The 496,234-nt window shown below is 41.1% G+C and overlaps 3 protein-coding genes across 10 annotated transcripts; 2 read left to right on the forward strand and 1 right to left on the reverse strand.

Annotated features, from left to right (window-relative positions):
* Positions 1-22,364: 22,364 nt before the first annotated feature.
* JRKL (JRK like) lies at positions 22,365-26,323 on the reverse strand. The gene has a single exon (XM_043482657.1). It carries the CDS (start codon positions 25,711-25,713, stop codon positions 24,139-24,141), a length of 1,575 nt encoding a protein of 524 aa, XP_043338592.1. The 5' UTR covers positions 25,714-26,323; the 3' UTR covers positions 22,365-24,138.
* A 57-nt stretch (positions 26,324-26,380) lies between these two features.
* Positions 26,381-57,967, forward strand: CCDC82 (coiled-coil domain containing 82). 8 transcript variants are annotated; one of them, XM_043482650.1, is made up of 10 exons: positions 26,381-26,481; positions 26,782-26,966; positions 28,723-28,806; positions 31,526-32,259; positions 32,745-32,958; positions 42,798-42,890; positions 44,177-44,301; positions 47,248-47,418; positions 52,946-53,131; positions 56,890-57,967. In XM_043482650.1, exons 4-10 carry the CDS (start codon positions 31,540-31,542, stop codon positions 56,953-56,955), a joined length of 1,575 nt encoding a protein of 524 aa, XP_043338585.1. In that variant the 5' UTR covers positions 26,381-26,481; positions 26,782-26,966; positions 28,723-28,806; positions 31,526-31,539; the 3' UTR covers positions 56,956-57,967. The 8 variants fall into 8 exon arrangements, with proteins under 8 accessions (XP_043338585.1, XP_043338590.1, XP_043338587.1 ...); XM_043482652.1 differs by lacking the exon at positions 26,381-26,481 and adding an exon at positions 26,529-26,547; XM_043482651.1 differs by lacking the exon at positions 26,381-26,481 and adding an exon at positions 30,354-30,415 and having other exon boundaries at positions 26,554-26,966.
* Positions 57,968-61,527: 3,560 nt separating this feature from the next.
* MAML2 (mastermind like transcriptional coactivator 2) lies at positions 61,528-458,864 on the forward strand. Its single transcript, XM_043482648.1, has 5 exons — positions 61,528-63,374; positions 325,872-327,395; positions 437,347-437,550; positions 450,048-450,159; positions 454,535-458,864. The coding sequence occupies exons 1-5, from the start codon at positions 62,868-62,870 to the stop codon at positions 455,551-455,553; spliced, it is 3,366 nt and encodes a 1,121-aa protein (XP_043338583.1). The 5' UTR covers positions 61,528-62,867; the 3' UTR covers positions 455,554-458,864.
* Positions 458,865-496,234: the final 37,370 nt, after the last annotated feature.

Raw genomic sequence — 496,234 nt, forward strand, 5'->3', positions numbered from 1 at the left:
GAATCAGTGAGCTGGAAGATAAAATGGTAGAAATAATTTCTGAAGAGCAGAATAAAGTAAAAAGAATGAAAAGAACTGAGGATAGTCTCAGAGACCTCTGAGACATTATCAAATACATGAACTTTTGAACTGTAGGGGTCCTGGAAAAAGAAGAGAAAAATAAAGGGTATGAGAAAATTTTTGAATAGATTATAGTTGAAAATTTCCCCAACATGAAAAAGGAAATAGTCAGTCAAGTACAAGAGGCACAAAGAGTCCCATACTGGATAAACCTAAGGAGAAACAGGCCAAGACACATATTAATCAGACTAACAAATACTAAACACAAAGAAAGAATATTAAAAGCACCAACAGAGAAGCAACAAGGAAAATACAATGGAAACCCCATACACTTAACAGCTGATCTTTCAATAGAAACTCTGCAGGCTAGAGGGAATGGCAGGATATATTTAAAGTACCAAAAGGGAAAATTTTACAACCAAGATTACTGTACCCGGCAAGGATCTCATTCAAAATTGATGGAGAAATAAAAAGCCTTTCAGACAAGCAAAAGTTAAGAGAATTCAGTACCACCAAACCAGCTTTACAACAAATGTTAAAGGGACTTATATTGTCAAGAAATAGAATAAAAAACATCTACAAAATCAACCCCAAACAGTTAAGAAAATGGCAATAAGAACATGTATACCAATAATTACTTTAAATGTAAATGGTTTAAATGTTCCAAACAAAAGACACATACTGGCTGAATGGATACAAAAACAAGATCCATATATATGCTCTCTACAAGAAACCCACTTCAGACCTAAAGACACATATAGACTAAAAGTGGGAGGATGGAAAAATATGTTCCATGCAAATGGGAAGCAAAAGAAAGCTGGAGTAGCAATCTTCATATCAGACAAAATAGACCTTAAGATAAAGAAGATTACAAGAGGTAAGAAAGGACACTACGTAATGATCAAGGGATCAATCCAAATGAAGACATAACAATTGTAAATATCTATGTACCCAACATAGGAGCACCTCAATATATAAGACAAACACTAACAGACATAAAAGAAGTTGACAGTAACACAATAATAGTAGGAGACATTAGCACCCCCACTGAAACCAAAGGACAGATCATCAAACAGAAAATGAATAAGGAAACACAAGTCTTAAATGATACATTACATGAGATGGATCTCACTGATATTTTCAGGACATTCCATCCAAATGCAGAAGAATATAGTTTATTCTCAAGTGCATATGGAACATTCTCCAGGATAGACCATGTCTTGGGTCACAAATCAAACCTCAGTAAATTTAAGATTGAAATCAATCAACCGTCTTCTCTGACCACAATGCAATGAAACTAGATATCAGTTACAAGGAAAAAACCTCTAAGAAACACAAACACATGAAGATTAAACAACACATTGCTAAATAACCAACAGGTTACTGAAGAAATCAAAAGGGAAATAAAAAAAAAATTCTAGAAACAAATGACAATGAAAACACAACAACTCAAAACCTATGGGATGCAACAAAAGCAGTTCCTAGGAGGAAAGTTTATAGTAATACAATCCTACCTCAAGACATCTAAAACAACTGGAAAAAGGACAAACAAAAAAACAAAAACAAAATTAGTAGAAGGAAAGAAGTCATAAAGATACGAGGAGAAATAAAGGAAAAAGAAATGAAAGAAACAATAGTAAACATTAATAAAATGAAAAGCTGGTTCCTTGAGAAGATTAACGAAGACGACAAACCGTTAGCCAGACTCATCATGAAAAACAGAGAAGAATCAAATCAACAAAATTACAAATGAAAATGGAGAGGTTACAACAGACAATGCAGAAATACAAAGGATTATAAGAGACTATTATGAACAGTTCCGTTCAGTTCAGTCGCTCAGTCATGTCAGACTCTTTGCAACCCCATGAACCGCAGCACGCTGGGCCTCCCTGTCCATTCCCAACTCCCGGAGTCCACCCGAACCCATGCCCACTGAGTCGATGATGCCATCCAACCATCTCATCCTCTGTCGTCCCCTTCTCCTCCTGCCCTCAATCTTTCCCAGCATCATGGTCCTTTCAAATGTGTCACCTCTTCGCATCAGGTGGCCAATTTATTGGAGTTTCAGCTTCAGCATCAGTCCTTCCAATGAACACTCAGGACTGATCTCCTTTAGGATGGACTGGTTGGATCCGCTTGCAGGCCAAGGGACTCTCAAGGGTCTTCTCCAGCACCACAGTTCAAAAGCTAATATTCTTCGGTGCTCAGCTTCCTTTATAGTCCAACTCTCACATCCATACATGACCACTGGAAAAACCATAGCCTTGACTAGAGGGACCTTTGTTGGCAAAGTAGTGTCTCTGCTTTTTAATATGCTATCTAGGTTGGTCATAACTTTCCTTCCAAGGAGTAAGTGTCTTTTAATTTCATGTCTGCAATCACCATCTGCAGTGATTTTGGGGCCCAGAAAAATAAAGTCAGCCAGTGTTTCCACTCTTTCCCCATCTGCCATGAAGTGATGGGACCAGATGCGATGATCTTAGTTTTCTGAATGTTGAGCTTTAAGCCAACTTTTTCACTCTCCTCTTTCACTTTCATCAAGAGGCTTTTTAGTTCCTCTTCACTTTCTGCCATAAGGGTGGTGTCATCTGCATATCTGAGGTTATTGATATTTCTCCCAGCAATTTTGATTTCAGCTTGCGCTTCTTCCAACCCAATGTCTGTCATGATGTACTCTGCATGTAAGTTAAACAAGCAGGGTGACAATATACAGCCTTGACGTACTCCTTTTCATATTTGGAATGAGTCTGTTGTTCCATGTCCAGTTCTAATTGTTGCTTCCTGACCTGCATACAGGTTTCTCAAGAGGCAAGTCAGGTGGTCTGGTTTGCCCATCTCTTTCAGAATTTTCCACAGTTTATTGTGATCCACACAGTCGAAGGCTTTGGCGTAGTCAATAAAGCAGAAATAGATGTTTTTCTGGAACTCTCTTGCTTTTTTGATGATCCATCGGGTGTTGGCAATTTGATCTCTGGTTCCTCTGCTTTTTCTAAATCCAGCTTGAACATCTGGAAGTTCATGGTTCATGTATTGCTGAAGCCTGGCTTGGAGAATTTTGAGCATTACTTTACTAGCATGTGAGATGAGTGCAATTGTGCAGTAGTTTGAGCATTCTTTGGGATTGTCTTTCTTTGGGATTGGAATGAAAACTGACCTTTTCCAGTCCTGTGGCCACTGCTGAGTTTTCCATATTTGCTGGCATATTGAGTGCAGCACTTTCACAGCATCATCTTTCAGGATTTGAAATAGCTCAACTGGAACTCCATCACCTCCACTCGCTTTGTTCATAGTGATGCTTCCTAAGGCCCCCCCTGCCTTCACATTCCAGGATGTCTGGCTCTAGGTGAGCGATCATACCATCATGATTATCTGGGTCATGAAGATCTTTTTTGTGCAGTTCTTCTGTGTATTCTTGCCACCTGTTCTTAATATCTTCTGCTTCTGTTAGGTCCATACCATTTTTGCCCTTTATTGAGCCCACCTTGCATGAAATGTTCCCTTAGTATCTCTGATTTTCTTGACGAGATCTCTAGTCTTTCCCATTCTATTGTTTTCCTCTTATTTCTTTGCATTGATCGCTGAGGGAGGCTTTCTTATCTCTTCTTGCTATCCTTGGAACTCTGCATTCTAATGGGTATATCTTTCCTTTTCTCCTTTGCTTTTCACTTCACATCTTTTCACAGCTATTTGTAAGGCCTCCTCAGACAGCCATTTTGCTTTGTTGCACTTCTTTTTCTTGGGGATGGTCTTGATTCCTGTCTCCTGTACAATGTCATGAACCTCCATCCATGGTTCATCAGGCACGCTATCAGATCTAGTCCCTTAAATCTATTTCTCACTTCCACTGTATAGTCATAAGGGATTGATTTAGGTCATACCTCAATGGTCTAGTGGTTTTCTCCACTTTCTTCAATTTCAGTCTGAATTTGGCAATAAGAAGTTCCTGATCTGAGCCACAGTCAGTTCCCAGTCTTGTTTTTGCTGACTGTATAGAGCTCTCCATCTTTGGCTGCAAAGAATACAATCAATCTGATTTTGGTGTCAATCATCTGGTGATGTCCATGTGTAGAGTCTTCTCTTGTGTTGTTGGAACAGGGTGTTTGCTATGACCAGTGCGTTTTCTTGGCAGAACTCTATGACCCTTTGCCCTCCTTCATTCTGTAGTCCAAGGGCAAATTTACCTGTTACTCCAGGTGTTTCTTGACTTCCTACTTTTGCATTTCAGTTCCCTATAATGAAAAGGACATCTTTTTTGGGTGTTAGTTCTAAAAGGTCTTGTAGGTCTCCATAGACTGTTCAACTTCAGCTTCTTCGGCATTACTGGTCAGGGCATAGACTTGAATTGCCATGATACTGAATGGTTTGCCTTGGGAACAAACAGAGATCATTCTGTCGTCTTTGAGATTGCATCCAAGTACTGCATTTCAGGCTCTTTTGTTGACCTTGATGGCTACTCCATTTCTTCTAAGGGACTCCTGCCCACAGTAGTAGATTTAATGGTCATCTGAGTTAGATTCACCCATTCTAGTCCATCTTAGTTCACTGGTTCCTAGAATGTTGATGTTCACTCTTGTTATCTCCTGTTTGACCACTTCCAATTTGCCTTGATTCATGGACCTAACATTCCAGGTTCCTATGCAATATTGCTCTTTATAGCATGAAATCTCGCTTCTATCACCAGTCCCATTCAGAACTGAGTGTTGTTTTGCTTTGGCTCCATCCCTTCGTTCTTTCTGGAGTTATTTCTCCACTGATATCCAGCAGCATATTGGGCACCTACTGACCTGGGGAGTTCATATTTCAGTGTCCTATCTTTTTGCATTTTCATACTGTTCATGGGGTTCTCAAGGCAAGAATACGGAAGTGGTTTGCCATTCCCTTCTCCAGTGGACCACATTCTTCATACCTATTCACCATGACCCATCCACCTTGGGTGGCCCCACACGGCATGGCTTAGTTTCATTGAGTTAGACAAGGCTGTGGTCCATGTGATCAGACTGGCCAGTTGTCTGTGACTGTAGTTTCAGTCTGTCTGCCCCCAGATCCCCTCTCTCAGTGCCTACTGTCTTACCTGGGTTTCTCTTACCTTGGACATAGGGTCTCTCCTCACGGCTGCTCCAGCAAAGCAGAGCCACCGCTTCTTACCTCAGACAGGGGGTAACTCCTCTCGGCCGCCGCCCCTGACCTTGGACGTGAGGTAGCTCCTCTAGGCCATGCTCATGTGCGGTCACAGCCACCAAGTTATGAACAACTATTTATGTTGTCGGGCATAATAGTTATGAGCAACTATTTCACAATAAAATGGATAACCTCAAAGAAATGGACAGACTTTGAACAACCCAATTACAAGCACTGAAATTGAAGCTGTGATCAAAAATCTCCCCCAAAACAAAAGCCCAGGACCAGATGGCTTCACAGGAGAATTCTATCAAACACTTAGAGAAGAGCTAATGCCTATCCTTCTAAAACTCTTTCAAAAAATTGCAGATGAAGGAACACTTCCAAACTCATTCTATGAGGCCACCATCACCCTGAAACCAGAACCAGACAAAGACAACACAGAAAAAGAAAACTATAAGCCAATATCACTGATGAACATAAATGCAAAAATCCTCAACAAAATTTTAGCAAGCAGAATTCAGAAACTCATCAAAAAGCTCATACATCATTATCAAATTGGGTTTATTCCTGGAATGCAAGGACTCTTCAATATATGCAAATCAATCAATGTGATATACCATATTAACACATTGAAAGATTAAAAACCATATGATAATCTCAATAGAAGCAGAAAAAGCCTTTGACAAAATTCAGCACCCACTTATGATTAAAACTCTTCAAAAAATATTCAGAGAAGGAAACTACCTCAACATAGTAAAGGCCATGTATGACAATCCTACAGCAAACATTATTCTCAATGGTGAAATACTGAAAGCATTCCCCCTAACATCAGGAACAAGACAAAGGTGTCCACTTTCACCACTATTCTTCTGCATAGTTCTGGAAGTCCTAGCTATAGCAATCAGGGAAGAAAAAGAAATAAAAGGAATCCAGAACGAAAAAAAAGTAAAGCTCTCATTGTTTGCAAATGACATGATACTGTACATTAAAAACCCTAAAGATAATATTAGAAAATTACTAGAGCTAATCAGTCAATTTAGCAAAATTGCAGGATACAAAATCAATACATAGAAATCACTTGCATTTCTATATACTAACAAAGAAAATCAGAAAAAGAAATTAAGGAATCAATCCCATTCACCATTACAACAAAAAGAAATATTTAGTAATAAACTTGCCTAAGGAGACAAAAGAACTATACACAGAAAATTATAAGAAACTGATGAAAGAAAACAAAGATGACATAAACAGATGGAGAGATGTTCCATGCTCTTGGGTAGGAAGAATCAATACTGTGAAAACGACTATACAGACAAATGCAATCTACAGATTCAATGTTATCCATATCAAATTACCAATGGGATTTTTCAAGGAACTAGACCAAAAAAAATTCACAATTCATACGGAAACACAAAAGACCCCAATATCCAAAGAAGTCTTGAGAAAGAAGAAGGGAGCTGGAGAAATCAATCTTCCTGACTTCAGATTATACTACAAGGCTACAGTTATGAAGACAGTACGGTACTGGCACAAAAACAGAAATATAGACCAATGGAACAAGATAGAAAGCCCAGACATAAACCCATGCACCTATGGGTTCCTTATTTTTTACAATGAAGGCAAGAATATACAACGAGGCAAAGACAGCCTCTTCAAAGAATGGTGCTGGGAAAAGTGGACAGCTACATGTAAAAGAATGAAATTAGAACACTTCCTAACACCATACACAAAGATAAACTCAAAATGGATTAAAGATCTAAATGTAAGACCAAACACTGTAAAACTCTTAGAGGAAAACATAGGCAGAACACTTGATGACATAAACCAAAGCAAGGTCCTCTATGACCCAGCTCCTAGAGTAATGGAAAGAAAAACAAAAGTAAACAAGAGGGACCTGATTAAACTTAAAAGCTTTTGCATAGCAAAGGAAACTATAAGCAAGGTGAAAAGACAACCCTTAGAATGGGAGAAAATAATAGCAAATGAAACAACTGGCAAAGGATTAATCTCCAAAATATATAAGCAGCTCACATAACTCAATACCAGTAAAACAAGCAACCCAGTCAAAAATTGGGAAGACAAGCTAAACAGACATTCCTCCAAAGAAGACATACAGATGACTAACAAACACATGAAAATCTGCTCAACATTGGTCATTATTAGAAAAATGCAAATGAAAACCACAATGAGATATCACCTCACACCAGTTGGAATGGCCCTCATCAAAAAGTCTACAAACATTAAATGCTGGAGAGGGTGTGGAGAAAAGGGAACACTCTTACACCGTTGGTGGGAATGTAAATTGATACAGCCACTATGGAAGATGGTATGGAGATTCCTTTAAAAACTTGGAATAAAACCACCATATGACCCAGCAATCCCAGTCCTAGGCATATACCCTGAGGAAACCAAAATTGAAAAAGACACATGTATCCCATTGTTCATTGCAGCACTATTTTCAATAGCTAGAACATGGAAGCAACTTAGATGTCCATCAACAGATGAATGGATAAAGAAGTTGTGGTATATATACACAATGGAATATTACTCAGCCATAAAAAGGAATGCCTTTGAGTCAGTTCTAATGAGGTGGATGAACCTAGAACCTATTATACAGAGTGAAGTGTGTCAGAAAGAGAAAGATAAATATCATATTCTAACGCACATATACGGAATCTAGAAAAATGGTACTGAAGAATGTATTTACAGGGCAACAAAGGAGAAACAGGCATAGAGAACAGACTTATGAACATGGGGAAAGGGGAGGAGAGGGTGGGAGGTATGGAAAGAGTAACATGAAAACTTACACTACCATATATAAAATATATAGCCCACAGGAATTTGCTGTATGGCTCAGGAAACTCAAACAGGGGCTGTGTATCAACCTAGAGGGGTGGGATGGGGAGGGAGATGGGAGAGAGGTTCAAAAGGGAGGGGATATATGTATACCTATGGCTGATTCATGTTGAGGTTTGACAGAAAACAATAAAATTATGTAAAGCAATTACCTTCAATAAAAAAATAAATTAAAAAAAAGTAACCATGTCCCCTCTTACTACTCCTATTCAACATCATATTGAAAGTTCTGGCTAATGCAACAAAATGAGAAACAGAAATAAAAGCATATGGGTTAGGGAAGAAATAAAATTGCCTTTGTTCACAGATAACATGATTGTTTATGTACAAAATCTGAACAAATTGCACTGTGTAAGGCTAACATACAAAAATGAATTGCTTTCCAGCTACTAGCAATGAATTGTTGGAATTTGAAATTAGAAAAAACTCCACCATTTACAATGGCACCAATAAAAAATGAAATACTTGGGCATAAACCCAGTAAGACATGTACAAGATCTACATGAGGAAAACTACAAAACTCTGATAGAAAATCAAAAAAGATTTAATAAATGGAGAGATAGTCAATGTTTAAGGATAGGAGGACCTCAATATTGACAAGATGTCAGTTCTTCCCACTCTGATCTATAGTTTCAATGAAATGTCAATCAGTATCCCAGCAAGTTATTTTGTGGATACTGACAACTTGATTCTATAATTTATATGGAGAGGTAAAAGACACAGAATAGAAAGAACAATATTGAAGCTGAAGAATAGGAAGAGAACCAATACCACATGACTTACTATGAAACTATATAATCAAAATAGTGTGGTGTTGGCAAAAAAAAATAGACAAATAGTTTACTGGAAACAAATAAGAAGCCCTAATAGATGCACACAGGTGTAGTGAACTGACCATGGACAAAGGACCAAAGACAATTCTAGAGAAACGGGACACTCTTCAATAAATGGTGTGGACCTACTAGACACCCATTTGCAAAGAAATGTATCTGGACAGACTTTACAAGCTTTATACAAAATTAACTCAAATTGCTTTATAGGCTTAAATGTGAAATGCAAAATTATAAGACTTCCAGAAGATAGTATTGTAGAAAATCTAGGTGATCTTGGGTTTGGTGAAGACTTTTTTATTTTATTTTTTTTAATTAATTAATTTATTTTGAGAATAATTACTTTACAATATTGTGATGATTTTTGCCATGAATCAGCCACAAGTATACATATGTCTCCCTATCCTGAATCCCCCTCCCACCTCCTCCCCACCTATCCCTCTGGGTTATCCCAGAGTGCCAGCTTTGGGTGCCCTGCTTCATGCACCAAACTTGCACTGGTAACCTATTTTACAAATGGTAATGTACATGTTTCAGTGGTATTCTCTCAAATCCCGCCCCCCACCTTCTCCTGCTGAGTCCAAAAATCTGTTCTTTACATTTGTGTCTCCTTGGCTGTCTTGCATGTAGGATCATTGGTATCGGGTGAACACTTTTTTAGATACAACACCAAGAATATTTAAGAAAATATTTAAGAAAATATTGGTAAATTGGACTTCATTAAAATTTCTGCTCTTCCAAAAATACTGGTAATGAAAAACCACAGACTATGAGAAAGTATTTACAAATCAAAAATCATATATTTCATAAAAGAACATTTATTGTGCATCCAAAATATATTAAGAACACTTAAAACCCAAGACTAAGAAAACAAATAATCCAATTTAAAACTAGGCCATCTAAATGTGCAGCTCATCAAAGAAAACATATAAATGACAAATAAGCTTATGAAAACATACTCATCATTAAATATTATGGAATTATAAATTAAAACAGTGAAATCACTACATTAGAATGGCTACTATGCATAATACTGACAGAGCCAAATACCAGTGAGAGTTTGAATAACAGGAACTCTCACTCATGGCTAGTAAGAATGCAAAATGATACAACTACTTTGGAAAACAGTACGGTAGTTTCTCACGAAGCTAAACATAATCTTACTGTAGGGTTCAGCAATTGCAATCCTAGTTATTTACCCAAGTGAGCTGAAAATTTACGTCCACACAAAACCCTGCATACAAATGTTTATAGCAGTTTCATTCATAACTGCCAAAAATTGGAAGAAATCAAAATGTCCTTCAATAGTGTAAAGAAAACTAAGATCATGGCATCTGGTCCCATAACTTCATGGCAAATAGATGGAGAAACAGTGGAAACAGTGGCAGACTTTATTTTTGTGGGCTCCAAAATCACTGCAGATGGTGACTGCAGCCATGAAATTAAAAGATGCTTACTCCTTGGAAGAAAAGCTATGACCAACCTAGACAGCATATTAAAAAACAGAGACATTACTTTCCGACAAAGGTCCATCTAGTCAAGGCTATGGTTTTTCCAGTAGTCATGTATGAATGTGAGAGTTGGACTATAAAGAAAGCTGAGCACCAAAGAATTGATGCTTTTGAACTGTGGTGTTGAAGAAGACTCTTGAGAGTCCCTTGGACTGCAAGGAGATCAAACCAGTCCATCCTAAAGGAAATCAGTCCTGAATATTCATTGGAAAGACTGATGTTGAAGCTGAAACTCCAATACTTTGGTGTTACTTAATAATAGTGTTTAATTATCAGTTCACTGATTATAACAAATGTGCAACACTAATGCAAGATATTAGTAACTGGGTAAACTGTTGTGGGAACTTGCCTGGTGGCTCAGTGGTAAAGACTCTGCCTGCAATGAAGGAGACACAGGTTTGATCTCTGGATCAGGAGGATCCCCTGGAGAAGGAAATGGCAATGCACTCCAGTAATTTTGCTTGGGAAATTCCATGGACAGAGGGGCCTGGCAGGCTACAGTCCATGAGGTGGCAAGGATCCGACATGACTTAGCAACGAACCCACCACCATCAATCTGTGGGGGTGTGGGAGCAGTAGGGAAGAGGAGGCATATGAGAATTCTCTATACCTTCTGTATAATTTTTCTGTATACTCAGAACTCTTCTAAAAATAAGTCTATTAATAAAAAACAGGTAATCTTATCACATTTTATGATACTTTGTAATGGATATTATTAAAAGTGGCTTTGTGAAATTAACTGGAGCTCTAGTATAACATTGTCAGTTTCAAATAAAACTCTGCATAAGGTGCATACATCTAGGTAGTCTAGTCATCTAAGGTACTTTTGACATTTTAAGGGATTTTATTAGAAAATCTTTTCATTACCTACACAGTCCAAGCTTCTATTGTGGATGTGGGAAACTCTAATGATCTTAATATTGAAGATGGAATTATGACCCTAAACTCCAAATCAGGGGTTGTCTTATTTATCTTAACATATCCTACCTTAACTAACCTTTGTATAAACTTTAAAAATTTTTGTCAAATAAATGATTGAATAAAGAAATTACTGAATGAAGTAAATCAATGCATATGTGGGTTGCATAACAACTTCTAATTGAGTCCTCCTTGTAATTTCTGGTTTTGAATTACAGCCAATAAATAAAGTATTTGATATTCATCATTCCTCCTCTTTGATTTTTCTGAGCAAAAAGATAATTATAAACCCAATCTACAAAATTTTTAATTCACTTTGGCTAAAAATTTTAAAAAGACTCCAAAGATGTAAATCACAGTTAGCATTTTAAAGATAAACTCAAACAAATGGAGACCTGTTGTCATGAATGTTTTAAGTAAATAAATCTCATGAGATCTGAATCAAAATGGTAGAGTAGAAGATACTGAGCTCCTGTCCTTCATTGACACACCAAAATACAACTTGATGTAGCACAACTATCTCGAGAACGACTTGAAGACCAAAAGGGATATTCTACAACTAAGAATATTTTTTAAAGGCCACATCAAGAAGGGGAAGAGGGGAAGAGATGCTGTCTAGTCAGAACCCACACTCCCAATTGGCAACCCACAAGCAGGAGGGGTATCACAATTGTGGAGGTCCCTCTTGAGGAATGAGGGGTCTGAACCCCACAGTTGCCCCCCAGCATGGGAGACCTTCATCAGGAAGACTAGCCTACATAATATCTGGTTTATGTCCAGGAGAGTTGAATGGTTATGCGAAACCAAAATTCCACTCTTGAAGAGCTTATGCACACACCTGCTCCAAGTTCCAGTACTGAATCAGCAGGTTGAAAAGCACTTGGTCATATAAGAAAGAGATTCATTGACTGATTTTATAGTATGCACCAGAGGGGCAGGGATCTGACAGAATTTTCTCCTGGACTGGAAATGAAGGCAGGCAGCATTATTTTGCTCTCCTTCCACCTAGCTGCCCCAGCACTGGCAGGCACCATTTCTGTCACCCTTCATCAACCTAGCTAACACTGTGCCTTGCCCAAGCATACCCCTGAGTACCACCACTTCTCAATTCACTATACCAGCTGCTCCTCCAAAGTGGCCTGTACTTCATCCCACTTGGGAGGCAGCACTGGCCAGCCACAGCACTCCTCCAAGTAGTTCCTGCTCCAGGGAATCAGTCCTATCCCACCTGGTGAGTGGTCTTGAACAGCATCAGTGCCCCATCAAAAGCTCTTGCTGCAGGGGACAAGTCCAACACACTAGCATGCCTGCAGCAATCTCAGCCCAACCACAAGAACAGGGGGCACACAGCCCACAGAGGGGATAGACCTGGAGTACCTAGATAAAGTGACCATAGGGAATTGTGCCACTGGGCCCCAAAGGACATATTCTACATGAGGCTACTCTTTCAAGACTGGGAAATGTAGTTGATATATCTAATAAATAGAAATAAACACAGAGAGAATTAGGTAAAATGAAGAGACAAAATACCTTACAAACAAAAGAACAAGACAAGGAAACTTCAAGGAAAAAAATAAGTAAAACAGAGATAAACAGAAATAAAGAATTCAAAGAAACAGTCATAAAGATCCTCACAAAACATGGAAGAAGAATGGATGAACTCACTGAGAATGTCAGCAAAGAGAAAATATTAAAAATAATCAGAACTGAAGGCAATAACTGAAATGAAAAACATGCTACAGGAAATCAACAGCAGATGAGAGGATGCAGAAGAATAAAGGCAGGATAGAAACACAATCAGAAAAGCAAAAGGAAAAAGAATTGCCCAAAACAAGATTAGTTTAAGCAACCTCTGGGACAACATCAAGCATACTAACATTTGCATTGTAATGATCCCAGAAGGAAAAGAGACAGAGGACAGAAAACCTACTCAAAGAATTAATGGTTGAAAATTATCCTAACCTGGCAAAGGAAAACAGGTATCCAATTCCAGGAAGCAAAGATTACCAAAAAGAATAACCTAAAGTGACCCACACCAAGAAACACTATAGTTAAAATGTCAAAAGTTAAAGATAAATACAAACTTAAAAGCAGCAAGATAAAAATCAGTTATGTACAAGGGAGCCCCCATAAGACTATCATCTGTTTTCAGCAGAAAGGTTATAGACCAAAAGAGACTGGCATAATATATTCAAAGTGAAAGTGCTCAGTTATGTCTGGCTCTTTGAGACTCCATAGACTGTAGCCTGCCAGGCTCCTCTGTCCATGGAATTCTCTAGGCAAGAAAACTGGAGTGCATTGCCATTCCCTTCTCCAGGGGATCTTCATGGTCCAGGGATTAAACTCGAGTCTCCTGCATTGCAGGCAGATTCTTCACCATCTGAGCCAACAGGGAAGTACTCAAAGGTAAAAACTTACAACCCAAAACATCCTAACCAGCAAAGTTATCATTCAGAATTGAAATACAGATAAGGAATTTCCTTGACAAGCAAAGCTAAAGAAATTCATCACCACTGAAGTGTCCTTACCAAAAAAAAAAAAAAAAGTGTTTATTTTAAAGAAAGAAAAAGTTCTAACTACAAACAAAATTATGAAAGAAAAAAAAAAAACTCACTGGTAAAGGCAAATATATATGAAAGATAGTGGATCAACTACCCATAAAACTGGAAAGAAGGTTAAAAGATAAAAGTAGTAAAAACCAAAAGCATCCAAAATAAAGTACTACACAAAATTTTAAAATATAAATTATCAAAACCATAAAACATTAGCAAGGGTGTAAAAATGCAGTTATTTTTAAATGAGTTCAAACTTAAGTGACCATCTACTAAAAATCAACTTCTATATACATAGATTGTTATATAGTAACCTCAAGGTAACCAAAAACAAAAAACCAATAACAGATACTCAAAAAATAAGAAGAAAGGAATAAAAATTAATACCAAAGAAAGTCATCAAATAACATGAGAATAGAATGAGAAGAAAGGGACAAGAATTTTAAAGACAACCAAAAAGCAGTAAAATGGCAAGAAATACATATTTATTAATAATTATCTTGAATGTAAATGGACTAAATGTTTAAGTAAAGACATAGTATGAATAAATAGATATAAAACAAGACCTACATACAAGATGACTACAAGAGACTCACTTTAGATCTAGAAACACACACAAAATTAAAGTGAACTGAAGGAAAAAGATATTCCATGCAAATGGAAATGAAAAGAAAGCAGGAATGGCATATTTACATTAGACAAAATACATTTTAAAACAAAGAATGTTAAAAGAGAAGAGTATTACATAATGTTAAGGGGATCAATCCAACAAGAGGATATAATACTTGTAAATAACTATGCATTCAACATAGAAGCCCCTACAAATCCCTGTGAATTTCAGCATAAAATGTCATTGAAATTCAGGCATATTACCTGTCTCATGTTTATTGTCTAATTCTTTCTGGATTTGCATTGTTCTTTTTAAGATTCTAAATTGGTGTATTTTGATGGCAAAATGTGGTTCTTTGAAATCAGAGAAATCAAATAAAAGGCTTCATTCCAAAAATCATCATACTTATTGTTAAAGATAGTTCCTTAAGGGTTAGAACAGTGCCCACAAGCACTGAGTAAATATTTATTGAATGCATAAATGAAAATTTCTAAAAGTATTTTTATTGCTATTTGGTAGTATGATCAGCACTCACCCTACAACAATTCAGTGTGAAAAGAATCATGGAGCCTTATGGTTGAAAAGGTAATCTCATTCAACAAATATGGTGACTGAACCCCTTCTTTAAAAAGGCCTAGTGAATAGGCTGTCTAATGAATCTTCTAGCTCTAAAAGTGATGGAAAACTCCATACTTTTGAAGGAAGTCAATTAAATCTGAAGATAACTCTAGTACTAGATTAATCCTTTTATTGAGCCACAAACTAATTCTCTGTTCTTAGCAGATCCACAGGGAAATAAAATAATTTGTTGAGTGTTACCATGGGCTAAGAGCAATACATAACCGTCTCTGCTGAATTCCAAGTACCTAGAGCAATGTCTGGCATAGGTAAGCCCTCTGTAAATATTCATTAAGCATTATACTGTTAATGTACACTGCATTAATTACTGGTTGATATTAAACTATCCATAGCCTTTTCTTTTTTTTTTTTTTTTACACTAGCTCCCGCAAACCGCATTCTTCTCTTACACATACACTGTTGAGCAGATTTGGACAAAAGAACACTAGTTGTCTTTGATAAATTTTAATTCATTAGATGATATAATTTATCATAGTCAATCATGTATGGAATTTTTTTAGTGCTACTCAGTTTTAATAGAAAAGGGTATCCTAATCTAGCAAACAGAAATGTTCCACGTGTCTGCTTTTATTTTGAAGCTTTCTGTGTATTACCCTTTTATAAAATGTTATGTAACTTTGTATATCGTCATAAACTGACAAGAAATATATTGAATCCCTGAAAACTAATTTTCTCTTTAGAATATCTGCAGGCCTCTTTGTTAATCCAAATCAGTTTTAAGCTATTATTAGACTAAATTCATATATTCCAACTATTTAAGCCAGAAAGGTGACAGCAGTCTGATTAGAAGGCAGCTCTGTTAGCTCTAGGATATATAATTGATATTAAAACAACTATCATAATAACTGTAAAAACAAAAGACACATTAGAAACCAGGCATCTGTGCAATTCAATAAAATATTCATTACTTTGAGAGAGATTTCATGAAAATTCATTTAAGACAAAGCTACTATCTAGCTATTTTAATACTTTTTGAATATAATCATTATAGAACACTTTAAACTTTCTGCTTTTATTTATATTTGGATTTTTCCTTTTTTTAAGCCAGCATTTAATCTCTAGGTAACATAGAATGGGTATTTTGTATAAATATCTGGGATATATGTCCAAAAGTAGATTATTTGTATCAAGTGTTTACAGAAACCAAATATTTAGTTAGTCACTCAGTTGTGTCCAACTCATTGCAACCTCAAGGACTGTAACCTGCCAGGCTCCTCTGTCCATGGGATTCCCCAGGCAAGAATACTGGAGTGGGATGCTATTCCCTTCTCCAGGGGATCTTCCCTACCCAGGGATCAAACCTGAGTCTCCTGCATTGCAGGTGGACTCTTTACTGTCTGAGTCAATAGTGAAGCCCTACATATTATAAGCACTTCTAAATGACAACCTCAAAATAATTCTGGTTTTAAGAACCAATTTGTATGCTAAAAATTATCAAAAACCTTCATCATCTCATTGATCACTAAAGTACAAGTGTCATTTTTCTAACATGCAAAATGTATGATTAAATCTAAAGCTCCTGATCACAAAAACCTGCATGAAGAAACTGGGGAATGATTATTTAAATTTTTGGTTATGGAGTAGCTAAATATTTGGGATGAACAAATGAATGAATAAATGACAAAATTTCATAGAAACATTAAAGGAACTTACAGAGTACTTGAATTAAAAGAGGGTAAATGTTTATCTAAGGGACATATTTTTTCTTGTATGAAACATTTTTTCCCTTTAAGATTAGAAAAAAAGGAGATTCTACTTATCAGGGTAAAAATATAGCTAAAAAATTAACTCATGGATAGTTTATTTTTCTATATCACATTCAATTGTTTCATTTGTTAAAGTATCTATAATATACAGAATAAAAATGGGCTAGCTGTAAATATTCAAGTGAAAATAGAAAATTATGTTTAATTAAATGGTCAAATACAGCTCTTTGTTTTCAGTTGCCAAGGAGCTCTCATACTTTTCTACAACAACAAAAAATGTGTCTTTATGTGCCTCATACAAAAAAAGGCCTTATCAAGTAAGTTTTTTAATAAAGAATGAACTATGTACATTTCCCCCCATGTAATATGTACTGACAATTCCCTATCACTTGTGTCAATAATAGTACCAGACAAATCCATTTAGGGTCTTTGTCATTATTCTGTGAGGATGTAGAGAACAGTAGAAGCAAGAGAACTGAAGCTCAGGCTATAAGCAACAATCAGCTGCTATGAAGGCATACGCTTTGTTAGACTGAGAGACAAAATGCATTATGTATAAAAAGGGGGAATGGAAGAGATACTTGGCTGCTTGATACCATTTATTCCCTTAATATCAGAGTGGCATCGAATACCAACCATCTCTCTCACCTTTTGTCAAAATGTGATTAGTGAAAAAGTAGACTCCCTCTGCTATTTGGGTTCTTTGCAATGGAAATGAAAAAAACAAACTGTTCTCAGTCAATCTGAAATTATCCCAGTATGATCATATTTCTAAAATGTATTAAAAATAAATCTGCCATCATTGTGATGATTCATTTAATAAACATATTTTTATTTTCCTCATTCAAAAAGATAAATTATATAAAGGCTTGTCACTAATCTGATATTATTTACTTATACATCACTCCTTTTCAGATTGATCTGTTCTTTTAAACTTGATGAACTTTTTTTGAATAAAATATTAGATTTATATACTTGTAAGCTATACTGGCCAATCTGATCACAGGACCACAGTCTTGTCTAACTCAATGAAACTAAGCCAAGCATGTGGGGCCACCCAGGACAGTCGGGTCATGGTGGAGAGGTCTGACAGAATGTGGTTCACTGGAGAAGGGAATGGCAAACCACTTCAGTATTCTTGCCTTGAGAACCCCATGAACAGTATGAGAAGGCAAAATGATAGGATGCTGAAAGAGGAACTCCCCAGGTTGGTAGGTGCCCAATATGCTACTGGAGATCAGTGGAGAAATACCTCCAGAAAGAATGAAGGGATGGAGCCAAAGCAAAAACAATACCCAGTTGTGGATGTGACTGGTGATAGAAGCAAGGTCCGCTGCTGTAAAGAGCAATATTGCATAGGAACCTGGAATGTTAGGTCCATGAATCAAGGCAAATTGGAAGTGGTCAAACAGGAGATGGCAAGAGTGAATGTTGACATTCTAGGAATCAGCAAACTAAAATGGACTGGAATGGGTGAATTTAACTCAGATGACCATTATATCTACTACTGTGGGCAGGAATCCCTTAGAAATGGAGTAGCCATCATAGTCAACAAAAGAGTCCGAAAAGCAGTACTTGGATGCAATCTCAAAAATGACAGAATGATCTCTGTTCGTTTCCAAGGCAAACCATTCAACATCACGGTAATCCAAATCTATGCCCCAAGCAGTAATGCTGAAGAAGCTGAAGTTGAACGGTTCTATGAAGACCTACAAGATCTTTTAGAACACCCAAAAAAGATGTCCTTTTCATCATAGGGGACTGGAATGCAAAAGCAGGAAGTCAAGAAACACCTGGAATAACAGGCAAGTTTGACCTTGGAGTACAGAATGAAGCAGGCCAAAGGCTAACAGAGTTTTGCCTAGAGAAAGCACTGGTCATAGCAAACACCCTCTTCCAACAACACAAGAGAAGACTCTACACATGGACAGCACCAGATGGTCAACATGAAAATCAGATAGATTATATTCTTTGCAGCCAAAGATGGAGAAGCTCTATACAGTCAGCAAAAACAAGACCAGGAGCTGACTGTGGCTCAGATCATGAACTCCTTATTGCCAAATTCAGACTTAAACTGAAGAGAGTAAGGATAACCACTAGACCATTCAGGTATGACCTAAATCAAATCCCTTATGACTATACAGTGGAAGTGAGAAATAGATTTAAGGGACTAGATCTGATAGAGTGCCTGACGAACTATGGATGGAGGTTCGTGACATTGTACAGGAGACAGGAATCAAGACCATCCCCAAGAAAAAGAAATGCAACAAATCAAAATGGTTCTCTGAGGAGGCCCTATAAATAGCTGTGAAAAGACGTGAAGCGAAAAGGAGAAAAGGAAAGATATACCCATTTGAATGCAGAATTCCAAAGAATAGCAAGGAGAGATATGAAATCCTCACTCAGCAATCAATGCAAAGAAATAGAGGAAAACAGTAGAATGGGAAAGACTAGAGATCTCATCAAGAAAAGTAGAGATACCAAGGGAACATCTCATGCAAAGATGGGCTCAATAAAGGACAGAAATGGTAGGGACCTAACAGAAGCAGAAGATATTAAGAAGAGGTGGCACGAATACACAGAAGAACTGTATAAAAAAGATCTTCACAACCCAGGTAATCACAATGGTGTGATCACTCACCTATAGCCAGACATCCTGGAATGTAAAGTCAAGTGGGCCTTAGAAAGCATCACTACGAACAAAGCTAGTGGATGTGATGGAATTCCAGTTGAGCTATTTCAAATCCTAAAAGATGATCCTGTGAAAGTGCTGCACTCAACATGCCAGCAAATATGGAAAACTCAACAGTGGCTACAGGACTGGAAAAGGTCAGTTTTCATTCCAATCCCAAAGAAAGGCAATGCCAAAGGATATTCAAACTACCACACAATTGCACTCATCTCACACACTAGCAAAGTAATACCCAAAATTCTCCAAGCTAGGCTTCAACAGTACATAAACTAAGAATTTCCAGATGTTCAAGCTGGATTTAGAATAGACAAAGGAACAAGAGATAATTGCCAACATCTGTTGGATCATACAAAAAGCAAGAGATTTCCAGAAAAAACATCTACTTCTATTTAATTGACTATGCTAAAGCCTTTGTGTGAATCACAACAAATTGTGGAAAATTCTTGAAGAAATGAGAATACCAGATGACCCTACATGCCTCCTGAGAAACTTGTATGCAGGTCAACAAGTAACAGTTAGAACCAGACATGGAATAATGGACTGGTTCCAAATTGGGAAAGGAGTACGTCAAGGTTGCATATTGTCACTGCTTATTTACCTTATATGCAGCAAACACCATGTGAAATGCCAGGCTGGATGAAGCACAAGCTGGAATGAAGATTGCTAGGAGAAATATCAATAACCCCAGATATGCAGATGGCACCAATATTATGGCAGAAAGCAAAGCAGAACTAAAGACCTACTTGATGAAAGTGAAAGAGAAGAGTGAAAAAGCTGGCTTAAAACTCAACATTTAAAAAACTAAGATCATGGCATCCAGTCCCATCACTTCATGGCAAATAGATGGGGAAACAGTGGAAACAGTGGCTGACTATTTTTCTGGGCTCCAAAATCACTGCAGATGGAGACTGCAGCCATGAAATTAAAAGATGCTTGCTCCTTGGAAGGTAAGCTATGACCAACCTAGACAGCATATTAAAAAGCAGAGATATTACTTTGCTGACAAAGATCCATACAGTCAAAGCTATGGTTTTCCCAGTAGTCATGTATGGATGTGAGTGTCAGACCATAAAGAAAGCTGAGCACTGAAGAACTGATGCTTTTGAACTATGGTGTTGGAGAAGACTCTTGAGAGTCCCTTGGACTGCAAGGAGATCAAACCAGTCAATTCTAAAGGAAATGAGTCCTGAACATTCATTGGAAGGACTGATGCTAAAGCAGAAGCTCCAATACTTTGGCCACCAAAGAAGAACTGACTCATTGGAAAAGACCCTATGCTAGGAAATATTGAAGGCAGGAGAAGGGGATAACAGAGGATGAGATGGTCGGATGGCATCACCAACTCAATGGACATGAGTTTGAGCAAGCTCCGGGAGTTGGTGATGGACAGGGAAGCCTGGTGCCCTGCAGTCCATGGGGTCGCAAAGAGCTGGAGATGACTGAGCGACTGAACTGTACTTAGCGTGAAAGGAGAGTGAAAAAGCTCATTTAAAACTCAACATTCTAAAAACAAAAATCATGGTGTCCAGTCCCATCACTTCATGGCAAATATATTGGGAAAAAGTGGAAACAGTGACAAATTTTATTTTCTTGGTCTCCAAAATCACTGTGGATAGTGACTGCAGACCTAAAATTAAAAGACACTTGCTTCTTGGAAGAAAAGCTATGACAAACCTAGACAGCATATTAAAAAGCAGAGACATCACTTTGCCAACAAAGGTCTGTATAGTCAAACTATGGTTCCTCCAGTAGTTGTATGGATGTGAGCTGGACCATAAAGGCAGCCAAGGACCAAGGCAAACTTTTGGAGGACCATAAACTATGTGTGAGAAAATTGTATTCTATATAATGAGGCTATGAGAGCTGGGACCAGGAATATGGATATAACAAAAAGTAGACCTGATGCAAGAATCCAGGCATATATTAGGAAGCACCTGCCTCTTAGGGAGTTACTCTAGAGCGCCCCCTGCATCAAGGTAGGGCCAGATGATGAGTGCTTATCATTAGAACGTGAACAGAAATAATGTGTATCATTTCTGATAGAAGGAAGTTAATAAGCAGAGTATATTCTTTACTCTCTCTAAAGAATCTCAGAGCAACAATTTAAATTTCCCATCCAGGCTGGAATACTGCTTCTCAACTGAAGACACAAATCTGTACTTCTGACAACTGGGTGACTGGAAGCAAATTTGGGATCTTAAGCAAGGAGGTAATGGAAATGGAAGTCACTCAGGAGTAGTAAAGACCAAAACCTTAAAACATAGAGGGTGTAAAGAGCAGAAGCCACTGAAGGCATTAATAAGCAAACTAAATCATAATGGTTTCCTTACATAATTCATATCACACTATGTTGGCTGTTTTAAATGCTTATAAATAGACCAGATGGCTTTGTTCTTTTCAAATACATTATTTTTCTACCTTGATTTCAAGATCTCTAGGACATGAACCACTCTTCCCCTTTAGATACAGCAAGGAATTGCATTCCCTTCTCCCATCTACCCCCACAAAAGCCCAAATCTCTCATAAAGGAAGTTTCTTAATTCCTGCATCATCCCCTGCAGGTAATCCTACTCTCAGAGCTTTCTTGGCTAATCGGAGTGTGGGATTAGAGAAACTCTGTAATGCAGTTGATCAAGGCTCGCCAAGGGGAAAACCTCGTAAGACTAGTGAGATTGAGACCCTATGGATAATTTATAATTTAAATTCTTACCTGTAGCCAAGTGGTCTTCAGTAATTAAAAGTATAAACTGAGCATCAGTATTTCCATCTAATTGATAATTTGGGGGTTAGTGATAGAAATACACTGCTTAGAACATAACATGGTATTCAGTAATTGGCAGCTTTTATAATTATGTTTTAAGAAGAGTCCAAAACAGAACTTTCTTTTTACCATTGTTGACAGTTTTCAGAAATGAGTAAATAGCTATAAGCCTAAGAATGAAGAGTAGTTTCTCACAGGATAGAGAAAGAGTCACAAGATTCACACTCAAGGCCACAACACAGTCAATCTTTTACTAGATATTAAAGTTTAAAACCACACAGTTTAACAGTCATGTTAACTTTACCACTAGGTGGCAATGATACAGCTGAATTTCACTCACACGGTTAATTTTAAAACTGAGCAAATCCAGTAATTCCAAGATTTTTAGTACCTATTTTCATTTTAGAAAAATGAAAAATACTTTTATATACAATTTAATTTACACCAGAATGTGTAATTATCTGATTCATATGTATGCTAATTTCTGATGCTTTCTCTTCTGTTTACTGAGGCAATGCATGCAACAAACACAATTTTAAACAGTTGTCGACACAGATAAGTCTTTTTTAAAAATCTAAACATACATCGTAAAGAACAGAAATTATGGAAAGCTAAAATATTTCTGAAACTCTAGAATTCACTTTAGAAAGCTTTAGAAAATCACTACAAAATGCAAGTGTTCCAATGAAAAAGTTAAAACATTTCAAAAATGACTTTTTTAAAATTTAGGGCCAAAGTTTTTAAATTACAAATGAAATTAATATTTATATAGGCAGTCTTTTCAATGCCTTGAGTAAACCTACATTGTTAAACAAGTATCAAAATTCTGACAAACCATTTTATCTGAAATAGCATTTTACAAATGTCAAAATAATAATGATGAAATTCCTTAGAATCTGCCACTTTCCATAATTATTTCTGCTTTCCTCATAACAGATCATAATTTATGGCTTATTAAAAATAAAAACTCTTTTCACTCTTCTTTTCACATCATATAAAAGGAGAAAGTATCACCAAACTTTTCAAATTATAACTTTCAAGTATATAGTAAAAAAGAAAAAAAACTTACAAATACCCAAAATATTCCCTCACATATAGGTGGGTGCTCACATAACCATATGTAACATTACAAAACCTGTACTATAATTAGATGAATAAATACTAGACCTATACTGTTATCCAATTAATAATAAGATCCAATTAAGACAAGTCTATTTATTCCCTTTGTATAAATAACCTAAAGTTCCCCAAATTTTCACTTCCCTGTTTCTACAAATGAATAAGTCAGAATATCAGCTTTCCAATAGTTTTCTAAATTTTCTAGCTTTCGAAGTTAGCACCACTTCCTATATTTACTTCATTTCCAGAGAAATCTCCCCTCTAAAACAAAGAAAAGCATGATTCCTAAGTTATTTTATTAATTCACAGATCAGTTTTTTCATTTTGAATTATTATAGATCACTCATTCCAAATATACAAATAATCACTTAAGATGGTTAGCACAATAAAAGATAACTGGCTGCCCTCACACAACAAACAAAAGATTTCAGGAAAGTGCTCTATCTGTTCACTGTTACCTGTATCTTCTGCTAGAAATTTTATGGAATACCACTGTAATGGAAGGGGTAATTGTAGATCTATGAAAGTGAATACATATGCATATGTAACTTACACCTATACAAAATCAGCTTCTGATTATCTACACAAATAATGGGACAGATGCTACAAAACACATAAGCCTTAAACCGCTTCAGATACTTTTTTTTTTTGTATCTATATTTCACAGGGCTGTGTCTGAGAATTCAGAACACCAAGTAAAGCCATATTGCAAAGAGGTCAAGAGTTACACAATTACCAAAACAATGCTAACGCAGATATGCCATTACTGACTTGAGTTTGCCATCTTTTGTTTATTTCTGATGGTGGCTCGAAGTTTACGTATCACCAGTCTATCAGGCAGAATCATATCACCTTGTTGTTCTAGATAATCCAATAAATTTTCAGTCCATTGGAGAGCAGCTGCATGATTAATATGTTTCTCTGGAATCAGTTCTATTTCCTCCTCCTCCTCTTCACTGGATTCATCTGTCTGACCTTGTGCTCTTTTGATGATTTCGCTGTCAGTTAAGACTTCATAGCCTGGTTCAGTACTGTCCACTTCAAGCCATTTTTCAATGTTCTCAGTAGGCACATTTTCCAATCCTTTGGTGTGTTGTAAAATGGTAGCAATGGCAGCCACTGAGATATCTTCCTCATCAAAGTCCAGGCCTTCTTTCTCCTCTATGGTAGGGAGAATCTTCTTCCATGCTCTGCTGATGGTAACTGGCTTTACTAAATTCCATGCCATTGCTATTTCATAAAGTGCATCTAGTAGAGTTAGCCTCTTCCAGAATGACCTCAGGTCATTGCCTTCTTCCAAGTTGTTCTGGAGAAGACGTGCTCGGTAGTTTCTCTTCATTGTAGCTATGACTCCCTGATTCAAGGGCTGAATCAATGAAGCCACATTAGGTGGTAAATATTTAGCAAATATTTGGCCATCATCTGACCTCAGGACATTTTCATTTGGATGTGTTGGTGAATTATCCAATAAGAGTACAGCCTTTTCTTGCAACCCTTTGGATCTTAAGTGCTCTCGAACTTGGGGCACAAAAATCTTATCAAACCACTGTCGGAAAATGGAAAGATCCATCCATGCGCCTTTTTGGCTGAAATAAGAGACTGGCAGGTTTGAAGTGTCAGTTGACTTGAAGGAGCGAGGCTTCTTTGCTTTCCCCACAACACAAAGCTTAAGTTTGTGTAAACCTGTTGCATTGGCACAACACATGATAGTGACTCTTTCTTCCATTGACTTGTGCCCAGGGGCTGTGCATTTACCTTTGATTACCAAAGTCCTGGAAGGCAGGCATTTCCAAAACAGTCCAGTTTCATCTGCATTGTAGATTTGCTCGGGCTGCAAATTCTCTCGTTCAATATAGTCTCGAAAGTTGCTGCAAAAATCCTCCACAGCAGTCTCATCTCCACTTAATCTTTCGTTTCTAATATTAATCTCTCTAATGCTGTGCCGCTGCTTAAAACGAGTTAACCAACCAGCAGAGGGGTTAAAATCACCATCCATTCCCAAAGCATAAAAGAAGAATTCTGCCCTTTTTGCACAAATTGGTCCAGACACGGGATTCCCTTTTGCTCTTTGCTGGTTGAACCATTCTAGCATCGCTTTGTCCAGTTCCTCATACATGGATGGTTTCATAGATTTCCTCTTAGCCAGAAGACTTGTAGAGTCTGAACTGCTTGCATAAGTTATGATCTTTTCCTTATTTTTCCTTATATCTCGAACTGTCGTTTCGCCAATTCCATAAATCACTGCCAGTTGTTTGGAGGAACCTCCATCTTCAAGTTTCTTTATTATATCAAGCTTATCTTTAATGGTCAACACCACACGCTTCCGTTTCCCTGACATGGTGAGGCTGTGGGACCCAGTTCGCACACTCACGGAAGCAACCCACAAAATTCTGCCTACTCTCACTGACTCACTTTAACACAACCTTACACACTCACTCTTTCAACCTCACCAGGAACCCGGTGGCCCTGACCCCGTCCCTAGCTGGGCTTGGCTGGGGGAAGTTTCAGGGCTCAGGCCTTTAACTTTACTTGGGCAGCTGAGGAGGCCCAAGTCACCGCGGATAATCCGGATTACAAACATCTGTTTTATTCCCCCAGAGGCCGCGAGAAAGACTAGCTCCCCATCGCGACCACAAACCTCCTTCAGGCCCAGATCGCGGGTCACCAGCCGTCACTAACCTCTGCCACACCCCAAAGTTACCGCCGAGAGCGGAAGAGTCAGGGAGTCGGGGACTGGCCCCCTTCCCCAGAGGGACGTGACGCTGGATTCCTTCCCCAGCAGCCAGACCTTTCCACAGCAAGCCCCACTTCCCCGCGTCGTGCTTACTTAGTCTGCACAGTCCTCCCGGCCCCTCACAAGCCCGCCGAGACCCTCTCCCAAGCTCAGTCGGAATAAGACCCCTCGGCGGCGCCCTGCCTAACGCTCGGCAGCCGCTCCTCCCACTAGCGCCCGCTCCCGGAAGATGCCCCCTCCGCCGCGCGGCCCCGCCCCTCGCCCCGCCCAGAGGCGGGACTTCCCTTGGCGCCCGGAAGGAGGAGGAGCGTCGCCCGTCCGGACTTGGGTACCTGGGCGGAGGCAGAGGCGGAGGCTGAGGAGGTTTGAAAGGTGAGAGCGCGGGGGCGGTGCGCGCTCCCTCGGGGCGGGGACTCGCTTTCGCTCCGGCTGCTGAGGGTTTGTTGGAGGGGCGGGGGAAGCCGCTCCTCTCAGCCTGCAGGCGGGAAACGTTCCTGCGGGCGCGCTCGGGGTGGGCGGGACTGCTTCCCGCACTGCGCTTCGTTCCCCTCGCGCGCCGCGGGGTCCGTGCTGCGACGGGTGTGTCGCCCGCTCCTTCCGCGAAGGGGAAGTGGCCCGGCCGGATGCACGGGACGCGGAGGGTGACTTCGCGCGCTTCTCTGGTCTTTCCAGATCTCGGTTGCTTTCTGGGGGTCGAGCGCCTGTAAGCCCTGGGGGTCTGTGACGTCCCGCGCGCGTCCTCGCCGAGCCGTGTCGGAGGGTCCCGCGTTCCAGCTGCGGCGCCCTTCCCATCAGGTGGCGAGTGGCGGCCGGGCGGGCTTGCTGCGCCAGGCGTCTGTGTCCCGCGGAGGAGCCAGGTTTGTATCACGAGATACAACCAGAGTATCTGGTGTTGCACTCTGCTGTTAGCTCCCCAGAGGCTCTGTTCCTTCCTCAACCCCTCAGCCCTGCTGAATTTAGCGAACCATCTTCAGGGTTATAGATTTCGATGAATGCTATAGTAGTCTGGGATGCCAGCTGGCAGGATTCACTCTCTGCGAAATTGTGGAATACTGAACGGTGAGCCTAAGTGGGGGACATTGGCTTTTTCTATATATTTCTTGCTATTTTCCTACTTGTGTCTTGTAGTGCTGCCCTGTTTTCGTGGAAGAACTATGATGCATTTGTTCCCAGCAATATGATAAGAGCAAAAAAAAAAAAAAAAAAGGAATCATATTCTGTAGCCCTTAAATCATGTATTACTCTGGCTTGTTTAGATGTTCCCTTTCATGAGATTGTGAGCTCCATGGGAGCTGAGACCGTGTGGTTGAATTCTTCGAGAAACGCCCCAGCTCCGAATTGGTGCCAGCGAATAGTGTATACATTCAGTGCTTTGGTTTGTCACGGTTTCCTCTTCGAACTGTCATACAAAAGGAAACCTTAAGGAGGGGTAGGTAATGTTTTTCAGATAGGGCGCATCCCTTCAGGTGGAATTTCAGGTAATGGTGGAAGTTCCACTGCCCTTCAAATTTTTGATTTTTAAACTACCACCTACATTTTCATAGGGCAAGTGGATGATTCCTAGAATGAATCTTTTTTTGATGAATTAACCTCAAAGTCTAGAATAAAGGATATTTCTTCTGATGAGAAATTCAGGTAGCATCAAAGTACCCCGTTTAGTTACCCCAGTGTTAGCCAAAGAGCACACGCCTTATGGGTTATTGCCCTGACATTGTTTGGCAGACAAGATAGTAAGTGCATCTTAAGTGATTTCCACCATGAAGCACAAAGATGTGATAGTACTGATCATCTTCATTCACTTATTTAATGCTTTCTGTTTGGAGCTTCTATTTTTCTCTTTGCCTAAAAGGTTAGGTATCATTAAAATTTTGCTTAAACTTTGATTTCAAGAAATTGAGTGTATACTCAGCCTATATAGAAATTACATCCATTTGCCTGGACTGTTTTCCGAGTGAATTCTCATGCTCAAGAGATGTTTTATCCATCAACCTTTCATTTCTCTCCTCAGGTTCAGTTCACTCACCTTTTCCCTCTGTCATCCTTCTTCTCTCCCTAGCTCACAAAGTAAAAGTATCCACAATTTAAAAAAAGAGCCAGCCATAATCAAATTATCTTTTTCAATGACAGAATTTTTGACATTATTGACATAAACAGCAGTTTTGACATATGAAAGAGGCCCTGGAAATTTGGCACTTGGCCAAATGAAATTTTGTTTGTTTAGGTAAAGTTTGCCTCCTCAATATTCAACACTGAAGTTTTCCAAAATCAATTTTTTCTCACCAGAGACTGCCTTTCTTTGAATCTTTACATTTGGATTCAATGGGGAATCCCTTAAATTTTGTAATCAGTGTTGTCAGTAAGGTGGTAGAGGGAAGCCTTCAAATTTTCATCTCTGTTGCACATACTTGTTTTGCGTTTTGGATAAATAATTTTTAGAAGTTTTTGGCCTAGCTCACGTGCTCAGTTACATAATTGAAAAAGCATGTTTGTAAACTTACTCAGACTATTTTAATGATTATTTTTTGAAACTAAAATTTAGAATGAATGAGAGATACAATAATGACTTTTTGAAAGCATAACTTTTCCTACTTTGTACAAATATAATATTGGCAGCAGTCATTGTGTAACGCTGGACTGGGAATCAGAAGACCTGGTTTCTAATCCCTGTTCTGTCACTAACGAGCTGTGTGATCTTTGGTAAGTCATTTAAAATCTATGTACTTGGCTTTGACCTTTATAATTGAAGATAGATAATATCTTTCTTCTAGGATCATTGTCAGGACGTTAAAATATATCTGAAAATGCCCTGAAATTACATAAAGGGTGTTTTAATAGCTTAACTCTGTGGCAGTCACAGGTATTTGTATAGTGTGACATTCTTAGTTGTTTCTACCATCATAAGAGTCACCTCTTGATACGATAAATAGCTGTTTTTCACATGGTACAGTTTTGTGAGATAAACATCTAGTGTGTATGAAACTGCTTTTGAGTACTAATAAAAGGCATCTTTTACTTTAATGTTCCTACAGGCCACTCTTTAGTGTATCTGCTGAGGCCATATTTGTCTTTGGTTTTCATAAACTTTTTTTCCATTACTTCTCCCAATTCAGAGAGATTTTTATAAAACAGCCTTACCTTCTTATTACAGTGAAAAGTACATATACAGTTAGCTTGTACAAATTTATAACTATATGTGCTTAAAAAATCCTTCTTTGTACTACATGGCTTCAAAATACAACCTGTATAATTTTACCTAGTGCTTAATAAAAAGAAACAGTAATCAGTTTAAAACTTGAAAGAGAAACTGGGTGGACATATTTTGAAGCATTATGGAGTACAAAAATCCATACTTTGTAAAGCAATATAGAGATCTTTGAAAAAGTACAGTTTTATTCTTTGCTTATTTTAATATATATCTTCTGTAAGATGCAATCTGAGTGTAATTTCAAATAGCAGAATATTTGGTCTATGGACTAGGATTTGTTCAATTCCTAGTAGAATGCTGAATGTATCTTGTAGCAGTTACTGTCATAAGATTGCCTACATTATAATTTCTTTTGTATAGTTTTAGCAACTGTTCTTATTTTGTATGAGTTGTTACCATTTTAGAAGCAGTTACATTGTCTTATAAACATAACAGAATCTGTACAATCAAATAGGTGATACCTCTTTCCCCCACCAAAAAAAAGTAATCATCTTGGGGAGCCATAAACTTGGTTCAGTAACACTTCCATTGCTCAAAAAAGATGTGACATTCTAGTTTTGGAATGTCAGTTTGTAGCACATTTAAAAAATATCTTTAATAGTAGTTAGTCTTCATCTTTTCAAATTAGATTTAATTTCTGGAAGCTAGTAACAGTCCCTTCTGAGTAGGACAAATGAATAAAGTGGATATTTAAACCTCTCTTTGGGATAAAAAGCAAAGTGTGAGTATTTTCATATTTTTTGAAAGTATGGTTTTCAGAAAATCTCCAGAATATTCTGTGCCATGGTAGAAATATTAGAACAATCAACCTCATAAAGTGATTTCTTTAAAGGAGATAGCACATGGTTAAATACGTAAGTTCTTACATGAGTGTTTTGAGGTCATCTCATTGCATTGTGATCATATTTCTCTTTTCCTTAGCAACCATAGAAGTATATATATATATATATATGAACTGTTTTTCTAGTTATCTTGTCTCTAATTGTTCCTTTATACTTGTGATGATTTTGATGGTGCTCCTGGTGGCTCTGTGTCAAAGACTGCCTGCAGTGCAGGAGAGCCAAGTTTGATTCCTGGATCGGGAAGATTCCCCTGGAGAAGGTAATGGCATCCCACTCCAGTATTCTTGCCTGGAGAATCCCATAGACAGAGGAGCCTTTCGGGCGGTAGTCCATAGGATCACAAAGAGTCAGACACAGCTGAGTTACTAACATTTACACTTTGTTTCACCCTTTTCTGAATCAGAAACTTAGAGCATTTGTTTTCCTTCCAAATAATGTACTCTGTTTCGCCATTCAACTGTTTTTTCACCCATGTTACTGGATTGTTAGTAAGTTTTCTATTGGATTATGTTGTACTTTTAGTTTTTAATGGTTTAAGCCATTACCATTTTACTGAAGTATATAAAGACTGAAATCTTAGTAGATAAGTTATTGCTCAGTTTTGCACCATTGACTTTTTTTATGTCTATTACTATTCTATAACTTTCTTCATACGTATGATTAATCTTTTGTGTTAAAATTCATTTCTCTGTTCAGAATCCTTCTTTGCTTATGGGAGGAATTGTTCTGTAATGCCACCCTACTTTTCTATCTCAATCCCTTTTTTCCAGCATAAAGCCTTTTTTCGTGTCTTTTTGGTCATACTTGTTTACTAAACGGGTTTGTTGTCAGTGCCAAAATTTTTACTTTATCATTTTTTTCCTGCCTGAAATCCCTTTTTCTTTCCTTCTTTCTGTTCAGATTTATCACTTCTTCAGAGGTGTGTCAGGTCATAGCTGTTCAACAAAATCTTCAGTGAAATACTTGCTGTTCTGATCTACCTGCATCTTTACACTTTTATTGCAGTTACTTTTTATCACTCATTTTGTACTAAATGAATTCTACCTTGTATTTTTCTTAATTATTATGTTTCAGTGTTTTAGTTCTACACATGGATAATAATGAAGAAGAAGACCATGATTTTTGTATAAACCTCTTTCCTTAAAACATACATAGCATAATGCAGAACAGATGTTCGTGTGATGCTTTCATAGATGTTCAATGAATTATTTGTTGAATAAGTATTCTGCCATCTTCACACAGTTATTTCATGTGATTTTACCTTTGTGAACCATTTAATAACATCAAATAAATATAGTCTGTACTATAAATGTGTTTGTTGTTGTAATCTGATTGTCATTATTATATTCCTAATAACTTTATTTTGTAGAAGCTTAAGTGAAAATGGTACATGTTAGAAGACGTGAAACAAGGAGTAATTCTAAAACTCAAGAGCATGAACAGAAATCTCGAGTGGATTGGAGGCGGACTAAAAGAAGTAGTCTCTTGCAGTTATGTGAGAGTGATGACGAGCTTGAGAGTGGTGACGAGCTTGAGAGTGATGAAAGTGCTGACAGTAATGAAAGTGTTGACAGTGACGAAGATCCAGACAGTAAGAAGGGGCCTGATTGCATTAAGAAGCCAGAAAATGAAAGAGAGCTTAAATTAATTAATGTTGAAGGTGAAGGAAACAACAGTAAGCATCTCACTAACACTGACAACAGTTCAGTATATGAAGAAGAAAAGAACAAAACTAAGCATGGAAGTATTGACTTAGCAGATCATGAAAAGGGTTCAGGTCAAGAGGAGGGTGATCTCAACAAACACACTGGACAAATAACAGAGGAGGATTTAGAAGAAGAACACATCAAGCGAGGGAAGAGGAGAAGGATCTCTTCTGTGATGTGTGACAGTGACGAAAGTGATGACAGTGATATCCTAGTTAGCAAAGTGGGTGTTAAACGTCCACGTAGAGTGGTTGAAGACGAATGTTCTTCAGTGGAGATGGAGCAAAAAAATCCTGAAAAAACTTCAGCCACAAGAAAGCGAGAACAGCTGCAGAAGCTGAAAGAACTCTCAAAACAGAGATCTCGTCAGAGACGTAATAGTAGTAGAGAGTTTGAGGTGTGTTATATTTTATTGGTTTTGTTACTGTTTTTAAATTTTAATTTAAATTATTTAACTTTTATAAAAATCAAAGTCCTGAGTCTGTTCTCTTTTGCAGTAACTCTAGAATTTATTTTTTAGTCAAGTATCCTTGGGCATGTTTGGTTGCAGTATTGCATCTAATAATATTTTATTATGAGCCTCATTCCTTCACTCTTTTTTTAGAAATTTAAAGATTTTGTTTTGTCTGACTTTTCCCATTTTTTATTTCTACTTATTACCTTAATGTCCATTTTAAACATTTTATCACTTACTGGGGTATGTTATCTTTTTCCTAATTTCAAAAGTTCAACATCTAACATGACAAGATTTTTGTCAACCTTAACGTATGAAATTATTTTCTACAGATCATTTTTTGTTTCAGATTTGATCTTTTAATTTCACATCCATAGTGACAATTTTAAAGGTACACTTTATTAAAAGATATGTTTTAATTTAATTAGGACTCTGAAAAGAAATCCTCCCCCAGCAGTGATGAAAATGATGTTGAGGAGGAAGAGGAAGAAGACAATGATTATGAATCTGGTGAAGATGGAGATAATTATATTATTGATGACTTTGTAGTACAAGATGAGGAGGGTGATGAAGAAAATAAAAGCCAACGAGGAGAACAATTGACTACCTCACAACTGAAATTAGTAAAACAGAATTCTCTTTGTAAGTTAAATATCAAGAGATGTTTTATGACTTACTCTAATTATTATATTATGTTGAGTATTGAATCAGCCTTTTATTATCATATTCTAAATCTTTGATTAGGAACTATGGTTTCATTTTCAGGTAACTATCTGTCTAATAGTTTATGCTAATGGTTTGTGAGAACCCTTTACTCTTAAAAATAATAGAGAACCCTAAAGAGCTTTTGTTTCTGTGGGTTATATCTATCAACATCTACCATTGTAGAAATACAAAAGAGAAATTTAAAATATATTTATTAATTAAATGACTTAAAATTCTCATGTGATAAGCTCATTACATGTTAATATAGATAACAGTCATGAAAAAATAACTTTTCCAAAAAAATGAGAAGAATGGCATTGTTTTATATTTAATATCTAGCCTAGTACAGGCAGCTGGATTCTTGTATCGGCTTTTGCATTCAGTCTATATTGACATTAAATTAGAGGAAAGCAATTTTGTTTCGTAGAAGTAGATAGCTGGAAAAAGGAGGGTTGTTTTTAAAGCATTTTCAAAATAATTGTGAATATTCTCACTGACACTGCACCAAAATTCAACAAATTTCTTAAAGAACTTGTTCTTAAGTTTCTTAAAGATTAGTTGCAATTTGGAGTCTGAAAGCATATAAATTAACTTTTAGTACTTACATTTCATTCCATTGATATGTCTTTCAATTTGAATGGATCTTTTACCTATTCATGATTTGGTAACATCATGCATTGGTTCTTTGGAAAATATTGGTTCACTGGTTATATGAAAGTGAAAGTGAAGTTGCTCAGTCCTGTCCAACTCTTTGTGACTCCATAGACTGTAGCTCGCTAGGCTCCTCTGTCCATGGGATTTTCCAGGCAAGAGTACTGGAGTGGGTTGCCATTTCCTTCTCCAGAGGATCTTCCCCACACAGGGATCGAACCCTGGTCTCCTGCATTATAGGCAGATGCTTTACCGTCTGAGCCACCAGGGAAGTCTATATACTGGTTATATCTCTCTCTCTCTTTAGTCACTCAGTCGTTTCTGACTCTTGGCGACCCCATGGACTGTAGCCCACCAGGCTCCTCTGTCCATGGGATTCTCCACAGGCAAGAATACTGGAGTGGGTTGCCATTTCCTTCTCCAGGGGATCTTCCCAACCCAGGAATTGAACCTGGGTCTCCTGCATGGCAGACAGATTGTTTACCAACCGAGCTATGAGGGAATCTTCCATATTTTGACACATTCCACTATATAATATTTTAAAAATCACATTCACTGATATCACCACCAGTATCATCAAAAAATTCTTTAGGTATTGGGAAATTGTCAAGCTCATAGTAGCAAATACAAGTTTTTCAAAATTCTGATTTCTGCTCAAATACCAGTTTTTATCTTTGGTAACAAACACTGTGAGTTCTTGAAATGACAGATTCTCTTTGTTCATTTTTGATAAAATATTTGGCAGATGCCTGAATAACCATAGTTGGTCAACAGTTCTTTCAGGTAAACTTGATGTTTCAAATAAATCTGAAAAATGAGGCTCCCAACTTAGTTTTAAAAGATGTATACTCAGATTCATGACTTAATAAAAATGGTAATTTTTACTGCTTCCTTATGGACATTTTTAAATGAAAGTAGCTTTTTTACTGAATGCATAGCAGTGGTGACTATAGTGATTACTAGTAGTTTGATTCCACAGCTCCTTAACATTTGATTCATGTTAAGGAGCCAGCTGCCTTATCCATAGTTACTTTTGCACCATCAGTGACAATGTCAAAATGGCAAAAACAACAGATAATTATCTTAATATTACAGCTTTGACTTCACCGATCCCCTTAAATGGACTTAGAGACTTACAGGGGTCTGTAGACCACACTTTGAGAACCACTGGTGTTATCTGGACTTTTGAAGTGTTACGCAGTGAAACCTGTCAGGAGATTAGAATAATTTATATTTACATATAATAAACAATAGGACCCTAAAATATTAGGGTGTCTTTAAATGTGTACATTATTGTTCTGATTCCTATAATTGTACATAAATTTAAAGACTGTTATTATGATGTTTTACAACTGTGGTAGAAACAGGATGGTGGATGAAAATTTTTTTTTCCCTTCAAGAATGCATATTTCCAAAAGGAATTTAAAAGGCATGTTTACTAAAGTTAAGTTTAGTATGATTGAATTTAGATACTGTGATTTAAATAAAATAGTAGATTAAGATATGAATTAAATTTCAAGAAAATCAAGAAATCAGTTACAGAGATGCCAGTGATAGGCATAGCATCTGTATGTTGAAAATTAATGAGTGTTTTCTTTATATCAGTAAGCACTGGTTCACATGCCATCAGGACATTTGATCTCAGAGAAAGTCAGTTAGGAGGTGTCCCATCATTCTGGATATTAGCATCTAGGATGTGATAGAACATTTACTGAGAGATACCTACTCATAGGGGCTTCCCTGGTGGCTCATTGGTAAAGAACCCACCTGCAATGCAGGAGATACAGGTTCGATCCCTGGGTTTGGAAGATCTCTGGAGAAGGGAATGGCAACCCACTCCAGTATTCTTGCCTAGGTAATCCCATGGACAGAGGAGCCTGGTGGGCTACAGTCCATGGGGGTTGCAAAAGATTCAGACATGACTTAGCGGCTCAACAACAACCACACACTCATAGCCACTCCAAATAAAAGTCCAGCACATGGAAAGTATCTTAACTCTCTTCTCTATCCTACACTTTAATGCTTACCTTTGGTTTTTTAACTTTGATTTTCTAAGTTTTAGATTTACTGAAAAGTTGAGTGGAAAGTACAGAGTTTCTATATAACCCATCACACACAGTTGCCCTGTTATTAACATCTTGTATTATCTTGATGTATCTGGTGCAAGTGATGAGCCAGTATTGATCATTGATACATTACTAACTGTAGTTCATAGTTTGCATCTAGGCTCACTCTTTGTGTTGTACATTCTGTGGGTTTGAGATGTGTATAATGATGCAACAGGTATCCACCATTACAATAACAGAACAGTTTCACTCCTAAAATTATCCTGTTCTCCACCTGCTCATCCATCCCTCCCACCCCTGAACCCCTAGCAACCACTGACCTTTTCAATGTCTCCATAGTTTTGCCTTTGCCAAAATGTTTTTATCATGGGAATCATACAGCATGTAGCCTTTTCAGATTGGCATATTTCACTTAATAATGCATTTAAATTTCCTCCATGTCTTAATGTGCATGATAGCTCATTTCCTTTTATCACTGAATAATATTCCATTGTATGGATGTACCATGGTTTGTTTATCCGTTCACTTGTTGAGGGATGTTTTGATTGCTTCCAAGTTTTGGCAATTATGAATAAAGCTGCTATAAATATTTGTGTGAAAATTTATCTATGGACATAAGTTTTCAATTCATTTGGGTAAATATCAAGGAGCCCTGTGCTTGTTTTTAACACTGATCATCTCCACCTAGAAGGAGATGTACCTAATTTTTATGCAATACATTTTGTCTTTTGTGTTCTTAGTTACAGCTTTTCCTTCTGACTCTATCCTCACAGTCTCCCTTTTCTCAACTCGTAACCGTATTAATGCCTTTCCTCCCTTGAGTTGTCATGTTTTGTAACCCACTATTCTAAACTTACCTTTTTGTTCAGAGTTTCCCAATAACTACAAAGCACTGTACTTAGACTGTTAGAGCCATCAGTCCAGTGAAATTGCTCTTACTAAAATTAGTGACAACTTTTAAGTTGTCAAAATGCTCTTTGGTCCTTATGTTAACCTGATATTGCTGTGTGTTTTGCCACTAGCCATTGACAGTTCTCATTTTCAAGTGTGTTATTTTTTTTTTTTTTTAGCTTCTTGTCTTCCTCTTTATAATACTGCATTCCTCTTTTTCCATTTGCCATGTAAATATTGATGTTTTTAACGGTTTCATCCTCACACTGCCTTCATTTTACTTGGGCTTCAGGCAGTCTCTGCCCCATAACTTCAGCCTAATCTCTGGGGAAGTTCCCAAGCTTTTATTTCCAGCACAGACTTCTCCATAGTGTAAGGTCCGATTTTTTAATCTTCTTACTGAACATTTTCATCACAGTGTCTCTTAGACACCTCAGACTCAATATGTACAAATCTAAATGATTAAGAGGGAGCATAAGGAAGTTTGGGCGGGTGATAGAAGTTGTGTTTTTCATTGGCTTGGTGGTTACACAACTTTGTGTTTTGGTCATAGAACTGTGCACCAAAAAGAGTGAATTTTATGGTATGTGAAAAAGTAAAACTCAGTAAAGAAATCCAAATGGCCATCCCCACTTTGATAAAATAACCTAGGTAGTTAATCAACTTCTCTTCTCTTTGTAATGCTAATACACATTAGACCTGCTGACACATTATAGGAACTTATTAGTTGGATGGATGGATGATTAAAATAAACATACCAACTGAAGGTTCCTAAAGACAGAAAAATGTGAAGTATTACTAGATTTATTAAAACATCAGAGGAAAAACAACATACATATTTTAAGATGATAATTAATGACTTGGTTAATGTTTTTAATACTTATTAGTGACTGCCATTTATGAATATAGTAAGTATATGTAGTTTTTATATGCCAAGGGATTATGTTCTAAAAGTTGCTGTAAGTTAATACTTACATTAGAAAATCAAAATATATTTTCTCATTAAAGCAATATGTAGGATGAATATGAACACAGTTCTCTGACCTGAGTTAGGTTGGTAGTCCCAGATTCATTCTACCGTCTGCCTCAACCTCTATAGGAACACTGACAACTACTCATATTCAACATGTGATCAGAATTTGGGAGAGACATTTCGTAACTCCAAATTCAGTTCTCAATTGAGACAATCAGTGGCATATCCAATTTTACCTTTTTGAAGAGAATAGTTCTACTATAGGAAGACATTTTCTCACTTCCTTGCTGTCTGCCATTTGGCTCTGAGAGGTATGTTCACCTGTAGCACTTTAGAATAGTTTCCTTCCAAATATATGGTTCAAGGACTTAATCAGAGTATTTTCCTCTTCTCATCAATCCCTATTACTATTTATTCATATTTATTCTGAGACTGCAACTCCCAGAAAAGATACCAAAGGAAGTAAAGGGATGGACTAGCAGTGGCTCATTTAATTCCAGATCTATATGGTTCACATGGTAATCTTATACACAGGTAAAGAGGAACACCTTCTGATTTGTAGATATTATATTATTTTTCTGGTACTTTATCATATGTTCACAGTGACAGAGAACCAAGTAGTAAATTATCAGAGTACATCTCAGTCTACTAGTGCCTTGGTAGAAAAATACTTGCCAGATTACTGAAAGTTAGATTGAGTGAACATTAACTTGGTCTCCACCTAGCAATTAAGCAGAATCATTCTGTCAGTACACTGCATAGGACTAAGACCAATCTCACAACCATTTATGTTAAATATTAAATCCTCTCCTCTGGAGAACTTCTCCTCTTGTTCTAAGATAAATAAAAAATACCTGTAAAATCATATGGCACAAAGGAGAGGTGACGTTACCCTGAAGACCCAAGCGAAAAAAATGCTCATGAAAAAATGTTTCATTAAAGGAAACATAAGAAAATTGTACAAAGCATTTGCCTTGCAATCTTAAGAAAAAGAAATAAGAAATCATAAGGAGAGGACAATTTGAGGTGAAAGGGAAGTAGTTAAGGATAAACTGCCAGAAAATGAAAAGTATAAAATCAGAAATGAAGTATATATTGGAAGCAGTAGAGAGCCGAGTTAGCAGTTTAGAAATCTCATCAATAATATGTAGGTTAAACCCAAGAAGTTTCTAGTGTAGAGAGAAAAAACATTTCTGCAGAGAAGATAACATAAAGGAATAGAAATGAAGACATTATTTCACACATTCTTAGCTTGGAAAATAACAAATGAAAATCTAAAGAAAATTATATAACCTTAGTGAGATATGAAAAAGGAAATTTGAATGTACTAAAAAGGCTTACCTTGTTTTTGGATATAAAGACGTGCAGATGTGAATTCAAAGGTATGATAGAAGAAAACATAACCTGAGTTGCCAAATGCAGTTGTTTGTGACAGATTAAAGAGGCTCACATTCCTAAGTTGATGAAAAAGATTTTCAAATAGGCATATGAAGGAAATATGTTTGTGGTTACAAGAGTAAAGAAAAAGTTCTCTAACCATTAGAGTTATAAAAATGGCCTAATATTAGGTGCCATATTAATGTGTTACATATATCAAAAGAATAATTTCAATAGATTCTTAAAAAGTACTTGATAAAATTCAATGCCCACACCTAATTTAAGTCTTAAAAATAGTTTGAACATATGTCCTTTACATAACAAAGAATATTTTAACTGAAATCCAACATTGTAATGAAGCGCTAAAGGTATTCTCTTTAAAGAACAAGACAATAATATTGCATGCTTTGTTCTAGATGTTTTCAACAATGCAACAGACACAAAAGTAAAACAAGAAATACAACTACGGAAAAGGAAAATACATTTGTTACTGAACATAATATGACTACATATGCAAGCTATCGGTTTCTGACTTACTTAACCACAGATACGAAAGTTGAGAGAAAGGATGTGCATATATTGAGAGCAGGAGTAGAGACAGCGTCTATTCCCATATTTTTCCTAAGTTCTTTTTTCTCTAAATAGAGGGACACCTGTTAGAATAGAAAAAGGGTTCCTTTTATTGCTCTGCCCCTGCCCTTTTACTCTGGGCTCATATCTCCATTTGACATGAAAGTACACCAACAATCCATGTGCCTCTACCAAACAGAATACTTATAAACCTCTCTTGGTTCTAGAAATAAACTTAGCACTAGCAAGACCACATCCTCCTCAGGGTTAAGGGAGAAAGCAGTCAGTGCCCAGGAATTTGCAAACAGTATCTCTCTCTCCAGCTCTGCGATTTTCCAGGAAGCTCATGTTCCTTAGAAAAAGGTCTCAAGAATGACTAATGCACAATAAATGCATAACATTCAATAGTTTTCTTATATACTGTCAATAATTATTTAGAAGATACAATGTGGGAAAATTCCATTTACTCTAGTGAACAAAATAGCTACTAGGCCTAATCTTAAGGAAGAAAAGCATAGCTTTATAGGTACAGGGATAAAGTTTACTGTGAAATAGAAAAGGAAATGTGAGTAAAAGAGATAAGAATGCTTATGGGAGGTATTAATAATAAATTATACAAGAAGTTCTATCTTCTGAAATTCTTTCATTCAGCCTTGTGGACACAGTCTTAAAGTTTGCTTGGAAGAACAAATGTATGAGAATAAATAGCATTTTCAAACTTGCCCCCACCAGATATAAAAATAATTATAAAATTTCAGTAAGTAAAGGAATGTAGTACTGAAGTGAGAAAACAAAATCAGTAGTGGGAAGGTCAGATGCTAAACAAAATCTTAGCATATGTGAAATGCATGATAAAGGATGCACAGAAAATCAACAGAATGACTAAACTGATGATTGAATACAGGGGAGTTGATTACCTTGTAAAAATAAAGATGCCTAAACATGTATATTGTTGGTTTTCTCCTATATCCGTTTGAATTTTTTTGTAATCAAGGAGGAAAGTTTTAAACAGTATTCCTGGGGTATCCTTTAGAAACCCATCCAATATAGGGATTAAAATGATGAGAAAAGCTCTGGAGGAGGTCAGGATTTGACTCTGCTTCTATCTAGTTGTGTAAGCTTGGATAAATTATTTCATCATGAGTGTCATTAATCCTAAAATAAAGGATTAATCCTAAGATAAAGGATTTGGATTTTATTTTCTTCAATTTCCCACCCAGCTCTAAAATTACACGTTCTGAAGTATGAAAGGATCACATCTAACTACCATGCAAAACGACATCTTTGTAGGGGATTGTAACATGAAATCTAGAGTCAGGTTGTCTGTTCCAGCTTTGGTTCCAACATTTACTGGTTCTCTCATCTTTCGGAAGTTTTTCATCCTCTCTGTATCTGTTTCCTCAATGAGAAATAAACTGAGAGTATTGATAGTACCTTGTAGGTTTGTTGTCAGAAATAAAGCAGTGTATGCAAGTGCATAAAATGATGCCTGGCCTTTACCTGCTCAGTAATATTTTTATTCAGCTTGAGAAAAAATTATGCCAGGAGCATAATTCCACCACCACCTACCCATCTATTCAAGCACAATGAAATCAAGGCCCTCCTCCTGACTCTGGTGAAGGAGATTCTGACACACATTAGTAGGAAAGGCTTGCTGTGTTTAGAAGAACTCCTCAGATGATTCTGATCCCTGCCCTGTTCTTTCACTCCCAGTCTTAAACACTGTTAGCACTATCTTTGAAATAGAGCATCAGTTATTCAAACTCTGTAACAGATGAGTAACACTGGGCATTAGCATATTTAAGACTGATGATAGATTCAGTGGAATAAAAATTTTAAATTCTATTTCAGTTTTTTGATAGTTAAACACATGTGAAGGAGGGTCCATTTGATTTTTTTTCTCAACACAACAGTTACTATTTCCAGAACAGTTTTCACCTAATTCAGTTTGGTACGTGCTAGACAGAATTTAAATTCATTTTAACACTCGTAAATCAAATATGTACCAACACTATACTTTTATACCCAAAGGTTGATGAAAGTCTAGTCGCAATTGAATACTATTAAACTATCACTTCATTTTCCAATTGTATTCATAAATGGCTATTGTTAGTTTTTTTGAAATTTTCAATTAAACAGGCTTTTAAAGTCTATGGTCCCCAGTGCAAATTATATGCTATTGTCCAGTAGTTTTATTACTGCTTTGTTTTGACAACTCTAGTATCTCAATAAGGTGTTTTCTTAAAGATGGTTGCATACTAAAAGTTTCCCTGAAGTCTAAGATTTATACAACCCTTTTAGTAATTAAAATGTAAATTAAAAGATTTCTTCATGTTAAATTTCATCTTTATTTCAACTGAAATCAAAGAATCACTCATGGATGCTAATACTATTGATCAGTTTTATTTTGATTTAATCCCTTGTTGAGCATCTTCTACTTTTCTGGAAACACTCAAGCAGTTGTTAATATCTTCACAATGCCTAGAGCAGGGACAGGTGTTCTTTGATGACAGCTTGGATCAAAGAAGGGGTCGTGTTTGACAGAGAACACTTCCACAGCCATAGTAAACCTTGACCCAAGAGAAATGGGAAACAGTAGGAACCTTCTCTCTCATCATTTCGCCTGACCCACCACAAGAGATGATTCCATGGGCCAAGCTGAGTTAGTGGGAAAGTAGGCTTTTATATTTGGCATGAAAAAGAGGAAACATAACTTTTCTTAATTGATGTGGAAAATCCTAAAGCTGTGGCATCAGAAAGGATATTGAGTTTTTGTAGCCATTGTGGTTCTGGCTAGGGTAGCAATTTCCTGAACAATTTCATATGTAACATATTTTAGAGATAAGGAATAAGAGAGGAGTTCATTCACATACTGAGCAATCTGCCTTTAGAGGTTTTCTTCCTTGCTGTAATTGTCAAGTTGATAATTAAATTTGAGTGCATAGGGGATGATTTTTATTTTTTCCACAAAATATCTTAATATTTCCTGAACAGTTTTCCCTTAATAAGTTTGAAAATTGAAGATGATTTGAAATAAGAACTTGAAACTTTGGATTATAAGTCAGTAAATCTGGAAAATGGAGATTTTCTCAGTGACTGGACAAATCACTGAGCCAGCTAGAAAATTAGAATAATTAAGCAATTTCAATGTATAGCATTAATTTCTTAGCCTTGGAGAAGGGAACCCATTGTATTCAGATAACTGTTTTGTCTGCCAGATTCTAATATTTATTTTAAATTAATTTCAGATTCTTTTAGTGACCACTATACTCACTTTGAAAGAGTTGTGAAGGCTCTTCTGATCAATGCTCTAGATGAATGTTTTCTGGGAACATTATATGGTAAGTTAATATAAATGGAGCAATCAGGGTTTTTTTTCCAATTTTTAAACAATCTTATTGTTCTATATTTGTATGTGTATATTAAATAAAACCAAGGAGACCCAATCTTAAGGCCCTCCTATTGTTCCGTCTAAGATCAACTACACCAAAAGTCCATTCACATCACAAACTTGTTAGTGTTTATTATTTGTGATATGTGAAAGTACAAAAGAAATATTTTCCCTCTCCTTTGAGAGTTCCACAGTAAACTTGAGGATATAGGGAATATATTAATAAAGCAATAGGGTAACTCAACACACTTGCATTGTCCCAGCCTAAGCGCTAAGCTCCTTTAATTTCACCGAAAGTTATATGCTTTTTCATGCTTTTGTGCCTTGCTGTTTCTCATTAGAGTATAATCCCTTTCTACTCTAGATTTTCTAAGAAGTGTAATTTCCACTAAACGTTATCTGTGACCCACTTAAGTAATATTTCTCACTCCCTCATCTATGCTGTTATCCTGAGTATGGTGGCACTGATATATATGCACTTCTCAAATGTATTGAAACTGTATTTTTGCCTTCCTCCCTTCTTCAAGAGTGTGGGAAGAACCATACTTTCTATATACATACCCCTTGCATCTAGCTCAGAATCTGGCTCTTAATAAAGACCATAAATAATGCTGAATATCTACCTATGTGCCTAAGCAAGATTTCATTCAAACTTTATTAAACAAATATCCATTGAGTGTCTACTAAGGGCCAGGCATTATTTGAGAAAAACTGCAGGAATACGGCAGTAACTATATGACATAGACAAATCTTGCCCTTGTGTTGCTTGAAGTCTAATGGGAGAGACAGACAATGAGTAAACAAATATATAATATGATATGATGTCAGCTAGGGATTAGTTCTTGAAAAATTATAAAACATGATAAGGAAATCAAGAATATATAGGACAGGAAAGTCTGTGTTAGATTGCTCAAAAAGGTCTCCTGAATGAAGGGAAGGAGGAAGCAATGCATGAATCTAGCAGAGAGCACAGCAAGTGTAAAGAGCCTTAGAAAAGAATAAGTTTGAGGTGTTCAGGGAACAATTAGAGGGCCTGTGTGGTTTCTTCTATTCCCTGATACTCTGATGGAATGATTTCCTTTAACTTTACTTTTTTTTAATTTAAAATGTTTCTAATCAACCAGCCAAGTATCGCTTAAATCTATGGGACGAAATCTTTAACTATTCCGTTATTTAAATATTTTATAAGGGCAAAGTGATTGTTTTTGTTGGTGTTGTTATTGTCCCCCTGAACAGATGGCACCAGGCAGAAATCGTATGCACAAGATATGTTGACTTCTCTTCATTATTTGGATAACCGCTTTGTTCAGCCTCGTTTAGAGAGTTTAGTCTCTAGAAGTCGTTGGAAAGAGCAATACAAGGTATACAGTTTTACTTGTTTTTGAATCTCTGCTTGAGGGTGAGGTGGGATAGGAGTGGCAGTCTTCTCGGAATTTCAATAACCAGTCACACTTCTTTAATTCATCTTCTAAATTTAATCTTCTAAATTATTAGCATTTTTCTTTGTTAGATAATCAGCTTGTTTCTTGACTCTTCTAAGGTTATAATTGTTTTAATTATTCCCACTTGTTATATCTATCCAATAATTAAGTAGTTATAAATGATAACTTTAAAACATCTCTAGGGCTTAACCCATCTGGTAAAATGAGGAAATTGTCTCATAGGATGTTAACTATTTCAGTAAAAAGAGTTCCACTGTTAAAGAAGGTCAAGAAACAGTAGGTTTAACTTAACTGCGGGAGGGCTTTTCAAGAAGCATTAATGTGTGAATTTATACTGTAAATCTTCTAGAGGGCAATATAGAATATAATACTTTCCAAATTTGTGTTTTACTATGAGGCTCCTTTTCATAAAATACCTATTATTACCTTCTAGGATATTGGTTCCCATAAGATAATTAGGGAAGCCCTGGCCTACGTGGTCTTTGACATCTTTCTCCACCTTAAGATTTTGTAATTCTACCAATTTGGGAGAATATTCTTTTTAATTTATAAGATCTAATTGATTCCATGTTATCCCCCTAGATTTCTATTTTATCATCTCTAATAGTACAGGCTGTCTTATATGATTTACAAGACTTTTTTTCCTCCCTACTTCTAACTTTTTATCTTTTAATAATTAGCAAGAAGAAAAAGGCAAGATAGTAGAAGTTCAAGTTCCACATAGTCTTTCTAGCACCTAAATCATTAGCTACTCTACCTCATTTGTGTCAGGAGATTTGGCTTCATCCAGTGCCTGTTCAGCCTTGTATTACTTGAAGATAAATTAGCTACAGATGGTTTAGGTTTAAGGGACAGTTACGGGATTACAAAAAAAAAAGAGAGAAGACTTCAATTTGGAGGATAGATTGAGTTTAGGGGGCTTCCCTGGTGGCTCAGCTGGTAAAGAATCTGCTTGCAATGTGGGAGACCTAGGTTCAATCCCTGGGTTGGGAAGATCCCCTGGAGCAGGGAAATGCTACCCACTCCAGTATTCTGGCCTGGAGAATTCCATGGACTGGATAGTCCATGGGGTCACAAAGAGTCCGACACGACTGAGTGACTTTCACTCATTTGAGTTTAGAGTCACCATGTATTTCTTTTTGACTTTGAGTGATTTTAACTTCCATGAATTCCAGTTTCTTCCTCAGATAGAGAAAATACTTACCCACTTTAAAGGGAAATATTTACTAATTTTTAAGGTAAAGTACATGGCACAACTTTTAAGATATGGTATAATATATATCATTGTCTTTAATAGAAATAAAAGCATATTGATCATTCAATTTTGCCAAGTAATTTATATGCAAAGTAAAATATCTTATCTGATCTTCAGAGTAACCCCCCCAAGAAAGGTACTACTATTTCCTCTATTTTAGAAATGAGAAAATTGTGACCCAGAAAAACTGAATAATGTAAGGTTACACAGCTAATATTAGTCAGGCCATTGTTTGAACCAAGCACAAACCTTAGGTCTAGGGTTCCTCAGACTTCAAAGCCCATCAATTCTGCTGTAATATGTTTTGCATACTATGATAGGTTATGTGGAATTTGGATAACCCACTGTTGAAATAATAACTATAAGTTACAAGATAATATTAGCTTAAAAATTTAGACACATAGATAATCAATTCAGTACGATCTTGTTCAAAATAAGTTAAGTTATGCTGCAAGAAATAAATAATGTGACAAAGTAAACCAACAACGAAAACCTCAACAGCTTAACTAAACAAAGTTTATTTTTCACTTGTGTGTTCACTGTGAGTCAGTAGGGGTGCTCTATTAATTGTAGTCATTCAGGGAGCCAAGCTGATAGAACTTTCACCTCCGTATGTGCTGTGAGTTCCAGAGAAGCAGGAAGGGAAGATGGTTAGTCACCTTTTACTCTGAATGTCAGCCTGTAGTGACACATGTCATGAAGTACCATGAAATAAGAGAAACACTAAAAAGCACAAGACAATGTTGTTGTGAATTCTAAATGTAAAAAGGAAACTCTACTGGATACTTAATTACTGTCAGGCTGATAGAGAATGCAGATTAGTGACCTTGTTAATATGCTCATTGTGTGCAGCTCAAATATTGTGGTAAGCTCATCCACACTACTAATTAGAATAGGAGTGTCTAGCACAGGTCTAGAGCCTAAGCAAAACTGCTCAAGCACAAGTAATTTCACAGCTTAATAAAGCTTATTTATGAATGCCAAATATTTTCTCTGTTTGTCCATTGCTAACTCAGCTATTAGACTGGCCATAGTAATACTGGCAACCTAGCAATCCTAGTTCAAACTTGTCTGTTTTCATAGTACTTTAGTAAGCAACTATAAGAGAATTGAATTATTTCTGGGATATTTTGTGGAAAATACAATTCATGCAATGGAGACTAAATGTGATCTTGTTTTTTTCTCGATTTTTATTAACCTAAATGAACTGATCTTTTAATTATATTATCCTGAATTTTTTTTCTGCTCATTCTTTCCTATTTTAACTAATCACAACATCTGGAGATAAGAAGAGAGATAAGACGTAAATTAAAACCTTAGTAGTAACTTAGAAGTTTGAGAGAAATGAAGCTAGTTTCTTTCTTCATCTGATTTCTTTTCTTTTAACAGCCTACATTATAAATTTATTTTTAAAATTTAAATGTATCTTGTCAAACACCTACTGTGTGCTCAATACTAAAGTGAGACATACCAGTGTGTTTTGCTCTTACATCTTATTCTATTATTATGATTCCTATTCTTAATTTTAGTTTGGTTGGGCTCTTATGTTTTATTTTGTTGTTGTCTTTCTTATGCTTTAAACTTTCATTACATTTTGAAATTATTTTCAGGAGCGAGTAGAAAATTATTCTAGTGTAAGTATCCAACCGAGGAATCCTGAGAACTGTTGCTGCCAGGCTTGTGGGCTGCATCGCCACTGTACATACTCAGTGCGTTTATCAGGAAAGCTGTATAACACCAGGACCATGGAGACAGATGATTTCATGTCACACGATAAACAGGTATTTTTTCCCCCTCTCATTTTAATTCTCGAAAATTAGAATTTTCACTAAATAAGCCTGCATAGTTAACCCTAAGTTCTTTTCACAAATGGAGAAAGCACCAGGAGAAGAAAAAAGAGCACGGGGAAAGAGTGTGCCATTTTTTAATGTGAAAAGGTGTATTATACAGCAGATTACTCCAGATTCAGTCAGGTACTGAAATCAGTGCCTGTTGTCTCAGTGTGCTTCACCCAAACTGGGTGAGGGTGAGGGGCGTGAGGGAGAGGGGACAAGGATGAAAGGGAGGTAACTGAGCCAGAGGAAGCAGAAAGCCTTTTTGAGTCCCAAGGAGAATTTGACCCCAGTGGAAATTTTAGGGCAGATCATCTACCAAATTGACAATCTATAAACAAATAATTAAAGATGCCTATAGATGGTGAAGGGTCTGCCTGCAGTGTGGGAGACCAGGTTTGATCCCTGGGTTGGGCAGATCCTCTGGAGGAGGGCATGGCAATTCACTCCAGTATTCTTGCCTAGAGAATCCCATGGACAGAGGAGCCTGGCGGGGTACAGTCCACGGGGTCGCACAGAGTTGGATACAAATGAGTGACTAACACTTTGAAATTCACCCCAATAATGAGGTTTGAAGAAAAACTGTGCTTCAGCTTACACTACATCAGAAGTGTTTCAGAGCCTAGAACCATCACTGTATGTTTAAGGTACTATTAATTTTGAACGAATAGACAAAACAGAAGAAAATATTTGAAATATTTGAAGAAAAGTATTTGATAAACAAGAGCAGAACAGTGCAGTGTGAAGACAGAAAAAAAAAAGATGCAGGTGCATACTACTTCTATTTATTTTTTTACTCTTTGTAAAATGATTACACTTACAAGTACAAAAAATAATAAAATTGAGAGCTTTCTCTGGACTTCCCTCTGTGGAGTCCTCATCCACTGATATAAAGATACAGTTGGTCCTCTGTTTTAAAAAATCCATATCTACATGGGTCCATGCAGTTCAAGCGTATGTTGTTCACGGTTTAACTATACTATTTTTACACCTGTGGTTGGTTTAATCTGCAGATAGACAAGCCCAAATGTAAGACTTGGGCAGCTGTGGATTTTGGCATCAAGGAGGGTCCTGAGGAGAGTGAGGGGTGGCCGTAGTTTTAGCTACAACAGTCTTGGATGGGTTACTGAGATCAGAACCCTGGACCACCAGCTTGTGGTGATACCTGAGGGCATTAGAGAAGAGGGAAATCACCTGGAGGAAAGAGACATGCGGTCTGAAAGGCAGTCAGGAGTACTAACAAGTTTTTCAGTTTTGCCCAGAGTCTGTCCAGACTCCTCAAGACACTTAAGATCCAGTGAGAAGAGGCATTAAGTTTCAGGCATATGGCCATGTGTAATAAAAAAGGTGAAAAGTGAAAGTGTCAGTCGCTCAAGTGAGTCCGACTCTTTGCGACCCCATGGACTGTATGGCTCCTCTGTCCGTGGAATTCTCCAGGCAAGAATACTGGAGTGGGTAGCCATTCCCTGCTCCAGAGGATCTTCCTGAGCCATGGAGTGAACCCAGTTCTCCTGCACTGCAGGCAGATTCCTTTGGCATCCGAGCCACCAAGGAAGCCTAGCCATGTGTCATGCGTCCATGCAAAGAACAGGCTGAGAGGGAACAGAATCCCTTAACTCAGCTTGTTGCACTTACGTTTTTAGCTGTGCTTTGTCACTCAGTCGTGTCCGACTCTTTGCGACCCCGTGGACTGTAGCCCGCCAGGCACCTCTGTCCATGGGATTCTCCAGGCAAGCATGCTGGACTGGGTTGCCATGCCCTCCTCCAGGGGATCTTCCCAACTCAGAGATCAAACCCAGGTCTCCTACATTGCAAACAGATTCTTTACGTCTGTGCCATCAGGGAAGCCCAATGTTCTTAGAGATCTGGGAATAGACAGTAGATTTCTTCCCATCCTTCCTCTATCCTTGAAGATATTTTCTCTTTCTTCTCCATATTTTAATTTCTTTAAGGAACTGGTTGCTTCTCTGTATATGAGGGCCTAAAGAAATACCTCAAAAAGCTACCGACAGTGTTAAAAACGTGTTAAAAACGTACATAATGCATGTTTCATTGTATTTCCTTGCTTTAGTTTGTTAAACAGTGTTAATTTACATTTCCAGGTGTTGTATCTAATAAATTATAGAGCAGATTATTTCTATTGCTTTGCAGTCACCATCTTCTGCTTTAGGAAAATTTGATGACAATTTTTAGCTTTGCTTCTGATTAATCTTTGGCTATGTCAGGCCCCTAGTTCACACTGATAACTGAGATGATTCAGTTATCTTCAGATTTATCAGTTCATAGAACTATACTAACCCTACACAGTGGATTAGTTATCATTTATATATCATTTATCTGCTTTGAGATAATCATCACAGAACTTGCCATTTCTCTTTCTCTCTGGTGTTTTTAAATATTGTCTATCTTGTGAGACTAGCGTCTCTATTTTTTTTTCTTTTTCTTTTGGCTGCACCGTGTGGCTTGTGGGATCTTAGTTCCCCAACCAGAGATTGAACTTGGGCCCTTGGCAGTAAAAACACTTGTGTCCTAACCACAGAACCACCAGATAATTTCCCCCCAGTAGTGTCCTTACTGTTTAGAAATGCAATCAGTTAATTAAAAGTACTCTCTAAACACATTTCTGGACATTTAAGGACACTGTTCTAGCAATATAGATTTAATTTACTTGTTTTTAGAACTTCATGTAAATAGAATGCTACAGTATAAGCTGTGATGTACTATATACATTAATTCATAAGGTATAGTTGGCTGTAACAATACCCTAAAACAGGGAAGGGGTGAAAGGAGAGGTCTGCTTGCAGTGTATGCAGCAACTGTGTACACATACTATGTATATTTACTGCTTTTATGAAGCCTTACTTACAGTGATTTAGGCTCTTCCGTATAAAATGTGCTCACGTTTGGGGAAAAAAATAGTATGAGAATACTCTAAAGGTAATTTTGGGTTTATTGCTCTCCAGTGTCAATAAACTAAATGTAAAGTAGACACCAAGAGGGTAGGAATTAGAAATGAAAAGGATTTTCAATAGATAGTTTTGTTTCATACTAGAAAAAGAAATTAAAATAGAAAATCTTAAACACTTCTCCTTTCCTTTTGTTCCAACTCAAAATCTCTATACAGATAAGTTCTTGTTTTGTGGAAATACAGAATACAATGTAATAAAAACAAAAAATTGTATTATTCTTCTACCATATTTTATCCAGACCAGCCATCGGAGATTTCTCCTGCATCATCTACTTAAATGGTAGAAGTGGACTTCCCCATAGAGTTCACTGCAACTGTTGTGGTATCTTTTTACTCAGAGTGGGAGGTATTGGCAAATGAACTGTAATTTATATGACTGGTTTGATGAAAATGTTTCAATGGGAACAATACTTAGAGTAAGCAAGCCATGAACAGTAATACCTGATTGTTTCTGATGATGTGAAAAACAGATTTTCCCAAATCATAAACAGAAATATGTATGTGCTTTTCCTCAGCATTTTGAAATTTTTAAGAAACGTTAGAAGATATCCCAAATGTCATCTTCACAAGACGATGCATCAAAGCTGACTGTTACTGACCATCATATTGAACTTTTATTCATTTTTGCCAACTTTTGTATTGTTTATTTACCTCATTGCCTGTGTGATCCCTATCGTGTGACTTCAGAAAAAGAGGACAGTTTGCCAGATAGAATACACGTTGCATAGGACAGTAATGTAACTACATCATTCTTACTGAATTCACCAGAGTATAACCCATCATGTATGTAGACACAAAGACAAATATGTAAGTTAGGAAGAAGTTTGTCTGTTTCCTGAGGTTACTCCATGAGAACAAGATTGATCATGTTATAAAGTTTGAAGTCCTTTCTGATGCATTTTCTACAATGGGTGAAATAATGTAAGTACAATTACATTTAATTTGGTCAGTGCAGTGACACTGTTTTCCAATTTTAGCTATAGGTGTGTATAAAAAAGTATACATTCAAAACATTCTAAAAGAGAATGGATGGTTGACTTCACAAGAAGAGTATTCTTAATCATGAGATCCTAGAAGTCTACATAAACATAGAAATCAAAATTTTTACAGTTTGCTAATAATAAAATAGTAATGTTTATAATTACATCAGACTCATTAATTAAGGGACTTCCTGGGTGGCTCAGATGCTAAAGAATCCACCTGCAATGCAGGAGACCCCAGTTTGACCCCTCGGTTGGGAAGGTCCCCTGGAGAAGGGGTAGGCTGCCCACTCCAGGATTCTTGGGCTTCCCTGGTGGCTCAGACGGTGAAGAATCTGCCTGTAATGTGGGAGACCTGGGTGTGATCCCTGGGTTGGGAGGATCCCCTCGAGAAGGACATGGCAACCCACTCCAGTATTAGGGCTTCCCAGCTGGCACTAGTGGTAAAGAACCCGCCTGCCAATGCAGGAGAGGTAAGAGATGCAGGTTCAGTCCCTGGGTGGGGAAGATCTCTGGAGAAGGCAATGGCAGGCCCCTCGAGTATTCTTGCCTGGAGAATCCCATGGACAGGAACCTGGAGGGTTACAGTCCATGGGGTCAGAAAGAGTCAGAAAGAACTGAAGTGACTTAGCACACATTAATTAAGATAAAAAATATAACTAAACACGAAGTTATTTTTTACTTGCAGAATATTTTAGAAAAAAATATTTGGTTAAAAGCTGTCTATTTTTGATATTGGTATGAGAGCCTGTTTCAGTTTACATGTTGTTTTAACAGGAGTCCCCAACCTCCAGAATCTAACACCTGATATCTGAGGTGGAGCTGATGTAATAATGATAGAAATAAAGTTCACAATAAATGTAATGCACTTGAATTATCCCAAAATCATTCCCCTGTCCAGGTCTTTGGGGGAAAAAAATGTTTTCCGTGAACCTGGTTCCCAGTGCCAAAAATATTGGGGATTGCTGGTTTATAAGCTAGAAAATTATCATAATTCAAGCATTTTTACCTCAGTAACTGTATGTATAGTAGCTTGCGTGCTTTTCTTGCTTTGAGGTATGGTTGTCCTTTTGCCTTACAAGCCATCTTTCTCCTCTTTCCCAAACTTGGCTAACTATTTTCTAAAGACTTAGTTCACACATCACCTAATTTAGAACCCTTCTACTTTCTGGATTGTGTTAATTGTCCCTTCTCTGTACCTTGATTGCCTCTCGTGCATTGCGTTTGGCACCTTGATTTGTAATCATTTGGTTTTTTCTCCCAGCAATGTAAATTCCCCTGATATAGGTGGCACATATTTTATTTCTGTATCTCCAGTGCTTAACTCAGTACTTGAAACAGCAGTTGCTCGTTTTTTTGTTATTCTGGTTGTATAAATAAAAGAAAGTGAAGGAATTATTGTATAAAAAATTTTGAAAAATAGTGCATGGATTCTACTTTTAAAGAAAATCTGAAAACCAGAAAGGCTGTACATTCACTACTATATATTCATTTCATATAGCAGGTGATGTTTTATTTCTTGATTTAGGTGTTTACTGTTGGCAGAATTTGTGCTGAGCGAACCAGAATTTACCATAAACTGAAACATTTTAAATTCGAGCTGTACCAAGAGTGTTGCTCCATTGCAAAGACAGAAGAGGTTGAGGATGAACAGGTTAAAGAAACAGTGAAAAGAATTTTCAATCAGTCAAGAAACAGTGGCTGGATTAGAGAGGTAAGGTGAATATAGAAGAACCATTTCATTCAGTAGATTCTGGAGCCTACTACTGATCAGCGAAAGGATGTGAATTATGAGAATAGAAGACAGTGACTTTTAAAAGAGAACCTCTCCTGCTCTCCCTGTCTTTGTATTTTCTCTTCTTCCACCCATTCCTTCCACGCTTATCATTGTCGTACCCTGAATAGTGCCCTGATGTTCTGAGCATTCACTTAGCTCATCAGATAAATTTTAATCAGGAGTAATACAGTCCTTTAATGAAGGACCTCTGTCCTTTCACTTTTATGTATGTGTGGTTTTCCTTACATATATATTAAGTCCCCTTATTTTCTTTGACAAAGTATAGGACTCACCTCTGCTTGTCTGCTTCCTATCTTTAGAACAGTTCTTGTGACCTGAGAGTGAAGAAGCCTCTGATGCCAGTCTGAGGAAAGGATCTCGGCTGCCAGTTCTAATACCACCCACATCCTCTTCTTGAGGACATGGGACTGAGCAGTGAGCACTCTAACTGAAGATCAAGGGGAATGCAGAGGTCTCAGGCCACGGCACTGATTTTGATTCCCCCATATCCTGTTGATCACTAAATTTGATACCAAGGATAAAGTGGGGATTTTGAAGAGTGCACTGGATTCCCGAAGATCTGCTGGCAGCTCATAAGCTCTGGTCTACTCACAGAGCTTTTAGAATTGTTATGGTACATGGAAAGAATGCAAGAATGCTAACATGATTGCAGTCTTCTAAAGCAAGTCTAGTTACATGACTGTATAAGAGAGAACAGATAGGAGATTTTCAGGTATCAACTCAGATAGGAGTTGATACTCAGATCAACAGTATATTTAATCTTTAAAAAAAAGCCTGGGTTATTTATATCATAGGGAAATTTGTAAAAGAGGAAAATAAAAAGAGCTTAGAGAGTAAACTTATGAGCCAAGGGAAAGAAAATGAGGACAAACAAAACAGGAACTTCTTAGGACGTGACATGTCCCACAGGGGTGTCCTGGGCCGGAGAATGCCATCAAGACTGGTTTCCCTTTTGACAGTTAGCCACCCACCACAAACCACCAGCCGGGGATCTCCTTGCCTGCTCCCCGCATCTTGACTCTTCAGTCGTCTTGTTTTCATTTTACTCTCTTCAGCTTTGTATCTTTTACTTTGCTTCCAGTTCTCTCACTCACAATTCTTTCCTCCCTGTCCTTCTCTGTGCTTTTTCATTTGCTGTGGGGAAGAGCCATCATTTATCCAGTAAGTCCCAACTTCGTTTTCCTCAGTGACATGAAATTCTTCAGTGCATTTATTGATGCACTGAACTGTTACCAACCCTCTAGTGGCGTTAAAAGACCTTTTGGGACACCAATTAAAAGAATTATGTACTAGGTGTAGCAAAATCACTCTGCATTGTATATACTATACAATAATTTTATATATGGCAAAGAACATTAAACTTCTTACAGAAAAAAGTAAAAGCATTTCCAAATCATGTACCTTAGAGAAAGCTTAATAAAGTTTGTGACAACAGAAGGGACCTGCAAGAAGAAAGAGATTCTTAAGAAAGCCAAGAGTCACATTATGCTTAAAAAAATAACACAGCATTGGGCATTGAAAGTATTTCAGGATGGTGCATATTTAGGACAACATGCATATTTTTTCACATAAAATACCAAAGAACTTCATTTTCTTTTTGAGAGCCCTCCTACTTTAAAAATATTTGTCAGTAGATATTCTCAAAAGATTTCCTGGAAACCAAACAAGTTTATTAGCCAATGTCAGCCCATAGGTAGCTTTTTGTGCAATGATTAAATTGCAGAATTTATCAGATGCCCTGGTATTTCTCCACATCACTCCGCCTCCCCGTCAGAGTGTGTTTGCCTTTGAGTAGTAGCACTGCCTGTGCTCTTGTGATGCATGCCTTCCTCTTGGCCACCAGCTATCCTAAACCTTGAGAATACCTGGGCTCTGTGCTCCTTGAGTGGCGCATCCATGGCTCTTTCTGCCCTTAGCGCTCAGTTATCATGTGAGGCTCCTCTCTCACACTGTATAAACTCTGTTCCTGTCTGTCCCCCCCAGCTTGCGTTTCATACCTTGCTTTTTCCCTTACCTGCCTCTTCTTCCTCCAAGCATTTTTCTTCCATTATCTTGGGATCTCTCAGAATTTCTTCCCAAAGACCTGCCAACTAGAATGACTTCATTCTTCTTATACTTCCTCCTAACAGTTGAACTAGGAGATCTGATTTTAACCTAATGATATTAAAAGGATAGGAGCAATTCAAGTGTAAGAAAAGAACGAATGATAAGAAAATTATGATAAAATCAAAATATATAACATATAATAGTAATACATGCCTCATTCTAAATTGGAAGTGAAGAACATAATGTCATATGCCACTGGCAGATGCTGACAAACGATTTTTCTTTGAGAGTACCTTTGATGGTGGGACTTCCAGGGCAGTTGAAGACAGGATTGTTGGGATAGGGTAGTGAACACATAACACCAGGAAGTGAAAAAAGTATGTCCACAGGAACATCAGGTCTCAGTCCCTATCACCATAATCGTCAGAGTTATCAACATCGTCTCTCCTTTTATTGGAAGCAGAAGCAGAGCTCATAAGGAGAGTTAAGAAACCATTAGGTCAGTTCATCTCCTCAGTGGAAGGAAGCACTTGAACTCTGTCAACCTTGAAATCTCCAAACCGTCCCAGCTCCTCTCTCCTCTTGTCCGGCCCTGGTCTTTACTCTCCATCGTCATTGCTGTCACTCAGATTTAGGCCTTCATTACCTAAACTATTATAGTAGACTCATGACTAGCTTCCAAACCATTCTAGACTGGATGTTTTACCCTTTAAAAAAAAAAATATATATATATATATACACACATATATATACCTCAGATTGTGTCAATTTCCTGCCCTAACACCTTTGGCAGCTTTCCATTGCCTGTCACATTATTGCTAAACTCTATGACCTAACATTTCATACTTTTTATTCTCTGACCACCTCTTTGGTTCAGTCTTCTCTCTCAGTTCCCCTGGAAAACCTCAGACTGCAGTCAAACTCTGTACTTTTCTGTCTTGTCACTGTTTTATGGACTTCTGTCTCCTAGAGAAAACTTTCCACCAGATGATCACCTACCAAGTCTTTTTCCCTAGGATAGCTCAAATGCCAGTCTTCCTGGTCACCTCAGCTAACCATAACCCCTCTTCCGAACCCTCATAGCAGTGTCTATACTTCTTTATGCCCCTTGTTATTGGTTGTCATTGGTGAACTCTGTTCTCCTTAGAGGCAGGGAAAGCAATGGAAAGGGCACAGCAATCCACTCCAGTATTCTTCCCTGGAAAATCCCATGGATGGAGGAGCCTGGCAGGCTACAGTCCATAGGGCTGCAAAGAGTCAGACATGACTGAAGCAACTTAGCATGCATGCATGCATTAGCGAAGTATTTGATATATGTTATGTGTTAAACAAATTTTTATTGAATAAGTTATTGAAGTTATTACACTTCTACTACAAATATGATAATAGAAAACCTATAATTTATCAGACAGTTATGAAGTTAATAATAATGTTCGTTTTGATCTCTTACCAATGCTTTCTATGAATTAGAAATGCTTATTTGAAATTGAGTCCCTGTTTATAATAAAAAGATATTTGTTCATGATTGCCATGAGATAAACTTGTTACTATTTGTCTGTAGATTCAAAAGGCCTAGTTTATCTTCACTGCTTTGAGTAAAATAACTAGCTTTTTTATTGTATACACAGAAATATGATCAACTTGAAGAATATCTCAATTTTGCGGATTACTTTCAAGATGAGAAGTTTGACTGAATTTTAACACATTTCCTTCAGAGAAGATTTTGTAAATTCCTGTAAATGTGAAGATCACAAGTCTCGTTTCTCTGTATCATGTGACATATTTATATATTATATGTATAGCTTCATGGCAAAATTGGAGAAGGAAATGGCAACCCACTCCAGTACTCTTGCCTGGAAAATCCCATGGACCAAGGAGCCTAGTAGGCTACAGTCCATGGGGTCGCAAAGAGTCGGACACGACTGAGCAACTTCACTTCACTTCATGGCAAAATGTCTTGTGTGAAACATGTTTTTCTTAATTTCCATGAAACAACATTCTGCAGTCTAATAAAACTTTTATCTACTGTACATAGAAAACATAAGCCTAACTTTTAAGTATATTTTAAAGTTATATAACAATGCCTTTATATCAGATGACTATCAAGTGAATGAGCTGTTCATGTCCTGTCAGTTTATTAGAAAACCATGTTTTTTAAAAATGTATTTAGATTAACATCTATGTGTATTCCTGCCCAGATCTGCTTATTATCCTTCTGCAGTATTAAATGATCTTCACTAACATATTTTTTACTGCCATCATTATCTAAATCAGTGGGCCATGGAAGAAGCCTCAGTGTTATGTTCAACTAAATTCTCTGGCATCACAATCAGACTATAGCTTACCCATTCCAAGTAGAGGAATGCTTTTTTCCCTTTTACAAAGTTTCCCTTACAAATATACTTCAGGCCTGCAAAGTCTTCCAATCCTCACATTCGGGAATAATTTCATGATATGTATTTGCATAGGTCATAGCGTGCGTTCTTTTTCCTGTCCAATTTTGTCTACAGGTACACGAATAAGATGTATTTTATTTATTTTTATCCATTACTCTTCCCCTATAAGTATTTATTAGGATCAGAAGATCTTAGACAAATTCTGCCAAAAATAGTTTAAAGTCACATTTTGGCATCTGCATTGCTTCTAAATTGCACTTCTAAATTTTCCCTTAATATAATAAAGTAAAATGGTTTCAGAGTGAACAAATGGACCCTGGCTATTTTGTATCTTTAATTCTTAAAAGTGCTGTTCTGTTAGGGTCTAGTTCCTTGTGAATTTTAGATCCTTGTTTCTTCAAGTGTCAGTTGAGCTTTGCTTCATCTATTATGTGGTTCATGGAATGGTCTTCATTATATACATTAAAAATTGCATTGTATTAAGTCCTTACATAGAGATTTAATATTTTCTACAATTAATTTTCCAATATTATCCCTATTACAATTGTAAACAAAACAGGTAGAAAGAACTTACAAAGTTGTAAGAATACTGCTGCTGACTTTTCATGTGAAGAGTGCATACCTTTTTAAAAACTATGAAATAGAAATTTTTAATCACGCATCTATTCCTATTCTTACTTGTCTGTTATATGGAAATAATCCTTAGCTATATGAAGGTACAGTTGAAAGTTGAAGATATAGTGATAGTGTCCAAAAAGATATATGGCAGAGTTTAGAGAAAAAGTGATGGCCAGTTGGGAAGGGTGAAGATCGTGAATGATTTGTCAAAAAAGAAGTCCAGGGGAAACAAAGGAATGATCTCTAAAGTATCTCTGAAGACCTCGGGAGCATCATTTCTCACATGTGACACTACAGACAAGTTTGAACCAACTGAGGAGTGAACTTACGGACTGAACGTTAAAAATATTTATCTATTCTTATAAATAGCATTCCTTAATTTATAAAAATGAAAGCACTAACGACTTTAAGGACTTTTTATGGCAGCTGACTCAGTTCCTAGGTCATGCCTCTTGTTGACTTAAAACGTTTTTCTTGTTAGAACAGTATTCTGACTGTTGATCAGGAAATGCTGATAAGTAGTTTTGCTGATGTCTGAGGTCACTGCAACCGAGCAAGCTTCTTCAGAAGGTGTTTGGAGAGTACAAGAGACTTTTTTGTACATGATTACACCAAAAGAACTGCAAAGAGACAGGCTATCAGGAAATGAGAATTAGCATGGATCAGGGGGCCAAAAGCAAGTGGTCTAGAAGAAAACAATGTTGCAAAATTGGAATTAACTTTAGCAGGTATTATGACGTACTGTATTATTTTATCATCATAATTGATATCACTGATTCTATATAACAAAAAATGGTTTGTAAGCTTACAAGTCTCATATCTATGAACTTTTGAAATCTTGACATTTATCACTATAGCATTAAATGCTTTATGTTAGGTAGCTATGAACAGCAAAGATGATGAGGAAGACAGATGGACAAATGAACTAATGCTTTAAAAAAATTGGTAGGGCTCTTATAGAAGCTTTAGGGATATAAGAGGGAACAGTTCCATAAAAGGGGAAGACAAGGAAAAAAATGTTTATTTTATTGGCAGCTGGACGTAATTGAGCATATTTTCTCACTTGTCTGCTCTCATACTCAGATGAGTAGTTCTATTCACTACTCATTTCTTGGAGGTATTATAGGACTTGCTTAGACTCCAGCATGTTGATTGAGGTGTAATTGCAGCCCTTGAGCTATTCTGGGCATAGTCTGGTTTCCCTGTAACTCTTTTCACCCTTGATACTGAGGCAGCAAGTCCAGTGGTTAAGAAAGGATAGGTTTGAAATTAGGCTTGAGTTCGAGTCCTGATCTGTTACTTCCTAGTTAAACAGTTTATTTTCAATAAGCCTCAGTTTCCTCATTTATAAATGGGGTTAATAATTCCTCTCCCTCAGGACTGTTGGTGGATTGAGGGAGATACATGCAAAGTACTGTGCCTGAAACAGTGACTAAATAAATAGTAATGACGTGAGTGGAAACGAGGATGTGGATGATAATGATGTCAGCTTGAAATTAAATGGCTGTAAAGGGCAAATGTGCACAAAAGACTCTGTAAAGGCGTGTCCTACATCACTAGAATATAGTAGGAAAATTTACTAAATTGTTGCTGGACAAGTTTTTAAGGTGTGTCCTTGTCTAGCTTAGAAATAAAAGTTTACATCATTTAGAAATAGCAGCTTTGACCAAAAACTGTTAATCACAATCATGCTACTGCAGGACTGTAGAGTGAACAGTAGGTTTAAATTTATTGAAGTGTTTCTCTTTCATCAGGTATGATTGCTGAATATAAAGTGCTGATGATAACAGAAGATAATGTCTAATGAATACACCTTTTTAAAAACCAAGTCTAAAATGATCAGAACTCCTTCACATTTTACTGACACCTCATGAGAGAGTTCTCCTTTCAGATTTGCATACCTTAAAAAGGTATTTCTGCCTTTCTCCATGAGTGGTGAGGAACAGCCTTGGAACAGACAGACAGCAGTATGTTCCAATGAAAAGTAAAAAGTTACATTCCATCAGAATGCAGTTGTCCCAAATTCCAAAATAACATTCTAGAATTCGTGAAAATAAAATGAACTAATGTAGGCCAGCCTATCAAGAACTAAACTGTAGATAAATCCAGTCTTAAAATGTTTGCAGTGATCTTATTCATTTCTATCCACAGCTCAGTTTGAAGCAGAATCTTGTAACTGAGATGCCAGAGGTGGTTTAAATTAACAAAGCCCCATTGCTTGACACCTCAAATCCAAATGACTTCCAAATGAGCATAACAGATGATATGGTCCTGACTAGAGCAATACTGTGCTCACTTTATTTTATCCTCCATAACTGGTAATCAGCAGAATCCAACATACATTTTGAGAGCTTAAAGGTAGAATTATCTGAAGATGAGGAGACAACAGTTGTGTGTCAGAGATCTATTTGTTTTGTGTTAGTGAACTTCTTGAAACTGGACTGCTGCATAATGATTTTCCTTGTTATATATGTAAACAGACTACCGTGAAGGCCCCAGATCTTGCATTAGGTTTGTCATAGGGAATCCTGTATTTTCAGAGAAGTCTTTTTTTGTTGTTGTTGTTGTTGTTTTTCCTTTCTGAGAAGTGATATTTGTAATTTCATCGTGGTAGCATATTTTAGTTATTTTTACTGATTTGCTTGTGATCACCCAGATTGACTTAACCAGAGACAGACAAAACAGGCGAGCAGGTAGACACTCGCCTGCCCTTTAGGAGCTAACGATGTAATTTCTTCTCTGCACCCACTCCTCTGTTTCCCCAATACGCACACATCCTACGCCTCCCTTTCTGACACCCAGGAACATTTCCTCCGTGTTCACCCAGCTCTCGCTAGAGTGCCCAGGGGTGTCATAGACAACATACTGAAAAATGAAAGTGATATTCTCGGGGGGTGGAGGGGGGGAGCGTAACGGAGGTCTGGCAGGGAAAATACATCCCCTGGCCGGGAATTTCTGCACCATTTCGGGCTGGTGAAGTTGTCGGGTAGAGGCTGGGGAATTTCCCCAACGTCCCCCCCTCCTGCCCGAGCCGAGCCGGAGTGCGAGCTGCGCGCGCCGACGCCGAGATGCGCAGGCTTCGGGATCCTCCACTTCTTGCCGCTGGGAGGCCCTCTGCGTTCCCCTTTCCCCGCGCCGGCCGCCTCGCTCGCCCGTGCAGTGGCACCCGCCTTCCACCAGGGAGCCTCGGGCGAGCGCTCCCCCGCCCTCCGCCCCCCACCCCCCTGCAGCTCGCTGGCTCTCTCTTTCTCCCTCTGTCTCACTCTCTCTCTTTCTCTCCCTCTCCTATCGGAGCACAATGAAAGCCTGTGTATCGCCGTGACTCCGGGCGGCGGAGCCAGTGTCAGCCCAGCGGCGAACAACAGACGGGAAAAAGAGAAAGGAAAAGACCGGCTACTTTCTTTTCCATCTCTAAAAGCGGAGCAATCCAAGAGATAGAACCACATTGCTTATTGCGAGTCCAGACCCTCAGATCCACTGGCCGGGGATGGAATGTACAAAAGTGGACAGAAAAGTGGCTGGACATGACTCGGTGCAATTTGCTGGAAGTTTGTAAGTTTGACCATCGTTTGTAAATTACTCTCGGAAGAGTTTGTCTCTCTTGGTACTGTATTAGAATCGAGCCGGGGGTGAGGACTAGAAACGTAAGCGGGAAAGAAGAAAAAAAAAAAAAAAATGTGTTGAAGGATCTCTCTCTCAGTGGCTAGTGACTTCAGACTGCTTTCATTTAAGGCTGGGAAACCTTAGAGGGAATGAGGATTTTACCGGTGATTGGATTAGCTGAAGAAAAAAGCATGGTCCAGAAGTCCAATTACTGACATTAACAATTGAAAAGCTGTCTCCCTCTTTGGGGAGAAGACCACATCCTACAGCACCCCCAAAGAGGAGAAAACACCGGAGCAAAAGGAAGGGGGGGGGGATTAAAAGCCAAAAGACAGTCTCTGTTTGATTTTTGTACGTTTTGAACATTGACTTCAAAAAGCTTCTGAAACAGCACTTTAAAAAAAAAAAAATTGAGGAAAGTAAAGGCCGTGGGTTACAGAGACCATGGTAGATATGGGTTTCTCTGCAGAAACATCCCCATAAAAGAATCTTCGGAAACAACGAGGAGAGGGGGGAGTCCAGCTCTCTGTAATACCTCTCACAATTCCCTTTGCTGTCTGTTCCTGTCTCTTGCTTGGCAATCCCTGAATTCTTGCTCTAACCCCCAGATCGTGTGTTTACAAAGTACCCAGTGGCTCTTGTCAGCCTGGTGAGTTGGGGGGGGCGGGGGGAATCCCCACTAACTCTCTCCAACTTCTCCAGAGCTGTCAGATACAATTAGAGCAAGTTGATCAGGGCTTGTTTCCAACTTATCCTCTGCCATTGGTTTCTATTCTTCTTCCTCACCCTCTTTTTACTCACTCCCCTCCCCCATACCTTCTCCACTACGCGCCCCCCCCCCCACCAACGCCCCCAGCCTCTGAAGACCTCTATTCATGTGGTCCTGAGCACTGAGCGCACATTGTCAAAGGCAGACTTGCCTGTGCTAACCAGCCGTAGCCTCCCACCACCTCACCATCCCACAGGCAGCCGTCATTGTGTCCAGGAAGATGGGGGACACAGCGCCCCCGCAGGCCCCCACGGGAGGGCTGGGGGGGGCCCCCGGGGCGGGGCTCCTGGGAGGGGGCTCGGTCACCCCGAGAGTGCACAGTGCCATCGTGGAGCGCCTTCGAGCGCGCATCGCCGTCTGCCGCCAGCACCACCTGAGCTGTGAAGGCCGCTACGAGCGGGGCAGGGCCGAGAGCTCGGACCGGGAGAGAGAGAGTACCCTGCAGCTCCTGAGCCTCGTGCAGCACGGCCAGGGGGCCAGGAAGGCCGGCAAGCACGCCAAGGCCACGGCCTCCACCGCGCCCGCCACAGCGGCCCCGCCGGCGCCCGCCGCCCCTCCGCCGGCGGCCCCGACGGCAGCGCCCGCGGCCCCGGCGCCGCCGCCGGACTACCGTCACCACCAGCAGCACCTGCGGAGCAGCGGTGGCAGCGGTGGGATCGACGGCGAGCAGCAGCCACCGCCGCCGGCCTCCGCCCCGGGGGACCAGAGGAACTCGGCCCTCATTGCGGTAAGACCCCTGGTTTTCTCCTCGTTCCGGCGGCGGTCCCGTGGCCTTCGGTCAGGGCGGCCCTGGCCTCGGCCTGACGCCAAGTGGACGGCAGTGCGGAGGGCTCCGGGCCCGCCTGCCCACCCCAAAGGCCGTTGGGCGGCCGCTTGGTGCCGTGTTGTTAAACCTTCTTCGTCACGTTCTGCGGTTGCGTATGCATTGGTGTCCTTCCACCTGTAGAGTAGTTCTTAAGGGGTGAGAAACTTGAGTTTTCCAGAGTTTTCTCTGGGGTCCGCAGACTGCAGAAGAGTTGGCCCCAAGCGGCAAGCTCTGAGCCACTGAAGAAGGCCTTGCCTCAAGGAGCCTCTCACTTTGGCAGGCCAGGGCCGATTAGGCCCGACAAGCCACACTTAGCCTGAAAGCGTTTGTTTAGCAGCCAGTCCAGCTGACCTTTAGCCAAGCCTTTTCCTTCTTGTCCCATTTCCCTTTCCCTCTTTGAAGTGGCCCCTTCTCCTTGGTCAAGAGAACACAAGTGGTCATCCCTAACAGAGCAAGTTCCTTGAGCGCCCCCTCACTCAAAAACTTGGGGAGTTCTCCCCAAGACGTGTGAGGGAATGTTTCTGAGAGGCCTGCTCCCTGGTTTCTTCCAGACTCCCCCACTGTCCCCACCTAGCTTCTTTCCGCAGGCACTGCAATCAGAGAGTGCTGACTTGCAGCCTTCACTGAAGTGTGCAGGCGCCAAGGGGCTGTTTCCAGTTTGTCCTCCTAGAAAGTGCCTTGTCCTCTGCCACTCCTGGCGACAGAGTACCGTACCTGAGAGTTGTGATTCGGTTTCTGGCTGGAAGTTCTTCCTCAGAGGCGCAGACACACCCCAGCCCAGAGGGAGTAGCCCTTGACTCATTGGTTCCTGTGCCAGTCCTGGTCGGGTGATCGCCGGCTTGTGCGGGCTTCCCCCGCAAAGCTGCTGGGGCCCTGGCCTCTGGGTAGAAGGTGGAGCCCCGCGGCCCTGTGACCCTGCAAGCTTCCTCCGTTTCTGCGTTCCTTGGGGCTTCGGAAGTCCTGTGTCCACTCGCAGAACAGCTCCCACGTGCCCAAGCCAGCCCTAATGAAAGTCAGCAACAGGAAATGGCCATCCAAGCCGAAATGTCCTCAAAAAGCCCAAAGGAAAGGAAGGCACTAGGTCGAGCTCTTTCTTGGAGGCGGCTTGAGAAGGAGCTCTGGGGAGAGCCCCTAGCCAGGCCGCTGGATGCTTCTCTGTGGCTTCTCCTTATCCCTGGCCTGGGTCGTGAAGTTTCTAGAAAGCCTGGGGGCTGAATTGTTCTGTTCTGTTCCACCACACACACATTTTGCCTGGGATGCCTAGAACTGCAACTTCCTGGTGCCAATTCCAGACCAGAGATAACAGCTAACAGTTAAACTGCTCAATGTTTGTTGTTTTATCCTTGGATACAGTTAGCCCGTGGGGTTATTTCATGCTTTCAGGCCTAATTTCCGTTCCTTTCCACCTGCTGTATCCTCACCTCTCTCTGGAATTCCCTACGACAGCAATGGGAGTTTGTTTCGTGAAAGAAAGATGCTGGGGGTGGGGGGAGCGGGTAAAGAATCACTCGAATGGAAAGAAGGATGAGGTTTGTATGTGTCTGTGTCACTGGCATTTGTGGCCAAAAGCATCTAAATGCCTTGATTGTCCTCAGTAAATTTATAATCTGTCTGCAAGTCTCCCAATAATACAGCCTTGTATGCTTCACAGTCTCCTGGTAAGTGTTTCTGGGGTGATACAGGGAACTAGGCGCCCAGCCCCAGAGAAGACAGACCTCTGTCCTGGGTGCCAAGCCTGGATGTGGCCTTCACATCCCAGCGGCTGCAAGGAAGGTGTCTGCTTATGGCCTTGCTCTTTCGGTTTTTTTGCTCTCCTCCCACTTGGAAGGAAGCTGAGGCTGCCTCTTTTTCCTGGGGTTTTGGGGATGCGAAATGAAACCAACTTCACTGGTGACTGTAACTTTATGACAGGAGTGTCCGTGCCGGCAGCGTCTGGCCTCTCTCGGCTGGAGGCTTGGTGCTATAGAAGCCAGAGATAGCTGCTTTGTCACCCCTTTTCTAAAGGGGAATCTGCTTTCTCTCTCCTCACTACCAGTCATCTCCTGAAACACCCGCTTAGAGGGGCTCCCTCCCCAAGCGCCGTGAGGATTGATGAGATGTGCTGTGCATGGAAGGAGTGAAAAGACCAGTGTATTTCTGATGGTGGTTCTTCACTGCAGACCTGTGCCATGGCAAGGGGTGATCCACCGCCCCCTTTTTGGTTATTGGAAATTCCCTTCTCCATTTTAGCTTCTAAATTTGGCGCTTTGTTACTCAGCATAGTACTCAGAGATGGTGATGCAAGTACTGTATTAACCTGATAACATTGTGTCCAAAGGGGAGGCCTGGGCGTTCGGGAGTGATTCACTAAGCCGGTTAAATCTGCTGGTCTCATTTCACTCAGGCTCCTCTTCTTTTCAGCAACACCATCCATTTAAAGGGGCCTTTGCACAGAATGGGTGTCAGAATTCTTTCTTACTGTTCTGTCCATAACCAGATTTATTTCTGTCTGGGTGTGTGGAAGGTATCCGTTTAATAGTTTATTCGTATGCCCTAAGTGGCCATAAATGTCCTTTGAAGAAAGGGAGAACATATTGATCATCTAAAATCGAACATGCACAGTGCCCTCAGACGAGAGGTCTGTATCCTGCATATCTGCTAATACAATGCCTTGGATATAGGCAGTAATATTTCAGTGAGAGTGGAAAGAGAGCCTCCATTCTTCGGGTGATTGTTGACTTTGAGGGGGGGTGATACTGCAAGACATGTACAATGTCTGAGATTTTCAATAGCCTAAGTTTCCAGAACAATGTCAGAATAACCTCCAAGCCAGTTCTAATTCTGTCCACATAGCCTAATTCTGCAGCCCTTACTCAGCCAATTTCTTCATTTAGCTCAAGTACAAGTTCAGAGGAAGCCCCTTTACTGCAGAGATGGCAGGAACAGGGCCTTTCGGAGGGCCTGGATTGTAAGGGTTTAAGCAGGTCTGCTCCACTTGGAGCAGGCTTTCGGCACTAAATCATTTCCTGGTGAAGTATGTTTGAATCTTTGAATGAACTGTGAAGCTGAATAATTGCTGGTCCATGGAACAGAAAGGTTTAGAGCTTCCGTGGTGCATTATTAACCTTTCCCTTTTGCCTGAGACAGGCTCTTTTTTGTTGTTGTTGTTGCTTAGACTGTGTTGCTAGGATAGATAGATAAGTGGTTCCAAGTCATCTTTGGCTTCAGAGATTATCTTCTCCCTAACATAGTGTGGAGGAAAGAAAACAGATCGGACAAGGAATCTGTATCCTCGGTTCTGGGCCTGCTTGATCGCTAACCAGCTGGGTGACCCAGGACAAGTTACTTAGCAGTCATCTGCAAGACAGAACAATAATGCTGCCCTGGCTTGTTGAGAAAACAAATGAATGTGTGTTTCTGGATAGTCTTTGGAAAAAATTAAGCGCTGCAGAAATGCAAGGCATTATTACTAGTATTACTAATAATAAATGCTAAACAAGGAATCATAATACCAGTTTTTCCAGGGATTAAAAGTGTACTTAAGCTTTCAATTGTCTGTTTTAAATAGTGAAATAGCTTTTATTGTAAATAGAGGGATTGTATTTCAAATTCAGTGCTGTCAAGAGAAAACTGAGATATCAGTGTACTTAAGCGTTCTCAGAGGTCCCAGGAAATCCTAGTTAAAATGTGCAACAGTGTGAAGGTGTTTAGGGTCTTTTACGGCCCCTGCACAGACCTAAGCAGCTTCAGAAAGGTGTGTCTGTCAGAGTGTGTCAGGAATATTAGGAAAGTCGTTTGCACAAATGGCACAGGAAAGTTAAATATTTTGTCAACAATAGTCTAAAATGTTAATTGTTAGCTTAAGAAAGTCAAACAAGTTAAATCATTGCCAGAGTTCCCCAGTTATTTTTAACTGATAATAATCAAGTTTCCAATTGACAATTCAGAATTGGAGGGCTGTGCGTGGGAGGGGGGCTGAGAATAGAAACACTTCATTGGCCAGATCTGGGAGTCTGTAGCTGTCCATGTGATGAATATCCTCCCTGGGACAGTGATAGGAGTGTTTACATTATTTATATATGCAGCCATCATTTCCTTAAGAACTGACCTATTTTTGTTCTGTTTTCCAGAACAAAGTAATAAAGAGAGAGTTCTTATTTATCCAGGACCTTCCTATGACTTCTTTCCAGTAAATATAAGATCTCACAAAGGCAAAAGAGTTCAAGTGGAGAGAGAAGTTGGTACAATCCTTTATCAAAAATGGATAGAAAGCTTGTTTTGCCAGCAGAGTAGTGTAATTATGTCACCAAGACATCTTGCTTGTTTAGGTCAGTGTTTGTTTATAGAAGGCCTCTGTTTTCTTTGAAATAATGTCATTGCTGGGTGATGTTTATCAAGTTTTCCTAAACCTTAAAGTTTGATGCTGTATGACTCCCCTATGCTGGTAAACCTTTTGTTAAGTTACGAGACAAACATGGGTTTTCAAATGAAGTAGCTTGAGTGGCTGTTTTTGTTTTCATTGTTGGTGGTGGTGTGTGTGTGTGTGTGTGTTTAGCCCTGCTATTTAATCTCCAAAAGCTTATTAAGGAAATTTGAAAAAAAAAACAAAAACCATCCAGTTCTGCTATGCATGGCAGCTAAACCATTCCAAGTAGACTCGACTACTTCCTTGTGTTTTAATCCTGTCTCTTTTATACATTCATAGGTAGGATCATGTTTAAGGAAAACATTTCCAAGTTCTTTCTTCTGCATTTTCATGATGATTTCCCTCACACGTTAACAGGTTCTGTGGGAGAATGGGGAAATAGAGCTAAAGACCTAGTCCGTTCTTACTTACAGGCTAGTTAGCAAATCAAGACCGTATTTACACAGTAACAGTGAAATGCTTAACTAGGTAGAATGGACCAAAACTGATAAAAGAAATTCAGAGAGAGAGGAGTAAATATTTATTGAGCCCTAGAATATCCAGACACTGTTATTATATATTTATGTAATGCTCAAAAAAAGAGAGAGGTGAGTAAGCAACATTTGACTAGTTTACAAATAAGGAAACTGAGGCTTAAAGGTTTGATAAGAGAAGAATTTCATGCGTAGATTTTCTAGTTGGATCTTGTGTGACCCCCTACTTCACATCTACTACCTGTGTGAGCTTGGGGAAATAATTTTCTTCTTTTAGGGCATGAGCATCTTCATCTGTTACTGAGCAGCAACCCAAATTGGGTCATTGTTATAATCTGTCTCAAGTATAAAATCTTGTTTGGTGGGAACTATGGGCATCAATACAAGCAGATATGATCTTAACAGAGCACCCTTGGCTTTGGAGGTGCTCTGTTCAAGGATGGACAAGGATGTTTCTTTCCTTAAAAGTGGCCCTCTGTGATATTGCTGTTTGGGATTTTTGTTGTTGTTGTTTAGTCACTGAGTCACGTCCGACTCTTTGGAACCCCATGGACTCCTGCCAGGCTCCTCTGTCCATGGGGTTCTCCAGGAAAGAATGCTGGAGTGGGTCGCCATGCCCTCCTCCAGGGGATCTTCCTGACACAGGGATCGAACCCACATCTCTAGTCTACTTCTGCACTGGCAGGTGGATTCTTTACCACTGCACCACCTGGGAAATCTTCATCTGTAAAAGAAAGCTAATATTCTTCAGCAAAACAGTTAATGCAGTGCCTGACACATAGTGGGTGCTCAGAACAAGAGTGCTGTTGGTAGTCCGGCAGCAGAGAGAGTCAAACCCAGGTCAGGTGGTGCTGCATGTAGAATGTGGGTTCCCAGCAGGCCTGGGAAGAGCAAGAGAGAAGGTGGAAGTGAGCACCGGGGCCAGTGAGTGCAGATCTGGGTAAACCTTGGGTGTTTGGGGACAGAGAGTGGAGCCAGGCTGACCCTGTGGTTGGGTGTGAGCAGTGAGGGGCCCATGCGAGGTCGATCCCCCCCACCCCGGAGGGTCTCAAGCTCCAGCAAGAGGGTATCAGTGAAGTGAAGGGCACTCTGTTGCCTCCGACTGTTTGTGACCCCATGGACTGTAGCTCACCGGGCTCCTCTGTCCTTGGAATTCTCCAGGCAAGGATACTGAAGTGGGTAACCATTCCCTTCTCCAGGGGATCTTCCCAACCCAGGGATCAAACCCGAGTCTCCTGCATTGCAGGCAGATTCTTTACCATCTGAGCCACCAGGGAAGAGTGTATCAGAGGCCCTGGGAAATGGTCTGGCAAGGAAGGCTCAGAGGAGTCAGTGTCTCTGAAGCAATAACAATCCTTCATATACTTGAAGACAAGTATTACATTTCCCCTCCAGCAGCCTCTTCTCATCGCGCACTGCCTAAGTGTTCTCTATTACCTATCTTCAAGTCCCTTGAGCTGCTTAATGCCTTGCTATTTACACACTTCTCCCATTCACTGTGAGTTATATACAGCGTGACATGGCCTTTGGCATCGAAAGGAGATGGTTTTAAAAGCACAGTTGCTAGACGCAGAAGAGAAGCTAAAAGAAGCAGAACCAGCTACACGTCTTTCCTCAGGCTGGCTAGGCCTTCCAGCGCAAATCAGGATTGCCCCCGTGGGTTCTCTGGATGTGTAAACTGACCTTTCCAACAAATGAGTTTACTAACTTGGAAAAGGTCTTTTCGTTAAAACAAACAAACAAAAAATCATGCGCAGAAATTTATAAGAAGCTGTGAGTCCAGATGGTGTTTGAGATGCGCTGGCTTTCTTCCTTGCTTTTTAATTGCCGGTGTGTTACAGATATTTTCCTTGCCCGGAGGTTGGTCAATAGCAGTTTCCCCCATTTGGTCCATGTTCGCAGAGCACGGGGAAGGCTCGCCATGGAGTGGATGGCCGAGGGGAAGAACTAGCAACTCCTTCCCTCCTTGATTCCAGGCAGGATGCTAAGATACTAGGCACAGCTCTGGTGGGCTCTGTCTCCACCACTCAGCTCTGGCCCTTTCCTATGCATATCCAAGGGTCGGGTGGAAAGAATGAAAGCTGTTCTGTTTCCTTGGAGAGAGGATGTAGAGAGAGGTTTACATACTTCTCAGTGAAGCTTGAATAAAGCTAGAGAGTAGGGTCAAAGGCATGGCTATAACAGTATTTTACATGCACTGTGGTCCCCGTGGGTCTTAATGGTTTTAGCAAAAGTCCTGAAATTTCTTATCACGATTGTGAACATGGGTGCTTTTTAGAGTTGGGGGAACCTATCCATTAATTCAATAAACAATTTATTCTATACCAGGACAATGAATGTATCCACGATGAGCAATTTGATATAGCCTTTGTCTTTTTAGAATTTACAGTCTGAAATGGGTGGGGATGTTTTAACATCAGCTGATGGAGACAAGATAAACATAGCACTTAAGAATCTGGGGTGGGGGTGAGACGACCCGGTTTCAATCACAGCTCTTCTCTCAGTGGCTCACCACTTCTTGGCTAATTAAACTCTCCAGTCCCAGTTTTCTCACCTGTAAAATGGAATGATAGTCCTAGAACTGACTACAGAGGGTTGGTGAGTGAGTGAGGTAACTTCCTAGCACCTAGAGGAGGCTCAGTAACTTTTAACTTGCTCTTATTAACGTGAGAAGTGACATACGCAAGTCAGAGTCACGGTTTCCCCGCTCAGGATTCTACCTCCAAAGTGATGTCAGGGATAGTTTGTGGAAGGATGTGGCTTTTCTCTTTTTATTTCTTTTAAATGGATGGTGAAGTATGCCACATTATCCAGTTTTCTTAAGGAGTTTACTATGCAGATGCTGTCTGGGACGGGTTTACATTTCTCTGAAATGGGTTGAATAGTACCCGTCTTCAGAACAGGATCAATTCCTATCTCTTCCACTCCTGGGACTGCACGACTCCTCATCTAGAACTTGACTAGAGTCAGAGGTTGACTCCTTGCCTCTTCAAGAAGAAAGGCTCGGTTTCCATTCAGTTGCCCAGGGAGTGTGGTGGGTGGGTTGTGTGAGTCAATGAGAAATTGAGACTATCTGTTGAGAATTTGGAATGATTAGAATGGAAGAGTCGAAATTTACCAATTTAACTGAATTATTCATTCAGACTGATGAATAATTCTTAAGGGAATCTGGCCACAGAGTCACAAAGAGGTAGCAGTTCCCTGCTGTGGAGATTTAAATGTGCGCTTTTGAAAGCCAGGTCCCTCTCTCAAGTTGCTAGGGAATCGGTCCTCTCACCGCGCGGCAAGGATCTGCCCTCTCCCCAACCCCGACCTGGAGCATGCTGAAAATGTCCCCCTTGATGTGGTTCCTCGCTTGGAATCTCTTCTTCGCTCAGTACCTCCTCAAGTGTGACTTTCCATAAGAAACGCGAGGAAAACATTGCCAAGGCTTCAAAGCAAGTTTCTGTGAGGACGCTTCTTAATCAAAAGCTCAGTGTTTCTGTGAAGAAGTGACAGGATTAGAATGAGAATAGTCTTGTTCTCGGTGGATGAGGTTTGAAGAAGGACAGATTTGCTGGTTCTAACTCCAAGCACAGACTGGAGTTAAAACTTTTCTTTCAGTCTCTTTATTCCCCATCATTTAAACTCAGACCCTGCTCCTCCTCTTGAAGGATAATATTCTGTGGAAAGGTGGAATCAAACTCGTCTTGGGTTCGTTGTGTTTGATATTTGTTTTTAACCGTGTTCTTGCTTCCTCAGTCACAGCCGGTTCCTATGTTAATGTGGAATCATTAACATTGTCGTTTTTAAAAGTTCTCTTTTGTCAGAAATATATGGTTGAGTTTTCCAGCACTCTAATAACTCACCCACATGAAGCCCAGCATCTTGAATTCCTCACTGCACAACAGGCTTCTTTTCAGGTAGTTCTGAAGGATTTGAACAGAAAGTTAATTACATGTCTTTTCTTTTTTTTTCCCCAGAAAATTTACTTAAGGCCAAAGTTTGCTTCAGCTGCTAATAACTTACCAGGGGTTTGTTGGATACACAGTATAATCTCTTAGAGTCATGGCAACCAGGGTGCAAAGAAGTGGCTTAATTGAATACAGTGTGTGCTGTACTGTGTCTTTGCAATGGCGATTGCCATACTTCAATGTACACTGCTCATTTCTGGAGGTCTCTGGAGTCTAAATTATGTAAAAATAAAAACATTGTCTGGCTGAGCAGCTGAGAAGCTGATTTCTCGTTGTTGTTCCCCTAAGTAGGCCCATACTTGCTAAACCGGCTAAGGCTTGCGCATCTGATTGCCACGCTGCACCGTGTAATTTCAGACAGCACAACCCGTGTGCCGGTGGTGTTATCCTCTTTGGCTGTTTCACAGACGTGTTGAAAAAGAGCAAAGTACAGACCCAAGGGTAAACGAGAAAGATCAGCGGTCCTCCTGACAGAAACCCAGGCAGAAGCGCTTGTTTAGGAGAGTTGTGCCCAAGTCCTGTAGTCATTGCACCCACAAGAGCTTCCTTTTCTCACTTAGATTCTTTGCATGTGGGTCTTTTTGCAGGCTCAGTCCCCCAGAGAGAGATTCTGAGCTGTCTTTGTGCTAAATTAAACATTAGTGTTCTCCTTGGGAACCTGATCTTCCAAAGACTAGGCAACAATATCTTTCAGAGAACACTCCCAACTCCCTCAGGAAGAGACCAGCTCAAGAGCCTTCTTGCCTCTGCTGTCAGCTTCGCTGCTGTGAGTGTGTGTTGTATGGGAAATGTTTTGTCTAACCTGGTCTAGATGCGCTTAGAGTGAGGACTTGTACTCTTAATCTTGGTATAATGTGGGAGGACCCACGTCGTCCTGGAATATAATAAATGGAAATGATCAGAACAGCACCCAGATTGTGGAAGATTTCAACCACCCATGGGAAGGACGTTTCTGCCCCCAATTCCAAGCCTACAGCAATGAAAGAGGGAGCATGTGGCAAAATAGAAGCCATCTCATTTCTAACCTTCTCTCATCTCCATCTTGCCCCTCCCCCAAGAGGGCTAGTTCATATTGATCTAAAAATAGACACTATTCTATCAACATATAGTCTCATAAGCCCTTTGAAAGATAACGGATCAAATCCTTTTCTCACAAGTGAGAAAAGTAAGACCCATTTAAAAACAAACACTCCAGGTTCCAGTAGCAGTAAAGATAGAGCTAGAAGTTTTCTGACATCTATTCCAGGTTATAAAAAGTAGTCCCATTAATAAATCTATAAAAAGAACACTGAAGGGTAGTGTGGGATTTATATTCAAGGTCTGCAATGCAGGAGACCCCGGTTTGATTCCTGGGTCAGGAAGATTTGCTGGAGAAGGGATCAGATACCCACCCCAGTATTCTTGGGCTTCCCTTGTGTCTCAGCTGGTAAAGAATCCGCCTGCAATGCAAGAGACCTGAGTTTGATCCCTGGGTTGGGAAGATCCCCTGGAGAAGGGAAAGGCTACCCACTCCAATATTCTGGCCTGGAGAATTCCATAGGCTCTATAGTCCGTGGGGTCACAAAGAGTCAGACGCGACTAAATGACTTTCACTTCACTTTGGTAGTAGAAGGAACACAGAGTCCAGACCTTATGGTGAATTGTTTTTTAAGTGATCACATGATTCCTTCCATGCCATACGCCCCTTTGTAATGTGACTTTAACTCTCCTTCCATTGGGAAGTGGATGCTCTTTCTTCCCTTGAACCTGGAATAGCCTTGTGACTTGTTTTAACCAAGAGTATGTGACAGAAAATGGCATCATGCTACTTCTAAGGATGGGCTTTAAAAAGCCCTTCTGGAGTTAAAATTTGTTAAGGGTAGGTCTTCAGTGTTCTTACCACAAACAAACAAATAAGTAAATAAAAATGGAGGACAGGTGAAAACATTGGGAAGTGATGGATATGTTTTTGACCTTGAAGGTGATGATTGTTTCCTGGGTGTTTACTTATCCCCAACTCATGGAGTTGTATATGTTAAATAGATACAGCTCTTTATTGTCAATCATACTTTAGTAAAATGGCAAGCAAACCAATGCAAAAATAAAACAACCTGCTTGGGACACTGAGACCACCGTACCATGAAGCTGGTCTCGCCTGCTGGAGGATGAGTGTCCACATGCTGAGAACCGAGGTGCCCCAGCCTCTCACCAGCACCCACTACCAGCACAGGAGTGAGGCCATGTTCGGTCAGCCAATCCTCCGGCTCAGTGCAGCCAGGTGAGCGAATGGGCCCAGGTGGAGTCAGCAGAGCACCTGCCCAGACAGCTTAGACGATCATGGGAAATACTGCATAATTGCTTCAAGCCACTAAGTTTTGAGGGTGGTTTGCAACTTAGCAGCAGTTGGCTGAATCAGAACCAGAACACCTTAGTGTGGAGAACAGTCTGGTCTCTTTAGGTGTATTACCCCAGGACTGGTTACTTAACATCTTTGAAGACTCACTTTCTGCTTTTTGTGATAATAGAAATTATCTCCAAAGGTTGTGAGGATTGTGTGATGATAATAATACATAAGAGAACTCAGCATGTTGTCTGGCACATGGCAGAGCTTAACAGACATCAGTTTCCTTGCTTCATCCTTAGCCTCTTCACACTGTGTTATAACTCAGCTCCGCACCCTTCTATTGTACTATCTCACTTTCACTTCATGGACATCAGTGTTCTCAGAGGCTCCACCAGCTCACTGCTCCTCTGCACAATTTATTTTTTCCTTCTGGATGACTGCTTGGTGCTCTTAGCTACCAAATTTCCAGCGATTCTTGTTACGCTCCACAGAACACCACTGCCTTCCATTGTCTCCTCTTGAAACAGAAAAGGGTTAACCTCAGAAAGACGTCACTCCCCTTGCACTCTTATGCTGCGCTTGGGAGAGTTGAGCAGTGTAGCAGATCTGTATGGGCGATGGAATTGCCTTCCCTCTTCCAGGTCACAGAAGACTTTGCCCATGAGTGTGATGTCTAGGGGAAAGTAAGCATATTCTGTCTTGAAGAGCAGAGTGTCTATTGTCTACCCTTGTTATTGTTTTTGTATTTTTTTTTTTTTTGTATCAAATTATTCTGAGTGCCTCATTGTTTCCCTCTTATGCATCACAATAAATGAACAAATAAATAAAGAGGGAGTGATATAGCAGTACTATATTTTCCTTCTTATACTTATTAGTGATAATTGAGAGGACTGGCCTGGGAATTGAATGTTGAAGGTCCCCCTGATATCAGTGCTCCCACTGATACCAACTAGTAGCAACTTAGTCAAGTCCTTTTACATCCCTGGATGCTAACTTTCCTTCTTGGAAAAACAATGAGGGGCACTTGGCGAGTGTCTTGGTCTGCCTCTAAGGCCCCTTTTCAGGTGATATGCTTTGAATAACTTCCCTGATATTTGGCTTCTGTTTTTCAACCTTCAGTTTCTCCTTAAAGGTATCTGCTAGGAAGAATGGAGGGGCTCCCAGGTGGCTCAGTGGTAAAGAATCTGCCTGCCAAGCATTGAGCGCCAAAGAAATGATGCTTTTGAACTGTGGAGTTGGTGATGAACAGGGAAGCCTGGTGTGCTGCAGTCCATGGGGTCGCAAAGAGTCGGACACAGTTGAGAAACTGAACTGCCAAGCAGGAGATGCTGCTTTGATCCCTGGGTGGGGAAGAACCCCTGGGGCAGAAATGGCAATTCACTCCAATATTTTTGCCTGGGAAATCCCACGGACAGAGGAAACTGGCGGGCTATAGTCCACAGGGCTGCAGAGAGTCGGACACAATGAGTGACTGAGCATGAAGAGGAAGAATGGAAAGAAGAGGTGACAAGGGTGAAAATGTTTTGTTTTGGTTTTTAGAGGAAGTGTTCATGAGGAGGGTCTGAAGTAATCTTGGAAGCAGGGTCCAGCCAGCTGTGGCAGAGGGCGAGGGCACAGCCATCTTAATTGCTCAGCACCGTTCCTAGAAGTCATGAACATGTAACTCTACATTCTTGTTCAGTAGCTAAGTCCGGTCCAACTCTTTTCAATGTCATGGACTCCAGCACACCAGGCTCCTCCGTCCTCCACTTTCTCCAGGTGTTTGCTCAAATTCATGTCCATTGAATCAGTGATACTATCTAACCATCTCATCCTCTGCTTTTCCCTCCAGTCTTTCCCAGCATCAGGGTCTTTTCCAGTGAGTCAGCTCTTCACATCAGGTGGCCAAAGTATTGGAGCTTCAACTGCAGCATCAGTCGTCCCAATGAATATTCAGGTTGATTTCCTTTAGGATTGAGTGATTTGATCTTGCAGTCCAAAGGACTGTATCACATTATGAAAGTGAAAGTGAAAGTCTGTCAGTCGCGTCTGACTCTGCGACCCCTTCGACTATACAGTCCCTGGAATTCTCCAGGCCAGAATGCCGAAGTGGGTAGCCTTTCTCTTCTCCAGGGGATCTTCCCAACCCAGAGATCAAACCCAGGTCTCCCACATTGCAGGCGAACTCTTTACCAACTGAGCCACAAGGGAAGCTCAAGAATACTGGAGTGGGTAGCCTATCCCATCTCCAGTGGATCTTCCAACCCAGGAATCAAACTGGGGTCTCCTGCATTGCAGGGGGATTCTTTACTAACTGAGCATTTGTTGCCTAAAGGAATTCTACTGTATATCACTCTATATCTGACCCTATTTAATGGGATTTAGGATTCCAGTATGAGAAACACAGTTGTAGGACTAGAGTTTGATTTATTAAATTGACTTTGGGGGAAAAACACTAATTTTCTTCACCCAGATCCTCCCAGCTACACTTGGAACATTTCTGTGGGTAAAGAAGTTTTCCAATCTAGTACCCCTGTGAAGTAATTACAAGAAATATAAAATGTAAACTGAAAAGACTTGTAGAGCCTTCCTTCCTCAGAAATTGAGTAATCTTTTTTCTGTATGCATCAGTCTCTCCATCTCTTTGTCTCTCTTTTATACATATAACAATTGAAAAATGAAGATTAATGGATGGGATTTTATATGTCACCACTTCATTTTTAAAACATGTTTCTGCTTTAAATGGGAACTACAAAAGAGAGTCACTGAGAAATTGATCTGGAGGAGGGGAATTCAATCCGTTGCCTACTTTTTTTTTCCCCATATCACTAAAACCCTAAACAGAGAGTGTGATCATCTATTTTCCAAGGGCAGTCCTAAGCCCTTAAAACTCAGATCTGTTTAAGGATTTAATAGAACTGGAAAAAAGAAATGCACAGAATCTGCTCCAAACCAAGAAAGGAAAATTTACCCAACCAAATATTCAATCTTGAGAATTTGTTTACTAATACCCTTTTCCTCCTTATCCCTTGACTTAGAACACAGCTCTACAGATTGAATCTTTACAGCTCCTAGAATTTTGGGGGCCTGTGGATCACATCTTTGGCTGCTGGTTGAGTCCAGCGCATTTTCTTTCACAAAGCGAGATAGATGGGGCGTTAGTTGTGGTGGTTGTTTATTTTGTTTCAAATGGTAGACACACTTGGCTTCTCTGTTAGAGCAGAGCCAGAGACATGGTGATATTTTTCCTGTTCATGCCTGCTCAGTCGCTTCAGTCATGTCTGACTCTTGGCGACCCCATGGACTGTAGCCCACACGCTCCTCTGTCCATGGGATTCTCCAGGCAAGAATACCGGAGTGGGTTGCCATGCCCTCCTCCAGGGTTTCTCTGACCTGGGATTGAACCCAAATCTCTTAAATCTCCTGGATTTACAGGCGGGTTCTTTACCATTAGCTCCACCTGGGATGCTGATATTTTTCCTAGGAACTTCTAAACTCCTTAGTTTTACTTCTAAGATTTTTTTTTAAGTCAAAAATGCTTCATATTACGTTTTGCAATGTGGCTTTTCTTTTTAAAAATTCTAAGATAAAGGAAGTTGTGTTGCTTTTTTTACCCAGTAGATTGGGTATTACTTTTGCTTAGAAAATGTGCCCCAAATTCTCATTACACACACACACCCTTTGTTTACCGTGGTTATTTTTCATCCATATAGTATAGTATTATTAGTATGTAGAGACACAAGTTGATTATATGGGTGAATTTACAGAGAAAATAGAAGTGAGGAAATGTATGAAAGAGTATAGGGAAAATTCTTTTGAAAGGAAATTGCTCCAGAAGGCAAGAGTATGCCAAATCGCAGAAAGTAGGAAAGAGAACATTATATCCCAGTGGTAAGTGTGGAGTGACAGATCTCCATTTGGTCCAGATTTCACTGCTGACTAACAGCATGACCTTGGGACCAGTCCTCTTTTGTTTCTTAGCATCCCTGTCTGTAACAGCAAAGATTTGCATTCATCAACGCTTTGCTTGGCTGGATTATTCCTGAAACACACTTTTTGGCCTGTGTACCACCTCCGTGGAGAGACCTCCCCGGCTGCTCTAACTCATGGAGACATGCATGATTGATCTCTTCTCTCACGTCTTCCCCATCCCCTTCATAGAGGTTTTGTTGTCTTCATGACTTTTATCACTGTCTGAGTTCATGCTGATTCCTTACTCATTGTGCACTTCCTGGCTTTCTCCACGGGATGTGAGCTGTGTGAGACCAGGGAACTTATCAGTCTTGTTCACCCCATGTATTCCCAGCGCTGAGCAGTTCCTGGGATGTTTTGGATTCACAGTAAATATTCATTTCGTGAATGACTAGGATTAGTGACTTTTAAAACTAGAAATGTCTCATGAATCCTTCAGGGATGGAAGTAGGAAAGAGATGATGGAGCAAGTGATGGGCCTCCAGAGTCTCCACTTCCTGTTTAATTTTGGGTATATTATGTATATGTGTATGTATTATGCATGTAATATGTATAGTATATATGTATGTATACATAATTATATGGGGGCTTCCCAGGTGGCTCTATGGTAAAGAATCCGCCTGCCAACCAGGAGGTGTGGGTTCGATCTCTGGGTCGGGAAGATCCCCTGGAGAAGGAACTGGCAGCCCACTCTATTATTCTTGCCTGGGAAATCCCATGGACAGAGGAGCCTGGTGGGCTACTGTCCATGGGCTCACAAAAGAGTCAGACATGACTTAGCTACTAAACAACAACATATGTAAATATATATATTGTATATATAATATATACACATATGTAAATAATATAGACATATGAGTAAAAACTTATATATATATAAAGCATATATAACATATATATAAACTCTATGGCACATGTGTATATCTATATTAATATATATAATATATATAAGCATCTTAATGTCTTTATATATGTGTATGTATATATGAAGTATATAATATGTAAAGTGTATATATATATATATAAATATGAGGCATATATTTATATGTCTAAGTGTGATTAAAACATGGCTTCAGTGCCACAATTATTTGAAGGATAAAGGGACATGATGATCTAAGATTGTTCCCAGATTGTAATTTTGTAGCCCACTATCACGTGAGGAGAAAGTGTTGGTGCAAAGGAAAGGATTCTGGAATAGAAGTGACACGTATTGAGAACCTGCTCTCTGCTGGGTCCCATGTCAGGCCCTTGGACCACACAGGAGAGACAGAGTTCCTGTTGGATGGAGTTTATATTTTAGCGGGAAAGGGTGTAGGGACAGGGAGGAAGCGAAGGAATGATCCGTTTAACTAGTCATACGATAAAGCACAGCTCTTTGGTCCTTAAGTGGCTGACTGGAGATGGATCTGTGTTGATTAAAAGGAAGCAAGCGCTCTGGGAGGTGCAAAGTGATGACCCTGAACAGTTACCCTCAGAGCTGGGAGATGGACTCTCTGGCCGGTGCCTGCTCTGGGCCGGGACAGCTGCTTGCACAGGGGTCCTGCCGGTCCAGGCCGGGTGCTGCTTTGGCCAGGCTTGCAAGATGCTGGTTCTGATGCTCCTAGGCAGGAGGGCCGTGTCAGCCACCTTCTGTCCCCGGAACGGTTGTGGTTGTTTTGTTGGATGTCACTGAAGTTTGAGAATTAAGGAGAAATGGCTGGAAGGCTCCTTTGGAGGAAAAGAGGAATATTATCTGTCTTTTTAGCTATAGAAACAGAAAAGCGATGGTCAGGAAGTTAGCACCAGGACCGAAAGGAGAGGGAAGCACAGCAGGATGTCAGACAGCAGGCAGAAGCGAGGGCTGGCATTTGCAACAGTCACCGTCCTGTCTCCCTACACGTACACAAGCCATACAGTTCTCACAGAGGCCCTGAGCTGTGAATGCCGTGAGTGTAGCTTTTTTATTCTAATTATGGGAAACAAAGTCAGAGCAGCTGAGGAATGCTAATAATATCTTGCTTTTGAATAGCAAATCTGCAGTTTGTCACATGTGTATACACAAACTATCTCTGTTTATCCCCTGGGGTGTTATTATACCCATTTTAGAGACAGCTAAGTGGCTCCCTGGCCTGTGCTAACTCCGCTAGTGACCAGAGCCATCCTGACCCCTGGGGTCTGCGGGGTGCCCAGCTGGCAGAGTGCAGTAGCTGGGCCCCAAATGCACCACTGAATTTGCATCTATGATGAGGACATTGAGTGTCTTGAGCTCCCAGAAGCACACCCACACATATTTTTGAAGCAATGACTCGCCTAGAAAGAACGGCAAGCATGAATGGCATGAGGATGTCAGACACCCTGGGCACATCCAATCTAGAATAAGAGAAACTGGAAAAAGAGTCTTGCTTTGTTTTGTTTTTAATTCATTAATTTGTCAGAATACAAGTTGAAGTGAGAAAACTGTTTTAATTCATGAAAACCTACCATTTTTTTTCTTGTGAGTCTGGTGAGTCAACCCGCAGGTCTGGGGAAAAAGGGCTCCAAGGTTGCTATGAAGAGAAACTTGATCTTGAATCAAAGAAGCAGATTCATCTCTAAAACAAAGATTGGTCTAAGTTTTTCTCCTTGCTGTTGCTTATTTTGGATGCAGATCTTAGAAGCAGCTTAAAAGAGAGACCAGCAGCTCTCTGCTGAAAAGTGATTTTGAATGTACTCAGATCCAGGTTGAATGTGCTTTCCAGGCTGATGGGTGTCTTCTCAGTACCTGGAGAAAATATAGGCATTCATAATTGTTAGAATTTTTGTTTCAAGATGGCGAAGTGCCTAGTTTTCTATGTAGTTCCACTATTACAGTAGTATCAAACCTCTTGTAAACAAGCATTTGGTAAATGTGGTGAGCACGCATTATTGAAGGGACCCAATCCTTTATATTTCTGTGATTAAATGTACAGTGCACCAACTGTGAAACATTGATCTTTAAGATATTCTTTTGATTCAGCATTTTAAAGTTACACTTACTAAGTGTTTAACATGTCAGGCACTCTTCTAAGTGTTTTTTGAGTATTAACTCATATTTCCTCATAATCCATGATGAAGTAGGTAGGTATGACCTTATCTCCATTGGACAGATGAGGAAGTTGAGGCATGAGATGGAGATATCGGCCAGGTCGTTCAGTCATGCATGTGGAGGCTGGGTATGAACAGAGTGAACGATGCCACCGCCCATGTATCTAGTCATGGTATCTGACTACATCTAAGAGAATGTCAGACTCCAGCTCACCCATGACCCAGGCTTGAGTTTGGAAGCCACGTTCAATGAGACATTTGAAAGTCAATAATGATTAGGATCATCGTCTGAAGTACAGATAGAATTCAGAATGAATGCCTATGGGCCACAGGTTATTCTTTGAGACAGTTGCCATTTTCCTGTTTTTGAAAAGATAGAAAATGCTTGAACATATAGGATCTGTGAGTAACAAATATGTTTCAACTTGCAAGTCAGGGGAGATTGGTAGGAGTTACCCAGAGGACTGCCTAAAGGATTCTAAGGCAATATCCAAACTGGGTGGGAAAGAGTGCCATGGTGGTTCATTACTGATACCCTCAAGATTCAGGAATCCAAACCTGGAGGATCTTGAATATAGATTCCTGGTGAAATGTTGACTTTTCCCATGGAGGAATGTATCAAGAGCTAATTACACTGTGAGTGGGGCCTTTATAGAAGAAATTTAGGTTTATGTAAGTTCATTGGTGGTGTCTTGAAGACAAGTGAGTCCCATGAAGACATGATAACATCTGCTTTCTCTCAAGAGCTCAGATAAGGTCACTGAGGCTTTCTTCAGTATTTTGTAAGGTGCAGTGTACTCAGCTGCACTTCCTCCCTAACTTGCAATAAGATTACCACCCCCTCAACCCCCTTTGACATGGAAATTCTGGAGATGCCATTATTTATGGTCAATATTCTGAAGGAAATCCAGTTTTGGTAGAAGCAGAGACAGAAACAATGTAGAAATGAGCAAATCATGCCCTAAACATAAGTGAGATCACTGGAACTTTCTTTGGGGAATCAAATCCTGCTATAGTTGCTTTTAAAACATTTTTAGCAAATTTGTATTAAGCTATTGTGTTCAGCCCAGAGTAGGCACCAGAAATGGGGTGGTTCTGTGGTCTCTTGGAAAGCATTTGCATATTATCAAAAGCCTACTTTGACCCTGGAACAGCAGTCCCCAACCTTTTCCCCAACTAGGCACTAGGGACAAGTTTTGTGGAAGACAGTTTTTCCATGCACCCGAGAAGTGGGGAGAGAAGTTTCAGGAGGTAATGTGAGTGATGGGAAGTGATGGGAAACTGCAGATGAAGCTTTGCTTGCATGCCCCCTACTCACCTCCTGCTGTGCAGCCCAGTCCCTAATAGGTTGCAGCCTTGTGGCCAGGGGAGGTGAGCTGGAGTTGGACACCCTCGTCCTAGAAGATAAGGGATGTAGCATCTTGAGTTTTGGCACTCCCTGAATTGAATGCAGAATTTTGTGTGACGGCGTACACACATTTTCCCTGCGAACCTGGTCCATAGCTTTGTCAGATTCTCCAAAACTTCCAAGGGCCAAAGAACCTGGAGCTGAGGCTTGTGGTTTTGGGAAGAAGGGTCCAGAGAAACTAGGGTAGTATGATTCTTCAGTCTGCACAGGGCAGCCAGTTCTCGGAGATCTGGATGTTTCCTTGTTCATTCTGGCTTCAGGAATCTGAACAACAAGCAAGGTTTCTTCATGCCTAACGTAGTTCCTTTAACTTGGACTTTTGTGACCTATTTTGTTATCTATCTAAACGTTTTCTTCTTTCCAAAAGGCAAGCAGTCCTCAGGTGGTGGCTGGACTCTCCACTCTGTTTTGCTGTGTTGTTAGGAGCCCCGTCCGGCAACGTTTTCCTGTGTTTTTAAGTGGCCGCCCACCATTTTGAGCCTCCCTTCCCTCCCACCTTGACCTCTTAAGTCCACATTTATGTCTCAGGGTCATCGTGGGGAGCTTTGCAATGGAAAGGGCAAAGCTGAGTTGGAGCTCCGTCTCGGGGATTTTTCGTAGCAACACTGACTCTTTATTATTAGCTGTGCACTCCAGGCTACTGCAGTTCTCATTTTGGCAGTGGACCATCAAACACCCTATTTTTAAGAGCCTTTAACTTAGTTGTAAACATGTGCTGTGACTGGGAACTCGCTTTCTTTACTCATATTTACCAAAAGTGGTTTAACTGTTGAAAAGTTGTTATATAAAAAAAAAAAAAAAAAAAGTTCAGACTTTGGAACTGTTTTTCCACTCGTCTAACTCAAAACTCTGTGCAATCTAAAAAAAGAAAATTTGGCATTTAGTTGCTTAATTTGATGGTCCAGTCATATTGGTAATTTGAGGGGAGGAAGGAATGGAACGGCTAGTTCATTTTACTTTGACATATGCCCGTCAGACTTGCATGGAGGGAATAATGGTTGCTACACTTGTTTACATGGTTGACCAGAAAGTCCCAAAGAAAAGCAGTCCAGTACACAGAGTAAATTGCTTATGTCCTTATAATCTTCTATATTTAGAATAAAAGCTTTCTATGGACATATTTCCTGCACACTCTTAATTCTGGTCTGTACTGTACTGTACAGGTCCCATTAAGAGAATATAAATAATATCCCAGACTCGTCAATGTGCACCTATATACATGGATCATTGATGCCTGGGGACCTTAAAGTCTTACTGAGAAATTTGATGAAGGAATCACAAATATGTTTATTTCTTTTATCTCTGGGAGGAATTTCAGCAAGTATAACAAAACACATTTTAATCTTTTGAGGAGAATGTGACTTATAGCCCTAAAACTTAAGGAATTTAAATGTTCAAAAGGAGGGGTTCAACTTTGACGTCTTCCACTTGTGATTTAAGATTCTAAAAGTAACGTTAGGCAAATTCTTGTGCCCCATCATAAGAGAAATACCAGCTTCCCTTGAGGGCTGAGCCTTTCTTGAAATCTTTTGCAACAGAGAAAAGCAACTGTGCTTCCAAGATTGGCCGCATTTACGAGGTGGAGAGAATAAACACACACGGGAGTGTGTGTGTTTCAGGGGTCATGAGCCCAGTGGGCAGCCACATGCCATGGAAGATGTCTGGCTTGGAAATCTGGCCAGTTGATGAGGGCATCTTTTCCGTACAGATCCTGCCGGGAGGCATCTTTCCTCAGTGTTATTCTTACCCCTCAGGCTGCCTCTAGCTGTTGCATCCTCCCCACGTCCCAGACAGATGAGCGCCTACGCCGGCGGCAGGTGGACTCCACGGCGGCTGAGGACACTGGCCTCCTTGGCCCTTGTCACGTGGTGTGATGTCTCACTGCCACTCTTCCTGCTCTGACTTTTAGGTCACTCACCTTTTCTCATGTTTTCAAAGACAATAACCTTCTGGTCCTGGTGGACATTCCTTCTGTTAAACATGCACATGACCCTCACAAGCTCTTCTTGTCTCCATCTTCTTAAAGTGATAACGAATGGAGGACTCTCACGTATATAAATCCAGAAATTCGCAAGAGCACGTCTCCATGCCAGAAGAACGCGAGCAGGGGAGAGAAACACAGACGGCCTCACAGTGGCCTTGTGCCCACTGCTCCTGCCCCGTCTGCTCAGGGACAGGACAGGCCGTTCTGCTAGGGTCATCTCCAGAGTCAATGAAAGGGACTTCCTTCTCTTTTTTTTAATGTGGACTGTCTTAGACTCGCTCAGACCGTAAAGCATCTACCTGCAGTGCAGGAGAGCCGAGTTCCATCCCTGGGTGGGGAAGATCCCTGGAGAAGGAAATGGCAACCCACTCCAGCATCCTTGCCTGGAGGACCCCATGGATGGAGAAGCCTGACGGGCTACAGTCCACGGGGTGGCGAAGAATCAGACATGACCGAGTGACTTGGACTTCACTTTGATGTGGACCACTTTTAGTCTTTGTTGAATTTGTTACAATATTGTTTCTGTTTTGTGTTTGTTTGTCTTATTTGGTTTTCTGGCCACAAGGCAAGTGGGGCCCTAGTTCCCTGACCAGGGATCGAACCCACACCCCTGCATTAGAAGGTGAAGTCTTAACCACTGTGCCAACAGGGAAGCCCTGAGCTTCCATCTTGAGTTGCTATGAACTGGAGTATACCAGAGGGTTAGGGAATGAGCTCAAAACTGTGTTCTCTAGGCCACTGACCAGGGTTGCTTTAGGGCTGTTGTGATGCTGAAAGTGGTACGTTTCATAGTGACTCTTCTTCCCTAGACTCCTAGTGGGTCATCAGACCTTTGATTGTACTTCATTATTAGGTCTCCAGTGGGGCATTAGGTGACAGGTAACATAGACCAATCAGTGTAACAAGGAGTTAATTCCACTTCATTTTATTTTCCCCTTGTTGAACTGCAAGTACTTCATAGATATATCCTAACTCATAACACCCTTTTGGTGGAAAACGCATCATTGCCTAGTTTGAGTGTCTCTTATCTCCTTGAACTATCCTGGAGGGTTGTCTGTGGCTTCTGCAGCATGATCTGATGGTTTTCACTGAGTCATTTTGCATAATCTTTTGAGCAAAGTACCACTTTAGGTAATTAGCTGAATTCAGAAAAATCACAACCAATTCTCTCTCAGGGTAAGTCTTCTCTGTATGAGCTGTGATATGTTCATTGAGTTTGTGATACTTATTACAACCTGAAAGGAATCTAATCATTTTGTTTAACGGGTTGTACTTCCTCCACTATTGAATGTGAGTTTATAAAAACTTAGAATTAAAATTAATTTAATATCAGTAGGAAAATTTTTCCTAAAGATCAGTAAGAATATCTCTTCCCTTCCATGGGAGAGGAGGGTACTTGCCCCTGATCTCAACCTCTTTCAGAATAACAGAACCATAAGACCACATCTATGCCCCCCTGTAACTAAAATGAATGCACTTGACTGTTCAGTGATTAGCGAAGAAAAAGTGGCCATCATAAATAAGAAGAACACGTATTTATGTTTTTAAAACTTTCGGGTGGGAGAAGAATTTGCAGAATTAAATTCTTAGAATTCTTTATAAAAAAGTTTTTAGCATGGATTTTTGTTGAAAAGTTGGATTTCTTGTTAATGAATAAAAAGATGAGTTACTTGTATCGGTTATCTATTGATGCATAACAAATTACCCCAACACTTAGCTGCTGAAAACAGTAAACACTTCCTACCTCATGTAGTTTTAAGGGTCAGGAATTGGGGCTTGCTAGTTCCAGGTGTCTCTTGAGGTTGTAGTCACCTCAAGGACTGACTGAAGATGGGGAATCTACTTCTAAATTCACTCATGTATTGGGGTTGACAGGTAGCAGAGTTATGTTTAAAAGGGATAACCGACAGTGTCCTCCTATAGGGCACAGAGAGCCCTGCCCAGGGTTACGTGGCAGCCTGGATGGGAGGGGGGTTTGGGGGAGAATGGATACGTGTACATGCGTGGTTGAGTCCCTTTGCTGTCCTCCTGAAACTATTACAAGGATTGTTAATCGGCTGTCCTCCGGTATAAAATAAAAAGTTTAAACAAATAAATAAATTCGCCCGCATGGTGGTTGGCAGGGCTCGGTTCCCTGCTGGCCCTTGGTCCCTGGCCTCCCTGACCTCTCCACAGGCTGTCTGTGTGTTCTCGGTCACAGCAGCTTGCTTCCCGTAGACAGCGTGGGCCAAGAGGGAGAAAGCCAGCTCGGGGATCACTGTTTTTCACCACCTCGTCTCAGAAGGGACGCACCTTTGCTTGCACCGTATTCTGTTGGCCACGTGGACCCACCCTGATACAGGGTGGGAGGAGAGAGCGCGAGACGGGAGCACCAGGAGTAGGTATTGTTGGGAGCCATCCAGGAGGCTAGTTAATATATTAGTGAGTAAACACTGACCCATGAGCCAGGCTGCCGTGTCTCCTACTATGATGTTAAGGAAGATTATACTGACTATTCTAAGACTAGGCCTTTCATTCATTTCACTTGTGTTTATTGAGAGCCAGCTATGGGCACTCGGGATACATGAGGGAGTAAAACAAAGGTCCTCACCCTCATGAATCTTACACTCTGTTTTATATTCTGCTTTGCATGTAGCAGATTCCATGGATCTGTGGGTCCAAGTGATTACAGTAAGTACCTGGATCTCACACCATTGTTGCAGGCTGACTTGCATTTGACCAGCTTCAACTGGAACGGCAGTAACTATTTTATCAGCCAGAATAAAGGTAGACTTCTTGAAATATGTCCTAACAATATAATCTCTCTAGTGATTACATTCTTTTATTAACTCGCTGTCTTAAATGATGACTTCTTTGTCTTTGGTCACTAAGTGAGGAAGTAGAGTACATTACTTAAGAATTAAGGGAAGTAGCGTGCGTTACATAAGAATAAAGGTTTGAGAGCCGTACCCTCCCAGATTTGAGTCACACTCTTCTGCTTTCTTACTGTGCTCTCTTGGGTGTGTTGTTTAACTCATCTGACTCTCAGTTTTGTCATCTGTAAAATGGTGCGAACAATGTCATCCTTCTTGGAGCTGTAAGCCATAAATGACTTAAGGTACTCATCTTAAGATTTGGTTACATAGATATCACTCCGTTTTATCTGCCTTTTCTTCATTCTGACTGCATCTGTGTGCCGCACACAGACTCATTACCAAAGGTGCTGTCAGAAGTGACCCCTAGTTCAACCCGCACTAAACCATTCAAGACATTAAGAAGAAATGTGATGTTAGTTCCAGAAGTATGGCTGCTGCTAGTGTGTGTTAAGTGGGAAGAATAGCTCAATCTGGGCTTCATAATTTGTGCTGAAGCCTTTGGTTTATCATCAGGAGTTTACCATTTAGAAGTGTAAAAATATTTTCAATATCCACCTGCTGGTTTCCTACCGATGCTGTTTCTTTTGAATATACTTTACTGATAAGTCATCTGTCAACAAAGCAACCGGGAGAAGACAGGCTCATGTGCTCAGGGGTTTCTCTCTCATGTTAGTCTTGGGTCCCTGCGCTAGGAAACCCCTGAATTTTCACTGAGCGGGCAGCTGCTTCCTGTCACAGAGATGCCTGCCTTCCCAAGGCTGGGAAGCCTGTGGCCTCACTCTGGGTTCCTCTCTCACTTTCCTTCCTGGAGTAATACCATTAGAGAAACTGGCAGTGAGGAGGAAGGGACCCTTGTGACTGCCAGCCCCGGAAAGAATATACAGATTGAGCAGCTCGGTATATTTTAGTGGAGGGAAAAGTGTTAGTCACTCAGTTGTGTACGACTCATTGCGACCCCATGAACTGCAACCCACCAGGCTCCTCTGTCCATGGAATTCTCCAGGCAAGAATACTGGAGTGGATAGCCATTTCCTTCTCCAGGGAGTCTTCCCAACCCTGGGATTGAACCCATGTCTCTTGCATTGCAGGCAGATTCTTTACCATCTGAGCCACGAGGGAATCTTGGGAGGTGCAGTATAATTCTTGGAGATATCTGGTAATTTGGAACTCTGTGCATTTTACACACCCCACCCCTTTTCACTGGGCAAGAAATCTATACATGGGTGATACATAATCTCTTCAACTATTGAAAGACACGAACAAATGTTACCAATTTCCAGGCAGTTGTGGGCTCTGGACTCTGGATTAGCTTAGGAGGAAAGGAATTCTGAAGACACCAGGAGGGTGGAGAGGACTGGGGAGCAAGGAACAGATGCTTGAAGTCAAACAGTCTTGAGTTTGAATCCTGACTCTGATACTATGACCTTGAGGAATGGTATTTTTTAACCTATCCAAGCCTATTCATATAGAAAATGAGAATAATACCAACCTGTGAGAGTATGTAAATCGCCTAGCAACTTGAACAATAAAAAAAATAAACAAGCCGAAAAACAAGATCCCAGGAAGCACTTTTTCCTCCCTACACTCTATCAGTTTTCTAAGTTAATCAATGTAGATCATCACATTGTTTTTCTCAGGAAAAGATATTTGCAGCTTCCAGGACTTCACTCCTCAGCACTACTGTATATAGCAGTCACTGGGGAGTGTGTTAAATTGCTGAGCTTCACCAGCAGAAATTCAGGAGCTCTGACGTGGGATCTTTCTAGAAGGGTCTCAAGCCACATTTGGAGGCACAGGCTTCAGAATAACTCCAAGTCTTGTAAAGTTTTGAAATCACCTCGGCTTAAACATTTGACATTTGTGGAGCTCAGATGGGAAACACATTCTTTTGGCTTTTGAACCGTAGGTATTTTAGAGCAGTGGGTGATTCCCTGCTCCTTCTGGGTGCTTTGGAAGGCACCAAGGTAGAGATTTGTGAAGGTGCACCTTCCATTCTGTGGAAAATCTGTCAGCTTTCTGTGTGACCCATTGGAACCATTTACTACTTTCCATGGGCACCATTTAAAAATGCAAGCAGGAACAGGACACCCAGGAATATCTGTGGAATGTAGGCCTGAAGCTGAATGACAAGTAAAACCAGAGGGCTTGGAAAGATAAGGAAGGCCGAGAGGCTGAGTGCTTAACCTTGAAATGTGACTGCCCACCAGGGTAGGAAGGACACTTGGAGCCCCAACAGCAGAGGAATCATCTGGTTCTCTGATTTTCTCTGTCTGCTGGATCGCTTTCTCGATTCCTCCAAGACATGGCTTGAATCCTCTGTCTGGTCGCCGTCTTGGCCCAGGTCAGTTCCTTTTCTACCCTCAGCTGCTGCAACAGCCAATGAACCCATGCCCCTGTTGGTACACATGCAGCCACACAAGTGACCTTGCTACATGAGAGTGTTCACGTCATGTGTGTGCGTGCGTGCTAAGTCGCTTCAGTCATGTCCAACTCTTTGTGACTCCATGGATCATAACCCATCAGGCTCCTCTATCCATGGGATTCTCCAGGCAAGGATACTGGAGTGGGTTGCCATGCCCTCCTCCAGGGGATCTTCCCCACCCAGGGATCAAACCTGCATTTCTTAGGTCTCCTGTATTGGCAGGCAGATTCTTTACCATCTGAGCCACCAGGGAAGCCCATACCCTCTGCTTCACATCCTGCCCCTGCTTAAAAGTCTTCAGTGGCTGCCTGTTGCATTTAAAATAAAGTCCAAACCCTTTGCCCAAGCTTATGAGTCCTGCACAGTCTGCTCCCTGCTGTATTTCTCAAGCCACCCTTGCCCTGGCTTACCATGCTCCAGCCACGTGTGGAGCGCTGATCTATCCAAGTGAGTCAAGGTCTTTCCTTCCTCGAGCCCTCTCTTGGGTGATTTCTCTCACTTGTCACCTAACTGGCTCCCACTTAATTTTTAGATTCCTACTTAAATCATGATCTTGCTAAATATCCCTTCTAAAGAGGCTTCTCTCCTGATAGTCTGTATTTTTGCCCTGTCTTTGTTTTCTATACAATAGTCATTACAATTTGCATTGTCTTTTTAAAATTTGGAGAAGGAAATGGCAACCGACTCCAGTGTTCTTGCCTGGAGAATCCCACGGACAGAGGAACCTGGTGGGCTATAGTCCATGGGGTTGCAAAGAGTTGGACACGACTGAGCGATAAACACACACACTTTAAAATTTACTTATTTTTTTCCCCATTTTGGTCCATCATCCTCTTTAGAGGGCATTCTCTTCTTCACCAGTGTATCTGTGGTGAGTGTTTGGTCGCTTGTTGAATGAGCAGAGGTACTCTGACTTCCTAGAGTATGAAGAAGGATTATTAGTGGGAATAACTGCTTCTGTTTCCCAAGCAGTCATCCTTCTAGAATATTCAGTGGAAGGCAATGTAGGACTGTGCCACAAGTGACTCACTGACCCAGACTGAAATTCGAGGAACCATAGATGCTCTGATTCTGTTCTTCAGAGAAGTCGCGGGCTGACATATTGCCCAAGTGAGAGCAAGGCTGGGTCCATGTGATAGAACATGTGGTTATCACAGTTCACTGGTGCTTTTGGCAGCTTTCTTGACTCGGTCTGACTGTTGATCAGATCGTTGGAAAGAAATGCATTCTGAAGTTAAGTTACAGAAAACTGAAGCATGTGTCGACAGGAGCGGGGTCTCCACAGCTTCCTCGCAGCCAGCCCCTTTGTGCCTGCGGACACTTGAGCTGAGCTGCATAGCCCAGCACAGGGTGATAAGGAGGTTTTGGGCCAGGTGTCCTCAGGGCCGTGCCAGACTGCTCCCTTCTCTGTTGGGTCTCCTGGGTACCATGAAGGAAGAGAGTAGGTCATTCTGATCTGTCAGTATAGGTGAGTTAATGCGGAGGACAAACCACTAGCACGGACCAATAGAACATGAAAACACTCTGATTTCAAAGAGACAAAATTCTTTAAAGGGGCATATGAAAGAAATGTGGAAGCCATTCTCAACATCCTGGGACTCAAGGGCTAGTTCAAGTGTTACAGTTCAAAAGAGCTAGCCTTTGAATAAACAAATGGTAGTTCTGTTTTATATAGTACATACTAAATTTATGGGAAATCTAATCCCAAGAGGTAGCAGGCTGAATGAACAGAAAAGTGTGAAATAAATTAGATCAACATAAATATATTTTATATGGCTCCTCTGGTGGCTGAGTGGTAAAGAACCTACCTGCCAATGCAGCAGACTTGGGTTCGATCCCTGAGTCAGAAAGATCCCCTGGAGAAGGAGATGGCAACCCACTCCAGTATTCTTGCCTGGGAAATCCCATGGACAGAGGAGCTTGGCAGGCTACAGTCCATGAGGTCGCAAAGAATCAGACATGACCTAGCTACTGAACAACAACAAAATATACTTTATAGATGACCAGAACGTGTTATTTAGGGATTTTTGGGGAGTATCATTTCTAATCTTTGAGGTTTACAATAAGGATAACCATATTCTCCCACAAAATATTCCTTGGTACCATTTAGTCCCTTATCCTTTCAGTAAATATTAATTCAGCACTTTCTATACACATGGAACTATATACCATGACCACAGTCAGAAGTTGCCAATTGTCCCTTGGGGACAAAACCTGTCTGGCTGAGAAGCTCTTTTTTAGCCTGTTCTTTAGAACTGAGGTAAATGGCCCAGGTTGCTGGAATTAGATTAGGAACCCGATACTGTGTATCTCAGAAGCTTCCCAGTGCCTCCTGGGCACCTGGATAGAAGCTCTAGAGTTGATAGGTAGAAGCTGCCTGTTGTCTCGAGTAGCACCAGTGTTTGGTCTTGTACGTTGTAAGAACACATTTCCTCCTGGCTTCTGTGTCGCCCAGTTCCAGCTCAGACTGCTGACTTCATTTGTCCCCTGGCCTAGAGTCTGGACGGCTGCGGGCGGGTATGGAGCCCTGCCTGCCCCTGCCACGCCCATGGCAGCTTCCCCTGTGAACCGTTCGGGGCCTCATGTTTATTCTGGGTACAAAGTAAGTCTCCATTATCTTCTGAACAGAATAATGGAACAGGATTTTACACCAGGCAGGAATTTGGGAGGCCTCTTGGAAAAGGGAGGAAAAAGTTGAAATATTTTCCCTGTGTTTTAGGTTATCGCAGCAGAAGGAATTGAAACAAAGAGAAGGCCGTGGCAGTGGCACGGGGCAGAGGGCTCATTATCCCTCTCAGATACGGCGTGGGTCGCCAACACGGGGAGGATGCAGTGATTGTCTGGGAGAGGGTGAGGCCTCGTCAATAAAATCTCTGGTATGAGGAAACAGGAAACAAACTGGTCTTATTCGTATTAGGAAACAGGGGGCTTCCAAGATGACTTGAAAATGATTCCAAACTACCATGCAGAGTTAAAGGCGTGGACTGTGGAAAAATCCAGAAATGTTGCCCATGCCAGGGTCTACAGGCTGCACATGTCTTCCCAGAAGCTGTGTGGGCTGGCTGGTGTGGCTACCAGAGCCCCTTTGCCTCTTTGTGTTGTTATCTGTAAAAATCTCAGCAGCCAGGGTTCAAGCTGAGCAAGATCCCCTCTGCAGAACTAGTCCCAGGAGGCCTTGGAGAGTTTCCCTTCTTGAAAGCATTCTGCTTCGGTGTACCTCAAGTTTTTTCTTTTCATTTCCCACCTGAAGACCCCACTGAGGGAAAAAAAACAAGCAAAAGAAACCTAGAAAAAAACACGCAAATTACTGGGTGCTCCTAACCAAACTACTCCAGGGCGTGTTTTCAGGATATACAGAGCACCTGATTCAGGCATCAGAATCACCTGGAATGCTTGACAAAATGCGGATTCTGGGGTTCTGTCTTACAGCTAGAGAATCTGAATGTGTGGCAGGGCCCAAATAGCTGCATTTTCTTTTTTTTTTTTAATTTTTTAGAAAAATTTAATTTGAAGGACAATTGCTTTACAGTATTGTGTTGGTTTCTACCAAACATCAACATGAATCAGACATAAGTTTACCTATATCCCCTCCCACTTGAACATCCCTCCCACCTCCCTCCGCATCCCACCCTCCTAGGTCGTTACCAACATTTTCAATAACATATGAGAACCTACGTGAGGACAGGGATCTTTGTCTTTTATTCATAAATGTCTCCCGGATACCTAGATCACTTCCTAAAATACCAAAAATATTATAGGGCACTGTAAATACTTGTTGAATGAATAAATGAAACAAAGCCTCATAGGATTTGTTCATTAAGTTTGCTCTTCTACTAAATAATAGCAGGAACCAGTGGCAGGACAGAGGAATCCTTAACGGGAGGAAGACAGACTAGAAGAGAGGAAGGGGGAAGTCAGTTTGAAGAATGGGGCAATTTCTGGGAGGCTAGGCTTAGGTGGAGCACAAAAATGGAGACGGTGTGACTGGAACTCGTAGTGGATCTTGGCAAATGAAGAAAGAAGCTTGAGAAAAGGGAAATGCAATGAGAGAGTGGTTATGGCAATGGTTCTTTTTTTTTTTAATTGGAGGCTAATTACTTTACAGTATTGTAATGGTTATTGCCATACATTGACATGAATCAGCCATGAGTGTACATGCAATGGTTCTTAAACCTCAGTGAGCCTCCTGGCCCCGCAGAGGGCTTGTTAGACCTCTGTTGCTCCTCCCCCCACCTTGAGTTTCTGATTCAGCAGCTCAGGGGCAGGGTCTGAGGATTTGCATTTCTGACAGCTTCCCAGGTGATGCAGCTGCTGCTGCAGTGAACTCTGTGAACCGTTTAGTTGGACTGTTAGTCTTCGGAGTCAGATGGTTTTCGGGTATGCACCCCAGCTCTACACCTTGCTACTTGTGGGACCCTGACAGTTTCCCTAACCTCTGTATCTCATTCTCCTTCACATGTAATATGAATAATAAAGATAGTTAAACATGGCGAGGCTTACTGAGTTGATGTATGTGAAGTTTTTAGCAAAGCCTAACACTTCCAAGCACCCACTATCTTAAAAATCATTATTTTATCTGGTGCCACTACATTTTTGGAGAAATAGCGAATATAGTTGTTATTCTAATGAAAGAGGCGATATGACTCATAGAGCTTTAATAACAGGATGGACTTGATCAGATTCCAACTTAGCTATTTGTTTCTCTGTCACAATATAGTATGTAACTAGCTGGAATTAATTCCTGATAAGAAAGCCATCAAAGGCTAATTTTCACAACAGGTAAGCATAAATGGACTGACTAGCGATGGATGGCACTAATGGTATTTCAGCAGTATGAATGTAGTTATTGCCACAGAGCTGTACACTTAAAAATGATTAAAACATTTTTAGAGTTAAATGGTAAGTTAAAAGAATCTATAAAGAATATATATACAGAAATATGTATATGTGTGTGCTCAGTCATGTCCCACTCTTTGCAACCCCATGGACTGTAGCCCACCAGGCTCCTCTGTCCATGGAATTTTCCAGGCAAGAATACTGGAGCGGGTTGCCATTTCCTTCTCCAGGGGATCTTCCTGACCCAGGGATCGAACCATTGTCTTCTGCAGCTCCTGCATTGGCAGGCAGATTCTTTACCATTATGCTGTATGTATGTATATAACTGTATCACTTTATTGTATACTTGAAACTAACAGAACATTGTAAATCAACTATACTTCAGTAAAAAAATATATATTTTAAAAAAAATTTTAAAAATTAGTGTATCAGAAAAAGTAAATAAATAAAATGGTAGATTTTATGTTGCATGTATTTTACCACAATTAAAGAAAATAAGATAGATGGCCTCAGTATTACTTTCCTCTCCCTCCCTTATGATCTCCTATAGGGAAATTCATTTTACAATATATGTTGGCAACCATTGTCCAGATCAGCCTACTTAGTTTGAACAGCGGCTAGATTTTGAAACACATATTGTACATCCTCTGGGAGAGCTCTCTAGGCCTACCATTGTCAATGCAGTCTCTGATAAATCAGTTTTAAAGATGAATCCAGTGATGTTTTAAGGTCCTTAATATTGAATTGCAATCGCTTCTCATACACAAAAAGCCCACCTTTCTGGATTCTCACTGGATGATTGAAAGAGAAAATGCCCTTAAGGACTTGGCCTGAGACAGCCTATCTTTTGCTTTGAACGTTCCCTTTGTAAGATGATGAACTTGGAGAAATATGGGCCATTCATGCATTCTGGTTACATAGGCCTTTATCTGGTGTCTATAACCTCTTTTTTTATGCTTACATACTACCCTGGCAAGAAAAGATATCTTTGTTCTTAAAATCAAATACTACAGTGATAGGAAAAAAGAAAAAAGACCTCCTGATAAAAAGCATAAGAAGGATCTGGGGAAAATCATTTAGAAAATCAAATACAGGCAACTTTTAATTGCCCAACTCAGAGTGAAACTCAGCATCACAGAGGTGGTCCCCCTATTATAAGCAAGTTAGATCCCCAAAGCTTGTAAGCACACTGTGTATAACTTGGCATGCATTTTCCTGTAACACCTTCTACATGTGAGACTGTAGTTTAAACTTAAGGATGGATCTTGGAAAATCAGGAAGAGAGGTCTTTGCTGGCCTCAGCTATGAGAACCCAGTCTAGGTTGCACGGTCTCTAGCCATCTGTAGCACCAGCCACTGCTGCCATCCCCATGGGGGGCAGGTTGCAAGTTGTACGTTCACATCTCAGCAATGACTAACATTCAAAGTGGGAGCTATTTCAGAAATCACAGTGTGATTTTATAAGATGCTTTGCAAGAATATCTTAGGTAATAAAGATTTCTAATGATTTCATAAAGTGGAATTAAACTATTTCGTGACTATCCAACTTCTCTTTCTTCCCACTCTTCAGCCTCTTGTGTTTCGTATATGATTCTACTGCATGCCAGGAATGTGCTTACATAATTTCTCAAACTCTGAGTCAGTATATTGTAAATAAACATAGTGAAATGTAGTAGAGTGATGAAGAGCTATTCAGACCTGGATTTTACTGTGGACAAATTACCTAACCTCTTTGAGCTACAGCGTTCTTATGTATAAAATGGAATAAGAACTCATAAAAAGGTATTGTGAGGATTAAATGAGATAAAACACGTAAAGTGCTAAGCCTAGTGCCTAGACATAGTTGGAACTCCATTAAGTGTTGGCCATTAGTATTATTACATGCTTTCTTGAGCTATCTATTGCCACTTTTTTGGCATATGGTTAATGCACTCATCAGCATTTGCATAAGTGGTGTTGTGAAAATATGTGTGCTAAGCATCCTGTGCATTTGCATAGCAGGTTATAGCTTATAAAGGAATTTCTTCTTTGATCCTTAGAACGACCCTGTGGAATCAGAGGAGGTGATGATCTCTCCTGTCTTTGCATAGGAGGAAACAGCCCCAAGAGGAGACTTGGTTTGGATTGATTTAGGCAGAGTGAAGAGTCAGTCAGAGTCCAGACTGTTTAATCTAGTGCTTTCTGTGACTATGAGGAAGTGTCTTCTAATCACTGATACCATAGTATTGCCAACTTAAAACTAGGAGGAAAACGCTTACGTGTTTCTTGCTTTAATAATTCTTTTTTTAGAAAATATATCCAAGAAGTCACGCTTTCTGAATAGGGCTTTAATATTTATTTTTCTTCCATGTACTGAAAATTTTTGATTCGTGTGTAACAATGTGGTAACTTGAAAAATGACTCCAGGGATTTCATGTTCCTGGCAGTTTCAGCTCACACTGGGGTGAAATCTGACATACTCTAGCTACCCCGAAGGTAATAACGTTGTTGAGATGGTGGAAACCCTGATGAATTCTTAAGCAGAACGAATCTCCAAAAGGTTGTTTCAGGATTTTTAGCCCTTTTAAGTGACTTTGACTTTCCACATACTGATTTTTAGATTACTTTGTTTAAAAAAGAAAACAAACTTTAGAGTCTTTCTTTGGTAGCTGGGTGGTAAAGAATCCGCCTGCCGATGCAGGAGACACGGGTTAGATCCCTGATTCAGGAAGACCCCACATGCTCTGCCCGTGTGCCACACCTACTGAACGCACACCCGAGCCCTGGAACCGCAACCACAGGCCCCGGCTACTGAAGGCCACGGGCCCTGGAGTCTGCGCTCCGCAAGAGGAGCCGCCACAGCAAGAAGCCTACACAACAACTAGAGGGGAGCCGTCACCTGACAATCGGAGAAAAGCCTGTGCAGCGGGGAAGACCCAGCACCGCCAAAAATAAATTCGTAAAATTAAAAAAAAAAAAAAAACTTTACACTTCTGACACAACAATAGCAGTGTTGGTTGTTTCCTCTGGAGTAGTCTCCTTTGCATACCAGTTCTCTATGTATCTATAGTAAAATTTCCTTTTTGACGTAATCACAGCATAAACTTGTAACTTCTTGGCTCCAAATGTGACATTAGTTTTTAAAAGAGCAAGTAGCAAGTATTCTTCCTATCTGTCATCATGCAAATGTTGGAAATTAATAAGAGTCTCAAAAATCATCCATTTGGGAGATGTAATATGATAATAGTTAAGGCCTTGGGCAGTAGAAAGAATCCAAGCTCTACTGTTTATTAACTGAGCAAACTGAGAGAAATGATTTCATTCTAAGGCATTAGTTCCCCTTCTATCAAATGATGATGTAATTGAACCTGCCTAACAGGATTACTGTGAGGACTAAGTGAGAAGGTGTGCTCAGTAGTAGGTTCGATACCATCATCCCCATCACCCCATCATCACCATCATCACCATCCATGATGGTCTCAGTAATCTTGGTACTGAGTTGTATGCCTCTCTCTGTACAGATTCCGTGGTTGTAGGTAAGAATGAATCATTCATAATTATGAGCAGAATAATGTGTGATAAACTTAAAATTATACAGTTACTACAGTTTTCCTACAAAACCACATTTACCGGGTTAAACTGAAGGGCAGTTTTGAGGCTTGGGCCTCTGAGTGTGAATGCATTGTCAAGCCCTTCACAGTAAAATACAATAGCATTCCAGATCTCAGTATGATGTCAGATACAATGGATTACTCATTTTTGTGGGAGTTTATTCTCTCCAAAAACCCAGAAACATTCATCCAGAAATTTCAAGACATACTGATTAAAATATTGCCAGCTAACTCCACCAAGGACACTTGATTCTCTTTTCTTCTCTCTCTCTCTTTAGCTCTTTACTTTGCTGAACTTAGGCAGTGAATTGTCTTTGTTTTGTTTTATTTCTTTTTGTTGCAGACTTTTAAATTTGGGCAGGAATATGCAGAGCAGAAAGTATAGCACATGTGTTGTTTACTGTGTATAAATGAAGGATTCATTCATTCAACCAATATTTGTTCAATATCCACTGTATTCATTCATTCAACCAGTATTTGTTCAATATCCATTGTATTCAAGACACCAGTTTAGGGACATGATTCCTGACTTCAAGGACTTTAGATTCTAACAGAGAAATGGATTAAAAGCAAGCAAACACACAAAAAAATACTGTAATAGCAAGTAATTTTTGACCACAGAGTCCAGCTTTCTTTAAATTTAACATAGAGGAGTAGGAATTAGCTATGGAAATAATCTTGGAAAGTGCATTCAGGGCTGCTAGAGCAACTCTGTTCCATACCTTTTTTTTCTTTTAGCTCAGTGGTTTATATCTGTGATCGGTTTCTTATTGATAAATATTACATCATTAGATTGAGGGGTTTGGGAAATGATTGGATAATAGAAAATAAAACATAGTGGAGTCTGTAGTAAGTGAAAAAGTGATGCCAGAGTTTAGAGTAATATCATAATTATTTAAATCATCACTTGAATAGACTTGGTGGGTTCGTATTCGAATACATGTAGAGTCTTAAATGACACATCAGTCACCCATATGTATCTTCAAAAGGCTTCAGTTACATTTCAGAATTCTGCTATTGTTTAGCAAATCACAGGATTTTTTTCCCTCCTGGTTTAGGATATCATTGAAATACCTAGGTATAATTACTTCCATACTTCGTCATTAGTGTTTTATAGTCTTTATTACATGGACTAACCCCCCCCCAAATTGTAGCTGTGCTGAAATGAAATTTGCTCTGAAATTTTTATTCTAATTCTGAGGCTGCGGGGATCCCAAGTGTAATCTATAGCACTGTTTAAGGTTTGAGTCTAGAATTATAAAACCTTCCATGAGTATGTGCAGGCCCTCGCTAGAATTCAGAATGGAACAATCAGCATTCAAAACCACACGAAGCTGAGACTCTCTGCCTTGCCTTCCCCACCCCCCAGTAAAGTGATCTCCACCCATGAGTCACAGATCATTCATTCACTTGGGTTTGGTTTTAGTTCTGCTCCTGAACTCTCATGGGCCATCCGTCGCCTGAAAATCAAATTAATACACAAGGAGAGATGATCATTGTAGGGGATTTGTGGGAGCCCAGACACTTCTCATGAGAAGAGATTGTCACCCCCAAGGATGTTATTTGAATCTGAAAAGAGGCGGTCGTAAAGGAAGTGGCAGCGCTTTAATCTGCTATAGGAAGCTGCCACCCTGCTCTAGGCGGCCTTCCCATCTGAGCAGAATGAGCATTCTGCTGGAGAAAGCAGCTGAGGTTTGAAAATGGTTCCAATGTTGCAGTTTGAGGAATGTGTCGGAGCTGCAGCTTTAAGATGGCATTTCCCCCTCTCCGCTGTGGAGAGAGCCCGGGCTAACGTGAATGGGGGTTTTGTATGAAGGTTGCGGGCCAGCCAGAGCCACTTGATAATCAAGGCAGCAAAGCACATTAATCCTTCAGGAATATACTTTACATACGGCTTCTCACTTTTCTTTTAAAGTGAAAGTATATGTAAAACTTCCGTGTGCTCCTGGAGCTATCCTGCCTTTGATCTCATTTTAAGTTCGGCACTGAAGGCAACTTGATCTCTGTCGCTATCTCCTTTCAGAGATGATAATGAGCACAGTTCTAGGAGGCTGGCTGCAATGATACCCTTTGCTGTTAGAAAAGGGGAGCGGGGGTAGGGATGGGAGCGATTGTTTGCTGTGTTGGTGACTGTGGTGTTGCCATGGGAAAGCTCAAGACTTCAGGAGAGTTTGTGTTTTGTTGGGCGAGGTGCCAAGCTGTTGTGACTTATTACAGCCCTGTGAGTGAGCCGCACGGAACAGTATCCTGAGTAGCAATTCAAAGGGCAGGATCGCTTTAATCAGGGAAAGATAGAGCACTGAGTATTCACATTATGCTTTATTTCAACTTGGAAATGATAAACAAAGCCAACGTTTTGGTAGTCTCTGGGTTGGCTCTTTTACCTTTGGAGGAAAAACAAGTCAATTCTTTGCGCTCACCCCAACTCAAAGGCAAAACAAAACTGCTTCTGCTTTACATAGAAAGACCCCTTGTGGAGAATGGTGTGCTCTCAAATAACCACTCCGCCCGCAAATGCTAGTTCATCTTGACTCAGCTTCAAGAAAAGCAAAACTTCACAGGCAGAGTTGATTTGGTGTGAAAAGAAAAAAAAAAAAAAGTAGACGTTTGGGAAGGTTGCTTCTCAATTCATACTTCAGACAGGCCTTTGCCTCACTTATCTGGGAGATTCGTCCATGTGTGCCAAAGGGTCCAGCTTAGAACGTGGTCCTGCCGAGATGTTTAGTCATTGTCCAGTCACGCCAAAGGCAAGGAGTTTTTGTTGGGATTCTATGGCAAGTTGATATATAGATTCAAGTAAAGAAAAACTATGGAGCTTTGTAAATTATTTCGGCTTTTCCGGTCCCCAAATGCTGGCTGTGGCCCCCTTTCTGCAGTAGTCAACACAGCCCTCATTCTTTAGGAAGATGCCAAGTCTCCATTTCATTTTGTGCTGTGTAGACATTGCCTAGAAGTTCCCTTGGTGCCAAGTCTTCTGAAGCCTTTTGATCCATTCCAGGGAACTCTTGGAAGGGGAGAGAACTTCACGATTTCCATTTTTAGCCTAAAACAGATGTCAACATGTTAACTCTTCTTCGTTTGGTGTTGGAGGCCTGGGCCTGAACAGTGATCACAAAGATACCACTGAAGTACTCCATGTTTTCTCAATTTATTCTCATCCAGAGACTTGTAAGAAATATATATGTTTCAGATAAATGAAGTACCTGTCTTGTGGCATAACAGGAATAAAGGTATTTTTCATGTCTTAAAATACTGGAGTAAAAATTTCACATGATAGATTTTCACTGTTCATTTTATTTTATTTTTTTTAAGATTTGAAAGGCTTTCATAGGTGGGTGAATAAAGAAAGTGTATGATTTCTAGCAGAAGATGATTTACATATATATATTTTTTAATATGTCCATTTTCTAGGAGTATTTCAGTTTATCTTTTGGAAACACTTTTCAGAGTGTTATTCTTGTATTTGTTGCCAGATTAGCTATTTATTTCCACCGAATTTGACCTTAGAAGGACATATTTTATGGAGAAATAGATATTTTAATCTGCTTTAATTTTCAATTACTATATTTCCAATTAACTGTTCAGAATAGTTTTTTATAATACAGGGAAAAAATTCCTTTGTGTACTAGATGACTCAAATAGTAAGTTACAGATATCTAGGTTTTGGGGGTTAGGAAATTGATGAGATTTTTTTTTTTCTCCCAAGTGTTTTCTGTTTAGTACAGTTTCACATGTATTTTAATATAAGACAAATTGTCTCATTATCATCATCGTTGTCATCATTGTCTTTTAAATAGACCTTATTTTTAAGAAAAATTTTAGGTTCACAGCAGCGTTGAAGGTACAGAGATTTTTCCATATATATACTCTCTGACCCACACATTCATAGCTACCGCCTCTTCAACAGCCTTCCCCCAGAGTGGTACATATGTTACAACTGATGAACCTTCATTGACACATCATTAATACTCAAGGTCCATAGTTTACATTAGGCTTCACTTTGGGTGTTGTATCTTCTATGAGTTTTGACAAATGTACAATAACATGCGTCCACCATTATAGTATCATACAGAAGAGTTTCACTGCCCTAAAAATCTGTGTACCACCTGTTCATCCTTCCCTCCCCCTGACCCCTTGCAACTATTGATCTTTTTACTGTCTCCACAGTTTTACTTTTTCTTTATTGTTTTAACATGCACTATCTTTAATTTTTACTCAAAAATTTGAAAGCCACTTAAAATGAATAAAAGTGATTTTTTTTTTAATCTCAGAACTTTATTTTTGCATTAAGAACTCATTACAAATGGAATAATTCCTCCACCATACTTGGGAATTCCTTGACCTATATATATTTCAGAATGCCATTCTCAGTCAAGGGAATTGCAGCCTTCTGGGGCTCTGGAAATTTCAAAAAGTGATTAAGTCAGAATAGAAGCATAAATAGCATAACACATAAGAGCATAATGTGGCACAGACACATTTAGATTTTTCTTTTTCAATGAGCCTTCTTCCTGGATGAACCTGGTGTAGTCTCAATGTGATCTGGGACTGCAGTTATCTACTCAGGTCTCCATGGCTCCTCTGCCTGGTCCAAGAAGAGTTATTTGAATCTATTAATTACTTGTAGATCTATAAAAGGTTGTTAAGGAAATTAGGGCTAATGGGAAGCATGAACAACTTTTGGAAATAGATGCCACAAAACGTAAAAGGATGTTCTTCTAGTTGTAAGACAAACGTTAGTTTTACTCTCAGGAAACAGTGCTGGATAGACAGGGTCGGAGCATCTCTCTCTTTTCTAAATTCACTTCAGCCCACTTCCCATTTTGTATTTTATCTCTTGCAATACTTCCAAACTGCCCACTTATCCTTTCAACATATCTCCCATCCTTTTGCAAGTTAACTGTCTTAAATACATCACTTGTTTTATCAAGTCCCTGCTTTAAGTCTTTTAAACGGCACCCTTGGCCTACAGAAAAAAATCTGAATTTCCTTACAGACTCTGAATTTTGTGAATCCCAGTGTCGGGTGAATTCTAAGTTTGTTACTTTACTGGAAACAACAGTAGTAGAAGTCATCCTGACTCCTCATTCTGAGCAGTGAGAATGTGAACTCGGCCTCAACAGGAGAACTGGTGTCAGAATTTAACTCTGGGGTCAAGGGGGGGTCGAAGCTGACTTGTAAGAAGTAGGACCCACCCAGCCTTCAGAGATTCAAAGGACTGGAACGGGTGGATCCTGTGAGCATCAAAAGGTGCTGGATTGAGGAAGAAGAATTTCTTGTAAAGAATTTCTTGTAAATATTTCTACTCTTTACTTTCTTGTAAATAGTAATTGTGCACTAAGTATTTACTCATATAGGACTCACTGACCTACAGCTGTCATGCTAATGAATGTTTGTTTTCACCTTGTCAGATGCTGAGATCAGAGGTCAGGTAGGATGGGGAAGGTGTCATCTCTAGAATCTAGAGTGAACCCAGGAGTCAAAGAACTACCCTGGCCTTGTATGGATACCAAGGGCAGCTGCTGCCCATCTGTGTCCCTCTAGGGCTCATTTGGTGTGTGTGTGTGGTGGGGGGGGTCTGTTGTTATAAGACACTTAAGATATTGTCCAAAGGCCTGTGACATAGTCACTACCACTCTTGGAAATAGCTCAAAAGAGGAAAGGAAAACAGGTCCCTTTGTTTTCCTTTATTTAAAAATTCTTAGATGCACCATAAAGAATTATTAGGATGGCTGTCTCCACAGTTTTTTGTGTTGGTATAGCACACAAAACTCATGTGTGCTATAGCAGAACTCATGAAAACTGGTTCCTACTGGCTCCTTACTCTATGACTCATTTGTTAAGGAAAACTTGCTATTTTACTATAGAGATAACTATAATTCTAGCAAGATGAGTGAAGGAAACAGCTTCAATGTCAAAATTTACATGGATGGTCAGTGCTGACCAGAAGTCTAGTAAAAATGAGTTGTTGAATTCATTATAAATTGGCAGAGCCCTTTTAGAAAACATTTTGGGAATATCTTTCAAGAGCCACAATAATATTTGTGCCCTCTGACTCAGTAAAGTCATTTCTGGGAATCTCTCAGAGGAAAGAATCCAAAATATGGAAAAAGTGATATGCATGAAAATAATCATTGTAAGATTATTTATTATAATAATAGAAAAGCTTGGAAACATCCATATGTACAACAGGAACATAATTAAGTGAATTTTACCTATATGAAAATATGATTATGAAAAGCCCTGGAAAATAATAGAGATAAATTATAACAGAAGTCTTAAGATGGTGTGTCTTTGTGTAAAGTCTTTGGTTGCGAGCAACAGACATGACTCTGGCTCATTTAATCGATGATGTAATTTGTTAGAGGGACAGGGGGTTGGTTGCTCACAGAATCCGAGAAAAGTCTGAATAACCAAACCTTGGGAAGGACAGGAATGAGGACAGCTTTGAGGCTCCAGGCAGCAGGAACCGGAAAGTCCTGTCTCGAGGGTCCCTCCTCAGGGGAGAGTCAGTTCTACCTGATTTCTGTCCAGGTGTCATTCTCCTCAATCTCCAGAGAATCAGAGTCTCTTGGATATGGCTTGGATCACATGTCCACTTTGTGAACAGAGGAACAAGGCCCATGATCAACAATCCCACCCAGATCAAATGCAGAAGGAGCGGGTGGCAATGCTAGGGAAGTAGGGAGGATACTACTCACAGGGAAGAGAGAAGAGTGGATTCGGAGCAGGCCAAAGCAACACATGTATAGGATATGGTGAGATTTTTTTCTCTTCTCTTTGTAATCCAAACTTTCCTATATTTTTAAAATCAAGTAATTTTAATCAACAACACGTCTCTCTTAGAAAGTCAGTGTCAGTAGAGACAACTCGCATCATATTGTTGCAGTAGTTAACACACATTGAAAATATTGACTGCATGAAGCAACTGAAGCATGAAAGCAAATCTGTGTCTTTAACACTAAGTAGAAATATCTTAATAAATGGAAATACTTGATGGGGCTTTGATGGGGATTAATGATGTAACACATGAGAAAGTTCTTTGCACAATGACTAGCACACACACAGAAAGTGTATATGAAACCCAAATAAAGACTTTTAGGTGTGAAGAATGAGGTTGCAAGAGCTCTTCAATGTTTATGTAGTAGGCAGAAAGCAACTGCCAAGTTATATATGGCAGGTGATAATGACTGTAAAATGTGTGAATTATGGTTAGATTTTCTCTGCCAGTGCTATTAATTTTTTTTTTTTTTTAAGTAAAATTGTCAGCACAGAGGAACCTGGCAGTCTACAGTCCATGGGGTCGAAAAAGAGTCAGACATGACTTAGCGACTAAACAACAACAGCGCCAGCACCTGAGTGTATTACCTGAGTGTGAATCCAAGAAGCACAATTCATAAAGTGACTGAATAATTTCCCCAGCTTTGTGTTTCGTAGAACATCTTTGATGATGACGTGCACGTATGCTTAGTCGCTCAGTCGTGTCCGACTCTTTGGGACCCCATGGACTGTGGCCCCCCAGGCTCCTCTGTCCATGGGATTTTCCAGGCAAGAATACTGGAGTGGGTTGCCATTTCCTCCTCCAGGGGAATCTTCCTGACCTAGGGATCCAACCCGAGTCTCTTGTGTCTCCTGCATTGGCAGGCAGATTCTTTACCACTAGCACCACCTGGGAAGCCCTTGATGATGGTATAACAAACAGATCTATTAACAGATAACAAAGTGTTAGTCATTCAGTCATGTCTGACTCTTTGCGACCCCATGGACTGTAGCCCGCCAGGCTCCTCTGTCCATGAACTTTTTCAGGCAAGAATACTGGAGTGGATTGCCATTTCTTTCTCCAGGGGGATCTTCCTGACCCAGGGATCGAACCCAGGTCTCCTGTGTTGCAGGCAGTTTCTCTACCATCTGAGTCACTGGGGCATATACTTTAATTTACAACAGTGAAAAGATGCATCATGTAAGTTAGGAATTTGTTAGCATATATAAACTCTAGGGAAAAGTTCTGAGAAATATATTTGTTCATATCAGTTAGTCTTGGGTCATACACAGAGTGGCAAGATAGTCATTCTGCTTTTAATATGTGTCCATAGACTGAAATCGATTGGTTTGGCCCCATGGTCTGTAAGTTGAATGGTTCTGCCCTAGAGTCTGATTACTACCAACCTAGTCTAAAGGGAGTTATTCACAGACAGGGCCAAGACTAGAATGAGGAAATCAAGACACATAGGGCATAAAATTTAAGAGTGAATGCATTCTCAAGTTCTGCACTCACTCGGTGTGAGTGTCTTCATAAATTCTACACTTTACTGTAGTCCCAGTCCTACTGACAGGAAAGCTGACATTTACACAGATTCAGAATTGCTGATTTCTAGGAAAAAGGAATCTATTTTTACCAATCAATCTCTCTGTTTAATTTTTGCATGATAGAGTCCGAACAATACCTGAGACCATTGGTCAGTTGGTATTAAAATCCTTTGTACCAAAGGATTCACTCAAAATCATGTGGCTAGCTATAATAAAAAATATTTAACATTTATTGAGTGCTTACTGGGAGCTAGAAGTGGAGCTAAGCATTTTACATTTTATCCTCCACATATTCCTATTCCCATGGTGCAGATCACCCACACTGAGGCATAGCCATTTAGGTAATGTGACCAGGATCCCAAAGTCACTAAAGTCCCAGAGTTAGTAACAGATTCAGCACCTAACTTCAGAGTCTGACTCCAAAGTTCCCATTCTTGACCCTGCTGTTATGGCACCACCATCCTGGCCTTTTACCAGGTTATTTCTAGTCCCCCACTCCATCCTACTCACCTCCATAAGCTCTGTGGTCATGAATCCTCCCTAATGATGTCATCTGGTCCAGGGAGCCTCCCTTTCTCCCAACAGCTTATTGTCCTTTCACTGACTTCCCTTCCAGTTCTTTCCACCGTGCATGCTGAAAACTCTTTTCCTTTGTGCAGAAAACCTCTCCCCATCCTGTTTCCACGTGGCATGCCACTGCCTTTACCTCCAGCCCTTCAGTGAAACCTGGTTCTCTCCTACGAACATTTCTTTCCTTCTTTTCCTCTCAGATAAAAGATGGAGGAGCTTGAGGTACCTCAAAGCGCTGATGTACCATGATGTACCACTGTGTGTACATGACGTATCAGCGTTACCTTAGTTCCACGCTGCCCCTTTCAGCTTCTCCCTCCTCCTCTGAAATCCACACCATTCAGCTTTGTTGCCTTTAATACGTTTTGTCATAGCTGTCTGCCTCTATTCCGGTCACTTCCACGCTTTGACAGCCGCCGAGGTTTCTCTTCCTCCCACCTACTCTCATCACCCCAGCAGATTTCACATTCCTGAAGGAAATGCTTCAAACACTCCAGCTCTTAGTTTCTTGACTCCTGATTTCATTAGCGTTCACCTCAGCCCCACTGAGAACTGGATTCCCATGGCCTCACCCTTGACTTTATCGACACCTCAGTCTGTCCTGTCAATGAAATCTCAAACTCTAATTATCACACGATCTCCCCTGCTTCCGCGTCCCCAGTGTCTCACCTCCTGTCTTCCTTGTGGAGGCCTCAGCCATCTTGACCGTTCCACAGTGTCTACCTCTCTCCACTTCCTCTTGATTCTTTTTCTTGTTTTTACCCACACTGAATCTCAAGGGTGGCAGGAGAATTAACTCTCTCACAGTACTTTCAATTCTGTGACTTCTTTAGCACCTTTTCTCATTATTTTGGTTTTGACTCCCCAGAAGCTGGATCATGAGGAACTGAGTGGAGATAGTGGCCTCAGGAGGTGATTCTGGGAAGTCCGTGTAAGGACGTGGGGAAGTGAGATGGAGAGAAGGAAGCCGTGACAGGTGTGTTAAGCAGGTTGCTGCTGCGGGTAATCAGGGCTCAGCTTGACTGTGGAGCTCGGGCGAATGTGGGCCGCAGGTCTCAGGGTTGCCTTCCCACCAGAGGCATAGTTCTCCACCAACATCCATGGGTCATGGACTGAGGGATGCTTCCAGGGGAACTTCTTCCCTAGAACTTCTTGTCCCTTCCTTGTCTAAAGGCCAAGCCTGCTTCCACAGCTGGAGAAGGCCCCAAGGCAGAGGGTCCCAGCTGCTTGTATGTTAAGAAGTTGTCCGTGTGCAGAGGAAAGGTGGGTGCCAAGACTATATGGGTGGGTACACAGGCGGCATCTTTCGTATATATCTACTCTGCAAAACTCTCAATGTGGGATTGACCCTACAAGGGATTGGCCTTCTGAATACCAACCGTACTTTGTGCTATTCTGAATATCTAGTTTCTGATCTTGGCAGGACCCATAAATAACATTCTATGATCTTTTAACTTGCTGCCTCTCTTTCATTTCCCTTGGGATTTATGATTACAGTCAGATAGATTGAGTTCACATTCTGGCTCTACCACATTGTGAATTTGGACAGATAACAAACTTCTCCAAGCCATGCTTTCCTCTTTTGTAAAATCGGAATATTAGTGCTGACTTGATTTTTTTTGTTATATAAATTGTTTGATGCAATAATAAATATGTGTGGGTATATAATAAAACATACATATATTAACATCTGTAACATGTATTTTATGTAATATAGATATAAATATATGGATATATGACCTAGCATAGTGACTAACACATAATGGGAACTCATTAGCCCTTCATCTGCGTAGTTATCTCCTCTCGTATAATCCCAATGTTTGAAGCAAATGGCCTTGCCTTGTGGATCTCACAGAGAAAACAGGCCATCAGCTCTTGACTCCACAACTTTTCAGTGCCTTCTCAGCACAGAATACCTACCCTGTGTTTATACATTCCTTGAGTCTCAAAGGGAGGGACCCTCTTCCTGTTCAAGGCTAGCCTTTAACTCAGCCCATTTCTATTCCTCCAGAACTTCATACTGTCCGTTACTAGCATTCTTCTCCCGATCCCTTAGCCTTTCCATCCTCACACTTTTTCTGCAGAAAACTTTCTTTAAATAGTTATAATCATTTGACTCTTCTACACATTTCATTTTTAATTTACCCCAGTTGGAGCATGTAGCATGCCGTTTACTAATTTGAAGCACTTAGAAGACGCCTTTATATCACATACCTGCCAAGATAGTATCAGTGCTGCAGAAAGGCTGGTAGCTTTCAATATGATCATACAGACGTCGGGGGGGAAATACTAAAATGGTCCTGTTTCCTGGGCATAGTAGTTTTCTGGGAAATTGGGGGAAGCAATGAGAAGGTGAAGATGGGGTATGAGTGATAGGTGAAAGGCAGGAGTTAGGGCACGGAGTAGGATTTATAGTCTCTAAAAATCAAGGAAATGGAAATCTTTATAACTGCATTTAAAAAGAAAATTTAACATATGGGTATTTATATATTTCTCTCCTTATATAAAGCATCATCAGCATACCAGAAATACTTCTATGAAGTTTTTAGACTTTAGAATTGTGAAGACAAAAACAGGTTAACAGACTGCAAATAAAGCCCCTGGGTGTTGCTTTCTATAGTAAGTAAACATATCCAAAAAAAAAAAAAAATCTGTTTCTGTCATAGGTGCCAGTTTACCGTTAGGATTGTTCTGTTATTTTGCAAACATTTACTGAGTGCCTACTGCTGTGCTCTGTGAAAAGACAAGAGCAGAGAGAGGAAGTTAGTCTATGCTATGTACTGAGTGAGTCACTGGCCAGTTTGTACCTGTTCTTTTGATATCCTAGATGCTATAGCCAAGGTCATCACTGTTTCTTATTTAATGGGAATTAAAGGAAAGTTATGACCAACTTAGACAGCATATTAAAAAGCAGAGACATTACTTTGCCAACAAAGGTCCTTCTGGTCAAGGCTATGGCTTTTCCAGTGGTCATGTATGGATGTGAGAGTTGGACAATAAAGAAAGCTGAGCACCGAAAAATTGATGCTTTTGAACTGTGATGTTGGAGAAGACTCTTGGGAGTCCCTTGAACTACAAGGAGATCCAACCAGTCCATCCTAAAGGAGATCAGTCCTGGGTGTTCATTGGAAGGACTGATGCTGAAGCTGAAACTCCAATACTTTGGCCACCTCATGCAAAGAGATGACTCATTGGAAAAGACCCTGATGCTTGGAGGGATTAGGGGCAGGAGGAGAAGGGGACGACAGAGGATGAGATGGCTGGATGGCATCACCGACTCGATGGACATGAATTTGGGTGGACTCTGGGAGCTGGTAATAGGGAGGCCTGGCGTGCTGTGATTCATGGAGTCATAAAGAGTTGGACACGACTGAGCGACTGAACTGAACTGAACTGAATGAAACATTCTCTGATAATTTGGGCTCCTGCTTTGACCAGACCTATAATTGCCATAATTTTATTATTGATATAGACTTTGCAGTTTTATGGAAGGGAAGGTGTTCTTTCTGTTAAGAGTTGACTGCGTACCACAATAAGGATTCAATTCATGTGAGGATTCTACTGTGGACTGAGTAAACAAATGAAGCATTTGTCCTCTTTTCTTTCAGTTTTCCTGTTTGTTCAGTGGATATTATACTATTTTTTCTTTGTCATTCAAGGGTCATTTCAAATATCTTGAATCATTTCTTGGCCACCAACCCAAAATGTTCCTTTCCCTTTTGTCCATTAAGATGCAGTACAATTAACAAGGCTCATAATTCTATGTTCTTTAAACGTTTTAGAGTTTAACAATGAATACTCCAACATTCTAATCCCTTCTTTCTCTTATTCACATCTGTACTTCATCCTTAAACTTTTGACCGGACAGTTAGGCACTTGAGGGTAGTGATTTTCAACTTGCGGGCCATGATCCATTGGTTGGTCACGAAACCAAATTAGTGAGTTGTAACCACAAGAAAAAGTGAAATGGGGCAGAAATTAATGAGTTGCATTGGTAAGAATGAGTACTACTTTCTGAAATTTTGTTCCAGTTGTGTGTGTGTGTATGTCCTGGGTATGATCTAAGATCCATTTCTTGCTGTGGGTTACAGTCAAAATAGCTTGAAAACCACTAAGAAGTAGTGCAAAGCTTGCAAAGAAGAATTTGCATTAGAGGAGTGATGAGCAGTTTACTTGAGTATTAGTATTGAAGCTACTGCTTTATTGTTTATTTTTAACACTCTCATCAGACACCCCTGGGTACATGCATGTTCATGTATGTGTGTGTACGTGAGCAGCGGAACAGTGGTAATTTGATTGAAACCACAATGTAGTTTAATACACAGTTGGGATTTTATCAAATAACATGACTGAACATTTAATCACTATTGTGCTGCCAGGTTAAATAATAATGTAGGCTTCTGAGGGTCTTGGGATGAAACTGACTGCAGATGATGGACATTTAGTTGTTACTCTTGGGCCTTCCGCAGTGTATCTGTGTGGATTGTATTCTGTTTACGGCTCAACTCACTTGGGCATGCAGGAAGCAGTTTTGAATGCATTGGTGTGAATCTGGCCTTACGAATTAGTTTGAAAAATGCCAGTTCATTTTTATGTTTCTATATATAGTAAAACATTTTATCCTGACCGTCTCTGTTTTTGTTGAAAGTTTATTCACCTGTGGTTTTTCTGTGACTCTTTAAAACTCTCTTAAAATATCAGTGTTTTCAGAAAAATTCTGACTATTGCAAAAGTGAATTTGTAATAGAAAGTACATTTGCATACTTCAAAGTTAAATCCAAACTAAATAAGGCTTTCATTCACCCGGTGTTACCTCAGTTTTGGTGGAGCATCTGACTGAACTTTAGCTGGACAAGATTATTTGAAATTGTATTTCTACAACTGGCAGAAATTCCTAAATATGCCCTTATATTGAGGCTGCTGTCATTACACTGAATTCAGTCTTCTTGGCCAAAGGGAACAAAATTAACTTGTATTCAAATACCTCATTTCCTAGTAAATTCTCTTAGGTGTTAGAGACACAGACGCTTGAAATCCAACAGCTTGGGTTCCCAAATGCCATTTATTAGTTTTGTGGCAGAGAGCGATTTTCATAGCCTCCCTGAGCATTATTTTTCTCATTTGTTAAATGGAGGTAATAATACTGTTTACATTATAGTGTCGATGAATCAAGGCAGTGCATATAAAGGACCAAGCATGGTCCCTAGCATATTGTAAGTTTTCAGTAAATGCTATCTCCTTGTTTATTCTAGAAGAGATTCTCTTCTTATCACAGTTATATGAGAATTATATAAAGTTAAGATTTTTTACTTGTGGGACATTTGATTACTGAACCTCTGAATAAACAGTGAGCTTCTTAGAAATAGTCATTTCTGCCATCTCTTTCCTTTAGAATCCTTAAAGTTTTTCCCTGTAAAAAATATAAACAGAAGATGCTCATAATAAGATGCTGATCATTTAGCTACAACTGATGAAAATTTCACAAAATGGTTGTTTCTTTTTCTTCCACCCCAAGTTTACCATGTGGTTTTGGTATTAGGGCAACCACATCTTTAGAATTAATTGATGTGTGTCAAAAAAAAAACACACACATTAAATGTTTTCTCTAATGGGTTACCTTTGATAGAACATCCTTGTTCCAGAGGACAGAAAATTCACATCTCAGCTCTTTGTACAACGTTTCTGGAGCTGGCATTGTTGTCAAAAGGAAAATATTTGAGCTTGGCATTTGTATGGGTTTCCTTTATGAAGTACTTATTTCTAGGGGACAGAACTGCGGGGCAAGAATAATTAAGAAAGAAGATATTAGTCTTTTGAAGAACTGTTTAAAAAATGAAAGCTAAGCCAATGCTGAAAATAACACTTAGAATTCACTAGTATCCCTCCAGAGTGCTTCCTAAACTTTGGGCATTCAGCATTTATTTTCTAGCTACAACTGGATAGTCAGTGCTTGCCTGAATAGCCAAGGTTAAATAAGGGCTGAGAAAGTATTTATCCAATCCACTTTTGTAGACCCTGGATGTATGAACCATTTACCATTTTATAGTTTTCTTCTCTACTCCTCTGCTAAATGTATAAAACCTTCAGTGTTTTCATCTTTATTTGAAACTTTGACCAGTCTGTTCAGATGTGACTGTTTCACTTTCACTTCCTTTGATTGGGCTGACACATGAGAATGGCATGCTCTCAAAATGATTATTGTTCTGTATACTTTCCATGGGCTGTTAAAGCTGTGTCTAATTTTTTCAGCCTGACATTTCTGAGGGTCCCTACTGCTTGAGTTTTCAAGGTTGAAGTCCTGCTCTTGTTACTACTGCTATTTCCTTTTAGTTGGCAATGCTTCAAACTTTCTCTTTTTAGTAAAGCATTTGACTTATTTAGAGTTATTATCTTAATGTGCATCAGAAAAGTTGTATGATTTAACATGCTTCAGATGACCAAAAATGCAAACCCTATGGCGTTACTCCCTTTCAGCATATGGGAGACTGAGGAAAATTATTCATTGTTCTAATGAATTCAAAGATGTAACAAAATTTTGCATCTGATTACAGTGGGTTTTATTTGCTTGTTTTGGTTTTGAATATATATTCTAATCTGCCACAGGCTCACACTTAGTACTTGATAAGTGGATTAAAATGAGCAAGCTCCAGATTTTTAGTATGTATGACACGCCTACTGAATTGGGCAGAAACTTTGCTTGTGGATGCTTTCACAGTAAAAATGTAGATAGTTTAGACATGACAAAGGTAATGTCATGCCCATTTTCACTAGTGATTCTTTTTAAAAAACACATAGTTGCACATGACTTCATAGCTGTTGTTTAAAAAACTGTGCATATTGTAAGGTATGGATACTGTTTTCAAGCATAATCCAAGCGATATATATTTAATTTTCATTTGAAAGGCAGTATAATATTTGAAAAAAATCAGCATAAGGTAGAAAATTTACAAGTAATGATTAACTCGTATATCAGATCCACTTTTAGTACTTGAATTTACTCAGGTATTTTGGGGGCTCTCTTATGTGAGACTTTGCTAGACTTTGATCCCTATTTCTTCACTTGTTTTTATATTCCAGTCCTGTAAACTCACACTGTGCTGTTAGAGCAGACTTATTCACAGATTTCCCTGTCATCTCGATAGCCATATATCAATGCACTGGAGGAAATAGAGGAACAGAAAAAGATTAAATTATTGCAAAAAAAAAAATGGAATAGTCTTTTTAAATTGAAGTTCAGTTAATTTACAATGTTGTGTTAGCTTCAGGTATATAGCAAAATAACTCAGTTATATGTATGTATGTATGTGTGTATGTATGTATGTGTGTATATATATGTATATTCTTTCTCAGATTCTTTTCTGTTATAGGTTATTTGTTATTGTTCAGTCACTAAATCATGTCTGCCTCTTTGCAACCCCATGGACTGTAGCACACCAGGGTCCTCTGTCCTCCACTAACTCCTGGAGTTTGCTCAAATTCATGTTCATTGTGTCGGTGATGCCGTCCAACAATCTCATCCTCTGTCGTCCCCTTCTCCTCTCTTTCCCAGCATCAAGGTCTTTTCCAGTGAGTCAGCTCTTCACATAGGATGGCCAAAGTATTGGAGCTTCAGCTTCAGCATCTGTCCTTCCAATGAATATTCAGGACTGATTTCCTTTAGGATTGACTTGTTTGATCTCCTTGCAGGCCAAGTGACTCTCAAGAGTCTTCTCCAACACCATGATTCAAAAGTATCAAGTCTTTGTCACTCAGCCTTCTTTATGATCCAGCTCTCACTTCCGTACATGAGTACTGGAAAAACCATAGCTTTGACTACACGGGCCTTTGTTGGCAAACTGATGTCTCTGTTTTTTATTATGCTGTCTAGGTCATAGCTTTCCTTCCAAGGAGCAAGTGTCTTTTAATGCCATGGCTGTAGTCATCATCCGCAGTGATTTTGAAGTGCAAGAAAATAAAAATCTGTCCTGCTTCCATCATTTCCTCTTCCATTTGTCATGAAGTGATGGGACCAGATGCCATGATCTTCATTTTATTTAAATGTTGAGTTTGTAGTCAACTTTTTCACTCTTCTCTTTCACCTTCATCAAGAGGCTCTTTAGTTCCTCTTTACTTTCTGCCATTAGAGTGGTATTATATGCATATCTAAGGTAGTTGATATTCCTCCAGGCATTTTTGATTCCAGCTTGTGATTCACCCAGCCTGACATTTTACATGATATAAGTTAGATAAGCAGGGTGATGATATACAGCTTTGTCATCCTTCTTTCCCAATTTTGAATCAGTCAGTTGTTCCATGTCCAGTTCTAACTGCTGCTTCTTGACTTGCACACAGGTTTCTCAGAAAACAAGTAAGTGATCTGGTACTCCCATCTCTTTAAGAATTTTCCACAATTTGTTGTGATCCAAACAGTCAAAGCAGAAATAGATGTTTTTCTGAAACTCCTTTCCTTTTTCTATGATCCAGTGAATGTTGGCAATTTGATCTCTGGTTCCACTGCCTTTTCTAAACCCAGCTTGTACATCTGAAAGTTCTCGGTTCACATACTGCTGAAGTCTAGTCTGAAGTATTTTGAGCCGCACCCTGCTAGCATGTGAAATGAGAGCAATTGTATGGAAAATTCTCATTGTCCTTTTTCGGGATTAGAATGAAAACTGAACTTTTCTGGTCCTGTGACCGCTGCTGATTTTTCAAATTTGCTGATATATCGAGTGCAGCACCTTAACAGCATCATCTTTTAGGATCTGAAATCCCAGCTGAAATTCCATCACCTCCATTAGCTTTGTTCGTAATCATGGCCCACTTGACTTCACACTCTAGAATGTCCAGCTCTAGGTGACTGATCACACCATTGTGGTTATATGGGTCATTAAGACCTTTATTGTATAATTCTTCTGTGTATCCTTGCCATCTCTTCTTATCTCTTCTGTTTCTGTTAGGTCTTTACCATATGTCATTATATCGTGCCCATCCTTGCATGAAATGTACCTTGATATCTCCAGTATTCTAAAAGAGATCTCTGGTGTTTTCCATTCTGTTGTTTTCCTCTATTTCTTTGCATTGCTCATTTGGGGAGACCTTCTTATGTCTCCTTACTATTCTCTGAAACTCTGTATTCAGTTGGATATATCCTTCCCTTTATCCCTTGCCTTTCACTTCTCTTCTTTCCTCAGCTATTTGTAAAGCCTCCTCAGACACCCACTTTGCCTTCTTGCATTTCTTTTACTTTGGAATGGTTTTGGTCACTGTCTCTGGTACAGTGTTACAAACGTCTGTCCATAGTTCTTCAGGCACTCTGTCTACCAGATTTAATCCCATGAATCTATTCATGACCTCCACTGTATAATCATAAGGGATTTGATTTAGGTCATATCTGAATGGCCTAGGGGTTTTCCCTACTTTCTTCAATTTAATGCTGAATTTTGCAATAAGGAGCTCTTGATCTGAGTTGCAGTTATCTCCAAGTCTTGTTTTTGCTGACTGTATAAAGCTTCTCCATCGCTGGCTGCAAAAAACATATCAATCTAATTTCAGTACTGACCATCTGGTGATGTCCATATGTAGAGACATCTCTTGAGTTGTTGGAAAAGGGTGTTTCCTATGACTAGGGAGTTCTCTTGGCAAAACTCTGTTAGCCTTTGCCCTGCTTCATTTTTGTACTCCAAGGCCAAACTTACTTGTTATTCTGGGTGTCTCTTAACTTTTTACTTTTGCATTCCAGTCCTCCATGATGAAAAGAACATCTTTCTTTGATGTTAGTTCTAGAAGGTATTGTAGGTCTTCACATAACTGGTCAACTTCAGCTTCTTCAGTATCAGTGGTTGGGGCATAGACTTGGATTACTGTGATGTTGAATGGTTTGCCTTGGAAACGACGTGAGATCACCTATCATTTTTGAGGTTGCACCCAAGGACTGCTTTTCAGACTTTTTTGTTGACAATGAGGGCTGCTCCATTTCTTCTAAGGGATTCTTGCCCACAGTAGTACATATAATGGTCATCTGAATTCAATTTGCCCATGCACCCACTGATTCCTAAGATGCTGATTTTCAATCTGGCTGTCTCCTGCTTGAATACATCCAGTTTGCCTTGATTCATGTGTCTAACATTCTGGTTTCCCATGCAATATTGTCCTTTACAGCATCAGATTTTCACCACCAGACACATCCACAGCTAAGCCTCATTTCCACTTGGTCCAACTGCTTTGTTTTTTCTAGAGCTAACAGTAGTTGCACCATGCTCTTCCCCAGTAGTATATTGGACACCATCCGACCTGGGAGGCTCATCTTCCAATATCATCTCTTTTTGCCTTTTCATGCTATTCATGGGCAAAGGTTATACAAGATGTTGAATATAGTTCCCTATGCTAGCAGTAGATTTTTATTATTTATCTATTTTATTCATAATGGTGTGTATATGTTAATCCCAAACTCTTAATTTCTCTCCCTGCATTCTCACTATCCCCTCTGCTGAGCATAAGTTTTTTTTGTATCTATGAATCTATTTCTGTTTCATAAATAAATTCATTTAAATTTTTTTGTATTCCACATATAAGTGATAGCATATGATATTTGTCATTCTCTGACTTACTTCACTTCATATGATAATCTCCTCTAGGTTCATCCATGTTTCTGCAAATGGCATTATTTCATTCTTTTTATGGCTGATTATATTTGATTGTGCATATATACCACATCTTCTTTATCCATTCATCTGTTGATGGACTGTTAGGTAGCTTCCATGTTTTAGCTATTGTAAACAGTGCTGCTGAGAACTGGGGTACAAGTACCTTTTCAAATTACAGTTTTCTAGTTTTATAAGGAGTTTGCATTCTGTTCTTGATAGTAGCTACACCAATTTACATTCCCACCAACAATATAGGAGGATTTCTCTTTCTCCACACTCTGTCTAGCTTTTATTATTTGTATACTTTTTTTTTTTTTTTTTTTTTTAGAAGTCCTTTAATCAAAAACTGCTGTGAGACTGGGGCAGAGAGGGGGCAAAACAAGGGGCAGAGGATGCCCTGGTGGAGGCAGAACAAGAGGCAACAAGCCTGGCCGCAGCTCGCCAGCCCCTTGTATACTTTTTAATGATGGTCATTCTGACTGGTGTGAGGTGATACTTCATTGTAGTTTTGATTAGCATTTCTCTAATAATTAGCTATACTGAGCATCTTTTCAAGTATATGTTGGCCATCTGTATGTCTTCTTTGGAGAAATCTGTATTTAGATCTTCTGTCCATTTTTTGATTAGGGTTTTTTTTTGTTTGTTTGAGCTGTTTGTATGTTCTGGAAATTAATCCCTGTTGGTAGCATCATTTGCAAATGTTTTCTCCCAGTCTTTTCATTTTGTGTATGGTTTCTTTTGCTGTGCAAAAGTTTTTAAGTTTAATTAAGTCCAACTTATTTATTTTTGTTTTTATTTCCAAAACTCTAGGAGACAGATCCAAAAAAAATATTGCTGTGATTCATGTCAAAGAGTGTTCTGCATATGTTTTCCTTTAGGAGTTTCACCCTAACTGGTCTTATATTTAGGTCTTTAATCCATTTTAAATTTATTTTTGTATATAGTGTCAAAGAATGTCCTAATTTCATTATTTTTCACACGTAGCTGTCCAGTTTTCCCAGCACCATGTACTGAAGAGACTATCTTTTCCCCATTGTATCTTTTGCCTCCTTTGTTATTCATTAATTGATTAATTCCCAGATGGTGCTAGAGGTTAAGAATCAGCCTGCTGATGCAAGAGATGGGTTCGATCCATGGGTTAGGAAGATCCCTGGAGGAGGAAATGGCAACCCACTCCAGTATCCTTGCCTAGGAAATCCCAAGGATAGAGGAGACTGGTGGGCTACAGTCCATGGGGTTGCACAGACTTGGACACAGCTGAGCATGCATGCAAACAAAAAGCAAAAGCGCAGGTTTATTTGTGGACTTTCTATTCTGTTTGGTCTGTAAGTCCATCTTCGTGCAGGTATCATACTGTTTTGATTACTGTAGCTCTGTAGGATAGTGAAGTCAGGGAGTCAGATTCCTCCAGCTGCATTCTTCTTTCTCAAGATTGTTTGGGCTATTTGGGGTCTTTTGTATTAACATGCAAATTTTAAAAAATTTTGTTCTAGTTCTGTGAAAAATACCATTGGTGATTTGATACAGATTGCATTGAATCTATAGATTACCGTGGGTAGTATGGTCACTTTAACAATATGATTCTTCCCATCCAAGAACATGGTATATCTTTCCATCTGTTTGTGTCATCTTCAGTTTCATTCAGCATCTTACAGACACTTCAATTTCTCAGCATCTTACAGTTTTCGAAGCAGAGGTCTTTTCCTCCTTAGGTAGGTTTTTTCCTAAGTATTTTATTCTTCTTGATGTGATAGTAAATGAGATTGTTTCCTTAATTTTTCTTTCTGATATGTCATTGTTCATGTACAGAAATGTGACAGATTTGTGTACATCAATTAATTAATCCAGCAACTTTATAGAATTCATTAATGAGCTCTAGCAGTTTTCTGGTAGTCTCTTGACTTTGTATAGCATTATGTCATCTGCAAACACTGACAGTTTTACTCCTTCTTTTCCAATTTGGATTCCTCTAATTTTTTTCCTTTCTGATCACTGTGGCCAAAACTTCCAAAACTATGCTGACTAAAAGTGGCAAGAATGGGCATCCTTGTCTTGCACTTGATCTTAGAGGAAACGCTTTCAGCTTTTCACCATTGATTACGATGTTAGCTGTGGGTTTGTCACATGTGGCATTTATTATGTTGAGATAGTTTCCCTCTATACCCACTTTCTGAAGCGTTTTTCCCATAAATGCATGTTGAGTTTTATCAAAATGTTTATCAGTATCTATTGAGATGATCATATGGCTTTTATTCTTCAATTTGCTAATGGGGTATATCACACTGATTGATTTGCAAACTGAAAAATCCTTGCATTCCTGAGATAAATGTTCATCAGTGATACTGACCTGTCATTTTCTTTTTTTATGATATCTTTGTCTGGTTTTGGTGTCAAGGTGATGATGGCCTTACAGAATACATTTGGAAGTGTTCTCTCCTCTGCAATTTTTTGAAATAGTTTCAGAAGAATAGGTGTTAGAACAGGCTAGTCTTTTAAGTGTTTCTGGGAATGACTAATGCATCTAAATGAATTTTGGCAACAGATATACAGGGAAATTTCTACAGAAGAGAGGCATCATGGAGTACAGCAGTGGAAAGAACCCAGTCTTCAGAGTCAGATAGACCTAGGTTTACATAATGACTGTTCGATTTAATAAACATAAGCTTGAGAAAAATGAATGCACTATTTCTGGTTTCAGTTTTCTCCTCTACAAAACGGGGTAATAATAGCCACCCTATAGAATTGTCCTTTGGATTAAGTGAGGAAAAGTGTCTCTAGCATTTAGTGCAGTGCACAGTGGGCATCCAATGGATGAAAATTAATTTCCTTCCCTTCACAGACTTCTCTTTTGTTTCTTGAAGTCTGCCTATTCCTGCTACTCAAAGTGTTATTTTTAAAGCCACTTAATATATAGTACTAGACTTTAATGATTCTGTGATAAATTCAGGTTTTTTTACACTGAACCAATTATATGCTGCCTTACTCAATAGTAAATATGATTAGCTAAGAGAAACTGACTGAGCTGAGTTCCATCCAAGGAAGACAGCAATGATTCTGTGCTGCAAAGTAGAATGGTGCATGGCAATAACACATAGGAGGTAATATGTTATATGCGTTCACCGAATTGTGGCACTTTAGTATTCAAGTATTCCTAAAGATTCCTAATAATAGTGCTTTTCCTAATATATGACTTTCCTAATATATGCTGCAACAAGATGTTCTAGTGGCACAGAACTGTGGCAGGAGAGAGCTAGACATCTCAGAATCTGTCTTCTGGTGTTGCAGGAGGTCCTGGCCAAAGGTGATATACATCCAGGAGATGAAAATCGTAATTGCAAGTGGTTATCTTTTACATTGGCAGATGTTCTTATACCTTTCAAAGTGATTGTGATGAGCAGCAATGTTTTCTGAATAAAGAGGTGACATGGGCATACACACAAACCCCTTTATGTGCATGTACAAATATTATACATGTGCATACACTCATGGAAGTTTCCGAAAAGGCCCAAGGAGGCCTCAGTAAAGTAATACCAATAAAAGGGAAAACGAGACTACAAAATGAAGGGGAAAATAATATTCTAAGAACAGTGTTTTGAGTCATATCAACTAAGATTTCACTTATCCGGAAGTTATTTTCCTGAAATCTCAGCAATATAGAATATATCCACGGACCAGGCAGTAAACAACACAATGCTTATGAGGAACTAATATGTATATCACAAAGCACCAGGTTTGAGTGAATCAAATTCCCACTGATTATCTGTTTTCCTTATGGTAATGTATCCGTTTCAATGTTAGTCTTTGGTCGCTCGCTCTCATTCCCGCACTGTGTCCACAAGTCTGTTCACTGCGTCTGCGTCTCCATTGCTGCCCTGCACGTGGGTTCATCATACCATCTTTCTAGATTTCATATACATGCCTTAATATATGACACTTGTTTTTCTCTTTCTGACTTACTTCACTCTGTATAATCAGCTCTAGATTCATCCATCTCATTAGAACTGACTCAACGTGTTCCTTTCTATGGCTGAGTAATATTCCAATTATATATATGTATGATGGGCTTCCCTGGTTGCTCAGAGGTTAAAGCATCTGCCTCCAATGCGGGAGACCCGGGTTTGATCCCTGGGTCAGGAAGATCCCCTGGAGAAGGAAATGGTAACCCACTCCAGTATTCTCGCCTGGAGAATCCCATGGACGGAGAAGCCTGGTAGGCTACAGTCCATGGGGTCGCAAAGAGTCGGACATGACTGAGCAACTTCACTTTCACTTTCATATGTACGATAGAGCAAATGAAACAACTGGCAAAGGATTAATCTCCAAAATATACAAGCAGCTCATGTAGCTCAATACCAGAAAAACAACCCAATCAAACAGTGGGCAGAAGAGCTAAATGGATATCTCTCCAAAGGAGACATACAGATGGCTAGTAAACACATGAAAAGATGCTCAACATCACTCATTATTAGAGAAATGCAGTCAAAACTACAATGAGGTGTCACCTCACACTGGTCGAACTGACCATCATCAAAAAATCTACAAACAATAAATGCTGGGGAAGGTGTGGAGAAAAGGGAGCCCTCTTGCATTGTTGGTGGGAATGTAAATCAATACAGTCACTGTGGAGAACAGTATGTAGATTCCTTAAAAAACCAGGAATAAAACAACCATATGACCCAGCCATCCCACTACCGGGCATATACCCTGAGGAAGCCATAATTGAAAAAGACACATGTACCCCAGTGTTCACTGAAGCACTCAAGGGTTGGGATGGGGCGGGAGGTGGAATGGAGGGGACATATGTATACCTATGGCAGATTCATGTTGATATATGGCAGAAACTAACACAATATTGTAAAGTAAATATCCTCCATTAAAATGTTAAAAAAATTTTTTTAAGTAAATATCATGTAGTTCTTTAAAAATAAATTCTATTTTCCAAGCCTTTAATTACCAAACACCATTTTTTTCAAATTTTTTGTGCCTCCAGAAATTGTATGAATTCATCTACAAAAAAAAAATTTCTCTGATATCATGATCGCAGCAAAAAATGACAAGCCTAGTAAGATGGAAGGAGTCAGAAAAATTATAAAAAGCAAAATGAAACAAAACAGAAAAGCCCAGTAGCCAGAGACTATGGCACGTTGCATTACATGTGGAATGGTTTGGGGGCTTTGCCACTTTTCAGTACAGTGTAATAATTATTGTTCATAATGGTGGTTCTCAGTTATTTAAACAGATTGGATTATGGTCAAAATATTCTTTAAACAAGTAGACAGTGTGTAAGACAATTTCTGACAAATTCCCAGGCTCATTTGTGAAAGTAGGAAAATTTGGCTCTTCAAGGGTAAATATCAAATACCTGAAATTTTACTTACATGAAACAATATCTCATCAGGATTTGTGAGGATTTGTAATGCATTTGTGGATTGTGGAGGTAGAGTGTGATTCAGGCAACATGGAGCACATTAGAGTCTTGAAATCTTGATTGCCTCATCAGTCAGCTTGGCCTCTGTGAGTCCACGAGGCTTGCCTGGCAATTGATTGTCCATGGGGATGAACGGTGCTTATTCTCAGGCTCATGGAAGAAGCAGAATGGAAGCACCACAGTTATTTTGGCAGTAGCACTAACATTGGTAGTAGCATCAATTACTATTTAATGAGCCACATTCTCCCCACTGTCTTTTTCAAGCCACCAGGGTACCATTTTGTGCAGCAGAGTGGTAAATCAAACGGTACTCTACTGGGTTGAAAGAGTAACTGCATCGCTCTTAGAGTTCAACATATTACCTGAATGTGAGAAAAGCTTTGGGGAGAATAAAGGCCATTAAGTGCCCCCAGGGTGTAAGATATTGCCCAAAGTACCAACATTTCCCCATTATTCTATGGGGCCAAATGGTTATCAGCCATCAAGAGGAGGTGGTCCAATGGTACTTGCTGTTCATTCTCTCTGAAAAGCTAATGAAGGAATAAAATACACTACTATTAAGTTTCAGAAAAGTGAGGGAGGTTAGAGGACCTTTCCCCCGATTCCAAGTATTAATTTGGTTGATATTTATACTCAATCTCCCTCCGAACATTTCAAGTAGTTTTATGTAATAAAAAGGACATTAAGTAATCAAAAACAAACCATTCAAAATGATCAAAGAAAGGAAATTCTGTTCCTCTGAATATGTGATGTGTGTGCCCAGTTCACTGAGAAAGTTAGACACATCAAATAAATACAAGATGCCAAATAAAAAAAATGCTCTTAAAAACAAATCTAGCCACATTACCCTGTCCTATCTACACTTTATATTCCATGAATTCTCTCCAAAGGTCTCTGGTGAGCTAGGTTTATGAATACCCAATGAATACCCAATGGGTATTAAATAAATACCCAATGTAAGATGCTTAGTGACTATAAGCATAGTCTTCTCTTAACTAAAATTTGATTGTTTTAGGCATCAGAAGAAACCAAGAAGGTTAACATTTATGGATATATTAAAACTCTGGACTCCATATTTAAATCTGTCAGCAACTAAAAAATCATTTTTTATTCACATGAGTTATATAGAATTGCACAAAATTTATGAACTGCCTACTAAGGTTCTAGGCAGTGTAGCTATCAGGCTCTGTTTCTTGACATTAACAGTCCGTATATTCCAGTTAATTTTATAATCTGTCTAATCATATAAAAGTTCAGTTATTCCTGAAGCTTAATTGACTCATGCATAAATCAAAGTAACGTTACTTAGGTGAGGTTAGATTCTGCATAGAGTTAAAAGGATGAACCAAAAAAAATAAAAATACAGGCTGAACACAGTCATGGTTTTTGAAAGCCAAATGTCAGGTAGAACTAAAAGCTTCGATATCAGTCCAAATCATTTTCTATCCTTGTGCCATTTCATGACTAAAATAGTAAAACTGAACATAGACTTCAAAGAAGGTTAGAAAACGAAGCAGGCTTTACCCATATCATGCTGCCTTTCCTCATAACTCTAACCCTACTTAAGTGCATGCCACAGCCATATAGTCGGAAAAACACAAAGTATGAAGAACATTAAGAATTCAACACCTGCTGGCTTCACTTATTAGTAGGAAAGTTACATTTTTTTCATCTTCTAAAAACTTTTTCATTGAAATATAGGTGACTTACAATGTTGTGTTAGTTTTAGGTGTACAGCAAAATGAATCAGATATATATATATATATATCCATTCTTGTTAGATGCTTTTTCCATATATGTTATTACAGAATAATAATTCTGTGCTATACATATACAGGAGATCCTTATTAGTTTTCTATTGTATATATTGCCGTGTATATATGATAATCCCAATCTCCTAATTTATCACTCCCCCCCCCCCCCCCCCCCCCCCCCCCGCCATGTTTCCCCTTTGGTAACCATAAATTTGAGATCTGTGAGTTTGTTTCTGTTTTATATTAAGTTCATTTGTATAATTTTTTATTAGATCCCACAAGTAACTGACATTATATGATATTTGTCTTTGTCTGACTTCCTTCACTTAGGATGAAAGGAAAGTTACATTTTTAACTTAAATGTGACCTTATCATTCCAGGGTGACCTTCACTGTATAATATAAAAACGTTTAGAGTTTTGCTGAACTTTCTGGAAATCATGAAAATGCATTTAAATTCATAATGCCTGAGTATTTGTATGCCACATATTTATTACCCTCAATAGCTTAATTTAAATTCACATTGGAGGCTAGTGAGCAGTCAGACTTGGTATTACATGAAGAATCATGCTATTACCATTTACAGCTTAGCAGTTAGATTATCATTGTACAGGCCAGGTGGAAAATGTACTTGTCTCTTTTATTCCTTGTTCTAGATGGTAGCCAATTCACATAATCTGCAGAACAGTAGATATCCAGCCACCAGTAACAGGACCCCGCTCGTGTTAAAAGATACTGCACGTCTGCTCTGAACTCTGAGTTCTTTTTCTGCCATTAAGTATTTCCATATATTAAGCAAGAATAGAATATTTCCTGTGGTTTTCAGGTGCTTTCCAAGATTTGTCATTCAGATTTATAGCACCTGATGTAAATATTTCAGTGACAGTGATAAATGTGTCAGGATACCATTCCACTTTGTCTCAGAGTTCACATGGGGCCCTTTTGGGATTCAGTGTCTCAGTTCCACAAATTTGCAAGCAAAGTGTATTTAATGATCCAGTTGATAAGCCCCTCCTTTCATGCAGTCTTTGTGAGTTAATATGAAAATAAAGGACTAGTTTTTCCTTAGCCTTTTAGCTATTTAATCTCCTAACATGGAATTAAACAATAAAATGTATCAAAAGGAGAGTATTATGATGGTGAGAACATGAAAAGATAACATCAGGGCTTGATTCTTTCCTTACTAAGATGACTGAGTATTTAATGACTCCACTTTGTAAGTTCACTTACTGTAATCTACTTGCACTAGATTGTTTATTAGGACTGTTCCAGCTCCCTGTGTTTTGATTCTAAAATCAATATTATATTTAAAATGTCTGCCCTATCATAGAAGTCTTTCAAACTAGAAAAAAGGACAAAAATCAAAGTTTATGTTTCTATAATTGTGTGAAATTAAGTTTTCTTAGTATATTTTGCTTAGGTTGCCAGTCCTAAAACCACTGGTAAGGCCCTGCCCACCGAACATTGAATTTTGTTTTGCTTTTAAAAATGTATCCCATCCAAGGATAGAAGTAGACATATGTATTCACATAATCCCCCTGCATCCTCCTAAGGGTTTTCATCAGATGAATTTCCCCCAAAGGGCCTTTTAGCTACCAACAGCTTCTCTTTAGGACATATATACTTCTGGCTGTGGTCATTTGTTAAAGAGAATTTTAGCAGATGTTATTAATCAAATAAATTTAAGAGAGCTATTGCTTTTCACTTTCTCCCATGGTGTAACACACATAATAACAGGTTGTCTGTGGTCTCCTTTATGAAACTCTCTGGTGACAATCATCTTTACTCTTGGAAGCTCGGTTTACATCTTTTCTTCTTCAGATCTGTTAAGTGCTCACTGCTAATTTCTTTGCACAATATCTCCATCCATTCAGTTTCATCCCTGAAACATTCCTTCAGACTGCCCTCTCTTGTGAATACATTCTTACCTTTTCTTTAGCTCTAAAATATACAACTCTCCATGACTGCATAATTTGGGGGCCATGTTAAGATCACTGGTCGATACCATGACAGTGTAAGGATTTGTTTAAATTGCGTGGTTCCCCATTGGAATGGTTGAATAGGTTTCTGTCTCAGATGTTAATCAGAAAGCTTATACGAAGCAAAAGTTATTCACCATCCTCACCACATACTTATTTTTCTCATATATTTATTTTGACACACTAGAGAGTTAGCATAGTCATTTATTCAACAAACATTAATTGATAACTGATTTTGTGACAGATCAATAATAAGAATGATAAAAATGAATGATATTAGCCACAATTTACTGAGTGTCTGCTATATGCCAGATTCTAGGCTCTTTTTATAAATACTAAGAATAACAATTTAAGAAATTAAATTTCTTCCTTTAGTGGGATTCACATTCTAAGTGAGGAGACAAGTGTAAAAGCAAGTGTTTTCAATATGTGCTTCACGAGAAAAGGTGGTTTGGTATAATGATTAAGCAGAGAATTAGATGTCAGAATAGCCGTTTACATGGTTTGAATCCTTGCTTAATACTGGCCTAGTAGCTGCATGATTTTGGACAAGTTCCTTAACCTCTCTCTGTGGTTGAATATCTTCATTTGTAAAATGAAAAATCAGGCCAAGAGACACGGTTGCACAGATTGTGCACTGCACAACTCCATGAAGTCTTACGTGACATCATTCAGTAGGTAATGATGGGTGCCTCAGAGGCTAGTGATGAGGATTAGCAGAGAAAATATTTTTAAAGCGCTTAAACAACGCCTAGCACCTTACAGGTTCTGTTGTTTTTGTTTGGGGTTACCCGCCAGGCTCCTCTGGCCATAGGGTTTCTCAGGCAAGAATACTGGAGTCAGTTGCCATTTCCTTCTCCATATTATCACTGTAAAATGCTGAATTAGAAAAAATGAAGACATTCTCTCTTTCTTTTTTCTTTTCTGACTGTGCCACGAGATCTTAGTTCCCGGACCAAGGATTGAACCTGGGTCCTCGGCAGTGAAAGTATGAGTCCTAACCACTCTGTAATGATAGGGAACTCCCAAGAGATTGACTCTTCATTAGGAACAAATATTCATGGAGACTGTTCAAGAAAGTTAAGACATTGATTCAAGCTCATACCATTTTTTCGTTAATTCCTGGGGAAGGAAGTCTGCATTGCTAGCAGAGTTCCAGTCCTGCATACTGCTGCTGCTGCTGCTAAGTCGCTTCCGTCGTGTCCGACTCTGTGTGACCCCATAGACGGCAGCCCACCAGGCTTCCCCGTCCCTGGGGTTCTCCAGGCATAAGTCACGCTCAAAAACTGTTTTCAAGCCGAACTAAATGCTATCACAGGCCCTTTGGTACCATCAGACTGGTGTTGACTCTCAAAGCCCCAAACGACTAGTTCTATCCTCAGGAAGCATTCAGTGTCATTGCTTGATTCACCACTATATTTCCACATCTCTCCTTTGGAGAATGGCTTATCAATTCAGTATTGAGGACTAAAAGAGAAGAAACTGAAAGAGAAGAAACCATTATTCACTTAGAAAGATGGAACCATTGAAAAAAAAAGTAGGAGCAAGAACAGGAGGAAAAATGGGCTAGAGATGGTGACATTTGATATGGAATGTGTGGAGTTAGGAGTATTAGCAGGTGAAATAGCAGATGGAAATGTTTATTGGACAGTCCAGGCCTCTGGAGAGGACTTAAGTCTAAGGACAGTGATTGAAAACTACATGCATGTCTTTGAAGATGAAACTTGTAGAGGTGGAAGATCTTACCAAGTAGATAAATTGCAAGTTTATTACTAAATTAGGAATTGCCTACATTCCAAGGCTCTTTATGGAGAAGTGATTTTCCTCTTGACTAGTAGGCAAGGGAGAAAGGAGTCTTAAGAACAAAAGTGATATTCTATAGAATCAGATGCTGCAGAAGTATGTAAGAGGATGAGGATGGAAAGAAAAGTGTAATAATCAAAAGGATATACATGAACATCTAGAGAACAGAGGGACACGTACTTTCAGTGAAGTTTGGAGAATGGACGTTATAGATGGGGCAGTAGAGATTGTGGACATAGCATTTGTGAAAAATTCTTTCAAAAATGTTAATAGTGTAAAAAAGAAATAGTTCCTAGGAAAGGAATTAGAGATCGGAATAGCATTATTTTTAGGTGAGCACAGTGAATACATTTAGCTGCTGTTGCTGTTGTTCACTCGCTCAGTTATATCCAACTCTTTGTGACCCCATGGACTACAGCCTGCCAGACTTCCCTGTCCTTCACCACCTCCCAGAGCTTTCTCAAACTCATGTCCATTGAGTCGGTGATGCCATCCAGCCATCTCATCCTCTGTCGTCCCCTTCTCCTCCTGCCTTCTATCTTTCCCAGCATCAGGGTCTTTTCTAATGAGTCAGGTCTTTGCATCAGGTGGCCAAAGTACGTAAATAAGTGAAGAAGAGATTGAAATGTAAAAGAAAGCAGGGGAAATCGCTAGTGCATAATAGCTCCATTGAGAATGATTGGTGACTTGTGAAAACAGCAGGGCTTTGGAATGTAGAGGAAAGCTGTTGGTTGGTCCAGTAGGTTCATGAGTCATCATGTACCTCTTCTAGCTTCTTAAATGTTGGCTTCAATCACATTTCTCACCTTTTTAATGACTTCTCCAGCTGGAGACTCAAACTTAGTTCTTTGAGGGCTATGGGATTGTTTCAGTAGGGTCAATTTCCATTTGCAGAGAAGATTATAGCACATTTCATTTTTATTGGTATAAGGGTATCTTGATATTCTCTATTAACCCTGTAAGTAGACATCATAGAAAGTAGTACTAACCTCACACATCTTCCCAAAAAAAAAGCACTTTAAAATGGAGTTGCCCTTGCTTAATTTCTGGTTTAAAAAAAAAAAAAATGGATGTGACATTAAAATAGACAAAGAAGCTGCAATTGTAATTTTGGTGTTAGATCTTAAGGCCACAGAGAGTATAAAGTTTAATAATTCTGCAGGTAATGAAGAAGAAACTCTACACCTTGACAGTTACCATCTCTTTAGTTTATGGCTTATTTAGGTTTCAGTTTTATAAGTGATCAAAAGTTAAATTTGTGGATTACACAATCTTTTGTTTGCCCTTGTTGATGGATTGGTTCCTGCTTTCCTGAATTTTTAGTGGAAACAATTATATCATATAAGAAACTATCTCACTTGTTTCTGTTCCCTGGCATCATATATGGAAAAATACAGCAGTTGGTTGAATTGTCTGCTAGAAACTGGCCTTTAAAGGAGAATATAAGAGGGAGAAATTTTGCAAGTGTATACTTTAAGGTTGAATTGAAAAGGGGAGAGGGGATTTAGGGGGGGTGACTGAGTTCACATTCCAGTTTTTGAAGGTAATTTACTAATTCATGAAGAAAATTACCTCTGAAATGTAGTGTATAAATTTTTTTAAATTTATTTAGATTTGAATTATAAAAATTCAACATGATTACTGTTGTAGGAAGATGATATCTGATCTTAGTTATGTTGTCTAAGCAAGATTTTCTGCCTTATTTGAACCAAGAAATCTTACTATTCCCTCTCCAAATTTCCAGCAGAAAGTATATCTTCTGACATTAAGAAGGAAAGTCTACTTTAAACAGAATGAGCTTAAAAAAAATTTTTTTTTAAATCAGGAAAGTTGCTACAAACTTCTGTTCCAGTTTTGACCACCTGACCTGGCCTGGCCTGCTGTATGAGGGTGGACATCAGCATACCTTGTCTTAGGCAATAGATGTGTCCTTGAAAAGTTGCGTTGGAAACAAATTTTCGGATTAAAAAATAAACCACTCAAGTGGCTTGAAGTAAAAAAAAAATCTGTTGTGAATTTTGTGAGTCTCTTGTGCAGTGGAGAATGCCGCCATGAGGGGCATTCACACCCCAAATACAGACACACAAGCATTTCTTTCTTTTCAACTCTTGTTTCTTTGGTTGTTATGGTAGTTTGTTCAGTATATCAGAGGGTCTTAAAGTGGGGAATCCATCCAACTTTCACTGCAAAATATAATAATTCCCCCTTGAAAATCAGAGGCAGATTTTCTATTTTTGATGACCCCTAATTCAGCTGATAAATGTGGGTAGAAGCCACTGTTCCTTTCCCCACAACCAGTGCCTCCTGCCATCCCGTGAGCCCAGGCGGGAGGGACCCCTGGGGGGAATCCACGGGGGCACGGAGGGGCTGCCCTATTGAGGCTCTGGGGTTCCTGTGTGAGAGCCCCATGCCTGCTTGCTCCTCCTCTCCGGCCATAACCATTCGACCCCCAGGGAGAATGCACTCTTGGCAGTAACACTAGCAGCCTCTTGGGCAAGTGTTCCATGTCCCATCCCCCGTCCTCCCCAGCTGTGGCTGTCCTCCCTGGGAATTACCCTCATGTGGCTGCTTGTGGGAACTGTGTGCTGGGCCTGTGCTAAGTCACTTCAGCTGTGTCCAACTCTGTGCAACCCTACGGATGGTAGCCCACCAGGCTCCTCTGTCCATGGATTCTCCAGGCAAGAATACTAGAATGGGTTGCCATACCCTCCTCCAGGGGGTTTTCCCAACCCAGGGATCAAACCTGCGTCTCTTACGTCTCTTGAATCAGTGAGTGGGTTCTTTAATGGTTCCCCCCTTATTCAGTTATATTGTTCAATATTTTTAAGATTACACCCAGTGACAACCATGTTGAATGTTCAGTTTTGTGGTCCACTTAAAAGCAAAACTTGTAAGTGTGTGATTTGAAAAGCTGCAAAGAGTAAGTACACTAATTTCCCTTTTAATATCACTGCTACTTAAATAATGTTCCCATGTGCTACATTTGAAACTACCATTGCAAACTGCAGTTCCTTCATCTGAGAGTTAAACTGATGTCCTGTGTTCCTCTAGTGTATCCTGTTAGGTGTTGGGGATACAGAAGTGAAGATATGGTACCTACCCTGGGAGCTCACAGTTGACAGTAAGAGATGTGTGTGCTGTATGAAAAGGGTATAGGCTGCAAAATGGGATTATGAAGGTAAATTAAACTGAGTTCAAAATTAAATTATACCGGGGGAAAGGACTTCTAGCCACCACTCATCATTATGACTCAATATAAATTTCCAGTTCATGTTGCAAATAGGGCATGGTGTGGTTGTCTTTAAGTAATGGAAATAGCTTGGTGGGAGGCAAGTGAAGCCTTCGTTATAAGGCGGGTTCAGGCCCCAACCCACTTGACTATCTGTGAGGCAGATTGCTGATGTACTAAGATCCCTTTCAATTAACCAGTTTCCGTGATTCCTTGAAATCATCTCTGACCTCCTAGGAAGGAAATTTTAAGAAATAGAGGATATAAAATGGAACAAACCAACCAGAATAGTAAAAATCTGAAGAAAAGAAATGAGTCTGGGCATTGTGCAGGAGAAAGAAGGGGTTCAATAAGAGTTTCAAAATCTGTAGCTTTTCACTTGCCAGAAAACACATTTCTAGAAGGTGACACGGAGAAATTACTGCATCATTGCATTCCTTTAAAGTTTTTTTTTAATTAAATAATTTTAGACTATTTCCCCTTTCTGTGAGAAATATAAGGCCAGAGGGGCATGAATACTAATTTTTCTGTTTTCTTTTTACTCCACCTACCAACTCCACAGTGTCTGCTTTCCAAAATTAGTCTGAAAGCCCACAACCTGTGTCTGAACTGGGCAAAACAGCACAACAGTTGACACCTGGAATGAAAGAATGATTGTGTGTGAATCTGTTAATGGCTGTGTAGAGCTCTATCTCTATATGAACCTATTTATAGTTGCATTTTATACATGACAGATACATTTAGAGTAGAACTGATCCCAGCGTAAAACAGCATGAATAAAGTATTATTTCTGATAATGCCCTCACTCAAATAAGAGAAATGAGCTCTTGTAGTTACCATTTCCTCTATAACTTTTTTTGAGATGCAGAAAAATCCCTTTACAAAGTGCTCAGTTCCCCTAAGGACACAGACATGCCGTGGGTTACGATACATCCTCATCTGTGTAGGGGCATACAGCTGCTCCTATATCAGCCCCCAATAGTTCCTGCTGCCAGTTCCAGGTTGTTCAAACCTGTGGGTCAGCAAAGACACAGGTTAGCCATAGGTATGGCACATTCATAAAAGGAAAAAGTGCTTTCATGAAAAACATGTTAGGGTACTGGAGGAAGTCCAGGTGACTAAGGATCAGTGAGAACTAGATTCGCTATGTTAGTTCTCGGCTAAGCCCTGAGAAGTTGGTCTGTGGTCTTCCTCTTTCTCCTCTCCTTGTGTGTCTTCTCTTAAATTTTGTACAGAACTTTGTAGTTTGCAGAGGACTGCGATATACAGCATCTCCTTTGCGTCTTCTGTGTACTGAGTGTAGGAATGAACAAAAGGTCATCATTAAGGACAGACTGTGAGTTTATGCCCTGAATGGGGAGACTTTCTTGATATTGCCTCTCTCCCTATAATGAAAATATCATCTACAATCAACTTGATAGTAGAGTCACTCACTCTCCACTCTCTCCTGGGTGCTGGTAGATAAGTCGAGGGTTTTAAATCCTTGATCCTGTGCCCAAGCCCACATGGTCAGCTGTGTGATTCTCACATCTCCTTGGATGACACCTGGTGGTCATGTCCACTTCAATGTCCTAAACTCACAAATTTGTTCTTTCTCCCATATTCTTTATGATAGTCAATGATGGTCTTTTCATCCCAGCCAGATCCCTGGTGGCTGGGACAGTGAAGGATTCTCCTGCAGAAATGTGAGTGTTCTTGTAAGTTCCACCCTCACTCAGCTTTCAGTTTTCTATAAATGACCCAGTTCCTCTATTTTCTGCTGCTTTACTTTCTCACCTCTCCTATCTTCTCGATTATCCCCACTGCCACAATGTTAGCTGGTCCTGATCTCACATTTACTCACTTTTACAGCAACAAAAATATCCCAAGCAGTTACCCTGCTTTCAGGCTAATCCCTCCCAATATGAAGCTGCCAGGGTGGGTTTCTTAAAATGTTTATCATTAATTCAAAATCATCAGCAAAGTACACAAAAACCTCTGTAATGTGATGTTGCTGAACAAAGTTGTTAGCAGCCCTAGAAACACAAGAACTATATTGGAAGGACTGATGCTGAAGCTCCAGTACTTTGGCACCTAATGTGAAGAGCCAACTTATTGGAAAAGACCCTGATGCTGGGAAAGATTGAGGGCAGGAGGAGAAGGGGGCAACAGAGGATGAGATGGTTGGATGACATCATCGACTCAGTGGACATGAGTTTGAGCAAACTCCAGGACACGGTGAAGGTCAGGGAAGCCTGGCATGCTATGGTCCACAGGGTCACAAAGAGTCAGACATAACTGAGTGACTGAACAAAAAAAGAAACACAAAACTCCCTTAATGTCACTGTGCTGTTCCCCCCACCTGGAATGCTCTTGCAGTCTTTGTTTAGAAAACTCCTGTTCATGCTTCAGTGCTCAGGGAATCATGGGTCATCTTACTAGGAAAGATCCACCACCTCCCCAGCTCGCCAGCCTGAGTTTGCTCCTCTTTCACCCTCTCCTAATACTCAGCCATCGTATGGTTTTACGTATCCCATCGCTGCACTTCACACATTGAACTCTGTTTTGCTGGGCTGTCCACCTCACTTCACTGTGAACTCCTCAAGGCAGAGACTGGTTCTGATGGGCTTATTAGCACAGTGACCAGCAACAGATGAAGCATTTGGTAAATGGTGAACAGAATCTGTTTACCTTTTCCAGAGCACAAAGCATGCATGAAAGATTAATTTACTCCACATGGGAAGTCGTTGCCCAGACTTACCAAAAGATCAGGTCTATATAAAATGGCGTTACTTTTTTCCCCCCTTTTCTTTAGTAAAACATTAAAAAGAAAAACACAGTTTCAAAGCTGGGACCTATGGAACCTATTTCTGATGTGAAAAATTACAGACACGTATTCCCACAGCACCTAAAAATATTCCCTAGGGCAGTGCTTCTCAAAGTGTGGTCCCCGGAAGAACAGCAGCAACATCACCTGGGAACTTGTTACATGTGCAGATTACTGGACTCCATCCCAGACTGTCTGAACTGGAGACCCTGGGGATGGAGTCTGTGTGTGCTAAGTTGCTTCAGTTGTGTTCAACTCTTTGCTACCCTATGGACCGTAGCCCACCAGGCTTCTGTGTCCATGGGATTCTCCAGGCAAGACTACTGGAGTGGGTTGCCATGCCTTCCTCCAAGGGATCTTCCCGACTTAGGGATTGAACCCACATCTCTTATGTCTCCTGCATTGGCAGGTCAGCTCTTTACCACTAGTGTTTAGTCCTCTATTTTATCAAATCCTCCTGGTGACCGTAGTGGTTACCCTAGTTTGACAACTACTTCCTGGGGTTAAGAGAAAAATCTACTGAAGGATATTAGCATTTATGTGCCTGTTAGGTGCCAGACCATGTTAACTTTGTTATTAACTTTTTCATGATGCCAGATTAGCACTTAAAGATTTAAATCTGCTAAGATACCTTTCATTCTGTTTATTCTCTATCTAAAAGTATTTTAGATACAGCTGTCTTGAGTTGCAGTAGTTCCTGGCCAGGTAAAAATGGTGCATCCTCCACAAAGCAGTTTTTCATTGCTCTTCAGGAGTGATTCTTCACTTTTTTACACTGGCTTGTGGCACTGAAGTGACACTCCGAATATATTGCCTTGAATCATAGATATCTACACAGCTGGCTTATCTCTCAAACTGTGAGCTTTTACAAAGTATAGACCCTGTTTTATGTCTCTACTCTGCACTCTGCATTAGATAGTACTTTCCAAGTATGGGGCTTCCCTGATGGCTCAGCTGGTAAAGAATCCACCTGCAATGCAGGAGACCCTGGTTCGATTCCTGAGTCGGGAGGATCCGCTGGAGAGGGGATAGGCTACCCACTCCAGTATTCTGGCCTGCAGAATTCCATGGACTGTATAGTGGGGTCGCAAAGAATTGGACATGACTGAGCGACTTTCACTTCACTTCCACATATGAGCTAAACACTAGATAAATATCAGTTGGATGAGTGAATGACTCATGAATTTATCACAGTACTGTCCAGATTTAGGTTTGTACTGTTTAGTTTGTTGCACTACACAGAACAGGGATTAAAAGCTTTCTTTTTTTTTTCATCTAAGAAGTTATATCATCTGTTTATATGGAAGAGAAGGGGAGAAATAATTATGGAAATGGAGAAATAACCATATTTTCCCCTCTTTTTTTTTGGGGGGGGGGTAGCTGTTTCTCAAGTGGCTTCTGCCTGATTGGTGTTTTAAAGGCATAGATATTTTAAAGTGTGGATTAATTTAACTCCATCAATCTCAGAAGCTACCAGGCTTGGATAATCTGTCCCAAGTATATAATCTTGTTTGGTTGGTACGGTGGGTATCAACACTGGTTGGCATGACTTTAACACATCACTCTTGGCTTTGGGGGTGCTCTGTTCAAGGACAGACAAGCATGTTTCCTTCCTTAAAAGTGGCCCTCTGCTTTGGATTTTTGTTGTTGTTTAGTCAGTAAGTAGTGTTCAATTCTTTGTGACCCTGTGGACTGTAGCCTACCAGGTTTCTCTGTCTGTGGGATTCTCCAAGGAAGAATACTGGAGTGGGTTGCCATTTTCTCCTCCAGAGGATCTTCCCCACTCAGGGATTGGACCCGTGTCTCCTGTGGCTCCTGCATTGCCAGATGGATTCTTTACTACTGAGCCCCCAGGGAAGCCCGTTTTGGATTTTATTTTATTTTATTTTTTTCCATTTTGGATTTTAAAAAGTGAAGTCACTCAGTCATGTCTGACGCTTTGCGACCCCATGGACTGTATGTAGCCTATGAGGCTCCTCCGTCCATGGGATTTTCCAGGCATGAGTACTGGAGTGGGTTGCTATTTCCTTCTCCTTTGGATTTTAAAACTAAGCTTAAAAAAGGGGGGGGGGGCATTGACAAGTGAAAGAAACTGTTCTTGCTATCCTCTCCCCCTCATCTCAGGATGAGGAACGGCCAGAGTACAACACGGCAGTGCAGAGTTATCAGGGATCCAGAGTGAATATGCATAGTCTTCCGCAAAGTAGAATTAATCATGCTAAAGGAAGAAAACGAAACAAAAGTCTCTTATACTATATTCAGCGCCACCCCCCATTATTGCTTTCTCTAGAAATTGAGAATGAGCCAGAAGACTTGTTATTTATATTTCATATTTTTTCCTTGCGATCCTGTGCTAATTTGCATGGACAGGAGATTTGAAAATTGTGATTTCCCTGCCCTCTTTCTTGCCTTGAACTTTATGAATTCTTAACACATCCACCAGGTTAGACTTTTCCTAGTCATTGTAAAATCCTCTTTCTGAAGAAATGTACATTTCTGGAGGCTGTGAATAGGGTCTTCTACGGACTAAAAATGTTCAGTTAAAGTAGACATAGAAATGAGTAAAAACGGAAATGAAATATTTTTATTGATTTGTAGCATAAGGAAGCATTTTGGTCTAAGCGCTACTATTTATATTGCAAAAATGTTTAAATTACTAAAAAGTCATAGATCAGGCAACACAGTTTTTCTACCCTTTTCCACTGTCCCATACGGAGAGTTGTATTTACAGGAGCACTGATAGTGAACTTCACTTTAAGGTGTTGCAAGGTTTGAATTCTACAACAAGGAAAAAAATTCCTTGGTTTGTGGACAAAGAAAAATGTGTAAGTTAGGATGTGTTTAAAAACTAGTTCATCAAATATGTTCTGAGCCATTATTCTGAAGGGATCTGGCATAAATGTTATTGTCTGCAGTATTGTTTTTAATAGTTGGAAGGGGGAAGTAACCTTAATGTCCACCCATAAGGAATTGACTAGATTATGATACGTTTATATAATGGAATATTATGCAACCATTAAAATTCAGGACATTTATATATATTAGGGCTTCCCTGATAGCTCAGATGGTAAAGAATCTGCCTGCAATGCAGGAGACCCCAGTTCAATTCCTGGGTTGGGAAGATCCCCTGGAGAAGGGAAAGGCTACCCACTCCAGTATTCTGGCCTGGAGAATTCCATGGACTGTATAGTCCATGGGGTTGCAAAGAGTCAGGCTTCCCTGATAGCTCTATATGATGGAATGTTACCCAACCATTAAAATTTAGGATATATATATATATATATTGCACTAACATGGAATTAACCTGGCAAGATATTAAATGAAAAAGGAGGCACCAAAATATCATTTGTACATGAACCCATTTATGTGAAATTATACATATCTAGGGCTTCCCAGATGGTGCTAGTCGTAAAGAACCCACCTGCCGATGCAGTATAATAAGAGTTGCAGGTTCGATCCCTTAGTCAGGAAGATCCCCTGGAGGAGGGCATGGACAACCACTCCAGTATTCTTGCCTGGACAATCCCACGGACAGAGGAGCCTGGCAGGCTACAGTTCATGGGGTTGCAAAGAGTTGGACATGACTGAGTATGCACACACATACAAGTCTAATGTGTATTTACATATATGCAATGGGATTAATGACAACGGTTCAACAAAACCTTCATCGTAATGACCTCTAGGTGGCTGGATGCAGGTGATACTTGTTTCTCTTTAGAGTTTTTTTGTATTGTTTGAATATTTACAAAAGATTATCTTTTTAAAAGAAATTAAAAATGTAAAAAAAGAATAGTTGTATGAGCATATAGCTATATGAACTACATCACTCTATGCAGATTCTGTTTCAAATAATGTTTTAGTTTTCCAGTGCAATTCACCATTGCTGCCCTTTTCATTTAGAAATATATGTAATTGATAGGTGACCTAATTTAATATTTCTGTTTTTTTTAAAAAACTCACAATAGATATAACTATGAGATTCATAAAATATAAAGAAAAAAATTGCATAAATGCACTAAATTTTTTAAATTAAGATCAGAGAAATACAAATATAATAAGAAGAAAATTGTAGTAGAGATAGAGAGGTATGAGTAAAGATGTCCATAAAGAGAAAGATGAGAAATACTTTGAAAGAGAACTAAGAATAAATGAAACTACCAAGCAAATTTGCAAAACTCCAAAGAGACAGGACAATTGAATGATATTATCTTATAATGGTGACTGCAGCCATGAAATTAAAAGATGCTTGCTCCTTGCAAGGAAAGTTATGACCAACCTAGACAGCATATTAAAAAGCAAAGACATTACTTTGCCATCAAAGGTCCATCTAGTCAAAGCTATGGTTTTTCCAGTACTCACGTATGGATGTGAGAGTTGGACTATAAAGAAAGCTGAGTGCTGAAGAATTGATGCTTTTGAACTGTGGTGTTGGAGAAGACTCTTGAGAGTCCCTTGCACTGCAAGGAGATCCAACCAGTCCATCCTAAAGGAGATCAGTCCTGGGTGTTCATTGGAAAGACTGATGCTGAAGCTGAAACTCCAATACTTTGGCCACCTCATGCAAAGAGCTGACTCACTGGAAAAGACCCTGGTGCTGGGAAAGATTGAGGGCCAGAGGAGAAGGGGAATACAGAGGATGAGACAGTTGGATGGCATCACCGACTCAATGGACATGAGTTTGAGTAAACTTGAGGAGTTGGTGATGGACAGGGAGGCCTGCCGCCCTGCAGGCCATGGGTCACAAAGAGTCGGACACAACTGAGCGACTGAACTGAACTGAACCTTATAATGAGCGTGAATTATGTGTTATAATAATTAAACTAAGGATTTGAATCCCACAACAGTCCTAAAAATTTTGTAGTTTTTAATCCTCATTTTTTATATGAGAAATGAAGCCCTGGGAGAGGCAAGCATCTTGCCTTAAGTCACAAATATGATATCTCTTTGCTTTTTACCAGGCATCTTAAAGGTTATTTTATTTAAACCTCAGAATAATTCTGGTAAGTTTCTCTCCATTTTACAGATGAGAAAACTGAGTCTCGTGGTCACAGAGTTGTTTGTCTTAACCCACATAACTATGCCATAGAATAATCCAGACTCAAACTTAGATATTTTAACCTAAATTCAGTGTTTGCTTGTTTGTTTTTCTTTTCTCTTTTAGCACTGCAGAGAATAACTTGTAATAGAAAGGGAAAATGTAAATAAAGTAAACAAAGGGATAGAAATGAAAGCTACCAAAAAGCTTTCCAAAATTAACAATCATTTGTATAAATATGTGAAAGTAAATTACTTTCATTTGCATGAAATTACTATTTTGGGCTAGCGTAATTTTTCCCAAGCCAAATATTGATGAAACCTAGTAAATTCTGTCCCTTTTAATCTAAGTTGAGCTTTTTTTTTTAACTTCTCAAGAGGTAAATAAATGATTCTTCCAAAACCTTTGCAATTTTATGGGAAAATAAGACAGACCATGCAAGAGAGACAAGATTATTGCCTTAATTTATAAACAGTGCAGAATTCAGATTGTTTCTCATTGCTGTCAAAAACAGTACCATCCTTTCAATGCAACTTGACGCCAGTTCTGATTGTGACTTCCTCCTTGTTTCTATGGTAACAAACTTTACTGAGATCAGCACTATATAAAAACTTTTTGCGTTGAAACAGACTAGGAAAACCTGACTCTGTGTGCCTGATATACATAGTAGGGCTGAATAAACATTTACTGGATGAAAGAGTTAAAAAAAAAAAAAAAAGTCTCAGCCGTACAATTGCATGCTAATCAGATGTGGTGCTAAAATTTGCATATGCAAACATATTCATCGGACAGAACAAACTTTAGCAAAACAGTAAGGTGTAGGGTTGTTTTTGCTTCACTTTAGACCCAGATTGTAGCACAAAGAGAGCTAAGTTGAAGGTTTAAATGGCTTAATTGTGCAGCAAGTTAGAAGTTAAAGGGTCAGAGTAATGTTAAGTAAATGAAGCTGTTTTGGAGAAAACCTGTAATGCTACATTCCAGGTCTGCAAAGGCACAGTGCCATTTTTGTGTGTGTTAAATCAGTTTAAGGCCAAATACTGGTGTTTGCTGACTTCCAGAGCTTCCTTATGTTTCCACTCTTTGCAAAGCAACATAGCCAAGCGCACGATATGTGGTGGGCTGCTTCTGAAATTTTGCTTGGAAGGTATTTAAATACATGTTGTTTTTTGGGTTTTGTTTTTGCTTTTAGCTCATAATCTGGTCTGTTTTCTTAAAACCTTAAGTTTCTGGCATGCATGCATGCTGAGTCGCTTCAGTTGTGTCCGACTGTTTGCGACCCCATGGACTGAAGCCCACCAGGCTCCTTTGTCTGTGGGATTCTCCAGGCAAGAATACTGGAGTAGGTTGCTATTTCCTCCTCCTGGAGATCTTCCTGAGTCAGGGATTGAACCTGTGTCTCCTGTGTCACAGGCGGATTCTTTACCCACCAAACCACTATGGAAGCACTAAGTTTCTGGCAGTTGACCATTTACATTTTAAAAGATGTCTGAAAATTCTCATCCAGGTAAGGTGGGTATCTTTTGTGAGATCATGGAAGCCTTTTAACATGGAAGAGAAAGGTAGTATGTGAGTATGTGGACCAAGGTGTGTTTTTTTTGTTTTTTCTTAACACACTATCAATTAGCTCAACAAATATTTGCTGAGCTCCTGCCATGTGCCAGGTACTGTAGTAGGCACACAGTAAACAGAAGTTCAGCTGTCTTGGAGCTTACATTCTAGTGGGGAAACCAAAATAAAAGTACAATAAACAAATGTTAGATGATTGCAAGTGCTGTGGAATAATATGAGGCAAAGAAAGGGGCCAGCTTTAAATAGAAAGATTGTGCAAGCTTCACTATGAGGGTGGCCTTTGGGCAGGGACCTGAGTGAGGTACGGGAGAGTGCCATGCAGAGTGGATGGAAGAGCGTCAGCAGCCTGATCTAGAAGAGCAAAGGGTCTGAGCCAGGGGCATCCCTGGCACGTTCTAGGAACAGCAAGGTGGCCAGCCTGGCTGGAGCAGTAAGCCAGGGAGGGAGAGATGGAGTTGATGTCAAAGAGGTGTTGGAGTCTGGGAGAGGATGTGGGAGATGGATTGTGAAGGACCTTGTAGACCATCATTGAGAACTTTAGCTTTCGTTCTAAATGAGGTGGGAACTCCTTGGAGAGATTTAAGCAGAGAGGTGGCATAATCTGACATGGGTTTTAAATGGATCATTTTGGCTGTTGTGTTTAAAAAAAAAAAAAAAAAAGACTGGAGGGAGAAAGACTGATAAATTTAAAGATTGCATAGGAGCCTGTTGTATTAATCCAAATAAGAGATGATGGTGTCTTGGAACAGACCAATATTGGCAGAAGTGGTACAGTTCGCTGGCTTCTGGATATCTTGTCTCAATGACTGCACTCTTAATGGCTTAGCTCTGAGGGAAGAAGGAGGAATCAACAAAGACACTTAAGTTTTCTCCTGGAGCAAGTAGAAGGATGGGGTTGCTCCGGGCTAAGAAGGAGGAGACTGTCTTCACAGATAAGCTTTGGGGGAAAACATTAGGAGCTTATTTTAGACATGTTAAATCTCAGATATCTAAGAGGAGATATCATTTGGACATAACAGTCTGGATTTCAGAAAAGATACCTAGGTTAGAGATATAAATTTGACAGTTATCAATGACTCGAATCGTAGGCATTATTTAAAGGCATGAGGCTCGAGAAGAAGCCTGTGGGCTGAGCTCTGGGTCTCCCAACATTTAGACATAAAGGAGATAGGGAGGGACACCCAAGGGAGATGCGACGGAGGGGCAAATGAAGGGGAGGACAGATCGGGAGCCAAATGAACCCACTTCAGAGAAACATAGAGCAAAAGGCCCTTTTCTGATGGGCTGCACATATTTACCAGGATATGCCAAAGTGAGAAGAGCCAGAAAGAAGGAGCTATTTAACCTTGGTCCCTTTAGTATCACACCCATCTAAGTATTGTCTCAGGAGTATGTCACCCAACAGCCGTTTAGGCTGACCAGAGAGCTGAAGCAAATGTGTGCAATCATGATTCCTGTGACCAGTTGTCCCAGAAATTTCACCATAGCCACAGAATCATAGATGCTTACTTTGGACAAGTCCTGAAGGGAAACCCATTTTAATTTACCTGATATAAAATTCCCATCGTGAATTTATCCCACCATTATTCTTAATCATTTTCAATAACAGGTGACTTCACATTTTCGAGAACAGTGGTGCTTCTTTGAATTCCTCTAACTGGCAGCCGCTGCAGTTAAAAATGGCCAAGTCCTTAACATGGTATATGAATGAAGTGAACTTATTATGCTGACATTACATTGATGTATAACTTTTGAGGATATTTCTGAGTTTTCAGAGATTTAGCCTAATTCACGTATGCCTTCACTCAAGCAGTTCAGCGTTTGCTTCATTTATTTTCCTCCAAAGTCATATTTTTGACTTTTCAAATGTTTGTTTCTGGGCAAACAAGAAAGAAAATATATTTACCTGTAAGATGTGTGTGTGTATGTTCAATCGCTCAGTCGTGTCTGACTCTTTGAGACCCTATGGATTCTAGCCCGCCAGACTCCTCTGTCCATGGGATTCTTCAGGCAAGAATACTGGAGGGGGTTGTCATTTCCTCTTCCAGGGGATCTTCCCAATCTAGGGATTGGACCTGGATCTCCTGTATTGCGGACAGATTCTTTCCAGCTGAGCCACCAGGGAAACCCTTTTTAAGGTGTATGCTTGATTATGTTCTGGTCGAAGGGGAAGTTTCAGATGATTAAATAAAGCTAGCCAAATACCATCAGAGCAGAACCTTCATAATAAACTAAAATCCTAGAGAGCAGAGGTGACATCCTCCTGGTTATAGAGGTATGTGCCTGTCAGGAAGAGAAAGCCAACTGCATGTTTGCAGAGTCAAGATGAAATCAAATGTCATATGGCTTCACAGGGGCCATATGTTGATGCTTCTTCCTATAGGAGGAATTGCTGAGTCGTTCAAAACAGAGTGTAAAAATAACAAACGGGCTGAATGAGCAGGCACAGTCAGGGCCTAGGAAGTGTAAGAAGCCCCCTTTTTGTTTTTGCCGCTCCACTGGTGGGGGAGTAAGTCTGTACACCATATACTCCAGACCTTTGTGTAAACAAACACAACTCACAGTGTCAGCCTGGAGTGCGGCCAGCTGAAACCAGCTCCTGGAGGAATCGAACCCCTGAAGGGGGAGCAGAGTCAGCAGTGCTTTCCTTATTCCCCGGCCTGCCAAGGCTATCCCGATCCAACGCTTCTCTTCCACCTCCAGGCAGCACAGGGCAGTTAATAAGGCTCGGAGAATGGGAAGCACACGTCAGCACCGCGTGTGGTAAGCGGTAGGTAATTACATTTCGGTTGTTTAATTAAGTTTCACTTTCTGGTTGCCTTGGGGAAACTGTAGGGAAGGATTTTTGTTGTTGTTGTTTTCTCCTGATGCCTCCTTTTCTTTTGTCCCCTGGCTAGAAACGGAGCAGTTCCACATTGTTGTTGAAATAGATACGCATGCTGCATTTGTGTTGGCCGAGCCCAGCACCTATAATCATATATTTCCTCTCTTCGGTCTATGTGTGTGCCACTGCCTTAATATGTGGGGTAGGAATTTCATTCAATGAAGACATGATTTTTCTCTTGTCTTAGGGCTTATTGAAACCAGCTCATTCTCTATTAGAATGTTTTTCTGTACCTCAGCCATTGGCTCAGTACTGACTCTATTACTATTTTTCACCCTTTCCTTTAAAGACTGTATTTTCTATCGAAGTCCAAGAAGCTGATAAATTTTCTATACTTGCAAGGAAATCTTTTTCCTTGTTTTTCCTAGATTGTGCACATATACAAGTTAGGCACTAGGAATGCTATACCCTTCCTTGGAAGGCTGCGTGGCCATTCTTTCATTCTCTTAAAAATGACCTGTGGACCTACTTTGTGAAAGAATATGTGATGTGCTCAATGGAAGATTTACTTTTCCATAAGGTTATGGTTTAGTAAGTCTCCAGTATTTCTAAATTTATATGCCTTGAATATTCCATCACAGGGGGGCCCCACTATGACACATCTCCCCGAGTATGATGATTATCGAGGTGTGTCCTTGGAGCACACCCAGCCCCAGAAGGGGGCAAGGGTGTCATGGCACAGGAAACTTAGACGCGCATCCTGCCACTCAGCACCTAGGAAATAACATATCAGTTTCCAGCTTCTCTCCTGGAAGTGAAGCCTGCATTTGAAACTGGTTGACTGCTTTGAGAGACAATTCATTTTTCTCAAGAGATGTGGTCAATTTCACTTTACCAGTGACGCTCAGAATGGCACCCAAGTATGGGTTTTGAAAGGCTGTCATTCTCTTAGAAGTCCAGCCCAGGACTGACTTAGGAGGGCCGCCGAGTAACTGCTGAGTTACCTGTTCCTTTTTCTCCTGAGCTCAGCTCCCACGCTGCAGGCTTCAGTGAAGTGCAGCTATCTCAGAGGCCGTATTTCAGTTGCTCCCTCAAAGGACTGCCCCACTTCCAGCAGTAATTCATGAGCAAGGTGTCTCTGTCATTCTCCTGTCGCATTTTCTGCCCCTGCCGACTCTCCTCTCCTCTTCCGAGCACTGGGGTCAGGAAAGGGGCCTCACTTTTCCGTCCGTTTGCATGGACTAAGATGCTTTGCGCTGAGCGTGTTGGTCTGCCAGCTTTCTGACCTCTTCTGGAGTCTGCCGTCCTCCGTGGCAGTTTCTACCAAGATCCTCAGAAAAGTCAGTTGACGCTGTTTCGTGCCTTCTGCTTTGCCCCGTCACTTCAGTTGTGTCGGACTCTTGGTGTCTCCACGGACTGTAGCCCACCAGGCTCCTCTGTCCATGGGATTCTCCAGGCCGAATACTGCAGTGGGTTATCATGCCCTTCTCCAGAGGATCTTCCCAACCCAGGGATCGAACCCACATCTCCTGTGTCTCCTGCACTGGCAGGAGGATTCTTTACCACTGGGCCACCGGGAAAGCTCTTGTTTCGTGCCCTAAGGAGTAAATAATATGTTTTGTTTCCATAGCAATTTGAATTCCTTATGTTAATGTTATAGCCCTGGTATGGTTAAGTCTCTGCCATCTGCTAACTTTTTGCTAAAGTCAGAGGGTCTTGCTGTTCAGAACTCCTCTTCTGATGAAAGGGTTTATGTTTATGGCTGAAGAAATGCATATTTAGTGCAGCAAATATGTCAGGGACTTGCACTTCTTTCAGCCTTTTCGTTTCAGGAGCATCTTGAGAAGTGATCCAGTATCACATCTCTTTATTACAACATCGGGTACGATTTCTAATGCTTCATTTGCAGACCCTCCTTTATTAGCTTCAAAGATATAACTTGAAACTTCAATAAGGTAGAGTCCATGAGGAGAGATTCCAAAATGGATAAAATAAAGCTGAGGGAAATTAAAACAGCTTGCCCAGTCTGACTAAGAGGGTCAGGAATAGAACCTGACTGCTAATAGAACACATTTTTGTGTGGGTGGCACAAAAGAACGGGACATGTTAACAATCAGAAAAAGCTCAAGTTCAGCCATAAAGCATATTTGTACACACTGTTGCATATTGTGTTCGAATGACTTATTTTTGCCTCAGTCTGTTCCAGTGCACATTCCTGCCAGAGGTAGGTATTGGTTTGGAGATCATTTTTTCTCTTGCAGCACGCAAGAGTCAGAGTTTCCAGATGCGTAGCTGAGTAGGGGGTCTGGGTCATACAAGACATGAACTGGTGGGTCCGCACGTTGTAGCCAATTCTGCGACAGCTGGCAACACCTTGGTGTACCAGGCGGCTTTGCAAACCCAGCCAGTTTCCATGGGGATGCAGAGCTGCTGAGGCAAATGCGGGCAAATGTGGGAAAGACAGCCCAGGCAGGAGACACTCGGGTACACGTGGCCACAACTCAGGTTACAGGATCCAGGGAAGTGATCCGGCTCTTATGTGAATTACAGTCAGAACCAACATTTATTTCACAGGGATTTTCATACATTATCTCAATTTTCCCTCACAAAGGCCCCGAGAAGGAAGTATGTTGGCACACCGTTACAGATCTTTTATGAGGGCAAACACAGTCTCTATCCGGGAGATTTCAATAGGCTCAAGGTTACACAACTAAGAAATGAGGATACACAGAGTCAGGTCTCTTGATTCCGAATTGGGTGCCCTTTCATTTTTATTTTTGTATTTGCATTTATTTTTTATTGAAGTATAGTTGATCTGCAATGTTGTTTCAGGTGTCCAACAAAATGATTCAATTATATGTGTGTGTGTGTGTGTGTGTATCTAGATTCTTTTCCCTTAGAGGTTATTACAAAATACGGAGTATGTTTCCCTGAGCTATGTAGTAGGTCCTTGTTGGTTATCCGTTTTATATACAGCACTGTGCTTCCGTTAATCCGAAACTCCTAATTCGTCTCCTGCCTTCCGGGTCCCCTTTTAATGAGACCAACCACTCTGACTGCTCCGAGTGTTCTGTGCCCCCCCAGCCTCCCTCCACACCTGCAGAGACTAAGTACAGACTGAGGGCATTTATAGTGTGCTCACGGGTGTGTGAACTCTCAGAACCCCACCCCACTTTCCCCTTCTTTCAGGACCGTCTTTGCTCTCCCGTGGGGGGAGTGCAGGGCACAGTGTGGGGTCATCTGCCTCTGTGGTCTTCATCCTTCACAGCGGACATCAGACTTCCTTTTATGGCATTCTGGATGATTCATTAATAGTTTGATTTTTTACAAGATACACGGACATTTTTGATTGAGAAACACTTTAGAAATGCCGAACATATTACTGTGATGAAATAACAATGACTAAGATCGCTCTTAAATTGTTGGAATTATTAGGGCTTCAGCCTTTTTTTTTACTCAATGTGTTTGTTTTGATTTGTTTTATCTTGCCTTTCAAATGGTCTTATTGGCTTTGAAACATTAGCGAGCAGTGTTGTTCTCTTACAGATCTAGCTCCAACTTTTAGCAGCCATAGGAAGTAGATTCAAAACATCCCTGAATTAGACATGGGATTTTACAGAACATTTTATTTTTACTGATTTGTGATAAAACTGAATAAACCACAATTGGTTAAAGAAGTAATAGTACAACTAATCTTAGGGTGAATAAAGTACTCTTGAGAAGTAAATTGTTTATGTAGATATGAGAATACCATAGTATACTCAATCCAATAAAATACATAAACCAGAATAGGAATTTTCAAACATTTAACTCCTGGAGGAGCAGTATAATGATTACTGTCATACTTACCCATGTAAAGATCTATAAACACATAGATGCAAAGTAAATGCAAATTCTTTGGTTTATTAATGGATGATAGGATTGAAAACAAGCCAGAAAGTGCAGGCAGATGAGATTATAGTAAATCATAAAATTATGGCACTTGCAACCAAAAACTTGCCATTTCTGGGGTGGCAAATGAAATAGAGCATTAAAACAAGGGTTTTTAAAACATGGATTAAATTTTAAAAATGAAAACAAATGGTAACAGGAAGAGAAAAACAAGAGGAAACAAAATGAGCAGGAATCAGAATCCTGGGGGAAGTTTTTTTACTTTGATTTCTGTGAATTCTAAGTATGCAATCGAGACTGCATTGAGGGTCAAGTTTAATCTTCTCTATGAGAACACTATAAATTACTTTAAGTCAGCACATTTAGAAAAATAAAGAGCTGAATTTGTGACTGAGCTTTCTGTCTGATCATCTTGTGTAAAGTCGTGTCTGACTTTGCAGCCCCGTGGACTGGAGCCTGCCAGGCTCCTCTGTCCATGGGATTCTCCAGGCAGTACTGGAGTGGGTTGCCATTTCCTTCTCCAGAGGAATCTTCCTGACCCAGGGATCGAACCTGCATCTCCTGCATTGGCAGGCAGATTCTTTACCAGTGAACCACTTGGGAAGCCCTTGACAATCACACCCTCTATATAATTTTAGGCTCCTTATGTCTCAATTTCACTTTTAGTGACACTTATGTCTAATTAGTGGTACTCAGACTTTGGTGTAGGTCAGCGTGTCACATGCTGGTGAACAGGGCAGATTTCTGGGTGATGTCCCAGAAATTCTAGCCAGTATCTCTTGAGTGGGACCCAGCCAGATGCAAGGACCACAGACCACCTTTTGAAAACACTAACAGAGAATCATGAATCAGGAGGGAAGTGGCTCTTTGAGCCAGAGAATGTCGTTGATTTTCATGAACTCTGACTCTATCAAATATAAGTTTTAAAATTTAAATTTTTGTTCATGGTGATGGATTAGAAATATGACATCTTCCCTGTTAGTCAAAAAAAGGATTATACAGATGTCTGTGATTATACAACTTGGTTGCTTATAATCAAACTTTTTAGAACATAAAACTGAAAGAATGACCTAATTCAACTCTTCATTTTATAAATGAGCCATATGAGGTTCAGAGAGTTGAAGTAGCTTGCAGTGTCATGTAGGTTGCTAGTGACCACATAAGACTGTTTTGCTCTTTCCATTCCTCATGTTGCTGCTGCTGCTGCTGCTAAGTCGCTTCAGTCGTGTCCGACTCTGTGCGACCCCATAGACGGCAGCCCACCAGGCTTCCCCGTCCCTGGGATTCTCCAGGCAAGAACACCGGAGTGGGTTGCTATTTCCTTCTCCAATGCATGAAAGTTAAAAGTGAAAGTGAAGTCGCTCAGTCATGTCTGACTTGTAGCGACCCCATGGGCTCCTCCAGGCTCCTACCAGAGCCCTGGAGTGGGGTGTCATCGCCCTCTCCGATTCCTTATGTTACATTTCTCTTAAAATTCTCTGGTACTGGTTCAGTATTATAAAAAGGACTGAGGATAAGCCAAGCATCCCATTAGCTGATATCTTTGCCTTATACAGAAAAATAAGATTAGAAACTTGGGTAAAAATATATGCAGTCAACAAAAGCAGTTGCATAGTGACAACTATATGATATGTCTTGTCCATCGTCTAAATAAATGTCGTGAACTAGGGGATGGCGTAATGATGCTAAGTTGTTGCAGACATAAAAGTTTGAAACAAATTATGAGGCTCCAGGAAACTGTCCGCCTGCAGCTTAGGAGACCGGGGTTCGATCTCTGGGTTGGCAAGATCCCCTGGAGAAGGAAATGGAAATCTATTCCAGTATCCTTGCCTGGAGAATCCCATGGACAGAGGAGCCTGGCAGGCTACAACCCCTGGGGTCGCAAAGAATCAGATATGACTGAGGGACTAAGCTCGCACACGCAGGGTATGATAAATTGGTTTTTACCTTCTAAAGAATATTAGGCTTCACTTGAATTTTTCAAACCTGTCCTTTCCCCACAAAGTTTTCTAGGAATAGATAACTTTTTTTAAGACTTTATTTTCTTCATGTGGACCATTTAAAAAGTCTTGATTAAATATGCTGCAGTATTGCTTCTGTTTTATGCTTTGCTGCTTAGGTTGCAAGGCATGTGGGATCTTAGGCCCGTGACCGGGGATTGAGCCCTCACCCCTGCATTGGAAGGTGAAGTCTTAACCACTAGACCACCAGGGAAGTCCTTCAAAAGCTTCTTATTTGGTCTGCTGCCCTTACCAAATCAATTTTTTTTTGAGGAGGGGGGGCATTCGTTGTTGTTTAGTTGTTCAGTCATGTCTGACTCTTTGTGACCCCATGGACTGGCGGCACGCTGGGCTTCCCTGTCCTTCCCCATCTCCCGGAGTGTGCTCAAACGAGGCTGCAAATAACCGAACACTGATTGATGGTGCTTAAAACAAATAGAGACGTGTCTTCTCACATTTACCGTGTTTCTGGAGATAGGTCATCATTGGTATTTGGTTGAGTAGCTGAGTAATAACAAGGCTCAGGATCAGTAACTGTGATCTTTCTCTCCTTTCTCTCATAGGCTCAAGCTCCAGGTGCCATATTGTCATTCAAAGTCAGATGAAGGGCTAGGCAATGGAGATGGGGTGTGGGGTGACAGAGTGTCTGCCGCTCTCTTTGTTCGTGAAGAAAGTTTTGTTTTTCCAGCATCATCTGGGTCTTATGGGGCACCCCAGTTTGAGATGTCCCCTCTTCTTGCTCCTTCTTCGTCCTGCCTCCATCCTTCTAGACTCTTCTACGTGGCCCCAACACAAACACACCGCACAGAGTGACCACATACCCAAGCCAGTCGGAACCTGCATTTCAAAAGAGTCCTTTGATTGACAAGCCTTTAGGAATCTGTACGGGTGTCCCTAGGGTGATAGGAAGTTTTTTTTTAATTTTTGTTTATTTTTAATTGAAGGATAATTGCTTTATAGTATTGCATTGGTTTCTACCAAACATCAACACATAGGAAGTTTTGCTGAATACACTCTCTCTGTGGATGTCCAGCAGTCCTTCTTCCCTGATTCTTTAAAAGAATGATCAAATCCAACCATAATACACTGATGTTTTATAAAAAAAAAATCAGAAGTCAGTATCTTGAAAGCGTATCCTAAGGCTTTTTTTCAGGTAACCTTTATATTGAACCATAAAAAGATTTAAGACATCTTCTGTTGGACTCAGGCCCTGTCATTCATGCTGAGATTGTTCGGGAAAAGAGGTGCTGACACCTTTGCTAAGAGGAGTCAAGGTCTTCCAAGCAGGAAACTGGCTTGATGACAATACGCTGACTTGTCAGTTAAGCCGGTGGCTGCTCTGGGCAATCAGAGATTGGCTCTCCTTCTGACTTCTGACTTTTGTGTGTGTGTCGGGGGAATCTTATGAGTCATGGCTAGCCTTTCCAGCCTGATTAAGCTTGAAGGAGCCTCTGGATTTTTGCGAAAAAAAAAGAAAGGATTTTGCCAACAGTTGTCTTCGGCACCCCCACTGGAGAAAGTCGGTTCAGAAATGGAAATTCTAGACAAACAACTGAAGCTAAGGACACCTCCGTGTGTAAACGCTTCCAGATGCAAACAAATTTTTCATTTCACTCTCTACAGTTTTCATTTTAAAGGGTTATTGAGATGGAAGCTTGGAGGAAAGTGCATTAGAATCATTTGCCCTGGTTTCCCATCCGAGTGAGGCCGGCTCACAGTTGCAAGGGGGATAGCACTGTCTAAAAAATAAATCTTAATCAAGTCCCTGTAGTCTATCAACACATGCTATTCAGAAGAAGCAAACGAAGAAACATCTGAGGAAAACAGGGCTGAGTTGGTGGAACATCTTAAAGGGGGCCAGTCCCCTCTTAGAAAATTAAAAAGACATGCGGTAGCCTAGGAAGCGTCAGTGCTTGTTAAATAGAATAACATAAAGGATGAAATTCAAGATACAGCCATTTTAAAGTTTAAAACAACAATCTGCAATTCTTTGGATTGTAAGGTTGTTAGGATTGTTTTTACACTTTTGAAACGGTGCTGAGCAGAGTTACAAATAGTGTTTTTGTTTTTGTTTTTAAAGTGTTGGGCCAACAACAATAAAAAATGTCATTTGGCCTATAAAATATTCTCTGCTCCCACCCAACAAGCCTTCCTCTTGCTTCCTACCAGTCATCCCCCCCTCCTTCTACAGCTTCCTGTACAAAAGGCTAGGATACCAACATCTGCCTGAAGCAACAACAGATGCATTTCAACCAAATAAATAAATAAAAAGGAACAAAAGTCTGGGTACACTAATGTTGCTCTTATTCTCAGCGGCTGACTGCCATTAGCCCTCTCTGGTTATAATTATAAGGTCTTTCAAGCCTTAGGCCGATGGGCCTGAGCTCATGGGTGATTTGGAATCTGCTGATAGCGGCTGGAATGAAGCATGGAGAATCTTTTAAACTTAAGGCCTAAGCTCACCGAGTTAGACCACTGTATTCTTGGACTTAGATGTTTACTCAGTAAATGATGCTCCTCAGCGGTAGTGCCTGGACCATTGCCCAGCCATGTGGAGGGGGCGTGAGCGTGGATGTGACTTTCTGGGGGGAGCCTTCTGCAAATAAGAGCTAAGAGGACCCTGTTGAGAACGTTCAGCTCCCAGCTCCTCTGTGCCAGCACGGTGGATAACAACAGGATGTGGGTTTCAAACACGTGTAAACTTCTTCAAGCTGCCTCTTTCAGTTTCACTCTTTTTTAAACTAGAAAAGAATAATTCAGCTATTTAAAGCAAACTTCTTTTTCTTGCTACCAGTATTTTTTTTGTCATTGTCATATCCCATATCAGGACTTGATTCCATTCACATTTCTACAAGCCACTCAGGTAACTGAATTCATATCAATATGTATTTAATTAGTACATTATGCAAATGAAACACAGCATATTTATGACACAGGTAGATTATGATGTACACTAAAAACAGTTTCACTTTCTGTAAATGAGGAAATAGATTGCATTCATCATCAACTAAGGGTATTCTTCTGTACCTCTAGAACTTGGTTGATGGTTTTAATGAACAGGACTAAAAGATTCAAAAGTCACACGCATGTTGGTTGTAAAAATTGAAGGCATTTAACTCTAAATTAATTTCTTTTAAAATAAGTTATGAAGTTTGAGTAGGCCATAAAATTAGGATTGCATGCATTTTTGTCAGACCAGAGAAAATAAGGGAGAATTGACTATCCATTCTTTGTATTTTCTGTTGTTTCTCCAATCCTCACCCTCCCTTTCATGGTCCTTGCTCTTCATCTCAATCTACTCTTTCTTACATTCTTCTTTTCCCATCACTCTAGGACTCAGAATTAAGAGAGAATAGAGGATGGTTAGAATTGGTGAGCAGAGAAATTTCATAGGTTTGTTTTTTTTAACTGCAGGTTTTGAGTTGTTTTTGCACTTGAGGTATGCACATTATAAAAGGTTGCCATTTCAATTCATATTGTCTCGAAAACTCAAAGGCTCCTTTCTAGTTTTTCTGTATACAAAGAAGACTTGGTGGATTGTAGGCTCTTTTAACTATGCTCGCTGAACAAAATACCTTGGAAGGGAAACAATTCCAAGTCATGTATCAAAGATTCAATTTGATGTGTATTTACTAAATGCCTGACATCCCTATGCATTTTGTTGATTCATTATAATACAATAGAGTGAATTCATATTCTGTGCTGGCACTTGCTCTGTGTTGAAAATCCAAAGTTAAACAAGTCGCAAGACTCCTACCTTCAAATTTATAGTCTAATGGAAGAGTTGTTGTTGTTTTAGACGCTAAGGTGTGTCTGAAATTTTTGTGACGCCATGGACTGTAGCCCACCAGGCTCCTCTGTCTATGCGATTTCCCAGGCAAGAATACTAGAGTGGGTTGCCATTTCCTTCACCAGGGAATCTTCCCCACCTGGGTATCAAGCCTGTTCTTCTACTTGGCAGGCAGATTCTTTACCACTGAGCCACCAGGGAAGCCCCTAATGGAGGAGAAAGGAGTATGAAAAGATCAATTTCAGGGTGATGAGAGAGCGTTACAATGACACAAAGAGCTATGATTTTAAAAGGATGATGCAAACCAGTTACTTCTTGCTTATGGAATAGATGGGCTACAGGAAATTTGGTAATAAGACAGATTTATATAAACTGAAACATTTTCCTACAACTCCACTATAAAGTTGGATATGTTTTCCCAGGAAAACCTCCAAAATGCCTAACGCAAAACTTGAGATTGCAGAAAATACTCCATTGTGCCTATATTTGGCCTCCTGAAAATTGTGTCTTTACAAGGCCCTCCCTGCTTTCATTCACAGCTCCCATCCTGCTCTTACTGTTTTCTTCTTGGTGTATTTTTCTATTTCTGGGACTACCACTATCTTGGGACCGGAAGCATTCTTTTCTTTCTCACTGGGATTGCCTCTGTCTTCACACTCAGCCTCTGCAGCTCAGTTTCCCCCCTTCCTTTCTGTTGAGAGATTTATGGCAGCTAATAGAGTCTAATAAGACATATTCCAGCCTGGTATGCCGTGTGGTTTCAGCTGTGTAAGATGAATAACCTCTTATGTCTAGCTCAAGAATAAATATCTAGCTGATATTTATTGATTAATTCAATAAATGCATATTGACGTCCTACTCTGTCCAATCAGAACACAATTCTTCACCTCCTGAGCTTACCAAGTAGCATGGGAAAATGAGCATTAAATACTCATTTGTTTGTAATTGTGATTATGGCTACAGAGGGCAAGTATAGGTTTTTCTGAATAAATTGAAGGGGAATAGAGTTTGTCTGGAAGATGTAAGAAGATGAAGAAAGGCTTCCCTGAGGAGATGATATTTAAACTGAGATCTGGAGGATAAGTAGGCGATCCCTCCAGGCAGAGGAAAGAGTAAAGGTTTGGGGGCAGAAAGAACATGGTAGTTTTGAGGAACTCAGAGGTTGGTGAGGCTGTGCGTGCGTGCATGCCAAGTCGCTTCAGGCATTTCTGACTCTTTGGGATGCTATGGACTGTAGCCCACCAGGCTCCTCTGTCCGTGGGATTCTCCAGGCAAGTACACCGTGTGTGTGTGTTAGTCACTCAGTCGTGTCCGATTCTTTGCAACCCCACAAACTGTAGCCCGCCCGGCTCCTCGTCCATGGGATTCTCCAGGCAAGAAGACTGGAGTGGGTTGCCATGCCCGCCTCCAGGGGATCTTCCCAACCCAGGGATCGAACCCGGGTCTCCTGCATTGCAGGCAGATTCTTTACCATTTGAGCCAGGAAAACAGGGAGGATGTAAAGTACAATCTAAATGTATTGTCCCCACAAAACAAAAAGGCTAAAAATAAGCAGTTCGGGATTGGTGCAAGACTCAGGAGTTCATCATAGGCTTTGTTAAGTATTGCTCCGTCATGTCTGAGCCATGAGTAGTCCTAGGCATGACGGTGCCATTGGAAGGGAGAGGGCGAGGAAGAGTGTACAATGCCAAGTTCTTTATCAGAAAAGTTAGAAGCTTCTCTGAAATCTGCTGGTGAACTTCTGCCTATGTGTCACTGGCCAGAACACAACCCAAATAGTAAGGAAAACTGGGAAAGTGAGAATGTAGATTTACCAGCTGTGACCCTGGATGCAGCCCAGTGAGAAGGGATCGGGAATGGGTATTGGTTTCCTCAGTAAACAGTGTCTGATGTCAGCATTCTCCAGCTTCATGATCTTCGGCAAGTAACTCAACTTCTCTAATCCCTCTTCTGAAAAATGGGAACAATGAGACTCTCCACCTCAATTGTTGTGGGGTTAACTGAAAGAATTTTTGTGCTGAGTACATAATAAGCGTTCAACCCATATGAGCTCAGGTCTTGTGCTTGACAGGTATGCCGCAATCAGGCCCTGAAGAGCTCTGTAAGTCATATTGATCATGTTGTGTTGATCCTTAGCACAATGAGAAGGTATCAAAGGATTTTAAGCAAGGAGGGGCATAATCACATTTGTGTTAGAGCCTTAGGTTTCTCCCCTAACAGATACAGCCGGTTGTGTGACATAGCAAATTGTCCGCACAAGGCTTTGCTTACCTGTGTTTGCGCCCGGCTGACTTTTAATACTTTTTTGGCAATCTAAGTTGTTTTGAGATGTGTGAAATGAGAATCAAATGCAGGTGTTTGACTTTCTTTGATTTTTTAGAAAAACATTTTAACCCTGGGGCAATTTAATGCCAGAGAATCAAATTACTTTGATCAGGATTTTCAAATCTATTTGGCTGATAGTGCACCTACAGAATAGGAGAAAAAAATCACAAAGATTTTACTTTGCTCACTTGAACTACTGCCCTACTATTAAGGACCACGGCAAGCTTACATGTTTAAAAAAAAAGGAAGAGCTCCAGCATTCCTTTCACACTCCCACTCGCCCCCGAGGTTCTTCCACTTCCTTCCTATGGCTTTTTTTAGAAGCGAGTGTGTTTTTCTCACGTCCGGCAACAAAGGATGTTTTTGAGCCACCACTGAGGTTTGTGTGTGTGACTGACTTTATAACTCTTTCTAGAAAGTGCTATCTCTATTTGCATAGATTAAGTCGAACTTTATCTTGAGTGAAAGTCTCAAAAGACTATTTTTGTTTTTGTAAATGGATTTTTGCCGTTATTTAACTTCAAATAAATTTACCTATATGTTTTAAAATAATCTTAAGAGGACCTGTCAAAATTCCTTCACAATTCCCACATAAGTTTTAATCTCAAAAAAACCTGTTTGGGTGATTCTTTCAGCATATTGTGTTTATTCCTGTTACCTTGTTAAAAAGTTTATCATCTCTTCCTTAAATATGTCTGAAAGTGTCAAAATGTGTGTATGGTGGAGGGCATGGTAGTTATGTATAAACTTTGGTGATTTTCACAGAGAAAAATGCTTGTAACTGTCACCATGTCCCATGCTGGGGCTATTGGATGTCTTGACATTAGGCGTTTTTATCTAATTGTAATTCTCTGAGCAATGAGACAAGGTGAAATCAACAAAACTCAGATGGCTGAGAATCATGCCGTAAATCCTGTGAGAGAATTTACCTTTCCATTGTCAGACGATATAAATCATTTAAAACATGTGCTGGAAGAGCTGCCCATTTTCTCGAGGGGAAATAGGGTTTACGTCCCAAGTTTTACTTCTCAACCAAGAGAAAGATATTAAAAGAGCCTCCAAACCTTTTAGACACATTTTGGTGGCCAACCTCGTCCATGTGCTGCCAGCAACAATCCCGCCAATGACATTATAAAGAGGCAGCATTCCATTGAGTACAGAACAACCTTAGCTGCTTGGTTGGTAAACAAGATTGCACTGGAGATAAGTATCTGCCTTTAGTAAACGACAAGCCCCACCTCTAATCCAGATAGGAAGATTTCTACTTGTGAATTTTGTGATTCCTCTTCTGTTGGAGTTCAAGAAGGGGAGCTTAGCTTCCAAGATCAATTTAATGTCTAAATTCCTTGGCATTTGTCATGTTAAATCAGCATGTCTCCGGTGGGTGGCTATAGTTATTTTAGCATTGATTTACCTCTAGTGGTGCAAAGCAAAGGAAGACCCAGAAAATCAAAGTCAGTTTTCGTCGGCCTTTTCTCAGAAACAAAGGGAAGCTGTGGTGTTGATGGGGTGTTTTGGTTTTTTTGGTTTTTTTTTTTTTTTTTTTTGCTCATCTTTGCCTTCCATGCGAAATCACTCTTTATATGAGTTTCTTTCCCATACTGCATATCTGTTATAGGTAGAGCCTTGGGTATTTCTGTGGTTGGGGGATTATGCAAAATAATTTGAAGGCACACCAGTCGACTTTGAGGAACTAAGTACTCATTTAAAGAGATAAGATATTACAGTGGGAGTTGTGAGAGTGGGTATGTAGTGTTGTGAGAAGCCAGGCTTTCACATCATGCCTCATCTTGGATCCGGCCTCTGCCTACTATCTGAGCAACCTGGTGCAGAGGGTTTCATGTGGGTCCTCATCTGGAAGAGGGAGGTAATAAAGACTCTTGCCTCGAGGTCACTATGAAAGGGCAGCAAGGGCCACTTGACTAAGAACATGACCCAAACCAGACTGCTTGTGTTTAAATCCCAGCTGCACTGTTTGTAGCTGATGCGGCCTTGGGCAAATCTCATCCTCGCTGCGTGCCTCAGCTGCCTCATCTGAAGATGGAGACGATGCCGGTACCCACTTCACAGCGGTGCTGAGCATCTAAGGGGAGAGAGGAAAGGGAAACTGAGAACAGTGCCCTGCAAGCAGCGTTACCTGAGGGTTTGCTTTTGTTTTTGTGGGGATTAAATGCTTGGTACTCATGTAGGAGGTAACTAGTAACTATTACATTATGTGGAGAGCTCAACACAGCGTATGGTATGTTTTCAGGACTCAGTAAATATTTGTTAACTTCATTGTCTACTGTATACGTCTTTGTGTGTGTGTGTGTGTGTGTGCGCGCGTGTGCGTGTGTGTGTGTGCGTGTGTGTTTGTGTGTGTGTGTGTGTGTAATAAGGGAGAAAAGCACATATTCCCTAACAACACAAAAAACCATAAGTTTATGGGTCGAAGTCTATAAGACAGAATGGATATCAGCCAAGCCACACATCTAGGAGAGTTCTTCCTATACTTCCTGGTGCCTGTTTTGTCCTTATTTAGAGGCCTATTTTTTCCACTGATGCTTCTCAAACATTTTCAACTGTGGATGGAACCCCTAATATTTCATAAATCAAAGGAATAATCACAGCTGATTGTTCCTACCACCACAGAAAGCTAAAATCCACTTGGCTTTTGGGCTTGACTAGAAACCTAATTAATAGTAATCACAATGCAGGCACGTTCCCATTTATAAATACACTCCCAAAATTCAGTTATAAAACAAGAAATTAGATCGCATAATACCTCATAAAAATAATGTTACAATGATCATTAAAATTCAAGCCTACCTATATAATTATCCCAGTATATTGAAGAAAAAAATGGTACTGCACATTTCTGCTAACCGTGTATGAGTCGAGGTATGTAGTCTGACTTCTGGGTCGGGACAAACCAGAGACCTCCCCCCTGTGGAAATCCCACAGGTGATGAGGATGAGGGAGTCACCTCTTGTCTGTCCCCATCACCTTTAGTTTACTTAAGAGACAGGAGTTCGGGAGATATGGTTTCCAATATGCAACTTCAGCCTTGGTTTTCTGTGCAAATCAATGGAGAAAATAAAGACGGGTTATGGGGTAAAAATCACCAGTGCTGGGCCTTCCTTGGCAGTCCAGGGGTTAACACTCCAAGCTCCCAATGTTACGTGGCAGCCTGGATGGGAGGGGAGTTGGGGGGAGAATGGATACACATATATGTATGGCTGAGTCCCTCCGGTGTTCACCCAAAACTATCACAGCATAAAATAAAAAGTTCAAAAAAAAAAGACTCTAAGCTTCTCCTGCAGGGGGAGAGGTTCAATCCCTGCTCAGGGAACTAAGATTCTGCATGCTGCATGGCACAGCCAAAAAAAAAAAAACCACAAAACATTATTAAAAATCACCATTAGTAAGTATATGTCATCTGTAAAGATTATTTTCTTATTAAGACCTTTGGCATGTTTTATTGTCCCCTATGTTCCTTTCACCCCTCACTCCACCTCTCCACAAATTACCCAAGGCCATGGTTGTAGGGATAACTCCACTTGTCATCAGTTTTTCCTCCATGTACTCCCGATATGATATTGAAAGGCTTTCAGACGAAGACATCCCTCAAATCCCTCATTTAAAAAGGCAATATTAGAAGAAAACAGTTTGTAATGTCATTATCACTGTTAATTCCGAATTGAGTCAGATTTCACTGTTTCACCCTCACTACTGAGTTTGTATGCAAAGAGAGCCTGGCAGAAAAACCAAATGCTATGCCATTCAAGATGTGTCCATCAGGTAATGCTTCACACAGAACAGAAAGTGACAGTAGCTTTCTTGAGGATCCCAAGCTAATAATATGACATCAATTTTTCATTCATTCAACAAACATTGACTAAACTTTTAATAGATGCCAAGCATTCTGATGGATGCGGGGTGTACAGCAATGCAAAGCAAATAATATGCCTGCTAAGGCTAGGATGATGAGAAAATACACCAACAGGTGAAGATCGTGTGTCATAAGATGGTAATTGCCATGGAGGGGATTAATTTCAGTTGGTTCTGCAGAAGGAAGTCAGGGAGCAGGCCATGTGACCATTTGGGAGAGGCGCTTTCAGGCAGAACAGCAAGGACAAAGCCTCTGAGGCAGCAGCATCACAGATGTTCCAGCTGGTTCAGAGGAAGCTCAAGGAGATGGGTGGGAGACGAGGTCAGAGAGGTAGCAGGGGTACTTTATAGGGCTCTGTGGACCACTGGGAGGATTTGCTCTTATTCTAAGTAAGAGAAGATATGTTTTGAAGACAGAGCATTAGGAGTGCAATGTGCTGGATGTCAGGTGTCAAAGGAAGTGCAGAAGCAAGGATAACTCAACCTCTGTGGCTGCGTACCTGGAACTGTCATTAATTGAGCTGAGGAATATTATTGAAACATCATGTTTGGCAACAGAGGAGGAAGGAGGAGGAAAATTAGAATTTTTATTTTGGATATGTTTAGTTTGATATGCCAACTAGACAACTTAGAAGATGTCAAGTAGGCAGGGGATATGTTGGATGCAATTCATGGGTGAGATCTGTTAAAGGTGTACATTTGGGTATTTAGGACCACAAGACTAAAAGCACCAGAGAAAAAGTGTAGATAGTTTTTGGCTTAAACAAAAACAAACAGACCTATAACAGTGACTGGAGGCCATTCACCATCCTTATATCTTTAGGGAGTTTTTTAAGAAAAAAAAATCAGACAAAATATTAAAGCAAGCTTCAGTTCAGTTCAGTGCAGTTCAGTCACTCAGTCGTGTCCGACTCTTTGCGACCCCATGAATCACAGTACGCCCGGCCTCCCTGTCCATCACCAACTCCCAGAGTTTGCTCAAACTCATGTCCATCAAGTCGGTGATGCCATCCAGCCATTTCACCCTCTGTCGTCCCCTTCTCTTCCTGCCCCCAATCCCTCCAAGCATCAGGGTCTTTTCCAATGAGTCAGCTCTTCACATGAGGTGGCCAAAGTACTGGACTTTCAGCTTCAGCATCAGTCTTTCCAATGAACACCCAGGACTGATGTCCTTTAGGATGGACTGGTTGGATCTCCTTGCAGTCCAAGGGACTCTCAAGAGTCTCTCCAACACCACAGTTCAAAAGCATCAATTCTTCGGCGCTCAGCTTTCTTCACAGTCCAACTCTCACATCCATACATGACCACTGGAAAAACCATAGCCTTGACTAGACAGACCTTCGTTGGCAAAGTAATGCCTCTGCTTTTTAATATGCTATCTAGGTTGGTCATAACTTTCCTTCCAAGGAGTAAGCATCTTTTAATTTCATGGCTGTAATCACCATCTGCAGTGATTTTGGAGCCCAAAAAAATAAAGTCTGACACTGCTTCCACTGTTTCCCCATCTATTTGCCATGAAGTGATGGGACCAGATGCCATGATCTTAGATTTCTGAATGTTGAGCTTTAAGCCAACTTTTTCACTCTCCTCTTTCACTTTCATCAAGAGGCTTTTTAGTTCCTCTTCACTTTCTGCCATAAGGGTGGTGTCATCTGCATATCTGAGTTTATTGATATTTCTCCCGGCAATCTTGATTCCAGCTTGTGCTTCTTCCAGCCCAGCGTTTCTCATGATGTGCTCTGCATACAAGTTAAATAAGTAGGGTGACAATATACAGCCTTGACGTACTCTTTTTCCTATTTGGAACCAGTCTGTTGTTCCATGTCCAGTTCTAACTGTTGCTTCCTGACCTGCAAATAGGTTTCTCAAGAGGCAGGTCAGGTGGTCTGGTATTCCCATCTCTCAAGCTTACAAAAGTAAAAAACCTTTGGCTAGCTTATTCTGTTTATGAGGAAAAGCCCGTTGTAAGATGTTTGTTTGGGTACTGTTTGCTAAGCCAACCTGATACCTAGAACTGTTTTGAGCTCGAATACACAACCATAGCATGCTTGATTAGAAGCTTTATATTATACTATAGTGATAAAAGCAATAGGAGAAATAAATGGCATATATTCAGTGATACTAAGGGGGAAAGAAGAGAGATGTTCAGACTGAGTGCTTAGACTCTCCAGTACTTAGAGAGATTAACTGGAACTAGCAAAGGAGACAGAAGAACAGTCAGTGAAGAAGACATGAGAGAAGACGGTGCCCCATAAGACCAATAGAGAAAGAAGTTAAGGAGAGAGTGTGTGTCCCTGCCAAATGCTGCCAATAAATTAGGTGATCTGAGGACTGATAATTGATTATAAAACTTGGGGAAGGTCATGATTTTCATTCAGAGCTGCTCTTCGGGTTGGTAGTGTGTGCCAATTCCCATGCTGTAAATACTTCCATCGTAGTCTGTCTCAAGCTACCTATAGTTTCAGAGGAAGCTTGTAAAATTGTTGAATTTGACCGCTGGCTCCAGCTAGCTCCTGTGTACTCTGCTTGCCAGGAGCCGTTCTGATGGATGCATGGGGAGGCAAGTGGATTCATAGGGAATGAAACTAGAAGAACTGGAGACAGTGAGTATAGACAACATTTTTTGAGGAGTTCTGCTATATAGAGATAAGGTGGTAACCAGATCAAGATGTGTGGTCAAGAGTTTTTGTTTGTTTGTTTTGGGGTTTTTTTTGGGGGGGCGTTCTTTATAATAACAGGAGGTATAGCAGCATATTTATATGTGATGGCAACGATTCAATTATAAACTGGTGAAGAAGAAAGCAGTGAGAACTGGTGGAGAGAAGGCCCTGAGTGGGAGAAAGAGAAGGGTTGAATGCACAGGGAGGGGGCCTCAGTTTCAGCGGAGAGCCTGACAGTCCCCTTGGAGTCCCAGCAGGGAATACAGCAGCCCTGCCCGACAGGACAGTGTGAGCTATAATCTCAACATTCTAGTCGCTATGTTGAAAACACAAACAGGGAAACATTAATTTGAGTTCTTTGATTTAACCCAATATATACAAATTATTCAGACTTGTACTGAATAGAAAGCAATTATTTATGAGACATTTTACATTCATGGTTGATAAAATTACAAAATCCTGTGTATATGGCATAAAAAAGGACATCTCAATGTGGTTCACGTGATCAGTAGCTACAGGTGGCCAGACTGGAGAAGGCAGGTATAAAAATGAGTGAAGGGCTTATTATGCCTTGTGGGGGGTGGGGATCGTAGAAGTTCTATTTACTTCTATTTTCTCAGTGAAATAGAATTCAAGGTAATCCAGCAACTGGGACTGAGAATTGGGCAGAAGGTGCTAGAGGTTTGAGGAGAGAGGAAAAGATGTGGAATAGTCGTGGAGGAGAACGACAGAGTGAGTGGAACAGGAAAAATGTACTAGGAATAGGGCGGCACTGATGGTGCCCTTGAGGCTGTTGTTAACTCACTCAGTTGTGTCCGAGTCTTTGCAAACTCTTGGACTGTAGCCCGCCAGGCTCCTCTGTCCATGGGGCTTCCCAGGCAAGAATACTGGAGTGGGTTGCCATTTCCTTCTCCAGGGGATCTTCCCGACCCGGAGAGAGAACCCATGTCTCCTGCATCAGCAGGCGGATTCTTTTACCACTGAGCCACCTGAGATCAATGGTCCAGAATTTAACGTGAGACATGCAATCCTGAGTGTGTGGTTTTCTTCAGCCACTTTCTCTTCTGCAGAGGTGGGGCAGGAGCATCTGCAGCATGTACAAGAGTTGGAGTGAACCGGGTTGAAACGGACTGGAAAGCAGACACCAGGCAGTCCATCTAGTAGAAAATGCTAAACTTTGCCCATAGGAAATCTGCCCTTTATTCTGCCTGATCTAGGCTTTGTATGCCTGGGTTGGCGGGTGAGGAGGAGGATGAGACATTAGGCGAGAGCGTGTGGGAGGGTTTAAAAGCATAGTGACATTTTTCTTTTCGGCCACTGAACTCCTGTCTTAGAATTCTTCTCTTAGCAAGCTCTCCAAGTTCTTTCTCCAGGGTCGCTTCACTGAGCTGTGGGTGACCCATCTCTCTCTTTCCTTGGAAGTCATCAGACTGTTTACTGAGGTTTATTCTTTTTGCAGGGTCTGAATCTGATACATACTTGTCAGGACACAGTGGTGTGCTGAGCTGACTCTGTGTTTGTTGGAGCCCAGGAAGATGTTAATGAGGGCTCTCTGTTCTCCGCTGGTAACCTGAAGCTGCCAGTCAACAGAACAAATCAGAGGTTTCCAGCGGCACACTGAGGTCCTTATGTAAGGCAAATCACACGCAATTTTTGTCTTTGCAGAATTTCTTTCTGTATAATTATTCTTTTGATCATGCTACACATGAAAAGAAAAGCAACTGGGGATATGAATCATGCCCTTGTTTTACTTGGAATTCAGAACTGAGACAGGGTGAGGAGTCTGAGAATTGCTGGTCTGAGGGAGGTGGTTCTCCGTTCTTAATCGACACACTGGCTGCATGTCCTTCCTCCATGGTGTCCTCGGAGCAGACTTGCCCCCTTGAACCCCCTATCTCAGTCATCTTGCGTAGCTCCCTTCCTGGGTGTGATGCTGAAGGGAGCATGGCCCCAACTTTCTCTACTGTGCACGCAGGAGTGCTTCATTGTTCCTCAGCAAATAAGTTAGGTCCACTGGACTGCATTCGGGCTTTTACTGAGATGTCTCAGGAATTTTCTCACTGGCTTGATGTTAAAGGGATTGAGCGCTTAATCTGTACTGTGCCTTTGACCGCTTTTGGCATTAGCGGTTTACAAGAGGAGTTTGTGGATACAGGAGTGGGGTTCACAAAGTCCTCTGGTGTCTTGATGCCTTCCTCCACCCCCGGAAAGGATGGCTCGCTTGAGCACTGGTGCTCTCGTGGTGTTTTGTACGTATTTTCCCCGTGTCCCTGAACTCCAAGTCCCTTTCGGAACTTCATGATTTCGCATATGATGCTTCTTTGACCTTCCCCACCTGTAAGTATCCGCTTTATCCCTCAAAATCCAATAAATATTTGTTGAATGGATAAATCAGATGCTTTGTAGAGGAGAGGGCCTTCCCTGAATTAGTCACTTTTTCTGATGAGTCCCACACACTTGGGTTATGCTTCATTTGGGGCACTTATCCAGTTCTGAAGATGAATTTACTTCTGGGTCTCTCAGGAACTTTCTCCAGTATAGGACTGTGTTTTATGTACTATCGTGTCTTTAGAGCTTAGCATAGTTAGTACCTGGTGCTGTGATGAGCCCTCACATTTTTGTTGAATGTGACATGCAAAGAATTAAGCATGATAGTGTGCTTGACATGAATATAAAATAGTTGAATTGGACCACATTTTTATAGCCCATGCAAGGTCGTATTGAAGTAAGTCAACCAACTTGATGCATTTCAGATGAAATATCAAAACAAAGATGTATTGGCTTTAGCCCAAAGCAAAAGTTTATATAAAGGATGTAGCCTTTTGCCCACCACACTCAGGAATTAAACTAAAAAGAAATCTAAAAATCCATTTATAGGTAATTTCCACTTGAAGCTTATAGGTATGAAAACAGGTTTATTTAAAGTTTAATAACCAAATTTCATGTGGATTCTTGTTTGGGAAAACTTTCACATGACATTAATATGCCGTAAATTGTGATTTACAAAAACATTCTCACATCCTGTCTGGGGTGAGATTGTAATTTGTCCAATGAACTTTCCACTGAAAAAGAAAATGGCAAAACTGACAAACTAATCTAGCTATGCATGTTTTGTTTTGGAAACTTGCTATTCCCAAATGTTCCCTGAATTTATTTTTGAAAATTCTTTGGAAAATTCAAGGAAAAAAATTGGTCTTTTGAGAAATACCTTGAATGTTAGATTTTGTATGTCAAAGGAATATTGGATTTCTTGTTAGCAGGTGTTTTTTTTGTTTGTTTTTTTGTTTTTTTACTTTTTGCTTTTTTTTTCTTGTACTATTTATTGTTTCTATGATTTAGTAGGTATGTATTTTATTCTGATGTGTGAACTTTTATTTTTTTTTTAATTTTTAAAAATATACTGTGTTTCTTGTGTTTCAATTTGATAAAATAGATGTATAAGTTTAAAAAATGTTTTGTGTATCTCTTATCTATTTGATTGAATGCATCTTCCAAATAATAGACATTTCATATTGGATAGATGGATGGGTGGTTGCTTTGAGTGCAGGTGGATAGGTACAAGTCACAGCTTTGCTACATACTAACTCTCTGGACTAGAGCAAATTAAAGATATAAACCTCTGTTTCTTCAAATGTGCTTAATCATAGTTCTAGCCAGGGTTGTGGAGATTAAAATAAATTATGCATGTAAAGAACTTTGTATCACAGTTGGCACATGGTGAGGGCTCAGAAATATTAGCTGTTGTTATTACTCATATTAACATAAGAATACATGGCTTTAACCACATAACCCATTTTTTTTAATTTAAAAGTAAACCGTTACAACATGTAAGAATTATGAATGTATTGACTGTAGCAGATTTGATACCAGTAATTTTCTAATCACTATAGCTCAAATTCTTCCATCCATAGGAACAGGGAAGGGTAAAAGAACCGGAAGCTTCTTTATCTAATTTTAGAATTACAAGCATAGCTTAGATATGAAAACATTCAGAAGCTTTACTATGATACAACAGCTGGTTGTATTATGTACCATGCCTTATTAAAGCAGCATCATTTCGTGCAGTTTAAAATGTTTATAAATTCTAGGTAAGCATTCTTAAAATAGGTCTTTCCCTCTAGGGTGACACCGAGATTCCCAAAAAGGGTGATAACATTTTATTAATAAAAGATCTTTAATGGGGTTGCGATCATTAGGCAGCGTAGCCCCCAGATTGTACAAACTTTCACCCAGCCTTCTCTAGAGGAAGAACCAGCCTGATTTTTTTAGGCAAAAGAGTAAGTCACTGAGGTCTGCCCTAACTCTGCGCAGATGGAGGGCGCGCAGGCGACCGGAGGGGTTAGGTCGCGCTCAGCGCAGGCTGGCTGTTCAAAGGGCACTGTCCGCTTCCCCCCTGACTTGCACGGCCGGGCCCCCCTTCTCGGCGGCCTGGGCGCCCCCCGGCCCCAGGCTGATGCCAACGGGCGGTGGGCTCCTCGGCCGAAGCTCCGGCGAGGCCCGCGCGCCGCGGCTGGGCTGCCTCTCGGCGCGCGCGTGGACACGCGCAGCTTGTTTGGAACTTGAGCAACGCCTCCTGTTTTCTTTCCACCCTATTTCTGTTTGTGCAGAGCTGGCCTTTTCTGGCAGGAAGTGCCAGCCATTTAAGGAGTGCAGGCGATTCCCGACAGTCGGCCCCCTCCCCCGCCGGGCCGCCTTGCTCCCAGCTAATTGGCCTGGAGACCGACCGGGCTTAGCCCTGCGAAGGTTCGCATTTTAAAAATGTCTTCTTTTGTCAGCTTGAGATTTTCCAGCATTTAAAAGCGGAAAGGAAGCGAGGAATACAAGGAAGCTATTAAAGATATATTAAATAAACTCTACTGGGAGCAAGCGTGTGTTTAAGAGAAAATCTGTAACTTTTGCAAGGGAACTTTTGGTGATTGCTTATTATTTTAACAAAGAGGGAGGGAAGGAGGGACAGAGAGAGTTGGTTTTGTCCCTGAACTGGAGAAGCAGATGTTTAAAGGAGAGGGGCAGGAAGCAGCTCTGACAAATGAAAGGATTTTTGATTGAGTTCATGAGCTAAAGTTTCCTGCCAGTAATTCATTCAACCCTAGGCTACATAAAAGAAAAACCCTCATAATTGAATTTTAATCGCCTAACTTTTTAACATACAACCAATACAGTCAAGTGGAGCTACCACAGGTAAAACAGAAATAATGCTATAAGCTGATCTTAGGTGATTATTTATTGGTAGTTTTTTTTTTTTTAATTATGATCTTTGCTTCATACTGCTCCTTCTTTTATGGGGGCCTGTGGGCCAGAGGCTATTCCTTACTGTCTGTGTAAGTTAAAATCCTTTGTGCAGACTTTTTTTTTTTTCCTTTAAGCTGTTTTGTGAGCAGGTGCAGATGGCTTTCCTGATCTGAGCCAATTGAAATGTTCTGTTTCAGCCTGCAGAAACTGAGGTTTTAAAAAAAATGAAGCAACCACGTTTTGTGCTGTATCTATAATTCAGCTGGAAAATGTGTTCTCCATTTTATGATGAAATCTGCCACTTCTGTTTCTTTCTCTTAATGAATTTGGTTTGTTTACAGCCTTAAGGAAATCTTGTCACTAAAAGCCACCCTCAACACGCCTGCAGTGTTTTTTCAGCCTGATGATTTCACAACCTGGGCCATTGCAAAATAAGAGTAAATGGGGTGTTTTTTTGTTTTTGTTTTTTTTAAATCCCTGGAGATTTTTAAGAACTTTTTTTCCTTTCTTTTTTTTTTTCCACAGTGTACTCAAGTAAACAGTTTCAGGAAAACTTGGAAACATTTGAGACTTTTGTACCTTTTTGTAAATATAATATGAAATAAGCCAGTTTTCTTAGTGAAGTCTTAGAATCTTACACCAAGTGAAAGTAGGGAGTCCATGCATCCTAAAAACTCTAGGTTTGGTGCTTGCATTAATGAGTCCTCCTGCAAAACAAAGTCAAGAGCAAATTAACTCCTCTGGAGCACAGAAGGTTCTGTGGCCATCACTGGTGGTGAGCCACAGCTCTCTGCTCACTCACACTATGTGGGCAGGCCATAAACCAAATGGCCATAGCCAAAATCCAGAATCGCAGAATGGGCTGCACCTTGAACTGAACAGACCCAAATGTCAAGACTGTAACTGAACCAAAACATGTCCATAAGTAGGCCTGATGAACTAGTTTAAACTGGCACGATACTTACGTACTTTCTAACATGACTGAACAAAGCCAAACTAGAACTTCAAAAAAATTCCACAGACTTAGCCTGAAACAAACCAAGAGCTCATCGATCTGGATCAGTGTTCCTGTGTTGTTTACGGGATCCCAGCTGGAAGTGAAGGGTTTGGATCCTGCTCTGATATCGACCCTCACGATAATGACTGATCCGAGGCTACTGACTCGGGAAAGAAGTGTTAAGGGGCAATACCTGGTATGTTGTCAGTGAAAGTGAAATTCGCTCAGTCGTGTCTGACTCTTTGCTACCCCATGGACTATACAGTCCATATAATTCTCCAGGCCAGAATACTGGAGTGGGTAGCCTTTCCTTTCTCCAGGGGATCTTCCCAACCCAGGGATCGAACCCAGGTCTCCCAGATTGCAGGCAGATTCTTTACCAGCTGAGCCACAAGGGAAGCCCTGAGATACAAACCCCAAAGGACGATGTTTCTCACCCTTGGTGCAACTTGAGTTTAGACTGGATAATTTCCTTGGCGGCCGGGGTTGGGGGTGGGGGGTAGTCATCAACATTGTTTCCAAAATGCTGTTATATCAGTTGTATTGATTGTATTAATGTCCAGGAGATATTGGAAAGAAAAGCTGTATACATTTATCTGCCCAGAAGGATCACCTAATAGATAGTAAGTCCTGCTAGTCTTCATTTCAGAGCTGGTTCTTCTACTAAAGCAAGAAGCCCTTTATGTTAGAAAGTCCATGTATGGTGTTATTGTGAGGCAGAGCTAAGGAAAATACTGTAAGTTATAGAAGTTATAAGTTATTTATAAGCACACACTTTTATAGAAACTTGCCCTCACACCAATTTATGGTGTCAGTGATAAAATGATTCTAGAATCTTCTGACCACACAGTGTTTATCTTCATACTCTGTAAAAATGTGGCAGAAATATTTCGACACATTTGAGTCTAGTATTTCTAGTTCACAGTGTGGGGAGATGCTGTTTGATCCAGGCTGCCTACATACCGTACAATGAATTATTATATATTAGAGTGTTATTTCGGGAGAGTTAGACATCTTAATTATAACATTTTTTTTTTTTTTTTAGTTTGTGTGTATATAGTGTGTGCCTTTGAAGTAAAACTTATAGTTATTCTGTGCTTCGATGAGACTTTTCATTTTTACATATTGTAACGGTACCTTTCCCTTGGCAGTTTTCATTTGTGAGGAAGATTCATTTGTACATCAGAGCATTATTTGGAACAGTGGGTTTTGCCAAGATTATAATGTGGTAATTGCATCTAAAATTGAGCTGTGCCAAAGCACTGCAAAAGTAATAATAAATCCACTAAATATATAACACTGACACAGACAGTTCATCAACTTTTCTTAATACTGTGAAAAACAAACCAAATTTTCTTTTTTTTTTTGTCTGTGAGGAAAACATGGGGAAAGAATCATTACTGTATAAAATTGAACAGCTAATCGTGTTTTCCAAATGGTTTACTTTAATGGTGATTTAGCATTTTAAGGCACAGACCCTTAGCTTTTGTTTAGCTTTGGTCTTTAATGTAGATTATAAATCTAACCGCTCTATAGCAACAAAGAAAAAAGTTACTGGTTAATATGTCCTCATACAATGTAACTGATGACGGTGCCTGTGAAGCTTTTAATAACAAGAATATACTCCCTTAATCTCAATTGATCCCTACAACCACTCTGTTCAGAATCAATGATTTTCTTATTTTACCAATGAGAAAACTGCAGCTTGGAAGTGTGATGAAGACATGAGCAGGTCAGCATAGCTGTGAGAGGGATCAGGGAGGGAGGGATACAAATATTCCAGAACTTCCTGATGTATCTGCCTCTTTGACCATCATTCTGCTCTGTTATGCGGCTACCACTGTGCTCTAAGATGCAGGTGCCATTATTCCATTTTCTTAAGATAAAAAACAGACTCTAAGTGGAAACTCTATGTGGACAGCTTGTAAATGATAGCCCTGGAATTTTGAAACCAGGATCTGTGACTTTTTTTTTTTTTTTTTAATTGATTCCCTGGTACCTTGAAGTGAAAAACATAAAAGAAACTCAAAGTGCATTAATTCACACTGAATGTGTAAACTCTTAAACATGAAAAAGTACAATCACATTAGGTATGGCCTCAGTTTTTAGGAAAACCAAAACTTTGAAAGTTCTTGATTCTGTCCCAGTGATTTGCCTTCACTCTGAAATTGGCCAAAATATCCAGAGTGTTTGCCGCATTCTGTGCGTGGCTTTCTGAAGAGCTCTGCCTTAGAGCAATGGCAACACTGGTGACGACTCCAAAAAGAGTCAAAAGCTGTTCACTTGCGTCTGCTGCGCTGCCGTCACCCAGGAGAAGGAAGAAAATTTACCCCAGTGATCTGCTGTCTAGAGACCCTCCTTCTAACGTGTTGAATCATCCAAACCTGACATTACCTGCCAGCCCCTGAAAGAATAGCACAGCATTTATGTCATAGAAAATCAGAAGGATTGAGCCAGACCGTATCAGTGCATTCAAGTGTGGGAGCTTGAGTCTTTAATAAAACAGTTCTGACATTCTTAAGAGGGCTTCCCAGGTGGTCAGTGGTAAAGAATCTGCCTGCCAGTGCAGGAGACGCAGGAGTCGAGGGTTCCATCCCTGGGCTGGAAAGAGCCCCTGAAGGAGGAAATGGCAACCTGCTCCAGTGTTCTTGCCTGGAGAATCCCACGGACAGAGGAGCCTAGTGGGCTACAGTCCATGGGATCACAGACAGTCAGACATGAGTGAGCGACTCAGCAGCACACACTACATTCTTAAAGGTGTGAGTATGATTTACGTCTTTTATTGCAGTTGTACTTATGCCAACCTGCCTCCGCCCTGGCTGGCCAGTCTGTGCCTCTTAGGTCTCATCCTGGTGTTACATGCTGTTTCCAGCTTGGACTTGGACCACAGCGCCTCTTCATTTGGGCTGCCCAGGTGGTGTGAGTGGTAAAGAACCTGCCTGCCATGGCAGTAGATGTAAGAGACATGGGTTCCATCCCTTTGTGTCGGGAAAATCCACTGGAGGAGGGCAAGGCAACCCACTCCAGTTTTCTTGCTGGGAAATCACATGCTCAGAGGAGCCTGGCAGGCTATGGTCCGTAGGGTCACAGAGTTGGACACAACTGAAGCAACTTAGCATGCAGGCATGCATGCACCTCTTCATTCTGTTTTTTCCACAGTCTCCAAAAGCCCAAAGTTGCTACTTATTCCTTTGGACAATGACCCTTCAACACACCCCTCGTTAAATTCCTTTCCACTTAGTTTGGTTTCTCCAAGAAGCTCCCATCAGCTGTACTCCATCAGTGACTCAATAATACTCTCCCCCATTTTGTGAGCAAGTTCTTCATCTGACTGACTCTGTACATTCCAGACACTTGAATAAGTCGCATTTCTTGTCTTACCTCTTCTAGTAGATCCTGGCTCATCAACAGACAAATACTGGATGACCTCGCTTATACGTGGCATCTAAACTACCAAACTTACAGAAACAGAGACTAGATTGGGGGTTACCGGGGCCTAGGAAGGTGAGAGAAATGAGTGATGGTGGTCAAAAGGTCCACACTTCCACTTATAAGCTGAATGAATGGGGATCGACTGTACAGCATGGTACCTGTAGCTAACAATAGTGCAATGTATATTGAAAGTTGCACTTTACACGAAATTGTAAATCAATTATACTTCAGTAAAATAAACATAAAAAATGGAAGTCGTTAAGAGTAAATCCTAAATGTTCCCACCACAGACACATACACACACACCAAAAAATGGTAACTGTGAGGTTAGGATGTATTAGCTAACTTTATTGTGGTAATCATTTTGCATCTGATAAATGTTTATCAAATCATCCTGTTGTCTACCTTAAACACTCACAATGGTGTGTCAGTTACATCTCAATAAAGCTAGGACAAAAAAAAGCATTAGTAAGCACGCCTTGACGTATCATATCTAAAATGGAAGTTTCATCTACAGCCATAGTAGCTACAATGACACCTACTGTTGGAAAAAGAGTTGTTGATCCAGGAGCTGAACTTGAACTTGAACTTCTCTGGGGGGGTCGTTGGGAACAGTGACAACCACAGCCGTCATGAAAACGCCATTGCAGAGACAACCAGGCTTGGAGTCACTGTGGAGATTTCGTTCAAATTTGGGTTCTCTTTCCCTGGTCTCTCAAATGGTTTCCAGAGGCTGGCCACTTAGAGAAAAAAGTAGATCTTCTCTCACTAGGAAGTAAAGAATGTGCTATTGGACTTGAAACATAACACAAATGTTCCTTGGCTCACTTTGTTTTGTGTTTGATGAGCCTAATGCTTCTCTTCCCCTTTATACAAACCTGTCACTGGTTTCTTAGGTGAGGTGTCCGAGCATGAAGTGCGTAGATCAGACTCTATGATAGTGTAAGTAACAGTTTTCCTGTCTCCTCCATATTAATGAAACAAGTAAAACCTATACTCATGGCTTGTCCTCCAAGCGGGGTATTTCAGGCCTAATTCTCTCTAGAGCGCAGCTGGCATGGAGTATGCAAAAGCTCCTCTGGTTCCTTTAACCACTTAAGTACTAATTCGGTGGCATGGAAAACATTAGGCTGTGTTCATACGAGCAGAACAAAGCAGAATATTGAGCAATTTCCCAATTTTATCAATGTAGTAAGCCGGCTCGGTTGGTGTTTCTACTTAAAACAGATGTTTGAGTTGTCAGGATGCACCCAAAGTGTTGGTTGAAATAAACATTAGCTTAGCAGTTTCCTCTCATTGCACAAGCGTTCTGAACAATGGGCAGGTGTGAACTGTGCAAATCTGTGAGCCTTGAAGAAACTGGACAGACTGTAGAAGATTGTGTCATTTTCCAAATGGGTTATACCCGTAGCCAGACTCATGTAATGATTATTACATTAAAGAAAGAAGGAATGAACTGTTAAGTTTTGTAACCGTTTTGGCCTGTACTTGATCAGTTAGTTAAATTTCATATCTTACTATGTGTTCTCTCTACATCTCCTTCTTCATTTACTTAGCTCTTTTCTTATGAATTTAGATATTCCAGCCTGCAAGTAATGACTGAAACGGTCCCTTTCATTTGGCCCTGCCATTCCATATATATTTATTAAAATTACCCCATTTGGGGGTTTCCACTGTATGACCTTACTGCTGTTTCTGATCTAAAAGTTTGACTTGTAGTCACCCACAATACAACTGGCAAGCTACGTAAGCTTTCAAGCTATATAAGCTTTCAAGCTATATGAAAACTGCTGTTATGGGTTGGGGAAAAAAAGTATTTATGGGATGTTTTCTGCCTAACAGTTCACTAGATATTACGGAAAACAGCTTCATCCATCGGGAGCTGACAATCTCATTGGAGAAAGAAAGCCAGCTCACACGAACCAGTTATAAAGAAGAAGTGTAATGTGTTATGTGGGCCAGACTCTTAGTGCTTAGAATAATAAGGTGTTAATTGTGTGGGAGAGACAGTCAACCTCAGAGGCATTAAGGAAGGTGGAGATCAACATGGGCTGAGGCCATCTAGGAAGACTCTCAAAACAAACCAACAGTATTTATAGGCCCCTTCTATGTTCAAAGCATCGTGAGGGCTGGCGAGAAGTGTGATCACAGAGATGGGACTTAAGCAGGATCCCAGCAGATGAGAAAATTACTGACTGGCCAAGAAGTGAAGGTAAAGTAAAATATAGGGCTGGGGGAGGGGCGGGGGCAGGGAGAGCCGCAGCTCCGCTAATCAGCTTAACGCTGCAGTTCTTCCTTTGAAAACTCCTCAGACTGATGCAGCTATGCCAGCTTAGATTTTTTAATCCATTTTGGCTCATGCTTGGTCTGCAAAATATTAGCATCCAGTTCAGAGGTTTCTCTGTAAGAGAGAGAGAGAAAAGCAGATAGTGCTGTTCTCGGGGATTTGGGAAGATGATCTAGCAGAAATGATGGATGGTGCACTAGTGTCTTTTTCTTGCAAAGAAAGGCACTACAGAGGACAAAGGTGCCAGCTAAAAGTCTATCCTGTGTGGTAAATGCAGAGAACTCGGTATCACTTGTGTGTGTGCATGTGCGCTCAGTCATGTCTGATTCTTTGCAACCCCCATGGACTGTAGTTCTCCAGGCTCCTCTGTCCATGGGATTTCCCAGGCAAGAATGCTGGAGTGGGGTGCCACTTCCTGCTCCAGGGGATCATCCCAATCCAGGGATTGAACCTCTATCTCTTGTGTCCCCTGCATCGACAGGCAGATTCTTTACCACTAGTGCCAGCTGGTAGATATGCATAGAAGATATGCATGAGATGTTGGTAACCAAGCTCTATTATTCAGGGTTATTTGGGTTTGGGAAAGCTCTCTCATTTGTGAAGTACTTCTTCATGTTTCAAAATACAGTGTTTCAGTGTGAGCATTCATTTTGCTTTCTAAATTCCATATATGCTCGTTCTTATTCAAAATCCCCTGCTATGGAGACCAAGAACCAATCATTTCTGGTTCAGAGATGCAATGATACCTGCCAACACCTTTATTTTCCAGGCAGAAAAGAAATGGGAGAAAAATGTTTATTTTGAAGATAATAGGCTTGCTGGTTTTAAAATCATAGTCATTAGCATTGAGATCTAGTGCCTTTTCTGCTCTCTGCTTCAAGCACTTTAGGTGTTCGGGTTTTAGGATTATATCGCAAGTATTTTATTCTGTAAAGACAGCAGACACAAAAGTTCATTTAGTTGTTGGGGCAGTTTTGGAAGGAAGGAGACTATTCCTGCTCTAGCATGATTTCGTTAATTTTGTAGCCTTCTGTCATGTGTCGAGAGAGAAATTGTGTGATGTAGAATATGCCCGTAGCATTCAAGTTCGCAGAGTGCACAGCCTCCTTCCTCCTGAAGCGAAGACATTTTGCTTTGGTAATCAGTGCAAAGTGCTTTTTTGGTGTGAGGCCTCCTGCCATTTCCCTCAGGATTCCAAAGCGGCAGCAGAGACAGGACGCTCACTTACCAAAAACACGACAAAAAAGAGCATTCATCTCTGGCACAAGCAGTACGGTGCATCTGTTCTAGGAAAGTGTGGGCCAGATGTGCTGCCTTGTCTGAAACAGATTTTATTGCTGTTTACATTCTCTTTCCAGCTCTAATCTGCAGCTTTCTGGCATGTCCATGATACGGTAGCAAGGGGGTATCATCACTTGGTTGTTAAATGCTTGAAATGATGTGAAACATTTCACTGTAAACTTGGGTTTTGAAGAAAGGCTTTTTTAAAACTGATTTGGATTTCTTTAAAATATCATACAATGAGGAAAGGTCTTAACCCTAGTCACATAGAAATTTAGAGGGAATTAATAAGGAATACATGATCACGTGGGCTAATTCTCCATCTTTTATAGATAAAAAGTCAACCTTGAGGGAAGTGACTACTTACCCAAGGTCAGATAGAGGTTTACTGGCAGAATGCAGTTTAAAATCCAGGTATTTTGACTTTCGGTCTAAAGAAGGGATGCAGATTCCTCCAGGTCAGGAGACAGGAAACTTTGCTCTGTAAAGGACCAGAGAGCAAATAGTTTAGGCATTGTGAGCCACATGATTACTGTCAGAACCACTCAACTCTGTCCCTGTACCTGAAAGTAGCCCCAGAGACAGTATGTAAACATGAGTGCGTCTGTGTTCCAATAAAACTTTATTTACAAAGTCAGTTAGTGGGCCACATTTGGTCCTCAGGCCATGGTTTGCCAACCTTTGCTCTAGATCTTAAGGAGGAAAATAAGCATGAAAGTCTCCTTGGGAGCTTCTTTATGAGCCACATCCAAATTTGATCTGTCATGGAGAATGTCAGTTTTTCAAAGGTCCAGAGGGTGCAATTAGTTAGATAAAATTGCTCTGACTCTGGCAAAACTGACTCTTTTTATAGCTTTCCTGAGAAAAGGTTGTGAGAATTTCAGTGTTGAAGAGTCATTCTTCAGGATTGTCCTTATGTCACTATTATTTCACTTAAATGTGGAAAATTTATGTTTTCATATGCCTTTCAGAATTTAAACCCACTCACCACAGAGATCTTCTATTGTCACTGTTGGATTTCGTTAACTTGAGTAATCTCTTAAAAAATCTTGTTTTCAATTAAAAGTAAATAAATTTTTTAAAATATGTTTTTCAGAAACAGGATTCCAAAGAGTTTTCCAGTTTAATAGCACTTAAGAAATGAAAATGAAGTTTTTCTAAAATACCCTTACATTTTTATGTAGTATTTCTCTTCGAACAGAGAAATATTGAAGTTTCTTAAGTTTGCATGTGTGTGTAAATGAGTGTGTACATGTGTATGTGTGTGAGAGAGAGAGAGAGAAAGGGAGAGAAGGAGAGACAGAAATAGAAATCTTTAAGAGGCAAATCAGAGGGATTACCTACATCTCTAACAATAGCTGGCCTGAAGATGCTAAGTGAAATAAGTATGACAGAAGAAGAGAAGTACTATATCACTTATATGTGGAATCTACACAAAATACAACCAGCTAGTGAATATAACAAAAAAGAAGCAGACTCACAGATACAGAATAAACTAGTGGTTACCAGTGGAAAGAGGGGAGGGGCAGTATAGGGAAGGAGTTGAAGAGGTACAAACTACTAGGTATAAAAGAAGATACAAGGATATAGAGTAGAACATGGGGAATATAGCCAATATTTTATAATAAGCATAAATGGAGTATAACCTTTAAAAGCTGTGAATCAAGGTTGATCTGGGAGAAGTGGTAATTTTAGTTCTTTTTCATTTTCTTCTTTACTTTGGTATTATTTTATAAAGAATGGAGGAAAGCATTTACATATCTAACTTTCCTCCACTATAAATGTTTCATTTTCAAAGATAATAGTTCTATCTATGTGTAACAATTATTTGGAGGGTAATTAAAAGGAAAGTTATCTATTTTAATGTTCCTTTTATTAAGAATTAATTACCATAATGCCTCACTCATTTCCTGTGGTCGTGTTGGTCTCTAAAATAAATTTGGGATGATAAATAACCCGACTATTCAAACTTGCTTTTCTTTTGGTAGTGGATATTACTTTTTTTTCTCTTCAGTTTGCATTAGAAGTTCATGTAAATGTTCTCATTGCATAATTGATGGTATTTAAACAATTGGTCTATGCGAGCAAATTATTAAGAGGTTAATATCCTTCTGAGGGGGCTTCCCTGGTGACACAGGCAATAAGCATCTGCCTGAAATGCAGGAGACCCAGGTTTGATCCCTGGTTGGGAACAGCCCTAAAGAAGGGAATGGCTTACCCACTCCAGTATTCTTGCCTGGAGACTTCCATGGATAGAGGAGCCTGGTGGGCTCTAGTCCATGGGGTTGCGAAGAGTTGGACACAACTGAACCACTAACACTTTCACTTCTTTTTCATCCTTCTTCAGAAACTAAGCACATACTAAGATGTTGGGTTTCATTTTATTTTGTTTTATTAATGTCTACAGTTCAAAGCTTGAATAAGACATTTATTTCTTTTATTGGTCTCCAGGACTTATTAAAAGGGGGTAGAGAGAGGACACGTTGTCCAATCTCTAGCTCTAATACTTCAATAGTGTGACCCAAGGCTTCTGGCCCCTACATCCGTGGACCTATGTCCTCCTGGTAGAAATTCCCTTCTCCTCCTTTCCACCCACTCACATCCTACCCAGACCTCAAGTCCCTCTCTTGGGACCACAGGTCTTTAGAGATCTTTCCTTGGATAATTGCCCACCACAAAGATCTTTACTGTTTTGGAATTTGTATGACATTTTCAGTTTGTGCCAAACAATTTCTCACTTAATTATATGTTAATTTGGATCACTCTCTGGTGGTTTAAAGCATAGTAAGAAGCACATCACCTGTGCAGCCATTTCAAGAAAAGGCAAATGGCTCATGAGGACTCACGAGAGTCACATCACTGAGATGTGATGCTTAGGGAGGGCCACACGTACCCACAGGGAGGAATTACCTTGGAGGGTTGGTTAAAATTAAACTCTGGCCCTCAGACCCACAGGCACAATGACTTGAATGTCAGTATACCATGTGTTGCAGCATCAACTAAGGCAAACTCACCTTCACCTGATTGTCGGAAGCTGATTAGAATGCTGGTTTATTCGTTTTCAACATGAAAACTAGGATAACTCAGGCCCTCAGTTGAACACATCGGCTACCTCTGAGCAAGCTGTGTGAGTTCCAGTATAACCATCAGAACTCCTGGTGAACATGGAATCAAGGTGACCGTGGTTAGTCAAATTATTTGAGTGTCAAGGGATTAGAACAGAGGACTAATGACTGGTTCTAAGACTGGTGACGTGTTTTTACCATAAGGATAAGCCTGCACACAGAATTGGAAAGGTAGTGACCTTTGGTGGGATAAGCTTGAACTCTAGACAGCGCTTGTATGAATGGTTACTCTGTGACTTTCTCAATGACCCTATGTATGAGCAACCAACCTTCTTTCCTACTAGCAAATTTTTTCTAAAGACTTTAAATAGACTTGGTTAGTTTCCAGTCAAGTCTTAGTCTCTTGAATTTGATTTTTTTTTTTCATCTCTGCTCTGAGCAGAGCAGAGATTTCCCATTATATGTAGGGAAATCTCATTTCTGTCATTTCTGACTCCTCAGGTGTACATCTCATTGTTGCCCTCTTCTACCTCCTATAGTAAGTACCACTAAATATTGAGTGATTGATCATCTCCCAGCTCCAGTACAGAATCCTTCATAGCACTGACTGCACAAACATTTATTTTTTCAGTGTTTAGGAAGCAACATATTTAGTATCCACTATGTTCCAGCACTTTAGAAGTTAATAGGGATTCAGAGATGAGTAAAATATAATGCCTTTCCTTAGTAAGTTCATATTTAAAAGACAAGTGTGTAAAACAAGTACAATCACATGTTTTGGGTGCCATGATGAGAATAATGGTGGGACATAGAAGAGCAAATAATTGATTTTACTTGTGAGAATCAGGAGAGTTTTCATTGAGAGGAAAACTATATTGATTAAAATTCCTTACACTTACAGTTTTTATTATAAATTGTCTTAGATATCAATTCAGATTTTAAAATCTTGACGTCTTTCTTGTTCATTCCATTCACTTGCCATTAAATACTCATGCCTAATCTAAGTTTGGAATGAAAATCACAAAACACATCTTTCACTATTTCCTGATTTACTAAACATGGAAATGTAGCTAAGGACCTGAGCATTTGGTGATCTCATGTGACCATGAGAACATTAAATAAGGAAGGAAGTGCAGGAGTGAATATGATGATCTCTTACAAAGCCTCCATCTGGGTAGAGAGGTAGGCATTAATTAGCCAGGCAAGTGTCACATCTACTCTATAGACATCACAACATATTAAGCTTAGTATCAACTCATTTCCTGTCAGCCATCCTCAAAAATATACATGAATGAAGTCAGAGAACCCGGTAACTCTGTAAATCTCAGATTGGCCAAGACAGAATCATCGTATTCTGATGCTAGCAGTCTTGAAAATCAGAAAATCCAAGAATCAGTTGCTCCTTTATGCTCTTTAGTAAATAATTAAATTTTGGTGTACTCACTCATTTGAAGAAAGACAGCTAGTATAATCTGGTCTTAATCTCAGCAGATAGGATGCCATAAAATAAATGAGATGCAGTGCTGTTCTTCCAACATGTTAGCTACTTCAGTTTCCTAAATTTAAAAGAAATATGCATAAATCATCAAAAGAACATATGTATAAATCATTAAAAGAGCATTAAGTGAAATAATGCTTTTAAACTGAGAATCAATATGTACTAATATATATAAATATATATATTTATAAGGTAAAATATATAAATGTTTGAAAGAATATTTTAATGCATTTTGATGTATTTTTGTAAACTGGAAATTTTTGCACAAATGTTATCATATCCATATTCTAAAGAGCACAAGATTTTCTTTCTAAAAATGGACCAAAGGACAGTCATATGGTAGAAAATCTTTCATTAATCAGACCAGATTTCATTAAAAGTGTTTTTTAAAGCTGTTTCAATTTTCACGTTATCCTATTGAGGATAACAATTTTGAAAACTTGCCAACTGCTGATAAGAATAACGTTCGTATCCTAAGATAACATTTTCCTTTTTAAGAGAAGATTAGAATCAGAGGATTCTAGGATACCAAAATACAGCAAATAAATTTGTGTTTTCCATATCCACATCCACTTTTCTGTCTTTTATATCTAGCTTTGATTTTGCAAGGTAGAATGTTATATGAAAGTAGACACCAAGTGGCTATTTTCTTTCTAGCCCAAAGATTCCACAGTTTCTCCAAAAGTTGAATAAATACCCCAAATAATTTAAAATGTCTGGAATAGCAGATTCTACTTTTTTTTTCCTAGTATAATGGAATGAAACACTCTTTTCTATTTGTATTCTTTATGGGTTTAAAGAAAATATTTGTGAATTCTGAAGTGAGTTAATCAGTTCATATTTATTGATCTCTTGTGTTCAAGGCATCTTGGTAGGTGCTGAAGGGGTAATGAAAATAGAAGTCTATGTTTTACACCCAGGCTGCTGACAGACTAGAAGAAAGACTATAGATACCTGGTGGGAAATGCTTTGGTCTTCCCAGGTGGCTGAGAATTTAAAAATCCACCTGCAGTGCAGGAGAGTCAGGTTCGCTCCCTGAGTCTGGAAGATCCTCTGGAGAAGGGAATGGCTACACCCTCCAGTATTCTTGCCCGAGAAATCCTATGGACAGAGGATCCTGGTGGGCTACAGTCTGTGGGGTCGCAAAAAAGGGACTAAACAATGGGAAGTGCTTTACAACGTGATGCACAAGCATCATTATGGGGTAAAGGAGCCTCTAAGAAGAGAGCGGTGATCGAGAGGAAGGCCTGTAGCTCTTGGGGTCGCAGAAAACTTCCTGGAGGAAGAGGTAGACCCCTGTAGGGTTTTCCCAGCTGCTTCCAAAAGAGCATTTAGAGACTCTCTGAGGTATAACTGCTCTTTCTAGGAAATAGAATTCGATTCTTTAAGTATTTAACAGCTTTTTCGACTGCATGTTGCTTTCTTTTTGCCATTAATAGATTTCTCGGTGCTTTGGGGTTGGATTTGTGTTTTTCTCCTCTCTTACTTATCTGAGAAATTCTGGCACTGACCAGGTTTTGGGATGTTTTTCTTCAGACATTCTTAAGTTATTTGGTAAGAAGTAAAGTCTTTGTTGCATTTTTCTGCTTAGAAACTGCTTTTTCTTTGTCTTTGTTTAAATCCTGAACTCAGTAAAAAGCTCTTTATTTTTATAGGGTGTACTGCAAAGCAATATCTTTGGAGGTGAAAGAAGAGAAAACACTTTTTTTCTCTTTTTCCAACTGGAAGTAGCCATATTTTCAGAAAATATTTAATACATTTAAAAGATATCCCAAACAACCTTAACAAGAGAATGCATGCACACGGTTACATAAAAGAACGCCAGTGGTTTCCATGCCCATATCAGCAGGCCTCAAAATTGCTTGTGAATGACGGGAAACCATGGCCTTGTGCCAGCCAGAAGCAGCATCACCCGAATGGAATTCACAGTTACACTGTTAAGACTTATGAATACAGTGAGGGTCCGAGAGCCAGGACCTTGAGGCAAATCAGGCTTGTCTGGTCTGGTCTGGTCCGGCTGACTGAGCAAGCAAGCTCTCTTTGCACGAGGCCTTCCTCAGCATCGGTGACTAAACTTGTTTGTCCCCAAAGCTAAAATGTCCCAAGGGACAGGGGGACAGTAGCCATCCATTTTCTTGCCAGACACTCTCCTAAGTGGGGCAGGAAGTCATCCTGAAAGTCAGGGGGTAGGCGGTTGGTCTGGGGACAGTGTTTGGAAGTCAGGAAAGTGCAGCCATTTTCGAGTGTGAATTCATTTCCCTTCAGAGACACTATGCCAGGTCCTAGGAACTGGGTGCTGTCACAGAAGATAAAAGTAAGTAAATTAAAGAAGTGGGTCTAGAAAGACTTGTAGGAAAATAAAAATGCAGCCCAGCGATTACAGGGAGGGGTGGGTGAAGTTAGCCAAGGCCGCTGGGAGGGAGCCAGGCGGCTGAGGTGACAGGAAGCCACAAGTGACCGAGACTAGGCTGACCAGAAGCTCAGCAAGGAGTCCTTTCTTCCCTACCCTACTGACCAAGAGGGGAAAACTGGAGAATTAAGTTCATCATGATTTCATTCCACGGCTGGAGGTAGAACCAGAAGCAGTTACGACAATAACAGCAGCAAAAACAGTAATCTACTAAGCGCTTACTCTATGCCAGGTTTCAAGCTAAATACATTCACTGTATGCATTTTCTCAAGCTCATGACAGCCGTGTGAGGAAGCTATTATTGTCTCCATTTTACCCATGAGGAAACTGAATCTTAGAGAGGAAAAACGCATGCCAAAGGTCACATAACTGAATAGTAAGAACTTGGGTTGTACCCAAGTATGTTTAACTTGAGAGCTCAGGCTCTGAACACACACTGCACTGCTCGTTTATTCATTTATTCACGTAGTCACATCTGTTTTACGTACCTACAATGTGCCAGGCACTAGAAAAGAGACACCCCTCCTCCCCGTATTGCCTGAAACTTATTTCATGTGTTCATGAAATAATGATATAAATATATAGCTGTAATCTGTGACAAGTAATAGTAAGGAAAGTTGATGGGGACAGAGAATGCCTAGGTACGAAGATGAGTGTATCTTTGTTATTAAGGGAGCCATGAACTATGATAAATAAGATTAAGGAAAGGGATGCATACTGAGAATATGTGGTATTATTTAGGGGAAGTTAAGGAGCACTTCCCAGAGAAAGAGACACATGCTCTTTTTGTTATTATTATTATCATTTTTACATTTTTATTGAAGCATAGTTGCTTTATAATTTTGTGTTAGTTTCTACTGTACAGCAAAGTGAATCAGCTATACATACACATATACCCCTTCTTGGATTTCCTTCCCATTGAGGTCACCGCAGAGCGCTGAGGGGAGTTCCCTGGGCTATCCAGTAGGTTCTCATCGGTGGTGGTGGTGTTCAGTTGCTAAGTCGTGTCCGACTCTTTTACGACCCATGGACTGTAGCACACCAGGCTTCCCTGTCCTTCACTATCTTCCTGAGTTTACCCAAACTCATGTCGGTCGAGTCGGCGATGCCATCCGGCCATCTCACCCTCTGCCGTCCCCTTCTCCTCCTGCCCCCAGTCCCTCCCAGTACCAGGGGCTCCTCCAGCGAGTCAGCCCTTGGCACCAGGTGGCCAGAGTACTGGAGCTTCAGGGTTGACGAGTTGTCTGTTTTCCAAGCAGTGTCAGCAGCAGTCTAAGTGTGTCGGTCTGAGTCTCCTCCCAGCTTTGGCCCTTGGCATCCGTGTTTGTTAACATGTTCTTAGGTCTGAAAGGTGAAAGGCTGAAAACCAGGCAGAGAGAACATGCAAAGCAGGAAGCACTAGACCCTGAGGCTGAAGAGAGCTTGACTCAGTCTCTGAATGCTTGTCCACAGGTAATGTGAATTGCAGTGAGAATGTCACCTTCAAGGTGCTTCATATTCTTCAACTGAACCTAACATTTCTTACTGTTTCCCCAAATGAACTGATATGAAAATACTCTCACTGTTCTTTATGCATTTTTTATTTGCTTTCTGCTAATTTTACCTGATGGGCTGCTCAAGGTTTTAGGGAAGCAAGAGCTACATCTGTCGTTGTTGTATTACAGTTCCTAAGATTACATGCAGTTGGGTACTTAATACGTGCATTTTTATGGTAAAGAGGAAGAAGGGATAGTAAATGTCAATTCAGAGAATAATAGAACGTAGTTACTTTTAACTGATATGCTCAATTAGGAGTTGACACTGCCTGTAAAAAAAAAACAAAAAAACTCATCTTTGTATATTATGTGAGCTAAGAAATAGATTCATTTTTAATTTTTGCTAAGTGAAGCTTTTTAATATTTCTTGAAAGTAAATGGGAAATTTTCCAAATTAATGCTCAGCAGTTTGGCATAGGGTGGGGCAGGGGTGGGGGGTGGGGAATCTTTCCACTAAAGCAGCTTTTCCAAGGAACAGATTAGTATTAATTAGGGACTGTTTTACTAATGGAATATTTTCCCTGCCATTGATGTCACTGTCCTTCATCCCTGAGGATGGCATTATTGACAGTGATTGTTCTTCTGTGTGATAGACAGACCATTTATCAAACTTCCATTTGTCACACACCCTGAGACAACTGTCCTTGATTTAAAAGCCTGAAGCTGTTTGTCAGGCCTGGCATTGTGTGGGGCCCTACCTGCTAAAATCATAATTGGCCCAGAGCCTTTTCTTGAATTCCACCTGTATTCTTTCTCTGTTACACAAAATAATTCTTAAATAATTTTCCATTCAAGTAGGTGGGGCTCCTTTTATTATTTGTGGTGGGTAAGTTGGTGGAGAACACTGGAATTTAGAGCCTTTAAAAACATGCATCTTACCTGATTTGTCTTTGTGTTCCCAAGACTTAGAATAGTGACTGCCCGATAGCAGACACTTCCATACGTATTTATAATGTAATTCGTTGACCGAATGCACTGTACATTGACAATGTACACTGTACGTTGACCGAATGTAGTACAAAGTGGGTTCCAGATCATGACTTTAGGTAACTGCTGCAAATTTTTTCACCACTTCCAGAAATTAATGACCATAGATGTTTAACTGTGAATATCTACAGTGAGCAGGCGCATAATATTTCTATACTATCTGTATTGGTTATCTATCATGAATATGAGTTTCCATGAAATTTAGCACCTTGAAGCAACTGACGTTTATTATCTCTCAGTTTCTGCAGGCAACTTAGCTGTGTGGTTCTGCCTGGGGGTCTCTCATAAGCTTGCCGCCAGGCCAGCTGCTGGGTCTGCAGCCATCTGAAAGCTCGAATAGGGCCGGAGGATCTAAGCCCACTTGTGTGGCTGTTGGCAGGAGACCCTACCATGTGGGCCTTTCCATAGAACAGCTAGATTGTCCTCATGACATGGCAGCTGGCGTCCCCCGGAGGGAGTGATCCTTGAGAGATCATCTTTATGATCTACTTTCCCAAGTCACATACTATCACTGCCACTTTATTCTATTTCTTAGAAAAGAAAAGTCAGTCACTAAGTCAAACCTACATTTAGGTCCTGCCTTGGAAGGGAGGAATATCAAAGAATTTGTGGACATTGGAAACCACTGAGATATCCAAATATTGAAATCTTTCCAATATATTAACATAAATTACACGTTTTTTAAGTGGTACAGTACATCACAATGTTCCCTTTGTCAATAAGAAGTGCTTTTAGACAAAGTGCTTTTCCTGGAAATCAGCAAACTGTTTTGAAGTATAAGTAATGCCATTTAAAAAACAAACAACAAGAAAACTCATAACCATGAGACCAAGAATAACCAGTACTTGAAGAATCTGAATAGTAATCTTTATTTTTATTTTTTCATTCTATTGTATTCTATTTCTCTGAAGTCGATGTCAATAAATTCAGATTTTGAAAAATTAAGAGCACCTACTTTGTACCAAGTACTGTGTTACTTACATGCACTGGGAAGAGAACAGGCATGGATACAGAGGTAAAAAGACATAATCTAACCTGAAGAAGTGGATAGCGGGGCAGAGATGATGGGTGCATACCCAAAACTTGATATAATACCAAGCTCACTGAATTGAGTTTTCTAATAGAGCTACAGAGATAGTGCTATAGGAACACAAAGAGAAGAAATTTAATTGAAATTGGAAAATGGGAAGACTTCTTGCAAGCAGTGCCACTTGAACTGACCCTTGGAAGATGAAGGGCCATCCAAATAGATGGAATTGTGGTAGTAAAAACATAGAGGCAGGAAGGAATAGATCTCCTGGGGGAGTTGTAATGGGGTGAGAGGAAGGCTGGAATTTAAGGATGGAAGGACAAATTAGAGCACTCGAATGCCATGAGAAGGAATACTCTGGGCAGTGGAAACTATGAAAAGGTTGTTTGATTGGGCTTGGCGTTTTTTAACATCATGTAAGTTTCAGGTGGGCATGTGTGCATGCTAAGTCATTTCAGTTGTGTCCAGTTCTTTGCGATCCTGTGGACTGTATCTTGCCAGGCTCCTGTGTCCATGGGATTCTCCAGGCAAGAATACTGGAATGGGTTGCCATGCCCTCCTCCAAGGGAATCTTCCTGATCTAAGGAAGAAACCCGCATCTCTTAGATCTTCTGCATAGGCAGGCAGGTTCTTTACCACGAGCACTGTGTACAACAGTATGTTTGGCATCTTTATACACTACAAAGTGATCACAATTACAAGTCTAGTTACCAACCATCACCATAAAGTTGACCTACTTTATCCATTTTGCCCACATCCCAACCCCATTCACCCTGGTACCTGCCCAAAGGATTTTGAACAGGAGGATTACTAAATGAATGAACATACTAATACTTTAAGAATTAAAACATGTGGGAATTATAATAACTATTTATTTTATGTTTACTATCTGCTAAGCACTTTGTGTGTACTATCTCTAGTCTTCAGTGCAACCTTATGAGTGTATTTCCATCACTGTTTTACTGATCGAGACAATAAGGCTTAAATAGTTGAAATAAATTTCTCTGCAAGTGATTGGCAGGGTTACAGTGCAAATCCAGGATTGTCTGACTTCACAGAACCATATTTCTAACATGCATACATAACTCTTTCCTACATTATACATAAAATATGGAAGTATATTGAAGAGTGCACATAGACTGTCAAAAAATACTTTAGTAAACTGATTATAAGACCAAAGAACTTAGTATTCTTGTCTTTTTCTCTTTTATCTCTATCTGTAAGACAATTACCTATTGAGAACATACATTAATTAAGTTCCTGGGGAGAAAAATCCAATCCTATTGCACCTACACCAGTGACCATAAAGAGATGGTTCAAAAGACCAGTACTATTGAGAATAGCTTCAGAAAGAAAATATTGAGAAGACCTGGCTTCTTACATTTGCAGAGCTCAAGGCAAGACAAATGGTGGCCTACATACCATATGTCTAAATATTAAAAAATTATAAATCGGGCTAACAAACAGTTAGATATTCTGTCTTCCTACTTTGACATATACGTTTATAGTGACAACGTGAAAAAATATATGGAAGGCTAGGGTTCTTGTATGACTGAAAGTCAACAAAATATCTAATGACTGGATTTAGTTATTGTTGTGCACATCTGGATATTCTGTTCTTAGATTGGCGATGTTTCCATGATAAGAAAACTAAGTTATTCACAATTAACAAAGTATTTATTAATCTATAACATTCATTTATTGCCTTCATAATGCCAAAATCCTAATCTTGTTGTCATAGAAAAGATTTTTATGCAACTTTTTTCTACTGACTGTCATGATCTAAGCTTTAAATTCTAAAGTATTAAAAGTAAAATGTAATTTTATTCAAGGTGGACACAAGTTTCATCACAAGTGTAGCTTAAACAGAAACCTGACAAAGTAAAATTTTTGCGTGTTCTCAAAAGTTATTTTTCCCCTAAAATCTTCACTTTTCTGTAAAACAAAAGATAAAATTTGGAGTATAATGAATGAATGTGGATTTTAAATTAAAATGATTAAAATGAAAATTTTGGGGGGGGAATTTAAATCTTATTAAATAATTTTATAAAGATAAAACTGTGAACAATTCTAATGATTGGTGTTAAGCTAATTGCCAAAGACTATCAAACAGGTCACTTCTAGCCCTTCGTTTAACTTCAAGAATAATAAGACTTGTTTAATATTATAAGATATTCTTCTGCCACGTGTGCATCTGTGGGGAATATCCTGCTAATAGGAGGAACCAAGAATCAGAACAAACAGAAGCAGCAAAGTGGAAGGTCAGCATTACTGGGAAATGGTCCCTCATTATCCTTTTGCATTCATGCCAAGAGGAAAAACTTGACAAGTTAATTAATTTGTCTTTTTCATACCTAAGTGCTTTCACTGCCCAAATCTCCCCACCCTCCAAAGTGTCCCCTGACCTCGGCAGCATCAGAAGCTAGAAGGACCCTTCCCACCCTCAGAAGGAAGCCACCTTGGGCTTCCAAGATGCAAAGCAGGAGATCCAGAGAAGCACGCCCCTGGAGCCGGAACACTGCTCCTCAGTAAGAGTGGATGTTTATGGTGACTAGTGGCGTTGGGCAGCCCCGAGTGTCAAATTCCAAGTGACCACCTGTCTGCTAGTACATTTCTTTTGTGTGTGTTTTTGATCCCCTGTGGCTCTCCGAAGCACAAGGCTCAGGCTGCAAGGCTGGGACTGATCCCTAGCATCACCTGTAAGCGATTCAGCGTCCTTTGGTTTGCAACAGCTGGATGGCTTGTGGCGGGGGGGGGGGGGGGGGGGGAGTGGGTGGGGGTGGGGGCCGTGGGGGATAGAGGTTGCCGGCATGAAGACTTTACCTGTGAACTTTTTCCCCTTGTGAAATAGTCTGGTTTTAATAAAGCCGCCAGATCCTACCCGGAGAAAATGAAAGATTACAAGGGTCTCAGTGAATAGGTGACAAAGTAGAGACGGAAACGGGGAGGAAATGAGGTGAAACACGAGGGAGTGATGTATCAGAAAGGGGGAATGAAAACCAGTGGAGAATGGAGACACGTGAAGAGCTGCTCTGGAAACTCCACTCACTCCTTGTGTACGAGGGACCTGCTCGCAAGTGTATTCACCTTGCTCTCTATTTGCATCTGCCAACAGGGCACATTGAGCTGTTTTCTATTAACACTGAAGTACACTGAGGCTTTGGAAATCTTTAATAGCCAAATCAGGACCGGAGAGCAGTCAAAATAAATAAAGAAATGGCTAGCTTGACTGAGCTACCGCTCCATCTTCCCTATACTGTGCAGAAGCAAGCTGCTAAATAGTGATTTTGGTTTTGTGGTTAAAGTCAACTACCATGCAACTTCTTAAGTGGTTCATGGCTGTCCGTGTGCTCGCCTTATAATTGAAACAATATTTCCCGCTTTTCCCAGAGTAATCGTTTTAGAGGTGGGGTCTCTAACCTCAGGGTCAGCCTGGCCCCTGCAGTGTTGAATTGCTCCCAAAATGACAGGGGACACGGAACAGACAGGTCCCACTGAAGGTTGTAGGAGGGGCACTTTGCTCACAAAACCAACTCGACCACTAGAGAAGGAAAGGCTTCAGACTGCCTCTGAGTCTTGATGGGCTTGGAATGACTTTATTAATCAATAGAAACAAGATCGGTGGGGTCTTGGGAACATGTTGTTCTCTGTGGGTAACAATCGCAATGACGAGGTCAACTGTCATTAAGTCTAAACAATCAGAAGCTAAGAACTATATCACCCAGACTCCCAGAGTTGATGATACTGGCTTGCTGGTTGGCGGCATTATAAACAATGTTGCGGTGAAATAATTATTTATTAATGACCTTAGTGATAATAACTCTATACTGCAAACGGATTTGAGGGCAATATATCTCCTAAGTGCTCAATAAATATTTCTTGAAAAAATACTTGTTCTTTGGTTGGCTCAACAAATGTTCCTTGAATACCTGTTATGAGAAAGGCATTGGGTCCCAATGCAAAAAAAAATGAATTTGGCACAGCAGAAGCCTCCCAAGATATTGCAGTTTTGCAAATGTTATGCTCATGAATGGATGCCCCCAGACAGTTTTGTTTTCACGTAAAGGATTTTGAATGTGATTTTTGGAAAAAGCCACTAGAGAAATCAGAGGACATACTTGCAACTTGCATTTTGCTTTTTAACATATATATCCCCAGTTGTTCTAGTGATTCTAGTAAAACTGGAAATCAAATATCAAAACTCCAATCTCATGCATACTCCAGGATGCAAAAAAACAAAATCATTTTGAATTTAGGAGAACATTTTCCACAGCATTTACAAAGGAGTTACAGTCGGGGGGGGGGAAAAATAGCATGCATGACTTTGGATTGCAAGAAAGTGAGTCCCACTTAGCTTTTAAATTATGCAACTTCCTCACTGATGACTGAGAGAAAAATAAAGAGGCAGCAAATAGTCAATAAAGAGTCAGGCAGGAAGTGTGCAGTGACCAGAGTCCCAGAGGGTTCCCTATGCTGGTGCCACTAAGGAAACAAGTCTCTAAGGCAGTTAGTTTTCCTGCTTGTCACATGCACAATGCAGTGGTTTAAATGTGTAGGTTTAGAGGAGTGAAGAGGAATAGAGAAATAAGAAAATGAAATCTTTACCTTGTAGAGTGAATGAGGCTCATTTATCTGTCCCCAAGCAATGCTTTTCTCTCTCTGGGTGACTGGGAATTTGGAGTCTCTGCCTGGAGTCTCAGGCGCCGATTCTTCAGTCAATTCTTATAAGTTCTGATGAGCAGTGGACACTTTGGGGAGTGTAGATTCAAAGAAGATAATGATAATAATATGACGATGATGCTGACTATGATTACCTACCGTGGGTCAGTGCTCTCTAAGAGTTGACACTACTCATATGTCATCTTATTGAACTCAACACTATAATTTACTGAGAGATGAAGATAATCAGTTGAGACCTTAGAGATGTGTTTGTCCAGGGTGATAGAGCTAAGAAGGGAAGAGCACCATTTGAAACCAAAATTGGTCTGACTCTAGGGCTCTCATGCTAAATCACAGCGCTATGCTACCACTGCCTACAGATTCCCCCCCAGGGAATTTATAAATGGAAGGTCAGTTCGAATAGTAAGCAGATTATGTCGCATGTCAAATGAATGGGGTAAATGGTAAATGCTGGCAAGATGGGGCAGGAGATGCGGTGAGGCGATAGGGGGGAGGCTTCTTAAACAAGGTGGCATTTATATCTGGTTCCTGAAGAATCCGATGTGCTTAGATTTCGAGGTGAGGGTTATGTAGAAACTGTTTTTAAGATGTCATATTTTATCATCTTATTCCTCTTGATTGGCACTAATGAACATGAAAGATTTCAACAAAAATACATGGAGCACCCACTCTATGAAGGGCATTATTTTTGTTGCCTTGTAGCTTTTTAGGGACTGGTTAATCTCCAGTGTCTTCTAGATCCATTAGACCCCGAGCCAGATGGCTCCATGGGACCCTGGGGAATGGCCAGTGCAACAGTCTCTGCTTTTGCACATAGTCATGAAAAGAATGGCCCCTTGGGAATTCAGTAGACCTGCAATCTAGAGATAATGTAATTCTGATCATAATTCAACTGCCCTCAGATATAGGGTTGCCAGATTTAGCCAATAAAAATACAAGAGGCTCAGTTAAATTTGAATTTCAGATAAACCAATGATCTTTTTAGTACAAGTAGTCCCAAATATTGACTGGAAGATGCTTATACTAAAAAAAGCTATTTGTTGTTTATCTGAAATTCACATTTAATTGGGCCCCTGCATTTTGTCTGTCAACCATAGCAAGATAAGAATTAGAGGGGAAATTCTGAGATTTGAATTTCTTTGACCTGTGTAAAAACTCCCTTGTTCGAAAACATCAAATCAACTAAAAAAGAAAGGAAAAATGATCACTAGGGCTTCACTGTACTATGAAATGTATTCCATTTTCACATGAAATCAGTGGAGCAGGAAAGGAGTTACATCACAAGATAGTTTTGTGGAACCGGTGTAAAATGTTTGTGTTTTGATACCTTATATTTTCATTCAAGAAATTCTGATCTTGAGGTAATAGTTGGGGTTGACCCAAGTAAGTCAGTTGTTCTGTATCAAGATAAAAATACATTTCATGCCTTGTACCCTGAGGATAAGAAAGGGCAGACTGAAAACTGGATTTCCAAGGAAAGCCCCCATTAAAGATGATGATTAAGAGGGGTTCATTGAGGAGGCATGTGCCTTCAGATTGAATTGTAAGAATGATGAGTGTTTTTAGAGTTGGAGTCAAATATCAGCCTTTAAACCAAGTTCAAGTCAATGCTGCAGCTGCCTTCTGTCACTGACACCATTGTGGAAAAATTTAAAGGCACACTCAAAATTTTTTTCTAGTGCATTTTTCAAAATGACTCAAAATTAATACAAACACCACCAAAGCAGAAAGCAAATATATTTACCAATTTAATATCTACCTTGCCAGTAATTATTAAACAAAAAACAGGATTCTGCAGAGAAATAATGTACTTTGAGAGAATGTAAAGCATTTGAGAGAATGTGAAATGGAGTCTTGAAAAGGGAGACACTTGAAATCACATTTGGACAGAAATCCTTTCAGGTCACAATCCCGTAGATTACCAGCATCTGCTAAGCCTAGATAGTTTATAGTGACTAAAATTGTTCTAATCTTCCTATGGAAGGCTTACCAAGGAAGTGCTGAAATACACTGGGTTAATACTGCTAAAAATGAACAGTCAAGAAAACGATGCATAAATTAACAGAGTGGCTACATAGTAAAATCTAATGTTTGTAACGTATCTGAAGCAGGCTGTGGTTATCAAAGATAACCTCCTTTAGGGTGACATGTTCTCAGCTATGTAATCACCTGGAAAGTTGCCAACCATTATTTGCCTTCACCCACTCCTGCCATCATCTGTGACTTGTCATCTTACCTTCAAAAAGAGAGGAGGGCCTGAAGGTTGAGTCTATAAAATAGAAGGGAAGCCATAAAAACAAAAGCACAGATATGGCAATGAGGGAGGATGCTCGAATACACTGTCAGTGACTCGTGTTCTTTGTATGAAGCGTCAGCTTTAAACTGACGAATCTGAAAGCTGTCTACCTCCCATGGCCTGAATGGGAACAGTATATTTACTGCTATGTGAATTGTGTACCATCAGCACCGTCAAGTGACAGTTACCTAGTCTTATCATGTGTATGTGTGTGTGCGTGTGTGTGCGTGTGTGTGTGTGTTTTAAGATGGACAATGCATTTACACTTGTATAAGATTTTTTTTAGTAAATGCATAGGTGTAAGCATTCTCACCGTCCTCCAATAAATTTCCCAGAATCAAGAGAAACATTTTAATGACACAGAGGTATACACTAAGAAGTTATAAAACAGCTGAGCAAATTCTTGTTATACTTTAATACGAGCAGCAGTAAAATGTGCTAAGAACCAAGTAAAGTGATTATGTTGAATGCATCCATACATCCTTTTAAGTAGAATGTCTGGACCTTATTTCCACACCTCCTGCAGCCTTGCTGTCATATTCCCTGGTCTCCAGTCATTCTCGAAAATTCTCTGAACACCCCACGCCATGGCCACTTTCTGCCTGTTTGCTTTTGCGTGTCCTTCTGCCCGTGGTGGGTTTCCCCTCTGCCCTTTGTCTCCCTGGTAAAGCTCCGCTTAGCCTTCAAAACTTAATTCAAAAAGCACCCTCTGACCTCTGCTCCCAGTCTCCCCTCCACTGTCTCCCAGTCTCTTCTCCACTCTCCTCCAGTCTGCATTCACACCCTCTATGAGAAAGCACTTAACATGGATTCCCGATAGTGGCTTCTTTGCTTTCCTATCTCAGCGGGCTCCACACTTCTGGAGGCCAGGGACTGTGTCTTTTTCTTCCTTTTATTCTCAGAACAGAGCATGATAGATGACTCATGTGCGCATGCCCAGTTACTCAGTCGGGTCCGACTGTTTGCGACCCCGTGGACTGTAGCCTGCCAGGCTCCTCCGTCCATGGGATTCTCCAGGCAAGAACAGTGGAGTGGGTTGCCATTGCCTTCTGCAGGGGATCTTCTCAACCCAGAGATATAACCTGCGTTTCCTGCTTGGTAGATGGATTCTTTACCACCTGAGAAGCCCATGTGACACATATGGGTGATCAATAGGCTTTTGTTCAATGTCACCTGGAATATGCCACTGGCCTGGGCACTTTGGAGGAGGGATGGTGGTATAAGACAAATACAATACCAGAGACTGACATATCTAAAATAGCTAGATAACAAAGCTCTAAACTTTTTAAAAATTTTTTTATTTTTTTATTGCAGTATCTTGATTTACGATGTTGTATTAGTTTAAGGTGTACAGCAAAGTCATTCAATTATATATATATATACATATAGTCTGGTTTTTTTTTTTCAGATTCTTTTCCCTAATAGGTTTTTACAAGTTACCGAGTACAGTGCCCTGTGCTATTCAGTAGGTCTTTGTTGTTTATCTATTTTATGTAGAGTGGTGTGTGTATGTTAAATCCCAAACTCCTGATTTATCCCTCCCCTCCCCTTTCTCCTTTGGTAACCATCAGCTTGTTTTCTATGTCTTGGGTCTATTTCCATTTTGCATATAAGTTCATTTGTATCTTTTCTTAAGATTCCGCATGCACGCAATATCATATGATATTTGCCCTTCTCTGTCTGTCACGCTCTAAACTTAATGATACCGGCAGTGAAATTGTGGCAGTTGAGAGAAGGGAGAGTAAAATTCTGGGGGAAGGATTGGGGAAGTCTGCACGGAGAAGGTATAACTTGGATGGGCTGGGACAGAGGCATTAAAACGGGAGAAGGCAGTGGCCTCCTCTTCCTGGGAGCTCATAGACTGCAGGACAGAAAAGCCAGGACATGGACTGAAAAGAGAGCCAAGTATGAGTGCAGGGTCTATGTTGAAGAGGAGGTTAGAATCTCCCCATTCTTCACTCCAGGTAGCGGGGGGACTCTTCTTCCAGCATCCAGTGATCCATCATCTTCCTTTGGTCTAGAAGACAGGCCTAAAAGGGACTCAGCTCTCACTGAAAAACTTGTGTAGACGCTGTGTGTGGAGTTCCTGTTGGCTGGGGACACATAGATCTGCCAAGATGTTAAATAATTTTTTAGAAAATTGAGTCCATAACTCTGCCTCAAAGTGTGCAGTACCTATCTCCCCCTTCAAATTTCCTATTGTTATAATTTTCTGAACTATATTTGGGATCCCTTGTGACCTCAAGCTCAAAACCAGAAAGTCATTCTCATTTCTTCTGTGGTCCTCAATCATAACTCTTTCAATTTCTGGACTCGGAAATGTCATTTGATGATGAGGATTAAAAAGTCCCAGGGTGGGAGGAAGTGAGTTACGGAGAGGGGCTGGCAGGCAGGAGCCGAGGCGGTGGTGGGGGACAGGGCAGGGTGCATCTGTGTTCAGCTGCAGGTGTGGAGGCGGAAGGGCAAGAGGGGCGGGCGTCCAGGTGGCAGCATGGTTCAGTGGGCAGCTGCTCACGGGCATGGTCGGCCTCCTCCCCTCTGCACCACCCTGAGCAAGCCACTGGCCATTTTCTCCTTTGGATGTCCTCATCCCAAAAGAAGAGCTAACAATGTGTATTCATCAGGGGAATCATGGCCCAGTGTCTCATTCAGAGCAGCTAATGGAGGTGGTCGTCAGACCTTAGAACACATGAAACAAAGCAATAAGGAAGTAAGAATAACAGGAAGTGGAAGGGAGAGGACTCCGTGACCAGTAATGTTATGTGTCATCTGCTGGTGTCATTGAGGTCATCAGGCCTCCATAAAGCTTTGTGACTTAGGAGGATGGCCATACTGGGGACCTCGTCACTGTGAACCCAGCAGTCCCCAGCATCTCAAGTAGCATAGATTCTTCCGAGAGCATTTATTTCTATGTTGAAATTGCCCCATTCTCAGCCCATCCCCGTTTCAACTTTGTACAAATACGAGTGGCCAATTCACTTTACTACACAAATGACTCATGATTTCATGAGCCACGTAGCTTCCTTCCCTCTTTGTACAGGAAAGGAGCACAGAGAGGCATGTCTCTTGCAGGCTGGGTCTTTTCTAGGTGTGAGGCAAATTCAGGGAGGGAACAGCTTGATGTGAGCTCAACAATCCAAGATCAGCTAGAGAATGAAACTGATAATTAACTTCAAAAGGCACAGGATTCTTCCTGAATCCTCAGCCCCTACTTCATAGTGGACCTGAGTTTAAAGTCTTGTTTCTCGTGAAAGGCAAAACTCATACATTTGGGGCATTTTTGTGCAAATAGATATGATTTGAGAATTTAAGGAGGAAAAGGCAACTTTTTGCAGTTTTCGGTACATGTTAGTTTTTTGACAACTGCTGAAATATAGCTGCATTTAGAGGGTAGTGTGGGTAGCCAACCACTGCTATTCAAGATGGGAATTTTGGCCAGGGACCTTCAAGCAAGTGTACAGTGTGTTCCACATGACTATGAGCATTTCTCATCTGGAAGATAACTGCATCAACAATTCCTGGAGTTTTCTTGGTTATTTAAACCTTCTGCCTTGGAATTGAGTTCATGGCTTACTTACCAACATCGGCAACTGTTTCCTATTTTGTTGTAGGCTTTCAGGGAGGAAGAAGGAATCTGTAGAGGAAAATGGGAACAAATGATTCTGGAGACTTTATTTCCCTTATTACATTTAATCCTCGTAAGAACCCTAAAAGTTAGTACTTTTTTCATCTGTTTTATAGACCTTGAAAGAAAACTGAAGCTCAGAAAAGTTAACTTGTCTGAGATCTAGATGGCTAGAAATGGAAGTGCTGGAATTAGAATCCAGAATTTCTTAACTCAGAAGACTTTGTTCTTATCTACATCAGTTTACCAGAATAACCTGGGCATGGCCTCAAAAAAATCTATGCTGGAAATGTGCATTTTTCTGGTTGTAAGGATGGATTAACTTTTTATTATTCAACTATTTAGGCTGCTTATGTATTATATTATGCAGAAATTTTGAACATCAACAACAAATGAGGGGGAAATGCCTTCACTGCACACACGTAAACATGCAATCTATGTTGTTGTTTTTTTTGCAACTGTCTCTGTTCCAAGACTGGGAGTGAAAATAATTAGAATTTGCTGTTGGGCGTCTGTGTCCACTTTAACCTGATCTATTTTGTCTAACATTTCTTTACAAAGCTCTCAAATGCATTGTTAGCCTATCTGATCCTGTCGTCTAGAGACTGCAGAGTATTTCACATCTTACCCGGGGAACAGATCACTTTTAAGGAAGGGAGGGCATTCTTTGCTGACTTTTCCTCATTTAAACCCATTGAATTTTGTTTCAGCTGCCATTTTAAGAGCAAAGAAAAAGCAATGCCTCTGTAAAGAGCTCTGTCACTTTACTCTATGTGATGACTAATGGTGAGGAACTTAAAACCTTATCCTTGGTATCTTTTGGAGTCCAGACAATTCAACACTCTCTTGGGATGAGTAAATATCAGCCTGTTCCCAGGAAGATTAACTAGTAAGATGATGGAAGAAAAGCTGCTACTTTTTAGAGGGCTACACTTAAACTGCCATCTCGACTTCTTAAGACAGAATCTCAGATGATTCATTTGCTATAATTCACAGTGCTATAATTTCTAGAAAGGAAAGCTATTCAATACAGTTTTAAGAGTAGCAATAGTTCCTTTCCAAGATGTTAATTTTGGTCGCAAAGTTAATTTTTGTTAATGTAATACATTTACTGATCTTTAAAACGCCATAAAATAGAGTATGAAGACCTGGGTTCCGTATACTGACAGGCAGATCCTCAGTTTGTCTACCTGTTGCGGAGGTAACAATACTTAACCAGCTTCCCTCATAGCCTTACATTTATGGAGGCGGGGGTGGGTGGGGAGGGGGAGGGAATGAAGCAGATTTAAGTACTTTGAAAGTTCTAAGAGTCCCCATGGGAAGCAAAGCATGAGCTTTGTGGGCAGAGAGCCCCAAATCTGAAACTTAACTTTGCTGCATGTCACCTGTCTGAGCCAATTTCCTAACTCTCTATATCTTGGCTAACTCATCTATAAAGTGGGCCAAAAATAGTCCCTGCCACGTAGGATACTTGTGAGACCCAAATGGACTACTCCCCTGAGTGATCACAGGAGGAAACTGAAGCCCTCTGGACGGTGTCTTTCTCTGGTTCATCCGCCAGCAAATACTCACTGAGTTATCCCAAGCAGTGTGCACGCGGGGATTCAAAAGCCATTGTCTAAATTACTACGCTGCCTCAATTCTAAGGGAGACTTTTTTCTTTTTAATTGAGAGCTCTTTTTGCTCCTTTATTTCAGGAGGGCCGATCATGTTGCTGGCTGTCTCCTGTTTATGGGCTGATGACTCATTCATGAGTTATCTAAGCGTCTTGTTCCGTCTTTCTTCCTCTCCACTGCCATCTCTATCATGGGACCCTTCTCTCTCTTCTAGCACTTCTCCTGGAGATTGTGAAAGAGTGGGGAACTGTGGTGAATTCACTCCTTGTTGGCAGCCCTGCCTCTTGAGAGAGAAGCCTCACCCGCGGCTACTGACTGAGAAAACAACAGCCATCTACACTTCCTAAAATGTCTCCTCCGCAACGTTGTCTTCCAGATTTCCTCTTGTCTCGTTCTGCTCTAATTGTTGCTTCTTTGCGGGATCCTCTTCCGCGGCTCACGGCTTGAATGTTGGTGTTCCTTGGGGATCTGCCCTTGGACTTCTCTTTTGATTCTGTTGCTCTCCTGGGAGATCCGGTACACACGCTTGTCCTCAGTTACCATCTATCCGACACTGACTCCCAAGTCCTTTATCTTTCACGCGGAATCTCTTTCTTAACCTCCAGGTCCAGATGTCCCTTTAACACCGCTGCCTGTGAGCCACATATCAAACAAGTTCTGGTCAAAAGTGCACTTATTTGCCCCCCTACACACACACACACACAACAAAAGTGAACTTATTTGCCCCCCTACACACACACACACAACAAAAGTGAACTTATTTGCCCCCCTACACACACACACACACACACACACACACACACACTAACCTCTTCCCATTCCGTCCACTAGGTACCCTGTGAGTTGAATTGACCAGTTTTCCCCAAGTGCTTGTCATGCAGGAGACGTGTGATTTCTTCCTTAAAGGCCCCACGCATATTTCTCATCTTCCCTTCTCTTACAGTTCCCCCTTAGGTCCCAGCAAGTGAGCCTTTAAGAAAGAATCTTTTAAAATCCCTCTCATGAATAATTGGGACTTCCCTGGTGGCTCAGAGGGTAAAGCGTCTGCCTTCAACGCAGGAGACCTGGGTTCGATCCCTGGGTGGGGAAGATCCCCTGGAGAAGGAAATGGCAACCCACTCCGGTATTCTTGCCTGGAAAACCTCATGGATGGAAAAGCCTGGTGAGCTACAGTCCATGGATTCACAAAGAGTAGGACAGGACTGAGTGACTTCACTTTACATGAATAATTATTTGTTCCATCTTCTGTGCGTTCACCTCCCTTTATTCATAACTTTCTGTTATGGTCTCTTTTTATTTATCTCTCTCCAGTAAAGCTTTGAGCTCATCAGATTAGATAATAATATTCTTTTTTTTTTAATTTCAAAGAAATTCCCTGTTTTATTTCCCTGTCATATTGGACAATGCCTTACAGAAGGAATTCAATAAAAATTTATTGAATGAATGCACTTATGACTATTATTAAGACCCAAGGAAAATTATTTATCATTCTATTTCCATGAGGAAATATTTGATTGTTGATAGTCATTTACTAAATAATTCACTTACCACTCCACAAACTAATTAACAAGAAGAGCCTTCACAAATGGCTTTGTTGTCACATCAAGATGTAAGAGTCGAGAGTTAGGATTTCAAAAATATTTCTGTACCCTATGGCTTTCAACAACTTTCAGGTCTCCCTATAGTTTAATTTTAATATACTTAAATTGTTTAATTGTTTAAAAAAATAATCTTTATACTTATACTCATTGACTCCAAATTTCTGACTATTATATTAAATCCAAAGATAGATGAGGACTTTCAATCTTAAAGTTTCCCAATAGATGGATAGAATGAAGTCAATATAACATGTAGTTTGAGGAAGTAATGCATATATGAAGCTATAGAAAAGGAAGAGAGGAAGAATTTCAAAACTTAAATAAACCTATTATATTAACATATGCTGTAATATTAAATAAGTGTTAGGAGTTGAATGATATATTAGTTTTATAAAACTATCATGAATTGTTAATTGTCTAACACAGTGCCTAGAGATAAGAAAACAAGGATAATAATTATAATAACTGACATTTATCAGGCACTTACTATATGCTAGAGTCTGTGATAAGGACTTTACATTCATCACTTAATCCTCCCAATACCTCTTTGAGACAGTTCCTGTTACTATTCCCGTTTACAGATGAGTAAAATGAATCTTGGAAAGGTTGAATGACATGGAAGGAAACGACAAACAACACTTTTTATAGCTGTTTCATTGTAAGTCTAACTGGTTGTTCTGTGTTACATGAGTTAATGCCTTTTAATCATCTTGATAGGAGAAGGAAATGGCAACCCACTCCAGTATGCTTGCCTAGAGGATCCCAGGGACAGAGGAGCCTGGTGGGCTGCCTTCTATGGGTTCGCACAGCCGGACACGACTGAAGGGACTTAGCAGCAGCAGCAGCAATCATCTTGGTGTCATATTAATTAGTAAATCATTGATAAATCATTTGATGAATTTGTATAAGCTGTTTTGCTACATCTAAAATGATAAGACATCTGGCACATGCTATAGTCGTTATTGAGAATCATCAAAGTTAAGTATTGGTTTTCTAAAAGTATTTGTTGTTTAAATCTACACATTAGCTTGCTTTAAAGTCTGCTTTTCTATCAAAGTATTGAACATTTATATCATTTCTTTTTAGATGCCACATATAAAGGATGTTATACAAGTGAACATATTTACAAAACAGACTCACAGGCTTAGAAAATGAACTTATGGTTACCACTAGTAATGGTAAGGGAGAGGGTTAGTTAGGGAGTTTGGGATCAACATGTGCACTCTGCTGTATTTGAAATGGATAACCAAGAAGGGCCTACTGTACAGCACAGGGAACTCTGTGGCTGCGAGGATGGGAGGAGAGTTTGGGGGAGAATGGATACCTGTATGTGTATGGCTGAGTCCATTAGTTGTGCACTTGAAACTATCACAACATTGTTAACTGGCTTTATGCCAAAAACAGAAAGTTTTTTAAAAAATTTTGTTCATTTGCTATAATGTATGCTTGTTTGTGTTTCCTGGAACTAGAACTCTTTCTTGAGTAGAAATATAAAAAAAAATTCTTTCTTTAAACAGGACAGTTGTCAGGAATGACCACTAATATATTTTTAAAAACACAGTGGGAGATTTTCAGGTCTGTTAGATGATATAGGAAATATAGTTTCCTGCTGAAGGATAATTAAAAAGAAAATAACTGATAGTAAGTTTTGTGGGCACTGTACAAGTGTAAATGTTCTCAAAATAGTCACGATTAAAAGAGCCTACAGATATTATAAAGCTTTTCCCCAGGTTAATTGTTTCAGAATATCTACTCATCACAGTATGCTATATAGGCTGCCAATAAAGAGTCAGAATTATTTTTTCTTCATGTTTGATCTCCAGAGTTTGATTTATAAATAGCAAATGAAAATGGAACTTCTTTTATTACAGGTTTTGAGGGGCATGGAAAATATTTTCTTGTCCCAAAATATTTTGTCCATAAAAAAGAAGAAAGAAAAGTTGTATGTTTTAAAGATTATCAAGTCTTCAGTTGCTATTAACAAGTAACTCTTCCTGGGAGAGATAAACCTGTATGTCTTTATCATATCATTAAGTAATCACACTGGGCAGCTGTCAAATGCAGATTCCCAGGCCTAGTCTCAAAGATTCTGATTTGATAGGTTTGGGATGAGATCTAGGAATCTGCATTTTAACAAGCACTTTTCTGTTCTGATTTAGATGGTCTTCTGGAAAACACTGAAAAACCTTGATTTCATGGATAACTGACATAAACTTGGAAGTAGAAGCACACATTAAAAAAAAAAGTGAAAATTTACCAAACTCAAAATTCATCTCATTGAAAATATCATCTAGGTCTAGCCTTGCCTTTAGTCTGAATTTTATCTGAATTTTATTACTTCAAGTATCACCAAGTGAAATAAATGAAACAAAAGCTCCTTAACTGACTTTAAAAACTCAAAAGGGGAAAAAAATGACTTTTGTTTGTTTCTGAAAGTTCTTTTTAATAGCCCCAGAAATGCTAAAAGTTGAGAGCAGAATGTACAAAACATTCTTGAAATATATTTTATTCTTGGGTGCCAGGCACATTGGGTTTGTATCACAAAACACTGAAATAATAAAAAGCAGGTGCCCTGTCAAGTTTCTTTAGTAATTGTGAAACTCAGGGTTGATATATTTTGCAAAAAAAAATTTTGACAGAACAGCCCCAACGGATTAATCTAGTGCCCTTGCTTTACATTGAATACAATGGAGATTGGGGCGGGATAGTGTATTTAGGAATATAGTAGATGACAAATTAGGCTCATAACACTTCTTATGTTTCGTAGGAAACAAATCTTTTTTTTTTTTTTTTTAATTCACTGCTATAAAATGTGGCCAGTTGTTAAGAAGAGTATTCCATACGATGGAGACTCTGAGTTTGGAAGTTTAGACCAAAACCTTGCAAGAGTGCTCGCATGGAGAAAACAGGAAGACAACTTCCTCTCTGAACATAGACCATTTCCTGGGGAGGAAGTAGGGGCTTTTAAAAAAATTGTTCTTTGTTGACTCTGTAACTGAGAGGCATCTAGTTAGTGATGACTCTATATGTTTATACAATCAGTACATCGACTGTAAAAAAAAAAAAAAAAAAATCCTGTAAGTGCCTTCTCTATTTGATGATGGCAAGTTCAAAGCCCTTGGATTAGTTGGTTGGGAATTTGTTGTATTTTTTTTTTTTTTTGGGGGGGGAATTTGTTGTATTTTATGATCATTGATTTACTCACAGCCAAGCATACACTGCCTGGATTTTGAGCACAGTGGCATGGCCTGAAGCAGCCTCACCTTGCAGATACAGTAGCGGAGGTGATATGGATATTACCCAGGATGCCAGCACCAGTCCTCACACAAGACCCGCTGTATGTGTAGGTAAAAAGAGGCAGCCCCAGGCAGTGATGTCAGTGCGTGTAATCTGTGATCAGTTTGGTATATGTGATACCGGCTGGCTGAAACTTGTTTCTGGCCACTCTCGTTTAAGGATGAAGCAATATCATTAAGGTAACCACATCTTACCATTCAACTGAGGGAGTCACGAGCATAAACCAAAAACCATGAGAACCTAGAGTCGCTGAGTCTAAGACGGTTCTGCCCATTGACTTTTAAATAGCAACTTTAGCAATATATTGAATGTTTGGGCAGGATTTGCCCTGTAACCTTTAAAGGACTTAAAAGATGGACCAGCGGGTAATTGAAATGACATCCTTTACACAGCAGAAAGAGCACACAACAATGCTCAGAGCGCCCCAAAGCCATAGATTTCCAGATTACAATAGAGAAATCTAACTGGAGCAGTGACAAGAAAACAAATCCTTTTATTGAGGACAGAGTAAATCTCTTTTAGGAAAACAAAAAGGGAAGTGGATTTAACATCTTCCCTTAAGATACTTTGAAAGAATGATATGGCTCAGATTTACTGTGTTTTTTCTGGAGGTTGGATGATATTTTTCCTTCACCTTTTTTATCCTCATAACTTTATGATTTCTATAATTTTTACCTTTCTATTATTCACCAAACTTAATATTTTAAGAGACCTTGCTAAAACCATATATCCTCCTAATATTCCTTTTTATACCTCTATTATTTCCAGAAATGTCCAAAGTGTTTGATAAACAGTATTATGGAGTTGCAGACTTGCCCCAGATTCCATACTCAGGACAGTCTCTATTTTCTCACATAGTTAATTATATTTATATGTGGTATGTTCAGGCAAAAATAAAAGAAAAAAGAATCTGCATTCTTTTTCTTTTTGTCTAAAGAGGGCAAAATGAGATAGATTGCCTGATGACTCTTGGCCTTCTGGCAATTTCATTATCCCTACAATAATAAAAACTTTTCAACAGAACTATTTACTTTTCTCTTGTATTAATACTACTCATCAATCACCACAGTTATCCTTTTGGCCTGAAATAAGCCAATTTTTAATGACATATGAGCTAAAATTGTTTTTTATGTTCACAAAGCTTTTTGAAAAGATTGAGGAATTAATTTTAGGTAACTGATCAAAACCCTTATTGCTTAACTTGCCCAATTGTGAAAATTAAGTTTTTCAAAACACAAATTAGGCAGGCATTGAGAACCAGAAAGCTCATATGACATACTGTTATTGCCAAAGACATTGATTTTTCTTTCAGCATATATGCAATCCTAATTTCTCCTTAAATGTGTAAAAATCTTCTGTTGAGGGCTTACTTGGATAACCCAAACAAAACACTTGAAGGATCAACAATAAAATGGAATTTTACTTTCTTTTAGGGATCAAGACCTCAATGTTTAGCTGTTTTTGCTCTCAGCCAGAAACTGGGGAGTCTTTCTATAGAAGTAACAAAGAAGAATGGGGATGGAAGGAAGGAGGCAAATCTTTGACCTCTTTAGGAAAGGAAAGACCAGGGTTCTGATGCCAAGACGGCCTCCAGTGTGTTGGGAGAGGGATTGAATGCAGCCCCTACAGGAATCTCACCACTGTGATTACTACCATGTCTTCACCAGCACAGTGCTTGGACACATAGTATGAGTCAATTAAAATTGGTGAAATTGAAGTAAACTTAGCTTGAGCTTCTTGAAGGGAGTGACTATATCTCATATTTAACCCCTAAATGCAGTACCTGAAATATACTAGACACTAGATGTGTGTTTAATGATGAACCAATTATGGAATCCTTGGGAGTTCTTACACAGTCTTGTAGAAATTATTTAATGAAAGATATTGGGTGGATCTGTTGTGTTAAAGTACTCCGAATAATTGTCACTAACAAAACAATAAATGGTAACAAGTAGGTCACTACAGTAATTGCTTAAGGACAGTCCACAGATTGGAGCATTCAATTGCGTGGCAACCATATGGTTATGCATCTCACCATGTTGACATCATGCTGCAAAATTCACACATTATATAAAAAGAAATCACACCAGGAAAGTACAGGCTACCACAAATAGTAGAGTGAAAAGCACATTACTGAAGTGTACTGCTTAGTAACAGATTTTAGGTATTTGAGCTTCTAATTCTTAAGAACTTCATTGATGCCAGTTTTAAGAGGCCCTCCAACCAATGTACAAAGAATGAAGGCTAAAATGAAAAAGAAATGTAGTAGAAGAGGAATGAGAGAGAGAAGTAAGTGACTTAATTTAGGCTCAGCTAACATTGTTTCTACCTGGCAGGGAGTCAGGAAACCTGGGTCCTTGCTCTGTCTCTCTGCTACTAAATAGATTAAGCAGATTTCTTCATCTGTAACATGAAGACATTGAACAATTTCTGATATGAATTGTGGTTTTAAAAAACCCAAAACACATTTAGGGTTTGCCAAGACCTCGTAATGCAATTGCTATTATCTTTATAAACACTATCAGTAGAATTATAAGCCCATAATTCAGTGACCTCTTTATTATCCTGAAGATAATTAACTTGATATTACAGGTTGGGCTGTGTCAGCCATTTCTTAGTCATGTCCCCTTTCCAAAGGAGAGCACTTCTTTAGTGTGCTTCCTCTCCCAACACTTTCTCCTATTTCTGTTACAGAATCTGCCTGAGGCAATGCCTTTTACACGGTCTGTATGTCTGTCATCCACACTAGGCTCCGTTATTTGAGGGCAAATACCATGACTGACTTATCTTTTAGACTCCTTGCATAGTGTAGGGATTGACATGTAGCAAGTGCTCAAAATACTGAAAAGAGTGAACGTCGCTCAGTCGTGTCTGACTCTTTGCAACCCCGTGGACTATACAGTTCATGGAATTCTCTAGGCCGGAATACTGGAGTGGGTAGCCATTCAAAATACTGAAGGAATATTTAATAAACTTAATTGAGCAATAGCATATGGGGCTTCGCAAGTGCTCTAGTGGTAAAGAACCTACCTGCCAGTACAAGAGACATAAGAGAGGTGGGTTCAATCCCTGGGTCAGGAAGATCCCCTGGAGGAGGAAATGGCAACCCACTCCAGTGTTCTTGCTTGGGAAATCCCATGGACAGAGGAGCCTAGCGGGCTACAGTCCATGGGGTCACAAAGAGTCGGAACACGACTGATGCGACTTAGCGCAAGCACATTTGGGTATGTGTCAGACACATTCTATTTGCCCCATCTGTTTGGATCCATGTCCACCCGTTTTTACCCTGTTCTAGCAAGAAAGTTCTTGCCTTTCAAGGTAGCCTACTCTGTGGGACTTTCTCTTATTTGGCTTCAGAATCTTCTTCCTCTTCTAGTCCTTTTAGTAATGCTGACCATCTCTGCTATTAGCCCTGGGTTCCTGCTCTAGCCCTTGGGATTTCCCTGTATCTTACCTACACTTGGGTGATTAACCCTTCACCCACTCCACGAATTATCCTAATTGAAGCACACCACCTATTTCCTGCCAGCACCCTCGCTAAAGTAGATAAGAGAAGAAAACGACTTCAGTTTAAAATGTATCTTGATACTGACATTTTTGAGAATAACCACCCTGAATTTTTTGATAAACATTTCAACAAGTAAATCCTTGTAAAGGCTAGTTGTTTTTGTATAGACTGTCCTTCTCTGAGTCACCCATCCTCCAAGTATGCTGTTACACATTCATCTCAGTGTCTACACCACAAATGCGTTTTGCATTTGACTTAGTAATATAATTACTTATGTTTACATTTGGCCATTGGTGTTTAAATGTCTTTCTCATGTCTTGTGTTAGAATATATAACCTCTTGTGTTAGAATATAACCTCTTGTGTTAGAATATAGTGCCTCAAGAGAAAGGGTGCCATCTCTTTCTTTTTAAATGAAGCCTCAGAGCTGGTGGTTCTGTGGGTGACAAATATCTTTAAAAAATCTAGATATATATGATGATGAATACAGACTAATAAATGTAAAACCATATCTGACAAGAAATATTTTGCACATTATTTTAAGGGCTAATTTGATTGTACTTGATGCATTCTTTTCCAGAATCAACAATTCTTAAGAAAGTGTATAACCGTACAGTTAGTATATTCATGGAAGAATAATTTGAAGAATCATTAAAATGTCCACCTTTAAAGAGTGTTATATGTATCAGTTTAGGCCACAATTCAGATAGGTAAAAGCATTTATCACTGATGTATAAGCACCATGAAGTCAGAGCTGTTTTCTGTTTCGTCTACTAGTGACTCCCCAATGCCTAAAACAGAGACTAGCGTTTAGTAAGTGTTCATTGTATTTGTTGGTTAAATGTATATATTGGAATTTGGTTATATTATTGTTGTCCATTATGTTTTTGCAGTTGCATATTGTCATTCATAAATGATCAGAGAGACAATTTAGGTTCGTTTTCTCAGCCAATATTTATTTCATTCTTATTCTGTTTCTTTAAATAGAGTTTCTTTTAGGAGCTCATGTTCTACATCTGAAAAATGTTCTCTTGAACACAACCGAGTTATGGGTGGATTCCACTCAGTGGCTTTTCTTTTGCACCAGAATACCTTTGCTCAAAGCAAGCCTGTACCTCCACTCTCCCAACCTCTGATTTTTGCCAGTTTTGCAGAAATATACTGAAGCAATTAGCACTTCCTGAAGAGCCCCTGATGCTATTCTGGGATTCTGTGACTGGTGACCATGTTGTGCCTTTTCATGTGGACTTGATTACTCCAATAAAACTGCTGGAAGGCTATTTTTTTCTTGCATGATATTTTTCTACCTCATCCACTATGGCAGAAACAGAATCTTCTCCTTGTCTGTGGTTCACATGAGGTTTGCAGGGTGTCATGGTTCCATTAGAGACTTTCCAAGGTCCTTTATTAGGCTTTTATATGACTCCAGTTGATCTATACAGGCTTTTAAATTCACAGACATTTTGATTTATTCACAAACACTTTTTACTTGTTTGACTATAAATACATCTTTGATGTGAGTCATTCTTCTGGAGTAGGCTTAGTGGTCTCAGAACTTGGAACACACTGAATAAAACTCCAAACTTAAAGTAATTGTTTCTTAATCCAAATAGATTTCTAAAGGTTGCAGAGTTTATGAGGGAATTGTACATGGCAAGGCACTGTTATAATTGGGGAGTGTACATTCCCGTAGGAAATTAAATATCCTCCTTCTTACCTTCCATTTCCCCCTCCTCCCTCCTACTTTTCTCCTTTTTTGTTTTTCTTGAGGATTCAAAGATCCACTTCCCCTTTGTAAATATTCACATTTACATGTAAGAGAGACATAGATTCTTCAAGTAGGTACATATTGTAAGTAGTTATAAAATAGTATAAATATATATTGCTCAGAAGAATTTGTTCATGAAAATACAGAGAACTCTTAAACAACATGGGGATTAATCCACATACAATTTATATCAACTCTCCATATCCTTGGTTCTATATCCTCAGATTCAACCAACCATGGACTAGGAGGTACTGTCACGGTTACTATTGAAAAACATCCGCATCTAAGTGGACTCAGGCAGTTCAGACCCACATTGTTCAAGGGTCAGCTGTAATCCTTTATAATGTATTTTCAGATTTCATGCCATAAATGAATGAGGTCTTTCTTTTCTTTTCTTTATTAAGAAAAGGAAAAGACAAGCAAAAGCAGTCTTTTTTTTTTTCAAAAGAGGTATGAGTCATTGTAATCTTATGAAATATTGCTTCTAAATCATAAAAGCAAAGAATTTCAGAAGTAAAACTTACCATCGTGGTTGCTTTTGTCACATGAAATTGCCTTTCCTATTTTTTCCCTCCTTGACCACCTCATTGTTCTGTTATGTGAGTAAAGGATGGTGCCGCTGCCCGTCCTTTATTGCTTTATACACTGGTGCTGTCTTTCCTGAAAGGGTTGTTTTCAGTCATTTCTCCACCCCATCCCTGCCTCCCTCCCCAGACACACACACTTCGCACTACTACAGTGGTTAACTTTTCAGAGCCCAGAAGTTGTGGAGATGTCTGCAGGAAGAAATGGCCGTGTGAGGCTTAACCATGACCTGAAGGAAATAACAAATTGCAGGAGTGTTTCTGGGAGGAACATGCTAACTTAGGACATCTTTCTCTGATGAAATCTGTTAGGCTTTTAGTTTTCCAAATGTGGGAACTTTTGTTCTTGTTTTTCGCTTAGGCACAGGACAATTCCCAAGAGAGATTCCATTCATTCCTCATAGAGAAACAGAAGAAAAAGATTGAAGCTGAGCTAGTTGTTAGGAGAATTGTGACTACTCTGAGATCTGATTCAAAACCAGGGACAGGGAATATCAGCAAGTCCATGCTAGAGCTTCTCCGTTTTGTAGCCGGGGCATATAGTGCTCAACCGTGTAGTCTGCTGACCAGGGAAAGTCCCAGTCACCTAGAACACTAAGCCGGCAAATGCATGTCTACAAAGAGACTGATTGTTGGCAGTGTCATTAATGAGAGTCATCTTTACATTTTTGTTGTTATTACTGAGTCCAAGCTCATACTGCTGTCTGCATGACAGGCCAGTAAATCCAGAGATGAGTTGTTGGGGCAAGGAATAGTGACTTTATTTAGAAAGCCATAGACTGAGAAGATGGTGGACTAGTGTCCCAAAGAACCATCTTTCCCCCAAGTTAGAATTCAAGCTTTCATACTAAAAGGAGAGGTATGTGGTTGGTTGTTGCCAACTTCTTGGTAGAATCGTTTGTTCTTGCAGCTGTCCAGGTAGATCAGGTCATGATGTTCCTGTAAACCTCCAACAAGACAATCATAGTCTCTGTTCTGAAACTCTTTATCTCTAGATGAATGGAAAAGTATTACACCTTTAAAGATCAGAGCCTTGAGAATGGGCTATTTCAGACTATAGGCAACATTCTTAACCTGTAGCAAAAACAATAGAATGCAAAGTTTAATGGAAAAGAAAGAAATCTAATATGGAGTCAGATTTGTTCTTTCCTTTACAAGATGACATTGTGACTGATCGTTCATGTTGTAACTACTAACTTCTAGTCAGTGATATAACAATATAACAGAATGCCTCAGATATGTAGAAAGTACTTTAATTTTTTCATTTACCTAAGTTGATTCCTGACCTTCGCCTGCTCATCCCTCAAGAAATAGTTTCAGCAAGTCCTCTTTATGCTAATAAGTGATAACTTTCTGGAGAGAATGGGAGCTGAACCTTGCCTAATGAGATGGTTGGTCTTCATTTTGGCATTAGACCAAACTGATGAAGCATACATGGATGTTTGCATTCATTATTGTATTCATCTTTTATAGAAAATGTGAAGACTTCTGGTTTGGTTTGGCTTTCTGCCAATTAATGTTGCCACGGTTTTCCAGTGATGCATATTCACATGGGTCAACAGAAACCTTTTTGACTAAGCAGAGTTGGATTTAGCAATCCTGAGTGCACCAGGGCTTTGGATGTGGGGGAAACTAGAGTTACAGGGGGCCAGTGAGACCTCAGACAGAAGCACTGACAAATAGATTTCAAAACAGTGGAGTCACCGTAGCCCCACAGCACCTCACGTCTCCCCAGCACCTCACGTCTCCCCAGCACAAGTTCTACGTGATAGACAAAGACGTGCTCAGTTTATCATCTCTTGTTCATTAGACTCACAGCCCCAGAAACCTGGATCTTAGAGAGGGTACAACCGCTTTGAGGAATGAGGCTCCAGTGTAATACCTCACCTCTCTTTTTGTCCATCCTTGAAGCCAAGTCTTCCTTTGAAGATTCCTAGTGATTTTTAACATATCATTCCAGTGAAGAAGCATGCCACTTTAACGGCTGATCAAAAGGAAAAGGCTAAAAGTCATTTCATAACATGATGTGGTAGGGAGGGCAGCAAATTCTTAGGCTTCTTTAATAAACATAAATTATCTCAAGTAAGGAATGTGTATCAGTCAGCTTTAGCTTCGGTTGTGAGTGACAGAAAACACAAAAATCACAGGAAGTTAAACAGCATAAATGTTTGTTTCTCTCTCTTATGAAAGAAGTCCCAAGGGTTGGCCCAGGAGAGGGAGGCACTTCCCAGTGTTAGAGATCCAGGCACCCCCTCACTGTTTTCCCAGCCTCAGCAACATGTGACCTCCATGTGGGGGACAAGAACGCTGCTCCAAGCTCAGTCAGGAAGGAGGAGGAGGCGGCCACAGCGGCAGCAGGGACCGCCCCTCTCTTAAAGGACTCCTTCCAGAAGTCTCTCACAACACTTCCATGTAAGCCTTAGTCACCTGGTCACCGCTAGCTGCGGGTGTGGTGGGGACATGTCACCTTTACTTGGAGTAGTGGTGTGGGCAGCTGAAAACCAGGGATGGTGTGACTAATGAAGAAGGAACCTTGCCAGCACTCGGCCCACTTCCAGAGACCTAGTGGTCTCTCCACGGGAGGCGAAAAGCCTTCTCTACCCTTGTCTTAGTCACAGAACACCTTGGGTATGCTTTTCAGTCCCAGGACCCACACAGCAAAAGAGATATATGTGAACAAGTCACTTCTGAGGTAAATTGCCAGGCTGTGTGAGGCCTGGACCCTCCGTCTTCCTCAGGGTTGGTTAAACAAGCTGTGTCACCTGAGGAAGAGCTAGAAGAACTGGTGATGTTTCACCTGGAATTTACTCCTTTCTGAGGAAAAAGAAAACCATGGGGAAGACATAACACCTGAATTAGAATGTGCCCCAGTCAGTGAGTCTCACCAGAGGTACCATGTGAAGGAGCATTTCCAAGTCCTCAGGGGAGTCCTGAGTTTGAGCTGTGCAGAGAAAGCGGACTTGCTTCGGTCCCAGGGACTGAAGCAGTGACTGCAGGGTCCGTTGACATCTTTCTAACATGTTATCCTGGCTCTAGTCTTCCTATCCCTCCAGTCCGTTCTCCACATTGCCATTGGCCATCTTCTGAATGTCGATCAGAAGGTAGATCAGATAACTTCCCAGATCCCTGCCCCTCACTCAGGGGCTTCCCATTGCTTTCTGCCACCCAGTTCCTCCTGACCTGGTCTTAGCTTCCTCAGTCTGAGTCTCCAGACAGAATTTCCACTTCCCCCAGCGTGTCAAATTTCTCTCCCTTCTGGAACTTTGCCCACGTCATTCCCTCTTCCAGAACGCCCTCCTCCACTCTCTCTCACACTTCACCTGGCTAACTCCTACACCTCCTGAATCATCGCTTCCTCTCTGAAGCCTCCACTCCCACCCCCTCAGAAGGGGATTTTCCCATAACTTCTGACACCTCAGTTAGCACAGCATTTTCTACGATTACTATGATTGCTTATTTAATGATCTGTCTTTCCAGCTAGACTGGAAGCTGTCTGTAAGTAGAGTCTGGTCTCCTGATCATCCTAGGGGCCTGAAAATAATATGGAAACGTTATAGAAGATACTCAAGCATCAGCTGAGGGGACATAAACGTTAAGGATGAGGAAGAAGCAATAGAGGCAGGAGTCAGGAGGAAGGGACCATACATTAAAGAGTGTCTTTTCCTCCAGCCTCCCCCACCCACCCCCCGAACATTCTTTCTGGAGTGGTGATTTTGAGGCATGTGAAAGAAATACTTCTCTTGGGTTACTTGGATTGCCTCCTAGCCCCCAAAGAGTCAGAGCAACTGTTACAATGGAATTTGAAATACTAGCTATGTTAATGGAGGTCAGAGTTACCGGGTCTGGATTTACAGCTCCAAAAAATTGACCCAGATTTATTTCCTATTATTCAAAATTAGTTATGTTGAAGGAGGAGCAAGGGGTTCCTTGGTATATAGACTATCGCTAATGTGTCCTGGGACTTAAATCTTGTTTGGCTTTTCATCTGTCCTGGAGAACATGACTGTGGTTCTCAGTGAGTAGGGCGGCGCTGGGGGACCTGACATGGTTTGCACGTGGGCAGCTCTGGCCACCAGACCTTCGTGATCTGGGCTGGTCACTCGTGTCTGCCTTTTCCTGGAGTGATTTTTACAGGCTCTGAACAAACTCCTGCCCTTAGATACCTACTGCCATTTGCTTCTTAATGCTTAACACTGCAGGTTTAGAGATGAGGCCTCAAATTCAAGGACCGTGAGAATGATGCATTGATTTAAATTTATGTAGACATATATTGGATCCTTTTGTGATGTATTGGAGCATTGGGCTGCAGGAAGTGTAAGTGAGGAGTAGAAAAATGAGAAGTTTGAAACAGGAGAGGCCAGGAATTCCAAGTAGGCTGAGCAGGTAGAGGACAAACTGCATTTAATGTATAACTTTGTTTAACTTGCTTTGGAGAAGGAAGTGGCAACCCACTCCAGTATTCTTGCCAGGAGAATCCCGTGGACAAAGGAGCCTGGCGGGCTACAGTCCATGGGGTCACAAAGAGTGGGACACGACTGAGCTCATACACACACTCACACACACGTACACACACACCCTCCAGATGTAACAATTTCTTGTTCGGATCTGAGCAGACAGTAGAAGAGTAACTTAGACCCAGGCATGGACCTCCTCTTACCAGCATGAGGACAGGGCGTCCTGTTATGTTGTGAGATTCTCCATGCGCCATTGGCTTTAAGTGGGTAGGACTTTCAGCACCACCTGTGCATTACCTCTGGTCAGTCACCTCATGGTCAGTCCCTGCCTGCTCTGCAGGTGCCCACATCGCCTTTTCTTGGTCCACACAGGCCAGCAGAAAGTAGATAAATCGGGACTTCCCTGATGATCCAGCAGTTAAGACTCCACGCTCCTAGTGCAGCGGGCCTGGGTTCGTTCCCTGGTCAAGGAACTAGATCCCGCGTACGACAACTGAAGTTCCCACATGGCAACTGAGAAGGATCTCACACAGTGCAACTAAACAGAGCCCTGCATAACACAACAAAAATTCCGGTGCCACAACTAAGACCTGGCGCAGCTAAAAAAAATAAATATTTTTTAAAAAGTAGATGAATAGGCAAACAGACAGCACATTCCCAAGAGGAGAGATTTTGTGCTCATGCAGGCCAGGACAGTGGTCACCTTGAAAATGATTTTTTCAAGTCTTGTCTACTTCTGAGGCTGATTGGAGATAACTTTTCCTAGAATGAAAATCACCCAACCGGCATGAACTATTTATTTTCTTGATTGCTTCGAGAAAGCTCATGAACAACAATCTTATTGTCTCTTCCAGTCTTGCTTTAAAAGGCATGCAGCTGCTAATAATATTGTGTGTACAAAGCATTAATTAACAATAGTCCCTCTTTATTTATATTTGCCCTCTAAAAATTTAATTGTTGATTGCTTTGGTGCTGTAAAATGCACTGTCTATGCCTCTTTCTGTAGACTTTCGTGCAGTGAAATTAAACATTTTAGATTGTGTCGGTGATCAGAAAGATTTAATTCTCTTGACATATACAATGACAGTGTTTCAATTCTATAAACAAAACCCACTGGTACAATTAATCATTAACCTACTTGCTGTAGGGATTAAGGGAGAGAGCGAATGTTAACTCTTTGTGTCACACTGTAAATCAGCAAGAGAGGAAAGATGGTAGAACGTGTAGTTTTTGTTGTCTAATAATTGACTATAGTTTGATACTCAGAGTATAATTTTCCAAAAAACTCCTAATATCCCATTTTTAAGTATATGCATCCACACTTGTCTTTTTACTGAGTTATCTGGAATTCTTGTCCACACAGCAGATGGACACAACCAGTTACTCATGCAAGTCACCTTTCACTTGCATCGGATTCTAGTAAATCATGCCCCTCTTCCACTCAGCTTTCTGCCTGTGTTCAGTAGCAGAGATTATTCTTTTTTGGTGAAGAAGACACTCAGAAGGCACAGACAGGTCATACTTAGTTTTCTGAGTTTGTGAGCTGATGGAGGAATCACATTGATCTTCTTCTGTCCTTTACCACTGGAGGCATTAGGGAATGCCACCATCCCTGGTCCTTCCTGTAGACTCATCCTCTGAGCTTTCCATCTTTGGCCACTTACTTCCTTAGGTCTTCTTCGGAGAATATTCTTACCCCTAACTGGAACTTACCGAGCACCACCAAGTAGTGAACTATAGTTGGTATATAATCCTTGGGGGTGTTTCTGTAAGTAGAGGTAAAATCTAAGAGAGCTCTGTGGAATATTTTGTAGATTTAAATGTATTAATTATATTTTTATACATTTATTTATGTATTATAACATGTATATATTTATATATTTGTAATAAATATGCTAATCATATTTTTCTCAGGAATACACCATCCTTTCACAGGTTTTTTCAGAGAGTGTCGGGTGTCTCTCTAACTCTCTCTCTCTCTCTCTCTCTCTCTATATATATATATATATATATATATGTATTTTTTGAATGAATGATCAATTGCATGACTTGTGGTTCTATCAGAGATCAGGTCAGTAGGGAAAAAAGCCTACAGATGAGGAAGAACATGAGGTCAGAGGATTTGCTACAGCTTGGATACCAACACTGTTCAGAATATTTGCCTTTTCTAATTTCATTTTGCCCACACAAAAACAATCAGGAAAAAAATCCAGGGTCTGAATATTTTTTAGTCTCTTGTTTCCCGAGCAAGCATATGTATCACAGAATTGTATCTGTTCTCATTAGGAATGTTTAAGCATTTTAATTCTAATTATAATCCCCACCAGTTTGACAGTGTTCCTTTAAATGTCAGAGGCACTGGAGAGGTTGCCGGGCAGGGAGGGGCTGTGAACTAAACCTCTCCAAAGGATTTTAATGCTTTCCCTTCGGTGTCTTTTCTTCCTGAGAATAAAGGCAGGGAAAGGAGCCAATGGACTCAGCCCTATAGCAACATTTTTCCCCAAGGAATTTTGTATTTAGTTCTTGTGCCTTTGGCTAATAAAGAAGAGATGAACATTTAGTTCATCCGAACAAAAGAAAGCAAAATTTCAAAATGTGGTTCTTTTACTTGCAGATTTTCTGGATTTTATCCCCAACTTTAGGCTGTAAACTAGAGGGCAAATTATTTAAGAAATTTATTCTTTCCTTGCAGTACACTGCTTTGTACTGAGGTGGCTTGTTTTTCTGCTCAGACAAAATAGAATGGAGGAAATTATCTAGTGGATGCAAGCTGAAGAAAGAGCCCCAACTCCATAATTTGAGCACCTAGCTACTCTCTTTCCCCAATAATGAGGAGAATTTCATAAATTCTCACCTTCACTTTGCTTATTCAGATGTAGGCTCCTGCTATGTATACACAGTAACACCAGTTCAAACACTGGGACTGAACTGTTAATAAAATTAAAAAATTTAAAAAAAAAACCTGTTAATAAAATTACCAAACTGGTCTAGTTAACTCATACCCCTACTCCCCCACCCTACTCTCCGTCCACTCTGCTTCCCTGTTCCTCTAATTCAATTGACCATTTGTTTGCATGAATTTATTAGACTGACCGCCTGGTGTGCTGTTACAGAGGCCTGGTCTTTTTTTTAATTTCGGTGACCATCAGGTTTTGTTCCTTATTTTGAAGCCAGTTCTAGATTGTTTACCCTTTGATGGATAGAGACCCATGCTTTGTCTCATTCAGTTCCATTTAGACAAAGAGTAGGGGTGTGAAAAGGATGCTTGGGTTCAGTTAAAAAGAGGCCTAGATCCTCTCCCCTCTGGGGACTGTTCCCTCTGCAGACACAGCTACAGTGAGAATTAGAAAGGAACGACAAAAAGGAGAAACAAACCACATGGTGGAACTTGTCAGCTGCTTTTGTTAACGTCTCTTAAAATTCAGGTCAGGGTAGTATATGCAGATCCCGAAAATGAGGAGACGGTCTGGTTAAAAGTCAGGTATGTGTTCCTCACATTTTATAAGGAAAAGGATAAAGACCACTGAAAAGTAAAGATCTTGCTCTTCGAAGAGCAATTTCCATTTTGTTACAAAGGAAAATGCTTCATTTGAAATTGGTAAATACATGGCTGCTTTGCAAACATTCCAGAAAATGCAGTTTGTCTTTTTGAACCTCACAGGATTAGCTGTTGTATTACAGTTTCTTCTTATTTCTGGAGCTATAGACATTATGTATAGGATAGCTCACAAACATCTATCAGCATGTCTTTAACATGGTGTTCTGTCAAGTGAATGTTGCAGTCTGATCAAATTGATGGTGTCTTTCTAGCCGGCGAAATGCAATGCCACATAATTCCACTCCCTGACATCATGTTTTAATCAATGGCAGATAGCAAGTGCCAGAGAATGAACAAAATGGTTCCTGAACCACTTACCCGAGTTTTAGTGGTGTACCTAAAGATGTCATTCCTGGAGTTCACAGTATAGTAAATTATTCTAAAGCATATGCTCCACTAGAATTTTTATCTTAAAATAATTCAATTCTGGTTCACATATGGGCAGGGTCAGATGGCCTGCAGGAAGAAGGCCAGCTAAATTTCCATGATTCATGGTCACTAGGCAATGTCTAGTTCAGTTGATCATTCATACTGGCATATGTCCCAAGTATAGGTCATCCCAGTTATGGATAATCTAACTGCCCTTAATAAGACTAAAAGATAGTCTTACTCTGCCTCCAGATAATTTGAAGCCTGTGAGTTTAAGTGTCTAGAAGGGATCATTCCAGGGAATGCTATCTTAGAGACAGATTTCTTCTTAATCTTGAAAACAATCATCTTTGAACAGTTTAGATTTGGAATGGAAGATAAGGGATGAAATTATAAAATCACAAAATGTCTCATCATAGATTTAACCTCCGTTTTTCTTAAAATTTATGTTCTCACAATTAGAAGTAGCTTCCCAGGTGGCTCAGTGGTAAAGAATCTTTCTACAATGCAGGAGACACAGGAGACATGGGTTCGATCCCTGGTTGGGAAGATCCTCTGGAGAAGGAAATGGCAACCCACTCCAGTAGTCTTGCCTGGGAAATCCCATGGACAGAGAAACCTGGCGGGCTACAGTCCAGGGGATCACAAAAAGTCAGACATGACTGAGCACTCAGGCACGCACATAGAGGTCTTTGAACCTTAACCATATCTGTGTGCAGGAGATGTTAACTCCTATTCCAAGGCTCTTTACCTGATGGGTTCCTTCTTCCTTAGATCAAACCAGAAAGAAATCTGTCACAATGACACTCCTTGCGATAAAGGACCACAGAGGAGGATTGTAAGGACCTTGTCTTGGAGGGTCTGATGCATTTTGCATATAATTTTTCTCAAAAGTGAGAGCAAAGCCCAACCTTCAGAGAAACCATGTGGCTCCCTGCCTTGTAGTGTCACAGGTTCCCGACCCTGTTCCTTGGCCGCCCTTGACCCTGGTCTTTGCAGAAGGCTCAGGCTCAGCCTCACTCGAGTTTGTAGCTTCTACTGTCCTCCTTTGGATTCTGCTTAGTCATGGTCTGGGCAACTGCGAAAGTCCAAACTTCACATAGTTATCTGCATTTGTGTGAAAATGCCTTATATGTCATCCAGTTGGATATCCATCCATGTGGGGATTTCTGCCAGAATATCTCCATCTGTGGCCTTCCAGCTGGGCTGCTAGACCTCTAACACTCTCACCGACAGACCTTGTATTCCCTGAGGCTGTCCATTTCCTCTGAGTTGGGCTTCTTATAACTCTGTGAATTAGTCCTAGACAAGAACTTGAGTCTACACCCACTTAGTTGAACCCTTCTTTCCCATGCTGGAATTTCAGCTGATTACAGATAACTCTTAAGCTTCCCGTGAGGTACATCTTCTACTGCTTAAATGTCCTCAGCTCTGTTTCATCTTTCTTATATCACAGTAGTTCAGATTCTCTCTCCATCTCGCCTGGCATGACCTTTAAACAAGTATCACTTTGGCTAACTCTTTTCTAAAAGGGAAACCAAAAAACTGAGCAGCACACTCCTCATGGGGTTTGGCAAGAGCAGAATTGAGAACTAACCCTATATATGCAATCTCAGATAACATTAGTTGTTTCAGCAGCGACATCGAGTGACCTGTGTCAACTGAAACTCTCGGTACCCCATTATCTCTTTCAGAACAGGCCCTCAATAAAACTTTGATTACTTAAATTAAATCCTTTTTATACATGAGCCCCTGTTAGATTTCTTCTCTCCAACCCTATTCATTTTATACAATTGATATTTTATGTCCAAGTGCAGGGACTTAATTTTTATCCCATTAAACAACATCTTTTTAGAGCTGACTTATGGTTCTAACTTGTTGAGATATTTTTGCTCTGTACTCAAATTCTGTGCTCAAAATATTTTTTATTGCTGTCAGCTCCATGTCACTGATAAGTGGACTAAGCATGTTTTTCCAAACTTTAACCAAGTCACCAACACAGATTATTAAACAAGATGGAGAAGAGGTTGGAGTTCTATGGAGTGCTGTAAGGGCCTTACAGGCTGTCATTCTTCAGTGAATGAGCTCTGTGTATGGATGTTTAACTCATTACAAATCCCTCTGAAAGAGGTGGCCGGTAGGATCATGGGTTCTATGGTCAAGTAGAAGTGGATTTCAAAATCCAATCTTTTCCCTCACTAATTGTGTGGCCTTGAACACGTTCATTAAAATTTATCATCAACAGATGCTCATCTATAACAATACTTCCTTCCTAAGTCTTGGGAGCACACTGAATGAGGCACTGGCTGTGAATTATGGACAAGTGCCTGGCACCTGCCTCCCACCCATCAGTATTCCCCAGCTCCTTCCCTCACCTAATTTGTCTGCATCTTGTATACAAGAATATCATGGACTCTGTCTAGGTTCACCATTGAAAGTAAAAAATTCAATGATGTATTAAAATTGCTTCATCTATGTGGCTTTTTTATTTCCTCTTAACAAATTTTTCAGTATGAAATCATTTCCTTAAGGAAGGGGGATTTACAAAAAATAGGAATTAGGATTTTTTTCCTTCTTTATGTCATCTAGTAACATGCATCATTAACCTCAGCTACATAAATTCCTAGTATGCTTTGGCCCTGAACTTTAGAAGAAAAATTCTTTAGTCATCTTTAATATTTTATAATTATAATAGATTAAGCCAACTGAATAAAAATATAAATATCCTAGTTCCATCTTTTAAAGCTATTTCTTCTTGTGATGTATTCACTTCTGAATGAAGGTTTTACTTCTTACAAATGTTTCTGGGTAATGCAGCAAAGACACCTGTAATCGAATCTGCAACCAACAAGGTAGTAAGTTGATTTGGAGTTCTAATAGTTGCACTGTGTATCTACAGAATGGATATGATGAAACATGACATGAATTAACAAATCTGTCAGGAGTAAAACAGGTTTGCTGTCACAAATTAACCAATTTTACCATGATTTCAAGGCCATAGATTTTCAATCACCTGAAATTAGTCATCGTGGTAGGAGACTCTTTTCTTTCTAGTCTAGCCCACAACAGTGTTAAAGACTGTTTCAGATATTTCAAATGGAGAATCTAAACCATCCATTTAAAATTATTTTATAAGCTCATATTCCCCTAAGAGTAATTCTTGGGGATAAAAAATACAAAGCTAAAATATACAGATAATATATGAAAATACTGGAGAAGGAGATGGCAACCCACTCCAGTATTCTTGTCTAGAAAATTCAATGGACAGAGGAGCTTGGCAGGTGGGCCACAGCCCATGGCGGGGGCGGGGGCGGGGGGTAGGCCCCAAAAAGTGGGACATGACTGAGCCCATATATAATATACATGAAGTAATTACATATAATAAAAGATAACATAAAGGTAGTAAATGAATAAGCACAAAATTTATACTACAGAAAATGTGCACTACTTTAGAAACAAAATCTATTTCAGTAAGAAGTCTAGATTAGGCCCTATTGGCTTTAATTTTATAATGGAAATCCATTTACATGTATTACCAAACTCTCATCAAATCATACCTCAGGGCACCAGTAGGGAAATCACCTCTTTTATTAAACTAGATGTGTCAGGAGAGTGATGGGTATAGAGGTGGTCGTTTCTATGAGTGGAACCAGATGTAGAAAAAAAAATCCAGTCCCTAGCACTTGAACTGAAATCTTCTCTTGGCTAATACGATGTGACTGAATTCCAGGAATGTTAGTCCAGTTCAAACAGGAATGGTTTCTCATCAGTGGCTCGTTGGACATTTGCAATCTTCTGCTTATTTGTTTGTTGGATTCTTTTTTTTTTTTCGTGAACTAGGGCACAGCACTTTGATGCGGCTCTGACTGGCTCTGTAGAATGCTGCCTCATAACTTTTTCCTGTGACGCTTCCTTTCAATGATGTTTCACATGTGCTTTTTTTCCCTCTGCCCACACTCCGTGTTCACCACCAAATTTCCATTGTCGGTCCCCGCCTACATGCCATTTTACCAGCTCGTGTCCTCCTCAAATCTTAGAGCGGTTCGGGCTACTGCTCACATTTTCATTACACCTTATGGAGAAGAAAATTGACTTCCTCAAAAAGGGCATAGAGTTCACAGAGAGAACTTGATATTTTCCAGGGCATTTTCCTCTACGAGGGCGTCTCGTGCCGGTTTCTTGCACTTGCCACAGTAAGAATGTCTTCTCTCTCTTTGCTTGTGGGACCCCCCCGCCAAGCCATTTTCCCCTCTTGACTGATTTTCCCATCAGAAGTTCTTCATTATGAGTCAATAAAATAATACTCTACAGTCACATCCCCAGGGAAGGGAAGGATTGCCCAAGTCTCTAGATTATTCAAGAGAGGAAGTGGCCAGGGGGCGGGGGATTTGTTTGGTTTCTAATTTCTGTGCAAGAAAAAGTAGATTTTAAAAACTGAATTAGGAAGGTAATAGGAACTGCTAAAATCAGACTCTCGCATCTGTGTTTATAAGCTCCCAACTCGAGAAAGTTTGAGAAAAAGAAAACTTAGGGTTTCAAACATGTGCTTGTGTCTAAGCACAGACTTGGCAGCTTCTCACGTGCGTTTCACTAAACCTAAGAATTCTCATACAAGTGAGGTCTGTGTTCATCACTTTCCACCAAAGTTTAAATAGTAGGGTGCTGTGGTGATGACTCCGGTTGCTAAGACTTCATTGCCAAGTCAGAAACATCTGAGGGACAACTCCATTTAACCAGAGGCCAAGGATACCTCGGCCGCCTGAGTGCCAGGCCAGATGCCAGCCAAATTCATCAGTATGCACAGTGCGGGAGTCAGGAGCAAAACCTCCTCAGGAGGGCTCAGTCCATAGACCAGGGTGAAAAAGGAGCAAGACGGAGGACAGTAATAAGTGGCCCATTCCCGGCCGTGACTCTGACACTTAAAAAATGTCTAGTCACGTTGGATAAGTGACACTGGAAGTTCAAGCATTTACTTCCAAGGCAGCCTAGAATAGAATTGGCTGTGATTTCTTAAGGGAAGTTAAATTAATACCCTTATTCTTTCACTTATTCATTCATTCGTTTAAAATACAGATATTTCGAGGGCACCTAATGAAGGAGCCTGTTAGGCTACAGTCTGTGGGATCGCAGAGAGTCGGACCCGACTGAACAACTTCACTGGTTCAATGAATGTCAAGGAAATTCCAAATACATGTCTCTTGCCATAGCTAATGGATGAATTTAAAGTTCTGAGGGAAAAAAAAAATAGGAACCCAGAATCTATATTTGAGCAATAATAAGTCAAATAAAAGTATTTCTTTTAGATCTACTATGTGTACACTTCATATATCTTGTTTCTCTATCACACTTAACTTCTAAGAAAGGTGTGGAGAAGGCAATGAAAGGGGTGCTCAGGAGCAGCTTGAGTCACAGAGATGAGAAAAGCCCTTCGGAGGGTTCCTGGATACCCTGGCAGTTCGGAATTAAGTTAAAGGAACATAGCTTGGCCCCAGGAAAGACAGAGGGGTAGATAATTGCTAAGTGGCAGGGGGCTGGGGTAGCAGGAGTGTGGACAAAGGTGCTAAATCACATTGGTTTTGTTTGTTTGTTTGAGCTGTGATTTGAAAGTCACTGAAACCTGTTTCTTTAAATCCAGTTGCATTTATCAAGTCACATCCTGCTCATGATATTTTATGCTTATGGAAACCTTTGTAAAAAGACTCTCTCCCTGTGAGGCTCTGTGAGCTGTAGTTGTTAGGAGTAGGACTCTGAGGCCAGAACCCACTGGGTTCCATTTGAGAGTCTGACACTCACCACCTGTGTCACCTTGGGAAGTGATTTCAAGCTCCCTGCATCAGTTTTTGCCTTTAAGATGGGAATGGTAACACTTCGTACCGAGTGGAGTTGTGAAAATGAGATGATGCATGTGAGTTACTCACCATGGTAGCTAACGTTTGCAGAGTGATTATTCTATTAGCCCCTTCTGCCATCCCCAGACCACTCTTATAATACAGTTGTGTGCATCTCTTCTTTCCAGGGACTCAAAAAGTACTCTGTTTCTCCTGTGTTTTGATAGGCAATTTGTAAAAGCTAATATATAATTCGTTTAGAAGCAAAACCTCATTATGCTCTATTGCTGTATGATTTCCTCTAGCGTGCAAGTATCTGATGCTGCTTATTGAAGTAAGAAAGTACACTATGCCATCTACCAGAAGGGAGGAATTTTGAGTTCTCTGCATCTGGGATGCCATCCACCAGAAGGGAGGAATTTTGAGTTCTCTGCATCTGGGCTTCTGCTTGTCCTGCGCACATAGATCCCTAGTCTCGTAGAAATGCAGATTCTGATGGGCCAGGTCTGGGGGAAAGCCTGAGTTTCTGGGTCTCTGGCCAGCTCCCCAGCCATGCTGGGGCTGCTAGTCGACCGCCCACACCGTGTTCTAGACCCCAAAGCAGTAGCAGTGCCGGAATGGGCCGGGCTGAGGAATTGGTGTGAACATTCCTCCGGTCGTGGGTCGTTTCCTGGACAGCAGTTTTTCTGTGGAAGACCCAGTATTCAGTCCCCACAGACATGGCCAAACCTCACTGCAAGGCACCACCTTCTCACACGAGCACCTGTGACAACATATTGGAAACAAGGCTATAAAAAGAGAGAAACCTGCAGCCAGACACCTGGTCAGGCCACAGCTGTTCAACCAAGAGAAAGCGCCCTGGTTTCAACACTTCGCTGGCTCCTTTTCTAGAAGGCTGGGTCCTCCCAAGGCCCGATTGTTTTCGAAAATCACGTGTAACAGAGGCTGATAGACCACACGAGGGAGCATCACAGACTTGACTTGACCTTTGTCACTGCAGTCTGTAGCTCTGTGGACCATTCCTCACTCCTACATCAAATGGGCTTTTAAAATCAAGGTGTGCGAAGTCTATATTTAGTGGATTTGGGTGCCAGTTGGACCAATAAAACATAGAATGGACTCTGTGTCTCCACATCTTCCCTTGACAGTTCTTCTGAAGGGGAAAAAGGGTAAATCCTAGAAGTACCTTTTTTTTTAATGTTTAAAAATCCTAGAAATGTTGGACAGATGTAAAAGTCACAACTGTATTCAGGGTCCCATGTACTCCACTTGGAATTCAAGGTTTAGTACAGACACCGAGTTATAAAGTGTTGAGATCTTCTCCTTTACCGTTGCTCGTGCCTATTTCTCTAACATTGCTCCTGGGGTGTTGCTTGCCCTGGCCTGGTGACAACAGATGAAGTGCTACACTAGGAACATAGTCCACCAAAGGTTCTCCCTGCTTCGCAGATGCAAATACAAACTTTTGACCTCCGTATAGTCCAGGTAGCTTTCCCACAGTCGGTCCGAAAAGCAAACTTACTGATTTATTTCTGAATCCCTCACCCAGCTCCAGCAAAATACTGGATATTTTAAATAAATGACAGTGAAAGGTACAACAAGGATTTATGAAAAGCATGCTTAGTAGGTTATAGAAATAGAGAAAAATAATAATGTAAAAAATGCAAAGTCAAGGGAGGAGTATGTGGAACTATGTCGTTTCAGTACAGTTTTACAGTAAACCTAAAACGGCTCTAAAAAATAATGGTCGGTTAATAAAAGAAATGCAAAGCTCATCACCTTGGAAAATATAAGCAGATATGCTAAATACAGAAGCTCTAGAAAGGATGTTTAAGAAGAAAGGGCTTCCGGAAAGTTTCCTATTATTGCACCACCATTAACTGGTATAATGAAAAAAAAAAAATCCTGCTCCTCTGGTAGATGGTAAGGTGCTCCCCCACCCCATTGCTTCTCCAGCAAGAAAGAACATTCTGGAATGAGCTTACAGTAAGGCCTGGGTTTGAATCCCAGGTCTGCTTTCCCACTAGCTATGTGGCTTTGGGCAAGCTACTTAACAGCTTTGGCTGTTAGTTTTCTCATCTGTAAAACAGTGTTCCTGTGACATGAGCATAATGGAGTTATTATGAGGATTAGATGAAATATTGTAAATGAAACCACTAGCCATAGTCAATGCTTAGCAAATGTTAGTTGAAATTAATCAGCTTCTGGTAGCAATGCCCTGCTTTTGTGGTTTAATTCTCTGAAGAGGTGTGTTGGGTCAGTTCGATGGAAAGTCACTTGGTGGGGAAAGAAACTTGGAGAGGGATAAAGATTGCTTATATGCAAGTACATACCTAGACATCTGCCTGACGCACTGAAGTCCCCCAACAGATATTTGTTAAATGCAAAAAGTTCTGGACCAAGAGTGTCCAGATTGATTGATTTTGTTCTCAGAAGCATTGCTTCGAACCTCACAATTTCCAAAGCGTATTTATACCTATTTAATAAGATAAACCAAAACCTAGGAGGAAGGTAGGAAAGATCTTAGATTCTATTTTGTAGAAGTGGAAACTGAGGTACATAGAGAATCACACCAAAAAATCTATCAAAAGAACAGAATTAGAATTCAGCTCTTCTAATTTAACATCAGTTTTTCCACTGTATCTGTTGAAAGTTAGCATGTCTTTTTTCCCTATACCCACCAGTTGGGGGGGTGGGGGGGCTGCATTTTAAGCACTTAAGAAACCATAGATGAGTCATAAGCCTGAGTTGGAAATTTGCAATATAAGGGAAGATTTGCTGCATTAGATAGTGGTTGCTCTTGATGCTGCATGAAGAAAAGGTGGCTGAGAACAAATGTAGAAAAGAATCGATTGGTGACCATGCATTTCACAAAAGCATTGAAAGAGTCTTACTCGTTCCTTTTCAGGCTGAGATTTGATGGTCACTGATGGCCACCAGCATGCATTGGCTAGTGCACAGGCCACCAGAGGCAAATCTTCTGCTTTAATGACAGTTGTCTATATACAGTGTCAAGTCTGTTTTGACACTTGTCCAAAAGCTACATTTTTTTACCTCTTATGCTTGTTTTCAAATAATATATTTATATTTGAAAAGTTTGATAAGATGGGGTGGTGGGGAGTATGGCAGAGCAAAGAGAAGAAAGATAAGAAAGGTTTTCCTAGTAATGGAAGGTTTTCTTGGTTATTGCAATAGTTGCACAAACTGTACCAGCTGATGTTTGTATAGGTCTAGCAGAAAAGTAGAATTTTTTTTTTAATGTTTTTGTAACATATGTAAGACTGTAAACGTCATCTTGATCTGGAGGTTGGCCAACTCCCAAATATCTCCTAATGGAGGAGCAGGATAAGAGTCACAGCTGCTTGGTGAGGGCACCTGCCTTTGAGCCCCAGACAGGCCATTACTGACGTTAGAGCCTTCCCTGTAGGTAGACTTGGGTGGAAAGAAGCAGAAACACGAAGATTATTAAGAGTTTGAGGACGGGGGCTAAAGAAATAAAGAAGGAGTTTGGAGGGTAATGGGAAGACTAGAGACCCTGAAGTCGGGTTTGATACTGAGACTTGATCCTAGGTACTTTCACCATTCCCTGGCTTCTGTGACATCTATTCACATTCTTCCTTTCGGACACGTGAACTATGTCTCTTTCGATTAAAGGATATGTATAGTTATAATGAGCCCAGGTGACCAAGACTTTTCATTTTTAAAGCCGTTTAGAAGGTAAGGTCACTGACACAAGACACAGTACCACGTGGCTGGGAAGGAAATGTAAGGTCAGGCAGAATAATACAGACTTGCCAGACAGTCCCACAGATCTAAGCTCCCAGGGACAAAAGCAGAATGAACCCTTTCTCGGGATGCTGTCTAATCAAATTCATGCATGCGTCCAGCCTGCAGCACTGCAAGGATGACCATTTCATTGGACAACGATTATGAAAATTGGATTCCTTTTTTTTTTTTTTTCAGAAGAGGGTCAAAATTAGAATTCCACAGAGCATTATCTTCTTCCTGCAATAGCCATGTCATTTTTTGTTAGAGACCGTGTTGCCTAGAAATCCTCCTGATCCTTTTGTTATTCCTCACGTCTAATCCGTGTTCAAGTCAGCAGCAAAACTGGGTACCAGACATGTCCAGAGAAGCACAAGAGACAATTAACACCTAGCTTTTGGAACACTGGGGACGGTTAATAAGATATTGTGCCTCAGCTGTGTGTGTTTTTATGTTTACCACAATCAGGCTTGATTAAAGCTGGCTTTTGTGACTTCCTCTGATTCCTCGTGGTGTCCGGAGTTTTAGGAGATTGGTTGCCCAGCTCCCGTTTTTTGCCTCACAGGGAATCACTCCTGCAGCCATTTCCTGATCTCTGCTAGGGATTAACTGATATTCCTCTGTGGCTGGTGAAACAGCATCATTGAGGCCATCCCTGGAAGCTGGTGGTGGGGGGGGAGAATTTAATTCTTCAGATCATATGTATTTGTACCATCCCTGGCTCTGTCTCCTGATCATAGTCAGGAGTCATTTCGGAGAGGTGGTCTCTCATTCAGAGGCTGTATGTCTGCTGTTTCCCCAAGGGCAGGAAAAACAAGCCACTGATGTGGAACCAAGTCTTCACTGTGGCAGCCGACTTCTGTTTACCACAGAGTCGAGGCTCACGTCTTTAATCCCTCCCTATAAAGCTGTCTGAGAGAGTTGTACAAACCCACGGATGTCTTTTATTGTTTCTCTAATCACTTTTAATGTGTTTTCCCACAGTTTTTGTAAGTGTTGCTGTCTCAGCCTGGCTGTGTCAGCAAAAAAAAAAAAAAAGGAAAAAGAAAGATTCCCCTAAAGGGATGCTATTTCAATTTATTATTAGTGTTTTAAGTTAGAGAGTTAGAGGGGCTTAGAGAGTTAAAGAATATAAAATTATAGATCTCATCAGGATTTAAATTGTATCTCAGACACAGTGTCATATTTAAATACATACAAACACAGAACCAAGGTCTCAGGATCTTCAGCCTTTCCCATTTCTCTCACAAACCCCCTCAAAAGCCCCACTGTCTGTATCCCAATATGAAAAAATGAGTTACCCCCAACCTCTACTTTCTCCCATGGATATTCGTTTCTCCCCCACCCCACTTTCTATCTTTTATGGCTCTTCTTTTGATTAAATGTGGGCTTATGGTTGCTAATAATTTCAGGATAAATGTTTCGATTGGATCCAAAGGGATTTGAAAACAATAGACACAGACTCAATGTCATCGCGGCTTCCGCATGAAGGAAGGTGTGTTTCTAAGTGTGTCTTATGGCCTAGAAAGACTCGGCCGCAAGTGAAAACCCATCCCCCACAGCGCTGTCAGCTTTTTAGGGTTAAACACTGACATGCCTTGTAATTTTGGCAGTGGGCTGTCATTTGGATAGTTGTCTGCAAATGCTGCTAATGTTACTTTGGATAAAACCTGTCTCGTTACCGTGTAAGTTATGAAGAGACTTGAACTCACATATCACCCTCATTCTTCCTCCTCTTCCCGTGTCACCCTGTCCTGTTGTGACGCAGTGCGGTTCCCGGGGGACTGTAATGCCCCTGAAAATTGACAGTCACATTCTAGTGTAACATATTTTTCCCGTTTAATAACATGGTCTGTGTAATGATTCATAATCCTCAAAGGGCCTCCTGCCAGTGACAAGTGAACTCAAGAAATTGAATACACCAGGCAGTTTGGTGGCGACTATACTTTTACGGTTCAATCAAGAGTTAAGGCAACAGTGTATCTGGAGAGATGTTGGTAAAATGGCCTTCAGCTCAAATATTCCCTTGTCTGGTTCACACATGGAACTCCTGCTTCTTCAGGCCACTGTGGAGAGATGTTGGTAAAATGGCCTTCAGCTCAAATATTCCCTTGTCTGGTTCACACATGGAACTCCTGCTTCTTCAGGCCACTGTGGCCTGAAATAGGACCGCAAAGGGTATATTTGTTCCCCATGAGACAATCAGTCCTAAAAAGACAGGGATATTTTCTCCTTTTTACCTCTGTATTTTTAGTGCCTACAATAGTGCTTGGCATATGATGTGCTCAGTTGTTACTTCCCTTGCCTGGTGGAATATCAGTCAAGAAAATAATCTTTGGTTTTGAGCTCCCATCCATCACCATCACTGCATCCAAACTCCACAAGGCCCCTTTAAGCTCTGGAAGGGTTAAGGTGACTGGCATTATTTTTCTGGCCCTCAAGCAACAAAGCTGGGACTTCTCAGGTAGTGCTTGTGGTAAAGAACCCACCTGCCAGTGCAGCAGACATTAGAGACAGAGGCTTGATCCCCGAGTTGGGAAGATCCCCTGGAGGAGGGCATGACAACCCACTCCAGTAGTCTTGCCTGGAGAATCCATGGACAGGGCAGTCTGGTGGGCTACTGTTCATGGGGTTGCAAAGAGTCGGACATGACTGAAGCAATTTAGCACACACACACGCCCAAGCAACCAACCTACTTCCTCCCCACCACCTGATGGCTTTCACTTGGAACCCCTGATGGCCCTCCCTCAATCATCATCTCTTCTAGCTCTGTTACAGCTAGGTGACCTCACTTTTTCAGTCTTCTCTTAGACCCCTCATAGGACAGAGCTGGAACTGAGACTTTCTAAGTGTCAAAACTTTGTGCCCACCCAAAAGAATTCTGAGAAATGGAGTATTCCTGCAATATCAGGAAACAAGAATGTCACATTTATCAGTGACTGCCCTCCAAATGTGAATTTCGGGGCCCTTTAGGACATCCAGGAAGGAGAACAGTACCTGTTATCCAGCAGCCATGAGGCTGCAGCCACTCCCTGTGGTGAGTGTGGAGGCCAGGATGCGAAAAAACACAGGATATGGGCCCCAGAGAGCTGAGATGCATGTGAAAGGGATGATTTCATTGAACCCAGACTTTTGGATCTTCTCACACATAGAGAAGCACCAAATACTTGAGATATCTGATTTCCTTTAATTCACAAAAATACTTTTGATGTTCCAACTACCTGCCCCTTGTTGAAAACATCTACATAACCTGACTCCTCCCCCACTCCTCGGAGCAGTTCTTTCAAGGTTACTTAAGATGCTGCCTCCTGGACTTAAGTCTTAAAAGTTTCCACCAAATAAAACATAACTCAACTGTTAGGTTGTAACTGATGTTTAAGTTAATGATTCCTTTCTACTGACCAGCAGCAGCAGCACCCCAGAATAGATCCTAGGCACCTTAGCTCCTTCCTACCTCGAGATGATCCCCCTGCCTTACTTGCGAAGACACTGTTTTTTTCTCAGAAACTATGTTAAGATTTGTTGTTCAGTTGCTAAGTCGTGTCCGACTCTTTTGATCCCATGGAATTAAGTGTGATAATATATATGTTATCTAATATGCTATCTAGCACCAGGTAAGCATTCAATAATTGATAGCTTATTCATTGTTATAATGAGTTAAACTTTAAAATCTGTCTTTTGGAACCGTGAATTATAACAAATATTAAGCTCCTAATATCACAGATGTGGAGACAACATCATGAGGTTTGGCAAGCGTGAGCTTGGCAGGGAGTTTAACCCTGCTTCAAGTACCATCTTTCATCATGACTTCCTATGACTCAGCATCTCTGAATCTCATCTTCATCTGTAAAATTTGGGTCACAATACCTCATATGGTAGGGACAAAGGTTAAGAGAGATGGTGCCTGTGATTTTGTGTTCTACATACTAAAGCATCGTGCAAATCAAGGCATCTTCTTTCTCCCAGGCAAATATATGTTATGTGAATTGGGGGCAGCTTGTATTTTGCATTCACAAGAGGTGAATTATGGAACTGAGATTTCAGCAAACATCAGCACAGGCATTAGAAACTGACTTTCAGCTTACTTACAAAACAGAAATAGAGTCACAGATAGAGAAAATAAATGTGTAGTTACCAAGGGGGAAGCAGGGGAGGGATAAATTGGGAGATTGGGATTGACACCTACATACTACTATGTATAAAGTAGATAAGTAACTGTATATAAAGTATATTATCACTAACTATATATACATACTACTATATATAAAATAGATCAGAACCTACTGTATGAGGAACTGTACACAATACTCTGTAATGGCCTCTATGGGGGAAAAAATCTAAAACAGAGTGGGCATATGTATATGTATAACTGATTCACTTGGCCCTACAGAAACTAATACAACATTGTGAATCAACTATACTCCAATAAAAATTAATTAAAAAAAAAACACACCTGACTTTCCATTTCCTTGGTGTGTTAAGGGCAAAACAGACTGAAGCACGACAGTAGAGGAAGGAAGTCCTGTGCCGCCCAGGCCTGCCTTCGCCCCATCCCCCAGGGTATGACAGGGTCTGTGGGCCCCCTCGAGGCTTCTGCACCCAGGGGCTATGCTGGCAGTTTGTTTTGTACACGATTTAAAAAAAAAAAAATCCAACTAGAGCCAGGGAGATTTTTGTTGGCTTGCATGTGAGATATGTTTTTAAATTGCAGAACAAAGTTTAATTTGGTTTCCATGTCCCTTGATGAGGAATAGCATCTCTACTGCAAGAAAACCTGACACTCCTTTATTCTTGCAAGGATGGTCAAAATTTTCTGGGTCACAAAACAAGCACGAGAGGAAGAAATGAAAGTGCACGCAAGACACTTGAAACAAATATTCCTCTGTGGTCATTATTAGAAGGCTTGGACTAAGAAGCTGTCAGCCCTAGGAGTTTGGGCCATCCTTCCCTCTAGTTTTCCCTGGCTGCTTTGTTCCACGTCGCTCGTACAACACACGCTAGTCAGGAGCTGCTTCACCCCGTGTTTCCCAAAATGCTTGCAAACGCTGAATGGCAATTATAAAACAATGCCTTAGGGTATATGGGCTCCAAGAATATCACTCTAGCCGAAGGCCAACTCAAGAAAGTGTTCCTTAAAACAAATCCACTGTCAGGGGGAAATGGTAGCGAGAGATTTGAATTATCCCGGATGCCACACGAGACATTTAATTCAGGTTATCAATTGAATGCGTTTTAGGCTTTGTAAGTATCCCACCAGCCTAGGACACAGGCACTATTCTCAAGGAGATTAGTTTCACTCAGGAGAGCAGACTCGCGGGGCACTTAAATAATAAAGAAAGAGAATTGCTGCCTCCACGTTTAGTGTGAAATTTCAGAGGAGGGAAATGACCATAACCTGGTGTGTCCCAGGGAGGTCTTCCTGTAGGGTGCACATTTGTCACCTCTGTGCCTTCCAGGACAAAAGAGGCAGACATCCCCCCATAGTGCCTTTTAGATCCTCTGTGACCAAACAACTTGGCTTCTCAGATGGCGTTAGTGGTACAGAACTGGCCTGCCAATGCAGGAGACATCAGAGATGCGGTTTCGATCCCTGAGTTGGAAAGAGCTCCAGGAGAAAGGCGTGGCAACCCACTCCTTGTATCCTTGCCTGGAGAATCCATGGACAGAGGAGTCTGCCTGGCTGGCTACAGTCCCTAGGATAGCAAAGAATCAGACACAACTGAAGTGACTTAGCATGTATGACTGTACAACCACTGAGTGAGCTGGGCAGGTTTCATTCTACAGAACAAAGGGAAAGAGAGGTGAGTGTAACCCTTCCATGGTCTGGAAGACCTGGATGGCAGGCCGGGTTGCCTCCCACTCCTGCCTTGATGATTCTGGTGCTCACTTTCTCTTAAGTCTTTGCTATTTGAATGTGTCTGTTACCATTTTACTCCACATACTGCTTAGCCCATGGGAGCCACTCTTCATGTTTCCTTCTGTCCCCTTGTCCTCTAGAGAGGCAGGGGATAAAATGGTCACATTCCTTAAAAAGTGCAAAAGCATAATATATTAATATAACAGAGAAGACTCCCATGTCTTCTGACCCTCTTTCAGCTGATTCTCATCAGAATAGTGGGGCTTCCCTGGTGGCTCAGTGGTAAAGAATCCACCTGCAATGCGGGAGATGTGGGTTCGATTCCTGAGTTGGGAAGATCCCCTGGAGAAAGAAATGGCAACCCACTCCAGTATTCTTGCCTGGGAAACCCCATGGACAGAGGAGCCTGATGGGCTACAGTCCATGGGGTCACAAAAGAGTCAGACATGACTTAGAGACTAAACAACAAAAACAGTCAGAATGGTATTGGAGTGAACTGGAGAAAGATGATGATTTTGGAGGAGAGAAAGCAAGAGAGAAAGCTTCTGTCCTTACCTTCTAGAATCCTCTGCAGCCTTTGGCATGGCTGATGATCCCCCTTCTGCTCCCCAACGTCCTTTCTCCCTGTTGCTTCCATGGCATCCAGGGAGCCTGTCCACCTCTTCTTCTTGTGAATCCTTCTGCCTCCTTCACCCAACGTTCTTCTTCACATCGCCTCTTAGATGCAGGTGGCCCGGAAGGTTTGGCCTCAGCTGTGTCTCCCACCCTTTCCCTCCCCTATAGCTGCCCTCTCAGTACAGATGACTCTCAACATCTATGCCGCTCCAACCAGACTGGCCTGAGCTCTAGACCTCTGTCTCCAGGGCTTATTTCTCAACTCAGGTCACTCAGACTCAACCTGTTACAAATGTGATTTTGCCCACTGAAACTCTCTGATCTCTTATTTCCAAGACCGTTTTCCTTAGAACCCATTTTCTTCTCTCCCGCTTCCTGAATGTCACAGAACAAATATAAGAGCCTTTCTTGGGTAGGGAAACATTTCCTGCAAGATGCTTTGTGGCTAACGGCTGCTGTGTGTGACCAAGGGCCCTGGAACCCATCTTCCCACTGCCCCCTGCATTCCAGAGCCTCTGCAAAGGGGGAGGAGGGGTGGCAGGTTTGCATAGGCGAGAAGCTCACAAGAGATAGCTTGTAAATGCCAAAAATGACTGCGCTGGTGTGTGTACGGAGGGGAAGGATGTCAGGGAGGAAATACATTCTTAGCATCCATGGCAGTTGCATAAAGGATGCCCGTTAGAAAGACATCCACCCCTGGCATTTTAGCGCATGGTGTTTTATGTTCAGAGAGGTTGGGAAACATATGAAAGGGAATTACTCGTGTTTTTCCATCTGTACACATGTGCTTTCGCTGGTGTTAAATTCTTGTTGCAAGAGTCTCTCATCTGGTAATGTACACACAGAAAGATATTCCCACCACTTAAAAAAATTATGATGATTAAAACCAGCTGAGTCAATTCATAGGACATTGAAGCAGGACAAGTGAAATGTAAACCCACGTTCTCTGGAGCTGTAAATGCTTTTAACACATGAGCTGCTTCATGTGAAATTTATTCCACTACCAGTATTGTGTTTTCATATTACTGTTCTTAAGGTTGATATTTGAGGATGAAAAAAAAAAAAAAAGCATGCTTTGAAAGGAGGAGTTTTCCCGTAACTTTTGAAATGTGGTCATCAGTGGCTAACAGACACAGAGTTTCCCTTCTAGGTAACAGGACCTGAGCAGAGATCAGTTTGAGGAAAGAAGCTGTCCCCTTGTTCCTGTCACTTACATACTTCTTAAAAAGGGATTGCTTAATTTGGCTTCAAAAGTGAGGCAGAAGTCACTCAATCAGGAGACCCTCCAAACTCTCAATGTACTTTCTTAGGTGATGAATGTTCCCGGATTATGGTTTACTATCTCCTTTTGCTTTGCTGATGTGTCCTGAGTAATTCTGATGAGGGTTCATTGAAAATACTACCCTGAAAGACTACTCAGCTCTGGCCATGGAGACAGGGGCCTCCTGTAAGGTTTTAGAAATTCGTTTATCCATTCAGCAGATGTTTACTGAGCATGAATATTGTGACAAGCACAAGTCTGGACTTTTGGAATACATCAGTGCTCAGCAAGGACAGAGGTAGCCATGCTGTTTATCAGCGCTTACTACTCAAGCTTGTCTCTCTACAAGCAGCTGGGGGAAGTTCTTGCTGGAACCCCAAAGACAGAGAAGGTATGGTCCTGCCACGAAAGAAACATCCATCTAGCTGAAGTCACCAGATTCAGGGGTTAGTTCATCAGTCCTCTGTCTTCAGATGGATAGAACTGAAGTTGAAGGATGAAGGCAAGGGCCTTCCACAGAGACCCCCTCCCCCAAAGACTCAGAAAAGCCATTGTTTCTCCCCTCGTGTCCTGATTGTCCTTGCCTCACCCCCATCCTTCGGCTTCTGCCATTCATTATTTGGCTTCTACCATCACCCTGTCTCCAGCTCTGAGTTGACTCTTTTTACCAGGTTTGGGGGCACTGTTTCATCTCCCACTGGAATGTATCTTCGGACAATACTTATTTTCTGCTTTATCAATCTCAGGTCTGCATTGACAATCAGAGTGAAACACTACCCTTGATGTGGCATTTATTTACACCAATTGTTAGTAATTCATTTTAAAAAGCATTTGTTGAACACTCGTCATATTCAGGCATTTTACTGAGGCCCTAGGCACAGCGATACTCTCATAGTTTGCAGAATAGAGTGGGATTGTCAGAAAAAAATGAGCCAGTAATTAAGTACAATGCCTTGGGAAGACAGAAAAGGAGCACCTACTCTGAGTGGGCAAAGTCTTGAGGCATAAGCAGAAATGAGTCAGGCATAGAAGCAGGAGCCGGGTCAAGGGGAAGATATAAATACCTATGTGATAAAGCCATATGTCGCCATCAGACAGATGAAAAGAACAGTGGATACTGTGGCCTTCTCCTCAGACCACGTACAGTCTGGTGGCCCGCTTCACTCTTCTCTGCAGGGGGTTGTACCTCCTTCTCCTCTCTGGTCCCCCCATCAGCACACAGGACGGAGGAAGAAAAGAGGCAGGTGAGAAAGAGAACGGACAGGTGGAAACAGAGGGTTGAAGGAGTTTGCACCCAGTCAGATGTAGACAAAGAAGTAAAAACAAGCCATGCTCCTCTCTCACCCTTTCTCTCCACAGCTTTCAGCCACGTGCTTTAGCCAAGGCCTTCTCAAATGGCAAAGAATCCACCTGCCGATGCAGGAGATGCAAGAGATGCAAGTTAGATCCCTGGGTCAGGAAGATCCCCTGGAGGAGGGCATGGCAACCCACTCCAGTATTCTTGCCTGGAAAATTCCATGGACAGAGGAGCCTGGCAGGCTACAGTCTATAGGGTCACAAAGAGTCAGACACAACTGAGTGACTGAGCATGCACACATCTGTTGTGGGGCTTCCCTGGTGGCTCAGACGGTCAAGAATCTGCCTGCCAATGCAGGAGACCTGGGTTCGATCCCTGAACCAGGAAGATCCCCTGGAGAAGGAAATGGCAATCCACTCTAGTATTCTTGCCTGGAGAATTTCATGGACAGAGCCTGGTGGGCTACAGTCCATGGGGTCACAGAATTGGACACAACTGAATGACTAACACTTTTAGCCAAGAAATCATCTTTCACCACCTGGTAATCCAGCATCCACCCTGGAACCTCTCATCGTGATGAAAGATAGCCTTTGCTCACCTTCCTGTCAAAATGCAGAGTTACAGACATCCTAGAAGTTCTGGAACTAGCCTTCATTTTCTAAAAAGCTTCATCTGAAAGCAAACTATCTGTGATAAGACTAAATAAACTCACCGCCAGTTTTCTGCTTTTCACTGGAACAATAATAATGATTCCACTGGCACTTGGGAGAAGATGGGAAGCATTGATTAGGCATTCTCTGTGTCTCTGATTAGTTTTTAAATGGCAAAACACTATAACTTAATCAATGGGTAGAAGAATCTTTTGTCACATAATCTGGGCCAAGAAGGGAAAATTGACAAAAAATTAGGATTTCCTTGTTTGTTAAGTGCTTAGAACACATCAGCCAAGGGGGCATCGGCTACATGGGTTTGGCAGGAGTAAAGAGTTGCACCCGCCTGCCTGTTGTGCCCTGACCCTGAAGAAAGGGACTGTGTGATGCAGACGTGCATCTACATTGTCTCAAGTTGGGTCCTCCTGAAGCGTGCATCTGGAAGGCACTTTCCCTGTGGACCACACTTAGTATTAATATAATCTACAGCAGACTAGTTCAAGACCCCATGGACAGAGGAGCCTGGCAAGCTACAGTCCGTGGGATCGCAAAGAGTCGAACACGACTGAATGGCTGGGCAGCAGCAACAGAGGCCCTACCACATGTTAGGTTTCTGTTGTTCAGTTGCTCTTCACTCTTTGCGACCCCATGGATGCAGCACTCCAGGCTCCCCTGTCCTTCACCATCTCCCGGGGTTTGCTCAAACTCGTGTCCGTTGAATTGGTAATGCCATCCAACCATTTCATCCTCTGTCATCCCCTTCTCCTCTTGCCTTCAATCTTTTCCCAGCAACAGCATCTTTTCCACTCACAATAATAAAGATTCATCTCCCATTCCTTTTTCTTTCTCCACTGATGGCCCCAACTCTGACAGCAGTTTCAGTGAGAGTGGTTCCCAAACCAATTAAGAATTCTCCAGCACTGTCTGGGTGACCTGTCCTTCGGCTCAGTTCTGCTGATGGTGTCGTGGTGTCATCTCCTGGTGATGGGGTCAGGTCCCATGGGTTAATGGCTCTGTCCTACAAGACTGCCCCTCCCAGCTTCAGACCCAAGTTAGCTATGCTTCTGAGTGGCTACTCATTGGAAGTTCCAAGCACCCCCTCCTTGGATTCAGTTGATTTGCTGGAGTGGCTCACAGAGAAACATTTTGCTTACTAGATTATCAGTTTAATATGAAAGAATACAACTCAGGAATAGCCAGATGGAAGAGATGCCTAGGGCAGAGTATGTGGATAGGGCAGGGCTTCCCCTATGGCTCCGCCGGGAAAGAATCCACCTGCAGTGCAGCAGACCCGGGCGATACAGGGTCGATCCCTGGGTCAAGAAGATTCCCCTGGAGGAGGAAAATGGCAAGCCACTCCAATATTCTTGCCTGGAGAATCCCATGGACAGAGGAGCCTGGCGGGCTCCAGTCCAAAGGGTCACAAAGAGTCGGACATGACTGAATGACTAAGAACCCTATGGGGAGAAGACGCAAAGCCCTCATCTCCTCTCTCGCATGCCAGAATTTCCATGTATTCATCAGTCTGGAAGTTGCCCAAACCCTGTCCTTTAGGGGTTTTATGGAGGCTTCATTACCAAGGTATGATTGACTGGTCATTGGCTATAGGTGATGGGATTCAGTCTCCAATCCCTCTCCCCTCCCAGAGTATTTGGGAGTGGGACTTAAAGTTCCAACTCTCTAACCTCAGGTTTGGCTCCATGGGCAGCCATCCCCCATCCTTAGATGTGGTCCAAAAGTTGCCCTATTAACATAACTAAAGACGCTTTTATTACTCTCATCACTTAGGAAGCTCCAAGAGTTCTAGGAGCTCGGCGCCATAAACTGGAACAGAGACCAAATACATATATTTATTACTATAAATCACAATACCACAATGGTCTAACAGAAATAAAGGCAAGAACGGGAGTTGGATTTCCAGAAAAACAGGCACGGACTCACTGTTGCTAGTACATTCAGATTTGCTCCCAAGGGTGTGAGCAGATGACTTCCTACAGATGGCCCCAGTGAGATCCTTCAGGAAGGAGTAGCTCAAGTACCTGCCTCCTGATGGCCATCCCTAGAGCGTGAGGATGGGAGACTGAGGCCTTTGGAGAACGTGCTGGATGGAGCAGCAGGGCATGAGGGAAGAGAATAGCTCTTTGTTTCAGGTGGCTTCTTGGTTCCTGTTTCAGCTGAGCACTGGCGCAGACCACCCAGTGGAGCTGGCACTCTCTCTTCACCATTCAAAATCTGGGGGTGTTGCTACCGACTGACGTTTGGAAATTGCTTCTGAGGTTAATACCGAGGCAACTGTTCTCTCTTAGGACAGTCGTGAATTCTTTCAGGCCTTCAGTCAGTGGCTTGCTGTTCTCAGCCAAGGAGTTAGCGAATAAGAGGATTGAAGCACTCTTAAAGAAACTTTAACCCAACCAGTCTTCATAGAAAGAAGAGGCCCCAGAAAGGCAGAGTGACCTGTCAAATGTCACATTGGTAATTTATGGCAGATTGATAATCATAAATTAACTCAACATGAAACTGATGATAAAGCTCAACCCTGAACAGCAAAATCTACATGCCCTAAATACCATCATTCTGTTGCCAGTTCTTGGAAAATAACCCAAGAGGGATTACTAGGAAATTTTTCATCCACCCCCACAATCAGCCTTGCTTTGTGACGCAGATGTCCTTGTAGCAGGTCTCCACAGAATCCATTTTAGGTACTTCATTTCCCTCCCTGATTGCCTTCCATAGAAGGATCCTGTGAGATTACCTTGATCTTCAGGACCCCTCTAGACCCTTTCCTCATGTGAGATAATGTGTAGTCCCGGGACTAGCAGCAGGTGAAAGAGTCTGAGGTACCAGCCAGGGCTAGTAGTTCTCAAAGTGTGGCTTATGGATCATCCATCCAAACAGTGCTTATTACAAATGCACATTCTCAGATGGACTCCAAAGTAAGTCAGAAAGGGGACAGAGATATGAATTTAAATTGGTTCCTTGCATGCGTGCTCGTTTCAGTCATGTCCTACATTTTTTGATGCTATGGACTGTAGCCCACCAGGCTTCTCTGTCCATGGGACTCTCCAAGTGAGATACTGGATGGGTTTCCATGCCCTCCTCCAAGGGATCATCCCAACCCAGAGTTCGAACCCACATCTCCTGCAGCTACTGCATTGCAGACGGATTCTTTACTGCTGAGCAACCAGAAGCCCCAGTAGGTTCCTTAGGAGATTTTAAAGCATGCTAAAGCTTGAAAATCACTGCTCTAGGCTGTGGGTTACATCTGGCCTGACCATTCTCATACCTGTGAATAAGGTGGTATGATCTTAGAGTAAGGTAGATAAATAAATAAATTTTAGCATACTTAAATAATATCCATCCACTCATTAAGTCAGCCTTTATGAAGGGCTTTCTATCACTAGCAGCCTCATAGAATTAATAAAAAATGGAGTACCTACCATACTCTATGTAATTGCTTTCATATATTAACTCCTTTAATCCTTACAACCCTATGGATTACTACTATTATGTTCACTCAACAGAGGAGCAAACCAAAGCACAGAGAGACTTTTTAAATTGTCTAAAGTTACAGAGCTTGTAAATGGTAGAAGCAGAATATAAACCCAGGTAGTTGTCTAAGAACTCATGGCCTTAACCACTACACTGAAGAGCCTCCTCAAGTATAGAGATGAGCGAGTCTCCATCATCAATGCAGGCCTTCGACCCCTTATCCAAGGAGCTCAGGGTCTAATCAGGAATCCAGACTTAATCACATTATGGCTTATTAACTGCCATCATCCCTGGAGGAGAAAATGGCAACCCACTCCAGTATCCTTGCCTGGAGAATTACATGGACAGAGGAGCCTGGCGGGCTACAGTCCATGGGGTCACAAAAAGTTGGATAGGACTAAGTGACTGATACCCACACAACTGCCATTATAGTGGTATGAACAAAATGCTATGCAGGTAAAGAGGAAATCATTAACTGCCCAAGTGTCAAGAAAGTCTTCAAGAAGAATTCATACCTCTCCAAGAATAGCGATCCTGTCTATATGGCTCCTTTAGCATGATTTTTTTTTTTTTTTTGCAATTATTAGATGCTAAAAATAATTATGTTGAATGAGTGAATGAATCAATGAATGAGGTGATTCATTTCAGAGGGCACTGAAGGATAAGGAGGAAATTTTGTGACAAATAAGAGGAAGAAGAATGCACACAACCTGGAGGAGTGCATGGTTAAAAATGGCTCTTGTTCTGGGAACAGAGATTCCATGTGAGTAGAGGAAAGCATGCCAGGGAGGCTGGGTGGCGTGAAGTGAGGAGGGAGAAAGAAGAGACTGGTAGTGGAAAGTCTTCAATGCCACGCCAAAGAATTTAGATTAGTCCTCTGGGCAGCCATCTTTAGGCCAGGGAGTGAGGCGATCAGAATCCTTGAACAGGAAGGCACTTCTGGAGGCCATTTGGAAGGCACAAAGTGAATTGGAATGAAGTGTACTAGGAGGAAGGCCAGACAGGAGGGGTGAAGTAGTGAGGGTCAGAGATTAGAAAGGTCTGAGCTAATGCCTAAGGGCAGGGGGTAGACAGGGAGGGACTGCCTTTGCTTGAGGTAGAGGAGGCAGGATTCAAAGACCAAGTGAATACAGGATATCCAGATAAGACGTGATTTTTAATGTAAGTGGGGATGCCACCAACTGAAATGAGGAAAATTAAAATATAAAATAGAGATTAAAATAAATAAAAAGGAAAGTTTGAGATGGAGAGAGTTAAAGAGTTTCCTTTTAAACAGGTGAGGTTTCCATCTTCTGTCAGCTTTTCCAACCTTTCCAGTGAAACTAAACTCCCAGAGGGCGTTCATCGAGATGGTGGAGGAGCGTATTTGCCAATGAGATGTGATGTTTGGCGCCATCAGCCTCAGGATGGGAGTTGAAGCCGTGGGAGCAAAGAACATCCTTAGGAAGAAAGTACTGAAAGGAAAGAAGAGGACTAAGGAAGTGTTCATAAAACACTGCTTTTAAGAGGTGGGCGGTCAGTATGGCAAACAAAGCAGAGAAAGATAATTTCAAATTATGCTGGTCTAGTGGAAGAGTCACTTAGTATTTATTCAGAAGAATTTTAGGCAAAGAAAATTCTTAAAAATCCTGTGTGTGTGTGTGTTTGCTTTCTGACCTATTTAGGTGTGAGTGTCTACATGCTGAGTTGTGTCCAACTCTCTGCAACCCCACAGACTGTAGCCCGCCAGGTTCCACTGTCCATGGAATTTCCCAGACAAGAATACTAGAGTGGGTTGCTAGTGTCTTCTCCAGGGGATCTTCCCAACCTAGGGATAGAACCCATGTCTCTTGAGTCTCCCACATTGGCAGGCAGATTCTTCACCACTAGTGCCACCTGGGAAGCCCCCAAAACTCTGTAGACAAGCTGAAACTTAGAACACAGTGTTTTTGTACTGGATGCTTTGGACACCAGCTCTCCTTCAGCTGTGAAAATCTAGACATGACATTTCCCCCAGTGAATGCCAAAGAGCCCAAGAATGCAGAATCCTCCACCAAAGGTTTAGCTGTTGGTGTTCGACCTTAAGGCTTCCATGGTGGCAAGTTAGGAAAGTTTTCAAAGATCAGCGGTTACAGCTCTTTCCTCAGACCTTCTTCCTTCCAGTTTCTACTCAGCCTGGGAGCCACGGCCCTGCTGAGTCCATGCGCCTCCCCCAGAGCAGAGCAGAAAACAAGGAGAAAAACCTATTAAGATAAACACCTTCTTTTAAATTTAACTCCATATACATTGTAGCACTTATCCTTTACCTCAGTTAGATTGGCTATTTGTAGTATAACTGACTCATCAAATTCAGTTGGGGGTTTTTAGGCTGGTGTGTTTTTGCCACCTTAGTGGAAGTTTCCCTGGGACTGCCCATAGCCTGGCAGTCCTTCACAATTTGAGGGTGTGTGTGTGTGTGTGTGTGTGTGTGTGTATGTAAAAGAGACAGAAATGGATGCTGGTGTTTAAGGAGAATTGTAAGGAAATAACATTTTACATAGGATTGTTCCTTGTGTCCATTAAGATGGCCGATGTCCTCATGGTCTGTGCTATGCAAGATACCTACACAGATATCCTGCCTAAGGCAGAGCAATTCACAAAATCATAAATACTGATGCCAAATAAATATGTGGGGGAAAATGTTCAACCTCAACTGATGTCAAAGAAATAAAATCAACAATACGGTGCTATTTTTCTCAAGTTGGTAAAAGTGTTTTCAAAATTACAATACCCTGAGTTGCTCTAGGAAATCAGAAAATGAGATGCTGCTGGTACTCTGTTCTGAGAATCTAGTTATGTACAACCTCAATTTAAAAAAAAGAAAGTTACACTGTACTACAACCATGGCCCTCCAAGGGCGTTCCCCAACCAACCACATCAATATCTCCTAGAAACTTGTTAGAAATGAAAATTATGGATGTCTACCATAGAGGTACTACATTAGAAACTGGAAGTGGGACTCGAACTCTGTCTTAACAAGCCATCCAGGTGATTCTCATGTTCAGTAAAGTTTGATAACTACTTGGGAAAAAAAAAAAAGGTTCTTAATAAGTTGTAATGTGAAAACAAGAAGAAATAGGCTACAAAACAATATATAATGATGTGAGGCCAATTTCCTTGAAAAAATGTCTATGTGTATGCATGTCTAGCTAAAATATTAATAGAGATTTTTTTTTTAGTAACAGTATTTATCTACAGATGGTAAATATGTAGCTCTATTTGGTTTTTTTCTTGATGACTTTCTGTCTCTTTCAAATTTTCTATAATAATTATATGCAATTTTCTAGTAAAAACTGTTATTTTACAAAGTTCTTACCCTTGAAAGTTCTGAGCACCAGACATTTAAGGAAATAAATAGCCCAAGTTCAGTGAAGAGAGAAACAGAAAGGATGGGTTGATTTCTCCCCTACTCAGTTGTGTGGGGAGTGTTACTGTTTTTAAAGTAGGACTTGACATTTTTTGTACTTGCTTTAGTTATGAAAGTGCCACACTAGCTGTCTTAAGCATCGTACATCAAAGGGTATGTGGTGAATGGTGAACATCAGATTTCAGACTCAACTTCTTTTGAGACCATGACGGGGTGATTTTCTTTCTTTCTTTCTTTTTCCTATGTTGTGGGATGGTGGTTTTTTTCTGTGTTGTGTCCAGGGATTGTTGCAAATGAGCATGTGCTGGTCTTCTGCTTTGGACAGGGTCACTTTGGGGCTTCGTCACAATCTGTATCACTAAAAAAATCAAGAGCATCTTCTCCACTCTTGGGAATTTCATGTAAAGAGCTCAATAGCAAGTGCTTTGTTGGCACAACCACTGAATATATCAGGTGGCCTCGGCCTTTTGTTACCGGACAACACGATGGAAAAGACAGGCCAGTTTCCTTGTAACTAGTTCTGTGCCTGAGGCAAGTCTCTCGTGTTCTCTGGGTCTCGCTTTCTTCACCTTTAAACTGAAGGAGTTGACAAGATGATCTCTGAGGTCCCTCCCAGCTCTGAATTTCGGTGCTTTTATGACTAGATTCACAGAGGTAGAGTGACCATAACCAGAAGGCAGTGTAAAGCTCTTTGATCTGTTTCATACAGTTTGGCTTTGCGAAAGCCTGGTGGTATTTTTTTCAGAAGCTGAGACTTCCTTTCATGGGCGTCTTCCTGCTCTGGTGCTGAAAATCTATTTTGAGTTATTTACTTAAGCAATATTATCAATGAGAAATGGTGTTTGGAATTCAGAACCCTTTCCACTACAGTACCGAGGAGCTGGGGCGCTTGTAAATAGAAACGGCCCTTTCCATAAATGAGGAGGGAGAAGCACAGGTCACTGGAATCTGAACGATTTATGAGAGAGGACACAGCAGTTGTTGTTTTCTTTAATTGGAGGATAATTGCTTTACAATATTGTGTTTGTTCCTGCCATACATCGGCAAGAGTCAGCCATATGTCCCCTCCCTCCCACCCAGTAGTTTTTCAGACCAGTTAAGAGACTTGGATTCTAATCCTCGCTGTGGCCTTGTCTAAATATGTTCTCTCTCTTTTTTTCTCAGCAGCAGTTTCCTCATTTGAAATATTTCTAATTGATCTGTAGTATTCTTTCATTTCTGAAAAAAAAAAAGGTGAGTTTTTGATTGGAAAAAAAAAAGATATTATGGGGATAAAGACAATTGTCCTATCTGAAGAAGTCCCTCAGGAAGTAACTATTCTAGAAAAACAAAATTGTAGAGTTGGAAGAAAGAACCCTGTCGATCCTTTTGAGGGTCTGAATCATTTCTATGAGATCCAACTTTTCCTTGACAGGCAACAGGAGATGAACACATGTGTTGTCTGGGGCTGGCACTTGGCAGCTTTTGCCTGGGGTGCGGGAAGTGTGTGTTTAAACTGCCGAGACAGCCCCAGGTCTGGGGGAGCGCTCTCTGCTCCTCCCTCTAACGGCAGAGTGTTAGCAGTGTGCGCTGCACCGTCAAGGAAGCACGGGAAGCTCGCTTGGCATAGGAGTAATGTGACTAATGAAGCTCTGGCTCTAGCCAGCATTCTAAAGCTGGGGTTTTGCAAAAGTTGCAAATCCCCAGAGGAAATGCTGGAGCACAGAAGGCTTGCATATCATGGATTACACTAATCCAGGCAGGAAGTGATAATGACATAGTTATACAAGCAGTGTTTTTCATGGCTAATTGGGAAGGATGGTCATTTAATTAAACTGCATCAGACCTTGGGGTTTTTTTTTGTGTCCAAGACAGCCTAAGAGCACTTCCTAGACACCCTTTCTCAGGTCGCTTAAGCTCAATTGTAAAGGGTAGGGTCTATTGTTTTTAAAATTTCTAATATGTAATACCTAGTATCGTCCCTAGAACATAGAAGGTGCTAGACCTGGAGGAGAAGGCTTCTGAGTATGTTATTAGCCATATGAAATGCTTTAAGCTGAATAGAGAGGCCAACACTTGATTCGATCAGCCTCTCATAGATGCAAAAACAGTTCTGGCCTGATTCTGCATGGATATGCTGATCATACACACAAAAATAAAGTAAAATAAAACAAAAATTTAGATTGATAAAGAGAATGGCCCTAAAAAAAAAAAAAAGAGAGAGAATGGCCCTAATGATGTTATACACAAATATATATGTAAAGTTAATAAAGTTAAATTATATATATATACATGTATATTGTCAGGAGTAACAAGTGTATTGTCAGGATTAAAGTGCTTCTTTAATTAAAGAAAAAGCCTTTTGAAAGCTTAAAATGAATATGATGGCTGGATAGTGTATTAGAAGGGAGTAATGCATTGAGTGTCAGAAAAACTGGATTTCAGTCCCCTGGTGCTGACACCAACCTGTGTTAAGATATAACTTTCCTCATTCACAAAATGAAAGGTGTGTATTGCAATGGTTATATTTCCCAAGCCAAAAATTACTCCAATTCTCATCATGTAGGAGACGAGGCGAGCTGGGTGATACAATTTGGGAGCTAAGCTATGGAAAGTTTCTGGACACAAGGATGCCATTCAAACAGAAGAATAAAATATGACACTGTGCTTGTTGACTAAAATTCAGGACATATGGATGCCGAACATGAAACAATGCAGTCTTAAAGAAGTTACAGTGCAGATCTTCTAATTATGTTTGTGTTGCCTTGAATTTTTCCTTCAGCAGAGGAGTAGAAAATTCCAGAAACTTGACGCTACTTGGAGGGTCAGCTTCCCATCATCCCGTCTCAGCCTGACGTGACCCTTCGTGGGTCCTCTAACCTGCCCCCGTCCCATCTGATGGATTCCAAGACTCCTTTGTCTGTCTTTACAGAGTCCAAAAATGAGCCCTTTAAGAGACTGTAAGAGATCCAGGCTGTTCTGCTCAGGGAATCATACTAGGAAGGAATGAGATTTATGAGATGAGGTAATAGAAATACAAATAGAAATACATTCTAAAGGAACTTTTCCCTCAAATGCCTATTTCCTTGGTGATTGATTTGTGTGGGGGAGGCTGAGGAGATTGAATTCCCTTGCTTTCCCCACCACATTCGTACTGTTTCAGCTTCTAAATGTTCCCCATCACAGGACACAGGCGTCTTCTCAGAGACTAGTCCTCAGGGATGCTCTCCACTCTCAGCTCTGCAGTTTCTAGAGGCTTCTTGCAGTGACATGTCTACTTTCCACTGACGCTTGAGAAATTTTATTAAAATGGAAGAAGATTTATCCCCCCAGCCGAAATTGGGGTCACTAATACTCACAGAAAGGTGCAGTGACTCGCAGGTTATCCTGCAGCCGTTTGTCAAGCCTTGTAGAGTAATTTATAGGCAAGTGGGCACCAAGGGTCACCCCTAGAGGGTGCAGAGCAAACTACACTTTCCCCCAAATCTGTGTTTGTGATAAATAACAGAGGCTGTATAAGCGAGTCCCTACTGTAGCAGGCACAGAGCTACACAGATTCTATGCATCATTCTATTTAATCCTTAAGAAAAATTTGTAAATTAGGGATCATTAGACTTCATCTTAGAAATGGGCAAATTGAAGCTTAAGTCAATCAACTTACCAAAGTCCATGGGGTTTAAAAGTATTACAGTTGGGTTCAAAACCAGGGATTTCCTATTAAAAAATAGAATAAAATAAGTCCATTTGGATCGACCTAGAGATTATCATACTAAGTGAAGTAAGACAGAAAAAAAGACAAATATCATATGACATCACTTATACATGGAATCTAAAAAAGATGGTACAAGCTAAGTTATTTACAAAGCAAACTCAGACATAGAAAACAAATTTATGGTTACCAAAAGGGAAAGGTGGGGGAGGGAGGGAGGGATAAATTAAGAGTTTTGGATTAACGTACACACACCACTATATATAAAATAGATAACCAACAGTGATCTACTGTATCACACAAGGAACTCTACTCAGTATTCTGTAATGACCTATATAAGAAAAGAATCTGGGAAAAAAAATGGGTATATGTACATGTATTAGAGAAGGCAATGGCAACCCACCCCAGTATTCTTGCCTGGGAGATCCCATGGACAGGGGAGCCTGGCGGGCTACACTCCATGGGGTTGCAAAAGAGTCAGACACAACCTGGCAACTGTACACACATATGTATAGATGAACCACTTTGCTGTGCGCCTGAAACTAACACAACATTGCAAATTAATGCACTCCAATACGAAACTGAAATTAAGTTAAAAGTACAGGGCTTTCTGACCCCTTACTATGAACCAAGCTCAAATGACAGGAATACTTGTAAAGGGAAAGAGGAGGCAGATGGCCTCCTGAAGGGTCCATGGAAGCAGGAGGAGCCGGGGGCTCCACCCCTGATGTAAGTAGCTCTGTGCATTCTGTAACCATAAGCATCTCAGGGATTTTGGAGGCTCTGAAGATAGTCATTTCTGCCCAGTTCACCCCTGATTTAACAACAAACTCTTATTGATCCCTTTCTATAGTGAAAAAGCCTTGCAGTAGGCAAGAGAGTAACAAAGTTTATTAGAACATATACTGTTTCCTAATTCAAGACCATAAACACTACAGTGCAGGGCATGCCAACTAACTACAATAAATTCAGAATGTGATATTATTTGACATAAAGTGGAATGGGCATACTGAGTAGAGGCAATGGATCTGTGGCTCTTTTCAAATGTGGTCCCTGGACCAGCAGTATCAGGCCATCATCACCTGGGAATATATTAGCCATGCAAATTCTCAGGCACCACCCCAGGGGTGGGGACCAGCAATCTGTTTTGTTCACTGAAGTTTGAGAAACACTGGATTAGGAATTTGACTGGTAATTGAATTTGGCTTGCTAGGCGATGGGGTAAGGGACCAACAGCAAATTATTCTGGGTAGGTAATTCAGGGCTGCTGATTTAAAGGCATTGAACTTTGTGCTACAGGGACTTCAGCAAGGGGATGAAGTGTGGATGGCAAACCTTTTAATGAAGTTTACATTTAGAAAGATTACTGCTTCACAGTAAGATTCAAGGGACCATAACACTCTGAACCAGAACTAATCACAAATTTCTCCACTTTTTCCTGTCTTTTCTGTTCTTCCCACTCAAGTTTCTATGACAACAGTTCTGATACAGTTTGTATTTATGAAAATCATATTAATTTAATTAGGGCCTCAGGGATTCTTACAAATCAATATTTTTCACATCTGTGGATCATAAGGAAGAGCAGCCACCCTTTGCCCACTAGTCAACAGGAAACAGAAGGAGAGCTGTGCTCTTGTGTTAATTAGGAAGGCTCAAAGGCGCAACTTTGGGAATTTTCACATTTTTCCTCTACCGTTGACTTTTTCCCCCAAAGAAGGCTTTATTCTGCTAAGACAGCAAATCTTATTTCCTTTCCCTAAAAGGTAAGGCTGAGAAAAAGGCTTACCCACATCCTCTTAACAAATTCCATCTACCTGGGCATTTGAATGATACGTGTTCTAAATGAGAATTTTAACAAGAGCTGGAAGATCACGGAAGAGCAATGCCCTTGGCTCATTCCCTGCAGGGTTGTCTCACTCCCGATCATTCTAGCTTGAACCTCGTGACAGCTCCTCTGTGAAATTAAAAAATAGGCTTCATACATAAATTAAGACTTGCCAATTACAGCCTTCACCCCACAAAGAAATCTGCTCTGATTTCAAGACTACTCTTGTTGACCTATCGTCAGACTTTGCAGAGGTTTGAGGAGTGGCGATTCCTGCCAGCTCTGGACACGCTCCCAAGCAGCTCATTGTGTGCTGACCTTTGAGAGCATTCTCGATCACTCCGGACATCCCCCGTGTCCCACAGGAAAACCTAGACAGATGGTCAACCTGGGCAGCATCTTGCTTTCAGAGCCTGTCTCCATGTGTGGGCCTGGTCACCCCAGGACCAACAAAACAAAGCCAGAAGACAACTGGGTGGTCCACCATGTTAGGGAAACCAACACATGCCAACAGACTATGAGAATTAAGACTCTTTCTTTTGTAAATAAACTATAAGTGTTCACCAAACCTTGGAGTCTGTAGAACTCTGTAGCACCTCTTATCCGTATAATTCATTTTAGCAGTAATCGTACTCTCTCAGAAAAACATGTTTTGTGTTTAGCCTTGCCTTCCCTACAGGACTTGAAATACTTGAGAACAGGAAATGTGATTTATACTTTGTTTGAATACTAAAACCACAGCCCTGGAAACACAATAGATAATTCTCCTTGAACTGAATTAAAACAAAATGGAATACAAGAATCAGGGACCTCCTCTTGAAGTCTGAAATAGGTACTTTAGGGGTTAAAAATGAAAGGAAAGAAAAAACAAAATGCAATCTTAAATGATCAGTTAGGTTACAGAAGTTATTACCCACAGAGGTGATATAAACAGCAAATACATAGACTTTAAGAATTTTCTTTATTTGGATTCTTTGAAATGTTTGTGAACCACGTATGTGAGCTTTATATCTACTTATCTATATTAATATTAAGTAGATATGTTAATGAAAGATCATAAGTATAGATAAGTAAAATTATTTGGTTACATAGAAAGTGAAGTCGCTCAGTCATGTTTGACTCTTTGCAACCCCATGGACTGTAGCCTGCCAGGCTCCTCCATCCATAGGATTTTCCAGGCAAGAATACTGGAGTGGGTTGCCATTTCCTTGGCTACTTGCAAGAGTCCAATTTTATATAGCAAGAGATAACTTAAAAGATATGATTTTCATGCCTCCTGCATAAGTGTGTCATTCTTGTTAGTTGAACAACCAGTGGTGGTAGAAGAGCTAGCATTTAGTTCAACAGAAGGCTGATGAGAACTTGTCAAAGTCCTCAGGTTCATGATTAAAATTACTTTCCTACTGTAGTACCTGCCATTGTTCCACAAACCACAGTGGTTAGACATGCATGTGTTCTCAGTTGCTCAGTTGTGTCCAACTCTTTGCAGCCCTACAGACAGTAGTTTGCCAGCCTCCTCTGTCCATGGGATTTTCCCAGCAAGAATACTGGAGTGGATTGCCATTTGCTACTCTCGACACAGATGGATTAACAATGTTTTCTGTATTTTCTGTGATTTCGTGGACAAAGCTCTGTGGTGTTTGTGTCAAGATGTTTTAGGGAAAGTCCTTCAGTTTGGACACTGAAATATCAAGCGGGACAGCCCCTCTCTCAACCAGGAACCACTCCCTGTCAGAAATGAAGCTTGTGTAGTATAGGTCTGATCGGCTCCTACAAATATCTTTGCTTCTGGAGTTTAGAAACTTCACTGCATTCTCCAAATGCCAGCTTTGAGAGACATACAAAGCACAGAATGTTTATCAGTCTCTTCTTGTAGTGTCTGGCTTTCTGGCATTTTCTTCTGCTGCTGCATCATGACGATGCTGCCAGGGAAGCCATTGGATGGCTCTCTCCAATGACTGCTGTTGCTAATACAGTGCCGAGTCTGCTCTGCCCGCCGGACTGAGACGTGGCTGGGGACTTCTCAACCAGGGTAATTACAGAGTCCACCCACCAGTGCAAGTGAGACACGGGGCCAAGAGAACACTGAGTTTAAGATTCCGTTGTGTTTTGTTTTTATTGCCTCATAACACTTAAGTTCCAACTTGGAGATGAAACATTATATAAAGGGACCCCGGTTTGCTTTCAGCCGTAATTTGTTTTTCATCTCCAACAAAGTAGGTAGAGTTGTAGTTGTTATTTAATCTCAGTGCTTCTGGATGAACAGGGGCCGTTCTTTACCTCCACTGGTCAAACTCTTTAGATGGTTTTCAGGAACTGGTTAATATGTCCTCAGGTCACCCTGTGATGAAGTTAAGTATCCTTGTTTTTCAAGTGGGAAAAAATGAAGCACAAAGAGCTGCTTAGGCAACTGGCTTGGCCTGTCAGGGACGGCAGCCTGGGCCGTCACTGGGGAGCCCTGGGTGGCGGGCGGCGGGCGCCCTTGCCTGCTCGCTGGAGGGCCGTTGCGCGCCTGCGCTGTCTGGGGGCAGCAACATGGCGGCGAGAGCAAGCCTCCCACTCAAGGAGACCGTGGTTCCGAAACGTCCCCCAGAGAGGCCTGTTCGCCGGCTGACAGTTACAGCAAGTGACCTTCAGCTTCACTCTGGAAAGTCCAAGTGACTAATTTAACGAACCTTTGCTGTGTGGTGGGTGGAGGGGGGAGGAGGCTGTCTGGGCCCAGGGCCAGTGTGAGCCATCTTCAGGCCACGCAGGGGGTTGAGGGAGAGATGGGAGCAGGACTCAGAAGAAAAGGGGCTCCTCTACCTGGTCAGGGAAGAGATCTGACCATGTGGACAGATGGAGGCCCTGGGTGACGGAGGCGAAGCGTGTCAGCAAACCAGGAGCACTTCCTGTCTGCAGGCAGGCGGAGGGCCAGTTCTTCGATGAGCTGGAAATAGGAAGCGGCGGGGGGTGGTCAGCAGAACCCTTGTGCTCTGTGGGGCTTACCAAGCAAAGTGAAAGAGCTCGTTATGTCAGTGATCCAGGGAGCTTGTTTATGCGCTGTGTTTTCTTTTATGTTTCCTCTTGTAATACTTGATAGTACTCAATCCAAAGAGGCCACACCGCCCTTACGTCTCAGACCTACATCAGCCAGGAGCCATTGTTCGGGCTGCAATTATTTTGCCCAGGCCTTGTGGGCTGGATATGTTTAGATCATGAGTTAGCTCACTGATCTCTGCTTTCTCGAAAGCAGGAGGGGGCGGGGGGGGGAGGTTCCTTCTGTCGCCCTTTCTCTGAAGAAGTGACGATGCCTCCCAGGCATTCTTACAGCACAAAGCCCTGTTCTAAGTGACGCAGAGGTAGTGACTGAATATGGGACCAGGCCATTCTGGTGAGCCCAAGATTTTCCTCCTAGGTGTTCTTAGTGAATTGTTACAGCCCTGTCCAGTGCGTGGTATGGTTTGGAGGCAAATGAGACTCAGAGAAATGCACGAGGTCTCCTAATAGTCTGACCCTGCCCTAAAGGGCCTTTTGAAGAACCATAACCAGCAAGAAGGCAGATGGAACTCAGATCACTCTGAGCCCCGCCAGCATTCCCAGGACCTTTCGTCCTTCACCCCTTCTTCCTCTTCTTCTTCTTTTAATATTTATTTAGTTTTATCTATTTTTATTTTTGGCTGTGCCGGCTGGCGGGTTCTTCGTTGCAGTGCACGGGTTTAGTTGCCCCAGGGCATGTGAGATCTTTGTTCCCTGACCAGGGATCGAACCCATGTCCGCTGCATTGGAGGGCGGATTCTTAACCGCTAGACCACCAGGGAAGTCCCCTGATCAGCCTTTCTGACTCACCTCAGCTACTAATCTCTGCTGGAGTTTCTGAGGGAGCCCGAGCTACAGCATCCCTCTGTCCCACTGAGTCCCAAACAAATTGAGAAGCATCACCATTCTTCTTCTAATTTGATTTTTATTTTATATTGGAGTATAGGTAGCTTAGGCAGTAAGGAATCTGCCAACAATGCAAGAGACCCGGGTTTGCTACTTGGAGAAGGGAATGGCTGTCCACTCCAGTATTCTTTTGCCTGGAAAATTCCATGGACAGAGGAGCCTGATGGGCTACAGTACGTGGGGTCACAAAAGTGTCAAACACAACTAAGCAACTAACACTTTCACTTTCATAGTTGATCTACAGTGTTGTGTTAGTTTCGGGTGTACAGCAAAGTGATTCAGTTATACGTATACATATACCCATTTTTTTCAGATTCTTTTACCGTATAGGTTACTACAGAATATTAAATTGTGATACAGTAGAAAATATCACCATTATTAATTTAAAAAAAAAAGGGACTATGGTGGGAGACTTAATTCACCAACTAGACTCCAAGTTTAGGCAGACATCTTTCTCAAGGCCTGCGCACCAGGAAAGCCTGAGGGGTGAGATTTACCTTCTGGAGAAGCAGAGAAGCACTCTCTGCACGGCTGTGCCCAAGAGAAAGCAGAGCATCAGGATCCGCACACCCCTGGCAGAGTAAATTGAGGGCCTGGAGGCCAGTGTTACAAACTGTGGGGCTTCACAGACACCTGGCAGAAAGTGAAGTCACTTCATCTGATGCCTCCTCCAGGATGTCTTACCCGGAGCATGTAGACTAGGCTAAAGTGCCCTCTCTGCTCCCTGCAGCCCTCCCTGCATATGGCTGTCTTGTCACATGTAATCCTGAATTATGACTACTGTTCACGTGCCTCTCTGCCCTGCCCTTCATTAGAATGATGTCCCATTAGAATGGGTCCCTTCATCTTTCTGTCTGCAGTGCCCAGCACCCAGCAGGTACTGGTAAGAGTTGGTTGAATGGCACTGAACTGGGATACTGAACCTCTTTTACAACCCATGCTGAAAAGACTTTGTTGTTGGGTGGTCTCAGAAACTTCTGAGAAGTTTTCCTAAGTGTTCATTTACAAAATCAGGATAAGCACTGATAAGAGGCAGCTCTAGCAGTTCTAAAGGAAAGCAAAAGCTATAATATGTAGATAAAAGCTGCAGAGGCAGCCGATTCTGTTTATCACCGTGAACCTGTACAGAGGATGTTTGTGTGAGCAGCCCAGTTGAGAGTTAGTGTATGCGCTGGTGATTAATTGCAAACATGTTGCTGGTGAAGGATCAATCCAAGCTTTATCCAGTTACGTTGCCTGCAGTGAAGTACAGTTGACCTTTGAATAACATGGGTTTAAATTGCACAGGTCAACTTATACACATTTTTATTTTCAATAAATAAACACTACAGTGTTACACGACCCAAGGTTGGTTGTATGCATGGATGCAGGGATATAAAACTGTAATTGCTCAGTCTTGTCCAACTCTTTGCGACCCCATGGCCTGTATGCTGACAGGCTCCTCCATCCATGGGATTTTCCAGGCAAGAATACTGGAGTGAGTTGCCATTTCCTTCTCCAGGGGATCTTCCTGACCCAGGGATCAAACCCGGGTATCCCTCATTGCAGGCAGACTCTTTACCATCTGAGCCACCAGGGAAGCCAGATATATGGAGGAACCGAGTGTGTCAAGGGCTGCCTATAAGTTAAACTCAAATTTTTGACTAAATATAGGGTTAGCACCCCAACCTCCATGTTGTTCAGACTCAAAATTTGATGTCTACAGCAGCAGCAACACCTAGGAGCTTGTTAGAAATGCAGACTCCTGATCCCCCACTCTGCTCCTAATAATTGCAGTTTTTGTGAACAGTGTCTAGGAATTTGTGTTTTAACAAGCCCTATAGGTGATTCTCAGGCTGCTAAAGTTCAAGAAGCATCGTTGCAATGTGCTTCCTCTAGTGTGGAAAGAACAGATTTGCAGCGTCAAAGAAATGATAGTAAGAGTTCACATCATTTGTGAGGCAATGTTCCAAACACTGTAAGTATATTATCTCCGTTATTCCTTGCATCAATCCAATGAAATGGTCATTGTGTTTCACTTGATTTTGTAGATGAGAAGACTGAGACACAAAGCTAGGGCTAGGGTAAGGCAAGGGAGGCAATCTCCTCCTAAGGAGAGAAATTTAAGAGGGTGCCCCAAACTCAGTAATCAAGGTTAATGATATTTTAATGTAATATTTTTAAAAATCAAAAATAGTGCTAATAAATTAGTAATGATCAGGATATCAAAGGTCCAACAATCAGAATGGTTGCAATTACGTGTCAGGATGATAACAGTAAGAAGCAGAGTCAAGACGAACCCAGGCTGGTTCACTCCAGACACTGCTTACTCAATGGAGATGCCATGGACCACCTGTCTACTCCCACTGCTGTGTTCTGATTGGGAAGGGAAGGGTCCAAGCCTAGGAGCAAGTAGCATTTGGGTCACAGGGGTGCCTCATGGATCCAAACTCATTGGGACCTCAAGCAAAACAAAAGCAAGCAAACAAACCCAGCCACCTAGAAACGGAAGCAGAAAATTCAGATGGGCCCTCAATTTCATAGCTTGGCTATCTCTGAACTTAAGTATGAAAAAGGAAGATGATTTCCAAAGCTTCCTCCCAATTTTTCTTCTGGCTGGCTCCTGCTGGGAGAATCAGTGGGGAGAGCTACTCTGCATTCTGGCTGTGGGAATGTGATAATTAGAATCACTTAATATAACTGCCCTCCTTGGTCCGTCCACCTTTGGAGAGAGAGAGATTGAGCATTTTCCTTGCTTCCAAACTGTGAGATTCTGGCAGACAGGCAAGCTGCTTGTCTTGAGGGCTTGTCATTGAGAGCTGGTCACCTGGAATGCCCCAACATGTTTGGGCTGCATTGTTCAACTCCATTGGTATTCTCCCAGGAAAACTTCTCTCCTTCTTTGTCCAAATCAGCATTCTGTCAACATGGTATTTCCTAACCTGAAAATTGCATGTTTCTGCTACTCCCGCCATGATTCTTCCTTGCTTTATATAAATTGACTCAAAGGAATATTTGTGGTAAATGTGTTCATGTGTCAGGAGACTGAAACATAGTTAGTTACAAACTGTACCTGATACATTAAAGAAGATCAAAGGGCTTATGGCTAGTTTCCACTTTCCCTGTCTTTAGTGGGGACAGAGGAGAAAATGTTCTATAAACGTAGAATTCTTGCCAGCCATGTACCCTATGATATTTAAGGTAAATGGGAGGCACAAAATTTGAAATGTAGACGTTTGGACAGAACCTCTAATAGTTGGTCAGTTTCTCTGTCCACCTTCTTTTTTAATAGCTGTAGTATTTGGGGATAAGTTGTTTCTCAGATGGGTAATTTCAAGTCAATGGAGGTCATTTCCCAAATGTTACGAAGTAAGTGCTAATTGGGTTTCTTTGCTATCGATAGAAATACGTGTTTACTCTTTTTCACCCTTTGAGTACAAACATTTTCTTTCAATAATTTATCCTAGAAATATGTATGCTAAGTCACTTTAGTCATGTCTGACTCTTTGCAACCTCATGGACTGTAGCCCACCAGGCTCCTCTGTCCATGGGATTCTCCAGGCAAGACTGCTGGAGTGGGTTGCCATGCCCTCCTCCAGGGGATCTTTCCGACCCAGGAATCGAACCCACTTATGTCTCCTGCATTAGCATGCAGGTTCTTCCCAGGTTGCCTGGGAAGCCCAGAAGTATGTATAGAGCACCTATTAGCTAAAATCATGAGGAACAGTTATATGGGGAAGCTGTGGTCTCTGCTTTTCAGGAATTTATAGATGACTAGCAGTCAGGAAATGTCACTGATAACTCTACTGCAAGATAGGACAGACTAAAAAAGAAATAGCCTATGTACTTTGGACATTCAGAGATGAGAGAGACACACCTGGGAAGGATCTAAGAGGAGACACCTCAGCCCCGTGGATCAAAAGGATTTGATAAGTGAAAGAGGGCTCCAAGTGAAGAGAACAGGAGCAAAGGCAAGGGGGTGAAGAGAGAAGGCTAGAGCATGTTCCAGAACAGGAATGTGTCCTGGGGAGCTGGAAAGAAGCAGAAATTATATGGGGGGTTTTGAACTACATTCATTGGGTATGAGGGAGCCAGTGAAGATTTTGTTTTTCAGCAGTGATGGAATATCAGTAAAGCTGTGCTTCTGAGCAATGCTTTTCAGACTTCACTTTGTGTTCCCATCACCAAGGGATTTGTTAAGATGCAGATTCGGGTTCAGGCAGGGACTTGAGAGTGTGCATTTCTCAGAAACTCCCAGGTCATGTTCCTGCTACTGGACTACAAAGCACAGTCTGAACAAGAAGGCTTTAAAAATGCGCGGTAATGGGAGATCAGAAACACTGAAGTGGAAGAAGGCTGGAGGCTGGGAAAACAGGGCTTGGAACACTGGCCCAACGAAAGATAAAGCAGGTCTGAACTAGAGTGGAGGACCATCTGGTGGAAGTGAAATGTGTGAGCTTGACAGCTACTTCACAAACTGTGAGGGAGAAGAGTAGGAGCTGTCACAGGTGACCCTAAGACCCCCAGACTGCAGACATGGGTGCCGTGAGCATGCCTCTCCCCTCAGACTGTGCTCTGGTCACCCAGAACCACTCACAGTTCTCTGGACTTGCCTGCCTATCTGCCTGGACTTGTGTCATGTGGCTGATTCTGAAAGAAATGCTAGGAAATGTATCTCTCAAGGCCCTCACCAGAATAACTCCTACAGAACCCGTGCGACTCAAGTCAGGTGTTATCTCTTCTTGGATGCCTTCCTGGTACCCTCACCTACCCCCTTCCCCCAGGCCAGATTCGGTCTCCTGCCCATGTGCTCTCATGACATCTTGGGAGGTCTCTGATCAAAGCATGGTGTAGTCGGATGACATACCTGTCATTGACCCCGTGCTTCTGGAGTGTAGGTTTTATCTTTTTCAGTTTTGCGACCTCAGTATCCTAACAAGGTAGGGGCTCATCAGTGTTTGATGAATGAATGGATGAGTCATGAGGAAGAGCAGTTTTACTCGCCTGGTTGCCGTGGCTTTTGTTTTTGTCATGTCTGGCGAGAAAGGAAGTTGTTTACATTTTGAATCAAATCTAGTTTGGTACGTGGTAACTTTGAGGTGCAGAAGATCTAGGTGAAGATATCCAACAACTAGTTAGACATTTTGGTGTGCAACATAGAAAGACATTGAGATTTGAGTACAATGGCTTAGGAGTCCTACGCATGGGGGTGACAGTTAAGAGTACGGAAGGGGATCAGATTAAGACAGTGACAAGGAGACACAAAGGGAAAGAGACAGCCAACGGAGGAAAAGAGTCACAAAGAGAACGAGTCAGAGAGCAGACAGGGTCAGATGGAGGTAGATGGAAGGCAGCAACTTTAGGGCTTACTTTTGAAGCCCTTTCTTCTGTGACATCCAATGTGAGGGACACGATTGGGTCACAGGTCACCACGTAAGGGCAATGTTAGTCCTAGAGGGCTTCAGGAGCCAGCAAGAGAGAGATCCTGCAGGGAAATAGGCTTAGATATGAGGTCAAGATCCAAAAACCAACTTCACATTCAGATTATACAGGCCTGTTTCATACGTCTACCTTCCTGCATGCATGCGTGCTAAGTTGATCCAGTCGTGTCCGACTCTTTGTGACCCTATGGACTGTCACCCGCCAGGCTCCTCTGTCCATGGGATTCTCCAGGCAAGAATACCGGAGTGAGTTGCCAGTCCTCTAGGGGATCTTTCCAACCCAGGAATCAAACCTGCATCTCTTTTATCTCCTGCATTGGCAGGTTGGTTCTTTACCATTAGTGCCACCTGGGAATCCGCTCTACCTTCTACCTAAGTAGAATCTCATTCATCAAAATGTAGGTGAACTTGAAGTTTGGTCCCAACTCCTCTGCCCTTCAATTTCCAAACTGCTTGATGAGATAATCTGATCAACACACACACACACACACACACAGACACACACACACACACACTACTATGTTCTGCTTTTTATCAGATAGGCTTGAGTACATTTCAGAATAAGACATTTCAGGCTAGAAGGCCATTTTCTCCAAAAAAATAACTCCCTGGATTTTATCCAGAGCAGTACAATCCGCAGAATACCCAAACGCGGGCTGGTGGGCGCCCCTCAAATCGTCATTAGTGTCGGCACCTCCAAGGCCTTCAGAAAGAATGATCGCATCAGGCTTTTTTATTCTCGTTGCCCAAAGCAGCATTTTAACAGACTTCTATTGTGTTTTCTCCATTCAGTTCACTTAGAGGGTGACATTTTGCCCTCAAATTCATATGCATAGTTGCTCTTAGAGACTTCCAGAGCTACATTCCTGACAAAATCAGACCTTCTGTTATATCTGAAACAACCCCCCAAAGAAAATCATCGGATCTGAATGAACAGAACAATTCTTTATGTCCATGGGAGACAGGCAGACAAAACCCAATAAAACTAAAGAAAGAAAGAGACATGGTCATGATTTGTTTTTCATAATTACTTATTCAAAGTAGAAAGGAACAGGGGAAGACGGTTTCTTTTAACATGTCTCGACGTGACGGATGAGGTGTGCTCATCAAGTGTATGCAGGAGAGATGAATGCAGGGCAGTCTTGTTAAAGGCGATGTTTCATGTTGGGCGGAGATATATTTCTATCTGCAATGCTGGAGATAAACACCCGGCGTTTTATTCCTCGTTTTCATTGTGCTTAAAGCCCCTCGCTGTTCTATCAGAGTGGCAGGTGCTGTGACTAGCATGCATCAGACCTTTCTTTTCTATGTCCTGTCTCAAAAACAGTGCCCCCTCCTTCAAGACATGAAATAGAAATACCCTAAACGCATGTTTTCCTCCTAACAATACCCCCAAACGTGTCTGTAATAGATTTGGAAATCACACTGGAGGGCAAAAAGCCTCCATCGTCTCTGAGTTTATTTTCTCTTCCTAGTAACTCAGTCATTCAGTTTTCTTTGGTGCAAACCTCATCCCAGCCAGAAATCACGGGAGAGAAAGAAAAAAGGAAAGTTTTAGCTAAATTAATTGGCTTTGTTTCTTCAATTATGCACAAAAGGTAGATAAACTTTTTCTACCTACAACGCACAGCCTTTACTCACGGAAGAGTTGAATCCAGAAAATTCTGATTTGAACTGTAGAAGCAATAAGTTGGATCTGTGATTTAGAAGGAAAGAAATTAGTGATACACTTTTTCACATTTCTAACTAAGGAAGGGTGTTAATGCATCTTTGAACCATTTTCTAAGGCTATTATAAATTCTAGGATAAAATTTTTTTAATTCTAGGATAAAATTTTTTTAAAAGCAAGTACAGGGAGTGTCAAAATAAGTTTTGCCATAAACATTTATACCTCCACGATACAGTCATGTGAGGACGTAACTTGCATCCTAAGCCATGCAAGTGTGTGTATATTTAGTTGCTCAGTCATGTCCGAATCTTTGTGACCCCATGGGCTATAGCCCTCTGGGCTCCTCTGTCCATGGAATTTTCCAGGCAAGAATACTGGAGTGGGTTGCCATTTCCTACTCCAGGGTATCTTCCCCACCCAGAGATTGAACCCACATCTCTTGCCTCTCCAGCATTGGCAGTCGGGTTCTTTACCACTAGCACCACCTGGGAAGCCCACTAATAGCAATATTATACCCAATTCTTCCTAGTAATTTTAAGTACAAGTCACAGTAGTAAGCATATGTAGCCAGACTGATTTGGAGAATAGTTTCCCATTTTTTCTCATCGAAACCTACCGGATCGCATAACCTTAGGGTTCCAAGAGATAGAATTTCCTATAAGAAACCTGACTTTCTTCAAACCATGAATTTTCTGCTACCAATAGCTTCAAACTTATATCCCAAAGGTGCTCCTATATAAGACAGGACCCCAACACAGTACTTGCGACAGGTAAACCTTTCCCTTCACCTTGGGGTGTTGGAAGTGGATGGAAAAGTCATCCATATTTTATGTGATCATACTGCATGTCACCATGTTAGTGTGTGACAAACTGCTCTGATTGCAATCTTTTACATTTATATATGTGTACCATTTTTTAAGGGCTTCCCAGTTGGCTCAGCGGTAAAGAATATGCCTACCAATGCAGGAGACACAGGAGACGAGGGCTCGATCCCTAGGTGGGGAAGATCCCCTGGTGTAGGAAATGGCAACCCAGTCCAGTATTCTTGTCTGGAAAATTCCATGGACAGAAGAGCCCAGGGGGCTACAGTCCACAGGGTGGCGAAGAGTCGGACATGATTGAGCACACACACTACTTTTTTTAAAGCCTTTACACATCATGATTTTATTATGATTTTATTATGACAGTCCCTTTTGTAGATTAGGAGACTGAGTCCTAGCAGGTTTAAAGTGACAGGTTATGCAGCTGATTCACAGAGGAGACAGGACCAGCGCCCACGTCTCTTAACTTCTGGACCAGCGTTCTTTCTACTATACTAGGCTGTTGAAAGTTCCCAGTGTTATCATGTGCTTCTCATCTTTTCCCTGAAAAATCACAAGATAGCACGATGTTATCTGGCCTATCACTGTAAAGATTTTAGCATTTAAATGAGGAGGAGGAGAAAAATGAGAGAGAAAAATGTTTCTGTAGAGATCTTTTTCAAAGATAGGAGGGTTCTTGGGCTCCATCCAGAGAGCATGAGTGTTTAATGAGACTATTGTCCACAAATCAGTGCAGGGGTAACAATAAGGGGGTAGCTGTCCGGTGGTTCTCAGTCTCCCTCAAGGTCTGCAGAGAGAAAACAGGAAGTGAGGTTAGTACTGACAGAAGCTGCCTCTGGTCCTGGCCTTGAGGAACGCAGGTCACACTCTGAGCCTCAGTGTCATTGTCTCTAAAATGAGGGCAACTGTTCCTGTTTTGCCCAGCTCACAGAGTTGTTTTTGAGAATCCAGTAAGGTAACGCATTACAAATTCCTGGAAGACTATTCACATTACATGCCATACAAATGTAAGGGATGCTTTTGAATATTATTAATGGATCGCAGAGATTCCACTTCACTGAGAAAACAATGGAATTAAAAGAATGCACTACACTTCACTCTAGATCACATTTCTTTCCCTCTTGAATCAAAAATAGGGAAAATATTTATTCCACAGGGTTTGTAGAATAAAAGGATGCAGACATAGAGAAGGGACATGTGGACAGGGTGGAATGGGTAGGAGATAGGGCTGGGTAGGAGACAGGGGAGGGTGGGATGAATTGGGAGATCAGGGTTGGCATACATACACTTGTGTTTCGTGCTAAGTCACCTCGGTCATGTCCAACTCTTTGTGACCCTATGAACCATATAGTCTGCCAGGCTCCTCTGTCTATGGGATTCTCAGACCAGAATACTGGGGTGAGTTGCCATGCCCTCATCCAGGGGATCTTCCCGACCCAGGGATTGAACTCGGGCCTCTTATGTCTCCTGCATTAGCAGGCAGGTTCTTTACCACTAGTGCCACCTTGGAAGCCATGTTTAAAATAGAGAGCTGTTGGGAAGTTGCTGTGTAACACAGGGAGCTCCGCTTGGCGCTCTGTGATGACGTAGGCGGGTGGGATGGGGGGTGGTGAGGAGGAGGCTGGAGAGGGGAAGGACACACACACACACACACACACACAGCTGTTTCACTTTGTGTATGGCAGAAACCAACACAACATTGTAAAGCAATTATACTCTAGTGAAAAAGAATAAAAGGAAATGTCTGTAAGGACTTAGAGTAGTACTTGGTATATACATCTGGCATCTTCTTCAAAACTTCCAGTGATGAAATCTATCCCATCAGATAGCCTAACAAATGATCCCAAGTAGGACAGTGAGCGTTCTTATTATTTGTTACTATTTCTGTCATTCTCAGTTTACTCCACTTCCTCTAATTCCACAGTAAAAATAGAGCTATTCATCAGATAGCAAGCCCAGGGCTCCCTGTCTTCTAAGGTCAGTGACATGAAGGTTGCCACACAAATATTTGGGGGATTATTTAGTGATTAAATCTGGGGCTCTGAGCTGATGAAATGCTGCACATTTTAACAATTCCACATATTGTTAAACAGAATCTCCTACCATCATGTATTTTTCTGATCTCAACCTCCCTCCTCTCCCAGATCCCTCCTCCTAGAGTTTCTGGAAGATCTGCCCATGACTAAACATTTCAACTAGCCCTGGTGTTAAACACTGATGGTTTTTTTTCCTACATAAGCATTCTTCCTGACCATATTATGAGAGTTCTCTAGATGTATTTATACGTTTGGTTTGTGTCCCTCAAGGCCCTGACTGATGTTACTCAGCATCCACCCAGCAGTGTGTTTTCAGTTGTTAATTGCCTTACCCGGTTAAGAAAAAGCCTAATGAGTTAGGCATCAGAATTTGGAAGAGGACTCCAAGCTATGAAGGGAAAGCCCAGTGCTCATTTCTTTACCTATCTGCCTTCCTGCCACAAAATTATTAGGCCCTCAAAAGCCCATCATTTCAAAAGCTGTCCTCTTCCTTTATAACCTCCAGCCCTCCCCAGCGAGAACTCCAGCCTGATCTTTAGTACAATTGAGCTAACATCTTCAGACACTGCAGTTAGGTGTTTTGAAATAAAATGTGTAATTATGGTAGTGGAAAGCTACATCTGATTCCAAACAAACCTCGTGTTCCTCCAGCTATAATTAGAGAGCAAGGTTTGCAGCACACATTTTCCCAGCAAAGCCAGTTCAAGTGAGGCTTCTGTTCTTTCAGAGGGGCTGGGAGATGCAGATGGTGATAGAATGATTGGACATTGGTTCCCCTTCCCAGTTCTAAACAGCTTGTCCATCATCAATCATAGAGACTAAAAAAGCACAAGGTATGTGTAAGGAATTAGCATTTGGAGGTTTGGATAGTAGTCTTCCAATGTGCTCATCTCTGAACGGGAACAAATTAGAACAGGAAGGAACGTTACAGACTCCCACAGATATCCATGGACCAACATGTGCCGAAGTGAAAACGCTCTTTTAAATGCCTCCAGAGCCTTGCAGCTTTGGATAAAATTAGATATTGTTTTGAATCATCGCACACATCTCTACAACTTAAAATTCCTAATATTAGAAGCAGGTACAAGGTGCCCAAAGGCCCAGAGGTGTTCCTGTTTCCTATTTGAGGACTGTCCCTGTGAATCTTCTCAAAAGTGTGCATTTTCCCACTGTCCTTGTAGGGCTTTTGTAATTAGGCATATTTAGCTGCACCATGTTATACTGCTACAGGAAGAATCTCATTTGTCAGCAGTTTTAAACTTTGCCAAATAAAGGCTTATTGGCAAACGGCAGTGAACACCCTGATAATGACCCAACTTTAGAAAACACACACCCTGCTGTGTTGTATTCAAGCCACAGTTCAATTGAAATAAAAAGAGAGAGACAATGCCTGCTTTCAGACACTAGAGATCCTTTGTATTCCAATAAAAGTCTAAATTAATGTTTTAAAAGGTTATTGCTATTTTTTCCCATTTAGCTGGCATCATTTATAACTCTTATTTAGACAAGGTCCTACATTATTTTACTATTTCTCTTTTGCACAAAAGCTAGTATTTGATTGCGTTAGATCATCGGCTTCTGGTTTTCATTAGACAAACCTGAAATACCCTATTATTAAGATTAAACAAAAAAAAATTGTTGTTTTCTTATTCTGAAACCTATTATTTTGAGGCTACTCTGACCAGAGGAAAAGAAATCAGCTTTGCAGAACCTGACAGAGAGATCCTTCAAGAGGAGCAGCATAACCTCATCGATGCTGCATTTGAGTCGCTTGTGTATATGGGTCCTTTCCTAGAACTGACAGTGGGGAAGAGGGATACGTTAATTCCTTGACATTTGCAATACTTTCTTTATTAAGAAAGAACTTTCAAAGTGCAGCATATATGGTAAAAATATACTGTTTATTGTAATGCGTGGATCCCTGTGAGGTGCTCCTGAAAATCTACAATTAGATGGCACTTGGACCTAAGAGTTGTAAGGGTCTTCCAGCTCCGTGTTATTTACACTTCTTGGTATTTATTCAACATAAGGGTCAGACTGAGCCATTAGTGGTTGAGTGGCAGCCACAGTAGCCTAACAGGAAAACAAGGTCAAGATAACATACACAAATCAGAACTCCCTTGACTCTCCCACCCATTCACATGGGAACTTTGGCCTCCTCGATATCTCCCTAATAGATCAGAAATTCTCTAGAGGCATCTCTTATGGAGGAAGAGATGTATAGTATGTATGTATGCTATGTATAGTAAGTATGTCTCTTCCTCCTGACTCATTCTGACTGGTCCATGGGACCTCAGTTAGAAACCATCGTTCTAGGACACCTACCTCAGCCAAGCAAAGAGGAATTGGGTGCCCTCCCATGAGCATGCAGACTTCTATAGCTCTAATCACATCGTCCTGTGATCATCTCAGATTTGTTGGTTTCCTAAACTGGGCTGTGAGCAATGTGATGTGAGGGACCGTGTCTTTTCAGTGTTAGACTTGTGGCATCTAGCCCGCTACATGCAGCAGAGTAGGTGTTTGCATGCTGAGTTGCTTCAGTTGTGTCCCAGCTCTATGTGACACTGTGAACTGCACCCACTAGGCTCCTCTGTCCATGGGCTTGTCCAGGCAAGAATATTGGAGTGGGTTGCCATTTCCTTCTCCAACAGTAGGTGTTTAATAAAGGTTGACTAGTATCTTCTCAGACTAGTAACTAGTAACAAACTAGTATCTTCTCAGACTAGCTTTCTTGACTGTGCCCTCGCCTTCGCCAGTTTCCTCTAGTTTTCCCACAGATTCCCCTGACGACGGCTGGCCCCACTGGTAACATCAGCTAGAGCGTGGGCACCTGCTGATATCAGCATCTGGGTGGGTCATGGCCCCTCTGCTGATGCACAGACCCGGACTCAAATGCTGCCTCATTTTGTTCACTTATTGTACTCCCTCTGTCTTTGCACCCCCACCCTTCTTTCTAGGACATTCTAGGCATGGCCTTAAGAGGTGATAAGGAAAGCAGCCTGATAGCCGAGATCCGCCAGGCTCAGCATCACCACTTTCTCTGTGACAGTGGTTCAAACTCATGTGCCTTGGTTTTTATTTCTGAGAATTGAGTTTTTCCTCAGGATACTCTCTGGCTCCTGATCTAAATGGAGCTTAGTGGGATGTCCCTTCCCTGTGTCCATTTGATATACTCAAATACGTCTGATTCTGAGGGTTAACACAATGGCAGTTCTCGCTGCTCTGTAAAACTCTTAGTGCATTAGCAGACTTTGCTCCCTTGGATTTCAGGAGAGGTGTCGAGGGTCTTGATGGGGTGAAATACAGGGCACTCAGTTAAAGCTGAATATCTGATAAACAACAAATACATTCTTAAAGTATGTCTCAAATACTTCACGGGATATACTTATACTTAAGAAGTGCTGCTCTTGGGCCCCAAAGTAAACACCTCCCCAGAGTGATAACGATATTGTCACGTCATCCTTTATCCCCACCTACCTGAGCTTGTTGTAAGCCTTTGAGTATTGAACAACTAATGAGAAAAAAATAAATGGTCAACAGGGTGGTGAGAATCAGGCAGGATGTTACATGAGACATACCTTTACTAAAAAGTGACGTCTGATGTTTACATAAAATGCACATTTATTTGGGTGTCCTGCGTTTTTATTTGCTACACCAGGCAATCTTGCAACAAACAGCCATTGGAAGGGCAGGGACAGTAATAGTCCCAGTGTGTCCCTGAAGTGACAGCCCCAGGGCAGCCCTTGACAGAACACATGGGACTGTCAGCTGTCTCTGAACCCCTGATCCCCAGGCTCACCCCAATCCAGACGGCCTTCCCGGTTCTTAAGGAAGGACACAGCACCAAATCAGCAAGTTCTAGACTCTAGATATGTCTTACTTGTATATCTTGAGTGGTGAAAGTCTTTGGGGGACTTCTCTGGTGGTCCGGTGATTAAGAATCTGCCCCTCAATGCAGGGGATGTGGTTTCAATCCCTAGTTGGGGAACTAAGATCCCACGTGCTGTCGAGCAACTAAGCCCACGTACCGTAACTATGAGCCCACATGCCACAACTAGAGTCCACATGCCGATATGGAAGATCACACATGGTGCAACTAAGACCTGATGCAAATAAAAGAATACAATTTAGAGTTGGACCATAAAGAAGGCTGAGAGCTGAAAAATAGATGCTTTTGAACTGTGGTGCTGGAGAAGACCCTTGAGAGTCCCTTGGACAGCATGGAGATTAAATCAGTCAATCTTAAGGAAATCAGTCCTAAATATTCACTTGAAGGACTGATGCTGAAGCTGAAGCTCCAATACTATGGCCACCTGATGTGAAGAGCTGACTCATTGGAAAAGACCCTGATGCTGGGAAAGATTGAAGGCAGGAGGAGAAGGGGACAACAGAGGATGAGGTGGCTGGATGACATCATCAACTCAATGAACATGAATTTAAGCAAACTCCAGAAAATAGTGAAGGACAGGGAAGCTTGGCCTGCTGCAGTCAATGAGGTTGCAAAGAATCAGACATGACTAAACAACTGAACAACAATTTTAAAATGTTTTTTTTTTAAAAGAAAAATCTTTGGAGAATAAGAGAGATGGAATTTTAGAAGCTACCTCTGGCTCCACTGCTTCAGGCTGAATCTTATGGGGGAGCTCCTGAGACTTTATTCAGAGAAAATCCAAGCTCCAGTGTTCCCTGTATGACTTCTGCTAGCCATTCTGCCCTGGGGACTGGACTCGGCTCATCTCAGCCTACTCATGCTGTGCCCAAAAATCTAAGTGGCTCAGAAGAAGTGATAATGGCATTTTCTTGTCTTCCTTTATTCCTCATCTACCTGGGCTTATGTTAAGCCTTTGAGGATTGAATAACTAACAAGAAAAATATAATTTGTCAACAGTATGATGAAATCAGGCCAAGGCAAGAAATGTGTAAATGAATTAACGTGAACAGGATAGAATCTTAATTTTCTCCCCTCAGTCCTGGCTTTTGTGCTTGCCACAAGTCTAATGGAGGCCGAGATGAACCATACCAATGCCTGGGATTTGTGACAAAACAAGAGGAGATAAAGAGGGATGAAATCATCCATGGAAGAAGGAAGCAATTAACCGCATAAAGAAAGCGAAACATCATCAGTGATAAGCCTCGGCAGCAATTTACTCAGGTTTGGGAACTTTTTGTTCAGAAGGTTTTCAATAAGTTTTCCTAGTTTTCTACAGCTTCCTTGATTCAATAGCTTTTTTTCAAAAAGACAAAATTATGCAGTCATTACTACCCACATACCCATGTCTTTATTGTATCACAGTGATTAGATGTGGGTGGAAAGAGTGGAAATAAGCAACAGAGATGGAAATTTCAAAGGTCCTTAATGTTTGCCTTTGCCTAACTATTTTGTATTATAGATCTTCCTTGACTTATGATGGGTTTATCAGGATGAAACCCAAATTAAGTCAAAAATATCTTAAGTTGAAATGCATTTAATGTGTCTAATCTACTTGAACATCATAGCCTGTGTGTGTGTTAGTCACTCAGTCATGTCTGACTCTGTGCAATTCCATGGACTGTAGCCCACCAGGCTCCTCTGTCCATGGGATTCTCCAGGCAAAAATACTGGAGTGGGTTGCCATGCCCTTCTCCAAGGGGTATCCCCGACTCAAGGATTGAACCCAGGTCTCCTGCATTGCAGGCAGATTCTCTATCTGCCTACCTTAAACATGGTCAGAACACTTATATTTGACTACAGTTGGGCTCACTCATCTAGCACAGAGCGTATTTTATAATAAAGTGTTGAGTATCTCATGTAGTCTATTGGATTCTGTACTGTAAATGAAAAAACAGGATGATTATGTGGTTAGGTGCTAAGTCACTTCAGTTGTGTCCGACTCTTTGTGCCCCTGTGGACCATAGCCTGCCAGGCTCCTCTGTCCATGGGATTTCCCAGACCAGAATACTGGAGTGGGTTACCACATCCTCCTCCAGGATCAAACTCAAATCTCTTATGTCTACTGCATTGGCAGATGGGCTCTTTACCGCTAGAGCCACCTGGGAAGCAGAATGATTGTAAGGGTATCTGTTGTTTACCTCGTAATGGTTGGCTGCCTAGGAGCTGTGGCATAACCAGAGAGTAACATACTCTGTATCGCCAACCCAGGAAAAGGTCAGAATTCCCAGTGTGAGGTATGGTCTCCATTGAATATGTATCATTTTTGCACCATCGTAAAGCCGAACAATATTAGGCTGAGCCATCACTGAGTCTGGGACTCTCTGTATTTTGGTCTTTGCCATTGTCTGGTATTGTCTTGAGAGACAAAGTTTCTATACTGTTGTTCTGAAAAGCAGCAGTCACTACTGACTGAAGCAATTATGAGGAAGTAAAAAGGGAAGATAGAGCTCCAGAAGTTTGATTTCCAGGTGTCAAGTTACCTTTCTCTAGGGTTCAGAAGAGTCTTGTGATAAAGAATTTAATGTAATTGGAGATTTAATATTCTCTTACAGATCAAGAAAAAGGAATTGTTATGTAGCCAATATTTGAGATAGTAATTGTTGATAACTTTGTCTTTTTTTTAAATAGTTCGTATACTATATTATTGTATAAGTTAAGATGTACAATACAGTTGAGTCACGGTTTTTAAAGGTTATATATACACCCTGGTGGCTCAGACAGTAAAGAATCTGGCTGCAATGCAGGAGACCCAGGTTCGATCCAGAGAAGGAAATGGCTACCCACTCCAGTATTCTTGCCTGGAGAATTACATGGACAGAGAACCCTGGCAGGCTATAGTCCATGGGGTTGCAAAGAATCATACAACTGTGAGACTATTACTTTTAATTTTTTTCTACTCTGCTCCATTTATAGTTATTATAAAATATTGGCTATATTTCCCATGTTGTACAAAACACCCTTGTAGTTTATTTTATACCTAATACCTTAGTCCTCTACCCCTGTACTGCCTCTCCCTGCTTCCCTCCCTCGGTGGTGACCACTAGTTTGTTCTCTATATCCATGAGCCTTTTTTTTTTATTCACTAGTTCACTGTATTTTCTAGATTCAACATATAAGTGATATCATGCAGTGATATCTTTTCCTGTCTGACTTATTTCAATTAACATAATTCCTTCCAAATACATCCATGTTCCTGCAAATGGCAAAATTTCCTTCTTCTTTATGGCTGAGTAGTATTCCTTTCTACATATGTACTACATTTTCTTCATTCATTCCTCTATTGATGGACCCTTAGATTGTTTCATATCTTGGCAATTGTAAATAATGCTGTTATGAACATTGGGATGCATGTATCTTTTCAAATTAGTGTTTGGGGTTGTTTTTTCTTTCAGTTATACACCCAGGAGTGGAATTGTTGGGTCACATGGTAGTTCTATTCTTAGTTTTTCGAGAAACCTCCATACCTGTTTTCCACAGTGATTGCACCAATTTACATTTCCACCACCAGTACCACTGTCTTTTATCACAGACTGTGGATGATAAGCCTAATATATCTGATTTGTGTACAGATTTGTGTTAGGAGAGCTAATTTGGCCCATGGTACATTATGAATAGATATGGGGGGGGGTTCTATTAGAACATGGTTCTTGCATATTCCATTTTTAAGGAACTGTAAGCATCAAATGACATCCTAGGCAACAAAAGTTGCAGGATGATTAAGTAACTATTTTCAAGAGTTCTGGAGTTACTATATGAAGAAAGTGTAACCAACTACTTTTCACCTTCTTGGAAGAAGGAAGAAGAAACAACTTAAATTTTAGAATGGGTTGTGAAATCGTTCTCATCAGCATCGTATGGTAGAGGACAGGACTCTTCCCCAAGTGTTTGAGAAAGGTAGTGATGGGACTCAGTAGCCTAGAACAATGTAAAGTTTTCCCAAGATTCACAAGTTTGAGGGGGGTCATAGAAACCCACTGGTCTCTAACTAGGAAGCTTCTCGGGCCCTTCTTGTGCTGTGGTTCACAGGTTCTTCCTGCTCGGGCATTCATAAGTGAGGGTGCATTATCAAACCCATCCCCTGGTGGTTCATTCACCCAGCAACATTATTCACAACTCCCCCCATCTTTCTCACCCTCTCCAACACACAGGCCGACCACTTGGGGGTAAGGAAAACAGGAAGACTGAAATAAGATCTCCCATTAGCAGCCATTAGGAGCTCAACAGCCACTGAAATAGATTTTTCATAAATTTCCTGAGTAGCCTTGTGGAACCCAAGATAAGGAGTAGTTTTTGCTCCTTCTTTTACAGATGGCATTAATAACTTCCTTTGACCACAAAGCTTTAGAGCTAGGAATGAAGCAAAGATCTCCAAGTCCAGGGACATTAACATGAGCTCAGGTGGCTGTCTGGAAATTAGCACTTGAAGAGGGTGACTAAGGAGGAGGCTTTGGGGAGAGAGAAAACTAATATGGGTATCAACATGGAATAAAGGAAAGCATATTTTTTCTTCATTGCTTCATATGCCATTTTGCTTCACTTCACCGTTTTCAGACTTTGCATTTTTTCTTACAATAGAAGGATCTTAAGTCATATAAAAAGAAGAATCTTATATTTTTATTACCCTAGATGTATTAAGGCTTCTTTGGGCCCTAATAACTCTAAGGTGAATAACATTTACCATAGCCATTTCTGAATCATGCTGTCCAAAATGGGAATCACAGAGGCCAAAGCACAATTATAACACAATTCCTTGATGGGTATAGGAATATTGTCGGGAACAGTATGGGAAGGGAATTTATTTGATGGAAAGAGACTGCCTTTTTGATATGATTAGTACATTAAAAAGGTTGTTTAAAAATAAAGGAGTGAAGTATTAAAGGCCAATATATTTAATAATCTTCAGGGTTAGCCCAATTCTAGTTTTCTAACTTGCTCATCATAATACACATTAGCTATGGGATTAATATGGGCCATAAACACCCATACAGTTTTCTCCACTCTCTCTCTCCCTCCTACCTCCTCCTCTCTCTCTCTCTCTCTCTCACACACACACACACACACACACACACACACACACACACAGTGTGTGTAGTATGTTAGGCTGGTGACTGGATGGTCAGTGAGTTTGTGGACAATACAATGCTTGTTATTCTTCTCTCTGAGAGGCAAGAAACAAAGGAATTCCACAGCTTAGATCATGTGAGGAAGCTCTTTCTGGCTCCCAGTAAATGTGTCGTCCAGTTCTCAAAATGCACCAGGCTAAAGTAAACTTAGACTCTTATCCAAAGTCTTTGCTGAGAAAACAAAAGGAATTAGGTTTTCCCTAAAGATTTTCCTAAACCAGTCAGATTTGCTTCTTTTGATCCAGGCGTATTAAAGACAGTAAAGAGAAATTTAGTCTTGGGAATTACTATTTTAAACAAAGGCCGAAAACAGTGGTGTCTATTTTTAAAGCCTCCTCCTTCCTCTCCAGTAACCAAGCGCAAGGTAATTTGAATTCTGTTTCCAGTTAAGACGGTTAACTTGATTCTACTCTACAATTCAGTGGTCTCTCCTTTATACTTGATTTCTATGATATTAAGTATACACAACATTTCCTTTCCTTTTAACCCGGTTTCCAATTACACTTTTCTGTGTATCTGAAATCTGTACTGTGACCTGCCTGAACTCATGGAAAGTTGACGACAGTGAAAGAGAATTGTAGTTAAACTTCCTGATGGCACTTTTTAAAAACAGCAGTGGAAGAAAAAAAATAACAGGGCACTCGTCAGATGTGATTTTTGGCAGACATTTCACTTGGACTGTTCAGGGTATCCCCAGAAATTACAAACCCTCAGAGGTGTTCAGGGTACAGTAAATCAAGCAAGATAAATTATTTTAATGTTCAACTTATTGATTCAGTTCCTTTCTCTGCAAGTTTTTAGTAACATGGATTTCAATCTAAATGAAAGGTCAGCTTTGAAGTAAGTGTAAAGATATTTACAGGAAATGAAGCAGAAAGTGAGCTTTCATGCATTTTCAAATGTGTCTATTATTCAGGGGAAAATGAACTGTGTCATCAGTCAAAAGAACAACAGATGCCTACCTTTTTACATTAAAGTTAAATGAATACCTACCATACCAGTAGTATGCTATTAACTCTGAAATTTGAAATTCACTAAGGTATGTTTTCCCCAACTTTGCTGTGAAAACAGGAAATAAACAACTGTGAATTAAGCTTCTAAGTAAATATGTAGCAGTTGTAGTTTGGGGGGAGACAAGGAAGACTGCCAAGATGAAATCATCATGGTGGATTTTTTTTCCAGTGTAGGATGCTAACTAGACATTTGTGACAACGACATAATCAACAACATCTTTAAATATTTAATTTCTTGTCAGTTGTTATCTAAATTGACTTCAATTCATGTTTATGTAAGTGTGTATGTATTATGTGCATGTGTATAACTAGATCTGTCAGAGGGAAGTGGCAAATTGAAACAATTATGTGGCTCATTCTGCAGGGTAAAAAGAGGAAGAGGAGAAACCTGATGGTGAGGAAAAAGACAATTTAGAAAATTATAATTTACCGTATAGCTTTATATTTAGGTATTGTTTGGACTTCCTCCAATAATATGTCTACCTACAAATCTTGTACTCCTTCCTACCCCAGGTCATCAGATTGATTCCTAGATGTGCTTAGATGGACACATATAAGCGGTTCACTGGTACATGAGTACAGGACTCCGTGGTTCCATGTTGGTCCTCAACTGGATTAGTTGGCAAGTTTAGTTCAGCAGTAATTTAGTTCAGTAAATATCTTAAAAGTACTGACTGTGTTCCAGGCCCTTAGCTTGGTGCAGGGGCCACAGTTCATTTTATTATAATCTGTAATGTGTTTGTCGTTAAAATGATCCCCTGGTCTGATGTCCAAAGTAAAAGCAGAAAAGTAAGATGACCTCCAAGCTTACACATTCCATTGCCTGACACCAGGGTCTTCTGACATCAGGTGAGCATGATGGGACTGATTTGGCCAAGAGACCCGTGACATGGGGTTCACTGAAATCCTGTGGCAGAGAGGAGGGCCAGTGGAATACTGCCCCATGGAGGTTGAACACTGACGTGTTCAAATCAGAAAGACTTGGGTTACAAGCCATGCCTCCTTCATCCCTTCTCCCCCCAAACCCCAACCCTGGACTCCCAATAGAAAGAATCATTTTGTTCACAGGTTAGGGTGCTGTCGCTCAGAGACGCGTGTCAGTATCAGGGATTAAGAGGACCTCCCCGAGCAGTGACCCAGACGAATCTCTCCTCCATAGGTGGCAGAGAACATGCCATCCTCATTCAGGAATAAAACTGCATAAATTATAAGAAAAATCAGTCTTTACTTTGAGTACGTATTCTGTTACTTTTCTATCTCCAGCACAAACCTCCCATAAAATCATTACCACAGTTTTAAAAAGTTAAAAAAGATCTGGGTTAGGACCTCAATTCTGCCACCCAGTAGCTGAGTGAGCTTGAAAAAAAATTGTTTAAAATGTCTCAGTATCAGTTTCATCCTCTGTAAAGGTACACTAATAGTAAGATCTAATTCATAGGCTTAGTATGTGTATGAAATGAGATAATGTATAGAAAGCTTTGGTGCAGTATCTGGCATTGGGCAAAGGTTCAGTAAATGTCCCCTGTTATTGTGATCCCTCTTTCTGCTATGGCTGGACAGCCTGAGGGGCTTCAGACACTGTGGATCGAATATGTGGTACATGCCTGAAGCTCACCTCTTAGAAGGAACCCTTGCTGTTTCTTGTAATAAATGATATCATGGCCAATGAGGAAATAGCAGTCAGTGATATTTGTGTCTTTCCATGGTAACCATTTCTATTTACCCCTCTTAGCTGAGGAAATGAAGGCAATTGCAGCTGAATTAGTTGGAACATGCCACTTGCTTTTACCACAATGTGGTAAGAATAGAGAATATCATGATAAAATTTCTATGTGTCAGGTCATTGGCAATGTCAGAATTTGGGGAGAAAGAGGATAGATTAATTTACATACAGCGAAACTTCATTGGCTCATTCTTTTATTTCAGTATACTATTTGGACAAGAGTGTGGCCAATTTTAAATATATAAGAAGCATAATCTTCTAAGCAAATAAGTAATTCCAGAATCTTAAAGTACTTAGAAACTTTAACGTGGTAGGGGAGAAAGAAAATAAACAAGTAAATAAATAAATAAAGTATTTCTAGTTTGTAATAAGGGCTATAAAGGAAATAAATAGGATTCTGTCTCCTATACTTACTAGCAGTATGGTCTTGAATAAGTCACAGATCCATGGAATAATAGAATCTGAAGCCATCTTAGAGATCATTACAAAGGCTTTATGAACTGTAAGGCACTAAACACATGGGAAGAATGGTTATCAGTAGTTTATAATTGTCGCTCAGTCATGTCCGACTCTTTTGCGACCCCATGGACTGTAGCCTATCAGGGTCCTCTGTCCATGGCATTCTCCAGGCAAGAATACTGGAATGGGTTGCCATTTCCTTCTCCAGGGGATCTTCCCAACCCAGGGATCGAACCCAGGTCGCCCACATTGCAGGGCAGATGCTTTACCATCTGAGCCACCAGGGAAGCCCAATTTATAATTGTAAGCCTTTCCTACCTAGTAATAGAAACAGTCATTAAAGACTTTTATTGAAAGCCCATATTCCTCCTCAGAAGTACAGTATGTTTCTTAAAAACATAAAACCCATTTCATTCAATATTCCATGTTTCAATATATTCACTATTTTAAACTAGTTCCCTGCCAAGTGGTCTGGCCTAGAGAAGGGTGAATGTTCACATCATCTTTCAGAGGGAAGAAAATCAAGGTGTGTAATGATTATATGGATTGCTATGCATTTGTCTAGAGACAAAAAAATGGCCCAGAAATAACAGATCTAGGTGCCTATGGAACTTTAAAATCAAAAATAATAAAGACAAATAAAAAATAAGAACAAATGTATTCAGCTACTTTTTCCCAGGTGATGTTCAACAAGAACTGAAATCAGGATATAGACTTCTAGAAAAAAGACAACAGCATATCTATTTCATATTAATAGAACCATTTTTTATAATGATTCTCTTGTAATTTTTAATATGCTCAATATTGAACCTAAAAGTTCAATAGGAACTTTTAATAGGAAACATTCCATTAAACATCAAATGAATTCATATCCTCACTGATTTTCATTTAAAATTCTAAGTGTAATCAGATATTCACAGAACTTAATTAATGTCTGCGAAGTGCTTTAAGTACCTTGAATAAAGGTTATCAGGAAATATCTTTATCCAGGCGTGCCCACATGAGGTTGTTTTGTCTTACATGTCTTGTATCTCACCTACCTCCAAGCAGAGTATCATGTGAATATAAAGCACTCACTGTATATTATTGAATGATGTGTCACAGTTAAGTAGTTTTATTCTAGTGTTTTTTCCACAAACATCACAGAGTAGCAGTATCTTGAGTGTGATCATTAAGTTCCAGGATTTAATATAAATCTTGCCAGACTTCCAGATAGTTCACATTACTCAACCCAGACAAGATTGATGTATAAACCCAAATACCAATTTAGACCTTTCCAGTGAGAACCATAACACACAGCAGAGAACCAGAACACCCAAATGCACAGAGGAATTCACCCTTTCCAGTGTGTAAAGGAGACATATTACAAGGTAAGTTCCTCATAGACTATGGAATCAGAGCCATAATATTTGGTAGGAACATTGCTGTGCTGTTATCAGAAAGGTAAGAGGATGCCATATGTATCTCTCCCACAGGTTTATGTTTGCAGAAGGGCTCATATTTCTATCTGAGACATACTATTCTTTGAGATTCCTCCTCTTTTATTGTTATACTGACCATCATTCACACATATTGTTTCTTCAAACTCTATAAAATAAAAAAGTCTTTAAGTTTCATTAGGTCCCATTTGTTTATTTTTGCTTTTATTTTCTTTACTGTAGGAAGTGAGTCAAAAAGGATCTTGCTGTGGTTTATGTCAAAGAGTGTTCTGCCTACATTTTCCTCTAAAAGTTTTATAGTGTTCGCCTTACATTTAGGCCTTTAATTCATTTTGAGTTTATTTTTTTGTATGGTGTTAGGAAGTATTCTAATTTCACTATTTTGCACATAGCTATCCAGTTTTCCCAGCACCACTTAATAAAGAGGCTGTCTTCCCCAGTGTATATTCTTGCTTTCTCTGTCAAAGAGAAGGTGTTCATAGGTGTGTAGGCTTATCTCTGGGCTTCCTATCCTGCTACATTGATCTATATCTCTGGTTCTGTGCCAGTACCATACTGTCTTATTTCCTGTAGCTTTGTAGTATAATCCGAAGTCAAGGGAGCTTGGTTCCTCCAGCTCTGTGTTTCTTTCTCAAGAGGGCGGGATGTGGGGGTGGGAGGGAGGCTCAGGATGGAAGGGTTATATATATACTTATAACTGATTCATGTTTTTGTACATCAGCAACTAACACAACATTGTAAATCAATAATATTCCAATTAAAAATAAATTTAAAAAGAAAACTTTACAAAATCAGATGATTATGCTATAGCTTTATAAATGCAAAAGTAATTATGCTTCCTGCTCACATTTGATCTCTTAGATTGAAGTGTGGCTAGTTCCAGTGTAGACTCACTAAAGCGTAGACTCTGGCAAATTATAGTCTGTCTTATTCACCTCTGAATCCTTAGCACTTTACAGAAGGCCTTTCACACAGTAGGTCCTCAGTAGATTCTTGTAGAAGAAATGAATGAATAGATAAGTTGTCTCAAATGCCTGACTTCATTCTGTATATGAATTTTTTTTCCTAATTTCCTGCTCAGAGAATAACGTTTTAGAGATCCTTTTCTATAAGTGGTGTGGGCGAGAGCAAAATATGTATACGTGCACACTATTAACTGTGTGTTCTGTTCCTTTGCCAAATACATGATCCTGGACTACCAGAAACTTTGAAGTGTACAATGCATTGTTTTTAGTATATTTAAAAAATTATGCAGTCATCACCATTATCTAATTCCAGAATCTATTATTCTATCAAGAAACCTTATACACATTAAAAGTCACTCACCATTGCCCCCTTTCTCTGGATTCTTGGACCACTAATCTACTTTCTGTCTCTATGAATTTGAATATTCTGGGCATTTCATATAAATGGAATTCTAAATATGTGATCTATCTTGAAGAATGTTCTATGTACACTTGAGAAGAATATGTATTCTACTGCTGTTGTGTGGAGTACTCTATATTATGTTAGGTTTTGTTGGCTTAAAAGGTTATTCAAGTCTTCTCTTGGTGGTCTGTCTAGTTATTCCATCCATTATTGAAAGTAGAGTGTACAATACCCTACTAATAGTAGTTGGAAGTCAAAAACTATTACTGTTTTTTATTCCTTCTGACAGTTTTTTCTTTGTGTATTTTGAAGCTGCTTTTAGATGCATGTATATTTATAATTGTTTTGTCTTTTAGAGAGATTAAGCTTTTCATCATTCTCTGCCTTTATTTATGCTGCTCCCTTTCCTCAAGGCTATCTTTTCATGCCTACCCTGCTAAAATTTTATATGCATTCAAGACACGTCTTCAATGCTGTCTATTCTGAAGTAGTTTTCAGTCTTTCTGCTAGTTCTGCTCACTCCTACTTTTGTATAACCATATCTCTGCTATATAATTTGTGTTTTTGTCTTTCAACTCCTAATTAAATAGTCTGTTTCATCTTTGTAGCCATTCCATACCTAGCACGGTAGATATTCAGTAAGTATTTCTAACTTCAAAAAAAATCATCCCAGTTTTGAGTGATCCTGGATGATTGGTATAAGACAATGGGTAGAAGTTACAAAGAAGTGTAATTTAGAGTTAAAGAAACTTAAGATTTTTTTCCCTTATAAAGAAATCTTGAGCCTTGAATGTAGGAATGGCAGATGATCTAACTATAGCAAATTATTCTTGCAACTAAAATCCAAGTTATAGATCTTACTTCATCTTTCATGTCCCTGGATTGGATCCTTTCTTCAAGATTAAAACAGCAAGCCATGGTACATATCATGGCTTGGCAAACTTAGAGCATTTTGGAATCTTCTCTCTTTTCCCTCTCTAACGTCTTGCCAACTGGAAGATTGTGATGAGGCATGAGGTAGGGAAAGCTGTTGAGTGAGGAAGGGGGAAAAAGTGTCACATATCCCCTCTGGGTTTCTGAACCTTGTTATGATTTCACTAGAAAAATGACATTCTTTTGGAAGTCGTCTTGAAGAAGGTTCTGTGGCTCAGTGTTGTAGGTGGCTCCTCTGGTTTAGCCTTCTGCACAAGAAGCCCTGCATGGGACGATTGGCAGCCTATTCCTGCATGGAATCCAAGTACCAAACACACAGACGTGTGTGTGCTCGTGGACATACACACAGAGTAAATGCTGGGAAAATCAGGCGATAAAACTGCAACTTTCCGTGGGCTTATATCTCCTATAGTCATTGGACATTTTATCTGCTCATCATTTTGCTCATTTATGCTCTTGGAATCATCATAAAGTGGGACAATGAGCTTGAGATAATCATTTGGTATATCTCAGCTGCAAAAAAAGCTTTTCCATCATACCTAGTAGTTCTTAGCCTTGGCTAAACCATGGGGCCATCTGGGGAGCTTTAAAACTTGCTTTTAGCTGGATCCCACACCCCAGAGACCTTGATTTCGTTTGTCTGGATGGCAACACAAGTGTTAGGATTTTCAAAAGTTTCCCTTGATGATTTTAATATATAACCAAGGACGCAAACTTGTTGTCTAGAACAGTGTCTCTCAAAGTGTGTACCAGAAGCATCAGCTCATGTGGAAAAGCAATGTCTGAGACACCAGCCTAGACACATTTAAATCATAAATTCTGGGGCTGGGGCTTAGCAACACAATGTGTTTTTAAAAACCCTGCAGGCAATTTTGATGTGTTCTCAAGTTTGAGAACCACTGGTCTAAAATGAAGGCCTCTTTTTACTAATTATTAAGTGTTCTTTTAAAAAAGATTAGTAGGATTTAGGACGCGTCTGACACCAGGGGTAAAACTACAGTTGCCTGGCCCTTACTGTACCTGCCAGCTCTCCTTCTTCACCCTGTGTCCACCTCCTGGCTCTGGCTGGCTGTTCACCAGCCCCATGCCCACGGGTTCCCTATTCCAGCACTGGGAAGGCCTTCTGGGATTATGGCCTTAATCTTGGCCTGAACCATGGCTCTTCAAAGGGACCCCGGGAGACGATGATTCCACTGCTTCTACAGAGAAGCACATTGGCATGTTGGACACTGGATTCCTATATGTAACTGTTAAGTGTGGAGCCATTTGGATAAAGCTGAGAAGAAAGTGTGGCATCTTCCTGCCTGGCCTTGTCATCCTCTCCTGAGGTGGATGGGCTAGTCCTAAAGTGAGATCACCAGATTTATGTCCTTTCCAGATGAAATGTGGAGCCTCTAGCAACAGGAGAGACCAAGCCCTGAGCCTTTGGAGTGGGAGCACTGACTCCAAGACCGTAGACTACCAGAGAACTAACCCTAGGGAATATCAAATAGTGAGAACTCACACGAAGTAAACCACTTGAATACAAGACCCAGCATCACCCAACCACCAGTAGCACCCTGTGCAGGATGCCTCATCTAAACAACAAACAAAACAAAAACGCAAACCCACTCAGCAGCAGACAGGATTACCACCTCAGCCTTGCCCATCTGAGGAAAAACAAGCAAATAAACAAACACTCAGCTCGAATCTCACCCTATAGGAAGCTCACACAAACCACTGGACCAACCTTAGGAGGGCAGAAACCAAAAGGAAGAAAGAATTCAACCTTCTTAAAGGAAAGAATTCAGCTTTCCTTGAAGCCTGGGAAAAGTAGACTTCAAACACAATAACTTAAAAAAAAAAATAATGAAAAGGCAGAGAAATACTACACAAATGAAGGAACAAACTGGAAACACAGAAGTCCAAATAAATGAAGAGGAACTAGGCAAACTACCTGAAAAAGAACTCAGAATAGTGACGGTAAAGATGATCAAAAACCTTGAAAACAGAATGGAGAAAATGCAAGAATCAATTAACAAAGACCTAGAAGAATTAAAGAATAAACATACAGACAAACAACACAATTACTGAAATTAAAAATGCTCTAGAAGGAATCAATAGCAGAATATCTGAAGCAGAAGAACAAATCAGTGACCTGGAAGATAAAATGGTGGAAATAACTTCTGAAAAGCAGAATAAAGTAAAAAGGATGAAAGGAGCTGAGGACAGTCTCAGAGACTTCTGGGACCTCATCAAATGCACCATAGGGGTCCCAGAAGAAGAACAGAAAAACAAAGGGCATGAGAGACTTTTTGAAGAGATTATAGTTGAAGATTTCCCCAACATGGAAAAGGAAATAGTCAATCAAGTCCCAAAGGTACAAAGAGTACCATACAGGATAAACCCAAGAAGAAACACACCAAGACACATACTAATCAAACTGACCAAGACTAAACTCAAAGGATGTTAAAAGCAGCAATGGACAAGCAACAGGTAACATACAAGGGAAACCCCATACGCTTAACAGCTGATCTTTCAGCAGAAACTCTGAAGGCCAGAAGGGAATAGCAAGATACATTTAAAGTACTGAAAGGGAAAAATCTACAACCAAGATTACTGTACCCAGCAAGGATCTCATTCAAAATTGATGGAGAAATAAAAATCATTTCAGAAGAGCAAAAGTTAAGAGAATTCAGTACCACCAAACCAGCTTTACAACAAATGTTAGAGGAACTTCTATAGTCAAGAAATACAACAGAAGAAAAAAGATCTACAAAATCAACCCGAACCAATTAAGAAAATGGCAATAGGAACATATATATCAACAATTACTTTAAATGTAAATGGATTAAATGCTCCAACAAAAACACACAGACTGGCCAAATGGATACAAAAACAAGACCCATATATATGCTGTCTACTAGAAACCCACTTCAGACCTCAAGAGGCATATAGACTGAAAGTGAGAGAATGGAAAAATACATTCCATGCAAATGGGAAGCAAAAGAAAGCTGGAGTAGCAATCCTTATATCAGACAAAGTAGACCTTAAAAAAGATTACAGGAGATAAGGAAGGACACTACAAAATGATCAAGGGATCAATAAATGAGGAAGACATAGCAACTGTAAATATCTATGTACCCAACATAGGAGAGCACCTCAATACATAAGACAAACACTAACAGACATAAAAGGAGAAGTTGACAGTGACACAATAATAATAATAGTAGGAGACCTTAACACCCCACTCGCACCAATGGACAGATCGTCAAAACAGAAAATTAGTAAGGAAACACAAGTCTTAAATGATACATTAGATGACATGGATCTCATCGATATCTTCAGGACATTCCATCCAAATGCAGAAGAATACACCTTCTTCTCAAGTGCACATGGAACATTCTCCAGGACAGACCACATCTTGGGTCACAAATCAAACCTCAGTAAATTCAAGAAGATTTAAATCATATCAAGCATCTTCTCCAACCACAATGCTATGAGACTAGATAGCAATTACAAGACAAAAGTGTAAGAAACACAAACACATGGAGATTAAACAATGTGTTTCTAAATAACCAACAGGTTACTGAAGAAATAAAAAGGGAAATAAAAAAATTTCTAGAAACAAATGACAATGAAAACAACTCAAAACCTATGGGATGCAGCAAAAGCAAAAAAGTTTTTAAGAGGGAAGTTTATAGCAATAAAATCCTACCTCAAGAAACAAGAAAAACATCAAATAGACAACCTAACTTTACATGTAAAACAACTGGAAAAAGAAGAACAAAAAAACCCCAAAATTAGTAGAAGGAAAGAAATATAAAGATCTGAGCAGAAATAAAGGAAAAGGAAATGAAAGAAAGAATAGTAAAGATTAACAAAACTAAAAACTGATTCTTTGAGAAGATAAACAAAATTGGCAAACCTTTAGCCAGACTCATCAAGAAAAAAAGGGAGAAGAATCAAATCAACAAATTAGAAATTAAAAGGAAAAACAGACAATGCAGAAATACAAAGGATTGTAAAAGACTGTTATGAACAGCTATATGGCAATAAAATAGATAACCTGGTAGAAATAGGAAGATTCTTAGAAAAGTTCAATCTTTCAAGACTGAACCAGAAAGAAATAGAAATTATGAACAACCCAGTTACAAGCACTGAAATTGAAGCTGTGATCAAAAATCTCCCCAAAAAAAGCCCAGGACCAGATGTCTTCACAGGAGATTTCTATCAAACATTTAGAGAAGAGCTAATGCCTATCCTTCTAAAACTCTTTCAAAAAATTGCAGAGGAAGGAACATTTCCAAAATCATTCTACGAGGCTACCTCGTAGAATCATACTATCAGGCCATCAGCCTGGTACCAAAACCAGACACAGACAACACAAAAAAAGAAAAACTACAGGCCAATATCACTGATGAACACAGATGCAGAAATTCTCAACAAAATTTTAGCAAACAGAATTCAGCAATGCATCAAAAAGCTCATACACCATGAGCAAGCTGGGTTTATTCCAGGGATGCAAGGATTCTTCAGTATATGCAAATCAATCAATGTAATACACCACATTAACAAATTGAAAGATAAAAACCATATGATAATGTCAATAGATGCAGCAAAAGCCTTTGACAAAATTCAGCACCCATTTATGATTAAAACTTTTCAAAAAATGGGCATAGAAGGAACCTACCTCAACATAGTAAAGGCCATTTATGATAAGACTACAGCAAACATTATTCTCCATGGTAAAAAACTGAAAGCATTCCCCCTAAGTTCAGGAACAAGACAAGGGTGTCCACTTTTACCAGTATTATTCAACATAGTTCTGGAAGTCCTAGCTTTGGCAATCAGAGAATAAAAAGAAATAAAAGGAACCAGATCAGAAAAGAATAATAAAGCTCTCACTGTTTGAAGATTACATGAGACTGTACATAGAAAACCCTAAAGATAGTATCAGAAAACTACTAGAGCTAATCAGTGAATTTAGCAAAGTTGCAGGATACAAAATGAATATACAGAAATCACTTGCATTTCTATGTACTAACAATGAAAAATCAGAAAGACAAATTAAGGAATCAAACCCATTCACCACTGCAACAAAAAGAATTAAATATGTAGGAATAAACTTACCTAAGGAGACAAAAGAACTGTACACAGAAAATTATAAGACACTAATGAAAGAAATCAAAGATGACACAAACAGATGGAGAGATATTCCATGCTGCTGGGTAGGAAGAATCAATATTGTGAAAATGACTATACTACCAAACACAACCTACGGATTCAATGCAATTCCTATCAAATAACCAATGGCATTTTTCACAGAACTAGAACAAAAAAATTTCACAATTCATATGGAAACACAAAAGACCCCGAATAGCCAAAGCAGTCCTGAGAAAGAAGAAGGGCGCTGGAGGAATCACCTTCCTGACTTCAGATTATGCTACAAATCTACAGTCATCAAGACAGTATGGTACTGGCCCAGAAACAGAAATATAGACCAATGGAACAAGATAGAAAGCCCAGAAATAAACCACATACCTATGGGTATCTTATTTTTGACAAAGGAGGCAAGAATATACAATGGGACAAAGACAACCTCTTCAATAAATGTTGCTGGGAAAACTGGACAGCTACACATAAAAGAATGAAATTAGAACACCTCCTAACACCATACACAAAGGTAAATTCAAAATGGATTAAAGACCTAAATGTAAGACTAGAAACTATAAAACTCTTAGAGGAAAACATAAGCAAAAGATTTGATGACATAAATCAAAGCAAGATTCTCTATGACCCACCTCCTAGAGTAGTGGAAATAAAAACAAAAGTAAACAAGTGGGACCTGATTAAACTTAAAAGCTTTTGCACAGCAAAGGAAACTATAAGCAAGGTGAAAAGACAGTCCTCAGAATGGCAGAAAGTAATAGCAAATGAAACAGCTGACAAAGGACTGATTTCCAAAATATCCAAGCAGCTCATACAACTCAATTCCAGAAAAACAAACAATCCAATCAACAAGTGGGAAAAAGACCTAAACAGACATTCCTCCAAAGAAGACATACAGATGGCTAACAAACACATGAAAAGATGCTCAACATCACTCATTATTAGAGAAATGCAAATCAAAACTACAATGAGATATCACCTCACACCAGTCAAATTGGCCCTCATCAAAAAGTCTACAAACAATAAATGCTGGAGAGGGTGTGGAGAAAAGGGATTGTTCTTGCACTGTTGGTGGGAATATAAATTGATACAGCCACTATGGAAGACGGTATGGAGAGTCCTTAAAAAACTAGGAAAAAAACCACCAAATGACCCAGTAATCCCACTCCTAGGTATATACCCTGAGGAAACCAAAATTGAAAAAGACACATGTATCCCATTGTTCATTGCAGCAGTGTTTACAGTAGCTAGAACATGAAAGCTACCTAGATGTCCATTGACAGATGAATGGATAAAGAAGTTGTGGTACATATACATAATGTAATATTACTCAACCATAAAAAGGAACGCATTTGGGTCAGTTCTAATGAGATGGATGAACCTAGAACCTATTATACAGAGTGAAGTTGGAGTCAGAAAGAGAAAGATAAATACCATATTATAATGCATATATACAGAATCTAGGAAAATGGTACTGAAGAATTTATTTACAGGACAGCAGTGGAGAAACAAACATAGAGAATAGACTTATGGACAGGAGGAGAGGGGAGGAGAGAGTGAGATGTATAGAAAGAGTAACATGGAAACTTATATTGCCATATGTAAGATAGATAGCCAACGGGAATTTGCTCTCTGGCTCAGGAAACTCAAACAGGGGTTCTGTATCAACCTAGAGGGGTGGGATGGGGAGGGAGATGGGAGGGAGGTTCACAAGGGAGGGGATATATGTGTACCTATGGCTGATTCATGTTGAGGTTTGACAGAAAACAGCAAAATTCTATAAAGCAATTATCCTTCAGTAAAAAATAAATAATTAAAAAAAGAAAAAAAGATGGTTAGTAGGAATTAATCAGTTTGGGGGGATGAGGGCGGGAGGGGAGGTTGTCCATGGTATAGGCTGGTATAGAGTTATATAAATCTATAATTTTAATTTAGTGGTTGCCCCATATACCTTTTCCCCAAGTGGGATGCTTGTTAAATCTTGAATGAAGCACTGTCTAGTGTACTATGTGGATGGTTCCTCTGGATAATGTATAGCAAGGTCCCCAACCCACCAGGCCGTGGACTGGAAATGGTCTGGGGCCTGTTAGGAACCAGACCACACAGCAGGAGATGAGAGGCGGGCTAGACTGAAATTTCATCTGCTGCTCCCCGTCGTTTCCTGTCGCTCACATTACTTCCTGAACCCGCCCCCATCCCTCTACCCCACCACACCCTTACCTGTGGAAAAAGTGTCTTTCACAACACTGGTACCTGGGGCCAAAAAAGTGGAGCGAAGCGAAAGTCTGTGGGTCATGTCCAACTCTTAGCGACATAGTCCATGGAATTCTCCAGGCCAGAATACTAGGAGTGGGTAACCGTCCCCTTCTCCTGGGGATCTTCCCAACCCAGGGATGGAACCCAGGTGTCCCGCGTTATAGGTGGATTCTTTACCAGCTGAGCCACAAGGGAAGCCCAAAGAATTTAGGGACCACTGATATATAGCACATGAGGCACATGTGCATGCTCAGTCTTCCAGCTCTTTGCGACTCTATGGACTGTAGCCTGCCCAACTCTTCTATCCATGGGATTCTCCAGGCAAGAATACTGGAGTGGGCTGTCACTTCCTACTGCAGAAGATTTTCCTGACCCAGGGAACCAGGGAACCCATGCCTCCTGCATCTCCTGCATGAGCAGGCAGATTCTCTATAGCTGTGCCACCTGGGAAGCCCACATAGCACATTACCCCACCAAAAAAAATGGGGAAGTCCAACAATGGATTGTCCTAAAATAGACTATAATGTTAAAATATCAGCCTGTGCCATACTAGGAATCTCTCCATGTTTTAAATAAATTGCAATTTTAGATTTCACACTTACTTTATGTATATTTTGTCAATGTCACATCAGTGGAATTCTGACTTGCTTTGAACCAAATGATTAATTTTTGATTTGTGCTTCTTTCATTGTTAAAGAGTTAAGATCAGTTCAACACTATTTTGCCTGGGATGAAGACATTTCATTAACTCCACATCTGAGTTACTTATTGTCTTCTGGTTAAATGCTGTATGGTAACGTAAATAGAAATCTCAATCCAACAGGAGGTATCTGAGAGTCCTGGGAGCCCCAGGTCCTCTGGGCTTAATGAGATGGGAAACTGGGTGACATCGCCACATCAGTCAACTCTTAACGCCTGTGTGAACGGGACAGATCATCTGTGTGTCATGTGTGAAGGTGGTGTGGCGGCATTTTAGGGGTAATGTTTATGATGATGCTAATCGGCAAATGATGAAGCAGACCAGGACTGTGCTACTCACACAGTCTATGGGCCAGCATCTCTAGTGTCACCTGGGAGATCTTTAGAAGCACAGACTCTCATGCCCTACTCCACACCTGCTGACTCAGAATCCATAGGTTCACAGGCTCTCCAGGTGACTTATATGCACATTAAAGTTTGAGAAGCACTGAGCTAAAGATTCACTTCAATTCACATGTCTGTTTTCTTCTCCTTGGTCTACTGGAGTGGAACGTGCTGCTTATAAAGCAAGCAGCCTGTATTTCTCTCCATTCTGACATTTCCAATGGAAACAATAAGCTCACTAGGATGGGAAATCAGCAGGAATAGCTGACCAAGAAAGGAAGTTTAGATTGAACAAAGGTTCGGTTCATTTTTATAGCCCCTAGAGGAAGAACAATACTGTACAGAAGCTGTTAATGATGGGCTGCATTGGAAGGCAGTAATCTGTGCCAAAACTCAAATGTGTTTTCACTCTAAACTTCCCTCCAGATGTCCAGTTACACTGTAGAATTTCCAGCTGGTAAAAACCCCATAGAAATGGCTGGTCACTAAAAGATACTTACATATAAAGTAGATCATATTAACTTTATTTTCGAGTTCTTCTGCTCTTTTAATAATTTCATTAACTTCCATTAGGCAGCAAATGATTTGGTGCTGATTGAAAATGTCTAGTTGACCTTGATGGAGAGATTTTTTTTAGCGGAGATTGTGCTCTGTTTAACAGCTCACACAGGTAACTATGGCAACTCTCCATTTCAGTTATGAACATGTCATACAAACCCTAAGTGAAAACAGCTTCAACCTACCAGTCCTCTTTAATAAGTAATCCAATAATAGTGGACCATTCAATCCAGAGAAAAGGCTTTCTCTTAACTGAGCAGTAATTGAAATGGCCCCAAGCAGGGAGAGCTATAGTCTTAACACGCTGGCCAACCTCTTAGCATGATTCCCTGTGTGCCGTTCAACAGGTCGCCCTTCCGCTTTGAACAGGTGAAGAGAAGCCCATATAACTGCTCAGGTAGTTTTTCCCACCTGTATTCTGTTCCTTTCAGGGTGAGCTTTACAAAAGGTTTCAAGAAACAGTGGCTGTGGTTTCCCTAATTTGAAGGTGGAAACACTGAGTCAGCAAGAGATCGGGGAACCATGTGTTTTATGGCATCCGGCAGGAGCCATCCCTGAAATTACTGCCCTGACCTTGCTGCTCCAGCCTTTTCAAACTCCATTTGCTTCCCGCACCTGCCCCTCCGTGCACTGTCATCACGCGTAGTTGTCTGCTCAGAGACGCTCAGTGGCTCCATTATCTACAGTCTGACATTCGCGTGGCGTTCATGGCGTGGCCTGCCCCCTGCCTGCCTCGTCCTGGGGTACCTGGACCACACACCACAGTGTCCAGCGCCATTGATCCTTGAGTATGACCCGACTTTTAGACCTTTATGTCTTTGCCCGTGCCCACCCTTGACCCCGTGCTGTTCCTCGCCTCTTGGTCTTCCATCTCGGAATCCTTCAGGCTCAGCTCAAATAATCTCTCTCCTGGCAAGTTCTCCCTAATCACCCTGATCAGAATCATCTGCCTCCCCTATGCTCCAGGAACGCTTGGCTTACGCCTCTGTTGTTACACGGACTCTGAACTGACTCCTGTCACGGTGAGACGGAACACCCCGTGAAGGTGGGGACCACCTTGTGTCGGCCTTACATGCTCAGGGCCTAACGCAGTGCTCAGCACAGCAGAAGTGCTCCTTCGGTGGTGTCTGTGGAATGACTGAATGTGTACATTAGGTTTCTGTTGTGTCCCAGCCAATCTGACATGATTGTCTTTCTCTCCACTTTCCAAGGTCATCCCCATCTCGAAAGTCCAACTCAAGTACAGCATACTCTTGAGCAGCTTCTCTCATTTTCAACGTCTCAGATAACATCTCTGCCTGAACCCTGGCCCAGTACTTGCTTTCTCTATTACTCCTTTGGGTGCTGTCATTGTCTCTCATAAATTTTTACCTTTCCGTTTCCATACAGCATGTCTGGAACTAGACTCTAAGTGTCTGGTAACTAGAGATGATGTCCCATATCCTCCAGACCTCCTGGCATAACACCTTGCATGCCATGGATGCTTACTCTGTGGTTACCACTCATGAGTCAGGACACCAGCAAAAGTATTACTGTCAGAAGAAGGCTTTTCCAGGGGTCCCTGAAGCCTGGGTTCCTGCAGACACCGAGGCTGGAGACCACTGCGGACCTCTTTCCCATGCTAACACTGCAGTCACAACCAGAACCCTTTGCTTCCCAGCAAGTAAGCATCCTCTAAAGGAGGCTTTGATCCCCTATTTTCTCCTTCATCCTTCCGGCCTGACTCACATGACTGCCTGGCCTAACGTAACACCAGAAAAGCCATTCTGGAGAATGACAAGGAAAGGGAAGAGGAGATGATGAAGGGCTTTATTGAATGTTGGTCTCACTGAAGAACCTTTACTCCTTGCCTTTCACTTCACCATTAGTAATGTCAAGGGCTGCCGGGGTCGTAAATAACCCAAACCGTTTGTGACCCAGAGAACAGGTAGATAGTCCTGATTCATTTAGGATTTCATAAGGTATGTGCCAGGGGCTTCCCCAACAGTAAAGAATCCGCCTGCAACGCAGGAGACCCAGGTTCAATCCCCAGGTTAGGGGGAGGAGGAAATGGCAACCCACTTCAGTATTCAGTTCTAGAGAATTCCACGGACAGAGGAACCTGGCGGGCTGCAGTCCATGGGGTCTCAAAGAGTCAGACACGACTGAGCACAATGACAGTAATGCGTGTGCCAGCACGGCACACACACACTGTGGAACCTGCCTCCCCATCTGCAGCGCAGACCCGGAGAGACGGGTGTGAGCACACACCTCTGTGGCGTGGGCATTGTTCCAGAGTCAGTGCCTGCCTCCAGCAGCAGCCTCCTGGCATGTCCCAGGCGTCCTCCCCAGAGCTCTCCTGCCCCTTCTGCTGACAGATCCCGGGGCCTGAGACTCGGCGATGGGAGGTGTTTCCGCGACCTCCCTGTGCAGCGTGGCTCAGGGACCTCACAATCCAGCCTGTCCGAGGCAAAGTGCTTCTGCTTCAGTCACTTGTCTCTATTCACTGTCTGTCTCTTCTCTCTGCTCGTTTGCTCCCCTCCCTCCATGGCCAGGAATCTGCATAAATCATGAACTTTTCAGGTCATTCAAGGGCAACTAATTAACCCTCCCCTTAGGAAAAGCCAGCAATGTCATCTCTTCCTAAGTGGTGGCTTAATGGCTGCAAGCAGATAATGCTTTATCAAGAGGCAATAATAAAATAATAAAAGGTGGCTCATGAGATAGGTAATAAATGATCCAAATTAGGGGATAAGTGCCAATTAATGTGGCCATCACCTATTCTCACTAGTGGATAACCTAGGGGGAAAGAAAGAAGCAAAAGAGACCCTGGGTTGGGAATTATGTTGAGAAAAAGCTACATTTGAGCTTAATACATAACCAGCTTCTTTTAGCAAACCATAGAAGGTTTAGCATTTGACTTCTGGATCCACATTTACTCTTTTAAGAATTTATGTGCTATGTGACTCCTCTCTATCTCATGCTCTTTCACTGGGTATATACATATATGTGTGCCCCCCTCCCCCACTCACAAGCACACATGCACACACACACAGTTTTGACTTGAAATAAAAGCATGGTGATGATGAGGAGAAGATGTATCTATATGGTTTTATCCCTTTAAATATGCTTTCCCAGAATTCATTTGAATCAGTCCTCATAAGATGGATGAAACTGGAGCCCCTTATACAGAGTGAAGTAAGCCAGAAAGATAAAGAACATTACAGCATACTAACACATATATATGGAATTTAGAAAGATGGTAACGATAACCCTATATGCAAAACAGAAAAAGAGACACAGAAATACAGAACAGACTTTTGAACTCTGTGGGAGAATGTAAGGGTGGGATATTTCAAAAGAACAGCATGTATACTATCTATGGTGAAACAGATCACCAGCCCAGGTGGGATGCATGAGACAAGTGCTCGGGCCTGGTGCACTGGGAAGACCCAGAGGAATCGGGTGGAGAGGGAGGTGGGAGGGGGGATCGGGATGGGGAATACGTGTAAATCTATGGCTGATTCATATCAATGTATGACAAAACCCACTGAAATGTTGTGAAGTAATTAGCCTCCAACTAATTAAAAAAAAATATGCTTTCCCAGGGATTATCTCAGTAAATATTTTAAATAACCATTTGACTTAGGTAAGGTAGATATCATGATGAACATCTTACTGATGAGGCACCTGGAACTGATCTGATAAAAGATCATAAGAGAGCCGGAGTTAAGGCTTTCTTTCCCGTCTCTAACCCAGGTGCTTCTCCCGCCTACCCCACTGGAGTCAAACCACAGAACACAGAGCATTGTAGTTAGTGATCATCTTACCCCTGCTGTCCGCTGGGAGCACTCGGGCAGGCGTAGGTCTTATTCAGGTCAGTTTCTAGCTCAGTGCCTGACAAGGAGGACTACTGTAAGTGGAGGGGAGGGAGAGGATGCACGTCCTCTGGAACACTTGCAGAAGCCGCCCCGTGAGAGGATAGGAAGGGGGTCCATGGCAGGCAGGATGGGGGCATTTCTAAGTCATCCCTACCCGTGAAGCTTTCGTCACTCTCCCTTCTTCCCCATCTTTGGATGCTGTTCCTCAGCTCACATGGTTCTCTGGTTCATAAAGGCTGGAGCGGCTGCTCCTTCCCTTATTTGCCAGCCCAGCTCTTGGTGACTCAAGACAAAACCCTGGGTGACTGTGACAAGCTCTTAGAACTGGCTCTAAAAATGTTACGTATCTGAATTAGGTCTTTCCTTGACAGGACCAGACTCCCTTAGCAAGGATGGGGACACTGCATGCAACCACAAGGCCCGATGCATGTGGATCGTTAAACATGTCCAGGGCAAATGATAAATTGCCAGCCTCTTTATTCAACAAGCATTACTGAGCTCTTGTTAAGGTGCCAGACACTGCGTGCCGTGCCGGGGATGCAGTGAACAACCAGATGAGCTTCCTGACCTGGAGGACTCAGCTAGGTGTAGAGATGGGCCGTTGTGGGATTACCAGGAAAAAAAAGACTTTGAACATCTCTCAGGCACACTTTTCCTAGGTAAATTCTAATGACATCTTTTGGAGACCTGGCTCCTACTTCAGGAGGCTGCCTGGGAGCCAGCTGCAAGGCTGTCACGGGCACAAAGCAGGTGGGAAGCAAGGCAGGGAATGCTTAGAACAGTAGGGGTAGTACTAGTCATGAGACAGAGAGGGTGTCTCACCACCTTGGACCTCAGCTCCTCCTTGATGGTCCTGTGCACAAATGTCTCCAAGAGGAGAAGCCTCCAGCACTAAAGGGTTTCCAAACAATGGATTCAGCCAGCCCATGGCTCAGTTCGGGTCCCTGAAATGGTCCATGACATCATTCACTTGCCCATCAAGCCCATCAGGCAAGTGGCTGTTAGACCTGTCGTTTCAGCACCAGCGCCATAAAGGGCATTCACTAGGCATAACTCAGGTTTGCAGCTTACATTTCCTCTGCCCTGGCCAGGACCAGTGGCTCACATTTCACTTACACGGGGCTTTCTGAGTGCGAGACTGGGCATGTAGAGAATGGGATAATTGATCTTTTCCCTCCTGGCTGGAATCTGTGGTTGCATTCCCTCTAAACCGCACAGAATTCCGATTTGCTGCCTTGGATTTTACAGGGTCCTCTGTTAGAAATAAAAGCCCACAGGTGTGATGCTTTACTGCAGAGGTGGAGATAGAATTTCTTATGACTAAATGGCTTATGGTTTCTCGGAAAAACACACACACACCGACCTGAAAGATCTGCCTTCGTCCGACCTCGTTTCTTATGTAATTGTCTCCTTTGTCTGGCTTTCTTTCCCTCCCTTCGTGGCTGCTCCCACAAACCCATTTTACAATAGGGCACTTAAGCAGACAGGAGAATTTTCTGCAACTGGGGAGAAGGCAGAAGTGATTTGAATGGCACCCATGGGAGGGGGGAAGGTTTTCTGGCCCATTAGTAGGGAATTGTGCCTTAGAAACTCCAAGAGATTATCTGCAAGTCAGGAGGCCAAGCCCGGGTGTGTCTACATGTCTAGAGAAATGTCTAGTGGATCTGTGCTATTGCCCCAGGGCAACATTGGCAGACCAGTTATGAGGGCAATTAAGACCCCTGCAGACAGGACTATGGAATGGGCACAAGACTAACAGTGCCTTGGTTTCCCAGCTCTTCCTTTTCAGTTTGATTTCCTCTCTTCTTTACATGTTGCCAGAAAGAATGCCTTGCTGTGGTAGTGCAAAGGCTGCCAGGACACTCACCCGTTAATCACAGCGATTAGAAGTTAATCCTAGATGAGTTCATTATAATTAACAAGGAACAGTTTGAGAAGCTGAAATTTAGATTTGAAGTAATGAAAAAATAAAAAATAAAGTGATGCTTCTTTGGAACATGTTTGTTGAGGGTTTATGCACACGGCACCCTAGTCCATGTCTATGAAATGCTTTTTGCCGTCAGGCAATGATACACACCGGACAAACATGAGTCTTTCCTTCATGGTAACAAGGAATCACGCCCCCGTGTGTGAGTGGCCTCCTCCTCCACAGCAGGAAGTTCAGTTCACAGCTGAACAAGTACTAATCGTCTCCTGCGTATCAATGGGAACACACTGTGATGAAGATTTCTGATACCCCAGCAAGTCTGCTCATTTCTAAGATCTGAGACCCTTGTGGCTCCTTCCATTGTCAATTGAGGTGATTCTCTCATGATCTGGCAGCTTCTTGGCCAGGCTGGCTGTAAAATCCCTCTAAAATCCCATGGACAGAGGAGCCTGGTAGGTTACAGTCCATGGAGTCGCAAAGAGTCGGACACGACTGAGCGACTCCACATGGTCACGGTCATGGCCAGCCCGGCTGTCCAGGGTGAGAGCGGACAGACGTTTGGGTTCTGTCTGCAGGCTGGCATGGAGCAGCGAGGGCTCTGTGGGGTCCAGCTTGACATCGATGGCTTCAGGAACCCTCACTGCTCTCTGTGCTCCCAGAAATGAGCCAGAAACCTGGCTTAGTGTCCCTGTTTTCCTTCACTTTCTCCTGACTCTGGCGTTCTTCAGATGAGTATGTATTCATCAGTGATGGATCTAGCTACCTGTCTAGGAGGATTTCTCTTTGCCCCATTTTCCCATCTTGTAAATTGAGAATCACAGCAGTGGTCCTGGAGTGATTGCAAAAGGCAAGACACCATCCCATGAGCAGCTTGGCACAAAGAACCAATGTAAACATAGGAATCATGTAATTTCTCCTTAAGTCTCTGAGGATTCTGTCCTCCAGGTCAGTGGTTTCTATCCCTCACTGATCTTCATAATCACCCAGAGACACTTTAAAAATCCTGATTCTTTGGCCCCGCTTGGCTGAGATTCTTAATGCAAAAGGTCAGAGAGAGCAGGGGATGAGGATGAAGAGAGGAAAGAGACAGGAGGAGTCGGAAGGAGCTGCAGATGGCTCACCCGGGCCTCTGCTCCACAGCCCTACACAAACCTGATTTATTTTTTATTATTCATTTCCAAGAGTTAATGATACAATTATCCAAAGGCAATTAGATGGAGGGTGGAAACAAAGTGCTTAGGGGACTGGGAGATAGGCTTACTGATAAGAGAAATGGAAGCTAAAATGTCACCAGCAAGTGATCTCTTCAAACCTGGGCTTCCAGCCCACACCTGGGCCTGTGGAGGGGGCCTCTGCTACGACCCTTGTTCAGTTCAGTTCAGTTCAGTGGCTCAGTCGTGTCCGACTCTTTGTGACCCCATGGACTGCAGCACACCAGGCCTCCCTGTCCACCACCAACTCGCAGAGTTTACTCAAACTCACGTCCATCGAGTCGGTGATGCCATCCAGCCATCTCATCCTCTGTCGTCCCCTTCTTCTCCTGCCCTCAATCTTTCCCAGCATCAGGGTCTTTTCCAATGAGTCAGCTCTTCGCATCAGGTGGCCAAAGTATTGGAGCTTCAGCTTCAACATCAGTCCTTCCAATGAATATTCAGGACTGATCTCCTTTAGAATGGACTGGTTGGATCTCCTTGCAGTCCAAGGGACTCTCAAGAGCCTTCTCCAACACCACAGTTCAGAAGCATCAATTCTTCGGTGCTCAGCCTTCTGTATAGTCCAACTCTCACATCCATACATGATTACTGGAAAAATAATCACTTTGACTAGATGGACCTTTTGACAAAGTAATGTCTCTGCTTTTTAATCTGCTGTCTAGGTTGGTCATAACTTTTTTTCCAAGGAGCAAATATCTGTTAATTTCATGGCTGCAGTCACCATCTGCAGTGATTTTGAAACCCAAGAAAACAAAGTCTGTCATTGTTTCCCCATCTATTTGCCATGAAGTGATGGGACCACATGTCCTGATCTTAGTTTTCTGAATGTTGAGTTTTAAGCCAACTTTTTCACTCTCCTCTTTCACTTTCATCAAGAGGCTCTTTAGTTCTTCACTTTCTGCCATGGGGACAACAAAATTTCCCTTTTACTTCCCAAGAAGCAGATCACTCCCGATCCTTCAGGTCTGCGGTAGACATTGGGCCACCATCTCAGCCCCTATGGCCCTGCTCAGCTGTTGTCTAGCTTGAGGGAATGATTTTTCCAACACATATGTACTGAGCACCGAGTGTCTCCCAAGTACCATCGTAAGCATGAGGGACTCCAGGGTGAGCAGACTGAAGGCCTAGGTCCTGTCCTGGAACTTACATTCTGGTGGGAAGAGAGATAAACAAACTCCTCCTTAAATAAAGAAAAGTATTACAAGTTATAGTAGTGGTTTAAAGGAAACAAGAGGCAGGGGAGAGTCATTAGAGTAAATACGGTAACTCCAAGAAAGACAGAGCCAGGTGGTAGACGGAGCCTGCCCTGGGCTCTAGACGCAGCTCTGATAGCCTTGGGCTACGCGAGAACTTTTTGCCTGTATTAGTTTCTCTTGCTGCCCTAAGCAATTCCCACAGACTTGGGGGCTTAACATTGAAAACACAGAATTTATTACATTGCCGGTCCAAGATGGGTCTCACTGGACTAAAGTCAATGTGTTGGCAGGGCTGTGTTCCTGGAGGCTCTAAAAGAAAATCGCTTTCCTGGTTTTTCCAGCTTCTACAGGCTGCCTTCGTGTCTTGATTCATGGCTCCCTCCCACCTCCAAAGCCAGTAGTGTGGCATCCTCACATCTAGCCGATTCTGCTGTTACTCACTTTACTTATAAGGACTGTGGTGATGACATTGAGCCCGCCTGGAAAATCCAGGCTAATCTCCCCATTTCAAGATCCTTAAGGAATCACACCTGCAAAGTCCCTTGTACCAGGTATTCAAAGGTCCTAGGGATTAGAGCATGGCCATCTTTGGGGGCGGGAGGTGGGGGTGGGGATATTGTTCTGGCTACTACAATGCCACGCCTGCCTGTCTTGCTCTTTATAACAAGATTATTGTTACTTTCTCAACCCACCTCAGAGGGTTATTGTAGAAGTCAAATATGGTAATGGGCATAGAAGTGTTTTCAAACGTTTTAATAATCAGTAGTTATAAGGAGTTCTGTATTTATTTTGATATGAAGAAATGGTGGGAGGATTCAGAGGAAAAGAAGAAATGGAATGGAACAGCAGGGGAAAGGTGCTGAAAGCAAAAATTAAAGGAGGGGGGGTTTGTTTATCTTGGAAGAAACAAACCAAAAAGGCAACTTTTTTGTTGTCCTCAGTGATATAGAAATATTATGAGGTAGTTGCTCGTCAGAAATATTCGTTTCATGAAAGAGCCAGCAAGAGGCAGATTTTCTTGCATCACTCGACTTATTTTGCTCCTTCTCAACCTTCAAGACTAAAATCAGACCCAAAAGATTGCTCCAACTACATTACTGTGAATCTGTCTTTCCATGTCGTTTTCTTTTAGTCTTTTTTGCATGTCTTTCTCAGTTTAACAAACATTTATTGAGAAAGTACAGTATGCTGGTCATCATGCTAGGCTCCCGGGATTTAAAGATGAAAAAGACACAGTCTCTGCCCTCAAGGAGTTCACTCACTGCCTTGGGTCCAAGCTCTCTGTGTGGCTGCTTGCTGTTGCTACTAGAAGACGAAACACCAGAATATAGCTTGGCTTCTGCTGTGGTACAGCCCCAGTGACTTACAATTGTAGGTTTAACCGGTGTTGGTTGAATCAAATAGAGGACATTTTCTTAACCATCAAGATGATTTCTTGCCATAGTGAGGGAGTCTTTGATCTGTCTAGATTTAAGAAGAGAGTAGAAACCTCTCTGGGATGGTTTGGATTCACTTGTTAAAAGGCAGGGCCTGGATCAAATTATTTCTTAGGTCCTTCTCAGACTTATTATATACCTCCTTTTGTTCCTTGGTTGCATGAGTTTATTCTTGTCAGTTAAATATGATTATTTTAAGCATTTGCTCTTTTGGGGTAGGGTGGGCTTTCAGCGGACTACAGAACACCTTTGCTCTAAGGTGCTTCTAGTCTGTCTAAGCAGAGGATGATGTATTGTCTAGGCAGTGATGGGTTAGATGTTTTAGATCGTTTATTTGCCTTGTCTATTCTTGGTGCAGTATTCCAGAGCTCTTTCTCAGCCCCAGAGTTGCTAGAATGCTTCTACAGCACAACAGGTACTGAACCCATCAAGGAGTCCGAGGCCATGTTACTTTCCGAAAGCAATCAGCTCTGGAAGGACAGGGCCGGTCCTTTACCCATGCCTCGTCTGCTTGTAGGGTTTATTGTTTATCTTCTCCCTGCGTTTGCTCATCACATTCTCATCCCTTGCACTGTCCTCCCCTCACATCACTTATCTCAACTCCGTCCATCTCAAATTGTCTCTGCTTAGACCCAGGAAAAGAGGTTGGACTTTAACCTTCTGGGCCACTCTGACTCACTCAGACACCTAAACTCATGACTGTCAGTTCATTTGTACACCACTTGTGAATGATGTACTCATTAACCACAGACTTACTAACTGCTTTTCCTTTGTTCTTTAAAAATATGTATAGAACTTCGCTTTTGTTATTGTTATTTTAATGAGCTCTGTATTTTATTTCTGTATGTCTTTGTGTGGCTACCCATAGTCCCTTGCATTTAGTGCTGCTGCTAAGTCACTTCAGCCGTGTCCGACTCTGTGCGACCCCATAGACGGCGGCCCACCAGGCTCCCCCATCCCTGGGATTCTCCAGGCAAGAACACTGGAGTGGGTTGCCATAGCAGGGAGTACTCAACAGAGTCATTATGTGGTGATTCCCTTAATGGACTGAATATTGAAGTCTCAGTCTCTTTGCCACACACGCGAATCAGCGTGATGGTCCACTTAGGGAAGCACATTCAAGCTGGAGGAATCATTTGTTGGGGGAAAAGTGCTTTGGAGACCTGTTTCGTTTTTCCACCATCTTCCTTCCAACCCTGCATACGTGGAGGCAGCTCAGCTCCATATGTTCCAGTGGCTGAACACCAGAAAGCTTAGCAGCTGAGCACAAAACCTGTCTCTAAATTCCACACAGAAGCCAGCACCTCCTACTTGCCATGTTGTCAGACCAGAGAGGAACACGAACACAGGCAAGGTACACGGTGCTACAGAATGACTCTGTTTGGGTCACGCTGCATTCCAGGAGCAACCGGCCGATTTTGAATCCTCAGAGTCACAATATGGCCCTCCTGCAGTGCAGGTTAGAATGTTTGAGCTGTGTCTCTGTCCTTCTTGGCCTGTCATCCCTGAGGGTGAAGCATACAGTTCCTCAAGTCCCCTTTATGAATGCGTCCAGTGGGAAGGGACATGTACAAACTTAAATGGATGGTAAGAGTCTGCCTAAGAATGAAAAGCATATAGAATTCAGGCAGCAGTCCATTATCCACTCTTAATAAAGGGAGACAAAAAAGCACCGCCCTGCCTCCTGCTGAGAAAGCTGGTGTTATTTACAGGAACTTGGTGCCTCTTTGGGCTTCCCTGGGGCTCAGAAGGTAAAAAATCTGCCTGCAGTGCAGGAGACCTGGGTTCTATCCCTGGGTTGGGAAGATCCTGGAGAAGGGAATGGCTACCCACTGCAGTATTCTGGCCTGGAGAATTCCATGGACAGAGGAGCCTGGCGGGCTACAGTCCGTGAGGTTGCAAGAGTTGGGACAAGACTGGTGCCTCTTTGCTGCCTATGATGCTGTGTCAGAGTCTCAGGGGTATCTGGCTTCCCAGCCTCAGATTTGTCAGGGCGGGAGAGAAAGTTTACCAGCCTTCAGGGGACCCCTGAGCCCCGGGGTTCGACTCGCATGTGCTAAAGTGGCCGTGTGGGTTCATCAAAGCCAGTTTCTATAGGGCCCTTTGAAAATGGTGCTCCAACAGACACTAAGACTCAGGATCTGAACCCCTGGACCTTGGAGTCTTTGAAGACTATGGTCTGCTTGTTCACAACTAGATCTCACATGTGTGGGACAGAGGTCGTCAGTGTTTGTAGAATGAGTGTCCATAGGAGGTAACAGGCGAGGCATATATTGGCCAATTTAATTATCTTAGATTTCTGAGCACGATTACTCGGGGGATGAGTGAAGTAAAAACAAGTTCACCTCTTATCAGCAAACATTTAATATGCCCCACTCGGCTTCATGGGCTTTCCTGGCGGCTCAGGGGTAAAGAGTCTGCCTGCCAATGCAGGAGACATGGGTCCGATACCTGGGTCATGAATATCCCCTGGAGTAGGAAGTGTCAACCCGCTCCAGTACTCTTGCCTCGGGAAATCCCATGGACAGAGGAGCCTGGCGGGCTATAGTCCATGGGGTCGCAAAGAGCACGGACACGACTGAGCAACAGACCACCTCTGCTTCAGCCCCGCTTCGCTGTGTTTGAAATTCCCAGGGTGAATTTTGTCAAAGGCTTTCTCTGCATCTATTGAGATAATCATATGATTTTTATCTTTCAATTTGTTAATGTGGTGTATTACATTGATTGATTTGCGGATATTAAAGAATCCTTGCATTCCTGGGATAAAGCCCACTTGGTCATGGTGTATGATTTTTTAAATATGTTGTTGGATTCTGTTTGCTAGAATTTTGTTAAGGATTTTTGCATCTATGTTCATCAGTGATATTGGCCTGTAGTTTTCTTTTTTTGTGGCATCTTTGTCTGGTTTTGGAATTAGGGTGATGGTGGCCTCATAGAATGAGTTTGGAAGCTTACCTTCATCTGCAATTTTCTGGAAGAGTTTGAGTAAGATAGGTGTTAGCTCTTCTCTAAGAGACACGTGCACCCCAATGTTCATCGCAGCACTGTTTATAATAGCCAGACATGGAAGCAACCTAGATGCCCATCAGCAGATGAATGGATAAGGAAGCTGTGGTACATATACACCATGGAATTTTACTCAGCCGTTAAAAAGAATTCATTTGAATCAGTCCTAATGAGATGGATGAAACTGGAGCCCCTTATACAGAGTGAAGTAAGCCAGAAAATAAAGAACATTACAGCATACTAACACAATATATATGGAATTTAGAAAGATGGTAACGATAACCCTATATGCAAAACGGAAAAAGAGACACAGAAATACAGAACAGACTTTTGAACTTGTGGGAGAATGTGAGGGTGGATATTCAAAAGAACAGCATGTATACTATTTATGGTGAAACAGATCACCAGCCCAGGTGGGATGCATGAGACAAGTGCTCGGGCCTGGTGCACTGGGAAGACCCAGAGGAATCGGGTGAAGAGGGAGGTGGGAGGGGGGATCGGGATGGGGAATACGTGTAAATCTATGGCTGATTCATATCAATGTATGACAAAAAAATAAAAAAAAAAAAAGAAAAGAAATTCCCAGGGTGGCCTCAGCCAACACAGGAACCTACCGGTCCCCTCTTGCCTCTGGTTTTCCTGGTTCAGAACCTCGGCAGAAACCTAACTCTGACACCCTGGGTTTCTAATGATGCCTCCCTTTCTCTGTCTCTGCTTCCCGTGGCGACTCTGGGTCGAGGTGTTTTTAATCCCAGCAGCTCACCTTTTCCCGCCCCCGCCCTCCCTGCTCCTGTTTACCTCTTGCCTGTTGGGATTGGAGTTCTTGGCTCTGTTTCACATTCCAGCTCGACCTACTGCTCACCACGGGAGCCCAACACGTGGGGCCTGAGCCGCTTCTGCTGACAAGGACGCCTAAGTGTGCGTCCTTCAGATCTGCCACCGAACCAGCTCTCAGGGCCGTCCAACAGTGAGAGAGATGCTTCAGTATCCACGATTTCCTTTTATGGTGGGGTCTTCTCTGTTGGGTGAAACTTTAGATGCTGCTTTATTTCTGAAAATATTTCAGGCTTTCCCATCCACAGAGCCAGCAACAGAAATCAATTAGATGTGTAGGGAGGGCGTGTGCGTATGAGATCACAGTCAAAGGAGCCAGAACTCCGAGAGTGGGACTTGCAAAACCAAGACTACTTGGAGCCGCTTGCAGGAGTTCATTTAGAGCTGAGGTTTTGGGTGGGGGGAAGTGAGAAGGAATAGGAGCTGAGCAGATTAGGGTAAAACAATGACCCTGAGACAGAGAAGCTAAATCAGGTTGTTGTTGGCTTTAGTCGTGTCTGACTCCTTGCGACCCTATGGACTGTAGGCCACCAGGCTCCTCTGTCCACGGGATTCTCTGGGGAAAATTACCAGAGTGGGTTGCCATGCCCTCCTCCAGGGGATCTTCCAGACTCAGAGACTGAACCTGCACCTCTCGCGTCTCCTCTGTTGGCTGGCAGGTTCTTTATCACTAACGCCACCTGGGAAACCCCGGATTCCTCACCAGGAATCATCATTGTACATGTCTCAGTCTGGACCATCTTTTGCCCCAGGGCAAAGTCTGGGCAATCAAAGAATGAACGGTCTGGATTTCCCTCATTAGATTCCTGTTTTTATTTTTTATTTTTCAAAACCCCGCAACGCTGATGATGGCATGCCAGTTTCCTGGAGCAGGACTTCACCTAATGTTTCATTTTTATTTTTAATTTTTCCAGAAGGTGCCTCTAAGCACACCCTCTCTGAGTGACTCCAAATACTTTCTCCCCATGAATAAATGAAGCATTGTGTACTCAGATATATCACTGCCTTCATGTGCTTCCAGCGGTTTCTAGGCATCAGTAGAGCTTAAAAATGTATAGCCCTCCACCCGCCTTTAGGGAGCCGTAGAGATGCAGGGAGGAGGCATTGTTCCCTTGGGGCCAAACACCCTGGATTTAAGCCTCCATTTTTTTTCTTTTTTCCCTCGTTAGTAACCATTTCAAATGCAAACCCATAGAAGAACACATTCTCTTTATTCAAACAACAAGGATAGGGAAACATTAGGAGCAGAGTAAAAGCCGTTCAGTTGTGCCGGGATGACTCAGTCTAAAATAGTATTATAACTTGGCAGCAAACCCACTTCAGGGAAGCTGGTGGGAGACTAAAATAAAAGTTAAATTGAGAGGGTAAATCATTTTATCAGGCTTAGGGTTTTTTACTTGATGTAATGAGATTCTCAATACAAAACGAGCTAATATATCTGCCCAAGGGCCTAGATATTTGAAGAAAGAATCTGAAAATACAGACTCAAAGTAACTAGCAGTCTGAAATAAAACCAACGCAGGGCAGGGAAATTTTCCTCATATAAATTTTGCCCCAGTAATGTTTCTTTTTGAATGGCATGATTAAACATGAATATCCCTTAGTTGTCATTAAGAAAGTGGGGGAAGGGGGAACCCCTACAAAGTATTTTTTTTTTTCTTTCAAAGACTTTTCTATGACATTCTATTTTCCTTCTCTTCTGCATCTTTCTTGTGTGTCTGTTAGAAAACCTAGGGCTGTTTTTGTGCACTGTACAAGGCAGGCTGGATTCGGATCGTTTGTAAAAGATGAGGCTGAACACATGTCTGCCTTCTTGCCTGTCGCTCTCCGACTCTGCATGACTCAAAATCAGAGTGGGCCCAGAGGGCAGAGGGCAGAGCCTTGCTGACAAATCCCCAAGGGGAAATCTCAGCCTTTCTTCTCAGCACCTGACTCAGTGGCTTTGACACTTTCTCCCCCGGCCTCCCCTTTTCCACTTCTTTCAGAAGACACTTCACTCTAGACCAGGTATGCTCCTTATTCCACAGAAGGGGAGGAGCAAGTCAAGTCTTGGGAATGTATTGCCAGCTTTCCTTCGAACTAATTCAGTTACGCAAGGAAGGGAGGGCTACTGCCTGGATGTCAAATCCACAACCATGGAGGGTGAAACTGGGGCAAGGATGGAAGGTCAGAGCCCCCTCGCTGGCCCTGGCCTAGGAAGTGGAAGCACAGAGAGGAGAGAAGGGTGGAAGACTGATCCCTTTCTGGTTCTACAGATGGTGTCCATATCCTACTGGTCTTTCAGAGACTGTACTCAGCACACAGGTTATTAGTGAAATTTGAGGTAAGTCAAGGAGCACACCCAGTTGGTCAGCCTTCTTTTTTTTTAAATTGAAGTATAATTGATTTAGAGTGTTGTGTTAATTTCTGTTATGCAGCCAAGTAATTCAGTTATACATACACACACACACACACACACACACACTTTCTTCTTTTAGATATTCTTTTCCATCATGGTTTATCACATGATATTGACTATAGCTCCCTACGCTGTACTGTGGGGCCTTGTTTATCCATTCTGTATGTACTCGCTTGCGTCTGCTAACCCCAAACTCCCATCCCATTCTCCCCTACACCCTGGCCCCCGTGTCACCCTCAAGTCTATTCTGTCTGTGCTAATTCAGCTGCCCCACAGAGCGGCAGGCCCAAGCCCGCTCTCTCAAGGTGGACGTTCCTTCAGGTCATCCAACACGCCACAAGCATGGAGCCAGAGCTCGGACTCTCTTCAGCAGTGGCCTGAGTCCCATTTCCTCTTTGTCACCTCCCCCAAGGGCCTTCAAGCCTGGTCACCATGTAAATGGTGGCTTGGTTTTTGTTGTAGAGAAACCATCTTCATCTGTATGGAGTGCCCCATCTAATCAGTGGGTGCGTCCATTGCTATCTCAAAAATTGCTTATTTTCACCTCTAGTTTATCTTTTCCATCTGACACGCTTATGTTTCTCCCTGGCCTTCCATGTGGCATCGGGATCTGCTTGTTGTTAACAGGCAGCCTTTATAAGTACTCAAGGAAGAACCTGTGATGGGTGGTTGTTGCTATAGCAACTTTTTTTTGAGGGAAAAAAAAAACTAAACTTGAAAATGGGCACATAAATCATAAGAAATTAAAATTTCTCCCTCAGAGAAGAATGAAGCTAGAATGTCGAAGACTCTCTTAACCCCATGAAAAGATTTGTATGAACCTTTTCTATGCATTGGATTGCGCATAGCAAGCTGTGGGCTCTGAATTCCCAGAATAATGATTCAGTGTGAAAATCAAACAGCTCCCTTCTTTGACAAAGCATTTCTTTAATTATGGAGGAGATGGCCAACATGTGGGGCAGTGTCACTGTCAAACACCTCAAGGTCATATGTATGCAACATCTTACTTAAAAAACCGCCCATTCATATCTTTTAACGGGTCCCACCAATAAAGAAGGGCTATTTCCTTTTCAGAGCTGTGGTGGTCCTGGCAACTTGATGTCAGCGTTTTCAGCTCTCACAGCAGGGAAATTCAGGTGAATTCCAAACTGTGATTAGAGAGATCTGAGTGGAGTTAAAAGCAGTCAAACAATGGGAGCACACTTCTCAGACACATGCACGCAGACCAACTGCGTGCAAAGATAAATTGTATCTGCGTATGACCATGTTAGCTCTTGCCATCCAGCAATGAATTTGCTAGGAATAGGCAAAGGTCAGTGGGAGAGAGGAAGAAAAAAAATCTCTTTCTACTGCCAAAAGTAATAAAGAGAAAGAAAAAGGCACCTGTGACACGAGATATCCTGGAGGAAAAAAGAATGTTACTAAATGATATTGAAAGTTTAAAAATATGATGAGAAGCCAAAGCAAGAAATGAAATGATGTGTGCTTGTTCGGTGAACACAGATAACGGAGAATAGTCTGAATTGATGCCTAGATGGATTGAGGTTGTTGGATTGTTCTCTCTCTTGTCTTCTCCCTCTTCTCTGACTGTGTTTTCTTTGATGGAGAAAATGATAGGCTTGATAATACATGGTGATAGGCATCCAAAGATCAAACTTCATTAGATCCTTCTTGTTCTGTAGCAAGAAACTATCTGGGCAAAAGCAATTCCCATATGTGACCATAATTTAACAAGCGATTAGACCCAATCCCAATGCTTTGAACTATCATTAGTTATCAAGATCAAGTAGGATTCCACTTTAAATAGGTTTCTAGTATCCTTGGCTCCCCTTGTGACTCAGACGGGAAAGAATCTGCCTGCAGTGCAGGAGACCAGGGTTCGATCCCTGAGTTGGGAAGATTCCCTGGAGAAAAGAATGGCAACTCACGCTGGTATTCTTGCCTGGAGAACTCCATGGACAGAGGAGCCTGGCGGGCTACTGTCCACGGAGGTCACAAGAATCAGACTGAGCAACTAACACTTCCATTTTCATACTTAGTAGCCTTAGATTTCCTGCAAATCTGTGCTACTGAAATTTTCACTGGAGCCACCCAATGCTATCCATCTTGCTTTGGGTAGTTTTTTGTTGTTGTTCCTCAAACAGGATTTTCCTATATATTCATTTATTTGGACACGAAGCCCAAGGAAAAGAATACTTGGATACAGCACTTCTGTTTTCTCAGTGATACCTATCGTTCTTGGGGCCTGACTTCTCTTATTTCGTGGCTGATTTCAAATGCATACAGAATTTCCTAGTGCTTGCAATCTGTTTAACTACTCATGGAAAAACAGGTGAACTCTATCTAGTATTTGAACAAGGAAACAGCCTCACTACCTCCCTTAATGGAGAAGAGGAGAAAACATGGAAGAAAAGGAATGAGACAAAGGGGCAGAATTAGGTAAGATGACAGAATCATCCCTTCAAAAATGTCTAACTGCATCCTTACAAAGTATTTTACGGACTGCTGTGAAGGATGTTAAAAATGATGAGGCAGGTAACTCCCTCTCGCTGCTATCCTGTCTCTCCTTCTTTCAGTCAAGCTTTTAGGAAAAATAATGTACCCACTTTGCTTCCTTCTGTGACTTCCCAGTCTGTCTTCAGCCCCTTGTGATTTGACTCTTACCCTAACCACCATCAAATATCAGATGCTATGGATACAGCTCTGATTGTTTTTCTGTTTGTTTTATTTTCAATTGGAGGATAATTACTTTACAATATTGTGATTGTCAGGCTTCCCAGTTGGCACTAGTGGTAAAGAAAAGAACTCGCAGGAGACATATGAGATGCTGTTTCGATCTCTGGGTTGGGAAGATCCCCTGGAGGAGGTCCTGGCAACCCACTCTAGTATTCATGCCTCCTCTGTGGATGGAGGAGCCTGGTGGGCTACAGTCCATAGGGTCACAAAGAGGGGAACACGACTGAGAGACTTAGCACGCACACACATTGTGTTAGTTTCTGGCATACATCAGCATGAATCAGCCACGGGTATACATACGTCCCCTCGCACAGCTCTGCGTTTATTCCACGTGACCTCTGCATCATTGGGTGAGGTTGCTGCCTCCCTCTGTGAAGCTCCCTTCTTCCTTCAACTCTTCATCTCCTCTACCTCATTCCTCAAAACTGCTCTATCCTTAGTTTTGGTGCTCCCCAGAGCTCCCTTCCCATCTCTCTTCCCTTCTCACTCCAAACTCTTTGGACTCACAATCTCGTTCATTCCTTTCACTGATGCTTAGACGCATTTCAACCCAAACTCTGTAGGCAGCCAAAAGATTGCTCCTGACCTACAGACCCAAATATCTAATCAGTAAGGAGACATCTCTGCTCACGTGACCTACAACATCTCCAATCCAACATATGCCAACTTAAGCCTATTATTTGCCTTCTACCCCCATCATGAACCCTGGAGAAGGACATGGTGACCCCCTCCAGTATCCTTGCCTGGAGAATCCCATGCACAGAGGAGCCTGGCGGGCTACAGTCCATGGGGTCACAAAGAGTTGGACACGACTGAACGATTAACACTCCACCCCTACTATGAAACATACTCCTCTCCCTACCATCTTTTTCTCACACATGACCCCATCATCTATTCAGTCACTAATCCAGGAATCTGGATTTGGCCTTTCTGTCTGTCACATTTCTGTCTTTTCATATCTCCCACATATCTCACGTGGAATTACTCACGAAGTTCACTTGGTGTCTGGTTCCTAAGTTCTTTCTCGTCACCTCTGTTTATACTGCCACCATCTTACCTCAAGTCCAATTCTCACCATCCTTTACTGAGAGCTGAGACATTCTCATTGGTCTGCTGGCTTAAACTCTCCTTTCTCCAATCCACTCACAAATATTTGGTTGGTAGCGTATTTTTTCTAAAATATCTTAACAGTTCGTGTCACTCCCCTGCTTAGTCCTTTGATGCCTATGTATGGGGTCCACAATTAAGCTCATCTTTCTCTGCATGCTTTGCAAGCCAGGGAGGTCATCTCTTGCCTCTCAGTGGCCTTACCTCTTACCCACCTTGCAGGCCTGCCTCACTCTTAGCCTCACCTGCGATGGACAGTTACCTGAGGACCTCATTGTACCTCCAGGGCTTCCCTGGAACAACTTCCTAGCATGAAATTGAAATTTTCTCCAGTGAATGCATTTCATAAACAGCATGGCTTTTCACAGTCAGATGAATCTGGTTCAGTTATTGGCTTGGTCAAGTGGCTTAAATTTTTGTAGCCTCATTTTTTCTTATCTATAAAATGAGGTTCCCTATATCTCCTCTCAAGGTAGTAAGGATTTAATAGTAATGATAAGAATAGTTGGTATTATCAGTCATTTTCTGCATGTCAGGGCTGTTTTAAGCATTCTACATGAATTTATTTAACCTTTGCATCACCTTTATAAGTATCATTTCTATATATACCTTTTACAGATGAGAAAATTGAGGTACAGAAGCTAAGCAAGTTGCCCATGGTCACAGTGATAGCGAGTCAGAAAGCTGAAATTCAGTGAGATGATATATGAAGAGTACTTTCTACTGAGTGGTCCCTTGGTGAATGCTGTTGGCTCCTACTCTTTTTTGCTGTATGCTGAACACTCATCCAGGTTTTGTTGAGACCCAGAAGACTAGATGAAAATAATAGCTGATATTTATTAAAACTTAATTATTTGTCACATTTTGAATACAGAGTTTACGACATTACCTCATTTGAGACTCACTATAACTGTGAGCTGGGCTCACTATAACTGAGCTGGGCTTCCCCGGGGGCTCAGACAGAAAAGAATCTGCCTGCAACTCTGGAGACCCAGGTTTGATCCCTGGGTCAAGAAGATCCCCTGGAGCAGGGAATGGCAACCCACTCTAGTATTCTTGCCTGGAGAATTCCATGGACAGAGGAGCCTGGAGGGCTACAGTCCACAGGGTTTCAAAGAGTTGGACACACACATAACTACTGAGTTAGAACTATTATATCCATTATACAGAGAAGGAAATTGAGGCTCAGAGAGGTTAACTAAGCTATTCAAACTATCTCATAGAGGACAGAAGTGTTAGTGTATGTTAGTTTCTCAGTTGTGTCCGACTCTTTGCGACCCCATGGACTATAGCCCGCCAGGCTCCTCTGTCCATGGGATTCTCCAGGCAAGAATACTGGAGTGGGTTGCCATTTCTTCCTCCAAGGGCTCTGACAGAGACAGGACTTAAATCCAGATCTCTGAGGTCGAAGCTTGGACTCTTAACCACCACAATGTATTATTGCCTCAAAAGACATTAGAAGACAGAAAACAGTGTTTACAATCTTTCTGGGGCCACTGAGAAAGACATAATAATAGTTATAAACCAGAAGCCTTAAATACACAAAGAAAGCAAATCGTGGATAGAGTCGCTTACTGGGGACCAAAATAGTAGAGCAGTGATTGCAATTAGGCTCTGAGAAGGGTTGCGTTTTGATCTGGGATTTGAAGACTGTGAAAGAAATACACTGGTTGAAAAGAAAGACCCTCTTTGAGATTGAAATGGCATATAGGGAGACATGACAAATGCAGAGAACCAGTCATGTATAAGGAAGTATTTTATCCTCTAGAAATCCAACTAGTGGATACGAGATATTAATCGTGAGCCAGGTACAGGGAAGAAATGTATGTTTGGGGATAGGGGCTCAAGTCCCAGAGGCATCAATCCTGCTGACATCCTGGATTAAAAGCAATTTAGAAGGTTGCAGTTGGTGAGCTTTCCCAGTTTAAATCTGTCCTGGGTTGTATCTAAAAGGCAAATGAAATAAACAGTAGCAATATTTTGGAGGATTAGGAGCTTTCTGAGTTAAGACTGTGCTTTTAATATTTTAAGCAGACTCAAGCAAGATAGTAAACAGTTTTCTTAGCAGAATGGTGCAAAATGAGCTCTTTTACTTGTCTGATTTATACCATGGCCATTCATAATGGGCTGGATAGGTGGTGGTTGTTTTTTTTCCATCAGGGAGCAGTCAGTTAGCAGTCAATTCAAGGCCCAGGTTAGTACATTCTGCTCTCATTTATTTTAAGAATGATAAGTGTTGATTTATCATGAAATGAATTCACAGAAAGGAAGCGTGGCATATTTCAGCTTAAAGATAAGTTTCAAGAAGAATGTAAGCCTGTCCTGGGAAACAGAGGTTCTCATCAGCTGGGAAAGACTTTCTGCCTAGTCTGCTGCTCTGACACAGGGAATTACTGTTGATTCCCAATTTTGACTTGTTTAAAGTTTTATTTTCCAATCTAGGTGGGTTTATTTTCCCTCTTCAAAGAATATGGCCACACATGAAGGACTGGAACCTGTCAGGTGGAGAATTCATCTCAGTCATGTAATTACTGGGCTGAGCAGGTTAGATCAAAGTGAGGGCATTGTGTTGCTATAGGACATTGCTTCAAAGAGCAGTTAAACTGCAAACACTATAAAGGCTTTATTGTCCCTCATTTCATGTCATTTAAATCATCAACAATCATTTCCCATGAATGTATGGCAAATACTGGGATTTTAATTCCTGCTTGAAAAAAAAAAAAAAAAAAATCTGCATTGAGACCTTCCTGGAAAGCAAAGGAAGTTTTCTGTCTTCCATTATGCATTCTCATTTCCGGGCATGAAAGGCTTAAATTAGCTGAAGTGTAGGTTTTGGGGGTTTTTTTTGGGTTTTTTTTTCAATTATAACCAAATATCTCTGTAAACCTCTTCATGTTTCATAGAGCCAGTTAAGCAGTTTCCTCTTAGATGTGTCTTTGATGTGAAAATAAACACAGGCTGGAGTGAAAGCTGAGGTCTCCCTAAAGGAGCATCTCTCTGTATGGTTCATAGTTACTCGGGTTAACATTAGACCAGAGAAAACACACATCAACACCCTGCACTGAACTTAGATACAGTTGCTATAAAAAAAATATTTCTTCAAAAGTTTCAAAAGAATGATGACCTCAATGCCAAGAACATCAAAGGAGCTGTTAGGTGCTTTAAGGTACTTTGCCAAACGACCTTCTAAATGCTGCTTAACATTCCTTTGTAATGGAGTTAAAGATGAGCCTGAAATTGCAGGGACCTCTTAAAAGGTCTGCTCATCCCTCCCACCTCTGTCTCCAGGTGATCGCATCCAAACCAGTTAACACGTTGCAGATCTGGGTTGTCTAAACATGATTCAGATGGAAGTCTTATGCTCAGGATGTTCTTGTGCGCTGAAGGGAGAATTGGTGGAGATATCATCTCTGGACCTCCCCTGGGTTAGGCCCTGTCGAGCTCTGTGCAGACAATGGGAACCCTGTTAGAATCCTGTTGTCATGGAACGGCCGCCCTCATTCTTAATTCATAATGCTCTCCTTTCATAAAGGCTGTGGAAGAGCTGGGTTAATGACCACACGTGGAAAGTTGAAAGAGAAACCAAAGTAAATGTGTTTTAGCCTCTGCTCAGCTTTTCAGTTTTAATCAATCCAAAAAAAAAGTGCGTTTACCTTATGAAAACTCTAACTGGAACGTAATTATTGGCTTTATTACATCTTTGGTTGAGAATCATTTGTTGTTAGTAACAGAAGGCCCCTTAATTAAAGTATCAAAATGGGAAGACGAGGCATAGGTGTGTGTGTTGGGGGGAGATTTATTGGAAGGTTACAGGGTATCTCAATTGTGGGAAATACAACTGACACTCCCAAAGGGCTAGAACCAGGAATTGGAAAGCTTCAGGAATCTCGTCTGTCTGTCTCTCCCCCACTTCTTCCCCCTCCGCCTCTCTTTCAGCATGGCTTCTCATCCTGACAATTCCACAGTCAGTTTCATTCTCCCATCTCCATAGACTTGCTTTCTCGGCCGCTCATTGTACATACACAACTGAGAATGTTTCCGTAACAGGCAGCCCTCCGCCTCTCCCATTTCAAGGGCACAGAGACTGTTGAGAAGGTCTTGTTTCAATTTCTGATTACTAAAATAATCATTAAAATGGTTCTGCTTGAATCAAATGTCCACCTTGATCCAGCCTGCTTGGGGCCCAGGGAGATGGGGTGTCCTGCCATCAGAAGCAAGCCCCGTACCAGGTTCTTGTTAAGCGTGGTTATTTAGCAAGGGCAGCCCTCCTGAATAACATGGTCACTGCAATCCTAATTCCATAGGTAATATATATGCTCTATGTAGAAAAATTAGGAGAGACAGACACGTGAGAAGTGGGAGAGGAAAAATCATCATCCTGCTAACCAGAAAGTACTTCAGAATCTTGAAGTGTTTCCTTCTAGACATTTTCACTGACTTTAAACAAATTTTTTATCTCCTATTGGTTTGTGTTACACTAGAGATGAAGTTCAGTGGTCACCAAGACAGACACGAAGTACAGTGGTCACCAAGACACCAAGCCTCCCTCTCTGGGGCTCGTTATAACATGGGAGACGGACTTAAAAAATGGAAGCAAATGAACACAAGTCTTCCAGAACTACAATAAGCACTGTAGAGGGAACAGTCAAGAGGTTGAGATGGAAGAGAACCCTGAGGGCATATTTGAGGTCAGTGGTCACGGAAAACCTCTGCTAGGGTCACACTGGAGGAAAAGGAGCTAGCTATGGTAAGAATGGGAAAGGGTAGAGAGAGTGGAGAGTTCCAGAACATCACACACTGAAGACCTGAAGCTGAAGTCACCTTTGATGTTTGGGGAAATTGTTAGAAAGTAATACAGCAGCTCAGGCGTGAGAGGGACGTCCTGTCTCGTTGCTATGAGAACACACGGGGCCGCGCGGCATTCATGTGGGGGGTAGAGGCACAGTCATGTGGAGAGAGGCGAAATGTGGGGTCAGGTTCTCAGAATGTGGTTCCCAAACACTTGGTGCCGAAAGCAGAGAGGGCCCGGGGGAGAAGGAAGAACGTGGTCGAAGACACGGAGACTGAGCGAACAGGGAAGCTTATAGCCACTTAAGTCGGACAAACCACTGAGGACGAGAGGGAAACGCCACAGGGAATTAGGAGTCACTGAGGGGGTTATTATTTTTTTTATTATTATTATTTTACAAAAAGGGGGCAACTTCCCCGTACCCGGCTTTAACCCCCCAAATAATGAACCGACCGACAGCCCTGGGATGGTACGAGGGCACGCTCTCTGCCAGCTGGGGGGTGTTCCTGACGTTCACACCGGCCAGCGTTCTGGAATGAGTCCAGCAGCCGCCAGCACAAGGAAAGAGCGCGCTCTGAGAACACCGCGCCTCTCCTCTTACTCCGGGACTTCTCGGCCCAGCGCCCGGCGGCCCCGCCATTGGACGGAGAGCGGCTGAGAGTCGGTCCTGTGGTTTATGAAGCGGGTGTGGCTCACGGCCAGCGGCAGAGGCTCATGGCCGTCCCGTAAACTGGCTCATCGAGTGTTCCCAGGCCGCTGGCTGCCCAGTGAGTCCACTCATCCCCCAGTGAGTTGGAGCTAGTGCTGGAGTGAGCTCCTGTGACGTGAGATGGACAAACGCTCTCTCTTCCCATGGACTCCTTGGAGGCACAAGGAAGTGGAAAGACAGGCAGACCTGAATCAGTGACCAAAGACACTATTAGACAGATCGTGCTAAAATCATTAAAGCAGGAAGAAAGAACGTGAGGGAGACCAGAAGAGGGAGGCCTCACAAGGGAGATGCGTTGACCTTGATCTCGGCCCCTTAGAGTGAAAGCTTCCAGACTGGGCCCTCCAGCTGAGGAGGAGAGTAGCCTCTTGATTGATGGTACTTAATACATTGTACTGCTGAGGAGGACATTTAGAGATTTCCAGAGTATTGTCAACATTGTAGACAAAGCATTTGCTTTGGTTTTTGCTTCAATATATTTTGGGCGAAAAAATGAGTCATGATTAAAGTGTTTCATGCACAAAGTGGTTGGGTTTTTCAGGCTTTTACAGACCCTTCTGTTCATTTTCTGTCAAACACAGAGGGTCCATCTCTGAAAAGTGGCCCTGCAGGCCCCTGCTCTCTGACGATTGTAGCAACTAGTCAGGATGACCAAGGAGATAGTCACCAGGATACTCACACTGGTTACTGCTAAGTAGATCTGGAGTGACAACTGGTTAAGCGAGTAGACAACATGGCAGAATTCGTTGTTCAGTCGCTCAGTCGTGTCCGACTCTTTGCGACCCCATGGGCTGCAGCATGCCAGGCTTCCCTGTCCTTCACTGTCTCCTGAAGTTTGCTCAAACTCATGTCCATTGAGTCAGTGATGCCATCCAACCATCTCATCCTCTGTTGTCCCCTTCTCCTCCTGCCTTCAATCTTTCCCAGCATCAGGGTGTTTTCCAATGAGTCGTTCTTCTCATTAGGTGGCCAAAATATTGGAGCTTCAGCTTAACTGTCAGTACTTCCAAAGAATATTCAGGGTTGATTTCCTTCGGTATTGACTGGTTGGATCTCCTTGCTTGTCTAAGGGACTCTCAAGAGTCTTCTCCAGCACCACAGTTTGAAAGTATCAATTCTTCAGCTCTCAGACTTCTTTATGGCAGAATACTTCTACCTTGAACTTTTTAATTTCATCTCAACATTCCCCTGTTGCTAGACAACAAGTTTTGTTGACCCCATCACTAGCAGTGTAGCAGAATATCATCAATCAATCATATTATTTGCATATCTGGGGGACATTTCCTTGGAAGGGAGAGGGGCTCCTTCCTATCTTTCCAAGCAAAGGCCACTCCCCTCCACAGCTATAATCCTATGCTCCCCTCTGCGGAGCAACCATCACATTGCACTGTTACTTTCCGTTTTATTTCCAGACAGACTGGTACCTTCCTTTTTATTTGTTTGTTTTGTCAGCTCTCGCATGTATTGAGCACTGTGATCCAAAACAAATTTTGCAGGCTCTTTGTGCTCTAAACAAGAACCCTAAGACACTCAGTCTCACAGAACATCTCCTTGGCGCTAAGTAGATATCTGTTGAATGGATGAGTAAGCAAATGTTGTTTTACACATGAGGAGAAGCTCATCTTGTTGCCTTCAGTTTGCCTTTATCTAGCACATGCCTGGCATGTAACAGTCAGGATGGCAGGAAGCATCTCACAGGCTCAGACTCAAGTTCTGTCTCTTCTCCTGGGAAAGAGCCGCCAGCGACGGAGTGCTGTCCTGCGCTATGCGCGCTGCTGGTGCTTTCCGACAAGGCCCCTGCTCGTCCTGAGCGCCCGTCCTACAGTGACGGAAGGGCCTGGTTCACGCTCGGTGAACAGGAGGGGAGCAGCCTTCCTATCCCAGGCTCACTAGCAGCTGAATTCAGCCTCTTGTGAGATCCCACAGCCTCCCATTCACCTAGATAAAACAGGATGTCTGAAATATCATATATCACTTATATGTGGAATCTGAAAAAAATAATACAAATAAACTTATTTACAAGGCAGAAATAAACCCACAGACATAGAAAATAAATTCATGCCTACCAAAAGGAAAGAGAAGAGGGATAAATTAGGAGTTTGGAATTAATATATACACAATGCTGAATATAAAAGAGGTAAACAACAAAGATCTACTGTATAGCACAGGGAACAATATTCAGTATCTTGTAATAACCCATGATGGAAAAGGATCTGCAAAAGAATAGACACGTATGTGTGTATAATTGAATCCCTTTGCTATATACCTGAAATTAATGCATCACTGCGAATCAACTGTATTTCAATTAAAGAGAAAAAAAAACGAGATGGCCACATCTCTGAGTTGCCTCAGAGAGCCTATTTATTGTCCCTCTTCCCTCTGTGAATGTTATGAATTGATAGACTTGAAACATTCTCCAAGGACAAGGGATAAAAGTGTGCAAACTGAAAAATGCCATAATGAAACACCTTCCCTCTGCCCTGTAATGAGGAGTGTGTTTCTGGGGCAATTTCCAGCTCTTCTGGTTACTCTTGTAGAAGTAGCCATGACAATATGAAGGGAGGGAGAAGCATGAAAGCAGGTTTGAATGTGGGACACTTTGGCATTTACCATCTTTAGAAGGACAGTTGACTTGTTTTCTCTACAAAGATCCTGAATTTGCACTTCTCTGGTTTCTATAGAAAATTTTATCTTTGGTTTGATAAAAAAAAAAAAAAAGAACTATTTTATTGACTTAAGTAGTCACATTCCCCAGAGTCTAGACCTTAGGGAACAAAGTTACAGAATTACTTTTCCATATAGTTCTAACATGCTTTCTCTGACACCTTCCACCCCACCAAAAAAAAAAAAAAAAAAGCTTTACTCTAAAGGAGTAAAAATGGAAATTCCTAAAAATCATATAGGAAACATGCCCAACTTCTTTGAGCTGCAGTGGTTTCATGTGTTCATTCACATGGGGCATGGAGTCGAGAAGGAGTCAAGAATTACATGCCAGCTTTGGCATCCGTTCAGGAGGCTCAGCACCCCGTGGAATCCATCATGAAGCTTCACACACCCCTTCACATTTGGTTTATGTGGATGAAAACACGGTTCCGGTTCTCAGGGCTTCTTATTCCTGGACTTCAGGGTTCAGAGGAAAGTGATCACTAAAGCACAGCTCTAGTGGAACCACTAAATTGCTTGTGAATTGGTTAATAAAATAATTACTACAGCCTTCTTAACATTGTTTTACTGCTCAGTAAAGGGTACTGTTAGAAGGGTACAACTTCCCAAGTACTGAGATCATCCAAGAAACTACTCTTTGAACACCTGTAATGTGCCCAGCACTGTGGGTGAGACCAAAAGCAACCAGTCAAATGTAGGACAAGGTGTGTGCGTGCGTGCTAAGTCACTTCAGCCATGTCCAACTCTTGGCAACCCTGTAGGGTCTGTGGGCTGTCAGGCTATCTGTCCATGGGATTCTCCAGGCAGGAATACTGCGGTGGGTCGCCATGCCCTCCTCCAGGGGAATCTTCCCAACCCAGGGACAGAACCCGTGTCTCTTAGATCTCCTGCATTGGCAGCCAGGTTCTTTATCACGAGTGCCACCTGGGAAGTCATAAGACACAGTGTCTGCACTCACAGAGCTTGAAATCTAGCTGGGCAAATCTAATTACTATGTGGACATAAAACAATACCTCAAAATACAGGGGAGCACTAAAGGAGAAGCTCAGAGGTCTTCAACATCCAGATGAGAACTAGGAGCTTTTTGATGTCTTCAGCAGAAGGCTTTAAAATCCCATCTTGTTTGTGTGGGGGCAGGAGAGCCAGGGAAGAATCAGTCTTACCTTCAAGTACTGGGATGAGCTGGAACTGACTGTTTCAGGATCTCAAACATTTTTACTTCAAGAATCAAATCAAGAGTCATAAATTATTGGGGCAGAGGTTGGTTTCCTCATGTTGGTGGTGGTGGTTTAGTCGCTAAGTTGTGTCCTGACTCTTGTGACCCTATGGACTGTAGCCTGCCAGGCTCCTCTGTCCATGGGATTCTCCAGGCAAGAATACTGGAGTGGGTTACCATTTCCTTCTCCAGGGGATCTTCCTGAGCCAGGAATCAAACCCAGGTCTCCCACATTGCAGGCAGATTCTTTACCGACTGAGCTATGAGGGAAGCCCACTTCTCATGTTATCTACCCTCAACCCCATCTCTCATCAGCCGTGAGTAAAATGGCCTGAGCAAAACGTTTACTAGTAATGGGACCAAGATACCCCCTTAAGGACCTAGGCAGTGGTAAATTTAGTTCTCGAATTTATTTCTTGTTGAGAAAGACAGAAATCTACTTAAGGGGAAAAAAAAAAGGTGACCTATGGACTGAATTGTTACCTTTGTGTAGCATATTCCCTGTTTCCAGGGCAGCATGGGAGACAAAGAATGCATTTATTTTGTGGAAAGGGATGGGGGCAGGGAAAGAAACAGAAACCAGAGGATTGTGCAATCATGGCATTCTTAAATCCCTCCAGGAAGTTTATGTTTCGAGTCCTTTGAAAGAGTAGAACACAGCTGTTCAAAAAGGCGAGTTTATCAGGGGGCTGCAGGCCCCATTCCACCGTTGGATTTTTCTTGGCCATTGGCTTCTCGGCACCTCCATCCAAAGCCCTCAGGGCAGGCAGGCCACTGTGTCTGGGCCCTGCCCTGAGCAGGCCTACACCTTCCCCCGTAGAGACCGCAGGCCTCAAATAGCATCGAGGTGTTCAAGTAGAGTCAGAACAAGGATGAGAGTGAAAGGAAACAGGCTACTGGATCTCAGCAAAGGGAAGCAGGGTGAGTCCTGCACGCCACCCAGACAAGACTTGCTGCGTTGAAATCCTTTCCAAAAGAAGTCCCTTCCTCGGATGGCCAGTGAAAGGGGGAGATTGTATGCATCATCTCACACTTTAAACATAGTAATTTTGGGCTGCAGCTTTATTGTACAAAACAAAAAAGTGCCTCTGAGTCCACCTAGGAAAATATAAACATTGGAATGTAGCATTCATGCGACGCCTTTACAAGCTACCACAAGCTTCATCATCTGCATATTTTCTCCCTTGCCAATGATCACTGGATAAGGGATGGTTCGGAACCCTCTCTGCATGCTCAGTAAATCTTTCTGACTGACCAAGTGACCCTTTGTCTCTTCCCTTCCTTCCGTTGGAGCCTTGAGGGCGATTTTCTGAGCTTTCACTGTCAGCTCCAACCAGTGACGACCCCGTTCCCCCTCGCGTCCATCCCTCTGAGCCCCAAATGCCCTTGCCCCTGCCCCGTGCCTGCCATGCGTCTCCGTTCTATCACCCCTTTGTCTTGGCTTTCTGTGCCCCGCGTTGAGAACAATGTTGGCATGTGGTGAATGAAAGGCCAAGAGGAAAGTGAGCAGTCTGGTTACTGATTAAGGAGGAGGAATTTGGAATCAGACCAGGTTGGCCACCCGCCTCCATATTTTTCACTATGTGATGTTAAAGTTAGGAGTGGCCGTTTCTTCACTTGTAAGAGGAAGATCAGAACACATGTGCAGAAAGCTGGGAGATGATTACATGGGACTGTATACAACTCTTGTTTGAAGAGCATGTGTCTTGAAATAAGCATTCAGAATGCAGTAGTTCTCAGGGGAGCGCCTCTGGGGGGCCTTGGACAGTCTTGCTTTCGAAGGCCCCTTCTTCCTTAAAAAAATTTTAAAAATGATATTTTATGACTGTGTTAACATCGAGATAAAGATATTACTAGGGCTTCCCAGGTGGTGCAGTGGTAAAGAACCCACCTGCCAATGAAGGAGATGCAAGACACAGGTTTGATCCCTGGGTCAGGAAGACCCCCTGAAGGAGGGCCTGGCAACCCACTCCAGTATTCTTGCCTGGAGAATCCCATGGACAGAGGAGCCTGGGAGGCTACAGTCCATAGGGTCTCAAAGAGTCAGACACGACTTAAGACAACACAACGCATTATATATTAAAAGATTTCCTCAACCTAAAAGTTCAATTTGTCTTCCATCTTAAATCATTTTCATGGGTCCCTAAGACTACTGTGGTCCCTTGGCCTTGTATCTACGCAGTTTAAGGGGTGCACCATCCTGACTGACAGATTTATTTTGGAATTTCTTTCCTCTGCCGTTTCAATGCTAGTAACTGCTTTCTGAAAACTGTCTGGCCCCTCTGGCCTTCAGGATATACCCTGCCTCTGCCTTACCCCTCCCATCTTCCCAGCCACCTGGAACGTCTACACCGTTGGAGCTCCCAAGTTCCTTCGTCCAGCCACCGTCTTTCTCAATGCAAACCCATGTCTTCACTCTTCTGATTGAGTCTCATTCCCTTAGGACTATTCCTGGCCTGGTGAGGCGGCACTGAATTTTTCTAACAAACTATTTCTCACTGAGGTATTCATGATATGACTCTCTGTGCTCCTTCTCTACTCCTTCTAGAATATCTGCGCTTTGTCACAGAACTTTTTGAGACTCTGTGTCATCATTCCAAGCCAGATATCTGATAGAGGCATTTTAGTCCAGCAAAGAAAATATTTCAGAGCAAAGACTGAGCTTTAAGAATCCCTGAGATTGTATTGTGCCTCTACCTCTATGCATTCACTGGGTCTTGATGACGTAACTGTGATGAGAAGCTTCCACAAGGCAGGACATAGACTGTCTCCCAGTTCTCTTGGTTAAGGGTCATGCCTGATGAAGTCCTAGTGGAATCTCTTTATCCATGGAGATGTCTTCTACATGTCACTGGGGAGGACTTCTGTTCCCCAGCTTAAGTCATCCATCCAGCTATGCTTGGTGGTGACCTTACACCATGTTACATGTGCCTAAAAAACAATTCTAACTCCCTCAGTGTCTGTTATTTTCTGGATTCATTGGGAAAGCATTCTCAGAGTTAACCTTATTTATAAAGGGGGGAACTATGGTCCATAGAAGAGAAAATTTCCTACCTAAAACAGCAAAACAAATTAATGCCAGAATCAGACTAGACCCTGGGCCAGTGTCCTCAATACCCATGTGTGGGCACCGCTTCCCTCTTCAGGGCCTGGGTGCCATTTACTAACCAGCACAGGCTCTGCCGTGGGAATGCTTGGTTTGATTCTGGCCTTTATTGCTTAGTATTTGTGTGACCTAGAAGAGTCATTCAGTCTCAACTGGCTCACCAGTGAAAGGGAAGGGAGAGGGTAGAAATAGTATCAACCTTATAGAGTTGTTGTTGCAAAGATTCTTAGAGTTGTTTGTGAGAATTAAATGAGATTTAATTTAATTTAGCACCATTAACATGCTAAGCCCATACAAAGAGCTTAGCATAAGGCCTAGCACACAGCCCTCAGTAAACGACTTTGTTGTTGTCGCTATTATTACTACTCCTGCTGCTGCTACCACCACTAATTCTATCACTGCCTCTCCAGTCCTGGTAACTTAGAGAAAGTGCTGGAGCTGCTTCCCAGGGTATGTACTGAGCTGCCCGGGGAGTGGCCTGAGCTGTAGGAGAATCTGGAAGAACAGGTTTTTTCAAAGCAGTGGAAAATAAATCAAAGGCAATAACCCAAACCTGGAAAAAGAATGTTTTCCTTTGTTTGTTCTTTACTCAGTGTGAAAAAAAAAACCTTCAAAAAGTAACTTATGCTGAAATAAATCAGCATGGCCACTTTTGAGGCAGCTTGGCTGACTCTCTGCAGTGTGTGCTCTTTCTGACCCCCTGAGGACAGTGACCACTTTCAGTGGGCGCCAGATGTAGTGATGACTGACAGTGTTCTGTGATAATGTTGGCCTCCATCAGGGGAGAGATGACATTAGGAGTCAGGGAAACATGGAGAGACAGCAAAGATGGGGAAAATAAAAGCTCCACAACCAGGGACAAAGCGCACGGTACCCCTTGTTGCAAACTGCTCATCCCCCAGTGTTAGATCTCATGGGACTTATTAGTTCCGGCTCTTGGCTGAAAGTAACAGAAGCCCAACTCATGTTAGCTTAAGGAAAAAGGAGACTTTATTATAAAGATTCCACAGTGTAGCAAGGAAAACAAGGAGAGCGGTAGAGGTGGCCTCGTGTTTAAATCAGGCCCTCAGATGCTCTAAAATTTGTGTCCTTTCTCTCTCCATCATTCTCTTTCCACAGACTTTCTTCCTCTGTGGTTCTGGTTGGTTAATGGTGCAACACTTCACAGGTTTTATAAACAGCCGTGTGTTAAGAGTGTTAGTTGCTCAGTCATGTCCAATTCTTTGTGACCCCGTGAACTGCAGCCTGCCAGGCTCCTCTGTCCATGGAATTCTCCAGACAAGAATACTGGAGGGGGTTACCATTTCCTCCTCCAGGGGATCTTCCTAACCCAGGGATCTAACCTGGGTCTCCCACATTGCAGGCAGTTTCTTTACTGTTTGAGCCAAAGGGAAGCCCATAAATGACCACGCAGTCACCCAAAAAGAGCCTCGCTTCACTTTCTCCAATTTCAAAATCTTCCTGGAAGGAATGATTAGCCCAGCTTGGGTCAGGTTCCTTTTCCTGATTACCCATTAGCAGTGATAAAATGTAAGCACTGGTTATACCAACATGGTACATCCTCTGTAACTATATACACTTATGAGGGGCACAACCTCAGGTAATGGATTAATGAAACAGGTATTGTTGAACTACATGACAAGGAACATATTGTTCACACTCAGCCCTAGACCGTATCCCCACCATTCTCTGGTTCCTCATCCTGTGCTCACTGCCCCCTCCCTCTTACACAAGGCAAACCCTACCTCTAAACAAGCTGACTCCAGCATCAAATAGTGGAAATGACACATGCTTTAGAACTACCCAGTTCAGTTCAGTTCAGTCGCTCAAGTTGTGTCCGACTCTTTGCAACCCCATGAACCACAGCATGCCAGGCCACCCTGTCCATCACCAACACCCGGAATTTACTCAAACTCATGTCCATCGAGTCAGTGATGCCATCCAACCACCTCATCCTCTGTCATCCCCTTCTCCTCCCACCTTCAATCTTTCCCAGCATCAGGGTCTTTTCCAATGAGTCAACTCTTCACATGAGGTGGCCAAAGTACTGGACTTTCAGCTTCAGCATCAGTCTTTCCAATGAACACCCAGGACTGATGTCCTTTAGGATGGACTGGTTGGATCTCCTTGCAGTCCAAGGGACTGTCAAGAGTCTCTCCAACACCACAGTTCAAAAGCATCAATTCTTCAGCGCTCAGCTTTCTTCACAGTCCAACTCTCACATCCATACATGACCACTGGAAAAACCATAGCCTTGACTAGATGGACCTTTGTTGGCAAAGTGATGTCTCTGCTTTTTAAATATGCTATCTAGGTTGGTCATAACTTTCCTTCCAAGGAGCAAGCGTCTTTTAATTTCATGGCTGCAGTCACCATCTGCAGTGATTTTGGAGCCCAAGAAAATAAAGTCTGTCACTGTTTCCACATCTATTTGCTGTGCGACACTGGGCAACTTACTTAGCCTCCCTGAGCCTTGGTTTCCTTACCTATGAAGTAAAGCATATTTAATGGGGTTGTTGTAAATAGTAAGGAAAATAAAATAATCATAATTTAAACACTTGGCACGTAATAGTTGTTCAGTTCAGTTCAGTCACTCAGTCATGTCTGACACTTTGCAACCCCACGGACTGCAGCACACCAGGCCTCCCTGCCCATCACCAACTCCCAGAGTTTACTCAGATTCATGTCCATTGAGTCGGTGATGCCATTCAACCATCTTATCCTCTGTCATCCCCTTCTCCTCCCACCTTCAATCTTTCCCAGCATCAGGGGCTTTTCAAATGAGTCAGTTCTTTGCATCAGGTGGCTAAAGTAATAGGTGCTCATAATTAAAATATTAAATATTTTAAAATATTTAAAATATTTAAAATTTTTTTTAAATTAAAAATATTAAAAATATAAATATTTTTTAAAATATTAAAAATTAAAGAGTAATAATTAAAATATTAATTTCACTTTCTAATTAAGTTACCTGGAAATCTTCAGGGGGGTGGAGGAGTGATGGTAAGAGAAAAGGGAGGACGAGAGAAGTGATAGAATTTTTTATCTGGGAAGTGTCCTTCTGCCTCAGGTAATTTCTGGTTATCCTGAGCAAACAGAAATAATTGAAGTGGTTCAGCTGCACTGGGAAAGCCACATTTTGCTACATATAGCCTCCCACTTTAGAGGCAAAGCAACAAGCATCTCAAGATCAATCTGTATATTTTATGTTTCTTATTAATTTACTGGTTCTTAAATCTCTCTATATAATGTCTGAAGTTAATGGAATACAGTCTAATCACTGAATGAGTGACTGAAGTCCTTTGATATTTTGTTGCTGTTTAGAGAGATGCTCCTCTCTGAGAATATAATAAGCCATATTTTTTATAAAATATACTTTATTGAGTTCTTATTTTGGTAAAGTGAAAGTGAAAGTGAAGTCGCTCAGCCGTGTCCAACTCTTTGCAACCCCATGGACTGTAGCCTACCAGGATCCTCAGTCCATGGGATTTTCCAGGCAAGAGTACTGGAGTGGGTTGCCATTTCCTTCTCCAGGGGATGGCCTGTCCAAATGTTTGCATGTCTCATGTCTTTCTTTTTTGGTAATTGTTTTGGTTTTTTGTTTAAACTTATTTATTTTAAATTGGAGGATAATGGCTTTGCACCATTGTGTTGGTTTCTGCATGTACCAACTCGAATCAGCCATAGGTATATGTATGTCCCATCCCTTGTGAACCTCCCTCCCACCTCCCAACCCATCTCACCCCTCTGGGTTATCACAGAGCACTGCATTTGAGTTCCCAGTACAAGTTTGTGGACACAGAGTGGGGAGGAGAGGGTAGGACGAATTGAAAGAGTAGCACTGAAACATATACAATACCAAACGTAAAATTAGATAGCCAGTGTCTCATGTCTTTCTATGAGTTAAGTGGTCCTGTGCCCATTTTCCAGGTAAGGAAATTGAGGCTTGGAGAAGTCAAGAGCCAGAATCACTTAGCGCTCAGTGACAGATTGGGATTTGAGCTCACCTTAACTAGTTCCAGAGCCTGAGTACTTAACCATCATGCAGTACTGCCTCTCTACACCTCGGCTTTGGCTAAAAGACTTACAGACAGGCCACATGAAAAATGAATCCCCAGGAAAATCCGTGCTTAGAGGGTTTCAGATGATAAGTGATAATCCCATAGATGCCATGCACCCACACAGTGTTGCTACAGGGGCTTGAATGCAAAGCCGCAGAATCATAGGAAGAAAAATAGTTAAACAACAGAGAGATTGTCTCCTTAGACAAGGCAAACATTCTAATTACTCACTTAGAAGATAAGAGTGGTGAAGGGATTGAATCTGTGCAAAAGAAACTGGAAATTGGGTCTCAGCTTTAGACTCTGTGCTGTTTCCCATCTTGGTCAAAATTATGCTCAGTCCAGTGGCCTGTGTCTGTGTGAGTTGTGTGTGCATGCGTGTGGAATAGTTTGGCCTGTTGCAGAAAACAGCACCACTTTGGTGATTAACCATAGGTATTATCAATAACTCCCGATGACATGTGATGGATTCTTCACCCACTGACCAGGGTACCAATCATGGGAACCTCTGTGACCTCCCACCCTTCGTTGGCATGCTCCTCCAGGAACATTTTGCCCTGTCTGTGCTACTGTTAAGTTTCCTTATCTTCCACACTGGGCCGCATTTTTGCTTTTCTTTTTGAATTCATCCTGCACATGTGTAAATGTAAGAACATTCAAATATTCTGTCTCCTTTGACTACACACATACCTGGGTTAATATCTCATGCTCTGTTTTTTTTTGTATTCCCCATCTGTCTTTCAGCTCCAGGGTTCCTTGAAAAGAAAACAGATCGTTAACCTGTCTCCTGCCAACAGCAAGAGGCCCAATGGCTTTGTCGACAACTCGTTTCTTGATATCAAAAGAATCCGTGTCAGTGAAAATCTCGCTGCAGGACCAGGGGGCCTCCCAGTAAATAATGGACAAAGTCAGATGATGTCGGGGACCTTGCCCATGAGCCAAGCACCCCTGAGAAAGACTGCCACGCTGCCGCCCCCTCCTACCCACTCTCCTGGAAATGGTCTGTTCAACATGGGCTTAAAGGAAGTGAAGAAGGAGCCTGGAGAAACGCTGTCTTGCAGCAAGCACGGGGATGGCCAAGTGACCCAGGAGAATATTTTCTCTAACAGGTACGGAGATGATCCCGGGGAGCAGCTGATGGATCCCGAACTGCAGGAGCTGTTTAACGAACTGACCAATATATCTGTGCCTCCCATGAGTGACCTTGAGCTGGAGAACATGATCAATGCCACCATAAAGCAGGATGACCCGTTTAACATCGACTTGGGTCAGCAGAGCCAGAGGAGCACTCCCCGGCCGTCCTTGCCCCTGGAGAAGACGGTGATCAAAAGCGAATACTCCCCTGGCCTGACCCAGGGCCCTTCGGGCTCCCCGCAGTTGAGGCCCTCATCCGCCGGGCCCCCGTTCTCCATGGCCAGCTCGGGCCTCTCCGCTTCATCCCCGATCCCGTCGGTCCCCCAGAGCCAGGCGCAGCCCCCGCCGGCCTCCGGAGCGGCCCGGGCCCTGCCCAGCTGGCAGGAAGTGTCCCACGCTCAGCAGCTCAAACAGATTGCCGCCAACCGGCAGCAGCACGTCCGGATGCACCAGCACCAGCAGCAGCAGCAGCCCGCCAGCTGGCCAGCCTTGCCCTCCTCGGCAGGGCCCTCCCCAGGTCCCTTCGGGCAGGAGAAGATCCCCAGCCCGTCCTTCGGCCAGCAGCCGTTCAGCCCCCAGAGCACCACCATGCCGGGGGTCGCGGGCGGCGGCAACCCGTCGAAGGTCATGGCGAACTACCTGTACAAGGCCAGCCCCTCGGCCCAGGGGGGGCCGCTGGACGTGCTCCTGCAACCCAAGCCGCAGGACCTCAGCCGGAGCTTTCTGAGCACCCCGCACCCGGCCATGGAGCCCCGGCACGGCAGCACCAAGCCTTTGTTCCATTTCAACTCGGATCAAGCCAACCAGCAGATGCCTTCCGTGTTGCCTTCCCAGAGCAAGCCTTCACTCTTGCATTACACCCAGCAGCAGCCGCAGCAGAGCTCCGTCACGGTTCAGCCGCAGCAGCCGCAGCCGCAACCGCAGCAGCAGCCGCCGCCGCCGCCGCCTCCGCCGCCGCAGCAGCCTCAGCCGCAGCCGACCGCGCAGCAGCCAGCGGCCCAGCCCACCCAGTCGCTCTCGAACCAGCCCTTGCTGAGGGCCCCGTTACCACTGCAGCAAAAGATCCTCCTGCAGAAGATGCAGAATCAGCCTATCACGGGACTGGGGTACCAAGTCTCCCCGCAGCACAGGCAGGTAAGGGCCGCGCCCCTCCCCACCCAGAGTCCCCCAAAGCTCGCTCTGCATGCTCTGGTTACCGCTGTGCTCCTGTCAGGACAGAATCAAGACCCCAGAGACAGCAGTGGTCCTGACAGATGCCTCTGAAGGCCTCCTGACGGTTCCCTTGAGGCGTCCGGAGGCAAGAGCATCGTCCACTGTCCCTGGGGTCTGCTCTTGCTTGTTAAGAGTGTCGCCTGAGGATCAGTGCCTTTAGTGGCATGTCCGGTTGGCAGTAATCTTCTGATAATGCCCATGCCTGGTGCCTATTCATTCAGTCGATAAATCGGTCATTAAGTCAACATGCGTGTTCCGAGTCCCTGCCGTGTTTATGATGTAGTGATTATGCTGAGTACTGAAATAAGGCCAGACGTGATATTAAGAGTGTTGAATGACAAATATCCACCCACACCAACCCACTGAGATGTCTAAATGTCCAACCCATCATAGTAGATCCTGCTGTGACTCCACGCTTGTGCATAAGGCTTGAGTACCCCCCTCAAGTAAGACGTGTTCTCTGTCTTCAAGTTCAGTCTGGAGAGGGCGACAGGCTTTTAAAACAATCATCTTAATACTGAGTGGAAAGGATAATGATATATGGAGCACGAAGGCTGGGTATTTACCGAGCAGGGGGACATCAGGGAAGATTGCTGGAGAAAGTAATGTGTGAGTTAATGTTAAAGGGTAAAATTGTCATGACTACAAACAGAAAAAAAAAAAAAAGGCTGTGGTTACCTTATATCCTGCGGTTAACATAAAGCGGAGATCTTATTCTGCCCCAAACAGGAATCGTGTGAGGAGATAGCTCTGTCTCCAGAGCACTGGTGAATCAGAGCTGCTCCCCAGGGAATTTGAAAGGAAAAAATCCTTCCTGGAATAAGTGAAGGGAGGAAGGAAGGAAGGAAGTCAGGAAGGGAGACTGGATGTTGCTTTGTGCATGTAATTTGACAGGTCTCTGTTAGTGTCCAAGCACAAAGACAGCATGTGACATGTCAAAACAATATGTCAGGACAGTGTGACGGCGCAGAGCCTCATTCCAATCACATTCCTCGAGTCGTTTGTGCGGCTGCTGCCCAGAACAGAATGCCACCGGCCGCACAGACCGCGGCCAAGCTAACCTTCGCCCTAGATACACGCCAGGAGGAAGCCAGACCCAGCCAGATTCAAGAGCTGTGTCCCACAGAAAGCTCTCGGTTCTTAACCGCCTACATCGTAGATTGTGAAGAATGGGCTTGGAGTAGAGTGCTGTGTATACTTTACAAAGTTCCATTTTTAACATGGGTAATTTTGGGATCATTTGAAAACAAACAGTATTGTGGAATTACTTTCTAATATTATGTGTAGCCATTTTGCTGTGACTGAATCTGGGTTTAAATTCTTACTCGGATAGTCTAGCTGTATGAACCTCAATCAAATCAGTGAACCTCTGTCAGCCTTAGTTTTCTCACCTGTAAATGAGGGTAATAATGTATATCCTAGGATTTGGGGAGAACAGGTGATAGCTTTCTTAGACCAGCATCTAGAATAAAGTTGGCTACTACTGTGCTTATCATGGAAAAGGCCTTATATGATATCAAAATATTTTTAACAAGCATTACTTTTATGTAGGAGATCCCTTGGAGTAAGTCTCAGATTTTAACATAAGCAGTACTCGAGGAATAAAAGAGAACTTAGTTCTGTCTAGCACTATGGTGAGTGGATAATGATTTACCTTTCCTGGGCCTGGACTTCTGACTGTAAAAGTGGAAATAATAAATAATGAGATATTACTAAGAGTCATGATTTATTGACTACTTAGGACTAACATGACTTCAGTCTCCCTTACTGGTATCTCATTTACTCATATAAAGTAATTACCATTATTCTCATGTTACAGGTGAGACAGTTGAGGCTCAGAGAAGTTAAGTAAGTTTTCCAAAGTTACGCGGATAACAAGTAGCAGAGGCATGATTCTAATGGTCTACTTTGAAGGCTGTACTTTCAGCCATGAGGCTGTACCACTCACAAGTAGGATTTGCTTGGAAATGAGTTTGTAGATCATTGTGAAATTCTCAAAAGAAATATTTCTTATAATACTGAGCCATATTTACATAATCTACATAGTAAATTAAGTTTGGGGGGTAGTAAAGTCTCATCTTGAATTACCTTCAGAGTTGTTAAAGAAAAAAAATCAAAAAATATCTGTGTGACCTTTGACCTTCCTGAGAATGAGCATTACGGAGCTTAACCAAAATAAACAATGTGCAACAGGAAATATAGCTCTTTGGTGCCCCATCAGCCCTTCTTTGGGAGCCTTCCTGCCACCTCCAACATCCTCTGTCCTGTTTCCGCCTCCATCGCTCATGTCAACAACTGTCCACCACATTTCTGACTCCTTGGCCTCCACCCCAGCTCCCCAGGGCCCAAGCACCCCAATGGGTGCTAATGGACAAACTAACAAGCATCTTCCAGTGTGTTAGATAGTTCTTTACTTTTCCTGGTACATGCGACACTTATGATGCCAAGATAATTTTCATCTTCATAAGGACCTCAGGGAGCAGACATGGTGGGGGACATTGGCTGGCAGGCAGTGGCTCTCCATTCAAAGCCTAATCCTCAACCTTATCAGTTGAACTGTATTGTCCCTTCCGACTCAACAGTTTGATGAAGTATGACTCAAGTGTCCTGTGTCTGAGCTGTGAGCAAGTGTATCACAGCTCTGTAGTCAAATGTCACCCTTTTGAAAGCATTCACGTCTAGAGGGGTTGGGCCCATTCTCATCATGGTGCTGTTACAGTTGCAGAGTTTTTTCCCAGGGATTGTCTTCAAAGCTTTTAGCACATCAAGGAGATTATTATCAATACAGTAATATTCATCTTGTCAGGGTTATTTTTTAAAACAGTCAAACTGAGTGTTGCTACATTGGGTCCAAAAAAACAAAGAATAGCTACAGTATGATGGAACTGCATCGCAAATTTTCTTTGTGAACTTTCTCTGAAGATAATAAAGAAGTAAATGAGTTGCTTCCCAAGATGATCATTTTGAGAAGTGATTTTCACTTGGATGTACATATTTCTAGGTTTTTCCATTTTTATTGTCTCATCTAGTATGTTGCCAAGTATTCTCAACTCCGAGAGGGTAGTTTTAACTCTGCCATTCATAGCAGAGAGTAGAGATCTGTGTTCTCATTTCAAATTAGCCAAATCTCTGATACTCATGACCAAAGTTATGGGCAAGCAGGGATTGGAAATTAAACAGTTCTTATGTTTATCAACTAAAGAATCCTGAACAAAAATAGTAGTCATGGATTTTTTTTTTTTTTTTTTTCCTGCTTGTCATACTTACTTTGTGTCAAACACAGGAAGATTTACTAATGAGATATGCTAATTGGGACACTCTAGCTCGGGAATGGTGGAAATCTCGGCTCTCTGCTACAAAATAGTAGATTGAATTTGTTGATCATTTGTTTAGAATTTACCCAGTAGGCTAGGCAAAGATGACCTTCTCTTCAGCCTCAGAACTCTGAACCCACACAGGGCTGCATGCTCAGGCAGAGGCTGAAATTGAGGGGTTCATATGTCCTTCTCTCTTTATTGGGTACCCTGTTCTCCTAGATGTGAATGACACCCAAGAGTTGGATACAGCATAATCGAATTGTTGGGAGACATTTTTATCATTCCATGCCTGGAGTGGTTTTAAGTAATCCATTCCCTGGAGGCTGGGAGAACAAATGGTATTTGGTGTTTCACAAAATGTCTTCAGCAACTCTGTCTTGCTGATGTTTGGGGCTTGGCAAATGGAAATCCCTCCTGGCAATAATTTTCTTCTTTTTCCTATTGGAAGGTTATGGGAGAGGGCAGGAGAGGGGTGTAGTGCATGCAGTTCTGATTTATCTTCAAGTCACTGAATACTTGCTTTAAGGTGTAAGAGAATTATTGGTTGACCAGGGCTCATGAGAGTTCAATTCAAAGCCTTAACCTCTTCAACTAGAATACAGTCTTTTTCAGAGCTATATAATCAGACACTTGAAAGTGTGAATTTTTTTTTTCTAACATTAGAGCCATGAAACTCGAGTGGATTCTATATTTGGTTTAGAATTTTCCCATCTCTAAAAATTCTGAGAGGGAAGGCAGCCAGTGAATGGATGGTTTGTTATGACCAAAACATAAATTTGTACATTTCCTTTTTAGTTTAAAGCCAAGTTCTTCGATCATATATTAGGAACCTCAACCCACTCTCTCTACCTAGCCAAGTTTATCCTTCAGTACTCTATATATCAACCATTGGCATAAATCAAGCAGTGTTCTCCTCCCCTCATCTTTAAGTTAGTCTTGGGTGTAGCTGATCTTAAAGATGAACACTCAAAAGATTGTTTCCCAATTGGCCTAGCTGACGTTGGAGCATTCTCTCGTGTACTGACAATGCTTCTGAATCCTTTTAATTGCCCAGAGAAAGTTCCAGAGAAGAAATAGAACCTTCAATCAATTGGGAATGCCTTTTCTAGTAGGAGAATATGAATTCATAGTTCTACAACAATATAACATTCAGTTCACCCCTTTGCTGGGGGTAGAGGTTGGTTAAAGTGTCAGTCAGTTAGGCTAGTGCCGGGGTTTGGTTTTAGGGGCCAGAATCAAGTGAGGGGAAGTCAGGAGCATGAAGGGCCAAAGACAGAACCTAGCCAAAATCCTAAAAATGCTGGCAAACAAGATTAGTCAGTATACTCAGAATCCAGGAGTGAATTTGAAAGATGGTAACAAACTCATGATTTCACAAGTGACCTAAAATCTAGGCTTGAAATTAGGATAGAGACTTGGGAGATAAGTCTAAGTGGTCATCACAAATGACCCTCAACCATTTGATGATTTCCATTATGACTTACCTTGGCTGGGTTAGGCTGGCAAAAGGAAAAAGAGCTGGTGCAAATGTTGCCCGTGGCAGGCAAGGAGCATTATTTTTATATTTTCATTTTATCTTTGATAGTACATCACTTATGTTTACAAAGGAAGCAAAACCTGTTTTTGATGCCCCATGAAACTAGGGCTAAGGCCAGAATCCAGAGTAAATTTCCAGACACACATGTTAATATAATCTGTACTGAAAACTCTTGACCGGCAAAATTAGCAGAAGAGATTTTGCTCGTATACTATTGGTGTTCATTGGTTTATTTTAACAAGAGTACCACCTCTGTGCCATTTATAAATCATCCAAATGGTTGTTGTTCAGTCACTCAGTCGTGTCTGACTCATTGTGACCCCATGGACTACAGCACTCCAGGCTTCCCTGTCCTTCACCATCCAAATGGTAGATATTATTAATCTTTTTTTTAATATCAGTAAGTGAGTACACTGAGGCTTAGAGAGGTTAAATAACTTGCTTAGAGTTAGTCAGTAACTCATCTGATTTTAAGCCTAGTGATAAACACCATGCTGCCTAAGGAAATAGCTATAGGTGGTCTGAGTTGTGCTAACAGGGTCTTTCTTTGTGGTATCTGTTTGACATTTCACTGTTGTCTACATTCTCAGTTTTTTTCTACATCAGGCAAAATTTGAGCTAGTTTTGTTGCAGTTGCCTTATCCCAATCTACAGATCTCTAATCTCCTGTTTGCCCAACCTGGAGCCAAGAACTAAAGATTCTAAGCTAAATTGAGTACAGTTCTAGTCTTCACTCTAGCAATAGCTATATTCATTCATTCAAAAAAATATTTGTTGAGTCCCTACTCTCTATCAGTAGTATTTACTGATACTACAACTGAGAAAAAAGATGAAGGTGTGATGTAGTAAGGGAGAAAATAAAATATTTTAAGTTTTAAAAAATTAAAATATCAGAGAGTGTTTTCAAGTTGCTCTATTTTCATCATACTGTGGACTTACTCCTGCTTCTGTTACTAGGCTGATTTGTTGCCAGGCTTACTGGTACCTCTGATCCCTGATAAAAATGGGAAAAACCCAAGGGAGTGGTATGTGATTTAGTTTGCAAAGCAAAAAATCCAAAGGCTTTGTTAGATTTTTGAACTGATAAAGAAAATTTAATCACTCTCTTTTCCTTTAACATGATCCATCAAGATTTCAGAAACTGTTCAGGGTCACAGAGTTTTACAAGAGGGTGAAACCATAATTTTTGCATGTATTCATTCATTCATATGATGAAAATTTATTGAGAATCTACAGTGTGTCTGGAATTGAAAACTAAAAGCTTAAGTGATCCAAAGAACCCTCATTGCATTCATCTAAAAATCAGGAAGGCATGGTTCCTCTCCTCAGTGAGTTTTTAATCAGAAGGAGACATCTGTCCCTAATACTATTGGGTTCCCATTGGGTACACCTACTATCTCATCGTCATCCTGAAATCCACTTTATGTAGTAACTGAGCACAAATCATCTGGGCTTTTTCCCAAGTTTTCAAGTTCAACTTTGAGCATAATATTTTAACCTTTCATAAACTAGAACTCTGCTGGATATTCCACTTTCATTCATATTTCACCGTATCATCCTAGTATGCAATAGCTTGGATCACAATAAAGTGAATTGGTATAAAGCAACAATTAACTCTTGATTCCCTCCATGAAGAAATAAACATAGTAGCAAGAAGAGTATGTTGGCCTTGGAATCATAATACATAGGGTTTAAATCCATCGTTAGGGGAATGGCTTCTATTATTCTCATTTCAAGGTCTTTGTCCATGGCTTGCATCAGTCCATAAGAGCTATGCATTTAAAGCATTAGTGGTAATTTAGCCTGTTGAATACCAAGTTTCTAACTAGGGAAAAAGGGGGTATGAGGTTAAGAAATAGATTTGATCCTGGAGATGGAAATGCAAGAGGGTTAATGGAAAATCTGACAGATATTTAACTGTAATGTGCATTAATGTAAGTGACTCAAACAATCCCCTTTGCACCAGTTCTAATTAGTTTTGCCTTTTCTAATCAGATGTCAAGTCTTATCAGTTCGGTATAGGGGGGTGGTGTGGATTCTTCTTGTGAAATCAAAAGGAAGCCAAAACCTGTTTAGCCTGCGCACCAGTCAGTAAATGTTCCTATTCATGGTTAATTAAAGTCAGGCACAAAGACTTGAGATTCAGAAGGTGCTTACAATAAGTTCTAGGTTTAAAACGAAAGACCACATAAATATTTAGACTTCTCGGATCAGAGAGATGTGATGTGAGTGAATCATCTTACTCTTTTATTAATACATTGTGGTGCAAGCAAGGAAGATTCAACCTACACGCACAGAGCCCAGGCAGCTCTCTGGATGCTAATTAGAGAACTCTGGATGAATATTTGTATTTTATACAATGAATCTGAACAATAAAGTGGCACCTTCTTTAGAGCAGAATAGAGGGAGGCCAGTGAGTATTCTCCAGTGCATTCGGCAAAAATCAAGTTTCAAGGTCCCTGGGGATGGCAGGATGGAGGTAATTGACCTGTTTCCCTTTCTTTCTACTGCTGATTCCCCTCCACCATGAATCACTGGCATTTTCCACAGTTTGCTTTTCACAGGAGCTTAAGTCCAGCTCCACCTTTAGGAAACATGAACTTCATAAACAAGGAGCTTTTCTGGCCCTGCACCCTGCGGCCCACACATCTTTGGCTCACATCTCGACTTTGTGTCTCTGAGTCTTTGTCGAGTCCCCTCTGCCTTTGTCTGTACCGTCTCCTGTTTCACTCTTTAGGAACAGACCAATTCTGAACTCGCCTCTTTTCCCTGGACTCCTCTGAGACCCATTTTATGGCAGGCCTGGAAAACGGGGGTGGTGAGGACATTTAGCCACTGGAGTTGTTGTTGGCAACAAGAGTGAAGAGACTTTTCCTGGAAAAGGATGCGTGTTGGGGAGAGCCTGGTGAGCTGGCAGGCCACCTCTGGGTCCCGCAAGCCTCTGGCGCAGGTGAATGAATTGAGTGGACACCCCCATGGGCAAAACAGTATCCTTCTTGCATCAAGTCTTTGCCGCCTGGCCTGTATCCTTGCCGTCTTCCTGACCTGCCACTGGAGTGAGCATTCTAAAATGGGAATTTAACCGTGTCTGTCACCTGCCTCAGCCCCTTAAGTGGTCTTCATTTTCTCAGAATGAAATACAGCTCCTTGTGTAGCTTTGAAAGCCCCGTGTGACCTGGCTCCCACCAAGTACCCCAGGTTGACTGACTTCTATTCCCAGCATTCTTCTTCCCTTCGGCCTGCCCTTTGACCCCTCTGTGACCTCAGACCCCTGCCCTCCAGCTCGCTCCAAAAGACGTGTCCCCCGAGTCCTGAGAAGTACCAGGCTTTTGCCCTGAGGCAGGTCTTCAGACACGCTGTTCCTTCTTTCTGGAACATTCTCCTGCTCTACCCTGGCTGGCTAACCTAACCCTAAGCTTTCTCAATCTCAACTAAACCGTTTCTTCCACAGGGTTTCCCTGGCCTCCCAATCTGAGTTAGCTCCCATGCTGTGTTCTCTGCTGGTTGCCGCTCCTTCCTCTCTTTCATCATCTTTGCTCTTGTGTGTCTCCTCAACTGAACTACGTACCACTTGAAGCCAGGAATCGTGTCCCTCTCGCTCACCCTCATACTCCAGTCCCTCATATGCCTACTCTGTGGTTGGCACCTACAACATATTTGCTGAAGAAATGAACAAAGGACTTGTACCACTGGCCCACCATCCTTCCTTCTGTTCTGAGGGCTTACGGTCACCAACTCACCGCCTCTCCTCCTCAGAAGGTAGGGAAGGAGCTAGCCCTTCCACCTTGCTCCACACCAACTCTGCCCTTCAGATATTTCCCCCTGGGCCTGACAGCAGTTCAGAGAGTTCACTCTCAGCTGCCTCCTGGGTTAATCCTGTGGAAAGAGATCAGGCACAAGCACTTTTGATGGAAGCTGGACTGACCTATACCCTGGGGGATCATGTAAGGAAGAGTTTTATCAGCAATTGTTGCTGTTCAGTCACTCAGTCATGTCCGCCTCTTCACGACCCCATGGACTACACCACGCCAGGCTTCCCTGTCCTTCACTGTCTCCTGGAACTTGCTCAAACTCATGTCCATTGAGTCAACGATGCTATCCAACCATCTCATCCTCTGTCACCTACTTCTCCTCCTGCCCTCAATCTTTCCCAGCATCAGGGTCTTTTCCAGTGAATCAGCTCTTCACATCCAGTGGCCACAGTATTGGAGTTTCAGCTTCAGTCTTTCCAGTGACTATTCAAGCTTGATTTCCTTTAGGATTGACTGGGTCAGTCTCCTTGCTGTCCAATATTGTTGGTAAGAACAATAAAGAGTTTTATCAACGATATTCCATGTGATTTTTTTACCTTTTTTTAAATTTATTTTTTATTGAAGGATAATTGCTTTACAGAATTTTGTTGTTTTCTGTCAAACCTCAACATGAATCAGCCATAGGTATAGAACATCAATAATGTACTAATAATGACCAAACACAATCCCTCCTCATAAGTAATTGACAGGAACAAGTGATTATCGTGTTGTTTTATAAGATTTCTGATAGAGGTTAATGTCTGGTAATCTGGGAATACAGAGATGAAGCACCTAGGACAGCCTTGGGAACCAGAAAAGGTTTCCTGGAGGAGGTATCATCTAAGCGCCTACCTCAAGGAAGAACAGGAATTAGTGAGGTAGATGGGAAAAGCCCCTCCAGGCAGGGGTTGAGTTCTTCTGGAAGATTCCAAGCAGTTCAATGTGGCTGGACTGCAGAGTGCAAGGTCAGGAGAGGACAGATAAGACTAGAGCGGTAAGCAGGGGCCAGATCATAAGGAGCCTTAAACACCATTGTAAGGAGGTTAGGAATTCATCCCGAGGGCAACAGGAAGTTATGGAGAGAAGGCTACAGGTTGTTTTAAAACAGAGGCATAGCTGTTGCCTGCCACAGAGTAGCTGCGAAATTCAGACATGTTGAATGTTAAAGAAACAGATTTGCTCTGCAGAAAAGTTGCAGTGTAGGGAATACAGTGGGGGGCCCCAGGCGAGGGGCACAGACACCTTCACCAAATCTATATGCCAAGAACATTCCAGAGATTTTGAACATGCAGTTGCTGTGGGCCCAGGAAGCTCCTGCCTTCTGTCTAGGGCAAGGACCCTAGAATGTCCTTGCTGGTTCACTGGTCCTCTGTTTCCCCCACCCCACCCCTCACACATGGCTTTTCTATGGCCAACCCTGGACTTCCGCTCTTGCTCCAGAGGACTTGGTCCATCCGTTTGATCTCTTATAGCTACATTTCCATCTTCAAGCATGCTCAAGTCTTCAACACCCTTTCAAAAAAACTTCTCACCAGCATCCCTCCCCTGTGACACCCCAGCTTCCCAGTAACCAGGCTCAGGACCTCTGATCAGTATAATTCTTCCCTGTCCACTTTCCCGGGTTGGTACCACGGAGGCCGCTGATGGTCATCCACACCTCTTTCTCTTCTCCGTGTCCACTACTGCTGGCCACAGGTTCATGTTATTGCAGTATTCCCCCATCCCTCCCAGTAGTGGGCTGGAGAGCGGGTCTAAGGAATTCTGCCTCGCTCTATACTCCTGAGGGCTGAAACGAGTGGCTGGGGTTCCAGACACCCTTGTGGCCTCCCCACTGGAATTACAGCCTTACCCAAGATCCAATCCCTCGTTGAGGCTCCTTCACTTCTCAGAAGCAGCTCTCCTCCCTTTGAGGGTCTTTTGCTCAACCACTGCCTTTTCTGCACTGGCCGCAGATCCTATTCACCAGCGCAGGCAGTTGTGAGGTGTCCTGGACAACCAGCCCTGGCCGCCTCCATCCCCGCCCTTACTGGAAGCCCCTGCTGATGTCACCAGCCGTCCTCAGGCTGTGAAAGAAAGTCCCGTTTCTCCCTCCTTTGGTGCATGCAGCGTAGGGAAAACTCCTCCAGTACAGTTCTTAAACATTGCATTATCCTTCCAGTTCAGTATCTGCTCGGCCCAGTGAACTGTGAATTCCTAGTGAGTTTGGACCCTGGAATTTCCCTTCTCCCTCTGAACTCATAAAGCATTCTGCATCTCTTATTGCACTCATTGCTTTTTTCAACCTTTAATTGTCGTTAAGTCTGTATTTTAACCCTTCCACTAAGCAGTAAGCTTGAAACCAGAGTTTCTTTATCATTCATCTTTGTACCTCCAAGGATTAACAGAGAAAGTCCCAACATACAGACCCAGAAACAGAGAGGAGGAAAGAAGAAAAGAAGGAAGGGAAATAAATCAACTATACTCCAGTAAAAATTAATTTTAAAAACTCGGTAAAGGATAATAAAATGAAGTTATGGTGTGTGTGAGAGAGAGAGTGTGTGATCTTGAAATCAAAGGCTGTATGGTCTTGAATTATAGGCTTGAATAATTTGACACTGATCTGAATATCAAATGTACATTACTGAGACTGTATACATCGCTTACTTCTAAAAATGTTGTAAGTGCCTTAATGACCACAGTCGTGGTCAAGTCACTTAATATCCCTGAAACTGACCTGCATCATCTGTAAGTGAGAACACCACCTATTTTACAGGATTCTTGAACACAGTTTATGAAATAACCCATAAGACATATGACAAATACAAGGCCTGCACCTGGTAGGCAATTCACAAGTGCTGGCTTGCTTCTCTTTACAAAATAAGGACCCTCCAAACCAAATCCATTCAAACAATCCAAATTAAATGTTAGTAGACACTTGCAACGGGTGATTTCCAAAACTGAACTCTCATTTAACTCGGTGTTTCCAGACAACTAAAGCAAAAGGAATAATGTGGGGATGTAAGGGTTCTTTCTTTATTTATTTATTTTTAATATAAAAGAAAGTGTCCTGGTTCATCAATGCAAGCACAGTTTTTCCTGGAAGTAAATTCCAAGGCCCATTTATCATTGGGGGAGTTAGGTAACGTGACGGATGTCTTCCACTGGGAATCTTGTGAAGATGCTGGCAGTGTTTACTTTGATGTTTCTGTTATTAAGCTGCATTATGAAATCTGAGGCCAACATCCTAGATTTTAATTCAGTGACTACTTTTCCCCAGCAAGCTGAGATAATGTGGTCAGACGTAATGTTTTCTACAACCCTGTTCAGTGGTTTTCTTACACTCTTAGCAAGAATACTTCTTTCCTTTTCTCCCCCTTTCGGGGTTCCTTTAGGGCAAAGATTACAAACCAGAGTTCTGGTTTATCCCAAGAGCAGAGTTTAGAGATCATATAGGAATGCATAATTAAAATTCCCATTAGACTGCCTCACTCAAATATCAATTGTTTTGAATGAGTCTCTGGCAAACCCTTGCACTGTGTAAAGTAGATTAGACCTGTGGAATGTCTACCTCAGAATCAGATTTCAGGGAGACTTCTCAAATCCATTTAAGCTATAATCTTCTCCTTCCATATAAAACAAAACAAAACTTTAAACTTCAGATGTGACTCACCAAGCTCATTAAAAATCACCGTGAAAAAAAATCAACAATTGGTATATTTATCATCCAACAAATATTTTAAGCACCTCGTGTATACAGAAAACCAGGCCAGCTACTGTGAGACATGCAACAAATCAATATGCTGTGGGTAGGGGCTGCATTGTTCTTGTTCACTAACTCATGTCCAACTCTTAGCGACCCCATGAATTGCAGCACGCCAGGCTTCCCCATCCTTCACCATCTCCTGAAGTTTACTCCCCCTTCTCCTCCTGCCTTAAATCTTTCCCAGCATCAAGGTCTTTTCCAGTGAGTCAGCTCTTCACATCTGGTGGCCAATGTATTGAAGCTTCATACAAACTCCATGACCAGTATGAAAAGGGGCTGTGTGGGAATGAGAAATACAGTGCAGGAATATTCTGGAACCAGACTTGTTGCTCAGTATTGTACCTTGAGTGATCAGACCTTCTTTACTTCTTTTGTTACAGTTTAATTCTACAATCTGAACTTTATGTGTATAAAATAGAAGTGTTGCTGTTGTGTATAGTCACTAAGTCATGTCGACTCTTTGCAACTCCATGGACTGTAGCCCACCAGGGTCCTCTGTCCATGGGATTTCCCAAGGCAAGGGTACTGGAGTGGGTTTACATTTCCTACTCCAAGGGATCTTCCCAACCCAGGGATCAAACCCACAGCTCCTGGATTGGCAGGCGAATTCTTTACTGCTGAGCCACCAGGGAAGCCCAAAATATAGTTAGTGGCTTCATTTTAAAATTTTTATTTTTATCAAAGTAACATGCACATAATTCTAAAAGACAAGCAGTGCTAAAATGCAAAAGCCATTCGCTGGCACCCCCATCTCCTACCCTTAGTCTCTAGGGGAAACATTGTCATCATTTGAATTGCTTTTTCTGCATCATATTTCTAATTTTATCCATACCAAATACCCTTGATTTATTCATTTCGAGCACTGCTTACTACTTCTGATTATAATGGATGAAGATTTTCATTCCATTCCCAGCCCTTTCTACCTCTCCCCCTTTGCTACCATAGGGTTATGTCAAAATTTTGCTTAAGTCCTTATCAGTGTTTTCAGGGTCATGGAGAGAGAAATAGTGTTTCCTGCTAAGACCAGCAGTATATATAACTATAATTCCTCTCCCGAGTGACGTGTCCAACTTTTTTTTTCATTTGTGAAGTTTCTTTGACTCTGGCTCAGTCTTATACCAGCCAGCAGCTCTGTAAAACATCTCAGCACATTTTCCTCACTGTGATTCCTGTCAGAGAATCTCTCTGCTCCTTTTCCTTTTCTGGGTTTGTTTCCCCTTGAGTCCTCTGTACCCACGATGAGCCTGCTGGGTGTTCTCTAGGCCTGCTGACACAGCGTCACCCTAGGCCTTCATGCCACCATGCTGGGAATCCCTTCAAGTCTTTCCTTTGTCAGAGTCCCTGTTTCTGGCTCCTTTGTGTTTCTCTATTTGTGTATGTACTCTCATTTTGGTAGACTATTGGTGGCTCAGATGGTCAAGAATCTGCCTGCAATGTGGGAGACCCAGGTTTAATCCCTGATTCGGGAAGATCCCCTGGAAAAGGGAATGGCTACCCCACTCCGATATTCTGGCCTGGAGAACTCCATGGACAGGGGAGCCTGCTGGACTGTGGCCCATGTGGTTGCAGAGAGTTGGACATGACTGAGCGACTTTGACTTTTCACATGTCTGCCAGTAGCTTCCTGAAAATCTTGAAACCTTCCGAGAAATCATAAGCCGTTTGAGACGATAGGGAAAAAATTTCAAAACATGAAGCAAAAAAAATGTTGACCATAGACAATGTCCTCGTAAAGCATACTTAGCTGTACAGTGTGCAGGAAGGAGTGAGAAAGACCTTTTCATTATTGAGCACCGACTGTGTGCTAAATGCTCCTTATGGGACATTCCTAAGAAATAAGAATCAGTTTCTCCTCTTTTTAAAAAAGTTATTTATTTATTTTTGGCTACACCGGGTCTTCATTGCTTTTTGCAAGGGCTTTCTCTAGTTGCAGCGAGCAGGGGCTCCTCTCTAGTTGTATCATGCGAGCTTCTCATTGCAGTGGCTTCTGTGGTGGACCACAGGCCCTGGGGCATGCGGGCTTTAGTAGCTGCAGTGGGTTCTTTGTGACTTGTGGGCTCTAGAGCTCAGGCTCAGTAGTTGTGGCACATGGGCTTAGCTGCTCCGAGGCTGCGGCATCCTCCTGAACCAGGGATCGAACCCATGTCCCCTGCATCGGCAGGCGGAGTCTTATCCACTGGACCACCAGGGAAGTCCCTCTCCTCTTTATCTATGAGGAAGTTAAGAATAGAGTGACTTGGTGTTAATAATTGCCTGCAACGTACAGCTCTCAGGTGGCAGAGCTGGAATTCACATCATGTTTTTCTGCTTCTAACCACACTCCATTCACTGTGTCTCTTAGCCAGCAAGCATGAATGCAGAATCCTTGCCCTCAAGGAGTTTGCTCAACTATGTCTTTAATCCAATGTCAGACAACTTTCTGGCCCAATATGCTGACTGCCCTTTTACATATGTGTGTGTGTGTGTGCAGTTTAACTCTGGTTAATAGAATATCTATTTTCATAGTCCCATGTACATTGTTTCATTATATTTTTTCTGTGAAATTCTGGAACAGAGCTATCTTCGAAGGAGATTTCTATTCTTTATCCCCCTCTATTTATTAGGGATTAGGCAGTTACAGTCTGATCTGGTTACAACTGAAAATATGAGAGTGGTTTTGCCCTTCTCCCTGGTGGATTTCTGGTTTCTCTGCCAGTCAGTTCATTGGCTGACATTTATCACAGTTAGCTCCAGCCTAAAGGGACATCCAGGGTAACTAACTGCATAGAAGGGATGATACATGCTTCTGGCTGTGTACTGTACCTGCGGGTTACACCAAGCTCTCATTGCCTGGAAATCTGTACCGTTAGCTCTCTCAGAAACAAAGCAGGATAGTAAGTACATTGTAAGTACATTGCCTGGAAACACAGGAAAGGATTTTTAAATGATTGAAAGAAGATGGAATCAGTAGACATGTTAGTAACGTGGAAGCAAACAAATACCATGGGTGCATTTCATTCCTGCTGGCACAGTGAAGCCCTCTGACAGCTTTCCTCACCTGGCGGGCTTGAGGCTTCAGCTACAGCTGTCATTAAAGCAGGGAGACTCTTGACACAGTAAAATTCTGGGGCTGAAGCAAAGGGGAAGTTCCTCCACACCCCTAGCACTGTTCTCTAGCATCATCTTGGCGGCTGTTTCAGTACATCGGCTCTCGGAGACAGAAACATGAACCCTTTCACTCGGTCAGAAATTAGAAGCAGGTAACTGCTTTTTGAACAGTCTCCACTTCGGAGTGTTGGGTTCCAAAAGTTCATTTTTAATTTGGTTGCTTGGCACCCCTGGTGCATTTTTCCATAGGAACAATTTAAAGAAAGTTTATTAAGTCCTCAGGCGAGCGTGTTTAAAGTCTATTTGACTCATGTGGACGGTGAGCGATTAGAGCACCAACCGTGATTTCTCTAGCATTACATTAAGAAAAACAAAATTTGTTCAATGTATGTTGATTGAGCCAGAAGCAGTGGTGGAATCAGGAATGCAATCTATTTGGTGAAGCAGAGGATTACAGGACAGGGGAGACACGTGCACCCCAGGTGTGTATAGAGCTCTTTGCCATGGAAACCCCCAGGAAGGGGCGCCCCCCCTTAGCCGGGCTCCGAGTCTGGAATGCAGAAAATAGGAGTATTTTTCTGCTGAACCTTCATGGCAGAGGTAAGCAGGCCCTCAGCCCAAGGGAAGAGGGAAAATGAGATTAGTCAGAACATCAGCAAGAGGTGGAAGGGAGGTTCAGGAGGAGGGGATAAATGTATACCTGTGACTGATTCACATTGATGTATGGCAGAAACCAACACAACATTGTAAAGCAATTATCGTCCAATTAAAAATGAATAAATTTTAAAAATAAAACATCAACAGGGAAGGGGCACAGAGCTCTTCATTCCTAGGGGTCATTTACAGACATTTATAATCTGTATGCAGGTCAAGAAGCAACAGTTAGCACTGGACATGGAACAGACTGGTTCCAAATTGAGAAAGGAGTACGTCAAGGCTGTATATTGTCACCCTACTTATTTAACTTGTGTGCAGAGTACATCATGAGAAATGCTGGGCTGGATGAAGCACAAGCTGGAATCAAGATTGCCAGGAAAAATATCAATAACCTCAAATATGCAGATGACACCACCCTTATGGCAGAAAGGGAAGAGGAACTAAAGAGCCTCTTGATGAAAGTGAAAGAGGAGAGTGAAAAAGTTGGCTTAAAGCTCAACATTCAGAAAACTAAGATCATGGCATCTGGTCCCATCACTTCATGGCAAATAGATGGAGAAACAGTGGAAACAGTGACAGACTTTATTTTTTTGTGCTCCAAAATGACTGCAGATGGTGACTGCAGCCATGAAATTAAAAGACACTTGCTCCTTGGAAGTAAAGCTATGACTAATCTAGACAGCAGATTAAAAAGCAGAAACATTACTTTGCCAACAAAGGTCCATCTAGTCAAGGCTATGGTTTTTCCAGTGGTCATGTATGGATGTGAGAGTTGGACTATAAAGACAGCTGAGTGCTGAAGAATTGATGCTTTTGAACTGTGGTGTTGGAGAAGACTCTTGAGAGTCCCTTGGACTGCAAGGAGATCCAACCAGTCCATCCTAAAGGAAATTAGTCCTGAATATTCATTGGAAGGACAAATGGTGAAGCTGAAATCCCAATACTTTGGCTACCTGATGCGAAGAACTAACTCATTTGAAAAGACGCTGTTGCTGGGAAAGATTGAAGGCAGGAGGAAAAAGGGGATGACAGAGGATGAGATGGTTGGATGGCATCACCGACTCAATGGTCATGAGTTTGAATAAATTCCAGAAGTTGGTGATGAACAGGGAGGCCTGGCGTGCTGCGATTCATGGGGTTGCAAAGAGTCAGACAGGACTGAGTGACGGGACTGAACTGAACTGATAGTATGAAAGTGTTAGTCGCTCAGTTGTGTCTGACTCTTTGCGACCTCATGTGCTGTAGTCCACCAGACTCCTTTGTCCAGGGAATTCTCCAGGCGAAAATACCAGAGTGGGTTGCCATTCCCTTCTCCAGGGGATCTTCTCAACCTAGCGATCAAACCCAGGTTTCCTGCACTGCAGGCAGATTCTTTACCATCTGAGTCACCTACTATCTATCTACCTAAAGGTGCCCATCTATACCAGTTTCGTGGACTAAATTTTGTTAATTTGATTTATCAAGATAGAACAGTTTTGAGCCATCAGTTCCATTTGCATAGTCTATGAAGGGGGCTTCCCTGGTGGCTCAGAAGGTTAAGGATCTGCCTGTAATACAGGAGACCAGCATTCAGTCCCTGGGTGGGGAAGATCCTGGGGAATCCCGTGGACAGAGGGGCCTGGCGGGCTGCAGCCCACGGGGTCGCACAGAGCAGCGGGCAGTGAGGGATATGCCAGGGAGACAGCTGGCCCAGGGCCCCACCAGGCCGTGCTCTGGACTCCACACCAGCCCCAGGAGGCAGTGCTTGGCCGATGAGGCTGTTTTTTGTGTGCTGTAAATCAAGTGCACAGAACTATTTGCTTCTGAAAAAGCAGTTCTCTTGCAACTACGATTATTCCTAAAATAAGGTTTCCACCCACATGTGCAATGACATCGAAACTGCCTACATTGCCAAAATCGGAGGGAAAACCAGAGGGTCAGAGAGATGGGGTAAAATGTAGGGAAAAAGAGACCCCCAGGGAGAAAGAAAGGAAATTGGGGCCAAAAAATGCATTTCTGACCATCTCTTCCTCGGTATAAAGATACTTTATAAGGCAATTTAAGCTCTGACAAATTGTCTATTTCTGTTTGCTCATGCAGACGAAGCCAGCCACTCACAGATCTCGCCATTCATGCTTCCTCCTCACGTTTCATTCGGTGTGGAGGAGGGTAGGTGATGAGGGGTCTGCTGTAAAATTCTTTCACATTTCTCTGAACGCTTGAAATGGGGTCAGATCTAAATGGATGTGAGCTCAGCATTGCATCCCAAGGCCCAAAGGTCAGGCTCCAGTGGGACAATTTTGATATGGACGTTCACGTTTGTAGAGCAGTGGGTTCATGAAGATCCCCAGAGAGTTCCTTCTCCTCGTACCTAGAGGCAAGCCATTTTCTCACCCCGTGTACATGACGTTGGGGAATATCAGGGACCCTTCCTTGGTCCACCTTGGGTGCACACGTCCTCCAGGGACGCCAGAGGCAAATGGGTTAGAACTTCAGCAAGCTGTTCCTTGGGAGTGTGAGGGCAGCCCCGACTTCCATGGGAATGGAATTCCCTGCCAAATTCAGATGCCGCGGCTTCCCTGGGGGACCACGGCCCCTCCCAAGTGGAGGAAGTTGCTGGGAGAAGTTAAGCAGACAGCCCTAAAGGGCTGTGCCCGTGTGTGTGTGTGTGTGTGTATGTGTGTGAGTGAAAAGAGAGTAGCCTTTATAGAGTACATTATAGTACTGCATTATAGTACATGCAGAATTTAAAATTTTTTTTGAATTTAAAAAATCGTTAATACCTAGAATATGTATAGTTACACGCATCACAAAACTGCACACCAATCAATAGGAGAAAAGCAACAGGAAACCTCAATACAAAGTTAGGAAAATGACACCAACAGGCATCTTTTGTTAAAAAAAGGAAAATTTTTTAGAAAATAAGACCGATAAACACAGGATAAAATATACTCCTGATAAACAGGCAATACAAATTAAAACAATGTGACACCTTATCATATTCATTAGATTGGTAGAAGAAAAATACCTGGCGTGTATGTAAAGCAGTGATAACTCCTATGAGTTGTTGATTCAGAGTGCTTATCAGTAACTTGTAAATGTTGATTTTTTTACTTTAATTTGTATTTTATATTGAAGTTTTTAGCTGATTTACAGTAATTTAATTTTTATTTTATACTTGAGTTTAGAGTTGACTTCCAGTGTTGTAAATCATTAGTTTCAGGGGTACAGCAAAGCGATTTAGTCATGAGTATACATGTATCCGTGCTTTTTCAGAATGAGAGCAGCCATCCATTATAGTATCGGTGGAATTTAAAATTACACAGAGAGAAAGCAGTAAAGAGACTAGGACGGGAGCTGGTTTCTCTCTCCAAGGCTGGCGTTTCTGTTCAGTCAACTACAAGATGCGCGCCATTCACACTTCCAGGCTTGTCTTTTACAGGCTTGTCTTTCCCCCCGAAGTGTCTCTGAGACTCAGCTCGGATGATATTTCAAATGATTGTGAGACTCACATCTCACAACCGTAGAGTCAGAATAACTTGTAATTCTTTTAAAATGAAGAAGCTTTTCACCTACGCATTGCCCTGACATAGGACAGAGCAGAATTGGTCAACAAGTTGATCCTCCATGTGGACACAGGGGATTCACAGCACAGGATGCCACCGCCCCACACCCCGAGGTTCACTTCATGATTCAAGTGTAGAGATGCATGAGGAGGCTGTGCAACAAGGCCAGGGAGCTCAGATGCATGAGCCTGTGACTGACGATATGACAGGCACTATCTGAACACCAGTTAGGAAGAGGAGAAACATTTTTTCGCATCTACCATTGTCGCAGATGACACATGAAACCGTATGTTCTCAACCACAAACCCCAGCAGCTTTTCCCATAACCTGAAAAGACAAAGAAAAAGAGAACTTGGGGAAACTCCTACTCATCAGTCAGGTTTCCCCTTCAGCATCACTTCCTTTAGGAAGCTGGTCAGACAGATCCACCCCCATCGACTTCCGCTTGCTCGGCCCTTCTCACTCTTTCCAGAATGATCTGTCTTGTTCACGAAACAACCGTCACCTCTCAATCCCCAGCCGCAGTACACACCCCAGCAGGACACAGCCCAGCACTTTCAAGGCACCTACAGCAGTGCTTCAGTGGCCATGTACACATGTGGGGGGTGGACCATAAAGAAGGCTGAGCGCTGAAGAACTGATGCTTTTGGACTGTGGTACTGGAGGAGACTCTTGAGAGTCCCTTGGGCTGCGAGGAGAGCAAACCAGTTAGTCCTAAATTAGGAAACCAACCCTGAATACTCATTGGGAGGACTGATGCTGAAACTGGAGCTCCAATACCTTACGTGAAGAACTGACAATTAGAAAAGACCCTGATGCTGGGAAAGATTGAGGGCAAAAGGAGAAGGTGTCAACAGAGGGTGTGATGGTTTGATGGCATCACCAATTCAATGGACGTGAACTTGGGCAACTCCAAGAGATATGAGGGACCAGGAGGCCTGGCGTGCTGCAGGCCACGGGGTCGCAAAGAGTCGGACAAGGCTAGCGACTGAACAACACCACCACCTGTGTTCCATGATTGATGGAGTACTGAGGGGCCTATGACGCAGAAGTGAAGACAGTAGACTCCCTGTGGGAAGCAAGACATCAGACAACTTACTAAATTTTTTAATACTTATAAACACCCTTTCTAAAAGAAAACAAAGGAAGGTTGAACTTGTGAGAACCCTACTGATGAAAGACAACTGTATTAGTTCTCTTCCTGATTTATTAACTTCCCTAATAATAAATAATGAATAGAATCCTATTTCCTTACATTTCAAGTTTGCTGCCAGGGTAGCACAATATCAATAATAATAGTCTATGAATTTCATTGGGAGAAAATTACATCAGGAAGAAAATATGACATATTATCAATAGCTACTCTGGGAAATCTATTGATCAGCTGTATGGTATCTAACATTGAATTTCTGAACTTCAGAACTGAAAGCTAATATATAATTGGCCACGTAGCAATGCTTTAAAGAGTGAAATAGTCACGCTCAAGTTTCCTCTTACATTTCTTTGCTACTTACTCCTTTTGTCACTCTGTCATTTAATTCCTTTCTTTCAGAGGAACAATCCAAAGCAAAATATGTTACACCCACTTCTTGGCCTCCTGTATCCATATAGCATTATTTATTGAGCACTCTTGGTGTGCTAGGCATAACAGACAACAGAAAGGAAGAAAAGTCTTTCCCGTAAGGGTTTGCTGACTCAATTAGAGAGAGCCATTTAACAAAGATAACTTGAGATCTCAGACACAGAAATCTAACTTTTATTCCAGTGTCAAAAAAGGCTTGAAATCTTTTTCATATTAAGGATGCTCCTCAGTACACTTTTCATTCCTCTCGCAGTACCCAGCATCTCCGTGCTTGATGCAGACAGAAAGATGGAACCCAAGGCTTGTTGCAAAGGTGAATGACTTTAGGTGGCCTTGACACCACCATCATAACCTGCACAAACAGTACACTAACCCTGAATCTTTCCTCCACATTGACCTCTCCAAAGATAGAGTCTATTGAAGAGGTGAATCTTTTGGGATCATTCGCCTTGGTTACTTTTTTGCTGGTTGTTTCTTGATGGAAATTACATTTCTCAGCTATTGGTTGTAACTCTCATGACACCAAAAAAGAACAAGAACTTTATACACAGAATCCCGTGTTACCATTGTTTCCGGGTAGCCCGCCGAGTGTGGTGGGTACAGCCTGTGCTTTCCTCACCCACTGCTACACCTCCAGAGTATGAGACTGTCCACAGCCATGGAGCTTTGATGCCATTGATGAATCGGGTGGCTGCTTGCAAACTAGTCACCACTCGGTCTCCTTTCCCCCACATCTCATGAAATAGATGATCAGACCAGATGTGTGGTCCCCAGACTTCTATCTTTCAAGGTCATCTTTAGAATAGGGAGGCTCACATGAATTTACTATATTTCATTTTCCTGTGTAAAGGCACTAAACATGAAAACAACCACCACTTAACTACTACCGTTGTTTCATGAAAGAAAATGCATCTTAGCATTTAAAAAGTGAAAAAAAAAAAACCCTGCAGAATAAGTGTCTATCCTTTAAATTTAGCAATTTGAAAGACTCACAACACAAGGGTTCTATTTTGGTTCCACTGGTAACTGAAAACCTACTTGGAAATGGGTACATGTCCATAGAACACCGTTAGATGAGATGATCTCTGTGGCTCCTTCCAACTCTACATTTTAAGCACAACCCTGGAATTTACAAATGAGTAAATAAATGAAAAGCCAACCAGAGAGGCATCACCGCCTCCTTCATTGGACTGCAGGTGTTCATGTTTTCCAGCACCCAGCCAACTAGAACATGGAAGGCACTGCCAACCACATCATATTATGTCCACCCAAAATAGTCTATGTCCTTTGCACCATTAAATTGTCATGTTTTAGTTGAAGTGACTCCTTCCGTTAGAAGTGAATCTAACAACAAGGAACTCAGATTTTTCAAATGGAGATGTCAAAGCGACAGGAGAATGTAAAAGCAAAATGAAAGTCTTTTTTGCAAGGCTCAGTGGATGATTTTGCCCCAGACTCAAAAGTAACAGAATTTACAGCATAAAGAATGTAATACAATTTAGTTAAATTATTCAGTATTGTTACAGTATTAATGTTGCAGCCCAAGTCTCATTGTATAAATTAAATACACAGTCTGTTCCCTAAGATTGTACTTGGTTTCCATAATAGCTTTTTTAAGTCCTCACAGATTGGAAATATAAATATGGAAATTTATGATTATCAATATTTTGAGCCAAATCCTAAGAGAAGGGGTTTGGACTGAGGTCTAAAAGTACTTAACTGAAATGGAGCCACCGAGAGACACGTTTAGTCTTGGAGGCACATGTGAGAAGGTGACAAATGGAGTTTATCACTTGGGGAGGTTTGGATTTGCCTTCTTGCTTCCTCTGGCAGCTCAGGGCAAGAGGCCAGCTTTGGCATTCATTGCTTTAAAGGCACAGTCACTTTGGCATGAGATTGGATCCCTGGTTCCGTACAGAGTTCATTTTGTAGTAAATCTGTTCTTAGAATGAAGTAAGGTTTTAGAAAACAGCCCTTTCCTAGAGAGAGAGCTCTTTGAAGTTGAGCAGACTCAACCCTCTTCCTTTTTTCCTTGCTGAACCTCACCCTGGCTGAGGGGGGCAAAAATAGCTTCAGTTCAGCTCAGTCGCTCAGTCATGTCCGATTCTTTGCGACCCCATGAATCACAGCATGCCAGGCCTCCCTGTCCATCACCAACTCCTGGAGTTTACCCAAACTCACGTCCATCGAGTCGATGATGCCATCCAGCCATCTCATCCTCTGTCGACCCATTCTCCTCCTGCCCCCAATCCCTCCCAGCATCAGGGTCTTTTCCAATGAGTCAGCTCTTCACATCAGGTGGCCAAAGTATCAGAGTTTCAGCTTCAGCATCAGTCCTTCCAATGAACACCCAGGACTGATCTCCTTTAGGATGGACTGGTTGGATCTCCTTGCCGTCCAAGGGACTCTTCAAGAGGCTTCTCCAACACCACAGTTCAAAAGCATTAATTCTTTGGCACTCAGCTTTCTTCACCGTCCAACTCTCACATCCATCCATGACCACTGGAAAAACCATAGCCTTGACTAGACGGACCTTTGCTGGCAAAGTAATGTCTCTGCTTTTTAATATGCTATCTAGGTTGGTCATAACTTTTCTTCCAAGGAATAAGCATCTTTTAATTTCATGGCTGCAATCACCATCTGCAGTGATTTTGGAGCACAAAAAAATAAAGTCTGACACTGTTTCCACTGTTTCCCCTATTTCAACTCTGTAAATGCTCCAATGTAGGTTCAGTAGAGGTGGGATGAACCTTAGAGCTGTTTCTAATAAAGTCATTACTCCCTTTTCACGAACACAAGAGAAATTTAGTAGCTTCTCCAAGTTAATTCACTCATCATACCCCTGATTAGGAACAGTGATCTGATTTCCAGAATAATAATGGACCCCCAAGGTCAGCTTCCTGTGAATCTCTAGAATTGGAGTATTACCAAGGATACACATAATTCTATGTAAGAAGCATGCAAAAGTCCCTCAACGTATATACCCTCAAGATATACACTGAAAACAAGGTTTTGCTATAGAGAAATGTGGCCTGACTTTTAAGATCTTTATTCAGCAACTGGCCTAGGCAAGATCAGTGTAAATGGGAAATGGTGACTATCACTGAGGAATCTGAGAAATTCCATAACAACTTGAAATTTTCATTTTTTTAAAAAAGCAAAGATTAAACAAAATACATCTCTTGTCTCCCCAAATCTTATACTCCACCAACTCAGTTTCCTTTATTTTTGTAATGCAATATGCATTTTAAGGCTTTGTGGTGTATTTGGCTCAACAGCCAAGAAAAATGAAGGAAGGACTCCTCCCTAAGGGTCTGCTGATGCAATTAGAGAAAGCTGCCTCGCAGGGCAATTTTTCTGTGGCTGTGGCTAGTCTGATCGACTGCCTGTGAAGACAACCAATCTTCAGAATGGCCAGTGGTGATATGTAATGTTGACCTCTTTTAATCTATCTCTGTATATTAGGCACATGCAGGATGGACTCAGGTAGAGAAAGGAAATGGGGCCTTTGGGGTAGTACAGATGGAAGACATGGGGTTTGGTGACTGAAGAAATAAAAGGATGGGGTAATACCCAGTGCACACAAATGCCTACGTCTCTACAGCCCATCAGTACGAATAAGGTCAGTCTGTTCAGTCGCTCAGTCATGTCCAACTCTTTGCAACCCCATGGACTGCAGCACACCAGGCTTCCTTGTCCACCACCAACTCCCAGAGCTTACTGAAACGCATGTCCATCAAGTCAGTGATGCCATCCAACCATCTCATCCTCTGTCACCCACTTCTCCTCCTGCCCTCAATCTTTCCCAGCATCAGGGTCTTTTCTAATGAGTCAGCTCTTCTCAAGTAGCCAAAGAACTGGAGCTTCAGCTTCAGCATCAGTCCTTCCAATGTATATTCAGGACTGATTTCATTTAGGATTGACAGGTTTGATTAGCCCAAACCAAACCTGTTTGATCAGTCCAAACTGGTTTGCCGTCCAAGTGGCTCTCAAGAAAAGTCCGTCACTGTTTCAATTTTTTCCCCATCTATTTGCCATGAAGTGATGGAACCAGATGCCATGATCTTAGTTTTCTGAATGTTGAGCTTTAAGCCAGCTTTTTCACTTTCCTCTTTCACTTTCATCAAGAGGCTCTTTAGTTCCTCTTCCCTTTCTGCCATAAGGGTGGTGTCATCTGTGTATCTGAGGTTATTGATATTTCTCCCAGCAATCTTGATTCCAGCTTGTGCTTCTTCCAGCCTGACATTTCACATGATATACTCTGCATATAAGTTAAATAAGCAGGGTGACAATATACAGTCTTGACATACTCCTTTCCCAATTTGGAACCAGTCTGTTGTTCCATGTCCAGTTCTAACTGTTGCTTCCTGACCTACATACAGGTTTCTCAGGAGGCAGGTCAGGTGGTCTGGTATTCCCATCTCTTGGAAGAATTTTCCACAGTTTGTGTGATCCACACAGTCAAAGGTTTTAGCATAGTCAATGAAGCAGAAGTAGATGTTTTTCTGAAACTCTTTTGCTTTTTTGATGATCCAACAGATTTTGGCAATTTGATCTCTGGTTCCTCTGCCTTTTCTAAATCCAGCTTGAACATCTGAAAGTTCTCGATTCACGTACTGTTGAAGCTAGGTTGGACAATTTGAAGCATTACTTTACTAGTGTGTGAGATGAGTGCAATTTTGTGGTACTTTGAACATTCTTTGGCATTGTCTTTCTTTGGGATTGGAATGAAAACTGACCTTTTCCAGAGAGGTCACATAAGATCAAAACTGACATCTCACAGGCTACAAGCTTCTTCCTCTACCTTCTCACCTGAGAATTCTGATCTTGTGCAAAGTTACTTCCTTGGGGGTTCCACATAAGTGTTTTCGCATACTTTCTTGAGGGCTTCCCAGGTGTCACTAGTGGTAAAGCACCTGCCTGCCAGTGCAGGAGATGTAAGAGACGTGGGTTCAATCCCTGGGGCGGGAAGATCCCCTGGAGGAGGGCACAGCAACCCACTCCAATATTCTTGCCTGGAGAATCCCGTAGACAGAGGAGCCTGGCGGGCTACGGTCCATAGCATCGCAAAGGGTCGAACACAACTGAAGTGACTTAGCATGCACACACATGGCCACCTTGGACCACTTAACTCAGAATCTCTTCAGTTTGAGCCTGGTTATCTTTTCTCTCTCTCTTTTTCTAGAAATATATTTAAAGCTCCCCTAGGAAATTCTACTGTGCAACAGAGTTGAGAACTACAGTTCTAGGGGAAGTACTGGGAGGGGGGAAGTTCACAGACTTGCTTTATCTCCAGCTTTGAAAAGTCAGGCTTTCTTACGTAATTTTGAAGGGAATCAACTGAGGTCAATTACTGTAGTAGAGAGAATCATCAAAGGAAAATTATCTTCTTTTCAATGGCTGTGTAAAGATTCTCATAAAAATAACTGTCATTGAGAATAAAACATTTCCTAAGTGAAGTGATAGATGCATTACTATTATGACTCAGGATATTCAGATAATTAAGAAGTAACACTTTTGTTGACATTTGACTACCTTAAGAAGAAAAGTTGTTGAACCAGAAATGTCAGTGGATGAGAAGTTTTTTTAAAAACTGTCCTAGGCAGATAATTTCTTCCTAAAACTGCATCTTTCCTAGGAGAGAATTTTCTATTTATTTGGTCCTATTTATAAGCATTACTTGGTTCTGTCATCACCCTCAGGCTGACAAAGTAGGGGGAAAACGTTAAAATTCTGTCCAGAGGTCAGCAAGACCTTAGATCAGCAACTTGAAACCACAAACTTACAGAATATGGTATTTGAAGCTGTTCTTTGGGAATGTATAAGTAAGATGGATTTGAAATGAAAGCTAAAACAAGACAGGTATTCCTGGATATGCATTTTCCTGTCTCTATTCCAACCTTCATATTAACACAAAATATCGTGTTCAAAGAATTCAGTAGGCCCTGATAAACGATCATTTCCTTTCCTTCCTTTGACTCTCCTATCAAAACTTTTGAGGCAATTTTGAGATTCTAAATCCTGTTTATCAATGAGAGATTTTAAAACAAAATCCAAAAGGGATATGATTTTCAGCAGAAATGTTTCATGTATTGGGTTTTTACTTATCCTTCATAGATAAGGGGATCATGTGACAGCTTTGGGTTTTAAAGGGTTCTTGCTGACAAAACAGACTCGCTTTCTGGAATAGAAACGTTACTGTTCTAGGGCCTTGCTGTTGGGTGCAAGAAACACATTTGCTTCAATAGAAATGGCCCATTGTTATCTCTTGAAATTCATGCCCTGTTTCGGGGAAGAAGACATTTTGAAAGGCAGTCTTTAAGAGCTGTTTTTAAAGTAGTGTCAAGCTCTACTGGACAGCTGGGCCCTGAGACTGGAGATGCTATGGCCAGAGAAAAATGCGTGTAAATGGAAGTTCATCAGCCGCAGGCGAGAGTTCTGCAGGGTGGCGCCAGTGGGCCTGTTTGGGAAGGCAAGTTAGACGTCTGCAGTAGGCTGCCCTGAACCCTGGGGAATTCTGGCCACGTGTTCTATCAAGTGTGTCCCCGGCTGAGCCCTCCTCCGGTTTCCATCTCACTAGGGGGAAATGCCTAAGTCCTCAAGGTCTTTACAGGATCTGACTGTAAAATCGCGGGTGCAGGAACACACGCACACACACACACACCCCTCTCCTCTGATGGAAACTCCATCACTCTCTCCAGCCACACTCACCCCCGCGAAACGTGCCAAGCTCCTGCTCGTCTCAGCGTGCACTTCTGAGTCTCTCTCCAGCCACCTCTCTAGTTTTCTTACCAGGTTCCCTTTTCTCCATAGTTCCGATCACCTAAGGACCCACTGTTCAGTTTACCTGTCTGTTTCTGACTGTCTGCCCTGGCTAGAATGTAAGCACCGTGAAAACCAGGGGCTCTTTTAGTCTCACTCACTATTGTCTACCCAATATCTCAGTGTCTGGCACTTAGGAAATGCTCGATCAATATTTGTTGAACTTGTAGAAGACTTTTCATCCTACTCCTCATCCAATGTAATCTGCTCCTAGAAGTCTGGCTCCATGATTCATTGCGATCTGATCTCACTTTACGTCAACTCTTATCCAAGGAGACATCACTAGGCCTTCATCAATAAAGAGCCCGTTGTTGTTGTTGAAGTCGCTAAGTAGTGTCTGACTCTCTTGCAACCCCACGGACTGTTGCAGACACGCCAGGCTCCTCTCTCCATGGGATTTCCCAGGCAGGAATCCTGGAGTGGGTTGCCATTTCCTTCTCCAGGGGATCTTCTCGACCCAGGGGTTGAACCTGCATCTCCCGCATGACAGGTGGATTCTTTACCACTGAACCACCTGGGAAGCCAAGGAGCGTGTAGAAAGGGTCTACAGACAGGTGGCTCAAGGCTGAGTCTAGCGGCTCATCCAGTCCTTCTGCAACACCGTATTCGCCTTTGTCTCCCTGCATCCTCCCTTTCCTCCTCCACGAGCCTCGGTGGCGCTGAGCTTACTCAGTGCCTGCTCAGCAGGGGCAGGGCATCCTTTGAGGATGAAGACCTTGATCCCGTCCTCCTTCGGGAGCTGCTGCTCTTCCATGACAACATCAGAGCTCTCGTACGCTCAGAATGGCGGCGTGTGCCAGCCCCAGTGAGTCATTCAGCACGTTGGCGACGCTGTTTGCACACTCGTTGTCACCATGAGAGTTTTCTGTAGCACTGGAGTCCGACCAGCAAGGCCCGGGCAGTGTTAAGAAGAGTCAGGTGGGCAGAGGAAGATACCACTGTCCCTGCAGGGTTGATTTTCTGAAGAAGAACCACTGGTTTTGCTGCTGATTGAATTGCACAGCTCCCTGGCAGGGTACCTAGTGATTACTAGTCACTGACTCTTTTGAGCAAAGTTTTCAATCCTTTCTGGAAGAGGTTGAGGAGGGAAAGGGGAGTGGGCCTATGAGGCTGGGTGGGTCAAAGGCCAACTTAACTGGTCTCCATGTTGAGCCTGGACCAAGCGTGAACGTAAGGAGAAGGCTGGAGGTGGCCGAATCCCGCCAGCACCAGCTCTGCCCTCCGTGGCTCCCGACACGGGGCAGTGCAGAGAGTGATTAAGAGCATCGGTTTTGCCGTCAGACAGACTTTGGTTCAAATCCTGACTGTTAGTCCCTAACTGTGTGACGGTCACCAAAGTACCTCCGCTCTCGTGTTTTATCGTCTATAGAATGAGAGTTTTATCCTCCGTACATGATTATTATAAGGATTAAATGAGACCGTTTTTGTTCAGCAGTGCCTGGAACGTGAAAGTTCACAATACAAGGCAACTCCCCAGAGAAGACCTGAATCACCCTCTATGAATATTGGAGAGATTTATGGGATGAATCATGACTCTTCTTGCTAGGTCTCTATGTTGTCATCCCAGAGGACTTTGGAAAACTAACAGCCAAGCTAAGGTTCTTTGATCTGTGTGCGCGCGCGTGCGTGTGTGTGTGTGTGTGTGTGTGTGTGCGCGCGCACGCATGCACACGCACGCGCGTGTGTTTGAGAGGGAGACAGAGAGAAGAGAGACAGAGAGGAGAGAGGGAGGCAGAGACAGAGAGCGCATTGTACACCAGGCATGACACAGGAGATTTAGAAAAGCAAGCATGCTCTGCCCCACTGCGCCATGAGAGTTAATATCTGTAAACATGAATGCATTAGAAGAACTCTATTCATCTTGGCTTTGGGATAAATATTTGATAAAACCAACACATTCCTTAGTAGCTCTTCTTGTACCTTTTTTATTCAATAAAAAGATACATATAAGCATTTTAAAACCTGCGAGACATGTATTCAGAACATTTTCCAAATCGTTACCAAAAGATCACTTTTTTCTGATACTCTAGGTTCTGGAAATCAGCTATTTCCTGTCCACTTTGACACAAAAACATTCCTTCTCGCTTTTTAAGAATACAGTCCCTTGTTAAGAAGTTGGCTTCCCAGTTTAGAGCATGAATTCTAATCATTTCTAAACTTTTATTCCACGGTTAGAATTCAAGCAAAAGGACAAACAGCAATGGAGTTTAGGAAGTATGAAGCTCCTACATGAAAAGTTTTTAGAAAAAATAAGTTTTTTCCATGATCATAATAACAGTAATTAAAACCAATTGAAGATTTATTCTGTGCCAAACACAGTTCAAGCACTTTATGTTTTTAATTTATTTAATCCTTGTAATAATTTTTGGAGAAAGATATTATTATTATCTTCCACATATTACAGCACAATGAGGTGTGTGGGGATTATTTAACTTCACAAGATCATGCATCTGAATATCCAACAGTCTGAATAGATTGTCTTCTATAAGTATAAAGGTGAATTTTATTATTCATGGAAAAGGAAACTGAGGCTAAGAGAGGCCCAGAGATTTATCCAAGGCACATAGCTGGTAAGGATAGAGAAAGGACTTGAACTTAGGGATGTCTGAATCCAGAGCTTGAATATATTCAATATGTACATATATACTTCACAAGTATTTTTCATCGTTAAGACAAAGCCAGAAAATACTTCAAGTAAACATTTCATCAAACTTTCCTCCTCATAGAATTTGAAAGGACATTAGAAGTCCTCTTATCTAACTATCCTCCTAAAGTGCACATCATTTTCGAGAGTGGACTTGATCTGTAGTCACCCAGCTCCTACTTCCATCCATCCATCCTCCAGAAACACAGATGGTCCATTGCTGAGTCATCCTCTTAGTGGAGAGTTTCCTTATATTAAGCTGATGTGCTGTAACCTAACCTGACACGTTTTATAATATGCGAAGTAAATATTGTCGTTCTTAGGAACCTTGGTACCAACCTGGTACTACATCAAATCACGTATCTTTCGGGCAACAGAATAAGAAGGTGTCATACAATCGTGTCCCATAGCTGGCCAGCCATGAGCCTCAGATCCCTTTGGTAAAAGATTTCTGGCCATCCGTGGCTTGCTGTACAGACGTGAACTCATCTCACTTCTAAGCACTTAGGCAATATCTGAGCAGAAGTGAAACCCTTGGTTGAACTCTGGTCCAGAAGACATTGTATTAATAGGAAAAAAAGAAAAAAGAAATTCAGGACTGGATTTGGGTGAGGAATTTAGGAATTTAGAGACTTTTTTGGAATTAGTTCTAATCACATTAATTCATATCAAATACAGTTACAAAGGGATTCTCAAATCAGAACTTTATATATTCATAAGTCTTTCTGTATGTGTGTATTTTTTTAATTAATTTTTTGGCATATAGTTGATTTAGAGTATTGTGTTAGTTTCTGCTGACCAGCAAAGTGAATCCATTATATATATATACACACATATGTGTATACATCTCCACTCTCTTTTAGATTCTCTCCCCATAATAGAATCACAAATGTAGAAGACAAACGTATGGTTACCAGAGAAGAAAGTGAGAGGAAGGGATAAACTGGGCAGTTGGGATTGACGTAGATACACTACTACATATAAAATAGATAGCTAATAAAACCTACTGTATAGCACAGGGAACTCTACTCAATACTCCGAGTATTTTCTTAATGAGCATTTACTGGGTAGCTATTTGAGAAACCTATGACCCCATAAAAAGTCCTAGGTTTTGGAGTGAGGCAGCCTTGGGCACAGACCCCAGCTTTGTCCTTTTCCAGCTAGGTAACCCGAGTCATTAACAACCTCTCCAAGACTTGGTTTTCTCGTCTATAAACAGGAGTAATAATATGTATCAGAGGCAATAATGGGACCACTGTGATGGTCAGGTGGCATAATGTGTATAAAATATGCGGCATGCTCATCGGCACCTGGTAAGCTCTCAACACATGGCGGTGCTTATTACAGTGGCTATTCATTCATTCATTCACTGACTCAAATAATAACATTTATTGAGTTCTCATATAGTAGAACCATACATCGACGCCTTATGCCCTAGGCACTGAAGGTAGAGGGCTGGGTGGGGGGGGACCGTGACTTCCTAGAATTTGCCATCGAGCTGGGAAACAGACACTAAAGCAGATACAAATAATAAAAATGAGGAGTGAGCGGTGAGAGCGGAAATACAGGAAAGTTCGGGGATGCGTAACTTTGTTGCGGGTGTGAAAGGGTCCCCGAAGAAGACTAGGAGCCGTGAGGAGGGAGTCAGCGGCAGACAGAGGTGGGCAGAGATGGGCGGGCAGCTTATCCCAGGCAGGGGAACGGCACACACAAACCAAGGAGTGAGACAGCAGGAATGTGCTAGCAAGAAAAGATGGGTCAAGGGCCAGAGATGGACGGGAGGGTGGGTCAGACTGGGGCCGAATTATGGAGACCCTTGTACGAGCCACGTTAAAGAGCTTGTTAGGCTTGATCCTAAAGTCAATGGGAAGCCACTAAAATGTTTATTGTGGGTTGCGGGGGATGGGGGGAATGTTGGCAACATAATCATCCTTGGCTTCAGGGTAACAGAGAACAGGAGTTGATCCTTGTCATGGAGATGATTATGATCTCACGGTGGGAGAGGCTGAAGGGGAGGAAAGGGGTCACAAAGAGAAGGACACGGTGAAAGAAGGTCCAGGAAGACAAGAGTACTCTTGGGTACAAAGTTGTAGGTGAGACTTTAGAAGAGGGAGTGGTAGTTGATGCAGCATTTGAGACTCATCTTAAAAATAGGCAGCCTTTGGGTGGGGGACTGTTAGGGAGTTTGAGGTGCACAGGTCCACTCGGCTGTATTTAAAATGGGTAACCGACAAGGACCTACCGTAGCTCAGGGAACCCCGTGGTTATGTGCCGCCTGGATGGGAGGGGAGTTTGGGGGACAATGGGTACATGTACATATATGACGACCCGCTCCCGTATTCTTGCCTGGAGAATCCTACAGACAGAGGAGCCCGGCAGGCTACAGTCCATGGGGTCGCAAGAGTCAGACACGACCTAGCCACTAAACGACCACCACCACATGTATGGCTGAGTCCCTTCACCGCTCACCTGAAATTATCGCATTGTATATTCATTGGCTATACCCCCAATAAAAAATAAAGAAAAAAAAAATGGGCACTCTTTGGATGAGGAGAGCTGGTGGTGAAGGGTGCTTGCCCTCCTGGATACCTTAAGAAGTAAAATTAATAGCCGTACTGTTTCAGCACACCCAGATTCTGTTAACTGGTGCTATTTGTACATTCCCCCATCCTTCTGCCAGGCTGTATTTCAGAACCCAGTTGGGAGAAAACTCCGCTACTTTTACCGTAGTGCTTAAAACCCATATTCTGTAAATTTCAAATTATTACCATGTGTGACCCCCCCGACACCACCCTCCCCCACCCCGTCTTCCAGGGCCGTTTCCAGCCGGATGCCTATGTAAGCTTACAGCTTTCCAGAGCACTTCCTATACACCCCCTCCAGCTGTGAACTTTTTACCTGGGCTTCGCTGCCGTGTCTACATGCTTATTGAGAAGTTAAAACAGTACAGGAAATTCTACATCATCCCCCTGGCATTACCAGTTAAATCGCCAAGTGTCTGGCCCTTACGAGGTTGAGCCATTTATTATAAATGCCACATCACAGTTGCAGCAACTTTCTTTTTCTTTTGAGTCATTCTCTGTAAGATGAACCAAGACGAAAAGTACCCTGCTCCCGCCCCTCTCAAACTTTCTATTTACTTTCTCTTTATTGACTAAACGCATGAACATCAGGGCAAGGAGCTGTCGGATTTTTTTCATGCAGTGGCTAAAACAGCCATTTCTCTTTGAAATAAACTTTTTTCTCTGAATCGGGGTGAGAGTGGAACTTCTCTCTCCCAGGGCGCAGGCTTCCTATTTCGTTCTGAGACTTCTCTTCAGTGACGTGCCTGTGCCGAACACCGCTTTCGTGCTAACTGTCTGATTCACCTTACTTGGAACGTGGCAGGTTTTCAGTAAACGTGTCTCACGCTGCTTTGAAGAACCCTCTGTCCCTGAGGTTAAGTAACCTCTGGTCACCCTTTGGATCTGTTGTTTTCAGTTAGCATTATTGTTACTCACGGCGATCAACTTGTCCATCAGAAAGTGTACCCCATGTGCAGCTGGGAAGCTTGTACCTCTCTAAGCCAGGTAAAGTGAAAAGCAAAGGCTTTTTTGCTCATGAAGAAGTACTAGAAGAATGACAGAGAAATTAGTTTTTCTTCTTTTGTTACCTTTATACCTATGGGGTATATTTATAATACAGCTTTCCAAGTGGCTCTGTGGTAAAGAATCCACCTGCCAATGCAGGAGATTCAAGAGACTCGAGTTTGATCCCTGGCTTGGGAAGATCCCCTGGAGAAAGGAATGACAACCCACTCCAGTATTCTTGCCTGGAGAATCCCATGGACAGAGGAGCCTGGTGGGCCACAGTCCCTGGGGTTGCAAAGAGTCGGACACGACTGAGCACACCACATATTTATATTAAGCACGATTCATCTGAGATACTTCCTCCTAACACAGAGAAAGCATCAGAAATGAGAAAACTGGAAGAAGGGAAGAGAAGATGGAAAAAACAGAGAAAGAAGGAACAAAGGAAGTTTTGTTTGAAATGGAAATTACTTATCTGGAAATATTTCTTTTGAAGCTCTGATGTTCAGGTGTTTACACCTTTCCTACAGAAAGGAAGCTGCTGGTCTCATAGAATTGGCGGATCCTCCACTCTGTGTTAGTGTCCTGATATCCAGATGTCAAAACCAGACTGGTGGTAGACACCCATATTTCAAGGAAACAAGTCTGGCTTCCTTTTTTCTATTTGAACAACTGGTGCACTTAATAGAGAACTGTGTTCATCTTTTCAAACTTGCTTTCCACTTTTGTATTTTCCTCTTCTCATGACGTTATTCAGGAAAAGGGCCTGCGTTACTTTGGTTTCCTATCTCCAGCCCTTAGTTACCCTTCAGATGCTCACTCTCTTGGGTAAATTTTTGTCCTTCACCCATCTCAGGAAATCACACCATCTCTTCATCCAAAATTGTGGTACTGGAATTGTGGTGCTAGAGGAGACTCTTAAGAGTCCCTGGGACTGCAAGGAGGTCAAACCAGCCAATCCTCAAGGAAATCAACCCTGAATATCCATTGGAAGGGCTGATGCTGAAGCTGAAACACCAGTACTTTGGCCACCTGATGCAAAGAGCAGGCTCATTGGAAAAGACCCTGATGCTGGGGAAGACTTAAGGCAAAAGGAGAAGAGGGCGGCAGAGGATGAGATGGTTGGATGGCATCACCGACTCAATGGACATAAATCTGAGCAAACTCCAGGAGACAGTGAAGGACAGGGGAGCCTGGCATGCTGAGGTCCACAGGGTCACAAAGAGTCAGACACGACTAAGCAACTGAGCAACTTCATCCAGAAAAACCTGAGGGAAAGAACAGTGCAAGCAGACAACTTCTTGTCATCAAAAGAATAGCTGTCACTGTGCTTAAGACAAACTTAGAGGATTTCTAAATGCATCTCCATGGGAGCATTTTCTTGGGAATTTGACAACCAAGTTCCTCAAGGAGAAATGATCAAGCAAATAGTGATTGTCCCCAAATCACCAGATACACAGGGCACAGCTATCTGCTCATTGAGTTTCTTTCATCTGTACATATGCACAGATTTCAATTTGAGAATAACATGGGAGTCAAAGCTACTGATTCCAGGTCCAAGTTCTCATGAGACCCAGAATCTTGCTTTCTTGGTTTCCCTTTCCATGACACTGAAGAACGCTACTTTCCTCTGGTATCATGAGAAACAGATTATGATATTCAAGACACAGGTTTGGATTATCCACTCTTTGAGCTACTGCCTTGCACAGTTTTGAAAGGAGTAACTCTTTTAGATTCCAGCCACAAGACTACTGTCAGTAAAGTAAAACTTAGCAGTGACTGTAAAAGTGATGATTTAATTTTCAAGGGGCCCTAATTTTCTCCCAAGGAGTAGTAACATTGAACCTGGCACTTCAGTCTTTAAAAGGAGGGCCTCAGCTTTAAAGGATTACAGCACATTTATACTCATGAAAAAAAAGCACAACACCCTGTAATTTTCACTTAAATTCCCATTTTCTTCTCATTAGGTCTTTTTCTCATTTAGATACAGGCCCTCTGTTCTTGCATTAATGTTTCCCATTGAAATGTCATAAAATGGTTATTTGGGTGCTTTTCTGCTGTGTGATAATGTAGATAGTGTTATTTTCTATTTAAAAAAAAAAATCAGGATTATATGGTCTGAAAAGTCCAGATCCACTGACAGAGACATGGGGACCAAAATGTGTAATTGAAGAGAAACGTGCTAAATAGCATGGAGCGGATTCTGAATGGCTTGGTTTCTCTTGGAGATATCAGAGCATCACTGATTCACTGGAGTGTGAAGTGTCCTTTCTCCAAAAATTTCAACTTACAGTTGTGCCGGAAAATTCAGTCCTACGTTCACTTAGTGATTGCATTTATAAAAATGGGCTTTATTATGATGGAATCATTTTCTAGAACTCTTTTAAGCTTCAGGACACACCCTCCTCACCTCACCACTCCAACTCTCGTCTTCAGCCACGGTAGCTGCACCACACGAAGCTCCTCCATTCCTGTCCCTGTCTGCGGTTCCCTCTGCCAGAAGTACCCTTCCCCTTGCCTTCTGGCTTTGCTCAATAGACTAGTCCTAGTTTACTGGTCAGCTCCTTCTACAGAGTTCAGGGTTAGGCATATTTCTGTTCTAGCATTGAATGCATGGGTAACCCTAACTCTCCCATGGGATAATCAGAAACCCAAAGGCAAGGACCACTTTCTTCCCATCTTTTTAAGTCTTTGGTGACTAGGAGAATGTCTGTTCCATGGTGAGCTCCCAGGAAATGTTTTGGGAATACATGAGAGAGGTTCATCTTACCCACTTCTATGCTTCTCACATAATCTGGGCTTCTTTTTGCTTTCCTTGACCTGATAATTCACCATAAAGCGTACACAGAGGTCATGAAAATAGGGGATTAGAAAACCTGAATCAAGGTCCACAGAGGGATAAGAAGTCAGCTAAAATCCAGCTTGAAATTTTTCTTAAAATTGCTGCTTACTACCATGCAGCTCTCATTTCAAACCTGGTGCTGTCATCGGGTATAAATGGAACAAGACTGAAGAAATTTCATTTCTGTTTTAGTCATAGTTTTGCAGTCGCCGTCTTGGGCTGAATGTCCATGGCAAAGAGAGTCAAGTCAGGAGCCCCAGTTCCCCACTTGCTAGCCTACTTTAGGGAAATCGCCCCAGTTCTCTGTGCCTTAGGTTCCTCCCGTGAAGTGAGATAGTGGCGTTTACTTCACGGCTGTGACACGTGAATCCCTGGCGCGTAAAGGCCTTGGCATGGGACTTGGTGTGGTCCCGCTCTAAGTGGAGCCTGGGCCTGGTGGACTTGAACTCCGTAGGGCAAGAGGTATCCTGGCACGCAGCTGGGCAGAGTTCTGGTGGTTCCTAAACCGAAATAGAGAGAACTGGGTTCTCCTTAAAGCAAGCACCTCAGAGAGGCGATCTCCCTCTTGCTGGAAACTGCTTGAGGGTCTGTGGCCTCATCAGTGGTCTCTGCTCTGGGGATACGATGCCAGATCCTGGTGTGAAGCGGGCAGTGTTGGCCAGCCCACTCCAAAGGCATGGCATCCCAACCCTCCCTGCACTGCCCTAAGCTTGGACGTGCTCAGAAAAGAAAACCTGTCATGCGGGGTCCCAAACATGCCCGTTAAAGTTGTGTATCCTACACCTCAGACCCTTACTGGAGCCTCACTGCCTCTGACACAGATTTAAGATAAAATTATTAATGAATTTTCAGAAATGACTCATGGCCCTGCAAATTAACACAGATTGTGAGAAAGCTGCTAGAAGTCAGGACAACTTGCAGTGACCAGTGCCAACTGCCTGAGATTGAAAGAGAGATCTGGGGGCTTCCCTGGTAGCTCCGTGGGGGGGAGTCTGCCTATCAGCGCAGGAGACGGGGATTTGATCCCTGCCCCTGGAGGAGCCCTCATGCCGTGGAGGGACTGGGCCTGTGCCGACAACAGAGGAGGCATCACAAGCAGAGGAAAGCCTGTGCAGCCACGCAGACCCAGTCCAGCCAAAAATACATTTAATAAATAAATTAATTAAAATGTTTTAAAAAGTCTGACTCTTCTTAAGTGCTATTTAAAAAAGAGAGAGACCTGGAAAATTAGACACAGGGCAGTGTCACTGTCCAGTATGATAATGAATATTCCTAAGAGATCACTCTGAGTCATGTTTAAAAAAAAAAGACAATTAAGTCATGTTCAATATCTTTTGTTTCCCAAGGCAGGGCAATAGGAAATAGCCTTTAAAGAAGAGTTCTGTTGAAAAGTTTTGATTTCGGTGGTCTGTAGAGTTTACTTACTTGGAAGACCTCGTGCACGGCCCAAGTCAAATAAATGAAGTGTTGCTATATTTGGAGACCGAGGAAAATGGAACATTCGTTGTAATAATGTTAATTTTTTTAAAACTTGTTAAGAACAGCTAGAAAACTGGCTTTTTTCACCAGAGGGTTAGTAAGGGTCAAATTCAACTGTACTCTGAGCTTCCTGAAGAACAGGGATATTTCATTTTGTTTACCGGGTCTAGATCAACTCCAAGGTGATGTGGTTTTGGATGGAGAGATGTGTGGATCTGGCGGGTGTGATAACCGTGAATGTGTTACCTATTCTGATGCAGAAGTTTAAAAATACCCGAGTCTCCCTTCTCCTACTATCCATCTCAGTGATTTGGGGCAGATCCTTTTCATCTCTGGGTTTCATTTTCCTCATCTGTAAAATGAGGAGATTGAACTAGATCATTTTCTAAAGGTCCTCCCAATTCCAGCAGCTCAGGATTTAATAGAAAAAATTAATTCTTTTGTGCATCTGACACATAGTTGCAAGTCTCAACTAAGCGATACAGATGAATGCAACAAACAGCAAATTTTATTGCAAGGACACTGGTATTCTTGGAACCAACATCTTTGGAGCTTTGTCTAGTGCACATACTATGCAGTCAAAATGGCTTGTCCACTTTTTTTTTGTTTTGTTTTTGAATGAAAAGATTTGTGCCTCCCCGCATGCATGTAGGGCTTGGCGCACTGTGAATGGTAGCCTACACATACGCAAATGAGAACTGGGACGATAATTAAATCTGAGGTGGAAATAGAGTAGACTTGTGAATGAACAAAGGAAGTGTGTTTCTCTGGAAGCCAAGATGTCAAAGATACATTTTATTGGTACTGTACACTTTCAGCTTTCATAGAAATCAGTATTCAGCTGCTTCAAACATTCTAACTCTGCATTTCTCAAGAATCCGTTGTATATATGAACTGCGGCTGAGGCAGGAGGAGGTGTCAGGCATTTTTCAATCTCGAACTTAATAGAGAATCACAGATGTGTGTGATGCTCTACGCAAAGAATTGAACGGTCAGAACGTACTTGATTTTTGAGCTGAGAGTGAGAACAAAACGGATTCATTACTGAGACTTTGCTTCCAAAGCTGAGCTTCTATTTTGTTTCTCAGAAAATAGCTGTGGAACTAAAAGGGGGAAAATGCAACTCAAAGGATTCTAAAATTCTTCCGAGCTGCATACCTTTCCAATGGCTCAGTTTTGGCAAACGAGTTCCAGACCCTACCCCCGTCCAAGCTCCCACTGTCCATCCTTGTGACTCACACTTACACTTGGGGGCTAAGAGGTGCTCCATGGCTACAGGGAGGCGTATCAGAGGAAACATTCACTGAGAAGAAACCCCAAGGTCCTCGGACCCAATCCTCTTCCGCTACGCAGATGGAAACTGAGGTCCAGGGAGGCGACTCTCGTCACATCCTGTAGCACAGCAAGTCACAGCAGTCCCGATTTCTAACCCCTTGCTCTTTTCAGAGCCACGTTGATCCCTAACAAATATGTAATATAAAACAAGAGGACCAGACCCTTATTAAAAAAAAAAAAAAAAAGTAGCAGGGTTATAACACTTTTTTTTTTTTTTCCAGAGGAACCATCTTTTCACCATTGTTGCTTTTGTCTTGTCAGCTTCTTGTAGAAAGATGACTTACTGCTTGGAAATTCAACTTGGCATTTTCTTTCGACCAAGTGATCTTTTAAATGTAGCCAACATTTCTTTTGGAGTATGACTCCATTTCACATAACACATCCTAAGATTGATGTTTACTAAGTTGGTTGTTTAAATCATGTTCGGAGCTTGGTTACATGGGCTGTTTCTTCGTCTCTGTCCCTCCCTCTCTCTCCTTTTTCTTTGTGCCTGACACAAAAGGATGGGGCCCCCAGGATCATCTGGAAATGGATCAGTGTATTCATGTGTGAGCTTTACAAAGCACTGGAGCAAAGGTGTCATTAAACATTAGAAGTCGTTCAATCACACCCATCTCTTCATACGCAGTAAAGAAGGCTCTGTATGGTAACTATCCATAAAGCTTTGTGTATTCATTTACCCCTTGCTTCTTATAGGAACTGGCTCCCTTTTTTTTTTTTTTCCCTTCTCTCTCTCTCAGAGGAGGTTTAGGACTACCTTTGTTTTTCTGAATCTGCCTTTAATACTCAGCTCTTGTTTGGTGCTGAAAGTAACTAAAGCAATAGGTTTTTAAAGAGAGCTTCTGGGTTTAATTCTGATTATGTTTCCTTTCAAATGACCGAGGTTTTCCTACTAGCCATGATGCTGCCATGGGCTTGGCAAGGAAAAAAGAATGACTCTTACCTTCCCAAAGGGAATTAATTGTCTATTCTTAAGTATGTTTCTAGCAGGCTTTTGTAGGTATCAAATGTAGGAGCCAATTAAGGGAGGTTTCAATATGTTAGTATCTTGTTTGTCTTGAAAAGTAAATGGAATTTATGAGAGTTTTGAAGCAGATGCCATCTGCTGGTTAGTTAAGATACTGTAACCAAAATCAGTGTGAAGGGAAAACATATGAAATGGAATGCCTTCAAGAGGGGACTGATTGCTAATTTAAGCCAACATCCATAACAATTCCCAGGCCCCAGCTACAGTGCAATGTCCCAAATTTATTGTCTGCAGTCTAAATGTTGAAATTTATTTTTGTTTCTACTCTGAAGAAAGATATCCCTTCCTATTCATACACAATATTATATCCCTCAGACTTTTCACCTAGTTTTCCAATCATGAGAACAAACGCAAAATAAGTGCTCATCTTCAGGGAAAGGATAACTTGTAATAATGCATTTGGAAGCCACTCAAATTAAAACAGAGATAATATAAAAGAAAATGGAAAAAGACAGAGATGAAATAGGGTTATGTAGGAATAAAGGATAAGTGTATCAAATCAAAACCACATGTTAGACATAAATACAGGCTAAACAGCTAATTCGTTCTCCAAGGGACCCGTGAAAACTATTGATCTCCACCTAACACCCCCACACCACCCCCTCATTAGAAGACCCATGGATAAAGCAGACATGCCTTAAATTACCCAACCTCCCTTAGAAATTATATATTACAATCACAGTCTAGGTAACTCCTATTAATTCTGGATCCCAGCCTGGGCTCTTCCTCTGATTACCTAAGCAGGTTACTTCACATTTTAGGGACTCAGTAACTTCTTCTGTCAAATATTACTTGATGAATCTTACTGTACTGTTTGTTGTTAGTTGCTTGGTCTGACTCTTTGCGACCCCATGGACTGTAGCCCACCAGGCTCCTCTGTCCATGGGATTCTCCAGGCAAGGATACTGGAGTGGATTGCCATTCCCTTGTCCAGGGGACCTTATGACCCAGGGACCGAACCCGGGTCTCCTGCACTGCAGGCAGATTCTTAACTGTCTGAGCCACCAGGGAAGCCCATTTTACTCTCCTGGTGAGCTATTTTAAAAATTGAGATGCAAATTAATAGTATATCCATAAACAGAAGCCCCCCAAAATATCTCCATCTAGAGTTACAATGTAGAATTCGGACATTGACAAGGCAGTCTGTGAAAGAAGGGTGTCTCTCTGCAAGTAGAAAAATATCCTAAGAAGTACGAAATTTCAGAACTTTAGTCTGCAACTAACTGGCTTGGAAGCCCTATGCGGAGTTTGCAGGAAGTGACCCACAGATTGCTAGAAGATGGTTCTTTTTTATCCCGTCTACCCGTAGACTACACAACAGTAAAACCCAGCCCGTAAATGTCTAACATGAAGAACTCTCAGAGCGAGGGCACCCAAGTTGTCGGCTCCATCTCCATTTCTGAGTCACAGATCCATATATATGGCTAAAAGGAGGGAAGGAGCAGACAAAATACCGAACAGATGAAGAGAGAAAGAAAAGATGCTCCCAAACATATTTGTTGTTCACCCACATGACTTACTGGTGGGTTAATGTCTCGCATCAGCCACTACTAATGAGAATGCTGCCCCTATTTCCCTTTTAGTTTATAAATGGAGTGGCATTATGTAATCACCCTAATGAGGTAATAGAAACATAAGTACACAGGAAAATTTGATAGGGTTTCTCCTAACTCATCCTGGGCTGTGTTGGTCACCGCCCCCCACATCCCATTAACCCTCCCTTTCCCCTCCACACCCCCCTCCCTCCGACTGGCTGAGTCTCTGGTCCCAGAGGACATATTGTTGGCTTTTATTTATAATAAGTCTCTCTCCTCTTGGCAGGATATAGAACAGCTGTTGGTCTATTCTCTGCCACAAAGACCAACTTCCCTCTTTTGCCCTGGATGACTGGAGGAAAGTTGGGGCGAAGAGCAATTTATAGTCGTGTTACAGCACCTCTATTTTCTTTTATGTTTATTTATATTGTTTCCATTTCTGTCTGGGGCTTCTGAGATAATCAGGATCACTCTGCTACAGAATTCTCATTTGGGGAGGCTCTGGTGGCAGTTGATGGCATTTTTCTTCATTGAGTCAGACAGACATGTTAGAACTCCAGGCTAGAGGAAATAGTGAACATTTCTTCTGTGAGAGTTTGAGAATCAGTGTGGTTCCCCGTCCCCACCCCGCCCCGCCTCTGCTGCGGAACTGGCGAGTGTGTTTTATCTTACAGGAACAATAAATGAGTCTGAGTTTTTCAGTGGAAGGCACCTTGGCGTCATCAGCATTCTGCCCCTGAACTGTAGCAGGTACCTCCCCAGTGGACATTCGGTGAACTGAGCACTGAGCAGGGTCTGGGCTCGTCCACCATTCAGCGTCAGGTTCCCTGACACACCAGCTCTGAAGTCTCAGTCCAGACATCCAGGCCAGACAAGCCCATCCGAGGAGGGCCTTCCCCTGAGGTCTTTCGTCTTGGATTACTTTTGACTCTGGGACTCATCCTCGGCAAAGAAGTCCAGGAACTTGAGGTCTCGAAATGTCGGATGGGCACTGAACCTTTGGAGCATCTCTGGAAGTGGAATCTGGAGAGAAGTTCTCTGTTCTTTTAGGACTTGAAGGAAATCGCAAAGTAGGAAACTGGCCTGAGACCCCAGACCCAGAAAAGACCCAAATGGCTTTGACAAGAAGGAAGCACCGCCCAGCATTATGGTTTCTCCTCATGACAGAGTGTTTGGACCTGAGGCAGGTTGGCTGCTGGTCAAGGCTGTGTTAGTGAAGGCCAGGCAGAAACAGAGGAGGGTCGTTCAATCTGAGGCACTGGGGTGTGGCAGAGAGGAGATGGACTTCTGGTTCCCTTATTTATGTGAAAATGGCTTCGTTCGTATTAGTAACAGCTAACTTCCTCCATAGTTCAACAAGCCTCTCTCCTGGAGGAGACTTGGAGAGCTTGGAGAGACTTGGATTTCTGTGTGGTGGGAGCCTCTTTGTGAGGGTTCCTAAGGCACTTGCAGATTTCCCAGTCTGTGTTCCTGAGTGTGTCGCAGGCATCCTGATGGAAGTGGAGGACCTCTGTCTTGTCTCTGAGACCTCACAGCCCACCCAGTGAGCACCTAAGGAGGGTTCTTGACAAGACACACAAAGAAGCTGCATGGTTAAAGAGGATACTAGGGGCTAAAGCCACTGAAATGCCTGCCTTTCTGATAATTTTCAGCATTTCGTGGACACCAGGAAAGAAAGAATTATAACAGCTGTGTTTTAATGAGTGCTTATATAGAGCATGAAATGGTTGGATGGCATCACCGACTCAATGGACATGAATTTGAGCAAACTCTGGGAGATGGTGGAGGTCAGGGGAAGCTGGCGTGCTGGGTCACAAAGAGTCAGACACAAGTTAGCAATGAACAACAACACCATAGAGTGCTTATGACCTGACAGGTACAGTGCTTGTCACTTGACATGTTACCTCATGATCTTGTTTCTAAAAGGAATCGTTGGAGACAGAGTGTCATAGGGCTCACTTTTGCCCAGTTTTGAGCCAGGCCCTTCAGAAGTAGAAAAGGAAGCTGATCAGAGTGGATCAGAGAGTAGCTTAAGATTTCTCTGGAGAAGGAGAGACTCGGGCCTGACCCACAATCAGATCCAGGTAAATTTCAGCCCTTTTTTTGCCCTTGACCTATATATCCCTGGTTATGCTGATGCCTCCTGAGCAGTTGCATGTTAATGCAAATAAGTTATAACTGGTAGGCTCTCAGGCATTGTAGGAGATGGAGAGGTAGGAGCGCCTTCATGAAAAATTCCTGTAGGAAGTCCTTGGTGGTCAAGGCCATGTTTAGTAAAGACTGGGCAGAAGTAGGGTAGAGTCGTTCATCTGAGGTGTTAGGGTTTCCCTGGTGGCTCAGCTGGTAAAGAATCCGCCTGCAATGTGGGAGATCTGGGCTTGATCCCTGGGTTGGGAAGATCCCCTGAAGAAGGGAAAGGCCACCCACTCCAGTATTCTAGCCTGGAGAATTCCATGGACTGTATAGACCATAGGATCACAAAGAGTCGGACAAAGAGGCAGACACGACTGAGTGACTTTCACTTTCACTTTCAGGACGTAGAAAAGAGAAGATTGGCTTCTGATTCCCTTATTTATTTATGTATGAAAATAATTTAGTAAATATTTGTAATAGCTAATTACTATTAAAGTGCACACCCATATTACATAATATGCCAGTTAAGCCAGACCGCCTGAGTTCAGACTCCACACTAGAGTTGTAAGTTTGAGGCAACCTCTCTATGCCTCAACTTCACTGTCTATAAAATACATAGAATACCTGCTTTACAGAATTCTTGTTAAGGATTAGATGAGATGATGCATGTCAAGTGTTTAACACAGTGCATGCATGCGAAGTCACTTCAGTTGTGTCCGACTCTTTGCTACCCCATGGACTGTAGCCTGCCAGGCTCCTCTGTCCCTGGGGTTCTCAGGGACAAGAATACTGGAGTGGGTTGCCATGCCTTCCTCCAGGGGATCTTCCCAAGCCAGAGATCGAACCTGCGTCTCTTATGTCCCTGCATTGGCAGGCATGTTCTTTATCACTAGCACCACCTGGGAAGCTCATTTAACATAGTATCTGGTATTTTAATAAATATTGGCCACTAATATTACTATTACTAATCAATACATACCTCTTTTTCTATAAGATAGGAAGGCTAAGTAAGAGAAAGGATCTTGTATATCTTTGTATCTAGCACAATTCTTGGTACATTGTAGATTCTTAATGAATACTGGCTGGTTGGTTGGCTGGCTGGCTGGCTGGCTGGATAGATAAATGAATTTTAGTTTATGTGGATAAAGGCACTACCAAAAAAAAAAATCTCATTCTTTCCAGATCCCTTCCTAGAAAGTCATGCCTCACATGTTGCACAAAGGAAGTCACCATGACACTAAACCACCTTGCAACATCCAGCCGGCAGTTCCTTAGGCACAGCTAGACATTCAGACTCACAAGACTACTGTTACACCATGTTTGACATCAGCCTACCGAGAAGGATATAAGATAGGAACTATAGTTGCCAGCAGATCAGCCTCATACATTCTCCTGTAACCAGAGCCCCTACCAGCGCAGGTGTAAGCTGATGGACTCCACGCTGGGCAGGTGAAGGAGCTGCCTTTGCATAAAAAAAGCCTTATGTGCTGCAGCAGTCAATAACTCTTACAACAGCTCCAAAGACACAGCTTGCAGGGTCCTCTCAAGGGACTTCTAGTTACAAGAACTGCTGCACTCAGAGGAGTCCAAAGCCTGGCATTCCCATCAGGTACTTACAGTTCATTTGTACTTCTCCCCCCACCCCCCAGTCCAGGTGCAGTCTACCAATAAGGGGTCATTTTTTTTACCATATGCAGTGTTGCCTAGTAACATAGTTGACACATACCATCTTTATCTGTTTCTAGGGAAACCAAGCTAAGAAGTTAACCAAAGGTCAGATTCTCATGCAAAAAGGGAAAGACTTTTTAACTCTATGCCCACTCCATCTAAATAGTTACTTACAGCGCAGTCTGAGAAAGCTATATGGCATCCCTGTGAAAAACTCATTCTTACATCTCATACCTGCCAGATATATTTCCCAAAGTAGACTTATATAGGTGTGGCCACATTCTGCACCCTCCCTTCAACAACCAAGAGTCAAGCACAGTAATTCTCGACACTAACCTGCCCCCACTGTCACCCACCCCCACTTCCATTCAGCAATCTCATTCTTCAGAGACCAAGCACAGATAGGTCTCTACACACACACTCACTTTTTTTTTATTTTTTATTTTTTTTATTTTTTTTTTTATTAGTTGGAGGCTAATTACTTCACAACATTTCAGTGGGTTTTGTCATACATTGATATGAATCAGCCATAGATTTACACGTATTCCCCATCCCGATCCCCCCTCCCACCTCCCTCTCCACCCGATTCCTCTGGGTCTTCCCAGTGCACCAGGCCCGAGCACTTGTCTCATGCATCCCACCTGGGCTGGTGATCTGTTTCACCATAGATAGTATACATGCTGTTCTTTTGAAATATCCCACCCTCACCTTCTCCCACAGAGTTCAAAAGTCTGTTCTGTATTTCTGTGTCTCTTTTTCTATTTTGCATATAGGGTTATCGTTACCATCTTCCTAAATTCCATATATATGTGTTAGTATGCTGTAATGTTCTTTATCTTTCTGGCTTACTTCACTCTGTATAATGGGCTCCAGTTTCATCCATCTCATTAGGACTGATTCAAATGAATTCTTTTTAACGGCTGAGTAATATTCCATGGTGTATATGTACCACAGCTTCCTTATCCATTCATCTGCTGATGGGCATCTAGGTTGCTTCCATGTCCTGGCTATTATAAACAGTGCTGCGATGAACATTGGGGTGCACGTGTCTCTTTCAGATCTGGTTTCCTCAGTGTGTATGCCCAGAAGTGGGATTGTTGGGTCATATGGCAGTTCTATTTCCAGTTTTTTAAGAAATCTCCACACTGTTTTCCATAGCGGCTGTACTAGTTTGCATTCCCACCAACAGTGTAAGAGGGTTCCCTTTTCTCCACACCCTCTCCAGCATTTATTGCTTGTAGACTTTTGGATAGCAGCCATCCTGACTGGCGTGTAATGGTACCTCATTGTGGTTTTGATTTGCATTTCTCTAATAATCAGTGATGTTGAGCATCTTTTCATGTGTTTGTTAGCCATCTGTATGTCTTCTTTGGAGAAATGTCTGTTTAGTTCTTTGGCCCCTTACACACTCACTTTTACAAACGCACAAAAGATTTCAGTTTCCTTGGACCCGTATCATCTTAATAGATTATCCTAGCGTAGAAGTCACACCATTAAGGATCTTCTGAGTTTTGCCCTTCCTTACAGAGTTGTTGGGAGGATAAAATGAAATTAAAAGATGCAAAACATTGAAAGGACGATAGTAAAAACTTAAACTAGTTTTCCTGTTCAGTGAATGGGAGTGAATTCCAAATACAGGTGAGTGGCATCAGATCTGCCTAAGTGGGGAGCACAGAACAGTCTCAACTTCCCTCGTTTAAATTATTAGTGATGATAGCCATCTTTACTAAAAGTAGTTGGGGAGATATTTCTTTTGACCCACGGGAACCACTAAACTCTCCGATCATTTCATCTTTTAAACAGCCATGATGTGGTAGAAAGTTTCTGTGTGTGTGAAGTCGTTTCAGTCGCATCTTTGCGACCCTATGGACCGTAGCCAGCCAGGCTCCTCTGTCCATGGGATTCTCCAGGCTAGAATACTGGAGTGGGTTGCCATGCCCTCCTCCAGGGGATCCTTCTGACCCAGGGACCAAACCCAGGTCTCTTAAGTCTCCTGCGTTACAGGGCTGTTCTTTACCACTAGCGTCATCTGAGAAGCCCAGAGAATTTGGTGAGTACCAACTTGTCTTAGTATATTCATTTCCCTGCCCCAGTGGTGATAATAGTTTCTATTTATTAAATTATTAACAAAGTGCTTTACTTACACTCTCTCATTTAGTCATCAAATATCACTAACTATATTTCTCAGCAGAAACCAAAACTCAGAAAGAATAGAAGACTTTCCCAACTGTCACTCAACTGTAGTGGCAAAGCCAGGGACTAGGCCATGTTTAGTATTAATATTAGACTGGGTCTCATGTTCTTTGTTCTGTGATATCTTCAGGGAGGTGGCTTACTGGTTATACATTATCCCCATTTAGCCAATCTGTGAATGCAGTAGGAATGGATTTTACATGGCCTTTAAAAATTATTTTTACCTCCTTTCCCCAAAAAGGAAAAGGGATTTTATTGAAATAGGAAAAAGAGTTTAGATGGAAATATATGTGAAACAAAAGGAAGTTCTCATTTTATTTGAATTTCTTTTCTCTATTTTATATTGTTATCTATTCTAAAATATCTCCAGGGAAAAAAGGGCATAAAGTACAAAGGGAACTAAAGAAAAATAGGCATAGCATGCACATTCTGAAGTCACCACAGCTGGTCTTGTCAGAGCCCTTTCAAAGGAGCAGTAATTACAACTCATTATCTACCTTGAAGACATGCTAAATAGCATGAGAACGGGTTCCAAATCAATAAAATTCTCTTTGAGATATTAGAAGCATCACTGGTTTATTATAGTGGAAAGTTTAATAGCTTTTCCCCAAAATTTCAACTCCATGTTTTGTCTACTTATATTGTACTTGAACATGTATTCCTGCCAAAAAGAAAAATTAAGCTAAATTCTTCTACTTACGGCTAGCACGTTCCTACTTTGTTCTGATTAATTCACAGATCTGTGCAGGAAAGAATTTGCAGTTGGCAAGAAAAATTCTAAACTGGGCAGTTTAATTGTCAAATAAATTTTAAAACTTGCATGGAGTGTGGGGAGAAATGTAGACATGTCGGCATTTTGAACCCATAAATGCGTGTTTTCTCATAGATCATGCCAATCTAAGAGAAGGGAAAAAAAGAAAATGAATGACTTTGGTTCTGTCAGATAAAATCACTTTTTTTTTCCAGGAAACTTGAAGAAATCCATTCAATCATATAATTTTTTGGTGAAAGTAAATGTAATAAAACTTTATAATTCACTTTATTTCCTTCAACCCCTCTTAAGACATTCTCTCAGAAAAGAGGTGTGTGAATAAAATGACCTCTATGTACAAAAAAAATTTTTTTAGTTAAAATCATTTCCTTCCTTTCTGAATTAAAGTACAAAAGATTAGTTTTATAGCAAATACAGGATGGATTTTATCAGAATAGTTTCATCCCCCTAAAGTTTATTTACTGGGGACATCAAAGGAAAAACAGAGAATTGATATTTATTTACATTGTTTCCTTAATCATGTAGTTTTATAATACCTTTTTTGATTCTTTTACAATCTAATTTCTCAATCCAGATTTCTTTGATTTCTGTTAACTTGCTCTCCCATTAAATAAAGGTTAGATAATATGAATTGCAGTGTATGTGAGGGTTAGCAGTGTTTCAAAGTGGAACACCTCATAATGGCACCTAGTCTAGAGTGTCAGGGTAGCTAGAGTGGGTCCTGACTGTCCAAATAGGATGTGACGAATGGAAATAGCACAGAGTGGAGAGAAACCCTAAGAGGTCTAAGCCTCTCCAACCTATCCCAGCTACTACTTCCATATTTTCTGCCACAGACCATGAAGACAAGCCATTCCTTATTCATACCTTAGCATGACTTCCTTTGAGCAATTTCTTTTTCTAATATTTATTAAAATCATCTTCCCAGGTGGTGCAGCGGTAAAAAAAAAATCCGCCCGCAATGCAGGAGACCTGGGTTCAATCCCTGGGTGAGGAAGATCCCCTGGAGAAGGGAATGGCTACCCACTCTAGTATTCTTGCCTGGGAAATCCCATGGACAGACAGTCCATGGGGTCACAAAGAGTTGGACACAACTGAGCAACTGACACACACAGAGATAATATCTATTGAAAGCTTCCTATACGCTAAGAGGTGGGCTAGGCATTTTATTTAAATCATCAATCACCTAGTGGATCCTCAGAGCATAACTGTAAATTTCAGTTAATCCCACTGAATGATGAGGAACAGGGTCTTAGAGAATGGGATGGTCTGCCCAAGGTTTCCTATGACAAGATGCCAGAACTGGGATTTGAGATAAAACTGCTTGGAGTTTGGATTGGGAAGTGAGTTGGTTGAGTAGCAAGAAATTGAAAGGAAATTTTGAACAGGGGCATTTGGGGTGGGGGGGGGGGGTGGGAAACATTCATGGATTCATTCAACAACTATTTGATTAGCTGTTAAGGGCCAGCCCTATGCCACACCCCAGGGGAAACGAGAGTGAATGATAACTGTGAGGATTCTGTACTCCTGTCACTTAGCTGAGAACTGAGTAGCCAGAAGCAGCACTATAAACCCCGGGGAAAGAGATGAGAAAGGGGAGGTAAAGGATTCCAAAGGCAAGCTTTGATACACATCCACTGAGAGTTTCAACTGAAACATTCATTCTTCCCGTCATCAGGTTCTGACCTGAGCTGGGCTGAGCTCTTTCTCCAGCGTAAAACCTAACAAATACATCATTAGAAAGTCAGGGCCATGATTCTGAGGACTAAACATTAAAGAAAGTTGTAGTCTATAGGCCTCTGGGAGAGGCTTGATAATCGTCCCAGCTGATCTGAAGGGCATAGTTGTTGGAGGTGATGATCGAGATTCCATTTCTGCACCATGTCTTTCCCTAAGGAGACCCTGGCACTTAGAAGATACTGTACACACAATTGTGGGAGGGAAGGAAGGAAGAACAGGGAAGGGAAGAGCAAGTCTTCCTGGATTTGTGCTCAGATTTCACCTGTCTTCCCCAGGGACCTCTGATACACATGCCGTTTGCTTATGCAAATTCAGGGGCAGAGAGTGTCCTGTGTATTAAAAATGTTCGAAGTAGCTCAGAACTCCACTATCCCATAAGCCCATTTATTGGAAACATTTGTCTTTTCGTTTGAATGGAAGTTATATGTCTTAGAAAAATTGAGGTGAAAAAGGAATGCATTAGTCTGACAGAGGTAATCTACCATTCATAGTTTGGAAACTAGAACATTTTGCTGACAAAGAGAAATGTATTTTTAAGTCTGAGTTCTTAAAAAAAAAAAAACCTTCCATCCTAGTCCTCTAACTAGGCTATTTCTGCCAGTTCCTCGGCTCTGAACACAACACATTCTTGCAATTCATCACTTCCCTTGGCTCAAGCCAGCCTTTCAAATGGTTGGCGGCATATGCTTCTCATTAGCTCTGCCGCGGCCTCACCTGGGCTGCTCAGACTCCTCCCCCTGCTCCTCCACCCCCACCGCCCGCCCCTTCCCTCCGCCTCCTCCCGCTCCAACCCCGGACTCATACCCCGCCAGCTCCTCCTACCGAGCAGCCCTGCATGCTGGCATGGCAGCCGGCGAGCAGAGAAAAAGCAGGAGGAAACAGACCCGTTCTTTCGAAAGTCAGTCCTGCGGTTGAACAGCCTTTCGTTCAGAAATAAGACCGAGCAAAAGAGAAAGCCAAGGGCAAGACCAAAAACCATAACAGAAGTGGAAACAAGAAAAAAGCAGAAGTCTGCTGACTGGGAGAAAACTAGAGAGGGGCAACAAAAGGTTAAGAGGGGAAAACTCCCATCATTACCTCACTTCGCAACCACGTGTTTCTTCCGGTCACCAGTATCTCTCTTGACTTACCTTCTAGGCCCTATAAGGGAGTTTCACCCATTTGGAGGGCACTTTCCATTTAACGCTGTTAGAGGGGTAACAAAAATCTTCCTTCCATTTGGTGAATTCCAGTTCCCTCTGTGACCCAGTGCATAAATTAAGAACTAGACTGGACTGAATCAAAGATTTTTTTGATCAGCCCCAGAGACACTTTCCAATACTTGTCAAATTCTTTTTTCATTTTCTCTCTTGTGCGATAGCCTTCGATTAGCATTTTTTATCTTTGTCTTACTTTCCAAAGGAATCGAGAAGGTAAATTCTCTCAGTGTTATCTCTGGAGTATACCTGGATAACTCTGATTCCAACCTATTCCAACCACAAGACTTAGAGTGAAGTTAGTGGGTTTCTTTTTTGAAACTGGTTATTAATGGCAAGAAAGGACTGTTGAAAGGATGAAGGCCTTCATCTCTGATGGCATTAGAAGAGGATCACAGAAATCTGAGGTTGCAAGGGACTTCAGAGATTCCCTGATCTACACCCTTCATGTTACAGATGGGGACTAAGAGGTGACCTCCGCACTGCCATACAGGGAAGGGGTGCTGGGACAAAGATTCACCAGGCATCTTCAGCCCCAGTCCTGTTCTCTTTTCCGTTTTAAATATATGCAAGCACCACACTGTCCCCCAAGTCCCTTTGTGCCAACATTAGAGAGTGGGCTCTGCCAACTGCCAAGGATGGCTTTTTGTCCTGGATCTAAGAGTTAACATAGAACCTAATGAGCAGGACTTCCCAGATGGCTTCCCAGGTAGTGCTTGTGGTAAAGAACCTGTCTTTCAATGCAGGAGACATGAGAGATGCAGGTTCAATCCCTGGGTCAGGAAGATCCCCTGGAGGAGGACATGGCAACGCATTCCAGTATTCTTGCTTGGAGCATCCCATGGATAGAGGAGCCTGGTGGGCTACAGTCCACGGGGTCGCAAAGAGTCAGGACTGAGGTGACTTAGCATGCAATGAGTAGGACAGAGTTTGCCCAGTGTTTAGTGACCCATGACTTTCCCAGGACCAATTAGAAAACCTCCAGAGACAGAACTACCTCTGAGAAAATTAGAAAAATGTTCCCCTTCCTCAGGGCTTATCCACACCCCCACCCCTCACCCTACGCCAAGTACAAAGCCTAGCAAAATGCAGGCTGGATATATTTCAGTCCCCACTTGGTCCATCACCTGGGTACTCTTATGTGGGCAAAACTCGTGTGACCATGTATGTCGGGGTCCTGACCAGGGGGTGCTCATGGATCAAGAGAATCACAGATGCAGCCAGCCCCTTGATTCACAAAGGGTCATTCCGAGGTCCTCATCTGGAACAAGAGCCCTCTCCTTATAGTGGATAAAGGGGGAAAAAACTCATCTTCAAGGACTTGGACAGATTTTTTTGTTTGTTTTTTTTCCTTAGCATCTCTTATTTCCGAAGAACTGAGCCAAATTCAGCTCTGAACAACACCGCACAGTCAGAGAAACATACCAGAAAGACTTCTTTCCCTCTCGATTCGCCTCCTTTCAGCAGCCAGAGGCTGCACCCTCCTCAGCTACCTGCTCTGTCCCTCCCTCCTGGCTTGCAGTCACAGTCTTTCCCCAGCTGTTTGCTGACGGTGGCCTCATGCCTTCATTTGAAAAGTAGTTATTGAGAACTCAGCCTGTGACAGGTTTAAGGTTTTGCCCTTTCTGGGGTATTTATGTTTTAATAGAAATTCCCAAGCCCAGCACAATGCCTGGTATATAATGTCCATTCAATAAATATATGAGAAAGGATGGAGGGAAGAGAATGGGAGGCATCTGATACTCTAAGAATGGTGAGATTCAGGTCTCATCAAGCAGTGCCCAGGAAGGGGAAAATTGGGGTCAGGAAACCTTCATAACCACCCTACGTGTCCTGGCAGAGAGGCCTTATGTTCTGTTCTGTTCTATATTCTCCAGAATCTTAAGACGTCAGTGCAACCACATGGAAAACTGCTTCAGACACGCATATTCTACCTCCAAATTCTTCCAGATAGGCCTCTCTCTTGCCCAGCCAGATACCAGCACTTCTGAGCTCCTGGATTTTTTTCAGACTCTGTTCTGGCCCACGGCTTGGTTTCTGTTCCTTATCTTGCCCCTAGACTAGCAATACAGTCTAGAAATTATACCTTAACCTTAGCCTTCGTGCTGGTGCAAAGCAAGGTGTGATTTCTGGGATTTCTCTCTGGCACCAAATACTTTGCTCCCAGAATCCCAGGCCCTGGCCCCCTACTCACCTGACCAACATAGCCACTCACCTCTGTCTGCTTATTTTAAAGCCGTGAAAGGGGCATCCCATAGTGACTAAAATCACTTACAGAATCCTTTCCTTGAGAGCTTCTGCTGGAAGTCTCCTCTCAACTTTCTTCCTACATATAATGTGTCTTTCTACTCCTTTCAGCTGGAAGTTCCTAGAAAGAAAACCATCTGCCATAGTCACCTCTGTAACACCATTTTTGCTGAGCACAGTGGCTTGTCTGTAATAATTGCCCCTAAGATATTTTTTCTTTGTTGAATTATTCAACCAGATATTTTATTGCCCATGTAGTTTTGGTTGTTGTTTTAACCAGAGGAAATTAGCAGGGATTTCTGACTGATTCTGCTCTTCCTCTGGTGGGAAAATTTTTATGTTAAATGCAAATTGCTTTGCCATCTGTGTGCAGCATACGTTCTGGAATCCTTTCCCTTTATATGGGGAAACCAGGTTTCCCACCAATGACCATGAACGTGCATTTGGCAGCCCTTGCAGCTCTTTCTCTGTAACCCAGATGGCAAAGTTTGCTTCACATTTCCACTTGAGAATTTTTATAAGGCTTCTTTATGTTGCTCCTTCTTTTCAAGTGCTTTTCTGTTCCTGGATAGAGGGTTTGAACCTTCTCTTTGGACCTCCCTGTCCATTACTGTCTAGTCATTGCACTGATTCTATGAGAGGAAGCCTGTTTTGCTAGTTAGAACTCAAATCCACTTGCTAATGTGTCTGATCTTTTGTGTTTCTGCCTGTAAAATGATATCAGTGTTTGTTGTTGCTCCTTCACTCCCTAGGTTAACTTGTAAATAGAGGAATAAGTTAGCTGAGCTAAAAGAAGATGGTGTTTTTCATATGTTCCCCAGCGGTGCTTGTGTGTGTGCTAAGTCACTTCAGTCATGTCCAGCTCTTTGTGACTTTATGGACGGTAGCCCACCAGGCTCCTCTGTCCATGGGATTCTCCAGGCACAAATACTAGAGTGGATTGCCATGCCCTCCTCCAGGGGATCTTCCCAACCCAGGGATCGAACCTGCATCTCTTACGTCTCCTGCATTGGCAGGTGGGTTCTTTACCACTAGCACCACCTGGAAAGCCCGTTCCCCAATGGACCTCACCCTAACTTAAAGGCAGTACCTGGGTTACAGAATGTTAAGCATTGGCTAGTAATCTGCATAATATTAGCTAGGGTTTGATTCTGCCCTGTAACATTGGATAAATGAGACACAACCCTGACTTAAAGATATAAGTAGGAGGAGACCCAATGGTGAAGGACTTTGATTTTTAGACTAAAGGTTTGGACTTCATCCAATAGGGAAGCACAGTGAGACTTTTAACAAAGAAGTGACAGAAATGATTAGAAGGGTAATTCTGACTTCAGGGTGGAAGACCAGTGGGCATTCAAAGTCGGGTTAGGAGGCTGAGGCCGCAGTCCATGTGAGGAGAGGTGGGCCCAGATCAGGGAAGACAGTGGAAACAAAGGAAAAAGAAATTTGAAAGACCCTTCAGGAAAAACAGTGGATCTTCCACCTCCCCTATCTCTTCACTCACTCCAGCTCCTTTGACTTCCTTCCTGTTTCTCACACATTAGGCACACTCTGTTTTTAATTGAAGTATAGCTGAGTTGATCCCCTGGAGAAGGGAATGGCTACCCACTCCAGGATTCTTGGGGCTTTTCTGGGGGTTCAGATGGTAGAGAATCTGCCTGCAATGCAGGAGACCCAGGTTCAATCCCTGAGTCAGTAAGATCCCCTGGAGAAGGGACTGACAGCCCACTCCAGTATTCTTGTCTGGAGAATCCCACAGACAGAGGAGCCTGGCGGGTTACAGTCCTTGGGTTCGCAAAGAGTCAGATACGACTGAGCAACTAACACTTTTACTTTTTCACTTTTCGCTTTTCACATAGCTGAGTTACAATGTTCTGTTAGTTTCAGATGTACAGCAGAATGATTCCATTATATATATATATATATATATATATATATATATAATATACTTTTTCATATTCTTTTCCATTATAGGTTATTACAGGATATTGAACATAGTTCCCTATACTATATGGCAGATTCTTATTGGTTATCTATTTTATATATAGTAGTGTGTATATATCAATCCCAATCCCCCAATTTATCCCTATCCTTCTTTTTCCCTCTTGGTAATATAGGTTTGTTTTTTACATCTGTGACTCAATTTCTGTTTTGTAAATAAGTTCATTTGTATCATTTCTTTTAGATTCCACATATGAGCAGCACCATATGATATTTACCTTTCTCTGTCTGCCTTACTTCACAGAGTATGACACTCTCTAGGTCCGTCTATATATGTACCCCATCTTCTTTATCCATTCATCTGTCAGTGGACATTTAGGTTGCTTCCATGTGTTGCCTCATGAGTGTCCTCACTGACTACACTACTCTTTTCCAGATTACCATGTCTGACTTCTTGAGATCCTTCAAGTTTTAGTTTGAACATCCTCTTCTTAATGAGTTTTACCCTGATATTCCTATTTAAGGGCTCCCTCCTAGCTCAGTTGGTAAAGAATCCACCTGCAATGCAGGAGACCCCGGTTCAATTCCTGGGTCAGGAAGATCCCCTGGGGAAGGGATAGGCTACCCACTCCAGTATTCTTGGGCTTCCCCAGTGGCTCAACTGGTAAAGAATCCGCCTGCAATGTGGGAGACCTGGGTTCAATCCCTGGGTTGTGAAGATCCCCTGGAGAAGGGAAAGGCTACCCACTCCAGTATTCTGGCCTGGGGAATTCCATGGACTATATAGTCCATCAGGTCACAAAGAGTTGGACACAACTGAGTGACTTTCACTTTCAAACCTATTTAAATCCACACCCCCACCAAAAGTCATACATCAGAATGTTCATAGCAGGGATATTTACAGTAGCCAACAAGTAGAAAATATCCAAATGCCCAAGAAGAACTGAAAGGATCAAGTGTGGTATAATCACACCCTGAAATATACCATATAGTCATCAAAGTGAATGATTAACCTACAGCCATATGCAACAACATGGATGAATCTTGTAAATGTAATACTGCCTGAAAAGCAGTCTGATTAAAAAAGACTTCTTAACAGACAATTCCATTTGTATAAAAGCGCAGAAATAGACCCCACTGAGCTCTATGATTTGGAGCCAGGTAACAGTTGGAGAAGACTCTTGAGAGTGCCTTGGGCTGCAAGGAGATCCAACCAGTCCATCCTAAAGGAGATCAGTCCTGGGTGTTCATTGGAAGGACTGATGCTGAAGCTGAAGCTCCAATACTTTGGCCACCTAATACGAAGAGTTGACTCATTGGAAAAGACTTTGATGCTGGAAGGGATTGGGGGCAGGAGGAGAAGGGGACGACAGAGGATGAGATGGCTTGATGGCATCACGGACTCGATGGGCATGGGTTTGAGTAAACTCCGGGAGTTGGTGATGGACAGGGAGGCTTGGTGTGCTGCAATTCACGGGGTCACAAAGAGTCGGACATGACTGAGCGACTGAACTGAACTGAACTGAACGGCTACCTTTGGCTTGGGAGTTGGTTCCCAGAGGAGCACAAGAAGTGTTTATGGATTCTTGGGAAGATTCAGTTTTCTATTATGCATGCTGGGTACACAGGGTTAGTTCAGTGTGTGAAAATTCAGAGAGTGGCTCGTTAATGGTATGTGCACTTTTCTTTTTTAATATTATTTATTTATTTGGCTTCCCCAGGTCTTAGTTGCAGCAGATGGGGTCTTTAGTTATAGCATGTGGAATTTAGTTGCCTGACCAGGGATCAAACCTGGGTCCCCTGTGTTGGGAGCTCGAAGTCTTAGCCACTGGACCACCAAGGAAATCTCAATGTGTGTACTTTTCTACATGTATATTATACTCCAATAAAATTTTCAAAGTGCAACTCTTCCCCAGAGATACTTCTCATCTCCCTTACTCCATGTTTCCATAATACTTATCACTTTCTAATATAAGCTGCAATTATGGTGTTTATCACATTCTTTCCCCATTAGAGTGTAGGAGGAGCAGGGATTTTGCTGCATTTTACTCACTTCTGCCTCTATATGACCTTGAAGTGTACCTGGCACTCAAAAGGTATCAGAATGAATGAACAAAGCATTGCATCAGAAGGCATGAATAAAATGACCCAGACTCAAGGATGCAAGTGGAACCTAGTCGAGGTCCAGTGTTGCCTTGGCAGTCCCCCTTCCCAAGTGTGGTGGGTAGGATGCTAGCCCCAAGGCTGCGATGGTCGTTCCCATGCCTGTCTCAAAGCTGCTTCTCAAAGCTACTTCAGCACTTTTAATTAAGAGGGCTTTTTCCTTATCCTAGAATATTTATGTCATCTGACCTGTATTGGAAACCTTCCCATCTTCAAAGGCAAGTTCATATACCATCTTCTCCATAATGCCTCAATGAGGTTTTTCCTCAACCTAAATTCCTCTAGCGTCTTATTTTTACTCTTTCTATGATACTCTTCTGGAATTGTTTTTATTCATTCATTTGCCAAATATTTATTGAGCATCTGATATTTTAAAAGTGAGGTCACTCAGTCGTGTCTGACTCTTTGTGTCCCCCGGACTGAAGCCTGCCAGGCTCCGCCATCCATGGAATTTTCCAGGCAAGGGTACTGGAGTGGGTAACCATTCCATTCTCCAGGGGATCTTCCCAACCCAGGAATAGAACCCAGGTCTCCTGCATTGCAGACAGATTCTTTACCGTCTGAGCCACCAGGGAAGTCCCAGATGCTATTTTAAGTCCTGAAAAATTCAAGGCTGAAATTCGAGTCCTGAAAAATTCAAAAATTCAATTCAAAAACTGTCTTTCATGGGACTAAATTCCAGTAGGTAAATAGACAATAAGCTAATAAATACACGTGTACAATTATTTGGAGTTCTTTGAAAGAAATTAAGATGAAGAGTTGGAAAGTGATTGGTGGCTCAGTGGTAAAGAATCTGCCTGCCAATGCAGGAGACGCAAGAGACACAAACTCAGTCCCTGGATCAGGAAGATCCCCTGAAGAAGGGCATGGCAATCCACTCCTTTATTCTTGCCCGGGGAATCCCATGGACAGAGAAGTCTGGCAGGCTACAATCCATGGAGTCGTGAAGATTTGAACACACCTGAGTGACTGAACACACACACACACACACAGGGTGCTGTTTTAGATAAGTTATGAGGAAGACTTCCCTATATCAACAACACTGGAGGAGAGATGCAGATAAGTAAGGAAGTGAACTATGAGGAAGCACATTCCAGGCAGAGGAACCAGCAAGTGCAGATGGCCCGCTGTTAGAGCAGGCTTCTGTGTGAGTCTTGTGTGAGTCGTGTGTGTGTATGTGTGTTCCTTGGGATAAGGCTTGGGTGCCTAGCTTACTGTTTTAGATGCAGAAAATTCTGAGTGATTGAATTTATTCAAGATTTTGTCATTTATTAATCCATTTCACATTTTTACTGAAAGAAGCATTTCTAAAATGTGTTAAATAGAATATATCCTGAACTGAATTATGCAAAATCTGTTACACCACACATATATGGTTCTGTGGTCAAATAAGTATAAGAAGTAAAGAGGAGTCATAATATTTACCAGTATAACGTGGACATTGCTAAGTCTCACAGTAAAAAACAAAACGCCTAATTCATTATTTTCTAATGTGTGTTTCTCCCATGGAATACACATTAATAAAGCACAAAACACTAGAATTCATAAAATTCAGTTTGGAATATGTCATTTCAGATTCCTTAATTTTCATATCCAGTACATATTTATTAAACTCCTAACATTTACCTGACTTTGTTTCATAATTTTATAGAATTAAACTAAATTAAAGTATGAACACCAGAATAGTGCAGTATCATTCGATCAATGACAGAAGACTCTAGATTTTCAACAGTCTCTTTCCTATGTTAATATAGTATATATCTTCACGGCTCTGTGCTGCCTAATTTTAATATATATCTAGTGATCTTCACACTATTAACAAAGCTGTCTGTTGGGATATTTGGTTGCTGTCAGGATTCGGAGCTAAAATATCAAGGACAGGTTTGTAAGCTTTGCTATAAACAAATGGCAGTTAAGGGAATAGAACGAAGGCTCAGAATGCCCAGTGAGAGTAAGTCCTACGTGGTAACATAAATCCAGACTCCATGAATGAGCAGCCTTTGAACACAGCTCCCCCTGCTTCTGACTGTCTGTGTATTTTTGATCTCTTCCGCTTCGCATGTCCTCTGTGAATTGCGCTAGATGACTTGTGATGGCCTTAAAACTCAGCAATCCTAGTATCATTCTGTGTTTCTTTGCTCCCTAATCTCTCCCTCCTTAAGTAAACATTTATTGGTTTTCCGTGGTCATCAGCCAGCAGCAGAGACATGTAATAAGGCTCAATTTGCAAACAGCCCTCACAGTTGTAACTGTCTCACAACTGTGTCTGAGTGTTTTTGTCTCAAAATGCCTGTGTGTGTGTATGCGAGAGAGGGAACACTTGGACTCTTGGACTCCTGGACTCTTGGATAAATTTAGCCAGAATTCTCATAGCCACTGGTAAATTTTAAAAGGTGAAAAGAGCATTTATTCTTATTTTATGGTGGGTGTGGCACTTAGCTTTACAGGTTTAAAAGCAGCAGGGAAACTGCAAAGCCAAAGGTTTTTCTGAGGCATTCGTTGCTGTGCAGAAAAACAAGCCAAAGTTTTGCTTGTGGGCAGAAACACCCCAGAATGCATCTGCTGATTGGTCTGAAAGTGAGTCCTGGCAAGAGCCCAGGGCCACTGGCTCATAAGTACAGCGCAGGAACCACCTAGGCGGCGTTTGGAATCAAATTTCCAAGGTAGATCATGGTCAAAACTGTCTGCTTTGCTTTCACTTGTCTACGGTGATGCCCTGTGTCTAAGATTGCGGACATCTAAACTGGGAGTAGGGGCTAGAGGGAGAGCACCTTCTGATGTCTGCCAGTGTCACGGGGTGTTTCACTTTGGTTCACTAGGAAGCAACACTTCCCTGGTGGCTCAGTGGTAAAGGATCCACCTGCCAACACAGGAGACGTGAGTTCGATCCCTGGCTCGGGAAGATCCCCTGGAGTAGGAAATGGCAGCCCACTCCAGTATTCTTGCCTGGGAAATCCCATGGGCAGAGGTGCCTGGCAGGCTACAGTCCATGGGGTCGCCAAAGAGTCGGACACGACTTAGCAGCTAAAACCACAAGGCGTCGGTGCACATGGACGTCAGCAACGGACGGTCATTTCTGGAGGATTTGGGACAATGAGCATTATTTGGGGTGAACAGTTTTCATGGTTTTGTATCATAAGCAGCTTGACTCCAGAGTCATTCCAAATGGAACCACTTGCTTAAATCTCTAATTTTAAAGTTACATGATTCAACATATTTTCAAAAAAATTTTTGCAGCCAATTTTTTTTTACAACTTTTAAAGCTGACTTTGCGTTTACAGTCATTAAAAAATATTGGTTATCTTTTCAAATCTTGAGATCTAACTTCCCTAACCATCAGCCCTATTACTATCATCTAGTTTATAAGAAAGAGGTAAGGCTAAACCCAAGATCACAGTGTACTCCTGTTATGTGCACCTAACAGCTTGTCTTCCATTGTGACACCTCACTACAGCTGTGACCGTGGTGGTCACCAGGTCAGTCCCAGTGGCTGTGGATCAGATGGTTGTTGCATTCTTCACCATCATATTCCCGCACACAACAGTGCTAAAAGGGTTTAAAATGGATGAATGATAAATCACTGCTCGTTCTGAGAGTAAATAGAACTCTCCAGAGTGAGCAGAAAGAACTACTCCGGAACCACTTACAACCTCAGGCCACAAAAACAGGTTGTCAGAACCACAACAACCATCTTGTTTCAGTGGCTCCATCCTATAGACAGGATTATCTTAAACCCAGCTTTTCGTGATTGTCTAACTGTGTTTGGTCCACTGGAGAAGGGAATGGCAAACCACTTCAGTATTCTTGCCTTGAGAACCCCATGAACAGTATGAGAAGGCAAAAAGGTAGGACACTGAAAGATGAACTCCCTAGGTTGGTAGGTGCCCAATATGCTACTGGAGAAGAGTGGAGAAATAACTCCAGAAAGAATGAAGAGACAGAGCCAAAGCAAAAACAACACCCAGTTGTGGATGTGACTGGTGATGGAAGCAAAGTCTGATGCTGTAAAGAGCAACATTACATAGGAACCTGGAACGTTAGGTTCATAAATCAAGTCAAACCAAGTCAAATAGGAGATGGCAAGAGTGAACATCAACATTTTAGGAATCAGTGAACTAAAATGGACTGGAATGGGTGAATTTAACTCAGATGACCATTATATCTACTACTGTGGGCAAGAATCCCTTAGAAGAAATGGAGTAGCCATCATGGTCAACAAAAGAGTCTGAAATGCAGTTCTTGGATACAATCTCCAAAGGACAGAATGATTTCTGTTCATTTCCAAGGCAAACCATTCAATATCACAGTAATCAAAGCCTATGCCCCAACCGGTTATGCTGAAGAAGCTGAAGTTGAACAGTACTATGAAGACCTACAAAACCTTCTAGAACTAACACCCAAAAAAGATGTCCTTTTCATTATCGGGGACTGGAATGCAAAAGTAGGAAGTCATGAAACACTTGGAGTAACAGGCAAATTTGGCCTTGGAGTACAAAATGAAGCAGGGCAAAGGCTAATAGAATTTTGCCAAGAGAATGCACTAGTCATAGCAAACACCCTCTTCCAACAACACAAGAGAAGACTCTACACATGGACATCACCAGATAGTCAATACCGAAATCAGATTGATTATATTCTTTGCAGTTAAAGATGGAGAAGCTCTATACAGTCAGCATAAACAAGACCAAGAGCTGACTGTGGCTCAGATCATGAACTCCTTATTGCCAAATTCAGACTTAAATTGAAGAAAGTGGGGAAAACCACTTGACCATTCAGGTATGACCTAAATCAAATCCCTTACAATTATACAGTGGAAGTGACAAATAGATTCAAGGGATTAGATCTGGTAGACAGAGTGCCTGAATAACTACGGACGGAGATTCGTGACAATGTACAGGAGGCAGAGATCAAGACCATTCCCAAGAAAAAGAAATGCAAAAAGGCAGAATGGTTGCTTGAGGAGGGCTTACAAATAGCTGAGAAAAAAAGAAAAGCTAAAGGCAAAGGAGAAAAGGAAAGATATACCCATTTGAATGCAAAGTTCCAAAGAATAGCAAGGAGGGATAAGAAAGCCTCCCTCAGTGATCAATGCAAAGAAAAACAGGAAAACAATAGAATGGGAAAGACTAGAGATCTCTTCAAGAAAATTAGAGATACCAAGGGAACATTTCATGCAAAGATGGGCACAATAAAGGACAGAAATGGTATGGACCTGACAGAAGCACAAGATATTAAGAAGAGGTGATAAGAATACACAGAAGAACTTTACAAAAAGATCTTCATGACCCAGATAACCATGATAGTGTGATCACTCACTGAGAGCCAGACATCCTGGAGTCTGAGGTCAAGTGGGCCTTAGGAAGCATCACTACGAACAAAGCTAGTGGAGGAGATGGAATTCCAGTTGAGCTATTTCAAATCCTAAAAGATGATGCTGTTACAGTGCTGCACTCAATATGCCAGCAAATTTGGAAAACTCAGCAGTGGCCACAGCACTGGAAAAGGTCAGTTTTCATTCCAATCTCAAAGAAAGGCAATGCCGAAGAATGTTCAAAGTAGCACACAGTTGTACTCATCTCACATGCTAGCAAAGTAATCCTCAAAATTCTCCAAGTCAGGCTTCAACAGTTAGTGAACCAAGAACTTCAGGTGTTCAAGCTGGATTGAGAAAAGGCAGAGGAACCAGAGATCAAATTGCCAACATCCACTGGATCATCAAAAAAGCAAGAGAGTTCCAGAAAAACATCTGTTTTTGCTTTATTGACTGCACCAAAGCCTTTGACTGTGTGGATCACAACAAACTGTGGAAAATTCTTCAACACATGGTAATACCAGACCACCTGACCTGCCTCCTGTGAAATCTGTGTGCAAGTCAAGAAGCAACAGTTAGAACCTGACATGGAACAACAGACTGGTTCCAAATTGAGAAAGGGGTACATCAAGACTGTATATTGTCACTCTGCTTATTTAACTTACATGCAGAGTACATCATGTGAAACGCTGGGCTGGAAGAAGCACAAGCTGGAATCAAGATTGCAGGGAGAAATATCAATAACCTCAGATATACAGATGACACCACCCTTATGGCAGAAAGCGAAGAGGAACTAAAGAGCCTCTTGGTGAAAGTGGAAAAGGAGAGTGAGAAAGTTGGTTTAAAACTCAACATTCAAAAAACTAAGATCATGCCTTCCAGTCCTATCACTTCTGGGAAAATAGATGAAGAAACAATGGAAACAGTGACAGACTTTATTTTCTTGGGTTCCAAAATCACTGCAGGTGGTGACTGCAGCCATGAAATTAAAAGACGCTTGCTCCTTGAAAGAAAAGCTGTGACCAACCTAGACAGCATATTAAAAAGCAGAGACATTACTTTCCTGACAAAGGTCCATCTAGTCAAAGCTATGGTTTTTCCAGTAGTCATGTAGGGATGTGAGAGTTGGACCATAAAGAAAGCTGAGCACCAAGGAATTGATGCTTTTGAACTGTGGTGTTGGAGAATACTCTTGAGAGTCCCCTGGACTGAAAGGAGATCCAACCAGTCAATCATAACAGAAATCAATCCTGAATATTTATTGGGATGACTGTTGCTGAAGCTGAAACTCCAATACTTTGGCCACCTGATGTGAAGAACTGACTCATTGGAAAATACCCTGATACTGGGAAAGATTGAAGGAAAGAGGGTGAGATCATTGGATGGCATCACCGACAAGATGGACATGAGCTTGAAGCAGACTCCCAGAGTTGGTGATGGACAGGGAAGCCTGACGTCCTCCAGTCCATGGGGAAGCAAATAGTTGGACACAACTGAGCAACTGAAATGAATTGAACTGAGCTGAACTGAGCTGTGTTTGATATCATTCTGACGGGCTTAAATCACTCATTAGATGAAGGATTTTTGGTTTGTTACCTGCTGGCTTTACAATAGATTATGTAACTTGCCCAGGGTCTCATGATTGAAGTCAAGATTACCATGCAGGTCACCCTTTTCCAAGGTTGTTGGTCTCCATCTCATCTCTGTATGTGAGACATTGCTTGATTTCAGGGAACAGAAATCTCCTCAACCTCTCTTGAATAAAAGATTTTCTGGATGGATACAATGAAGTGTTAGAGAACCCGATATTGGGAGGATACTGTGATTCAAGAAAATGAGAAAGTCACAGTAGCATCTCTATTATATTTCTCTCTAGACCTCATTGTCTCTTTCATTCTTAGGTCTTTGAGGATCTTAGTTTCTTTTGCCCACTAACTTCAGCCTGCAAGAGCTTTGGGTTACATTAATGCCAGTTCTTACACCACAAGTCCAGGAACCAACAACAGACAGACTAAACCTACATGTGTTCCGTAGAATTCACATCCTTAAAAAAAAAAAAAAAAAAAATAGGAATTTGATTGACCTAGTCAAAGCACCAGAGAAGGCAATGGCACCCCACTCCAGTACTCTTGCCTGGAAAATCCCATGGACGGAGGAGCCTGGTAGGCTGCAGTCCATGGGGTCGTTAAGAGTCAGACATGACTGAGCGACTTCACTTTCACTTTTCACTTTCATGCACTGGAGAAGGAAATGGCAACCCACTCCAGTGTTCTTGCCTGAAGAATCCCAGGGACGGGGGAGCCTGGTGGGCTGCCGTCTATGGGGTCGCACAGAGTCGGACACGACTGAACCGACTTAGCAGCAGCAGCAGCAGGCAAAGCACACTGTTCCAAAGGAAAGTGTTACGAGAAAATAACGGGCATGCGTGAAACACATGCTCTTTTATTTAGGTATTCTATTTCAAATTTTAAAATTAAAATTTTAAATTACTGTTGCTTGGCTTCCAGTAGCTTTATTCTAGTCTAGTTCTGTTTATTTTCCACATGCCTCCCACTGATGATAGTCAACCGACCCTTTCTTGACCTATCTCACTCTTATCTTGATTGCCTCCTTACAGACTAGCAAACAATTCTCAGAGTCCAATATTTTTTCTTTGTGGTCGTTATGCAAATGCTTTTATTTAGTAGTCAAATTCCAACTCTACTTCCTCTAGGTAGCTTTCCATTCGGTCCCTCTCCATACACAGTGATGACGTGCATCTATTCTTAATTCCAGTCCCTTTGCCTATGAGAAGAGCTCAGGTCATACTGAAAAGCAGAGAACCTTTTTAAACTTTTAAACTGAAACTCCCAGATACCCCTATGTCCCCTTGTGACCTAGAGCATATATGGAAAGAACCATAGTTACAATGACTGGGGTCCAGGGCAAAACTAACAGGCTCTATATGTTAGATCAGACTTTGATTCTCTGATAGGCAACTAGACAAACATCTGACTCCAATTCACAGTGGATGGTCTGAGGCCCATGCTGAGGACTAGCACTTATCTTTTTCCTTAGACTATGCCTTTAAAATTTCACATCATACCTAAACTATCATGATTACTCAATAACGTATCAAAAATAATTTGAGGATAAGGAATTCTGGGCCAAACTTGAAATGTTACAGGACTTTTCTTATTACTTTTCTATTACCAGAAAGCTTTTTTGCATTAAGTGAGAAGGAGGTTTCTAGCAAGCTGATGGAGTCACTTTTAATTAAATGGTTTAATAAATAACAAATGTTTTTTTATTAATATCAAACTTTTAAACCAGAAGAAATTATATGCAAACACACACATCAAAGTATTTGACCAACTGCCCTAGCCGGCTGGCTGTGCTGTTTCAGAAGCAACGAAAGAACAAGGAACTGGAGGTCTGATTCTGTGCTTCCTGGATCCAGTGTGTTAGTCATCAAATACAAAGAGCATAAAACTCTGGCTTTACAAGTGTTCATTATGTTATTAAACATCCTTATGAGACCAATTCCCCTTAGGCCACCTAAAGGACTAAGGTGTTTAGGATGCTGAGCTGTTTAACTAATTATAACAATTAAAACCTTATAAAATGCATCAAATAAAATGTATTCACTGCTTCCACTTAATCTGATTTAAGAAAAATAGTTATAAGGAATATTGCTCTTTCCCAAAAGAGATTAAAACTTCCTGGGATTGGCCAACAGTAGGGGGAGGTAAGAATAAAAGAGAAGAAAAGATTTGCCTTAAAACCTTTTATAAAGTGTTTTTATTTTCCTGCTTAACAAATGAAACCTTCATAGTCTTTGCTTCTGGGAACAGTTTCAAGCCTAAGAAACACAGTTGGACACGTGCAGTGTTGCAGCCCATCCCCAGTTAGTCATTCCAGTTGGATTCAAATCGAGTATCTCCCTTCCAAGAGTTCTCCGAAAATGCTCATGATAAGAAATGAAACCTAGCCCTGCAGCCTGGAAGGCTGCACATTCACCCTCTGCCACCAGGTCTGCCAAGACGTGTCTCAGGGTACACCCTCTCCTCCTCTCATGAGTCCTTTCCCCAGAGCCCAGGTCTGCTCTCGACAACCAGTTTCTCCTCTCCTGCCACCTCTTAACAAAAGCATAAGCATAATCAGAATCCCTGGGAGTCCTTTTCATTCAATAATGACTAAAAAGCAGTTCTTGAGCATTGCAGCGCAGCAGGCCTAGGTCAAAACTGTATATGCACAACCCCTGTCTGCAAGGAGCTCACAGTCTTTGAAGGACTCATAGGCTTACAGGTTATTTATTAAGCATTTTTAATAGCACTCCTGCCAGGCATTTTAATAGGCAATCTGGTGGGTACAAGGAAGGCATGGTTCTTTATTGCCTGGAACTTGAAATCTAGAGAAGATAAGACATGGAGGAAGAACTATAAGTTAAGGCAGTATCGGGACTCCCGTGGTGGTCCAGGGACTATGACTGTGCTCCAATGCAGGGGGCCCAGGCTCATTCCCTTGGGAGGGAACCAGATCCCACATGCTGCAGCTGAGGCCTGGCACAGCCAAATAAATAAATAAAAATAAATATTTAAAAAAAAAGATAAGGCAGTATGGCAGTAGGCACTGTAGAAGTGGTGCTGTCCTGCGCTCAGTCGTGTCCAGCTCTTTGGGACCCCATGGACTGCAGCCCGCCAGGCTCCTCTGTCCATGGGGATTCTCCAGGCAGTAATACTGGAGTGGGTTGCCATGCTCTCCTCCAGGGGATCTTCCCAACCCAGGGATTGAACCTTCGTATCCTGTGTCTCCTGCGCTGCAGGCGGATTCTTGACTCACCGAGCCAGAGAAGTGGTAGCAGGTGTAATTGTCCCCATGTCCCCAGGTAATGTTTTGGAAGCCAACTCAGATACAAAGTAAAGGTTAGGAAGAGGAATTTGAATGAATTATGAGCTGCAGCCATCTTGGGAGGTTATAGTGATATATTCCTTGCCACTAAAGAAAAAGTTTTAAGAGCAAATTTATATATATATATTTTTATTTTAGAAAATAAAGCTATAGGCTATTTTGAAAGGGATTTCCCATTTTAAAAAATATAGGTTTATAATTTACATACTATAAAGTTCTCTTAAGTGCATAGTTTCCCAAATTTTAACAAATGCATAGCCATTTAACTATAACCAGAATCTATTAATAGAATGTTTCATCACCCTAAAATTCCCGTGTTATTTTTAATCCAATCCTTCCCCTACCTTCAGTCCTGGCAACCACTGATCTGTTTTCTAACCTTATAGTCTTTTAGTATAGAATGTCATATAAATGAAATCAGGTAATATGGAATCTTTTGCATCTGGCTTCTTTCCCTTAGTATCATGCATTTGAGATTCACGTAGTTGTATGTATGAATAATTTTTCCTTTTTAGTGCTTAGTAGTATTGCACTGTATGAGTATATCAGTTTATTTAAACATTCACCAGCTAAGGGATATTTTGCTTCCCAATTTGGTATTTGTGGGAACCTAAATTTTTATTTCTCTTGGGTAAATACCTAGGACTGGGACTGTTGGATCAGGTGTTAAGTGTATGTTTTTAAAAGTCTGTCAAATTGTTTTCCAAAGTGTTTGCAACCATTTTGCTTTCCTGACCTCAGTGTTGAAGGGTTCTAGCTGGTCCATACTCTAGCCAGGACTTACCTTGGCTATGTTTAATTTGAGGAAATTTAAGGCCATGGGCTCACTTTTAGATGGAGAGATAGCATGTCCCTATCTTGGCCCACTGATGTACAAAGAACTAAAGAATGTAACACAGAAGTCAAGTAGCTGGTACATTAAACCCTTTACCTGACCATATTATGCCATGTACTGTGGGCAAGTACCGAATGCATAAAACTGGATCCTTTGATCCAGGGAATCTTTTAGTCTACATTTTGCCAAGATTTATTGTGAGAAAAACTTTTTAAGAACTGTTTGTTTTTAAATATGTAAAGGAATCCTCCTTTCTGGAAATTAATAGTTCACCTTAGCATATCAATGACTTTGAGATATTTTGTTGTAAATAAATTGTTTCAGTTTGGTTTAATTACAATTTCCCATAGATGTGGAGATGTTAATTATGTTTCCCATTTGGGTGGACAGTTGTCAGAGAAGCATTTATTGAATACTTCTGTTCTTTTATTGTGGATTTATAATGTCCTTCCTCTCCATATGACAACCTTCCCTGTGTTTGTGAGTCTATTTCTAGACTCTATCCTACTCTGTTGGTCTTTTCATTTCTTCCAAAGCCAATTCACAGTGTTTAAATTACAATGAAAAGTCATCATATACCTGCAAGAGTAATTCCCCCTATTTTATCTTTCTTTTTTTTTTTTTCAAAAATATGGTAGTTATTTTTGAACTTTTATCATTCCACATGTATTTTAGAATGAGTCTATTAAAAAAAGTTCTTCCAAACATAATATTTTGTTACCTGTCGACCTACAAAATGAATAAAAATAAATGCTCTACTTGACATGAGATGGTGTCTCTAGATGTGACTTCTAAGCCCTTCTTTCAGCCCTTGAAATCTTTCATTCACCAAGCTTATAAGATGTCAACTGAACATAGAAAGTGAGAGCTTTAAGCCAGTGAATGACTAATGGTGGGGATTTCCAGCCCACAGAGAGACAGGGTCAGAGGAGAAGATGGGAAAACAGATGAGGGGATATGTGCTAACCTGGCCCATTTTTTCTTAGAGTTTTTCCTATTACTATCCTTGACCAATATCCAGTAATTGGAAAACTACATTATCTAGATACACTATCCTCTGTAAAGTTTGTTCACAGGAAAGAATAATTTTGTCTTAATTATGAGTCATTTTAGAAAGTGAAAAAAAAATGTGGTCTCCCACATACATAGAGAATCCCACTGAGATGGCAAACAGCTAGAAACCCGGATACTGTCTTTGGAAGACAGACCAGTAGAATTTTTACATAATGAAAATCTCTCAGATCACAGTCCATCCCTATCAGGGGAATAATACCAAACAAAATGAGATGAGTACCAGTTAAAAGGTAATTTCCTGGAATAGTCTCATGTGGAACAAATTGAAAATCCACAATCCTTCAAGAAAGATTTTTTTTTTCATTTCTTGATCTTCAAAAAATTGTTTCACTCCTCACTTCCCTAGCAGATGTTGCAAATTTCAGAAACAGGCGGGGACTTTTGGACTGAAATGAAAAATTGAGCCAGTTAAAAATGTAAAATTCAGATCAAAATGTTTAGAATATAGTAAGTGGGGCCTGAAAAGAGAATACCTCTGCTTGCAGGGTTTCCTTTCCATGCTATTCAGATGCCATAAATCTGGCGAAGAGCAGCGCCGCCCTGAACGTGATGAGTAACATTTTTATAACCTTTATTTTTTTTTCAACAAAATGGCCCATGTGTTGGGAATATATGAAAACTGAATTCTACTATTGATGAGATCTGGCAAATTACTATGTGTTTAAGGAAGTACTGGTGGGAGGTACAATAAAGGATGCAATTCTATAAATTCTACACATGTGTCATGTTTTACTCTGCCTTTCAGTTTATCCTTTAATGGTAATTTAAATATATGTAAAAATAAAATGTGAAAACCAGAAGAAAAAGAATACCATTGTGTATATTTCCATAATAGTGTATGTTATCAATCCCTTTAGGACAACATTTAAGTTGTCATCATTCACATCCTTTTTTTTAAAACTGAAGTATAGTTGATTTACAATGGTGTGTTAGTTTCAGGTTTATAGCATAGTGATTCATATATGGATATACATATAAGCATATATATTCTTTTTCAGATTCCTTTTCCATATAGGTTATCACAAAATATTAAATAGAGTTCCTTGTGCTATACAGTAAGTCCTTGTTGTTTATCTATTTTATATATATTAGTGTGTATATGTTAATCCCAAATTCCTAATTTACGCCTCACTCCTCACCTCTTCCTTTTGGTAACTGTATGCCTGTGAATTTGTTTCTATTTTGTAAATAAGTTTATTTGTATCATTTTTTTAGATTCCATGTATAAGTTATATCATATAATATTTTTCTCTGCCCAATTTACTTCACTTGATATAATAATCTCTAGGTCCAATCCATGTTGCTGCAAATGGCATTATTTTATTCTTTTTTTTACCTTGCCTTTTCTTAGAATAAAAAATTCTTGTTTTTATTCTTTTGACTACTTCCTAGATATCAGACTTTGCTTTTTAATTTTCTTTTTATAAGAAAAAACTTATCAAAAACATGGTCATTCATTTATTACTTTTACAAATATTTACTGTGTGTCTATCATGTACTACTTTGTTGATCACTGAGAATATGGGAGTAAATGAGACAACCTTAGGCTCTCATGGAGTTTAAAGTTTACAGGAGATGATAGACAATTACGTCAATGGGGAAGAAAGCATGATGAGTGTAAAGATGGGAGAGATTTAGGGGATACTCTCAGGGGACCTGACCTAACCCTGAGATCGGGAAGGCCTCCCAGAGGAAGTGGTGTTTAACCTGACCCTTGAAGAATAAATAGGAATTGGCCGAGGACAATTGGTAAAATGTTTATAAGGGAGACTAGAGGAGCCTTTCAGGCAGAGAGACTCGTGGCTGTGCAAGTGGCAAGTGGAGTATAAATGTCTTGAGGAAGCAGATTAGAATTAAAAAATATTTATATAAAAAAGTGTCTAATATTTAGCACAAGTGTACTCAAACTGTGGATGGTTCCCCTGCATTGGTTCGAATAATGTAAAGACATGCAGACAGCTAGACATTCTCAGGAGAAGGCAATGGCACCCCACTCCAGTACTCTTGCCTGGAAAATCCCATGGACGGAGGAGCCTGGTGGGCTGCAGTCCATTGGGTCGCTCAGAGTCGGACACGACTGAGTGACTTCACTTTCACTTTTCACTTTCAGGCATTGGAGAAGGAAATGGCAGCCCACTCCAGTGTTCTTGCCTGGAGAATCCCAGGGATGGGGGAGCCTGGTGGGCTGCCGTCTATGGGGTCGCACAGAGTCGGACATGACTGAAGCAACTTAGCAGCAGCAGCAGCAGACGTTCTTGGTGCCTCGTTTATAATGAGTCCATCATACAAACTGGAGGAGAGTGAATCAGAATGTACTATGCTTCCTTTGTATTTCTGCCTTTTTTGGCTAATGAACTCCGAACTCTTCTTCAAGACCTGGCATATCGTCCCCTCAAGGAAGATTCCTTCCTGGGTCCTTCCTCCTCCAATCCGAGGTAGACACCCCTCCTCTCTGATGGCACTGTGCACTCTGGTCAGAACACTCTTCACACTGTGTCTGTTTTCCAGCTTACCCTGCTGCTCAATTTTGAGTTCCTAAGGTGAGACAAGTGTAATGGAAGGAATGAATAGCCTTTGATGTCAGAGTTCATCAGGTGAAAAGTTGAAATCATAGATCAGCTGTGTATCCTTGAGAACTTAATTCTGAGACTCGGCTTCCTCATCTTAGAACTGGGGTAATCATGGTATACGCCTCTTAGAGCTGTTTTAAGTATTTGAGAATAATGTATGTGAAGTGTGTGGCACAGGGTCTAGCTGTGACAACACTCTATAAAAATTCGGTGAATTGGATGAAATGAATGAATGAGAAAATGTCAAGCTTGTTCACAGGATTGATTGTTCGGTGCTCCTTTCCCTCCTTCCTTCTTTCTTTCCTTCTTTTTTCTTTTTATTGAAGTCTAGTTTATTTACAAGAGAGCTCTCTTTATAGACTGTAGCCAATTCAGTGATCAGAGTCCCATGAGCTCAATCCTGGACATTGTCACCTTACCCAGAAGCTCCAGAGGCACAGATATCCTTCAAACGGGTGCTGATGGCAACAGCCTCAGCTGCTGCCTAAGGAGCTAAGCTTCTCGTTTTATCCTACCTAAGTTCTGAATCCAGACTCCCAGCTCCCTGGCCTTCCTACAGGTAGAAGAAGAAACTTCTCACACTGCTATTCATTCACTTCTTCATTCATTCATGAAATACTTATTAAGTACCTTCTACATTCCAGAGACTGGGAGAGATGTTAGTGATGGAATGGAGGTTTGATGAGATGTCTTCCTTATTATTAGGATACTAAAAAAATCCATTGTATATGAAACTTTCCTCCCCCTGGCCACCCAGGGACCACCTCAGTCCCACCTCATGTTGTACCTACTGTACCCCAACATCATTTCTTCTTTCCCTTCCCCTATCTAGTAGTTCAGTCGCTCAGTCGTGTCCGACTCTTTGTGATCCCATGAACCGCAGCACGCCAGACCTCCCTGTCCGTCACCAACTCCCAGAGTCCACCCAAACCCATGTGCATTGAGTTGGTGATGCCATCAAACCATCTCATCCTCTGTCGTCCCCTTCTTCTCCTGCCCCCAATCCCTCCCAGCATCAGGGTCTTTTCCAACAAGTCAGCTGTTTGTCTCAGGCAGCCAAAGTATTGGAGTTTCAGCTTCACCATTCGTCCTTCCAATGGACACCCAGGACTGATCTCCTTTAGGATGGACTGCTTGGATCTCCTTGCAGTCCAAGGGACTCTCAAGAGTCTTCTCCAACACCACAGTTCAAAAGCATCAATTCTTCTGCGCTCAGCTTTCTTCACAGTCCAACTGTCACATCCATACATGACCACTGGAAAAACCATAGCCTTGACTAGATGGACTGTTGCTGACAAAGTAATAGAGGTATAAATATAAAGATATTCTCATATATTCTCTATTTTCCATTGTAGCTATGTGTGCTGAGCACACAGGTGCAAAAGGAATACTTTTGATCCCTATCACAGGGACTTTCACAGAGGAGGTTACATGAAGAACGAAGGAAGACGTCCAGCCCCCTGCCCTACAGGGTGCTGCTGACTGTGAATCATTTCATAGCAAGGGGAGTGTTGGGAGCATCTCACCTCATGGGAAGCTGATACTTTCAGTGGTGTTACCAAAAGGATGAGACACAGAGAAAATGATGTCCAGGGAGCCAATCAAATGTTAACTATTGTCTCTCTTAAGTGGTACATATGACTTCAATTCTTAGAGAATATTGACATTTTATGGCTGTTTAATGAGCCCATCTTATGCTTTTTACTCAGTCAGTTCAGTCGCTCAGTCGTGTCCTACTCTTTGGACCCCATGGGCTGCAGCATGCCAGGCTTCCCTGTCTATCACCAACTCCTGGAGCTTGCTCAAACTCATGTCCATTGATTCAGTAATGCCATCCAACCATCTCATCTTCTGTCGTCCCCTTCTCTTCCTGCCTTCAGTCTTTGCCAGCATCAGGGTCTTTTCCAAAGAGTCAGTTCTTTGCATCAGGTAGCCAAAGTACTGGAGCTTCAGCTTGAGCATCAGTCCTTCCAATGAATATTCAGGATTGATTTTCTTTAGGATTGATTGGTTGGATCTCCTTGCAGTCCAAGGGACTCTCAAGAGTCTTCTCCAACACCACAGTTCAAGAGTATCAATTCTTCAGCACTCAGCTTTCTTTATGGTCCAACTCTCACATCCATACATGACTACTGGAAAAACCAGAGTTTGACAAGACAGACCTTTGTTGGGAAAGTAATGTCTCTACTTTTTAATATGCTGACTAGGTTGGTCAGAACTTTTCTTCCAGGGAGTAAGCATCTTTTAATTTAGTGGCTGCAGTCACCATCTGCAGTAATTTTGGAGCCCCCCAAAATGAAATCTGTCACTGTTTCCATTGTTTCACCATCTATTTGCCATGAACTGATGGGAACAGATGCCATGGTCTTAGTTTTCTGAATGTTGAGCTTTAAGCCAGCTTTTTCACTGCCCTCTTTCACTTTCATCAAGAGGCTCTTTAGTTCCTCTTCACTTTCTGCTATAAGGGTGGTGTCGTCTGCATATCTGAGGTTATTGATCTCTCTCCTGACATTCTGATTCCAGCTTGTGCTTCATCAAGCCCAGCATTTCTCATGATATACTCTGCATATATGTGAAATGCAGGGTGACAATATACAGCCTTGACGTACTCCTTTCCCAATTCGAAACCAGTTTGTTGTTCCATGTCAGGTTCTAACTGTTGCTTCTTGGCCTCCATACAGGTTTCTCAAGAGGCAGGTCAGGTGGTCTGGTGTTCCCATCTCTTTAAGAATTTTCCCGTTTGTTGTGATTCACACAATCAAAAGCTTTGGCGTAGTCAATAAAGAAGAAGTAGATGTTTTTCTGAAACTCTCTTGATTTTTCAATGATCCAACAGATGTTAGCAATTTGATCTCTGGTTCCTCTGCCTTTTCTAAACCCAGCCTGAACATCTGGAAGTTCTCTGTTCACGTACTGTTAAAGCCTGGCTTGGAGAATTTTGAGCATTGCCTTGATAGCATGTGAGATGAATGCAGTCGTGTGGTAGTTTGAACATTCTTTGGCATTGACTTTCTTTGGGGCTGGAATGAAAACTGACCTTTTCCAGTCCTGTGGCCACTGCTGAGTTTTCCAAAGTTGCTGGCATATTGAGGGCAGCACTTTCACAGCATCATCTTTTAGGATTTGAAATAGCTCGACTGGAGTTCCATCACCTCCACTAGCTTTGTTCGTAGTGATGCTTCCTAAGGCCCATTTGACTTCGGACGCCAGGATGTCTGGCTCTCAGTGAGTGATCACACCACTGTAGTTATCTGGTTCATGAAGATCTTTTTGTACAGTTCTTCTATATATTCTTACCACCTCTTTAATATCTTGTGCTTCTGTCAGGTCCATACCATTTCTGTCCTTTATTGTGCCCATCTTGGCATGAAATGTTCCCTTGGTATCTCTAATTTTCCTGAAGAGATCTCTAGTCTTTCCCATTCTATTATTTTCCTCTCTTTCTTTGCACTGATCACTAAGGAAGGCTTTCTTATCTCTCCTTGCTATTCTTTGGAACTCTGCATTCAAATGTGTATATCTTTCCTTTTCTCCTTTGCCTTTAGCTTCTCTTTTTTTCTCAGCTATTTGTAAAGCCTCCTCAAGCAACCATTTTGCCTTTTTGCATTTCTTTTTCTTGGGAATGGTCTTGATCTCTGCCTCCTGTACATTGTCACGAATCTCTGTCCGTAGTTATTCAGGCACTCTGTCTATCAGATCTAATCCCTTGAATCTATTTCTTACTTCCACTGTATGATTATAAGGGATTTGATTTAGGTCATACCTGAATGGTCAAGTGGTTTTCCCTACTTTCTTCAATTTAAGTGTGAATTTGGCAATAAGTTCATGATCTGAGCCACAGTCAGCTCTTGGTCTTGTTTTTGCAGACTGTATCTTCTCCATCTTTGGCTGCAAATAATATAATCAGTCTGATTTCGGTATTGACTGAAATACCAGTGATGTCCATGTGTAGAGTCTTCTCTTGTGTTGTTGGAAGAGAGCGTTTGCTATGACCAGTGTGTCCTCTTGGCAAAGTTCTGTTAGCCTTTGTCCTGCTTCATTTTGTACCCCATGGCCAAATTTGCCTGTTACTCCAGGTGTTTCATGACTTCCTACTTTTGCATTCCAGTCCCCTATGACGAAAAGGACATCTTTTTGAGGTGTTAGTTCTAGAAGGTCTTGTAGGTCTTCATAGAACCATTCAACTTCAACTTCTTCAGCATAACTGGTTGGGGCATAGACTTAGATTACTGTGATATTGAATGGTTTGCCTTGGAAACAAACAGAGATCATTCTGTCGTTTTTGAGATTGCACCCAAGAACTGGATTTGGACTCTTTTGTTGACTGTGATGGCTACTCCATTTCTTCTAATGGGTTCTTGCCCACTGGTGGATATAATGATCATCTGAGTTAAATTCACCCATTCCAGTCCATTTTAGTTCACTGATTCCTAAAATGTCAATGTTCACTATTGCCATCTCCTGTTTGACCACTTCCACTTTGCCTTGAGTCATGGACCTAAGTCCAGGCTCTTTATAGCCTCAGACTTTACTTCCATCACCAGTCACATCCACAACTGGGTGTTGTTTTTGCTTTGGCTCCATCTCTTCATTCTTTCTGGAGTTATTTCTCCACTCTTCTCCAGTAGCATATTGGGAACCTATCAACCTGGGGAGTTCATCTTTCAGTGTCCTATCTTTTTGCTCTTTCATACTGTTCATGGGGTTCTCAAGGCAAGAATACTGAAGTGGTTTTCCATTTCCTTCTCCAGTGGACCACATTCTGCCAGAACTCTCCACCATGACACATCCGTCTTGGGTGGCCCTACACGGCGTGGCTCATAGTTTCATTGAGTTAGGCAAGACTGTGGTCCATGTGATCAGTTTGATTAGTTTTCTGTGATTGTGGTTTTCATTCTGTCTGCCCTCTGATGGAGAAGGATAAGAGGCTTATGGAAGCTTCCTGATGGGAGAAACTGATTGAGGGGGAAACTTCATCTTGTTCTGATGGGCGGGGCCAAGCTCAGTAAATCTTTAATCCAATTTGCTGTTGATGGGCGGGGCTGTGTTTGACCTGAGACCAAACTACTGGTGGAGGTAATGAAGACAATGGCCACTTACCTCAAAAGGTCCCATGCATAAACTGCCACACTCAGTGCCTGCAACCCTGCAGCAGGCCTCTGCTGACCCACACTCCCCTGGGACTCTTCCACACTCACAGGCAAGTCTGGGTCAGTCTCTTGTGGGGTCACTGCTCCTCTCTCCTGGGTCCTGGTGCACACAAGGTTCTGTTTGTGCCCTCCCAGAGTCTATTTCCCCAGTCCTGTGTAAGTTCTGGCGGCTCTGTGGTGGGGTCAATGGTGACCTCCTCCAAGAGGGCTTATGCCATACCCAGGTCTGCTGCACCCAGAGCCCCTGCCCCTGCAGCATCCACTGCTGACCCGGACCTCTGCTGGAGACATTCAAACTCCGTCTCTGTGGGGTCTCCTGGTGCACACAAGGTTTTGTTTGAGCCCTCCGAGCATCTCTGGTGGGTATGGGATTTGATTCTAAATGCGATTTCACCTGTCCCATCTTGCTGGGACTTCTCCTTTGCCCTTGGACGTGGAGCATCTTTTTTTTGGTGGGACCCGACATTCTCCTGCCGATGGTTGTTCAGCAGTGAGTTGTACTTTTGGAGTTCTCGCAGGAGAAGATGAGTGCACGTCCTTCTACTCTGCCATCTTGGGAACTCAGTATGAGAACCCCTATTGATAAATGAATGCTTTTATTCAGGAAACACTTTTTAACTGAAATACAGCTGATTTACAACATTGTGTTAGTTTCAGATGTACGTAGTGATCCAATATTTTTGTAGGTTATATTCTATTATAGGTTATTGCAAGATAATGGGTACAATCCTCTGTGGTATACAGGATATACTTATAGTTTATCTGTTTTATATATGGAAGTTTGCACCTGTTAATTACATACCCCTAATTTGTCCTTCTCCTTCCCTCTCCCCTTTGGTGCCCACAAGTTTGTTTCCCAGATCTGTGAGTGCATTTCTATTTTCAGCAAACATTTATTGAGGACCTGCATGTACACTGCTGGCTAAAGTATGATTCCTCTTCTTTAGATACACTTGGTCTAATGGAAAATTGAGAAGACTAACAAATGAGCAAATCATAACATGATAGTACCAGAGGGGGATGATGCACATGCGTCAAGGATTGATTACTGCATTTGAAATTGGAAGCAAGTTAATGACTTGCTTATAGTCTAACTGGGGATGGTCACTCAATCTCTCTGAGCCTCAGTTTTCTCATCTAAAAAGTGAGGAAAACAACAGCATTAAGTTAGGAAAAATGTGTTGGAAGAGTCGATGAGATTATCTATTTATAATCTATCTTAAGGTATCTGGAACATTGTACGCCCCCAGTAAGTGTTAGCTGTGGCTTATTTGCCCCTTGTTTTTACTGCTGTTACTATCAGAGGCTGTGACAGAGTCTGAACAGACTGCTGAGGGAATACTGAGAGGACATGATGAATTTGACTTAGGCGAGGGTTTCCCAAGGTGGCATCAAAGCTCGATATTGAGGATGGGGTAAGAGGCAAGCATATGAAGAAACAGAGGAGGGGCATTGTGGGTCTCCAGAACAACGTGTTCAGAGTCAGAGTCATGAAAATACTGCAACAATTCAGAGAACGCTTCAGAGACATTCTATAAGGTGAATGGGTAAGGTGGCCAAAGATTATGCTTAGACACAAGCTGGGGAGATAATATCTCTGCCATATAAAATGAACTTCCCTGGTGACTCAGATGGTAAAGAATCTGCCTACAGTGCTGGAGACCTGTGTTCAATCTCTGGGTCAGGAAAATCGACCTGAGAAGGAAATGGCTACCCACTCCAGTATTCTCGCCAGGAAAACTCCATGGACAGAGGAGCCTGATGGGCTACAGTCCATGGGGTTGCAAAGGATCAGACACTACTGAGTGACTTTCACACACACACGCAGATAAAATGGTTGGAAATTTGCTCTATAGTCAGTAGGAAGCCAAAGAAAGTCTTTTAATTAATTCCTTTTATCTCCCCTTACCACCAAACTACTCAGCAAGCAGATGGCTTTTTGCAGTGTGGACATGTAGCTGCATACCTAGAAGATATAAAAAATACAGTGTAAGAAACTAGAGAAATTCTTTGATAATGATAGCTAACATTTGTTTGAACATTGTGGATTAGAGAGAACTTTCATATACATGATCTGCTTTAAGCCTATGCTATCCCTGTGATTTGGCATCACTAAGGTTTCCAGTTCATATAGAGGAAAACATGCACAAGATCACACAGTTAGGAAGTCATGGAGTTGGGCCTGTAAACCATCTAAGGCCTTGGCACTTTGCAGAAATGACCTTCTCAAGAAACACTGTTACCAAAGGTGAAAGTGGGGGTATAAATTAGGAGGTTGGGATTAACATATACACACTACTGTATGTAAAATAATCTGACTGCATAGAATAGGAAACTGTATTATTTTATAAGAACCTATAAGAGAAAAGAATCTGAAAAAGAATATATAATATATATATGTATTATATTGTATGTATTTACATCTGAATCACTGTCTGTATGTCTGAAACTAACGTATTATTGTAGATCAACTATACTTAAAAAAAAAAAAAGAAATGACCTTCTCTACTATTGTAACTCTTTCACTGTCAATGTAAGATTTTTTACCCTGAATAAGAACTCCTGTCTATTAAAAAATAGATCTTCCCCTCACTATTTTAGTTCTCTAAAACACTGCTGAAATCTCCTTTAACCAGCTTATCCCTAGGCTTTGCTTCAGCTATTTTGTGCCTTTGATATCTGGATGTTCCATTTTTATGATCATCCTATATCTTCATTTTCTCCAACCCTAGACAACTGAGAGTGTTTGCAGTTTAATCTGTCACTTTCGTGCAGGAGACTTATCCATTTCAAAGGTGATTCCGGCCTTATTCAGCAAAATTGCCTCTTGTTCACCACCTCGTGTTAGAAGCATCTCATCTCAATAACTTGATTCTTTCTACCTCTTCCCTACTTTTCTCCTGGGCCTCCCTTACCTCTGCCTGGCATATTCGGCTTGCTCGAAGCCTGATAATGTTTGCACTGTGAACAACTTTCAAGGAAAATCTGCCTAATAGAAACCCGGTGATGAGTGGCCACCCCCACCCCCACCCCATGTTTCCAGGGCCTCTTGTGAGAACTCGGGGAGTCTGTCTGCATTTCCCTCATGGCCCCACAGATCCCCCTCCCACGGATGGGACACCCCATGCAGCAATGTGGTCCAGCCTTGCTCTCTCCCACATTCCACATCAGCCTTCTGACTACCTGGGTGGTCCAGGCTCCAGTCCGGGGAGCCTTGCCAACTGCTGATGCCTGGCTCCCTGGCAGCTGCCAAAGCTTCCACATGTGTGAGAACTGTGCTGGAAAGGTGAGGAGACAGGGCTGGGCTCAGCAAGTGGGTGCACTGGGAATTCATCAAAGAGCAAAGAGGTCCTCCAGAGGCTTCCAGGCTACCCGGCAACAAGACAGGCGAGCAGTGACTCCATCCCATGGCAACAGTGCCATCTGTAGCTTATCCCCTTGCACATCTGCCCAGCGCAGCTGCAGATGAGGAGAAGCCGCGAGGTTGGACTTGCCGGGGAGACGAAGGTCCGGGCTGTCAGGAGTAGCCTAATTAGCTCAGTGTCCTGCAAGGGATAGTTGACTCTGGTCCACCCTCTGCAGAGAGGTTCTTCTGCCTGATTCTCTCGGACTTCACGGTCCTAAACACTCTTCTTCACTGAATCTTGTTTCAGGTCTACATACCTCCAATCCCAGAGGACCCCTGCATTCCTTGGGTTCCTTGGACCCAGGATCTTTCACATCCCTTTCCTACAATGTGACAATTGCCTGGTTCTATTCAAATATAAAGAGGCCACCATCACTTATTTTTAAGGTTCAGCCTGATGCCCCTGGAACTAGTTCATCTTCCTCTGTCTGTTCCACCCTCATTGCCTTAACACTACCTATTGTTAATCAACTTCTTTATAGTAGGCTCAGTGCTTCTGCAAACACATGATCTTCACACGTAATCTTTACAAAACCCCCATCAGCCTCATTAAGGGCTACATTGTGTGCATGCATGCTAAGTCGCTTCAGTCATGTCCAACTTTGTGCGACCCCATGGACTGTAGCCCGCTGGGCTCTTCTGTCCATGGGATTCTCCAGGCAAGAATACTGGAGTGGGTTGCCATGCTCTCCTCCAGGGGATCGTGCCGACCGCATTAAGGATGTGTTACTAGCTTCATTTTACACCTGAGCGGATAGACTCAGAGAGGTTACTTTAGCTGTGTGAGGTCACAGAGCCGGTAAATGACACGGCTAGCACTCAACCCTGTGTTTTTGACTTTCAGGCTAGGGTTCTTTCTTTTACAGACAGACAGGGACAGTGAGAGTGGACTAAATCCAGCAACCATCACATATGCTCATGGGGCCAAGTGACCATTTTGAAATCAGCTCCCCAGTGTCCTTCTCTACACTCCCCACCAGGCGAAAGACTAATCCTTCTAAAAGCACTCTGCTCTCTGTTTGCCACCATAATCCCCAAGATCCCATCTGTTATGTCTCTGGACACAAATACACATGGCCCATTTAACTGCAGTGATTCAGGGCAGAATGGAAAGGCAGGAAACTGGGACAAAATTCCCTGATTATAACAGGGCAGCCTTTGGGATTGGGGGACAGATTCAGGACAGGGGCCAGCAATAGAGATCACTGCGGCAGACAGTGCACAGCAAAAGATAACTGGTGGGAATACAGTTATTCATTCAGCGCAGTGCAATTCAACAGTGTCTTCAGGATGTCCTGACTGGCGGGTGGATCATCTGGCTAGAGAAGCAGGAGCAGCGGCAGAAATCTAGGCAGACAGGGAGCACGGTCATGGGACCCAGGAAGGCAAAAGCTAGACAGTGCCCCTCACCCTGGGGAGTCCGTGCTGCAGAGACCAGAACGTGTTTGCCCACACCTGAAAGGGCCCCTCAAGTCAGAACCAGCTTTGAGGTGTGAACTTGGTCTCGGAACGAAGGCATCGCCTTCCTTTCAGAACCAAAGACTTGCTTCAGGACCACATTTAAAACCCAGCTTCATGGGAAGAGGGATGCTGGGCCTGGGAACCGGCAGGACGTGTGCAGAAGAGAATTATTTAAGAAAAATGAAAATCTGATGACAGAGGGGGAAGATGTAGAAGCAGGGAAAAGGAGTTTGAAGGCATCTTGTGCCTTTTGTACTCTTTCACTCGGAGATGGTCTTGTGGCCGTAGCCGGCATTTAGAAGTGAGGGAAGATTCCATAGATAACGTGTAAATACGCTATATTTGTTCTTCCCTTTCTGACTTACTTCACTTTGTATCATATATAGCATCTAGAAAAGTGGTATTGATGAACCTGTTTGCAGGGAAGGAATGGAGACGCAGATGTAGAGAACGGACTTGTGGACACAGTGGGACAAATGTATACACTATCAGGTGTAAAACAGAGAGCCATCGGGAAGCTGCTGCATAAAACGGGGAGTCCTGCCTGGCGCTCTGTGGTGGCCACAAAGGGTGAGATGTGGGGAGGAGAAGGAGAATCAAGAGGAAGGTGATATGTGTGTAATTACAGCTGATTTGGGGCTTCCCTGGTAGCTCAGCTGATACAGAATCCGCCTGCAATGCAGGAGACCCCGGTTTGATTCCTGGGTCAGGAAGATCCCCTGGAGAAGGGATAGGCTGCCCACTCCAGTATTCTTAGGCTTCCCTGGTGACTGTCTGAGGACAGTAAAGAATCCACTGCAGTGCAGGAGACCTGGGTTTGATCCCTGGGTTGGGAAGCTTCCCTGGAGGAGGGCATGGCAACCCTCTCTAGTATTCTTGCCTGGAGCATCCCCATGGACAGAGGAGCCCGGCGGGCTACAGTCCGTGGGGTCACAAAGAGTTGGACACGGCTGAGCGACTAAGCACAGCGCAGCACACGGCTGATCTGTGTTGTTGTGCGGCAGAAACCAACACAACTTTGTAAAGCAATTTTCCTCCACTTAAAAAATTTTTTAAAATGAGGTAAGGACACAGGAGGCCCCTTCTCAGTTGCTGTTCCTTTTCCCCTGCTAAATCTGCACGTGCAAAATTGTTCCATCTACATGCACTACCCTTCAATGACTTACGCCCCCAGCATTGGCCATGTAGAACGGGGATCCATTGACCAAAAGCTCTCCGTAGCCTCATTAAATGGCACTAGACAATGGAATAGCATAAATTCCAGAACCAGGGGATTCACAATGACAACCAAAATCTCGTGTCCTTTAAGTCATGACAGCAGTGGGAGATTTATAAACTAGCAACTAGATTTTTTTATTTGAACAAAAGTTTCTCCCAAAAGGGACTTCCATGTGCTACCACATCCTTCTAATATTCGGGTCTTCTGAATCTGACCTGTTCCCCAAGCTGCGCTGTTTCCAGCAGCTAGTGCACCCACTGTTCACTGCCAGCTCTCTGGTTCAACCTCTACATTATTATTACTGCTGTTGTTAGCCTTTCACTGCTGATGTAGCTGTAATGGGCAATTTAAATGTATTTGTATACTCAGAAAGCTGAGTTACCTTAGCCTAGGTAAAATTTGATATGCCAGGAGTTATATCTGAACTGACTGGAATGGCTAATTCTTTCTACAACATTTTCCCCATAATGTGTACTTTATTCAAAACCTTGTCTATAACTTTTGGAACATATCCAGCAAGCATTTCCAACCAGAAGACTTCAAGATGAAGCTAATAGCTGCCTATTTCAAAGGTATTAGAGACCAAGCCCTGTAGATATTACATTTACATTGAAAATGATGGCTATGATCAAGATAACTAAAAACTATCATTGGTACTTTTATAACCTCACTAGTAATACTTATTAGTAGTATTGTTTTCTATATAAGCAAAACTAATGTGCAAAACTGCATGTATTGTGAAGCAGATGAAATAAGGTAAGTGTTTACATTACTAAGACATTTGCCATTTCCCCTTAAATTACTTTCATAAGCATTTAAACCCAGTCAAACAAAACCTCCACATTTCTTTCTGCTACCTCTCCATTTTTCTGCCCTCCTTTTCATCAGTACTCCTTGAAAAAGTTCTTCAAAACCCTGACTCTCACCTCTCTTCTCATTCTATCCTGAACCCATTCCACTAAGGTTCTTATCTCTAGACTTCTAGTGAAATAGCTCTTGTCAAAGCCATCAGTGATACCCAGTTGTCCATTTCAACGGTCAATTCTCAACTCTCATCTTTTATGACTTATTATATGTGTGTGTGCATGCACATGTTCGGTTGTGTCTGACTCTTTACGACTCCATGTACTGTAATCCACCAGTCTCTTCTGTCCATGAAATTTTCCAGGCAAGAATACTGGAGTGAGTTGCCATTTTCTTCTCCAGGGGATCTTCCCAACCCAGGGATCAAACCCATGCCTCCTGAGTCTCCTGCATTGGCAGGCAGATTCTCGACCACCAGCACCACCTGGGAAGCCTTTCTTTATGTTCCTCTAGCCCATAATTCAGTGCAAATGCAACCTACACCAGCATTCTGAGTCTTTATATACCAATGGACCTAAGAAGCCCTCTATTTCCAGAAGCCCTTGTAAGATATTATTATAGTTAGCAAGAAAGTGAAAGTCACTCAGTCATGTCCGGTTCTTTGCATCCCCGTGGGCTGTATAGAATTCTCCAGGCCAGAATACTGGAGTGGGTAGCCTTTCCCTTCTCCAGGGGATCTTCCCAACCCAGGGATTGAACCCAGGTTTCCCACATTGCAGGAGGATTCTTTACCAGCTGAGCCACAAGGGAGGCCCAAGAATACTGGAGTGGGTAGCCTATCCCTTCGCCACAGGATCTTGCCAACCCAGGAATCGAACCGGGGTCTCCTGCATTGCAGGCGGATTCTTTAATAGCTGAGCTATGAGGGAATCCCACATTCCCACAATTAACATTCTTTTGCCAGAGGAGGTGGACATGCTCCCTTCAAACTTGGGGAGGAAGAGATTCAAAATACTGGCAGGAGTAGGGTGTCAGAGGGCACGTTGGAGGGGACCAGGTCTATGAAAAGTCCAGACTCTGGTGTGGGTGGTAATTTGATAAACTGATCACCTCAAGCTTCCTACTGCAGGGAGGAGTAGGATCTCTAGCTTTGGGACTCTTTGATCTCTAGATTTCATCTTCTAGTCTTTCCCTTCTACTTCATTTCTTGGGCTCAGTTCTCTCCCAATATGAACCACTCCCAACTACCACCAGATACAAATAGGCAGTGTCTGCCCTCATGACTGGGCAGAGAGCTAGGTCATAAGTTGATCAATAACACTGCATTGCATGAAACTATCTATGTCTATCCACACAGTCACAGAGACCCAATCTGAAGTACCGAAAAGAGCCGTTGAGGTCAATAAGTTTGTGTAAAGGTTTAGCTTTGAGCCAGAGGACTTCAGAACCAACCTGATGATAAACCTAAAGGCAGCCCCCAATGCCATTTTTTTAATGTGTATTTCCCAGGGACTTAGCTTCCTTTGTTTTTGGCTCTGGAAGCCACAAATATGTGGTCTCTGATGTATACCTCTCATAAAATTTACTCTTTCTTTTAAACTGTAATGACATGATAAATTAAATAGCAATTATAATAGTCACCAGTATTAACTGAGCTATGTTAATATGACAGAGAAGGCAATGGCACCCCACTCCAGTACTCTTGCCTGGAAAATCCCATGGATGGAGGAGCCTGGTAGGCTGCAGTCCACGGGGTCGCTAAGAGTTGGACACGACTGAGCAACTTCACTTTCACTTTTCACTTTCACACATTGGAAAAGGAAATGGCAATCCACTCCAGTGTTCTTGCCTGGAGAATCCCAGGGATGGGGGAGCCTGGTGGTCTGCCGTCTATGGGGTCGCACAGAGTTGGACACGATTTAAGTGACTTAGCAGCAGCAGCATATTAATATGAAACACTGTTTATATATAATATATATATTATAATATAATATAACATATAATACATATGTTATAATATAACACTACATCTTCTGCAGTCCCTACATTCACCATCTCCATTTCAGTATTGAGAAAAACAGAGATCTTAATACTTGAGTATCTTGCCCAGGCTTCCCAGGTAGCTCAGTGGGTAATGAATCTGCCTTCAATGAGGAGACGCAGGAGACACAGTTTCAATCCCTGAGTCAGGAAGATCCCCTGGAGGAGGGCAGGGCTGCCCACTCCAGTATTCTTGCTTGAAGAATCTCATGGACAGAGGAGACTGGCAGGCTACAGTCCATAGGGTCACAAAGAATCAGTCGTGACTGAAGTGACTGAATGTGCACACACGCACACACAACTTGCCCAGGATTTAACCTGAAGTTTAAGTGCAAAGTCCACATTCTTAGTAAACTGTGCCATAATGCCTGCAGAAAATTAACTTTGGCTTCTGTCTTCCCTGTGATTCAAAGAATCTTCTACACATTTTAACATCCTTGGGTCAGAGTTAATATGCCTCCATGAATTGCCTTCTTAACACTTTCATTTCATTATTCTGTGCTCTCCCTCATTTATTAGATTGGATTGGCTCAACAGAAAATGTGTCTGCAGTTCCATGCTTTTATTTTAGCCAACTGGAATAGTGTTTACAAAGTAATTTTTGCATGTATTATCTCATATGCTACCCTGGGAATTAAGCATCATTCTACTTTTACAGTTGAGAAATTAGAGTTCAAAAAAAGGAAACAACTTATTCAGTGTGCTGTTATTCCTAGAGCAAATGCAGGCCCTATATCTTCAAATTGTTTATTTGTTACACTAGACCACATTGGCTTACATTTTCATATTATGTGAAAAAAGTATATATATAACACTGCTTTATAACAAAGACTGGCTGAGTTTGTTGTTGTTGGTTAGTCTCTAAGTCACAACTGACTCTTTGCAACTCCATGGACTGTAGCCCACCAGGCTTCTCTGTCCATGGGATTTCCCAGATAAGAATACTAGAGTGGGTTGCCATTTCCTTCTCAAGGGTATCTTCCTAACCCAGCAATCAAACCCATGTCTCCTGCTTGGCAGGTGGATTCTTTCCCACTGAGCCACCTGGGAAGCCTTCTGGCTGAGTTAGATTTGTATTATTTCACATACTAACTTTATAGAGCTGACTCATTGGGAAAGACCCTGATGCTGGGAAAGGTTGAAGGCAGGAAGAGAAGGGGACAGTAGAGGAAGAGATGGTTGGATGGCATCACCAGCTCAGTGGACATGAGTTTGAGCAAGCTCTGGGAGTTGGTGATGGACAGGGAAGCCTGCCGTGCTGCAGTCCATGGGATCACAAAGAGTTGGACACAACTGAGCAACTGAACTGAACTGAACTGAGTATTACAGCAGGGCTCTGGAGTCAGGCTGCCTGAGTTAAAACTTTAGGTCCATCACTTACTATTTAGATGACTTATTTAATGTCTCTAAATGTCAGTTCTCTCATGTGTAAAATGGGGATATTAATAGCACCTACCATAGAAGTTTTATTCGGTTATGAAATATGACAGTCCATAAAATGCCCAGCATGGTGACTGACCAATAGTTCCCCATACGTGAGAGCCGTGTCGTTATCTATGTATCATGACTCAAATAAATATGTATTGGCGTTTCCTTGAGATTTGCAAACCCATGATATATAACTTGCTTTAGTGTTCCATGCCATCTACACATAGTTTGAGAGTCCCTTAACTTGTAATTGATTTAGGTTTTTGTCCAAACACTTTGACATAAGCCCCCAAATGTTACAAACTTAGCTTGTAATTGGAAAAAGATTGAAGATAAGCAACAAGTTGAAGCCAAGTGTTGTATTTTAAAAGTAATTTGTGTGTTGTGAGGTGAGTTTACCCTAACTCTCGAGATATATAGAACCAGTTAGCGTAGATTACCCCAAGTTGAATTCAGTTGAAATAATCAAGATTGGTTGATTTGTAAGAATAGAGTCTAAGACCATCGCAAGCCCTGAAAACTTTCCTTCTATAGTTCATCATTGCTTTCCTTCACAGTTCAGAGTTCACTGTTGTTAGTTTTAAATGTTGATCCCAGGAGGCTCCAGTCAAAAGATGTTCATTTTCTGATTGGGGTTTCCTAACAGGCTGCTTTTGATCTTAACATGAGTCAACGACCATTATGTCATCCCTGTCACATACATTTGTGTGAAGAGCTTAATTACCAATAATAAGATGGCCTTTTTGTTTGTAGAATGTCATTGTCATCCTCCTTAGTGAGTATAACTCAGCTTAAAGAAATTATTGATTAACTCAGCTGTATTCTAAAACACTGAGTACATCAGGAGAACTGCATATTTTATATTTTGTGATTGGATTTCATACTTTAGCTTTTATATGGTAAACATACTAGTTAAAATCTTCTACTTGAACTATAGGAGACCTGCTATCACTTAATTTTGACCCATTGGAAAAGTGGAGTTAATAAATACAGAGAATCCTCAGGGTTACTTCATTTTGAATTTTGTTACATGTGATGCTTATTATTGGGGAAAAAAATGTATTTGTTTTTATAACTGACTTCCCATGGTAATTTTGTTGTTACTTGCATTAGCCCTTGCCCCTTGCCTCCTAGAAGCTGTCTCATAGCTACTCTTTCCTCTTCATCTGCCCTCCTAGTTCATAGGCAACGGGGTTCCTGTTAGTGATATTTACATGGTGAACAAGAAAAAAATAGAACCTCCAAGTCATCTATTAATATGAATATACTATTGCATGACCAACTAAGACAGATAAGTAGTACTTAGTCAAGTCACTAAAAAGCACAGCTGAGTAAAACGGTAATGGTGTTAGTTAACATTACAACTCCATTGCCTTGTGAAACAGAGTCTTTTGAAGGAGGAATTCTGAAAATATTTTTACTGCTTTTCAAAACATGGTGCTTTGTCAACATAGAAGTTATTCTTATGTGGAAACAGTAGTGAAGTTATGTTCACTGCACAACTAAATTATATCAACTTGTCATTGTGTTGCTTAAGGAAACAAACAGATTTCAAAGGTTTATTCCAGAAAGCAGTGTTTAATCAATTTCTCCTACCATCTTTGAACATAATCTAGTAAGCAGATGTGGAGTTAATGGCTTATTATATTCTCACTCCCTATATCCATTCAGAGTCTGCCAGGCTTGGAATAAAAGTCAAGACATGTGCACATAGAAACTCTGTAGATGTTTGGAGCATTTGAAATTAAAATAGTGAGACGGCTGCCTAGGCGTCCCTTCAGACATGGCACAGTGGAGCACAGAGACAGGAAATACGCCAGACTGCCTCTGCAGGGAGGCTGCTGAGAACACGTGCATCAAGGAACAAGGAGCCGCTTAATGATTAATCACTGTCAACCTTTGTTCTCGTTAAAGACTTGATTGTTGGACAAGGCTTGTAATGAGGGACTGTTTTGGTGTCTGTTGCTATGAGATTGTGTTCACTGATCCTCAGTGGATGTAAGTCGCTGTTCCCTTTTTGCCTGAACAGAATAAACTTGAGTGAAAATGCTCTAACAGTGCCTGCTAGTGGTGCTTTGACAAGAGGCTCTGGACGTGCTGTTTACCAAATGTTCCTCCATTCCCAAAGTAGAGAGCAGATAGCCAAGAGTTTGGCTACGCTGAATTATAGCATATGAGATTTTAGCAAACAAAGAACAGAGAATTTTTATAATAAAAGTACATAAAAGTAGATTTTAAGAATATAACGGTATAAAGACTCTCCCCCAACCACATACATGCACACCTTTTTGGCAACACAGATGTTCGGAAATTAAAATTTTAAGTTGTGTTACCATTTCTCTTGCCTTCAATAAATAAAATGTTCAGTTGTGTCCTGCAAAACAAATGCTTAAGCACCAAATTGTGTGAAAGGCTGAAGGATGTATTGGCATTTTCCTAAAGACTAAGGAAAAAAAATCGCACTTATTCTGTCATTGTCTACTTGGTTTCTAGACTTTTGCATAACTATTTTTGAATCTTTATTTTATTGCTATAAAAGATCAATGGAACATTTTACAGGAAGAAAAACTATTTTTAAATGTGAAAAGTTATTCTTCTAGGTTAATGTGACCTTATAACCATTATTGCATCATTATCATTAAATTACTTTATAAATATACACCTATGTGAAAGTACTAAAAGATATAGAAGAACTAAAACTGTGGTGACATTCTCAGATTATGACTACTAATCCCTAGCCATAACTACTTCTCTCTGACAGAAAAGCTTGCTGTAGCTTTGTGATGACTACATGAAGCAACTTTTCTTCTGGTTTTCATAATATGTAACTATTTGGTTCGGAGTATCATGTGTCCCCATTTTTCTCTCCTTTTAAAAGAAAAATTAATTTTGGCTGCCTCGGGCCTTAGTTGCGACACATGCTCTCTAGTTGTGACAGATGCACCCAGTGGCCCCAATGCCTGTGAGATCTTAGTTCCCCAACCAGGGATCGAACCCACATCTCCTGCAGTGAAAGGCAGATTCTGACCCACTCGGCCGCCGAGGAAGTTCCCTCTTCTCTCCTTTTTGCTCTCCATTCCCCTTAACTCGTCTACAGGGTAGTCAGGGAAGTCGGGTAGGGACTGTTTGGAGCTCCAGCAATCTAAAATATGGCCTCTGTTGGCATCCTATGTTTCTCCCTAGTCCTCAGGAAACTATGGATGTTGCACTGACATCAATGAGGACCCTGTAGCACCCAAGGCCCTGCCTCTTCCAGAGTGCCCCCTATATATAAAGGTAGGAAGGGACCCGGGAAAGGCCAGCTCATCAGCCCCTGTATCTCCCAGTTGATTTGTTTTAATCCTCCCAGACAGGAAAACCAGTTTTTCATTTAAATCTCTAAATAGAAATCCAGCTTGCTTGCCAGAATAGTCACAATATATATAACCTGTAAACACTTCAATTTTCATAGTCTTGCCTCTATGTTTATATAAGTATCCACATGTAATTAAAGATATAGAATGTAAATTTTCTCTGACCACAGTATTTATGTGTTGAAGTTACAATGGGGAAATATCCTAAACTGAGACCGAAATCAGGAGGTTCACAATGATAACGATAATTGTAACTGATTTGTTCATTTAAGACATATAATTTGCAGCAAGTGGATTATCCTCAAAGCTACAAATCATTCTTGATTCAGTTCATGGAACTGCAACCCACTAAGGAATATCTTTCAATAAGACATGCTTTATAAATCTTGGTAGGCCTGACTGTGTTTTCATCCTTGACCAGAGATATAAATGGTAAGGAATACTTGACCATTTTGTAAGGTAGATCCTTGAACAGATGTCCTTGGGCAATATTTCTAGAAACTAGCTTAAAATCCTGGGGGAAAAAAAAGTATGTATCAAAATAAATCACTCTTATACAACAGTGTGAATTATTCTTTGCATTTAAATAGAAACACTACTGCCTTCCTTTACTATAACAGATGCTTACAAGTAAATTACCATACTTTTCATGGCTTCCCTAAGAACTGAAGGGACTATATATATCAATGCCCATGTTGTTTTCTTCTACCCTTTAATGACCAATGTAGTAGTTAAGTACACAAGTTAGTTTCACTGATGTTAAATTTGACTAAAAGCTATTCACTACATACCAACAGCCTCTCTTTAATCTTTTATAAGTAATAAATACAATCAAGTTACTAAAATAAGCTGTATTATCCAGATTTATTGCTTTTCCTCTAAAAGCAGTGACCATCCCACTTTCTTTTATGACCAAGGACCAGGGGAAATCCAAAGATTACTACCTTCTTGGTATGGAAATCTATAGCACAGTATATGAATGAATGTCATATTTCCTGGGAAAAAACCATGAATCCAGCTGCCAAAAAAAATGATTAAGATAAAGAAAATGTGTGAGAAATATATTCAGATTTTTGAAAGGCCAAGGAAAAGTTGCAGCATTGGGGTACAGAAGGACTGAGATACAAGAGAATGATCATCTTAGTGTTAAGTGATAGGTATTTATTTTAAAGGAACTGACTTGTCCCTCCTATCATATGATCTGGATAGCTATATTAATATTATATTTAACAGTGTTGTGGGGGGAAATTCCCTGGGTGTCCAGTGGTTAGGACTCAGAGCTTTCAATGCCAGGACCCAGGTTCGATCCCTGGTCGGGAACTAAGATTTCACAAGCCATGTGGCATGACCAAAATAATAATAATAGTATTACTTTGTTTCTAACGAACTCAAAATATTTTAAACTTACTTAACCCTCAAAATATTTATTAATTTAATTACCTTTCTAAAGTGAAATACTAATGCTTGCCCAATATCTTAAAAAAAAAAAAATCAACTTTTTAAAATGCTGTCAACACAGCTGTGTCTACAAGGTCTGAAGTCAAGACCTGGCAAGGATTAGATCAATGTGATGAATTTCAACTAAAAATCTTATCAGGTAAATTAAGTCTTTAGATAAGATAATCAAGCTGCAGCTTATACTGAAACAACTGGTTGATTTAGTTAATTTAAATAACTTTTGTAAGCCAATTTTTTGGTAACACATAGGCCAAAAAAAACTACTTGAATGATTCTGAAGGGTAAAAACTATGAAAGTGTGAGTGGCTTGGTTGTGTCCAACCCTGAGACCCCCATGGACTGTAGCCTGCCAGGCTTCTCTGTCCATGGAATTCTTCAGACACAAATACTAGAGTGGGTTGCCATTCCCTTCTCCAGGGTATCTGCCCAACCCAGGGATCAAACCCAGGTTTCCTGCTTTGCAGGCGTGTTTTTTAACATCTGGACCACCATAACTTTTGCAAGCCAATTATTTGGAAATACATAAGCCAAAAAAATAGTTGACTGATTTTAACTTTCCATGATATTCACTGTTGTGGGATTTCACATATTTGGCCCAAGTTCTGTTAAGTTTATGGACAAGCTAGAAATTTTTGAAATTATTTCTGTGTTTATTTTGTCTTATGTGGATGGCTAGATAGCAATATTTTCAAATTATAAAAGGAATCCAATTGGTTCAAATGTAGTCACAGTTTGATTTAAATATTCAGAAATGCCCAGATAGATACTAAATGAACTGTTATTTGGATCCAGCCAGGAGTTGAAGAGCTGTTGCAGGCCCAGATGTATATCTTTTTAGAAAGTACCACATGGATCTGGAAAACACAAAAAAGTGTAAACATTGGAAACTGTATAATGTATCAGTCTCCCTTCCTACATTCTCTTCTGATCAGCAGTTAGGAACATAAGCCACAAATGTTTACCCAGTTGAAAAATCACTGGACAGTTATGTTCCAATCAAGGATCTGTTTCCAGTTATATAACAGAATCCACAATCAACATACCCAGATTGCTGAGAAAAAAGGTTAAAAGTTCAGATAACCCTGTATATGCTGAATTAAAGTTCACAATTTTAATCATAAGAAGATTTTATAGTGTCTTGAACTGACAAATAATAAGAAATATTCTTGGGCAACGCATTTTGCATACTTGATACTGATATTTGCCTTTCACTGAAGTTTGTGATAAGCCATGTTACTTTCTAATAAAACCTAAATAACTACAAATCATGTTATAAATGAAGTTTGATTTTCAAGTAATTATTTATTATTTATACAAATATATACTGAGTATCTATGTTATGCCAGGCTTATGTATGCTAGTGGGGATGCATAGATGAATAAAACAGTCCATATTCTTAAAATAATAATAGTGTAGCAAGAGAAAATAAACATGTAAGTAAATAAGTTTTATAGTCTATAAAATAAACACAAAATATATTTGAGACTCAAGCAACACCAGTTACCCCAGTTACCTATGTGACTTTGTCTGAATTCTCTAATACCTTTGTCTGAATTCTCTACTCAAATGAATTAATATGAAGAGTCAGCTTGTGAGCCCAAATTTGTAACTAGAAATTTTTGTAGATGAAAAAATGTCTTAAAAATTGGTTGACATCTAAAAATAATTTAGTCTACGCCACCTTGTAATTCCAAAGAACAAAAACAGAGAAGCTAAAATACTGTGTGTGTGTGTTAGATACCCTTTATTTTATTACTCAACTTAATTAGTTAAATTTTAGGTGTTTTTCTAGATTCATAGTCATACACTAATAACAGATCTGGTAATAGGTGTACATCTGATTTGACCAGTGTAGACAGACAAGATAATCAGACCAAAGAAAGTTGACCTTTCCCATTCCTATGTGGTAGACTTTCCATTTAAGGTTATCATTTTCCTAAAACATTATTTTAGTACTCTGCAGATCAAAATGTGTTTGTATAGTTTGCATAAATAAGATTTGGTAAATAACTTGATTTTCTGGGAACTGATCCAAGTGAAACCTCTAAGCTTTTGAAGTTCATCCCATAGTGATTATTAGGGAGAACTCAGCTTTTTGAAGTCCCACTGAAGTATTTAGTGGCTTGCTTCACTGATCCAAGGGAGACTTCAGGGCTACATTTAACAGAGAGCAGATGGCTCCTTTTTTAATGCCCTTTGTGGTCATTTTAATAATACATTCAAAAATAGCTAATCATGTCACATTAGAATAGATGGACATGTTTGAGAACAATGGCAATAGTCACTGTACTGTATCATTGCATTTATTTTTTTTTTTCATTTATTTTTATTAGTTGGAGGCTAATTACTTTACAGTATCGTAGTGGTTTTTGTCATACATTGACATGAATCAGCCATGGATTTACATGTATTCCCCATCCCATATCATTGCATTTAAATTTCTATGTCTGTCAGACAACCTTCAGGGCTTCCCTGGCAGCACAGTGGTAAAGAATCCATCTGCCAATGCAGGAGACGCAAGTTCAGTCCCTGGGTCAGGAAGATCCCCTGGAGAAGGAGATGGCAACCCACCCCAGTATTCTTGCCTGGAAATTCCCATGGATGGAGGAGCCTGGCGGGCTACAGTCCATGGGGTCGCGAAAAAGTTGGAGACAAGTTAGTGACTAAACAACAGCAGACAACCTTCAATAACTAAGAGGTTCTCTGCTTTTCCATAAGAGGAGACACGTCAGAATTTGTAGGCTACTTGCAGGTCAATACACTTGATATATTCTAGAGCAGAATGGATATTCAAATCGCGAAAATTACCTCTAGCAATATATTTTGTAGATATATTTTACAGAATCAAGGAAAAATACAGATTCCTTCACAGAATCAATTCAGTAAAGACAGATATTATTAACAAAGCTGTATATATATGGTTCTACTTGCCATATGGTTGTGTCTATATGGTTGTATCTTCCACACAGAGACATATGAACAGGTTCATTATTCAGTTTAATATATCTTTCAACATTTCTGTCCCCAAGCTCAATTCATTTCCCTCAGTCACTTAAGAAGATAACCTGTCTGATTCCCCACTCCCCACTCCCACCTGGATCGATCTTGTATTTGTTCACTGTACACAAAACCACCGCATGTCCTGTTGTTAGATTGCATTCCAGACTCAAAAGAAGAAAGGAATCAAATTATTTCATCACAGGGGTATTTATTGTCACCTTGATTTCAATACAAATGGAATTTCAACTATTCTAGCACTAGAATGGAATTTTGAGATTTTAACCTAACTTCCTTCTCTTAAAGTTGGAGAAAGTAAAGCCTAGGGAGGTAAGAAGAGAGGACTCCGAAATTAACAAGGTTCACAGGTCAGAGGAAACAAATTCATACAAGAGTCAATGAAAGAATGTTATAATGTGTAAGAAGTTAAAATGGTCAAAGAAAACAATAGTGTAAATAGGTGCTAGCTTTTCTTGAATACCTGCTCTGACCCAGAGACATGTTTTACCTACATAATCTAATTTAAGCTAACACGGCAATCGTATGAGGAAGGGGTTATTAATTAGTTACCCCTTAATAGTTAAGAATTGAGACATAGAGGCTTTTATAACTTGCCCAAGAACAATTAGTAAGTTATGGAGGAAACATTTCAACCCAGGCATTCCGACTACAAAAGCAGCATTTTTCATCATTATAGTATTTTTGCCATGAGATATCACATGAGATGCGTGAGAATTTTCTCAGGTTTCTCATCTCTCCAACCTAAAGATACAAAAAGCTAAAAGTAGTTTATAAAATTTTTATTAACTTGAAATTCTAGGGCCAAAATTCCATGTTGATTTTTGTTCTATTTCCAAAGGAAAAAATCTTATATATTTTTTCAAGGTATAGAAACCATCTTTGGAAATCTTAAAAATTCCAGATTTGTTTCATATATAATTTGGACATCATTTTGATTTAAAAACCACCCCTTTAAAAGAGATTTTTTGGCTCCTTTTGAACTGTGCTGTTATCCCTTCTTTATTCTCCATTACTATTTGTTACTGGATTACCTTAACTTTTAATAATAACAGAAAATGCTGATAACACATCCCATTCAAAACCATAATACTTTCCAAAACATTTCTAGAGGAATGGCACAAGTTTAGGGTATATGTGTTAGTCACTCAGTCATGTCCAAATCTTTGCACCCCCATGGGCTGCAGCCCGCCAGGCTCATCTGTCCATGGGATTCTCCAGGCGGGAACACTGGAGTGGGTTGCCGTGTCCTGCCCCGGGGGATCTTCCCGACCCAGGGATCGAACCCCAGTCTCCTGCACTGCCGGAGGGTTCTTCACTGTGTGGGTCCCCAGGGAAGACCTTAGGGTATAAACCTGGTTCCTAACGTATGTTGCTTTGAAATAAATGTTTTTATAAACAGGCATTATAAGCTTAATGTAGTTATCCATTATACAAAGAAAGAAGAAAGGGGGATTAATATGACACAATTTATAGAATAAACTCAACAAAGAATAAAAGTATGCTCAAACACAAGTTCCTAGTCTTGTTTTAGTTGGTGGAGGCAATGGTGATAATACTTAGCTGTTGCTAAATTCTACTCACTGAGCACATCTCTGGATGATTATTGTTGTTCAGTCACTAAGTTGTGTCCAACTCTTTGCAACCCCATGGACTGCAACCCACCAGGTTACACTGTCCATGGGATTCCCCAGGCAAGAAAACTGGAGTGGGTTTCCATTTCCTTCTACACTGGATGATTAATGCTTGCTGGTTTATTGCTGATATTATTACAAAGATCACACTCTCCTCACTATCTGACAATCAGAAATTGTATATTATTTAGATCTATGCCTTGTTGTGTGACTATGTTTATATTTGTATTCATATTCAGTAAATATCAAATTGACTTGAGGAAATATTAATATTTATTCCAAGTCTACTGCACATCTGCTACTATATGAAGCCCTTCATTTACTTTATGTCATTTGTTCTTAACCACCACCTTTTGAGGTATTAGAACCCACACACAACTTTGGGAAAAAATGGAATTGGGATTTGAACCTAGTTTTGTTCGATCCCAGAATGACTGTTTCACCATTGCTACCTACCCACTCAAACTGCTTTTAGAACAAAGGGATTTTTTTTTTAATTTTTGCCCTTTACCTTGTTTTATTAAGCCTTCAAAGTATTTTGCATTTTCAAGGCATACGTGTTGAAAAAAGAATCAAATTTCTTAGCCTGTCTCCTCCTCTTTAAAGTTGGAATCATAATTTAAACGGAATTAGTGTGAAAATTAAAGAGGTAATAAATGTCACGCCTGCAATGCATGCCCTGGCATATAGCTTTCAAATCTGGTAACTTGTCAGTAGAAATTGTATTTCATCAGTAAGCCTTCCTCCCGCCTAACAACACAGACAGGCAGTAATTGTCATTGTCATCATCATCATCGTCAAAACCTCCATCATCACTCACCACTAGCTCTTTTCCTTCCTAACACATCCTTTATGCCCTGGGCCCGTCTCAGGCGGCACACCCATTAAAGCAACACTGGATTTAACAGCTTCACTCCACCTTTGCCTTCTCTTCTGCACTGGCTTTCCAGTGGCCTTTGAAAAGAGCCAGCGTTTTCATCCCATTTGCCTGACAGCAAGTTCTGTCCTCATTTGCTACTTGCCATGGCTTCATTTTTTCATGTATTTATTTATACAAAAACATGCATAGAGTCCACTGTACCCTGGGAGTATCGTGATGGACATTTATAATTCTAAGCATTTGTAACGGGAGATAGATATAAGCAAACAAGTGACTGGGATACAGGGTGAGAAATGCGACCTAATAGATCAGTACCAGCGGTTAGGGGAGCACAGGAGAGATCACTGCACAGCCTTGGGGAGTCAGAGAAGATTCCCTGAAGAACGACATCTGAGCTGAGCCTGGAATGAATGAGTGTTTACTTGGTAGGGAAGGACATGGGAAGAGTCTCCCAGGCAGAAAGGATGTAAGCACATAGAAAATTGTGGAGAGGAGAGAGAGGTCTGGGATACTGGAGGATTTCGAGTGGTTTAATATCACTATGGTGTAAAGTAAATAAAGGGCATGTTGACAGATGAAATGGGAGGAAACGTACAGAGGCCAGATCATAAAAGGCCTTAATTCTCTACTATCTGGGGAAGTTAGGATTGATTCCAAAGGCAGGGAGGATCCATGAATGGTTTTAACCCAGACTTGCAGTATAGAGAGTATATCCAAGGGGGAAATCATTTCTCTTCTTTCCTAAACACCAACCTTTGAGGGATGGGAGGTGGAGTGCTCAACCTGAGGTTTCTGGATGGTCTGTGAATGTTTTAAAGATTTGTAAGCACCTTGAAATTATAAACGAAATTGTTGGCTGTGTGTGTACTTGATGGGAGGGCCGTAGAGACCGAATCCACAGCTTTGTAAAATCCTCAGCAGACACTGTTATCCAAAGAGAAGTTTGAAACCACTGCTCTAGGGGGAGCAAGCAAAAAGCTGTTACAGAGCAGACATTTCAGGTCTGCCACAAAGAGCCCTTCTGAAGTTGAAGAGTTTCTCTTTTAAGAAAACGTTCTCATTTCTTCCCCTGAGTTACCAAACACTTCCCACTCCATCCTGACCCGCTGACGTTTTGTTCCTGGCCACGCTCCCACCTGAATGCTGCTTCCTCCCTCATGGAACTGTTCTTCTGTGCCAACCCAAAGTAAATGTCCACCCCAGAGGCTAAGAATAGACACAGTGTTCGGGTGACTTGAAAATTAGGTAACATCTGAAGAATGAACTCTACAGTGACCACAAACTCATTCTAATCATTTGAACCAAACAGATTGTAAACATGTGACCAGGGTTTCCCTGCGGGGTAGAGGAGAAGGTTCTGAGCAAAGCAAAGAAAAATGCCCTATCAAATAGAAGAGAAAAGCAGTTACTGTTCAGAGTTCCAAAGGATAAAGAAAAACATTAATCGAAATACATCCTTCTGTGTTTGCATATTCTACCTTTCAATAGCTCCGGACCCATCCCCCAACCCCCAGCGAGCTAGTTGTATCCGACAAGCTATCATTCTCTCAAGCATATAGACTTTATTCCATTCATTTCTCTTTAATGTATTTCCCTGGATTTGGATATGGTTTTTCATCTTTTCATTGGGTTTTGTAACTTTGTTATAAGTCAATTCCTTAACCTTTCTGGACAGTGTCTTCAACTGTAAAATGCAGTTGGATGAATGATGTAAGTCGCTTTTCAGTTTCCACTACTTGCAGTGGTGGCTGGACTGGAGGGCTATTGTAAACAGATCTCGTGATTGTTGTTCTTCTCGTTCACTTGCTAAGTTGTGTCCGACTCTTTCCGACCCCGTGGACTGAAACATGCCAGGCTTCCCCTCCTTCACCATCTCCCGGAGTTTGCTCAAAGTCATGTCCGTTGAGTCAGTGATGCTATAAGTTGGTGACCTCATGATAGATATTTCTTAATTCCCAATTTGCCAGTTCCTACCAAAATTGCTGGGTACTTTTCTCTAAGGCACTTTATCAGTTTAATGTAAAAGACCAAAATACTTAGCATGACTTGGATAGTACAGCCAAATAGAGCGAAGGTCAGCACATTGTTTTCCACAGAGGCCCAGATAGCAAATATTTTAGGCTTGTGGGTCATAAGGCCTCTGTCAGAACTATTCAACTGTGTCACAGCGTGGAACCAGCTGCAGACAATATATAAATGAATGTGTATGGCTATGTTCCAATAAAATTTTATTTACCAAAAAAGGTAGCGAGTTGGATTCAACTGATCATGTCATAGTTTAACGACCCTTGAAATAAATGATTGGAAACCCAAAGACAGCAGCGTTGTATCCCTCCAGTCTTTCTGTTTAAAGGTTGTTTCCTGGAGGACTTCCTGATATTCGTTCTCTTATCATTGTAACCGTTGTTGTTGTGTCAAACAATAACTTTTCATTTATTGTAGCCACTCACAGCCACCTCACCCTCCATACCCCCAAATAAATATCTTAAGTGGGCCTGCGGTCTTGTCGGGAATCTGAAACAGTTAAGGCAGCTTGTTTCTCAGGCATAGAGATAAATAAATGGCTTCATAAGCAGATAGCTCAGAAGATGAATAGCCTGGAGGAACAGTTGAGCTGTTAGTTCACGGAGACAGGGAAAGAAGAAGAGGGAAAGAGACAAGGGAGGGAAAGAGAAAGATTGATTGAAACAGCAAACCAGTTTGTTAGACCTACTGTACAGACTTGCCCAGCTGGGTACTTTATCTTGAATTTGTTTTGCAAATTGCAGATGCTTCGCTCTAGGAGCCAAGAAAAAGAAAGGGCAGTCATCCCCCGCCAAAACACTCTCATGGATCCTAAGTAACTTACATTACTTCATTTTTGTGGGGAAAAAAAACCATTATATACTCCCCTTCCAGAATAAGTCAAGAGAAACAGAGAGCTCATTTTACCCAGATGCCCAGATTATTAGTTTGTTTTTTTTTTTTAATATTAAGAGAACAATGGTTGTCTGATAACTTCTTGCTTTGTGAAACTTATTATGTCACTGTTCAGCCCACAAAACTGCTTTAACAGTAAAGCTGACTGAATTCAATGAGTCTTAATTTTTCAACATACTTCAATACAACCAAGGATATTTTTGTTTGCTGCTTTAGGACATGTCTAACTGGACGCCATCCTACCTTTTGCTGAAATCAATCCTGCTTCACAGAACCCCTGCATGCCTTTCAAATGAAAGAGGAAATTCTGGCATTTTTATTAGCTAACATTTTTTAAAAAGATCTTAAAAAAGATCGCTCACATATTGACCAGGACTTACAGAGCCATTTTATCAGTCAGACCTGGGGCCAGGTCTATACTCTGGTGTTTGTTACTGAGGTTTGTGGGGTTTCCTTCATACATACTCTTTAATTATTTTATGCCTGAAAATTGTAAAGAAGAGGGTATTGGTGAATTAGCTGTTAGGACTAAAATAGTGGGGTTTGCTTCTAATTTTTACTTTGGACATTTTTTTCAAAAGGACTTGAAAATGTTTAAAGGGAAACAGGTGATAAGGCATGCATGCATGCTCAGTCACTTCAGTCGTGTCTGACTCTTTGCGATGCTATGGACTGTAGCCCTCCAGGCTCCTCTGTCCATGGGCTACTCCAGGTAAGAATACTGGAGTGGGTTGCCATGCCCTTCTCCAGAGGGTCTTTCCAACCCAGAGATCAAACCCAAGTCTCCTGCGTCTCCTGTACCAATGAGCCACCGGGGAAGTCCTTAGGTGATAATAAGGACAGGTAATTTGTCCTCTAAGGAAAAGAGGTTCTCATTTAGAAGAGTTCAGGTGTTTCCTTAATCTTCTGCCAGATTTCATTGACACAGTTTGTGATCTTGTCAAGTTAGTGCTTCCCATGCTGATCCATGGACAAGATCTGAAGTCAATAAAGTAACTCATTTGGAAAGTATACGTTTACCATATTTTCCATACAGTAAAATATGTATCCAGTTTCCTATAAACATTAATCAACCTTACACACTGCCACTCACTTGTGAGCATGTTTTGATTTATCCAGCTAAAAGGTTTGATCATGTACATGATCTCCTAACATCCTCAAGACCATTCTGGAAAATAAATTCCCCATCCATAGTCCAGTTCGAAAACTTGGAAGGATAGACAAACTTCAGGGTTTTTCAACCAGCTGAGTGGTTTTTGATCCCCAGGGCCCGAGAAAGGCATGAGGCACCATAGGTGTTCAACAAATTATCTGTTGAATGAATAAGAGTAGAGGAAGATAATAATTCTGAAGATATAGCTTGATTATTGGCAGAATTTTATTAAAAAGATACAGGTCTAGCAGTCCTGCGCAGGGCTGAAATGAAAATTCAGAATCTTTAACCATGTTTAAGTACTTGGCATACAACCCTAACTCAGTGGCTGAGCCTGTGCTCTAAAAGAAATTCAAAGTCTTAAATACATATCACAGACGTACATACACACACAGTCAGATGTGGAAAACTATAAGTGCATATTAAACGTAAATTTATATTAAATCCCAGGAGGATAGGATCAGAAGCCTGTTTTGTATGTTAGCATCAAACACCGTAATTTATTGGAAAAACAGAAAAAAAACCCACACAAAATGAAAGATCATTCAAGTTCATAATTTGCACTAGTCTCTGGGAAATAAGTTTTCTAGCATATAAAAGATGACATTAGTAGAAATAGCTTAATTCATTCACAGTCTCACACACACACACACACACACACACACTGTCACGTAGAGGCTGAGATTGTGCCCTTTTACCACGGTCTTCAAGCTTTTGAGGAGAAAATGAGTGTTGAAGGAGAAACAGGTGGTTTCTATTAAGTCAAGTTCTTCATGGGCTGAGTGTAAGGCAAAGAGTGAGGCTGAGTATGGAAATCAAAGCCAACGGATGGGAGCATATTTTTCTTTCAAAATATTTTATGTACTAAAGTTTGCACAACATCTTGGCAATGACAGCAAGCCTGTGTAAGGAGGTGTTTTGTGTTTCATAGCTAACATAAGGGCAAAAAAATGTAGCGGCAGCCGAATATTCCTTCCATCATGAGCAGAAAGAACGTGTATGGTAGAATACATGGTAAGGCCCACGGGCTACAGACTACAAGGTTTAAAAATCTACAAAACTCCAAAAGAGAGCCTGTCCTTATTTTTGTATCTTTTAGTATTGTAAAGGAATGAGACTAAATTTGGCAGAGTCCATCTGTTTGATTAGAGAGAGGAAGAAACAGAGTTACATTTTCTTGGCATGCAGATCTTTTATAAATCTTAGCAGAGGGTGGCTTTCCAGATTTCACTGGAAATTATGTTGATGGTGTTCACCAATTCTGCCAACATCAAGCATTCGGTCCACCACTCTTCTTTCTCTTTGTTTTCCTCCTAAATATGTTCTTAGTCTTCAGAACATAGAAGACTGCCTAGCACATAGGAGATACTCAGTAAAATTTATCAAATTCATTAATGGATGGATGTGCAGGTGACAAGACTGGGCATAAGGAGATCTGGACTTTAATCCTCAGGCACTAGTGTCATACCACCTAATGCAGATTATTATACATTGCTTTTTACTGCAGTAAATTTCAGTATATATGTGGTGTTTGTGGTGCATGTATCATAGATTCCCAGATAAAATGTAAGCCACAGAGATTCCTTTTCTTTTCTGGCCATGCTGCGCAGCACCTGAGATAGTTCATCGATGCTCCCTGCATTGGGACTGCGGCATCTTAACCACCAGACCCCCAGGGAAGTCCCCGGAGATCCTTTTCTAATTGAACTGTAGTTGATTTACAGTGTTGTGTTGGTTTGCTGTATACAGCAAAGTGATTCAGTTCATATATATATACATAAACCCATATATACACATATGGGCTTCCCTGGTGGCTCAGATGGTAAAGAATCTGCCTGCAGGTTTGGTCCCTAGGTCAGGAAGATCTCCTGGAGAAGGGAATCACAACCCACTCCAATATTCTTGCCTGGAGAATTCCATGGACAGAATAGTCTGGCAGGCTACAGTCCATGGTGGTCAAAAAGAGTCAGACACAACTGAGCAACTAACACACAGACACACACACACACACACACATATTTATATATATATTCAATATTATACAAAATATTATAGAAACCATTGTAATTCATTACAAGATATTGATTATAGTTTCCTGTGCTATTGTAGGACATTGTTGTTCACCTATTTTATGTATAGTAGTATCTGCTAATCCCAAATTTCTAATTTATCCCTTTCTTCATACTCCTGTCCCCTTTGGTAACTATGTTTTTTTTCCTATGTCTGAGAATGTGTTTCTGTTTTGTAAATAAGTTCATTTGTATCATTTTTTTAGATTCCACATATAAGTGTTTCATATATTTGTCTGATTTACTTCAGTTAGTATGATAATCTCTAGGTCTATCCATGTTGCTGTAAATGGCATAATTTTATTCTTTTTATGGCTGAGTAATATTCCATTGTGTGTGTGTGTGTGTGTGTGTGTGTGTGTGTACATATAGGCACACATGGGTTTCCCAGGTGGCTCAGCAGGAAAGAATCCACCTGCAATGCAGGAGCCACAGGAGATGCCAGTTTGACCCCTGAGTCGGAAAGTTACCTTGGAGGAGGGCATGACAACCCACCTGAGTATTGTTGCCTGGAGAATCCCATGGACGGGGAATCTGATGGGCTCCAGCCCATAGTGTCACAAAGAGTTGGACACAACTGAAGCTATAGAGCACACATGCCTGCTTATATACCACATCTTCTTTATCCATGTAAGTGTTGGTGGACATGGAGGCTATTTCCATGTCGTGGCTATTGTAAATAGTGCCACTGTGAATACTGGGGTGCATGTATCTTTTCCAATTATTTTTTTAAATTTAACGTTTCTGCTAAAACAGTTTTCATGGAGTATAATGCTGAAATCAACAATCAGTTCTCTTAATTGCTTTAACATTCTACTTACCAATACAGCCAACAGTTATTTAATTATATTAATTTTCCTTTAATTTCATGGAGTTGTAAAAAATTAACTTCCAATCAATACACAATAAAATAGGTCATTCTTCTTTGTACAGTTTGCATTTAGCATAGTACCTGAATCACAATAGATACTAAATCATATTTGCTAAATAAAATTATTAAAAATCACCCATCAAAATAGAATTTTCATCTCTTCCAGATCACTGGTAACTCTATCTTTAGCTTTTTTAGGAACTGTCCTCCACAGGGGCTGCACCAGTGTACATTCCCAGCAACAGGAAGATTCCCTTTCCTCCATATCCTCTCCCATTTATTGTTAGTAGATTTTTTGATGTTGGTCTTTCTGCCTGGTGTGAGGTGATACCACAGTATAGTTTTGATTTCTCTAATAATGAGGGATGGTGAGCATCTTTCCATGTGCCTGTTGGCCATCTGTATGTCTTCTTTAAAATATAAAGCCAGAGATCTTAACTTCAAATGCGCACGTGGGCCAGATAACTAATAGAAATGAGGGGGAAAGGGTGCAAGTAATAAAATAAGGAGCAGTGGGGACTGTGGCCACCTGCAGAGCATGAGCCTCTCGGTGTTTCTAAAATGATGGGCGCTGAACACAGCACACATGCAGTCCAAGTGTGCATACAGCCCAAGCTCCTTCACAAAAGCAGCAGTTTCCAAAATATCTCTGCTCCACACAAATACAGCAATAGGGAAATAAGAAAAATAGTAATTGCTACAATTCATCTAGTGCCTAGAACTGTTCTAAATTTCATCCAGCTTAATCTTAGGTCATAAATAAAATTACCTTCATTTTACACAAGGAAATTAAGACAGAGTACCTAGTAAATGTATACTGATTGCTCTGTCAAATTGGATGATAAAAACAGCACAGCAAAGAGCAAAGTAGCAGGACCCTAAACTGAACCCCTAATCCACACAAGAGATGCACACTCCGAGGGAGAGTCTTGGTGGCTTGCAGAACCATCTTTCCCAAGAGTCGTAATAGATTTAAGGCTGAGAGCTCTGACTGAACGTTGGGCACAGATGTGTTAGGAACAGTTCCGTTCCTTTAAGCTGCTCAGAGGATGTTCCTGCCTCAGTTGTTGTCTAGTCAGTCATGTCTGATTCCTTGCGACCCCATGGACTGCAGCATCCCAGGCTTCCCTGTTCTTCGCCATCTCCTGGAATTTGCTCAAATACTTGTCCATTGAGTCGGTGATGCCATCCAACCATATCAGCCTTTGTTGCCCTCTTCTCCTCCTGCCCTCAATCCTTCCCAGCATCGGGGTCTTTTCCAGTGAGTTGGCTCTTCACATCACGTGGCCAAAGTATTGGAGCTTCAGCTTCAGCATCAGCCATTCCAGTGAATATTCAAGGTTGATTTCCTTTAGGATGGACTGGTTTGATCTCCTTGCTGTCCAAAGGACTCTCAAGAGTCTTCTCCAGCACCACAACTTGAAAGCATCAGTTCTTTGACACTCAGCCTTCTTTATGTTCCAGCTCTCACATCCATACATGACTACTGGAAAGACCATAGCTTTGACTATACAGACCTTTGTTGGCAAAGTGATGTCTCTATTTTTTAATATGCTGTCTAGGTTTGTCAGAGCTTTCCTACCTCAGTGCTGACTCTAATTATTTTTCATGAATGGGTGAGGAGGACCACCAGTCCCCCCAGCTCTGCCTTTCTCCCCAAAACATGCCCTTTCCAGGTGCCTGATTGAGAGTCACCCCTGAAAGGAATGCACAACACGCGTTTGCTACACAGAGAGATGGCTTGGCCCAGAGTATGAAGCTCTATCTCTTCCTGACTCAACTAAGAGACAATGTAGTGATTGAGAACTGGATTTCTGGAGTCAGGCAGGCCTGGCTTAATACTCCTCAGCTACTCAAAGCCAAGTGATCTCTCAGAGGCAGATTTCTCATCTGCAAAATTAGGATGAAAACAGTAGTTCTTGCTCATTGTTCTGTGAGGAGGACGAATTGAAATAAATCACCTGAGCCATTAAGCCAGCTGAGCCATACACTAAGCCACTCAGCACAGCGTATATCATGCTCATGTTCAGTCGTGTCTGGCTCTTTCGTGACCCCTCAGGCTCCTCTGTCTGTGGGGTTTCCCAGGCAAGAGTACTGGGGTAGGTTACCGTTTCCTTTTCCAGGGGATCTTCCCGACCCAGGGGTTGAACCCAGGTCTCCTGCGTTGGCAGGCAGATTCTTTACCACTGAGCCACTTGGGAAGCCCCTTAAGCACAGTGACTGGCCTGTAACAAACCTTAGTGCATGGTCATTTTAGAATTATTTTGTATACCTTTGCCTTTGAGGCAGTTGGTGAACTCTGTATCCCCAGGGACTACTGAAGCAAGACCACATACATACCCAGGCTTTGGACTGGTGGCTTTTTCTTTCTTTTTTAAGCTCAACAGATAACTAAAGAAAGAGAAGGCAAGTCCATACATGGAGTACCTACTGCTTACCACTCATCAGACATCATGGGAGCTGCTTTATCTTTTTAATCTCTTGTAACCTCACACAGTCCAGGTGGGAATGAAAGTTGGATTTTATTGCTCCCATATATCTAGTGTTTCTCAAAGAGCATTCTCTGGACCCATGAGCATTAGAATCGCCTGAGTAGGTACCTGATCTGTAGCCTCGGAGTTTCTGGAGCAAGGCAGACCCTTTGATTTAGTACTTGTATCATTTATCTAAAACTTGAGTTTATATTTTCTTGTATCTGATGTGTAAACATGTAATTTCTTCCTGGTAAATTCTCCAAAATGAGGACTATGTTTTCTAGTTTTCTTGTAACCCCAACAGTGTACAGATCAATCCTATACACGCACACACCATTAGGAATTAGTAAAATCTCTGGCTGGGTTTAGCTTTGTGCCCTTCAGTGTCCTGACCTGTCAATGCCGAAAGATTGATAGATACCTCAAATCAGAATGGCAGTTCACCAATACTATTTAATATGCAACTGTGAGTCTTTGACCAATAACTTCTAATTGTCAGTGGTGTTCTTTTAATTTGATATGCTGCAATTCTTGTCTTATTGATCAGGGAGGAAAATTAACAAATCTGGACACTAACCCTCCAGGTTCCTCTATCCAGGAAATTCTCCAGGCAAGAATACTGGAAAGGGTTGCCATGCCCTCCTCCAGGGATCTTCCCAACCCAGGGATTGAACCTGGGTCTCCTGCATTGCAGGCAGATTCTTTTTTTTTTTTTTTTTTCAGATTCTTTATCATTTGAGCCACCAGGGAAACAAACCCCTGAAAGGTGAAATCCCTAACAAGTTTTAGTGTTTGTGAAATAGAAACTCACAGGTTCTCCTTATCACAGAAAGCTAGGCCCTTTCTGTCCAAAATGGTTATTCAACATTTAAATACATGAATTGAAATGATTTTTATTGCAGGATCAGCCATGATATGGGCTAACTTTAGGGAAAAGGAGGAACTTGTTACTTTATGATGTGTTTGTTCCTGAGCAATTGAGAGGTTTGCCTTATGTTTTTACGACAATTTTCTTTGAGGTTCTATAAACACCTTCTGGAATGTGGAGGTTCCACCATCAGAGTCATATGAGAGCTTTTCCAGTTCCTTAATGTCATTAACCCAGCTGCTTTGGTTGCTGTGACATGCAATTATTTCTCCTACATTTAAAAAGCGATTCTCTGATCTCCAACCCATTAACCTTGTTTGATCTTAACAAGCTGAAAAATGTTTGGAATCTAAGCTTATGATCTCGGCGTGACTTTTTTTCTTTTAATTCACAGTAGCTTTCCGCCCCCCTCCCTTTCTCTTTTTCAGGATCAACACTCTGTGGTAGGCCAGAACGCGGGCCCCAGTCCAAGTCCCAACCCCTGCTCAAATCCAAACACTGGAAGTGGTTACATGAACTCCCAGCAATCACTGTTGAATCAGCAATTGATGGGAAAGAAACAGACTCTACAGAGGCAGATCATGGAGCAGAAACAGCAGCTTCTCCTCCAGCAGCAGATGCTGGCTGATGCGGTAAAATGTTCTCCTAATTCCTACTGTGCATACCTGTTCACCCAACAGAGGAAATTCATCAGTTTCCATTTCTACTTGCTGCACTTGTATATGTGTCCGTCTATGGCACAGCAACAAGGGTGTCTTGACTGTAAGAGAGATTAATTCCATACATAAAGTGCTTCAGGGGGAAAAAAAAAAAAAAAAACTTGATTTACCAGGTGCTGGACAGTTGGAATCCACAGCACCTGGACTGATTAGCCCTGCCCAGCCCAGGAATGTTCAGAACCACCACATGGGCCTTGGAATCAGGAAAAAGAAACCAGTGTTGTTCCCCAGTGCCGAGGGGCAGAAAATAGGGACAAAACTTTAATCAACTCAAATCCAAACTGATTTTAGAGATAAAAGAGTTCTCAAAGCAGCTTTAAAAGCCAGTGTGGAGTTCCAAAACTTAAAATTTGGCTTCCAAAATAAAGCATCTCAGAGTAGATTTTTTTTTTTTTTTAAGGAAACTGAAAGTGTATTTCCCACTTTCTTCACATTTCAGTGGCCTTACCTTAAAGGCAAGATCATTCTCTCCCACCTATTACCCAGGTATCTGCTCGTCCCTTCTGTAGTCTCAAACTCATACATTCAACAGCTGATCCAAACCCTTCCTGCCTCCTAAGACCAAAGCCCTTTCTCCAGATTTTCTTCATTCCTTTCAAACTGCTTGGCCGAATTAAAGAAGAAAGAGGAAAATTAACCATTTCCAGATTGATAGAGCTAAGGTACACAGAAAATACAATAAGGACAAATTTATCCTCAAGGAGCTTTGCAGTGAGCAGAGGCCCAGGTGTAATAAGGGCTATAATTCATTTGGTAAACATTTACTAATTCACAATGGGGCTACAGCCATAAACAAGACAACCCTGTCTTTGTCCTTAAGGAGCTTATAGCCTTCTGGGGGTGTCAAACTGGCAATTGTAATATATATGATTAAATACTGTGATGTGGGAACTACCAGAAATGGTTTCAGAGAGGAAGTTATAGCTACCGAAGATCTGAAGGTGAAGAAGGAGATGGAAGGAAGAACAGGGGAGTGTCCAACCAGAAGAACCAGCATATTCAAAGACTCGGGCACAATGAAGTATACAACATACTGGGCTTGCTGAGGGAGGTCATGTATACACAGATAGGGAATGAAAGTTAGGGAAGCCAGAGATCAGAGACCAGAGGCATTTGCAAATCAGAATTTGCACTGTCTGAAAAGCAATGGAGAGGACTTCAAAGCATTTTAAACAAGTACTTGATTCAGACTTGATTTGCAGCATAATAAGCACTGTCCAAGTAGCACTAGTGGTAAAGAACCTGCCTGCCAATTCAGGAGACATAAGAGATGTGGGTTCAATCCCTGGTTCAGGAAGATCCCTTGGAGGAGGGCATGGCAACCCACTCCAGTATTCTTGCCTGGAGAATCCCAGGGACAGAGGAGCCTGGCAGGCTACGGTTCATAGGGTCGCACAGAGTCAGACATGACTGAAGTAACTTAGCAACAAATAAGTACTTGATTCAGATTTGATTTGCATTATAATAAAGGTATAAAGGGCTCCCCAGGAGGCTCGGTGGTAAAGATTCTGCCTGCCAATGAGAGAGACATAGGTTTGATCCCTGGGTTGGGAAGATTCCCTGGAGAAGGAAATAGCAACCCACTCCAGTATTCTTGCCTGGGAAATCCCATGAACAGAGGAGCCTGGTGGGCTACAGTCCATGGGGTCCCAAAGAGTTGGTTTTGGGGGGGGGGGCTTCCCTGATGGTTCAGACAGTAAAGAAGCTGCCTACAATGCAGGAGTTACAGATTTGATCCCTGGGTTGAGGGTGGCCAGAGACCAAAAGTGAAGTCACTCAGTTGTGTCCAACTCTTTGCAACCCCATGGCCTGTATAGCCTACCAGGCTCTTCAGTCCATGGAATTTTCCAGGCAAGAATACTGGAGTGGGTTGCCATTTCTGATAGCTCAGTTGGTAAAGAGACCAAAAGGGATAGCCTAATGTGTGTATTTGTTGGTTAGTTTGAGACTGTATTATGAAATATTTAATTTATAGTGAAAAATATAAATCACAATATAACAATCTTTTTTTAAAGATATGACAAAATGGAATTAATTTTAGAGTCCAGAGCATGTGAAAAGAAATAGTGAGAAATAAATTTATTTGACTCAAATAAGGAATAGTGAGAAACGAACTTACAGGTGAACTTGAATGCTGCCCTAAGGTATAGGGGACCCACTGACCGGATGGCTAAATGACACAACTAATTTCTACCACAAATCATTGTTTTGAAAACGCCATTCCTCCTACCCACTCCCTCCCTTCTGATGACCTTCATAAATGTCAGGCGAGTGTATGCTCCTCGGTTCTCTGTCTCGTCACAACAAAGATTTGGAGTGACAGACATTAAAGTCCCCTCGGCATGTCACAGCTCTCGGGTCTTGGACAAACCGTGTCATAGCTCTTAGACAAATCAGTGTTACAGCTCTATTTTATTTAGAAGGTAGCAGGAGAATCCATCCTCGAAGAAGAGAAGAGAGTGGAGGAGCGCGCCAGCGTGCGGGGTGGTGGGGGGTGGGGGTGGGAGAGAGAGAAAGAGCATATGCAGGTGTGGGGGAGAGAGAGAGGGAGCCCTTTGGCTCCTCTTTTTATATGTTTTTTTTCTTCCCCCTGGGCCTGCCCTATGCAAATTGGGCTTAGGCAGGAGCGCTGTTCTACCTGAAGTCCTCAATCCGGTCCTCGGACCTTCCTTTGACCTTCCTCTGTTCTATTTTCGTGGGCTTTTCCCTTCCTTGTCTTTTAGCCATCGCCATTTTGGACTCCTTTTCCCTATTCTAACTACCTAACAATAAACAATACAGCTTGGAAACAAGGGCAGTAGACGAAAAAAGCAGATCATCTAAGATTGGCTCACTGGGTGCACGTTCATCATTGCCATCAACACTACTAATTTGTTGACTTACAGCAGGCAGAAGCTGAATTTCTGGATTTTCAGCTCGCATTAAAAGGCGAGGAGACGTCCCCTGAGGGTCTTGACCCGGCCCCATCCTGGCTCCTGTGGAGCCCCGGTTGAGTCACCACTGGGGCAGGTGCAAAGGGCAGGGGCATAAGCTATGGGAGGTGAATGGGAATGAGGCTGCTGTTTTTGTGATTTTTATAAGCCATTCACATTTCTTTTTGTTTGGCCACCATTGAGGGTGCCTGTGCTTTTTAGCATATCCAGGAAGAAACCGTCTTTGATGCCGCTTTACATTAGCATATGCTTTGTAGTCATTTGCAGTCAGTTGGCAAGACTAGATAGACTCCTAAATTGAGACATTTTTCTCATAAAAGTGTATTATCCTTATTCTCTATTATTCTCCCACCAGTGAGACACAAAGAAGAGAAATGAGTAGAACTTGTTAACAACGGGCATCAGAATTACCAACGTGTTTTGGGTACCTACTATGTACGTGCCAGGCACCATGTGGAGCTTTTACAGAATTAAAAGGATTAATCCTTTCAAGGGGAGTTTGAGGGAGGTCCTAGAATTGTCCACATTTTACATTTTGAGATGGAAAAACTGAAGCAAGACAGATATGGGCCACAGAAGATGATTTCTATGTTAGCTTTTCGGGTCCAAGATACCAGAATATGAGACACCAGTTGTGAAGTTAAATTTCATGTTGCACAGAAATAGTTCACAGGGGTGGTCTGTGGGTTTACACTTGCTTAGAATGGGGATGCCATTCTCTTGCAAATGGAGCAGGCTTCATTCAGTGTAGCTCTTCACCACAAAGGGAGCACCATAAAGTGACAAGGTGGCAGTCCTATCCCAGCCCATGTTTAAGGCCAGGAACTCTAAACTCATTTGTGAACAGGTACTTTAAGAAACTCGGTTTCCAGAGATATATATGCTACTCTTTGAACAACCTAAGTAACCCCTCAGGAGAACAAAACATCAATAAGTAGGTTGAATATATACGAAAATAAATCCAGATTTGAAATCTAGTCCTTAATGGAGAACCAAGGGCCTAATTATCACATGTGTATGTGCATGAATTCTGTTTTCTTGAACAAAAACACCTAATTACGTAAGAAAATAGGATGGATGCCTCTGAAAAAGAGAAGACTTCAGAAAGTCCCATGCTTGGCATAAAAATCAAAACTGTCAGCTTGCACAATGGTTTACAGCAGGAGTGGTTGAATATCACCACATTTGGGTTCATGGAACATCTCAAGCTGTTTCTTGAACATTTAGGGCTTGGGCAAAACCAGAAAGAGTTTCACCAACCACTTTTTCCCTTAATTTGTAAACCCATGTTTAAAAGAAATGTAAGCCATATGTTTCTGATTCATTTACACTTAGCTCATCAAAATTGTGTTTTATATGAATTACTTGATGCCCCAAATTCCCTCTGAGCCTTTCAAGTCTTTCTCCTTAGAAACAAGAATTTGAATTTGGTTTGTTGTTGTTTTAAAGCCACTTTCTTTTCCCCTTTATAGTTGATTTATTCAACTTAGAAGGTTTGGAATTTGATGGGAAACTGAGAAATACATGGTTTAAGTGGGTTCTAAATTAGGTAGACCACATTTGACTTCCATCTAATTTATCCATCTGTTACAAGGTTTTCTTTTCTATTTATTGATTTTTCTGTAACTATATTGTATCTACTATTGTGAGCAAGAATCGCTTAGAAGAAATGGAGTAGCCATCATAGTCAACAAGAGTCTGAAATACAGAACTTGGATGCAATTGCAAAAACAACAGAATGATCTCTGTTCGTTTCCAAGGCAAACCATTCAATACCACAGTAATCCAAGGTTTTGCCCCGAGCAATAATGTCTAAGAAATTGAAGTTGAATGGTTCTATGAAGACCTACAAGACCTTCTAGAACTAACACCCAAAAATGATGTTCTTTTCATCATAGGGGACTAGAATGCAAAAGTAGGAAGTCAAGAGATACCTGGAGTAACATGCAAGTTTGGCCTTGGAGTACAAAATGAAGCAGGGCAAAGGCTAACAGAGTTTTGCCAAGAGAACGCCCGAGTCATAGCAAACACCCTCTTCCAACAACAAAAGAGATGACTCTATCCATGGACATCACCAGATGGTCAATACTGAAATCAGACTGATTACATTCTTTGCCACCGAAGCTGAAGAAGCTCTATACAATCAGCAAAAACAAGAGCAGGAGCTGACTGTGGCTCCAATCATGAACTCCTTATTGCCAAATTCAGCCTTAAATTATGGAAAGTAGGGAAAACCACTAAGCCATTCGGGTATGACCTAAATCAAATCCCTTACGATCATACAGTGGAAATGATATAGATTCAAGGGATTAGATCTCATAGACAGAGTGCCTGAAGAACTGTGGATGGAGGTTCCTGACATTGTACAGGAGGCAGTGATCAAGACCACCCCCAAGGAAAAGAAACGCAAAAAGGCTAAATGAATGTCTGCGGAGGCCTTACAAATAGCTGTGAAAAGAAGAGAAGCGAAAGGCAAAGGAGAAAATGAAAGATATCCCCATTTGAATGCAGAGTTCCAAAGAATAGCAAGGAGAGATAAGAAAGCCTTCCTCAATGATCAATGCAAAAAATAGAGGGAAACAATAGAATGGGAAAGACTAGAGATTTCTTCCAGAAAATTACAGATTCCAAGGGAACATTTCATGCAAAGATGGGCACAATAAAGGACAGAAATGGTATGGGCCTAACAGAAGCAGAAGATGATAAGAAAAGGTGGCAAGAATACACAGAAGAACTATACAGAAAAGATCTTCATGACCCAGATGACCATGATAGTGTGATCACTCACCTAGAGCCAGATATCCTGGAATGTGAAGTCAAGGGGACCTTAGGAAGCATCACTGCGAACAAGGCTAGTGGAGGTGATGGAATTCCAGTTGAACTATTTCAAATCCTAAAAGATGATGCTGTGAAAGTGCTGCCCTCAACATGCCAGCAAATTTGGAAGACTCAGCAGTGGCCACAGGACTGGAAAAGATTTTCATTTCAATTGCAAAGAAAGGCAATGCCAAAGGATGTTCAAACTACTACACAATTGCACTCATCTCAAACGCTAGCAAAGTAATGCTCAAAATTCTCCAACCTAGGCTTCAACAGTACGTGAACCAAGAACTTCCAGATGTTCAAACTGGATTTAGAAAAGAGAGAAACCATACATCAAATGCCAACATCGAATCATCGAAAAAGCAAGAGAGTTCCAGAAAAACATCTACTTCTGCTTTATTGATTACACCAAAGCCTTTGTATGGATCAGAACAAACTGTGGGAATTCTTAAAGAGATGGAAAAATTCTTAAATACCAGACCACCTTACCTGCCTGAGAAATCTGTATGCAGGACAAGAAGCAAAAGTTAGAACTGGACATGGAACAACAGACTGGTTCCAAATTGGGAAAGGAGTACAAGGCTGTACACTGTCACCCTGGCTTATTTAACTTATATGCAGAGTATATCATGCGAAATGCTGGGCTGGATGAAGCACAAGCTGGAATCAGGATTGCTGATTCTCAGCAATCATCTGCTCAGATATGCAGATGACACCAACCTTATGGCAGAAAGTAGGAACTAAAGAGCCTCTTGATGAAAGTGAAAGAGGAGAGTGAAAAAGCTGGCTTAAAACTCAACATTCAAAAAACTAAGATCATGGCATCCGGTCCCATCGCTTCATGGGAAATAGAGGGGAAAACAATGAAATCAGTGACAGATTTTATTTTCTCGGACTCCAAAATTACTGCAGATGGTGACTGCAGCCATGAAATTAAAAGACGCTTGCTCCTTGGAAGAAAAGCTATGACCAATCTAGACAGCATATTAAAAAGCAGAGACATTACCTTATCAACAAAGGTCCATCTAGTCAAAGCTGTGGTTTTTCCAGTAGTCATGTATGGATGTGAGAGTGTACCATAAAGAAGGCTGAATGCCAAAGAATTGATGCTTTTGAACTGTGGTGTTGGAGAAGACTCTTGAGAGTCCCTTGGACTGCAAGGAGATCCAACCAGTCCATCCTAAAGGAGATCAGTCCTGAATATTCATTGGAAGGACTGATGCTGAAGCTGAAACTCCAATACTTTGGCCACCTGATGCGAAGAACTGACTCATTGGAAAAGACCCTGATGTTTGGAAAGATTGAAGGCAGGAGGAGAAGGGGATGGCAGAGGATGAGTGGCTGGATGGCATCACCGACAGGACAGACATGAGTTTGAGTAAACTCCGGGAGTTGGTGATGGACAGGGAGGCCTGGCATGCTCCAGTCCATGGGGTCACAAAGAGTCGGACACGACTGAGTGACTGAACTGAACTGAACTTGTGCCAATTTTTTTTATCTTCGAAAAATTGAGTTCCTTTGAGCTTCATGTAAAGTTGCAGTGAAAAATTCTATAAACTTCCTGATCCATACTGAGAAAGACAAAAGCATTTCCTGGTGTCCAGAACTGATATGAAACTCACAGCCAGGCTATTTTGTTTTCTGTTGGACTTAAACAGTTTTACAGAATATGAAGCTCAGACAGTATTGCTCTGAGACATGATAAAATGAGACAAAAGAAGGCCACTTCATAATTTTATCTACAAACAAACACATACAAGGTCATTGTGCAATTCACAAAATAGGAAAATATCCCATCTTTTGCTGAATGCATGACATATAGTTTTTTACTCAGTGATAGAATCAACCTCACTTTCTGATTGCTTATAACCTAGAACAAATCCTCCTTAGCTTCCTTAGACCCACCCTAAGTCACCCAATCAAAGCCCAAATCCTGTAATATTCTAATACAGTTCTGCTGAGATACTCTATTGTCCCTCATGATGTGTTTTCGTCCTCCCTCCAATGAATGGTAAACCCAACAGGTATGTTCCTGTTACTGAACACAAATCCATGTCCCTGACACACAGTGAGTGCAAGCAACACAAAACGTCAGAGCTTGGAACAGAGAAAGATTGATTGCAGGGCCAAGGGGACAGGTGGCACATGCCCCAAAACTCCGTAACCCCAGAAGGGTTTCAGCAAAGCACTTCTAAAGGCAAGGTGAGGGAGGGAGTGGTCAGTTATGGCAAACTTCTTGGTGTCAGAATTCTTTGTTTTTGCAACTGTCCAGGTAGGTCAGGTGACAATGTTCCTGAAAACCTCTAAGAAGACAGACGTTATTATCTGTTCTGCAATTTTTTATCTCTGTATGAATGGACTTTTAAAGATCAGATCCCCAAGAATGGGATATCTAATACATTTCAGGCTCTAGGCAACATTCTTTTTCAGAAGGTGCCGAGCCAGCATGACTAAGCACAGCCAGCAGAGCACAAAGGTTGAAGGAAGAGGAGCAGAGCTAACATGGAGTTAGATTTGCTCTTCCCTATTGCATCGGTGATGTTCTTTGGCCTCACATGGGCCTTCCCAGGTGGCTCAGATGATAAAGAATGTGCCTGCAACTCGGGAGACCCGTGTTCGATCCCTGGGTTGGGAAGGTCCCCTGGAGAAGTGAATGGCAGCCCACTCCAGTATTCTTGAAGGAGAATTCCACGGACAGAGCAGCCTGAGGAGCTGCAGTCCATTGGGTTGCAAAGATTCAGACACGACTGGGTGACTAACACTTGGCCTCATATAAAAAGAATGCCCCCATTTCCTCTGTTTGCCTCCAAACTCACCTACTCTAAAGATGTAAAGGTGGCTGATACCAGAAAGAAGAAAAGAAGGGAATCTGGGAAATGTCTGGACTCTGAGAATGGGGTGCAGAGAAACGAAGCAGCGAGAGAACCTTGTATCATGTGATCAGAAAGCCTAAGTTTTTGACTCAGCATCGGGTTTCAGTTTTGCTACTGTGTGATGATGGACACGTTACTCAACCTAAGGGAACTTCTGTCCATGGATTTCGGGAGGTCGAAAAGGACCCTCCCTCCGTGGGCCTTGGTAAAGACACAAAGAAGAAGCTGAGGTCTTACCCATGGCCGAAACAAGTTTATTGAAGGAAGAACAGAAAGAGAAGAAGGAACAGAAAGAGAACCTCAAGAGAGAGGTGTGCCATGCCCAGGGAGATACTGGCGCCAGAAGGATGAGGTGGGGGCGGAGTGGGGGAGGTTGTTAAAGACGCGGCTTTTACATATTCATTTAGGTGGGCGTGGACTGACAGTTTTGATTGACAGTTGCGAGTTACATAACAACAGATTGTCTTTCCCATAATTCAGACTGTTATAATCAGATGCATGTGTGTATAGACTATTTATGAACCCTTAATAGACTCCCGGCTGCCTAAGGTCACTTGAGGACACAACTTTGCATCAATGGCCATGCCCTGGAGTTGGAGACGCCCCAGTGGTCAGTTTATATTACTGGGTGCCTAGGGCGCATGCGCAGGAGTTGGCCCCGTCTCTAGTTATTTTGCAGCGTATCTGTGAATTCTGTACCGCCTTGGGGCCTGTCTGGGGTGGGGTTTAGAGATCAGTATGCATCCTTTTCGGACAGGCCACCCCTCAGGCCTAACTTCCTACCTAACACTTCCATTCCTTATGTATAAGTGGGAATAATCAACCTTCAGTTCAGTTCAGTCGCTCAGTCGTGTCCGACTCTGCGACCCCATGAATCGCAGCACGCTAGGCCTCCCTGTCCATCACCAACTCCTGGAGTTTACTCAAACTCGTGTCCGTCCAGTCGGTGATGCCATCCAGCCATCTCATCCTCTGTCGTCCCCTTCTCCTCCTGCCCCCAATCCCTCCCATCATCAGGGTCTTTTCCAGTGAGTCAGCTCTTCACATCAGGTGGCCAAACCATTGGAGTTTCAGCTTCAGCATCAGTCCTTCCAATGAACACCCGGGACTGATCTCCTTTAGGATGAACTGGTTGGATCTCCTTGCAGTCCAAGGGACTCTCAAGAGTCTTCTCCAACACCACAGTTCAAAAGCATCCATTCTTCGGCGCTCAGCTTTCTTCACAGTCCAACTCTCACAACCATACATGACCACTGGAAAAACCATAGCCTTGACTAGATGGACCTTTGTTGGCAAAGTAATGTTTCTGCTTTTTAATATGCTGTCTAGGTTGGTCATAACTTTCCTTCCAGGGAGTAAGACTCTTTAATTTCATGGCTGCAGTCACCATCTGCAGTGATTCTGGAGCCCAGAAAAATAAAGTCTGACACTGTTTCCACTGTTTCCCTATCTATTTCCCATGCAGTGATGGGACCAGATGCCATGATCTTAATTTTTTGAATGCTGAGCATTAAAACAACTTTTTCACTCTCTTCTTTCACTTTCATCAAGAGGCTTTTTAGTTCCTCTTCACTTTCTTCCGTAAGGATGGTGTCACCTGCATATCTGAGGTTATTGATATTTCTCCCGGTAATCTTGATTCCAGCTTGTGCTTCCTCCAGCCCAGCATTTCTCATGATGTACTCTGCATATAAGTTAAATAAGCAGGGTGACAATATACAGCCTTGACGTACTCCTTTTCCTATTTGGAACCACTCTACTGTTCCAAGTCCAGTTCTAATTGTTGCTTCCTGACCTGCACATAGGTTTGTCAAGAGGCAGGTCAAGTGGTCTTGTATTCCCATCTCTTTCAGAATTTTCCACAGTTTATTGTGATCCACACAGTCAAAGGCTTTGACATAGTCAATAAAGCAGAAATAGATGTTTTTCTGGAACTCTCTTGCTTTTTCAATGATCCAGTGGATGTTGGCAATTTGATCTCTGGTTCCTCTGCCTTTTCTAAAACCAGCTTGAACATCTGGACGTTCAGGATTCACATATTGCTGAAACCTGGCTTGGAGAATTTTGAGCATTACTTTACTAGTGTGTGAGATGAGTGCAATTGTGCGGTAGTTTGAGCATTCTTTGGCATTGCCCTTCTTTGGGATTGGAATGAAAACTGACCATTTCCAGTCCTGTGGCCACTGCTGAGTTTTCCAAATTTGCTGACATATTGAGTGCAGCACTTTCACAGTATCATCTTTCAGGATTTGAAATAGCTCAACTGGAATTCCATCACCTTCACTAGCTTTGTTCGTAGTGATGCTTTCTAAGGGCCACTTGACTTCACATTCCAGGATGTCCAGCTCTAGGTGAGTGATCACACCATCGTGATTATCTGGGTCATGAAGATCTTTTTTGTACATTTCTTCTGTGTATTCTTACCACCTCTTCTTAATATCTTCTGCTTTTGTCCTTTATTGTGCCCATCTTTGCATGAAATGTTCCCTTGGTATCTCTAACTTTCTTGAAGAGATCTCTAATCTTCCCCATTCTTTTGTTTTCCTATATTTCTTTGCATTAATCACTGAGGAAGGCTTTCTTATCTCTCCTTGCTATTCTTTGGAACTCTGCATTCAAATGGGAATATCTTTCCTTTTCTCCTTTGCCTTTCACTTCTCTTCTTTTCACAGCTATTTGTAAGGCCTCCCCAGACAGCCATTTTGCTTTTTTGCATTTCTTTTCCATGGTGATGGTCTTGATCGCTGTCTCCTGTACAATGTCACATACCTCTGTCCATAGTTCATCAGGCACTCTATCTGATCTAGTCCCTTAAATCTCTTTCTCACCTCCACTGTATAATCATAAGGGATTTGATTTAGGTCATACCTGAATGGTCTAGTGGTTTTCCCTACTTTCTTCAATTTAAGTCTGAATTTGGCAATAAGGATTTCATGATCTGAGCCACAGTCAGCTCCCGGTGTTGTTTTTGCTGACTGTATAGAGCTTCTCCATCTTTGGCTGCAAAGCATATAATCAATCTGATTTCAGTGTTGAGCATCTGGTAATGTCCATGTGTAGAGTCTTCACTTGTGTTGTTGGAAGAGGGTGTTTGCTATGACCAGTGCATTCTCTTGGCAGAATTCTATTAGCCTTTGCCCTAACCAACCTTATCAAGGAGAAAATGAGATAATATGCACAGAATGCCTATGTCAGTTGCCTGATAGGTTATCTCCTCCTATCTCTCAGGTTGCCAAATTTAGCCAATAAAAACAAAGAATACCTGAGTGTCCTGCATTTTGTCTGACAGTCTTATTCCTACAACTTCCACACATGGTGGGGCCAGAAGTACATAAAGGTACCAAAGTATATCAGGTGTGCTACAAAACAAAACTAGAAATACCCATCTGTGAAGTCACAGAAAATCTGTCCTCTCTGAAAGCTAATTGCAGAGTAAAGAAAATGAGAGTAGTTACTAGACTCAAAATACATGTTGCATGTTAACGAGAGGTAGAAACTAAACTTTTATGAAGGAAATTGAAATCTAAAAGATCAGTCTCTAAATAAGGTCCATGATTCGCCACTGACTTGAAAACATGAAAAAAAAAAAAACCAAAAAACTAAGATCCATGATTCTTGACTATGACTGCAAAATTGTTCTTACCTTTTGAATAACAGTATTTATTCAGAATTTGTTACCTTTTGAATAATAATATTCTTACATTTTTGAATAACAGCTATACATTTTTACAAGTGGGAAACTAACAATGCAGTTTATTATATTTTCATTTGTGTTTTCTAGGAGAAAATTGCTCCACAAGATCAAATAAACAGACATTTGACAAGGCCACCCCCAGATTATAAAGACCAAAGAAGAAATGTGGGCAACATGCAACCAGCTGCTCAGTATTCTGGTAAGTGTTCTTAAAAATTAATAAAAATCCTAACTGTGAAAAGAAGAACACTGTTCAGTTGTTAGTATTCCCTCCTTTCCTCATTTCATATTTAATTGTAACATCTTTCTTAGACTCCTTCTCTAGCTCCCATTTAACTTTCAATCAGGACCAAACTGGACTATTTTTTAGTCCAGGCATTAGTTTTTCTAACTTATTTTTGTTCCTCATTCATGGTTTTCACTGCTCTCGGGATTACCTCTGAGAGTCTAAAAAGCATAAATATTTTCTAAATGCTAGGTTCAACCATTCTTCTCCCAACAGCATATTTTGACCCAGACAGTGTAAGATAAGCAGATGTTTCACCCTCACGGTCCCATTTGTAATTTGCATAGAGTCCAATGTTTCTGTCTCCACTTTGGGCTCATCTCCCTAAGACAAATAGCCCTATTACCAAAAAATAATTGAAAAGCAAATTATGTCTTTAGGAAGTCTCTCAAAAATACCAAAGGTGGATTACATGTAAAATATAAAGCAAGGGACTTCCCTGGTGGTCCAGTGGTTAAGGTCCCTAGCTCCCAATGCCTGGGCCCCAGGTTTGATCCCTGGTCAGGGAATTAGAATCCCACATGTCTCAATGAAGAGTTGGCATACTGCAACTAAGATTTAGTGCAGCCATATATATATATATATATGTATATACACATATGTGTGTATATACACATATATATGTTTATATAAAGCTATGTGTGTATATATATATATATGTTATATATATATAAAACAAAACTTCTTAACAGATCTCTCAATATAACATAGATGACAGACACTACCCCTAAAATCTCTCTCCTTCCAGTCTCTGAACTCTAAAAAACCTCTCTCAAACCTATCCTGCGCGGCCCCTGCTTTCTCCTAGTCAGCATCTATTCCAGTCTTTTCTGTCCAGAACTCCCTGGACCTTCTCATGTAAATTAAGCTTGTCCTTGAGTGTCCCAGATTCTCTCTGCTTTACCTGTTATCTTCATCTGTCCAGGAAACCATAAAGGAGATGCTCTAAAGAGGGAGGGGTATGTGAATATTTCTGTTCATTAATATTTTCCGATCCTGTTAAGTGTAGTAGCCAATATATTGTTCTAGTTTATTTCACCTCTTTCAAATGCACCAGATTGCCTCTTTCCACTAAAATCGGGAGTGGGATATATGTATTCCATTCTCTAAGATTCCTTTGCCTCGGGGCAAAAACAGGATTCGCTGTTTGAATCTGTCCTCAACGAGGCTGAATGACAAGATGGGTTTTATTTGGAGCATGGCTTCTTATACCACAGCCTTCTTGGCCCACCAGTGGGCTTGGGGTAAGCTAAGCACGCTTTGAAATACTATGCCACATTCAAAGCGAACGTTTGGGCTTTTTTTTCCCCAGCCATGTGAGATTCCCAGCGAGAGCAGGGAGAGGCTGGTTAGTGGCTCTATCATGTTATCAGGGGTCCAGGCTTCTTTATTTTTCTGCTCGGCCTTCTTGAGCATGTAGCTTCCATTGTAAAGGGTGCCTGGCCACCACATCACCCAGCTTCGTTTCCACATTCCGGGTAGAAAGATGAAAGAAGGGAAGAAGTAAAATGGCCTTCCAAACGAATCAGATTCCCTTTTAAAAGTAGGGTTTTTGGGGATACTCAACTAGTAACTTCTGCCTTTAGCCAGAATTTATTCACATGGGCCCCCCCACCCCCACCCCATCAGCAAAGAAGTTTGGCAAATTGTGGCTTTTCAGCTGGGCACATTGCTGCGAAATGAAGGCTGTGTTTCTAAGGGAGACGTGGAGGTTGGTGATTTAGACCTGTGTCTCTTCCACAGTGTATTTGGGCATTTCGTAAGGGAGGCATCCTTAGCGCTAACTCCCAGACGGGTAAGAATCACTGCTCTAGAGTACTGCATTTCCCATGTCTTCTAAGAAGGAAATAAACATCAAGCACAACACAAGCTCTTTTATCATTCTGTATTTCAATCTGAGGACAATAATAGTCACTTCGGCCAGATGTTAATCTTAGAAATGCTATGTGAAAAGCACCTAGAACAATTTCTACCACATATCAGGAGCTTCTAAATGTTAACTGTGATTAATATTTTGTGATCTTTATGGAAATTCTCTTCTGATCGTTTAAAAATATAGCTCTCTAGAGGGGTAGGTTGGGGGAGTGGGAGGGGGTATATGTGTACATATAGCTGATTCATGTTCACAGCAGGAAATAAGACAACGTGGTAATAATGCACTTATACTCCAGTTTAAAAAATACTTTGATAAATAATGAATACCTTTTAATTAATAAATAATGTGTGTGTGCATACAGTGTAAAGCAGTTATACTGCAGTTTAAAAAATACTTTGAATGATAAATAAATGAATAATTTTTAAGAGTGTAAAGTAACCTAAATAAAGGGTGCAAATTTTGAAAAGAAAAAAAAAAGACTTAATAACACCAACCAAATATATCAACTTTTGAAAGATGTCCTCTTAATACAACATGTTCACTCCATAACCATCACCATCCTAGACTTTGGTCTTACAGGCTATCACCTTTGGAAAATTGAATTAAGTTGAATTTTTGCAAAATTGATTCTATGCTAATGTCACCCCAGATGCTTGCTACTTAAGTGACCCTAACAATAAATGTTTTGGAAAACATAAAAAAGCACAGCTCTACTCACAAACCTTTTCAGAGCATATTGTTAAAATAGGGGGCATCTACAGGGAGTGATTTGTAAAGCCTCTAAAGTGTTTTCCATAGCATTTCTATAATGGAAATTGCCTTTTCGTGAAACCTCCAGATACCAAGATGATATTGCTTAATGTCATTAGCAGCCTGTGAACTCTGAGTTATTGTCCAAGTATCTCCTATCTGACTCTGATCGCTCTTCATTAAACACTGCCCTGCAAACACAGTCAGGGCCCTATGCTAAACCTGGAGATACAGGGAGACACAAGAGACAGCTCTTGCTTCAAGAGGAATGTAGTCTAGTAGCACATATTTTTAAACAAACAGCAAGGACTTCTGTCTTTCAAGGTGTGTACCATGCTAGCTATCCTCAAGCGGTAGGGGATAGCCTTGGGTTATAATTGCAGCCATTCTCTTTTCACACACTGCCATTCTGATTTTCATATGTGTCTAATTATCTGTTTCTCAGTATCTCTGATTTCCAAGTTATAGCTTTGTTTCATTGTCTCATTCATTCATTCAATAATTATCAGTTGAATAATTATCAGTTGAATGCTGATCCACTACAGTTCGAGAATATGATAGTGAACAAAACAGGCAAAAATTCTTTCTCTCAGGTAACTTATCATCTAGCAAGCATTTTTATTTACCTTTCTGGCATTCCATTTTTACCTCTCAAGATGTCTTTCCCATGATGATTTTAACCTCCCCAAGCCAGGAAGATTTCAATGTATTGATTAATCACTATCTGATAGGGTGGAGCCTCCCTATTTAGCAGGCTGTGGTTGAATAGTCCCACACTCAATCACTTATTTCCAGGCATCGATGTAGCCTCAACTGCAGCTCCATGGATTTCCCAGTACAGAAGCTAAATGCTAAGTAAAACTTGAAAGAGCAAATGCTGCTTGGGAGAGGAGGCTGGAATATCAGGGAAGGCTTAATGAAGGAGCCTGGACCTTGGTCTGAGCCTTTGGAGAAAAGATAGGACTTGGTGAAGTAAGAAGGGCATCCTGTGAGAAGGAAATGGCATGAGTGGAAGTAGCTCATGGTGTGTGGATACCAATGCCATGATAACTGTACCTCCTAGAGCAGAGTACTTTCTGTATGGAGATTATCACTGGAGCAGGGATTGCACTGAATTCCAAATGTTTGAAGAGATGGGAATTTACCCATCTTGTGGCAAATTCTTGAGTGGGGATGATAAAGATGAAAACTGGACATGATTTTCAAGGCCATAGATTTGGACCATTGATCTAGTAGCCATGTATAAGATGCATCCACATGTTCTAATTTGGACCCGGGGGGTAACCTGTAGCATGGATTTTAGGACAGCTGGAAAGTCAAAGTTGTAGTCTTTGGTCTTGAAACAGAGTAAAGGTAATTCAGAATGGAAGATTGACTATCATTCCTCAGTGTTTCCAGAAGGAGAGTAAAGCCTGAAAAATAGAACCATTCTATTTCAGTCTTTTTTCTATCATGTGTAAACTCTTGACCAAGGGATAACTTAGGGTGATGCTTCCCCCCAAAAGCTGTCAGTCCTTTTATGTAATATGCTGTGATGATTATTTCTCTTACTCTGTTCTTATACCCAAAGGCAGCCTCAGAGCCAATAAGCTATTGTCAACTGCTCTAAGAGAGGAGATAACCTGCTGTTATGAACTAACATAATTCTCTTCTTTTTCTTAGGTGGCTCATCGACAGCGAATTTAAACTCTAACCAGGCTTTGGCAAACCCAGTTTCAACGCACACCATCCTAACTCCAAATCCCAGCCTCATGTCTCCTCCTCATGGGACACGAATGCCGTCCTTACCCACAGGCGTTCAGAACGTAGGGATGTTCGGGAACCTGCCTTGTGGTCAACCCAGCACATACAGCGTCACTTCAGGAATGAGTCAACTGACCCAACCGAGGAACCCAAACCAACTGATAGCAAATCAAAACAGCCCTCTGATGCCACGGCCGCCCACTTTAGGGCCCAGTAATAACAACAGTAACAACGTGGCCACTTTTGGGGCTGGATCTGTTGGCAGTTCGCAACCATTAAGACCAAATTTAACCCACAGCATGGCCAGCATGCCAGCACAGAGAACGTCAAATGTAATGATCACATCCAACACAGCAGCACCAAACTGGGCCTCTCAAGAAGCAACAGCCAAACAACAGGAGGCGCTGAAGTCTGCAGGAGTGCGCTTCCCCTCCGGCACAACTACAGCCTATGCGCCAAACCAGTCACTGCAACAGGCGGTAGGCAGCCAGCAGTTTTCCCAGAGAGCAGTGGCTCCTTCTAATCAGTTAACACCAGCCGTGCAAATGAGACCCATGAACCAGATGAGCCAGACACTAAATGGACAAAACATGGGTCCGCTCCGAAGTCTGAATCTCAGACCAAATCAGCTAAGCACACAGATTTTGCCGACGATGAACCAGGCAGGGACAGGGCTGAGCCAGTCGAGGACAGTCAGCCAGCCACCCTCCCTGGCAGCCGGCGGTTTTCCTTCACCCAACCAAAGTTCCAGGGCATTTCAAGGAACTGACCATGGCAGCGACTTAGCTTTTGACTTTCTCAACCAGCAGACTGATAACATGGGCCCTGCCCTAAACAGTGATGCTGATTTCATCGATTCTTTATTGAAGACAGAGCCTGGTAATGATGACTGGATGAAAGACATCAATCTTGATGAAATCTTGGGGAACAACTCCTAGAGGAGAAGAGGGAGACAGTTCACAAACTGCAAGCACTAGAAGGCGGTATTTTACAAGGACTCTGGAAAGGCCAAACTGTTGACTTTTAGTTGGACTCTAGGGAAGATACCTTGGCTTAAAAATGGAAAGCAGAAAGTAACTGTAGTGGTGAACGTTTTGGTCCAAATGCTTGTTTTAAATCTCAAACCTGGAAGTAAAGCATTGGGATCACCTTTGCCTGTCTAAACCCCAGGGCACAGTATCCAGTTTATCCAAACAGAACGGTGATGTCAATGTACAATTAGTTGTATAAAATAGGCTTCCCAAGGTCCTCTTCTCCCTGAAAGAAAAGGAATAGAACTTGTAGCTCGTCTAAACCCCATGCAGAGGTACTCATTCCAAGCAACGAGCCACAAATTCCTTAATCTGCTCCAACAGATGTATGTGTGATTTAACCTCTCCACTCCATCTTTTCATTTAGGTTTCCTAAAACTTCCAGGGTTGGTTGAAATGTTATAGATTTGTTTGGAGTAACCAGTGTCCTAAGTGAGGGAAAACCGGAGAACACAGAGAATATCCAGTGAACTCTCAACTTTCTTCCCCAGATTCATCCCTTACTTTTCCAGTTTTCCCACCGATCCTGTCCTTCAGCAAGATGCTGTGTCTAGTAAGGAACAGGAACGCAGAACTGGTCAACTTTTTTCCACAACCAGTTTCCAAACCCAGTTTCTGAATCTTAAGCTTCAATTATGGTCTGTCCTAATCATACTGAAATATTAGTGCACACCAGTCTGCATCAGATCCCACTATTTAAAAGAGAAAACACTCCATTGGGCATTGCTGTAAAGGAGATGTATTAACCACAAATAGCCTGAGGTGTTACTTACTGTTGATGATGCCTGCTGGTTAGTTTCCATACTGAGTGAAACTGAACCTGGCCCTGTCTGCTTATTTTGATGGTCAGTGACTGATTTGTAAGAAGAGGAAGTTTGGAAACCAAAACTGAAATTATAAAGTGTCATGTTTTGGTTAAAGGTAAGAAGCAAAAGGTCAGAACCAGGGATGGTGGGTACACATCTATGTCATAGGGTTTGAAGGAAAGTGTAACTGAAACAAAAAACCAATCTGGCCTTATTTAGACACATTATTTGGGTGAACAACTAAATAGAATGTGATCTGTCAGTAGCAGTCTGCTCATTCTGTTGTCCCTGATGTGATGAATCATTACCACATGCTAGATGGGCCCTTCATATCCAGGTTTTCTCCCTCAGGGCAGAGCACTGTATCAAAGAAAGAGTTCCTGCTGAATTGAAACAGATCAGCTGTAAAATGGGGAATATGTATGCTGATTTGGGATGTATGCAAAATATTACTATCATTTTCCTCATTACAGAGGAACACAGGTTATCTTTAGCCTGTTTAGTTATATACTCACGTATTCAATTATCAAAAGATATTTAACTGAAATCATTTAATAACTCTTTAAATACTTGTTCTAGAAAGAACACATTTTGAAAGTTCTGCAAAGCCCTCTTGTGATCTTTAAAATGTCTAGAAGCACTCTCTTTCTTTTACACAATACCAACATCACTGGCCCAGAATCTTTTCTGTGCTAGGTTGTAAATATAAATAAATTACTTGTTTTGTAAACTTTTGTAAAGAATATTTTGGTAGAAATACTTAAAGCATATTCTTTGGGTTATATTTATACATATGTGAAATAAATATACTATCAAAAGGTTATATTTTATACAAAAAGTAAATTGTTACCTTTTGTATGCTAATATACAAAGTTTTGTATAATATGATGGTTTATTTTTAGCTCTTACACTTCACCCTAGATGGTCAAGTGGGAACTTTTGAAAACTATCAAGAGGCTTGTTAGACAAATTTATATTCTGAAACCTCAATAAGAAAGCATTCCAGGTTTCAACTCTTTCCTTTTTATTTTTCCCGCTCCCAAATCCTCTTTTAAGCCCATAGTTCCCGTGTCTTGTTTATTCTGCTACGCACAGTGTATTGTCCTTGTTGCATGTTCTACTGTGTTTTCCCATTTTTATAAAACAGTGTTTCTCCATGCAAAAAAGTAAGGAAGAATTTATGTACATATGAACACTTTTGTTTTATGGCTCCTCCATGTTACTGTATATATATCTGCCAGCACGTCCCAGTTACACTCCTGTGATTCAGCTTATTTTTACCCTAACATAAATAGTATGTTTTTGTAGTAGATATCAAATTTAAGAGATAAAGCAATCAGAATGTTTGGATTTTCTTCTATCTTAATGTGAATTTCATAATTAATGTCTATTTATTCAGCTATTCATTAAAATACAGGATTCTTTGGAAAAAAAATGGTGTAGTCTATAGTTTCTGTTTGTTGGCAGCCTATTACCAAAGATGATGTAAGCTGAGATAATGACGATTTGATAAACATTTGCAGCCAAAACTTCAGGATTTACAACTTAAAAGCTATGGGAATGCAATCTCCCTTTTATAGAAATACCAGACTTCTTAATTGTTGGCACTGCTTATCATTCTGACACAGTATCCATGAGGTAGAAGTGATTTTTCCTTTTTTTTAAATTCAAAGACTAGAAAGTAATTTAAGCAGATAATTCATTCTTGGCTTTGTGTTAAGCCCAATGAAGACAGATAACTCTGTTCTAAGTAAATGCACTAATATTACTTGCATTACTGTAACTGTACCCATAACTGTAAAGATTTCAACTTGTAAGACAAGTATTTTGTATCGTGTATAATCTCATGTGTTAAAAAAAATAGCTTAAAAAATTCTGAAGTGGTTCTCTTGTATGAAATCATGTTTCAGTCACCAACAATACTGTTGCACTATCACAGAAAGTTCTGATGGGCAAATTTATTCTTTGGGAAGCTTCTACTACTAGTGAAGTGCTGACTTGTCTCATTTCAATATTCTTTACTTCACTTAGAAAGTTTGTATTAAGATCCCTGATCCACAACAACTACCAAATACTGGAGAAACATTGCCTAATTCTCAGGCATGGTGAACCCTTGCCTGGCCTGCTGTGTGGCATTTGGTCGGCCAGGCTGACTGAACACCAAACAAGGTAAACACAGCCTCACTGAGCATATTTACACAGTCCTTCTTGGGAGTCAAGGAGATTGAGAGAAAGATGGGCCTTTGCAGGAGACAAGGGGAACCTTTCTATCAAATTTTCTCACTCAACTGTTGAAATATGTTGCTGGGGTTCCATTGTCCCTCCCTCCTCTGCCAAAAAAAGATGTGTGACATTATCCTTTTTATTAGCATTATTAACGGAGCAATAATAAAATTGATATTTTATGTCCAATGCCTCTCCAATGACTCTGGAAGGTTGTAAACAAATAAAATCAGCATCAAAGAGAAAGATAAATACCGTATTCTAACACATATATGTGGAATCTAGAAAAATGGTACTGAAGAATTTATTTACAGGGCAGCAATGGAGAAACAGACCTAGAGAATAGACTTATGGACATGGGGAGAGGGGAGGAGAGGGTGAGATGTGTGGAAAGAGTAACATGGAAACTTACATTACCGTATGTAAAATAGACAGCCAACGGGAATTTGCTGTCTGGCTCAGGAAACTCAAACAGGGGCTCTGTGTCAACCTAGGGGGGTGGGATGGGGAGGGAGACGGGAGGGAGGTTCACAAGGGAGGGGGTGTATGTGTACCTATGGCTGATTCATGTTGAGGTGTGACAGAAAACAGCAAAATTCTGTAAAGCAATTATCCTTCAATAAAAATAAATAAATTTTTAAAAAAAGATAACAAAAGGAGCACATAAAAAAAAACCCATAGCCAATAGGATCCACTGTTATTCATGATTTATGAAGACTTACTCCTCCACCCAAGAAGGACATCAAGGACAGAAAGTGTCCAGGAACTAGAAAGTCTATCTGAAAGCCCATGGTGAGGTTAAGCCAATGGACACATTTTTATATTTTCTTTTTTGTTCATCTTTCTTATACTACCCAGTACTATTAAGTCTGCCATGGGGCAATCATGTCTCCAAATGCCAAAAAAGAGTCAAGAAAAATAAAAATGGATGACAACCAAAAATTCCTAGGTAGAAAAGACAAAGGCAAGAGACTCCTACAGGATGCAGTTTGTACTTTCGAGAGGGAAGAGACCCTAGGAATGAAGCAAGGTCAGAGCTGATTGAAAACCTCATGAGAGAAAAGAAGTGGGGGAGTCTAAATTGGAAAATTTTTAAGTGTACATCAATATACACTTCACGTATATGTAAACACACTACACATTATATTTATACTTAATCTAAGTAAGGCATAGGTGATATGATCAACATGGGACAACACAAGTGTTTGTGTTGATAGAATAAATGAATGAAGGGTTGAGCTATTGAATGGATCATTCTAATGGCTTCCTGATGAGTTGAATTTGGAAAAGAAAATAGAAAAATACGAATGAGAGAGAAACTTTGGTGGGTGACAGGAACTATGAGATATGGGGGGGTGGAAGTCACAGGCTGGAGGGGTGTGAAAGTAATGGGCATTACAACTACTTTTTGATCAACCTAGAGGGGTGGGGTGGGGAGGGAGATGGGAGAGAGGTTCAAAAGGGAAGGGATATATGTGTACCTGTGGCTGATTCATGTTGAGGTTTGACAGAAAACAACAAAATTCTGTGAAGCAATTATCCTGAAGGATAATAATTTTTATTGAAATAAAAAAACAAAAAAAAAACAGATTAACAGATTTGATCACACAGATACTTAATTTTTCTGTACTAAACAAAGACTGCCTACCTGCCTGCTAAGTCGCTTCAGTTGTGTCCGACTCTCTGCAACGCCATGGACTGTAGCCTGTCAGGCTTGTCTGTCCATGGGATTCTCCAGGCAAGAATATGGGAGTGGGTTACTAGGCCCTCCTCCAGGAGATCTTCCTGACCCAGGGAATCGAAACTGCATGTCCTTCAGCTCATGCATTGCAGGTGGATTATTTCCCTGGCCTAAGACAAATGGAGAAGTATATTTTCAACATATAATATGCAAATGGTTTATAACCTTACTTTACTTTTAAAAGATACATTGGGATGTAATTCATATACCATAAAATTTACCCATTTTAAGTGCAGGGGGGAAAAAAGGAAATAAAAGAGGAAAAATAAAGATGAAATATATAATTCTAAAATTATCAAATCAATCCTAGTATGTACCCATAGAAGGATACCTGAGAAGAAAGAGGGTAGACATATGAGTGCAAAAGAGAGAGAAAGCTCAGAGTCTTCCTCTGTGCTTGCCAAAGGTAGTGCACAGGCTTAAACGGTGTATCTGCTATTTCCATTTTATATCTCTGTGACTGTGTTTCCTCACTCCAAGATGAGGACTTGGGGCTGAGATGATTCCCATTTCTTCCCAACTCTAAAACTCTGTGATGATTTTTTTCCAAAGCTAAGTGGAAAGTTAACCAAAAAGACTCAAAGCATCATTTTCAAAATACAGAAATCACTGTCCAATCAACCTTTTGAAAAATTTCAGATTTCTAGTCAACTTTATTTACCAAAGCATCCTTCTCCTTGAAAATTAAATCACATGAGAATGACATTTCATCAAAAGTAAGCCAGAACTTGTGTATAGACAAATAGAAAAATAACATAGATGTAGGTGCCCACTGACTAAATACCAGTCCTGAAAATCCAAAGCTGGGGTGTGATAGTAAATGGTCATTTTCTTGTGAGATCATAGAATTTCATAAAATATTTGCCTACCAGTGAGAAGAAATTCCATACTTCATACATACAATGAGCAGTGTACTTCATTGGCTATATAATAATGGACTTTCGTGAGTTTTAAATGGCAGTATAATATCTTTTAAATACACTTCCTAAGTTCCTATAACAGACAAAGTACAGGTAATGCCCTACTGTTAACTTCATTGTCAATAATAACATTACTAAAACACCACACCGTGAGAATTAAGAAAACATATTGACCTTAGGTTTTTAAAACTAAATGCTGTCGTCTCTAACCTGCATGCAATAATATTAAAAGCGGGCTTTTGTTGAGTTTCCTTTTTGCCAAATTGAATCATCATTAGTGCCGCTGCTGCTGCTGCTAAGTCACTTCAGTCGTGTTCGACTCTTTGTACCCCATAGACGGCAGCCCACCAGGCTCCTCTGTCCAAGGGATTCTCCAGGTAAGAATACTGGAGTGGGTTGCCATTTCCTTCTCCACATTAGTGCTGGGATGTGCATGACTATGTAGAAACTTTTTTACAATACTTAGAATTCTATCAGAAAAAGGAAAGGAGAAAGAGAGAAGAGTATGTAAATGATTGTAAATACATAGAAGGTTTTTACAGGGTTCTCTCAGCAAAAAGGATAGAAGGAGGAAGGGAGAAAGGGAGAAAAAGACCTCAAACAGGCTTAGAGAAAAGAATTTACTGGTGGATGTAACTACAAACGCCAGGTGCTAGTTCTGAGTTTAGGCACAGCTGAATCCAGCAGATAACAACATCATCAAGAATTGGTTCTTTTCTGTCCCTCACCTTTGCTGCCCTGTTCTCTTGACTACATTCTCAGGCAGGCCCCTCTTCATGGTGGCAAGATGGTTGCTAGAAGCTCCAGACAAATCCTTGGAACTCCCAGTCTCAAGTGACCAACTTTGCATCTCACAAGCTTTGATTCGGGCACGTGCCCATTCCCAGACGATCACTTTGGCCAGAGAGGTGAGGTCTGATTAGCAAGCCCGGAGTCAAATGCCTTTCCCTGGAGGCAGACGAAGTGTTAATACTACCAAACTATATGAACTAAGGGTAGAAAAGAGGTGATTTCTCAAAAGAAAATCTGTATTGTCAGAAAAAAAGAGGGTTACTGAGTCCACGCTCGCTCTGCTTGCCACATGTCAGGCCAATGAATCCAAGAGGTGTTGAGGCAAGGAATTACTTTATTTGGAGAGCTGGCTGACTGAGAAGATTGCAGAGTAATATCTCCAAATAACTGTCTTACCTGGGTCTGGATGCCAGGTTCTTTTATGCATCAGAGATCAGAGATGGGGGGAGGTAAGGAAACAAAGTAAAAAGGCCATTAATCTTGCAAATACCCACTAGAATGGCAAGCCATGTGGGGGGATGTGTTAATTTCTTTCTTCCTGACATCCACAGGTGGACAAGGTCCTGAACTAAGGAACTTTAATGGGCAGGCAGAGGGGCAGGATTCTCTGAAGCAGGCCTTTACGTATGATTATAATAACAAAAGCAACGGAAAGCAAGTCAAAGAAATAATTCCAACCTGGAGTCAGAATTGACCCCTTCTTGCAGCAAGAAGAAGAGAGAAGGAAGTAGGGACGGAAGGAGGGCAGAGGGCAAGGGAGGGAGATTAAAGACATTGGAAATAAAACCCCAAAGGCGTACTATCATTTTTTGACTGCAGTATTGCAGTATTTCCACATACACTGTTTTTCTCACATCGTCAGTGTCAAAATCTCACTAACAGCTCAAGCATACTCAACAACTTCCAAATCAAACCTACTTACTGCATCCACCTCCTAGTCCCACACACCCTAGTGAGATACACTGTCTTCTGCCAGGTCAAGATGAACCAGCAATCTAAGCTCAAAAGATGTTTATCCCCTCCCAGTGTAAGCAGGTGGAGAAAGAATAGGATGGTGGTAATAAGGAGTTCTATTTGGAAGAGAAACTGACATGTAAACATCACATCCTTCCAACCAAGAAGAATCAAGACTTTTCTGCCTTGGAGCCTTCACATCAGTGGTCTGGGCAGGAGAAGCATTAGGAACTCCCCTCTTTCCTCAGGGTGCAAGCCAGCTGCATTTTACAATAAGAATAATCGCCCCTTTCCTTAGGAAGTATATTACAGTAGGTGTTGGGGTGGGGCCCAGGGGATCTGACTTATCTCAAGTCCCAATTATATCTCCCGCTTATCTGTTTGAGTGTGCGGTCATTTTAGTTTAGGACTGAGAGTTCAGCTTGTCAAAAAGTATCACCGGCTTCTAGTCAGGGAAATAAGAGCCACTTCAAATCGTTAAAGTGTCAGAGAAACTCCGATGCAAGGAATTGGTGCTAAGGATTGGTTCCATGGGTGATGGATGAGCTGAGAAGCTGAATGGGATGATTAGGGCATCCTGAGATGAGCGAAGGGTCAGACACGACTGAGTGACTAACACTTTCACTTTCTTCAGAGCACAAGGTTTAAGTAAAAGGAACAGAGCTACTGTAGAGTCAGACTTGTTCTTCCCCACTGCATGAGGAAGCACAGACGTCTTCTTCCTCATTCTTGTCACCTTGTGATGACAAGAGAGTTACCTTAGCCTCAAGTCTGTGTCCCAAGCTGGCAACATGAAAGGCAAAATTATGAAGGGCAAGAAATGTTGCTTACAGAAAATCTTTAGTTTTCCATTTGGGAAAGGTCACTCCTCCTCAGAGACTTCTACCACACCTCATTAGCTATGACTGTGTCTATGGCCTTTCAGATCTTTAAGAGAGGTTGGGTATTAAGGATTTAAAGTTGTAGCCACTATAGCAAAGGATAGCAAGGGAAACAGGTGGTTGGAAATGATGGTAAATATGAGTATAAAGACATGCATGAGAATGAAAAACAAATAAATTCGAGATGTTAATCATCTTTGAGGGATTATAGAGAAATGTGATTGAGAAGGTACACACAAGGGACTCAAATTATGTTATTTTCCAATGAAAATTACATGACTGCTATTTTCGATGCCTTTTTATATATCTGAAATAGATTCTTGGAAATGAAATGAAAACTAAGTTAAATTATTTGGAGTTTTCACTAACACATTTTATTGTGAATAAATGAATGAATATAAACAGTGATTGATTTAGATTTGTTGTGGTATGCAGATGAGATACACTGAAAGGCCATCCTAACTAAAATACTAAATTTTAAAATAAAAGGAAGATTCCAAACTTACTGAAAAGCTACAAAAATAAAAACTATGTGTGGCTGGCATAAGCATAGTCATAAAGACCCATGGAGTAGAATTGAGAGTACAAAAACAAACCCCCACATTTACAGTCAAACAATGTTTGAGAATGCCAAGACAATTCAAGGGAGGGGAAACAGTCTTTTCAAAAATAGTGTGGGGACAGTGGATATCCACATGCAAAAGAATGGGGTAGGACTCCTACCTCACACCGTATACAAAAGTGACCTTAAAATGGTTCACAAGACCTAAATTAAGAACTGTATAAAGTTCTTAGGAAAAAACAGATATAGATCTCTGTGACCTTGGATTAGGCAAGATTTCTTGTGCTTAGTCTCCCGGTTGTGTCCAGATCTTTGCAGCCCTGTGGACTCTAGCCCACCAGACTCCTCTCGTGGGATTCTCTAGGCAAGCATACTGGAGAGGGTAGCCATTCCCTTTTCCAGGGGATCTTCCTGATCCAGGGATCGAACCCTTGTCTGCATTGGCAGGTTGATTCTTTACCATCTGAGCCATAGTTTCTTAGATATGACACCAAAAACATAAGCAACAACAACAACAAAAATAGATGGATTGGACTTCATCCAAAGAAAAAACTTTTGTGAGCCAAGGCAATGATCAATGAAATGAAAAGATAGCTACAATATTAATATCAGGATAGATCTCCAGAGAAAAAGAATCACAGAACTAGTAGGATGTTTATACAGACACATACATATAATAAGTATATGAAAAACACTGAATTGGACATATCAAATGAATCAATTTTATGTTCTGTGATTTATAGCACAATAAAACTATTTTAAGAAGAAAAAATAAAGGGGCATTAAAAAAAAATAGATCTCAGTGAGTTGCCACCAAAGTAACCAATATGCCATGCCCAGAAATGAAACAAGACCGGGAATCCCTGAACATAGGCAAGTGTCAATAACAGCTTTGGCCCTGACGGTTTCTGCTAAAATCTGGAGACCTTGAATTTGGATTTTGGCAACTTCACAGGGTGTGGGAACAGGATATAGAGGCAAGGGCATGTTCAAGATAAGAAGTTCAATTAAAAGATCCCTACAAAAAGCCACTAATCCAAAATTATAAAACCACAGCATAAGGGTGAAAATGAAATAAACCGTGCTCCGGTACAAAGGGGATGAATTCTTCCCTGGAAGTGCTCAGTCATTCAGTCGTGTCCAACTCTTTGCAGTCCCATGGACTGCAGCCTTCCAGGCCCCTCTGCCCACGGAATTGTCCAGGTAAGAATACTGGAGTGGGTTGCCATTTCCTTCTCCAGGGGATCTTTCTGACCCAGGGATTGAACCCAGGTCTCCTACATTGGCAGGCAGATTCTTTACCACTGAACCACCAAGGAAGCCCTAACATACAATCAAGTCAGCATTCAAATGAGCTTGGGTTTATATACACAGAAATTTGCACATTCCAAAACAAACAAACAAACAAAACACATGAGTGTAGAATTTTATGTGAATTATCCTCAGGTTGGTTGCGCTCTCAGGAAAAAGAAAACAAATGCAATTCCTCTTTGTGCTTAGTTGCTCAGTCATGTCTGACTCTTTGTGACCCCAAGGACTGTAGCCTGCCAGGCTCCTCTGTCTATGGGATTTTTCTGGTGAGACTATTGGAGTGGGTTGTCATTCTCTCCTCCAGGAGATCTTCCCAACCCAGGGATCAAACCTGCAACTCCCGAGTCTCCTGCATTGCAGGTGGATTTCTTTCTTTCTTTCTTTCTTTTTTTTTTTTAACCACTGAGCCACCAGGGAAGCCCAGTTGCTCTTAGGAAGTTTCAAAAGTTTTTCACTAAGTTCCAGAGAAAACCAGCATCAGATCCATTATCAAAAATCACAAAACATACAAGTAAACAAAGCGTTATAAGGGAGAACCAGCATAAACAACAGACAGTTAGAAGACCCAGATGTTGGAAAGGACACCAAAAAACCCCCTAAACTTAATACATATAAATGAAATAAACAGAAAGAAAGAAACAGAAGCTTAGAAATAGCAGCACAAATTGAATACTGTCCCTAGTAAATGTTTAAGTGTGCCAGGAATATTCATAAAAATTAATAACATTATATACCATGAAATAGTCTTATCAAATTTCAAAGCATCAGTATTACACTGACGACATTCACCATTCCCAATTCACTTAAATTAGAAATGAACTTTAAAATTATTTGGAAAACTCCACTCATTTGAAAATGTTCTAAAAATCTTAACAACTCATAGATCAATGAAAAAACTGTAGCAGTATACAAAGTGTTTGTAACTAAACAAAAATAGAAAATGTATGTTGGTTAAGGAGTTCCTGAAGAGAAATTTATTCCCTTAAACGTTTCTCGTCTGGGAAAAAAAGGCTAAGAATAAATTTTAAAAACCTAACTTGAAAAGTTAGAAGTATGCTGTGCTTAGTCGCTCAGTCGTGTCCGACTCTTTGCGACCCCATGGGCTGTAGCCCCCCAAGCTCCTCCGCCCATGGGATTCTCCAGGCAAGAATACTGGAGTGGGTTGCCATGCCCTCCTCCAGGGGATCTTCCCAAGACAGAGGTGGAACCCAGGTTTTCTCCATTGCAGTAGGATGATAAATCTAAAGGAAGTGTAGGTAAATAGTAAAAATAGAAAAGTTTAATTCATAAAAATAAAAGCAAAAGTAAATATGTAATTAAAAGAGTAACAAAATAAAAAATTGGCTCTTTAAAGACATTAAAAAACTATTGGAGACACTCATCAAAGGAAAGAGAAAAAAATATTAAGAATTAAAAATAAATATAACTATTTACTACTATGAATCAATTTATGGCAGTACATTAGAAAATTTAGAGATAATGAATGAACTACCACTAAATACTACTCACCAAAACTGATTTAATAAAAAATGGAGAACCCAGATACCATGAAACATTGAAGCAACTGGGATACTCGTTTAAAATCTTACTATAAGGAAAACAGCAGAACAAAGCAGCTTAACAGAAAGATTTTACTAAACAGTCAAAGAATAGTTAAGTTCAATTTTACATGAATTTTCCCAGAGAACTGAAAAACAAGTAATACTTTCCAACTTACTTTTTGAAGTTGGCATAACCTTGGTGCCAAAACAAGACATGGATGGAAGGAACATGATAGGAAAATTACAGACTGGCCACACTCATGAGCATAGTTTTGAAAATCCCTAAACCAAATTTTAGTCAACACAACCCAGTAGTATAATATATAAAAAGCATAGTACATTATAACCAAGTTGGGTCTCTCCCGGGAATATGTTTGGTTTGATATTTTAAAAATTGATAGGAACAAGATAAAGATGCCAGCTATCATCCCTCTCACTCAGTCTACTCAACGCAATGAAATGAGAAAAGAAATAAAACACATAAACGTTGCATAAGAAGGACAAAGTAAACATTATTTGGATAATCACCAATAGATATGATTATCTAGAAAACCCCCAAAGAATCCAAGGAGGATCTTTTTAATACTAAATTGATACATAGAAGGAATTTTGTATACTACCAACTATTAAAAAGTATAACTTGAGAAACATCATTCATGATAACATCAAAAACAAAAATTTAGGATGTATTGAATATAAATAAAGCTCTGTATGAATAAAAAGATTAAATTTTAATAAAAATCATTTTAAAATGAATAGAAAGAATAGAATAGAAAGTCATACCAGGTTCTTGGACAGGAAGATTCCATATTTTAGTGTCTTCAACTTTATCCAATGCAGAGGGATTTGCAAGGATACTTCCTGGGGCTTCTATGTCAATGATAGTAGCATATAGACCATTTCTACAATCGAGTCTTTACAAAGGCAAAGTAACCAAGAATTCAGTTCCCTCAAAGATGAAGGAGTGGATCGCCCCACCAAGGCAAGCTCCTTGAGAATTTCTGACCAAGAGAAATTTATAAAGGGTGGTAAAGGGGTTGATGAATATTAATAGTAGTCTTAGGACCAACCACAGCTGTAGCGACTACACTTTGGCCCATTAACTCACCCATTGTTTAGTGCTTTATTGTTTTTTCCCCTTTTCAGGGAACTGTATCTTGAACCTTGAAGAATCAGTGACAGGCCAGAGTGAAACTATTCGGGGCTTGAGTGGATCTGAGTGGTACAACGGCCGCTTTGTAGCAGATCCAAGAAGGACTCCACTTCATTCTCTCCACCTATCCTAGACAGTTCTTGTGCAAGATGATTGCTTCCTGTGTATCTCTGCTTCCGGGCACCCTCAGCAACCCACACAGGGGCAAGCCATAAGGGGAGTGGATGGCCTAGGGTGATGTTCAGCCAATTTAGGACAGGAATGGGTGGATAAATATTCTAAGTTCCACATCCCTTAGTGGATAAATCTTCTGTGTGCTTCGTACTCTTTCAGAGCTGCCAGCAGGAATAAAACTATAGTGATCACTTGTTCGTGAACACACATTTTATCAGCTTTTCTTCTTTCTGAGTCTTACTTCCTCCTACTTTACAATGCTTCCCAGAATCACGTCCCAGAAAAGCTGCTTATACCCAAATCTTTGCCTTAGGATCTACTTTGGGGAGAATTAAACTAAAAGCCCAAATTGTCCATCAGTGGTAGAATGGGTAAATTGAAGTGTTGTCCTGAAATAGAATGCTATGCTGCAGAAGAGAATTAGCTACACACATCACCACAATGTTAAGGGGAAGAAGCAAGTCACCAAAATACAGGTCTATTCTGTTTCGCATTTAAAAAGCTAACTAAAGGTATATTTTAAAGATGCACATAGGACAGCAACACTGGACAGAAAAGCAGGAGGATGATTATCATAAAAGTCATTCTAATAGTTGCCTCTGGGGTGTGTAACAGAAAGGGCATTTAAGGTACAGGCAATATTCTATTTCCTAACCTGGTTGTGTGTACGCCAGTTATTCTTTAAATTATACATATGCATTTTATTTATACTTTGTATTTGATATACTTCATGACAAACAATTTTTAAGTGCTGTCATATTAGGTATGTGAAAGACAGAAGGAAGATTGCAATTAATCAAACAATTGATCACTAAGTGCAAGGATTTTGCACTCAGATTGCTTAGCAAGTGTTTTGTTTTCACCCCATTTTAGTGAAATCAGAGCTTGAAATCATACAAGATGCATTACATATGTGATTTATGCAAGAAGGGCTTCAGAGACCTCCCATTTGCAAAACAATACCAAAAAGAAAGGCCTGGGTCCTCACATCAAAAAATTTATGTACAAAGGTGCTTTATAAGCTACATATTTTAGTATTTAAAATTTACTTTTTGTTAAAACTTTTAATTTGTATGTATATTTGTATGTATATAATCTATGTATGCATAGATATATAATTTTCTCTTTAATCCAATTTTATTTTCTTTCTAAAATTAACCGACCAACTACCAGCTCTGTTGACATCATACAGGAAGACATCTATTCTACTAAACATTAAGGGATAAACTAAATTTTTTTAATTTGCATAAGGCTTTGAGAACTATTGGGAGGTGAGGATAGAATGGTACAGAGGTTATATATGTTTGAAAAGTAAGCTTGATCCTCAACATTCATTCCTGAGAAGATGTAAGGCTTAAATATTAAGGAAGATTATCTCCAATGTGAATGGACACGACATAAATAATCTTCAAACTAGTTTTTACTCATTACTCACTCATACACTAGCTTGAAAGCAACATGTCACTTCACAAAGCACTGAAGAAAATGTTAAATATATAAAAAGAGAGAGAGACATGAACCTCGTTTATAAATGTGTCTCCATTTGTGTGATTCTGCCTTTCAACACTTACTGGAAAAATAGAAGATTACATCTAGTCTTTTAGTCAAAGTTAGCAGGGAATTTTTGTTAATCTTTGGAATAATCGGAAGGTTTGAAGGATGTCTTAGACCTGCTCTGAGTGTGTCGAAGTAGACGTCTTTGTTCATTCCACATAACAAAGTAAGAGTGATGTGCAGATTGGATTCTGACAATTCAATCCAGATGACTACTTCATTATGGAAAAATTTCCACGTCCCTTATCTAATCCAGAGAGTATAGTCATGGAGGAGACAGTTGTAAACATTAGCATGAAAGGTTATAAGGAAAAAACATAGCTGTTAAAGGGCAGTGACTGAGTGAATTCATTTAGTGTTACATATCTATCATGATATTGGTTATTAAGATTTTTTCAAAACTCATTTCAAAGGCTCTCACGTTAGCATTTCAAAGGTTATGGATAATATTAGGGAGAAAAAGTTTCACTTCTTTTATATACAATAATAATAGAACTTGAAAACTAAATATGCAAAGGCTTATAAAATGATGTGTACTGGGGAGTTCTGAATGTCCATTGCACCCACAGATGTCTTAGAACATCAAACTTGTGCATGTTTCCCAGTAGTTTTTCTTTCCTGAAGAAGTTATTTGCACTTGGGCAGTGACATGAGCTCTCTTTGTGACAGGGAGAGAAAAGCTGATCATCTCAAAAAAAAAAAAAAAGGGTAAAAATTTGTATCTCGAAATTTCACCAACCCTGGTTGCGAGTTATTAAACAAATAAAACACTGCATGTGTGTATTTCTTTGTTTAAAAAAAAAAATTCAAATCGGTCAAGATGTATTTCACCTCCGAGAAATACATTCAAACTATTTTGTTTTAAAGTTAAAACGTGTAGTGCTCCATTCAGAAAGTTCAGATTTTTTTTAAAGTTCATTTAACTCTATCATTTTCCCAAATATCTGATGCTTCTCATCCTACTGCAATATAAAGTCAGAAACTACATTATGGATATTTCCTCTTAGTCTTTTAATAATACAGTTGGATTTAAAGAATCTAGAGCTTTTATTAGAGAACTAGAATTCCCATCTCTGTGTATAGTTCTTAAAGCTGCACTTCCCAAAGTATATTTCATGAACTACTAGTTCCGAGCTTTGCAACACACAAAGGACTTCCATTGTCAGATTAGGTTGAAAAGTACTAGAATGCATTCTTATATCTATATAAGGGACACTTATATATGGTGTTTTGAAAGTTTTCTTTGGTAAACAAAACTGTTTAACTTATTTTTAAAACTACAATTCCCTAAAATTTTATTTGAGTTTTTTCACATAATCCCAATTGACATCCTATGGTATAGTTAGACAAATGCTGTCCTATGTAATTTAACCAAATAGGGTATTCTGGCTGGACTTTAAAAGAATATCCATTTCTATAAAATTCAAACCTTGATATATTTGCATTTGCAATGAAAAAATACTTTCTATATGATAATAAAATTCTAACGTGTTACTGATTTCTCTTCAAGGTCAGCACCAGTCTTTTCATTGTTTGTTTGCTTGGCCTCACTAAAGTGCTACAGAGACCAAAGACATTTCAGGAGCACTGTCTCACATAATATCGGATACTTTGCAGATAATGATATCAAAAACGTAAGTTTTCAAATGAGAGGGTCAGAGTAAGGGAAACCACCTGACTTCTGCTATTTTGAAGGAAAGAATTTGGAGGATGAATAGATAGCTGTAGTTTAAAAGCTGCTTTTGAGGCTCAAGGCATAGAGCAGAGTCACAGAATACTGGTCTGTGTTCTGGGAGTATTAGCCTAAGGCATCTTTGAGGAAAACTTGGGAAGACAAAAGTAGCTGAGACTCTTCTAGACATTATATATACTTTCACTGGAATCTTCCTATTACCTTTCTGTTAGTGCTGACTTATTACCCTCTCCCCCGTTTTTGCTTTTGTTTTTCTTTTTATAAAGCAGGCTTTTAATATATATATATATATATATTTTTGTTTGTTTGTTCTTTTGTTTGGCTGAGCCAGGTCTTATTTGCTGCATGTCAGATCTTTGGTCTTCATGGCAACAGGCGGGATCTTTAGTAGTGGCATATGACCTCTCAGCTGCGGCATGTGAGATGTAGTTAACCAACTAGGGAACGAACCTGGGTGCCCTGCATTGGGAGAATTGATTCTTAGCTGCTGCACCACCAGGGAACTCCCTAATATTCCCATTTAACTTACATGTATTTTTTTTTTAATCAGCTCTACCTAAAACCACAGGCTTCCCTGATGGCTCAGTGGTGAAGAATCCACCTGCGATGCAGGAGACAAGGTTCAATCCCTGGGTCAGGAAAATCCCCTGGAGAAGGAAATGGCAACCCACTCCAGTATTCTTGCCTGGGAAATTCCATGGACAGAGGAGTCCGAAGGGCTATAGTCCATAGGGTCACAAAAGAGTCTCTTAGCAACAAAACCACCACCACCTAACATCACACATTGGAGATATAGTCATACAGTTTCAGCCTATTTTATTATTTAAACTATTTCATCTGTCAGTCCTCCAGTTGTAATTATTTTGCTGGATGTATCAATAATTCTTAATCCTTCTTTGTTCTTCTTTTCATTTCCTATATCCCATATTTGCTTCTACTGTATTATTCCATCTGCTTACAGTTCTCTTTTTTTTTTAAATTTATATTTATTTTAAATGAAACAAAGATGAATATTTTTAATGATAAAAGGTATTTACATTTCTCTTTTATCAATATATTGTTTAATTAATGTTTTAAAGATTATTTTAAAATACATTGAGTGTATTACACTTTATTTCTTACTCCTTTCTGCTCTTGAAACTTATTAAATGCCAAACAGCTAATATAAGGGAAGAAGCTGTAAGGACTGTCCACAGCCTGAGTAATGGAAGCTGGATGGTTTGTCTCTAGTGTACCCTGCCTAGTCTATCCAACTTCCCTTAGAACATTCTAGTCCCCACCCTATTTCTTTAAGTGTTGAAGTCCTTGAATGTATAAATTGGGTAAAAATATTTACCTATAGAAGATCCATTTGAGCAGTGAAAAAAAGTACTATTTTTATAAGGTGATACATAACTAAACATTCATTTATCCAATCAATATTTATTCTAGTGAAAGGGGGAGTTGAGAGGGTCTATTTTCAGATCATTCTACATATTGATAATAATAACAACTACACTTTTAACAATTTATACTTACTAAGTTTTTCCTTTATATTAGACACACATTTAGCATGTCCTAATTTCATCTTTAAAATTTCTATGAAGTTTTGATTATTTCTTTGGTACTGAAGTAGAACGTAAAACAAAGAGAGAATAAATAAATTTCTCAGGGTCACACAGCTGGCTAATTCATCAGCAGGATTAATTTCAGCAAGTAAGTAGGTGGTTTTAAATCATCAGTAAATTATTTTTAATTTAGGAGGGCACAATATGTCAAAACACAAAGCTTTAAATATACTTTTATCAGTCTGCCTCCAAAGATCTATCTGATTTGCCTTGTTATCAAAGCAATGTTAAAAAAGGATTATTTAAGTGTATAGTATTAGTCCTGGTATGTTTATGATCCCTACTTTCAAAGTTTTATCCTGCCACCTTTGGCCATTATACTAGTTGACCAAGCTTCCAAACACAGACAACAGTCTAGGAAAGCAAATAGTCTTTCTTTTTAGCTGAAGCGTCAGCCTTAAATCACCATCTCATAAACTATTCTATTGGACCAGAGTGGAAATATGTCAGCTCTATCTATATCTTTTGCTCTTCTTCATAGGTTTGGAGCCAATCCTATGACGAATGGAGCCATTCTAAATCATCCATTCTTTATTCTAGAAATCATCTCGGTTACACTTGGATAAAAAAAGATGGGGATGATCAACCTAGAAGATACTCCCAACTGCAATTACTTTTCCAGAGTCATGAGGTGGATGATAGAAAAAGAGTATCCGACACAGTTGCATTTATCATCTGCATATGTTGTACACTGGAACCTCTAACTCCAAAGGAAGGGCCCAGTTTGTGTTATTTTAAGGACTCTATGCTTCCCTAAATCCATCTCACAGTGTTTTATATTTTAGGAATGTCACAGGGATTTGAAGGACAGCTGTGAGCACATTATACTGTGTGACCTATTAGTATTTCCCCTCAATTTCTCTCTCTTCTCATGGGAACCAGGTCAAATTTGGTTTGAAATAACTTAATGAAATAACTCAATTGAGATTTTTAGAATGGTAGTGGCTGCAATTTTTGCTGAATTACTCATATAAATAAGAAATCAGGGACTTCCTTGGTGCTTTGTGGTTAAGACTCAGAGCTCACACCATAGGGGGAACAGGTTTAGGGAACTAAGAACTAAGATCCCACATATCATGCAGATGAAGCCAAAAAAAAAAAAAGAAAAGAAAATATACCAAACACACTAACTATGCTATATAGCTATTTGAACATCAGCTTATTTTAAGAGCAAGTCATAGATATTCTGTTTACTTTGTTGCAATACCCTTTCTGCCTTTTTTCACCTGGCTAACTCATATATCTCAATTTCAAGAGATCATCATCTCCTCTTAAGAGCGTCACTCAGAACAAACTATGAACAAAGCTAGTGGAGGTGATGGAATTCCAGTTGAGCTATTTCAAATTCTAAAAGATGATGCTGTGAAAGTGCTGCACTCAATATGCCAGCAAATTTGGAAAACTCAGCAGAGGCCACAGGACTGGAGAAGGTCAGTTTTCATTCCAATTCCAAAGAAAGGCAATCCCAAAGAATGCTCAAACTACCACACAACTGCACTCATCTCACACGCTAGCAAAGTAACGCTCAAAATTCTCCAAGTCAGGCTTTCAGTAAGTGAACCGAGAACTTCCAGATGTTCAAGTTGGATTTAGAAAAGGCAGAGGAACCAGAGGTAAAATTGCCAACATCTGTTGGATCATCAAAAAAGCAAGAGAGTCCCAGAAAAACATCTACTTCTGCTTTATTGACTATGCCAAAGCCTTTGACTGTGTGGATCACCACAAACTGTGGAAAATTCTTCATGAGACGGGAATACCAGACCACCTAACCTGCCTCCTGAGAAATCTGTATGCAGGTCAGGAAGCAATAGCTAGAACCGGACATGGAACAATGGACTGTTTTCAAATAGGAAAAGGAGTACGTCAAGGCAGTATATTATCATCCTGCTTATTTAACTTTTATGCAGAGTACATCACAAGAAATGCTGGGCTGGATGAAGCACAATCTGGAACCAAGATTGCAGGGAGAAATATCAATAACCTCAGATATGCAGATATCACCACCCTTACGGCAGAAAGCAAATAGGAACTAAAGAGCCTCTTGATGAAGGTGAAAGAGGAGAGTGAAAAAGCTGGCTTAAAACTCAACATTAAAAAAAATAAGACCGTGGAATCCGTTCCCATCACTTCATGGCAAATAGATGGGGAAACAGTGAGAGACTTTATTTTGGGGTGCAGCAAAATCACTGCAGATGGTGATTGCAGCCATGAAATTAAAAGACACTTGCTCCTTGGGAGAAAAGCTATGGTCAACCTAAACAGCATATTTTTTTAATTAAAAGGTTTAAATTAAAAATTAAAAGTTTTTAAATTAAAAAGCAGAGATATTACTTTGCTAACAAAGGTCTGTCTAGACAAAGCTTTGGTTTTTCCGGTAGTCATGTATGGATGTGAGAGTTAGACCATAAAGAAAGCTGAGTGCCGAAGAATTGATGCTTTTGAACTGTGGTGTTGGAGAAGACTCTTGAGAGTCCCTTGGACTGCAAGGAGATCAAACTAGTCAATCCTAAAGGAGATCAGTCCTGGGTGTTCATTGTAAGGACTGATGCTGAAGCTGAAACTCCAATACATTGGCCATGATGCAAAGAACTAACTCATTGGAAAAGACCCTGAGGCTGGGAAAGATGGAAGGCAGGACAAGAAGGGGATGACAAAGGATGAGATGGTTGGATGGCATCACTGACTCGATGGACATGAGTTTGAGCAAGCTCCAGGGGTTGGTGAAGGACAGGGAAGCCTGGCATGCTGCAGTCCATGGGGTGGCAAAGAATCAGACACGACTGAGTGACTGAACTCATCTCCTCTAGGAAGCCTCCCCTAGACCTTAGGTTGAGCCAGTTATCCCTAATCAGTGCTTCCAAACTACCTTAAACTTATTTCTGATCATGTTACCTATGTTCATTTAAAAAATTATTACAACAAAGAGCCACATATAATAAACTACTGAACTTACCACAAAACTGCTGTTTCATACATTACTTTATATCCTTTGGGTTTCCTGAGTAACTCAAACGGGAAAGAATCTGCCTGCAATGTGGGAGACCTGGGTTTGATCACCAGTTTGGGAAGATCTCTCGCTCGTGAAGATCCCCTGGGGAAGGGCATGGCAACCCACTCCAGTATTTCTGCCTGGAATTCCATGGACAGAGGAGCCTGGTGGGCTACAGTCCATGGGGTTGTAAGGAGTTGGACACGACTGAGTGGCTTTCACTTTCTTTTTTTTTTTTTTTTAATATCCTTTACATAAAATTTTTGTGAGATATATCTTCAGTACTATAAAAAGCTCTTCTTTCTTCTGAAAAATTCATGATTCCTCTTTTCTGATAATGAGGATGATATAACTGATTATGTAAGCTCTTTTGTATGGAAAAGGTGAGATTCTGATAAATATTTAAAAAACAAAATGTAGATGAAGAAGGCAACCTTCTAGTAAATTCTCTTATCTATAGCAAAGATGAATTATTAAATCAGTATCTCTGGTTTGTTTCTCTTTTTAGTTTAGGTTCTTTGTTTTTTTGAAGTCAACTGCATCAGTTTAGACCTGTTTAAATATTCTTACTGAATCTGTTTTCAGTATGGAAAGGGTTATTAAACCTGAAATTGTATTCCAAGGACTTAATTAAATACATTTGGGCTCCGGAAGCAACGCTTCATGATTATCTTCCTTCCAAGTCGTTTGCACTAATCTTTTTTCCCCCCCTCAAATGCTACATGCAAGTTTCCTTTTGCTGACCTTCCCAGCAAACACATATATGAATTCTTCATATTTTGCAACTGCAGCCCTGAGATGCAGGGGGTGGGGGTGGGGAGTTGTTGGTGTTTCTGCTCTGTCATTAAATTACTCCTAAGCATGTCACTGATTTTTTGTGATTTCCCATTATTTTGCTTCTCTATTTTTAAAAAAATCAGTACTTAATTTGCTATAAGTCCTTTCGAGTGTATGAATAACATTTATCAACATAGCTGTGTGATGACAGAATTCAAGCTTTGAAATTCAGAAGCAGAGATCTGAAGATCTCTATTATATGCAGATCCAAAGATCCATTTTGGGGTACTGCAAAAAATGTTGTTAGTTTTTGATCTTTGTCATACTGCACAGATGTTATATCTTGAAACATACAGACAACTATAGATGAGGAAAAATGTGAAAGCATTACAAAGAAATGAACATGCATTTTAGAACTAAACCTAGTGATGGACAGATTGCCTGGTAGGGGAAAGAATACAAATATATCCTGCCAAGAGAACATATTCTTCAGGAAGTCATCCCTCACTCACCCAAAACATTGTTGACAGTGAATATCATTTTCCCTTGTGATTAGGCAGTGTTCTCATGAACACTATCAAATCAGATCATGAATTCTCTTGGAAGTGCCTGAGAGATATATTCATTCATTCATTCATTCAAATATGTGTTTATTGGGACTTCCCTTGTGGTCCAGTGGTTGGGAATCTGCCTCCCAGCACAGGGTACATGGGCTAGATTCCTGGTCCAGGGAGATTCCACATGCTCTGGAGCAACTAAACAGGTTCACCACAACTACTGAGGCTGTGTGCCCTCAAGCCTGTGCTCTGCAACAAGAGAAGCTGCCACAGTGAGAATCCCATGCACCGCAACTAGGGAATAGCCCCTGCTCACCTTCGGGGCTCAGCAGCGAAGAATCAGTGCAACCAAAAAGAAATAAAGAAATTCAAAAGAAAAAATATGTATTGTCAAATGCCCACTTTTTGCCAAGCTCTTTTCTACAACCAACAAGGATTCCTAGTTAGAGGTGACAGATAATAACAATAAACGGAATAAATAAGTAACGTATATGACTACCATGATAAGTAGAATGAAATAAATTAGAAGAGGATAAGGAAGATAGAAGTGCAGGGCTGTTTGTAGAATTTACGTGAAATGTCTCAAGAAGGAGACATGTGAACAAAGGTTTGATGGAGGTGTGAGGACATTAGTATTAGGATAGAAAAGTTGTTAGTAAAGATGTGTCAAAACCATCATGTTATGACAAGAGAGAAAAAAGCAAAAAACCAAAAAACTCCAAGTCATTCTGACTCAATTTTACCTTCAGTTCTGAATGTTTCAAAGTAATGGCAGCCCTAAGTGAAGACAAGTAGGTTTCTGATTAGTTTTCAGCTCCAAACACAATCTTCATTTAAGGTCAAGGAGAGGTGGTTGTCTCATACACCCCCTTTAGTTATTACGAGCTGGAGCAAAAATGCAGTAGACGACCTTGGGCGTATAGACAACTCACACCACATAAATGTGATATACATTAGATATCCAACATTAGATGCTCAAAGCAGGTACCAAGGCTTGACAGTTCATACAACACTTTCCAGGAGATTCAATAACAATACATCAAGATGCAATCTCCTCCAGGACAAATTCATCCTTCCCAAGATGCCAGAAATCTTTTATCTGCTTCCCAGTGCCTGAAGCAATATATCAAAGAGTCATGAAAATGCCATGAATGTGAAAGTAATTTTAATGAATCAAAGACGGAAGGCAACATGTCCACAGATGTGTAGTTTAGGAACTGTGATCAAGCTGAGACAATTCAGCTTACTCAATGGGGAGGTGACAGTTGATAAAGTAAATCACAGTTAAAGAGATCATATCATCTGAAAGTATGAGATTAATAGATTCAAACACAGAGACTTTTTGAAATGTGTTTCAGATAGCTGTTGATGTTGTTTAACACATCCCCAAGGTCAACTAGATGCCGGGGTCTTCAATTACTGACAAAATTTCAGCAATGTTCAGTCTTCCGTTCTTCTTTGGTCTGACTTAGACTGTATGTCCCTTTATTCTTTTAATGAATGAGATAGAAAACTACTATTTTTAGAACATGTTACACATGTTCTAAACATGTCAGGCACCATATCAGATGCTTTTATGTGTATCATCTCATTTAATTCTCACATTCCGATGTGTATGTGTGTGCTTATGTAGGAAGATGGGGAAGCAGAGGGAAGAGTTGCTACATTTTATAGGAGTGCAGAGCTGTTAGAGACTGCTCTAAATTCACTAAGAAATATTAAGGCCTGGATTCTGCTCAGGATTTCTAGCTCTGTTAAGCCATCTGCTACTCAGCAGGACCACTATAATAACGACTATTTCCATAGCATCTTATTGTTTATATTACATTCATACTTTGATTATATATCGTGATCCTAAGATCATTCTAGTTAGTTAGTTTTCTTCAAAGTTATCAAAATGCACTAAAGCCACATGTCTATCTTTTCAGTATAAGCTCTCATAAACTACATTTGCCTCTATTAAACTACAAATGCCTCTTTATATTTGCCTCTATCTCAAGATGAGGAAAGAGACAGCATTTTCAGTGAATATAATAAAAACAAAGAATAGCAAATTACTTCACTTCTCTAAGAGTGTTTCCTCAACTATAAAATGAGGATAATAATATCTATCTACTTAACTATCTCATAGGATTGTTGTAAAGTGTGATAATACTGTGTATATGAAAGAGCTTTAAAAATTATTTGTAATAATGCATTATATCAATGATACCTTTATAATACACTTTCTTCTTGATTTTCATTGCTTTTCTTTTTTTTTTTCATTGCTTTTCAACTTACATAAATATATGCTTGATATCAAAATTTTATAATGTATCAAAATACATACAGTAGGAAGTAAAAATTCCATTTCACCCTTATCTTTCTCAATACGACTAATTTTCCTTTCCAAGAAGTGATAATGATTACTAGAAATACTTGTTCTTGCAAATCTTTTACTATTCATTTATATTCATGAATTTAAACGTATTTATTTTTTCTAAATACATATTAATCAAATATATTTTACTTTACTTATATTTATTTTTTGTTTACTTTTGTTAACAACATGTCTTTGGATAGTTGTGTGGTAACGTAGTATTTTATAATGGATAATTAAGGTATTTCTATTGTGTGCTTGTGTTTCTATAACGTCCTCCTGCCTTCAATCTTTCCCAGTAGGAGGACATTATAATGCTTGTGTGTCTATAATGAACACTCTCTAACACACACATATATCTTCCTGTACTAGTAAGTATATTTTACTAAGTTAAACTCCTGCAAGTGGAGTGTCTGGTCAAAGAGCATATTAATTTCAATAGTATGGTCAAAAAATCTCCCAATAAGGCTGTGCCGTATTATACATTCTCTGACAGTATACAAGCATCTAATAGTACACAAGCATCTTTTTTTGGATATTTGCAAACATTAGTTATTATCAATGTTTATTTTTGCCTATCCAATGAGTGAAAAAGTCACTGCTACTTTCATTGTCATTTACCCTATTATCCATGCGGTGTTGCATATTTTAATGTATATGCTATTGGCTAACTGTATTTTTTTCATGAAATATGCTTTTTTGTTCTGTCCATTTTCCTGCTGCATTGTTGCCTTTTCCATGGTTTATAGACACTCCGTATACTATGGCCATATTTCTCCTTTTTATTTTATACATAGCAAAGATCTTATTCTAGGCTGTCACTTTTGTTTTTGTTTACAGTATCACTCACAGAAAGAAGTTTCATATGTTTACATATTTAAATCTGTTAGTCTTTCCATTTTTGGTTTCTGCTCTTCTGTCTTGCTTAACGTCTTTTCTACCAAAAATTCTAAAAAGTCTTCTGTGTTTTCTTCTAGTACTACTGTTTTTCCTATTCTTTGTAAGATGTATAGCTAGTTTCTACCTCAAATCATAAATAAAAAGAGAGTTCTGATTGATTAAAGATATATGTATCTATCTATCATCTATCTTTTTAATGTTTCCCACAATGGATAACCAATTGTATTCAGTTCAGTCACTCAGTCATGTCTGACTTGAAAAGCCATTCATTCTCCACTGATTTGGAATCACTTTTACCATATAATTAATCCTCACACCTACATAAGTTTGGTTTTGGATGACACTCTAGTCTTCATTTTGCCTTGTGATATCTTCTTGTCTAGCTCCAATCCATAAGACTACATGTGTGTATATTGTTGATCAGTCTCCACGTCTTGTGTGACTCTTCACAACCCTGTGGACTGCAGCACGCCAGGCCTCCCCATCCTCCACCATCTCCTGGAGTTTGAGCAAGTTCATGTTCATTGCTTCGGTAATGAAATACATGTATATTATGCAATTGTAATAAAGGGGTATTTATACTTTGGCCACCTGATGTGAAGAGCCAACTCATTGGAAAAGAACCTGATGCTGGGAAAGACTGAAGGCAGGAGGAGAAGGAGACGACAGAGGATGAGACGGTTGGATGGCATCAATGACTCAATGGACATGAGTTTGAGTAAACTCTGGGAGATGGTAGCCTAGCATGCTGCAGTCCATGGGGTCGCAGAGTTGGAAGTAACTTAGCAACTGAACAAATATTCTTTCTCTTAATACTATAAACATATTTTCATGTTTCTAAGTAGTTTTTCTTAATTATTATTATTATTAAATATTTATTTGGCTGCACTGAGTCTTAATTGCGGCATGTGGGATCTAGTTCCATGAGCAGGGATTGATATCGGGCCCCTTGCATTGGAAGTGTGGAGTCTTAGCCACTGGACCACCAGGGAAGTCCCTCTTAATTATTACTTGAGTGGCTATAATCTATTGTTTAGATGTACTGTCCCTTATTTCTCCCCTATTCTTTGACACTTTTATTGTTTGCTTCTAAAGATACTGCTGCAATGAAGAGTTTTGTTCTCTTTCCCTCCTTCCTGCCCTCCCACCCTCTCTCGTTTAATTGGCAAATCCTTAATAGTAGAATTACTGCATAAATTGGCGTGAATATCTTTATGGATTTTGTCACATCTTGCCATATTACTAACATGATTTCTTCAGTTTTCAATGTTCTCAGTCATATATGAATTTATTTATTTCACTGTAGTCTTCTCAGTATTGAGTGTTACTTCTCAAAAACGTTGAATAATTTAGTAAACTATTACCTCAAGTTGCCCTGATAATCCTATATGAAGCTGGTTATCTGTCCCATTGTTCTGAATGCATCTTGTTTATTATATATCACAGCTATATAATAATTGCTCTTTAAATAATAACAATAAAAACTTAATCTGTATTGTGAGCTTGAAAATGACATACAATCTTTGATTCCTTCATGCTTCTATTTGTTAACTCACTATAATAGACAACATATTGTGGACTATGGGATAATTGAGTGCCAGGCCAATAAAGTCCAATTTTAGACATTTACTTTTCTGGCGCTCTGTGGCTATGGAGCAAAATAATCCCCAAATTAAATGACATATAATGACCTTTTGTTATGGTCACATATTTTCCATATTTTCAACAGGGCACAGAGGGCATAACTTTTTTCTCTTTCACTATAACTGAATAGCTCAAAGGCTAACAGAGATTTAATGGCTGGGGGCTAGAATCAGTTGAATGCTTATTCACTCACATTTCTTGCAGTTGATGCAAAATGCTGGCTAGAGCTTTAGCCATCTATGTTGGCTAACAGCTGGAACATCTCCATGTGACTTCCCCAACTGGGTCGGTTCCAAGGGCAAGTATCTTGAGAGAGAAAGTCAGGTAGAAACCACATCTTTCATGACGTAGCTCAGAAGTCGCAAAACGTCACTTATTTTGGTAGTCATAATCTCATCTAGATTTAAAAGCAGAGAACACAGCCTCCCTCTCTTGATGGAGAAGTATTAACATCACATTGTAAGAAGGGGGAGTGGGATAGGTTTACTTCTGCCACAAAATTTGGAAAATATTATCCGCCACATTTGTCATTGCATTTCAACATTTTGCTCTTCTTTTTGACTGATTTTGTAAAATATTTATATTTATGGATACACTTGTCTTTTATTTTTTAATTGACATATAGTTGATTCACAGTGCTGTACCAACTTCTGCTATACGGAACTGCTGCTGCTGCTAAGTCACTTCAGTCGTGTCCGACTCTTCACGACCCCGTGGACTGCAGCCCACCAGGCTCCTCCATCCGTGGGATTTTCCAGGCAAGAGTACTGGAGTGGGTTGTCATTGCCTTCTTCGCTATACGGAACTACTTGTCTTGAAAGACACAGATTCACATTCTACATTTGCACTGTAGTTCTGTTAATACCATTTATGGTGTTTTCTGAACTATTTATTCTACTGCCTTTTATTCTTTACTCAAAATAATATTTAACAACATTCAGATGTTACTGTGGATTCTGCTCTATTGTAGGGAGCTCTCTTTTGTTGTTCACTTAGCTTATAAGGAGAGCTGGTCATAATTTTAGCTCTATGTCAATTTATGGTTAGTGTCAAACTGGCCAAAGACTCAAGGAAGGGGAAAAAATCAGATTGGAAGACTGATAACAAGCAAACCTAGGAAGAAATTGTAGATTGACATTTTGGAATGGGTCCAGAGTGTGAAAATTTTTATTCTATGAAAATGCCCACCCAGAAGAACCTACAAGAGAAGAGGCCCTAATAATCTAACAATAAGATGATCTATTTTTAGAATGTATTCATTTTTAATTGAAGGATAATTGCTTTGTGGTGTTGTGTTGGTTTCTGCCATACATCAACATGAATCAGCCGTAGGCATATCTATGTTCCCTCCTTCTTGAACCTTCCATCCCACCCCTCTAGGTTGTCACAGAGCACCCGGTTGATTTCCCTGGGTCACATAGCACATTCCTACTGGCTATCTATTTTGCATATGATAATGGATGTTTCCAAGCTACTCTCTCAATTCGTCCCACAGTCTCCTTCCCCCACCGTGTCCACAAGTCTGTTCTCTATGTCGGTGTCTCTACTGCTGCCCTACACATACGTTCATCAGTACCATTTTTCTAGATTCCGTATACATGTGTGTTAATATATGATATTTGTTTTTCTCTTTCTGACTTACTTCACTCTGTATAACAGACTCTAGATTCATCCACCTCACTAGAAGTGACTCAAATTCATTCCTTTTTATGACTGTGTAATATTCCATTGTATACAGTGAAGGACAGGGAAGCCTGGCATGCTGCAGTCCGTGGAGTCGCAAAGCGTCAGACTAGCTTAGTGACTAAACGGCAACAATATATGTACCACAACTTCTTTATCCATTCATCTGTCGATGGACAACTAGGTTTCTTCCATGTCCTGGTTATTGTAAATAGTGCTGCAATGAATATTGGGGTACATGCATCTTGTTTCAACTATGGTTTTCTCAGGGTATATGCCCAGTAATGAGATTGCTGGGTCATATGGTAGGATTCCTAGTTTTTAAAGAAATCTCCATACTGTTCTCCATAGGGGCTGTATAAATTTACATTCCCACCAAAATTGCAAGAGGGTTCCCTTTTCTCCACATCCTCTCCAGCATTTATTGTTTGTAGATTTTTTGATGATGGCCATTCTGATCTGTGTGAGGTGATGTATCATTGTAGTTTTGATTTGCATTTCTCTAATAATAAGCAATGCTGAGCATTTTTTCATGTGTTTATTAGCCATCTGTATGTCTTCTTCGGAGAAATGTCTGTTTAGGTCTACAAGATGACCTATTTTGTGGCTATTAGTGAGAGCTTTCTTTTCTTAGCAACCTGGTACTTGTTCAATGAACTTATAAAAAAATACGGCAGGAATCTAAGCTAAAGATGGACTGACCAACATGGACTTTATTTTTGAACAAAGCTTATCTAGTGACCCCTACTGCTGAATGCCTAACCAACCAATAGCAAAGATTAATGCTGAGTTTTCAATATGGTATCATACTTGGAAGAGAGCAACTGGTCACCTAGTATAAACGGTCTACATTACTCATAGCAATTATGAAGCGGCAACTATTTGCCTTCAGAAGAACATATATTAATACTTACTCTGTCTAGTTGTTGTTGTTATTTACTTGCTAAGTTGAGTCCAACTGTTTTGCCATCCCATGGACTCTTTTGCAACCCCAGGGACTGTAGCCTGCCAGGCTCCTCTGTCCATGGATTTCCCAGGCAAGAATACTGGACGGGTTTCCAGTTCCTCCTCCAAGGGATCTTCCTGACCCAGGGATCAAACCTGCGTCTCCTGCATTGGCAGGCGGATTCATTACCAATGCGCCACCTGGGAAGCCCAGTCTGTTTAATCTGGATGCTTAATTTTATTTTCTCTGTCTGTCATGCTCTTGCCCAGCACCAACATCCTCAGAAGTAACAAAAGCCTTATTTGCTACCATCCCACATAACACTGCATTTGAATAATGGGCTCATTTTACAGCTAAAGTGGGACAGTGGGTAATTTCCATCAGATTCAGGGTATTACCATGTTCTGTCAAACAGAAGAAGCTGGTATTATTATAGAATAGTGAATATATAGTGAAGACTCACTTATGACACTGTCCAAGGAACTATATCTAGAAGACTGATGTTCTTTCATATAGAATACAACACATTCTCTGAGACAGCTTCCAGTATATGGTGCACTTTCCCTCATTGACACACATGGGTCTGTAACTCAAGGCATAGAAGTGAGAGTGGTTTCACTCACTGTTATACCTAACTATCTACTTGAATAATGTTTGCTTCCATCTCCTTTTTGTGCTTAGGTGGCCTAGAGGTATTAACACTCAAGAGATGAACAGTTTCACAGGGGCCATAACAATGGTCTCACCAAAGTGGAATTTGATTGCTCTCAGACCATTTTAATTGTCCCCAATATCCATTTCCTTCCTCTTGCACAATTAAAATTATTTTAAAAAATTTGGACCAATGGACACTAAAATGGACAGGATTCTAAGATCAATCACAGATTCTTAACACTGGTGTACAGATCTTGTAAAACCCCTCGCCCTGAGTATGGCCGGATTTGTGAATGTGGTGAGACTTCACTCCTGTGAAAGATTGCATTACTTGGCAAAAGTGCGGGTATTTTGCAATAATCTGAATTAGCTTGTAAGCAGATTGTCCCAGTCAAGTCTTCAGGTGAGAAGAAAATCTGGTTGACATTTTGACTTCAGTTTAGTGAGATCCTGAGCAAAATACCCAGTGAAATCTTGCCAAGACTCCTAATCCACAAAAACTGTGAAAGTGTCAGTTGCTAGTGTCCTATTCTTTGCAACCCCACGGACTGTAGCCCGCCAGGCTCCTGTGTCCATGGGATTCTCCAGGCAAGAATACTGGAGTGGGCAGCCAATGCCTTCTCCAGGGGATCTTTCCAACCCAGGGATCAAACCCAGGTCTCCTGCGTTGCAGGCAGATTCTTTACTGTCAGAGCCACCAGGGAAGCCCCTCAAAAACTGTGACATAATAAATATGTGTCAGGCTAGGCTACTAAATTTATGATTACTTGTTATACAACAATAGAAAATGAATAAATGCATATATTTAAATGCTGTACTTCTAAGTTCCTCTTGCAGTAAGTGCTTGATCTGTGACTAAGTTCTGGCCCAGACAGGAGCTGAATTCAACTGTGTAACTTCTGAATCATCAGAAAGGTAAATAATGGCCATACTTTTAATCCTTTGGAACACAAGAGGAATTGCTGGATCATATGGTAGTCCTGTTTGTATTGACTTATTTTTTTGTGGTAAATATACATAACACAAAATTTACTATCTTAACAATTTTTAAGTATATAGTACAGTGGTGTCCGCTCTATGTATTCATTGTATAAGAGATGTCTAGAAATTTTTTCATCTTGCAAAACTGAAACTCTGCACCCCCTGAACATTGACTCCCTTTTCCCCATCCCTCCCAGCCCCTGGCAACCACCATTCTATTTTCTGTTTCTAAGAAGCTGACTACTTTATTTGCCTCATGTAAGTGGAATCATACAATATTTGTCTTTTTGTGACTAGCTTATTTCATTTTTCATATTTCAATACATAGTATCCTCAAGGTTCATCCATGTTATATCATATGATAGAACTCGTTTCCGTTTTAAGCCTAAATAGTATCCCATTACATATATGTATAACATATTTGTTTAGTCATTCATCTGTTGACGGGCATTGGGTTGCTGCCACCTCTTGACTATCGTACATACTGCCACTATGATATAGGTGTACAAATACATCTTTGAGATCCCACTTTAAATTATTTTGCATATATATCCAGAAGCGGGATGCTGGATCATGCATGTGTACATGCTAAGTCTCTGCAGTCATGTCTCACTCTTTGCAACTTTATGGACTATAGCTCACCAGGCTCCTCTGTCCATGGGATTCTCCAAGCAAGAATACTGGAGTGGGTTGCCATGCCCTCTTGGTTTGGTAGTTTTGCATTTAATTTTTTGAGGAACCTCCAATATTGTACTGACCCATTTTAGAACCCCATCAATAGTGCACAGAAACATTCTGATTTCTCCATATCCTCACCAATATTTGTTACTTGGGGAGTTTTTAACAGTAGCCATCTCAGTGGGTAAGAAGCAGAATCTCACCATGGTTTGGATTTATAGTTCTCCAGTGATTAGTGAAACTGAGTGTCTTTTCATATGCTTGTTGGTCACTTATACCTCATCTTTGGAGAAACATTCAAGCCTTTTGCCCATTTTGTAACAGGATTTTTTGTTGTTGTTAATTGGTAAGTGTTCTTTATGTATTCTTTAAATGTGCTGGGTATTGTTGTCTGTGCTTTTGAATTCACTTCTAAGGAAACATTGCCATTTCTTGATGCTAGCCTATCACATATTTTCTGCTTTGCAGAAGTACCTGGAAGACAGTGATCCATTTGTAGCAATATGCAGAAAAAAACGTCTGAATTTTTTTTTCCTTTGCTTTTCATATGGACTGCTATTTCCATGCACTGGAAGCCACTTTTTCTTTCTCAAAGGACTTTTCAGCTTTTATATTGTTTTCTCAGGTCCCCAGTCTTCTTGTTCCTGCATGACTACGAGGGGCGAGTTGAAGGAGAAAGACAGAGCTCATGTTAATTCACCATTTTGTTAAGAACTGGAAATCCTGACCCTTTTTATTACTTTCTTGTGGTGGAAATGATTTGGTCTGACAGGTCTAATCACAATTCCATGTGTGGGGTGGGGGTTATAGGTTAATATGCTATGCGCTCTCTGCTCTTTACAAGCTATATTAAACAGTAAGAGTGCTTAGAATTCTTTTAAGAATTTTGCAGGTATTTTTTTCACATTTTTATTTTTTTAACACCAAAAATATTTTGTATTGGGGTATAGCTGATTACCAATGTTGTGATAGTTTCAGGTGAAACAGAGAAGGGACTTAACCATACATATCCATGTCCTACTGTATAGCACGTGGAACTCTGCTAAATGTTATGTGTCAGCCTGGATGGGAGGGCGTGTTTGGGGGAGAATGGATACATGCAAGCATTTATATTGTGACAAACTGGTGAAACACACCTTTCTTGGAAAAATTATAGAGTGATTTAATCAAAAGTACTAGTTGTTGTTCAGTTGCTAAGCCGTGTTCAACTCTTTGCAACCCAGTGGATTATAGCATGCCAGGCTCCTCTGAGAGAAAAGAAGGCCCTCACCCTCCTTGCTATTCTCTGGAACTCTGCATTCAGTTGGGTGTATCTTTCCATTTCTCCCTTGTCTTTCGAATCTCTTCTTTCCTCAGCTATTTGTAAAGTCTCCTCATACAAACACTTTGCTTTCTTGCATTTCTTTTTCTTTGGGATGATTTTGGTCACTGCACAATGTTACAAACCTCCATCCAGGGTTCTTAGATCTAATTCCTTAAATCTATTTGTCACCTCTACTGTATAATCATAAAGAATTTAATTGAGGTCACACCTGAACGGCCTAGTGGGTTCCCCTACCTTTTTAAATTTAAGCCTGAATTTTGCAACAAGGAGCCCATGATCTGAGCCACAGTCAGCTCCAGGTCTTGTTTTTGCTGACTCTACCCGGCATCACGTTAATTGCTCAGTTGTATCCAACTCTTTGTAACCCCAAGGACTGTAGCCTGCCAGGCTCCTCTGTCCATGGAATTCTCAAGGCAAGAATACTGTAGCGGCTAGTTATTCCCTTCTCCAGGGCATCTTCCTAACCTAAGGATTGACCCTTAGTCTCCTGCATTGCAGGCAGATCTTTACTGTCTGAGCCAACAGGGAAGCCCATAATCAATGTGATTTCGGTAATCTGCCAATCCCATTTGTCTCCTGGAAATTTGGGGGAGGGTCATTAAATTTAGTGGGCTTCCAGAGTAAAAAGGGATTTGACCAAGAAGTTTATAGAAGTACACTAAGCAAAGGAACTTTTGTTACCAGTCTTCAAGGAGCATTTAACTCACAGGCTTGCTGTGAAGATTACATGAATTATTCATGAAGAATCACAGAATAGTGATTAAGAAGATAGGCATCAGAATTAAGTAGACCTAAACTGTGCTTCATGTGACCCTAAAATGTTTAAATTCCAAAGCTTCAGAAATGTTTTCATCTGTAAAATAATAACATCTTAACAATAGATTGCTTAGAATTTTTTGAACCATTTCATGGAAAATACAGAAACTTTGCAGCTACATAGTTCCATTTACAATGAACCCCTGACAGTTTCTACACACAAATTTTTATATATATTACAAAGTATTACAAACTCCATTAGAAAATGCTGCAATTTTTGCTTTAAAAAGTCAAGTGTATTTTAAAGAAATTAAAAGGGAAAATAGTCTTTTATATTTGACCTAGTCTTCACGCTGAATGTTCAGTTTCTCTAGATATCATTTCTCTTTAGCCTGAAGTATTTCCTTTAGCATAGCTCGTAGTGTATGTCTCCTGGCAACACATTCTCTTAATGTGTTTCATCTAAAAATGTCTTTATTGCATCATCATCCTTGAAAGGTGTTTTCGTTATATTGCCTTTTTCTTTAGACACTCTAAAGATTTTGCCCTGCTGTTCTCTATCATCCATAATATTTGCTGGGAAATTTGTGATTCTTAGAATTGTGGTTCCCTATGTGTAATGTGTCTTTTTTTCTAAATGTTTTTAGCATTTCAATTATGATGTGTCTGTCTGTTGTGCTGCGCTTAATTGCTCAGTTGTGTCCGACTCTTTGCGATCCCATGGGCTGTAGCCCACCAGGCTCCTCGGTCCATGGGGATTCTCCAGACAAAGATACTAGAGTGGGTTGCCATGCCCTCCTACAGGGGATCTTCCCAACCCAGGGATCGAACCCAGGTCTCCTGCATTACAGGTGAATTCTTTACCATCTGAGACACCAGGGAAGCCCATGATGTGTCTATAGTGTTCTTTGAATTTATCCTGTTTTGTGTTTTCTGAGCATCTTGAATCTTTAAAATTTATGCTGTTGGCCAAATTTTGGTAACTTTTGGCTAGTTTCCTTAGTTTTCTCTGCCTAAATTTTTCTACTTCTGGAATTCCAATTATTTGTATATTAGACCTTTTGATATTGTTCCACATGTCTCTTGGGTTCTGTTAATATTTTTTCAATCTTTTTTTCCTCTTGCTTTTTCATATTGGATAATTTCTGTTGATTTATTCAAGTTTCTGATATTTTTCTCTGTTGAATCCATTCTACTGTTGGGCCCACCCAGTGAATCTTTTTATTTCAGGTACTGTATTTTTCCTAAAATTTCCATTTGAATCTTTTATATATATATATAAATATATAAAAGATATCCTCTGTGGATATCTTTTATATATTTATATAGGTATATTTACACATATATATACACTGATATATATATATATATATATATATATATTTGGTCTCTCTGCTGAGTTTTACTATCTTTTCATTGATTACAGTGTATTGTCCTTTATTTCACTGAGCACAGTTCAATATTAGCTGTTTTTAAATCACTTTCTAATAGTTCCAATATCTTTGTCACCTGGAATTTAGCTTTTTTACTTTTTCCTTTGAGACTAGGCAGTATTGGCACTGTGTGTGTGTGTTCAGTCGTGTTTGACTCTTTGCAACCCCATGGACTGTAGCCCGCCAGGCTCCTCTGTCCATGGGATTTCCCAGGCAAGAATACTCAAATGGGTTGCTTTGTTCTTCTCCAGGGGATCTTCGCAACCCAGGGCTTGAACCCACATCTCCTGCATTGACAGGAGGATTCTTTACCTCTGTGCCACCTGGGAAGCCATTGAGACTAGGTCCCACTTTCTTAATAGGTTAAAGTCAAGAAATTCTGATTTGTCTTTGGCATTTATGAAAACTGTTGGAGTCTCTGGATTCTGTTTTATTTCTCTGCAAAGCACTCATGCTTCTTCTTCCTTTTTTTTTTTTTAAATCAAGAAATAAACTTTGAAAAAAACTGAAAATTTTGTTTTGCTTGCAGTAATAACTTGTCTTGCTTCAGTTCTTTTAACTGGAAGAATAGTAGGATATTCTATCTTTGGTTCTTTATTCTGAGCTACTTGCATTCTGCCTTTAGGTTATTCAAATGAAAACAGGGTTTTTTAGTGTTAAAAAAATTTTTTTAATTGAATTAAAGACTCTACATTCTATAGTGCTTTACAATTTTCAGAAGTTCACACAATTTCATATAACCTCATAACTCCCCCTTTTCCCTTACCACTATATTGACCCTACCCCATTCTCTCTCCTCACTGATAACCAACCATGTTTATTCTCTGAGTTTGTTAGTCTGCTTTTGTTGTTTTATTCAGTAGTTATATTGCACATAAAAGTGATATCATGCAGTATTTATCTTTCTCTGTCTTATTTCACTTAGCATAAGGCTCTCCAAGTCCAGTCATGTTGCTGCAAATTGCAAAATTTCATCTTTTTTATAGGTGAGTAATATTCTGTATCTCATATTTTTTATTCATATCTGATTATGAACTCTTAGGTTGCTTCTATATCTTGGTAATTGGAAGCAAAGCTGCTATGAACACTGCGGTGCATGTATCTTTTTGAATTACTGTTTTCATTTCTTTTGGCTATACACCCAAGAGTGAAACTGCAAGTCTGCATTTGTATAGAGTTTGCTCTCTGGTTCTGTTTTGGAATTCCTGTCTCATTCTCTAGCTACCCTGGGCTTCTCAGGCCAGAAAGATAGTGGGCTTTCTATGATAGTTTTTTCCACCCTGTATTGTACCACGATTTTGGTCTGTCCATAGGTAAAAGCTTTCAAAAATTGGAAATTCACTCTGTGTACGTAACTTACTCCATATTTTGACTTTGCCTGTTTCTGTTCACTCTCTTGACACCTTGGGTAGTTTTTGCTTGTTTAATTGTTTTTGTATTTTGTCTAGAGTTTATAGTTTTTATCTGTGGAAAGGTCAGTCTGTTACGAGCTTACTATTCCTCCATACTAGAAATGGAACTCTTTAAACTAAAATATTAAAAAACTAAGTTTCTAGATAGAAATAATTATAAGGTTTATACATACATGATCTTTCCAAGGATTATGTTTTTTAGAATATGTTTTAGGAGAAGTCTCTTTCTACTTGTCATAAGCTACCATTTTAATTTTACTATGTCAAGATACTTTATTCTGATTTAAGCTGAAGGCACAAACCTATAGATCCAAATCAGTGCCATTCAGATTGTTGTCCACCAACTAGTGCCTGTATATGAAGGTATTTGCTGCCTGTCCACAATGAGGACAGAACTGGGAATATGTGTTTAGAACCTTTCATGCAACTTTTATGGAGTAACTTTTATGCTCATTAAATATAAGAAATGAAGTAGCCATTATAGTCAACAAAAGAGTCCAAAATGCAGTACTTGGATGCAATCTCAAAAATGACAGAATGAACTCTGTTCATTTCCAAGGCAAACCATTCAATATCACGGTAATCCAAGTCTATGCCCGGACCAGTAATGCTGAAGAAGCTGAAGTTGAACAGTTCTACGAAGACCTACAAGACCTTCTAGAACTAACACACAAAAAAGATGTCCTTTTCATTATAGGGGACTGGAATGCAAAAGTAAGAAGTCAAGAAAACCTGGAGTAACAGGCAAATTTGGCCTTGGAGTGTGGAATGAAGCAGGGCAAAGGCCAATAGAGTTCTGCCAAGAGAACACACTGGTCATAGCAAATACCCTCTTCCAACAACACAAGAGAAGACTACACATGGACATTCACCAGATGGTCAACACTGAAATCAGACTGATTATATTCTTTGCAGCCAAAGATGGAGAAGCTCTATACACTCAGCATAAACAAGACCGGGAGCTGACTGTGGCTCGGATCATGAACTCCTTATTGCCAAATTCAGACTTAAATTGAAGAAAGTGGAGAAAACCACTAGACCATTCAGGTATGACTTAAATCAAATCCCTTATGATTATACAGTGGAAGTGAGAAATAGATTTAAGGGACTAGATCTGATAGACAGAGTGCCTGATGAACTATGGATGGAGGTTCGTGACATTGTACAGGAGACAGGGATAAAGACCATCCCCAAGAGAAAGAAATGCAAAAAAGCAAAATGACCGTCTGAGGAGGCCTTAGAAATAGCTATGAAAAGAAGGGAAGCGAAAAGTAAAGGAGAAAAGGAAAGATATTCCCATTTGAATGCAGAGTTCCAAAGAATAGCAAGGAGAGATAAGAAAGCCTTCATCAGCAATCAATGCAAAGATATAGAGGAAAACAATAGAATGGGAAAGACTAGAGATCTCAAGAAAATTAGAGGTACCAAGAGACCATTTCATGCAAAGATGGGTTCAATAAAGGACAGAAATGGTATGGACCTAACGGAAACAGAAGATATTAAGAAGAGGTGGCAAAAATACACAGAAGAACTATACAAAAATGATCTTCACGACCCAGATAATCACAATGGTGTGATCACTTACCTAGAGCCAGACATCCTGAAGTGTGAAGTCAAATGGGCCTTAAGAAGCATCACTACGAACAAAGCTAGTGGAGGTGGTGGAATTCCAGTTGAGCTATTTCAAATCTTGAAAGATGATGCTGTGAAAGTGCTGCACTCAATACACCAGCAAATTTAGAAAACTCAGCAGTGGCCACAGGACTGGAAAAGGTTGGTTTTCATTCCAATCCCAAAGAAGGGCAATGCCAAAGAATGCTCAAACTACCACACAATTGCACTCATCTCACACGCTAGTAAAGTAATGCTTAAAATTCTCCAACCAGGCTTCAGCAATATATGACCTGTGAACTTACAGATGTTGAAGCCGGTTTTAGAAAAGGCAGAGGAACCAGAGATCAAATTGCCAACATCCACTGGATCATTGAAAGAGCAAGAGAGTTCCAGAAACACATCTATTTCTGCTTTATTGACTATGCCAAAGCCTTTGACTGTGTGGATCACAATAAACTGTGGAAAATTCTGAAAGAGATGGGAATACCAGACCTGCCTCTTGAGAAACCTGTATACAGGTCAGGAAGCAACAGTTAGAAGTGGACATGGAACAACAGACTGGTTCCAAATTGGGAAAGGAGTACGTCAAGACTGTATATTGTCACCCTGCTTATTTAACTTATATTCAGAGTACATAATGAGAAACACTGGGCTGGAAGAAGCACAAGCTGGAATCAATATTGCCGGGAGAAACATCAATAACCTCAGATATGCAGATGACACCACCCTTATGGCAGAAAGTGAAGAAGAATTAAAAAGCCTCTTGATGAAAGCGAAAGAGGAGAGTGAAAAAGTTGCCTTAAGGCTCAACATTCAGAAAACTTAGATCATGGCATCCAGTCCCATCACTTCATGGCAAATAGATGGGGAAACAGTAGAAACAATGGCTGACTTTATTTCTCTGGGCTCCAAAAAACTGCAGATGGTGATTGCAGCAATGGAATAAAAGATGCTTACTCCTTGGAAGGAAAGTTATGACCAACCTAGAAAGCAGATTCAAGAACAGAGACATTACTTTGCCAACAAAGGTCCGTCTAGTCAAGGCTATGGTTTTTCCAGTGGTAATGTATGGATGTGAGAGTTGGACTGTGAAGAAAGCTGAGCGCCGAAAAATTGATGCTTTTGAATTGTGGTGTTGGAGAAGACTCTTGAGAGTCCTTTGGACTGTAAGATCCAACCAGTCCATCCTAAAGGAGATCAGTCCTGGGTGTTCGTTGGAAGGACTGATGTTGAAGTTGAAACTCCAATCCTTTGGCAACCTGATGCGAAGAGCTGACTCATTTGAAAAGACTCTGATGCTGGGAAAGACGGAAGGTGGGAGGAGAAGGGGATGACAGAGGATGATGTGGTTGGATGGCACCACGGACTCTATGGACATGGGTGTGGGCAAACTCCAGGAGTTGGTGATGGACAGGGAGGTCTGGCGTGCTGTGGTTCATGGGCTAGCAAAGAGTCAGACACGACTGAGTGACTGAACTGAACTGAACTGAACTGAAATATCAGAAAAAAACTTGGACTGTATTTTACATGCTTTTTGCTATTCTTAAACTTCATTTTTCTAGTAATTATTTTTTCTTGTATTTTAATGATAGTTTATATTTCTTATACTTTTTCTTATATTTTATAAGTAATGAATTTTTCTTATATTTCTTATATTTACACCATTATTGGTGATGACTTGGAAATTAAAAACAAAAAACAGGCGATTCTCACAGGTAATTTGAAAAACACTGGCCTAGATTTCAAATAAGTAAATAACTTTTGGGAAGGTCTCAAGGTAACTGTTTAGTAGGAGAGATGAGCCTAGACTGTTATTTTATTGTAGTGATGGTTCCTAAATGAACCTGGGATAGGCTAAAATGTTCTTTAAAAGATGATCAAACTGAGGTGCAGAAAGTCCTAATCAAGTTGATTTTTGAGGGGGTATATGACACAGTAACATGTCAGAAAAAAATTCAATGCTAATGTA

This window comes from Cervus canadensis, chromosome 11, assembly GCF_019320065.1.
Source record: "Cervus canadensis isolate Bull #8, Minnesota chromosome 11, ASM1932006v1, whole genome shotgun sequence".
NCBI lineage: Eukaryota > Metazoa > Chordata > Mammalia > Artiodactyla > Cervidae > Cervus > Cervus canadensis.

Bases quoted from the DNA above. Each gene is read 5' to 3' on its own strand.
- JRKL (XM_043482657.1), bottom strand. From the start codon at position 25,713: ATGTCAGGGAAACGGAAGCGTGTGGTGTTGACCATTAAAGATAAGCTT.
- CCDC82 (XM_043482650.1), top strand. From the start codon at position 31,540: ATGGTACATGTTAGAAGACGTGAAACAAGGAGTAATTCTAAAACTCAA. The intron at 32,260-32,744 runs GTGTGTTATATT...TAATTTAATTAG, and splicing joins ATAGTAGTAGAGAGTTTGAG to GACTCTGAAAAGAAATCCTC. The intron at 53,132-56,889 runs GTAAGGTGAATA...TTGTATACACAG, and splicing joins ACAGTGGCTGGATTAGAGAG to AAATATGATCAACTTGAAGA.
- MAML2 (XM_043482648.1), top strand. From the start codon at position 62,868: ATGGGGGACACAGCGCCCCCGCAGGCCCCCACGGGAGGGCTGGGGGGG. The intron at 327,396-437,346 runs GTAAGGGCCGCG...TCTCTTTTTCAG, and splicing joins TCTCCCCGCAGCACAGGCAG to GATCAACACTCTGTGGTAGG. The intron at 450,160-454,534 runs GTAAGTGTTCTT...TCTTTTTCTTAG, and splicing joins ACCAGCTGCTCAGTATTCTG to GTGGCTCATCGACAGCGAAT.